Genomic DNA, 576,716 nt, shown 5'->3' with positions numbered 1-576,716 from the left:
TTGTAAGCTCACACGTCTATTCCATTCCATGTCTGAATAGTTTATTTGAGTGTGTTTATATAGCTTTTAAAAAGTAGTCGTTACATTTTGGAATTGTAACTTTTTGAAATGTGAAATGTTATGTCATTTCAAAAATATCTTTTAGAGAAGTTCGAGAATGCCTTTCTCCATAAAAGTGAAATAGAGGGTACACTAGTCGTTGTAATATTTTAGGTAATACATATTTTATGTAAAAAGTCTATTTCTTACAATAGTACATTGAACGTTGGGTTGTAGTTTTGTCTTTATTCTAATTAATGATTTGAGGTACATTAGTACTTCTTTGCTTTAAATGAGTGTAAGTACTATGAGTGCTTTGAAATATTTATTTGTACATAGTCATGTCAAGTGTTTTCTTTATGTTGTGTTTTTCAAAGTCTCCAGAGAGAATGAGGACCAAAAGAAGGTCGACATTCTTTGAGAAGGATATTAACAAGGATTTGTTACAGAAGGTATTTAATGCTTTGTAAAGAGAATGATGACTTCAAGTGAATCGACATTCTATGGTTATAAAAAAGGTAACTAGAGTCCTTTCAAAAACATATTTTATTTGTTTTTCTTTTCTGTAGTCGATTTATGTTTTTGTCTTCTTCTTATATTAAAAAAACATTTCTTAAAAGAAGGTAACTAAAGTCTTTTCAAAAACATTTTATATTTGTTTTGGAGGATAGTGTATTATATTTGAGAAGAAGTCAAGGAGGACATGGTTTTGAATTATTCTTTTATATAAGAAAGAATTATCATATCGAATTGTGAGTTTGTGTCATGTATGGAGTGACTTGATGTGTGATAAAGTCAAAAGAGTGAATTTTTCTATGGTTTTTAAAGATTTTCGAGAGATGAGGTGAAATAATGGCCTAATAAAAACAAATATCCTTTTATAAGATGTTTCTACTTTATGGAGAGTATTCGTGAAGAATGTGTTTGGAATAAGACAAATAGAGATGTGTGAGTGACATAAGATGACGTTTTTCTTGAGGACAAGTTTTTAATGAATCTTGATTTAAGATATACAATATGAAAAAGGTCATGATTGCTAAAGACGATAATTGATTGTACATAGGCTATGATATAGTAGATGATATAGTAAAAATTTACGTGAAATGTAGCAACAAAAAGATTGATGGATAAATAATCAAATTTTTGACCCAAGTTTTAGAGAAGTATATTGATAGGACAAAGAAAGAGATATATCATTTGAATATGAGGAATATACTATTCTGTTGAAGATCGGCTAGCCTATCGTGAGAGAGAGGAGTGATGATGATGGAAAGAAGAAGATATTTTGATTAGACATAAAGTTTTTTTAAGAGAAACAAAGAGAAACTCGTGAAGAGAGAGAGAGAGAGTGAGAAATGATGGCCTACTAAAACAAGAAACAAGTGGGTGTTATTAAAATATAATGCATGGGTTGAAGTGTAGAAGATTGTTATTCGTATGAGGGGTTTTCACAAGAGGACAAAAGGTGATGAAAGGATGTTATGAGATGAGTGATATGAAAGAGTGTCATAATTACTTATATTTAAAGAAGGTAGTACTCATGGGTATGCGTGGAGGAGGATAGGACAAAGTGTGATTATTAATGTGTACTTGAAAGGTGACAAAATGAAAGACATAAAGAATGTGATGTTATTCATAGAAGTTTTGGTTTGAGGAACAAGGTTTTTGGAGGAATTCGATTGAAGGAGTTCATAGTTTCTTTAGGAAAATAGTAAAGAAGTCAAAGTTATGAATGGAGATTCAAATCGTATGTGTGAGAGAGAGAAAAGTAACTAAAGTAACTATATAGTAAAGAGAAAGTCAAGTTATGAGAAACAATAATTATGAAAGTGATGTGAAAGATGTTGTGACAAGAGGTAGAATGTACTTTGACATGAAGTTTCAACTTTTAAGGCAATTTGTGGTATTCAAGACCCTTAGAAATGATTCTTTTGTAAAAATAAAAAATTGTAAAAGGAAGACACAATTATTAAATTTTTAAAGTTCTTTTATTATCCTTATTAAGATGAATTTAGTAAATATTATGAACTCGAGTGAACTCAATATTTTAGTTTTATATATCATTCAATTTACATATACCTAGTTCTCTTCTTATTCTTATAAAATCTTCATTTTTTAAAGGTTTAGTAAAGATGTTTGCTAGTGGTTTATCTGTGGGTATAAATTCTAGTTTAATTATATTATTTAAGACTTGTTCTCTTAAAAAGTGATGTCTAATTTGAATGTGTTTAGTTCGAGAATGTAAAACAGGATTTTTGGAAAGGTTTATAGCACTTGTGTTATCACATAAAATAGTTGTATTTTTGAATTTTAAACCAAAATCTTTCAAAGTTTGTTTCATCCAGATGACTTGTGTACAGGCTAGGCTAACAGCAATGTATTCGGCTTCAGTAGTTGATAAGGATACACAGTTTTGTTTCTTACTGAACCATGATACTAGTGAGTGCCCTAGCATATGACATGTTTCACTTGTGCTTTTTCTGTCAGATTTACTTCCAGCAAAGTCAGCATCGCTGTATGAGATTAGATCAAATGTAGAGGATTTTGAATAGAATAATCCAAAATCAACTGTCTTTTAAATATCTCATTATTCTTTTTACAGCTTTAAGATGTGATTCTTTTGGATTTGACTGAAATCTAGCACACAAGCAAACACTGAACATAATATATGGACGGCTAGCAGTTAAATAAAGAAGTGATCCTATCATACCTCGGTATACCTTTGTATCAACAGACTTACCATCTTCATCTTTGTCCAACACAGTAGTAGTGCTCATAGGAGTGGATTTTGAAGCAGTTGAGTTCATGTTGAACCTCTTCAGAAGTTCACGAGCATACTTAGATTGATTGATGAAAACTCCATCCTTGGTTTGCTTAATATGCAGTCCAAGAAAGTAGGTGAGTTCTCCCATCATGCTCATTTCTCCTTCTTTCTGCATGGACTTAGAAAATTCTTCACAAAGAGTGCTGTTAGAAGATCCAAAGATGATGTCGTCGACATATATTTGAACAATTAGGGTATGATTATTCACTACTTTAACAAATAATGTAGAATCTGCTTTGCCAACAGAAAAAACAGTTTTTAAAAGAAAGGTTTTAAGTCTATCATACCAAGCACGAGGTGCTTGTTTTAAACCATATAAAGCACGTTTGAGTTTAAAAACATGATCTGGGTATTGTTCATTTTCAAATCCTGGAGGTTGTTTTACATAAACTTCTTCATTTATAAAACCATTTAAGAAAGCACTTTTAACATCCATTTGATATAATTTGAAATCCATATAGCTTGCATATGCTAAAAACATTCTAATAGATTCAAGTCTAGCAACAGGAGCAAATGTTTCATCAAAATCAATACCTTCCTCCTGGTTGTATCCTTGAGCTACTAGTCTGGCCTTGTTTCTTATAACATTACCTGTTTCATCTAGCTTGTTTCTGAAGATCCATCTTGTCCCAATGATTGGATGATCCTTTGGTCTAGGTACAAGATCCCAAACTTCATTTCTTTGGAATTGATTCAGTTCTTCAGTCATGGCTAGCATCCAGAACTCATCAATGATGGCTTCATCAATCTTCTTTGGTTCAAGTTGAGAAATGAATGCCATGTTTGCAATCCGTTCTAGCTGAGCTCTAGTTTGAACCCCCTTTGTTAGTTCTCCCAAAATCCGCTTTTGAGGATGATCTTTGATATCGACAAATGTTCTTTGATGATCATCTTCATTAGACTTAGCTGTGTTATCTAAAAATAAATCTGTACTTTCAACATCATCATCATTAGTTTGCTCATGAACAGATTGATCAATAGATTCACAAAAACTAACATGCATAGATTCTTCAATAGTATTATGACTCTTATTGAAAACTCTATATGCTTTACTATGACTCGAATATCCTAAGAATATGCCTTCAACAGATTTAGCATCAAACTTATCCAGGCTATCTTTTGTGTTTAGGATAAAGCATTTACATCCAAAGACTTTGAAATAGTCTATTCTTGGAGTTATGTCATAGAATAGTTCATAGGGAGTTTTATTTAATAAGGGTCTAATGAGAACTCTATTTGTTATGTAGCATGCAGTATTAACAGCTTCTGCCTAAAATGATTTAGCAAGATTCCTGGCAGATTCCTGAAGGGTTCTATTCTTTTTTTCTACTACACCATTTGGAGGTGCAGCTCTAGGAAAGGCAAAGTTATGAGAAATACCATGCAAGTTACAAAATTTTTCAAAAAGTTCATTTTCAAATTCTCCTCCATGGTCACTACGGATTTTAACAATAGAACAAGTTTTTTCGTTTTGTAATTTTTTACATAAGATTTCAAATTGACAAAGCGTGTCACTTTTGTTTTTCAAAAATATTACCCAAGTAAATCTTGAGTAGTCATCTACAATAACAAAAACGTATTTATTGTGATTATGACTAGCTACTCTAGAAGGACCAAAAATATCCAGGTGGAGAAGCTCTAAAGGTCTTTTACTTGAAATGATATTTTTTGATTTGAAAGATGATTTTGATAATTTTCCAAATTGACATGCATCACAAAAGTAATCCTTTTTAAAAGAAATTTTGGGTAACCCACGTACTAACTTATTTTTAGCTAATTTAGACATGTATTTAGAATTTACATGACCCATTCTCAAGTTCCATAAATGTTGAGAGTCATTATTAGCTATAAGACAATGTTCTGTGATGTTTTCTAGGTATAGTTCATATATATTATTCTTTCTTATACCTTTTAAGATGATGTTTTCATTGGTGTCTGCTATGAGGCATGCATCATGATTAAAGCTAACATTATAACCTGTGTCACACATTTGACTGATACTTAGTAGGTTATGTTTTAAGCCTTTAACAAGGAGAACGTCTTTGATAAGAGGTTTATCTATGTTACCAATATTTCCAATACCAATTATCAAACCTTTGTTGTTATCTCCAAAGGTGACGGTTCCTCCTTCTTTATGATGAAGAACAACAAAAAGGTCTGGATGTCCTGTCATGTGTTTTGAACATCCACTATCTAGTATCCATCTGTTCTTCTTCTTTGGAGCCTGCAAAACATTAAGTAAATCTCCTTTTTGGTACCTAATCGGGTCCTTTTTTGTTAGACTTTGGAACCCATATCCATTTGGATTTGGGTTTGTCTATATCTTTAGAGGAGTTAAAAAGATTATCATTATAATACTCCTTATTTGGTTCAGATGAACTTTTCACAAACGTGGTCTTTTGATTCATACAAGAAGGCTTTTTGAAATGAGAGTAGCCAATACCATTCTTGTAAAAACAGACCTTCTGAGAGGATAAGAGTTTATCCAAGTTCTCTTTACCTTTAGTAAACCTGAAAACCGTTTTCATGAGGTTCTCAGTTTTACTTTTCAGTTCTGAAATTTCTACTTGCAGATTTTTAGTTTTGGAGCTAGTAGAAGAAATTTCAGACATAAGCATAAGATTTTCCTTTTTCAACTCAGAATTTTCACTGCTGAGTTTTTCATTCTCTTGGGAAAGCTTTAGATTTTCAGATTTTAAATCTTTATTTTTGAAGCTCAATTTTCTAGATTCTTCAAATAGTTCTTGAAAAGCATCTAGAAGTTCTTCAAAGGAAAAATCAGAGATTTCACTTACCGAACTTTCGTTTGCCATGAAGCACATATTTGCAGTTTCGGCTTCATCATCACTTGACTCTTCACTAGTGGATGGTTCTGTATCATCCCATTGAGCATGCAGAGCCTTTTTCTTGAAGAACCTCTTCTTTGGTTCCTCAGTCTTGGACTTTCTTTTGAGAAGGGGACAATCACGTCTTAAGTGGCCTGGCTTATTACACTGAAAGCACATGGGATCTTCTTTAGGATCTTTTCTTTCCTTGTGCCTGTTTGGAAGCCGGTTCCTTCTCATGGAGCGCTGGAATTTTCTGGTAAGAAGCACAATTTCTGATTCTTTATCTGAGTCTTCATTCTCAGATAGGGCTGGGAAAGCTAGAGTTTTCTTTACTGGTTGCTCTTCTTCCCTTTTTTCTTTCATGTGGACTTCATAGGCCATAAGATTGCCTATTAAGTCGTCCAAAGTAAGCTTAGATAAATCTTGAGATTCTTCAATAGCAGTAGTCTTTTTCTCCCAATCAGTTGTGAGAGATCTCAAGATTTTCTTCACCTTTTCAGTCTGGGAGTATGTTACACCCAGAGATTTCAGATCGTTGGTGAATCTGGTAAACATCTCTGTGATGGGTTCATCTTTGTTCATTTTGAACAATTCATATTTTCTAACAAGAGATAAAATTTTGGCTTCTTTCACCTTGTTGGTTCCTTCATGAATAACTTCCAAAGAATGTCAAATATCATATGCAGATTCACATATAGATATTCTATTGAATTCGTTTTGATCAATGGCACAATATAAGGCATTCATAGCCTTTGCATTTAGGTTTGCCATTTTCTTTTCTTCATCAGACCATAAGCTATAGTCTGCGGATGGAGATGTGTATGGATGCTCAACAATTTTCCATACAGCAAAATCTATGAATTTGAGAAATATAGCCATTCTGCACTTCCAGTATCCATAGTTGGAGCCATTGAAGAAAGGTGGACGAGATGCGTGTTGACCTTGAATATCACGAGCATAGGAAGTAGATGCCATTTGTGCTGGAAGACTTGTTACGTCGAAACCAGCAAACCTGCTCTGATACCAAATGAAATTCCACTAGAGGGGGGGTGAATAGTAAAATATGATAAAGATCGATAAAATAAAATAATTAAGCAATAAAAACACAGAATTTATACTGGTTCGGTCAGTACCCAGACCTACATCCAGTCCCCAAGCAAACCACTTGAGCTTTCCACTATAACATCCGAGTCACCGGATAAATAGTACAACACCCTCTTCCTCAGAGGTCTTCTTCTCTCAACAGAGAAGGGGCACACCCTCTTCCACAAAGGTCTTCTTCTCTCAACAGAAAAGGACAACACCCTCTTTCACAGAGGTCTTCTTCTCTCAACAGAGAAGGGCAACACCCTCTTTCACAGAGGTCTACTTCTTTCAACAAAGAAGGAATACAGTGAATAACAGAGTTACAATACTTCCTATAGAACCTTCAGAATGATATGAATGCACGAATAAAGGATTCTCAGAATGTTCTGTTTGTCACTCAGAGGATACTCTTTGTCAAAGAGCTGGACTTGACTTTTTCTCTTTTCTTTCTTTTCTTTTTCTCTTTATTTTTCAAGGCTCTCTTTTCAAATATCGAATAGGAATTTTTCTCTTTGTAAGCTCACACGTCTATTCCATTCCATGTCTGAATAGTTTATTTGAGTGTGTTTATATAGCTTTTAAAAAGTAGTCGTTACATTTTGGAATTGTAACTTTTTGAAATGTGAAATGTTATGTCATTTCAAAAATATCTTTTAGAGAAGTTCGAGAATGCCTTTTTCCATAAAAGTGAAATAGAGGGTACACTAGTCGTTGTAATATTTTAGGTAATACATATTTTATGTAAAAAGTCTATTTCTTACAATAGTACATTGAACGTTGGGTTGTAGTTTTGTCTTTATTCTAATTAATGATTTGAGGTACATTAGTACTTCTTTGCTTTAAATGAGTGTAAGTACTATGAGTGCTTTGAGATATTTATTTGTATATAGTCATGTCAAGTGTTTTCTTTATGTTGTGTTTTTCAAAGTCTCCAGAGAGAATGAGGACCAAAAGAAGGTCGACATTCTTTGAGAAGGATATTAACAAGGATTTCTTACAGGAGGTATTTAATGCTTTGTAAAGAGAATGATGACTTCAAGTGAATCGACATTCTATGGTTATAAAAAAGGTAACTAGAGTCCTTTCAAAAACATATTTTATTTGTTTTTCTTTTGTGTAGTCGATTTATGTTTTTGTCTTCTTCTTATATTAAAAAAACATTTCTTAAAAGAAGGTAACTAAAGTCTTTTCAAAAACATTTTATATTTGTTTTTCTTTTGTAGCCGATTTTATGTTTTTGTCTTTTTCCTACATTTTTTTTTCATGTTGTCTTTTATATAGTGTAAGGTACAATTATTACATGACAAAATGTCTTTTTCATAAAAGGTTGTAAGAAGGTACAATTATTGGTTTTCAAAAAGGAGCTTTTTGAAACTATCGTATACTTTTATGATATAGTGTTTATGAATGAGTATGTAATATGCAATATGCAAGTTCCTGAAGGTTCTGTTACATATGACTCTAAAGAAGAAAGAAGTCTTCATCTTGAGGTAGCCGATCTCTTCATTTGAACTTTAGGAATGCATGGCTCATCAAGTTTTTTCTTCAAGGAGTATGATTGCACCATAGTTGTACTTGAACAGGAAGTCTCCATCCTTATTGGGTGAGATATCCTTGCATCAAATACTCGTTAGATTTATGGCAAAACATATTCAGTCATAATATAACATTTTTCAAGAGGACATATTATCATATCATATAAAATCAAATGAGACAGTGTATCATATTATGTGACATCAAAATAGAGTTTCTCAACACTTATATCTAAGTTCCATCTACTAAGGATTGTGGAATTATCCAAACAACCTAACGCATGCTATTTTTTTTCTTTTGAGCTCATTTTTACGCTTTTGTTCATTTGCTTAGTTTATCAAAAAAATAGAACTGTGCATATTCATATTTATGATTCAAAATAAATTCTAACATGTATCTATCATCATTTCTTTGAAATCCACATAAACAACCATAATTTTTAGATCTATGTCAGAAAAATTTTTCGTGGGGCTTAAAAATCCACTAAAAACATCATATTTGAAATAACATTCATATAAATTCAAACTATTTCTTTAAAAATCTACTTTTCATGAGAGATGTGTAAACATGTGCAAGAACGTAAACAGAAATATCAAGATGTGCACTCTACACCCTCCCCCATGCTCGAATGACACTATCCCAGTGACACTCCCCCATGCTTATATGAAACTACGTGAATGCACATGAGAGGAAATAAATGAAGGAAAAGAGTAGAATGACCTGTCATGAATTAGAAATACACGTCCTATGAATGTAATAAATGCAATGTATACATGACAAAACATGAAACTCATAGAAAAAGATAGAAAACAAAAAAATAAAACCAAATGAAATCTACAAATCCTAACAACAAATGTAATACTGTACAGAATATGGGTTGCCTCCCATAAAGCGCTAAGTTTCACGTCCCCAGCCAGACGGATCCCCGGAAAAATCCTTCATCGTCCATGAGATCAATGGACATGAAGTCAGGCTCAATCGGGCTCTCTATGAAAAATAGTGTCATCTGTGACACTGCGCAGTGTGTTCCCATCCTGTCTACCTCTGAATGGCTCGAAGTGCCCGATCCAATTCAAATCACCTATCTGATTCTCAAGTAATTCTAGGTGATCCTCTTCTAGTGATTCCTTATCCTCCTCAAGAGGTGGATCACTCAATAACCAAGCATATTCTGCTTCTACGAGGTCTTGAATGATATCAACCTCTAAAGAAGCCTCCTCAACCGCAGGGCCCATAGCAGCACGAAAAATGTTCAGCCGCATCTTCCTATTTCCGAATGACACATCCATCGCACCAGTGCGGCAATTAATGCACGCGTTGGCGGTAGCTAGGAAGGGGCGACCGAGAATAATAGGAGTCTGCTGTGGGCTATCAACTCCCTCCATATCTAATATCACGAAGTCGACAGGGAAATAACAATCCTCCACCTTGACTAAAACATCTTCAAGTATCCCTCTTGGGACCTTGATAGATCTATCTGCAAGCTGAAGAGTCATAGGTGTAGGTTTCATCTCTTTCAATCCAAATTGGTCATAAAAGAAACCCGGCAAGATGTTAACACTTGCCCAAGGTCGAGCAATGCACGCCCAATAGTGATGTTTCCTATGACACATGAGATGATAGGAGTCCCTGGGTCCTTGAGCTTAGGTGGGGTTTGATGTTGCAATACTGTGCTCACCTGCCCAGTCAAATAAATCTTTTTCTGCACATGGGACCTCGACTTTCTTTTTTGCGTACAAAGCTCTTTGAGGAACTTTGCATATGCAGGGACTTGCTGGATGGCATCTAGTAAGGGGAGGTTTATCTGAACATGCTTGAATATCTCAAGCATCTCTTGCATGTTCACTCCAGACTTACCTAATGCTCTCGGTCTCTCTAACGCCTCAGGAAAGGGGGCTTTAGGAATGTAGGATGGTGAAGGCTCAGATGGAAGAACCTTCTCGCTTTCCTGAGGTAAAACCTTAGGGACAAACTGCTTCTCACTTATCTTCTCTCTTTCTTCTGCAGCCTCCCTCGCTTGGTACTGCTTCCCACTCCTAAGGGTTACGACTTGAGCTTGCTCTTTATGTGCATTTGTCATATGCAAGCTACGCATGGGTTCCTTTCCCTTAGGGTTGACAATAGGTTGTCTAGGCAGTGTCCCCTCACTTCGCCTGCTAAGCGCCTTGGCGAGCTGCCCCATTTGAGTCTCTAATTTTTCAATAGACTGATTATGCGAGATCAAATTCGCTTTAATATCAGAAAATGCTTGTAGCATCTTGTCCTCAAAGGACTGAGTATGCGAAGGCTCATGAGACTGGGGATGAGTATAAACAGGTTGGGCTGGGGGATAACTGGATCTCTGAAATCCAGACGTATAACCGCCTTGACTGGGTTGACTCTGGGAAGGGTTAGGGGGTTGGATCTGTGAGTTGCGCCATGAAAAATTGGGATGGTTTCGCCAGCCCGAGTTATAAGTGTTGGAAAATGGATTGGGTGCGGGCCTAGCAAAGTTTTGAGCCATCTGAGCTTGCTCTTGGACAAACTCAGGATATTGTGGCGCAACTGGGCACTGTAAAATATGGTGTGCAGGACTCGCACACAACGCGCACACCTGCATGGCAGGAGAGGGACCCAACAAAAACTGATCTAATTTCTGGGACAGTTGGTCTACCTTGTTGCTTAACTCAAGGTTTATCCCTATTTCAAAAATACCTGCCTTCTTAGTACTATCCTGTGCAGGTGCAGCCCTATCGAACCGTGAAGTTGTCGCATGGTGCATCGAATTTTCGCTCAATGTCTCAAAAAGAGACCACGCTTCATCCTCACTTTTTAGCATAATAGTGCCCCCACATGATGAATCCACTATTTGCCTGTCCTTCTCGGTCAAGCCATCGTAAAAATACTGCACCAGTTGCCAACGAGGCACCTGGTGGTGGGGACACTTGCGGAGAAGATCTTTCATCCTCTCCCAAGTCTCGTAGAATTGTTCACCCTCAATCTGCGAGAAACTGATTATGGCTTTACGAAACTGATTCGTCTTACCAATTGGGAAGTACTTTTTAAGAAATTCGCGCTGCATTCCTTCCCAAGTGGTAATCTGAACCGTATCGAGAGCCTTTAGCCAATGTTTAGCTTTATCTTTGAGAGAGAACGGAAACAACGTCAACCTCAATGCGTCATCTCCAAAGTTGTTGATCCGCACTATCGAGCAGATCTCCAAAAAATCATCAATATGACTATATGGGTCTTCGTTGCTTAGGCCATGAAATGATGGTAACATTTGAATGATACTGGCCTTTATTTCAAATTGATTGGCTCCTACATCAGGTCTCGTGATGCAGAAGGTGGGAATGTATATGGTGGGCATGAAGTACTCCTTAAGGGTACGGAACAACGACCGATTTTCGGCCATGGTGATAAGATGAGGAGTTCTCCTAACAAGAAACTCGGGACTCAATTAGCTCGGGTCGAGTGATCGTTGCCTGTGCATACACCTTGAAGTAGACCGGTGTAACACTCATCCTAATTTTGGGTTTTCTACCTAACTAACGCACTAAGCGACCGAACCACGCAAACCACAAAGCGAGTAAACTAAAAACAACAAAAACTAAACAAACACCACGCAGTTACACATAATAGAGATTATGCAAAGAAATATAAAAACTATGTGTACGATACCAATCGTACACAGTCACCTCTAAGGGGTTCCTAGTAGGTGGCTGTGCAAAAAAGTAAGCTTGTCTCTAAGATATGCACAAATGTGGTTCTAAACCTAAATGCAATACAAACACTAGGCAATAAAGTGAATACTAATATTACGCCGTTCCCCGGCAACGGCGCAAAAAATTTGATGTCTTCTTTATAATTGTTGTAATTTTGAAAAGATTTTTATATGAAAAACATGTGAAAACCAGACATCAAATAATAAAAACCGGTTCTCACTAGTGGATGAGACCGGGTCGAACTCAAGGAACGGGAATATATTGTATTCATCTACATAAATCTAAACTAATCTTTATTGTCGGATTATTGAAATGTAAAATGTTCAAGAAATGTAAAAACTAACTATTACAACAAATGAATACCCTTCGCAGAGGGCGTAAAGTGCAATATTTACAAACCCAATTAAATTCCTAATTCTAAATTTAAAAGTAAAAATCTTCTACTCTTTTGCTTCCCCGTGTCACATAATCACTTCCGCTCCAATCCCTTGCAATCCTGCACAAGTCAAACGAAACACGAGCAGTACACGACAGAAAAACAAAAACTAACTAACTAAATGTTAATACTGAAATGACAATTCATTAAGAAATTTTAAGACTAATTGTAATATCAAAAACTAACAATATTTTCTTAACTAAGTAATACTAACTCCTAATTAGCTAAGTAATCTAATTATGAAACAATTACCACTGCTAATTATTTCAAATCCACTAATTGAACCTAACTTCAAATACTAAGTAAATGCAGTTACTAATTAGCTAGTAACATATGATCAACAATAATAGTCATGCAGCAAACAGATAATAGGCTGGAAATCAGACCGAAATCAGCATTCAAATATTTCTCAGTAATCAGATGGTCAAACAATAATCTGATCAGTCGGTCAGTCAAAAGATTAGTAGTTTAGAAAGAGTTCAAAAATCAATGCTCAGAAAGAAACTTATTCATTTGATCAAATATTCTTACAAAGAAACTAATCATCTTTAGAAATTAGGCCTTCAGAAACCATCCGATTGATTTCTCAGAAACTAACATCTTCAGAAACTAACATCAAATATTCAAGAACAAAGCATCCGATTGATTTTTCAAAAATTAACATCTTCAGAAACTAACATCAAATATTCAAGAACAAAGCATCCGATTGATGCCACAGATCAACTAACCAACTGTCAAACAATATTCACCAGAAATTAATGAAACCACACTTGTCGGACATCCATAAGCAGTCGATCCAAATTCAGATACTCCAATCATTGGCATTCAATCGATTGAAATTCCAATGATCTTCAGTTAAATCATTGCTTCAACAACATTTTAACCAACTGGAGTCGATCTAGTCATTCAGTCGATCAACATTAAGCATTCGATCGGTCAATCGATCAGATTCTCATATTCAGTCACCGGAAAATATCAAATAGCAGATGATCTAGTTATTCTCACATTTAATCGACCCATATTCCATTAATCTGTAATTAAAACAGATATTAACACATTTCTGCCAACCGTGAATTGATTCAGGCATCCGGTATATCAAACTCCAGCAATCGGTCACCAAAAAAAAAAACTCATTCAGGCTGGGGTAACGCAGGGGATTCCGGCAGAGATTCAGCCGATTGCCCGGCAGATCTCTGTTGATCACCGGAACTCTTTTGCAGATATATTTTTTTTTCGTTTTTCAATTTTTCTCTTTTTATTTTGGTTTTAAAGTCATAGCAGCAACAATAAAAAGATCCGAAGAAGAAGAAGAAGAAGAAGAAGTTCTGAAGAAGAAGAAGAAGAAGAAGTTCTGAAAACTCACCATGAACCTTAGAGGAGTTAGGAAAGAGTTGGCCCACTCCTGTACACCATCTCCGGATTGAAGACACCTCCACCTGAAACGAGAGAGAGAAATAGGGAGAAGGAGAAGAAGAAGAGAAGAATGAGGTGGAGGGGAAGGGTTAGGAAAGAGGGAGAGGCGCACAAGGGAAGACCCCGATTTTTTCTGTTTCTTGGGTTTTTAAAGAGCCCAAACCGGATGGAACCGGTTTGTAACAGAAAATTTTTCAGTTTTTAAAAAAAATCCAAACCGGTTCCAGCCGGTTTGGTTATTTTTTTTTCAGTTTTCTTTTAAAGAAATCAAACCGAATAATGGTTTGTAAAAAAAACTATTTAAAAGAGTAAAAAAAAACAAACTATTTACTAAAAAAAACTCAAACTCACTAACTACTCTAATCTAAAATTATTTACACTAACCTCATTTCAAAATATATCTAACTCTATTTTTAACTCTAATTTTTATTTTATTTTTTTTATTTATTTATTTTTTAATAAAAACTAAAACTAAAACTACTATGTTAATATCAAACATCAAAATATATACTAAAATATACAAATAAAGCTATTTTTCATACATTTTCTGTTTTGAAATCAATTTGGCTCATTTAACGAAAACTAGCATAAAATTGGGTTTTTAAAACTTTTTTTCATAAAATCATGCATATTTTAATGTTAAATCACCTTGAAATATATGCATGATCAAATACCCCCATGCTTATGTTTTGCTAGTCCTCGAGCAAACTAGAAAAATGCATGAAATGAAAACTATCACCTAACTCACTTTCGTAGGATTCACGGTTGCATTTAGCTCATGCAACAAGCCCTTTCAACCCCTAGGTTACCCCAGTGGACGAGTAAGGTCTCGTGAGGGTTTGCAGTGATGCTACCCACAAACATCTCTGTCATGTATGCAAAATATTACACATCCTCATAAGCAGTAGGTAATTAAAGACTTTGTTTTCACAAATATTTCATATTACAAAAAAAAATCAAGACCTAATTAGAGTCTTTTATATACCACCACAGAAAAAGAATTTCTTTCACTTTTCTAAATATCACAATTATTTATGTTTTATTCTTAGAAAATCCAAAATAAACATATTATTATTTACTTATCCTCACTCATATATTTTCTGCATAGGTTTTCTCAATCACACTTCTAAGCACCGAACTTTTCTTTCTTTTTAAGCTCTTTTCTCGATTTTTTCATTTTTTCACACTTTTTCTTTTTGCGCACTTATTCTTCTCTTATAGCTTGCGTGTGGTCTGCTTTTATGCCTTGTGCAATGTCAATATCTTCTATACTTTTTCAATACATACCAAAAGATATCAACTAAGACATAAAAGTGACTTCCTTCATTCACCTTTATAACATGAGAGTCAAACATTTCAACTTGTATCTGTTCTCAGTTACTTAGGATCACGAAGTTTTCCACTTTCCTTTTCGAAAATGGAATTAAAAGTTTCAACTTACATCTAAGTTCCATCTACTAAGGATTGTGGAATTATCCAAACAACCTAATGCATGCTATTTTTTTTCTTTTGAGCTCATTTTTACGCTTTTGCTCATTTGCTTAGTTTATCAAAAAAATAGAACTGTGCATATTCATATTTATGATTCAAAATAAATTCTAACATGTATCTATCATCATTTCTTTGAAATCCACATAAACAACCATAATTTTTAGATCTATGTAAGAAAAAATTTTCGTGGGGCTTAAAAATCCTCTAAAAACATCAGATTTGAAATAACATTCATATAAATTCAAAATATTTCTTTAAAAATCTACTTTTCATGAGAGATGTGTAAACATGTGCAAGAACGTAAACAGAAATATCAAGGTGTGCACTCTACACCCTCCCCCATGCTTGAATGACACTGTCCCAGTGACACTCCCCCATGCTTATATGAAACTACGTGAATGCACATGAGAGGAAATAAATGAAGGAAAAGAGTAGAATGACCTGTCATGAATTAGAAATACACGTCCTATGAATGTAATAAATGCAATGTATACATGACAAAACATGAAACTCATAGAAAAAGATAGAAAACGAAAATAAAACCAAATGAAATCTACAAATCCTAACAACAAATGTAATACTGTACAGAATATGGGTTGCCTCCCATAAAGCGCTAAGTTTCACGTCCCCAGCCAGACGGATCCCCAGAAAAATCCTTCAGCGTCCATGAGATCAATGGACATGAAGTCAGGCTCAATCGGGCTCTCTATGAAAAATAGTGTCATCTGTGACACTGCGCAGTGTGTTCCCATCCTGTCTACCTCTGAATGGCTCGAAGTGCCCGATCCAATTCAAATCACCTATCTGATTCTCAAGTAATTCTAGGTGATCCTCTTCTAGTGATTCCTTATCCTCCTCAAGAGGTGGATCACTCAATAACCAAGCATATTCTGCTTCTACGAGGTCTTGAATGATATCAACCTCTAAAGAAGCCTCCTCAACCGCAGGGCCCATAGCAGCACGAAAAATGTTCAGCCGCATCTTCCTATTTCCGAATGACACATCCATCGCACCAGTGCGGCAATTAATGCACGCGTTGGCGGTAGCTAGGAAGGGGCGACCAAGAATAATAGGAGTCTGCTGTGGGCTATCAACTCCCTCCATATCTAATATCACGAAGTCGACAGGGAAATAACAATCCTCCACCTTGACTAAAACATCTTCAAGTATCCCTCTTGGGACCTTGATAGATCTATCTGCAAGCTGAAGAGTCATAGGTGTAGGTTTCATCTCTTTCAATCCAAATTGGTCATAAAAGAAACCCGGCAAGATGTTAACACTTGCCCAAGGTCGAGCAATGCACGCCCAATAGTGATGTTTCCTATGACACATGAGATGATAGGAGTCCCTGGGTCCTTGAGCTTAGGTGGGGTTTGATGTTGCAATACTGTGCTCACCTGCCCAGTCAAATAAATCTTTTTCTGCACATGGGACCTCGACTTTCTTTTTTGCGTACAAAGCTCTTTGAGGAACTTTGCATATGCAGGGACTTGCTGGATGGCATCTAGTAAGGGGAGGTTTATCTGAACATGCTTGAATATCTCAAGCATCTCTTGCATGTTCACTCCAGACTTACCTAATGCTCTCGGTCTCTCTAACGCCTCAGGAAAGGGGGCTTTAGGAATGTAGGATGGTGAAGGCTCAGATGGAAGAACCTTCTCGCTTTCCTGAGGTAAAACCTTAGGGACAAACTGCTTCTCACTTATCTTCTCTCTTTCTTCTGCAGCCTCCCTCGCTTGGTACTGCTTCCCACTCCTAAGGGTTACGACTTGAGCTTGCTCTTTATGTGCATTTGTCATATGCAAGCTACGCATGGGTTCCTTTCCCTTAGGGTTGACAATAGGTTGTCTAGGCAGTGTCCCCTCACTTCGCCTGCTAAGCGCCTTGGCGAGCTGCCCCATTTGAGTCTCTAATTTTTCAATAGACTGATTATGCGAGATCAAATTCGCTTTAATATCAGAAAATGCTTGTAGCATCTTGTCCTCAAAGGACTGAGTATGCGAAGGCTCATGAGACTGGGGATGAGTATAAACAGGTTGGGCTGGGGGATAACTGGATCTCTGAAATCCAGACGTATAACCGCCTTGACTGGGTTGACTCTGGGAAGGGTTAGGGGGTTGGATCTGTGAGTTGCGCCATGAAAAATTGGGATGGTTTCGCCAGCCCGAGTTATAAGTGTTGGAAAATGGATTGGGTGCGGGCCTAGCAAAGTTTTGATCCATCTGAGCTTGCTCTTGGACAAACTCAGGATATTGTGGCGCAACTGGGCACTGTAAAATATGGTGTGCAGGACTCGCACACAACGCGCACACCTGCATGGCAGGAGAGGGACCCAACAAAAACTGATCTAATTTCTGGGACAGTTGGTCTACCTTGTTGCTTAACTCAAGGTTTATCCCTATTTCAAAAATACCTGCCTTCTTAGTACTATCCTGTGCAGGTGCAGCCCTATCGAACCGTGAAGTTGTCGCATGGTGCATCGAATTTTCGCTCAATGTCTCAAAAAGAGACCACGCTTCATCCTCACTTTTTAGCATAATAGTGCCCCCACATGATGAATCCACTATTTGCCTGTCCTTCTCGGTCAAGCCATCGTAAAAATACTGCACCAGTTGCCAACGAGGCACCTGGTGGTGGGGACACTTGCGGAGAAGATCTTTCATCCTCTCCCAAGTCTCGTAGAATTGTTCACCCTCAATCTGCGAGAAACTGATTATGGCTTTACGAAACTGATTCGTCTTACCAATTGGGAAGTACTTTTTAAGAAATTCGCGCTGCATTCCTTCCCAAGTGGTAATCTGAACCGTATCGAGAGCCTTTAGCCAATGTTTAGCTTTATCTTTGAGAGAGAACGGAAACAACGTCAACCTCAATGCGTCATCTCCAAAGTTGTTGATCCGCACTATCGAGCAGATCTCCAAAAAATCATCAATATGACTATATGGGTCTTCGTTGCTTAGGCCATGAAATGATGGTAACATTTGAATGATACTGGCCTTTATTTCAAATTGATTGGCTCCTACATCAGGTCTCGTGATGCAGAAGGTGAGAATGTATATGGTGGGCATGAAGTACTCCTTAAGGGTACGGAACAACGACCGATTTTCGGCCATGGTGATAAGATGAGGAGTTCTCCTAACAAGAAACTCGGGACTCAATTAGCTCGGGTCGAGTGATTGTTGCCTGTGCATACACCTTGAAGTAGACCGGTGTAACACTCGTCCTAATTTTGGGTTTTCTACCTAACTAACGCACTAAGCGGCCAAACCACGCAAACCGCAAAGCGAGTAAACTAAAAACAACAAAAACTAAACAAACACCACGCAGTTACACATAATAGAGATTATGCAAAGAAATATAAAAACTATGTGTACGGTACCAATCGTACACAGTCACCTCTAAGGGGTTCCTAGTAGGTGGCTGTGCAGAAAAGTAAGCTCATCTCTAAGATATGCACATACGTGGTTCTAAACCTAAATGCAATACAAACACTAGGCAATAAAGTGAATACTAATATTACGCCGTTCCCCGGCAACGACGCCAAAAATTTGATGTCTTCTTTATAATTGTTGTAATTTTGAAAAGATTTTTATATGAAAAACATGTGAAAACCAGACATCAAATAATAAAAATCGGTTCTCACTAGTGGATGAGACCGGGTCGAACTCAGGGAACAGGAATATATTGTATTCATCTACACAAATCTAAACTAATCTTTATTGTCGGATTATTGAAATGTAAAATGTTCAAGAAATGTAAAAACTAACTATTACAACAAATGAATACCCTTCGCAGAGGGCGTAAAGTGCAATATTTACAAACCCAATTAAATTCCTAATTCTAAATTTAAAAGTAAAAATCTTCTACTCTTTTGCTTCCCCGTGACACATAATCACTTCCGCTCCAATCCCTTGCAATCCTGCACAAGTCAAACGAAACACGAGCTGTACACGAAAGAAAAACAAAAACTAACTAACTAAATGTTAATACTGAAATGATAATTTATTAAGAAATTTTAAGACTAATTGTAATATAAAAAACTAACAATATTTTCTTAACTAAGTAATACTAACTGCTAATTAGCTAAGTAATCTAATTATGAAACAATTACCACTGCTAATTATTTCAAATCCACTAATTCAACCTAACTTCAAATACTAAGTAAATGCAGTTACTAATTAGCTAGTAACATATGATCAACAATAATAGTCATGCAGCAAACAGATAATAGGCTGGAAATCAGACCGAAATCAGCATTCAAATATTTCTCAGTAATCAGATGGTCAAACAATAATCCGATCAGTCGGTCAGTCAAGAGATTAGTAGTTTAGAAAGAGTTCAAAAATCAATGCTCAGAAAGAAACTTATTCATTTGATCAAATTTTCTTACAAAGAAACTAATCATCTTTAGAAATTAGGCCTTCAGAAACCATCCGATTGATTTCTCAGAAACTAACATCTTCAGAAACTAACATCAAATATTCAAGAACAAAGCATCCGATAGATTTTTCAGAAATTAACATCTTCAGAAACTAACATCAAATATTCAAGAACAAAGCATCCGATTGATGCCACAGATCAACTAACCAGCTGTCAAACAATATTCACCAAAAATTAATGAAACCACACTTGTCGGAGATCCATAAGCAGCCGATCCAAATTCAGATACTCCGATCATTGGCATTCAATCGATTGACATTCCAATGATCTTCAGTTAGATCATTGCTTCAACAACATTTTAACCAACTGGAGTCGATCTAGTCATTCAGTCGATCAACATTAAGCATTCGATCGGTCAATCGATCGGATTCTCATATTCAGTCACCGAAAAATATCAAATAGCAGATGATCTAGTTATTCTCACATTTAATCGACCCATATTCCATTAATCTGCAATTAAAACAGATATTAACACATTTCTGCCAACCGTGAATTGATTCAAGCATCCGGTCAATCAAACTCCAGCAATCGGTCACCAGAAAAAAAAACTCATTCAGGCTAGGCTAACGCAGGGGATTCCGGCAGAGATTCAACCGATTGCCCGACAGATCTCTGTTGATCACCGGAACTCTTTTGCAGATATATTTTTTTTTTGTTTTTCAATTTTTCTCTTTTTATTTTGGTTTTAAAGTCATAGCAGCAACAAGAAAAAGATCCGAAGAAGATGAAGAAGAAGAAGAAGAACAAGAAGTTCTGAAAACTCACCGTGAACCTTAGAGGAGTTAGGAAAGAGTTGGCCCCCTCCTGTACACCATCTTCGGATTGAAGACACCTCCACCTGAAACGAGAGAGAGAAATAGGGAGAAGGAGAAGAAGAAGAGAAGAATGAGGTGGAGGGGAAGGGTTAGGAAAGAGGGAGAGGCGCATAGGGGAAGACCCCGATTTTTTCTGTTTCTTGGGTTTTTAAAGAGCCCAAACCGGATGGAACCGGTTTGTAACAGAAAATTTTTCAGTTTTTAAAAAAAATCCAAACCGGTTCCAGCCGGTTTGGTTATTATTTTTTCAGTTTTCTTTTAAAGAAATCAAACCGAATAATGGTTTGTAAAAAAAAACTATTTAAAAGAGTAAAAAAAAACAAACTATTTACTAAAAAAAACTCAAACTCACTAACTACTCTAATCTAAAATTATTTACACTAACCTTATTTCAAAATATATCTAACTCTATTTTTAACTCTAATTTTTATTTTATTTTTTTTATTTATTTATTTTTTAATAAAAACTAAAACTAAAACTACTATGTTAATATCAAACATCAAAATATATACTAAAATATACAAATAAAACTCTTTTTCATACATTTTCTGTTTCGAAATCAATTTGGCTCATTTAACAAAAACTAGCATAAAATTGGGTTTTTAAAACATTTTTTTCATAAAATCATGCATATTTTAATGTTAAATCACCTTGAAATATATGCATGATCAGTTGACAAGGTAGAGTTAAATCGCATCTCTCAATGCTCTACAGCTAATGAAATCTGGCATACTCTTCTCGTGACACACGAAGGTACGTCAAAAATAAAGGAATCTAAAATTGCTTCTTTAGTTTATAAATTTGAATTGTTCAAAATGAAGCAAAATGAATCTATATCGGACATGGTAACTAGAATGACCGATATAACTAATACTTTGAAATCATTTGGAAAAGAATATTCACAAGTGGATTTAGTCAAAAAGATTCTAAGGTGTTTAACTCCTGAATGGGAGAGAAAAACCACTGCTATTGAAGAAGCAAATGATCTCAATACTCTTACTCTAGAAGATTTAGTTGGCAACCTAATGGCATATGAGGTCCAACTTCAAGACAGACAAGAAGAAGAGCCTAAGAAGAAATCTCTTGCTTTTAAGGCTACTTCTGACTCAGAAAATTCAGAAGAAGATGAAGATGAAGATATTGCCCTCATCACAAGGCAATTCAGAAGATTCATCAAAAAGAGAAGATTTCAAAGAAAGGTAAAGAAAGTAGATTCTTCCAATCCCAATGAAGTCAAGTGCTTTAACTGCAAAAAGGCAGGACATATCAAGAAAGATTGCCCTCTCCTAAAACTCAAGCCCAAGGACCAATTCAAGAAGAAAAAGGCTTTTCAAGCATGTTGGGATGATAGTGATTCCTTTTTTGATGAAGAATCAAATAAAGAAGTCGCCAACATGTGTTTTGTAGCACAAGAAAATTCGGTAAGCCAATTTGACTATGATGAGTTATTTGAAGCATTTAATGATTTATATGCTAAATTTAAGAGTCTTAGTTCTAAAAATAAAGAGTTAAAAACTGAAAATTTAACTCTTGACTCTCAAAATAAAGTGTTACTTCAAGAGATAGAAGATCTCAAGAAGGAAAACTCTTGCCAAGCATTAGAGATAAAAGAAATTGGAGTTAGAACCAATCTCTTACAAAAAGAAATATCTTGTCTTAAAGAAAAGTCAAATGATCTTCTTTCTATAGTGACCAAATTTACAAATGGTCAAGAGAATCTAGAAAAACTTCTTGGTTCTCAAAGATGCTCGGTTAATAAAACCGGATTGGGATATAGCTTCTTTGATACTCAAAATAGACCAAACCATGTGGTGAAAAATCAAAGACATTATTCTCAACCTTTTGTTCATAGATCAAATAGAAATGCATCTAATCATGGAAACTATAATGCTTATAAGCCTAGACATTATTCTAGACATGATTATTCTAGACATGATAAATCCTTTTATAGAAAGAATATTTATTATCAAAGGAAACCAAAATCCAAATGGATATGGGTTCCTAAGACTAACTCTCATGGACCCGAAAATAGAAAGGGGTCAAATGCTTCGTTTTCTGATTTTGTTGTAGGTACACAACATAAGGAGCAAATGGATATTGGACTGCGGCTGTTCCAAATATATGACTGGAAGGCCGGAATTATTTTCCACCCTCCAAAATAAGGATGGAGGAACCGTCACCTTTGGTGACAATAACAAGGGAAAGTGATAGGTATTGGTAATATTGGTAATCCAAAATTTCCCTTGATAGAAAATGTTCTTTTAGTAGATGGTTTAATGCATAATTTAATATCTATTAGTCAATTATGTGATAAAGGTTTTCATGTTTCTTTTGAAAATGATTTATGCTTAATTTCTGATTTTCAATCTAAAAGGATCATTTTTAAAGGTAAAAGAAGGAACAATGTGTATGAACTATATCTAGATGAATTACCCACTTTTAATGAAAAATGTCTTATTGTTTCAAATGAAATTCAATGGTTATGGCACAAGAGACTTGGACATGTTAACTTTAAAATTATTTCAAAGTTATCCAAGAATGATCTTGTAAGAGGCCTACCTAGAATACCATATAAGAAAGATCACCTATGTGATGCTTGCCAAAGGGGTAAACAAATCAAGAATTCTTTTAAAGCAAAAGATATAGTTTCAACAAAACGTCCTCTTGAACTTTTACATTTAGATCTATTTGGACCATCTAGAATTCAAAGTTTGAATGGTAGCAAGTATGCTTTTGTTATAGTAGATGATTATTCTCGTTTTACATGGGTAATTTTTCTAAAAAACAAAAATGATGCTTTTTCGGATTTTTTTAAACTTTGTAGAAGAATTACAAATGAAAAATCTACATCTATTATTAAAATTCGTAGTGATCATGGTGGTGAATTTGAAAATGAATCTTTTCTAAAGTTTTGTGATTTACATGGTATATCTCACAACTTTGCTTTTCCTAGAGCGGCTCCACAAAATGGAGTTGTTGAAAGAAAGAATAGAACTTTGCAAGAATGTGCTAGAACCATGCTTCAAGATAAAAATTTACCAAAATACTTTTGGGCTGAAGCAATTAATACAGCATGTTATGTTCTAAATCGTGTTCTTATTCGACCAATTTTACATAAAACATGTTTTGAATTGTATTATGATCGAATACCAAAGATCTCATATTTCAAAAATTTTGGTAGTAAATGTTATTTGTTAAATACCAAAGATAATCTTGATAAGTTTGATTCAAAATCAGATGAATCAATATTTCTTGGATATTCTTCTAGAAGTAAAGCATATCGTATTTTCAATAAAAGAACATCTTGTATTGAAGAATCTTTACATGTTGCATTTGATGAGAATTGTGAGCAGGTTATACCTCTAAGCGAAGGAGAAGGAGTAATACTTCAAGAAGAACCCTTGATAGAGAGTACTTCCCAACAAAATATTCCTCTTCAACCTGTTTGGAAAGAAGTTCCTAATCATCCACATGAACAAGTTATTGGAGAAATAAAGAGTGGTGTCCAAACCAGAAGGCAATTAGAAAAATATATTGCAAATGTTGCTTTCATATCTAAATTAGAACCAAAGAATATCAATGAGGCTTGTGATGATGAATTTTGGCTTTTGGCCATGTCTGAAGAACTTAACCAATTTACTATGAATGATGTTTGGGATCTAGTTGATAGACCTAAGGATCATCCAGTAATTGGAACAAGATGGGTCTTCCGAAATAAGCTGGATGAAAATGGTGAAGTCATTCATAATAGATCCAGTTGTACCAACCTCTGCTGCTGATACTGATCAAGCGGAAGCTCGATGAGCGACGCAAACTTGAGTGCAGGCTTCTGAACGTGGAGAGGTAACACCACCTCGGTCCCGTAGACGAGCTCTGAAGAAGTAGCATTGGTTAGAGTCCGAATGGTGGTTCGGTATGCCCAAAGTGCATCGTGCATCTTCTTGTGCCAATCGCGGCCCGTTTCCACTTCTTTCCAGGATGCGGATCAAAATTTTGTTAGTGGCCTCTGCCTGGCCATTTCCTTGAGGATAATAAGGAGCTGAGAAATGGTGATGAATACTGAACTTTGAGCAGAAGGTTTTCATCTTCTCATTCTTGAAGTGGCTGCCATTGTCTAACACAATATCATGCGGGATGCCGAAGCGGTAGAGAAGATTTTTATGGATAAATGAAACCACGTGTCGGCCTTCTACTGTTCGCAGAGTTATGACTTCGACCCATTTGGTGAAGTATTTTGTAGCTGCAAGAAAATATCGGTGGACATTAGAAGCCGAAGGAGTGATCGGACCAACTACGTCGAAAGCCCACATCGAAAAGGGCCAAGGAGAGACCACGGATTGCAAGTATGCGGCTGGCGCATGAATGGAAGGTGCGTGCATCTGACATTTGACGCATTTCCTTACAAATTGATGGCAATCCTGCTGCATGGTTTTCCAATAATATCCTGCCTGGATAATCTGCTTGACGAGTGTTTGGTAGCCGACGTGACCACCACAAATTCCTTCGTGTGCCTCTTGGACAATTTCCAGGGCTTCATTCTTATCTAAGCATCTGGCGTACTCAGAACTGAATCCACGGCGATAAAGAGTATTGGCAAGGATGAAATAACGGGCTGACATGCGCTGAACCGCGTGTTTCTCCTTTCTTGGCATTTCCGCTGAGAATTTACCAGTTTCTATGAAATTTTTGATGCCTTGGTACCAAGGTTTCTCTTTCTGAGTGGCTTGGTTTACTTGTTCAGCTGGAATGTAGGCAGGTTGATCAAGTCTGCCGATTTCGAATGAACGATAGGATTCTCTGTCTTTGAAAGACAGGATAGAGCCTAAACAGGCTAAGCCATCTGCTATATGATTGTATTCCCTCTTGACATGGTTGAGTTGAAATTCTTCAAAGTTGCTTATGAGAGCTAAGGCAATCTTTTGATAAGGTATTAACTTTGAATCCTTGACTTGTCATTCAGCATTAACTTGACTGACAACAAGTAATGAGTTGCCGAAGGCGTGTATTCTCTTGACACCAAAGTCTTGCAAAATCTTGAGGCCTTGTATTAGAGCTTCATACTCGGCCATATTATGAGTACATTGAAAGTCAAGCTTGAGGGAATAAGGGAGCATCTCCTTTTCAGGAGTGATTAACAAGATCCCAATCCCTATACCAGATATGTTTCGGGCTCCATCAAAGAATAGAGTCCAAACTAGGGATTCCTGAATACTGCAGATGCGGTCGTCAGGGAAATCGTCTTCCGCTTTGATCTCTTCTATCAATGGGAAGTCTGCCAATTGATCTGCGATGTACTGACCCTTGACTGACTTCTGAGAAACATATTCCAAATCGTACTGCATCAGGAGGACTTGCCATTTTGCAATCCGTCCAGTAAGGAAAGGCTGCTCAAGGATGTACTTGAGAGGGTTAAGTCTTGACAGAATTTTGATCTCTGAGGCCATCAGATAATGTCTTAACTTCTGACACATCCATACTAAGGCTAGACATGTCTTCTCCAACTAAGAGTATCTCTTCTCATAATCGATGAAAGTCTTGCTGATGTAGTAGATGGCATGCTCTATCCGACTGCCTTCCTCGTACTGTGCAAGAAATCCGCCGCAAGCATTATGGTTGACGGAAATATATAAAAGGAGTGGTTTTCCGAGTATTGGTGGCTTCAGAACGGGCGGGTTGAGGAGATACTGCTTGATGCGCTCGAATGAGAGCTGACATTCTGATCCCCACTCAAACTTCACTTCTTTTCTCAACAAGTGATTGAAGGGTTCGCACCTCATGGCCAAGTTAGAGATAAAACGTCGAATTGACTGAATGCGACCTTGAAGGCTTCGCAACTCTTTAAGATTAGTGGGAGGCGGCATATCGATGATCGCCTTCGCCTTGGCAGGATCTACTTCTATGCCTTTCTTACTGATCATGTAGCCAAGCAACTTGCGTGACTCCACTCCGAAGACGCATTTCTGCGGAGTGAGTCTCAACTTGTAGAGAATAAGTCTCTTAAAGACTTGGCCGAGAGCATCAAGATGATCCTCTCCTTCTTTGGATTTGACCAGGATGTCATCAACATAGGCATCCATGTTCTTGTGTATCTGGTCATGAAAGATAACTGTCATTGCTCTCTGATAGGTTGCCCCAGCATTCTTGAGCCCAAATGGCATGACCGTATAGCAAAATGTACCCCAAGGCGTGGTGAAGGAAGTTTTGGATTGGTCACGAGCGGCCAATTTAATCTGATTATAGCCTGAGTATCCATTCATAAAGGAAAACATGGCATGGCCTACCGTGCTATTGATCAGAAGATCGATGTTGGGGAGTGGATAATCATCTTTTGGGGTGGCTTTGTTCAGATCTCTGAAGTCAATGCAAATTCGAACTTTACCATTCTTCTTGGGAACCGCCACGATGTTCGCCAACCAGTCTGGATATTCAATGGTCCGAATGAATCCTACTTTTAACAATTCTTCAAGTCCTTCTTTAACTTGCGGTGCCACTCGAGGATCCATCTTTCTCAATTTCTGCTTGATTGGTTTGCAATCTGGTTTCAACACAAGGCGATGCTCGACCAACTTGGAGTCTAAGCCTGGCATATCCTCGTAAGTCCAAGCGAAGACTTCCTGATGCTGCTTGAGGAAGTAGATGAGTCTTTCCTTCTTATTTGAACTCAAGCTGGAACCAATCTTGAGGATTTTCGGATCATCTTTCGAACTGATGTTGACATCCTCTGTCGGGTCTTGAACTAATGGTGATGGTTCATCTTGCTTCTGAATACTGGTGAATTCTGGCAAATCTTGAATCGTCGAGTCGAATTCTGCCAACTCTTCGATCTGCTCTGTCGTTCTGCTGACTTTTGCTCCTGCCTTTGCCTTGCAGATTCTGGCCGGTCAGAATTTATTCTGAGAAAAGTTGGTATTGATGACGAGCTTTTTGAGCGATTTAGGAGTCATGATTCTGGCAATCCTGAAAGCGCAAAGGAGGTTTTTTGAGAAAAGATAAAAGGTTTTTGAAAAATAGCCTTTTGTAAGAAAACAAAGAATGACAATTATGGAAAAGAGATATAAGCAAGAATTTGTGCACACCAAGATGAGAAACAGGAATCAAAATTTCATTGATTTAAGTAACTCTGATATTTACAAACAATGGAAGAAGAAAAACTGGGGCGGATCTTTTGCCCCTTACAGGATGACTCAAAAGGGAAAGAAAAACAGAAAACACTGGCATTGTCCTCTTCACGGGGCTTCTTTGACGAAGGTGGTCTTTCTGCCGGACGATTGACCCGTGAAACCCAATCCTGTACCTTCGATATGCTGAGCAGGGACGATCGGTTCCAGAATGCCGTCTTCATTCCTGCCCAGGCCCCTAAAGGGCTGATAACCGTGCTTCATCAGAAGATCAAATCCTCTCTTAGCTTTTGAGAATTGAGGGAAAAGAGGGTGATCTTTGAGGGAAGTGCAATCAAGGCGCCCGCCCAACTTGAAGAAGCGAGGACCTTGCCACTGGACCACTGTGTTGAGAAACTCGGTTTTGATGTCACATAATATGATACACTGTCTTATTTGATTTTATATGATATGATAATATGTTCTCTTGAAATAATGTTATATTATGACTGAATATGTTTTGCCTTAAATCTAACGAGTATTTGATGCAAGGATATCTCACACAATAAGGATGGAGACTTCCTGTTCAAGTACAACTATGGTGCAATCATACTCATTGAAGAAAAAAGCTTGATGAGCCATGCTTTCTTAAAGCTCAAATGAAGAAATCGGCTACCTCAAGATGAAGATTTTTTTCTTCTTTAGAGTCATATGTAACAGAACCTTCAGGAACTTGCATTTTGCATATTACATACTCATTCATACATACTATATCATAAAAGTATATGATAGTTTCAAAAAGCTTCTTTTTTGAAAACCAATAAGTGTACCTTCTTACAACCTTTTATGAAAAAGATATTTTGTCATATAATAATTGTACCTTCTTACAACCTTTTATGAAAAAGACATTTTATCATTGTACCTTACACTATATACAAGACAACATGAAAAAAGGAATGTAGGAAAAAGACAAAAACATAAAATCGGCTACATATGAAAAACAAATAAAATATATTTTTGAAAAGACTTTAGTTATCTTCTTTAATGAAATGTTTTTTTAATATAAGAAGAAGACAAAAACATAAAATCGACTACATAAGAAAAACAAATAAAATATGTTTTTGAAAAGACTTTAGTTATCTTCTCTAATGAAATGTTTTCTTAATACAAGAAGAAGACAAAAACATAAATCGGCTACACATAAGAAAAACAAATAAAATATGGTTTTAAAAGGACTCTAGTTACCTTTTTTCATAACCATAGAATGTCGACTTACTTGAAGTCATCATTCTCTCTACAAAGCATTAAATGCCTTCTGTAACAAATCCTTTCTAAATATCCTTCCCAAAGAATGTCGACCTTCTTTTTGGTCCTCATTCTCTCTGGAGATTTTGAAATACACTACATAAAGAATACACTTGACATGACTATGTACAAATAAATATCTCAAAGCACTCATAGTACTTACACTCATTTAAAGTAAAGAAGTACTAATGTACCTCAAATCATTAATTAGAATAAAGACAAAACTACAACCCAACGTTCAAATGTACTATTGTAAGAAATAAACTTTTTACATAAAATATGTATTACCTGAAAATATTACAACGACTAGTGTACCCTCTATTTCACCTTCATGGAAAAAGGCATTCTCGAACTTCTCTAAAAGATGTTTTTGAAATGACCTAACATTTCACATTTCAAAAAGTTACAATTCCAAAATGTAACGACTACTTTTTATAAGCTATATAAACACACACACATAAACTATTCAGATAAGAGGAATGAAATAGACGTGTGAGCTTACAAAGAGAAAAATTTTCTATTCGTGATTTGAAAAGAGAGCCTTGAAAAAGAAAGAGAAAAAGAAAGAAAAGAGAAAAAGTCAAGTTCAGCTCTTTGACAAAGAGTATCCTCTGAGTGACAAACAGAACATTCTTAGAATCCTTCATTCGTGCATTCATATCATTCTGAAGGTTCTATAGGAAGTATTGTAACTCTGTTTATTCACTGTATTCCTTCTTTGTTTAAAGAAGTAGACCTCTATGAAAGAGGGTGTTGCCCTTCTCTGTTGAGAGAAGAAGACCTCTTGGGAAGAGGGTGTGCCCCTTCTCTGTTGAGAGAAGAAGACCTCTTGGGAAGAGGGTGTTGTACTATTTATCCGGTGACTCGGATGTTATAGTGGAAATCTCAAGTGGTTTGCTTGGGGACTGGATGTAGGTCTGGATATTGACCGAACCAGTATAACTTCTGTGTTTTATGTGTTGTGCCTTATTGCTTAGTAATTTTATTTTATCGATCATAATCATATTTCACTATTCACCCCCCCTCTAGTGGAATTTCATTTGGTATCAGAGCAGGTTTGCTGGCTTCGACGTAACAAGTCTTCCAGCACAAATGGCATCTACCTCTTATGCTCGTGATATTGAAGGTCAACACGCATCTCGTCCTCCTTTCTTCAATGGCTTCAACTATGGATATTGTAAGTGCAGAATGACTATCTTTCTCAAATCCATAGACTTTGCTGTATGGAAAATTATTGAGCATCCATACACATCTCCATCCGCAGACTATAACTTATGGTCTGATGAAGAAAAGAAAATGGCAAACCTAAATGCAAAGGCTATGAATGCCTTATATTGTGCCATTGATCAGAATGAATTCAACAGAATATCTATATGTGAATCTGCATATGACATTTGACATTCTTTGGAGGTTATTCATGAAGGAACCAACAAAGTTAAAGAAGCCAAAATATCATCTCTTGTTAGAAAATATGAGTTGTTCAAAATGAACAAAGATGAACCCATCACAGAGATGTTTACCAGATTCACCAACATCACCAATGATCTGAAATCTCTGGGTGTAACATATTCCCAGACTGAAAAGGTGAAGAAAATCTTGAGATCTCTCACAACTGATTGGGAGAAAAAGACTATTGCTATTGAAGAAGCTCAAGATTTATCTAAACTTACATTGGACGACTTAATAGGCAATCTTATGGCCTATGAAGTCCACATGAAAGAAAGAAGGGAAGAAGAGCAACCAGTAAAGAAAACTCTTGCTTTCTCAGCCCTATCTGAGAATGAAGACTCAGATAAAGAATCAGAAATTGCGCTACTTACCAGAAAATTCCAGCGCTTCATGAGAAGGAACCGACTTCCAAACAGGCACAAGGAAAGAAAAGATCTTAAAGAAGATCCCATGTCTTTCAGTGTAATAAGCCAGGCCACTTAAAACGTGACTGTCCCCTTCTCAAAAGAAAGTCCAAAACTGAGGAACCAAAGAAGAGGTTCTTCAAGAAAAAGGCTCTGCATGCTCAATGGGATGATCCAGAACCATCCACTAGTGAAGAGTCAAGTGATGATGAAGCCGAAACTGCAAATATGTGCTTAATGGCAAACGAAAGTTCAGTAAGTGAAATCTTTGATTTTTCCTTTGAAGAACTTCTAGATGCTTTTCAAGAATTATTTGAAGAATCTAGAAAATTAAGTTTCAAAAATAAAGTTTTAAAATCTGAAAATTTAAAGCTTTCTCAAGAGAATGAAAAACTCAGAAGTGAAAATTCCGAGTTGAAAAAGAAAAATCTTATGCTTATATCTGAAATTTCTTCTACTAGCTCCAAAACTAAAAATATGCAAGTAGAAATTTCAGAGCTAAAAAGTAAAACTGAGAACCTCATGAAAACGGTTTTCAAGTTTACTAAAGGTAAAGAGAACTTGGATAAACTCTTATCCTCTCAGAAGGTCTCTTTTTACAAGAATGGTATTGGCTATTCTCATTTCAAAAAACCTTCTTGTATAAATCAAAAGACCACGTTTGTGAAAAGTTCATCTGAACCAAATAAGGAATATTATAATAATAATCTCTTTAACTCCTCTAAAGAGATAGACAAACCCAAATCCAAATGGATATGGGTTCCAAAGTCTAACAAAAAAGGACCCGATTGGGTACCAAAAAGGAGATTTACTTAATGTTTTGCAGGCTCCAAAGAAGAAGAGCAGATGGATATTAGATAGTGGATGTTCAAAGCACATGACAGGACATCCAGACCTTTTTGCTGTTCTTCATCATAAAGAAGGAGGAACCATCACCTTTGGAGATAACAACAAAGGTTTGATAATTGGTATTGGAAATATTGGTAACATAGACAAACCTCTTATCAAAGACGTTCTCCTTGTTAAAGGCTTAAAACATAACCTGCTAAGTATCAGTCAAATGTGTGACACAGGTTATAATGTTAGCTTTAATCATGATGCATACCTCATAGCTGACACAAATGAAAACATCATCTTAAAAGGTATAAGAAAGAATAATATATATGAACTATACCTAGAAAACATCACAGAACATTGCCTCATAGCTAATAATGACACTCAACATCTATGGCACATGAGAATGGGCCATGTCAATTCTAAATACATGTCTAAACTAGCTAAAGATAAGTTAGTACGTGGGTTACCCAACATATCTTTTAAAAAGGATTATTTTTATGATGCATGTCAATTAGGAAAATTGTCAAAATCTTCTTTCAAATCAAAGAATGTCATTTCAAGTAAAAGACCTTTAGAGCTTCTCCACCTGGACCTTTTTGGTCCTTCTAGGGTAGCTAGCCTTAATCATAATAGATATGCTTTTGTCATTGTAGATGATTACTCAAGATTTACTTGGGTAATATTTTTGAAAAACAAAAGTGACACGTTTTGTCAGTTTGAAATCTTATGTAAAAAATTACAAAATGAAAAATCATGTTCTATTGTTAAAATCCGTAGTGACCATGGAGGAGAATTTGAAAATGAACTCTTTGAAAATTTTTGTAACTTGCATGGTATTTCTCATAACTTTGCCTTTCCTAGAGCTGCACCTCAAGATGGTGTAGTAGAAAGAAAGAATAGAACCCTTCAGGAATCTGCCAGGACTATGCTCCAACACAATAATCTTGCAAAATCTTTTTGGGCAGAAGCTGTTAATACTGCATGCTACATAACAAATAGAGTTCTCATTAGACCCTTATTAAATAAAACTCCCTATGAACTATTCTATGACAGAACTCCAAGAATAGACTATTTCAAAGTCTTTGGATGTAAATGCTTTATCCTAAACACAAAAGATAGCCTGGATAAGTTTGATACTAAATCTGTTGAAGGCATATTCTTAGGATATTCAAGTCATAGTAAAGCATACAGAGTTTTCAATAAGAGTCATAATACTATTGAAGAATCTATGCATGTTAGTTTTTGTGAATCTATTGATCAATCTGTTCATATACAAACTAATGATGATGATGTTGAAAGTACAAATTTATTTTTAGATAACACAGCTAAGTCTAATGAAGATGACCACCAAAGAACCTTTGTCGATATCAAAGATCATCCTCAAAAGCAGATTTTGGGAGAACTAACAAAGGGGGTTCAAACTAGAGCTCAGCTAGAACGGATTGCAAACATGGCATTCATTTCTCAACTTGAACCAAAGAAGATTGATGAAGCCATCATTGATGAGTTCTGGATGCTAGCCATGACTGAAGAACTGAATCAATTCCAAAGAAATGACGTTTGGGATCTTGTACCTAGACCAAAGGATCATCCAATCATTGGGACAAGATGGATCTTCAGAAACAAGCTAGACGAAACAGGTAATGTTATAAGAAACAAGGCCAGACTAGTAGCTCAAGGATACAACCAGGAGGAAGGTATTGACTTTGATGAAACATTTGCTCCTGTTGCTACACTTGAATCTATTAGAATGCTCTTAGCATATGCAAGCTATATGGATTTCAAATTATTTCAAATGGATGTTAAAAGTGCTTTCTTAAATGGCTTTATAAATGAAGAAGTCTATGTAAAACAACCTCCAGGATTTGAAAATGAACAATACCCAGATCATGTTTTTAAACTCAAACGTGCTTTATATGGTTTAAAACAAGCACCTCGTGCTTGGTACGAAAGACCTAAAACCTTTTTATTAAAAACTGGTTTTTCTGTTGGCAAAGCAGATTCTACACTATTTGTCAAAGTAGTGAATAATCATACCCTAATTGTTCAAATTTATGTCGACGACATCATCTTTGGATCTTCTAACAACACTCTCTGTGAAGATTTTTCTAAGTCCATGCAGAATGAATTCGAAATAAGTATGATGGGAGAACTCACCTACTTTCTTGGACTGCATATTAAGCAAACCAAGGATGGAGTTTTCATCAATCAATCTAAGTATGCTCGTGAACTTCTGAAGAGGTTCAACATGAACTCAACTGCTTCAAAATCTACTCCTATGAGCACTACTACTGTGTTGGACAAAGATGAAGATGGTAAGTCTGTTGATACAAAGGTATACCGAGGTATGATAGGATCACTTCTTTATTTAACTGCTAGCCGTCCAGATATAATGTTTAGTGTTTGCTTGTGTGCTAGATTTCAGTCAAATCCAAAAGAATCACATCTTAAAGCTGTAAAAAGAATAATGAGATATTTAAAAGACACAGTTGATTTTGGATTATTCTATTCAAAATCCTCTACATTTGATCTAATCTCATACAGCGATGCTGACTTTGCTGGAAGTAAATCTGACAGAAAAAGCACAAGTGGAACATGTCACATGCTAGGGCACTCACTAGTATCATGGTTCAGTAAGAAACAAAACTGTGTATCATTATCAACTACTGAAGCCGAATACATTGCTGCTAGCCTAGCTTGTACTCAAGTCATCTGGATGAAACAAACTTTAAAAGATTTTGGTTTAAATTTTGAAAATATAAATATTTTCTGTGATAATACGAGTGTTATAAACCTATCTAAGAATCCTATTTTACACTCACGAACTAAGCACATTCAAATAAGACACCACTTCTTAAGAGAACAAGTCTTAAACAACATAATTAAATTAGAATTCATACCCACTAATCAACAGTTAGCAGACATATTCACTAAACCATTTAAACATGAAGACTTCACACGAATTAGATGAGAACTAGGAATATGCAAACTAAGTGACTTATAAATTAATCACACTTATTATAATACTTCTTATAAGTCTTGTTTAAATCTTATTTTAAATTGCTTTCCTTCTTATCGATTTTAGTTAGTCAAACTAAGTTTCCATATTCACGTATTCTTATAAGACTCATTCTTTATGTCATTTAACTTGTCATCTTTCAAGTACACATCCATTATAACTCCTTGTCCTATCTCCTTTCTCTCATATCCATAAAAACTAATTATATTAAAAGCCATCATAACAATGTTCACATCACTCAACTCCTTTATTATTTTTGTCCTTTTATAAAAACTTTTCTTACGATAAATGGTCCTACTTAGTTTATGAGAACTCATACTCTTCATTAGTTAAAATCGAATGACTATTTAGTTCCTTCAAAAGATCTAGTTGATATATTCACACGTAATTTTTTTTATATCATCTATTATATCATAGCCCAACAAACTATCTATTATCATCTCTTTTGTATACAAATTAAGCCTCCGTTTTTGTCTACTCTTATTTAAAACTTAACCTTGTCGAGTTTCTTTAAGAATATAAATAATAATTCATATCAATCATAACTTCATGTCTTTCATCAACCTTTTTTTATTACTTCTTTATCCTTCACAAAAATCCATATGTGTCATCTCACTTCTCTCTATGACAACTCACATTTATTACTCTTCATTCATAAATATTTCTTTGTCTCCTCATTTCATCTCTCGAATACATTTTTTTATTATACATTTTTGAATCTGACTCCTCCATGTCTATTCTTATTTAAATTCTTATATATTTTTAACTCTTTCTCCTTTTGGTCTCATCATCTCTCTCACCACTAGTCTAAGTCAAAATATGTCCTTCTCATATCCACGTATACTCTTAAAAAAATTACAAATATTAATCATGAAACATTTTTTTTTGGGCACTCTTTTCTTTAAAATGTCATATCTTTCAAAGTACACATCACATGATCACCCTATGACCTTTCTTTCCATCTGTGACCTTGTCTCTCTCTTATTGTATATCTCTCTAAAATCGAGAACCTTTAAAGTCTTGCCTCCAAGCAAACCTTTATTTATTCTATCTCTACTTTATGTCATATCTAAATCAAGTAAATGTTGTCCTTTATTTTCTTTCTCTCCTCTCTAGATATCCACATCATCTTTTTTATGTCTTTAACTCTCCATTCACGAATTTAGAATCCCTTCACATAGAGTAACAAGTTGTTTGTCTTGTTAGGCCATTATTTTTAAAAGATCAATCATTTTTGTAAAAACATGACACCCCATACTCTATTAATGGCTTTCCCCACTAGTCGATAAACTCATCCATAGTAAAATCTATATATCTCAATAACTATGTCCTCCTCAATCTAATATAATACACTATCCTCACACATTGATTTGATTCGTCATTCACAAGTCTCTTAACTTACTCCTCACGGATTTTCTTATTTGACTAAAATCTAAAAGTTACTCACTTTCAATGTCATTCATTTCATATCAACAATTATTTTCTTCCTTCTATTTAATCAATTGGTTCATCTCTTACCATTCCATTCGAACTTTTCTATCCTTATACAAACTTTCTCTCGGTTCTAGCTCCTTTCTCTCCTAGTGATTTATTTTCAAGGCATTAGATAATGGCTTCCTCCTCTACCAATGCGATCACCTCCGCAGATCTAAGATGCCCCGACCTTATTCACCACTTTCAGTACATTAGCACCTTGCCAATTCAAACTGGCAAACTAGTAAACTTCGACGCCTTCACATCCTTTGACCTTCATACCTCTCTTCAAGATTTTGTTCCCATCTTAGGAACGACTAACTCCATGACCTACTATCCTCATCTCATCAAAATTTTCTATACCAACCTCTCTGTAGACCGTGACCACACCACCATTACATCCATGGTACATGGAAAACTCATCTCCTTCAATATCTCTCAACTAGGCTGCATTCTAAACCTTTCCTCCTATGGCATTGAGCTTCCTAACATAGTTCTGATAGATCGAACTGTGTTTAAGAAAGTCCTTCTCTCCACTCGCTGCACCCATTTCCCATGGCATACGAGCAATCTCAAACCTCATGCTCTAATACTCTCACACATCCTCTCATCCAATGTCTTTCCAAAGCTTCCTTCCAAGGGTTTCGTGGCAAACGAAATCTCCCTTCTCCTATATGCAATCTTCTGCAACTTTCCCATCAACTGGTCCAGTATCATTTTCAATAACATGATCAATTTTCGGGCCTTCCACTCTCTTCCTTTCGGGTACTTCATCACCCATATCCTTCAGCACTTCCAGGTGCCTCTCCACCAAGACATCATTCACCGGTCTGATCATGCTTTCGATGACTCATACCTCCCTGAGGAAGGGTCCTCTCGAGATCACTCTGACGATGAAAGCACCAGTGAAGCTGATCCCCCCGCAAGCTCTGACCCCGACATCTTCTCTACCCTCATCGACATCCAAAATACCCAGGCTCTACTTCTCAGGAATCAAGCCTCTCTGCAACAGGCCTTTGACTCCTTGACAATGGGCCAAGATTCACGTCGTCGTCGCCGCAAGCTCAATACCACTGACTCTGACTAAGACTCATTTCTTTTATCTGTAATAACTTTTAAATTACTTTTTGGTCTGTAATAACTTTCTTACTCTGATCCCTCCTTTTTGTCCATGACAAAGGGGGAGAAAACCTGTCTCCATTATTGGAGAAATATTCTCTCTTTAAACATTATTTCACTTTTTTATCATATTATTATTTCTATGCATAATGTCTTTTTGACAGGGGGAGCATATTTTGTCATCATCAAAAAGGGGGAGAATGTTGAGAAACTCGGTTTTGATGTCACATAATATGATACACTGTCTTATTTGATTTTATATGATATGATAATATGTTCGCTTGAAATAATGTTATATTATGACTGAATATGTTTTGCCTTAAATCTAACGAGTATTTGATGCAAGGATATCTCACACAATAAGGATGGAGACTTCCTGTTCAAGTACAACTATGGTGCAATCATACACCTTGAAGAAAAAAGCTTGATGAGCCATGCTTTCCTAAAGCTCAAATGAAGAAATCGGCTACCTCAAGATGAAGATTTTTTTCTTCTTTAGAGTCATATGTAACAGAACCTTCAGGAACTTGCATTTTGCATATTACATACTCATTCATACATACTATATCATAAAAGTATACGATAGTTTCAAAAAGCTTCTTTTTTGAAAACCAATAAGTGTACCTTCTTACAACCTTTTATGAAAAAGACATTTTGTCATATAATAATTGTACCTTCTTACAACCTTTTATGAAAAAGACATTTTATCATTGTACCTTACACTATATACAAGACAACATGAAAAAAGGAATGTAGGAAAAAAACAAAAACATAAAATCGGCTACATATGAAAAACAAATAAAATATGTTTTTGAAAAGACTTTAGTTATCTTCTTTAATGAAATGTTTTTTTAATATAAGAAGAAGACAAAAACATAAAATCGACTACATAAGAAAAACAAATAAAATATGTTTTTGAAAAGACTTTAGTTATCTTCTCTAATGAAATGTTTTCTTAATACAAGATGAAGACAAAAACATAAATCGGCTACACATAAGAAAAACAAATAAAATATGGTTTTAAAAGGACTCTAGTTACCTTTTTTCATAACCATAGAATGTCCACTTACTTGAAGTCATCATTCTCTCTACAAAGCATTAAATGCCTTCTGTAACAAATCCTTTCTAAATATCCTTCCCAAAGAATGTCGACCTTCTTTTTGGTCCTCATTCTCTCTGGAGATTTTGAAATACACTACATAAAGAATACACTTGACATGACTATGTACAAATAAATATCTCAAAGCACTCATAGTACTTACACTCATTTAAAGTAAAGAAGTACTAATGTACCTCAAATCATTAATTAGAATAAAGACAAAACTACAACCCAACGTTCAAATGTACTATTGTAAGAAATAAACTTTTTACATAAAATATGTATTACCTGAAAATATTACAACGACTAGTGTACCCTCTATTTCACCTTTATGGAAAAAGGCATTCTCGAACTTCTCTAAAAGATGTTTTTGAAATGACCTAACATTTCACATTTCAAAAAGTTACAATTCCAAAATGTAACGACTACTTTTTATAAGCTATATAAACACACACACATAAACTATTCAGATAAGAGGAATGAAATAGACGTGTGAGCTTACAAAGAGAAAAATTTTATATTCGTGATTTGAAAAGAGAGCCTTGAAAAAGAAAGAGAAAAAGAAAGAAAAGAGAAAAAGTCAAGTCCAGCTCTTTGACAAAGAGTATCCTCTGAGTGACAAACAGAACATTCTTAGAATCCTTCATTCGTGCATTCATATCATTCTGAAGGTTCTATAGGAAGTATTGTAACTCTGTTTATTCACTGTATTCCTTCTTTGTTTAAAGAAGTAGACCTCTGTGAAAGAGGGTGTTGCCCTTCTCTGTTGAGAGAAGAAGACCTCTTGGGAAGAGGGTGTTGTACTATTTATCCGGTGACTCGGATGTTATAGTGAAAATCTCAAGTGGTTTGCTTGGGGACTGGATGTAGGTCTGGATATTGACCGAACCAGTATAACTTCTGTGTTTTATGTGTTGTGCCTTATTGCTTAGTAATTTTATTTTATCGATCATAATCATATTTCACTATTCACCCCCCCTCTAGTGGAATTTCACACTGCTGCAACATTCTCTGTTGGCTGGATTTCTTTCAGCTTTAACATGTCCAAGCTTTCACTTAAATTGATTTCATCGATTTCCCTGATACTCGGGATGTCGGTAGTGAAAGTAGGACGGGGAATCATCGGCTGCGGGAGTCGCTCTTCCGGGTCCTCTCCTAGGACCGTAGTGATCATGCCTCCCTTCGACCACTTGATGCATTGGTGCAAGGTTGATGGAACAACATTGGCGTTGTGGATCCAAGTGCGTCCAAGCAATAGGTTGTACGTAGGTGGCACATTCACTACGTGGAAAAGGACAGTATGCACCGAATAGTTGATGAAGATTTCGAGGAATATCTTCCCCTTGGCCGTCTGTCTGTGGTTGTCAAATCCGTAGATTGTTATCGAATCCGGGGTATATTCCTCTTCTTTTAAGCCCAATGCTTTGGCCGTCATCTCCGGACAGATATTGAGGCTGCTGCCTCCATCAACGAGCACATGGGGGACTATCATGCCCCTGGTTCGCACCACTATGTAAAGTGCATTGTTGTGAAACAAATGAGATTTTGGAAAATTCTCATCCGAGAATGTGATCGGTGCATTCGTCATTGCTTGATTGACGATCTGAGCCATGTCCTGCAGTGTAGTGCTAGGCTTGACTTTAATTTTTCTGAGAAGCTCTTCTAGCACTTGTTGATGCTCGGGTGAAGCGTGGGTCAGATCTAGGATAGAAATGTTGGATAAAGCAGTAATCGGCTTCTGAACTGACCCTGAAGCCTCCTCTTTCTTTGAAGTTGCCTTGATGAAGCGCTTCAGGATTCTGGGGACTATTTTGGCAATTTCTGTCGTTGCTTTTGTTGTTTTGCTGGAAAATGCAGTGATATCCACCCTCTTGGTGGAAGACTGCGCTTGGCGAAGGACTAGGACCTGATGTTAATCCTGAATGTCCTGACTAGAACATGGTTGGATGCTACCTTGAAGAGAGAATGCCTGCTCTGTGATGACTGAAGCTGAGTGCTTGGGAAATGGCTTGGATAAAATTTCTGGTTGTTCTTCTTCATCCTCGATTAACAGGTTCTCGTCAATATAGTCCTGGATGATGTTCTTAAGAACAAAGCAATGCTCGGTATCATGTCCCACAGTCCGGTGAAACTTGCAGAATTTATCGGTCCATTTGCCCATAGCGACCGGAGGATCTGCCACCTTGGGGAGTTTGATCATTCCCTTTGACATCATATATTCCAATATGTCTTCGCGGACTGTTCCAGAGCTGTGAATTCTCGGTCATAACTCCAACCTTCGTGTTTCGGCTTTTCTGACTGTTTCGTTTCTAGCTGAGGTGCTGACTGGACAGGCTGTGGTTTGACAAACTTCCCCTTTTGGGCTGCAGAGTTTGTCCTTTCGGCCCTAGAATGCCCGGCATTTTTGTTACGATTTTTCTTGCTCTTCTTGTTGCCAGAACTACCGCTGCCTTGATCTGAGAATTTTGTAGCATAGGCAACGTGTGCCTTTTTCTTTTGATCGGGATTCCCTCTGACAAAAGGATATCCTTCGTAAAGACCATTGTCCAGGCCGGTCTCGAGCCATTCAGCCCTTTCGATTAGTTTGATGAATGATTTGGCAGGCGAAGTAGAAATGAGGTTCCTCAAAGGCTGGGCAAAGTTATTTAGAATAATCTATAGGGCGTGCTCCTCTGGGATGGGAACCTTCATTCTGTTACAGGTGCTTCTCTACCTGTGGATGATTTTGTTGGCTTTCTCATTCTCCATCTGTTTTAAATTATACAAATGATTGAGGGTTGGTGAGGCTTCAACATTGAACATGAAGCGCTCAATGAACAAGTTCACGACTTTATCGAACTCTCGTAGTTTGATAGGATTAATGTGGTCTGCATACCACCTGGTCGCTACCCCTTCTAGGCTACGCGGAAAGCAAATGAACAATGCCCGGTTATCTTTCTTAAAACGGCCACATTCGGCATAGAAAGTGGCCAAATGAGCCTTAGGGTTGCTTGTTCCGTCAAATTTAAGGAACTTGCGAGGGAGGTTTTCCAGATTGTCATCCCCGTCTAGGCCATGGTAAAAATCTTCACCGGAGTAGGTCTGCTTGCCCTTGCTTTTGGCCTGAATATCCTTGATAGCCCGATTCATTTCTTTCATCTGTTCTTGCATTGGGTCATTAACCGAGATGGGCTTGTTGATTGATTCGGGCTCTGCAGCGGTCTTTACAAACTGCGGCGGAGGATTCTGATGATAAACAAACTGCTCTTCCTCTTCTGATTCCTCTTCTACTGACTCTGTTTCTTCAGAAGTGGTGTCGGGCTGGACTTTCTTCTTGATGATTCTGATTGGCCTTTTCACAGCCTTTTTCTTTGGCTTGCTTTTCGGAGCAACCTCCTTCTGACTGGCTTCTGCCTGCTCTGACATCATTCTGGTCATCATCCTTTTGAACAGGTTGTACATCATGGGGTCTATATCATCGGCCTGATTCTGATTCTGCCCTCTGACTGACTTAGAGGAGCTGACTACCTCGACTTCGCTGTCGCTGTGCTGAGGGGCGGTTTCCTTTCCTACTCTGGTTTGCACCATTTTGACAAAGCCAGATGATTTCTGTATAAGTAGAAGAACAATTAGAGTCTGGAGAAATTTTTGAAAATGCGATCTTTTGAGAAAAAGACATGAAAGAAGGAATTGATAGACGATTTAAACAAGTTATCCCATTACCAGAGATTGGGTCATTACAAATTTTGCAATAATTGTGTCACGATTTTGTGGCAACGAAAATGCGCCTTATAACCTAGGCGAGGTCGGCCATCATGATGAGAGATAATCGAAGAAGAATATAAGAGTGAAGTCTCATCACTAGGGATGAGGTTGTCCCGAGGATTATAACCATATAAAACAAAATAAAATTTGGCCATAAAAAGCTCTTTATCAGAACAAAAGTTTGCATTTTCATTGATGACAAAATTTAAACACAAAGAGAAGGTGGGCAGACAGTTTGCCACCATTCTCGATACTCTGATGATACATTAGGACCAGGAAATATAGACAAAGGAATGAAAGAGTCCCAAGTGTATTTGGCGACGTGGTATGCTCCAGACCATTGATCCGACCGTAGATCGAACTCTTGCATGCGGCCCATCGGGAAGCGGGTGTTGACACGAATCTGTCGTTGCGAGAACTGTCGAAGACACCTCTCTGGCTAATAGTCGACGCAGAAGAAAGGGCCGAGCAATTTGTAGCGCTTGTCACGAGCATAGGTGTATCGAGAAATGGTCTCTCTTCTGTCGAAGAAGTCCCAAACGATCTCCTCCTGATGCAATTTCTCGATCAAAGCTCGACACTGAATGGCTGACTTTGGCTGCTTACTGCTGAATCTGAAAGAACTGGCATTTGACGGCACATGTCACAGGAACCATGACTATAAGGCATACGTGCATCCTTCCACCAAAATGGTTTCTCCGAGGGCGAAACGAGCTAAGCCTCTGTAGAGAAAGGCTAGAGCTGCCATAGACACCGAAAGCTGACGGGTCTGCTTGCTTCCCCATCTTCGAAAAAGTTGGGCGACTCTGACATCGATGAAATTCTGACCATCCTGAAAAAACGCCAGTCCCACTGTGCATAGGACCATGGCATGCTGAATTCTTTCTTTCGCTGCTCGAGACAAGGCATTGACTTCTTCATAGGCTCCATACTTATGATAGAGTCCGAACAGATCGATGAAATGACTTCCGTTGATCTCCGTGAGAGGCCAAGATCTGCTCCCTATAGCTCTGGCCAATGCTTATCGAACATCTATCCCTTTGACATTGATCAAGAACTGCTGCTCGACCGGGTCGTCTGGTTGACCGGCTGGCTCTGGCAACCCCATGATGTCACTGAACTCGTCCATTAGCAAAGTCATCTCTCCCCATGGAAACCAGAACGTGCAGGTACGCGGATTCCACCGCTCTGCCATAGCTTGAATCAGACTGCCGTTGATGATTCGCTTGCCAACTGCCGATGCCATTTCCAATCCACAATCATCCAAGTGGTCTGGGAACATACGTGAGAAGGTGGCGAACCAGGAATAATACCACCGAGGGAAGAAGGTGCGGGACTGGATGACCCGTTGATCTGAGGTTCCATCCTTTATTTGATAAAAGACATGATCCCTGGGAAAGATAGCATCGGGAGATTCAGATGCCATCGGAATGATACTGAGGCAAGAGAGGAAAAGAGTCAGATAGAATGCAGGACTTACAGATAGATTTTTGATGAAAGAAGAGGACAGACATAAATCTTGGAAATTTTTGAAAGATCAAGGGACTTAGAAAAAGACTTTCCAGGGTTTTTAAGAAAATTTTTGACATACAAAAGAGAAAAGAATGTAGGTAAAGGGAAAATATGCACCTGGGGTTTTCGAAAATAGAGGAAATTTTGAATAGTGTACCCAGGGTTTTAAAGAAGTTTTCGATATACACAGGAGCATACAAGAGGATATTATACAATTATAACTGCACAAACAAGGATGCGCACACATCACTCCCTAAAGGCTGACTCTAAATGCCGTATTTGAAATAGCTTGTAGGGCCTTAATCCTAACTCTAAGATTTAGATCATCTGATTCCAATCAAGGTATGCTGATATACTCAAGCCGAAGCTCGAAGTACGTGGCATAAAAGCGATTCTCTGGTTCTAGAGTAGGGGCTTCCCAACATCCTTGAGCACCTACCGATATACCTCGAACTATGGCCCTTAGGTACGTGGTAGGGGGGCGCGAACCCAAATAAGTGGTTCAGTTGTGAGGCTCTCTCCCAAACTATGGTTCAGTGAGACAGCCCAGCAACGTGAAGATCGGGACAATATAGGTAGGGATGTTTTCAAAATATGATCAACATGCAATAAAATCAGAAGGCTCTAATGCAAGTCCTAAAGAGATAGAATTTAAATGAACAGAAGCATACACTTGCATACATTGTTTTGCATTCAATCCCTAAAATTGAGGAGAGTTGTATTTAAAACCTAAATCTAATGTGAACATGGATATAATCTCCTCAATATGGTCCTACCAAACCATACTTAGATCCTATATGCAATGATGTCATCATAGGACAGAGTCTAGGCCCCTAAGGTTTGCATGGAAATGAAGCTGACATATGTTAGAATAAAGACTTAGATTATATAAAAGCAAAGCAAAGGCATAATTCGACCAGACGGGGACAAGTCCCATCACGGTCGCCAAATCTGTGATCATCGCAAATTTTTTCCTCTCATAATATTCTCTCTCTTCCTTCTCTTTTCCTTTCCTAACCTCTATTTTCCTCCTTTTTGAAGGGAGAAAAAAAAAAGACAGAAAAGAGAGAGAGAAGAGAAGAAGAAAGAAAGAAAGAAAGAAGAGGAACTATTTTGTGCGGTCTCACTTGACCTAAATTTGAAAATATTTAGCAAATAACTCGCCTTCGTTTTGAAAATTTGCGGAAAAATGGAGAGACAGGATTCGCTCGTCGGTACGAGGTTCGACCGTTCCTGGCGCCTTTACCAGGGGTAATCGAACCAAGGATCGAATCTATGCCTTTTGCTTTGCCTAAATATAATCTAAGAATTTATTCTAACTCTAGATGCACAAAGAATCATGCTTGTGCCATGCAAAGATGTATGCTTCTTTTAAAAAGATGTTTTTGAAAATTTCCAAGTGTTCTTAGATGAACTTGGTAAGGGAGTGAAGAAATGTTTGAATCTAACTTTAGAACTTGAGATAGATCAGAGAAGTTCTAAGTCTTTGATGTAAATCAGAATTGGAAGAATAAATCTTGATTTTGAGAAAGAATGACTTGAAGCTTTTGAAAATGAAAGGAAAATGAAGTTTCAAAGTCGGAAATGGACTTTGAATTTTGAACTTGAATTTAGAAAAGGAAATGAATACTTGAGATGGAATTGAATTTAGATTTTGAAGTTTGAAATTGGAATGGACTGAGAAAATCAAATGATATTTAAGAATAGAAATGGATTTAAGAGATTCAGATTAGATCCGAAAATGGAATTGAAATCTAGAATTGGAATTGGATTCCGGATCCTAAACAGAATGGGATCCGAGATTTGGAATCCAAGATGGACTTTGGGTTCTGGATCCTGAAATGGAGTGGATCTGAAGTCTGAGATCCAATGTAGAGTTGGACTCTGGATCCTAAGATGGATTTGGATCTGAAGTCTGAGATCCAAGGTGAAATTGGATTCTGGATCCTATAAGGAAATTGGATCTGAAGTCTAAGATCCAAAGTGAAATTGGAGTCTGGATCCTAAAGAGGAATTGGATCTGAAGTCTGAAATCCAATATGAGTGTTGAATCCTGGATCCTAAAATGGATTTGGAGTTAAATTCAGAAGATGAATCAAGAACTTCCAAGTTTAAATTGAACTTGAAAAATGAAATTTAGAATTTGAATATACAAACGAATTTCAAAGTCAAATTAGACCTTGAATTTTTGAAGTTTGAATTTGGAATTTAGAAGATGAATCAAGAGTCTCAAAGTTAAAATTGAACTTTGAGTTTGATTAGAGTTTTGAATATAAAATGAATTTGGAATTTCAAAGTCAAATTGAACTTTGAAATTTGATTTGAATTTGAATATAAAAATGACTTTGAAATCTCAAAGTTAAATTGAACTTTGAGATTGAAAATGAAATTGAATTTGAAAATGAAAGGATGAATTGGATTTTATAAAAATTGAAGATAGATTGAGGAAGATATTTACATCACTTGGAGTTTTGAAAAAGAAATTTTTGAAAACATGATGCAGTTCTATCTTAAATGATGAATGAATTTAAAGAATTTTGAAATTGGTTTTGAAAAGCTATCCCATTCTTTGGAAGAATTAAAATAAGATTGAAGATATAATACACCCTTGACTATGGTCATTGAATGTATTATATAATAATCTATATTTAGATTCAAGTAAAGAATAACATACATTTGGTGCTTTTATAGAATTTAAAATGAAATGAACTCTCAATATACCCTGACTATGGCCATTGGTATATATTTTGAGTTAATTTTAAGTTAAATTCTGATAAAAGGAGAAAATATTTAAGGAAAATATGATGAATTTTGAAAACGGATCGAGTGTGGATCCAGTGTTATTTTGTAAAAGATAAAAATACTAAGTTTTTTCCACACCCTGACTATGGCCATTGATGTGGATCATCAACTTAGTATCAATTACCTCTTACGAAATGGTGCACGTGCCATTCGTGTTTTACCATTTATGAGTTTTTAGGAAAATAAAGGGAAATAATGGAACAAATGTTACTCACATGCTCATCCATTCTAATCTAAGACTGGAAATGAAAATTTTTCATTAATATCTAGCTTATTACAATGTTAGAGTTGAAAAACATCTAATTTCAAGCTTCTCTCATATTCTGGTAAGATAGAATATGCAAAAAGGGATATTAAGAGTATGAGTATAACTGACTATCAAAAGAAATTTTACACACGATGCTTTACTCATATTTGAATGAGAAAGGCATTTGTCCTACCCTGCACTTGTCAGCAAATGTGCATACACATGTATACAATGCCGAAATTTAAATGATCATCTACATGTAATGAATGAAGGCAAGGGCCAGGATGGTCCAAGGAGGACCATCGTGAAATGTAATAACCATAGCAACTCATGATGGAGGATCAGAGTGGCTTATTGGGAAACCAAAAAAGGCTGATTATAACTATAGTAGTTCTTGCTGAACTACCATAGTAAAGAAAGGCCATGATGATTCTGTGTGAACCATTGTGAAGAAGAAAAAGAATTACAACTATAGTAGTTCTTAATGAACTACTATAGCAAAGAAGGGCCACAATGGTTCTGTGTGAACCATTGTGACGAAGAAAAAGAATTACAGCTATAATAGTTCTTAATGAACTACTATAGCAAAGAAGGGCCACAATGGTTCTGTGTGAACCATTGTGAAGAAGAAAAAAAATTGCAGCTATAGTAGTTCTTAATGAACTACTATAGCAAAGAAGGGCCACAATGGTTCTGTGTGAACCATTGGGAAGAAGAAAAAGAATTGCAGCTATAGTAGTTCTTAATGAACTACTATAGCAAAGAAAGGCCATAATGGTTCTGTGTGAACCATTGGGAAGAAGAAAAGGAATTGCAACTATAGTAGTTCTTAATGAACTACTATAGCAAAGAAAGGCCACAATGGTTCTGTGTGAACCATTGTGAAGAGGAAAAAGAATTGCAACTATAGTAGTTCTTAATGAACTACTATAGCAAAGAAAGGCCACAATGGTTCTGTGTGAACCATTGTGAAGAGAAAAAAAGAAGAATTGCAACTATAGTAGTTCTTAATGAACTACTATAGCAAAGAAAGGCCACAATGGTTTTGTGTGAACCATTGTGAAGAGGGAAAAGGATTATGCAGCAGGTTCTAAGCATAAAAAAAAATTTGGAAACACATATATACTGAAAAGGATATGTACTGAAATTATCCAAAAAAAAAAATCATAAATGCTTCAAAAAATATTTTTTTTCATGAACTGGGCATTCACATAAGCCCCCACCGATTTCCCAGGTTTAGTTTCTTGATTTTTTTTTTAGCCAGTAGAGAGTATGCACTGGGTATGATCGGATCACAAGACTAAAATGGTTATTTGACAACTATTCTTCCTATAATACTGGCACTAGACACTTATCTCTGAGCATTTAACTGTTAAACTAGTCCACCATCAGTATTTTCAAACCATGATAGCACATGCTGTTTATAACGAACATCATTCATGCGACTCACCATAAAGTTAACTTTGCCCCATTTGAATTACTAATATCACAAATAGTTGTTGTATCATATTCAATTAATGATTGCACTTCCAGAATTCATTCTACACCATCATTTAACAACCTGATTAGATGATAACTCAAACTAGTAAAAAAAAGGTCATCAGAATTTGGATTTTGCATGCGTATCAACCTCATTTAACTGACACCTTTATACTCAGGACTTCAATGAACTAGAAAATACATGACCTCTACAGATTATAAGCCATCCAATGAATCACCACTATTCATTAATGGCAAAGATAGTATTTCATACCTTTCGATTGTATAGATTCTATTGGCAGTGAACCTGTTCTTAGGTGCCAATGTACTAAATGATCCACGCCTGCAACTTTTTGAAATAATCTAAAATGCTGTGGAAGACCTTAGGTTAACAGAGATCGAAAACCGGAGGGGTGAGTCCTCACGACGTGTTACTGGGAGATCACTTGCTATTCGCTTGATCCAATTGCAATACTCTTCCCGGGAGTTGAAAGTTAGATCCTCCTTTTGATTCTTTGTGGCAGGCTTGATTCGATGGGAGGTTCCAGATGATCGGAATAACTGGGATTGAGTGAACCCCCCTGGTTCTGCCGGTATTCGGACTGCTTGATGTTGCAAGGGTAACCGATCGACTTTCTTCACTCGGTAGAGAGGGTAGCCGGTGCCATGCAATCGACTGTAAGGGTTTCTTCAGAAAAGGAGAAGATGCAATCCTATCCAAGGGAAAAACCCCTCTCCCTTCATCGATGAGAGCCCCCTTCTTAACGAGGCAGTGGAAGCTTCGAGAATCGGAGGGTGGTTGTAGATGGAAGGTGGAAAATGGTTGTTGCAGATGAAGGGCGGATGAGGGGTGCGGCAAACCGTTGATGATGGGTGGTGGCTATGGAGAAGTTCGTGGAGGATCAGTGATGGAGGGTGGATGGAAGCCATGGAAGGTTCGAGCACATGGGTGTTATCATCGCAAAATTTTACTTTTGCAAATCAAACTGACCTTTGAAATAGTTTTTGAAAATAACTCGCCTCCGTTTTAAAATGCGGGAAAATTCCGTAGAATGGGACTCGCCTGTCGGTACGAGGTTCAACCATTCCTGCCACCTTTAACAGGGGTAATTAAACCAAGGATCAATCTTATGCTCTACTCTATTCAACTTGTCTAAATCATATTCTAATTTCTAAATGCACATAGAATCAGGCATGTGCTATGAATTTTCAGAAAATGCACATTTGAAAACATGATGTTTGCTTTGAATAACTGAAACACTTAGAATAGATATCACATGGAAAATCGTGAATTGGGATTTTGAAATGTACTTCTGAGAAAATCGATTTCTGAAGAATCTAGAGGTTTTGTGAAAATCGATTTTGAGAAATGTGAAATAACTTTGAAAAACTCGATTTCTTTGAATTCAAACTTTGAAATTGAAAATCTAACTTAGAAAATCGAATTTGGAACTTGGGAAATACTTGAAATATCATTGGCAAATCCATATTTTGAGAAAATCGATTTTTGAATAAGACTTAAAAAAATTTTGATTTCTCTAACTTCAAACTTTGAAATTGACTGCATAACTTGGAAAATTGAGTTTATGAACTTGAGAAACACTTGAAATATTCTTTGAAATTCAATGCTTTTGGGAAAATCGATTTTGCTATAAGACTTAGGGGATTTTGAGGAATTCAATTTTCTTGACTTGGAATTTGAATTGGAATTGGCAAATGCATGAAATGAATGAATATAGATTTGAAGAATTGAGAAATACTTTTTGTATTTTTGAGAAATGCAGTGCATTTTGAAGTTAGCCTAAGAGTGTAGGCTGAATGTGGCTAATGTGAAGATCATAAATCTAAGTATCATTCATATTCTGACTATGGCCATAAATACGAATTCCACCAAGTTTATAAACTTCATAAAAACTAGTGTATGTGCCATTCGTGTAGACCATGGTGAGTTTGAATATGCATAAATCATCATCCATCACACATTGAAATTATAAAAATAAACTATATGCAATGCAACCTAAGCTAAGCAGGAAATGTAAATTCTTATTCCAAAGTTTGATTACAAATTACATCACTATTGAAATTTAAATACATGAAAAATAATGTCTTCAATGTACCTGCAAAACTAGAAAACTTGTTAGTGAATATATGTTGGCTTTTCTAGGTTTATCCAGTAATATCTAGAAATTACTCGATTTTGCTAGATATAAGCCTTTTCCTTGATTCCCTTAAATAAAAATGATAAAGATATGAAATCAAATTGAACAAATAATGAATATAAGATATGGAATTTCGAAATTGGGATCCAAATGACCAAAATACCCCTAATAACAAGACTATGGCCTTGAAATTAGGGTTTTTAGAAAGATATTTTGATAAAATGCAAGTTTTGAAATTTGAATAGAATAAGTTAAGCTAAATATGATGTGACATGCTTAAATATGTGAAAATTAGGGTTAGGGATTTCGAAATTGAGGTCAAATGACCAAATTGTCCCCGATAGCAAGACTATGGCCTTGAAATCAGGGTTTTTTGAAATAGATTTTGGTAAAAACTTAGGTTTTATGCACTAAATGAAATCAAATGAGCATAAAATTAAACCTAAAGCATCCTAATATGATTATGAATATGATTAAACCCTAAAACTATATGCTTATGCACGAAAATCCAATAATATCACAAAAAATATGATTTTAACAGTGTTTTTGGATCTTTCAGGTATCCTGTTTTGCAATTTTATTAATTCAGACATCAAATGGATTCCAAAATCCATAAAAATTGGTACCTGCACTTGATATAACCCTAGTTTTGACTTAGAATTATAAAAATAATTTTTTGACATTAAATTAACCCGAAAATTGCATCAAACCCTAAAAATATGCTATTTTTGAACTAATTTATCAACCAGTTTCAATCCAAGACCCGAACCAGGGTTCAAATCTCCATGAAAATTTATGAAATTTTACAAAAACAAACTAAGAAGAAAAAAAAAGATTTCCCAATTTACAGATTGGAAAAAGCATCTCTGGTTAGGGAGAAACCCTTCCGGCAATCTGATCTAAAATATATCACTTTCAACAGGGATTAAAACGGCTACTTCAGATTGAAAATACATACATAAATAGCAATCCTAAACAAAAATCTCTGAAATTTTAGTGGTGAATAGTAGACAGAAAAATAGCCATACTCACTTTTTACAGATCATGAATCGGATCTGTGGTTTGGGATTTATGACTAGCACAAGTCTGATTAGGGTTTTGGTAAACCCTAACGAGTTCTAAATTTAAAAACAGATTCTCTGAAAATGGAAAAATACTAAACAGTGATCAAAAAATCCAAAAATTTCACAGCAGACAGATCTACTCAATGTGAATCCATATCACTTTACAGATCTAAAATCGGATATAAGATGAGATAAATATCATAACAGCAAGTTACCTTCTTGATTTTAACCACGATTTTAAAGCTTTAAAAATCGATTTGATGTCTGATTTTTTTTACAGAGTTCCCGAGATCCAAAACCTCTGATTTTTCTACAGTAACTCAATAGCTCATGCATGCATCACATATAAAAAAATTAGAAATAAACAATGAGTACTTCAATCCGAAATAACATTATCTTTACTGTTCTAAACCTAAAACACACAGAAATTTAAGAAACTTGAAAAACCATGCATTAACTAATGTAAATCCATAAAATAAACCATAAAACAGTAAATAAAATTATTTCTATGCTATATAACGTAAAACAAACATGAATAAACCATGAAAATAAAATAAAAACAGGGAATCAATGGCTGGAATTCAATATCACCTTTAAAACATAGATTTAACCCATTAAAAGGGTAAATCATGTATTTTATTGGTTAATAATGTAAAGAATCATATTAAAATTAATTCTAATGGATTAAAATCCCTGTAAAATACACCAAACAAGGTTAGATCACCTTCTTGGACCGTTATTTCTGGTTCTTGAGGTGAAACCATGGTTGAATCCATGAAATAGGAGGTATTAATGGCTAAATTCATGTTTAAATTAACAAAAGTATTAAATAAACTAAAGAATTTAAAAGAAATAAATACCTTGGAGTTGCAGCAATGGAGGAAGGGCTGGAGAGGAGAGAGAATCTCCAAGAATCCCAAGGAGAGCAAGTTGGGAAAATCGACCCCCCTAATGCTCCTTTTTATAATAAAAAATTAGGTTAAAAATTAAAAGAAATTGAAAATTTTTGGACTCTCTAAAGGGGGGGCGATTTTTGGGTGGAAAGACCTAACTACCCCTAACCTAACTTATCTAAACTAATGCCTAATTAACCCCTAGACTTTCCTAAAAAATCCTCAAATGTAATGCCACTTGGCATTTTCTACATTTGGTTTTTTAAAACACCTTTAAAAACCTTTAAAAACACTAGTTTTAAAAACTAACTTTCAAAATGAGTTTTCAAAATAGTTTTGACTCTTCTAAACCTCTAACATTAACCAAGACATCAACTAACCCTAGTCTAGCCCTGACTGACTCGAATATGGTGCCACCCCGAGTGGGCCCTACTTGAGTTTTTTTCTTTTTTTTTTCCAAAAAGCGATTTTAAACTTGAAATTGAAGGAGTTTTCAAAAGGATTTTCAAAAGCAAACTTGAAATTCAAAGTTTTGAAATGGCATAGGGTTCTAACTGAGTCAGAACTCCTCTGAATATGGTGCCAACTGAGTGGGCCCACATCGAATTTTGGAAATTTTGAAATAAACACTGAAAATGGCTTTGAAAAAGGGTTAAAATCGACATTTGAAATTCAAGATCTTTGAAAATAGGGTCTCAAGCAAACTGGAACTCCGAGTTAGAGTCCTGAACTCTTAAGACTCTGAAATTTTAAATTTTAGAATTCAAATGAAAGAATTTTCGAAAGATTTTATCGAGAAATGATGAAATAAGTCAGAAAACACAGTCAGGGTTAGACTCCTAACTCGATCGAACTCTAAAATAGAGTCCTGAACTAACTGGACTCTGTAAAATGACCTAAATTTTGAAAACAAATAGAAATAAATGAAAATGGAAGTAAACAGACTTCAAAACAGATTTTTGACTGGATTTGGACTCTGGGACAGAGTCTTGATCGGACTGAAACTTTCAAAAATTTGAGAAATTTGATGAATAGAGAAATTCAGAAGCGACCCCATCTTAATGGGTCTCATCTGAGAATTGAAATCGATTGAAATTTGAATTTAACATGAATCCAGATCGTTTTCTAAGAAAGTATTTCAAAATATAAAGTCCCGGGGGTTGGAAAATGACAAAATGTTGAATAAAAACCCAGGTTTTAAAATTGTTTTTGAAAGAAAAGTTTTAAAACTCAAATCTGGATTGAATGTTTTGAAAACTGGAGTGCTGGATCTCAAGAATGAGATGCAATGACATGCAATGCTATGCAATGCAATGAGATGGTATGCCGAATGCATGCAATGATATGCAATGACACATGAAATGTAAGCACTGGATAAGAGTGAAAATTTGGGGTGTTTACAGATGCCCCTCTTTGCTGCTAAGCCGGTTGAAAGCCGAGCTTAGTGGCAAAGAAAACACACCAAATTTGGATTATAAAAATGCCTCAGTTAGATGAATCTGACTGGGTATGAAAGAATTAATTCAAATGATGATATTAGATATGAAATGGAGAATAAGGAGAAAATTTTACTTCAAAAAGAAATGAGATTCAGGTTTTGCCCTTAACCTGGATGGGACGGGAAATACCTCGTATGGAACGAAGCTCAGGCTTAACCCTTAACCTGATTGGGAAATGAAATACCTCATCACGTGAGGCTCAGGTTTGTACCCTTGACCTGATTGGGTGGAAATGAAATACCTCAACAAAGGAGGCTCAGGTTTGTACCCTTAACCTGATCGGGCAGAAAATGGACGGAATCCTCGAAAGAAGAGACCGTGATAGAACCTTCGGATTTCCGCATAATGAATCTGATAGGGTTTTTGCAAAAGGAAGGAAATTGGGGTCCCTAAAGTTTAAAAAGAGATTTGATTTTGGGTGCCTCATTGCTGAGACTAATTAACTTTTGAAATTGCCTTTTGCTGGAATTGGTGGCTTAACCTCAAGCCAAAATTGGACTGTCTATGGTGGGACAGTGGGGACACAGGGAAGTGTGCGAATCTGAGAGCCCAGGCGCTCAGATTATACCGAAGAAGGGAAGGAATCTTGAAAACTCCCGTTATCAAGTCCTAAAAAGGGATGGCAACTGATGTCAGGATGCACCAAAGATGAACCTCAAGCTCTCGCTTCATGCCAAGATAGCTAGAAAATATTGTCAAAATGTTGAAAATTGTTGTTGATTCAAAATAATTGAAAATGATGCACATTGTTTTGAAAGTATTTCCTCTTTTCTACCTGAAGTATTACCTCCGACTGGGCTTAACTCTGTAGAATCGAGATTCGAATTCAAATTGCTTGCGATTGGCTTTCTTTCAAAGAAGCTATCAATTTCCTTGATATGGACGGGAAAGAAAATATTCTTGATATTGCGAGAGCTATTGTTGAAAGAATATTGATAAAAGAATTTCACAAAATTAAAGAAGATTCTTGATAGATTCGGCAGTCTGATATCCTGGGATTCTTTTCTCATGATGATCTTTCTGCACTCTTTTTTTTTTTAGCAGATTGGAGCTCTCTTGGATTTTTCGGGAATTACATCATCCTTCATTTTGGAGATGTTCTGACTTGTCTCTCTCTTTTTTTTTTTTGAAGGGTACGTCACAAACTCCTTCATCTCAGAGATGTTCCGATCCTTCTTTTCTCTCAGGGATTATCTTGATAGTTATTGGCTCTTTGGTAGGAAATCGCTTGTTGATAGCAGAAATTAAATACCTTTTAGAGTTTGTCGGTAGGCTCATCACACTCACCTTCATCTCGACGGTGATCTGAACTTTCCCTGGAAGGATCCATCACAAACTCCGTCATCTTGGAGATGATCCAAATCTTCTTTGGCCCCGGAGGTCGACTCGCTTAATTCGCCTTCATCTTGACGACAATTGAGAGATCACTTTTGCAGATATTTAATTGCAGCTTAGGTGATTGAGGAGATATGAAAATTGAGTGGATTTTTCTGTATCACCCAGGATATTTCGACTGCTTTATTCTTCAAGAATGGTCTTTAAAAATGTGCCATTGACTGCGATCAATATCAATCACTCATGGCTTTGCAACAACATTGAATTCTCTTTGCTGGCCATATCGCGGATTTATTCTTCATCCTTTTGGTTGGCCAATAGAAAGATTTTGAATTTTGAATCCTTTTTCGCGAAAGCATTGCCCTTTCGGAAGTAATAGTGGAGGTATTCTGAAGTAATAATTTTGTGCAATAAAGATTTTTGAAATCAACAAATATTTAATGACAAATTGGCAAAATTTTTTTGAAATCCTTTTGTGAAAGCGAGCATTTGAAGCACAACGCAACACATCCATGACAAAAATTCTCTTCTCCTTTCCCCAAAGGAGAAGATTCAGAAATTGGAATTTGGGAATTACTCCTCTCTTCCCTGAAGAGGAGGTGTTTGCAAAACGAACTTTCGAAGAGAAATTAAGCTTTCGTTAAAACTTCCTAATATTAGGCTTCTCTTATGGAAAGGGGGCCAGAATTGGTGAGGTTGGTAAATTGGTCATGAAGGAACGAGTTCATCACACTCTCTCTGAAAAGAGGGTCCTTCATGATGAAATGGCCTAGTCTGAAATTATGGTTACAAGGAAAACGAACTTCCGTCGAAGCTCTCCCTGACCTAAGGGTTCCTTGTATGAAATTGGAATTTTGTTTTGCAAACGGTTCACAAAGGCACGAGTCCCTTCAAAATCTCCCTAAAAAGGGGCTAAATGAACGAATTGGATAGCATGCGAAAAGAGCGAGCTCCCTCGAACTCTCCCTATACAAAGGGTCTCTCACAAGATAAATTTTTTTGGAATTGGGTATTGGGTGACCAAAAGGTCGAAATTTGGAATTTTGAATTTTTGAAATTGGAATTTTGATATCTGAAATTAGAAATTGGAGGTTTGGAATTTGATATTCGGAAATTGGAAATTAGAAATTGGGAATTTTGGAATTTGGAAATTGATATTTGGAAATTGGAAATTAGAAATTTGGGATTTTGGAATTTGGAAATTGATATTTGGAAATTGGAAATTAGAAATTTGGGAATTGGATGAGTGATCAGCACGAAGACTGAACTCAAGAGGTCGACTGACATGACCATTCAGTGGAACACTAACACGAGTGCTCGATTTTGAAAGGATACCGGTATGCATACTGGTTTAAAAATGTACCTGTTTGGATACTGGATTTTGGTTCAGTTCTGGTGATTGTCTTTCAATCTTAAATCGTTAGGAATTGTGATGGGATTGATAGTTGAAATCTCAATACTGACCAGATCGTTATTAATGCGATTGAATGCAAATGAATGCAAATTGATGCACATGAATGCACAAGTGCGTGAAATGAGAGATTTGTTTATCCTGCCTGCATACAGGATACTTGTAGATAAAAACAAAATTTTAAAATGCCCCAGTGTAACTGGAAAAAAGAATTTTGATCATTATTGAAGAAAATTTGGAAGAATTACAAAGAATAGGAAATTGTTCAAGTATAGAATTTTTTCAAATGTCGAGCATTGATGGGATCTGGTAATTCTATTCCATCAGCATTGATGAGCCGATATGAATTGCGAGGTAGTGCCTCTTTGACAACATAAAAACCCTCCAATTTGGCGACCATTTGCCACCCGAACGGTGCCTGAGATAAGCTGTTGATCTGAGCACTAGATCATTGACCCGAAATTTTCTCTCAATGACAGATTTTGCATATTGTCGGGCTATCCTCTGGCGATAGGATTGAGCATGCTCTACTGCTCTGAGCCTTCTTTCATCGAGCAAATCAAGTTGTACCAGTCGCTGTTGCTGATACTGATCAAGAGGTAATTCTAGAAGTGATGCAAATTTTAGAGCAGGTTTCTGAACATGTAGAGGTAGTACTACTTCAGTTCCGTAGACAAGTTCTGACGGAGTAGCATTCGTTGGAGTTCGAATGGTGGTTCTGTATGCCCATAATGCATCATGAATCTTTTCATGCCAGTCACGGCCCGTTTCTAAAGTTCGCTCTAGGATTCAAATCAGAATCTTGTTGGTGGCCTCTGCCTGACCATTCTTTTGAGGATAATAAGGAGCAGAAAAATGATGATGAATTTTGAACTTTGAGCAGAATGTCCTCATTCTCTCATTTTTGAAATGACTGCCATTATCCGACACAATATCATGCGGTATACCGAAACGGCAAAGGATATTCTTATGGATGAAAGAAACCACGTGTCGACCTTCTACTGTGCGTAGAGTGACTGCTTCTACCCATTTAGTAAAATATTCTATTGCGGCAAGAAAATATTTATGACCATTGGAGGCTGAAGGAGTGATGGGGCCTACAACATCGAAAGCCCACATGGAAAATGGCCATGGCGAGACGACAGATTGCAAGTATGTCGCTGGCGCATGAATGGAAGGCGCATGCATCTGACATTGAACTCACTTCTTTACAAAACGATAGCAATCTTGTTGCATAGTTCTCCAATAATATCCTGCTCGGATGATTTGTTTGACGAGAGTCTGATAGCCAACATGACCACCGCAAATGCCTTCATGTGCTTCTTGCACAACTTCTTCGGCTTCTCCTTCGTCTAAACATCTGAAATACTCAGAACTGAATCCGCGACGATAAAGGACGTCGGCAAGAATAAAATATCGAGCAGACATGCGTTGAATTGCTCGCTGCTCTCTCTTTGATAATTCTGGAGGAAATTCGCCAGTTTTAATGAAATTTTTGATATCATGATACCAAGGCTTCTTCTTCTGCTCAGCCTGGTTTATCTGCTCTACTGGGACGAAAGCGGGTTGATCAAGTCTGCAAATTTCAAATGAGCGACAAGATTCTCCACTCCTGAAAGACATGATGGATCCCAGATTAGCTAAACTGTCTGCAACTTGATTGAAATCTCTCTTGATATGGAAAAGTTGGAATTCTTCGAATTTGTTGGCAAGAGCTGAGACAATCTTCTGGTAAGGAAGTAATTTCTGATCTTTCACTTGCCATTCGGCTAGGACTTGATTGACGACGAGCAAGGAGTCGCCATAAGCATGCACTCTTTTGACATTGAAGTCCTGTAGAATTTTCAGACCTTGTATCAAAGCTTCATACTCGGCCATATTGTGAGTGCATTGAAAATCCAGTTTAAGAGAAAAGGGAATCATCTCTTTCTCTGGTGTGATTAGCAGAATTCCGATTCCTATGCCTGCCATATTCTTGGAACCGTCGAAGAATAAATTCCAAATTGGGGATTGTTGAATATTGCAGATCCGCTCATCGGGGAAATCATCCTCAGCTTTAACATCCTCTGCTAGAGGAAAATCTGCTAATGGGTCTGCAATTGCTTGGCCTTTTATAGATTGCTAAGAAACATATTCCAAGTCGTATTGCATTAATAGGACTTGCCATTTGGCGATTCGTCCGCTGAGAAATGGTTGTTCAAGAACGTACTTGAGAGGATTTAATTTAGATAGAATCTTGACTTCAGACGCCAATAGATAATATCTCAATTTCTGACACATCCATACCAGAGCTAAACACGTCTTCTCTATCTGAGAGTATTTCTTCTCGTAATCAATAAAGGTCTTGCTCACATAGTAAATGGCATGTTGTATCAAGCTGCCTTCTTTGTATTGTGCCAAGAATCCGCCGCAAGCAACTCGATTAACTGAAATGTATAGCAATAGGGGTTTCCCTAATTCTGGCGGCTTTAAAACAGGAGGATTGAGAAGATATTTCTTGATGCGTTCGAACGACTGCTGACACTCTGGTCCCCATTCGAACCTCACTCCTTTTCTGAGCAAATGATTGAAAGGCTCACATCTCATGGCCAAATTTGAAATGAATCGCCGAATTGATTGCATGCGTCCTTGAAGGCTACGCAATTCTTTGAGATTAGTCGGGGGCGGCATGCCAATGATAGCTTTGGCCTTAGCGGGATCCATTTCTATCCCCTTCTTGCTGACCAAGAAGCCTAGCAATTTGCCTGATTCGACTCCAAAGACACATTTTTGTGGATTGAGTCTTAGCTTGTAAAGAATGAGTCGCTTGAAAACTTGATTAAGAGCTTCGATGTGATCTTCCTCTTCTTTGGATTTCACCAGAATATCATCAACATATGCATCCATAGTCTTGTGCATCTGATCATGGAAAATAACGGCCATAGCGCGCTGATAAGTGGCTCCAGCATTCTTGAGCCCAAAAGGCATAACCGTGTAACAGAAAGTGCCCCATGGCGTGGTAAAGGATGTTTTGGATTGGTCACGAGCGGCCAACTTGATTTGATTATATCCGAAGTATCCGTCCATAAAGGAAAACATAGCATGCCCGGCTGTGCTATCGACTAGGAGATCAATGTTTGGGAGCGGATAGTCATCCTTCGGAGTGGCTTTATTGAGATCACGGAAGTCGATACAGATTCGCACTTTACCATTCTTCTTAGGAACTGCTACGATATTCGCCAACCAATCCAGGTAATCAATTGCTCGAATGAATTCTGCTTTAAGCAGATCATTAAGTCCTTCCTTGACCTGTTGCTCGATTCGAGGATCCATTTTTCTCAACTTCTGCTTGACTGGTTTCGCCTCAGGCTTCAAAACGAGGCGATGTTCCACCAATTTCGGATCTAAACCTAGCATATCCTCATAAGTCCATGCGAATACTTCTTCATGCTACTTGAGGAAATTAGTGAGCCTTTCTTTCTCTCCTGGACTCAAACCACTGCCAATCTTGAGAATTTTAGGATCGTCTTCTGATCCGATATTGATATCCTCAGTCGGATCTTGAACTAAGGATGATGGCTCATCTTGCTTCTGAACCGATGCAAATTCTTGCAGTTCTTGAAGAGCTGAATCGAACTCTGCGGATTCTTCTGACTGCTTTGCAGTCTGACTACATTCTGTTCTTATTCTGACCTGATGAATTATTGCTGATTTCGAACAGGCTTTTGGATTAAAGACGAGCTTCTTGATAGATCGGGAAGACATTCTGAAAATTGGAGGATAAATTGATTTAGGGAAATTGCTCATCATGAAATCAATTGCTTTTATTGAAGATAATTGGAAAGATAAAAGAGCAAAATGATTTCAATTTTGTGAAGATTTAATATTGAGAAGTAAAGAGACAAATGGCACCAAGATAGACAAAGGAAACTTGCAACTTTATTGAAAGATAAAATTAATCAAAATGACAATGATGAGAATGAAATGGGATACCATCCCGATAAAAGAATAGAAAAGAAAAGACAAATGAATTCTTCTAATGCGTTCCCTTAATGAAAACAGTGCCCTTCCGAGATCTTCGGCCATTAAAGCCCAATCCGGTCCTTTTAGGGCAATGCTGAGGAATCACTGGTTCAAGACGACCATCTTCATTTTTGCCTAGGCCTTGAAAAGGCTGGTAGCCGTGCTTCACTAGTAAATCAAATCCCTTTTTAGCTTTCATAAATTGGGAGAATAGAGGATGACCCTTAAGTGCGCTATAATCAATTCGTCCTCCAATCTTGAAGAACTGTGGGCCTCCCCATCGGGTCGCAGCCACTGTATGCTCGGGTTGCTCTGCCGTCTGTATTATTCCCGAATCCTCTTCGAAGCTGACCTCTTCAATACCCCTAATGCTAGGGATATCAGTAGTGAAAGAGGGCCTGGGAACCATGGGTTGTGCTAGCCTCTGCTCCGGATCTTTGCCTAAGACTGTCGTGATCATACCACCTTTTGATCACTTGATGCACTGATGCAGAGTAGACGGTACTGCGTTTGTGTTGTGGATCCATGGTCTCCCGAGAAGCAGATTATAAGTGGGCGGCACATTGACCACGTGAAAGAGAATTGAATGGACCGAGTAGTCAATGAAGATCTCCAGGAAGATTTTTCCTTTCACTGTTTGGCCATGATTGTCGAACCCATAAATGGTGATTGGATCTGGAATGTATTCTTCTTTTTTAATGCCCAAAGCTTTGGCGGTCATTTCCGGACATATATTGAGGTTGTTGCCTCCATCGATCAGCACATGAGGAACTGTCATCCCTCTGGTTCGAACCACAACATACAAGGCATTGTTGTGAAATACAAGAGGTTTAGGGAGATCCTCCTCAGAGAAAGTAACTGGAGCATTAGTCATGGCCTGATTGACTATGTGGGCCATGTCTTCCGGAGTTATGCTTGGTTTCACCTTGATTTTCTGCAACAGATTATTTAATACTTGCTGATGTTTAGCGGAAGCTTGGGTTAAGTCCAAAATTGAGACATTGGATAATGCTGTAATAGGCTTTAGAGTGGATGTCCCACTTTTCTTTGGGGTGGACTTAATGAGATGCTTAGGGAGCCATGGCATACTTCTGGCTACCTCGGGAGATACCCCAGCGGGCTTGTCAGATACTTTCATTTTGCCGAAAGCTGAAATAAGGTCCATCTTCTGGGCCTTGGACTGAGCCTGTTGCAATACCAGGACCTGATGCCGAGCTTGCATATCATTTTCAGAGCACGACCTGATATGCTCCTGTGGTTGAAACGACTGTTCGGTGATGACTACTGTAGAATGACGAGGAAATGGCTCTTTTAGAATATCTATATTTTCATCTTCCGCACCTTCTACCAGAAGATTTTTATCAATAAGGTCCTGAACAATGTTCTTCAGAACGAAGCAATTCTCAGTGTTGTGCTCCACTGTTCGATGAAATTTGCAGAATTGGTCTTTGAATTTTCCCATAGGAGCGGAAGGATCGACCAGCCTGGGCAATTTGACCATCTCCTTGGTCAACAGGTACTCGAGCACAGTCTCGAGTGATTGATCTAATGGAGTGAACTTCCTCTCATAGCTTCATCCTTCGTGCTTCACTTTCTCTCGGGGTTTTGGTCCCTACTCTAGTTGAAGCGGCTTGCTGAATTGCGGGATCAACTTTCCTTTCTGGTCATTCTTGTTTGAACCTCCTGCCCCATAACAGAAGTCTTTATTTTGCCCCTTGCGATGATTCTGTTTATCATTTCTGGCAGAGTGGGCAAAATGAGTCTTCTTTTTTGACTCATTCTGATTGTTGTTCTTAGCAAAAATGAAGCCGTCATAAAAACCGTTTTCCATGCTTAACTCGAGCCATTCGGCCCGCTCTGTTAACTCAATAAATGATCTGGATGGCGCAGTAGAGATGAGGCCTTTTAGAGGCTGCGAAAAATTGCTTAGAATCAAGGACAAAGCATGCCCTTCTGATATGGGGTCTCTCATCTTATTGCAAGCTGACCTCCAGCAGTGGATAAAATCTCGGGCCTTTTCATTTCCTCTCTGTTTCAGGCCACAGAGGTGGCTGAGGGTCAGGAGCGCCTCAGCATTGAACAGAAAGCGCTCAATGAACATATTCACCACCTTATCAAATTCTTCCAGCTCTATGGGGTTGATGTGCTCCGAGTACCATTTAGCTGTCGTTCCCTCCAGACTGTGAGGGAAGCAAAGGAAGAGTGCCCGATTGTCAGGCTTGAATCGTGAACATTCAGCGAAAAACATGGCGAGGTGAGCTTTAGGGTCGCCAGAACCATCAAACTTGATAAATTTTTTGGGGAGATTATCCAAATTGTCGTCTCCATCTAAACCATCATAGAAGTCTTCGCTGGTGAAGACTTTCTTTCCCTTGTTGCGGGCCTGCAGATTTTTGACCATTCTCATCATATCTTTTAATTGTGACTGGGTAGGGTCGTCAACAGACTAATTTTTGGATTTGTAAGCCGACCCCTGGCCCTGGGTCGACCTTTTGAATTCATGTTTATTTTCACATTCCTTGTCAGCATCGTCAGCTGATTCTGACTCATCAGATACTTCCTCATGACGACTCTGCTTTTTGCTGATTTTCGCATTTCTGGCTGCATGACCCTTATCTTTCTGCTTTGTCTGAATTTGCTCAGTACTGGCTTCAGTTTGCTCTGCCAGCATCTTGCTCATCATTTTCTTGAACATGACGTACATCTGGGGATCTACGTCGTCCTCATCCTGCTATCCTTGACTACGGGGCGAGTCCATCTCTTCTTTTGAAGCTACTGAGTACGCGACGCCTTCAACTGATAGGGTTTTCTTTCTGGACCTTGTATGAACCATTGAATGTCACGACAATTCTCTGGAGATTGCTAACGCTCTCTGCAGGGCAGAATTGATGGTTAGGCTTTTGAAGGAAATTTGGTTCGGAGGAAAATATTTATTGAGAATTTTGGTAGACAATTGAAAGAGCATCCCATTACTAGGGATTGAGTCGTCGCTAGGATTATGATAATTGCGTTGCTATTCTTTGCAAAATAAACAACTGGAAATATGCCTTGTTACCTAGGCGAGGTCGTCAAACCAAAGTGAAATATAAAATAAAGGAATTTTATTGAGGGGAAAAACATGATTTTATCAATAATACACTTGACAGAGGGGAGGGGGACAAACAATTTTCCACCACTCCGGATAATCAGAGGACACTCGAGGACCAGGAAAAATAGTGAGAGTAACAAAGGAATCCCAGCCATGTCTGGCAGAATGGTATGCTCCGAACCACTGATCTGATGAGAGGTCGAATTCTGGCAGAACCCCTGATAGTTGACGAATCTCTACGCGCTTCTGTCTCTGAGAGAACTGCCTGACGCACCGCTTTGGATGATAGTATGCGCAAAAGAACGGGCCAAGTAGTCTGAACCGCTTGCCGTAAGCGTAAGTATATCTGGGAGGTGATTCCTGACGATTAAAGTAGTCCCATACGACTTCTTCCTCCTGAAGGTTGTCAATCAGGAACCGGTATCGCGCAACTGGAAAAAGCTTCTCTCCATTGTATCTGAATGAACTGGCTCGGGCTGGCACATGCCGGAGGAACCAAGATTGCAACGCGTAGGTGCACCCTTCGACTAGAATCGATTCTCCGAGTGCGAAACGAGTCAACCCTCGGTATAGAAAAGCGAGTGCGGCCATGGCTATTAAGAGGTGGCTGGTCTGTCGACTTCCCCATCTCCTCATAAGCTGAACTATTCTGATATCCATGTAATTCCGTCCATCGGGAAAAAAAGCTAATCCCACCCTGCACAGAACCATCGCGTGCTGAATTCTCTCTCGAGCTGTCCTGGACAACGAGCTGACTTCCACAAATGTCCCATACTGTCTATAGATTTCGAGCAGGTCCACATATTCATTTCCATCTTCTTCAATCAGAGGCCAAGACTTGCGTCCCGTCATGCGAGCTAAGGCATCCTTAGGGTACAGACCCTTAACATTAATCAGAAACTGTTTCTCCAATGGGTCTCCAGGCTGACCGGCTGACTCGGGTAATCCCATAATCTCTGAAAATTCATCCATCAATATTGTCATCTCGCCCCACGAAAACCAGAAGGTAGAAGTGCTCGGATTCCACCGTTCTGCTAGTGCATGGATCAAGTTGCCGTTGACTGTCTACTTTTCCACTGCGGACGCCAATTCTAGCCCACAATCGTCCAAGTGGTCTGGAAACATACGAGAGAAATTCTTGAACCATAAATAGTACCACCGGGGAAAGAAGCATCCGGTGCTGAGGACTCGATGTTCAGGAAGGCTTTGTCGCACCTCGTAGGAGATGTGACCCTCAGGGAAGACTGAATCAAGCTGACTGGATACCATCGGACTGGAAATCATGGAAAATTGGAATAAAACTTGGGAAAATACAAGAAATTTGAGGAAAATGCAAGCAGGATAAAAATAAAGTAGGAAATTCGAGATCCAGAAGACAGGAAAGATGAGAAATCACCTGGAGTTTTGAAGGAAATTAAGGGAAATTTGGAAAATCGTCCAGGGTTTGATGAAATATGAAGAAATAAATGGAAAATGAAGTATTTGGAAAATCGTCCAAGGTTTACAACATGGACAGTACATGAACATAGATTGGGGAATTTTGAGAAAATCGTCCAGTATTTTAGAAAATTGGGAAAATATGGAAAATAAAAAGGAAATAACACATTCAATCACATTCTGCATAAACAAGTATGCACATACAGCATTCCCTAAAAGCTGACTCTAGATGCACAAATTTTGAAATAGCTGTAGGACCTTAATCCTAACTCTAAGGTTCAGATCAACTGTATCCAATCCAGTTATGCCTATATACTCAAGCAAAGGCTCGATGTACGTGGCATAAAATCAATTTCTCCGGTTCTAGGTTCAAGTTTTCCAACATCCTTGAGCACCTGCCGATATACGTTGGACTATGGCCCTTGGTACGTGGCAGGGGGGTTTTCACCCAAATAGGTGGCCCAGTTGTGAGGCTCTGTCCCAAACTATGGTTCTGGAAGAGAGCCCAGCAACGTGAAGACCGGGACAATATAGGTGGGGTGGTTTTTGAAAAATATGAGCACATGCAATCAAATCAGAAGGCTCTAAAACCTAAAGAGATAGAATTTTGAAAAATTTGAAGAATCAAACATTGTTTTCAATCAAACCTAGATTGAGGAGGGTTGTATTAGACCTAAGTCTATGTGAGCATGAATAATCTCCTCCTCAATATGGTCCTACCAAACCATACCTAGTCTATATGCATTCCATGTCAGCTGGGTTCAAGTCTAGGCTCCTAGGTTCACATGATAGCATAAATTAAAAGCTGACATTCCATGGAAATCGATTTTGACAACTTGAACTAAGCATAGCATTAGATTGATCAGACGAAGAGAGGTCCCATCACGGTCGCCAAACCTGTTATCATCGCAAAATTTTACTTTTGCAAATCAAACTGACCTTTGAAATAGTTTTTGAAAATAACTCGCCTCCGTTTTAAAATGCGGGAAAATTCTGTAGAATGGGACTCGCCTGTCGGTACAAGGTTCAACCATTCCTGCCACCTTTAATAGGGGTAATTGAACCAAGGATCAATCTTATGCTCTACTCTATTCAACTTGTCTAAATCATATTCTAATTTCTAAATGCACATAGAATCAGGCATGTGCTATGAATTTTCATAAAATGCACATTTGAAAACATGATGTTTGCTTTGAATAACTGAAACACTTAGAATAGATATCACATGGAAAATCGTGAATTGGGATTTTGAAATGTACTTCTGAGAAAATCGATTTCTGAAGAATCTAGAGATTTTGTGAAAATCAATTTTGAGAAATGTGAAATAACTTTGAAAAACTCGATTTCTTTGAATTCAAACTTTGAAATTGAAAATCTAACTTAGAAAATCGAATTTGGAACTTGGGAAATACTTGAAATATCATTGGCAAATCCATATTTTGAGAAAATCGATTTTTGAATAAGACTTAGAAAAATTTTGATTTCTCTAACTTCAAACTTTGAAATTGACTGCATAATTTGGAAAATTGAGTTTATGAACTTGAGAAACACTTGAAATATTCTTTGAAATTCAATGCTTTTGGGAAAATCGATTTTGCTATAAGACTTAGGGGATTTTGAGGAATTCAATTTCCTTGACTTGAAATTTGAATTGGAATTGGCAAATGCATGAAATGAATGAATATGGATTTGAAGAATTGAGAAATACTTTTTATATTTTTGAGAAATGCAGTGCATTTTGAAGTTAGCCTAAGAGTGTAGGCTGAATGTGGCTAATGTGAAGATCATAAATCTAAGTATCATTCATATTCTGACTATGACCATAAATATGAATTCCACCAAGTTTATAAACTTCATAAAAGCTAATGTATGTGCCATTCGTGTAGACCATGGTGAGTTTGAATATGCATGAATCATCATCCATCACACATTGAAATTATAAAAATAAACTATATGCAATGCAACCTAAGCTAAGCAGGAAATGTAAATTCTTATTCCAAAGTTTAATTACAAATTACATCACTATTGAAATTTAAATACATGAAAAATAAAGTCTTCAATGTACCTGCAAAACTAGAAAACTTGTTAGTGAATATATGTTGGCTTTTCTAGGTTTATCCAGTAATATCTAGAAATTACTGGATTTTGCTAGATATAAGCCTTTTCCTTGATTCCCTTAAATAAAAATGATAAAGATATGAAATCAAATTGAACAAATAATGAATATAAGATATAGAATTTCGAAATTGGGATCCAAATGACCAAAATACCCCTAATAACAAGACTATGGCCTTGAAATTAGGGTTTTTAGAAAGATATTTTGATAAAATGCAAGTTTTGAAATTTGAATGGAATAAGTTAAGCTAAATATGATGTGACATGCTTAAATATGTGAAACTTAGGGTTAGGGATTTCGAAATTGAGGTCAAATGACCAAATTGCCCCCGATAGCAAGACTATGGCCTTGAAATCAGGGTTTTTTGAAATAGATTTTGGTAAAAACTTAGGTTTTATGCACTAAATAAAATCAAATGAGCATAAAATTAAACCTAAAGCATCCTAATATGATTATGAATATGATTAAACCCTAAAACTATATGCTTATGCACGAAAATCCAATAATATCACAAAAAATATGATTTTAACAGTGTTTTTGGATCTTTCAAGTATCCTGTTTTGCAATTTTATTAATTCAGACATCAAATGGATTCCAAAATCCATAAAAATTGATACCTGCACTTGTTATAACCCTAGTTTTGACTTAGAATTATAAAAATAATTTTTTGACATTAAATTAACCCAAAAATTGTATCAAACCCTAAAAATATGCTATTTTTGACCTAATTTATCAACCAGTTTCAATCTAAGACCCGAACCAGGAGTCAAATCTCCATGAAAATTTATGAAATTTTACAAAGACTAACTAAGAAGAAAAAAATAGATTTCCCAATTTACAGATCGCAAAAAGCATCTCTGGTTAGGGAGAAACCCTTCCGGCAATCTGAGCTGAAATATATCACTTTCAACAGGGATTAAAACGGCTACTTCAGATTGAAAATACAGACATAAATAGCAATCCTAAACAAAAATCTCTGCAATTTTAGTGGTGAACAGTAGACAGAAAAATAGTAATACTCACTTTTTACAGATCATGAATCGGATCTGTGGTTTGGGATTTATGACTAACACAAATCTGATTAGGGTTTTGGTAAACCCTAACGAGTTCTAAATTTAAAAACAGATTCTCTGAAAGAGGAAAAATACTAAACAATGATCAAAAAATCCGAAAATTTCACAGCAGATAGATCTACTCAATGTGAATCCATATCACTTTACATATCTAAAATCAGATATAAGATGAGATAAATATCATAACAGCAAGTTACCTTCTTGATTTTAACCACGATTTTAAAGCTTTAAAAATCGATTTGATGTCTGATTTTTTTTACAGAGTTCCCGAGATCCAAAACCTCTGATTTTTCTACAGTAACTCAATAGCTCATGCATGCATCACATATAAAAAAATTAGAAATAAACAATGAGTACTTCAATCCGAAATAACATTATCTTTACTGTTCTAAACCTAAAACACAGAAATTTAAGAAACTTGAAAAACCATGCATTAACTAATGTAAATCCATAAAATAAACCATAAAACAGTAAATAAAATTATTTCTATGCTATATAACGTAAAACAAATATGAATAAACCATGAAAATAAAATAAAAACAGGGAATCAATGGCTGGAATTCAATATCACCTTTAAAACATAGATTTAACCCATTAAAAGGGTAAATCATGTATTTTATTGGTTAATAATGTAAAGAATCATATTAAAATTAATTCTAATGGATTAAAATCCCTGTAAAATACACCAAACAAGGTTAGATCACCTTCTTGGACCGTTATTTCTGGTTCTTGAGGTGAAACCATGGTTGAATCCATGAAATAGGAGGTATTAATGGCTAAATTCATGTTTAAATTAACAAAAGTATTAAATAAACTAAAGAATTTAAAAGAAATAAATACCTTGGAGTTGCAGCAATGGAGGAAGGGCTGGAGAGGAGAGAGAATCTCCAAGAATCCCAAGGAGAGCAAGTTGGGAAAATCGACCCCCCTTATGCTCCTTTTTATAATAAAAAATTAGGTTAAAAATTAAAAGAAATTGAAAATTTTTGGACTCTCTAAAGGGGGGGCGATTTTTGGGTGGAAAGACCTAACTACCCCTAACATAACTTATCTAAACTAATGCCTAATTAACCCCTAGACTTTCCTAAAAAATCCCCAAATGTAATGCCACTTGGCATTTTCTACATTTGGTTTTTTAAAACACGTTTAAAAACCTTTAAAAACCTTTAAAAACACTAGTTTTAAAAACTAACTTTCAAAATGGTTTTGACTCTTCTAAACCTCTAACATTAACCAAGACATCAACTAACCCTAGTCTAGCCCTGACTGACTCGAATATGGCGCCACCCCGAGTGGGCCCTACTTGAGTTTTTTTCTTTTTTTTTCCAAAAAGCGATTTTAAACTTGAAATTGAAGGAGTTTTCAAAAGGATTTTCAAAAGCAAACTTGAAATTCAAAGTTTTGAAATGGCATAGGGTTCTAACTGAGTCAGAACTCCTCTGGATATGGTGCCAACTGAGTGGGCCCACATCGAATTTTGGAAATTTTGAAATAAACACTGAAAATGGCTTTGAAAAAGGGTTAAAATTGACATTTGAAATTCAAGATCTTTGAAAATAGGGTCTCAAGCGAACTGGAACTCCGAGTTAGAGTCCTGAACTCTTAAGACTCTGAAATTTTAAATTTTAGAATTCAAATGAAAGAATTTTTGAAAGATTTTATCGAGAAATGATGAAATAAGTCAGAAAACACAGTCAGGGTTAGACTCCTAACTCGACCAAACTCTAAAATAGAGTCCTGAACTAACTGGACTCTGTAAAATGACCTAAATTTTGAAAACAAATGGAAATAAATGAAAATGGAAGTAAACAGACTTCAAAACAGATTTTTGACTGGATTTGGACTCTGGGACAGAGTCTTGATCGGACTGAAACTTTCAAAAATTTGAGAAATTTGATGAATAGAGAAATTCAGAAGCGACCCCATCTCAATGGGTCTCATCTGAGAATTGAAATCGATTGAAATTTGAATTTAACATGAATCCAGATCGTTTTCTAAGAAAGTATTTCAAAATATAAGGTCCCGGGGGTTGGAAAATGACAAAATATTGAATAAAAACCCAGGTTTTAAAATTGTTTTTGAAAAAAAAGTTTTAAAACTCAAATCTGGATTGAATGTTTTGAAAACTGGAGTGCTGGATCTCAAGAATGAGATGCAATGACATGCAATGCTATGCAATGCAATGAGATGGTATGCTGAATGCATGCAATGATATGCAATGACAAATGAAATGTAAGCACTGGATAAGAGTGAAAATTTGGGGTGCACTGGATAAGAGTGAAAATTTGGGGTGTTTACAATGGGGGTTTTGGGCGAGAGAGGGAGAGAGGGTTTCGATGGGTAATGGAGGCTGAGAGAGGCGGCTTCCTTTTTGCCCCTTCTTCGCTTACAAAGGGTTTTAAAACCCTAAAAGAGGATTTTGCATATGACTCCCTCTGATTTTTGAGTTTTTACAAAAAAGGGGATCCCGAGGCTTTTTAGCAAAAATTTGATTTTTTAAGTTTAAACTAATTCATTTTTCTCGAAATTTTTCCAATTTTTTTGGTTTTTGGTGTTATTTTTCCATTTTTTTGTATTCTTAAGTAGAAATCCTACGATTTGCGAGAAAGTAAAGATTAAAACTAATTTTTTGTGTTTTGCAAAAAATATTTACAAAAAGGAATTTTTCTGAGAATTTAAAAGCTATTTTGAGAAAATTTCTTCAGAAATGGGTTTTGGATCTGAATTTTGAGAAAATACGGATTTAAAGTCCTGGATTCGGATCCGAAATTAATTTTGAATATACCAATATGGGATTTAATTCAGAAAATCTAAAGAATGACTGAGATTTAGCTTTGAAATCGCTTTGATTTTCTCAAAAAATGGAGTCAGGGGCAAAAGGGGGTATTTAAAAGATTTTGAAAAATTTGGGGTGTTCACACTTTGGCTTCTTGCTGCTGAACCTGAAGGAACTGGCTTTTGATGACACGTGTCGCAGGAACCACGACTGTAAGGCATACGTGCATCCTTCCACCAGAATGGTCTCTCCAAGGGCGAAACGAGCTAAGCCTCGATAGAGAAAGACTAGAGCTGCCATGGATACTGAAAGCTGACGGGTCTGCTTGCTTCCCCATCTTCGAAAGAGTTGGGCGACTCTGACATCGATGAAATTTTGACCGTTCTGAAAAAATGTCAATCCTACAGTGCATAGGACCATGACATGCTGGATTCTTTCTTTCGCTGCTCGGGACAAGGTGTCAACTTCCTCGTAGGCTCCATACTTGCGATAGAGCCCAAACAGGTTGATAAACTGACTTCTATTGATCTCAGTGAGAGGCCAAGATCTGCTCCCTGTTGCCCTAGCTAATGCTTCTCGAATGTCTATCCCCTTGACATTGATCAGGAACTGCTGCTCGACCGGATCATCTGGCTGACCAGCTGGCTCTGGCAATCCCATAATGTCACTGAATTCGTCCATTAGCAGAGTCATCTCTCCCCATGGAAACCAGAATGTGCAGGTACGTGGATTCCATCGTTCTACCATAGCTTGAATCAAATTGTCGTTGATGGTTCGCTTGCCTACTGCTGATGCCATCTCCAATCCACAATCATCCAAGTGGTCTGGGAACATACGCGTGGAGGTGGCGAACCAAGAATAATACCACCGAGGGAAGAAGGAATGAGACTGGATGACCCGATGATCCGGGGATCCATCCTTTATCTGACAGAGGACATGATCTCTGAGAAAGACATCATCAAGGGAATTGGACATCATTGGAATGATACTGAGGCAAAGAAGAAGAGAATTAGATAGAATGCAGGACTTACGGATAGACTTTCGATAAAAGAACACCACCGACCCCCTTTTTTTTTGTACATGGGTCATCAGGACGTATACAGGCAATCAAGATCAAAAGAGGAAAACAAGGTATCAAAAATTGGCAGAGGTAAAAATACAAACCAATTATTACAATGAGACAGAAAATTAACTGTAAAAGGGGTAAAAACAAACAAAATAATAATAAAAAAAGATATGATGAATATGATGCATAAGGCCGGGTGAACAAGAGGTTGATATCATGAATTCAACAGCAGAGACATGAAACTAATATCTATATTTATGAGGACTGTAGCTACAGGGGATATGCCCATGCTTCTGATCAGAATTTGTGGGAAATCCGATACACAGACTTTCTTTTCCACAAACTCGTTGATTATTAGAACCGTTGGTTACTTTCATATAGCTTGGACCCTAAAGCAGGGGATGTAAAAACATTCAGCAAGACACATGACACTGAATGACAGGAGAAACAGACTGCAAACAATGAGATCAAGACACCTGATATATGATCCAATGAATATAAAACATAAACGACCGGGTAAACAGATGATGTACTAGATCAACTTGCTGAGCCTAAAGACATAACAGGTAACCACGATCGGATGATGGAATGCCCTAATAGAAACCCAGGGACGATGGTCATATGCTAAAAAAATCAGGAGATGTCGACAGAATATGGAAATTTAAGTGGAGATGATGTTTTAAACAGAGATATGATAAGGAATAAAAACAATGAATCATGCATTATCAAAGCAAGAAATCAGATGCCAACGGATAATCATAATTACTAGAAAAGCAAAACAAAGAGCCGAAAATACAAGTCAATCATAACGGAACAAAAAAAATCCCGAAGCAAGTAGGATCCGATATATGGAAAGGAAATCAGAAGCAAAACTACCTATAGATCGGAATAACAAAATACGACGGAAAACAAGAAAACAAATGTTGGAATTTGTAAATTCCATTCGTTATCGCACGATATGTGACCTGATCTTGCTATAAGCATCATCAAGATCACAGGTATGATTTTTTTTTTTTAAAGAGAATAATATCAATAAAAGGGGCCCGAAGTGAAGAGCTCGAAATTACAATAGGGAATGAAGGGAGCTCTTACCTGGTTACCGGAAATTCCTGTAGCGAGATGCACTCTCTTCTGTCGGTTGAAGAAAAGACCAGATCAATATGCACAGAATGAGGAATATTCAGAAGTCGATTACTGCCCGGGCTTGATAGACTTCCTCTAATGTGAGCCTGGCTCGCAAAGATGAACGTTAAAGGGGAGCTTCCAGTAGGATTGCTGGAATTCTGAAGTAGAGAGTCAATCCGACTCTTCGTTTGCAAGGGTTTCTGAAAGAAGGAGGAGGTCGATTCTCCTTCAAGGGGAACCAGAGAGAAATCTGGCGGCTTCCTGATGATGCATGAAATGCACATCATGTAAACAAGTTTTTCATGCGTTTTGTATCAAGTTTAAGGTTTTAAACCCATGTTTAGATGTGTTTTGATAGTAAGGGGCTATGGTTCGAATTTCAGAAAAATCGGAGTTAAAATGAGAGAGTTATGGCTATTTCAGTGTTTGGGCACGGATTTCGAGGTGGATCGGATCCATATCCGACCCAATTAGGTCAATTGGACCTTGGATCAACTCTTAGAAAGCCCAAAACCCAACCCACACACCTATCCATACCCATTTCAAAAAGTTTTTCTAAAAACCCCCCAGAAAGTGGCGCCTAGCAATATTTTATTTTTTAACACTCTTTCTGAAAAATGTCAAAACTATAAATAGTTTTTTTTCAAGAACCCTAGGGGTCTTTGGCTGTGTTTGGACGCCCCCTACAGTGACTCTACAGCAGCAGCTCCTTCCTCTCCATCTTCCCCAAGTGTTGGCCATTGAAGATCGACCTATGCTTGATTTTCAAGCATATTTTCAAGCTTTCTTTGGTTTCTTTTCCTTTCTTTCTTATTCCTTGCTGTCTTTTCACCATTTTTCTGTACTTTTGCAGGTGTAGCAGAGGTGGAGACCATTAACCTTGGGCGGGAGTGCGCAACACACCACCAAGGTGAGCCGGCCCTACCTCCATCCGGCTTTCTACACCCTCCGATCGCGAATCGGCTCACATGCCATCATCGGTGGATCTCCAACGTGTAGCAGCTGCAATAGGTGCCGTTTTTGGTGAAGTACAGCATCCTTGAACTGTAGAAGACGTCTACATCCAGCCACGGTCCGCTCTTCTTCACCCCCTCGGTCGTCGGATCTCCCAAAAGGTAGGTCTTCTTCTTCCTTCTCTTCTAGATAAAACCGATTTGTGTGTGTGGTTTTTGTTTTGTTATTTTCTGTATGTTTCTTGTTTTTCTTTTTATTTCAACCTTAGAATAGCATGAGTGCACAGACCAGCACGTTAGATTAGGTTTTCTTTCATTGGTTGTGTATTCGATTTGTGTTTTTCCATCGTTTTTATCTAAAACGTGCAAATCGGCAAGAGGCTTTTCTAGTCGATTTGGGTTTTTGTTTCCAGCGTGTTATAGGTGTTTTCTTTTTAGAAAATCTCAGACACAAATTTCATTTTGATTCATCTTAGTCGTTAGGTTTGTTTGTGTGTTGTTTTTGCTTGAAAAGAAGAAAAATCGGCTAGACTTTTTCTAGCCGATTCTTGATTTCTACAAAAATATTTTTCTGTTTTGCTATTTTTGTTTTGTCCAGCTTGTGTCTTGTATTGTGTTGCTGAAAATCTCATTCGGAAACTTCATTTTAGATTATTCTAAGTAGTGGGTTGTGCGTGTGTTTCGTTTTGATTTTATTTTTGAAAAAAAAAAAATCGGCTAGGGATATTCTAGCCGATCTTTATATTTTTGTTAAAAGGGGGTTTAGAGTGGTAAGTTGTGTTGCTTGCTGTGTGTTTAGTGTGTTAACAGTAGCATAAATTGGTGTTAGTCGTTCCATTGTTTTAGGATTGATTTACTTAATTGTTTTAATCATTTTTCGTTTTGGTGTTTGAGTGTATTATTGAAAATTATAAAAATCAATTTTTCTTTAATTTTTTTTATGATTTTAAGTCCAGCATAGTGCTGTTATTGTTAGCCTTTGTGTAATTAGGAGTCCTTTGTATTATTCTCTAATTTAGTTTATCAAATTAGTGGTTATTTAGTTGTATTGCTTTTTGTTAATTTATAATTTTATTTTTTTTATTTTTGTGTGGTTCTTCTTCTTCCCCAAGGTGGGGCGGCAGCCATTAGAGCTCCCCTGGAGCTCTTGGTCGAATTTTTTTAGCAAGTCTTAATGGTCATTAGTTGAGTTAGGAAGGTGTCTAGGTTCAATGTATTAGGTCTTTCTTTTCTAGCCGTTTTTAGGGTTGCATTTAGGTAAGTTTTGGAATTAGGTTAGCATTAACTCCTAGGAAATCGATTTTCCATTTAAGTTCTTTTGTTCCCTAGGTATAATTAAGTCTATTAGTTTAGAAAGTAGCATCCATTGAAGTTGGCGATTTTTGGAGAAGGGAGGTAATTAAAGTAATTGAAAATTGGAAAGCTTTTGGAAAAAGGATATTCTTCAAAAATCGTGTGAGGCATTTAAGGAAAATTTGAATTTTGAATGTGTATTAAAGAAGGAGTTACTCCTTAACTTTGGAAAGTGTTTTGCAATTAAACCAAAATTCCAATCTAGGTTACACGATTTCCATAGAGCATTAAAAGCATTTTAATTCCATCTTGAAAAGCAAAAATCGTGGATTTCTAGATTGGTCTTTTCAGATTTCCAAAAAGGTATTAAAGGCAATTAAGGAGTGTAACTCCCTCTTTAAATGGGGCGATTTTTGAGAATCCAAAGCATTTCAAAGTTTGAATATTGGTAATTATTACATTCCTTTTTCCAACCTCCTCCATTAAAATCGTGAACTTTGGATTAATTGTAGTTTAATTAGGAGGTTACTACTTTAGTCTAGACCTAACCTAGTCAAACCGAGCCTAGGTCGAGTCAACCCCTAGTCTACACCCCCTTTGAGTCTAGTCAAAACCTAGCCTAGCCCAAGTCAAAGCCTAAACCGCATTTAGGTCGAGTCTAAGACCAAAGCCCAACCTTAGTCAAGCTTAGTGGAGTCAACCCTAACCTAAGTTAGGTCAGCCTAGTCTACCTACCCTATCTAAGTCAAACCTAGTTGATTCAACTTAGTTCAAGCCTACCTAAACCGAGTTCATCCTAGTCTTGCTAGACCTAAATCCAAAACCCAACCTTGGTTAAACCTAGTCAAAGACCTAACTCGGGTAAAAACTTAGTCTAAACCTAGTGAGTCAACCGAGCTTACCTTAGCCCATTCGAGCCTAGTCAAACCCTAAGCTGGGTCCAACTTAGTTGAGCCTAAGTCAACTCGAGCCTAGTTGACTAAGTCAAAGTCAAAACAAAACCTAGACCTAGACCTAGCCCTAGTCCGAGTCGAGTCAAACCTAACTCGAGCCTATCCAAGTTTAACCTAACCAAGTCAAAACCTAACCCTAGTCGAGTCCTAGTCCAACCCAAGGTCGAGTCAACCTTAGCCAAACCCGAACCTAGCTAAGTTAAGATAGAGCCTAGTTGAGTCAACCATAGTCACATTCCAAAGGCTGCACCCCATGGTTCGTTAGTGGTCTCTTCTCCTTTGTATTTCAGTCATCTTGTCCTTAGAATAGTGAGTTTAGTTATTTATGTAATCATTTTAGTTAGATTTTATCATTAGTTGATTAAATGTGTGATTGTTAATGTCTTTTTCTTATTAATAGTTTAGTTAGCATAGTCGTATCTAGTTTATGTGTATTGCATGTCTTATGCATATAGTTACTTTCTTGCATTAGTATTTTAGGGACATTTACATCATTAGCTCATTCAAGGCAAAGTCATGAAATGCATATCATTTGTCATTTAGATCTCATTTAGTTTTATCATAGTCAATATCAGCATATATTATGTCATATAGAAGTATTTAAGTCTGCATTATAGTTAGATTACGTTTATAGTGTTTAAAATAGATTCATATAGTGAATAGTGCATTGAAATAAAAACCAGATTTTTGCCCTATCACACTAGCATTATTTTCTGTGCATAACTCTGTGTTTTCCAAATTTTTTTTCGTCTATTCACTTTATTGACGTGTTATTTAACTGCAGACCAAATTTCAGCTCATTCGGAGTTGATTTGGTCTGATTTTTAAGCGTTTTGCGAAAACCGCTTTTTCTGGATTTTAAATTACAGGACTGGCGATATCCTGATTTTTCTCAGATTTGAAACGCTTATATCTGGAGTTCCAGATACTGTTTTTCAATTCTGTAAAAACTGTCGTTTTGTTCCATTTGTCAGTTGCAGAACAGAACAAATTTCGGAAAAATCGGACCTTGTTTGCCCTGTCAAACAGAGGTTTTTCGATAACCTGTCAGAATGCTATTTTACACTAGTTAGGGGCAGTTTCGTAATTTTCTTAATTTCGGCCTTTTAGATTTGTTTTTCGTAGTTTCTGCATTTTAGGAGTTGCATCATCATCATACAGCATTAGTAGAGTTAAATTGGTTAATTTTAGCATTAATTTAGTATTTTAGTTAATTTTTACTTGATAAATAGTATTTGCTTTACAATTTTCGTAAAATTAGAACTAGTCTTAGTCATTGTTTTCGTTATTAGAATAGAAAACTAACTTTGTATTTTTCTGCATTTTTAGGTTGAAAAACATATTTAGTGTCCAGGGATATTGTCCAAGTGAGAAGATTCTTTAAGTGGCGAAAAGACGGAAATACCCTTGGTGTGGAGCAGAAGACTGATTGCTTGTTTACTTTTCTTTTAGTGTTTAATTGCAGTTGTACTAACTTTGTAATTGTAGGTTGACATTTGGCATTAATAAATTGAATTTTATAGAAATATTGTGTTTAATTCCTGTTCCCTGAGGATCGACCCGTACTTACCACTTTGTGGAAAGTCGGTTTTTATATTTTTGGTTGACGATTTTCCAAAGTTTTATTGAAAATAAGTGTTTTAAAAAAAAAGAGCATTCCAAAATATCAACCACTTCCCTTTGCTCGCAGGGACTCCGGAAGAGGAGAGTAAAAGGGGAGAAGTGATGGATTGTTATACGCGATGCTAAGAGAGGGATGGATGATGGATTTTTGCAAAGGAAGCTCGGTGACGAAGATGCGGATAATGGATGGATACTGAAGAAAAGGGCGGATGAGGTCGATAATGGATGCTTCAAGTACAAACCGTTCTCAAGGAAAACAAGGGATGGCCAGAAGAGGCTTGGAGGCCTCTTCTTAAAGGTGAAATGGAATGCTCGAGAAGGGAAATCCGTTAAGGATTGATGGTGGAGAAGAGAGGGGATTGTTGGAGATCGAAGGGTGGAGAGAGGAGAAGAGAGGCGCGGGAGAGAGTCCGTTAAAATTTTTCAATTTTTCATAAAAGAGGTCCCTTTCTTAGGAAATTTTTATAAAATGGTTTTGAAAATGAGTTTTTCGGCAAAATGGCTTCAAAAGGCTTAAAAATCCTTCGCTTTTCTTGTAATTTTTCTCAATTTTTTTGGTTTTTAGTTTATTTTTCATTTTTTTTGTATTTTTAGAAAAAAATCCTAAAGTTTGTGAGAAAACAAAGATTAAAACTAATTTTTTTTGTGTTTTTGCAAAAATATTTACAAGAGGGAATTTTTCTGAGAATTTAAAAGCTATTTTGAGAAAATTTCTTCAGAAATGGGTTTTGATTCGGATTTTAAGGAAATATGGATTTAAAGTACTGGATTCGGATCCGGAGTTGATTTTGAATATATCAATATGGATTTTAATTCAGAAAATCTGAAGAATGATCAAAATTTAGCTTTGGTTTTCTCAGAAAATGAAACCAGGGGCAAAAAGGTCATTTTTACAAATTTTTGAAAAAATTGGGGTGTTCACAGATGCCCCTCTTTGCTACTAAGCCGGTTGAAAGCCGAGCTTAGTGGCAAAGATAACACTCCAAATTTTGAAAATGCCCCAGTCAGCAGATCTGAACTAGGTGTGGAAGAATTTATTTGGGAAACATGGCTTCTCAGGCTTTGCAACGTTCTCCTGAATGGTTTTGGGATACGAAATCCTCAAAGATGGTGTGATCAAATGATAGAAATGAGGAAATCGTGATGGGATTTTGGGTGAAAATCCCGAAATGGTGGGAAGTGAGAATTTTGATCAGGTCTTATGGATGAGACAAGATACTCTTTTTGGAATGATTCAGGTTTAGCCCTTAACCTGGATGGGACGAAGATATATCAAAAAGTGTTTTGAATGAGGAAAGGAGTACATGAGAACCTTTATGGGACATTTTGAAAAATGCCTCGTGAAATGAAGCTCAAGTAGGAATCCTATCCTAGATGGATATACAAAGCATGGATTCCTTGATGGGAAGAGCCATGATGGGACTGGAAGAAATCATCTCATCCAAACAAGGAATCTCGTTGGAACGAGACTCAGGTTTAACCCAAACCTGCAAGGAAGATACCTCGCGAAGCGAGGTTTCGGGTTAACTTTTAACCTGGATAGGAAATCTACCATACGGATTTCTCAAATGGAGAAACCATAATGGGACCTTCGGAATTTGGACGAACAAATCCGAAAGGGGTTTGCGAAAGGAGAAAAATATAGAGTTCCCTAAAGCTTGGAAAAAGGAATGATTTTGGGCATCTCATTTGCTGAGACTGAAATAGCTTTTTGAAATCAATGACCTCTCGTAGAAAATTCAGGTTTTGACCCTTAACCTGAATGGGAACACCATACGGAATCCTTGACTGAAGAAACCGCGATGGGATAGGAAGAGATACTTCAACTGGATGAGGCAACTCTTCTGGAAGATATAAACAACGCTAGGTTGCATAAGAATAGATATAGAATGTTTATTTCATTCTTGGAATAGCTAGAAAATTTTGCCAATAAGATAAAATTATAGCTGATTCAAATGCTTAAAAATGTGCACGTATGTGCGAAGATATTTCCTCTTTTACCTAGAGTATTTCCTCCAAATGAGGTTAACTCCTCAGTTTTAAGAGTTAATTTCAAAATTTTAGCGCTGATGATTTTCTTCAAGGAAGATATTTATTTCCTTGATATGAGAATAGAAGGAATATTCTTAATTTCATAAAAGCAAGTAATGAAAAGATATTGATAAAAGAATTTTGCATGAGAAAAGATGACTTTTGGCAACTTTGGCAGTTTGATATCTGGGTGTTTCCCCCACGATGATCTTTTTGCACTCCTTTTGAGTCATTGGGCTTTCTCGGTTTTTACATCATTCTTCATTTGGATGGGTCCTGACTTTTCTCTCTTTTTTTAGGGAAGGGTACGTCACAAACTCCTTCATCTTGGAGATGTTCTGATTCTTCTTTTATCTCAAGGATTCTATTGATGACATTGGCTCAAAAGGTCTTTAGATGATAGCAGAAATCAAATATCTTTTAGGGTTTGTCTATAGGTTCATCGCACTCGCCTTCATCTCGACGGTGATTTGAACTTTCCCTGGAAGGATCCTTCACAAACTCCTTCATCTCGGAGATGATCCAAATCTTCTTTGGCCCCGGGGGTCTAACTCGTATATTCGTCTTCATCTTGACGACAGTTGAGAGATCCCTTTTGCGGATATTTGATTACAACTTTAAATGAATGAGAAGATATGGGTTGAGTGGATTCTTTTTATAGCTCAAGATATTTCCACTGCCTGATTGCCAGAAAATTATCTTTAAATATGCGTCATAGCCATGATCAATATAAATTCACTTCTGGCTTTTCAACATCATTGAATATTTGTGTCATTAATCATATCAAGGATATTTCTTTCATCCTTTTGGTTGATCAACAGGAAAAAGATTTGAATTTTATCCCTTTTTTGCAGAAAGTTTCACCTTTTTGGAAAGAAATACTAGAGGTAATCTGAGGAAATTCTTTTTGTGTAGTCAGACTTTTAGAATCAACAAATGCTTTTAGCAAATTGGCAAAGTTTTCACGAATTCTTTGTGAAATAATCACTCAATATAGATTTTGATGAGACCTTGAGTTGCAATCCTCGATTTTGGAAATACATGACCATCAAAAGCTGGGACCTTTTGAAATACATGACCAACGAAAGCTGGACCCTTTAAAATACATGACCAGCAGAAACTGGAACCTTTTTGAAATACATGACCAGCGAAAGCTGGAACCTTTTGGAATACATGATAAATAGATGTTGAGATCTTTTGAAATACCTGACCAACGAAAGCTGGAACGTTTGAAATACCTGACCAGCAAAAGCTGGAACCTTTGAAATACCTGACCAGCAAAACTGGAACGTTTGAAATACCCGACCAGCAAGACGCTGGAACGTTTGGAAATACATGACCAACAAGTGTTGGATCTTTTGGGAAATATACGACTGGTTATGAAAAACTGAATTTTAAAAAAAAAGGTTCTGAAGGTTTTGAGAATGATCGAAATTGGGAGATTATAACTCGAGGGTTGGGAAAATGGTGAATTTTTTGAAAACATTGTACCCAGAGGTTAGAGAATTGATAAATTTGAGAGATTTAGAGATATGAAGGTTTGGAAATGATAGATTTGAGAGATTGAAACCCGAAGGTTTGGAAATGAGAGAACGAAGAAATCACACCCTGAAGGTTTGATCTATGGAAATAGGTTGATTTGGGAGCTCGACAATTTGAGCTGGGACCTTTTGAGATATATGACCAGTGAGAGCTGGGTCTTTTGGAAATACACGACCAAAAGCTGAGTCCTTTTTGGAAATACATGACCAACAAAACTGGAACGTTTGAAATGCATGACCAGTGAAAAGCTGGAACGTTTGAAATACATGACCAGCAGAAAGCTGAAACGTTTGAAATACATGACCAACGAGTGTTGGTTCTTTTTTTGGAAATACCTGACCAGCAAAAAGCTGGAACGTTTGAAATACCTGACCAGCAAAAAGCTGGAACGTTTGAAATACATGCCCAACGAGTGTTGGTTCTTTCGAAATACCCGACCAGCACAAGCTGGGACGTTTGAAATACCTGACCAGCGAGAAGCTGGAACGTTTGAAATACATAACCAACGAGTGTTGGATCTGACCAGCAAAAAGCTGGAACGTTTGAAATACCTGACCAGCAAGAAGCTAGAGCGTTTGAAATACATGCCCAACGAGTGTGGGATCTTTTGAAATACCTGACCAGCAAAAGCTGGGACGTTTGAAATACCTGACCAGCGAGAAGCTGGAACGTTTGAAATACATAACCAACGAGTGTTGGGTCTGACCAGCAAAAAGCTGGAACGTTTGAAATACCTGACCAGCAAGAAGCTGGAACATTTGAAATACATGCCCAACGAATGTTGGATCTTTTGAAATACCTGACCAGCAAAAGCTGGGACGTTTGAAATACCTGACCAGCGAGGAGCTGGAACGTTTGAAATATATGACCAATGAGTGTTGGATCTTTTCGGAAATACCTGACCAGTAAAAAGCTGGAACGTTTGAAATACCTGACCAGTAAAAACTGGGACGTTTGAAATACATCAACTTTTGGGAGATTTAAATCAGAACTTGAATTTTGTAGAAGGAAAGATTTTGACCAAAAGATTGAATGTAGAAAGTTATTGGTGCGAGGGTCGGATCCTACAAATGAGCTCAATGTATGATTGATGATTTTGGGAAATACCCTAGTGCGAGGACTGGGTTGTAAAGATGAGCTAAACAAAGTGAATTTTTCAGAGAATAAAGATTCTTTGGTAAAAATTAATGGACCATCATAGTTCAATTGCATGTGGTCGACTTTCAGGATTTTGTCCCCTTGTCCTGAACGAGGGAAATAACAAAGAGAATACCTCATTGACAGGAGGCATCAGGTTTATCCCTTAACCTGAAAGGGTAAAAGTAGATGGAATTCTAATTAATGGTTGAAAAATTTGTTAAAACTAGACAGAAATGAGCAATAGCTTGATGAAAATTCGATCAAACAAAAAGTGAATCAAATGAAATGAAAATAAAGACCACCAGACCAATTAAGAATTAACAAAATTTGAGGAAAAGAGCTTTCGTCTAATCCTGCCTGCGTATGATGAAAGAAGATGATTTATATATAAAAATAAAATGCCCCAGTATCATGAAGAAGAATGTAAGAATTGATAGAAGATCATTGTTTTATTGAAATGACTCTTTGAATAATACAAAGGCTTTTAGAACGAAAATTCTAAGTATAATATTTTTTCAGATGCAGAGCGTTGATAGGGTCTGGCATTTCCACTCTGTCTGCATTGATTAGACGATACAAATTGTGAGGCAAAGCTTCCTTAACCACATAGGGGCCTTCCCAATTGGGTGACCACTTGCCCCGTGGTCGGTGCTTGAGATGGGTTGTTGATCTGAGCACCAAATCGTTGACCCAAAATCTTCTTTCAATGACGGAATTGGCATAGTGTCGAGCTATCCTCTGTCGATAAGCCTGAGCATGCTCTGCTACCTTGAGCCTCTTTTTATCTAGCAGATCCAACTGCACCAATCTCTGTTGCTGATACTGATCGAGTGACAATTCTATAAGTGAAGCAAACTTGAGAGCGGGTTTCTGGATATGGAGAGGCAAAACCACTTCAGTTCCATAAACCAGTTCCGAAGGAGTGGCATTAGTCGGAGTCCGAATGGTGGTCTGGTATGCCCAAAGCGCGTCATGGATCTTCTCATGCCAGTCTCGACCTGTTTTCACAGTCCTTTCCAAAATACGAATCAAAATTTTATTGGTGGCCTCTGCTTGGTCGTTCCCTTGAGGATAATAGGGAGCTGAGAAATGATGGCAAATTCAGAATTTAGAACAAAATGTTTTCATCTTCTCATTTTTAAAGTGGGTTCCATTATCTGAGACAATATCGTGTGGAATGCCGAAGCGGCAAAGAATGTTCTTGTGAATAAAAGAAACCACATGGCGGCCTTCTACTGTGCGTAGAGTAACAGCTTCAACCCATTTCGTGAAATACTCTGTCGCGGCCAGAAAGTATTTGTGGCCGTTGGAAGCAGAAGGAGTAATCGGGCCGACGACGTCAAAAGCCCACATAGAAAATGGCCAAGGAGAAACAATTGATTGTAGATATGCGACCGGAGCATGAATGTAAGGCGCGTGCAATTGGCACTTAACGCACTTCTTCACAAATCGATGACAGTCCTGCTGCATGGTATTCCAATAGTACCCTGCTCGAACGATCTGCTTGACGAGAGTTTGATGGCCAGCATGGCCACCACAAATCCCTTCATGCGCCTCTTGGATAACTTCCATAGCCTCTTCTTTGTCTAAGCATCTTAAATACTCAGAACTGAACCCACGGAGGTAGAGGACATTGGCCAGAATGAAATAGCGAGTAGACATGCGCTGAATTGCACGTTGCTCCCTTTTTGGCATTTCTGGTGGAAATTCGCCAGTCTCAATGAAATTTTTGATATTTTGGTACCAAGGCTTCTCCTTCTGATTGACCTGGTTTACTTGCATAACTGAAGCGAAAGCAGGCTGCTCAAGTCTGCCAACTTCGAAAGAACGACATGATTCACTGCCCTTGAAGGATAGAATGGAACCCAGACTGGCTAAACCATCAGCTATTTGATTATGCTCTCTTCTTATATAATTGAGCTGAAATTCTTCGAAGTTGTCCACAAGAGCTAAGACGATCTTCTGATACGGAATTAATTTGGAATCTTTCACTTGCCATTCAGTGTTAACTTGACTGACAACGAGTAATGAATTGCCAAAGGCATGCACTTTCTTGACATCGAAACTTTGTAAAATTTTGAGGCCTTGTATTAGAGCTTCATACTCGGCCATGTTGTGAGTGCATTGGAAACCAAGCTTAAGAGAATAAGGGATCATTTCTTTTTCTGGAGTGATTAACAGGACTCCGATTCCAATGCCAGACATGTTTTTAGAGCCATCGAAGAACATATTCCAAACTGGGGGCTGTTGGATATTACAGATGTGCTCATCAGGAAAAACATCTTCTGCTTTAATCTCTTCAGTCAGGGGGAAATCTGCCAACTGATCTGCGATTGTTTGACCTTTAATCGATTTTTGAGAAACATACTCTAAGTCATATTGCATCAGAAGGACTTGCCACTTTGCAATCCGTCCAGTAAGAAATGGTTGTTCCAAGATGTATCTGAGAGGATTAAGCTTTGATAGGAACTTGATTTCAGAAGCTAACAAGTAATGTCTCAATTTCTGGCACATCCAAACCCGGGCTAGACAAGTTTTCTCCATCTGAGAATACTTCTTTTCATAATCAATGAATGTTTTGCTCACGTAGTAGATGGCGTGCTCTATCAGGCTGCCCTCTTCATACTGAGCGAGGAATCCACCACAGGCATTCTGATTGACTGAAATATATAGTAGGAGAGGCTTTCCCAGCTTTGGCGGCTTCAAAATTGGTGGATTAAGGAGATACTGCTTGATGCGCTCAAATGAGAGCTGACATTCCGATCCCCATTCAAATTTAACTCCTTTCCTTAGCAAATGATTAAAAGGCTCGCATCTCATGGCCAGATTAGAGATGAATCTGTGAATAGACTGAATACGCCCTTGAAGGCTTCGCAGTTCCCTGAGATTAGTTGGAGGCGGCATATCAATAATGGCTTTTGCCTTGGCCGGATCCACTTCGATCCCTTTCTTGCTGATAATGAAGCCGAGTAATTTGCCGGACTCCACTCCAAAAACACACTTCTGAGGATTAAGTCTTAATTTGTAAAGAATAAGTCTTTCGAAAACTTGACTAAGAGCATCAAGGTGATCCTCTTCTTCTTTAGACTTAACCAGAATGTCATCCACATATGCATCCACATTCTTGTGCATTTGATCGTGGAAAATGACGGCCATCGCCCTTTGATAGGTTGCCCCGGCATTTTTGAGCCCAAATGGCATCACAGTATAGCAGAAGGTTTCCCATGGGGTAGTAAATGAAGTCTTGGACTGATCACGAACGACCAACTTGATCTGATTATAACCCGAATATCCATCCATAAAAGAAAACATGGCATGATTTGCAGTGCTATCGATCAACAGGTCAATGTTGGGAAGTGGATAATCATCTTTCGGAGTGGCCTTATTGAGATCCCTGAAATCAATGCAGATCCAAACTTTTCCGTTCTTTTTAGGGACTGCTACGATATTTGCCAACCACTCTGGATAATCAATGGCCCGGATGAAGCCTGCTTTTAATAAATCTTCAAGTCCTTCCTTGACTTGCTGCTCAATTTGTGGGTCTAACTTCCTCAATTTCTGCTTGATTGGTCTGGCTTCTGGTTTCAACTTGAGTCGATGCTCAACCAGCTTGATATCCAATCCTGGCATATCTTCATAAGTCCAGGCAAATACTTCCTGATGCTTTTCAAGGAATTGGATGAGTCTAGCTTTTTCAATTTCGCTTAGACTCGACCCGATTTTGAGAATTTTCGGATCATCTTTCGACCCAATGTTGATATCCTTAGTTGGATCTTGAACCAAAGATGAGGGTTCATCCTGCTTCTGAATGTGAGCAAATTCTGGTAATTCTTGAATAGTGGAATCAAATTCAGCTGGCTCTCCGGTCTGCTCTGCTGCGTGATTGACCTCTGCTCACTCTTTCATCTCAGGAAACCTTGCCAATTTTAGATACTTGGGATTGATAACGAATTTCGTCATTGATTCAGGAGTTAATGGTTCTGAAAACGTAAAAAAGGTTTTTAAGAGAAAGTACGAGCCAAATCAAATTTTTTGTATAAAGTAAAGAACAATGACATAGACAAAATATAAGAAGGAATGATAGATGCCTGAATATGAAGAAAAAGCTTAATATTTCATTGACTGAAGTAAAGTATTTACAAGACTCTGACAAAAGATGGGACTGTGTTGTCCCTACAAGATTTAAACAAAGAAATGAGAATAGAAAAGCAGGAAAAACTAAGGCATCATCTCTTCATTGGCTTCCTTTGACAAAAACTGTCTTTTTGCTGGAATCCTGGCCGGTGAACCCCAACCCTGAACTGTCTGCATGCTGAATTGGAATGATGGGCTCTATCATGTCGTCTTCATCTTTCCCCATGCCTCGGAATGGATGATATCCATGCTTGATCAATAGATCGAATCCCTTCCTTGCTTTGGAAAACTGGGGGAATAAAGGATGATCTTTGAAGGAGGTGTAATTGATCCGTCCTCCTAGCTTGAAGAAACGAGGTCCCTGCCATTGGACCGTGGCTACAATGTTCTCTTCTTCCATGACATCTTTCAATTTTAACATTTCTAGACTGTCATTGAGATTGATTTCCTCTGCCTCCCGGATGCTGAGAATATCTGCTGTAAATGTCGGATGAGGAATCATCGGATGTGGTAGCCTTTCTTCAGGGTCTTCACCCAAAACGGTAGTAATCATTCCGCCCTTGTACCACTTTATGCACTGGTGACGAGTTGATAGAACGACATTGGCATTATGGATCCATGTTCGTCCCAACAAAAGATTGTAAGTTGGCGGCACGTTGACGACATGGAATAGCACCGTATGCACTGAATAGTTGATGAAGATTTCTAAAAAGATCTTGCCTTTGGCAGTCTGCCCGTGATTATCAAAGCCGTAAATGGTGATGGGATCAGGCACATATTCTTCTTCCTTCAATCCCAGGGCTTTTGCCGTCATTTCTGGGCAAATGTTCAAACTGCTGCCCCCATCAACAAGTACGTGCGGGACAGTCATGCCTCGGGTCCTTACCACAATGTATAGTGCATTATTGTAGAATGAATGAGGCTTAGGCAAGTCCTCATCAGAGAAAGTAATAGGTGCGTTAGTCATCGCCTGGTTTATAATCTACGCCATGTCTTCGGGCGTGGTGCCCGGCTTCACCTTGATCTTTCTCAGTAAGTCATCTAACTTTTCTTGATGCTTAGGTGAATCGCGAGTCAATTCGAAAATGGAGATGTTAGAGAGTGCTGAAATAGGCTTCTGAAAATCATCGGCCCGTTCTTTTTCTGCCTTAGAGGTTTCTGCTTTCTCTGTGCAGGCCTCTTTCTTAAGAAAACTCTTTGGGAAGATTGGAATTCTTTCATTCTTGACTGGTACACTTACTTGGTCAAGAAGTGAGAAGATATCCATTTTCTGAGATACAGGCTGATTCTGATGTAGAACCATTACCTGATGCTGAAGTTTTAGCTCTTCACTAGAGCATGGATGTATATGACTCTGTGGAAGGAATGAATGTTCTGAAACGGTTGATGCTGAATGCTTCGGAAATGGAGCGGATAGAATTTCCATTTTGCCCTTCTCTTCATCTTCTACGAGGATGCTTTTGTCGATACAATTCTGAACCAAATGCTTTAAGACAAAGCAGTGTTTTGTATCATGTCCCATGGCTCTATGAAATTTGCAGTATTGCTCTCTGTACTTCCCCATGAATACTGGAGGGTCTGCAATTTTGGGCAATTTCACCATCCCGTGGGACAACAGGTATTCCAACACTTTCTCCAGAGGCTGGTCCAAAGGAGTGAACTTTCTATCCTTGCTCCAATTGATGTGTTTAGGTTTTTCTTGAAAGTCCCCTTTTTGTTGAGGACCGGTTGGGAGAGACTTGTCATTGCTTTTAAAGAATTTCCCCTTTCTGCCTCTATTCTGCTCAGGCCTTGTGCCACTGCCGCTGTCATTCTTACTGCTACTGCCTTGATTGTCTTCGGGAACATCAGCTGAGTAGGTAAAATGATCCTTCTTCTTTGGGTCTGAGATATTTTTGGCCAGAGCAACGCCTTCATACATCCCATTCTCTACCCCCATTTCAAGCCATTCTGCTCGCTCTGTTAGTTCAATGAAGGATTTGGAGGGATATGGGAAAAGGAGACTTTTTAGAGGCTGACAAAAATTGTTGAGGATGACCTGGAGGGCATGCTCCTCAGAAATGGGATTCCTCATCTTATTGCAATTGCTCCTCCACTTATGGATGAAATCCCTGGCCTTCTCATTGGGCTCCTGTTTGAGGTTGCATAAGTGGTTTAGGGTAGGTAGGGCTTCCGTGTTGAACAAGAAGCGTTCAATAAACATATTAACAACTTTGTCAAAATCCCTCAATTCGATGGGATTGACATGCTCAGCGTACCACTTGGCCGCTATCCCGTCCAGGCTGCGGGGAAAACAGAGAAAAAGGGCGCAGTTATCTTCACTGAACCGGGCACATTCTGCGAAGAACATTGCCAGATGAGCTTTTGGATCACCGGTTTCGTCAAACTTAATGAATTTTCGGGGGAGGTTTTCCAGATCCTTGTCCCCTTCTAAGCCGAGATAGAAGTCCTGCCTGGTGTATGACCTCTTTCCTTTGTCACGGATTTGCAGGTCTTTGACTATCTTTGTCAAGGCTTGAATCGAATCTTCTGCGGGGGCCCCATACTTGGGCTTGTTTACTTCCACTGGCCTTTTGGACTGTCGTAGATGCTTCAGAATATAAATCAGCTGCTCTTCTTTGGAGTTCTCTTTTGTTGATTCTGAATTTTCCGAGGTGCTGTCACGCTGGACTTTCTGCTTGTTGATTTTGACAGGCTTCTTCATGGGCTTCTTCTTAGCTTTGCTTTTAGAAGCTGCCTTTTTGGGACCAGCCTTAGCCTGCTCGGCCATCATCTTGGTCATCATCTTTTGAAAGATCTGGTACATGGCCGAATCAACGTTGCTCTCATCCCCTGAGTCATGCTTCTTGGATAATCTAGGAGAATTCATCTCCTCTGGTTCGCTATCACTGTGTCGTTGAGCAGCCTGCTTACCAGCCCTTGTCTGAACCATTTTCAGATGCCAAAGTTTTCCTGTAGCATAATGGGAATGGTTAGAATATGGAGAAGCTTTTTTGAAAATAACTTTTTGAGGGAAAAGAATGAAGGATTTCGGCAAACAATTTCAAGAGATTATCCCATTACCCGGGATTGGGTCATCACACGATTTGTGATAATTGTGTCATCATTTAATGATAACAGAGAAATGTGCCTTGTTACCTAGGCGAGGTCGTCAACCATGAGAAAATATATTTGAAGAAAATGTAGGAGGAATGTCCCATTTACCCGGGATGAGGTCGTCACCCAAAATTTGTGACTATTTGTGCTATAAACAAAATACAAGAAATAAAAATTTTGGCCAAAAAGTATTTTTTATTGATATTTCTAATATTCAAAGACAAAGAGAGGGTGGGCAGACAGTTTGACACCACTCTCGATATTCAGATGATACATTTGGCCCAGGAAATATAGACAGAGAAATAAAGGAGTCCCAGGTATATTTTGTGACATGGTATGCCCTAGACCACTGATCCGACTGCAGGTTGAATTCTGGCATGTTGCCTGTCGGGAAGCGGGTGTTGGCACAAATCTGTCGCTGCGAAAACTGTCTCAAACACCGCTCCGGTTGATAATCAACACAAAAGAAAGGGCCCATCAACTTGTAGCGCTTGTCGCGAGCGTAGGTGTATCGAGGAACGGTCTCTCTTTTGTCAAAGAAATCCCAAGTAATCTCTTCCTGATGCAATTTCTCGATCAGAGCTCGACACTGAATGGCTGACTTCGGCTGCTTACTGTTGAATCTGAAAGAACTGGCCTTCGAGGGAACGTGTTGCAGAAACCACGACTGTAGGGCGTAGGTGCATCCTTCTACCAAAATGGTCTCCCCAAGAGCAAATCGAGCCAAGCCTCTGTAAAGAAAGGCTAATGCGGCCATGGAGACTGAAAGCTGATGGGTCTGCTTACTTCCCCATCTTTGAAAGAGCTGGGCGACTCTAATATCTATGAAATTCTGACCATCTTGGAAGAAAGCTAATCCAACTGTGCACAGGATCATGGCATGCTGAATCCTGTCCTTTGCTGCTCGAGATAAAGTGTCAACCTCCTCGTAGGTCCCATACTTGCGATAGAGTTCGAACAGGTCGATGAACTGATTCCCACCAATCTCAGTGAGAGGCCAGGATCTGCTCCCTGTTGCTCTTGCCAAGGCTTCTCGAATATCCACCCCTTTAATGTTGATCAAAAACTGCTGCTCGACAGGATCATCTGGCTGACCGGCTGGTTCGGGCAATCCCATGATATCGTTGAACTCATCCATCAGTAGAGTCATCTCTCCCCAAGGAAACCAGAATGTGCAGGTACGTGGGTTCCATCGTTCTGCCATGGCCTGAATCAGAGCTCTATTGATGGTTCGCTTGCCTACCGCTGATGCCATCTCCAACCCACAATCATCCAAGTGGTCTGGGAACATACTTGAGAAGGTGGCGAACCAAGAATAATACCACCGAGGGAAGAAAGGTCGAGACTGGATGACCCACAGATCTGGGGATCCATCCTGAATCTGATAGAAGACATTATCTCGGGGAAAGATTGCATTGAGAGAGTCAGATGCCATTGGAATGATACTGGGGCAAAGAAGAAATAAGGAGAATTAGATAGAAATGCAGGACTTATAGATAGACTTTTTAAAGAATCAAACCTGGAAATTTTGAAAGATTGAGGAGATTTTAAAGGAATTTTCCAGGGTTTTGAAGAAAATTTGATCTAAAATGGAGAAAAAGAAATGTAGGTAGAGAAAAATATACCCCTGGGGTTTTTTGAAAATAAAGGGAAGTTTTTGAATAACACACCCAGGGTTTTTGAAAAAGGGGTTTGATACATATATATATATGAAAGAATAAGAGAATTATCATACAACTAAAGCTGCACAAACAAGGATGCGCACATAGCACTCTCTAAAGGCTGACTCTAAATGCAATATTTGAAATGGCTTGTAGGACCTTAATCCTAACTCTAGGGTTCAGATCATCTGATTCCAATCAAGATATGCCGATATACTCAAGCCGAGGCTCAAAGTACGTGGCATAGAAATATTTCTCCGGTTCTAAGGTAATGGCTTCCCAACATCCTTGAGCACCTACCGATATACCTCGGACTATGGCCCTTAGGTACGTGGTAGGGGGGCGCGAACCCAAATAAGTGGTCCAGTTGTGAGGCTCTCTCCCGAACTATGGTTCAGTGAGACAGCCCAGCAACGTGAAGACCGGGACAATATAGGTAAGGGATGTTTTTGAAAACATGTTCAACATGCAAAAATAAATCAGATGGCTCTAATGCAAGCCCTAAAGAGATAGATTAAAATGAAGAGAAACATACACTTGCATACATTGTTTTGGCATTCAATCCTTAAAATTGAGGAGAGTTGTATTTAAGACCTAAGTCTAATGTGAGCATGGAATAATCTCCTCAATATGGTCCTACCAAACCATACTTAAATCCTATATGCAATGATGTCAGCTTAGGACAAAAATCTAGGCCCCTAAGGTTTGCATGGAAATATAGTTGACATTTTGAAGAATAAAAACTTAGATAATGTCAAAGCAAAAGAAAAGGCATAATTCGACCGGACGGAAACGGGTCCCGTCTCGGTCGCCAAAACTGTGATCATCGCAAAATTTTTCCTCTTATAATATTCTCTCTCTTCCTTCTCTTTTCCTTTCTAACCTCTTATTTTCCTCCTTTTTGAAGGGAGAAAGATAAAAGACAGAAAGAAAGAGAGAAGGGAAAAGAAGAGAAAAGAAGGAGAGGAACTCTTTTGCGGGTCTCACTTGACCTTAATTTTGAAAATTTTTGAAATAACTCGCCTCCATTTTTGAAATATTTGTGGGAAAACTGAGAGACGGGATCCACTCGTCGGTACAAGGTTCGATCGTTCCTGGCGCCTTTACCAGGGGTAATCGAACCAAGGGTCAAATTTATGCCTTTTGTTCTGCTAAGAAATTATCTAAGAATTTATCCTAAGTCTAAATGCATAAAGAATCATGCTTGTGCAAATGCAAAGATTTATGCTCTTTTTGAAAATGTTTTGAAGAATTCCCAAGTGTTTCTGAGATGAATCTGATAATGGAGTGAAGAAAATGATTTCTAACTTTAGAACTTAAGATTTAAAGTTCTAAGTTTTTAGAATAATCAGAGCTTTAGGAAAATGAATTTGGATCTTGAGAGAAATGATCTTGAAACTGAGATAAAGAGAGAAGAAAGGAAATTTCAAAGTCATAAATGGACTTTGAATTTGGAAGTTTGAACTTGGATAAATATTTGGAATAAAATTGAATTCTAACTTTGAAGTTTTGAAATTAGAAGGAACTATGGGAAATCTAAAGGAATTGAGAAATGGGATTGATTTGAAAAGTTGGAATTCAAGATGGAATTTGAACCCAAAGTTTGAATCCTAAATAAAGTTCAAAATCGAATTCTGGATTTTAGAACTTAAAAATAGAAATTGGATTTGAAATCTGAAATAAAAATGGAATTGGATTTTAAGAATTGGAATCAAGATGAAATTTGGATCTGAAATTTTGAATGGAATTGGATTCAAAATTTGGAATCCAAGATGAAATTTGGATCTGAAGTCTAAGATCCAAGATAGAATTGGACTCTCGACCCTAAAATGGAATTGGATCTGAAGTCTGAGATCCAAAGTAGAATGGGATTCTGGATCCTTAATGGAATTTGGATCTGTAATCTGAGATTCAAAGTAGAATTGGGTTCTGGATCCTAGAATAGGTTTTGATCTGAAGTCTGAGATCCAAGATGAATTGGGTTCTGGATCCTAAGATGGATTTGGATCTAAGGTCTGGAATTCATGATGCAATTTGGATCTAAAGTCTAAGATCCAAAAGTAGAATTGTATTTTAGAAAACTGGATCCAAGTTGATCTAACTTTGGATTTGGGTTTTGAAAGTCCAAATGGGACTTTTGAAGATGGATCTGATTTTTGAAAACCCAGATGGAATTTAAAATTTAAGAAGAGTCAAGATTCAATATCAATCTCAAACTTGTGATTTTTGAATTTGAAGATAAGAAGATAAATTTGATTTTTGAATTTGAAGATGAATAAGAAACTTCAAAGTTAAATTGAACTTTGAAACTGAATTTTGAATTGAGTTGGAAATTTGAAGTTTGAATATAAAATGATTTTGGAATTTCAAAGTCAAATTGGACTTTGAAATTAAATTTTTGAATCTTGAAATGAGATAGAATTGGATTTGAATAAGATTTGATCTGAGAAATGAAGAAGAAGAATCACTTGGAATTTTGAAAAGGAAATTTTGAAAATATGATGCAATTCTATCATATATGATGAATGAATTTGAATAAGTTTTGAAATTGGATTTGAAAATCATATTTCATTCTTCAAATGAATTTAAATAAGATTAATGATATAATACACTCCTGACTATGGTCATTGAATGTATTATATAATAGTCATATCTAAATTCAAATGAAGGATAAAATACCTTTTTGGTGCTTTTATAGAATTTAAAATGAAATTAACCCTCAATATACCCTGACTATGGCCATTGGTATATATTTTGAGTTAATTTTAAGTTAAATTCTGATAAAAGAAGAAAATATTTTAGGAAAATATGATGATTTTTTAAAAAGGATCCAGTGTGGATCCAGTATTATTTCATAAAAGATAAAAATACTAAGTCTTGTTTACATCCCAACTATGGTCATTGATGCAAATCATCAACTTAGGATTAATTTACCTCTTACGAAATGGTGCACGTGCCATTCGTGTTTCACCATTGTGAGATTTTGAAATGAAAGAGAAAATAATATGAAACAAGCAATGTCTAGCATATATACATGCTCATACATTCTGATCTAAGACTGGAAATGTAAATTCTCATTTAGATCTAACTATTACAAGTTTTGAATGGAATTGAAATTCAAATTCTTGAACTAAGAAAGAAAAAAAAATGTAGTCTTCTCTCCCTAATTCCTGCAAGATTTAAGTTAGCACAAGGCAAATATGACATATGAAAGAAGATCTGAAAATGCTATATCAAGGCTAAGAATTCATATGAGAGTATCATTCCGGATGGAGGAATGAATATATCCAATGTAATATTTTAACCAAATGGAATATATATACACCATACCCTATTTTTAATAGAAAAAGTCTGTATGAGGTGATGAAATAAAATAGAAAGGGTATATGGGGTGTGATGGAAACAGACTGGAGACAGCCGTAGTAAGGTGGTGAGGGCCGTGTAGAGTAAGTGCAGGGAAATAGTATAACAGGGCATAGAATGAAGTGGATGATAGCAGCAATGAAGGCTGAGCTACATGAAAGAAGGTGTGAGGCTATGGGTGTTGGTGGCTTTTGTGAGACAAGTGGGGTATAGCAGTTATGGGGGCTGCTATGGTGATGGGTTGTGAAATGACATAACCAGGTGAAGGATGACTGAAGTATGCTGAAACGTGGATGGTTAGAGAATATACAACAAAAAATGAAGTGTGCAGTGAAGCAAGTGTTGGTGAAAAAAAAAATCTAAAGGGATAGGTTGTGAAGGTGAATGGTGACAGGCAAACAATTATAAGATAATAAAGTAAGCAAAATAAACATGGTATGAAGGTAGCAATACATAGGTGCAGTGGGGTGAAATATATTATAGATGCTAACAGAGATGCTATACAGTCACCAGAATAAACATATAAGCTGTAAGTTATAACAGTAAATTGATTACCGAACCGATTCTTGAAACTGCTTGCTCAAGCTGATGATACATAATATGACCAATTGGCTTTTATCAGTACAGAGCACCTTCTGAATCGGGGTGATTTTATTTTAGCATTTCCAGGCATCCTTTTAACCAATCAAGAAGGTTTCAACATGGTAAATCAAAGGATTTCCCTCTCAGCAACCGCCAAATGATGGACTATTTTAATGAAGAATTGATTTTGTAATGACTCGATTTGCTGCAAAATCGATCGCAGCAAAGTGACTCAAAGAAAATTGGTTACTGATAATGTTCCTGGACATAGCTTCTGCAGATTCCCTTGTTACACAATCTGTCCCCAGGATAGCCAATAGCTCCTCTAGGGACTCTCAAACCATGGCAAAACACACAATGATGTATACAGAATACCCAAAAGTTGGTCTAGAAGGACCCGAACCCCTCAGTTTTTACATGATAATGATGCCTACAACACAGTTACACACCAATGACTGCTGAAACTTACAATTAAGAAGGATGTGACAATACTGTATAATGTTACAGGTGACCTGAAATAAGGGATATAGCAGCTGTACAATTGTCATAGGGACGAATTTTAGGGAGCACAGAGAATGGGCCACACAGGTACTATGTTGAGATCATGCTGTAGGATGTAATGCAAAATGTAGTAAAGTGAGTGGTGTAGTGATATGAAGACTAATAATAAAATGCACTACAGGAAATGGAATGGGGGCAAGTATTATGAAATGTAATAAAAAAAAAAAAAGAACAGGTGTTGTATATGTGCAGCAGGGAATTAGTGCGGGCAATAGTGTGCAAGCAATATATTATAAAAGGGGAGCCTTCAGTGATGTGTTGTGGGAAGGTATCGGTACAAGTATCAATAACAACCGTTGTTACGACTGTGAATTAATTTTAAACAAACAACCTCGCACCACCATTTGGCTTCTTATATTGATCTATCGCAGCTTGATAGTTTGATGAACTCTTCTTCTTCTTTTTTTGACAACAGCAAAAGCATTGTGGTTGCACTTTTGGAGTGATCTTTTTAAAACAATTATTTTCAATAAACTTTGGAAAATCGTCAACCAAAGATATAAAACCGACTTTCCACCGAAGTGGCGAGTACGGGTCGAATCCACAGGGAACGGAAACATTCTGAATTAATTCTAAAATAACACTTTATTAATAAAAACAAAGTTTACAACTATGTCAATGTTTACAAGTTACATTAAATACATTCTAAACTATGAAAATAAACTAAAATCGGAGGCTAAGTCTTCTGCAGGTCTCCAGGGGCATTTCTGTCTTTTCACTTCAAGTGCAGTCGCACAGTATAATTGAATTACACCTGTGAACCTGTTCTAACTTAACAACCTACAAAATAAAAACAAAAGTCAGTAACTAAATCAATACTTAATCTAAATTACATCTATAACTAATTCTAAACTATTTCTACATTAAACTACAGTTAATTTAAATATATAAAACTAAAATTATACTAACTAAGTGAACTAACTAAACTAAGCAACTCTAATTACTCTAAGTACTGTTAATATACTGACTGCAATGCTAGAAAACAGTAAAACTACACGAAATCAGACAAATAGTTAAAAGACTGTTTTGTCCCTAAAGAAGGCAAAAATGGATTCTGACAGCTTTTCAAAAAATGACTGTTTGAGGGGACAAACGAATTCCAAAATTAGTCAAATCACTTCTATTCTGTAAAAGACAGATCCAAGAATCTGACACATTTTACAGAAATGAAAAATACGTTCTGGATCTCCAGAACGAAGCATTTCAAAATCAGGATAATTTGGGAAATCGCTGGACCCGAAATTTCAAAATCAGAAAAAGCTGTTTTCATAATACGCTTAAAAAGCAGACCAAATCAACTCGGATCTAGCTGAAATTTGGTCTACAGACTGTTAACACACCAATGTAAAGAATAGAAAAATAATTTTCAGGAAATTCACGAAAAATCCATATGAAATAACTAGTGCACGATCGGGTAAAAATTAGGGTTTTGGTTCAGTGCACTATTCATCCCTTTGAATCCATAATTGTCATTTGGAGATTGAATTACGTACAAAAACAGTCATAACTGAACCTATCCTACTGTTAAAATACAAAAAACAATAACAATTACACTACATTATAAAATTTAAGAACTAACCTAACCTAAACTCACTAATACTCTAAATAAGATATCTAAATTAATCTAAACTCTAATTAAACCTAATATATACCATCTAATATCACTAACTAAATTAACTATCTATTCTAATATTAATTCTAACTTACTAAAACAACTACTCACCTACGGTTATGTTAACTAACTACCTAGGGTTAGGAACTAACTAAATTACACACTAACTATGTTAACTAACTATCTAGGGTTAATTAATTAACTACGGTTAGGCACTAACTATTGTTAACCTAATGACTAGGATTATTTTACTAACTAAGGTTAACTAAATCTAAGGTTAGTCTAACTAGGGATCGGTTATGGATAGGGTAGGGTTAATACCTATGGTTAGTTAAGGTCGACTAGGGTTAATTAGTCTAACTAACTAAGGTTTAATCTAACTAGGGTTAGAGGTTAACTAAGATTAGTCTCCTAGGGTTACCTAATTATCTAATGATTAGGGTTTATTAACTAAGGTTGCTATGGTCGGATGGGATAAAGTAGGGGTCGGTTAAGGTTTAGAATAGGGGGTCAATTGGGATAAGTAGGTCGGTTAGGGTTAAGAGAGTGTAACTAGGGGTCGGCTATTGGGATTAGGTAGGGTTAACTAAAGTCAAATGATTGGTTATTAACTAACTAGGGTTAGATAAGGTCGGTTAGACTAGGGTCGGTTAGGTTTACTTAACTAGGGTTAGTCTAGGTGGCGGTTTTGAATAAGGCATTGACTACACACCAACCTAGAGTCATTAACTAATCCAACTAAGGTAGGGTTAATCTAAATTAATTACTACATTAAATATACACTACAATTAGAATCTACCTAATTAGACCTACACGAATTTACAAACCTAATTTAATTCAATAACTTACCCTAATTAAATACACACGATTTCCTAAAATCTAATGCTAATGCTATATTACTACTTTAAGTAACACCTAATTAAGACTAAGTCAATCTAAGCAATACTAAATAGGGCTTTAAATAGGAAACCATGAATTGGGTATGAAACCAACTCCTCCTCTTCTTGCCTTAATTGCAATTATGGAAATCCTTCAATTTCCAAAACCGTCCAGCCTTTTTGAAATCCGTTTTTCCTTGGTTCACTCAAACATTGATTCCCTTTTTTAAAACCTTTCCAAAATCACATTCCACGATTTTGACTGGTCTTAAAAGAAGAGATAGCATTTAAATTTTTGTCAAAATCGTGTAAACCATTTTGGAAACTCTTTTTAAAATCCAAGCATTAGATACTCTTTTTGAAAATCCTTTCCAAAGCATCCTACACGTTTTTGGGTTAGCTTTAACTGCACATTTAGAATTTCAAATCTTTTCCCCAAAAAACGTGTAGACATAATTAGGACCTTTGGAATTCCAAAGGTTTTCCAAAAATCGTGTAACCCTCTTTAAAAGGTGTTGAGAAACTCGGTTTTGATGTCACATAATATGATACACTGTCTCAATTGATTTTATATGATATGATAATATGTTCTCTTGAAATAATGTTATATTATGACTGAATATGTTTTGCCATAAATCTAACGAGTATTTGATGCAAGGATATCTCACCCAATAAGGATGGAGACTTCCTGTTCAAGTACAACTATGGTGCAATCATACTCCTTGAAGAAAAAGCTTGATGAGCCATGCTTTCATAAAGATCAAATAAAGAGATCGGCTACCTCAAGATGAAGAATTTTTTTCTTCTTTAGAGTCATTTGTAACAGAACTCTCAGGAACTTGCATATTGCATATTACATACTCATTCATAAACACTATATCATAAAAGTATACGATAGTTTTAAAAAGCTCATTTTTGAAAACCAATAAGTGTACCTTCTTACAACCTTTTATGAAAAAGATATTTTGTCATATAATAATTGTACCTTCTTACAACCTTTTATGAAAAAGACATTTTGTCATTGTACCTTACACTATATACAAGACAACATGAAAAAAGGAATATAGGAAAAAGACAAACAAACATAACATCGACTACATGGAGAAAACAAATAAAATATGTTTTTGAAAAGAGTCTAGTTTCCCTCTTTAAAAAAATGTTTCTTAATACAAGAAGAAGACAAAAACATAAATCGGCCACACATGAGAAAAACAAATAAAATATGTTTTTAAGGACTCTAGTTACCTTTTAGTATAACCATAGAATATCAACTTACTTGAAGTCATCATTCTCTCTAGTTACCTTTTTCATAACCATAGAATGTCGACTTACTTGAAGTCATCATTCTCTCTACAAAGCATTAAATGCCTTCTGTAACAAATCCTTGTTAAATATCCTTCTCAAAGAATGTCGACCTTCTTTTAGTCCTTATTCTCTCTGGAGACTTTGAAAAACACAACATAAAGAAAACACTTGACATGACTATGTACAAATAAATATCTCAAAACACTCATAGTACTTACACTCATTTAAAGCAAAGAAGTACTAATGTACCTCAAATCATTAATTAGAATAAAGACAAAACTACAACCCATGTACTATTGTAAGAAATGGACTTTTTACATAAAATATGTATTACCTAAAACAATACAACGACTAGTGTACCCTCTATTTTACTCTTATGGAAAAAGGCATTCTCGATCTTCTCTAAAAGATATTTTTGAAATGACATAACATTTCACATTTCAAAAAGTTACAATTCCAAAATGTAACGACTACTTTTTAAAGGCTATATAAACACACTCAAACAAACTATTCAAAATGGGATGGAATAGACGTGTGAGCTTATAAAGAGAAAAATTTCTATTCGTGATTTGAAAAGAGAGCCTTGAAAAAGAAAGAGAAAAAGAAAAAGGAAGAAAAGAGAAAAAGTCAAGTCCAGCTCTTTGACAAAGAGTATCCTCTGAGTGACAAACAGAACATTCTTAGAATCCTTCATTCGTGCATTCATATCATTCTGAAGGTTCTATAGGAAGTATTGTAACTCTGTTATTCACTGTATTCCTTCTTTGTTTAAACAAGTAGACCTCTGTGAAAGAGGGTGTTCCCCTTCTCTGTTGAGAGAAGAAGACCTCTTGGGAAGAGGGTGTTCCCCTTCTCTGTTGAGAGAAGAAGACCTCTTGGGAAGAGGGTGTTGTACTATTTATTCGGTAACTCGGATGTTATAGTGAAATCTCAAGTGGTTTGCTTGGGGACTGGATGTAGGTCTGGATATTGACCGAACCAGTATAACTTCTGTGTTTTATGTGTTGTGCCTTATTGTTTAATTATTTTATTTTATCGATCATTATCATATTTCACTATTCACCCCCCCTCTAGTGGAATTTCATTTGGTATCAGAGCAGGTTTGCTGGTTTCGACGTAACAAGTCTTCCAGCACAAATGGCATCTACCTCTTATGCTCGTGATATTGAAGGTCAACACGCATCTCGTCCTCCTTTCTTCAATGGCTCCAACTATGGATATTGGAAGTGCAGATTGGCTATCTTTCTCAAATCCACAGACTTTGCTGTATGGAAAATTGTTGAGCATCCATACACATCTCCATCCGCAGACTATAACTTATGGTCTGATGAAGAAAAGAAAATGGCAAACCTAAATGCAAAGGCTATGAATGCCTTATATTGTGCCATTGATCAGAATGAATTCAACAGAATATCTATATGTGAATCTGCATATGACATTTGGCATTCTTTGGAGGTTATTCATGAAGGAACCAACAAAGTAAAAGAAGCCAAAATATCATCTCTTGTTAGAAAATATGAGTTGTTCAAAATGAACAAAGATGAACCCATCACAGAGATGTTTACCAGATTCACCAACATCACCAATGATCTGAAATCTCTGGGTGTAACATATTCCCAGACTGAAAAGGTGAAGAAAATCTTGAGATCTCTCACAACTGATTGGGAGAAAAAGACTACTGCTATTGAAGAAGCTCAAGATTTATCTAAACTTACATTGGATGACTTAATAGGCAATCTTATGGCCTATGAAGTCCACATGAAAGAAAGAAGGGAAGAAGAGCAACCTGTAAAGAAAACTCTAGCTTTCCCAGCCCTATCTGAGAATGAAGACTCAGATAAAGAATCAGAAATTGCGCTACTTACCAGAAAATTCCAGCGCTTCATAAGAAGGAACCGGCTTCCAAACAGGCACAAGGAAAGAAAATATCTTAAAGAAGATCCCATGTGCTTTCAGTGTAATAAGCCAGGCCACTTAAAACGTGACTGTCCCCTTCTCAAAAGAAAGTCCAGAACTGAGAAACCAAAGAAGAGGTTCTTCAAGAAAAAGGCTCTGCATGCTCAATGGGATGATTCAGAACCATCCACTAGTGAAGAGTCAAGTGATGATGAATCCGAAACTGCAAATATGTGCTTCATAGCAAACGAAAGTTCGGTAAGTGAAATCTCTGATTTTTCCTTTGAAGAACTTCTAGATGCTTTTCAAGAACTATTTGAAGAATCTAGAAAATTGAGTTTCAAAAATAAAGTTTTAAAATCTGAAAATTTAAAGCTTTCTCAAGAGAATGAAAAACTCAGCAGTGAAAATTCTGAGTTGATAAAGAAAAATCTTTTGCTTATGTCTGAAATTTCTTCTACTAGCTCCAAAACTAAAGATATGCAAGTAGAAATTTCAGAGCTTAAAGGTAAAACTGAGAACCTCATGAAAACGGTTTTCAAGTTTACTAAAAGTAAAGAGAACTTGGATAAACTCTTATCCTCTCAAAAGGTCTCCTTTTACAAGAATGGTATTGGCTATTCTCATTTCAAAAAACCTTCTTGTATAAATCAAAAGACCACGTTTGTGAAAAGTTCATCTGAACCAAATAAGGAGTATTATAATGATAGTCTTTTTAACTCCTCTAAAGAGATAGACAAACCCAAATCCAAATGGATATGGGTTCCAAAGTCTAACAAAAAAGGACCCGATTGGGTACCAAAAAGGAGATTTACTTAATGTTTTGCAGGCTCCAAAGAAGAAGAACAGATGGATACTAGATAGTGGATGTTCAAAGCACATGACAGGACATCCAGACCTTTTTGCTGTTCTTCATCATAAAGAAGGAGGAACCGTCACCTTTGGAGACAACAACAAAGGTTTGATAATTGGTATTGGAAATATTGGTAACATAGACAAACCTCTTATCAAAGACGTTCTCCTTGTTAAAGGCTTAAAACATAACCTACTAAGTATCAGTCAAATGTGTGACACAGGTTATAATGTTAGCTTTAATCATGATGCATGCCTCATAGCTGACACCAATGAAAACATCATCTTAAAAGGTATAAGAAAGAATAATATATATGAACTGTACCTAGAAAACATCACAGAACATTGCCTCATAGCTAATAATGACACTCAACATCTATGGCACATGAGAATGGGCCATGTCAATTCTAAATACATTTCTAAACTAGCTAAAGATAAGTTAGTATGTGGGTTACCCAACATATCTTTTAAAAAGGATTATTTTTGTGATGCATGTCAATTAGGAAAATTGTCAAAATCTTCTTTCAAATCAAAAAATGTCATTTCAAGTAAAAGACCTTTAGAGCTTCTCCATCTGGACCTTTTTGGTCCTTCTAGGGTAGCTAGCCTTAATCATAATAGATATGCTTTTGTCATTGTAGATGATTACTCAAGGTTTACTTGGGTAATATTTTTGAAAAACAAAAGTGACACGTTTTGTCAGTTTGAAATCTTATATACAAAATTACAAAACGAAAAATCGTGTTCTATTGTTAAAATCCGTAGTGACCATGGAGGAGAATTTGAAAATGAACTCTTTGAAAATTTTTGTAACTTGCATGGTATTTCTCATAACTTTGCCTTTCCTAGAGCTGCACCTCAAAATGGTGTAGTAGAAAGAAAGAATAGAACCCTTCAAGAATCTGCCAGGACTATGCTTCAACACAATAATCTTGCAAAATCTTTTTGGGCAGAAGCTGTTAATACTGCATGCTACATAACAAATAGAGTTCTCATTAGACCCTTATTAAATAAAACTCCCTATGAACTATTCTATGACAGAACTCCAAGAATAGACTACTTCAAAGTCTTTGGATGTAAATGCTTTATCCTAAACACAAAAGATAGCCTGGATAAGTTTGATGCTAAATCTGTTGAAGGCATATTCTTAGGATATTCAAGTCATAGTAAAGCATACAGAGTTTTCAATAAGAGTCATAATACTATTGAAGAATCTATGCATGTTAGTTTTTGTGAATCTATTGATCAATCTATTCATATACAAACTAATGATGATGATGTTGAAAGTACAGATTTATTTTTAGATAACACAGCTAAGTCTAATGAAGATGATCACCAAAGAACCTTTGTCGATATCAAAGATCATCCTCAAAAGCATATTTTGGGAGAACTAACAAAGGGGGTTCAAACTAGAGCTCAGCTAAAACGGATTGCAAACATGGCATTCATTTCTCAACTTGAACCAAAGAAGATTGATGAAGCCATCATTGATGAGTTCTGGATGCTAGCCATGACTGAAGAACTGAATCAATTCCAAAGAAATGACGTTTGGGATCTTGTACCTAGACCAAAGGATCATCCAATCATTGGGACAAGATGGATCTTCAGAAACAAGCTAGACGAAACAGGTAATGTTATAAGAAACAAGGCCAGACTAGTAGCTCAAGGATACAACCAGGAGGAAGGTATTGACTTTGATGAAACATTTGCTCATGTTGCTAGACTTGAATCTATTAGAATGCTCTTAGCATATGCAAGCTATATGGATTTCAAATTATTTCAAATGGATGTTAAAAGTGCTTTCTTAAATGGTTTTATAAATGAAGAAGTCTATGTAAAACAACCTCCAGGATTTGAAAATGAACAATACCCAGATCATGTTTTTAAACTCAAACGTGCTTTGTATGGTTTAAAACAAGCACCTCGTGCTTGGTACGAAAGACTTAAAACCTTTTTATTAAAAACTGGTTTTTCTGTTGGCAAAGCAGATTCTACACTATTTGTCAAAGTAGTAAATAATCATACCCTAATTGTTCAAATTTATGTCGACGACATCATCTTTGGATCTTCTAACAGCACTCTCTGTGAAGATTTTTCTAAGTCCATGCAGAAGGAATTCGAAATGAGTATGATGGGAGAACTCACCTACTTTCTTGGACTGCATATTAAGCAAACCAAGGATGGAGTTTTCATCAACCAATCTAAGTATGCTCGTGAACTTCTGAAGAGGTTCAACATGAACTCAACTGCTTCAAAATCTACTCCTATGAGCACTACTACTGTGTTGGACAAAGATGAAGATGGTAAGTCTGTTGATACAAAGGTATACCGAGGTATGATAGGATCACTTCTTTATTTAACTGCTAGCCGTCCAGATATAATGTTTAGTGTTTGCTTGTGTGCTAGATTTCAGTCAAATCCAAAAGAATCACATCTTAAAGCTGTAAAAAGAATAATGAGATATTTAAAAGACACAGTTGATTTTGGATTATTCTATTCAAAATCCTCTACATTTGATCTAATCTCATACAGCGATGCTGACTTTGCTGGAAGTAAATCTGACAGAAAAAGCACAAGTGGAACATGTCACATGCTAGGGCATTCACTAGTATCATGGTTCAGTAAGAAACAAAACTGTGTATCATTATCAACTACTGAAGCCGAATACATTGCTTCTAGCCTAGCTTGTACTCAAGTCATCTGGATGAAACAAACTTTAAAAGATTTTGGTTTAAATTTTGAAAATACAACTATTTTCTGTGATAATACGAGTGCTATAAACCTATCTAAGAATCCTATTTTACACTCACGAACTAAGCACATTCAAATAAGACACCACTTCTTAAGAGAACAAGTCTTAAACAACATAATTAAACTAGAATTCATACCCACTAATCAACAGTTAGCAGACATATTCACTAAACCATTAAAACATGAAGACTTCACACGAATTAGAAGAGAACTAGGAATATGCAAACTAAGTGACTTATAAATTAATCACACTTATTATAATACTTCTTATAAGTCTTGTTTAAATCTTATTTTAAATTGTTTTCCTTCTTATCGATTTTTAGTTAGTCAAACTAAGTTTCCATATTCACGTATTCTTATAAGACACATTCTTTATGTCTTTCAACTTGTCATCCTTCAAGTACACATCCATTATGACTCTTTGTCCTATCTCCTTTCTCTCATATCCATAGAAACTAATTATATTAAAAAGCTATCATAACAATGTTCACATCACTCAACTCCTTTATTATTTTTGTCCTTTTATGAAAACTTTTCTTACGATAAAGTGTTTCACCTCTCTACCTAGTTTATGAGAACTCATACTTTTCATTAGTTAGAATCGAATGACTCTTTTTGGTCCTTTTACCTTTTTCTAAAAGATCTAGTTGCTATATTCTTACGTAAATTATTTTTACTATATCATTTGTTATATCATAGCCCGACAAACTATCTATTATCATCTCTCTCATATACAAATTGAGTTTCCATTCTTGTCAATTTTTGTTTAAAACTTAACCTTATTCTCTAATAACTATGAACTTCCTCAAATCGAGCTTCCTTAAGAATATAAACAATAATTCATATCAATCATAACATTATGTCTTTCATCAATCATGTTTTTTTTTTATTACTTCTTTATCCTACACAAAAATCCATATGTGTCATCTCATTTCTCTCTATGACAACTCACAATTATTACTCTTCACTCATAAATATTTCCTTGTCTCCTCATTTCATCTCTCGAATACATTTTTTTATTATATATTTTTGAATCCGACTCCTCCATGTCTATTCTTATTGTTAATCTATCATTTATCAATTCTTATATACTTTTGACTCTTTTTTTTTCATCATCTCTTTTACAACTAGTCAAAGTCCAAATGTGTCCTTCTCATATCTACGTATACTCATAAAAATTGCAAATATGAAAACACATTAATCATGAAACATTTTTTTTTGGCACTCTTTTCTTTAAAATGTCATATCTTTCAAAGTACACATCACATGATCACCCTATGACCTATTTCCATAAAAACTATTTCTATAAGCAATCATGACTTTTCTTTCCATCCGTGACCTTGCCTCTCTCTTATTGTATATCTCACTAAAATCGAGAATCATTAAAATCTTGTCTCCAAGCCAACCTTTATTTATTCTACCTCTACTTTATGTCATATCTTAATCAAGTAAATGTTGTCCTTTATCACCTTTCTCTCCTCTCTACATATCCATATCATCTTTTTATTCACGTATGTAAAATCCCTCCACATAGAGTAAAAAAAGTTGCTTGTTTTATTAGGCCATTATTTTCAAGATCAATCATTTTTTTTTTATTCAACATGACACCCCATACTCTATTAATGGTTTCTCTCATTAGTCGATAAACTCACCCATAGTAAAATCTATATATTTCAATACTATGTCCTCCTCAATCTAATATAATACACTATCCTCAAAACATTGATTTGATTTATCATTCACAAGTCTCTTACCTTACTACTCACGGATTTCCTTATTTGACTAAAATCTAAAAATTACTCACTTCCAACGTCATTCATTTCATATCAACAATTATTTTCTTCTTTCTATTTAATCAATTGGTTCATCTCTTACCATTCCATTCGAACTTTTCTATCCTTCTACAAACTTTCTCTCGGTTCTAGCTCCTTTCTTTCCTAGTGCTTTATTTTCAAGACATTCGATAATGGCTTCCTCCTCTACCAATGTAATCACCTCCGCCGATCTAAGGTATCCTGATTTGTTTCACAACTACAACTCACTCTGCTCTCGCCCCATTCATGAAGGAAAATTGATCAACTTTGACGACTTCATGTTCTTCGACTTAGACACCTATCTCCCTGAACTCAAACCTCTCATAGGATCTTCATCTCCAGCTGCCTATTATCCCGAACTAGTCCGACTGTTTTATACCAACTTCTCTTCTGATCATGAACAAACCTCAATCACCAGCAAAGTCCGAGGACAACTGATGATTTTCGATGCTTCCGACCTAGGAAGAATTCTAAACCTACCTTCCACCGGTACCAACCTTAACACCATAGTACCAATCGACCGATCAGTACTTCGAAAAATACTTCTCTGCACCAATTGTTACCAACTTCCGTGGTACATGAGGAATCTCCAACCTCATGCTCAGCTACTTGCCCAGATTCTTCTCCACAACATCTATCCCAAGCGTCCCCGCCAGGGATTAGTTCCTCGAAAAATCTCTCTTCTTATCTACGCAATCCTTTCTTCTCTTCCGATAAATTGGTCATCCATTATTTTCGACCTCTTTATTCGTTATCAGAAATTTGAGTCTCTTCTTTTTGGGTGTTTTATAACTCCCATTCTTAAATACTTCCAAGTACCACTTCACAACGAAGTCATCCTCCGTCCCTCTCAAGTCCTCGATGGTACCACCTTCAATCTTAGGTCCCTGCACATGCCCGGCTCTGATGAAGCAGATCCAATGTCCTCCTTCAATTACTTTTCTGCTATGATGGATATCGAGCAAACTCAGGATCGAATCCTTCGTAATCAAGCCCTGTTGCAGCAGACTCGCAAGCGGAATCGCGCCAACCGACCACCTTCACCTTCTCCACCTTCGAAATAGACTCATTTTTTATATATTTGGTCTGTAATAACTTTTAAATTACTTTTATATTTGGTCTGTAATAATTTTTTTTACTATGATCCCTCCTTTTTGTCCATGACAAAGGGGGAGAAAACCTGTCTCCATTATTGGAGAAATATTCTCTCTTTAAACATTATTTCACTTTTTTATCATATTATTATTTCTATGCATAATGTCTTTTTGACAGGGGGAGCATATTTTGTCATCATAAAAAAGGGGGAGAATGTTGAGAAACTCGGTTTTGATGTCATATAATATGATACACTGTCTCAATTGATTTTATATGATATGATAATATGTTCTCTTGAAATAATGTTATATTATGACTGAATATGTTTTGCCATAAATCTAACGAGTATTTGATGCAAGGATATCTCACCCAATAAGGATGGAGACTTCCTGTTCAAGTACAACTATGGTGCAATCATACTCCTTGAAGAAAAAGCTTGATGAGCCATGCTTTCCTAGAGATCAAATGAAGAGATCGGCTACCTCAAGATGAAGATTTTTTTTCTTCTTTAGAGTCATTTGTAACAGAACCTTCAGGAACTTGCATATTGCATATTACATACTCATTCATAAACACTATATCATAAAAGTATACGATAGTTTTAAAAAGCTCCTTTTTGAAAACCAATAAGTGTACCTTCTTACAACCTTTTATGAAGAAAATATTTTGTCATATAATAATTGTACCTTCTTACAACCTTTTATGAAAAAGACATTTTGTCATTGTACCTTACACTATATACAAGACAACATGAAAAAAGGAATGTAGGAAAAAGACAAACAAACATAACATCGACTACATGGAGAAAACAAATAAAATATGTTTTTGAAAAGACTCTAGTTTCCCTCTTTAAAGAAATGTTTCTTAATACAAGAAGAAGACAAAAACATAAATCGGCCACACATGAGAAAAACAAATAAAATATGTTTTTAAGGACTCTAGTTACCTTTTAGTATAACCATAGAATATCAACTTACTTGAAGTCATCATTCTCTCTAGTTACCTTTTTCATAACCATAGAATGTCGACTTACTTGAAGTCATCATTCTCTCTACAAAGCATTAAATGCCTTCTGTAACAAATCCTTGTTAAATATCCTTCTCAAAGAATGTCGACCTTTTTTTGGTCCTTATTCTCTCTGGAGACTTTGAAAAACACAACATAAAGAAAACACTTGACATGACTATGTACAAATAAATATCTCAAAACACTCATAGTACTTACACTTATTTAAAGCAAAGAAGTACTAATGTACCTCAAATCATTAATTAGAATAAAGACAAAACTACAACCCAACGTTCAATGTACTATTGTAAGAAATGGACTTTTTACATAAAATATGTATTACCTAAAACAATACAACGACTAGTGTACCCTCTATTTTACTCTTATGGAAAAAGGCATTCTCGATCTTCTCTAAAAGATATTTTTGAAATGACATAACATTTCACATTTCAAAAAGTTACAATTCCAAAATGTAACGACTACTTTTTAAAGGCTATATAAACACACTCAAACAAACTATTCAAAATGGGATGGAATAGACGTGTGAGCTTACAAAGAGAAAATTTTCTATTCGTGATTTGAAAAGAGAGCCTTGAAAAAGGAAGAGAAAAAGAAAAAGGAAGAAAAGAGAAAAAGTCAAGTCCAGCTCTTTGACAAAGGGTATCCTCTGAGTGACAAACAGAACATTCTTAGAATCCTTCATTCGTGCATTCATATCATTCTGAAGGTTCTATAGGAAGTATTGTAACTCTGTTATTCACTGTATTCCTTCTTTGTTTAAAGAAGTAGACCTCTGTGAAAGAGGGTGTTGCCCTTCTCTGTTGAGAGAAGAAGACCTCTTGGGAAGAGGGTGTTCCCCTTCTCTGTTGAGAGGAGAAGACCTCTTGGGAAGAGGGTGTTCCCCTTCTCTGTTGAGAGAAGAAGACCTCTTGGGAAGAGGGTGTTGTACTATTTATCAGGTAACTCGGATGTTATAGTGGAATCTCAAGTGGTTTGCTTGGGGACTGGATGTAGGTCTGGATATTGACCGAACCAGTATAACTTCTGTGTTTTATGTGTTGTGCCTTATTGCTTAATTATTTTATTTTATCGATCATTATCATATTTCACTATTCACCCCCCCTCTAGTGGAATTTCAAAAGGCCCTTTGGAATTCCAAAGGGTTTCTAACTTTGAAAATAAGAAGGCATTTATGACTGGATTGGGAAATGAAGCTTTCCTCTTAATTGCAATTCACGATTTTAGAGGGATTGATCTTCTACCAAAAACGCATTCCAATTCAATGACCCCAATGCCCTTTGACTAAAATAAAAGTACCTAATCTATTCTAATATTAACCTAGCTAAGTTAGGATATATCAACATAATTCAAAGGGTAATAAAGACTAATGAAGCACGAAAATGCATAACTATCTATTTTACCTCTATACGAAAATTAAAAATTTTAAGTTAAGACTAATTTAACCAAAACGAAATTCAAGGAAATAAAAATGCTAATTAACCTATGATTAAATATATTATCAAAACACCAAACATTAACTAATATACTATTTCCTACATAATTTTAACTACATGAAATGAAACACACATTACCTTAAATCGACACTAACACATCAACTAAAATATATGAAACAAATAACTATAATCAAAATCTAAATTATCCTAAATTAACAAACTATTAAAACTAAACTTTTACAACCTTGCTGGACCTCTAATGGCCGACACCCTACATTCGGAGAAGACGACTACACTTGCACACAAGACTAAAACGAAAATGTAAACTAATGAAACATCAATAATAAAGTATATTTACACTACCTAATACACGACTAAACTGGAATTTTTATAACTATGAATAACTATAACTAATCTACTTAACATGTTGAAACTTAAATTAAAACAGAAAATGCTACAGCTGATTGAACGACATACCTAAAAACTAGAAAAACAACAATCGATACTTACTTTTATCAAAATCTAAAAACGCCTAAGACATCAAATGAAATTTACCCGATTCCTAAAGTACTAAACTCGACTAACACAAGGTATATGGGACTGGGAAACACTAGAAAACGCTGACATACAAAAATCTCATTTCAAACACACACACACCATACTAGATCCAACGTTGGATTAAAAACATTATTTTTAATAAACCAAACCCCTAAACATTCTACATGCTGGTTTATGCATGACATTTTCTACACTATGGCTGACGAAAAATACAGAAAAATGCACACACATAACTCACCCACATGATAGGTTTTAACTAGAAGCAATGGGTGAGAAGACCTACCTTTTGGGCGATCCGAAGAGTGGGGGGATGAAGAAGAGCGGACTTTGCTTGGCTTTGCACCGTTCGGGACCTCGTTGATGCTGGAAATACGCCATGGTACCATGTCCTACAGCTGCAACACGTTGGAAATCCACCGAAGATGAAATGTGAACCGATTCTCGATCGGGGGGCGTAGAAGACCGGATGGAGGTAGAGCCGGCCCTTCTCGTTGGAGTGTTTCGCACTTCCACCCGAGAAAAGTGTTTCCCACCTCTGCTGCACCTGCAAAATACAGCAACAATGGAGATTAGCCAACATGGAAGCTAAAGAAATGAAAAGATTTGAAAGGGAGACAAGGTAGAAGGCTTGGATCTCAAGCTTTTTGCCATGTCTTCAATGGAGATGGAAGGAGGTGAGGGTTGAGAAGGGGCTGGAGCTAGAATCGTGCCCCTAGGGCACAAAAACCAAGGCAAATACAAGAGCATCAATGGGCGCCCCTCTCCTTTTAGACGATTTGGCTATTTTTGGCTATTTTACAAAAACAGGATTAAAATAAAAATAATTCCTGGGTGCCTCTTTCTGCAGGGGGTTTTTAGAAAATATTTTTACACAACTTAAGTGGGCTGGAGCTGGGTTGATTCCATGTAATTTGGTCCAGATCCAAAGTCCAAATCGGCGTCTGGATCCAAATCTCTCAAATCGGATCCGATACTTGACCCGTTACACTGTAAATGCCATAATTCCTTCGTTTTAAGTTCGATTTCAATGAATTTCAAACCAGAGCTTCCTAACATCATTATGCACCTAAGTGTATGCTTTAAACCTATAGATGATGCATTTATGCAGTGAAAACATATTAATAAAACATGATATTTATGCATCATCAAATACCCCCATGCTAGAATAATTGCTAGTCCCTAGCAATACACTCTAACATGCAATAAAAATATGGACTACCCAATAACATGAAAGCTCTTATTGAAAATAAAATTTAAAAAAATACTAAAGAAATAAAAACTAACTCACTTTCGTAGGAATCATGGTTGCATTTAGCTTATGCAACAAGCCCTTTAAACCCCTGGGTTACCCCAGTGGACGAGTAAGGTCTCGTGAGGGTTTGCATAGATGCTACCCACAAACATCAAAATCATGCATGAATAATTTTTCAGAAATAATAGGCAATTAAGAATTCAATGTAAACAAATATTTCATGTAATCTACATTTTCAAAACAAATTCAGAAATTTCTATGCCACCACAGTAAATATCATTTTTCTTTCACTTTTCTAAACTTGTAATTATTTATGAATTTTCTCAGAAAATCAAGTACTATCATGTTTTACTCATTTATCCTCACCTGTATATTTTCTGCACAGTAATTCATTAATTATTCATAAGCATTGAATTTCTCTCTTTAAGCTCATTCTTTTTCTTTTGATATTCTATTTTTCACTCTTTTTCCTTCTTCTAAATTGAGCACTATTTCGAATATCAAGTCTCATGACCCGTGTAACGAGCTTTAGGTCAGTGACTCCCAGGCTGGCCGATCCTTAGGGCACTAGATACAAAGTATCCCTCGGACTTAATTGCTCGAGTCACTAAACCTTCAATTCTAATAGTTACGTATAGTTTTCCTCTCATCACGTGCAATGTCTCTATCTCTTAGGCTTTTTATGCAGTCCATGTAACAAGTTTTCGAATCGATGACTCCTAAACCAGCTGGCTTTAGGTTACCAGGTGTAAAACACCCTTCAGATTCTACTTACTCGAACTACAAAGGCCACAGATATCGACTGGATAAGAGAATGATCTCCTTCTTTATCCATTTCGTAAGAGACTCAAACATTTCAACTCGTGTCTGAGTTCTACTACTTGGATTCACAAAGAAATCAACAACTAAATGTAGCTCTATACTATTAAGCTCATTTTTCAAAAACATAATTCAATTGCTCATTTTTCTCATAAAACACACTGTGCATACTTATACTTAAGTGAATCAAAACTTTCTAACATATCAAATACTATCTTTTCTTTTCTATTTCATAAACAACTACTCTATTTAAATCAGATAAGAAAAAAAAAATTACATGGGGCTTATACATTTCTAAATTGTCAGATCATGGAGAAATACAATCATAAATGTTACAAATTATTCTTAAAAGACCTACTTTTATGAGTTTAAAGCAAACAGACATAAAGAAAATTTTTTAAAATTTGTGCATCTAAACCATCCCCCCATGCTTGAATGACACTGTCCTTAGTGGCATACAGAATAATGCAATCATGCAAAGCAGATGCACACTACAGAACAATAAAATGAATAAGGAGAAAGGATTGATACAACCTGGTATGCTCGATCCTCTGGAGTTGTCGATTGACTGGACTCTGCACTACCACTATGCATGTACAAATGCATAGTTTTCTGCTCATCTGGTCAATGTTCTACTCTTGAAGGCTTCTTCATATCCGATTTACTTGAACTCACACATTGATGGATCGATTGTTCATACATGTAAACAATGAAATTCACATGAAATTAAAATAAAATTCAAAATAAAATACATAAACAACTACTACTTTATTTTAATTTACATATGATACATCATACACTATAGTTAATAATCTAAGAACACTAATACCTAAAACGACTAGAGTATGTTAGACTTATTCTATCAATGTAATTAATAACCTAAATCTAGATCTAAATCAGTAAAACACTAAACAAAATAGCAGCTAACCTATGTTAGAATCACACTATGGAGATTAAGTTAATCTAAATCAACAAGTTAGCAACTATGCTATTTTAAACTATGTTAAACTAAACTAATTAATCTATGAAATCTATGTTAACAATGTTAAACTAAGTTAATTACTCTATGAAATAAAAGATAAGCTATTCTAAATAAGAAAATCAGTAAATACAGGAATTCACACTATTTTATCTAAGACTCAACTGTTTAATATATCATTGAAGCATGGAATTCAGTGAATCTTATCAAAAACAGCAAATGAACCCTATATTTTTCTAATTATGTTAATTCTATACTAACTAAAACAATTAAAACAAACTAAACTAAACTAAACACATATATTAATAAAATGATATCTCAGAAATAATCAGAATAAATCGCCGTTCCCCGGCAACGGCACCAAAATTTGGTTGCACTTTTGGAGTGATCTTTTTAAAACAATTATTTTCAATAAACTTTGGAAAATCGTCAACCAAAGATATAAAACCGACTTTCCACCGAAGTGGCGAGTACGGGTCGAATCCACAGGGAACGGGAACATTCTGAATTAATTCTAAAATAACACTTTATTAATAAAAACAAAGTTTACAACTATGTCAATGTTTACATGTTACATTAAATACATTCTAAACTATGAAAATAAACTAAAATCGGAGGCTAAGTCTTCTGCAGGTCTCCAGGGGCATTTCTGTCTTTTCACTTCAAGTGCAGTCGCACAGTATAATTGAATTACACCTGTGAACCTGTTCTAACTTAACAACCTACAAAATAAAAACAAAAGTCAGTAACTAAATCAATACTTAATCTAAATTACATCAATAACTAATTCTAAACTATTTCTACATTAAACTACAGTTAATTTAAATATATAAAACTAAAATTATACTAACTAAGTGAACTAACTAAACTAAGCAACTCTAATTACTCTAAGTACTGTTAATATACTGACTGCAATGCAAGAAAACAGTAAAACTACATGAAATCAGACAAATAGTTAAAAGACTGTTTTGTCCCTAAAGAAGGCAAAAATGGATTCTGACAGCTTTTCACAAAATGACTGTTTAAGAGGTCAAACGAATTCCAAAATTAGTCAAATAACTTCTATTCTGTAAAAGACAGATCTAAGAATCTGACACATTTTACAGAAATGAAAAATACGTTCTGGATCTCCAGAACAAAGCGTTTCAAAATCAGGATAATTTGGGAAATCGCTGGACCCGAAATTTCAAAATCAGAAAAAGCTGTTTTCATAATACGCTTAAAAAGCAGACCAAATCAACTCGGATCTAGCTGAAATTTGGTCTACAGACTGTTAACACACCAATGTAAAGAATAGAAAAATAATTTTCAGGAAATTCACGAAAAATCCATATGAAATAACTAGTGCACGATCGGGTAAAAATTAGGGTTTTGGTTCAGTGCACTATTCATCCCTTTGAATCCATAATTGTCATTTGGAGATTGAATTACGTACAAAAACAGTCATAACTGAACCTATCCTACTGTTAAAATACAGAAAACAATAACAATTACATTACATTATAAAATTTAAGAACTAACCTAACCTAAACTCACTAATACTCTAAATAAGATATCTAAATTAATCTAAACTCTAATTAAACCTAATATATACCATCTAATATCACTAACTAAATTAACTATCTATTCTAATATTAATTCTAACTTACTAAAACAACTACTCACCTACGGTTATGTTAACTAACTACCTAGGGTTAGGAACTAACTAAATTACACACTAACTATGTTAACTAACTATCTAGGGTTAATTAATTAACTACGGTTAGGCACTAACTATTGTTAACCTAATGACTAGGATTATTTTACTAACTAAGGTTAACTAAATCTAAGGTTAGTCTAACTAGGGATCGGTTATGGATAGGGTAGGGTTAATACCTATGGTTAGTTAAGGTCGACTAGGGTTAATTAGTCTAACTAACTAAGGTTTAATCTAACTAGGGTTAGAGGTTAACTAAGATTAGTCTCCTAGGGTTACCTAATTATCTAATGATTAGGGTTTATTAACTAAGGTTGCTAGGGTCGGATGGGATAAAGTAGGGGTCGGTTAAGGTTTAGAATAGGGGGTCAATTGGGATAAGTAGGTCGGTTAGGGTTAAGAGAGTGTAACTAGGGGTCGGCTATTGGGATTAGGTAGGGTTAACTAAAGTCAAATGAGGTTAACTAGGGTTGACTAGGGCTCGGCTCAACTAACTAACTAGGTTAGTTACATTGGTTAAACTAGGGCGAACTAGTTAACTAAACTAAGGTTAGGGTTAAATATCTAACTATGGTTATTAACTAACTAGGGTTAGATAAGGTCGGTTAGACTAGGGTCGGTTAGGTTTACTTAACTAGGGTGAGTCTAGGTGGCGGTTTTGAATAAGGCATTGACTACACAACAACCTAGAGTCATTAACTAATCCAACTAAGGTAGGGTTAATCTAAATTAATTACTACATTAAATATACACTACAATTAGAATCTACCTAATTAGACCTACACGAATTTACAAACCTAATTTAATTCAATAACTTACCCTAATTAAATACACACGATTTCCTAAAATCTAATGCTAATGCTATATTACTACTTTAAGTAACACCTAATTAAGACTAAGTCAATCTAAGCAATACTAAATAGGGCTTTAAATAGGAAACCACGAATTGGGTATGAAACCAACTCCTCCTCTTCTTGCCTTAATTGCAATTATGGAAATCCTTCAATTTCAAAAACCGTCCCGCCCTTTTGAAATCCGTTTTTCCTTGGTTCACTCAAACATTGATTTCCTTTTTGAAAACCTTTCCAAAATCACATTCCACGATTTTGACTGGCCTTAAAAGAAGAGATAGCATTTAAATTTTTGTCAAAATCGTGTAAACCATTTTGGAAACTCTTTTTAAAATCCAAGCATTAGATACTCTTTTTGAAAATCCTTTCCAAAGCATCCTACACGTTTTTGGGTTAGCTTTAACTGCACATTTAGAATTTCAAATCTTTTCCCCAAAAAACGTGTAGACATAATTAGGACCTTTGGAATTCCAAAGGTTTTCCAAAAATCGTGTAACCCTCTTTAAAAGGCCCTTTGGAATTCCAAAGGGTTTCTAACTTTGAAAATAAGAAGGCATTTATGACTGGATTGGGAAATGAAGCTTTCCTCTTAATTGCAATTCATGATTTTAGAGGGATTGATCTTCTACCAAAAACGCATTCCAATTCAATGACCCCAATGCCCTTTGACTAAAATAAAAGTACCTAATCTATTCTAATATTAACCTAGCTAAGTTAGGATATATCAACATAATTCAAAGGGTAATAAAGACTAATGAAGCACGAAAATGCATAACTATCTATTTTACCTCTATACGAAAATTAAAAATATTAAGTTAAGACTAATTTAACCAAAACGAAATTCAAGGAAATAAAAATGCTAATTAATCTATGATTAAATATATTATCAAAACACCAAACATTAACTAATATACTATTTCCTACATAATTTTAACTACATGAAATGAAACACACATTACCTTAAATCGACACTAACACATCAACTAAAATATATGAAACAAATAACTATAATCAAAATCTAAATTATCCTAAATTAACAAACTATTAAAACTAAACTTTTACAACCTTGCTGGACCTCTAATGGCCGACACCCTACATTCGGAGAAGACGACTACACTTGCACACAAGACTAAAACGAAAATGTAAACTAATGAAACATCAATAATAAAGTATATTTACACTACCTAATACATGACTAAACTGGAATTTTTATAACTATGAATAAATAACTAATCTACTTAACATGCTGAAACTTAAATTAAAACAGAAAATGCTACAGCTGATTGAACGACATACCTAAAAACTAGAAAAACAACAATCGATACTTACTTTTATCAAAATCTAAAAACGCCTAAGACATCAAATGAAATTTACTCGATTCCTAAAGTACTAAACTCGACTAACACAAGGTATATGGGACTGGGAAACACTAGAAAACGCTGACATACAAAAATCTCATTTCAAACACACGCACACCATACTAGATCCAACGTTGGATTAAAAACATTATTTTTAATAAACCAAACCCTTAAACATTCTACATGCTGGTTTATGCATGACATTTTCTACACTATGGCTGACGAAAAATACAGAAAAATGCACACACATAACTCACCCACATGATAGGTTTTAACTAGAAGCAATGGGTGAGAAGACCTACCTTTTGGGCGATCCGAAGAGTGGGGGGATGAAGAAGAGCGGACTTTGCTTGGCTTTGCACCGTTCGGGACCTCGTTGATGCTGGAAATACGCCATGGTACCATGTCCTACAGCTGCAACACGTTGGAAATCCACCGAAGATGAAATGTGAACCGATTCTCGATCGGGGGGCGTAGAAGACCGGATGGAGGTAGAGCCGGCCCTTCTCGTTGGAGTGTTTCGCACTTCCACCCGAGAAAAGTGTTTCCCACCTCTGTTGAACCTGCAAAACACAGCAACAATGGAGATTAGCCAACATGGAAGCTAAAGAAATGAAAAGATTTGAAAGGGAGACAAGGTAGAAGGCTTGGATCTCAAGCTTTTTGCCATGTCTTCAATGGAGATGGAAGGAGGTGAGGGTTGAGAAGGGGCTGGAGATAGAATCGTGCCCCTAGGGCACAAAAACCAAGGCAAATACAAGAGCATCAATGGGCGCCCCTCTCCTTTTAGACGATTTGGCTATTTTTGGCTATTTTACAAAAACAGGATTAAAATAAAAATAATTCCTGGGTGCCTCTTTCTGCAGGGGGTTTTTAGAAAATGTTTTTACACAACTTAAGTGGGATGGAGCTGGGTTGATTCCATGTAATTTGGTCCAGATCCAAAGTCCAAATCGGCGTCTGGATCCAAATCTCTCAAATCGGATCCGATACTTGACCCGTTACACTGTAAATGCCATAATTCCTTCGTTTTAAGTCCGATTTCAATGAATTTCAAACCAGAGCTTCCTAACATCATTATGCACCTAAGTGTATGCTTTAAACCTATAGATGATGCATTTATGCAGTGAAAACGTATTAATAAAACATGATATTTATGCATCATCACATTGGTTCTAGCCAGTATATAGATCCTAGTGACAATAAATCATCACATCAGTAGATCAGTATACTTACAAACCAGTTTTCCTTTAGGGCATCAAATTTGAGAATTTTAGTGTCTTTCTTCAAATGATTATCATCCCTTTTAACTGTTTCTTCCTTTCTAAAAAAAATGTTTAGTACTGAGTCTGAACTGAGATTATATGCAACTACATCTTGTTTCACTGCCATAGTATCTTGAGCCACATCTTGTCATGGAAAAAAAATGATAAATAATAAAAGGATAGGATATTGAAAGTCCAGCAAACTGAAGGTAATAGTGAGCAGAGCACCACCGACCCCCTTTTTTTTTGTACATGGGTCATCAGGACGTATACAGGCAATCAAGATCAAAAGAGGAAAACAAGGTATCGAAAATTGGCAGAGGTAAAAATACAAACCAATTATTACAATGAGACAGAAAATTAACTGTAAAAGGGGTAAAAACAAACAAAATAATAAAAAAAAAAGATATGATGAATATGATGCATAAGGCCGGGTGAACAAGAGGTTGATATCATGAATTCAACAGCAGAGACATGAAACTAATATCTATATTTATGAGGACTGTAGCTACAGGGGATATGCCCATGCTTCTAATCAAAATTTGTGGGAAATTCGATACACAGACTTTCTTTTCCACAAACTCGTTGATTATTAGAACCGTTGGTTACTTTCATATAGCTTGGACCCTAAAGCAGAGGATGTAAAAACCTTCAGCAAGACACATGACACTGAATGACAGGAGAAACAGACTGCAAACAATGAGATCAAGACACCTGATATATGATCCAATGAATATAAAACATAAACGACCGGGTAAACAGATGATGTACTAGATCAACTTGCTGAGTCTAAAGACATAACAGGTAACCACGATCGGATGATAGAATGCCCTAATAGAAACCCAGGGACGATGGTCATATGCTAAAAAAATCAGGAGATGTCGACAGAATATGGAAATTTAAGTGGAGATGATGTTTTAAACAAAGATATGATAAGGAATAAAAACAATGAATCATGCATTATCAAAGCAAGAAATCAGATGCCAACGGATAATCATAATTACTAGAAAAGCAAAACAAAGAGCCGAAAATACAAGTCAATCATAACGGAACAAAAAAAATCTCGAAGCAAGTAGGGAGCCGATATATGGAAAGGAAATTAGAAGCAAAACTACCTATAGATCGGAATAACAAAATACGACGGAAAACAAGAAAACAAATGTTGGAATTTGTAAATTCCATTCGTTATCGCACGATATGTGACCTGATCTTGCTATAAGCATCATCAAGATCACAGGTATGCTTTTTTTTTTTTTTAAAGAGAATAATATCAATAAAAGGGTCCCGAAGTGAAGAGCTCGAAATTACAATAGGGAATGAAGGGAGCTCTTACCTGGTTACCGGAAATTCCTGTAGCGAGATGCACTCTCTTCTGTCGGTTGGAGAAAAGACCAGATCAATATGCATAGAATGAGGAATATTCAGAAGTCGATTACTGCCGGGGCGTGATAGACTTCCTCCAATGTGAGCCTGGCTCACAAAGATGGACGTTAAAGGGGAGCTTCCAGCAGGATTGCTGGAATTCTGAAGTAGAGAGTCAATCCGACTCTTCGTTTGCAAGGGTTTCTGAAAGAAGGAGGAGGTCGATTCTCCTTCAAGGGGAACTAGAGAGAAATCTGGCGGCTTCCCTTTGCTCGCAGGGACTCCGGAAGAGGAGAGTAAAAGGGGAGAAGTGATGGATTGTTGTACGCGATGCTAAGAGAGGGATGGATGATGGATTTTTGCAGAGGAAGCTCGGTGACAAAGATGCGGATAATGGATGGATATTAAAGAAAAGGGCGGATGAGGTCGATAATGGATGCTTCAAGTACAAACCGTTCTCAAGGAAAACAAGGGATGGCCAGAAGAGGCTTGGAGGCCTCTTCTTAAAGGTGAAATGGAATGCTCGAGAAGGGAAATCCGTTAAGGATTGATGGTGGAGAAGAGAGGGGATTGTTGGAGATCGAAGGGTGGAGAGAGCAGAAGAGAGGCGCAGGAGAGAGTCCGTTAAAATTTTTTAATTTTTCATAAAAGAGGTCCCCTTCTTAGGAAATTTTTATAAAATGATTTTGAAAATGAGTTTTTCGGCAAAATGGCTTCAAAAGGCTTAAAAATCCTTCGCTTTTCTTGTAATTTTTCTCAATTTTTTTGGTTTTTAGTTTATTTTTCAATTTTTTTGTATTTTTAGAATAAAATCCTAAAGTTTGTGAGAAAACAAAGATTAAAACTAATTTTTTTGTGTTTTTGCAAAAATATTTACAAGAGGGAATTTTTCTGAGAATTTAAAAGCTATTTTGAGAAAATTTCTTCAGAAATGGGTTTTGATCCGGATTTTGAGGAAATATGGATTTAAAGTACTGGATTCGGATCCGGAGTTGATTTTGAATATATCAATATGGATTTTAATTCAGAAAATCTGAAGAATGATCAAAATTTAGCTTTGGTTTTCTCAGAAAATGAAACCAGGGGCAAAAAGGTCATTTTTACAAATTTTTGAAAAAATTGGGGTGTTCACAGCATATAAAATATTTCTCCGATTCTAAGGTAAAGGCTTCCGATATACCTCGGACTATGTCCCTTAGGTACGTGATAGGGGGGCGCGAACCCAAATAAGTGGTACAGTTGTGAGGCTCTCTCCCGAACTATGGTTCAGTGAGACAGCCCAGCAACGTGAAGACCGAGACAATATAGGTAGGGATATTTTAAAAAACATGTTCAACATGCAAATAAAACCAGAAAGCTCTAATACAAGTCCTAAAGAGATAGGATTTAAATGAATAGAGGCATACACTTGCATACATTGTTTGCATTCAATCCCTAAAATTGAGGAGAGTTGTATTTCAGACCTAAGTCTAATGTGAACATGGAATAATCTCCTCAATATGGTCCTACCAAACCATACTTAGATCCTATATGCAATGATGTCAGCTTAGGACAGAGTCTAGGCTCCTAAGGTTTGCATGAAAATGAAGCTGACATTTGTTATAATAAAGACTTAGATAATATCAGAACAAAGTAAAAAGGCATAGATCCAACCAGACGAAGATGAGTCCCATCACAGTCGCCAAAACTGTGATCATGCAAAAATTTTCCTCTTGTTCCTCTTTTCCTTTCTCTTCACCTTTCTAGCCTCTATTCCCCTTTTGAGAGGGAATAAAAGATAGAAAAGAAGAGAGAAAAGGAAAGGAAGAAAAGAGAGGAACTCTTTTGCAAGGTCTCATCTGAGCAAAAATTTTGAAAATGTTTTAAAATCACTCACCTCCGTTTTGAAAATTTGTGGGAAAATGGAGAGACGGGATTCGCTCGTCGGTACGAGGTTCGACCATTCCTAGCGCCTTTACCAGGGGTAATCAAACCAAGGATCGAATTTATGCCTTTTGCTTTGCTAAAATATCATCTAAGAATTTATCCTAAGTCTAAAAATGTACAAAGAATCATGCTTGTGTGAATGCAAAGATGTATGCTTTTTTGAAAAAATGATTTGAAGATTTCCAAGTTTTCTAAGATGAATTGATAATGGAGTGAAGAAATGATTTAACAAATTGAATTTTATTTTAGATTTTGAATCCAACTCAGGATTTGAAATAGATCTGAAAGAAGAGACTGGAATTTTTTAAGTCTTGGAATGATCAGGATTTGGAGAGATAAATCTGTGGATAAAGAAAAAAAGGAATTTAGAATTGGCATTTTGAAATAAGAATGATTTTTCAAGGTCATAATGGACTTTGAATTGGGATCGATTTTCAAGAATCGATTTTGAATTCAATATCTAAACGGGAATTGACTTTGAATTTAGACTTGAGAAATAAATTTGAATTTGGCTTTTGAAAATTAGAACTGAGATTGGATCTGAAAATCTAAAATGAAACTTGGATCCTAAATGGGATTGGATCCGAAATCTAAGATCCGAGATAAAATTGAATTCTGGATCCTAAAAGGAATTGGATCTGAAATCTAAGATCCAAGACAAAATTGAATTCTGGATCCTAAGTGGAATTGGATCTGAAGTCTAAAATCCAAGATTGGATTGGATTCAGAATCTGGAATCCTAAATTGGATCTTGGATCTGAAATCTGAGATCCAAGGTTGGATTGGATTCAGAATCTGGAATACTAAATTGGATCTTGGGTCTGAAGTCTGAGATCCAAGGTTGGATTGGATTTTGAAAAAACCAAAATGGGATTTTTGAAGATAGATCTGGGTTTTTGAAAACCCAGTATTGAATTTAAAACTTGAGAAAAATTGAATCTTTGAGATTCAGAATCAATCTCAAATTTTGATTTTTGATACTTTGAGAATCAAGACTTTGAAAACTTGATTTTAAAGTTTGAATTTGAAACCAGAAGATGAATAAGAAATTTCAAAGTTAAAATGAACTTTGAAATTGATTTTAAGATATTGATTTGAATTTGAATTTGGATCTTGAAAATGAATTTTGGAATTTTAAAGTTTGATTTGAACTTTGAAATTTGATTTAAATTGGAAATTGAAGTTTGAATACAAAATGAATTGGAGATTTCAAAGTCGAATTGGACTTTGAAATCGAATTTTGAATCTTGAAAACGAGATATAATTGAATTTGAATCTATAAATAGGAATTGAAGAAGGTATTTGAAGAATTACCTCAAAAATCACTTGGATTTTGAATTTTTTTTTTGAAAATATGATGTAATTCTATCCTAAATGATGAATGGAAGAGGAATTTGAAATTGAATTCTGAGAATCTTATTTCATTCTTTAAGTGAATTAAAATAAGATTGAAAATATAATACACCCCTAACTATGGTCATTGAATGTATTATATAATAATCATATTTAAATTCAAATGGAGAATAAAATACATTTAAGTGCTTTTATAGAGTTTAAAAATGAAATTAACTTTCAATATATCCTGACTATGGCCATTGATATATATTTTGAGTTGATTTTAAGTGAAACTCTGATAAAAGAAGAAAATATTTTGAAAGATATGATGATTTTTGAAAGGGGTCCAGTGTGGATCCGGTGTTATTCCATAAAAGATGAAAATCCTAAGTTTTGTTCACATCCTGACTATGGCCATTGATACAAATCATCAACTTAGGATTTAATCACCTCTTATTAGAATGGTGTACGTGCCGCCATTCATGTTCCTATTTGTGAATTTTTAGAATAAAAGAAAATAATGAAACAGAGGGTATTTACATGCTCATTCATTCTATCTAAGACTGGAAATATAAAGTTATTATTAACATCTAGTTATTACAAACTTGAATTAAATTTGAAATTACAATTTCTAAGCTAAGAGATGAGATAACATTTTCTATACATTTCCTGCAAAATAGAGTTAGCTACAAAGCAACAGAAGGCAAAGTATAGAGAAGAATTGAAAATATTGAACTAAAGCTAAAATGCATATGATCATGCCTACACCTTAATGGAAATATGTATGCATATGTAAAATGCAATGTCTAGGCATGAATGAGATGTATTTGCCTAAATACTATGTTTATACTAACGAAGAAATGCATATGCTTATACCTGAGAGATATGTTTATGCCAATGAAAATGCATATGCAAGTCTAAGTGCTATACTTATGCCTATGAAGGGAATGCATGTACAAGTATGAATGCCTATGCTGATGAAAGCAATATATGTGCAGGTGGATATACCTAGGGAACTATAAATGAAATTGCAGCAGTTCACGGTCTGTGAACTTGCTTGTGGATGCAAAGGAGATACACAATGGAACTGCTTATGAAACTATAGCAAATGATGCTGCAAAATGATATTGTTTATGAAATTACGGGAAATGATATTGCTCAATGGACTGACTTGTAAAATATGTTTGACAAATGGTTCATAACGAGGGTTGTGATCACTGCAGAATGATTCACCATATGTGCTGCGAATACACATGAAGTAATATGCTAATGCAGTGGATGTAACAATGAAATGCTGAGTATAGATATACAGGTGACAATGGTGAACATGTCTACAATAGCAAGGTGAGTGTGATAGGTGGCTATAAAGTGTTGGGTGCAAGTGGATAGGGGATCTACAACAGTTAAGAGAGTGTTGTGCAGTGATCAGTTGAAATAGCAGGAAGCATGACATTGACTAAAATTAATACCTATATGAATGCAGAAAAGAGAGAATGGGTTCTGCAGAAATGCAGACACCAACTTAACGTGATTTCAATACATACTGCAAAATGTGGATGTGATAATGAAGGAAATGTACAAAGCAGCTGAATGTAAATATAAATAACATTTTTTTTAACTTTTTCTCTGTGGGTTGAAAAGCGAGGCAACATGTTGTATGCCAATGTAGTCGTGTTGGTGAAATGCAAAGTACAACAGTGGAAATGAAGATATAAATGTAGTGGTATAAGTGAAGGTGCAACATATGATAGCTGGGATGTACAGATGGTTACACTCACTCAGCAAAGAAGAATATGACTGATGAAGATTAGAATGTGGATATCAATCATAAGATGGATAAGGATATGGTTATGCAGGGAATGGGAAAGAAGCTGAAAGATGGTGCAATGGAAGATGAGTGATACAAAGGGGGGGGACCGGTACCTTAGAAAAATGCTGGTAGATGCTATATGAAGATGGATATACATGGGAGGTATGGAAGGTAATGCATGATCTTGATGATGAGTTTCTCTCTTCTTCTTTTTTTATCTTGATTCTATAAGTGGGTAATGAGACACAATACTAATACATAATGCGAAGAACGTTACTGGACGTGAATTACAAAAGGCATAGGTGGTGGGTGTGACGGTGGATTTTAAGTATAATGGCATTTACAAGAAGTGAAACATATAAAAAAAATGATGAATGAACCATAGCAAACTGATTCTTTCTATTTTGCTTTATTCAATCAACCGACCTCCATCCATTGAATTCACAAAGTAACTCGAAATTCTATGTAGACTTATCACTGCAAAATATATTGATGAAAACCACTTATATGAACAAGGAGAGGTTTCTGATTGAGACCAAAGGACACTGTAGGTCTTTCTCGAAAATTTAGTGAACTCATCAGGCATTCTCGGTTAGGAGTGGCCCAAGCAAATCTTGTAACAGACATCAATCTGATTTTGCAGAAAAACCAACGTTTTCTAAGAAAGTTGTGATAAATTTTACAATGAGCAAAGATGAAAATCCATATTAGATTAAGTAATTAATAGCAAAAAGGGATGCTGAAAGGGGAGCATCATACCTGCCATAGATTGGTACTATTTGTAGGTTACTGACAACCTGGACTACCCTCAACAGGGGATCATCTGCTTGTAGGGATTTTGATCCATATAACCATTGCTTAGAGCCGTCCTTTGGTCTTATTCTGTGCATTTCAAGATTGTTATATACGGCCGTATCCTGAAGACTCACTTGGTGAAGGAGCTAAGGAAGGTAGATATTGGGGCCGTGCGAAAGGAGTGGGCAGAAATGTTTTCTCGGGTTTCGGAAGAGATTCGAAGGAGAGCATTGCGGTTCTGTGGACGTCCTGAAGAAGAAAGGAAGCTTTTCCTCTCTTCGTACAGTGGAGACCCCTCCCCTTTTTGCTGCGATTCTGCTAAAGCTCTAGAGTTGGAAGACGATCGGATCACCCCCCCCCCCCCACAGATTACTTGGAGCTCCAGCTTTTTTTTTTTTGCAGAGGGGGTGCCTCGAGGGAGGCTGAAGGAAAATGGATGTCTGAAGGGGTCTGATGGTGGAGATGTGATGCGAATGGTTGTTTTCGTTTTTCTTTTTCTTCCCCCCCCCTCTGCTCCTTTCCCCTTGCACCCTTCTTATAGAGAAGAGCGGAAGGGTCTGGAAGTGGAGGAAGTTTAAGATGAATGGTGGAGAGTGAGGTTGTTGGCAATAGAGAGTTTTCTATGGAGAAACCCATGGGGGAGCTTCCAGAGGGTTCAGAGGGATGAAGGAGAGAGTGAGAGAGGGAGAGCGGCACTGTTCTCCTGGCCATCTGGCCTCTTTCAAAGGTTTCTTAAAAAAGAAAACCCTAAAAGAAATTTTGTGATGGGGCCCTTCGGTTTTTTTCAAAAAATTTCAGAGGGGGCTCCTTTACAAGTTTTTCTAAAAAGTGGTTCTTCATAAAAAAAACATTTTTTTTTAAAAAGGGTTTTTTTTAGAAAGAGGATATTTTCACCAAGGAGGTTTTCAAAAACTATACATATATATATTCTATTTTTTTGTTCTTTTCTTCATTTTCCATATTTTTTTTTTGTATTGAAATAAAGTTCTAAAACTAAGGAATTTTTTAAACTAAATTTACAAATATTTACAAAAGGAAGGTTTTCTGAGAAATCAGGGTTACTTTGGGGAAATTTCTTCAGAAAATGGGTTTGGATTCAAAATTTGAGAAGATTTTTGAGTTTTTAACCTTGAATTGAGAGATATAGAGCAATGAATCCAAACGGATGCCGGATGGACTGTTTGAGCCATTCAAAAACTATTTTTGGTATTTTTGTAATTTCAATTTGAAAATTTGGACAACGAGGCTCAGATTTGGATTTTGGCAATGGATCCAGTTCCGAAACTGAGTCAGATGAACTTAATTTCAATAAAATCTGAGAAATAACTGGAATTTAGATTTAAAACTGACTTGATTGCTCAGAAAATGGGGTTAGGGGCAAAAAGGGAATATTTACAACATTTTGAAAAATTTGGGGTGTTCACATGCCCACAAGCGAAAAAGCCAAGTCACGGAGGATCCACTGCAAGCTCAATTCAAGGAAATAGCCAGAGTAGTCAAGGATCTACAAACCTGCGATAAGGGCCAGAAAGTCTTCACCAGTGAGGACTTCTACAATGGCTTAGAAGGGGACAATAATCTTGAAAATCTTTCCCAAAAATTTATCAAGTTCAACGGTTCCGGTGATCCTAAAGCACATCTCGCCATGTTCTTCATGGAATGCTCTAAGTTCAAGAGGAACAACAGAGCCCTATTCCTCTGCTTCCCCCGCAACCTAGAAGGAACCGCTGCAAAATGGTATGCGACACATATAAATCCCATTGAGCTAAAAGAATTCGACAAGGTGGTGAATTTATTCATTAAGCGATTTCTGTTCAACACGGAGGCGCTCCCAACATTGAGCCATCTCTGCAACCTCAGGCAGGGAGAAAGTGAAAAGGCAAGGGATTTCAATCATCGATGGAGGTCAGCCTGCAACAAAATGAGGGACCCCATATCTGAAAGACATGCTTTGTCCCTGATCCTTAATAATTTTTCACAGCCTCTAAGAGGTTTAATCTCCACTGCACCATCCAGAAGTTTCATCAAGTTGAATGAATGAGCCGAATGGCTCGAACTAAGCATAGAGAACGAAGTCTATGAAGGCTTCACATTTTCTAAGAGCAACCATCAGAATGAGCAGAAAAAGAAAGCTCATTTCACATATTCTGCCAGCAATAACAGTCACAATCATTACAAAGGGTAGAAGAAAGACTACCGTTATGATGCAAGCAATGTAAAGGGCGATCTGAAAGGAAAACCCATTCTCCAATTCAACAAGCCCCCACAGCAAGGTCAAGGACCAAAACCACGAGAGAAAACCAAGCATGAATAATGGAGTTTTGACAGAAAGTTTACTCTCCTTGACCAATCACTCGAGGACGTGCTCGAGTACATGTTGTCAAAAGAAATGATCAAGTTGCCTAGGTTGGCCAATCCCCCTGTTCTCATGGGGAGGTTGAAGGACCAATTCTGCAAGTTCCACCGAACAGTGGGACACAATACTGAGAACTGCTTCGTTCTCAAAAAACATTATTCAGGACTACATTGACAAGAATCTTCTGGTAGAAGGTTCTGAAGAAGAAAAGATGGACATCTTGAACCATCCATTCCCTCATTATTCTACAATAGTGGTCACTGAACAGCCTTTTCAGCCTCAGGATCACATAACTCCATGCTCAAAGCAAGATATTCGAGTACAACATCAAGTTTTAGTGCTACACCAAGCACCACCTGATAGCAAAAAGATGGATCTTATCTCAGTCATTAGCAAGCTGAAGATATCCGCAGAACCTGCAGGGGCATCCCCAGAAGTTGCCAAGATGATTCTCGGATTCCCCAAATGCTTCATCAAATCCATTCCGGTAAAAGGAGAGACATCAACTGAGAAGCCATTAACTGCCCTATCTAATGTCTCAATCCTAGACTTACCACAAGCCTCTGCTAAGCACCAACAAGTACTGAACAACCTTCTGAGAAAAATCAAAGTAAAGCCCAATACAACTCCTGAAGATATGGCCCATATTGTCAATCAGGCCATGACTAATGCGCCAATCACATTTTCAGATAAGGATTTGCCAAAGCCTCACATTTCCATAACAATGCACTCTACATCGTCGTCCGAACCAGGGGAATGACTATACCCCATGTATTGGTTGATGGAGGCAGTAGCCTCAATATATGTCCTGAGATGACCGCCAAAGCTTTGAGTCTCAAAGAGGAGAAATATACTCCGGATCCAATCACCATCTATGGATTCAATAATCATGGACAAACAGCTAAAGAAAAGATTTTTCTGATTTGGTCCATTCAATCCTCTTTCATGTGGTTAATGTACCACCTACTTACAATCTGCTGCTAGGAAGGACATGGATCCACAATGTAAATGTTGTGCCATCCACCCTACATCAATGTATCAAATGGTCCAAGGGTCGAATGATCACAACCATACTGGGAGAAGATCCAGAGGAAAGGCTTCCACAGCCTATGATCCCCAGGCCTAGCTTCACTGCAGATATTCCCAGCATCAGAGAAAAGGAAGAGATCAGTCCCAGAGAAAGTCCAGAGATACTTTAAGCATCAACACCATCACTGCATATAGTAGCCATGACCTGATGGAGGGATCCTCAGATTTTCAAGATCGGAGGTCGACTCAATTACAGTACTCTCAGAGATCATCCGTTGTTTTCCCAGTTTATGAAAGCTAAGAAAGGATTCGATCTGCTACTAAAACATGGGTACCAACCTTTTAAAGGCTTGGGCAAGAACGAAAATGGGCGGATTGAACCAGTGATCCCAGGGCATCATCCTCACAGAGCAAGATTAGGCTTCTTTGGAAAAAGATCATAGAAGAAGACTATTTTCATCAAGGGAACACATTGAGAACAATATTTGTCATTTTTTTTATTCTATCAAAATAATGTCTCATTCTATCAAAGTCTTTGATCAATTCAAAATTCAATAAAATTTCAAGTTTTCTTTGTCTATCTGGATGCCATCTATCTCCTTGCTATATTTCCTCATTTTCTGTTATCAATCTTTATAATTTCATTTCATTCATGCACCTTTCCAAATGCTATTTGTCTTATAATGGGCAATCTACCCTGAATAAAAACTTCTTCTCCAATTTTCAGAATGCCATCTCAATCAATTAAGAGGCTCATTCTCAACTCGAAGGCTTTTTCAAGACCAGCGGTAATTCATCAAATCAAAGCAAGAAAAGAAGATGGCAAAGTTGCAATGCAGTCAGAAGAACTTGCGAAGTTCGGTCCATCTCTTCAAGAATTACCAGAGTTCGGCTCAGTTCAGAAGCAGGATGAACCGTCAACTTTGGTTCAAGATCCGACTGAAGATATCAGCATTGGTTTAGAGGACAATCCCAAGATCTTCAAAATCGGCATCAATTTGAGCTCAGCAAAAAAGGAAAGGCTCACTAGTTTCCTCAAACAATATAAGGAGGTATTTGCATGGATTTATGAGGACATGCCAAGCCTAGATCCCAAGTTAGTCGAGCATCGCCTCATCTTGAAGCCAAATATCAGGTCAGTCAAGCAGAAATTGAGAAAATAAGATCCCCGAGTGGAACAATAAGTCAAAGAAGGCCTGGAAGACCTACTCAAAGCAGGATTTATTCGAACTATTGACTATCCTGACTGGCTAGCCAATATAATCGTCGTTCCCAAGAAGAATGGCAAGGTGAGAATTTGCATAGATTTCAGAGATTTAAACAAAGCAACTCCAAAGGATGATTATCCACTTCCAAACATCGACCTTCTGATCGATAGCACGGTAGGACATGCCATGTTTTCTTTTATGGACAGATACTCTGGATACAATCAGATCAAGTTGGTCGCTCATGACCAATCCAAGACTTCTTTCACTACCCCATGGGGCACTTTCTGCTATACAATTATGCCATTTGGACTTAAGAATGCTGGAGAGACATATCAGCGAGCGATGCCCATCATTTTTCTTGGCCAAATGCGCAAAATCATGGATGCATATGTCGATGATATCCTCGTAAAGACCAAAGAAGAAGAAGATCACATCGAAGCTCTTGATCAAGTGTTTAAGCGGCTCATTCTTTACAAGCTGAGACTTAACCCTCAAAAGTGCATTTTTGGAGTTGAGTCAGGCAAACTGCTAGGTGTTCTAGTTAGCAAAAAGGGGATAGAAGTGGATCCCGCCAAAGCCAAGGCCATCATCAACATGCCACCCCCGACTAATCTCAAAGAGTTGTGTAGCCTTCAGGGATGCATGCAATCAATTCAGCGATTTATTTCCAATTTGGCCATGAGATGTGAGCCTTTCAATCACTTACTCAGAAAAGGGGTGAAGTTAGAATGGGGACCAGCGTGTCAGCAATCATTCGACCGTATAAAAAAGTATCTCCTAAATCCTCCTATCTTGAAGCCGCCAAAATTAGGGAAACCCCTTTTGTTATATATTTTAGTTAATCAAGTCGCCTGCGGCGGATTCCTGGCATAATATAAAGAAGGTAGCCTGATTGTGCATGCCATCTATTACATGAGTAAGACTTTCATCGACTATGAGAAGAAATACTCTCAAATAGAAAAGACCTGCTTAGCCCTAGTTTGGATGTGTCAGAAATTGAGACACTACTTGTTGGCATCTGAAGTTAAGATCCTATTAAAACTAAATCCTCTCAAGTACATTCTCGAGCAACCCTTCCTCAGTGGACGAATCGCCAAATGGGAAGTCTTACTGATGCAGTACGACTTAGAGTATGTCTCCAAGCAATCAATCAAGGGCCAAGCAATTGCAGATCAACTAGCTGATTTTCCTTTGGCATAAGTAAAAGCCGAAGATGACTTCCCTCATGAACAAATCTACAATATTCAGCAATCGCAAATATGGAATTTATTCTTCGATGGCTCCAAAAACATGGCAGGAATAGCCATCGGGATTTTATTGATCACACCTGAGAAGAAAATGATTCACTTTTCCCTCAAGCTCGATTTCCCATGTACTCACAATATGGCTGAATATGAAGCTCTGATACAAGGTCTAAAAATTCTACTAGGCTTCAATGTCAAGAAAGTGCATGATTATGGCGATTCATTGATCGTCGTAAATCAAGTTCAAGCCGAATGGCAAGTCAAGGATCACAAAATGCTTCCCTATCAAAAGATTGTCTCCTCTCTTGCCAACAATTTTGAAGAATTTCAGTTTTTCCATATCAAGAGAGACTTTAATCAAGTGGCTGATAGCCTAGCCAATCTAGGCTCCATTATGGCATTCAAAAATGGAGAATCTTGTCGCTCCTTTTAAATTGGCAGACTTGATCAACTTGCCTTCCTTCCAACGGAACGCATACACCTGGCTGAGCAAAAGAAGAAGCCTTGGTATTACAATATCAAAATTTTCATAGAAATTGGCGAATTTCCTCCAGAGCTCTCAAAGAAAGAGCAGTGAGCCATCCAGCGTATGTCTACCCGATATTTCATTCTGGCCAATGTCCTTTATTGTCGTGGATTCAGTTCCGAGTATTCCAGATGCTTAGACAAAGATGAAGCCAAAGAAGTCGTGCGAGAGGCGCACAAAGGCATTTGTGGTGGCCATGTCAGCTACCAAACCCTTGTCAAGCAAATCATCCGAGCATGATACTATTGGAAAACTATGCAGCAAGACTGTCACTGCTTCGTGAAGAAATGTGTGCAATGCCAGATTCATGCACCGACTATTCATGCACCAGCAACATATCTGCAATCAGTCATCTCTCCATGGCCATTCTCTATGTGGGCCTTTGATGTTGTAGGTCCCATCACTCCTTCTGCATCAAATGGCCACAAGTATTTCCTTGCTGCAACTGAATACTTCACCAAGTGGGTAGAAGCTATCACTCTTTGTACAGTGAAAGGACGGCACATGGTCTTATTTATCTATAAAAATATCCTTTGTCATTTTGGCATACTGCACGACATCGTGTCGGACAATGGCAGTCATTTCAAGAATGAGAGAATGAGGACATTCTGCTCAAAATTCAAAATTCATCATCATTTCTCTGCTCCGTATTATCCTCAAGAGAATGGTCAGGCAGAAGCCACCAACAAGATCTTAATTCGAATCTTAGAGCAAACAATGGAAACAGGTCGCGACTAGCATAAAAAGATCCACGATGCATTGTGGGCATACCGAACTACCATTCGCACCCCAACAAATGCTACTCCATCAGAACTTGTTTATGGAACAGAAGTAGTATTGCCTTTGCATGTTCAGAAGCCCGCTTTGAAATTTGTATCACTTCTAGAATTACCGCTTGATCAATACCAACAATAATGACTGATATAGCTTGATTTGCTCGACGAAAGAAGGCTAAAAGCAGCGGAGCATGCTCAATCCTATCGCCAAAGAATAGCCAGACAATACGCGAAGTCTGTCATCGAAAGGAAGTTCAGAGTCAATGATCTAGTGTTTCGATCCACAACTTATCTTAAGCTTCATCCCGACAGCAAATGGTCGACAAATTGGGAAGGCCCCTATGTCATCAAGGAATCATTACTCCGTAATTCATATCGGCTCATCAATGCCGATGGGGTAGAATTATCAGATCCAATAAATGCTCAACATTTTAAAAAAATTTATACTTAAAGCATCTACTCTTTTGTAACTTTCCAACTTTCTTCAATGATGATCAAAATTTTCTTTCCCAGTTATACTGGGGCATTTTTAAATTGTTGTCTCTATCCCAAAATGTCTTGTATGCAGGCAGGATACACAAACTTCTCATTTTACACACTTGTGCACCCATGTTCATCAATTTGCATCCATTTACATTCAACCGCATTAATATTAATTTGCCTGGTCAGTCTTGAGGTTTCGGCAACTAGTCCCATCACAATTCCCAATTGTTATTCAAAATTGAAAGACAATCATTAGCACTGAATCAAATTCCAGTGCCCATATTGATACATTTTCGAGATCCAGTGCTCGTGCTGGTATATATGCAAAAGCCAGTGCTCGTACTGATACTTTTTCAAAATCTAACCCTCGTGGTAGGGTCCCATCAGTCGCATTAGTCAATTTTTTAGGTTCAGTCTTCGCACGAATCTCTCATCAAAATGCAATTCCCAATTTCTACCTTCGGATCACTCTATTTCCAATCTTGACCTCCAGGTCCATCATTCAATTCCCAATTTTGACCTTCGGGTCACCCAATTTCCAATTTCGACCTTAAGGTCATTCAACTCTTCAATTTTGACCTTCGGGTCATTCAATTCCCAATTTCGACCTTCGGGTCACCCAATTTCCAATTTTGACCTTAGGGTCATTCAACTCTTCAATTTTGACCTTCGGGTCATTCAATTCCCAATTTCGACCTTCGGGTCACCCAATTTACAATCACCCAGTTTCCAATATCCAATTTCCAATTTCGACCTTAGGGTCACTCAATTTCCAATTCTCGATTTTGACCTTCAAGTCACTCAATCGTCCGATTTCCAATTTCGACCTTCGAGTCACTCAATTCTCAATTTCAAATTTCGACCTCCGTGTCATCCAATTCTCAATTTCGACCTTCAGGGTCACCACATTTCCAATTTCGACCTTCTGGTCACCCAATATCCAATCTCAATCATTTTCTCTTGCGAAAGACCCTTGTTATAGGGAGAGTTCGAGGGAGCTCACTCTTTTCGCATGCTATCACTCTTTGTTCACTTAGCCCTTTTTAGGGAGAGTTGAAGGGACTCGTGTCTTTGTGAACTGTTTGCAAAACAATCTTCCAATTTCACACGAGGAACCCTTTTTATAAGGAGAGACTCGATGGAGACTCGCTTTCCTTGTGGCCACCCCAATTTCTATACTAGGCTATTTCGTTATGAAGGACCCTCCTTTTAGGGAGAGTGTGATGGACTCGCTCCCTCATGACCCAACTATCGACCTCACTTCTATCGGGCCCCTTTTCATAAGAGAAGCTTAACATTAGGGAGCTTTGATGAAAGCTTAATTTCTCTTCGAAAGTTCGTTTTGCAAACACCTCCTCTTCAGGGAAGAGAGGAGTATTTCCCACTTCCCATTAAGGTAAGGGCTAAACTTGAACCTTCTCCTTTGGGGAAAGGAGAAGGGAATTTTTGTCGTAGAAGCATTAAATCGAACTCCAAATGCTCGCTTTCACCAAGGATTCCAGGAATATTTAGTCAATTTGTCGTCAAACACTTGTTGATTTCAAAATCTTCAGTGCACAAATCTTTACCTCATTTTACCTTCAGCATTACTTCCAAAAGAGCGAAGTTTTTGCGAAGAAGGATTCAAAATTCAAATTCTTTCTATTGGCCAACCAAAGGGATGAAAAATAAATCCTCGACATGGCCAAGCAAAGAAGATTCAATATTGTTGCAAAGCCATAAGAAAATGATATTGATCATAGCTATGGCACATCTTTAAAGACCATTCTTGTAAAAATGAGGCAGTGAAAATATCTTAAGCAATAGAAAAAGAGAGAATTCACCCAATCCATATCCCCTCAAATCACCTAAGCTGCAATTAAATATCTGCAAAAGGGATCTCTCAATTGTCGTCAAGTTGAAGACGAATATGCAAGTTAGACCCCTGGGGCTAAAGAAGATTTGGATCATCTCTGAGATAAAGGAGTTTGTGATGGATCCTTCCAGGGAAAGTTCAGAGCAACGTCAAGGTGAAGGTGGATGCGATGAACCTCCCAACAATCCCTAAAAGATATTTAATTTCCGCTATCATCAAGAAATTTGCACCCAATTGTAAACACCCCAAATTTTCACTCACCTCCCCGACATTTCCACCAAGCATCATTATCCAGCCTCTGAAATCACCGGAGGGCAAAATGGTCATTTTTGAGCCCGAACCTTGCAAAAGTCTAAATTTCATCTGCAACTCTCAAAATTTCTCTATTTTTAGCTCAGATGTTCAAAATTTTATTCCTGACAGAAGACAGGAATCCCCAAGTCTTGGTTCAAGATTATATTGCATAAGACATGACATTGCATATCATTGCATGAGCATCTCATATCACTGCACTGCACAGCATGTCATTTCGAGGTCCAGAACTCTTGATTTCAAAATTTTAAATCCAGATTAGAATTTCAACTCTTTTCAAAATCGATTTCAAAACCCTGGGTCTTCAAAATTATTAATTCTTCCCATTTTACCCCCAGGACTCTGAATTTCAAAATATTTCATTAGGAAAATGATCTGGATAGTTTTCAATATGGATTTCAGCCACTTCACCTTAGATTCTGCCCTTTTGTTAGCTATTTCAACTATCATTCTTTTACAAAATCGCCCTACAGGGGCCAACTCTTTCCAAAATTTTCTGTTTTACCAATTAGTCTAGATTTTTTTTTTGAAAATTCCAAAAAGAGGTTTTGTTGTCTTATTTTCAATAAAGAAGCAATGTGGGACCCACACTAAGGTGGTGTCACACAGGCTCTTCTTTTAAAAAAAACTGAATTTTGAAAAAACCCAAAAATATAGGAGCCTTGTCCCCTGGATTGCCGCCACTTGTCTTTTCTCTCTCCTCCCATTTATCTGCCAAGTGTCAGTGTGGGGCTACCTTAAGAAGCTGCCACATGTCATTCCACGCCATGTGTCAGTCTCCACTCTGTGCCATGTGTCATTCAAAGTCACCATGAGATGCCAAGTGTCATGTGTTGTCCTGTCCAGAAAAAGTAAAGCTTGCCTCCTCTGAGGTGGTGTCATTTGAAGTGTGTCTCCTGCAGAGGACACGTGACAACTTCTTCCTCCTTCAGAAAAGCAGGCTGACACATGTCTCTCCCTACTTTTCTCAGAAAAGTGGAGGACACGTGTCACTCCTAGCTTCCTCCAGAGAAAGTAGGCTTGTCTCCTCTGAGGTGGCGCCTTTTGAAGTGTGTCTCCCATAAAGGACACATGTCAATCTCTCATTTCCTCAGAAAAAGCAAATGCCATGTGTCATTTCCTGCTCTCTTCAGAAAAAGCTAGAATTCAAACATTCAAATCCCTCCAGAGGTGGCGCAAATCCTGAGCTTCATCTTTTCTATTTTGTCTGAGATGGCGCCACATGGCTTGGACCTCCTTCTTTTCCCTCTGCCACGTGTCAATCTCTGCTTCTTTCAGAAAAAGCAGGATGACACATGTCTTCCCCTACTTTTTCTCAGAAAAGTAGATGACACATGTCATTTCTAGCTTCCTTCAGAAAAAGTAGAAGACACATGTCACTCTTGGCTTTCTTTAGAAAAAGAAACCATTCAAAAATTTTCAGACAAGACCTAGGTGGCGCAAATCCTGGATTCTGCTTTTTCTACTTTGTATATGAGGGCGCCACATGTTAATTGCTCCTCCCTCCTGCCACATGGCATTGTAGGAGCCACACTGAGGTGGCGCCACATGTCCACCCTCTATTCCTCTAGGGCCAACCTCCATTTGAAATTCGAATCCCCCTCTGAGGTGGCGTCATTTGAGAAGGCTCCTCCAGACAGCTGACACTTGTCAATACCAAGGATCATCCTGAACTACAACATGTCAGCCTCTCTTTTTCTGCAGAAAAGTATAAATTTGAACTCCTCTGAGGTGGCACAGTCTGCTTCTTCCATTCCTGTACTTCTGACATGTGTCAAGAGCTTCCAAAGGTGGCGCGACATGGCATGCTCCTACTGTTTCCAACTTTACACTTCAGAACCTCTTTGAGGTGGCGCCATTCCAGAACCCCACTTGGCTCTATTTTGATATTTATTTTATATATATATATATATTTTTAATAAAAGTAGCCCCTGAGGTGGCGCCATTTGAGAAGCTTCAGAAAAGCAAAGTTTGAATTTCAAACTCCAAGAGAGCACTCCCTGAGGTGGCGCAATTTGGGAGCCTCATGCAGAGAAAATCAAGCAAACCCCAATTTTGAAAATTTTCAAATTTTGCTGAGGTGTCTCACCCACAAATTTCTTATTTTATTTTCTCAAAAAATCAAAATAGCACCCCCTGAGATGGCGCCACATGGAGGGCTCAGATTGAGCCTGTTTGAAATTCAAATTTTTCAAAAAATTCTACAAATACAAGGGCTCACGCCCAACCTAAAAGACTCCAATTTTGAGATTTCGGACTCCAATTTTTGATCTTGAACTTCAGCTTAGAACTCAAGTGTGTCTCTTGGAATTCACGCCCCCCTTGGGCTCAGTGGTGAAGGTGCAGTGAAGTACCAACATTGCTCGTGCAGTGGCCAATTCGATTCAAGCGTGGGTCGATCTTGGTGAATCATCCGAAGCCCAGATCGAAGGATGAACAAAGCCCTTGGTAGTCATCCCTTTCAAGAGTTTTAAAGCTGCATAACGAAGCAAGGTGCACCTCTTTTCCTCTTGATTTCATAATATCATGATTTGATTCATGTGTCATTTGAAGAAAGAGCTCATCCGAGGGATGAATTGAGCTATTCTCATAAAATGACATATATAAAAATATATAATTATGCTTCCTTGATGATTTTTAGCATTCATGCATTTAGCTAAATTTAATTTATATTTTATTTATTTAATTTAGCATGTTTCATAAGTTAATTAGGCTTAATTAGGCATTTATTTCAAGTCTGCTCAATTTCAGTAGTTCTCTGTTTTTGTCAGTCAGTCCACACGTCATTTCATGCATTTATTTTTCATTAAAAATTCTAAAAAAATCATGAAATGCGCCCTTAGGTGTCCCTAAAAATGTGCCAAAAATTCGGAAGGATTTGAATTAGTTTACTGTGGTAAACATTTAAAAGTATAAGTCGAGTTTTGTTACCCGGGATGCATTTTAAAAACTCATTTCTGACTTATAAAATCAACATCTTCCTCATGAGAGATCTGATTTTTTATCCGAAAGATGTTATGAACTTAAGAGGATGTCTGGTTGTTAACATGATTTTCTCAGATTTTTCTCATTTTTTTTATGTCTAACAAAAATCCGAGAGTTTGGGACACGTGTCAGAGCCTGATTTGGGCCTCTAAGACTTTGGATCGACTTAGGTCGATGGGTTCTCTTTGGGTATTGATCCAAATCCAAATCTGTAAAAAATGAATGTTATGTACGAGATGTCCCTTGTTTGCATATGAAATCTGGTGATTTTTAGAACAGTTGTGATATCTGTTTCAGAATTATTTTGTCAGTCTCCTGTTTTGTCACATTTGTATATTCTGTTGATTTAGGCATAAAAAGTTATATTTTTATCTGTGTTTCCGTTGATCAAATGCCAAAGTCATAAACATGAAAGTTGTCCCTGTAGGTGTCATGAGTAGCTTTGTTAAATATCAAAAATTTCCATAGCTTTTTTTCATTTTTTTAGCATTTTATATTAGATTAGGTCGATTTTAACTCCATCAAAACCAAATCCCCGTTACCAAACTCACCATAGTTCAACTCCCGAGGCTGTAAAAACCAAAAGTGTTCCATTTCAGGTCCTTTAGCAGTCTGAAAAATATCAGAAGTTTTTGTGGTGTAAATTTTGCATTATCATATTAAGCATTGCATTTGGTTCGGGCCCATAGGCGAAATCCACCCTTTTTAGGACTTTCTTTAAATTTTAGCGTTTAAATCATATCATTTCATGATTTTTAGCATTCTAGGATGTTTATCAGAGTAGGTAGATGCTTCATACCGAATTTGGTGTAATTTGGAATTCATTTGAGGCTTGATTTAGCCATATCATCAAAATAGGGCCCCGCGGGACCCGGATCCAAGCGAAAAACAAGCGAAATTCGTTATTTTGGATAAATTGCAAAATATCAAATTCTGATTTTATAGACCTAATCTGTTTAGCAGCATGTCATCATGCCTCATACTGCATTTCATCATCATTTGATTCAATTTGAATTTCGAAATCTCAATTTTACCAAGTTTTCCTTCAAAAAACCCTGATTTTAAAGGTATAACTTTAATATTAGGGGTATTTTGGTCATTTTGACCCCAATTCCGAATTTCAAACTATTTTCTACCGAATTTCTTGCATTTTCATCATTTCAAATATCAAGGAAGCATGATAATAGGGTTTATATCCAATTAAATCCAATAATTTCAGAATATTATTGGAAAATCTTGGAAAAACCCACATATTTGAGCTAACCCTATTTCAAGTTTGGCAAGGACATTCAAATGAAGGAGCTGAAGTCTGCAATTTCCTTTTATTTCATTTATTTAGTGATGTAATAAAGTAAATTTTGGAATAAGCGATTTAATTTTCTGCTTAGACTAGGATGCATATCATATAGTTTAAATTCATGCAATATCCTGTTTATGTGATTCATGCATTTTATTTCAAAAGCACTATGGATGTTCACGAATGGAATGCGCACTAACTCTTAGGGAGTTGATGAACTCGGTGGAATCCATATTTACGGGCCTAGTCGGAATATGGACGAGACCCAGATCCATCATCTTTCTACTAGTCACATTGAGCCTACACTCTTAGGCTATTTTAAAAATGCACATCATATTTCTAATATTTTCAAAGTATTGTGCATTAAATCAACTAAACTCTGAACATATTCATGGCCACAGTCAGAATATGCGAAGGATTTATTTTGACTTAATACACATTTTTCCAACAAATTTCTTAGAAAATCTTTCAAAGTGCATGCATTCACTCGTATCATTTGCATCATGAAATCATTGGTTTTCTCGTGATTTTCTTAAGAAAGTTTCATTCTCAAGAAATCAATTTCTCAAGAAACTCTGAGGATTTTCTAAAATCCGGTCAAGTTTGAAGCGCGAAACCTTTTCCTCTCTCTTCTGCAAGGAAGAGAAGACGGGAAAAATTTTGCGACAATAACAGGTTTGAAGACCGTGATGGGACCTGTCCTTGTCTGGTCAAAATTGTGCTTGACTTAGTTTAATTATCAAAACTGTGTTCTCAAAATGTCAGCTCTTTACTTTCTAATATCATGCGAACCTAGGAGCCTAGATTCTGACCTAGTTGACATTGATTGCATATATCTTAGGCATGGTTTGGTAGGACCAGATTGAGGAAATATTTTCATGCTCACATAGACTTAGGTCTAAATACAACTCTCCTCAATTTAGGATCTGAATGCAAACAATGTATGCTTCTTCAAAGTATTCAAAATCTATCTTTCTAGGTTTAGAGCCATCTATTTCTTGTATGTGATCATTTTTCAAAACCTCCATTACCTATCATTACCGGGTCTTCACGTTGCTGGGCTCTCTTTCAGAATCCTAGTTCGGGACAGAGCCTCAATACTGGGCCACTTATTTGGGTTAATACCCCCTACCACGTACCGCAGGCCACAGTCCAAAGTATATCGATAGGCGCTCAAGGATGTTGGAAAACCTTACCTTAGAACCGAAGTTGAGATTATATGCCATGTACCTCGAATTTTGATTCGGGTATATCGGCGTAACTGGATTGGACAAAATGATCTGAACTTAGAGTTAGGATTAGGGTCCTACAGCTGTTTTCAAAATGCTGCATCTAGAGTCAGCCCTTTAGGGAATGCTGAATGTGCATAAATGTTTGTGCAGGATGTGATTGTATGTGTGTTATTTCCTCAATTCTTTATATTTCCCAATGTTTTCCAACTTATTAGACCTTTTTCAAAATATCCTTATTTTCCATGAGATCTTTTTCCTTAAACCCTGGGTGATTTTCTCAAATATCCCATTTCTTTCAAAACTTCAGGCGATTTTCCATTCTACCTTTCTATTGGATCTCGGATTTCCAGCCTTATTCCAATCCTGCCTGCAAATTTTTGAAATTTCAAATTTTGCTCATGTCTTCAAAAACTTTTTTTTTTCGGTATATCTTCCAAATTTTATCCAAAATTTTGTTTGTCATTTCCTTTCAAGATTGCCGAATCCCATCATTTGTTTTTCTCTCAAGATTGTTGCTTTCAAAATTCTTTTTTCCATCATGCTTAACATCCCATGTGGTTCTGCAGAGGGCATTGGCGTGGTTGTGTGATCCAGACGAGATCAAAGACCGCACTACTTCAGCACATTAGTTACAGACAATGAGTGAGAAATGGATTCCATAAAGTCTGTCAAAGAGGGAGCTCAGATCATCAAGGAGGAGATTGATCCCGCTATATATCGGTTGTTCAAAAGAATGATGAATGAGATATTATCCGAGCAAGCTGAAGCCAATTTCGGAAAAGTTCCTGTTAAAGAAGAGGCATCCATCACCATCCCTATGAGCATCATTGGAGACCACAACAGTGCAACCAGTGCTAAACCCAGCAACAACAAAAATAGAGGCAGTCAAAGCAGCAAGTTAGAAGAGTCTAAAGATCTGAAAGGAAAGTATTCTAGAATCCAGAATAGACCTTTTCAATCCAACCCTCAGCAAAAGGAAAAAAATCAAGGAAAACCAAAGCGCGGAAACTGGAGCGGCGATCGAGATTTCACTCCTATAGACGAGCCACTCGACAAAGTCCTTGAATACATGTTGGTTAAGGGATTAGTCAGGCTCCCAAAAGTCACGGATTCTCCCCCCATCATGGGAAGATTCTTGAACCAGTTTTGCAAATTCCATTGGGCAGTAGGGCATGACATTGATCATTGTTTTGTCCTCAAAAACATTGTGCAAGACTTTATTGATAAGAACCTCTTTGTTAAAGGCAGAGAAGAAGAACATCCAGTAGCCCTAACCAAGCAAGTTCAGTCCAATTCCCAGAAAGGAGTCAAAGAATTCAGCATTCAACAGAAATCCAGCAATCCAAAGAAGATAAAGCGTGATGGTTGGAGTTATGATCGCGAGTTTACTCCTTTAGGTCAGCCAATCGAAGAAATTCTTGGATATCTGCTCGCGAAGAATATGGTCAAACTTCCAAGGATTGTGGATCCTCCCGTCACCATGGGAAAATGGAAAGATTGTTTCTGCAAGTTCCATCGGGCAATGGGGCATGATACTGAACGCTGCTTCATTCTCAAAAATATTGTACAGGACTACATCGATAAAGAGCTTTTGGTGCCGGAAGAAAGAGAGGGACGAGTTGCAGTCCTGACCAAGCCTTTCCCAGATCACTCGGAAGAATGACAATGACAATGCCAATGACAATGCCAATGCCAATGCCAATGCCTTCTCATTTTGTTAGGACGATATAGTCCTAGTTGTTTTCCTTTTTCAAGTTGTCGTCCCTTTTAATGCATCAATAAAATCATCAACTTTTCTCATTTAATTATGACATTCTTCTTTTGGTTGTTCTATTTTTTTTTTAATATTATTCTCTCTCCCCCATTACACTGGGGCATCTTTTTGAAAATTTGTTTTCAAACATTCTGTATGCAGGCAGGATCAAAATAAAATCCCTCACCATTCATTTGCACTTCATTTGCATTTCATGAGCATGTGCATTGCATTTGCATTAAATGTGCACCCAATTCCATTTCCCATTCAGGATAAGGGATAAATCCTGAGACTATGAATGATTTCCCATCTTAATAATCAATCTCTGACTCTAGTCTACGATCTCTGTTGATTTTTTCTCAAAATTCTTCAGATAGAATCCTCTTTTCAAAAATCTAGTTCCCGCACTCACAATTTGCAAAATTTTGATCCCCTAACCGGGTTCTCCTCTGAAGATCTGAATTCCAAATCAAGCTTCTTTTTTTGTCAAACTCCAACTTTCAAGTTGGTCCATATTTTTCTTTTGTTGATCCGGGTTCCGACTCGAGATCTCTTTATCTTATTCGAGCTCTGATCTGAGCTCTTCATTTTCTTTTGTTGATCCGGGTTCCGACTCGAGATCTCTTATTTGAGCTCTGATCCGAGCTCTTCATTTTCTTTTGTTGATCCGGGTTCCGACTCGAGATCTCTTTATTCATTTGAGCTCAGATTCGAGCTCTTCATTTTCTTTTGTTGATCCGGGTTTCGACTCGAGATCTCTTTATTCATTTGAGCTCAGATTCGAGCTCTTCATTCTCTTTTGTTGATCCGGGTTCCGACTCGAGATCTCTTTATCTTGTTTGAGCTCTGATCCGAGCTCTTCATTTTCTTTTGTTGATCAGAGTTCCGACTCGAGATCTCTTTATTCAGTCGAGCTCAGATTCGAGCTCTTTATTTTCTTTTGTTGATCCGGGTTCCGACTTGAGATCTCTTTATTCATTTGAGCTCAGATTCAAGCTTTTCATTCTCTTTTGTTGATCCGGGTTCCGACTCGTGATCTCTTTACCTTACTCGAGTCCTGACTCGAGCTCTTCATTCTCCTTTGTTGATCCGAGTTCCGACTCGTGATCTCATTATCTTATTCGAGCTCTAACTTGAGCTCTTCATTTTTTTTCTGTTGATCCGAGTTCCGACTCGTGATCTCATTACTTTATTCGAGCCCTGACTCGAGCTCTTCATTTCCTTTTGTTGATCCGGGTTCCGACTCGTGATCTCTCTACATCATTCGAGCTCTTCATTTTTTCATTTGTTGATCCGGGTTCCGACTCGAGATCTCTTTATTCATTCGAGCTCAGATTCGAGCTCTTTATTTTCATTTGTTGATCTGGGTTTCGACTCGAGATCTCTTTATCCATTCGAGCTCAGATTCGAGCTCTTCATTTTTCTCTGTTGATCCGGGTTCCGACTCGAGATCTCTTTATCTTATCCAAGCTCTAATTCAAGCTCTTTATTTTCTTTTTGTTGATCCGAGTTCCGACTCGTGATATCATTACCTTATTCGAGCTCAGATCCGAGCTCTTAATTTTCTTTTTGTTGATCCGGGTTCCGACTCGTGATCTCATTACCTTATTCGAGCTCAGATCCAAGCTCTTCATTTTCTTTTTGTTGATTCGGGTTCCGACTCATGATCTCATTACCTTATTCGAGCTCAGATCCGAGCTTTTCATTTTCTTTTGTTGATCCGGGTTCCGACTCGAGATCTCTGTATTCATTCAAGCTGAAACTTGAGCTTGTCATTTTCTTTTGTTGATCGGGGTTCCGACTCGAGATCTCTTTATTTACTCGAGTCCTGACTCGAGCTCTTCATTTTCTTTTTGTTGATCCAGGTTCCGACTCGTGATCTCTGTTCGAGCTCTGACTCGAACTCATTATTCTCCTTTGTTGATCCAAGTCATTTCGATCATCAGGGTCTGTCAATTGCTCAAATTTGATATTTTGCCCTCCAAATTCCAATTTAAATCTTCAAATCAGGCAATTTTCCAATTCCGACCTCTGGGTCACCCAATTTCCAATTCTCAATTTCAATTACCAATTTCCAATTTTTGACCTTCGGGTCAACCAATTTCCAATTTTTGACCTTCAAGTCAATCAATTTCCAATTTTCGACCTTCGGGTCAATCAATTTCCAATTTTCGACCTTCGGGTCACCCAATTTCCAAATTTCGACCTTCGGGTCACTCAATCTCCAAATTTCGACCTTTGAGTCACACAATTTCGATTTTCGGGTCACTCAATTCTCAATTCCGACCGTGAGGTCATCCAATTTTGACCTTCGGGTCATTCAATTTCCAATAATCAATTTTCCAATTTCCAATTTCGACCTTTGGGTCAATCAATCTCAATATCCAATTTTGATCAATTTCTCTTGTGAGAGACCCTTTTTAGGGAGAGTTCGAGGGAGCTCGTTCTTTTCGCATGCTATCCAATTCGTTCACTTAGCCCCTTTTCAGAGAGAGTTTGAAGGGACTCGCGTCTTTGTGAACCGTTTGCAAAACAATTTCCAATTTCACACAAGGAACCCTTTCATAGGGAGAGGCTCGACGGAGACTCGCTTTTCTTGTGACCTCCCAATTTCATACTAGGCCTTTTTTGTCATGAAGGACCCTCTTTGCAGGGAGAGTGTGATGGACTCATTCCTTTCATGACCCAATTTTCAGACCTCACTATTATCGCCCCCCTTTCCATAAGAGAAGCCTAATATTAGGGAGCTTTGACGAAAGCTTAATTTCTCTTCAAAAGATTTGTTTTGCAAACACATCCTCTTCAGGGAAGAGAGGAGTATTTCCCATTTCCCATTCAGGTAAGGGCTAAGCCTGAGTCTCTCTTTTTGGGGAAAAAGAGAGGAGAATTTTCGTCACGGATGTGTTGAGCCGGACCTCAGATGCTCTCTTTCACCAAGGATTTCAAGAAAATTTTGTCAATTTGTCAATCAATTAATTGTTGACCTCAGAATCTTTATTGCACAAATCTTTATTTCAGTTTACTTTCAGCATTACTTCCAAAAGAGTGAAGCTTTTGCGAAAAGAGATTCAAAATTCAAATTCTTTTTATTGGCCAACCAAAAGGATGAAGGATAAATCCTCGATATGGCCAGCAAAAGAAAATTCAATGTTATTGTAAAGCCATAAATGATTGATATTGATCGAAGTCAATGGCACATTTTAAAGACCATTCTTGTAAAGACGAGGCAGTGAAAATATCCTGAGCGCTAGAAAAGAGAGAATTCACCCAAGCCCTGTCTCCTCAAAATCATCTAAGCTGTAATTAAATATCCGCAAAAGGGATCTCTCACTTGTCGTCAAGATGAAGGCGAATTAAGCGAGTAGACCCCCGGGGCCAAAGAAGATTTGAAACATCTCCAAGATGACGGAGTTTGTGACGGATCCTTCCAGGGAAAGTCCAAAGCACTGTCGAGATGAAGGCAGATGCGATGAACCTACCGACAATCCCTAAAAGATATTTAATTTCAGCTATCCTTCAAAAATCCCCAACTAATAAGCCAATACCGTCAAAGAGGGATCGAAACATCTCCAAGTTGAAGGAGTTTGTAACGTACCCTTCCCAAAAGAGAGCCAAAAGAGTGCAGAAAGATTATCATGAGAGAAGCTCCCAGGATATCAAACTGCCCCATTTATCAAGAATCTTCTTTAAATTCGTGAAATTCTATTATCAATACTCTTTCATCAATTGCTTTCATAATATCAAATTCTCTTTCCTGCTCATATCAAAAAAATTTATAGCTTCCTTGAAGAAGGGCAATTGCAAGTAATTTGGGTTTTAAATCTCGATTCTATAAAGTGAACCTTGTTTGGAGGTAATGCTTTAGGTAGCAAAGAAAGAATATCTCTGCTACAATGTGCAACATTTTCAAAAACTTTGAATCAACAACATTTTGACAATATTTTCTAGCTATCCTGACATGAAGTGAGAGCTTGATGTCTGTTTTTTATACATCCTGACACCAATTTTAAATCTCTCTTAAGGACTTGATTCCTTCCCTTCTTTGAGAGCATGAACTCTCAGATTTGCACACTTCCCTGTGTCCCCACTGTCCCACCATAGACAGTCCCATTTCAGTTCGAGGTCGAACCACCAATCATTTCCCGCAAAAGGCAATTTCAAAAGCTATTTAGTTTCAGCAATGAGGTACCCAAAATCAATCCCTTTTCAAGCTTTAGGGACCCCATTTTCCTTCCTTTTGCAAAACCCTTGTCGGATTTATTGTGCAAAATCCAAAGGTTCCATCATGTCATTTCATTTTCCGCCCAATCAGGTTAAGGGTACAAACCTGAGCCTCAATCAAAGAGGTATTCCATTTTCCACCCGATCAGGATAAGGGTACAAACCTGAGCCTCCGTCAAAGAGGTATTTCATCTTCCGTACAAACCTGAGCCTCCTTTGATGAGGTATTCCATTTTCCGCCCGATCAGGATAAGGGTACAAACCTGAGCCTCCTTTGATGGGGTATTTCATTTTCCGCCCAATCAGGATAAGGGTACAAACCTGAGCCTCAATCAAAGAGGTATTTCATTTTCTGCCCGATTAGGATAAGGGTATAAACCTGAACCTCAATCAAAGAGGTACTTCATCTTCCGCCCGATCAGGATAAGGGTATAAACCTGAACCTCAATCAAAGAGGTATTTCATCTTCCGCCCGATCAGGTTAAGGGTACAAACCTGAGTCTCATTTCAATGAGATATTTCATTCCCCAATCAGGTTAAGGGTCAAACCTGAGCTTCGTTCCATACGAGTATTTCTGTCCCATCCAGGTTAAAAGCATAAAACCTGAATTTCACCCCCACAGAGTGAGTCTTTTCTCTTCATTCTCTATTTCATATCTACCATAATCATCGGGCTAATTTCCTCATACCCAGTCAGATCCTTCTAACTGGGGCATTTTTTTTATATAGCCCAAATTTGGTGTGTTTTTCTTTGCCACTAAGCTCGGCCACAAGTCGGCTTAGTAGCAAAGAGGGGCATCTGTAAACACCCCAAATTTTCACTCACCTCCCCGACATTTCCACCAAGCATCATTATCCAGCCTCTGAAATCACCGGAGGGCAAAATGGTCATTTTCTGAGCCTAAACCTTGCAAAAGTCTAAATTTCATCTGCAACTCTCAAAATTTCTCTATTTTTAGCTCAGATGTTCAAAATTTTATTCCTAATAGAAGACAGGAATCCCAAAGTCTTGGTTCAAGATTATATTGCATAAGACATGACATTGCATATCATTGCATGAGCATCTCATATCACTGCACTGCACAACATGTCATTTCGAGGTCCAGAACTCTTGATTTCAAAATTTTCAATCCAGATTAGAATTTCAACTCTTTTCAAAATCGATTTCAAAACCCTGGGTCTTCAAAATTATCAATTCTTCCCATTTTACCCTCAAGACTCTAAATTTCAAAATATTTCCTCAGGAAAATGATCTGGATAGTTTTCAATATGGATTTCAGCCACTTCACCTCAGATTCTGCCCTTTTGTCAGCTATTTCAACTATCATTCTTTTACAAAAACGTCCTATAGGGGCCCACTCTTTCCAAAATTTTCTGTTTTACCAATTAGTCCAGTTTTTTTTTTGAAATTCCAAAAAGAGGTTTTGTTGTCTTATTTTCAATAAAGAATCAATGTGGGACCCACACTGAGGTGGTGTCACACAGGCTCTTCTTTTGAAAAAAACTGAATTTTGAAAAAACCCAAAAATATAGGAGCCTTGTCCCCTAGATTGGCGCCACTTGTCTTTTCTCTCTCCTCCCATTTATCTGTCAAGTGTCAGTGTGGGGCTACCTTAAGAAGCTCCCACATGTCATTCCACGCCATGTGTCAGTCTCCACCCTGTGCCATGTGTCATTCAAAGTCACCATGAGATGCCAAGTGTCATGTGTTGTCCTGTCCAGAAAAAGTAAAGCTTGCCTCCTCTGAGGTGGCTCCATTTGAAGTGTGTCTCCTGCAGAGGACACGTGTCAACTTCTTCCTCCTTCAAAAAAGCAGGCTGACACATGTCTCTCCTTACTTTTCTCAGAAAAGTAGAGGACACGTGACACTCCTAGCTTCCTCCAGAGAAAGTAGGCTTGTCTCCTCTGAGGTGGCGCCTTTTGAAGTGTGTCTCTCACAGAGGACACATGTCAATCTCTCATTTCCTCAGAAAAAGCAAATGCCATGTGTCATTTCCTGCTCTCTTCAGAAAAAGCTAGAATTCAAACATTCAAATCCCTCCAGAGGTGGCGCAAATCCTGAGCTTCATCTTTTCTATTTTGTCTGAGATGGCGCCACATGGCTTGGACCTCCTTCTCTTCCCTCTGCCACGTGTCAATCTCTGCTTCTTTCAGAAAAAGCAGGATGACACATGTCTTCCCCTACTTTTTCTTAGAAAAGTAGATGACACATGTCATTTCTAGCTTCCTTCAGAAAAAGTAGAAGACACATGCCACTCTTGGCTTTCTTCAGAAAAAGCAACCATTCAAAAATTTTCAGACAAGACCTAGGTGGCGCAAATCCTGGATTTTGCTTTTTCTACTTTGTATATGAGGGCGCCATATGTTAATTGCTCCTCCCTTCTTCCACATGGCATTGTAGGAGCCACCTTGAGGTGGCGCCACATGTTCACCCTCCATTCCTCTAGGGCCAACCTCCATTTGAAATTCAAATCCCCCTCTGATTTGAGAAGGCTCCTCCAGACATATGACACTTGTCCAAACCAAGGATCATGCTGAACTGCCACATGTCAGCCTCTCTTTTCCTGCAGAAAAGTAGAAATTTGAACTCTTCTGAGGTGGCACAGTCTGCTTCTTCCATTCCTGTACTTCTGCCATGTGTCAAGAGCTTCCAGAGGTGGCGCCACATGGCATGCTCCTACTGTTTCCAACTTTACACCTCAGAACCTCTTTGAGGTGGCGCCATTCCAGAACCCCACTTGGCTCTATTTTGATATTTATTTTATATATATATATATATATATATTTAATAAAAGTAGCCCCTGAGGTGGTGCCATTTAAGAAGCTTCAGAAAAGAAAAGTTTGAATTTCAAACTCCAAGAGAGCACCCCCTGAGGTGGTGCAATTTGGGAGCCTCCTACAGAGAAAATCAAGCAAACCCCAATTTTGAAAATTTTCAAATTCTGCTGAGGTGTCTCACCCACAAATTTCCCATTTTATTTTCTCAAAAATTCAAAATAGCACCCCCTGAGATGGCGCCACATGGAGGCCTCAAATTGAGCCTGTTTGAAATTCAAATTTTTCAAAAAATTCTACAAATACAAGGGCTCACGCCCAGCCTAAAAGACTCCAATTTTGAGATTTCGGACTCCAATTCTAGACTCCAATTTTTTATCTTGAACTTCAGCTTAGAACTCAAGTGTATCTCTTGGAATTCACGCTCCCCTTGGGCTTAGTGGAGAAGGTGCAGTGAAGTACCTACATTGCTCGTGCAGTGGTCAATTCGATTCAAGCGTGGGTCGATCTTAGTGAATCATCCGAAGCCCGGATCGAAGGACGAACAAAGCCCTTGGTAGCTGTCCCTTTCAAGAGTTTTAAAGCTGCATAACGAAGCAAGGTTCACCTCTTTTCCTCTTGATTTCATAATATCATGATTTGATTCATGTGTCGTTTGAAGAAAGAGCTCATCCGAGAGATGGATTGAGCTATTCTCATAAAATGACATATATAAAAATATATAATTATGCTTCCTTGATGATTTTTATCAATCATGCATTTAGATAAATTTAATTTATATTTTATTTCATTAATTTAGCATGTTTCATAAGTTAATTAGGCTTAATTAGGCATTTATTTCAATTCTGCTCAATTTCAGTAGTTCTCTGTTTTTGTCAGTCAGTCCACACGTCATTTCATGCATTTATTTTTCATTAAAAATTCTAAAAAAATCAAAAGGATTTGAATTTGTTTACTGCAGTAAACATTCAAAAGGATAAGTCGGATTTTGTTACCCGGGATGCGTTTTAAAAACTCATTTCTGACTTATAAAATCAAAATCGCCCTCATGGGAGATCCGATTTTCAATCCGAAAGATGTTCTGAACTCGGAAGGATGTCTAGTTGTTAACATGAGTTTCTCAGATTTTTCTGATTTTGGTTTATGTCTGACAAAAATCCGAGAGTTTGGGACACGTGTCAGAGCCTGATTTGGGACTTTAAGACTTTGGATCGACTTAGGTCGATGGGTTCTCTTTGGGTATTGATCCAAATCCAAATATGTAAATATGAATGTTATGCACGAGATGTCCTATATTTGCATCTGAAAGCTGGTGATTTTTAGAACAGTTGTAATATCTGTTTTGGATTTTTCTTGTCAGTCTTCTGTTTTGTCACATTTGTATGTTTTGTTGATTTAGGCATGAAAAGTTATATTTTTATCTGTGTTTCCGTTGATCAAATGCAAAAGTCATAAACATAAAAGTTGTCCCTGTAGGTGTCGTGAGTAGCTATGTTAAATATCAAAATTTTCCATGGCTGTTTTCTTTATTTTTTAGTATTTTATATTAGATTAGGTCGATTTTACCTCCATCAAAACCAAATCCCCGTTACCGAACTCACCATAGTTCAAATCCCAAGGCTGTAAAAACCAAAAGTGTTCCATTTCAGATCCTTTAGCAGTCTGCAAAATATCAGAAGTTTTTGTGGTGTAAATTTTGCATTATCATATTAAGCATTGCATTTGGTTCGGGCCCATAGGCGAAATCCACCCTTTTTAGGACTTTCTTTAAATTTTAGCATTTAAATCATATCATTTCATGATTTTTAGCATTTTAGGCTGTTTATCACAGTAGGTAGATGCTTTATACCGAATTTGGTGTAATTTGGAATTCATTTGAGGCTTGATTTAGCCATATCATCAAAATAGGGCCCCGCGGGACCCGGATCCAAGCGAAAAACAAGCGAAATTCGTTATTTTGGATAAATTGCAAAATATCAAATTCTGATTTTACAGTCTTAATGTGTTTAGCAACATGTCATCATGCCTCATACTGCATTTTATCATTATTTGATTCAATTTGAATTTTGAAATCTCAATTTTACCAAGTTTTCCTTCAAAAAACCCTGATTTTAAAGGTATAACTTTAATATTAGGGGTATTTTGGTCATTTTGACCTTAATTCCGAATTTCAAACTATTTTCTACCGAATTTCTTGCATTTTTATCATTTAAAATATCAAGGAAGCGTGATAATAGGGTTTATATCCAATTAAATCCAATAATTTCAGAATATTATTGGAAAATCTTGGAAAAACCCACATATTTGAGCTAACCCTATTTCAAGTTTGGCAGGGACATTCAAATGAAGGAGCTGAAGTCTGCAATTTCCTTTTATTTCATTTATTTAGTGATGTAATAAAGTAAATTTTGGAATAAGCGATTTAATTTTCTGCTTAGACTAGGATGCATATCATATAGTTTAAATTCATGCAATATCCTGTTTATGTGATTCATGCATTTTATTTCAAAAGCACTATGGATGTTCACGAATGGCATGCACACCAACTCTTAGGGAGTTGATGAACTCGGTGGAATCCATATTTACGGCCCTAGTCGGAATATGGACGAGACCCAGATCCATCATCTTTCTACTAGTCACATTGAGCCTACACTTTTAGGCTATTTTACAAATGCACATCATATTTCTAATATTTTCAAAGTATTATGCATTAAATCAACTAAACTCTGAACATATTCATGGCCACAGTCAGAATATGTGAAGGATTTATTTTGACTTAATACACATTTTTCCAACAAATTTCTTAGAAAATCTTTCAAAGTGCATGCATTCACTCATATCATTTGCATCATGAAATCATTGGTTTTCTCGTGATTTTCTTAAGAAAGTTTCATTCTCAAGAAATCAATTTCTCAAGAAACTCTGAGGATTTTCCAAAATTCGGTCAAGTTTGAAGCGTGAAACCTTTTCCTCTCTCTTCCGCAAGGAAGGGAAGACGGGAAAAATTTTGCGACGATAACACCAATGAGCCAATACCATCAGTATATGTCCTGAAACAATGAAGGCTCGAAACATCTCCAAGTTGAAGAAGTTTGTGACGTACCCTTCCCTACATAAAGAATGATGCAATAAACTCCCCCCCCAAAAAAAACTGAAAGAGCTCAAAAGAGTGAAAAAGACGACCATGAGAAAGCACCAAGATATCACACTGCCAATTCTGCTAAGATTTTTTTTTGATTTTGTGAGATTCTAACATCAATATTCTTTCACCATTTGCTTTCACAATGTTAATTCTTTCTTTCCTGTTCATATCAAGAAAATTGATAGCATCCTTAAAAAGAGCCTATCGTTAGCAATTTGAATTCGAATCTTGATTCTACGAAGTTAATTTGGTTGGAGGTAATACTTCAGGTAGAAAAGAGGAAATATTTTCACACCAATGAGCACCATTTTCAATTACTTTGAATCAACAATAATTTTCAACATTTTGGCAATAGTTTCTAGGTATTCTGGCAGAAAGCAAGAGCTCGAGGCTCGGTCTGACATATTCTGACACCATTTCAATCCCTCTTTAGGACTTGTTAACAGGAGTTTTCAAGATTCCTTCCCTTCTTTTTATAATCTGAAAGCACGAGCCCTCAGATTCGCACCATTCCCTGTGTCCCCACTGTTCAACCATAGACAGTCTCATTTTGGTTCGAGGTCAAACCAGCAATCATTCTCTAGTAAAAGGCCACCAATTTCAAAAGCTAATTTAGTCTCAGTAATGAGACACCCAAGATCAATCCCTTTTCAAGCTTTAGGGACCCCATTTTCTTCCTTTTGCAAAAACCCTTATCGGACTTATTGTGCAAAGCCCGAAGGTTCCATCATGGTCTCTTCTTGCGAGGATTCCACTCTTTTGCCCAATCAGGTTAAGGGTATAAACCTGAGCCTCATTCTAACGAGGTATTTCATTTCCCGATCAGATTAAGGGTCAAACCTGAGCTTCGTTCCACATGAGGTACTTTCGTCCCATCCAGGTTAAGGGCAAAAACCTGAACTTCACTCTCACAGAGTGAATCTTTCTTCTCCATTCTCCATTACATAACTACCATCTTCATGGGCTAGTTCCCTTATACCCAATCAGATCCTTCTAGCTGGGGCATTTTTATAGCCCAAATTTGGTGTGTTTTTCTTTGCCACTAAGCTCGGTCCTGAACCGGCTTAGTAGCAAAGAGGGGCATCTGTAAACATCCCAAATTTTCAATCACCTCCCCCGACATCTCCAAGCAGTCACCCCAGTCTGTCTTCTGAAATCTTCGAAGAGCAAAATGATGAATTTCTGAGCTTGGACCCTGCAAAAGTAAAAATTTCATCTATAATTCTTGAAATTTCTATATTCTGGCTTAAAACCTTCAAATCCAGTCACAAATTTCCAAAGTCTCACTCATGACAGGAGAGTGGAATCTCTGATTCCTGATTCAAGGTTGCATTCCCTGAGACATGTCTTTGCATATCATCACACAACAATTCATATCATCTCACTGCATAGCATAGCATTTCAAGGTCCAGAACTCCTAATTTTAAGATCTTCAATCCAGATTCGAGTTTTAACTCTTTCAAAATTGATTCCAAACCCTGGGTCTACAAAATTTGCCATCTTTTCCCATTTTACCCCCAGGACTTCGAATTTCAAAATGTTCTCTCAGGAAAACAGTCTGGATAATTTTCAATATTGATTTTTAAATTCTGTCAGTTAGACCGGCTATGCCTAAAAAAGGGGATGAGGCTTTTCATTCCAAATTTGCAAAAAAGGACTTTAAATTTTGTAAAACCTTTTATGGGTGATTTCAAAATCGTTTTATAAATATGCCCTGAGGGGTCACTTTCTTCCAAAATTTTCCATGATCAGGTCAAATATTGGCTATTAGTATAGGTTTTTATGAAAATTCCAAAAAGAGGTTTCAAGTTTTACCTTTTACTTTTTGTCTTCAATTTCAATTTTCAACCAATAAAGAGTTGGATATGGGCCCACCATGAGGTGGCGCCACATCTGAAATTTGTTCCCTTTACTTTTATTTTTTTCTTTATTTTGTTAAAAATCCGAATTCCATGGGGTCCACCCTGAAGTGGCGCCACCTTGGATCTTCCTAAAAAAAATAGGTTTTGTTCTAACTTTTCAAAGGCCTAAAAATGAGAAGCCACCCCTCTCTGAGGTGGCACCCCTCCAAAAAGATTTTTTTATTATTCATTTTATTATTTATTATTTTCAAAATAAAGTGGAGCCCCTCCTGAGGTGGCGCTCCAATTGAAGTCCCCTGAAATTAGCTAGGTTTTGAAAAAGACTTCAAAAGAAAAACATCAGCCCCTGAGGTGGCGCCATCTGGTGCTCCTCACCTTCACTAGCCATGTGGCAGTATGGGGACCACCATGAGGTGGCGCCACATAGGCCACCCTTCAAGCAACTGCAAGTTTGAATTTCAAAACACCTATAGAAGGGGAAGGAGAGGGGCGTCCCACCCTGAGGTGGCGCCATCCTTGAAGACCCCTAAAAGTAGGTTGTTAGCATGATTTTAAGAAAAGCCACAAAGTTCAAAAAAAAATCCAAAAAAAGGGAAACTCGCCCCCCTGAGGTGGCACCTCTCCAGAGTTTTGCCAGTTGATTTTCAAAAATAAGGTGGAGCCCCACCCTGCGGTGGCGCCACATGGAAGACCTTTCTAGAAAAAACAAAAACAAAAACAAAAGAAAAACAAAGTTTCAAAAAAGTTCAAAAGGAGCCAAACTCGCCCCTTACTTTTTTTCCCTAAAAGTTAGGAAAAGCAAGCTCACTCCTTGCTTTTCCCTAACTCCTTTTAAACTCCCCAGAGGTTGACCTAGGGAGGATCGGAAATTTTTTGGGCTCTCATTCTTCTTTCTCTCTCCTACTACACGTCCCTCTAGCTCCCACCTTCCCTCAAATCACCTAAGAGTAGCCAGCATCTTTGGAATCCATCCAAGCTTCCAGCATTTGGAGCCATCATTTCCCTCTCCTTCCCTCTCCATCTCACTCCCCTGAGGATTTACACCCTCACTTTGGTTCAGCACCCAGGTAGCAATCCATCACCAAAGGTCAACCTCTGCTGCCATCATCAATACCAAGGTAGCTTCGACTTCCTCTCTTTTATCTCACTCTACCGAACTTACCTAGGCAATACTCAAGATGAAGATACCTTGAAAACAATGGCTGGGGATGCAAGGAGAAGCCCAGACCCGAACCGAATTTACAAAAAGGCATGAACTCACCATGTGAGTTTCGATTCCGAGAACCAAATGAGAGGGTGATTCGTCCGAGTCAATGGATCGAACCCCCTTTCCCGATGGTGGACATCAAAAGAAATTCATGCCTCCCTGATTCATTTGCATCATAACAGCATGCTCATGCATTTTCTATATTAGTCAGTAATATTATCATAGCTTGTTTCGATATGATATGCATATAGCACAATTTCATTGTTTCCTATTTTGATTTCTGTGATAGTCTGATTTTAGATGTCGGTTCCTTCATCATTTAATGCTCGTATACTATTCTAAAAATCCCAAAAAAATCATGTAGCATACAAATAGTTGTCTTTGATATTCTGCAAAAAATCGTAATCATTTGAACTTATTTACTTTATTCAAAGCCCAAAGGGCTGAATCGGGTTTTAAGACCCGAGAAACACCAAGGATATCGGATCCCGATTTGTAAAATCGAGATCTCCCTCATGGGAGATCCGATTCCTGACTTGAAAAATGCCCTGAATTTAAGATTGAATATAGTGTTTAATCTGAGTTTATCAGATTTTTATGAATTATTTTACTTCCTGTCAAAAATCTGAGACCACAAGACACATGTTAGAGCTTGATACGAGCTCTTGAGACTCTGGATCCACTTGAGTCAATTGGTGCTCCCTCAGGGTGACTCCAAATCCAAATCTAAAAGAGGAAAGTTATGTTCTGAATGTCTACTGTTTGAATCTAAAATTTTACAATTTTTAGAATAGATTGCTTGCCCTTATTGTAATTTTAAAGTTGAACTATAATTTGATGGTGCATCTTCACTTTTCTGAGTTATACATGCACAATCGTATTTATATTTCTCTGTTTGTGAGTCAAATACGAGAACTGAAAAAATGAAAGTTGTTCAAATGTCTGTTGGGAATGTTCTCTTAAATTTTTGGGAATTTTTATGGCAGATTATTATTTTTTATCTGTTTTTGTAGCGGATCTAGTTAATTCTATGCCTATCAGAAATAAATCTCTACTACCGAACGCATTATAGGTCAAATCCCAGAGCTGTAAAAGCCAAAGTTGGTCATTTTTATGTTTGTTAGCACCCTGTAAAATAAAAGATATTTCTATTTTAGACTGCTCTATTATTAGGTTAAATACCGTGTTTGGTTCACGCCCGCAGGGGAAATTTGCACATTTTAGGAGTTTATTTGAAATCTTGTATTTAAATGATATCATTTCATATATTTTATCATTCCATTCTGTTATTAAGAGCCATGGGAGGCTCCATGCCAAATTTGGCATGATTTGAAGATCATTTGATGATCGGTTTAACCGTATCATCAAAACAAGGTTCCCGCGGGACCCTGATCCAGGCGAAAAACAAGTGAAATTCATCATTTCGGCCAAATTTCTATATCACTTCTGATTTTTATAGTCCCATCATGATTAGTAGCATGTCATCACATCTCATCATTCATTTCATCATCATTTGGTTCAATTTGAATTTCAAAATTCCCAAATTTTATCAAAATTTCTTTAAAAGCCCTGATTTCAAAAGGTATAACCTCAATATTAGGAGTATTTTGGTCATTTTAACAACAATTCCGAATTTCAAATCTTTATTACCTTATTTTTTGATATTTTTATGATTTGAAATCATATTCATATCAAGGAGGCATCAGAATGGGTTTATATCCAGATAAATCCGATAATTTCTGGATATTGTCGGATAATTATGGAAAAACCTACATGTCTATACTAATCCAATTTCTAGTTTTGCAGGGACACTCGAAAGGAGGAATTATAATTTCTTTTATTTCTATTTCTTTTATTTCATTAATGTCAATGTAAAATAAATGTTGGAATAAGAGTTACTTTTCCGCTTAGATTAGGATGCATATCATACAATTTATTTTTCTGCAATATCTTGACTTTATGAATCATGCATTTTCCTTTGAAAATCACTATGGATGAAAACGAGTGGCACGTGCACCAACTCTTAGAGAGTTGATGAACTCGGTGGAGTCCATATTTACGGCCATAGTCAGAATATGAACGAGTCCCAGATTCAGCATCTTCCTATTAGCCACACTAAGTCTACACTATTAGGCTACCTTTAAAAGCCATAGCATATTTTCAAAATATTTTAGAATTAAGTAAGTAAATTACAAACATATTTACGGCCATAGTCGGAATATGTAGAAATTTTACCTTAGTCTAATTCTAAAATGCATATTTTCTCAAAATTTCCCTTAAATATTTTCATAAAAGGGAAATTCATTCAATTAGGATAGTTTGCATCATTTCCTTTTTTATAAAAATCACAAAAAATCTTTTTTTTAGAAAGTCGATTTCTCAAGGATCTCCTAAAGACTTTTCAAAAAGTTCAACTTTCTCAAGATTTTAAAACCCACCTTTTCAAAAGGGGTTTCTTCCCAATTTCTCATGATTTTCTTGGAGAATATTCCCTTTTTAAATTTATTTCTCAATTTTCTAAGAGAATTTTCAAATATTTTCAAGAGTCAAAATCGATTTTTCAAGATCAGGTTTTGTGAACACCCCAAATTTTTCAAAATCTTATAAATATTCCCTTTTTGCCCCTGATTCCATTTTCTGAGTAATTGAGTCAGTTTTAAATCTAAATTCTAGTTTATTTCTCAGATTTTACTGAAATTAAATTCATTTCACATATCTGACTCAATCTCGGATCCAGATCTAGTGTTAAAATCCAAATCTGAGCTTCGTTGTCCAATTTTTTTAATCAAATTCTCAAAATTACCAAAATAACCTTTTGAAAGGCTCAAACAGTTCGTTCGGTATCCGTTTGGATCCATCGCGTTGTATTCCTTGATTCGAGGTTCAAAACTCGAACATTTTCTCAAAACCTGGATCCAAACCCATTTTTTTTTTGAAGAAATTTACCCAAAATAACCCTAATTTTTTAGAAAAAACCCTTCTTTTGTAAATATTTTGAAATTTTGTAAGATTAGTTTAAATTCCTTAGTTTTTAGAGTTTTGTTTTCAAAAATACAAAAAAATATAGAAAATTTCAAGAAAAGAACAAAAAAATAAGAAAATAAAAAAAGAAAACAATAAAAAAATCCAAAAATTCAGAAAATATACAGTTAAACTCTTTTGAAAATTGTTTTGTTAAAACCCTCTCTTGAAACCCCTTTTATGATTTTTTTTTTAGGGAGCTCCCTCTTTGGAATTTGAGAAAAATTGCAACGGCCACTCCCGTTCGCACCCTCCATCGCCCTCTCTCCCGCTCGATGGCCTTTCATCCTTAACTGCTTCACCTTCTCGAGCATTCTAATCTATCTTTAAGAAGAGGCCTCCAAGCCTCTTCTAAGCATCCATTTCCACCCCTCTCGAAGCATCCATTACGCTTACCTTCACCCTCTTTACTTCTTCTTCTTATTCGTTTTCCTTTTCCCATCTCCTCTCGGCTTCTTCTCTTTCACCCTCTTGGTGAAAAGTGCGATCGAGTCTGTGGTAGTGCATAAAAGGAAGACCTCTCCTTCTTCAGCCCAAAGCAAAGAATCTGATTCCTCGCTTTTATCCCCATCCGCTGAGGGAGGTTGATCCTACAACATAAGCTCTGCCAAGGTGAGTAACTCTACTTTTGCTTCCCTATCAGCTTTTTTTAGTTTTTTATCTGTTTAAAGCAGAATAATGCAATTGTTGATCTGCTTATGGTAGCACTGGCATGCATTCTGCAATAAAATTGAGCCCCATCGATGGCTACATTTTTTTTTTATTCGCTCCTTTATTTCGGCCATTGTATAGTTTATTTTCTATTTTGATTTACATCATTGCCCATTAGCATCGATCTCCTTCTGGCACAATTCATTTTCTACTTCTTTTTGAGTACCAGAGCATTCAAGGATGGATTCATTATCTACGCAGCCTTGCAACGAGATTGAATCTATCTCAAACAGAGAATTCATCGCATATTAACAGCTTGCGGTCTCTTTGCAACTTCTGGTCTATGTTTGATATCTGATTAGTATGAGCTTTTATCAATGTTTAATTTCCTATGTGTGAACACCCCAAATTTTTCAAAAAAAGTTTGTAAATATTTCCTTTTGCCCTTTTTCTTCATTTTCTAGGTAATTGAGTCACTTTTAAATCTAAATCCCGTTTTATTCCTCAAATTTTTCTAAAACTAAATTCATTTTATACATCTGACTCAATTTCGGATCCAAATCTAGATAAAAGATCCAAATCTGAGCTTCATTATCCAATTTTTAAAACCAAATTCTCGAAATTTCCAAAATAACTTTTTGAAAATCTCAAACAGTTCGTCCGATATCCGTTTGGATCCATCGTGCTATATTCCTTGATTTGAGTTTTAAAACTCGAATATATTTTTTTAAAACTTGGGTCCAAACCCATTTTCTGAAGGAATCAAACCCAAATTTCTTAGAAAAACCATATTTTGTAAATATTTCTCGAAAATACAAAAAAAATATAATATATAGTTTTAAATCCTCGTTTTCTCGTAAATTTTAGGGTTTTATTCCAAAAATACAAAAAAAAAATATATAGAAAGAGAAGAAAAGAACAAAAAAAAAATATAAAAAAAAATCTCTTTGATAAAAAAACAAGTTTTCTTTTTAACAAAAATGAAACCTGAGGGTTTTGAGGACCCTCTCGAACCCTCTCTCGGCCCATCTCCCTTCAATCGTCCAAACCCCTTTACCACCGAAACCTTTCGCTCCAGTGCCTCCAACCACCGATCGCCCCTTTCCATCGCCCTCCGGAAGCACCCATGTGCCTCCAACCGCCGAGCTCTTCCCCCTTCATCCCGCCATCACCAAACCCCCATGTGCGAAACCCCCTTCTCGAAGCCTCCATGGCTTCTATCCGCCCATCGCCAACAAAATCTTCCCTTCATTGTCAAGCCTCCATCATCAACGGCCTGCCGTTCCCCATCCTTAGCCCTCCATCTTTAACGAAAGCCCTTCTGAAGCCTTCTCCTTCGTCTATAAAAATGAGGCCATTCCACACACTGAGGGGGAATTATCGGTTGATCATCCACTCTCTGCTTCTGGCACCCATCTTTCCCATTCTTACTTGACAGCTTTCCTTAGAAACCGCTCTTCCGGAGTCCCCAACAAATAGTTAGAAAGGAGCCGAGTCCTGTAGTAGGGTCGTGGTTTTCTCTCGCTTCAGCCTTCCCGATCCCTGCAATAACAAGGAACTCGCACCTCCCAGCTTTTCTTGCTATCAGTAGAGGAATCCGGCAACACCAGGCGATCCGGTAGGAACCCTCTGTCGCTATTTTCTGATTTTCATGTTTTTCCTGGTCTTGCCCCCATTAACGCACGTTTAAGGGAGTTGGGTTGCTTGTAGCAACACCAATCCCTCTCTTGTGCAACAGTAAATGGAATGGTCACGTTCCGACAAATTTTTTTCCCTTTCTTTTTTTTCTTTCTCTTTCATTTTTTTTTTGTTTTACTTGTGCTGCGATTTTGGGCTCAGGCTGTCGGATTTAATAATTCGGCAGGATTCATTCGAATCCCAGCACAAATTCTCTGCTAAACTTTGCCCTCGTCTTTCGATCTTTTCTGAATTTTCAATTCCCTGTATGATCTCAATTTCTCTTTTAATTGGTAGGTTTTACTTTATTTCTGCAAACCTTTTTTTTTTACTTCCAGCTTTGCCGAATATGTTTCAACATTCCCATTTCGTTTCTGCATTTCCTTTTTACATTATTCGCAATCCTATTCTATTTTGTTGTGGCTATATATTCATCTTGTTAAAGCATTCAATACCTGGGATCCCTCCTTCATAATGTCGTTCTGTTACCATTTTATGTCATTATGTCCCTGTTTGAGTATAATCCTGGTGGTCAAGCTGCTGTTACCATTTGAGGTAACGATCCAGGCAACAGGTAATTCTCACAATCTGTTCTATAGTGGGGTCCGATCAGGATGGTCCGTCTGATCATTTGTTTTAGTCTAAGCATTGCCAACTGTTCTGGTTTTGATGCAAAGATGAGATGTTAATCCGAGGTTCTAAAAGCGGATATGCTGTAGCATATGTTGGTTTAAGTATTGTTTCCAGTGTTTTGTATTATTTGTTTCTAATATCAGGTAGGATTTTGCATCATTGAAGTTTATTCTCTGCAATTGCCTTTTCTTTCTTTGAATTCCATTCTTTAGTCAATAAACTGCCTCAATGTACAGTTTCACTTCTTTATAATGACTCACAGTGGATGTTTAGTCCGCAATTTATGAACGTTGTTGTTTAGGCTCCTTGACAGCAGAATGGGATCTAATCATGATGGTTCGTTTGATCAATTTTGCCTAAGATGGCCGACTGTCCTGGTTTTGAGTCAAAGATGAGATGTTATAATGTTAATCCGAGTTTCCAAAAGCAGATATGCTATACCACGTGTTGGTTTAAATATCGTTTGTCTCACCTTAGTTCCGGAGTCCTGCATTATTTGATCTCCCTATCATGTAAGATTTTGCATCACTGAAGCTTGTTCTCTGTAATTGCCTTGATCTACTCTATGCCACAGTTCACATGATGTTTGCAACTAAATTACATTTTCATCAGCATTCCACCATCTACATTTTTGTTGTAGAAAGTTTTCATGAGCTTCATTGTACATCCATGCGATTTCCTATGGTCTGAGTTTGAATCCACAATACATCATCATATATATTATCTGTTGTTGAAAACGTTAAGACATCTTACAAAGCAGGGGGACGAGGGGAGATATGGCCCATTTTCCCCGTTTGCCACACAGGCAAAACCTTGTTGAGAATACGGTTGATCCTGCTAGTTGTAAAATGCTGTATGATATAGCTGAAAGAGACCCAGGTGCAGGTCTTTATGGTGTTCATAAAGCCATGGATACTCGTCAGTTACTACAACAAGATGCAAGCCATAGCGCTTTGTTCATGATAATATGGGTGTTTGTTGATTATTGCAATTTGAATGAAACTGTTGCCAGCTTATGTTGATCGCAGGATTGGCCTTCCTTGAAGATCTCATGTACACTCTTTGTGTGATACGGAGCATCAAGGAGATAAGTGTCAGCTCTAGCTACAGTAAAGACACTTGCAGTGATGAGAATTTCTTTTCACTGCAGCATGGTCCTGAGTTGTCTCCATAGTGCCACAGGCTGTTGGAGCCTACTGTATGTTTGTAACGCAACAACTCTAAGGTTGTTGTGGATCTTTATAGCCTGCATCTCCACCTTCACAGCACATCATTGCGTTTATCACACATCACACACTCTCATTTCCCCATATTCCAGCATGTGTTCCCTCACGACTTCATATGTATCCCCTGCTCATCTATAGTATATCTGTGAATCTCTGTAGCCATGTATGCCTTACCAGAATTCAAAATGTTGTTATATATGTTCGTGCTATGACATAGTAATCCATCTGATGTTAAGTCGCATGCAGGCCATCAGCACCCTGTTGTATGTGATCTCTCCGCACTTGTGGTACATCAACCTCTTCTGTTACCTGCAACATAGTATTACAATTGCATATTCTCTGCTTCTTTCATCACTTAAATAAATAGCGCAGCAGCAGGTACCCCCCTTTTCTTTTCTTTTTTTTTCTTCCTCTCACTCTTTCTTTTCTCACCTTCTGTATTTTTCATGTGTGGTATATGATTCTTCACATGTGTGTTTTAGCCCAATTATATGTATTTGCCTGGTGCGTTAAAACAATTGTGTCCCTGTTCATTTTTTTTTTATCTCAGTTTTCCCCCCATATCTGATCTAAGAAGCATGCTCTTGTTTGCAATTTAAGGGTCCAAAGGTAAAACACTTATAATGTCAGCTCAGGTTTGCAAGGAGAGGATCATAAGATCTGATTGGCTTTGACTTAAACCACTGAGAAGTTACAGTGTGCAACATCTTATTTCCTTTCTGACTTTACATTGTCTTTGTATCATGTATTAGGCAATATCTCTGCATGTCATTATGACTACCATATTCACTGTATATGTTTGTACCCACGTGATATGTGTTTGTATACATGCTAAGGATACATTCATTCTATCATGTCATGCACTCACCACTGTGTGCACATTCATTCATGATATACACCTTCATATCCCATGTTTTACACTTGCACTGCATGTTGGTTAGTGCACATCATGCCATAGTCGATGGCTAATACTAAGCCTATCACCCCTAACATTCATTGGCTTGCTTTAGTCAAATTGACTAATCCTGACGCAGCATCATTTGGGGCTGTCTAGAGTTGGCTGACAAATTCAAGTGTTTAGTAAGTCTATTTTAGATAACTAAACCATTATATGACTAGCTTGCTGCCATCAACAGCAGGCCATTGGCCCAAAACCTTAAGTTGGTAGATGACCACTTGTTCATCGGGTGTTCTGAATCAAGATCACCCAGGCGTTAGAGGCTCAAACCCAGCAACCAGAAAAAAAAAATACTTTTGATTTGCTTGATTCGTTGCAAAGTATCTCAAAAGTACTGTGTAAAACTGGGCTTTGCACAACAGTGAGGCCCCCTCATAAAACAAAGTGAATATTATAGCTTCAGCCCCAAAGGGGTTCCAGGCCGCCATAAAGTCTCACCAATCCCTTCAGAATATTTCAGAGAAAGCTAATAATGGCTTAGAGGAAGCTGTCATGAGGGATGGAGACCCGTGTTGATAGGATTCTATGTTTACAATGATCCCTATAGACCATGATTTATCAGTAACATTAATGTTTGAGACTGAGATACTCTTTTTTTTTTACCTATGCAGTCCAACTGTCAGCATGTTTACCTCAGTTTCAGCGTATGGCTCGGTCACTTTCACAGCATCCTGCTATATCTACATACTTGTTGTGGCTTCTTCATCTGCCACCATGCAACTTGTTTGCCATACGATTCCTCCTATATATATAGATATATACGTATATATACATTCATGTGCACATATGTATATAGGTATATATATACATATATATAATATATATCATGTTTTCACACTTTTAGATCTCAAATACCTCGGCATGTGAGCATTCTTTTACCATTCACACCCATATGGTATGTACAAATTTTCTTCTCCTTTTCATACTAACCAATTGTTTTGCAGGAAATATATGGAAAATATCATTACTTGGGATTTGTATTTTCAATTTTAAAGTGTATTGTAATAGTTAGATCTTAATGAAAATTTACACTTTCTGCTTTAGATAGATTGAATGAGCATTATAAATATCATGAATCACTTGTTATCATATTTTCTCCTTTGTTTTTTTTCAAAAATTCACGAATGGGAACACGAATGGCACGTGCATCATTTCATAAGAGGTAATTAATCCTAAGTTGATGATTTACATCAATGGCCATAGTCAGGATGTAAACAAAACTTAGGATTTTTATCTTTTATAAAATAACATTGGATCCACACTGGATCCTCTTCAAAAATCATCATATTTTCAAATATTTCCTTCTTTTATTAGAGTTTAACTTAAAATTGGCTCAAAATATATACCAATGGCCATAGTCAGGGTATATTGAAAGTTAATTTCATTTTAAACTCTATAAAAGCACAAAAATATGTTTTATTCTTCACCTGAATTTAAATATAGATCATTATATAATACATTCAATGACCATAGTCAAGGATGTATTATATTTTCAATCTTATTTCAATTCATGTAAAGAATGAAATATGATTTTCAAAATCCAATTTCAAAATTCTTTAAATTCATTCATCATTTAGGATAGAATTACATCATATTTTCAAAATTCTTTTTCATAAATCCATATGATATCTTCTTCACTTCTCAAATCAGTTTTCTACTCTTGTAAATTCAAAAAATCATTTTCAGATTCTAACTTTAAATTCGAAGTCCAATTTGACTTTGAAATTCATTTGTATATCCAAAATTCAAATTCTAATTCAAATCAAATTTCAAAGTTTAATTTAACTTTGAAACCTCTGATTCATCTTCTGATTTTAAATCAAGTTTATTTTCTTATCTTCAAAATCCAAGTTTCGAGATTGATTCCAAATTCAAGTCTTTTTCTAAGTTTTAATTTTAAATCTGGGTTTTTCTTCAAAAGTCCCATTTGGACTTTCAGAATCCAAATCCAAAGTTCGATCCTAATACCAACTTGGATCCAGATTCCCAAGTACAATCTCCACTTTGGATCTTAGACTTCAGATCCAAATCCATTTTAAGATTCAGAATCCAATTCCACTTTTGGATCTCAGACTTCAGATCCGAATTTCATTTTAGGATCCAGAACCCAGTTCCACTTTTGGATCTCAGACTTCAGATCCAGAATCCATCTTAGGATCCAGAGTCCAACTCTATCTTGGATCTCAGATTCCAGACCTTAAACCCGTTTTAAGATCCAAGAATTCATTTTAGGATTCAGAATCCAATCCCACCTTGGATCCCAGATCTTGGATCCAATTCTATTCAGGATCCAAAATCCAATTTCATCCCCAATTCCAACTTTCAAATCCAATTCCATTTTCATTTCCAAATTTCAAATCTAAATCCATTTACAGATCACATCTGGATTTCTTAAGTTCATTTCTATTTTGGATTTCTCAGATCCATCTTGATTTCAAAATTTGAAATTCAATTCCATTTCAAATATCCATTTCCTTTCCTAAATCCAAGTTTAAAACTCAAAATTCAACTTCAAAGTCCATTTCTGACTTTGAAGCCTCATTTCCTTATCTATCTCAGCTTTAAATCATTCTTTCCAAAATTCAAAGATTTATTCTTCCAAACTCCGATTATTTCAAAAAGATTTAGGAATTTTCTGATCTATCTCAAGTTCTAAATTGGATTCAACCATTTCTTCACTCCATTATCAAGTTCATCTCAGGATACTTGGAGATTTTCAAAACATTTTTCCAAAAACAGCATACATCCTTGCATCGCACAAGCATGATTCTTTGTGCATTTAGACTTAGAATAAATTCTTAGATGATATTTAGGCAAAGCAAAAGGCATAAATTCGATCCTTGGTTCGATTACCCCTGGTAAAGGCGCCAGGAACGGTCGAACCTCATACCGACGAGCGAATCCCGTCTCCCAATTTTTTCCCGCAATATTTTAAAACGGAGGCGAGTAATTTTCTAAATATTTTCAAATCAAGGTCAAGTGAGACCCCACGAAAGAGTTCCTCTTCTCTCTTCTTTTCTTTTCTCTTCTCTCTTCTTTTCCATCTTTTATTTTTTTTCCCTTCAAAAAGGAGGAAATAGAGGCTGGAAAGAAAAAAGAGAAGGAAAAGAGAGAAACCACAAGAGAGGAAAATTTTTGCGATGATCACAGTTTTGGCGACCGTGATGGGACCCGTCTCCGTCTGATCGAATTATGCCTTTGCTTTGCTTTGATATCGTCTAAATCTTTATTCTAACATATGTCAGCTTCATTTCCATGCAAACCTTAGGAGCCTAGACTCTGTCCTAAGCTGACATTATTGCATATAGGATTTAAGTATGGTTTGGTAGGACCATATTGAGGAGAATTATCCATGTTCACATTAGATCTAGGTCTAAAATACAACACTCCTCAATTTTAGGGATTGAATGTAAACAATGTATGCAAGTGTATGCTTCTATTCATTTAAATTCTATCTCTTTAGGACTTGCATTAGAGCTTTTCTGGTTTTTTCTGCATGTTGATCATGTTTTTGAAAACATCCCTACCTATATTGTCTCGGTCTCCACGTTGCTGGGCTGTCTCACTGAACCATAGTTCGGGAGAGAGCCTCACAACTGGGCCACTTATTTGGGTTCGTGCCCCCTACCACGTACCTAAGGGCCATAGTCCGAGGTATATCGGTAGGTGCTCAAGGATGTTGGGAAGCCTTTACCTTAGAACCAGAGAATTATCTCTATGCCACGTACTTCGAGCTTCAGCTTGAGTATATCAGCATACCTTGATTGGAATCAGATAATCTGAACCATAGAGTTAGGATTAAGGTCCTACAAGCCATTTCAAATATTGTATTTAGAGTTAGCCTTTAGGGGGTGCTGTGTGCGCATCTTTTGTTTGTGCAGCTCTGATTGTGTGATGTTTCCTTGTATTCTGCTGTATATATCAAACCTTCTTCAAAACCCTGGGTGTACTATTCAAAATTTCCCTTTATTTTTCAAAAACCTCAGGTGTATATTTTTCCTTTACCTATATTTCTTTCTCTTTTGTGTCAATTTTTCTTTAAAAGCCTTGGAAAGTCTTTTTTCTAAATCCCTTGATCTTTCAAAAAATTTCAGGAGTTGTGTCTGTCCTCCTTTCATCAAATGTCTATCTGTAAGTCCTGCACTCTATTTAAATTCCCTTCCTATTTTGCCCCAGTATCATTCTGATGGCGTCTGAACCTCTCGATGCTATCTTTCTCAGGGATCATGTCTTCTATCAAGTGAGGGATGGAACCCCGGATCATCGGGTCATCCAGTCTCATTCCTTCTTCCCTCGGTGGTATTATTCCTAGTTTGCCACCTTCTCGCGTACGTTCCTAGACCACTTGGATGACTGTAGATTGGAAATGGCATCGGCAGTAGGCAAGCAAACCATCAACGACAGTCTGATTCAAGCTATGGCAGAACGGTGGAATCCACGTACCTGCACTTTTTGGTTTCCGTGGGGAGAGATGACTCTGCTAATGGACGAGTTCAGTGACATCATGGGATTGCCAAAGCCAGCTGGTTAGCCAAATGATCTAGTCGAGCAGCATTTCCTGATTAATGTCAAGGGGATGGACATTCGAGAAGCATTAGTCAGAGCAACAGGGAGCAGATCTTGGCCTCTCACTGAGATCAACGGGAGTCAGTTCATCGACCTGTTCGGACTCTATCGCAAGTATGGAGCCTACGAGGAAGCTGACACCTTGTCTCGGGCGGCAAAGGAAAGAATCCAGCACGCCATGGTCCTATGCACAATGGGACTAGCATTCTTTCAGGACGGTCAGAATTTCATCGATGTTAGAGCCGCCCAACTTTTTCGAAGGTGGGGAAGCAAGCAGACCCGTCAGCTTTCAGTGTCCATGGCAGCTCTAGCCTTTCTCTATAGAGGCTTAGCTTGTTTTGCCCTCGGAGAGACCATTTTGGTGAAAGGATGCACGTATGCCTTGCAGTTATGGTTCTTGCGACATGTTCCATCGAAGGCCAGTTCCTTCAGATTCAACAGCAAGAAGCCGAAGTCTGTGGTTCAGTACTGAACTTTGATCGAGAAACTACATTAGGAGGAGATCCTCTGGGATTATTTTGACAGACAAGAATCAGTTCCTCGCTACACTTATGCTCATAGCAAGCGTTACAAATTGCTTGGCCCTTTCTTCTGTGTCGACTATTAGCCGGAGAGGTGTTTCAGACAGTTTTTGCAGCAGCAGGTTCGTGTCAACACTCGCTTCTCGACGGGCCGCATGCCAGAGTTCGATCTGCAGTCGGATTAGTGGTCTGGGCCATACCATGTAACCAAGTACACCTGGGACTCCTTCATTCCTTTATCTGTATTTCCTGGTCCTAATGTATCTTCGGAATATCGAGAATGGTGGCAAACTGTCTGTCCACCTTCTCTTTGTATTTAAATTTTGTCATCAATAAAAATGCAACTTTTGTTCTGATAAAAAGCTCTTTATGGCCAAATTTTATTCTTCTATTTTGTTTTATATAGTCACGACCCCCGTGACAACCTCATCCCTAGTGATGAGACTTCTTTCTTATATTCTTCTTCGATTATCTCTCATCGGGATGGACGACCTCGCCTAGGTCATAAGGCGTACTTTGTTGCCGCAAAATGGTGACACAATTATCGTAAATTTGTAATGACCCAATCCCTGGTGATGGGATAACTTGTCTAAATTGTCTATCAATTCCTCCTTTCTCAAAGGGTCGCATTTTCAAAAAAAATCTTCTGAGCTCTAACCATTCCTTTATCTGTAGAAATCACTGGCATTGGCAAAATGGTTCAGACCAGAGCTGGAAAAGAGACTGCCCCTCAGCTCAGCGACAGCGATGCCGAGGCAACAAACTCTCCTAAGTCAGTCAGAGGGCAGAATCAGAACCAAACCGATGACATAGACCCTGCCATGTACAACCTGTTCAAGAGAATGATGATCAGAATGATGTCAGAACAGGTTGAGGCCAGTCAGAAGGAGGTTGCTCCAAAAAGCAAACCAAAGAAGAAAGCTGTGAAAAAACCGGTCAGGATCATCAGAAAGAAAGTCCAGCCTGACACCACCGAATCAATAAACAAACCTATTCCGGCTAATGATCTGATGCAAGAGCAGATGAAAGAAATGAATCGGGCCATCAAGGATATTCAGGTCAAAAGCAAAGGCAAGCAAACCTACTCCAGTGAGGATTTTTATAATGGCCTAGATGAGAATGACAATCTGGAAAATCTCCCTCGCAAGTTCCTCAAGTTTGACGGAACAGGCAACACTAAGGCTCATTTGGCCACTTTCTATGCCGAGTGCGGCCGTTTTAGGAAAGACAATCAGGCGTTATTTACTTGCTTTCCTCGCAGCCTAGAGGGTGTAGCGGCTAGGTGGTATGCAGACCACATTAATCCTATCGAACTACAAGAGTTCGATAAAGTTGTTAACTTGTTCATTGAGCGCTTCATGTTCAATGTTGAAGCCTCACCAACTCTCAACCATATGTACAATTTAAAACAGAATGAGAATGAGAAAGCCAGCGAATTCATTCACAGGTGGAGAAGCACCTGTAACAGAATGAAGGCTCCCGTCTGTAAACACCCCAAATTTTCACCCTCATCCAGTGTTTGTCCATTTCATATGTAATTGCATATCACTGCATACATTTTTGTATATCATTTCATCGCATTGCATGTCATTACATCTCATTTTTGAGATCCAGCACTCCTGTTTTCAAAACATTCAATCCAGATTTGAGTTTTAAAGCTTTCTTTCAAAATCAATTTCAAAACCTGGGTTTTTAGTCAACATTCTATCATTTTCCAACCCCAGGACCTCATATTTCGAAATATTTTCTCAGAAAACAATCTGGATTCATTTCAAACTCAATTTCAACTGATTTCAATTCTCAGATGAGACCCATTTAGGTGGTGTTGCTTATGGATTCCTTTACTTGTCAAAAATCTCCAAAAAATTCAGAGTCCTAGTTGGATCAGTACTCTTTTTCCAGAGTCCAGTCAGATCAGAACTCTACTTTTCACTACCTTTTTACCTATTTTTAAAGAAAACCTTTCAAAATCTGCTGTTTTGGCCAAAATTTCAGAGTCCTAGTTGGATCAGGACTCTTCTTCAGAGTTTCAATTGGATTGGGACTCTAATCTTTTACAGCTATTTTTATCCATTGTCAATCAAATCTTTCAAAATATTTCAAAATAAGTCAGAAACTTAGAGTTTCAGTTAAAACAAGACTTTGTTCAGAGAGTCCTAGTTGGATCAGGACTCTGATCCTGATTTCAATTTTGAGAGAATCTTTCAGAAATCTTTCAATCTACCAAAACTATTACACTTTTATCAAAGAATTTCAAAATTTTGAGATTTTATCTCAGAGTCCTGATCAAATTAGGACTCTACCCCAGAGTCCTGATCGAAGTAGTGTTGAGAAACTCAGTTTTAATGTCACATAATATGATACACTGTCTTATTTGATTTTATATGATATGATAATATGTTCTCTTGAAATAATGTTATATTATGACTGAATATGTTTTGCCTTAAATCTAACGAGTATTTGATGCAAGGATATCTCACCCAATAAGGATGGAGACTTCCTGTTCAAGTACAACTATGGTGCAATCATACTCCTTGAAGAAAAAGCTTGATGAGCCATGCTTTCCTAAAGCTCAAATGAAGAAATCGGCTACCTCAAGATGAAGATTTTTTTCTTCCTTAGAGTCATATGTAACAAGAACCTTCAGGAACTTGCATATTGCATATTACATACTCATTCATAAACACTATATCATAAAAGTATACGATAGTTTCAAAAAGCTCCTTTTTTGAAAACCAATAAGCGTACCTTCTTACAACCTTTTATGAAAAAGATATTTTGTCATATAATAATTGTACCTTCTTACAACCTTTTATGAAAAAGACATTTTGTCATTGTACCTTACACTATATACAAGACAACATAAAAAAAAAAAAGGAATGTAGGAAAAAGACAAAAACATAACATCGACTACATAAGAAAAACAAATAAAATATGTTTTTGAAAAGACTTTAGTTATCTTCTTTAATGAAATGTTTCTTAATACAAGAAGAAGACAAAAACATAAATCGGCTACACATAAGAAAAACAAATATGTTTTTAAAAGGACTCTAGTTACCTTTTTCTCATAACCATAGAATGTCGACTTACTTGAAGTCATCATTCTCTCTACAAAGCATTAAATGCCTTCTGTAACAAATCCTTGTTAAATATCCTTCTCAAAGAATGTCGACCTTCTTTTTTGTCCTCATTCTCTCTGGAGACTTTGAAATACACTACATAAAGAATACACTTGACATGACTATGTACAAATAAATATCTCAAAGCACTCATAGTACTTACACTCATTTAAAGTAAAGAAGTACTAATGTACCTCAAATCATTAATTAGAATAAAGACAAAACTACAACCCAACGTTCAAATGTACTATTGTAAGAAATAGACCTTTTTACATAAAATATGTATTACCTAAAACAATACAACGACTAGTGTACCCTCTATTTCACCTTTATGAAAAAAGGCATTCTCGAACTTCTCTAAAAGATGGTTTTGAAATGACCTAACATTTCACATTTCAAAAAGTTACAATTCCAAAATGTAACGACTACTTTTATAAGCTATATAAACACACACACATAAACTATTCAAAAGAGAGGAATGGAATAGACGTGTGAGCTTACAAAGAGAAAAATTTCTATTCGTGATTTGAAAAGAGAGCCTTGAAAAAGAAAGAGAAAAAGAAAAAGAAAGAAAAGAGAAAAAGTCAAGTCCAGCTCTTTGACAAAGAGTATCCTCTGAGTGACAAACAGAACATTCTTAGAATCCTTCATTCGTGCATTCATATCATTCTGAAGGTTCTATAGGAAGTATTGTAACTCTGTTTATCCACTGTATTCCTTCTTTGTTTAAAGAAGTAGACCTCTTGGGAAGAGGGTGTTGCCCTTCTCTGTTGAGAGAAGAAGACCTCTTGGGAAGAGGGTGTTGCCCTTCTCTGTTGAGAGAAGAAGACCTCTTGAGAAGAGGGTGTTGTACTATTTATCCGGTAACTCGGATGTTATAGTGGAATCTCAAGTGGTTTGCTTGGGGACTGGATGTAGGTCTGGATATTGACCGAACCAGTATAACTTCTGTGTTTTATGTGTTGTGCCTTATTGCTTAATTAGTTTATTTTATCGATCATTATCATATTTCACTATTCACCCCCCCTCTAGTGGAATTTCATTTGGTATCAGAGCAGGTTTGCTGGTTTCGATGTAACAAGTCTTCCAGCACAAATGGCATCTACCTCTTATGCTCGTGATATTGAAGGTCAACACGCATCTCGTCCTCCTTTCTTCAATGGCTCCAACTATGGATATTGGAAGTGCAGAATGGCTATCTTTCTCAAATCCATAGACTTTGCTGTATGGAAAATTGTTGAGCATCCATACACATCTCCATCCGCAGACTATAACTTATGGTCTGATGAAGAAAAGAAAATGGCAAACCTAAATGCAAAGGCTATGAATGCCTTATATTGTGCCATTGATCAGAATGAATTCAACAGAATATCTATATGTGAATCTGCATATGACATTTGGCATTCTTTGGAGGTTATTCATGAAGGAACCAACAAAGTTAAAGAAGCCAAAATATCATCTCTTGTTAGAAAATATGAGTTGTTCAAAATGAACAAAGATGAACCCATCACAGATATGTTTACCAGATTCACCAACATCACCAATGATCTGAAATCTCTGGGTGTAACATATTCCCAGACTGAAAAGGTGAAGAAAATCTTGAGATCTCTCACAACTGATTGGGAGAAAAAGACTACTGCTATTGAAGAAGCTCAAGATTTATCTAAGCTTACATTGGACGACTTAATAGGCAATCTTATGGCCTATGAAGTCCACATGAAAGAAAGAAGGGAAGAAGAGCAACCAGTAAAGAAAACTCTAGCTTTCCCAGCCCTATCTGAGAATGAAGACTCAGATAAAGAATCAGAAATTGCGCTACTTACCAGAAAATTCCAGCGCTTCATGAGAAGGAACCGGCTTCCAAACAGGCACAAGGAAAGAAAAGATCTTAAAGAAGATCCCTAGTGCTTTCAGTGTAATAAGCCAGGCCACTTAAAACGTGACTGTCCCCTTCTCAAAAGAAAGTCCAGGACTGAGGAACCAAAGAAGAGGTTCTTCAAGAAAAAGGCTCTGCATGCTCAATGGGATGATTCAGAACCATCCACTAGTGAAGAGTCAAGTGATGATGAAGCCGAAACTGCAAATATGTGCTTCATGGCAAACGAAAGTTTGGTAAGTGAAATCTCTGATTTTTCCTTTGAAGAACTTCTAGATGCTTTTCAAGAACTATTTGAAGAATCTAGAAAATTGAGTTTCAAAAATAAAGTTTTAAAATCTGAAAATTTAGAGCTTTCTCAAGAGAATGAAAAACTCAGCAGTGAAAATTCTGAGTTGAAAAAGAAAAATCTTTTGCTTATATCTGAAATTTCTTCTACTAGCTCCAAAACTAAAAATATGCAAGTAGAAATTTCAGAGCTAAAAAGTAAAACTGAGAACCTCATGAAAACGGTTTTCAAGTTTACTAAAGGTAAAGAGAACTTGGATAAACTCTTATCCTCTCAGAAGGTCTCCTTTTACCAGAATGGGATTGGCTATTCTCATTTCAAAAAACCTTCTTGTATAAATCAAAAGACCACGTTTGTGAAAAGTTCATCTGAACCAAATAAGGAGCATTATATTGATAATCTTTTTAACTCCTCTAAAGAGATAGACAAACCCAAATCCAAATGGATATGGGTTCCAAAGTCTAACAAAAAAGGACCCGATTGGGTACCAAAAAGAAGATTTACTTAATGTTTTGCAGGCTCCAAAGAAGAAGAACAGATGGATACTAGATAGTGGATGTTCAAAGCACATGACAGGACATTCAGACCTTTTTGCTGTTCTTCATCATAAAGAAGGAGGAACCGTCACCTTTGGAGATAACAACAAAGGTTTGATAATTGGTATTGGAAATATTGGTAACATAGACAAACCTCTTATCAAAGACGTTCTCCTTGTTAAAGGCTTAAAACATAACCTACTAAGTATCAGTCAAATGTGTGACACAGGTTATAATGTTAGCTTTAATCATGATGCATGCCTCATAGCTGACACAAATGAAAACATCATCTTAAAAGGTATAAGAAAGAATAATATATATGAACTATACCTAGAAAACATCACAGAACATTGCCTCATAGCTAATAATGACACTCAACATCTATGGCACATGAGAATGGGCCATGTCAACTCTAAATACATGTCTAAACTAGCTAAAGATAAGTTAGTACGTGGGTTACCCAACATATCTTTTAAAAAGGATTATTTTTGTGATGCATGTCAATTAGGAAAATTGTCAAAATCTTCTTTCAAATCAAAAAATGTCATTTCAAGTAAAAGACCTTTAGAGCTTCTCCACCTGGACCTTTTTGGTCCTTCTAGGGTAGCTAGCCTTAATCATAATAGATATGCTTTTGTCATTGTAGATGATTACTCAAGATTTACTTGGGTAATATTTTTGAAAAACAAAAGTGACACGTTTTGTCAGTTTGAAATCTTATGTAAAAAATTACAAAACGAAAAATCATGTTCTATTGTTAAAATCCGTAGTGACCATGGAGGAGAATTTGAAAATGAACTCTTTGAAAATTTTTGTAACTTGCATGGTATTTCTCATAACTTTGCCTTTCCTAGAGCTGCACCTCAAAATGGTGTAGTAGAAAGAAAGAATAGAACCCTTCAGGAATCTGCCAGGACTATGCTCCAACACAATAATCTTGCAAAATCTTTTTGGGCAGAAGCTGTTAATACTGCATGCTACATAACAAATAGAGTTCTCATTAGACCCTTATTAAATAAAACTCCCTATGAACTATTCTATGACAGAACTCCAAGAATAGACTACTTCAAAGTCTTTGGATGTAAATGCTTTATCCTAAACACAAAAGATAGCCTGGATAAGTTTGATGCTAAATCTGTTAAAGGCATATTCTTAGGATATTCAAGTCATAGTAAAGCATACAGAGTTTTCAATAAGTGTCATAATACTATTGAAGAATCTATGCATGTTAGTTTTTGTGAATCTATTGATCAATCTGTTCATATACAAACTAATGATGATGATGTTGAAAGTACAGATTTATTTTTAGATAACACAGCTAAGTCTAATGAAGATGATCACCAAAGAACCTTTGTCGATATCAAAGATCATCCTCAAAAGCAGATTTTGGGAGAACTAACAAAGGGGGTTCAAACTAGAGCTCAGCTAGAACGGATTGCAAACATGGCATTCATTTCTCAACTTGAACCAAAGAAGATTGATGAAGCCATCATTGATGAGTTCTGGATGCTAGCCATGACTGAAGAACTGAATCAATTCCAAAGAAATGACGTTTGGGATCTTGTACCGAGACCAAAGGATCATCCAATCATCGGGACAAGATGGATCTTCAGAAACAAGCTAGACGAAACAGGTAATGTTATAAGAAACAAGGCCAGACTAGTAGCTCAAGGATACAACCAGGAGGAAGGTATTGACTTTGATGAAACATTTGCTCCTGTTACTAGACTTGAATCTATTAGAATGCTCTTAGCATATGCAAGCTATATGGATTTCAAATTATTTCAAATGGATGTTAAAAGTGCTTTCTTAAATGGTTTTATAAATGAAGAAGTCTATGTAAAACAACCTTCAGGATTTGAAAATGAACAATACCCAGATCATGTTTTTAAACTCAAACGTGCTTTGTATGGTTTAAAACAAGCACCTCGTGCTTGGTATGAAAGACTTAAAACCTTTTTATTAAAAACTGGTTTTTCTGTTGGCAAAGCAGATTCTACACTATTTGTCAAAGTAGTGAATAATCATACCCTAATTGTTCAAATCTATGTCGACGACATCATCTTTGGATCTTCTAACAACACTCTCTGTGAAGATTTTTCTAAGTCCATGCAGAAGGAATTCGAAATGAGTATGATGGGAGAACTCACCTACTTTCTTGGACTGCATATTAAGCAAACCAAGGATGGAGTTTTCATCAACCAATCTAAGTATGCTCATGAACTTCTGAAGAGGTTCAACATGAACTCAACTGCTTCAAAATCCACTCCTATGAACACTACTACTGTGTTGGACAAAGATGAAGATGGTAAGACTGTTGATACAAAGGTATACCGAGGTATGATAGGATCACTTCTTTATTTAACTGCTAGCCGTCCAGATATAATGTTTAGTGTTTGCTTGTGTGCTAGATTCCAGTCAAATCCAAAAGAATCACATCTTAAAGCTGTAAAAAGAATAATGAGATATTTAAAAGGCACAGTTGATTTTGGATTATTCTATTCAAAATCCTCTAAATTTGATCTAATCTCATACAGTGATGCTGACTTTGCTGGAAGTAAATCTGACAGAAAAAGCACAAGTGGAACATGTCACATGCTAGGGCACTCACTAGTATCATGGTTCAGTAAGAAACAGAATTGTGTATCATTATCAACTACTGAAGCCGAATACATTGCTGCTAGCCTAGCCTGTACTCAAGTCATCTGGATGAAACAAACTTTAAAAGATTTTGGTTTAAATTTTGAAAATACAACTATTTTCTGTGATAATACGAGTGCTATAAACCTATCTAAGAATCCTATTTTACACTCACGAACTAAGCGCACTCAAATAAGACACCACTTCTTAAGAGAACAAGTCTTAAACAACATAATTAAACTAGAATTCATACCCACTAATCTACAGTTAGCAGACATATTCACTAAACCATTAAAACTTGAAGACTTCACACGAATTAGAAGGGAACTAGGAATATGCAAACTAAGTGACTTATAAATTAATTACACTTAATATAATACTTCTTATAAGTCTTGTTTAAATCGTATTTTAAATTGCTTTCCTTCTTATCATTTTTAGTTAGTCAAACTAAGTTTCCATATTCACGTATTCTTATAAGACACATTCTTTATGTCATTCAAACTTGTCATCTTTCAAGTACACATCCATTATAACTCCTTGTCTATCTCCTTTCTCTCATATCCATAAGAACTAATTATATTAAAAGCCATCATAACAATGTTCACATCACTCAACTCCTTTATTATTTTTGTCCTTTTATAAAAACTTTTCTTACGATAAATGGTCCTTAGTTTATGAGAACTCATACTCTTCATTAGTTAAAATCGAATGACTATTTAGTTCCTTTAAAATATCTAGTTGATATATTCACACGTATTTTTTTTACTATATCATCTATTATATCATAGCCCAACAAACTATCTATTATCATCTCTTTCGTATACAAATTAAGCCTCCATTCTTGTCAACTCTTGTTTAAAACTTAACCTTGTCGAGTTTCTTTAAGAATATAAACAATGAATCATATCAATCATAACTTTATGTCTTTCATCAATAATTTTTTATTACTTCTTTATCCTTCACAAAAATCCATATATGTCATCTCACCTCTCTCTATGACAACTCACATTTATTACTCTTCATTCATAAATATTTATTTGTCTCCTCATTTCATCTCTCAAATACATTTTATTATATTTTTTAATCCGACTCCTCCATGTCTATTCTTATTTCAATTCTTATATATTTTTAACTCTTTCTCCTTTTTGTCTTATCATCTCTCTTACCACTAGTCTAAGTCAAATATGTCCTTCTCATATCCACGTATACTCTTAAAAAAATTACAAATATTAATCATGAAACATTTTTTTTTAAATGTCATATCTTTCAAAGTACACATCACATGATTACCCTATGACCTTTCTTTCCATCCGTGACCTTGTCTCTCTCTTATTGTATATCTCTCTAAAATCGAGAACCTTTAAAAGTCTTGTCTCCAAGCAAACCTTTATTTATTCTAACTCTACTTTATGTCATATCTAAATCATGTAAATATTGTCCTTTATCACCTTTCACTCTTCTCTACATATCCATATCATCTTTTTATGTATTGAACTCTCCATTCACGAATTTAGAATCCCTCCACATAGAGTAAAAAGTTGTTTGTTTTATTAGGCCATTATTCTCAAAGATCAATCATTTTTTTATTCAACATGACACCCCATACTCTATTAATGGCTTCCCCCACTAGTCGATAAACTCATCCATAGTAAAATCTATATCTCTCAATAACTATGTCCTCCTCAATCTAATATAATGCACTATCCTCAAACATTGATTTGATTTGTCATTCACAAGTCTCTTAACTTACTCCTTACGGATTTCCTTATTTGACTAAAATCTAAAAATTACTCACTTCCAATGTCATTCATTTCATATCAACAATTATTTTCTTCCTTCTATTTAATCAATTGGTTCATCTCTTACCATTCCATTCGAACTTTTATATCCTTATACAAACTCTCTCTCGGTTCAAGCTCCTTTCTCTCCTAGTGCTTTATAATCAAGAAATTTGATAATGGCTTCCTCCTCCACCAATGTGATCACCTCCGCCGATCTAAGGTATCCTGATTTGTTTCACAACTACAACAAACTCTGCTCTCGCCCCATTCATGAAGGAAAATTGATCAACTTTGCCGACTTCATGTTCTTCGACTTAGACACCTATCTCCCTGAACTCAAACCTCTCATAGGATCTTCATCTCCAGCTGCATATTATCCCGAACTAGTCCGACTGTTCTATACCAACTTCTCTACTGATCATGAACAAACCTCAATCACCAGCAAAGTCCGAGGACAGCTGATGATTTTCGATGCTTCCGCCCTAGGTAGAATTCTAAACCTACCTTCCACCGGTACCAACCTTAACACCATAGTACCAATCGACCGATCAGTACTTCGAAAAATACTTCTCTGCACCAATTGTTACCAACTTCCGTGGCACATGAGGAATCTCCAACCTCATGCTCAGCTACTTGCCCAAATTCTTCTCCACAACATCTATCCCAAGCGTCCCCGCCAGGGATTAGTTCCTCGAAAAATCTCTCTTCTTATCTACGCAATCCTTTCTTCTCTTCCGATAAATTGGTCATCCATTATTTTTGACCTCTTTATTCGTTATCAGAAATTTGAGCCTCTTCTTTTTGGGTGTTTTATAACTCCCATTCTTAAATACTTCCAAGTACCACTTCACAACGAAGTCATCCTCCGTCCCTCTCAAGTCCTCGATGGTACCACCTTCAATCTTAGGTCCCTGCACATGCCCGGCTCTGATGAAGCAGATCCAATGTCCTCCTTCAATTATTTTTCTGCTATGATGGATATCGAGCAAACTCAGGATCGAATCCTTCGTAATCAAGCCCTGTTGCAGCAGACTCGCAAGCGGAATCGTGCCAACCGGCCACCTTCACCTTCTTCACCTTCGAGATAGCCTCATTTTTTATTATATTTGGTCTGTAATAACTTTTAAATACTTTCGGTCTGTAATATTTTTTTTCACTCTTATCCCTCCTTTTTGTCCATGACAAAGGGGGAGAAAACCTGTCTCCATTATTGGAGAAATATTCTCTCTTTAAACATTATTTCACCTTTTTTATCATATTATTATTTCTATGCATAATGTCTTTTTGACAGGGGGAGCATATTTTGTCATCATCAAAAAGGGGGAGAATGTTGAGAAGCTCGGTTTTGATGTCACATAATATGATACACTGTCTTATTTGATTTTATATGATATGATAATATGTTCTCTTGAAATAATGTTATATTATGACTGAATATGTTTTGCCTTAAATCTAACAAGTATTTGATGCAAGGATATCTCACCCAATAAGGATGGAGACTTCCTGTTCAAGTACAACTATGGTGCAATCATACTCCTTGAAGAAAAAGCTTGATGAGCCATGCTTTCCTAAAGCTCAAATGAAGAAATTGGCTACCTCAAGATGAAGATTTTTTTCTTCCTTAGAGTCATATGTAACAAGAACCTTCAGGAACTTGCATATTGCATATTACATACTCATTCATAAACACTATATCATAAAAGTATACGATAGTTTCAAAAAGCTCCTTTTTTGAAAACCAATAAGTGTACCTTCTTACAACCTTTTATGAAAAAGATATTTTGTCATATAATAATTGTACCTTCTTACAACCTTTTATGAAAAAGACATTTTGTCATTGTACCTTACACTATATACAAGACAACATAAAAAAAAAAGGAATGTAGGAAAAAGACAAAAACATAACATCGACTACATAAGAAAAACAAATAAAATATGTTTTTGAAAAGACTTTAGTTATCTTCTTTAATGAAATGTTTCTTAATACAAGAAGAAGACAAAAACATAAATCGGCTACACATAAGAAAAACAAATATGTTTTTAAAAGGACTCTAGTTACCTTTTTCTCATAACCATAGAATGTCGACTTACTTGAAGTCATCATTCTCTCTACAAAGCATTAAATGCCTTCTGTAACAAATCCTTGTTAAATATCCTTCTCAAAGAATGTCGACCTTCTTTTTGGTCCTCATTCTCTCTGGAGACTTTGAAATACACTACATAAAGAACACACTTGACATGACTATGTACAAATAGATATCTCAAAGCACTCATAGTACTTACACTCATTTAAAGTAAAGAAGTACTAATGTACCTCAAATCATTAATTAGAATAAAGACAAAACTACAACCCAATGTTCAAATGTACTATTGTAAGAAATAGACCTTTTTACATAAAATATGTATTACCTAAAACAATACAACGACTAGTGTACCCTCTATTTCACCTTTATGGAAAAAGGCATTCTCAAACTTCTCTAAAAGATGGTTTTGAAATGACCTAACATTTCACATTTCAAAAAGTTACAATTCCAAAATGTAACGACTAGTTTTTATAAGCTATATAAACACACACACATAAACTATTCAAAAGAGAGGAATGGAATAGACGTGTGAGCTTACAAAGAGAAAAATTTCTATTCGTGATTTGAAAAGAGAGCCTTGAAAAAGAAAGAGAAAAAGAAAAAGAAAGAAAAGAGAAAAAGTCAAGTCCAGCTCTTTGACAAAGAGTATCCTCTGAGTGACAAACAGAACATTCTTAGAATCCTTCATTCGTGCATTCATATCATTCTGAAGGTTCTATAGGAAGTATTGTAACTCTGTTTATCCACTGTATTCCTTCTTTGTTTAAAGAAGTAGACCTCTTGGGAAGAGGGTGTTGCCCTTCTCTGTTGAGAGAAGAAGACCTCTTGGGAAGAGGGTGTTGCCCTTCTCTGTTGAGAGAAGAAGACCTCTTGGGAAGAGGGTGTTGTACTATTTATCCGGTAACTCGGATGTTATAGTGGAATCTCAAGTGGTTTGCTTGGGGACTGGATGTAGGTCTGGATATTGACCGAACCAGTATAACTTCTGTGTTTTATGTGTTGTGCCTTATTGCTTAATTAGTTTATTTTATCGATCATTATCATATTTCACTATTCACCCCTCCTCTAGTGGAATTTCAAGTAGAACTCTATCCAAAATTGATGTTCTCGCTTCATTTTCACTGGTTTTCAAAAGCTTTGCCCAAATTTCATCATTTGCCTACCAGAAAAACCAAAATGCTTAGATTTCTGATCGAATCAGAACTCTTTCTTAGAGTCCTAATCAGATCAGGACTCTGAACCAAAATTCAATTTCATCCTGTTTTTAACTGTTTTTCAAAATTCTCTCATTTGTTTTCTCAGAAAATCCAAAAATCTGAGAGTCCTAGTTCAATCAGGACTCTATCCTCAGAGTCTCAATTGAATCAAAACTCTATTTTATTCCAATATTCGTTATTGTTTTCACTGTTTTGACAAGTTCTTTTATTTGTTTTTCAGAAAAATACCAAAAATCTAGAGTTTCAGTCCGATCAGAACTCTGTCCTAGAGTCCTAGTCCAGTCAGGAGTCTGTTTTGAAGTCTGTTTTTATTTCATTTTTATTGTTTTCAAAATTTAGGTCATTTTACAGAGTCCAGTTAATTCAGGACTCTATTTTAGAGGTCGGTCGAGTTAAGAGTCTACCCTTGACTGTGTTTTTTTTTTTGACTTATTTCGTCAGTTTTTGATAAAATCTTTCGAAAACTCTTTCATTTGGCTTTTAAAATCCAAAATCTCAGAGTCCTAAGAGTTCAGGACTCTAACTTGGAGTTCCAGTTTGCTTGATACCCTATTTTCAAAAATCTTGAATTTCAAATATTGATTTTAACCCCTTTTCAAAGCCGTCTTCAGTGTTTATTTCAAAATTTCCAAAACTCGATGTGGCCCCACTCAGTTGGCACCATATCCAGAAGAGTTCTGACTCGGTTAGAACCCTATGCTATTTCAAAAATTCTAATTTTAAGATTGCTTTTGAAAATCCTTTTAAAAACTCCTCCAATTTCAGGTTTTAAAATCGTTTTTTTTTTAAAACTCAAGTAGGGCCCACTCGGGGTGGCACCATATTCGAGTAAGTCAGGGCTAGACTAGGGTTAGTCATTGTCTTGATTAGTGTTAGGGGTTTAGAAGAGTTAAAATTTATTTTGAAAACTCATTTTGAAAGTTAGGTTTTAAAACTAGTGTTTTTAAAAGGTTTTTAAAAGGTGTTTTAAAACTCAAATGTTAAAAATGCCAAGTGGCATTACATTTGGGGATTTTTTAGGATTAGCTAGGGGTTAATTAGGCATTATTTAGGATAATTTAGGATAGGGGTATATAGGTAATCCTCTACAAAAATCGCCCCCCTTGGGAGAGTTTAAAATTTTCAAAATTGTGATTTTTAAAAAACCTAAAAAAATTACTATAAATAGGGGACCTAAAGGGGGTCAAAAGGGGGTCTTTTCTCTCTCAAATTTTCGTGGGTTCTCTCTCCTCTCCAGCATCTCTACCTTCCTCCATTGCAGCTGCAAGCACCAAGGTAATATTTTTTTAGTTTTATTCAATACTTTTTCATGTTTTAAATCAATTTTAGCCATTGGTGCCATCCTCTTCATGGATTAAACCATGGATTCAAGTCCAAGAACCTCAAGAGAGGTTCAAGAAAGTGATCTAACTCTGTTTCATGGTGTTTACAGGGATTCTAATCCATTAGAATCGATTTTAGCATTATCTTTTGCATTATTAACCAATAAAATACATGATTTACCCTTGTAATGGGTTAAATCTATGTTTTAAAGGTAATATTGAATTCCAGCCATTGATTCCCTGCTTTTATTTTATTTTCATGGTTTATTCATGTTTGTTTTACGTTCTATAGCATAGAAATAATTTTTATTTACTGTTTTATGGTTTATTTTATTGTTTTACATTAATTAATGCATAGTTTTTATAGTTTCTTAGATTTCTGTGTGTTTTAGGTTTAGAACAGTAAAGATAATGTTATTTAGGATTTAAATCCTTGTTGTTTATTTCTGATTTGTTTATATGTGATGTATGCATATGTGATTGAACTACTGTAAAAAAATCAGAGATTTTGGACTTCGGAAACTTTGTCAAAAAAATCAGGCACCAAATCGGGTTTTTAAAACTTTAAAATCATTGCTAAAATCAGGAAGGTAAATTGTTGTGATGATATTTTTCTCATCCTATATCTGATTTTAGATCTATAAATTTATATGGATTCATATTGATTAGATATAGCTACTGTGAAATTTTTAGAATTTTTGATGGCTGTTTAGTATTTTTCTTTTGTCAGAAACTCTGATTTTCAATTTAAAACTTGTTAGGGTTTACCAAAACCCTAATCAGACTTGTGTTATTCATAAATCCCAAACCACAGATCTGATTCATGATCTGCAAAAAGTGAGTATTATTATGTTTCTGTATACTATTTACTGCTAAAATATCAGATATTTTAGATCAGTATTTCTATTTATCCTGAAATTATCAATTGAAAGTATCTGTTTTAACCCCTGTTAGATTTGTTAGATTTTAGTTCAGATTGCCGGAAGGGTTTCTCCCTAACTGGAGATGATTTTTCCGATCTGTAAATTGGGAAATCTCTGTTTTTCTTTGTAGTTTGTCTCTGTAAAATTTCATAGATTTCCATGGAGGTTTGACCCCTGGTTTGAGTCTTGGACTGAGACTGGTTGGTGAACTAGGTCAAAAATAGCATATTTTTAGGGTTTGATGCTATTTTCGGATTAATTTAATGCCAAAAAAATATTTTTATAATTATAATTCAAAATTAGGGTTATAACAAGTGTAGGTACCAAATTTGATGAATTTTGGAATCTGATTGATGGATGAATTATGCAAATTGCAAAATAGGGCACCCGAAGAATTCCAAAACACTGCAAAAATCACAAAATTTGTGATATTCTTGGATTTTCGTGTATAAGCATATATTTTTAGGGTTTAATCATATTCATAATCATATTAGGATGCTTTAGGTTTAATTTGATGTTCATTTGATTTCATTTAGTGCATAAAACCTAAGTTTTACCAAAATATTTTCTAAAAACCCTGATTTCAAGGCCATAGTCTTGCTATCGGGAGCAATTTGGTCATTTGACCTAAATTTCGAAATCCCTAACCGTAATTTTCATATTTTTAAGCATGTCATATCATATTTAGTTTAGTATATTTTTATTTGAATTTCAAAACTTGCATTTTATCAAATATCTTTCTAAAAACCCTAATTTCAAGGCCATAGTCTTGTTATTAGGGGTATTTTGGTCATTTTGACCCCAATTTCGAAATTTCATATCTTATATTCCTTATTTATTCAATTTTATTTCATACTTTATCATTTTGATTTAAGGGAATCATGGAAAAGACTTATATCTAGCAAAATCCAGTAATTTCTAGATATTACTGGATAAATCTAGAAAAGCCAACATATCATTACTAACAAAGTTTTTTTGTTTTGCAGGTACATTGAAAATTTTAATTTCATGTATTTAAATTTCAATAGTGATGTAAATTAAATTAACTTTGGAATAAGAATTTACATTTCCTGCTTAGCTTAGGCAACATTGCATATAGTTTATTTTTTTAAATAATGTTAATGTGTGATGAATGATGATTCATGCATATTCAAACTCACTTTGGTCTACACGAATGGCACATACACTAGCTTTTATGAAGTTTATAAACTTGGTGGAATTCGTATTTATGGCCATAGTCAGAATATGAATGATACCCAGATTTATGATCTTCACATTAGCCACATTCAGACTACACTCTTAGGCTAACTTCAAAATGCACTGCATTTCTCAAAATTACAAAAAGATTTTCTCAATTCCTCAAATCCATATTCATTCATTTCATGCATTTGCCAATACCAATTCAAATTTTAATTCAAAGAAGTTTATTTTTCTCAAAAATTTCCTAAGTCTTATTCAAAAATCAATTTTCTCAAAATATGGATTTGCCAATGATATTTCAAGTATTTCCCAAGTTCCAAATTCGATTTTCTAAGTTATATTTTCAATTTCAAAGTTTGAATTCAAAGAAATCAAGTTTTTCAAAGTTGTTTCACATTTCTCAAAATCGATTTTCACAAAACCTCTAGATTCTTCAGAAATCAATTTTTACTTTTCTCAGAAGTACATTTCAAATCCCAATTCACGATTTTCCATGTGATATCTATTCTAAGTGTTTCAGTTATTCAAAACAAACATCATGTTTTCAAATGTGCATTTTCAGAAAATTCATAGCACATGCCTGATTCTTTGTGCATTTAGAAATTAGAATATGATTTAGACAAGTTGAATAGAGCAGAGCAGTAGATTGATCCTTGGTTCGATTACCCCTGTTAAAGGTGGCAGGAACGGTCGAACCTCGTACCGACAGGCGAGTCCCATTCTTCGGAATTATCCTGCATTTTAAAAACGGAGGCGAGTTATTTTCAAAAACTTTTCAAAGGTCAGTTTGACTCGCAAAAAGTTACAAATTTTGCGATGATAACAGGTTTGGCGATCGTGATGGGACCTGTCTTCGCCTGATCAATTTAATGCTCTACTTAGTTCAAATTGTCAAAATCGATTTCCATGGAATGTCAGCTTTTAATTTATGCTATCATGTGAACCTAGCAACCTAGGCTTGAACCCGCTGACATGGACTGCATGTAGACTAGGTATGGTTTGGTAGGACCATATTGAGGAGGAAATTTTCATGCTCACATAGACTTAGGTCTAATACAACCCTCCTCAATCTAGGTTTGATTGAAAACAATGTTTGTTTCTTCAAATATTTCAAAATTTCTATCTCTTTAGGTTTTAGAGCCTTCTATTTGATTGCATGTGCTCATGTTTTCAAAAACCACCCCCACCTATATTGTCCCGGTCTTCACGTTGCTGGGCTCTCTTCCAGATCCATAGTTTGGGACAAAGCCTCACAACTGGGCCACCTATTTGGGAGAAAACCCCCCTGCCACGTACCAAGGGCCATAGTCCAACGTATATCGGCAGGTGCTTAAGGATGTTGGAAAACTTGAACCTAGAACCAGAGAAATTGATTTTATGCCACGTACATCGAGCCTTGGCTTGAGTATATAGGCATAACTGGATTGGATACAGATAATCTGAGCCTTAGAGTTAGGATTAAGGTCCTACAGCTATTTCAAAATTTGTGCATCTAGAGTCAGCTTTTAGGGAATGTTGTATGTGCATACTTGTTTATGCAGAATGTGATTGAATATGTTATAGTCATTTCCTTTTATTTTCCATATTTTCCCAATTTTCTAAAAATACTGGACAATTTTTCGAAATTCCCCAATCCATGTCCATGTACTGTCCATGTTTTAAATCCTGGACGATTTTCAAAACACTTCATTTTATAAAGTACTTCCTTATATTTCATTAAACCCTGAACGATTTTCATAAAATTCCTCCATTTTCCTGAAAACTCCAGGTGATTTGCCATCTTTCCTGTCTTCTGGATCTCAAATTTTCTACTTTATTTTTATCCTGCCTGCATTTTCCTCAAATTTCCTGTATTTTCCCAAGTCTTATTCCAATTTTCCAAGTTTTCCAGTCTGATGGCATCCAGTCAGCTTGATTCAGTCTTCCCTGAGGGTCACATCTCCTACGAGGTGCGACAAAGTCTTCCCGAACATCGAGTCCTCAGCACCGGATCCTTCTTTCCCCGGTGGTATTATTTATGGCTCAAAAACTTCTATCGTATGTTTCTGGACCATTTGGACGATTATGGGTTAGAACTGGCGTCCACAGTGGGAAAGCAGATAGTCAACGACAACTTGATCCATGCACTAGCAGAATGATGGAATCCGAGCACTTCTACCTTCTGGTTCCCGTGGGAAGAGATGACAATACTGATAGATGAGTTTTCAGAAATCATGGGATTGCCCGAGCCAGCCGGTCATCCTGGAGATCCATTGGAGAAACAGTTTTTAATTAATGTCAAGGGTCTGGACCCTAAAGATGCCTTAGCTCGCATGACGAGACGCAAGTCTTGGCCTTTGATTGAAGAAGATGGAAATGAATATGTGGACCTGCTAGAAATCTACAGACAGTATGGGATATTCGTAGAAGTCAGCTCGTTGTCCAGGACAGCTCGAGAAAGAATTCAGCATGCGATGGTTCTGTGCACGGTGGGATTGGCTTTCTTTCCAGATGGACGGAATTATATGGATATCAGAACAGTTCAGCTTCTAAGGAGATGGGGTAGTCGACAGACCAGCCGCCTCTCCATTGCCATGGCCGCACTCGCCTTTCTATACCGAGGGTTGACTCGTTTCGCACTCGGAGAATCAATTCTAGTCGAAGGGTGCACCTACGCGTTGCAGTCTTGGTTCCTCCGGCATGTGCCAGCCCGAGCCAGTTCCTTCAGATACAATGGTAAAAAGCTTCTTCCAGTTGCGCGATGCCGGTTCTTGATCGATAATCTTCAAGAGGAAGAGGTCGTATGGGACTACTTTGATCGTCAGGAATCACCTCCTAGATTCACTTATGCATACGGCAAGCGGTTCAGGCTACTTGGTCCATTCTTCTGCGCATACTATCATCCAGAGCGGTGTGTCAGGCAGTTCTCTCAGAGGCAGAAGCGCGTAGAGATTTGTCCACTAGCAGGGGTTCTGCCAGAATTCGACCTCGCATCAGATCAATGGTCCAGAGCATACCATTCTGCCAGACATGGCTGGGATTCCTTTGTTAATCTTACTATTTTTCCTGTCCCTCGTGTGTCTTCTGATTATCCAGAGTGGTGGAAAATTGTTTGTCCCCCTCCCCTCTGTCAAGTGTATTATTGATAAAATCATGTTTTTCCCCTCAATAAAATTCCTTTATTCTACACTTCACCTTAGTTTGACGACCTCGCCTAGGTAACAAGGCATATTTCCAGTTGTTTATTTTGCAAAGAATAGCAACGCAATTGTCATAATTCCAGTGACGACTCAATCTCTAGTAATGGGATATTATTTCAATTGTCTATCAAAATTCTCAACAAATATTTCCCTCCAACCAAATTTCCTTCGAAGAGCCTAACCATCAATTCTACCTTGCAGAGAGCATCAACAACATTAAAAAAAACACTCGTGATACTCGATGGTTTATACAAGATCCGGAAAGAAAACCTCATCAATCGAAGGTGTGGCATACTCGATCGCTTCAGAAGAGGAAATGGACTCACCTCGATCAGCTAGAAGTTAGGGTCAGCAAGCAAAGGATGATGTTGATCCCCAGATATATGCTATGTTCAAAGAGATGATGACCAAAATGTCGACAGAACAAGCTGAAGCTAGTAGAGAAAAGATCCAGGTCAAGCAGAGGGCAAAAGGCCGGTCAGACAAGAAAGTTTTAAAACTATCCAAGAAACATATCCAACACGAGGATACATCTGATGAATCAGAATCAGTAGTTGGAACTGATGAAGAGTATGAAGTCTGGCAAGCACTTCAGAGATCCTCTCATAGACAAGGGACAACCTATAAATTGAAAGATCAAGCAATGGATGATCCAGTCCAAATACAGCTGAAGGAAATGACCAAGATGATTAAAGATTTTCAAGCTCATGACAAGGGAAAGAAGGTCTTCAGGAATAAAGATTTCCATGATGGCATCACCTCCGTCAGGAATAATCAAGATTCAGAAAAGAAGACAAAACACATCTTCTTTGTTGATGCCAATCGCAGTGATTGCAAAAATAACAAAGGCAATCATACAAGTCAGAAAGAGAAATCTTTAAAGCAGAGTGAAAAATTGAGTCAACAGAAAGAGAAGAAAAAGCATGACGGTTGGGGTTACGATCGCGAATTCACTCCTCTAGATCAGCCCCTCGAAGAGGTCCTTGAATACATGCAGAGCAAAGGAATGGCTAAGCTTCCAAGAATTGCTAATCCTCTGGTCGCCCTAGGAAAATGGAAAGACCGCTTCTACAAATTCCACCAAACAACGGGGCACGATATTGAACATTGTTTCATCTTTAAGAAGATCGTCCAAGATTATATCGACAAGAATTTCTTTGTTAAGGGTGAGAAAGAATACCAGTCAACTGTCTTTGCCAAGTCTCAGCAGAAATCAAGCACTCGGCAAGAGGTACAACATGATGATCGAAATCAGGACCGCAAGATGGCCCCTTTGGATCAAATATTTGAAAGTTTTTTGGAATACATGCTCGCGAAAGATACAGTAAGATCTTCGAAGGCTCACTTCACTCTTTCTGCCAATGATAGCAAAAGCAATAAGAAGAATCATGATCACTATTCAGAGGGATTCAAGGGCCAAAAAGGAAAGTTCTCCAACAATGATAGGCCTCTTCAATCTAGTCCTCAGCATCAAGAGAAAGATCAAGAAAATCCAAAGCGCAAGGATTGGAGTACAGATCGAAAGTTCACCCCTTTGGACCAGACACTAGAGAGTGTTTTGGAATACATGCTCGCGAAAGATATGATCCGTTTACCAAAAGCAGCTGATCCCGCAACAATCATGGGTAGATTCAAAGGAAAATTTCGCAAATTTCATCGGGCAGTGGGACATGACACTGAGAATTGTTTCGTCCTGAAGAATATCATTCAAGATTGCATCGACAAGAATATCCTTATTGAAGATGAGGAAAATACCAGTCGACCATCCTGAGCAAGTTTTTTAAAAAATTGACAATGTCGAGACTATGTCACTTTCATCATTTTGTCATTTTGAAGGGACAATGTAGTCCCAGTTCTTCTATCAATTTGTTATTCCCTTCTTCAATGCATTAATAAATTTGTCAATCTTTCTTATGGCCTGGCGTCATCTTTTATATTCCTCATTTGCAAATGTTTAAATATCTTCTTATAAGGGGTAACCTTTTTCAAAGTGCCTCTCTGGTCAACCAAGAAGCTCATTGTCAGTTTTTACCTCGTTATCCTCAGAGAATTCTCATCAAATATCAACTACTTATCCTTTCATCCAAACTCTCACTCCCCAGTTATACTGGGCATTATTTTGAAAATTGGCTTCAAAACTTTCTATATGCAGGCAGGATCAAACAAATCTCTCATTTTGCACACATGTGCACCCATCTACATTCATTTGCATTTGCATGCATTCATTCTCATTCATCTGCATTCATCTACATCAATTTGCATTGAACTCCCCATTCAGGATAAGGGATAAATCCTGAGGCCCCGACAGTCGCCCAAGTTGTCGTAAGGGTGAAGACTGAAAATTTTCCATCAAAATCAATTAGTAATTCTTCAGAATCCAGTGTTCGTGCTGGTAATTTTTCAAAAATCCAGTGTTCGTGCTGGTAAACTTTCAAAACCCAGTGCTCGTACTGGTAACCATTTAAAACCCAGTGCTCGTACTGGCAACCATTTAAATTCCAGTGCTCGTAATGGTAATCTTTCAAAATCCAGTGCTCGTATTGGTAATTTTCCAAAATCCAGCGTTCGTACTGGTAATCTTCCGAAACCCGGTATTCGTACTGGTAATTTTTCAAAACATAATGCTTGTATTGGCATGTTTTCAAAATCCGGTGTTTACACTGGTACACTTTAAAATTGAGTGTCCACTGATTCAGTTTTCCTTCGGGATTCGAGTTCCGACTCGAATTTCTTTTCCTTCTGACCGGTTTAGTTTTCCTTTGGGATTCGAGTTCCGACTCGAATCTTCTTTCCTTCTAGTTGATCTAGTTTTCCTTCGGAATTCGAGTTCCGACTCAAATTTCTTTTCCTTCCAACCGGTCTAGTTTTCCTCTAGAATTCGAGTTCCGACTCGAATCTTCTTTCCTTCTAGTTAATCTAGTTTTCTTCGGGATTCGGGTTCTGACTCGAATTTCTTCTCCTTCCAAATTGATCTACCTTTCCTTCAGGATTCAAGTTCCGACTCAAATTTCTTTTCCTTCCATAATGGACCTGGTTTTCCTTCGAAGATTCGGGTTCCGACTCGAGTTTTCTTTTCCTTCAGAGTTGGTCTAGAAAATCCAAGTTTCGACTTGAATTTTCTTTCAAATCCAATTCGCTTAGCTTTCCTTTACAAGTTTGAACTTCTACTCAAACTATCCTGTGAGTTGGTCTAGAAGATCCGAGTTCCGACTCGAATTGTCTTTCAAAATCCAATTCATCTAGTTTTCCTTGAAGAATTGAATTCCGATTCGAATCTTCCCTCAAAAAACCCAGTTTAGCACCTGGTCCATTCAAAGCTCACAAGTTGGAATCATTCCTTCTTAAGCTATGATCCGTAGGTTGAATTCCTATGGAATTGATAGTCCGTAGGTCGAACCCCTGCGGGACCAATGTCGTTCTCAATTGAACCAATGTCATTCTTAGGCTGAGTCCCTATTGAACCCAAGTCGTTCATAGTGAACCAATGTTGTTCTCAATTGAACCAATGTCGTTCTTAGGCTGAATCCCTATTGAACCCATGTTGTTCCCAGTGAACCAATGTTGTTCTTAATTGAACCAATGTCGTTCTCAATCGAACCAATGTCGTTCTCAATTGAACAAATGTCGTTCTTAGGCTGAATCCCTATAGAACCCATGTCATTCTCAGTAAACCAATCCACAATTTCGACCATCGGGTCAATCAATTTCCAATTTTCAATTATCAATTTCCAAATTTCCAAATTCCAATTATCAATTTCCAATTTCCAATTTCCAATTTCCAATTTCCAATTTCCAATTTCCAATTTCAAATTTCAAATATCAAATTTCAAAATTCCAATTTCCAAAATTTGACCCTTTTGAGTCACCCAATACCCAATTTCAATTATTTTCTCTTGCGAGAGACCCTTTTTTTAGGGAGAGTTCGAGGGAGCTCGCTCTTTTCGCATGCTATCCAATTCGTTCACTTAGCCCCTTTTCAGGGAGAGTTTGAAGGGACTCGTGTCTTTGTGAACCGTTTGCAAAACAAAATTCCAAATTTCACACAAGGAACCCTTTTTATAGGGAGAGACTCGACGAAGACTTGCTTTCCTTGTGGCCCCATAATTTCAGACTAGGTCATTTCATCATGAAGGACCCTCTTTTCAATGAGAGTGTGATGAACTCGTTCCTTCATGACCAATTTACCAATCTCACCAATTCCGGCCCCTTTTCCATAAGAGAAGCCTAATGTTAGGAAGTTTTGACGAAAGCTTAATTTCTCTTCGAAAGTTCGTTTTGCAAACACCTCCTCTTCAGGGAAGAGAGGAGTAATTCCCAATTCTAATTTCTGAATCTTCTCCTTTGGGGAAAGGAGAAGAGAATTTCTGTCATGGATATGTTGCGTTGTGCTTCAAATGCTCGCTTTCACAAAGGATTTCAAGAAAATTTTGTCAATTTGTCATTAAATATTTGTTGATTTCAAAAATCTTTATCGCACAAAATTATTACTTCAGAATACCTCCACTATTACTTCTGAAAGGGCAATGCTTTCACGAAAAAGGATTCAAAGTTTAAAATCTTTTTATTGGCCAACCAAAAGGATGAAGAATAAATCCGCGATATGGCCAGAAAAGAGAATTCAATGTTGTTGCAAAGCCATGAGTGATTGATATTGATCGCAGTCAATGGCACATTTTTAAAGACCATTCTTGAAAAATAAAGCAGTCGAAATATCCTGGTGTAAACACCCCAAATTTTTACTCACCTCCCCCAACATTTCCACCAAGCATCAACATCCAGCCTCTGAAATCGCTGGAGGGCAAAATGGTCATTTTTTGAGCCCGGACCTTGCAAAAGTCTAAATTTCATCTGAAACTCTCAAAATTTCTCTATTTTTAGCTCAGATGTTCAAAATTTTACTCCTGACAGGAGACAGACATCTCCGAGTCTTGGCTCAAGATTATATTGCATAAGACATGACATTGCATATCATTGCATGAGCATTTCAAATCATTGCAATGCACAACATGTCATTTCGAGGTCCAGAACTCTTGATTTCAAAATTTTCAATCCAGATTAGAATTTCAACTCTTTTCAAAATTGATTTCAAAATCCTGGGTCTTCAAAATTATCAATTCTTCCCATTTTACCCCTAGGACTCTGAATTTCAAAACATTTTCTCAGGAAAACGATCTGGATAGTTTTCAATATGGATTTCAGCCACTTCACCTCAGATTTTGCCCCTTTTGACAACTTCAAATATCTTTCTTTTACAAAATCGCCCTACAAGGGCCAACTCTTTCCAAAATTCCTGTTTTGCCCATTAGTCCAGATTTTATGAAAATTCCAAAAAGAAGTTGTGGTTTTATCCCTATTTCAATAAAGAAGCAATGTGGGACCCACGCTGAGGTGGTGTCACACAAGCTTTTCTTTTGAAAAATTTGAATTTTGAAAAAAACCCAAAAATATAGGAGCCTTGTCCCCTGGATTGGTGCCACTTGTCTTTTCTCTCTCCTCCCATTTCCATGCCAAGTGTCAGTGTGGGGCTATCTTAAGAAGCCGCCACATGTCATCCCATTTATCTGCCATGTGTCACCCTATCCATCCTGTGCCATGTGTCATTCCAAGATTACCAGGAAATGCCAAGTGTCATAGGTTGTCCTGTCTAGAAAAAAGTGGAGCTTGTCTCCTCTGAGGTGGCGCCACTTAAAGTGTGTCTCCTGTAGAGGACACGTGTCAACCCCTCCCTCCTTCTAGAAAAGTAGCCTAACACATGTCTCTCCCTATTTTTCTCAGAAAAGTAGGAGACATGTGTCACTCCTAAATTCCTACAGAAAAGGTAGGCTTGTCTCCTCTGAGGTGGCGCCATCTGGAGTGTGTCTCCTGCAGAGGACACGTGGCAAGCTCTCATTTCCTCAGAAAAAGCAAGTGCCATGTGTCATTTCCTGCTTTCTTCAGAAAAACTAGAATTCAAAAGTTCAAATCTCCTCATAGGTGGCACAAATCCTGAACTTCTACCTTTTCCAGGTTGTCTGAGATGGCGCCACATGGCCTGACCCACCTTCTCTCCCCTCTGCCACGTGTCATTCTCTGCTTCTTTCAGAAAAAGTAGAGGACACATGTCTTCTCCCTACTTCTTTCAGAAAAGTAGGAGACACATGTCACTCCTGGCCTTCTTCAAAAAAAGCAAACCATTCAAAATTCAAACAAGGCACTAGGTGGCGAAAATCCTGAGCTCTGATTTCCCAGATGGCCTATGAGAGCGCCACATGTCCTTTCCCTCCTTTTCTTCCCTCTTGCCACATGGCATTATAGGAGCCACCCTGAGGTGGCGCCACATGTCCACCCTCCATTCCTCCAGGGCCAACCTCCATTTGAATTTCAAACTTCCCCCTGAGGTGGCGCCATTTGAGAAAGCCTCTCCAGACAGCTGAAACTTGTCCGCCACATGTCCAGATCTCCTTTCTCCAGAAAAGGTAGAATTCAAATTCCTCTGAGGTGGCACCTTCTGAGCCCACTGCTCTGACCTTCTGACATGTGTCAAACACCTTTTGAGGTGGCACCATTCCAGGACTCCACTTGGCTCCATTTTTATTTTTATTTTAATTTTAATAAAGGTAGCCCACCATGAGGTGGCGCCACCTGAGGACTCCCTACAAAAGGTGAGTTTGAATTTCAAATTCCAAGAAAACACCCTCTGAGGTGGCGCCTTCTGGGAGTTCCCTGCAGAGAGAATCAAGCAAACTTTTGAAAAATTCCAAATTCCCCCTGCTGAGGTGTCTCACCCACGAAATTTCCATTTTTTTTATTTTTCTCAAAACTCAAAACACCTTTTGAGGTGGCGCCACCTGAGGGCTCCCTGCAAAAGACAAATTTGAATTTCAAACACCCCAGATGGCACCCTTTGAGATGGCGCCACATGGAGGGCTCAGATTGAGCCTGTTTGAATTTCAAAAATTTTCAGAAAATTTATAAAAACAAGGGTTCACGCCCAGCCTGAAGGAGATCATTTTTTTTAGCTCTTGTGAACTTGGAAAATCTGACCTAGCCTTCCTAAAATCGGATTTTGAACTGTGGAAATCGTGCCCCCTTTGGCGCATTGAAGAAGGTGGAGTAAAGTTCGTGCAGTGGCTGATTCGATTCAAGCATAGGTCGATTTTGGTGAACCATCCGAAGCCCGAAACGAAGAACGAAGGAAGCTCGTGATAGCCGCCCCTCTCAAGAGCTCCTACGCTGCGTAACGAAGCAAGGTGCACTTCTTTTCCCATTGATTTGATGCCATAATTCGATTCGAGAGTCGTTTGAAGAAAGAGCTCATCCGAGCGATGGATTGAGCTATTCTCATAAAACGACATATATAAAAATGCTTAATTATGCTTTCTTGATTATTTTTAACCTTCATGCATTTAGCTAGGTTTAATTTGCATTTTATTTCATTCATTTAGCATATTTCATGAATTAATTAGGATTAATTTAGCATCCATTTCAATTCTGCTTATTTTCAATAGGTCTTTGTTTTTGTCAGTCAGTCCACACGTCATTTCATGCATTTAGTTTTTATTAAAAATCCCAAAAAAATCAAGGAATGCGCCCTTAGGTGTCCCTGAAATTTTTCCAAAAATTCAGAGGCATTTGAATTGGTTTACTACGGTAAACATTCAAAATGGAAAGTCGGGTTTTGTTACCCGGGATGCGTTTTGAAAATCATTTGACGACTTGTAAAATCGAGATATCCCTCATGGGAGATCCGATTTTCGATCCGAAAAATGTTTTGAACTCGGGAGAATGTCTAGTTTTTAATATGATGTTTTCCGATTTTTCTGATTTTTTTTTATATCTGACAAAAATCCGAGAGTTCGGGACATGTGTCAGAGCCTAATTTGGGCCTCTGAGATCTTGGATCGACTTAGGGCTATGGTTTCTCTTTGTGTGTTGCTCCAAATCCGAAACTGTAAAAAGTGAAAGTGGTGTCCGAGATGTCCTATGTTTTCATATTAATGCCTGTAATTTTTAGAACAGTGTTGACCCCTGTTTTGGATTTTTCTTGTCAGTCCCCTATTTTGCTACATTTGTCTGTTCTGTTAGTTTAGGCAGGAATAGTTATATTTTTATCTGTGTTTCAGTTGATCAAATGCAGAAGTCATAAACATAAAAATTGTTCATGTAGGTGTCATTCATAACGCAGATTAATTTCATAAATTTTCATGGCTGTTTGATATTTTTTTAGCGTTTTACATCAGATTAGTGTGATTTTTACCTCTTTCAGAACTAAATCCCTGTTATTGAACTCACCATGGCTCAAATCCCGAGGCTGTAAAAACCAAAAATGTTCCATTTTGGGTCTTTTAGCAGTATGCAAAATATCAGAAGTTTCCATGGTGTAAATCTTGCATTATCATATTAGGCATTGCATTTGGTTCGGATCCATAGGCAAAATCCACCATTTTAGGACTTTCTTTAAATTTTAGCATTTAAATCATATCATTTCGGGATTTTTAGCATTCTAGGTTGTTTATCAGAAAAATTAGATGCTTCATACCGAATTTGGTGCACTTTGGAATCCATTTGAGGTTCGGATCATCCATAATACCAAAACAGGGTCCCGCAGGACCCAGATCCAAGCGAAAAACAAGCGAAATTCGTTATTTTGGATAAATTGCAAAATGCCAAATTCTGATTTTACAGTCCTAATGTGTTTAGCAGCATGTCATCATGTCTCTTACTGCATCTCATCATCATTTGATTCAATTTGAATTTCAAAATCCCAGTTTTACCAAGTTTTCCTTCAAAAAAACCCTGATTTTAAAGGTGTAACTTGAATTTTAGGGGTATTTTGGTCATTTTGACCACCAATTCCGAATTTCAAACTGTTTTCTACTGAATTTCTAGCATTTTCATCATTTCAAAACATCAAGGAAGCATGAGAATAGGGTTTATATCCAATCAAATCCAACAATTTCATAATATTATTGGAAAATCTTGGAAAAACCCACATATTTGAGCTAACCCAATTTCAAGTTTGGCAGGAACAATCAAAAGAAGGAGCTGAAGTCTGCAAATTTCTTTTATTTCCTTTATTTAATGATGTAATGATGTAAATTTTGGAATAAGAGAGTTAATTTCCTGCTTAGACTAGGATGCATATCATATAGTTTGAATTTATGCAATATCCTGTTTCTATGATTCATGCATTTTATTTCAAAAGCACTATGGATGTTCACGAATGGCACGTGCACCAACTCTTAGGGAGTTGATGGACTCGGTGGGATCCATATTTACGGCCCTAGTCGGAATATGGACGAGACCCAGATCCATCATCTTTCTACTAGTCACATTGAGCCTACACTCTTAGGCTATCTTAAAATGCACATCATATTTCCAAAGTTTTCAAAATCATGTGCATCAAATCAACTAAATTCTGAACATATTCATGGCCACAGTCAGGATATGTGAAGGATTTATCTTGACTTAATGCATATTTTTCCAACAAATCTCTTAGAAAATCTTTTCAAAGTGCATTCATTTACTCATGTCATTTGCATCATGAAATCATTGATTTTCTCAAGATCATTCTCAAGAAAACTTCATTCTCAAGAAATCGATTTCTCAAGAAACTCTAAGGATTTTTCAAAATCGGTTTTCCAAAGACAAGTTTTTCCACAGTTTTCCCTGGAAAATGATATTTTCTTAAGAGATTCAAAAGAGTTTTCCAATCTTTCTCCAAGATCCAAAATCGATTTCCAAGTATTTCAAAAGGTAAAATTCCCAGGATTTCGATTCCCCAAGTTTTGAATTTCCTTCTCCAATGAGTTTTCCTATAAATCTTCCATCATTTTCCTAAGAAAACTCTCAAAGTCCAAGTTTTCCTAAGAAGTGTTTCCCTTTTCAAAGGTTCACCCTTTTCTCAAGAATCACTTCCATTTTCCCAGGATTTTCAACCATTCATGATTTTCCCACAACTTCATGAACTTTCCCGTGATTTCAAAAACCCTTTTTCACATGAGTTTTCCTGAGAAATTGACTTTCATCTTTTTCCTGAGAAATTCTTTTCAACTCCAAATATTTTCCAAGCAGACATCATGTTTTCCCAAGCTGTATTTTCCAAATCTCATAGCACATGCCTGAATTCTCTGTGCATTTAGGATAAAACACAATTTCGATAATTTAACCAAGTCAAGCACAATTTTGGTCCTTAGTTCGATTACCCCTGTTAAAGGCGGCAGGAACGGTCGAACCTCGTACCGACAGGTCGAGCCCCATCCCATGGATTTTCCCGCAATTTTCAAAACGGAGGCGAGTATTTTAAAACAATTTCCAAAATCCGGTCAAGTTTGAAGCGCGAAAGCGTTTTCTCTTTTTCTCTTCCGCAAGGAAGGGAAGACGGGGGAAAAATTTCGCGACGATAACAGGTTTGGCGACCGTGATGGGACCTGTCCTCGTCTGATCAAAGTAATGCTTGACTTAGTTCAATTATCAAAATTATGTTCACAAAATGTCAGCTCTTTTACTTTCAATATCATGTGAGCCTAGGAGCCTAGATTCTGACCTAGCTGACATTGATTGCATATAGCTTAGGCATGGTTTGGTAGGACAAGATTGAGGAGATATTTTCATGCTCACATAGACTTAGGTCTAAATACAACTCTCCTCAATTTAGGATCTGAATGCAAACAATGTATGCTTCTTCAAAGATTTTCAAAAGTCGATCTCTCTTGGATTTAGAGCCCTCTATTTCTTGCATGTGATCATTTTTTTCAAAATCTTCATTACCTATCATTACCCGGTCTTCACGTTGCTGGGCTCTCTTCCAGAACCATAGTTTGGGACAGAGACTCACAACTGGGCCAACTATTTGGGTTAACACCCCCTTACCACGTACCGCGGGCCACAGTCCGAAGTATATCGGTAGGCGCTCAAGGATGTTGGAAAACCTTACCCTAGAACCGGAGTTGAAATTCTATGCCACGTACCTCGGATTTCAATTCGGGTATATCGGCATAACTGGGTTGGACAAAGATGATCTGAACTTAGAGTTAGGATTAAGGTCCTACAGCTGTTTTCAAAATGATGCATCTAAGTCAGCCTTTTAGGGAGTGTTGAATGTGCATAAATGTTTGTGCAGGATGTGATTATATGTATGATTTTCTCCATTCTTTATATTTTCCAATGTTTTTTTTAACTCATTAGGTCTTTTTCAAAACATCCTTATTTTCCACAAGATCTTTTTCTCAAACCCTGGATGATTTTTTTCAAATATCCCATTTCTTTCAAAACTTCAGGCGATTTTACATTCTACCTTTCTACTGGATCTCGAATTTCTAGTTGCATTTTTATCCTGCCTGCAAAATTTTTCAAAATTTCTCACATTTTCCTAAGTCTCATTCTGAGTCTTTCTCTGTTTTCAGTTCAATGGCATCCAGTCAAGTCGATCCTATCTTTCCTGAAGGTCACATCTCCTTCGAGGTGCGACAAGGTCGTCCTGAACATCGAGCCCTTAGCACCGGAACTTTCATTCCCCGGTGGTATTATTCTTGGCTAAAGAGCTTTTCCCGAATGTTCCCGGACCATTTGAGCAAGTGCGGATTAGAGCTGGCATCAGCAGTCGGAAAGCAGACCATCAATGGCAACCTGATCCATGCAATGACGGAGCGATGGAATCCTCGAACGTGTACCTTCTGGTTCCCATGGGGAGAGATGACCGTTTTAATGGATGAATTTTCAGAAATCATGGGGTTGCCAGAACCAGCTGGTCGACCAAGCGACCCATTAGAGCATCAATTCCTTATCAATGTCAAGGGTTTGGACCCCCGAGACTCCTTAGCTCGTATGACAGGCCGCCGATCTTGGCCCCTGATCCAGTTAGAAGGAGATGAATATGTTGACCTACTTGAGTTGTACCGCCAGTACGGAACCTTCGTCGAAGTCAGCTCGCTTTCAAGAACAGCCAAAGAAAAGATTCAGAATGCAATGGTTCTATGCACTGTAGGACTGTCCCTTTTCCCAGATGGACAGAACTACATGGACATCAGAATAATCCAACTTATGAGAAGATGGGGAAGTCGGCAAACCAATCGCCTCTCCATAGCCATGGCAGCGCTCGCCTTCCTATATCGAGGTCTGACCCGATTCTCACTTGGAGAGTCCATTTTAGTTGAAGGATGCATCTACGCACTTCAGTCCTGGTTTTTCCAACATGTTCCAGCCCGAGCAAGCTCTTTCAGATACAATGGTCAAGAACTCCTTCCAGTGGCGCAGTACCGGTCTATGATGAACAACATTCAAGAGGATGACGTTGTTTGGGACTATTTTGATCGGCAAATATCTCCTCCCAGATATACCTACGCTTATGGCAAGCGATTCTAGTTGCTGGGACCTTTCTTCTGCACTTATTACCAACCAGAGAGATGTGTTCGGCAGTTCTCTCAAAGGCAGCAGTACGTTGAAGCCCGCTTGTTATCAAGAGTTATGGCAGAGTTCGATCTCACTTCCGCACAATGGTCCGGGGCATATCACTTTGCCCGCTACGGCTGGGATTCCTTTGTCTCTCTTAAAATCTTTCCAGGTCCTAGAGTGTCTACCGACTATCGTGAATGGTGGCAAATTGTTTGTCCCCTCCCTCTTTGTCAAGATCAATAAAGTCATGTTTTTCTCATTTCTATAAAACTGTCTCTCTTTCCATTGTGGTTTGACGACCTCGCCTAGGTAACAAGGCATATTTTCATTGTTTATCTCTTTTGCAGAAGAAATGACAACACAATTGTCGTGATCCCCACGACGACTCAGTCCCTAGTAATGGGACATCTTTTCCAAATTGTCTACCATATTTTCAGCAAATATTTCTTCCAAAAGGTAATTCCTTCATAATCTAATCAGGTCTTTGCCCTGCAGAGAGCATCCATACCATTTGATGGTTGAGACAAGATCAGGCAAAAGAACCACGGCATCTCAGTATTCGTCAGCCTCGGAAGAAGAAATGGGTTCCCCTCGATCCGAGAAGAGTCAAGAGCAGCAGCAAGAAGATGACGACATAGACCCTCAAATGTATGCCATGTTCAGAAAAATGATGAATAAGATGATGAATGAGCAGCCCGGGACCAGCTCAGAAAGGAATCCATTCAGAGAAAAGTTCCATGGTCGCAGGGGTAAGAAGGCTCCCAAGAAACAGATCCAACCAGAAGAGATTTCAGATGAATCAGATTCAACTGAAAACACAGATGAAGAATATGAGGTGCCTCCGGCATTTCAGAAGCGTGGCCAAAGTAAAAGCTGCAGATCAAAGAGCAGAGATAAAGAAGAGCCTTTGCAAGCGCAGTTTAAAGAAATGGCCCGAGTTGTCAAAGATCTACAAGCCTGCGACAAGGGCAAGAAAGTCTTCACCAGTGAGGACTTTTATGACGGCTTAGAAGGGGATGATGATCTGGAGAATCTCCCCCGTAAATTCATCAAATTCGATGGTTCTGGCGACCCAAAAGCGCACCTCGCCACTTTCTTTGCTGAATGCTCTCGGTTTAAGAGGGACAACCGAGCATTGTTTCTATGCTTCCCCCGCAGCTTGGAAGGAGTTGCAGCCAAGTGGTATGCTGAGCATATCAACCCCATCGAGCTCAAGGAGTTCGACAAAGTTGTGAATCTCTTTATTGAACGCTTCCTGTTCAACACAGAAGCGCTGCCTACACTGAGTCATCTCTGCAATTTAAGGCAGAACGAGAATGAAAAAGCACGGGACTTCATTCACAGATGGAGATCAGCCTGTAACAAGATGAGAGATCCTATCTCGGAAAGGCATGCATTGTCCCTGATCCTCAACAATTTCTCGCAGCCGTTAAGAGGATTAATCTCCACAGCGCCGTCCAGGACCTTCATTGAGCTGACTGAACGAGCCGAATGGCTCGAGCTAAGTGTGGAAAATGGAGTCTATGAAGGCTTCACCTTTTCCAAGGTCAACTCCCAAGGTGAGCAGAAGAAGAAAGCTCACTTCACTTATTCTGCTAACAACAACTACAAAGGCCGAAATCAGCACAAAGGGCAGAAGAAAGATTACTGCTACAGCTCAGGCAGTTCGAACCACAAAGATCAGAAAGCAAAGCCTGCTCCTCAGTTCAGCAAGCCTCCTCAGCAGGATCAAGGGTCAAAACTGCGTGAGAAGACCAAACATGAAGGATGGAGCTACGACAGAAAGTTTACTCCTCTTGACCAATCACTCGAAGATGTGCTCGAATACATGCTATCAAAAGAAATGGTTAAGTTGCCCAGATTGGCCGATCCCCCTGTGCCCATGGGGAAATGGAAAGATCAGTTCTGCAAGTTCCACAGGACAGTGGGACACAACACCGAGAACTGCTTTGTTCTCAAAAACATCATGCAAGATCTCATTGAAAAGAATCTATTAGTAGAAGGAGAAGAAGAAGAGAAAATGGACATTCTCAATCACCCCTTACCTTCACACACCACAGCAGTAGTGTATGCACAACCCTTTCTACCGCATGAACATATAAAGTCATGTTCTGCGCAAGATCTCCAAGTTCAGCATCAGGTGACGGTACTACAACAAGCAGCTCCAGATTCTAAGAAGATGGACTTAATTTCAGCATTCGGTAAAATGAAAGTTGCGGAAGAACCTGTGAAGTCAGTTCCCAAATCAAAAGGAACTCCTAACTTCTTCAAGCAAATCGTTCGACCCAGGCTGGAGAATTCAAGTCAGAAGCCTCTGACCGCTTTATCCAATGTCTCCATCCTTGACTTGGCCAAGAATTCTAGCAAGCACCGACAAGTACTGGATGATTTACTCAGGAAAATCAAAGTTAAGCCCAGTACCACTCCTGAAGACATGGCACAGATTGTGAACTCTGCCATGACCAATGCAGCAATCACTTTTTCGGATGAGGACCTTCCAAAGCCTCATTCCTTTCATAATAATGCTCTGTACATTGTCGTTCGAGTCAGAGGAATGACAGTACCCCATATGCTAGTAGATGGAGGCAGCAGCCTCAATATATGTCCCAAGATGACCGCAAAAGCATTAGGGATCAAAGATGAAGAATACATCCCAGATCCCATCACAATATATGGATTTGACAACCATGGTCAAACGGCAAAAGGGAAGATATTCCTGGAGGTGTTCATCAACTATTCAGTGCATTCAGTGCTTTTCCATGTGGTTAACGTACCACCAACCTACAACTTGCTGCTCGAAAGGACATGGATTCACAATGCTAATGCAGTGCCTTCCACCCTTCATCAATGTGTGAAGTGGTCAAAAGGTGGAATGATTACCACAATACTGGGAGAAGACCCAGAAGAAAGGCTCCCGCAGCCCATGATTCCTCGGCCATCATTCAATGCAGATATTCCCAGCATCAGGGAAAGCGAAGAGATCAATCTCGGAGAAAATCGAGAAATACTCCAGGCATCCTCAGAACTATCTCCGCACACAGTAGCCACAATCCGATGGAAAGGTCCTCAATTCTTCAAGGTTGGAGGCCGAATCGACTACAGCACCATTAAGGATCACCCATTGTTTCCACAGTTCATGAAGTCAAAAAAGGGATTTGAGTTACTCCTGAAGCATGGCTATCAACCCTTCAAGGGACTCGGCAAGAACGAAGATGGCCGCATCGAGCCAATGATCCAGAAACATCGTCTCCACAGAGCAGGACTAGGGTTTGCTGGCGGAAGCTCGTCAAAGGAGACTGTTTTTGTCAAAGGGGCACAATGAAGACCATTTGTTATTGTCTTTCTATTCTTTTCCAAAATAAATGTCTCATTTTACCAATGTCATTGATCAATTCAATCAATAAAATTCCAAGTTTCTTTGTCTATCTGGATGCCATCTACTACCTTTCTGTCCGTCTCATCATTTTATAATTCAATGCCATTTTATGCATAGTTCTCTTCAAATGATTGCTTGTCTTACTATAGGCCGATTTGTCTGAACCAGATTTCTTCTCCAAAATTTCAGAATGACTTCTCGAACAATCAAGAAGCTTGTTCTCAATCCCAAGGCCTTTCAGAAGCCGACAGCAATTCACAGAATCAAAGCAAGCACCGGAAATGATAAGATTGCAAAGCAGTCAGATGATTCTGCAAAATACGATCAGTCTCTTCAGGAATTACCAGAGTTCGCCGCTGTTCAGAAGCAAGATGAGCCATCTCCTTTAGTACAAGATCCAACTGAAGGTGTCAATATCGGTTCAGAGGAAGATCCCAAAATTCTCTAGATCGGAACCAGTCTGAATCCGGAAGAAAAGAAAAGGCTTATAGATTTTCTCAAGCGGCATGAAGAAGTGTTCGCATGGACATATGAAGACATGCCGGGCTTAGACCCCAAATTAGTCGAACACCATCTTGTCTTAAAGCCGGATGCTAAGCCAGTCAAGCAGAAGCTGAGAAAAATGGATCCTAGAATAGAACAACAAGTCAAAGAAGGACTTGAAGATCTGCTCAAAGCAGGATTTATTCGAGCTATTGACTACCCAGATTGGTTAGCCAATATCGTCGTCGTCCCAAAGAAAAGTGGCAAAGTAAGGATCTGCATAGACTTTAGAGACCTCAACAAGGCAACTCCGAAGGATGACTATCCACTTCCAAGCATCGATCTTCTAGTCGATAGCACGGCAGGACATGTCATGTTCTCTTTCATGGATGGATATTCCTGCTACAATCAGATTAAGTTGGCCGCCCGCGACCAATCAAAAACTTCCTTCACTACGCCTTGGGGCACTTTCTGCTATACAGTTATGCCTTTTGGGCTCAAGAATGCTGGAGCAACGTATCAACGGGCAATGGCTGTTATCTTTCACGATCAGAGGAGCAAAATCATGGATGCATATGTTGATGATATCCTCGTGAAATCTAAGGAGGGAGAAGATCACCTCGAAGCACTTGATCAAGTCTTTAAAAGACTTATTCTTTACAAGTTAAGGCTTAACCCGCAAAAGTGTGTCTTTGGAGTCGAATCAGGCAAACTGTTGGGTTTTCTGGTAAGCAAAAAGGGAATTGAAGTTGACCCAGCCAAAGCCAAGGCTATCATTGATATGCCACCCCCAAAGAATCTCAAAGAACTACGTAGCCTTCAAGGACGTATGCAGTCAATCCGGCGATTAATTTCTAATTTGGCGATGAGATGTGAGCCCTTCAACCACTTACTCAGAAAAGGAGTTAAGTTCGAATGGGGACCAGAATGCCAGCAATCGTTCGATAGAATCAAGAAGTATCTTCTCAATCCTCCCATCCTGAAGCCGCCAGAATTGGGAAAACCTCTTTTATTATACATCTCAGTTAATCAAGTCGCATGCGGTGGATTCTTGGCGCAATACAAAGAAGGCAGCTTGATAGAGCACGCCATTTATTACGTGAGTAAGACTTTCATAGACTATGAAAAAAGATATTCTCATATAGAAAAGACCTGCCTAGCTCTGGTATGGATGTGTCAGAAGCTAAGACACTACCCGTTGGCATCAGAGGTCAAAATTCTGTCTAAACTCAATCCCCTCAAATACATTTTAGAGCAACCTTTCCTAAGCGGACGAGTCGCCAAATGGCAAGTCTTACTGATGCAGTATGACTTAGAATATGTCTCGCAGCAATCAATCAAAGGCCAAGCAATTGCAGATCAATTAGCGGATTTTCCTCTGGCTGAAGAAGAGAAAGCCGAAGATGACTTCCCTGATGAGCAAATTTGCAATATCCAGCAATTTCCAGTCTGGAATTTGTTTTTCGATGGTTCTAAAAATATGGCGGGAATAGGCATCGGAATCCTATTAATCACTCCTGAGAAGGAGATGATTCCATTTTCTCTCAAGTTAGATTTTCAATGTACCCACAATATGGCTGAATATGAAGCCCTGATTCAAGGTCTAAAGATTCTACTAGACTTCAATGTCAAGAGAGTACATGCCTACGGTGACTCATTACTTGTTGTCAATCAAGTTCGAGCCGAATGGCAAGTCAAAGATCAGAAGTTATTTCCCTATCAGAAAATTGTTTCAGCTCTTGTCAGCAAGTTTGAAGAATTTCAGTTATTCCACATCAAGAGAGATTTTAATCAAGTGGCCGATAGCCTAGCCAGTTTAGGCTCCATTATGGCATTCAAAAACAGAGAATCTTGTCGCTCTTTTGAAATTGGCAGACTTGACCAACCTGCTTTCATTCCAGCGGAACAGGTAAACCAGGCTGAGCAAAAGAAGAAGCCTTGGTATTACAACATCAAAACTCTCATAGAAACTGGTGAATTTCCTCCAGAACTCTCAAAGAAAGAGCAACGAGCAATCCAGCGTATGTCTACTCGATATTTCATTTTGGCCAATGTTCTCTATCGTCGTGGATTCAGTTCAGAGTATTCCAGATGTTTAGATGAAGACGAAGCCAAAGAAGTCGTGCGAGAAGCACACGAAGGCATCTGTGGTGGCCACGTCGGCTACCAAACCCTTGTCAAGCAAATCATAAGAGCAGGGTACTACTGGAAGACTATGCAACAAGACTGTTATCATTATGTGAAGAAGTGTGTGTAATGCCAGATACACGCACCTTCTATTCATGCTCCAGCAACTTATTTACAATCCGTTGTTTCTCCGTGGCCGTTCTCCATGTGGGCCTTCGATGTCGTAGGTCCCATCACTCCTTCAGCTTCAAATGGCCACAAATACTTCCTTGCCGCAACAGAATATTTCACCAAGTGGGTAGAAGCCATCAGTCTCCGCACAGTAGAAGGCCGACACGTGGTCTCTTTTATTCACAAGAACATCCTTTGCCATTTCGGCATCCCACATGACATTGTGTCAGACAACGGCAGTCATTTCAAGAATGAAAATATGAAGACATTCTGCTCAAAATTCAAGATCTATCACCATTTTTCCGCTCCATATTATCCTCAAGGGAATGGTCAGGCAGAGGCCACCAACAAGATTTTAATTCGTATCCTGGAGCGAACTGTGGAAACAGGCCGTGACTGGCATGAGAAGATCCATGATGCACTATGGGCCTACCGGACCACTATTCGAACTCCAACGAATGCTACTCCATCAGAACTGGTCTATGGAACAGAAGTAGTATTGCCGCTACATGTTCAGAAGCCCGCTTTGAAATTTGCTTCACTTCTGCAATTACCTCTTGATCAATACCAGCAGCAGCGACTAGTGCAGCTAGACTTACTCGACGAGAGAAGGCTAAAAGCAGCAGAGCATGCTCAATCCTATCGCCAGAGAGTAGCTAGGCAATATGCGAAGTCTATCATCGAAAGAAGATTCAAAGTCAATGATTTAGTACTTCGATCCACAGCTTATCTCAAGCATCGTCCCGGCGGCAAATGGTCGCCAAATTGGGAAGGTCCCTATGTTGTCAAAGAAGCATTACCCCGCAACTCATATCGGCTCATCAATGCTGATGGGGTAGAATTGCCAGATCCTATTAATGCGCGACACTTGAAAAAATTTTATACTTGAAACATTTATCCTTCTCTTGTAATCCTTCCTATTTCCTTCAAATAATGATCAAACTTGCTCTCTCAGTTACACTGGGGCATTTTAAAATTTTGTTCTATATGCAGGCAGGATAAACAAATTCCTCATTTCACGCACTTGTGCATTCATGTGCATCAATTCATGTTCATTTGCATTCAACTGCATGAGCAACAATCTGGTCAGTATTGGGATTTCAACAAACAGTCCCATCACGATTCCTAAATAATTCAAAATCAGAAGGTCATCACAAATACTGAACCAAAACCCAGCGCTCGAACTGGTATTATTTCAAAATCCAGTACTCAAACTGGCACATTTTCAAAATCCCCGTTTTTCAGAAAACCGAGTTCCGACTCGGGATTTTTATTCAAATCATGTTCCTTTGTTGATCCGGGTTCCGACTCGTGATCTCTCTACTTTATTCGAGCCTTGACTCGAACTCTTCATTTTCCTTTGTTGATCCGGGTTCCGACTCGTGATCTCTCTACTTTACTCGAGCCTTGACTCGAACAAATCATTTTCCTTTGTTGATCCGGGTTCCGACTCGTGATCTCTCTACTTTATTCGAGCCTTGACTCGAACAAATCATTTTCCTTTGTTGATCCGGGTTCCGACTCGAGATCTCTTCGAGCTTGTCATTCTCTTTTGTTGATTCGGGTTCCGACTCGTGATCTCATTACCTTACTCGAACCCTGAATCGAGTTCTTCATTTTCTTTTGTTGATCCGGGTTCCGACTCGAGATCTCCTTATCTTATCCAAGCTCTAATTCGAGTCCTTCATTTTCCTTTGTTGATCCGGGTTCCGACTCGTGATCTCATTATCTTATTTGAGCTCTGATTCGAGCCTTCCATTTTCTTTTGTTGATCCGGGTTCCGACTCGAGATCTCTTTAGTTACTCGAGCCTTGACTCGAGCTCTTCATTTTCTTTTGTTGATCCGGGTTCCGACTCGAGATTTCTCTATTTATTTGAGCTCAGATGCAAGCTCTTCAATCTCTTTTGTTGATTCGGGTTCCGACTCGTGATCTCTCTATTCATTTAAGCTCAGATGCGAGCTCTTCATTTTCTCTTGTTGGTCCGGGTTCCGACTCGTGATCTTTGTATTTTATTCGAGCTCTGACTCGAACTCATCATTCTCCTTTGATTAGTCCAAGTCATTTCAATCATCAAAGTCTGTCAATTGCTCAAATTTGATATTTTGCCCTCCAAATTCCAATTTAAATCTTCAAACCAGGCAATTCTCCAATTTCGACCTTCAGGTCACCCAATTTCCAATTCCCAATTTCAATTACTAATTTCCAATTTTCGACCCTCGGGTCAATCAATCTCCAATTTTTGACCTTTGGGTCAAATCAATTCTCAATTTCGACCTCTGGTCAAATCAATTCTCAATTTCGACCTTCGGGTCACACAATTTCGACCTTTCGGTCAACCAATTCTCAATTTCGACCTTTTTGGTCAAATCAATTCACAATTTCGACCATTAGGTCATCCAATTTCGACCTTCGGGTCATTCAATTTTCAGCAACCAATCTTCCAATTTCCAATTTCGACCTTTGGGACAATCAATCTCAATATCCAATTCCAATCATTTTCTCTTGCGAAAGACCCTTTTTAGGGAGAGTTCGAGGGAACTCGTTCTTTTCGCATGCTATCCAATTCGTTCACTTAGCCCCTTTTCAGGGAGAGTTTGAAGGGACTCGCGTCTTTGTGAACCGTTTGCAAAACAATTTCCAATTTCACACAAGAAACCCTTTTTAAGGGAGAGACTCGACGGAGACTCGTTTCCTTGTGACCCCCCCCAATTTCATACTAGGCCATTTTTCGTCATGAAAGACCCTCTTTGCAGGGAGAGTGTGATGGACTCGTTCCTTTCATGACCCAATTTTCAGACCTCACTATTATCGGCCCCCTTTCCATAAGAGAAGCCTAATATTAGGGAGCTTTGACGAAAGCTCAATTTCTCTTCGAAAGTTCGTTTTGCAAACACCTCCTCTTCAGGGAAGAGAGGAGTATTTCCCAATTCCCATTCAGGTAAGGGCTAAGCCCGAGTCTCTCTTTTTGGGGAAAAAGAGAGGAAAATTTTCGTCACGAATGTATTGAGCCGGATTTCAAATACTCACTTTCACCAAGGATTTCAAGAAAATTTTGTCAAATTTGTCAATCAATTGTTGATTTCAGAATCTTCTATTGCACTAATCTTTATTTCAGTTTACCTTCAGCATTACTTCCAAAAGAGTGAAGCTTCTGCGAAAAGAGATTCAAACTTTAAATTCTTTCTATTGGCTAACCAAAAGGATGAAGGATAAATCCTCGATATGGCCAAAAAAAATAAAGATTCAATGTTATTGAAAATTCGTAGATGATCGATATTGATCGCAGTCAATGGCGCATCTTTAAAGACTATTCTTGTAAAATGAGGCAGTGGAAATATCCTGAGCGCTGGAAAAAGAGAGAATTCATCGAAGCCCTGTCTCCTTAAAATCACCTAAGCTGCAATTAAGTATCCGCAAAAGGGATCTCTCACCTGTCGTCAAGATGAAGGCGAATTAGGCGAGTAGACCCCCGGGGCCAAAGAAGATTCGAAACATCTCCAAGATGACGGAGTTTGTGACGGATCCTTCCAGAGAAAGTCCAAAGCACTGTCAAGATGAAGGCAGATGCGATGAACCTCTCGACAATCCCTAAAAGGTATTTAATTTCAGCTATCATCCAAAGATCTTCCAGCCAATGAGCCAATATCATCAACATAACCCGTGAGCCAATATCATCAAAGAAGGATCGAAACATCTCCAAGTTGAAGGAGTTTGTGACGTACCCTTCCAAAAGAGAGAAAGAGAGGAAAAAGAAAGAGAGAAAAAAATCAGAACATCTCCAAAATGAAGGAGAATATAGCCAAAACACGAGAGAGCCAAAAGAGTGCAGAAAGATTATTATGAGAGAAGCTCTCAGGATATCAAACTGCCAAATCTATCAAGAATCCTCTTTAATCTTGTGAAGTTCTATTATCAATACTCTTTCATCAACTGCTTTCATAATATCAAATTCTTTTTCTTGCTCATATCAAGGAAATTGATAACTTCTTTGAAGAAGGTCAATTGCGAGCAATTTGGATTTCAAGTCGCGATTCTACAAAGTGAACCTTGTTTGGAGGTAATGCTTTGGGTAGAAAAGAAAGAATATCTTTGCAAAAATGTGCAACATTTTCAAATATTTTGAATCAACAATAAAATTCTCAATATTTTGACAATATTTTCTAGTCATCCTGACAAGAAGTGAGAGCTGGATGTCCATTTTTGATACATCCTGACACCAATTTTTAATCCCTCTTAAGGACTTGATTCCTTCCCTTCTTTGAGAGCATGAACTCTCAGAATTGCACACTTCCCTGTGTCCCCACTGTCCCACCATAGACAGTCCCATTTCGGTTCGAGGTCGAACCACCAATCATTTCCCGCAAAAGGCAATTTCAAAAGCTGATTTTAGTCTCAGCAATGAGACGCCCAAAATCAATCCCTTTTCAAGCTTTAGGGACCCCATTTTCCTTCCTTTTGCAAAAACCCTATTGGATTTATTATGCAAAATCCAAAGGTTCCATCATGGTCTCTTCCTTCGAGGATTCCATCCATTTTCCGCCCGATCAGGATAAGGGTACAAACCTGAGCCTCAACCAATGAGGTATTTTCATTTTCCGCCCGATCAGGATAAGGGTACAAACCTGAGCCTCAACCAATGAGGTATTTTCATTTTCCGCCCGATCAGGATAAGGGTACAAACCTGAGCCTCAACCAATGAGGTATTTCCATTTTTCGCCCGATCAGGATAAGGGTATAAACCTGAGCCTCCTTTGATGAGGTATTTCCATTTTCCGCCCGATCAGGATAAGGGTATAAACCTGAGCCTCCTTTGATGAGGTATTCCATTTTCCACCCGATCAGGATAAGGGTACAAACCTGAGCCTCAATCAAAGAGGTATTTAATTTTCCGCCCGATCAGGATAAGGGTACAAACCTGAGCCTCATCCAAAGAGGTATTTCATTTTCCGCCCGATCAGGATAAGGGTACGAACCTGAATCTCATTTCAATGAGATATTTCATTCCCCAATCAGGTCAAGGGTCAAAACCTGAGCTTCGTTCCATGCGAGGTATTTTTGTCCCATCCAGATTAAGGGCAAAAACCTGAACTTCGCTCTCATAGAGCAAATCTTTTATCTCCACTCTTCGCTTCATATCTACCATCTTCCTCGGGCTAATTTCTTCACGCCCAGTCAGATCCTTCTAACTGGGGCATTTTTTTATGTATAGCCCAAATTTGGTGTGTTTTTCTTTGCCACTAAACTCGGCCATGAGCCGGTTTAGTAGCAAAGAGGGGCATCTGTAAACACCCCAATTTTTTACTCACCTCCCCCAACATTTCCACCAAGCATCAACATCCAGCCTCTGAAATCGCTGGAGGGCAAAATGGTCATTTTCTGAGCCCGGACCTTGCAAAAGTCTAAATTTCATCTGAAACTCTCAAAATTTCTCTATTTTTAGCTCAGATGTTCAAAATTTTACTCCTGACAGGAGACAGACATCTCCGAGTCTTGGCTCAAGATTATATTGCATAAGACATGACATTGCATATCATTGCATGAGCATTTCAAATCATTGCAATGCACAGCATATCATTTCGAGGTCCAGAACTCTTGATTTCAAAATTTTCAATCCAGATTAGAATTTCAACTCTTTTCAAAATTGATTTCAAAATCCTGGGTCTTCAAAATTATCAATTCTTCCCATTTTACCCCCAGGACTCTGAATTTCAAAACATTTTCTCAGGAAAACGATCTGGATAGTTTTCAATATGGATTTCAGCCACTTCACTTCAGATTTTGCCCCTTTTGACAACTTCAAATATCTTTCTTTTACAAAATCGCCGTACAAGGGCCAACTCTTTCCAAAATTCCTGTTTTGCCCATTAGTCCAGATTTTATGAAAATTCCAAAAAGAAGTTGTGGTTTTATCCCTATTTCAATAAAGAAGCAATATGGGACCCACGCTGAGGTGGTGTCACACAAGCTTTTCTTTTGAAAAATTTGAATTTTGAAAAAAACCCAAAAATATAGGAGCCTTGTCCCCTGGATTGGTGCCACTTGTCTTTTCTCTTTCCTCCTATTTCCATGCCAAGTGTCAGTGTGGGGCTACCTTAAGAAGCCGCCACATGTCATCCCATTTATCTGCCATGTGTCACCCTATCCATCCTGCGCCATGTGTCATTCCAAGATTACCAGGAAATGCCAAGTGTCATAGGTTGTCTGTGAACACCCCAAATTTTCAAAGTTTTGTAAAAATGACCCTTTTGCCCCTAACCCCATTTTCTGAGAAAATCAAGTCATATTGATCCATTCAAAATTGATTTCGGGTCCGAACCCAGTGTTCTAAATCCAAATCTGGGTCCCGTTGTCCGGTTTTCAAATTAAAATTATAAAAATACCAAAAATGGTTCTAAATGGCTTGGGCAATTCATCTGGCATTCTGTTGAATCCCCAACCCTATATTTCTCACTTCGAGGTTGTAAACCTCGTATATTTCCTAAAAACCCGGACATAAATCCACTTTCTGAAGAAATTTTCTCAAAAAAAAAAAATCGCCTTTAGCTCTCAGAAAAACTCTCTTTTGTAAATATTTTACAAAAACACAAAAAAATAGTTTTTATCCTCGTTTTCTCATAAAACTTTAGGATTTTATTCTAAAAATACGAAAAAATAGAAAAATAACATAAAAACCAAAAAAAAAAAATGGGAAAAACTACAAGGAAAACGGATGATTTTCAAGCTTTTTGAAGCCATTTTTACCAAAAACCTCATTTTAAACCACTTTTCAAAAGTTTTTCTAAAAGGGGACCTCCTTTTTGAAATGGAGAAGATTTGCAACGGCTGCAAGCTCGCTGCCTCTCTCCACCGTTGATCTTCCAACAGCCTCCTCTCTCCTCAACCTTCAATCCGAAACGACCTCCATTCTGGAATTTTCCATTCCCTCTTTAAAAAGAGGCGAGCTCCTGTCTTTAGGCATCCATTACCCACATCTTCGTCACTGAGCTTCCTCCGCAAAAATCCATCATTCATCCCTCTCTCGGCATTGCATTCTCCACCTCTCCACTGGATCGACTTCCTTTGGCATCCTTCTGTTATCGATATCAACTCATACTCACTTGGCTCTTCTCCTTTGCAAATTAATCGGATCTTGCCTCTTCCATCAACAAGCATCACTCTCGCCGACATTTTCGGAGAATCCTGCAAGCAAAAGAAGACGGAAAGCTTTTTCTCTCCTCGTCCAACAGAAGGAAAATTCCATCTGAAGAAGCATTGACTACCTCTTTCCGATCCTCTGCAAAAACCAGGTGAAACGCCCCTCTTCTTTCTTAGTTTTATCTGAGATTTCCTGTTGATTTCTTATTTTCGGCATCCATTAATGCACCCTTGAGGGATGGGGTTGTCTATAGCAATGCCAGTTCCTCTCTTGTGCGATAGCAATGGAGCAATCATGCTCCAATATTTTTTTGTTTTCTTTCTTTTCTTCCATTTTACTCATATTGTGATTTCGAGCTCGGAATGTCAGGTTCAATGATCTGGCAGGGTTCATCCAAACCCCGGCTTAAAATTCTCGGCTGAATTCCATTTTCATCTTCTATCAAATTTTGAATTCCCTGTGCAACCTCTGCTTCAATGTCTGATCCTTTACCCTTGCTAGTCTTGATAGATCTGTTTTCGTCAACATTAATTGTTGAGAGCCAGTATTCCATCACAGTCAATATTCATAGTTTTCTTTTTTTTTTTATGAAATTCGTGTTTATGCTTCATGTTTTGGTTAGCGATCCCCCTCTATCCCTGTATGACCCCTCTCTGAACAGGTCCCCTTTGTTGATTGATCTTTAACACGCGTATCCTTGTGAATCCCCAGTAATCCTCTGCATCCCATTATATATCATATCGATTTGTCTTTCCTGTTATTTTCATATTTCTTTTTTTTTTTTCTTTCTTCCCTCTCAGTGTTTTCCTTTTGTTTTACTCATTTTAAGAAACACCATATGCAATATCGAATTGCTCCCTAGCAATTTCGATTTGTATCTCTGTAACAGTGGGTTAACCCTTTCCCGGACGTATCTGAGGATGGTTGGCTCGGCTACTCCATCCCTTGCGCTCGATTTCCTAGGAGAAATCGTGATCTAAGTGGACTTCATTAGGAGAATCAGAGTTGCAGAAACTGCAGAGACGCACCATCTACCCTTTAATAACCCTTGTTTCATATTTAGCAGGAGATATACTCCACTCTTGATTTAGTCATACCATCAGTAGAACGTCATGTTTCTTATGATCACTCTTTTCTTTCTTTCAATTACATCACAGAAATCAGGTAAAGCTAGGTGCCATTTATTTATCTCTACTCCCTGGTTCATTTCAAATTTTGTTTACCTGGTTTGCCTGGATTACTTTCTTTTCTTCTTGTTTCTTTTTGTTGTTTGTTGTTTTGTTCTCTGGTTATTTATTGTGATTAATCTTCTGATTTTTTTTATTTTCTTTTTCTTCTTCTTTTGATCTGTCTCCTAGCACCTGAGTTTCTAATTTTAATCAATGGTACTCATTCTCCATACTCTAATATATGCCTTCATAAAGTGATGTCTGTTAATACCTATATCGTCATTTTCAAACAGGAACAAACATACCCATCGGATGAGAATTAATATCACATTACTTCATAGGTTGGAATTAGAATTTTTTTTTTTTTTGCAACCCCACCGTCAAGATTAACAAAGTACATTACAAATTTTGGGTTGTATTTCTTTTTATTTTGATGCATTAGTCTTCAACCTAGAAACATTCGAGTCGCCCCTGAACACTCCCAGTAGTATAACAAGCTCTCCTGGAAGCATCTTCACTGGCTCCCCCAAAATATGTAGAACAAACTTGGAGGCCATTATAGAAAAGTAGATTAGCTATGTGGTATTTATCCTCCTACCAGATTATAACATCTGTTTCTCTGTGCTGAGTTCAAATAAAATTCTCATGAGATCCGATTCTCTCATTCTGATTTAGCATGAGATAACAACAGGAATTGAAGGTATAGCCTTATGTGTTTGGCGTTGCATAGGATTTCCCTTCGATGACCAACTCACGTTTTCAAGGGTGTTGGCTCAACATATTACAGTTAAAGTTTCTCTTTCTTTAGCAAGATGATCAATAAAGCCTTTTCTAAAGGTTCAGTACAGTTGAAAAGTGTTCGATGAATCGATACTGAAAGTGATACAGTTCATGTTATACTTCCCTTCCCATACTATGTTGCTGTATATATATTTTTTTAGTTTGATGCATAAGTACATTACCTGTCACTGTGAAATTTTGGCGACTTAGCTGGCTGGTTACTGATAATAAGGAATATCTGTAAACAATGAAAGAAGAGTGCAGCTAGATTCATTTGCTCACTTGCTGCTTGCGGTAGGTGCCATTCTCAATAATGAGCACATTCTGGATGGGTTACTCAGCATATCTTGTTCCTTATTTATTGTTATATGATTCTCATGCTCTCTATGTTATAGTTTCCATGGTATATAGTTAGCAGTCAAAAGAAGTAGGTTGTCATGTAAAGGTGCACAGAATGCATAGCTTGCTAATTATCCTGTAATCTTATTACTTCTCGTTACAAACCCTTGAGCAGCATCTCAACCCCTTCCCTGTATTCATACACTCACTTGCAGTCCACCAATAGGCAATATATATCCATCAGCCTTTTCCAATCATTTCACCATTCATAAATAGCACAGCCTCTATCTAGTGTTACTAGGATACCTTGCTCCTACAGCCCCTTAGTTGTATCCACCCTCATCGCTACAGGCTGTCATCAAAGCCCTTCACTTAGGATATCTTTCCACATTTATCTTTCATTAGGACATTACATGTATACCCTGAGGTTCACCAGTCTGCCACATCACCCTAGTGCATATTTTAAATATTGCCTTTTCATTAACAAAGAAAGCATTTCAAAGTTCAAGGTAAGATTTGGCAAATTCTTATAGGCATCCGCCATCTTTGCTAAACTCTATTTTTGCAGGAAATATGTGAAAGATGTCATTACTTGGGGTTGTAAATTTGCTTTCCCATGTTGTAATAGCTAGATATAATGAGAATTTACATTCCCTGCTTTAGGTAGAATGAATGAGCATCGTAAATATCATGAATTGTTTGTTTTCATGTATTTTTCCTTTATTTCTCAAAATCCCCACAATGGCGAAACACGAATGGCACATGCACCATTTCGTAAGAGGTAAGTTAATTCTAAGTCGACGATTTACACCAACGGCCATAGTCGGGGTGTGAACAAAACTTAGAATTCTTATCTTTTACGAAATAACATTGGATTCACACTGGATCCACTTTCAAAATCCATCATATTTTCTCAAAATACTTTTTTTCTTTTATCAGAATTTAACTTAAAATCAACTCAAAATATATACCAATGGCCATAGTCAGGGTATATTGAGAGTTAATTTCATTTTAAATCCTATAAAAGCACTAAAATGTATTTTATTCTTCACTTGAATTTAAATGTGATTATTATATAATATATCCAATGACCATAGTCAGGGATATATTATATCTTCAATCTCATTCTTAATTCATTTAAAGAATGAAATAGCTTTTCAAACTCCAAATTTCAAACTTATTCAAATTTATTCATCATATAGGATAGAATTGCATCATATTTTCAAAACTTCTTTTCAAAACCCCAAGTGTTTCTTCTTCTTCATCAGATCTTATTCAAATCCAATTCTATCTCATTTTAAGATTCAAAATTTCGACTTCAAAGTCCAATTTGACTTTGAAATTCCTTTATATTCAAACCTCAAATTTCCAATTCAATTCAAAATTCAGTTTCAAAGTTCAATTTAACTTTGAAGTTATCTTCTGATTTTAAAAGGGTCAACCTCACCTCCTTTATCTTCAATCAAGATTTGGATTTAAATCTCAAAACTTAAATTTTGGGTTTCTAAAAAACCCAGATCCATCTTTAAAGGTCCTATTTGGACTTTTCATAAACCAAATCCAAAATCAAATCCTAGTCTCAACTTGGATCCAGATTTCCAAGTATAAAACTCCATTCCACTTTGGATCTCCAATTACAGATCCAAATTCCATTTAGGATCCAAATCCTTATTCCATTTGGATCTCCAGTTACAGATCCAAATTCCATCTAGGATACAGATTCTCATTTCATTGGATCTCAGATTCAGATCCAACATCCAATTCTTAGGATCCAGAATCCAACTCTGCTTTGGATCTCAGATTCAGATCCAAATTCCAATTCTTAGGATCCAGAATCCAACTCTGCTTTGGATCTCAGATTCAGATCCAAATTCCAATTCTTAGGATCCAGAATCCAACTCTGCTTTGGATCTCAGATTCAGATCCAAATTCCAATTCTTAGGATCCGGAATCCAACTCTGCTTTGGATCTCAGATTCAGATCCAAATTCCAATTCTTAGGATCCAGAATCCAACTCTGCTTTGGATCTCAGATTCAGATCCAAATTCCAATTCTTAGGATCCGGAATCCAACTCTGCTTTGGATCTCAGATTCAGATCCAAATTCCAAATTCTTAGGATCCAAATCCTTATCCCATTTTGGATCTCCCATCACAGATCCAAATTCCATTTAGGATCCAAATCCTTATTCCACTTTGGATCTCCAATCATAGGTCCAAATTTCTTTTAGAATCCAGATCCTCATTCTACCATTGGATCTCAGATTCAGATCCAAATTCCTCTTAGGATCCAAAAACCAATTCTACATTGGGTCTCAGACTTTAGATCCAAATTCATTCTAGGATCCAGAACCCAATCCTACATTGGATCTCAGACTTCAGATCTAATTCCATCTTGGGATCCAGAGTCCAACCCTATCTTGGATCTCAGATTTTGGATCCAAATATCATCTTGGATCCCAAATCTTGAATCCGATTCCATTCAAAATTCCAAATCCAAATTTCACTTTAAATTCCAATTCTTAAAACCAATTCCATTTCATTCCAGATTTCAAGATCAATTTCCAAATGCGAGGTTTATTTTCCCAAGCTCCTGATTATTCTAAAAAAACTTAGAACTTTAATCTTAAGTTCTAAGTTAGAAAACATTTCTTCACTTTATCGGATGCACTTGGGATTTCTTCAAAACATTTTTCAAAAAGAACATACATCTTTGCATTTGCACAAGCATGATTCATTGTGCATTTTAGACTTAGGATAAATACCTAGATAAATTCTTTGCCAAGCAAAAGGCATAAAATTCGACCCTTGGTTTGATTACCTCTGGTAAAGGCGCCAGGAACGGTCGAACCTCGTACCGACGAGCGGATCCCGTCTCCCAGTTTTCCCGCAAATATTTCAAAAACGGAGGCGAGTTATTTCAAATATTTTTAAAATTAAGGTCAAGTGAGACCCGCAAAAGAGTTCCTCTTCTCTTCTCTTCTTTCTTTTCTCTTCTTTCTTTTCTCTTCTCTCATTCTTTCCGTTCTTTTATCTTTTCTCCCTTCAAAAAGGAGGAAAATAAGAGGTTGGAAAGGAAAAGAGAAGGAAGAGAGAGAACATTTCGAGAGGAAAAATTTTGCGATGATCACAGGTTTGGCGACCGTGATGGGACATCGTCTCCGTCCGGTCGAATTATGCCTTTTTCTTTTGCTTTGACATTATCTAAGTCTTTATTCTTCAAAATGTCAGCTATATTTCCATGCAAACCTTAGGGGCCTAGATTTTTTCCTAAGCTGACATCATTGCATATAGGATTTAAGTATGGTTTGGTAGGACCATATTGAGGAGATTATTCCATGCTCACATTAGACTTGGGTCTTAAATACAACTCTCCTCAATTCTAGGGATTGAATGCAAAACAATGTATGCAAGTGTGTGCTTCTCTTCATTTTAAATCTATCTCTTTAGGACTTGCATTAGAGCCATCTGACTTTTGCATGTTGAACATGTTTTCAAAAACATCCCTTACCTATATTGTCCCGGTCTTCACGTTGCTGGGCTGTCTCACTGAACCATAGTTCGGGAGAGAGCCTCACAACTGGACCACTTATTTGGGTTCGCGCCCCCCTACCACGTACCTAAGGGCCATAGTCCGAGGTATATCGGTAGGTGCTCAAGGATGTTGGGAAGCCATTACCTTAGAACCGGAGAAATATTTCTATGCCACGTACTTCAAGCTTCGGCTTGGGTATATCGGCGTACCTTGATTGGAATCAGATGATCTGAACCCTAGAGTTAGGATTAAGGTCCTACAAGCCATTTCAAAATATTGCATTTAGAGTCTGCCTTTAGGGAGTGCTGTATGCGCATCCTTGTTTGTGCAGCTTTGGTTGTGTGATATTTCTCTTATTCTCTCATATATATGTATCAGACCCTTTTCAAAAACCCTGGGTGTATTATTCAAAACTTACCCTTATTTTCAAAAACCCCAGGTGTATATTTTTATCTACCTACATTTCTTTTTCTCTTATTAGATCAAATTTTCTTCAAAACCCTGGAAAATTCTTTTAAAAAAAAATCTCCTCGATCTTTCAAAATTTCCATGTCTATCCGTAAGTCCTGCATTCTATCTGACTCTCTTCCTCTTTTTGCCTCAGTATCACTCCGATGGCATCCGAATCTCCCGATACTATCTTTCCTTGGGATCATGTCTTCTATCAAATAAGGGATGGAACCCCAGATCTGCGGGTCATCCAGTCTCGTCCTTTCTTCCCTCGGTGGTATTATTCTTGGTTCACCACCTTCTCACGTATGTTCCCAGACCACTTGGATGACTGTGGGTTGGAAATGGCATCAGCGGTAGGCAAGCGAACCATCAATGGAGCTCTGATTCAGGCTATGGCAGAACGGTGGAATCCGCGTACCTGCACCTTCTGGTTTCTCTGGGGAGAGATGACTCTGCTGATGGACGAATTCAATGATATTATGGGATTGCCCGAACCAGCCGGTCAGCCAGATGATCCTGTCGAGCAGCAGTTTTTGATCAACATCAAAGGGGTGGATGTTTGAGAAGCCTTGGCCAGAGCAACAGGGAACAGATCTTGGCCTCTCACTGAAATTGGTGGGAATCAGTTCATCGACCTGTTCGAATTATATCAAAAGTACGGAGCCTACAAAGAGGTTGACACTCTGTCTCGAGCAGCGAAGGACAGGATTCAGCATGCCATGATCCTGTGTACAGTGGGGTTAGCTTTCTTTCAAGATGGTCAGAATTTCATAGATATCAGAGTCGCTCAGCTCTTTCGAAGATGGGGAAATAAGCAGACCCGTCAGCTTTCAGTTTCCATGGCCGCATTAGCCTTCCTTTACAGAGGCTTGGCTCAATTTGCTCTTGGGGAGACCATTCTGGTAGAAGGATGCACTTACGCCTTGCAGCCGTGGTTCCTGCGCCACGTTCCTTTGAAGGCCAATTCTTTCAGGTTCAACAGTAAGTAGCCGAAGACAGTCATCCAATGCCGAGCTCTGATCGAGAAGCTGCATCAGGAGGAGATCACCTGGGATTTCTTTGACAGAAGAGAGACTGCTCCTCGATACACTTATGCTCGTGACAAGCGCTACAAGTTGATGGGCCCTTTCTTTTGTGTCGATTATCAGCCGGAACGATGTCTGAGGCAGTTTTCACAGCGGCAGGTTCGTGCCAACACCCGTTTCCCGACAGGCAACGTGTCAGAATTCAACCTGCAGTCGGATCAGTGGTCTGAGGCATATCATGTCGCAAAATATACCTGGAACTCCTTTATTTCTCTGTCTATATTTCCTGGACCAAATGTATCATCTGAGTATCAGGAGTGGTGGCAAACTGTCTGTCCACCCTCTTTGTCTTTGAAGGTTAAAAATATCAATAAACATTTACTTTTCTGGCCAAAAATATTGTTCTCTATATCTTGTTTATAGCACAAATAAAAGTCACAAATTTTGGATGACGACCTGATCCCGGGTAAAAGGGATATTCCTTCCGTATTTCTTCAATATATCTTAGCATGGTTGACGACCTCGCCTAGGTAACAAGGCACATTTCTCTGTTATCATCAAATGGTAACACAATTATCACAAATCGTGTGATGACCCAATCCCGGGTAATGGGATAATCTCTTGAAATCGTCTACCAAATCCCCTCATTTCTTGCTTTCTCTCGAAGAAATTATGATTTTCAAAAAGCTTCTCCATACTCTAACCATTCCCATATTCTGCAGGGAAGCTTAGGCATCTGAAAATGGTTCAGACAAGAGCTGATAAGAGGGCCGCTCAACCGCACAGTGACAGCGAATCAGAGGAGATGAATTCTCCGAGATTGTCCAAGAAGAATAACTCTGGGGATGAAAGCGACGTTGATCCGGCCATGTATCGGATCTTCCAAAAAATGATGACTAAGATGATGGCTGAGCAGGCCAAAGCTGCTCCCAAGAAGGCAGCTTCTAAGAGCAAAGCGAAGAAAAAGCCCATGAAGAAGCCAGTCAAGATCAGCAAGCAGAAGAAGCAGCGTGACAGCACTTCTGAGGATTCTGGGTCAGCAGGAGAAGTCTCTGAAGAAGAAGAGCAGCTAATCTATATTTCGAAGCACCTGCGGCAGTCCAAGAGGCCAGTAGAAGAGCCAGTGTCAGTGAACAAGCCCAAATATGGGGCCCTTGCAGAGGACTCGATCCAGGCACTGACCAAGATAGTCAAAGACCTGCAAATCCGTGACAAAGGAAAAAGGTCATACACCAGGCAGGATTTCTATCTCGGTTTAGAAGGGGACAAGGATCTGGAGAATCTCCCCCGGAAGTTCATCAAGTTTGACGGAACCGGCGATCCAAAAGCCCATTTGGCAATGTTCTTCGCAGAATGTGCCCGGTTCAGTGAAGATAACCGCACCCTTTTTCTTTGTTTTCCCCGCAGCCTGGACGGGATAGCAGCAAAGTGGTACGCTGAGCATGTCAATCCCATCGAACTGAGGGATTTCGACAAAGTTGTTAATATGTTCGTTGAACGCTTCCTGTTCAACACGGAGGCTCTGCCTACCCTGAACCACCTATGCAACTTGAAGCAAGAGCCCAACGAAAAGGTCAGGGATTTCATCCACAAGTGGAGGAGCATTTGCAATAAAATGAGAAATCCCATTTCTGAGGAGCATGCCCTCCAAGTCATCCTCAACAATTTCTGTCAGCCCCTGAAAAGCCTCCTCTTCCCATATCCCTCTAAGTCCTTCATCGAGCTAACAGAGCGAGCCGAATGGCTCGAAATGGGGGTAGAAAATAGGATGTACGAAGGTGTCTCTTCGGCAAAGAACATCTTGGACCCGAAGAAGAAGGCCCATTTTACCTACTCCGCTGATATCCCCGAAGACCATCCGGGCAGTAGCAGCAGGAATGACAGTGGCAGCGGGTCGAAACCTGAGCAGAACAGGGGAAGAAAGGGCAAATTCTTTAAGAGCAATGACAAATCTCTCCCAACCGGTCCTCAACAAAAAGGGGACTTTCAAGAAAAACCAAAACACATCAATTGGAGCAAAGATAGGAAATTCACTCCTTTGGACCAGCCTCTGGAGAAAGTGCTGGAATACCTGCTGTCCCACGGGATGGTGAAGTTGCCCAAAATTTCGGATCCCCCAGTCTTCATGGGTAAGTACAAAGAACAATACTGCAAATTCCATAGAGCCATGGGGCATGATACAGAACACTGCTTCGTCTTGAAGCATTTGGTCCAAGACTGTATCGACAAAAGCATCCTCGTAGAAGATGAAGAGGAAGGCAAAATGGAAATATTGTCTGCTCCATTCCCGAAGCACTCGGCATCAACCATCTCCGAGCACTCTTTTCTTCCACAGAGTCATATCCACCCATGCTCTAGTGAAGAGCTAAAACTCCAGCACCAGGTAATGGTCCTACATCAGGATCAGCCTGTGTATCAGAAAATAGATATCTTCTCGCTTCTTGACCAAGCTAGTGTGCCAGTCAAGAATGAAAGAATTCAAATCTTCCCCAAGAGTTTTCTTAAGAAAGAAGCCTGCGCAGAGAAAGCAGAAACCTCTAAAACAGCAGAGGAACAGGCTGATGATTTCCAGAAGCCCATTACGGCACTCTCCAACATTTCCATCTTTGAATTAACTCATGATTCTCCCAAGCATCAGGAAAAGCTAGATGATCTACTAAGAAAGATCAAAGTAAAACTGGGCACCACGCCCGAAGATATGGCGCAGATTGTAAATCAAGCAATGACAAACGCGCCTATTACCTTTTCAGATGAAGACTTGCCTAAGCCTCATTCATTCCACAACAATGCAGTATACATTGTGGTCAGGATCAGGGGCATGACTGTCCCACACGTTCTTGTTGATGGGGGCAGCAGCTTGAATATTTGCCCAGAAATGACAGCGAAAGCCTTGGGATTGAAGGAAGAAGAATATGTGCCTGATCCCATCACCATCTACGGCTTTGACAATCACGGGCAGACTGCCAAGGGCAAGATCTTTCTGGAAATTTTTATTAACTACTCAGTGCATACGGTGCTATTCCATGTCGTCAACATGCCGCCAACTTACAATTTGTTGTTGGGACGAACATGGATCCACAATGCAAATGCAGTTCCGTCGACCCTCCACCAGTGCATAAAGTGGTCCAAGGGCGGAATGATTACTACCGTTTTGGGCGAAGACCCCGAAGAAAGGCTGCCACAACCTATGATTCCCCGTCCAACATTTACAGCTGATATTCCAAGCATCCGAGAAGCGGATGAGATCAATCTCAGTGACAGTCTAGAGATGCTGAAACTGAAAGATGTCATGGAAGAGGAAAACGTTGCAGCTACGGTCCAATGGCAGGGACCTTGTTTCTTCAAGTTAGGAGGACGCATTGATTACGCCTCCTTCAAAGATCATCCCTTATTTCCTCAGTTTTCTAAAGCAAGAAAGGGATTTGATCTGTTGATCAAACACGGATACCAGCCATTCCGAGGCATGGGGAAAGATGAAGACGGCATGATAGAGCCCATCATTCCAGTTCGGCATGCGGACAGTTCAGGGTTGGGGTTCACCGGCCAGGATTCGAGCAAAAAGACAGTTTTCGTCAGGGGAAACAAGTGAAGATGATGCCTCAGTTTTCCTGCCTTTTCTGTTATCATTTCTTTGTTTAAATCTTGTAGGGACAATACAGTCCCATCTTTTGTCAGAATCTTGTAAATACTTTGCTTCAATCAATGAAAGATCAAGCTTTCTCCTTCATATTCGAGTATCTATCATTCCTTCTTATATTTTGTTTATGTCATTATTCTTTACTTTATACAAAAATTTGATTTGGCTCGTACCTTCTCTTAAATAAAACCTTTCTTACATTTTCAGGACCATTAACGCCTGAATCAATGACAAGATTTGTTATCAATCCCAAGTATCTAAAATTGGCGAGGTTTTCTGAGATGAAAGATAGGGCAGAGGTCAGTCAGGCAGCAGATCAGACTGAAGAGCCAACCGAGTTTGATTCCACTATTCAGGATTTGCCAGAATTTGCTCACATTCAGAAGCAGGATGAACCATCATCTTTGGTTCAAGATCCAACTGAGGATGTCAACATTGGGTCGGAAGATGATCCGAAGATTCTCATAATCGGGTCGAGTCTAAGCGAAATTGAAAAGGCTAGACTCATCCAATTCCTCAAAAAGCATCAGGAAGTATTTGCCTGGACTTATGAAGATATGCCAGGATTAGATATCAAGCTGGTTGAGCATCGACTCAAGTTGAAACCAGAAGCCAGACCAATCAAGCAGAAATTGAGAAAATTAGACCCTCGAATTGAGCAACAAGTCAAGGAAGGACTTGAAGATCTATTGAAAGCAGGCTTCATCCGAGCCATTGATTACCCAGATTGGTTGACAAATATCGTAGCAGTCCCTAAAAAGAACGAAAAAGTTCGGATTTGCATTGATTTCAGGGATCTAAATAAGGCTACTCCGAAAGATGATTATCCACTTCCTAATATTGACCTGTTGATTGATAGCACAGCGGGTCATGCCATGTTTTCTTTCATGGACGGATATTCAGGTTATAATCAGATTAAGTTGGTCGTTCGTGATCAGTCAAAGACTTCATTTACTACCCCATGGGGAACCTTCTGTTATACAGTGATGCCATTTGGGCTCAAGAATGCCGGGGCCACCTATCAAAGGGCGATGGCTGTCATTTTCCATGATCAAATGCATAAGAATATGGATGCGTATGTGGATGACATTTTGGTTAAGTCTAAAGAAGAAGAGGATCACCTCGATGCTCTTAGTCAAGTTTTTGAAAGACTTATTCTTTACAAATTGAGACTTAACCCTCAGAAATGTGTTTTTGGAGTCGAGTCCGGCAAGCTGCTCGGCTTCATCATCAGCAAGAAAGGGATCGAAGTGGATCCGGCCAAAGCAAAAGCCATTATTGACATGCCGCCTCCAACTAATCTGAGAGAACTGCGAAGCCTTCAAGGGCGTATTCAGTCTATTCGCAGGTTCATCTCCAATTTGGCTATGAGATGTGAGCCTTTTAACCATTTACTAAGAAAAGGAGTTAAATTCGAATGGGGATCAGAATGCCAACTCTCGTTTGAGCGCATCAAGCAGTATCTCCTTAATCCACCAGTTTTGAAGCCGCCAAAGCTGGGAAAGCCTCTCCTACTATATATTTCAGTCAATCAGAATGCCTGTGGTGGATTCCTCGCTCAGTATGAAGAAGGCAGCCTGATAGAGCACGCCATCTACTACGTGAGCAAAACATTCATTGATTATGAAAAGAAGTATTCTCAGATGGAGAAAACTTGTCTAGCTCTGGTCTGGATGTGCCAGAAATTGAGACATTACTTGTTGGCTTCTGAAATTAAGTTTCTTTCCAAGCTCAATCCGCTCAGATACATTCTTGAACAACCTTTTCTCACTGGACGAATCGCAAAGTGGCAAGTCCTGCTGATGCAATATGACTTAGAGTATGTTTCTCAAAAGTCGATTAAGGGCCAAGCGATCGCAGATCAGTTGGCAGATTTCCCTCTGACAGAAGAAATTAAAACAGAAGATGGTTTTCCTGACGAGCACATCTGTAATGTCCAACAGCCCCCAGTTTGGAACTTGTTCTTCGATGGCTCTAAAAACATATCTGGCATCGGGATTGGAGTCCTGTTGATCACTCCAGAAAAAGAAATGATCCCTTATTCTCTCAAGCTTGGTTTCCAATGCACTCATAACATGGCCGAGTATGAAGCTCTAATACAAGGCCTCAAAATCTTGCAAAATTTTGATGTCAAAAGAGTACATGCCTTTGGTGATTCCCTACTTGTTGTCAGTCAAGTTAACACTGAATGACAAGTAAAAGATCCAAAATTGATTCTGTATCAGAAGATCGTCTTAGCTCTTGTGGACAGCTTCGAAGAATTTCAGCTCAGTCACATCAGAAGAGAGCATAATCAGATAGCTGATGGTTTAGCCAGTCTGGGCTCCATTCTGTCCTTCAAAAGTGGTGAATCATGTCGGTCTTTTGAAATTGGCAGACTTGAACACCCCGCGTTCGATTCAAATATGCAAGTAAACCAGGTCAATCAGAAGGAGAAGCCTTGGTATCAAGATATCAAGAATTTCATTGAGACTGGGGAATTTCCACTAGAAATGCCAAAAAGGGAGCAACGTGCAATACAACGTATGTCTACCCGATATTTCATTCTTGCCAATGTCCTTTACCGCCGTGGTTTCAGTTCTGAGTATTCAAGATGCTTAGACAAAGAAGAAGCTTTGGAAGTTATCCAAGAGGCGCATGAAGGGATTTGTGGTGGCCATGTCGGCTATCAAACTCTCGTCAAACAGATCTTTCGAGCAGGGTACTATTGGAATACCATGCAGCAAGACTGTCATAGATTTGTGAAGAAGTGCGTCAAGTGCCAATTGCACACACCTTATATTCATGCTCCGACCGCATATCTACAATCAGTTGTTTCTCCTTGGCCATTTTCTATGTGGGCTTTTGACGTTGTCGGCCCGATTACTCCTTCTGCTTCCAACGGCCACAAATACTTCCTGGCTGCGACAGAATACTTCACGAAATGGGTTGAAGCTGTTACTCTACGCACAGTAGAAGGCCGCCATGTGGTTTCTTTCATTCACAAGAACATTCTTTGCCGCTTCGGCATACCACATGATATTGTCTCAGATAATGGAACCCATTTCAAAAATGAGAGGATGAAAACCTTCTGTTCTAAATTCAGAATTTACCATCATTTCTCAGCTCCCTATTATCCTCAAGGGAATGGCCAAGCAGAAGCCACCAACGAGATTTTGATTCGTATTCTGGAAAGGACTGTGAAGACAGGTCGAGACTGGCATGAGAAGATTCATGACGCACTTTGGGCATATCGGACCACCATTCGGACCCCGACTAATGCCACTCCTTCAGAACTTGTTTACGGGACTGAAGTAGTATTGCCTCTCCATGTCCAAAAGCCCGTTCTCAAATTCGCTTCTCTCATAGAATTGCCACTTGATCAGTATCAGCAGCAGAGATTGGTGCAACTGGATCTGCTAGATGAAAAAAGGCTCAAGGCAGCAGAGCATGCTCAAGCTTATCGACAGAGGATAGCTCGACACTATGCCAAGTCCGTCATTGAGAGAAAATTTCGAGTTAACGATTTGGTGCTCAGATCGACAGCTCATCTCAAGCATCGACCACGGGGCAAGTGGTCACCCAATTGGGAAGGCCCTTATGTGTTTAAGGAAGCGTTACCTCGCAATTCGTATCGTCTAATCAACGCAGATGGAGTGGAAATGTCAGATCCCATCAATGCTCTACATTTGAAGAAATTTTATACTTAGAATATTCATTTTGAAGCCCTTGTACTCTTCAAAAGAGCCATTTCAATAAAATAATGATCTTCTATCAATTCTTACATTCCTCTCCATGATACTGGGGCATTTTATTGGTCTATAATCATTTTTCTTCATCATATGCAGGTAGGATTAGACAGAAGCTCTTTTTCTCAAATTCTGTTAAATCTCATTTTGATCTTATGATCTTTACTTCCATTTCATTTGATTTACTTTTTGGTTTGAGCAAATGTTCTTCAAGCTATTGCTCATTTATGTCAAGTTTTAAACAAATTTCCGTCAATCTTATTAAAATTTTTCATCCACCTTTATCTTTAAAATCTACCCTTTCAGGTTAAGGGATAAACCTGATGCCTCCTGTCAATGAGGTATTCTTTTTATTATTATCCCCCCCCCCCCGTTCAGGACAAGGGGACAAAATCCTGAAAGTCGGCCACATATAAATAAACTATGATGGTCCATTAATTCTTACCAAAGAAATCTTTATTTTCTCAAAAATCCACTTTGTTTAGCTCATCTTTACAACCCGGTCCTCGCACTAGGGTATTTCCCAAAATCTCCAATCATATATTGGGCTCATTTGGAGGATCCAATCCTCGCACCAATAACTTTCTACATTTAATCTTTTGATCAAAATCCTTTTCTTCTACAAAATTCAATTTCTGATTTAAAAACTCCCAAAAGCTGATGTATTTCAAACGTCCCAGTTCTACTGGTCAGGTATTTTAAACGTCCCGGTTTTTACTGGTCAGGTATTTTCCAAAAAGATCCAACATCTGTTGGTCATATATTTCAAACGTTCCAGCTTCTCGCTGGTCAGGTATTTCAAACGTCCCAGCCATTGCTGGTCAGGTATTTCAAAAGACCCAACACTCGTTGGGCATGTATTTCAAACGTTCCAGCTTCTTGCTGGTCAGGTATTTCAAACGTTCCAGCTTTTTGCTGGTCAGACCCAACACTCGTTGGTTATGTATTTTAAAAGTTCCAGCTTCTCGCTGGTCGGGTATTTCAAACGTCCCAGCTTTTGCTGGTCAGGTATTTCAAAAAGATCCAGCACTCGTTGGGCATGTATTTCAAACGTTCCAGCTTGCCGCTGGTTATGTATTTCAAACGTTCCAGCTCTTGCTGGTCAGGTAAATTCCAAAAAAAAAGATCCAACACTCGTTGGTCATGTATTTCAAACGTTCCAGTTTTTTTTGCTGGTCAGGTATTTCAAACGTCCCAGCTTTTCGCTGGTCACGCATTTCAAACGTTCCAGCTTTGCTGGTCATGTATTCCCAAAAAAAAAAGAACTCAGCTTTTGGTCGTGTATTTTCAAAAGACCCAGCTCTCGCTGGTCATATATTTCAAAAAGTCCCAGCTCACAATTTTTGAGCTCCCAAATCAACCTCTTTTCCATAAATCAAACTCTTAGGGTGTGATTCCTCCATTCTATCATCTCCAAAACCTTCGGGTTTAAATCTCTCAAATATGTCATTTCCTAATCTTCAAATCTCTCCAGATTATCAATTCTCCAACCTCTATTTTTCAAAAATTCACTATTTTCTCAACCCTCGGGTTATAATCTCCCAATTTCGATCATTCTCAATCCTTTTTATTAAAACCCAGTTTTTCATAACCTTTCGTGTATATCCCAAGAGATCCAACACTCGTTGGTCACGTATTTCCAAAATGTTTCAGCATTATTGCTGGTCATGTATTTTAAACGTTTCGGTCTTACTGGTCAAGTATTTCAAAAAGGTTCCAGCTCCTCGCTGGTCAAGTATTTCAAAAGGTTCCAGCTCCTCGCTGGTCAAGTATTTCAAAAGGTTCCAGCTCCTCGCTGGTCAAGTATTTCAAAAGGTTTCAGCTCCTCGTTGGTCAAGTATTTCAAAAGGTTCCAGCTCCTCGCTGGTCAAGTATTTCAAAAGGTTCCAGCTCCTCGCTGGTCAAGTATTTCAAAAGGTTCCAGCTCCTCGCTGGTCACGTATTTCAAAAGGTTCCAGCTCCTCGTTGGTCACGTATTTCAAAAGGTTCCAGCTCCTCGTTGGTCACGTATTTCAAAAGGTTCCAGCTCCTCGCTGGTCACGTATTTCAAAGGTTCCCGCTTTCGCTTGACAGGTATTTCAAAAGATCTCAACGTCTATTTGTCATGTATTTCAAAAGGTTTCAGCTTTCGGCTGGTCATGTATTTTAAACGTTCTAGCTTCTGCTGGTCATGTATTTCAAAGGTTCCAGCTTTTGCTGGTCATGTATTTCCAAAATCAAGAGATTGCAACTCACGGTCTCATCAAAATCTATATTGAGTAATTATTTCACAAAGAATTCGTGAAAACTTTGCCAATTTGCTAAAAACATTTGTTGATTCTAAATGTTCTTACTGTACAAAGAGAATTTCCTCAGATTACCTCTAGTATTTCTTTCCAAAAAGGTGAAACTTTTTTGCGAAAAAGAGGTAAAAATTCAAAATCTTTTCCTGTTGATCAACCAAAAAGATGTAAGAAATGTCCTCGATATGATCAATGAAAGAAATCTTCAATGATATTGAAAAGCCAGAAGCGAATCGATATTGATCTTGGTTATGACGCATGTTTTAAAAAATGACATTTTGGCAATCAGGCAGTGAAAATATCCCGAGCCATAAAAAGAATCCACTCAAACCCATATCTTCTCATTTTCGTTTAAAAAGTTGCAATCAAATATCCGCAAAAGGGACCTCTCAATTGTCGTCAAGATGAAGGCGAATTAAGCGAGTAGATCCTCGGGGCCAAAGAAGATTTGAAACATCTCCAAGATGACGGAGTTTGTGACGGATCCTTCGAGGGAAAGTCAGGATCACTATCAAGATGAAGGCAGATGCGATGAACCTACCGACAAACCCTAAAAGATATTTGATTTCAGACCTTTTTGAGCTAATATCATATAGAATCCCTGAGAGAAAAGAAGGATCGGAACATCTCCAAGATGAAGGAGTTTGTGACGTACCCTTCCCTGAAAAAGAGAGAAAAGTCAGGACCCATCCAAATGAAGGATGATGTGAAAAACCGAGAAAGCCCAGTGACTCAAAAAGAGTGCAAAAGATCATCGTGGGAAAACACCCGGATATCAAACTTCCAAAGTTGTCAAAAGTCATCTTTTCTCATGCAAAATTCTTTTATCAATATTTCTTCATTTTCTGCTTTTATGAAATTAAGAATATTTCTTTTATTCTCATATCAGGGAAATGGACAGCTTCCTTGAAGAAAATCATCAGTGCTAAAATTTGAATTTGACTCTTAGAAATGAAGAGTTAACCTCGTTGGAGGAAATACTCTAGGTAAAAGAGGAAATATCTTCGTACATACATGCACATTTCAAAGCATTTGAAATCAGCTATAATTTTATCCTATTGGCAAAATTTTCTAGCTATTCCAAAAATAAAATAAACATTCAATATCCATTTTGATGCAACCTAGCATTGTCTATATCTTCCAGAAGAGTTGCCTCATCCAGTTGAAGTATCTCTTCCTGTCCCATCACGGTTTCTTCAGTCAAGGATTCCGTATGGTGTTCCCACTCAGGTTAAGGGTCAAAACCTGAATTTTCTGCGAGAGGACATTTGATTTCAAAAAGCTATTTCAGTCTCAGCAAATGAGACACCCAGAATCATTCCTTTTTCAAAGCTTTAGGGACTCTATATTTCCTCCTTTCGCAAAACCCCTTCGGATTTGTTCGTCCAAATTCCAAAGGTCCCATCGTGCTTTCTCTATTTTGAGAAACCCATATGGTAGATTTCCTATCCAGGATAAAAATTAAACCGGAACCTCGCTTTGCGAGGTATCTTCCTTGCAGGTTTGGGTTAAACCTGAGTCTCGTTCCAACGAGATCCCAAGTTTGGATGAGATGATTTCTTCCAGTCCCATCATGGCTCCTCCCATCAAGGAACCCATACTTCATACATTCATCCAAAGAAAGGATCATACTCGGGCTTCATTTCACAAGGCGTTTTCCAAAATGTCCTATCAAGGTCCCCGTGTATCCCTTTCCTCAATTCAAATTCATCTTGATATATCTTCGTCCCATCCAGGTTAAGGGCTAAACCTGAATCATTCCAAAGAGAGTATCTTGTCTCTCCCACGAGACCTGATCAAAATTTTCATTTCCCACCATTTCAGAATTTCCATTTAAAGTCCCATCACGATTTCCTCATCTTTTATTCAATCATATCATTTCGAGGATGTCATCTCCCCAAAACCATTCAGGACAAGGTTTGAAAGCCTGAGAAGCCATATCTTCTAAAAATAATTCTTCCACACCCAGTTCAGACCCGCTGACTGGGGCATTTTTAAAATTTGGAGTGTTGTCTTTGCCACTAAGCTCGGCCCTCAACCTGCTTAGTAGCAAAGAGGGGCATCTGTGAACACCCCAAATTTTTCAAAGTTTTGTAAAAATGACCCTTTTGCCCCTAACCCCATTTTCTGAGAAAATCAAGTCATATTGATCCATTCAAAATTGATTTCGGGTCCGAACCCAGTGTTCTAAATCCAAATCTGGGTCCCGTTGTCTAGTTTTCAAATTAAAATTATAAAAATACCAAAAATGATTCTAAATTGCTTGTGCAATTCATCTGGCATTCTGTTGAATCCCCAACCCTATATTTCTCACTTCGAGGTTGTAAACCTCGTATATTTCCTAAAAATCCGGACATAAATCCACTTTCTGAAGAAATTTTCTAAAAAAAAAAAAATCGCCTTGAGCTCTCAGAAAAACTCTCTTTTGTAAATATTTTACAAAAACACAAAAAAATAGTTTTTATCCTCGTTTTCTCATAAAACTTTAGGATTTTATTCTAAAAATACAAAAAAATAGAAAAATAACATAAAAACCAAAAAAAAAATGGGAAGAACTACAAGGAAAACGGATGATTTTCAAGCTTTTTGAAGCCATTTTTACCAAAAACCTCATTTTAAACCACTTTTCAAAAGTTTTTCTAAAAGGGGACCTCCTTTTTGAAATGGAGAAGATTTGCAACGGCTGCAGGCTCGCTGCCTCCTTCCACCGTTGATCTTCCAACAGCCTCCTCTCTCCTCAACCTTCAATCAGAAACGACCTCCATTCTGGAATTTTCCATTCCCTCTTTAAAAAGAGGCGAGCTCCTGTCTTTAGGCATCCATTACCCACATCTCCGTCACTGAGCTTCCTCCGCAAAAATCCATCATTCATCCCTCTCTCGGCATTGCATTCTCCACCTCTCCACTGGATCGACATCCTTTGGCATCCTTCTGTTATCGATATCAACTCATAATCACTCGGCTCTTCTCCTTTGCAAATTAATCGGATCTTGCCTCTTCCATCAACAAGCATCACTCTCGCCGACATTTTCGGAGAATCCTGCAAGCAAAAGAAGACGGAAAGCTTTTTCTCTCCTCGTCCAACAGAAGGAAAATTCCATCTGAAGAAGCATTGACTACCTCTTTCCGATCCTCTGCAAAAACCAGGTGAAACGCCCCTCTTCTTTCTTAGTTTTATCTGAGATTTCCTGTTGATTTCTTATTTTCGGCATCCATTAATGCACCCTTGAGGGATGGGGTTGTCTATAGCAATGCCAGTTCCTCTCTTGTGCGATAGCAATGGAGCAATCATGCTCCAATATTTTTTTGTTTTCTTTCTTTTCTTCCATTTTACTCATATTGTGATTTCGAGCTCGGAATGTCAGGTTCAATGATCTGGCAGGGTTCATCCAAACCCCGGCCTAAAATTCTCGGCTGAATTCCATTTTCATCTTCTATCAAATTTTGGATTCCCTGTGCAACCTCTGCTTCAATGTCCGATCCTTTACCCTTGCTAGTCTTGATAGATCTGTTTTCGTCAACATTAATTGTTGAGAGCCAGTATTCCATCAGAGTCAATATTCATAGTTTTCTTTTTTTTTTTTATGAAATTCGTGTTTATGCTTCATGTTTTGGTTAGCGATCCCCCTCTATCCCTGTATGACCCCTCTCTGAACAGGTCCCCTTTGTTGATTGATCTTCAACACGCGTATCCTTGTGAATCCCCAGTAATCCTCTGCATCCCATTATATATCATATCGATTTGTCTTTCCTGTTATTTTCATATTTTTTTTTTCTTTCTTCCCTCTCAGTGTTTTCCTTTTGTTTTACTCATTTTAAGAAACACCATATGCAATATCGAATTGCTCCCTAGCAATTTCGATTTGTATCTCTGTAACAGTGGGTTAACCCTTTCCCGGACGTATCTGAGGATGGTTGGCTCGGCTACTCCATCCCTTGCGCTCGATTTCCTAGGAGAAATCGTGATCTAAGTGGACTTCATTAGGAGAATCAGAGTTGCAGAAACTGCAGGGACGCACCATCTACCCTTTAATAACCCTTGTTTCATATTTAGCAGGAGATATACTCCACTCTTGATTTAGTCATACCATCAGTAGAACGTCATGTTTCTTATGATCACTCTTTTCTTTCTTTCAATTACATCACAGAAATCAGGTAAAGCTAGGTGCCATTTATTTATCTCTACTCCCTGGTTCATTTCAAATTTTGTTTACCTGGTTTGCCTGGATTACTTTCTTTTCTTCTTGTTTCTTTTTGTTGTTTGTTGTTTTGTTCTCTGGTTATTTATTGTGATTAATCTTCTGATTTTTTTTTTCTTTTTCTTCTTCTTTTGATCTGTCTCCTAGCACCTGAGTTTCTAATTTTAATCAATGGTACTCATTCTCCATACTCTAATATATGCCTTCATAAAGTGATGTCTGTTAATACCTATATCGTCATTTTCAAACAGGAACAAACATACCCATCGGATGAGAATTAATATCACATTACTTCATAGGTTGGAATTAGAATTTTTTTTTATTTTGCAACCCCACCGTCAAGATTAACAAAGTACATTACAAATTTTGGGTTGTATTTCTTTTTATTTTGATGCATTAGTCTTCAACCTAGAAACATTCGAGTCGCCCCTGAACACTCTCAGTAGTATAACAAGCTCTCCTGGAAGCATCTTCACTGGCTCCCCCAAAATATGTAGAACAAACTTGGAGGCCATTATAGAAAAGTAGATTAGCTATGTGGTATTTATCCTCCTACCAAATTATAACATCTGTTTCTCTGTGCTGAGTTCAAATAAAATTCTCATGAGATCCGATTCTCTCATTCTGATTTAGCATGAGATAACAACAGGAATTGAAGGTATAGCCTTATGTGTTTGGCGTTGCATAGGATTTCCCTTCGATGACCAACTCACGTTTTCAAGGGTGTTGGCTCAACATATTACAGTTAAAGTTTCTCTTTCTTTAGCAAGATGATCAACAAAGCCTTTTCTAAAGGTTCAGGACAGTTGAAAAGTGTTCGATGAATCGATACTGAAAGTGATACAGTTCATGTTATACTTCCCTTCCCATACTATGTTGCTGTATATATATTTTTTTAGTTTGATGCATAAGTACATTACCTGTCACTGTGAAATTTTGGCGACTTAGCTGGCTGGTTACTGATAATAAGGAATATCTGTAAACAATGAAAGAAGAGTGCAGCCAGATTCATTTGCTCACTTGCTGCTTGCGGTAGGTGCCATTCTCAATAATGAGCACATTCTGGATGGGTTACTCAGCATATCTTGTTCCTTATTTATTGTTATATGATTCTCATGCTCTCTATGTTATAGTTTCCATGGTATATAGTTAGCAGTCAAAAGAAGTAGGTTGTCATGTAAAGGTGCACAGAATGCATAGCTTGCTAATTATCCTGTAATCTTATTACTTCTCGTTACAAACCCTTGAGCAGCATCTCAACCCCTTCCCTGTATTCATACACTCACTTGCAGTCCACCAATAGGCAATATATATCCATCAGCCTTTTCCAATCATTTCACCATTCATAAATAGCACAGCCTCTATCTAGTGTTACTAGGATACCTTGCTCCTACAGCCCCTTAGTTGTATCCACCCTCATCGCTACAGGCTGTCATCAAAGCCCTTCACTTAGGATATCTTTCCACATTTATCTTTCATTAGGACATTACATGTATACCCTGAGGTTCACCAGTCTGCCACATCACCCTAGTGCATATTTTAAGTATTGCCTTTTCATTAACAAAGAAAGCATTTCAAAGTTCAAGGTAAGATTTGGCAAATTCTTATAGGCATCCGCCATCTTTGCTAAACTCTATTTTTGCAGGAAATATGTGAAAGATGTCATTACTTGGGGTTGTAAATTTGCTTTCCCATGTTGTAATAGCTAGATATAATGAGAATTTACATTCCCTGCTTTAGGTAGAATGAATGAGCATCATAAATATCATGAATTGTTTGTTTTCATGTATTTTTCCTTTATTTCTCAAAATCCCCACAATGGCGAAACACGAATGGCACATGCACCATTTCGTAAGAGGTAAGTTAATTCTAAGTCGACGATTTACACCAACGGCCATAGTCGGGGTTTTAACAAAACTTAGAATTCTTATCTTTTACGAAATAACATTGGATCCACACTGGATCCACTTTCAAAATCCATCATATTTTCTCAAAATATTTTTTTTCTTTTATCAGAATTTAACTTAAAATCAACTCAAAATATATACCAATGGCCATAGTCAGGGTATATTGAGAGTTAATTTCATTTTAAATCCTATAAAAGCACTAAAATGTATTTTATTCTTCACTTGAATTTAAATGTGATTATTATATAATATATCCAATGACCATAGTCAGGGATAGATTATATCTTCAATCTCATTCTTAATTCATTTAAAGAATGAAATAGCTTTTCAAACTCCAAATTTCAAACTTATTCAAATTTATTCATCATATAGGATAGAATTGCATCATATTTTCAAAACTTCTTTTCAAAACCCCAAGTGTTTCTTCTTCTTCATCAGATCTTATTCAAATCCAATTCTATCTCATTTTAAGATTCAAAATTTCGACTTCAAAGTCCAATTTGACTTTGAAATTCCTTTATATTCAAACCTCAAATTTCCAATTCAATTCAAAATTCAGTTTCAAAGTTCAATTTAACTTTGAAGTTATCTTCTGATTTTAAAAGGGTCAACCTCACCTCCTTTATCTTCAATCAAGATTTGGATTTAAATCTCAAAACTTAAATTTTGGGTTTCTAAAAAACCCAGATCCATCTTTAAAGGTCCTATTTGGACTTTTCATAAACCAAATCCAAAATCAAATCCTAGTCTCAACTTGGATCCAGATTTTCAAGTATAAAACTCCATTCCACTTTGGATCTCCAATTACAGATCCAAATTCCATTTAGGATCCAAATCCTTATTCCATTTGGATCTCCAGTTACAGATCCAAATTCCATCTAGGATACAGATCCTCATTCCATTGGATCTCAGATTCAGATCCAACATCCAATTCTTAGGATCCAGAATCCAACTCTGCTTTGGATCTCAAATTCAGATCCAAATTCTAATTCTTAGGATCCAGAATCCAACTCTGCTTTGGATCTCAGATTCAGATCCAAATTCCAATTCTTAGGATCCGGAATCCAACTCTGCTTTGGATCTCAGATTCAGATCCAAATTCCAATTCTTAGGATCCAGAATCCAACTCTGCTTTGGATCTCAAATTCAGATCCAAATTCCAATTCTTAGGATCCGGAATCCAACTCTGCTTTGGATCTCAGATTCAGATCCAAACTCCAAATTCTTAGGATCCAAATCCTTATCCCATTTTGGATCTCCCATCACAGATCCAAATTCCATTTAGGATACAAATCCTTATTCCACTTTGGATCTCCAATCATAGGTCCAAATTTCTTTTAGAATCCAAATCCTCATTCTACCATTGGATCTCAGATTCAGATCCAAATTCCTCTTAGGATCCAGAAACCAATTCTACATTGGATCTCAAACTTTAGATCCAAATTCATTCTAGGATCCAGAACCCAATCCTACATTGGATCTCAGACTTCAGATCCAATTCCATCTTGGGATCCAGAGTCCAACCCTATCTTGGATCTCAGATTTCGGATCCAAATATCATCTTGGATCCCAAATCTTGAATCCGATTCCATTCAAAATTCCAAATCCAAATTTCACTTTAAATTCCAATTCTTAAAACCAATTCCATTTCATTCCAGATTTCAAGATCAATTTCCAAATGCGAGGTTTATTTTCCCAAGCTCCTGATTATTCTAAAAAAACTTAGAACTTTAATCTTAAGTTCTAAGTTAGAAAACATTTCTTCACTTTATCGGATGCACTTGGGATTTCTTCAAAACATTTTTCAAAAAGAACATACATCTTTGCATTTGCACAAGCATGATTCATTGTGCATTTTAGACTTAGGATAAATACCTAGATAAATTCTTTGCAAAGCAAAAGGCATAAAATTCGACCCTTGGTTTGATTACCCCTGGTAAAGGCGCCAGGAACGGTCGAACCTCGTACCGACGAGCGGATCCCGTCTCCCAGTTTTCCCGCAAATATTTCAAAAATGGAGGCAAGTTATTTCAAATATTTTTAAAATTAAGGTCAAGTGAGACCCGCAAAAGAGTTCCTCTTCTCTTCTCTTCTTTCTTTTCTCTTCTCTCTTTCTTTCCGTTCTTTTATCTTTTCTCCCTTCAAAAAGGAGGAAAATAAGAGGTTGGAAAGGAAAAGAGAAGGAAGAGAGAGAACATTTCGAGAGGAAAAATTTTGCGATGATCACATTGTCCTGTCTAGAAAAAAAGTGGAGCTTGTCTCCTCTGAGGTGGCGCCACTTAAAGTGTGTCTCTTGCAGAGGACACGTGTCAACCCCTCCCTCCTTCTAGAAAAGTAGCCTAACACATGTCTCTCCCTATTTTTCTCAGAAAAGTAGGAGACATGTGTCACTCCTAAATTCCTACAGAAAAGGTAGGCTTGTCTCCTCTGAGGTGGCGCCATCTGGAGTGTGTCTTCTGCAGAGGACACGTGGCAAGCTCTCATTTCCTAAGAAAAAGCAAGTGCCATGTGTCATTTCCTGCTTTCTTCAGAAAAACTAGAATTCAAAAGTTCAAATCTCCTCATGGGTGGCGCAAATCCTGAACTTCTACCTTTTCCAGGTTGTCTGAGATGGCGCCACATGGCCTGACCTACCTTCTCTCCCCTCTGCCACGTGTCATTCTCTGCTTCTTTCAAAAAAAGTAGAGGACACATGTCTTCTCCCTACTTCTTTCAGAAAAGTAGGAGACACATGTCACTCCTGGCCTTCTTCAGAAAAAGCAAACCATTCAAAATTCAAACAAGGCACTAGGTGGCGAAAATCCTGAGCTCTGATTTCCCAGATGGCCTATGAGAGTGCCACATGTCCTTTCCCTCCTTTTCTTCCCTCTTGCCACATGGCATTGTAGGAGCCACCCTGAGGTGGCGCCACATGTCCACCCTCCATTCCTCCAGGGCCAACCTCCATTTGAATTTCAAACTTCCCCCTGAGGTGGCGCCATTTGAGAAAGCCTCTCCAGACAGCTGACACTTATCCGCCACATGTCCAGATCTCCTTTCTCCAGAAAAGGTAGAATTCAAATTCCTCTGAGGTGGCGCCTTCTGAGCCCACTGCTCTGACCTTCTGACATGTGTCAAACACCTTTTGAGGTGGCACCATTCCAGGACTCCACTTGGCTCCATTTTAATTTTAATAAAGGTAGCCCACCATGAGGTGGCACCACCTGAGGACTCCCTACAAAAGGTGAGTTTGAATTTCAAATTCCAAGAAAACACCCTCTGAGGTGGCACCTTCTGGGAGTTCCCTGCAGAGAGAATCAAGCAAACTTTTGAAAAATTCCAAATTCCCCCTGCTGAGGTGTCTCACCCACGAAATTTCTATTTTTTTTATTTTTCTCAAAACTCAAAACACCTTTTGAGGTGGCGCCACCTGAGGGCTCCCTGCAAAAGACAAATTTGAATTTCAAACCCCCCAGATGGCACCCTTTGAGATGGCGCCACATGGAGGGCTCAGATTGAGCCTGTTTGAATTTCAAAAATTTTCAGAAAATTTATAAAAACAAGGGTTCACGCCCAGCCTGAAGGAGATCATTTTTTTTTAGCTCTTGTGAACTTGGAAAATCCGACCTAGCCTTCCTAAAATCGGATTTTGAACTGTGGAAATCATGCCCCCTTTGGCGCATTGAAGAAGGTGGAGTAAAGTTCGTGTAGTGGCTGATTCGATTCAAGCATAGGTCGATTTTGGTGAACCATCCGAAGCCCGGAACGAAGAACGATAGAAGCTTGTGATAGCCGCCCCTCTCAAGAGCTCCTACGCTGCGTAACGAAGCAAGGTGCACTTCTTTTCCCCTTGATTTGATGCCATAATTCGATTCGGGAGTCGTTTGAAGAAAGAGCTCATCCGAGCAATGGATTGAGCTATTCTCATAAAACGACATATATAAAAATGCTTAATTATGCTTCCTTGATGATTTTTAACCTTCATGCATTTAGCTAGGTTTAATTTGTATTTTTCATGAATTAATTAGGATTAATTTAGCATCCATTTCAATTCTGCTTATTTTCAATAGGTCTCTGTTTTTGTCAGTCAGTCCACACATCATTTCATGCATTTAATTTTTATTAAAAATCCCAAAAAAATCAAAGGAATGCGCCCTTGGGTGTCCCTGAAATTTTGCCAAAAATTCGGAGGCATTTGAATTTGTTTACTGCGGTAAACATTCAAAATGGAAAGTCGGGTTTTGTTACCCGGGATGCGTTTTGAAAATCATTTGACGACTTGTAAAATCAAGATATCCCTCATGGGAGATTCGATTTTTGATCCGAAAAATGTTCTGAACTCGGGAGAATGTCTAGTTTTTAATATGTTGTTTTCCGATTTTTCTATTTTTTTTTATATCTGACAAAAATCCGAGAGTTTGGGACACGTGTCAGAGCCTAATTTGAGCCTCTGAGATCTTGGATCGACTTAGGGCTATGGTTTATCTTTGTGTGTTGCTCCAAATCCAAAACTGTAAAAAGTGAAAGTGGTGTCCGAGATGTCCTCTGCTTGCATATGAAAGCCTGTAATTTTTAGAACAGTGTTGACCCCTGTTTTGGATTTTTCTTGTCAGTCCCCTGTTTTGCTACATTTGTCTGTTCTGTTAGTTTAGGCAGGAATATTTATATTTTTATCTGTGTTTCGGTTGATCAAATGCCAAAGTCATAAACATGAAAATTGTTCATGTAGGTGTCATTCATAACGCGGATTAATTTTATAAATTTTCATGGCCGTTTAATATTTTTTTAGCGTTTTACATCAGATTAGTGTGATTTTTACCTCTGTCAGAACTAAATCCCTGTTATTGAACTCACCATGGCTCGAATCCCGAGGCTGTAAAAACCAAAAATGTTCCATTTCGGGTCTTTTAGCAGTATGCAAAATATCAGAAGTTTCCATGGTGTAAATCTTGCATTATCATATTAGGCATTGCATTTGGTTCGGATCCATAGGCAAAATCCACCATTTTAGGACTTTCTTTAAATTTTAGCATTTAAATCATATCATTTCGGGATTTTTGGCATTCTAGGTTGTTTATCAGAGAAAGTAGATGCTTCATACCGAATTTGGTGCACTTTGGAATCCATTTGAGGTTCAGATCATCCATAATACCAAAACAGGGTCCCGCAGGACCCAGATCCAAGCGAAATTCGTTATTTTGGATAAATTGCAAAATGCCAAATTCTGATTTTACAGTCCTAATGTGTTTAGCAGCATGTCATCATATCTCTTACTGCATCTCATCATCATTTGATTCAATTTGAATTTCGAAATCCCAGTTTTACCAAGTTTTCCTTCAAAAAAAACCCTGATTTTAAAGGTGTAACTTTAATTTTAGGGGTATTTTGGTCATTTTGACCACCAATTCCGAATTTCAAACTGTTTTCTACTGAATTTCTAGCATTTTCATTATTTCAAAACATCAAGGAAGCATGAGAATAGGGTTTATATCCAATCAAATCCAATAATTTCATAATATTATTGGAAAATCTTGGAAAAACCCACATATTTGAGCTAACCCAATTTCAAGTTTGGCAGGAACAATCAAAAGAAGGAGCTGAAGTCTGCAAATTTCTTTTATTTCCTTTATTTAGTGATGTAATGATGTAAATTTTGGAATAAGAGAGTTAATTTCCTGCTTAGACTAGGATGCATATCATATAGTTTGAATTTATGCAATATCCTGTTTCTATGATTCATGCATTTTATTTCAAAAGCACTATGGATGTTCACGAATGGCACGTGCACCAACTCTTAGGGAGTTGATGGACTCGGTGGGATCCATATTTACGGCCCTAGTCGGAATATGGACGAGACCCAGATCCATCATCTTTCTACTAGTCACATTGAGCCTACACTCTTAGGCTATCTTAAAATGCAAATCATATTTCCAAAGTTTTCAAAATCATGTGCATCAAATCAACTAAATTCTGAACATATTCATGGCCACAGTCAGGATATGTGAAGGATTTATCTTGACTTAATGCATATTTTTCCAACAAATCTCTTAGAAAATCTTTTCAAAGTGCATTCATTTACTCATGTCATTTGCATCATGAAATCATTGATTTTCTCAAGATCATTCTCAAGAAAACTTCATTCTCAAGAAATCGATTTCTCAAGAAACTCTAAGGATTTTTCAAAATCGGTTTTCCAAAGACAAGTTTTTCCACAGTTTTCCCTGGAAAATGATATTTTCTTAAGAGATTCAAAAGAGTTTTCCAATCTTTCTCCAAGATCCAAAATCGATTTCCAAGTATTTCAAAAGGTAAAATTCCCAGGATTTCGATTCCCCAAGTTTTGAATTTCCTTCTCCAATGAGTTTTCCTATAAATCTTCCATCATTTTTCTAAGAAAACTCTCAAAGTCCAAGTTTTCCTAAGAAGTGTTTCTCTTTTCAAAGGTTCACCCTTTTCTCAAGAATCACTTCCATTTTCCCAGGATTTTCAACCATTCATGATTTTCCCACAACTTCATGAACTTTCCCGTGATTTCAAAAACCCTTTTTCACATGAGTTTTCCTAAGAAATTGAATTTCATCTTTTTCCTGAGAAATTCTTTTCAACTTCAAATATTTTCCAAGCAGACATCATGTTTTCCCAAGCTGCATTTTCTAAATCTCATAGCACATGCCTGAATTCTCTGTGCATTTAGGATAAAACACAATTTCGATAATTTAACCAAGTCAAGCACAATTTTGGTCCTTGGTTCGATTACCTCTGTTAAAGGCGGCAGGAACGGTCGAACCTCGTACCGACAGGTCGAGCCCCATCCCATGGATTTTCCCGCAATTTTCAAAATGGAGGCGAGTATTTTAAAACAATTTCCAAAATCCGGTCAAGTTTGAAGCGCGAAAGCGTTTCCTCTTTTTCTCTTCCGCAAGGAAGGGAAGACGGGGGAAAAATTTCGCGACGATAACACCTGGGTGATACAGAAAAATTCACTCAATCTCCATATCTCCTCAATCACCTAAGCTGCAATTAAATATCTGCAAAAGGGATCTCTCAATTGTCGTCAAGATGAAGGCGAATTAAGCGAGTCGACCCCCGGGGCCAAAGAAGATTTGGATCATCTCCATGATGACGGAGTTTGTGATGGATCCTTCCAGGGAAAGTTCAGATCACCGTCGAGATGAAGGCGAGTGTGATGAGCCTACCGACAAACCCTAAAAGATATTTGATTCCCGCTATCATCAAGAGATTCCCAACCAATGAGCCAATAATCGTCAAGATAATCCCTGGAAAAAAAAAGAAGGATCGGAACATCTCTGAGATGAAGGAGTTTGTGACGTACCCTTCCCAAAAAGAGAGAAAAGTCAGGACATCTCCAAAATGAAGGATGATGTAATTCCCAGAAAATCCAAGAAAGACCCAATTCTGTCGAAAAAAAAAGAGTACAGGCAGAAAGACCATTTTGAGAAAAGAATCCCAGGATATCAGACTGCCAAATCTATCAAGAATCTTCTTTAATTTTGTGAAATTCTTTTATCAATATTCTTTTACCAATAGCTCTCGCAATATCAAGAACACTTTCTTTCTCGTCTATATCAAGGAAATTGATAGCTTCCTTAAAAGAAAGCCAATCGTAAGCAATTTGAATTCGAATCTTGATTCTATGGAGTTAAGCCCAGTCGGAGGTAATACTTTAGGTAGAAAAGAGGGAATACTTTCAAAACAATGTGCATCATTTTCAATTATTTTGAATCAACAATAATTTTCAACATTTTGACAATATTTTCTAGCTATCCTGGCATAAAGCGAGAGCTTGAGGTTCATCTTTGGCGCATCCTGACACCATCCCTTTTAGGACTTGATTACAGGAGTTTTCAAGATTCCTTCCCTTCTTTGGTATAATCTGAGTGCACGGGCTCTCAGATTCGCACACTTATGTCCCCACTGTCCCACCATAGACAGTCCAATTTTGGCTTGAGGTTAAGCCACCAATTTCAGCAAAAGGCAATTTCAAAAGCTATTTAGTCTCAGCAATGAGACGCCCAAAATCAAACCCTTTTCAAGCTTTAGGGACCCCAATTTCCTTCCTTTTGCAAAACCCCTATCGGATTCATTGTGCGGAAATCCGAAGGTTCCATCACGGTCTCTTCTTTCAAGGATTCCGTCCATTTTCCACCCAATCAGGTTAAGGGTATAAACCTGGGCCTCATTTGATGAGGTATTCCATTTTCTGCCCAATCAGGTTAAGGGTATAAACCTGGGCCTCCTTTGATGAAGTATTTCATTTTCTGCCCGATCAGGTTAAGGGTACAAACCTGAGCCTCCTTTGATGAGGTATTCCATTTTCTGCCCGATCAGGTTAAGTGTACAAACCTGATCCTCCTTTGATGAGGTATTCCATTTTCCACCCAATCAGGTTAAGGGTATAAACCTGGGCCTCCTTTGTTGAGGTATTTCGTTTTCTGCCCAATCAGGTTAAGGGTATAAACCTGGGCCTCCTTTGATGAGGTATTTCATTTTCTGCCCAATTAGGTTAAGGGTATAAACCTGAGCCTCCTTTGATGAGGTATTCCATTTTTCCACGCAATCAGGTCAAGGGTACAAACCTGAGCCTCTTTTGATGAGGTATTCCATTTTCAACCCGGTCAGGTTAAGGGTAAAGCCTGAGCTTTGTTCCATATGAGGTATTTTCCGTCCCATCCTGGTTAAGGGCAAAACCTGAACCTCATTTCTTTTGAAATAAAATTTTCTCCTTATTCTCCATTTCATATCTGTCATCATCATTTGAATAAATCCTTTCATCCCCAGTCAGATTTATCTAACTGGGGCATTTTTATAATCCAAATTTGATGTGTTTTCTTTGCCACTAAGCTCGGCTTACAACCGGCTTAGTAGCAAAGAGGGGCATCTGTAAACACCCCAAATTTTCACCCTCATCCAGTGTTTGTCCATTTCATATGTAATTGCATATCACTGCATACATTTTTGCATATCATTTCGTCGCATTGCATAGCATTGCATGTCATTACATCTCATTTTCGAGATCCAGCACTCCTGTTTTCAAAACATTCAATCCAGATTTGAGTTTTAAAGCTTTCTTTCAAAATCAATTTCAAAACCTGGGTTTTTAGTCAACATTCTATCATTTTCCAACTCCAGGACCTCATATTTCGAAATATTTTCTCAGAAAACAATTTGGATTCATTTCAAACTCAATTTCAACTGATTTTAATTCTCAGATGAGACCTATTTAGGTGGTGTCGCTTCTGGATTCCTTTACTTGTCAAAAATCTCCAAAAATTTCAGAGTCCTAGTTGGATCAAGACTCTTTTTCCAGAGTCCAGTCAGATCAGAACTCTACTTTTCACTCCCTTTATACCTATTTTTAAAGAAAACCTTTCAAAATCTGCTGTTTTGGCCAAAATTTCAGAGTCCTAGTTGGATCAGGACTCTTCTTCAAGAGTCCAGTCAGATCAGGACTCTTCTTCAGAGTTTCAATTGGATTGGGACTCTAATCTTTTATAGCTATTTTTATCCATTCTTAATCAAATCTTTCAAAATATTTCAAAATGAGTCAGAAACTTAGAGTTTCAGTTAAAACAGGACTCTGTTCAGAGAGTCCTAGTTGGATCAGGACTCTGATCCTGATTTCAATTTTGAGAGAATCTTTCAATCTACCAAAACTATTACACTTTTATCAAAGAATTTCAAATTTCTGAGATTTTATCTCAGAGTCCTGATCAAATCAGGACTCTACCCCAGAGTCCTGATCGAAGTAGGACTCTATCCAAAATTGATGTTCTCGCTTCATTTTCACTGGTTTTCAAAAGCTTTGCCCAAATTTCATCATTTGCCTACCAGAAAAACCAAAATGTTTAGATTTCTGATCGAATCAGAACTCTTTCTTAGAGTCCTAATCAGATCATGACTCTGAACCAAAATTCAATTTCATCCTGTTTTTAACTGTTTTTCAAAATTCTCTCATTTGTTTTCTCAGAAAATCCAAAAATCTGAGAGTCCTAGTTCAATCAGGACTCTGTCCTCAGAGTCTCAATTGAATCGAAACTCAGTTTTATTCAAATATTCGTTATTGTTTTCACTGTTTTGACAAGTTCTTTTATTTGTTTTTCAGAAAAATACCAAAAATCTAGAGTTTCAGTCCGATCAGAACTCTGTCCCAGAGTCCTAGTCCAGTCAGGAGTCTGTTTTGAAGTCTGTTTTTATTTCATTTTTATTGTTTTCAAAATTTAGGTCATTTTACAGAGTCCAGTTAATTCAGGACTCTATTTTAGAGGTCGGTCGAGTTAGGAGTCTACCCCTGACTGTGTTTTTTTTTTTACTTTTTTCGTTAGTTTTTGATAAAATCTTTCGAAAACTCTTTCATTTGGCTTTTAAAATCCAAAATCTCAGAGTCCTAAGAGTTCAGGACTCTAACTCGGAGTTCCAGTTTGCTTGATACCCTATTTTCAAAAATCTTGAATTTCAAATATTGATTTTAACCCCTTTTCAAAGCCGTCTTCAGTGTTTATTTCAAAATTTCCAAAACTCAATGTGGCCCCACTCAGTTGGCACCATATCCAGAAGAGTTCTGACTCGGTTAGAACCCTATGCTATTTCAAAAATTCTAATTTTAAGATTGCTTTTGAAAATCCTTTTAAAAACTCCTTCAATTTCAGGTTTTAAAATCGTTTTTTTTTTTAAACTCAAGTAGTGCCCACTCGAGGTGGCGCCATATTCGAGTAAGTCAGGGCTAGACTAGGGTTAGTCATTGTCTTGATTAGTGTTAGGGGTTTAGAAGAGTTAAAATTTATTTTGAAAACTCATTTTGAAAGTTAGGTTTTAAAACTAGTGTTTTTAAAAGGTTTTTAAAAGGTGTTTTAAAACTCAAATGTTAAAAATGCCAAGTGGCATTACATTTGGGGATTTTTTAGGATTAGCTAGGGGTTAATTAGGCATTATTTAGGATAATTTAGGATAGGGGAATATAGGTAATCCTCTACAAAAATCGCCCCCCTTGGGAGAGTCCAAAATTTTCAAAATTGTGATTTTTAAAATACCTAAAAAAATTACTATAAATAGGGGACCTAAAGGGGGTCAAAAGGGGGTCTTTTCTCTCTAAAATTTTCGTGGGTTCTCTCTCCTCTCCAGCATCTTTACCTTCCTCCATTGCAGCTGCAAGCACCAAGGTAATATTTTTAATATTTTTTTAGTTTTATTCAATACTTTTTCATGTTTTAAATCAATTTTAGCCATTGGTGCCATCCCCTTCATGGATTAAACCATGGATTCAAGTCCAAGAACCTCAAGAGAGGTTCAAGAAAGTGATCTAACTCTGTTTCATGGTGTTTACAGGGATTCTAATCCATTAGAATCGATTTTAGCATTATCTTTTGCATTATTAACCAATAAAATACATGATTTACCCTTGTAATGGGTTAAATCTATGTTTTAAAGGTAATATTGAATTCCAGCCATTGATTCCCTGCTTTTATTTTATTTTCATGGTTTATTCATGTTTGTTTTACGTTCTATAGCATAGAAATAATTTTTATTTACTGTTTTATGGTTTATTTTATTGTTTTACATTAATTAATGCATAGTTTTTATAGTTTCTTAGATTTCTGTGTGTTTTAGGTTTAGAACAGTAAAGATAATGTTATTTAGGATTTAAATCCTTGTTGTTTATTTCGGATTTTTTTATATGTGATGCATGCATATGTGATTGAACTACTGTAAAAAAATCAGAGATTTTGGACTTCGGGAACTTTGTCAAAAAAATCAGGCACCAAATCGGGTTTTTAAAACTTTAAAATCGTTGTTAAAATCAGGAAGGTAAATTGTTGTGATGATATTTTTCTCATCAAATTTATATGGATTCATATTGATTAGATATAGCTACTGTGAAATTTTTAGAATTTTTGATGGCTGTTTAGTATTTTTCTTTTGTCAGAAACTCTGATTTTCAATTTAAAACTCGTTAGGGTTTACCAAAACCCTAATCAGACTTGTGTTATTCATAAATCCCAAACCACAGATCTGATTCATGATCTGTAAAAAGTGAGTATTGTTATTTTTCTGTCTACTGTTTACTGCTAAAATATCAGATATTTTAGATCAGTATTTTTATTTATCCCGAAATTATTAATGGAAAGTATCTGTTTTAACCCCTGTTAGATTTGTTGGATTTTAGTTCAGATTGCCGGAAGGGTTTCTCCCTAACCGGAGATGCTTTTTTCGATCTGTAAATTGGTAAATCTCTGTGTTTCTTCGTAGTTTGTCTCTGTAAAAGTTCATAGATTTCCATGGAGGTTTGACCCCTGGTTCGGGTCTTGGACTGAGACTGGTTGGTGAACTAGGTCAAAAATAGCATATTTTTAGGGTTTGATGCTATTTTCGGATTAATTTAATGCCAAAAAAATATTTTTATAATTATAATTCAAAATTAGGGTTATAAAAAGTGTAGGTAAAAAATTTTTGATGAATTTTGGAATCTGATTGATGGCTGAATTAAGCAAATTGCAAAACAGGGCACCCGAAGAATTCCAAAACACTGCAAAAATCACAAAATTTGTGATATTCTTGGATTTTCGTGTATAAGCATATATTTTTAGGGTTTAATCATATTCATAATCATATTAGGATGCTTTAGGTTTAATTTGATGTTCATTTGATTTCATTTAGTGCATAAAACCTAAGTTTTACCAAAATATTTTCTAAAAACCCTGATTTCAAGGCCATAGTCTTGCTATCGGGGGCAATTTGGTCATTTGACCTAAATTTCGAAATCCCTAACCCTAATTTTCATATTTTTAAGCATGTCATATCATATTTAGTTTAGTATATTTTTATTTGAATTTCAAAACTTGCATTTTATCAAATATCTTTCTAAAAACCCTAATTTCAAGGCCATAGTCTTGTTATTAGGGGTATTTTGGTCATTTTGACCCCAATTTCGAAATTTCATATCTTATCTTCCTTATTTATTCAATTTTATTTCATACTTTATCATTTTTATTTAAGGGAATCATGGAAAAGGCTTATATCTAGCAAAATTCAGTAATTTCTAGATATTACTGGATAAATCTAGAAAAGCCAACATATCATTACTAACAAAGTTTTCTAGTTTTGCAGGTACATTGAAGATTTTAATTTCATGTATTTAAATTTCAATAGTGATGTAAATTAAATTAACTTTGGAATAAGAATTTACATTTCCTGCTTAGCTTAGGTAGCATTGCATATAGTTTATTTTTTTAAATAATGTTAATGTGTGATGGATGATGATTCATGCATATTCAAACTCACTTTGGTCTACATGAATGGCACATACACTAGCTTTTATGAAGTTTATAAACTTGGTGGAATTCGTATTTATGGCCATAGTCAGAATATGAATGATACCCAGATTTATGATCTTCACATTAGCCATATTCAGCCTACACTCTTAGGCTAACTTCAAAATGCACTGCATTTCTCAAAAATACAAAAAGATTTTCTCAATTCCTCAAATCCATATTCATTCATTTCATGCATTTGCCAATGCCAATTCAAATTTCAATTCAAAGAAGTTTATTTTTCTCAAAAATTTCCTAAGTCTTATTCAAAAATCAATTTTCTCAAAATATGGATTTGCCAATGATATTTCAAGTATTTCCCAAGTTCCGAATTCGATTTTCTAAGTTATATTTTCAATTTCAAAGTTTGAATTCAAAGAAATCAAGTTTTTCAAAGTTATTTCACATTTCTCAAAATCGATTTTCACAAAACCTCTACATTCTTCAGAAATCGATTTTTACTTTTCTCAGAAGTACATTTCAAATCCCAATTCACGATTTTCCATGTGATATCTATTCTAAGTGTTTCAGTTATTCAAAGCAAACATCATGTTTTCAAATGTGCATTTTCAGAAAATTCATAGCACATGCCTGATTCTTTGTGCATTTAGAAATTAGAATATGATTTAGACAAGTTGAATAGAGCAGAGCAGTAGATTGATCATTGGTTCGATTACCCCTGTTAAAGGTGGCAGGAACGGTCGAACCTCGTACCGACAGGCGAGTCCCATTCTTCGGAATTATCCTGCATTTTAAAAACGGAGGCGAGTTATTTTCAAAAACTTTTCAAAGGTCAGTTTGACTCGCAAAAAGTTAAAAATTTTGCGATGATAACAGGTTTGGCGACCGTGATGGGACCTGTCTTCGCCTGATCAATTTAATGCTCTACTTAGTTCAAATTGTCAAAATCGATTTCCATGGAATGTCAGCTTTTAATTTATGCTATCATGTGAACCTAGGAACCTAGGCTTGAACCCAGCTGACATGGACTGCATGTAGACTAGGTATGGTTTGGTAGGACCATATTGAGGAGGAAATTTTCATGCTCACATAGACTTAGGTCTAATACAACACTCCTCAATCTAGGTTTGATTGAAAACAATGTTTGTTTCTTCAAATATTTCAAAATTTCTATCTCTTTAGGTTTTAAAGCCTTCTATTTGATTGCATGTGCTCATGTTTTCAAAAACCACCCCCACCTATATTGTCTCGGTCTTCACGTTGCTGGGCTCTCTTCCAGAACCATAGTTCGGGACAAAGCCTCACAACTGGGCCACCTATTTGGGAGAAAACCCCCCTGCCACGTACCAAGGGCCACAGTCCAACGTATATCGGCAGGTGCTCAAGGATGTTGGAAAACTTGAACCTAGAACCGGAGAAATTGATTTTATGCCACGTACATCGAGCCTTGGCTTGAGTATATAGGCATAACTGGATTGGATACAGATAATCTGAGCCTTAGAGTTAGGATTAAGGTCCTACAGCTATTTCAAAATTTGTGCATCTAGAGTCAGCTTTTAGGGAATGTTGTATGTGCATACTTGTTTGTGCAGAATGTGATTGAATATGTTATAGTCATTTCCTTTTATTTTCCATATTTCCCCAATTTTCTAAAAATACTGGACGATTTTTCAAAATTCCCCAATCCATGTCCATGTACTGTCCATGTTTTAAATCCTGGACGATTTTCAAAACACTTCATTTTATGAAGTACTTCCTTATATTTCATTAAACCCTGGACGATTTTTATAAAATTCCTCCATTTTCCTCAAAACTCCAGGTGATTTCCCATCTTTCCTGTCTTCTGGATCGCGAATTTTCTACTTTATTTTTATCCTGCCTGCATTTTCCTCAAATTTCCTGTATTTTCCCACGTCTTATTCCAATTTTCCATGTTTTCCAGTCTGATGGCATCCAGTCAGCTTGATTCAGTCTTCCCTGAGGGTCACATCTCCTACGAGGTGCGACAAAGTCTTCCCGAACATCGAGTCCTCAGCACCGGATCCTTCTTTCCCCGGTGGTATTATTCATGGCTCAAAAACTTTTATCGTATGTTTCCGGACCATTTGGACGATTGTGGGTTAGAACTGGCATCCACAGTGGGAAAGCAGATAGTCAACGGCAACTTGATCCATGCACTAGCAGAACGGTGGAATCCGAGCACTTCTACCTTCTGGTTCCCATGGGGCGAGATGACAATACTGATAGATGAGTTTTCAGAAATCATGGGATTGCCCGAGCCAGCCGGTCAGCCTGAAGATCCATTGGAGAAACAATTTTTTATTAATGTCAAGGGTCTGGACCCTAAAGATACCTTAGCTCGCATGACGGGACGTAAGTCTTGGCCTCTGATTGAAGAAGATGGAAATGAATATGTGGACCTGCTCGAAATCTACAGACAGTATGGGATATTCGTAGAAGTCAGCTCGTTGTCCAGGACAGCTTGAGAAAGAATTCAGCATGCGATGGTTCTGTGCACGGTGGGATTGGCTTTCTTTCCAGATAGACAAAATTATATGGATATCAGAATAGTTCAACTTCTAAGGAGATGGGGAAGTCGACAGACCAGCCGCCTCTCCATTGCCATGGCCGCACTCGCCTTTCTATACCGAGGGTTGACTCGTTTCGCACTCGGAGAATCAATTCTAGTCGAAGGGTGCACCTACGCGTTGCAGTCTTGGTTCCTCCGGCATGTGCCAGCCCGAGGCAGTTCCTTCAGATACAATGGTAAAAAGCTTCTTCCAGTTGCGCGATGCCGGTTCTTGATCGATAATCTTCAGGAGGAAGAGGTCGTATGAGACTACTTTGATCGTCAGGAATCACCTCCTAGATACACTTATGCATACGGCAAGCGGTTCAGGCTACTTGGTCCATTCTTCTGCGCATACTATCATCCAGAGCGGTGTGTCAGGCAGTTCTCTCAGAGGGAGAAGCGCGTAGAGATTCGTCCACTAGCAGGGGTTCTGCCAGAATTCGACCTCGCATCAGATCAATGGTCCGGAGCATACCATTCTGCCAGACATGGCTGGGATTCCTTTGTTAATCTTACTATTTTTTCTGGCCCTCGTGTGTCTTCTGATTATACGGAGTGGTGGAAAATTGTCTGTCCCCCTGCCCTCTGTCAAGTGTATTATTGATAAAATCATGTTTTTCCCCTCAATAAAATTCCTTTATTCTACACTTCACCTTAGTTTGACGACCTCGCCTAGGTAACAAGGCATATTTCCAGTTGTTTATTTTGCAAAGAATAGCAACGCAATTGTCATAATTCCAGTGACGACTCAATCCCTAGTAATGGGATATTATTTCAATTGTCTATCAAATTTCTCAACAAATATTTGCCTCCAACCAAATTTCCTTCGAAGAGCCTAACCATCAATTCTACCTTGCAGAGAGCATCAACAACATTCGAAAAAACACTCGTGATACTCGATGGTTTATACAAGATCCAGAAAGAAAACCTCATCAATCGAAGGTGTGGCATACTCGATCGCTTCAGAAGAGGAAATGGACTCACCTCGATCAGCTAGAAGTCAGGGTCAGCAAGCAAAGGATGATGTTGATCCCCAGATATATGCTATGTTCAAAGAGATGATGACCAAAATGTCGACAGAACAGGCTGAAGCTAGTACAGAAAAGATCCAGGTCAAGCAGAGGGCAAAAGGCCGGTCAGCCAAGAAAGTTTTAAAACTATCCAAGAAACATATCCAACACGAGGATACATCTGATGAATCAGAATCAGTAGTTGGCACTGATGAAGAGTATGAAGTCTGGCAAGCACTTCAAAGATCCTCTCATAGACAAGGGACAGCCTATAAATTGAAAGATTAAGCAATGGATGATCCAGTCCAAATACAGCTGAAGGAAATGACCAAGATGATTAAAGATTTGCAAGCTCATGACAAGGGAAAGAAGGTCTTCAGGAACAAAGATTTCCATGATGGCATCACCTCCGTCAGAAATAATCAAGATTCAGAAAAGAAGACAAAACACATCTTCTTCGTTGATGCCAATCGCAGTGATTGCAAAAATAACAAAGGCAATCATACAAGTCAGAAAGAGAAATCTTTAAAGCAGAGTGAAAAATTGAGTCAACAGAAAGAGAAGAAAAAGCATGACGGTTGGGGTTACGATCGCGAATTCACTCCTCTAGATTAGCCCCTCGAAGAGGTCCTTGAATACATGCTGAGCAAAGGAATGGTTAAGCTTCCAAGAATTGCTAATCCTCTGGTCGCCCTAGGAAAATGGAAAGACCGCTTCTGCAAATTCCACCAAACAACGGGGCACGATATTGAACATTGTTTTGTCTTTAAGAATATCGTCCAAGATTATATCGACAAGAATTTCTTTGTTAAGGGTGAGAAAGAATACCAGTCGACTGTCTTTGCCAAGTCTCAGCAGAAATCAAGCACTCGGCAAGAGGTACAACATGATGATCGAAATCAGGACTGCAAGATGGCCCCTTTGGATCAAATATTTGAAAGTTTTTTGGAATACATGCTCGCGAAAGATACAGTAAGATCTCTGAAGGCTCACTTCACTCTTTCTGCCAATGATAGCAAAAGCAATAAGAAGAATCATGATCACTATTCAGAGGGATCCAAGGGCCAAAAAGAAAAGTTCTCCAACAATGATAGTTCTCTTCAATCTAGTCCTCAGCATAAAGAGAAAGATCAAGAAAAGCCAAAGCACAAGGATTGGAGTACAGATCGAAAGTTCACCCCTTTGGACCAGACACTAGAGAGTGTTTTGGAATACATGCTCGCGAAAGATATGATCCGTTTACCTAAAGCAGTTGATCCCGCAACAATCATGGGCAGATTCAAAGGAAAATTTCGCAAATTTCATCGGGCAGTGGGACATGACACTGAGAATTGTTTCATCCTGAAGAATATCATTCAAGATTGCATCGACAAGAATATCCTTATTGAAGATGAGGAAAATACCAGTCGACCATCCTGAGCAAGTTTTCTAAAAAATTGACAATGTCGAGACTATGTCACTTTCATCATTTTGTCATTTTGAAGGGACAATGTAGTCCCAGTTCTTCTATCAATTTGTTATTCCCTTCTTCAATGCATTAATAAATTTGTCAATCTTTCTTATGGCCTGGCGTCATCTTTTATATTCCTCATTTGCAAATGTTTAAATATCTTCTTATAAGGGGTAACCTTTTTCAAAGTGCCTCTCTGATCAACCAAGAAGCTCATTGTCAGTTTTTACCTCGTTATCCTCAGAGAATTCTCATCAAATATCAACTACTTATCCTTTCATCCAAACTCTCACTCCCCAGTTATACTGGGGCATTATTTTGAAAATTGGCTTCAAAACTTTCTGTATGCAGGCAGGATCAAACAAATCTCTCATTTTGCACACATGTGCACCCATCTACATTCATTTGCATTTACATGCATTCATTCGCATTCATCTGCATTCATCTACATCAATTTGCATTGAACTCCCCATTCAGGATAAGGGATAAATCCTGAGGCCCTGACAGTCGCCCAAGTTGTCGTAAGGGTGAAGACTGAAAATTTTCCATCAAAATCAATTAGTAATTCTTCAGAATCCAGTGTTCGTGCTGGTAATTTTTCAAAAATTCAGTGTTCGTGCTGGTAAACTTTCAAAACCCAGTGCTCGTACTGGTAACCATTTAAAACCCAGTGCTCGTACTGGCAACCATTTAAAATCCAGTGCTCGTATTGGTAATCTTTCAAAATCCAGTGCTCGTATTGGTAATTTTCCAAAATCCAGCGCTCGTACTGGTAATCTTCCGAAACCCGATATTCGTACTGGTAATTTTTCAAAACATAATGCTTGTATTGGCATGTTTTCAAAATCCGGTGTTTACACTGGTACACTTTAAAATTCTGTGTCCACTGATTCAGTTTTCCTTCGGGATTCGAGTTCCGACTCGAATTTCTTTTCCTTCTGACCGGTTTAGTTTTCCTTTGGGATTCGAGTTCCGACTCGAATCTTCTTTTCTTCTAGTTGATCTAGTTTTCCTTCGGAATTCGAGTTCCGACTCGAATTTCTTTTCCTTCCAACCGGTCTAGTTTTCCTCCATAATTCGAGTTCCGACTCGAATCTTCTTTCCTTCTAGTTAATCTAGTTTCCTTCGAGATTCGGGTTCCGACTCAAATTTCTTCTCCTTCCAAATTGATCTACCTTTCCTTCAGGATTCAAGTTCCGATTCGAATTTATTTTCCTTCCATAATGGACTTGGTTTTCCTTCGAAGATTCGGGTTCCAACTCGAGTTTTCTTTTCCTTCAGAGTTGGTCTAGAAAATCCAAGTTCCGACTTGAATTTTCTTTCAAATCCAATTCGCTTAGCTTTCCTTTACAAGTTTGAACTTCTACTCAAACTATCCTGCGAGTTGGTCTAGAAGATCCGAGTTCCGACTCGAATTGTCTTTCAAAATCCAATTCATCTAGTTTTCCTTGAAGAATTGAATTCCGATTCGAATCTTCCCTCAAAAAACCCAGTTTAGCACCTGGTCCATTCAAAGCTCACAAGTTGGAATCATTCCTTCTTAAGCTATGATCCTTAGGTTGAATTCCTATGGAATTGATAGTCCGTAGGTCGAACCCCTGCGGGACCAATGTCGTTCTCAATTGAACCAATGTCGTTCTTAGGCTGAGTCCCTATTGAATCCATGTCGTTCACAGTGAACCAATGTTGTTCTCAATTGAACCAATGTCATTCTTAGGCTGAATCCCTATTGAACCCATGTTGTTCCCAGTGAACCAATGTTTTTCTTAATTGAACCAATGTCGTTCTCAATCGAACCAATGCCGTTCTCAATTGAACCAATGTCCTTCTTAGGCTGAATCCCTATAGAACCCATGTCATTCTCAGTAAACCAATCCACAATTTCGACCATCGGGTCAATCAATTTCCAATTTCCAATTTTCAATTATCAATTTCCAAATTTCCAATTTCCAATTTCCAATTATCAATTTCCAAATATCAATTTCCAATTTCCAATTTCCAATTTCCAATTTCAAATATCAAATTTCAAAATTCCAATTTCCAAAATTTGACCCTTTTGAGCCACCCAATACCCAATTTCAATTATTTTCTCTTGTGAGAGACCCTTTTTTTAGGGAGAGTTTGAGGGAGCTCGCTCTTTTCGCATGCTATCCAATTCGTTCACTTAGCCCCTTTTCAGGGAGAGTTTGAAGGGACTCGTGTCTTTGTGAACCTTTTGAAAAACAAAATTCCAAATTTCACACAAGGAACCCTTTTTATAGGGAGAGACTCGACGGAGACTTGCTTTCCTTGTGGCCCCATAATTTCAGACTAGGCCATTTCATCATGAAGGACCCTCTTTTCAGGGAGAGTGTGATGAACTCGTTCCTTCATGACCAATTTACCAATCTCAGCAATTCTGGCCCCCTTTTCATAAGAGAAGCCTAATGTTAGGAAGTTTTGACGAAAGCTTAATTTCTCTTCAAAAGTTCGTTTTGTAAACACCTTCTCTTCAGGGAAGAGAGGAGTAATTCCCAATTCTAATTTCTGAATCTTCTCCTTTGGGGAAAGGAGAAGAGAATTTCTGTCATGGATGTGTTGCGTTGTGCTTCAAATGCTCGCTTTCATAAAGGATTTCAAGAAAATTTTGCCAATTTGTCATTAAATATTTGTTGATTTCAAAAATCTTTATCGCACAAAATTATTACTTCAGAATACCTCCACTATTACTTCCGAAAGGGCAATGCTTTCACAAAAAAGGATTCAAATTTCAAAATCTTTTTATTGGCCAACCAAAAGGATGAAGAATAAATCCGCGATATGGCCAACAAAGAGAATTCAATGTTGTTGCAAAGCCATGAGTGATTGATATTGATCGCAGTCAATGGCACATTTTTAAAGACCATTCTTGAAAAAATAAAGCAGTCGAAATATCCTGGGTGATACAGAAAAATTCACTCAATCTCCATATCTCCTCAATCACCTAAGCTGCAATTAAATATCTGCAAAAGGGATTTCTCAATTGTCGTCAAGATGAAGGCGAATTAAGCGAGTCGACCCCCGGGGCCAAAGAAGATTTGGATCATCTCCAAGATGACGGAGTTTGTGACGGATCCTTCCAGGGAAAGTTCAGATCATCGTCGAGATGAAGGCGAGTGTGATGAGCCTACCGACAAACCCTAAAAGATATTTGATTCCCGCTATCATCAAGAGATTCCCCACCAATGAGCCAATAATCGTCAAGATAATCCCTGGAAAAAAAAGAAGGATCGGAACATCTCTGAGATGAAGGAGTTTGTGACGTACCCTTCCCAAAAAGAGAGAAAAGTCAGGACATCTCCAAAATGAAGGATGATGTAATTCCCAGAAAATCCAAGAAAGACCCAATTCTGTCGAAAAAAAAAGAGTACAGGCAGAAAGACCATTTTGAGAAAAGAATCCCAGGATATCAGACTGCCAAATCTATCAAGAATCTTCTTTAATTTTGTGAAATTCTTTTATCAATATTCTTTCACCAATAGCTCTCGCAATATCAAGAACACTTTCTTTCTCGTCTATATCAAGAAAATTGATAGCTTCCTTGAAAGAAAGCCAATCGTAAGCAATTTGAATTCGAATCTTGATTCTATGGAGTTAAGCCCAGTCGGAGGTAATACTTTAGGTAAAAAAGAGGGAATACTTTCAAAACAATGTGCATCATTTTCAATTATTTTGAATCAACAATAATTTTCAACATTTTGATAATATTTTCTAGCTATCCTGGCATAAAGCGAGAGCTTGAGGTTCATCTTTGGCGCATCCTGACACCATCCCTTTTAGGACTTGATTACGGGAGTTTTCAAGATTCTTTCCCTTCTTTGGTATAATCTGAGCGCACGGGCTCTCAGATTCGCACACTTCCTTGTGTCCCCACTGTCCCACCATAGACAGTCCAATTTCGGCTTGAGGTTAAGCCACCAATTTCAGCAAAAGGCAATTTCAAAAGCTATTTAGTCTCAGCAATGAGACGCCCAAAATCATACCCTTTTCAAGCTTTAGGGACCCCAATTTCCTTCCTTTTACAAAACCCCTATCGGATTCATTGTGCGGAAATCCGAAGGTTCCATCACGGTCTCTTCTTTCGAGGATTTCGTCCATTTTCCACCCAATCAGGTTAAGGGTATAAACCTGGGCCTCCTTTGATGAGGTATTCCATTTTCTGTCCGATCAGGATAAGGGTACAAACCTGAGCCTCCTTTGATGAGGTATTTCATTTTCTGCCCGATCAGGTTAAGGGTACAAACCTGAGCCTCCTTTTATGAGGTATTCCATTTTCCACACAATCAGGTTAAGGGTATAAACCTGGGCCTCCTTTGTTGAGATATTTCGTTTTCTGCCCAATCAGGTTAAGGGTATAAACCTGGGCCAAATATGATGAGGTATTTCATTTTCTGCCCAATCAGGTTAAGGGTATAAACCTGAGCCTCCTTTGATGAGGTATTCCATTTTTCCACCCAATCAGGTCAAGTGTACAAACCTGAGCCTCCTTTGATGAGGTATTCCATTTTCAACCCGGTCAGGTTAAGGGTAAAGCCTGAGCTTTGTTCCATATGAGGTATTTTCCGTCCCATCCAGGTTAAGGGCAAAACCTGAACCTCATTTCTTTTGAAATAAAATTTTCTCCTTATTCTCCATTTCATATCTATCATCATCATTTGAATAAATCCTTTCATCCCCAGTCAGATTTATCTAACTGGGGCATTTTTATAATCCAAATTTGGTGTGTTTTCTTTGCCACTAAGCTCGGCTTACAACCGGCTTAGTAGCAAAGAGGGGCATCTGTAAACACCCCAAATTTTCACCCTCATCCAGTGTTTGTCCATTTCATATGTAATTGCATATCACTGCATACATTTTTGCATATCATTTCATCGCATTGCATAGCATTGCATGTCATTACATCTCATTTTTGAGATCCAACACTATTGTTTTCAAAACATTCAATCCAGATTTGAGTTTTAAAGCTTTCTTTCAAAATCAATTTCAAAACCTGGGTTTTTAGTCAACATTCTATCATTTTCCAACCCCAGGACCTCATATTTCGAAATATTTTCTCAGAAAACAATCTGGATTCATTTCATACTCAATTTCAACTGATTTAAATTCTCAGATGAGACCCATTTAGGTGGTGTCGCTTCTGGATTCCTTTACTTGTCAAAAATCTCCAAAAATTTCAGAGTCCTAGTTGGATCAAGACTCTTTTTCCAGAGTCCAGTCAGATCAGAACTCTACTTTTCACTACCTTTTTACCTATTTTTAAAGAAAACCTTTCAAAATCTGCTGTTTTGGCCAAAATTTCAGAGTCCTAGTTGGATCAGGACTCTTCTTCAAGAGTCCAGTCGGATCAGGACTCTTCTTCAGAGTTTCAATTGGATTGGGACTCTAATCTTTTACAACTATTTTTATCCATTCTCAATCAAATCTTTCAAAATATTTCAAAATGAGTCAGAAACTTAGAGTTTCAGTTAAAACAGGACTCTGTTCAGAGAGTCCTAGTTGGATCAGGACTCTGATCCTGATTTCAATTTTGAGAGAATCTTTCAGAAATCTTTCAATCTACCAAAACTATTACACTTTTATCAAAGAATTTCAAAATTCTGAGATTTTATCTCAGAGTCCTGATCAAATCAGGACTCTATCCCAGAGTCCTGATCGAAGTAGGACTCTATCCAAAATTGATGTTCTCGCTTCATTTTCACTGGTTTTCAAAAGCTTTGCCCAAATTTCATCATTTGCCTACCAGAAAAACCAAAATGCTTAGATTTCTGATCGAATCACAACTCTTTCTTAGAGTCCTAATCAGATCAGGACTCTGAACCAAAATTCAATTTAATCCTGTTTTTAACTGTTTTTCAAAATTCTCTCAGTTGTTTTCTCAAAAAAATCCAAAAAACTGAGAGTCCTAGTTCAATCAGGACTCTGTCCTCAGAGTCTCAATTGAATCAAAACTCTGTTTTATTCTAATATTCGTTATTGTTTTCACTGTTTTGACAAGTTATTTTATTTGTTTTTCAGAAAAATACCAAAAATCTAGAGTTTCAGTCCGATCAGAACTCTGTCCCAAAGTCCTAGTCCAGTCAGGAGTTTGTTTTGAAGTCTGTTTTTATTTCATTTTTATTGTTTTCAAAATTTAGGTCATTTTACAGAGTCCAGTTAATTCAGGACTCTATTTTAGAGGTCGGTCGAGTTAGGAGTCTACCCGTGACTGTGTTTTTTTTTTTTTGACTTATTTCGTCAGTTTTTGATAAAATCTTTCAAAAACTCTTTCATTTGGCTTTTAAAATCCAAAATCTCAGAGTCCTAAGAGTTCAGGACTCTAACTCGGAGTTCCAGTTTGCTTGATACCCTATTTTCAAAAATCTTGAATTTCAAATATTGATTTTAACCCCTTTTCAAAGCCGTCTTCAGTGTTTATTTCAAAATTTCCAAAACTCGATGTGGGCCCACTGAGTTGGCACCATATCCAGAAGAGTTCTGACTCGGTTAGAACCCTATGCTATTTCAAAAATTCTAATTTTAAGATTGCCTTTGAAAATCCTTTTAAAAACTCCTTCAATTTCAGGTTTTAAAATCGTTTTTTTTTTTAAAACTCAAGTAGGGCCCACTCGGGGTGGCGCCATATTCGAGTAAGTCAGGGCTAGACTAGGGTTAGTCAGTGTCTTGATTAGTGTTAGGGGTTTAGAAGAGTTAAAATTTATTTTGAAAACTCATTTTGAAAGTTAGTTTTTAAAATTAGTGTTTTTAAAAGGTTTTTAAAAGGTGTTTTAAAACTCAAATGTTAAAAATGCCAAGTGGCATTACATTTGGGGATTTTTTAGGATTAGCTAGGGGTTAATTAGGAATTATTTAGGATAATTTAGGATAGGGGTATATAGGTAATCCTCTACAAAAATCGCCCCCCTTGGGAGAGTCCAAAATTTTCAAAATTGTGATTTTTAAAAAACCTAAAAAAATTACTATAATTAGGGGACCTAAAGGGGGTCAAAAGGGGGTCTTTTCTCTCTCAAATTTTCGTGGGTTCTCTCTCCTCTCTAGCATCTATACCTTCCTCCATTGCATCTGCAAGCACCAAGGTAATATTTTTAATATTTTTTTAGTTTTATTCAATACTTTTTCATGTTTTAAATCAATTTTAGCCATTGGTGTCATCCCCTTCATGGATTAAACCATGGATTCAAGTCCAAGAACCTCAAGAGAGGTTAAATAAAGTGATCTAACTCTGTTTCATGGTGTTTACAGGGATTCTAATCCATTAGAATCGATTTTAGCATTATCTTTTGCATTATTAACCAATAAAATACATGATTTACCCTTGTAATGGGTTAAATCTATGTTTTAAAGGTAATATTGAATTTCAGCCATTGATTTCCTGCTTTTATTTTATTTTCATGGTTTATTCATGTTTGTTTTACGTTCTATAGCATAGAAATAATTTTTATTTACTGTTTTATGGTTTATTTTATTGTTTTACATTAATTAATGCATAGTTTTTATAGTTTCTTAGATTTCTGTGTGTTTTAGGTTTAGAACAGTAAAGATAATGTTTTTTAGGATTTAAATCCTTGTTGTTTATTTCTGATTTTTTTATATGTGATGCATGCATATGTTATTGAACTACTGTAAAAAAATTAGAGATTTTGGACTTCGGGAACCCTGTCAAAAAAATCAGGCACCAAATCGGGTTTTTAAAACTTTAAAATCGTTGTTAAAATCAGGAAGGTAAATTGTTGTGATGATATTTTTCTCATCCTATATCCGATTTTAGATCTGTAAATTTATATGGATTCATATTGATTAGATATAGCTACTGTGAAATTTTTAGAATTTTTGATGGCTGTTTAGTATTTTTCTTTTGTCAGAAACTCTGATTTTCAATTTAAAACTCGTTAGGGTTTACCAAAACCCTAATCAGACTTGTGTTATTCATAAATCCCAAACCACAGATCTGATTCATGATCTGTAAAAAGTGAGTATTATTATTTTTCTGTATAATGTTTACTGCTAAAATATCAGATATTTTAGATCAGTATTTATATTTATCCCGAAATTATTAATGGAAAGTATCTGTTTTAACCCCTGTTAGATTTGTTGGATTTTAGTTCAGATTGCCGGAAAGGTTTCTCCCTAACCGGAGATGCTTTTTCCAATCTGTAAATTGGTAAATCTCTGTGTTTCTTCGTAGTTTGTCTCTGTAAAAGTTCATAGATTTCCATGGAGGTTTGACCCCTGGTTCAGGTCTTGGACTGAGACTGGTTGGTGAACTAGGTCAAAAATAGCATATTTTTAGGGTTTGATGCTATTTTTGGATTAATTTAATGCCAAAAAAATATTTTTATAATTATAATTCAAAATTAGGGTTATAACAAGTGTAGGTAAAAAAATTTGATGAATTTTGGAATCTGATTGATGGCTGAATTAAGCAAATTGCAAAACAGGGCACCCGAAGAATTCCAAAACACTGCAAAAATCACAAAATTTGTGATATTCTTGGATTTTCGTGTATAAGCATATATTTTCAGGGTTTAATCATATTCATAATCATATTAGGATGCTTTAGGTTTAATTTGATATTCATTTGATTTCATTTAGTACATAAAACCTAAGTTTTACCAAAATATTTTCTAAAAACCCTGATTTCAAGGCCATAGTCTTGCTATCGGGGGCAATTTGGTCATTTGACCTAAATTTCGAAATCCCTAACCCTAATTTTCATATTTTTAAGCATGTCATATCATATTTAGTTTAGTATATTTTTATTTGAATTTCAAAACTTGCATTTTATCAAATATCTTTCTAAAAACCCTAATTTCAAGGCCATAGTCTTGTTATTAGGGGTATTTTGGTCATTTTGACCCCAATTTCGAAATTTCATATCTTATCTTCCTTATTTATTCAATTTTATTTCATACTTTATCATTTTTATTTAAGGGAATCATGGAAAAGGCTTATATCTAGCAAAATCCAGTAATTTCTAGATATTACTGGATAAATCTAGAAAAGCCAACATATCATTACTAACAAAGTTTTCTAGTTTTGCAGGTACATTGAAGATTTTAATTTCATGTATTTAAATTTCAATAGTGATGTAAATTAAATTAACTTTGGAATAAGAATTTACATTTTCTGCTTAGCTTAGGCAGCATTGCATATAGTTTATTTTTTTAAATAATGTTCATGCGTGATGGATGATGATTCATGCATATTCAAACTCACTTTGGTCTACATGAATGGCACATACACTAGCTTTTATGAAGTTTATAAACTTGGTGGAATTCGTATTTATGGCCATAGTCAGAATATGAATGATACCCAGATTTATGATCTTCACATTAGCCACATTCAGCCTGCACTCTTAGGCTAACTTCAAAATGCACTGCATTTCTCAAAAATACAAAAAGATTTTCTCAATTCCTCAAATCCATATTCATTCATTTCATGCATTTGCCAATGCCAATTCAAATTTCAATTCAAAGAAGTTTATTTTTCTCAAAAATTTCCTAAGTCTTATTCAAAAATCAATTTTCTCAAAATATGGATTTGCCAATGATATTTCAAGTATTTCCCAAGTTCCAAATTCGATTTTCTAAGTTATATTTTCAATTTCAAAGTTTGAATTCAAAGAAATCAAGTTTTTCAAAGTTATTTCACATTTCTCAAAATCGATTTTCACAAAACCTCTACATTCTTCAAAAATCGATTTTTACTTTTCTCAGAAGTACATTTCAAATCCCAATTCACGATTTTCCATGTGATATCTATTCTAAGTGTTTCAGTTATTCAAAGCAAACATCATGTTTTCAAATGTGCATTTTCAGAAAATTCATAGCACGTGCCTGATTCTTTATGCATTTAGAAATTAGAATATGATTTAGACAAGTTGAATAGAGCAGAGCAGTAGATTGATCCTTGGTTCGATTACCCCTGTTAAAGGTGGCAGGAATGGTCGAACCTCGTACCGACAGGCGAGTCTCATTCTTCGGAATTATTCTGCATTTTAAAAACGGAGGCGAGTTATTTTCAAAAACTTTTCAAAGGTCAGTTTGACTCGCAAAAAGTTAAAAATTTTGCGATGATAACACCGTCCCAGAAGAGTACGCCTTACAGATTATTTTGAACAACTTTGTTCAGCCTCTGAGGAACCTCATTTCTACATCGCCTGCCAAATCATTCATTAAATTGATTGAGAGAGTCGAGTGGCTTGATACCGGCTTGAACAATGGCCTATATGAAGGCTATCCTTTTGTCAGAGGGAATCCTGATCAGAAGAAGAAGGCACACGTTGCCTATTCCACAGAATTTTCAGGAGATGGCAGTAGCTCTAGCGGGAAGAAAAATAAGCGAAACCGCAACATGAATTCAGGGCACTCCAGGGCCGAAAGGACAAACTTAGCAGCCCAGAAGGGAAAATTTGTTAAGCCACAGCTTGTCCAGTCAGCGCCTCATCCTGAAACAAAGCTGCCAGAAAAGCCAAAACACGAGGGATGTAGTTATGATCGAGAGTTTACCGCTCTTGAGCAATCCCGCGAAGACATCTTGGAATATATGATGTCGAAGGGAATGATCAAACTCCCCAAGGTGGCAGATCCTCTGGTCACTATAGGCAAATGGACTGACAAATTCTGCAAATTTCACCGGACTGTTGGACACGACACCGAGCACTGCTTTGTCCTTAAAAACATCATTCAGGATTGTATTGACAAGAACTTGTTGATTGAGGATAAGGATGAGCAAAAGCCGAAAGTCTTGTCCAAGCCATTTCCTAAGCACTCAGTTTCAGTCATCACAGAGCAGGTGTTTACTCTTCAAGGTAGCATTCAACCATGTTCCAATCAGGATATTCAGGATCAACATCAGGTCCTGGTCCTTCGTCAAGCACAGTCTTCCGCCAAGAGGGTGGATATTACTGCATTTTCCAGCAACAAGAAAACAACCAAGGAACCAACCAAGGTAACGACAGAAATTGCCCAACTAATCTTAAGGATTCCGAAGCGCTTTGTCAAGGCAGCTTTGAAGAAAGAAGAGGCTTCAGGGTCAGTTCAGAAGCCAATCACTGCTTTATCCAACATTTCTATCCTGGATCTGACCCATGCTTTCCCAGAGCACCAGCAAGTGCTAGAAGACCTGCACAGAAAGATCAAGGTCAAGCCTAGCACAACACCACAGGACATGGCTCAAATCGTCAACCAGGCCATGACAAACGCACCAATCACTTTTTCTGATGAGGATTTGCCGAAGCCTCATTCATTTCACAACAACGCCTTATACATAGTGGTGTCAACCAGGGGCATGACAGTCCCTCATGTGCTAGTGGACGGGGGCAACAACCTAAATATCTGTCCAGAAATGACGGCTAAGGCTTTGGGTCTGAAGGAAGAGGAATATACCCCAGATCCCATAACGATCTATGGTTTTGACAACCACGGACAAACAACCAAGGGGAAGATATTTCTCGAAATCTTCATCAATTATTCAGTGCATACAGTCCTGTTTCATGTGGTCAACGTGCCCGCCCACGTACAACCTTCTTCTAGGGTGCACTTGGATCCACAATGCCAATGTTATCCCATCAACCTTACACCAATGCATCAAGTGGTCGAAGGGAGGCATGATCACTACGGTCCTAGGAGAGGATCCAGAAGAAAGACTCCCGCAGCCGTTGATTCCCCATCCTACTTTCACTGCCGACATCCCGAGCATCAGGGAATTCGATGAAATCAATCTGAGTGAAAGTCTGAACATGTTAAAATGAAAGAAGTCCAGCCAACAGAAAATATTGCAGTAGTAATCTAGTGGCAGAGACCTAGCTTCTTCAAGCTAGGTGGACGCCTCGATTGCACCTCATTCAAGGATCACCCTCTGTTTCCTTGGTTCTCAAAAACTAAGAGAGGGTTTGATCTTCTGATGAAACACAGTTATCAGCCCTTCAGGGGCCTGGGCAGAAATGAAGATGGCATTCTGGAGCCGATCGTCCTCGCTCGGCATATTGATAATACAGGCTTGGGATTCACAGGTCAATCACCCAGTAGAAAGACTACCTTCGTGTGAACACCCCAAATTTTTCAAAATCTTTTAAATATTCTTTTCTTGCCCCTAAATTCATTTTTTTAGCAAATGAGTCATTTTCAAATCTAAATTCCAGTTTATTTCTCAAATTTTACTGAAATTAAGTTCATTTTATATGTTTAAATTGATTTCGGATCTGGATCCATTGTCCAGATCCAAATATGAGTCTCATTGTCCAACCTTTAATTTAAAATTACAGAAAATACCAAAAATAGTTTTTAAATAGCTCGGACAGTCCATCCGACATCCGTTTGGATCCATCACGTTGTATTTCTCGATTCGAGTGTCAAAACTCAAACATTTCCTCAATACTTGGGTCCAAACCCATTCTTCTGAAGAAATTTTCCCCAAGATAACCCTGATTTTTCAGAAAAACCTTTCTTTTATGACTATTTTGAAATTTTGTAAATTTAGTATTAATTTTCTTAGTTTTAGAAGTTTTGTTTTTACAAATATATGTTTAAAAAGAAAAGAACAAAAAAAATAAGAAAATCGAAAAAGGAAACAATAGAAAAATTCCAAAAATTCAGAAAAATATGCAAATTGAAACCTTTTCTTGAAAACTATTTTGTTAAAACCCTCTTTTTGAAAATGAAAACATTTTTCAGAAAAGTTATGAAAAGGAGACCCCTCTTGGGAATTTGAGAAAAACTGCAACGGCCACTCCCGTTCGCACCCTCCATCGCCTCTCTCTCGTTGGATGACCCTCCATCTCCAACAACTCATTTCTCGAATTCTACTCTTCGTCTTTAAAAGAAGATCACGCAGGAGTCTTCAAGCCATCCAGCTTCACCCTCTCACCTTCTCCATTACGATCCGTCTTCTGCCTCCCCATGTGCTCTTCTTATTGCCCTCTTCTTTTTGGTCGTCCTCCATCCCTCCACCTTCTTCTCCTTCTAATCCACTATCGACACCCCTTTTGGCATCCACTTAATCAAGTTCTTGGCTAATACATCATCGGCTTTTATTCTTTGATATCCATCATCAAAATCCCTGCAAGAATAAGAAGAAGAATATCTCTGTAAGGCGTCTTCCCGATAGTTGCCTGTAAGAAAGTTAATCCATCAGCATTTCTGGTAAGGCCAATACCCTTCTCCTTCCTCATTTCTTCTTAGTTAACCTCTCTTTCTTCCGATTTCTTTTACATAAAATCTTCTTTTCCATTTATTTTGCTTCATTAACGCACCCTGGGTAGTGCTTGAGTTGCCTTGCAACATCAAAACCACCTCTGTGCAATAGCAATGGATCATTTGATCCTACATTCTCTTTTATATTTATCAGATTCCTCTGGTTGATAGGCTATCATCTATTGATATCCGACATTTTTTTTTTATGTTTACAATAGTAGGCTATCTTTCCTTTATGTTTTAATGCCTTTTATACTTCGAAATTCTGTTGTTGGCCTGTAATCATCATTTGAAATGTCTCATTTATTAATACAATACATTGCTTATCCCTGTTTCAATATATTCAAATTCTTGTTTTATATTATTCCTTCTCTTTCGATTGTCATTTTTTTTTCTTTCTTTTTGATCGCTTTAATGCATGTCGTTTCCAGACTATTTTCCATTAATTAGGGATCATCGGTGATATTGTGATTATTTATGCTTTCTCCCAGTTTCGATGTAATCTTTTCATTTTTTTTTTTCGCCTGATTCTTCGTTCATTTTGATTAAGAGTTATAAAGATATTTATAATCTATGCAGACTTTGTTCGTATGGCACCATGTGCTGGCCATGTTTCACAATATATTATCCTCTTCACCTCATATCTATCGGTTGCCCTGTTCTGGGCCACTTCTCGGATCCATGGAGTGATGGATTTCATCATCTCCTTTTGCTTTTAACTAACTTCCCCTGCCGTGTTTCCATTATGAGCATAACCCACCATATTCATGTTTACCTGTGCTGTCGCTGATTTTCTCAATAGGAATGATCCTGGGGTTGTGTGAACCATTGTTCAAGACTGGAAGTAGAAGCAACACCAGCCTTCATTACATCAATAGATCAAGTTGAATCTCAGTGATAATCAACCCTAAAGGGGGTTGTCTTCCAGTTGAAGGACAAGAGCTATTCCTGTAATAGCTGCTTGTACAAGGGTAAAATTTGGTATAGGCATTTGCTAATATTCTCGGTTTTCTAAAGAAAAAAAGGCATCTATAGTTCCTATTGTTCCATCAAGAGCATCTTCCGATGAAGATATCTCTTGATCATTTGGATGACTCTCTGTGGCTTAGACAGTGGCAACCACCGTGCTTCAGTCTGCTTGTTGTTAAATCATGTGCCTATTTTGCTATATGAGTCAATTAAATAGTCATATTTGAGTTATTCTGATCATCATGTTATATCCGTATCATGTTTAGTCTTTCTTTCTTTTTTTTTTGTTTTGTAAATGCCTGGTTCAATTCCTGCAAGCCCATGTTCTTTCATCATTCAGGTAGATTTCTTGTGAAAATAGTATGCCATACGCCTTGAGATTGGTCTTGCACTGCCTCCTTCCGTAAGGGTCAGTCGTCAAAACTGACTCAATAGCTGGGATCACTTTGGTGAAGCCCATGGAGTTCAAGAAATCAATCTAATGTGATAAGTGAATTCAGAAAATCATATTGAGTGTATGTAGTCTGTCAAGAAAAACTGGTGAAATAATTTGGATGAGCCTCTGTATATTTGGATGATGGCCGGAGAAGGTATTTATAAATCTACTGTTTAAATCGTGGTCTGGCATTTCCGTAATGTGTCTAATGTTTAAATGTCATTTATCAGATATTTAGTTGTTTAACCTTTTGGCAATTAAATCAGATTTCATGATCAAAATCAGATAAAGGGTAACCAAGCCATAGCATCTGAGTGTGTCATCAACAGCATGCTGTAAAGTGTCTATTGTGAGGGATCAAGGGTAAAAGATTTTCAAAAATCAGAATGTATAATTGATATCATTGAAGCTCTGAGTGATGTATGTCTTTTAAGTAAGGTTGGAAAGGATAGTGATAAAGCAATAAGGCTGTAGCAGGAGCGGTTTTCTTGGCTCCTTCAGGTCCCGGATTTCGTGCACAAGGGTGTTCGCAGGAACCAGGTTTTATCTGATACAATTGTGATAACATTGTGTTTTCCTTTTTTACTATCATAAGAGACCATCATTCTTATATGGTCAGCTGTAAACTCCTTTCTTCCCTACTATAAATCCTTATCTTCTGCTAAATTTTTTTATATATAAACTTGAATATAAAATCAGGAGCATGATATTATTCAGAATTGCAAATGTCAATACATTGTGCAATAAATCTGTTAGGGTCTGTGGTCAGCTAACTTGCTGAAAATGGAAACTGCTGGTTATATACATTCACTGTAGCGTCACTACCCATTATCTACCTGTAATTTCTTATACCATCTTCATTCCTAACATCTTCACTACATTATTGTATGACTAATAAAATTTTTTTTTTTTTTTGTCATCATCTCCACTAGCCCCATCATAATCCCCAGGTAAATCAGATTCTGAGGGAATCAAACCAAGAATGGCCGTGATATTCAGCTATCTCTTTGACAGAATTGCAAGACACTTCTACAACAAATCTTGATGTGCACAAGCTTCCAGCCTGTGTCAACTGGCTGGCAAAAGTTACGCAGCCACGGGGGCTGCAGTCAATATCAGGTTGTGACTTAAGCAAGACAACAAGCAGCTGCCTTTGCCTTCGTGATGTCTGAGATCACCCAGCATGCGGTCTGTAGTAGGATACATCCCATATTTCTTTTTTTTTTACCACCTACAGCAATGTCGAGCATTGCTGTAGCTCTCTTTGCACAGGAAAGTACCCTACTCCATTCCACCATTAGCGCCAGCAGCACCTTGCTGCGCCCTTTCCCTGCTACAACATCTACTTGCTGAAATACAACAGGCACTCTGCATTTAGTCACCTGTATTTTAGTGACATACCTATTCATTTAGGCTTAGAAACCTTGCCGAATGTTATGACACATAACATTTGTTAAGGCTCAATCACTGACATTCACCTGGTATACCCTTGCACCCTATCTTTCCCCTGAAGTTGCAACAACATCTTGTTGCAATCCACCTTACCTTCACATCTACACATTCACCCAGGCTGTCATCTTCCATGTTTTATTGTTTATGCCTTGTTGCATAGCATATCTCTTTTTCATCTATATACAGCCCTTCATTTTTTTTCAATTCCTTGCATCAATGTATAAATCCTAGCCGTATGTACACACAGCCACCTCCATCATTTTGACCATAGTTTTAGCATCATACACCCTTGCAGCATCACCATCCCCTTTACACTTTACTGTTTGATTTCTCTGCACCCATGCCATATCAGTCTACCCAATGTATATCCCAAATTCCTCCCATTGCAATATATCACTTCCAATGCAAAACCAAATAATGTATATCTATATATATCTATATGTATATAGATATATATATGCATGTATATATGTATATAGATACATATCAGTTTCATCTTTCCATAATTTAGATCTTAAAAACCTTGGTATGTGAGCATTTTTTTTGCCATTAATGTTCATGTGATATGTGCAAATTTTCTTCTATTTTTTTACTAACCAAGTGTTTTGCAGGAAATATGTGGAATATATCATCATTAGGAGTTATAAATTCAATTTTGGTGTGTTGTAATAGTTAGAGCTTAATGAAAATTTATATTTCCAGTTTTAGCTAGAATGAATGAGCATTGTAGATATCATGAATTACTTGTTCTTCATCATTTTTCCTTTATTTCTCAAAATCTCACAATGGTGAAACACGAATGGCATGTGCACCATTTCGTAAGAGGTAAATTAATCATAAGTTGATGATCCATATCAATGGCCATAGTCAGGGTATGGACAAAACTTAGGATTTTTAACTTTTACGAAATAACACTGGGTCCACACTGGATCCGTCTTCCAAAATCATCATATTTTTAAATATTTCCTTCTTTTATCAGAATTTAACTTAAAATTAATTCAAAATATATACCAATGGCCATAGTCAGGGTATATTGAGAGTTAATTTCATTTTAAATTCTATAAAAGCACCAAATGTGTTTCATTCTTCACCTGAATTTAAATATAGATTATTATATAATACATTCAATGACCATAGTCAAGGATGTATTATATCTTCAATCTTATTTTAATTCATCCAAAGAATGAAATAGCTTTTCAAAATCCAATTTCAAATCCTTTAAATTCATTCATCACTTAGGATAGAACTACATCATATTTTCAAAATTCCTTTTTCAAAAACTCCAAGTGATGTAAATATCTTCCTCAATCTATTCTTATAAAATCCAATTCATCATTCAATTTCATTTTCAACCTCAAAGTTCAATTTAACTTTGAGATTTCAAAGTCATTTTTGTATCCAAATTCAAATCAGATTTCAAAGTTCAATTTGACTTCGAAATTTCAAATTCAATTTATGTTTAAAACTCTAATCAAACTCCAAACTCAATTCTAACCTTGAGACTCTTGATTCATCTTCTAAATTCCAAATTCAAATACTCCAAATCAAATCCAAAGTTCAATTTAACTTTGAGATTCCCTTCAAAATTCAAGGTCTAATTTGACTTTGAAATTCATTTGTATATTCAAGATTCAAATTCTAAAATTCATTTCCCAAGTTCAATTCAAACTTGGAAGTTATTGATTCATCTTCTGAATTTAACTCCAAATCCATTTTAGGATCAAGGATTCAACACTCATACTGGATCTCAGACGTCAGATCCAATTCCTCCTTGGGATCCATACTCTAATTTCACTTTGGGTCTTAGACTCCAGATTCAATTTTCTTATAGGATCCAAAATCCAGTTTCACTTTTGGATCTCAGACTTCAGATCCAGTTCCATTTTAGGATCCATAATTCAATCACATGTTGGACCTTAGACTTCTGATCCAAATCCATCTTAGGATCCAGAACCCAATTTTATCTCGGATCTCAGATCTTAAATCCATCTTTAGATCCAATTTCATTCCCAATTCTAGATTTCAAATCCAATTCCATTTTCAGATCTCATATGAACTCCCTAAATCCATTTCCATTCTTAAATACCATTTGATTATCTCAGATCCATTCCAAACTTAAAAATCCAAATTCAATTCCGTCTCAAGTATTCATTTTCTTTTCTAAATTCAAAATCCAAAATTCAAAGTCGATTTTGACTTTGAAACTTCATTTTCTTTCATTTCAAAGCTTCAAGTCATTCTTTCTCATTTATTCTTTCAAATCCTGATTTACTTCAAAAACTTAGAACTTCTCTGCTCTATCTCAAGCTCTAAGTTAAATTCAATCATTTCTTCATTCCTTTACCAAGTTCATCTCAGAATACTTGGAAATTTCCAAAACCTTCTTTTCAAAAGAGCATAACATTCTTGCATTGCACAAGTATGATTCTTTGTGCATTTAGAGTTAGAATAAATTCTTAGATTATATTTAGGCAAAGCAAAAGGCATAGATTCGATCCTTGGTTCGATCACCCCTGGTAAAGGCGCCAGGAACGGTCGAACCTCATACCGACGAGCGAATCCCGTCTCTCCATTTTCCCGCAACATTTTCAAAACGGAGGCGAGTAATTTGCTAAATATTTTCAAATCAAGGTCAAGTGAGACCCCGCAAAAGAGTTCCTCTTCTCTCTCTCTTTCTTTCTTTTCTCTTCTCTCTTTTATTTTTCTCCCTTAAAAAAGGAGGAAAATAGAGGTTAGAAAAAGGGAAAGAGAAGGAAGAGAGAGAAACTCACAAGAGAGGAAAATTTTTGCGATGATCACAGTTTTGGCAACCGTGATGGGACAACGTCTTCGTCTGGTCGAATTGATGCCTTTGCTTTGCTTTTATATAATCTAAGTCTTTATTCTAACATATGTCAGCTACATTTTTTCATGCAAACCTTAGGAGCCTAGACTCTGTCCTGAAGCTGACATCATTGCATATAGGATCTAAGTATGGTTTGGTAGGACCATATTGAGGAGATCATCCATGTTCACATTAGACTTAGGTCTTAAATATAACTCTCCTCAATTTTAGGGATTGAATGCAAAACAATGTATGCAAGTGTATGCTTCTTTTTATTTAAATCTATCTCTTTAGGACTTGCATTAGAGCCTTCTGGTTTTATTTGCATGTTGATCATATTTTGAAAAACATCCCTACCTATTTTGTCCCGGTCTTCACGTTGCTGGGCTGTCTCACTGAACCATAGTTCGGGAGAGAGCCTCATAACTGGACCACTTATTTGGGTTCGCGCCCCCCTACCACGTACCTAAGGGCCATAGTCTGAGGTATATCGGTAGGTTCTCAAGGATGTTGGGAAGCCATTACCTTAGAACCGAAGAGATATCTTATATGCCACGTACATCGAGCTTCGGCTTGAGTATATCGGCATACCTTAATTGGAATCAGATGATATAAATCTTAGAGTTAGGATTAAGGTCCTAACAGCCATTTCAAATATTGCATATAGAGTCAGCTTTAGGGAATGCTGTTTGTGTATCCTTGCTTGTATATCTGTGATTGTGTGACACTTTATATATATATCTTTCTTATATTTTCCAAAACCCTGGGTATATATTTCAAAATTTCCTCTTTTGTTTCTAAAACACAGGTGTATTTTTCTTTCTCTTCTTTTTCTCCTTCTTCTAAATTTCTTCAAAAAATTCTTCTGATCCTGCCTGCAAGTTCTTCAAATTTTAAAATCCTTACCATTTATTCTCAAATTCCATTTTTTCTTTTATTTTCTTTTCCTGTTTTTATATTCTTGTTTATATTTTCATAAAAATCTCTTTCCATCAAGAGATATCCTTTTCAAAATGGTATTTTCTTTCATGTTTTTAGTTGGTTACTCTCCCTCGTAGAGTAAACAACGCAATTGTCATAAATTTTGTGGCGACTCGATCCCTAGTAATGGGATACAATTCTTAAATTTCAACCTAAATCCTTCCTCTTGTCAAAATTTCTCCAAAAAGGTTTCTTTGGTCTAAAAACCTCCACTTTTCCTCCACAGAGAGTTCTGATATTTATAAAATGGTCACGACAAGAGGGGGAAAAGAAACAGTTCCTCAACTCAGCGACAGTGAGGCGTAAGAGATAAGCTCTCCTAAATCAGTCAGGGGACAGAGTCAGAACAAGAAAGATGACATCGACCCCTCTATGTATGATATGTTCCAAAAGATGATGGCAAGGATGATGTCAGAACAAGCCGAGGCCAAGCTGAAAGAGGCAGTTCCTAAAAGCAAGCTGAAGAAGAAGCCTGTGAAAAAGACAATCAGAATCATAAAAAAGAAGGTGCAGCCAGACACTACTTCGGAGGAATCAGAGTCAGTCGAGGAAGAGTCAGAAGAGGAAGAGCAGATTGTCTACAGACAGAATCCTCCAAAGCAGTCCGTAAAAATAGCTGCAGAAGAGCCTGAATCCGTCAACAAGGCCAAGTTTGGGGCTCCAGCAGAGGACCTGATGAGCAAGCAGATGAAGGAGATGAATCGAGCTATTAAGGATATTCAAGCCAAGGGTAAGGGCAAGCAGACCTATACTGGCGAAGATTTTTACGATGGTCTAGATGGGGATGATAACCTGGAGAATCTTCCTCGCAAGTTTCTCAAATTTGATGGAACGGGCAACCCTAAAGCCCATTTAGCCACATTTTATGCAGAGTGCAGCCGTTTCAGGAAAAATAACAGGGCTCTGTTCATTTGTTTTCCTCGCAGTCTGGAGGGTGAAGCAGCGAGATGGTATGCTGATCATGTGAATCCTATCGAACTACGAGAGTTCGATAAGGTAGTAAATATGTTCATTGAGCATTTTCTATTCAACACTGAGGTTTCCCCTACGCTTAATCACCTTTACAACCTAAAGCAGAATGAGACAGAAAGAGCAGGAGAGTTCATCCACAGGTGGAGAAGTACCTGCAACAAGATGAAAGTTCCCATTCCAGAGGAGCATGCATTGCAAATAATCCTCAGCAATTTCTCTCAGCCCCTGAGAAGCCTCATTGCCACTTCTCCAGCAAAATCCTTTATCAAGTTGATTGAACGAGCCGAATGGCTCGAGGCAGGAATAGAAAGTGGGCTTTACGAGGGCATGTCTCTTTCCAAAAATATCCAAGATCAGAAAAAGAAAGCGCAGTTCACTCATGCAGCTGATACCTCTGGCAATGATCATGACAGTAGCAGAAGAAACAGAAATGACAGCAAGAATGGCCAGAACCACGGCGCAGCTCAAAGGGAGAAGTCTTCCAAGCAGAATAACAAGCCGTCTCAGTCTAACTTTCCGCAAAAGGAGAAGATAAAGCGCGAAGGTTGGAGTAATGACCGTGAGTTCACTCCTCTAAAGCAAACGCTCGAAGAAGCCCTTGAATTCATGCTGGCCAAAGGATTGGTTAAACTTCCAAAAGTCGCGGATCCTCCCACGGTCATGGGAAGGTTCACAAATCAATTCTGCAAGTTCCATCGAGCAGTGGGGCATGACACCGATCACTGCTTCGTCTTCAAAAATATTGTTCAGGATTGCGTCGACAAGAGTCTCTTTGTTGAAGACGAAGAGGAAGATGACCTAGCCGTCATGACCAAATCTCTCCCCGGCTACTCAGAAGACTGAAGATGCCAAAACTCTCCTACTTTTCTTCCCTTTTACCAGTCATCTTGTAGGGGGCCAGTCAGCCCAGTTCTTTTGTGACCTTTTGATCAAAGTGTTTGTAAATATTTCAGTTCTTTGTTATCAGTTTTGCTCGTCAATGAAATGTCAATTTTCCTTTATATCTCTAAATATCCCAATACTTTCTTCCTCTGCCACATAGGGCATTTGCTTTTGAAAATCTATATTTCAAAAATCTCTTCATCAGAATGCGGGACCAATCCTGACATCATTCATGAGAGAAATGATATTACCTATGAGGGCTTTTCAAAAATCATGAAATTTTAAAAATCTTCGTTATGACCAAGGAGTTCAAATATTCCTTGGTCTAACCTTTGACAAAAAAAAAATCAACCCTCGTGTTGATCATATCTTCAAAAATAAGTCTTTCAAACCATTATATTGAAAGATCAACCCTTGTGTTGGTCTTATCTTCCAAAATGAATTTTAAACCTTTATATTCAAAGATCAACCCTTGTGTTGGTCTTATCTTTCAAAATGGATTTCAAATCTTTATAGATCAACCCTTATCTTTCAAAGTGGATTTCAAAACCTTTATATTCAGAGATCAATCCTTCTATTGATCTTCTCTTCCAAAATTGATTTTAAATCTTTTTATTCAAAAGTTCAACTCTTGTATTGGTCTTATTCTCCAAAATTGATCTCAAAACTTTTCAAAGATCAACCCTGGTGTTGTTCTTATCTTTTAAAATGGGTTATAAATCATCATATTCAAAGATCAATCATTGCATTGATCTTATCTTCCAAAAATGGGTTTTTAATCATTATATTCAAAGATCAACCCCTGTGTTGGTCTTATCTTCCAGGATTGGGTTTTAAATCATTATATTTAAAGATCAACCCCTGTGATTGATCTTATCTTCCAAGGTTGATTTTTAACATTATCTTCAAAAGATCAACCCTTGTATTGACCTTATTATCAATTTCGAACTGTTATTTTTAGAAATCAGATCTATTGTTGATCTTCTGCTTCAAAATTAGATTTCAAAACCTTTGCCTTCGAAAATTAACCCTCATGATGATCTCTCATGTTTGATTTAAAGGATCAGATCTTGCGTTGATCATTCTTCTTGTGGTGGATTTTCTTCCCCCAAAATGATTTCTCATTTATCCTTTAAATAAACATTTTCCTTTCAAGATCCCAAATGCACGCAGGATCAGAAAAACTCCTTTTTCCTTAAATCTTATAAATTTTCAGTTAAATTTGATATTTTTTAGTTTCATTCATTTTATTCAAGTTTATATCAATTTTATCAAGTTTATCAATATTTCCTCAAATCCATTAAATTTTATCAATCTTTTTACCCTTTCAGGTTAAGGGATAAACCTGATGCCTCTTTCCCATGAGGTATTTCCTTTATTCTTATTGGTTCTTGCTCAGGTTAAGGGAAAAACCTGACCCTCGTTGTCCGAGGTGTTCCCATTCAGGATAAGGGAAAATCCTGAAACCCCTTGTAGGAGCCACAATGCTACCTATTAGGATTCTTTTGTAAATACAAGTTTTATCGATCTTTGTTGATTTTCTAGATTTATATCAATTTTCTTTCATTGAAACTCTTTAAATTTCATTCTTTTTCCCATTCAGGATAAGGGATAATCCTGAGACCCCTCATAGGAGCAACAATGCTATCTGTGAGAATTCTTTTCCAAAATAAATTTTCAAAATTTCTTTCCTTTCTTCTTCTCCATTTTTATAAAATTTATGCTTCTCCCCTTTCAGGTTAAGGGGTAAACCTGAATCATTCGTTTCTAAGGTCTCATCAAATGTCTATTCCATCTCCCCTTTCAGGATAAGGGAAAATCCTGAAAACACCGACAATCATTCTTGCTCAAATCTCAAGTATCTTAAAGAATGTCGGTGTCCCCTTTTTCTTCAAATCTCCATCAGAAAACCCAGTACTTACACTGGGGCATTTTTGAAGAATTCAGTACTCATACAGGTAAGCCTAGCACTCATGCTAGTGCCTGGCTGACCGATCAGTTAGCCTCTCAGGATCAGTCTTTTGCACTGACCCTTCATCAAAAAATCAGAGCTCTAAATCCAATGTCGATCTTCGGGTCATTCAAGTCTCAAATTCAAGCCTTCATGTTACAATCTTTCCTCGATTTTCCTTAAATTCTGCCAGTCTTCTTCTATCCATTCTCATCAACTCTCCTTTGAAGATTCGAGTTTTCAACTCGAACTTCCAACTCTTTCCTTTGAGATTCGAGCCTTGACTCGAATTTTTCAGTTCTCCTTCGAAGGTTTGGGTTTTTACTCAAGTCTTCTGTTCCTTCACAAATCTGAACCTTTCCAGTTTTCCCTTGAAATTCGGGCCCTGGCCCGAACTTTCCAACTTTCCTTCAAAAAATTTGAGTTTTAAATTTTCTTGCCTTCAGTAAATAAACCTTCAAAATTTTGATTCGAGCCCTGACTCGAACCTTCCTGCTTCCCTTCGAAAATTTGAGTTTTGTCTCAAGTTTTCTTGCCTTCAATAAATGAACTTTCAAGTTTTCCTTTGAGATTCGAGCCCCGACTCGAACCTCCAAGTTTTCCTTTGAAAATTCGAGTTTTACTCGAATTTCCCTGTTTTTCTTGTAGAATCCGAGTCCTGATACTCTTTCAAAGGATTACCTTCAAAATCCAGTTTTATATCAAGCTTACCTTCAGAACTTTAAATTCACATTTACCTTCAGAATTCAATCTCATGTTGGATTCTTCCCCAGAATCCCACTAATGTGTCAAAATTTGATGTTAAGCAAAGGTTTCGTCATCAAAGGATTTCAGGAATATCTTGCCGAATTGCCATAAAATAGTTGTTGATCTCAAACTTTTATTACATAAAGAATTTCCTCAAATCTCCTTAAGTATTCCTTCCAAAAAGGGTGAAGCTTCTGTGAAGAAAGGCTCAAACTCCAAATTTTCTGTTGGTCAACCAAGAGGATGAAGAAAAAATCTTCGATATGACCGGTAAAGGAAATATTCAATGATGCTGAAGAGCCATAAATGAGCTGATATTGATCATAGCTATGGGACATTCTTAAAGATTATTCTTTGGCATTAAGACAGTGGAAATATCCTGGGCAGTCAGAAAAGAACCTACCCAATTCATGTCTCCTCAAGTCAGCTAAGCTGCAAATCAAATATCCGCAAAGGGGATCTCTCAATTGTCGTCAAGATGAAGGCGAATTAAGCGAGTAGACCCCCGGGGCTAAAGAAGATTTGAAACATCTCCAAGATGACGGAGTTTGTGATGGATCCTTCCAGAGAAAGTTCGGATCACCGTCGAGATGAAGGCGAATGTGATGGACCTACCGACAAACCCTAAAAGATATTTGATTCCAGCTATCATCTAAGTACCTTTGAGCCAATACCATCATATATAATCCCTGAGATAAATGAAGGATCGGAACATCTCTAAGATGAAGGAGTTTGTGACGTACCCTTCCCCCCCCAAAAAAAGAAGAAAGAGAGAAAAGTCAGGACATCTCCAAAATGAAGGATGATGTAAAAGCCCAAGAAAGCCCCATGACTCAAAAGAGTGCAAAAAGATCATCATGGGAAAATGCCCAGGATATCAAACTGCCCAAACTACAGAGAATCTTCTTTATCTATGTGAAATTATTCTATCAATATCTTTTCATTCAATTACTTTTATGAAGCTAAGAATATTTCCTCTCCTTTCAAATCAAAGAAATTGATAGCATCCTTAAAGAAAACCAACAACAAAAATTTGGCTTTGATTCTGAATTCTATAGAGTTAACCTAGTTGGGGGTAATACTCTAGGCGGAAGAAGGAACATCTTTCGAAAGTGCTTACCTTAAAAATTACCTTGAAACAACGAGAATTTTGTCACTTTGGCAATATTTTTCCAGCTTTCCTGATGAGAAATAAGAACTTGACATCTGTTATTGATATATCTTGGTGTTGCCTTTTCCTTCTTTCGCATAGTCGAAAGAGTTGCCTTCCCCTCCTTTCATAAGAATTGCCTTCTTCGTCTTTCGCTCTGTCGAGAGACTCGCCTTCTCCTTGATAAAAGGATTGCCTTCCTCGTCTTTCGCTTTGTCGAGAGACTTGCCTTCTCCTTGATAAAAGGATTGCCTTCCCCGTCTTTCGCTTTGTCGAGAGACTTGCCTTCTCCTTGATTAAATGATTGCCTCCTTCGTCTTTCGCTTTGTCGAGAGACTTGCCTTCTCCTTGATAAAAGGATTGCCTTCCCCGTCTTTCGCTTTGTCGAGAGACTTGCCTTCTCCTTGATAAAAGGATTGCCTTCTTCGCCTTTCGCTTTGTCGAGAGACTTGCCTTCTCCTTGATAAAAGGATTGCCTTCCCCGTCTTTCGCTTTGTCGAGAGACTTGCCTTCTCCTTGATAAAAGGATTGCCTTCTCCATCTTTCGCTTTGTCGAAAGACTCGCCTTCTCCTTGATAAAAGGATTGCCTTCCTCGTCTTTCGTTTTATCAAGAGACTCGCTTTCTCCTTGATAAAAGAATTGCCTTCTCCGTCTTTCGCTCCGTCGAGAGACTTGCCTTCTCCTTGATAAAAGGATTGCCTTCCCTGTCTTTTTGCATTGTCAAAAGATTTGCCTTTCTCCTTGATTAAATGATTGCCTTCTTCGTTTTTCGCTCTGTCAAGAGACTTACATTCTCCTTGTTAAAAGGATTGCCTTCTTGATATTTCACATCTTACATTCTCCTTGTCAAAAGGATTGCCTCCTTAATATTTCACATTATTTCCTTCTCCTTATTAAAAGGATTGCCTTCTCCATATTTCACATTTCGCCTTCTCCTTACTATTGCCATCTTCATATTTTACCTTCTCCTTGCTAAAAGGATTGCCATCTTCATCGCCATCTTCATATTTTGCTTTTACCTTCTCCTGTCCAAAGGATTTTCCCTCTTCTATCTTTTTGCCTTGTCAATAGATTCGTCTCCTTGATAAAGGGTCTGCCTTATTCATCTTTCACTCCATCGAAAGATTCGCCTCCTGTTACCTTATTCATCGTTCATTTTGTCTCACATCTCCTCATTTTCCATCTCTCACATTCCCAGAAGAGTTACCTCACTCAGCTGAAGCATCTCTCCTGCCCCATCACGGTTTCAAGAAATCCGTATGGTTGTTCCCACTCAGGTTAAGGGTCAAAACCTGTACTCCCTGCGAGAGGTCATTAAATTCAAAAGTTGGTTTCAGTCTCAGCAATGAGACGCCCAAGTTCATCCCTTTTTCAAGCTTTAGAGAACCCCATTTCCTTCCTCCTTTCGCAAACCCCTTTCGGATTTGTTCGTCCAAACTCCGAAGGTCCCATCATGGTCTCTTCACTCGAGATTCCATATGGTCGTCCCCTTTAGGCTAAGGGTTAAGCCTGAACCTCGTGCATCGAGGTATCTTCCTTTTGCAGGTCTGGGTTAAACCTGAGCCTCGTTCTAACAAGGTTTCTCATTTTGACGAGGTGTCTTCTTCCAAGTCCCATCATGGTTCTTCCCATCGAGGAATCCATGCTCTGTATATCCATCCAGGAAGGGATCATGCTAGAGTTTCATCTCACGAGGCATTTCTCTCAGAAATGTCCCATCGAGGTTCACTTATATTCCTTTCCCCATCCCCAATTATCTCAATATATCTTCGTCCCATCCAGGTTAAGGGCCAAACCTGAGTCATTTCAAAAGATTGATCCGGTCTCACCCATGAGACTTAATCAAAATTCTTATCTTTCATCATCTCGGGATCATCACCCAAAGTCCCATCACGATCTCCTCATTCTTTACTCAATCATATCATTTTCGAGGATTTCGTCTTCCCAAAGCCATTCAAGGATAAAATTTTAAACCTGAAAAACCATGTTTTTTTTTTTTAAATAAATTCTTCCACACCCAGTTCGAATCTGCTGACTGGGGCATTCTTCAAAATTTGGAGTGTTATCTTTGCCACTAAGCTCGGCTTTCGACCGGCTTAGTAGCAAAGAGGGGCATCTGTGAACACCCCAAATTTTTCAAAATCTTTTAAATATTCCTTTCTTGCCCCTAAATTCATTTTTTTAGCAAATGAGTCATTTTCAAATCTAAATTCCAGTTTATTTCTCAAATTTTACTGAAATTAAGTTCATTTTATATGTTTAAATTGATTTCGGATCTGGATCCATTGTCCAGATCCAAATCTGAGTCTCATTGTCCAACCTTTAATTTAAAATTACAGAAAATACCAAAAATAGTTTTTAAATAGCTCGGACAGTCCATCCGACATCCGTTTGGATCCATCACGTTGTATTTCTCGATTCGAGTGTCGAAACTCAAACATTTCCTCAATACTTGGGTCCAAACCCATTTTTCTGAAGAAATTTTCCCCAAGATAACCCTGATTTTTCAGAAAAACCTTTCTTTTATGACTATTTGGAAATTTTGTAAATTTAGTATTAATTTTCTTAGTTTTAGAAGTTTTGTTTTTACAAATATATGTTTAAAAAGAAAAGAACAAAAAAAATAAGAAAATCGAAAAAGGAAACAATAGAAAAATTCCAAAAATTCAGAAAAATATGCAAATTGAAACCTTTTCTTGAAAACTATTTCGTTAAAACCCTCTTTTTGAAAATGAAAACCATTTTTCAGAAAAGTTCTGAAAAGGAGACCCCTCTTGGGAATTTGAGAAAAACTGCAACGGCCACTCCCGTTCGCACCCTCCATCGCCTCTCTCCCGTTGGATGACCCTCCATCTCCAACAACTCATTTCTCGAATTCTCCTCTTTGTCTTTAAAAGAGGATCACGCAGGAGTCTTCAAGCCATCCAGCTTCACCCTCTCACCTTCTCCATTACGATCCGTCTTCTGCCTCCCCATGTGCTCTTCTTATTGCCCTCTTCTTCTTGGTCGTCCTCCATCCCTCCACCTTCTTCTCCTTCTAATCCACTATCGACACCCCTTTTGGCATCCCACTTAATCAAGTTCTTGGCTAATACATCATCGGCTTTTATTCTTTGATATCCATCATCAAAATCCCTGCAAGAATAAGAAGAAGAATATCTCTGTAAGGCGTCTTCCCGATAGTTGCCTGTAAGAAAGTTAATCCATCAGCATTTCTGGTAAGGCCAATACCCTTCTCCTTCCTCATTTCTTCTTAGTTAACCTCTCTTTCTTTCGATTTCTTTTACATAAAATCTTCCTTTCCATTTATTTTGCTTCATTAACGCACCCTGGGTAGTGCTTGAGTTGCCTTGCAACATCAAAACCACCTCTGTGCAATAGCAATGGATCATTTGATCCTACATTCTCTTTTATATTTATCAGATTCCTCTGGTTGATAGGCTATCATCTGTTGATATCCAACATTTTTTTTTTATGTTTACAATAGTAGGCTATCTTTCCTTTATGTTTTAATCCCTTTTATACTTCGAAATTCTGTTGTTGGCCTGTAATCATCATTTGAAATGTCTCATTTATTAATACAATACATTGCTTATCCCTGTTTCAATATATTCAAATTCTTGTTTTATATTATTCCTTCTCTTTCGATTGTCATTTTTTTTTTCTTTCTTTTTGATCGCTTTAATGCATGTCGTTTCCAGACTATTTTCCATTAATTAGGGATCATCGGTGATATTGTGATTATTTATGCTTTCTCCCAGTTTCGATGTAATCTTTTCATTTTTTTTTTCGCCTGATTCTTCGTTCATTTTGATTAAGAGTTATAAAGATATTTATAATCTATGCAGACTTTGTTCGTATGGCACCATGTGCTGGCCATGTTTCACAATATATTATCCTCTTCACCTCATATCTATCGGTTGCCCTGTTCTGGGCCACTTCTCGGATCCATGGAGTGATGGATTTCATCATCTCCTTTTGCTTTTAACTAACTTCCCCTGCCGTGTTTCCATTATGAGCATAACCCACCATATTCATGTTTACGTGTGCTGTCGCTGATTTTCTCAATAGGAATGATCCTGGGGTTGTGTGAACCATTATTCAAGACTGGAAGTAGCAGCAACACCAGCCTTCATTACATCAATAGATCAGGTTGAATCTCAGTGATAATCAACCCTAAAGGGGGTTGTCTTCCAGTTGAAGGACAAGAGCTATTCCTGTAATAGCTGCTTGTACAAGGGTAAAATTTGGTATAGGCATTTGCTGATATTCTCGGTTTTCTAAAGAAAAAAAGGCATCTATAGTTCCTATTGTTCCATCAAGAGCATCTTCCGATGAAGATATCTCTTGATCATTTGGGTGACTCTCTGTGGATTAGACAGTGGCAACCACAGTGCTTCAATCTGCTTGTTGTTAAATCATGTGCCTATTTTGCTATATGAGTCAATTAAATAGTCATATTTGAGTTATTCTGATCATCATGTTATATCCGTATCATGTTTAGTCTTTCTTTTTTTTTTCGTTTTGTAAATGCCTGGTTCAATTCCTGCAAGCCCATGTTCTTTCATGATTCAGGTAGATTTCTTGTATAAATAGTATACCATATGCCTTGAGATTGGTCTTGCACTGCCTCCTTCCGTAAGGGTCAGTCGTCAAAACTGACTCAATAGCTGGGATCACTTTGGTGAAGCCCATTGAGTTCAAGAAATCAATCTAATGTGATAAGTGAATTCAGAAAATCATATTGAGTGTATGTAGTCTGTCAAGAAAAACTGGTGAAATAATTTGGATGATCCCCTGTATATTTGGATGATGGCCGGAGAAGGTATTTATAAATCTACTGTTTAAATCGTGGTCTGGCATTTCCGTAATGTGTCTAATGTTTAAATGTCATTTATTAGATATTTAGTTGTTTAACCTTTTGGCAATTAAATCAGATTTCATGATCAAAATCAGATAAAGGGTAACCAAGCCATAGCATCTGAGTGTGTCATCAACAGCATGCTGTAAAGTGTCTATTGTGAGGGATCAAGGGTAAAAGATTTTCAAAAATCAGAATGTATAATTGATATCATTGAAGCTCTGAGTGATGTATGTCTTTTAAGTAAGGTTGGAAAGGATAGTGATAAAGCAATAAGGCTGTAGCAGGAGCGGTTTTCTTGGCTCCTTCAGGTCCCGGATTTCGTGCACAAGGGTGTTCGCAGGAACCAGGTTTTATCTGATACAATTGTGATAACATTGTGTTTTCCTTTTTGACTATCATAAGAGACCATCATTCTTATATGGTCAACTATAAACTCCTTTCTTCCCTACTATAAATCCTTATCTCCTGCTAAATTTTTTTATATATAAACTTGAATATAAAATCAGGAGCATGATATTATTCAGAATTGCAAATGTCAATACATTGTGCAATAAATCTGTTAGGGTCTGTGGTCAGCTAACTTGCTGAAAATGGAAACTGCTGGTTATATACATTCACTGTAGCGTCACTACCCATTATCTACCTGTAATTTCTTATACCATCTTCATTCCTAACATCTTCACTACATTATTGTATGACTAATAATAATTTTTTTTTTTTTTGTCATCATCTCCACTAGCCCCATCATAATCCCCAGGTAAATCAGATTCTGAGGGAATCAAACCAAGAATGGCCGTGATATTCAGCTATCTCTTTGACAGAATTCCAAGACACTTCTACAACAATCTTGATGTGCACTAGCTTCCAGCCTGTGTCAACTGGCTGGCAAAAGTTACGCAGCCACGGGGGCTGCAGTCAATATCAGGTTGTGACTTAAGCAAGACAACAAGCAGCTGCCTTTGCCTTCGTGATGTCTGAGATCACCCAGCATGCAGTCTGTAGTAGGATACATCCCATATTTCTTTTTTTTTTACCACCTACAGCAATGTCGAGCATTGCTGTAGCTCTCTTTGCACAGGAAAGTACCCTACTCCATTCCACCATTAGCGCCAGCAGCACCTTGCTGCGCCCTTTCCCTGCTACAACATCTACTTGCTGAAATACAACAGGCACTCTGCATTTAGTCACCTGTATTTTAGTGACATACCTATTCATTTAGGCTTAGCAACCTTGCCGAATGTTATGACACATAACATTTGTTAAGGCGCAATCACTGACATTCACCTGGTATACCCTTGCACCCTATCTTTCCCCTGAAGTTGCAACAACATCTTGTTGCAATCCACCTTACCTTCACATCTACACATTCACCTAGGCTGTCATCTTCCATGTTTTATTGTTTATGCCTTGTTGCATAGCATATCTCCTTTTCATCTATATACAACCCTTCATTTTTTTTCAATTCCCTGCATCAATGTATAAATCCTAGCCGTATGTACACACAACCACCTCCATCATTTTGACCATAGTTTTAGCATCATACACCCTTGCAGCATCACCATCCCCTTTACACTTTACTGTTTGATTTCTCTGCACCCATGCCATATCAGTCTACCCAATGTATATCCCAAATTCCTCCCATTGCAATATATCACTTCCAATGCAAAACCAAATAATGTATATCTATATATATCTATATGTATATAGATATATATATGCATGTATATATGTATATAGATACATATCAGTTTCATCTTTCCATAATTTAGATCTTAAAAACCTTGGTATGTGAGCATTTTTTTTGCCATTAATGTTCATGTGATATGTGCAAATTTTCTTCTATTTTTATACTAACCAAGTGTTTTGCAGGAAATATGTGGAATATATCATCATTAGGAGTTATAAATTCAATTTTGGTGTGTTGTAATAGTTAGAGCTTAATGAAAATTTATATTTCCAGTTTTAGCTAGAATGAATGAGCATTGTAGATATCATGAATTACTTGTTCTTCATGCATTTTTCCTTTATTTCTCAAAATCTCACAATGGTGAAACACGAATGGCATGTGCACCATTTCGTAAGAGGTAAATTAATCCTAAGTTGATGATCCATATCAATGGCCATAGTCAGGGTATGGACAAAACTTAGGATTTTTAACTTTTATGAAATAACACTGGGTCCACACTGGATCCGTCTTCCAAAATCATCATATTTTTAAATATTTCCTTCTTTTATCAGAATTTAACTTAAAATTAATTCAAAATATATACCAATGGCCATAGTCAGGGTATATTGAGAGTTAATTTCATTTTAAATTCTATAAAAGCACCAAATGTGTTTCATTCTTCACCTGAATTTAAATATAGATTATTATATAATACATTCAATGACCATAGTCAAGGATGTATTATATCTTCAATCTTATTTTAATTCATCCAAAGAATGAAATAGCTTTTCAAAATCCAATTTCAAATCCTTTAAATTCATTCATCACTTAGGATAGAACTACATCATATTTTCAAAATTCCTTTTTCAAAAACTCCAAGTGATGTAAATATCTTCCTCAATCTATTCTTATAAAATCCAATTCATCATTCAATTTCATTTTCAACCTCAAAGTTCAATTTAACTTTGAGATTTCAAAGTCATTTTTGTATCCAAATTCAAATCAGATTTCAAAGTTCAATTTGACTTCGAAATTTCAAATTCAATTTATGTTTAAAACTCTAATCAAACTCCAAACTCAATTCTAACCTTGAGACTCTTGATTCATCTTCTAAATTCCAAATTCAAATACTCCAAATCAAATCCAAAGTTCAATTTAACTTTGAGATTTCCTTCAAAATTCAAGGTCTAATTTGACTTTGAAATTCATTTGTATATTCAAGATTCAAATTCTAAAATTCATTTCCCAAGTTCAATTCAAACTTGGAAGTTATTGATTCATCTTCTGAATTTAACTCCAAATCCATTTTAGGATCAAGGATTCAACACTCATACTGGATCTCAGACGTCAGATCCAATTCCTCCTTGGGATCCATAATCTAATTTCACTTTGGGTCTTAGACTCCAGATTCAATTTTCTTATAGGATCCAAAATCCAGTTTCACTTTTGGATCTCAGACTTCAGATTCAGTTCCATTTTAGGATCCATAATTCAATCACATGTTGGATCTTAGACTTCTGATCCAAATCCATCTTAGGATCCAGAACCCAATTTTATCTCGGATCTCAGATCTTAAATCCATCTTTAGATCCAATTTCATTCCCAATTCTAGATTTCAAATCCAATTCCATTTTCAGATCTCATATGAACTCCCTAAATCCATTTCCATTCTTAAATACCATTTGATTATCTCAGATCCATTCCAAACTTAAAAATCCAAATTCAATTCTGTCTCAAGTATTCATTTTCTTTTCTAAATTCAAAATCCAAAATTCAAAGTCGATTTTGACTTTGAAACTTCATTTCCTTTCATTTCAAAGCTTCAAGTCATTCTTTCTCATTTATTCTTCCAAATCCTGATTTACTTCAAAAACTTAGAACTTCTCTGATCTATCTCAAGCTCTAAGTTAAATTCAATCATTTCTTCATTCCTTTACCAAGTTCATCTCAGAATACTTGGAAATTTCCAAAACCTTCTTTTCAAAAGAGCATAACATTCTTGCATTGCACAAGTATGATTCTGTGTGCATTTAGAGTTAGAATAAATTCTTAGATTATATTTAGGCAAAGCAAAAGGCATAGATTCGATCCTTGGTTCGATCACCCCTGGTAAAGGCGCCAAGAACGGTCGAACCTCGTACCGACGAGCGAATCCCGTCTCTCCATTTTCCCGCAACATTTTCAAAATGGAGGCGAGTAATTTGCTAAATATTTTCAAATCAAGGTCAAGTGAGACCCCGCAAAAGAGTTCCTCTTCTCTCTCTCTTTCTTTCTTTTCTCTTCTCTTTCTTCTTTTCTCTCTTTTATTTTTCTCCCTTAAAAAAGGAGGAAAATAGAGGTTAGAAAAAGGGAAAGAGAAGGAAGAGAGAGAAACTCACAAGAGAGGAAAAATTTTGCGATGATCACACTTCATCAAGGGAGCCCAGTGAAAGAAGACAATGCCAGTGTTTTCTGCTTTCTTTTTTCTTTTTTTTCCATGTCATCTTGTAGGGGCACAAAATCCTTCCCAGTTTCCTTCTTTTCATCAAAGCATATGTAAATATAATATTTCAAATCAATGAAATTTTGATTCCTATTTCTCATCTTGGCGTACATAAATTCTTTGCTTGTATCCTTGTCTATATTGTCATTCTCTAGTTTCTGTACAAAAGGCTATCTTTTTTAAAATACCTTTTATCCTTTTTCTCAAAATACCTTCTTTTGTGCTTTCAGGATTGCCGGAATCATGGCTCCTAAATCGCTCAAAAAACTCGTTATCAATACCAACTTTTCTCAAAATAAATCCAAACCGGCCAGAATCTGCAAGGCAAAAGCAGAGGTAGAAGTCAGCAAAGTGACGGAGCAGATCGAAGAGTTGGCAGAATTCGACTCAGCGATTCAGGATTTGCCAGAATTTGCGAGTATTCAGAAGCAGGACGAACCATCATCGTTGGTTCAAGATCCAATAGAGGATGTCAACATCGGTTCGGAAGATGATCCGAAAATCCTCAAAATTGGTTCCAGTCTGAGTTCAGATGAGAAGGAAAGGCTCGTCTATTTTCTCAAACAGCACCAAGAAGTCTTTGCCTGGACTTATGAGGATATGCTGAGCTTAGATCCCAAGCTGGTTGAACATCGCCTTGTGCTGAAGCCAGATTGCAAACCAATCAAGCAGAAACTCAGAAAAATGGATCCCCGAGTAGCACCGCAAGTCAAAGAAGGACTTGAAGAGTTGTTAAAAGCAGGATTCATTCGAACTATTGAATACCCAGACTGGTTGGCGAACATCGTGGCAGTTCTCAAGAAGAATGGCAAAGTCTGGATTTGTATTGATTTCAGGGATCTGAACAAAGCAACCCCGAAAGATGATTATCCACTCCCCAACATCGATCTTCTGATCGATAGCACGGCGGGCCACGCCATGTTTTCCTTTATGGACGTATATTCAGGCTACAATCAGATCAAATTGGCCGCTCGTGACCAATCCAAAACTTCCTTTACCACGCCTTGGGGCACATTTTGCTATACAGTCATGCCGTTCGGGCTCAAGAATGCTGGGGCAACCTATCAGAGAGCAATGACAGTTATTTTTCATGATCAGATGCACAAGAACATGGATGCCTATGTAAATGACATCCTGGTCAAGTCCAAAGAAGGAGAAGATCATCTTGATGCTCTCGGCCAAGTTTTTGAAAGACTTATCCTCTACAAGTTGAGATTCAATCCACAAAAATGTGTCTTCGGAGTAGAGTCAGGCAAACTGCTTCACTACATGATCAGCAAGAAAGGCATAGAGGTGGATCCTGCCAAGGCAAAGACAATCATTGATATGCCGCCTCCTGTGATCATCACAAAATTCTTCCTCTCTTGTATATTTCTCTCTTTTCCTTCTCTTTTCCTTTCCAACCTCTATTTCCTCCTTTTTGAAGAGAGAAAATAAAAGACGAAAAGAAAGAGGGAAGAGAAAAGAAGAAGAGAAATTCTTTTGCGGGTCTCACTTGACCTTAATTTTGAAATTTTTTGAAATAACTCGCCTCCATTTTTTAAATATTTACGGGAAAACTGGGAGACGGGATCCGCTCGTCGGTACGAGGTTCGACCGTTCCTGGCGCCTTTACCAGAGGTAATCGAACCAAGGGTCGAATTTTATGCCTTTTGTTTTGCTAAGAAATTATTTAAGAACTTATCCTAAGTCTAAATGCACAAAGAATCATGCTTGTGCAAATGCAAAGATGTATGCTCTTTTTGAAAATGTTTTGAAGAATTCTCAAGTGTTTCTGAGATGAATCTGATAAAGTGAAGAAATGATTTCTAACTTAGAACTTAAGATTAAAGTTCTAAGTTTTTAGAATAATCAAGAGCTTGGGAATATGAATATGGATTTGATCTTTGAAACTGAGAGAAAAGAGAAGAAAGGAAATTTCAAAGTCATAAATGGACTTTGAATTAGAAATTTGAACTTGGATGAATATTTGGAATGAAATTGAATTCTATCTTTGAAATTTTGATTTTTAGAAGGAAAATGGGGAAAATAGATTTGAGAAATAGGATAGAGTTGGAATTTCAAGATGAAATCTGAATCCAAGATCTGGATTCTAAATAGGGTTCAAAGTTGAATTTTTGGATTTAGGATCCGGAATGGGAACTTGATTTGAAATCTGGAATGAAGTGGAATTGGTTTTAAGAATTGGAATTAAAGTGGAATTTGGATCTGAAATTTCGAATGGAATTGGATTCAAGGTTTGGAATCCAGGATGGTTTTTGGATCTGAAATCTGAGATCCAAAGTAGAAGTGAAATTTTGGATCCTAGATGGAATTTGGATCTAAAGTCTGAGATCCAATGTAGGATTGGGTTTTAGATCCTAAAATGGATTTGGATCTGAAGTCTGAGATCCAATGTAGGATTGGGTTCTGGATCCTAGAATGGATTTGGATCTGAAGTCTGAGATCCAATGTAGAATTGGGTTCTGGATCCTAGAATAGATTTGGATCTGAAGTCTGAGATCTAAAGTAGAATTGGGTTCTGGATCCTAGAATGGAATTGGATCTGAAGTTTGAGATCCAAATTAGAATTAGAATCTGGATCCTAGAAGGGATTTGGATCTGCAATCTGAGATCCAAAAGTGGAGATTGATACTTGGAAATCTGGATCCAAGTTGAGATTTAGAGCCTAACTTTGGTTTTGGATTGTGAAAAAGTCCCAAAATAGGACTCTTTAAAGATGAATCTGGGTTTTGAAAACCCAAGTTGATTTTTAAAGTTTAGGAAGGTTTGGATTTTGAGATTCAGAATCCATCTCAACTTTGATTTTTGAAATTTTGAAGAGAACTTGATTTTAAATCAGAAGATGAATCAGAAACTTCAAAGTTCAAATTGAACTTTGAAATTGAATTTTTTTGAATTTGGATTGGAATTTTGGAGTTTGAAAAATGATTTTTGAAATTCCAAAGTCAAATTGGACTTTTGAAATTGAGATAGAATTGGAATTTAAAAAAGATATTCAAAATCACTTGGGTTTTTTAAAAAGAATTTTGAAAATATGATGCAATTCTATCCTCAATGATGAATGAGTTTGAATAATTTTGAAATAAGATTTTGAAAAGCTATTTCATTCTTTAAATGAATTAAAAATGGGGTTAAAGATATAATATATCCCTGACTATGGTCATTGGATATATTATATAATAACCATATTTAAATTCAAGTGAAGAATAAAATACATTTTTTTTGTGCTTTTATCGAATTTAAAATGAAATTAACCCTCAATATACCCTGACTATGGCCATTGGTATATATATTGAATTAATTTTAAATTAAATTTTGATAAAAGAGGAAAATATTTAAATAAAATATGATGATTTTGAAAAAGGATCCAGTGTGGATCCAGTGTTATTTTGTAAAAGATAAAAATGCTAAGTTTTGTCCACATCCTGACTATGGCCATTGATGTGGATCATCGACTTAGGATTAATTACCTCTTACGAAATGGTGCATGTGCCATTCGTGTTGCCATTTGTGGGAATTTGAGAAATGAAGGCCAAAATGCATGAAAACAAGCAATTCATGATATTTACAATGCTCATATATTCTAATTTTAGCTGGAAATGTAAATCCTTGAAATTGAATTTTGAGATAATAAAATCTATAATCTAAGGAAGCAATACAAGTTTTCCATGACTTCCCTGCAAAGACCGAGTTAGCACGAGATAACAAATAACTATAAAAAGATGTTGCAAGTATCAAATGATAAAGTGTTCATGCATATGTCTCATGTTTTCAAAAAGAATTATGTAATACATCTAGCTGAGGGGAGATCATATATCTGAGTGTATAAGGGATGCTTTAAACTAAGAAGGACATGGATGCTGAAATATATGCTTAATATCCTAATTTAATGAGAAACTAGATATTTATAACATGAGAAGATCTATACATGAATATATATGCACATAAAAAAAAATAAAAATAAAGAAAACCTAACTGGGAAGGCATGGACAATGATATCATATGAAATAGTAGTTCAAGACTATACCTTTCGCAGCAAACCGTATACCGATTTTGGATTAGCATACCAACTGCTACCTTACACCGTTAGCTGCTTGCTCCAAGTGCAAAATTCTAGAATTTTGCAGAGATGAGCTGTTGTACCCATCTTTGAACATTTCTCATTTCAACCTTTTTTATACCCATCCAGCTTTTGCTTTACACAGATCATAGCCCGGACTGCAGCCTCATTTCTCGGGTAGTCAGGTATTGGACATGAATTGCAGGTTAGCTTCTGCTGCCAGCATTACCAGTGACCACAGGTCATCTTCAATTTCTGCAAACAAACAGCCATGAACTTGGCATGGAAAGTCAGTAGAATTAGGATAGCAAGGCAATGGATGGTTTGACTGTTAACAAAATGGATTAGCTAGACAAATAATAAGCTACAGATGGGGAGCCAATATCCGATCAGCTTCAGAGTGAGATCTGATGGAACAGAAACTGAAGGAAGAATAACAGAGAGATCTTCGTTCATTACCAAATATAAACATCCCAGGAAACAACAACCAATCATTTGACCATTGAAGGGCTGCTCTTTCTCCAGATTAACTGAAGTCATCAAGGGGAAGTTCAACTCAAGAACAAAGTCATCAACTACAGATGAAGTCGCTTGTAAGCTTGTATGAATAATCCTGTAACACTTTTGAGTGCTTTTGTTTATAAGTCTAGTAATTCTAAATGGAGTTAGGGAAATAACATCCCCCACATCAGCCCGATGTTTTGGGAGATACACTCGACGAGCATGCGATTCTTCAGAGGAAAAAAATTGTCGTTTTAACTTCTGATGAACTATATCTGAACCAAGCAACCTTCCAGTTGGCCAATAAACCAGCAGGATGTTACTTAAAATGAGGCAAAAATTTACTATAGTTCTTCTCTGAAATAGACTCATCAGCAGAGATAACATATACAATACTACAAACATCGACTGCAGCAAGCAGCATACAGTCTACAACCACTAACAACTTTCTGAATTCACATTCTCTTTTGCCGCAGGATGCCCCTTCGTGGAGATCACCACATGGTTGACTTTTCGCTTCATTTCTTGTAGGATAAGATTTGCCAAAATCAGCTGGCTTCTCTTCCTCCTCCAACTATGAGACAGGTCTTGAATTTATTCCACATCTCCACAATACGTCAATTTGAGTAACAAATTTTCCTGATGATGCCTCTCAAAGAAAGACCAAACCTTCTGCGTTCAGGCACCGGAGGAGGTTACGTGAAAATTGAAAATCCACCCATTCAAAACTCTGGCTTCAGCTCTATGATAGTGAACCGGAAGTTTCACTGAGCATACCTACTTGATTCCCCATGGATTCAAGACAACAATCAATACAGAACTCTGGCTTTCGCTCTTTGTACCACTGTCATTCATATTCATCAAAACAGGCTCTATTGTTGTCACAACAAATCCAATTAGGCGATGGGAAGCACTTGGAAATATTTTGCAACAGTTATACTGCAATGCCAGGAATAAGGATCTATCCTGGACAAATGAATCAATGGAACTCGCCTGATGAGATGTGGACGCATCACATACTGATTGTCCAATCACCTCATCGTTCTTTTTTTTTTTTAGAAAATTGAATCCCAGTATGACCTTGAGCAACAACACAACCAGGACGTTTGAATGCCCAGGATTGACGTTGTATATTTCTTAAGAACAGGAAACAGGAAGGTGCATATGTTAATAAAGTCTCAAAAATAGCAAAATATTCATTAGTGAAATCATCAAGTGATAAAAAAAAATAAAATGGCAGGGATGTAACTCAAAAATCCGAAAAGGGAGGTTTATACAGTTGGAAACAGGGGAATGAAGGACTGTGGGGCTGTGATGCTACAACCCAAAACCAGTAAAGTCGCAGAGACTATCAATCAGACCCTTCCTGATTGACTCTTACATCAATGATTTCATCCAAGTAAAATCCATAATAAGATGGGATGAAGTAATTGCACCACTGGAACAAAATAACAGAGATATAAAAAAAAGATTAAAAAAAAATGAATTAATGGGGAACAAGATGGGAACGTCGTGTGAGATAAAAAAAATGTGTTGGTGATTAGCATAACGTGATGCTGTGAGATCAACCAGAATGAATGGATGGTAAATTAAAGAAAAGAAACACCAAAAAAAAAAAGATAAACTAAAGAGAGAATCAGGATACACCTATTTAACAGAATAATCAGAGAATCGAGACATTAAAGGGAATTAGAAACACAACCGACTGCAAAAAAAAAAAAGGAACAAAATGCAGGAAACAGAAGGAAAATTAAAAGGGAAATCATGTTGGAATGAAACATTCCCGTTGCTGTAGCCAGAGGCAGATCGATCCTGCTATATGCAGGTCGGTCATGCCTCTAATGCCTTACATTAAAAAAAAATTTGCAGAGGGATAAATTGATAAAAGAAAACTTTCTTCAATAGAAAATAAAGGAGAATAGTTATTTAAAATCAGAAAGAGTATGATGAAGCGAAAAAAAAAGGTGGTAAGTGATATAAAAGGAACAGGGAAGAAGCTGGGTCACTTACCTTTTGCTTTTATTGCCGAGACCGAAGGCTCTTCGTGGATCAGCTAAGAGAGAAGAAGAAGGTCTGCCGCTTTTGGGATTGATCGACTCCTCTCTATTATCTTGGTGATACTTCTGTGGTAGGGCCAACTTACCTCCGTCGATGGAGACAAACCAAGAGAAGAAACAGGAAGGGGAAGATAAGAAAAGGAATCGTAAAAAAAAAAAAATGTGGAGGGGTGAGGAATGGATGCCCTTGGGTTTCCATGTGCGGTTCCTTTTAAAGATGGAGGAGAAGGGTCTGGAAGGGTGGAGGTTATGGATCGACGGCTGAGGTGAGATGATTGAAGAGTTTAGGGGGAGTGGAGGATTTGGAGGGTGCGCCATGGTGAGGGAGGCGAGAGTGAAGAGAGAACGAGGGTTGGTTCCCCTTTTTTTCTTTTTCCTTACGAAGAAAACCTTAAAAAAAGGTTTTGCAAAAGACCCCCTTCGGTTTTCAAATTTTTACAAAAGAAAGGGCTTCCGAGGTCTTTAGCAAAAATCGATTTTTACACTCATTTGTTTTTCTCATAATTTTTTTCATTTTTTTGATTTTTTCATTATCTTTTAATTTTTTTGTATTTTTATAATAAAATCCTAAAGTTTTACGAGAAACCAAAAGGTCAAAACTAATTTTTGTGTGTTTTTGTAAAATATTTATAAAAAGGGAGTTTTTCTGAGAATTTAAAAGCTATTTTGAGGAAATTTCTTCAGAAATGGGTTTTGATCCGTATTTTTGGAGGAAATATGGATTTAAAGTGCTGGATTCGGATCCGGAATTAATTTTGAATATAGCTTTATAGAATTTAATTCAGAAAATCTGAAGAAATGACTTGATTTTCTCAGAAAACGGGGTTAGGGGCAAAAGGGTCATTTTTACAAAACTTTCAAAAATTTGGGGTGTTTACAGATGCCCCTCTTTGTTACTAAGCCGGTTGAGAGCCGAGCTAAGTGGCAAAGACAACACTCCAAATTTTGAAAATGCCCCAGTCAGCGGGTCTGAACTGGGTGTGGAAGAATTATTTTGAAAATATGGCTTTTCAGGCTTAGAACCTTATCCTGAATGGTTTTGGGGAGACGAAATCCTCGAAATGATATGATTGAGTAAAAGATGAGAAAATCGTGATGGGACTTTGAGTGAAAATCCCGAAAATGGTGAAAAATCAGAATTTTGATCAGGTCTCATGGATGAGACAAGATACTCTTTTTGGAATGATTCAGGTTTAGCCCTTAACCTGGATGGGACGAAGATAATATCAAAAAGAGTTTTGAATGAGGAAAGGAGTTCATGAGAACCTTGATGGGACATTTTGAAAAATGCCTTGTGAAATGAAGCTCAAGTAAAATCCTTTCTTGGATGGATATACAAAGCATGGATTCCTCAATGAGAAGAGCCATGATGGGACTGGAAGAGATCATCTTGTTAAAACGAGGAATTTTGTAGGAACAAGACTCAGGTTTAACTCAAACCTGCAAGGAAGATACCTCGCGAAGCGAGGTTCCGGGTTAACTTTTAACCTGGATAGGAAATCTACCATACGGATTTCTCAAATGGAGAAACCATAATGGGACATTCGGAATTTGGACGAACAAATCCGAAAGGGGTTTGCGAAAGGAGGAAAATATAGGGTTCCTTAAAGCTTAGAAAAAGGAATGATTTTGGGCATCTCATTTGCTGAGACTGAAATAGCTTTTTGAAATCAATGACCTCTCGCAGAAAATTCAGGTTTTTACCCTTAACCTGAGTGGGAACACCATACAAAATCCTTGACTGAAGAAACCGCGATGGGACAGGAAGAGATACTTCGACTGAATAAGGCAACTCTTCTGGAAGATATAAACAACGCTAGGTTGCATCGGAATGAATATTGAATGTTTATTTTATTTTTGGAATAGCTAGAAAATTTTGCCAATAAGATAAAATTATAGCTGATTCAAATGCTTGAAAATGTGCACGTATGTGCGAAGATATTCCCTCTTTTACCTAGAGTATTTCCTCCAATGAGGTTAACTCCTCAGTTTTAAGAGTTAAATTCAAAATTTTAGCGCTGATGATTTTCTTCAAGGAAGCTTTTTATTTTCTTGATATGAGAATAGAAGAAATATTCTTAATTTCATAAAAGCAGGAAATGAAGAGATATTGATAAAAGAATTTTGCATGAGAAAAGATGACTTTTGGCAAGTTTGGCGGTTTGATATCTGGGTGTTTTCCCTACGATGATCTTTTTGCACTATTTTTTGAGTCATTGGGCTTTCTCGGTTTTTTACATCATCCTTCATTTGGATGGGTCCTGACTTTTCTCTCTTTTTTTCAGGGAAGGGTATGTTACAAATTCCTTCATCTTGGAGATGTTCCGATCCTTCTTTTATCTCAGGGATTTTATGAATGACATTGGCTCGAAAGGTCTTTAGATGATAGCAGAAATCAAATATCTTTTAGGGTTTGTCGGTAGGTTCATCACACTCGCCTTCATCTCGACGGTGATCTGAACTTTCCCTGGAAGGATCCGTCACAAACTCCGTCATCTTGGAGATGTTTCAAATCTTCTTTGGCCCCGGGGGTCTACTTGCTTAATTCGCCTTCATCTTGACGACAATTGAGAGATCCCTTTTGCGGATATTTGATTGCAACTTTTTAAACGAAAATGAGAAGATGTGGGTTGAGTGGATTCTTTTTATAGCTCAAGATATTTCCACTGCCTGATTGCCAGAAAGTCATTTTAAAACATGCGCCATAGCCACGATCAATATCAATTCGCTTCTGGCTTTTCAACATCATTGAAGATTTCTTTCATTGATCATATCGAGGACATTTCTTACATCTTTTTGGTTGATCAACAGGAAAAGATTTGAATTTTACCTCTTTTTCGCAAAAAGTTTCACCTTTTGGAAGGAAATACATGAGGTAATCTAAAAAAATTCTTTTTGTGCAGTAAGAATATTTAGAATCAACAAATGCTTTTAACAAATTGGCAAAGTTTTCATGAATTCTTTGTGAAATAATCACTCAATATAGATTTTGATACATCCTTTAGCTGAAATTTTGGAGGAAATAACATGAAAATATTGGTTTTATCACACAACATTGGCTCAACAGGGACTCAACCTAAGAGTCGCAAAGAATATTGGATCCGTAGGGATTCATCCTACAGATTGAAATTTTGAAAAATGAAGTTTTATTCAATAGGAATTCAACCTAAGAATTTTGCAAAAGAATTTGTGGCTAATAAGAATTTATTTATAGACTGAATTTTCGAAGAACGAATTTGGTTCAATAGGATTTCAACCTAAGAACAGCAAAAGAAATATGGATCAGTAGGAATTCAACCTACAAATTGGATTTTTGAAAAATGAATTTTGGTTTAATAGGAATTTCAATAAAACAATATAGATCAGTAGGAATTCAGCCTAAAAAAGGTGGATCTTGTTCAATAGGAATTCAACCTAAGAACTGCAAAAGAATATAGGTCAATAGGACTTTATCCTTCAGATTGATTCTTTTGAAAAATGAATTTTTGGTTTAATAGGAATTCAACCTAAGAACCGCCAAAGAATACACATTAGTAGAAATTCAAACTACAGATTTACTTTTTGAAGAATAAATGTGGTTCAATAGGAATTCAGCCTAAGAACCGTAAAAGAACATGGGTTAGTAGGAATTCAACCTACAGATTTACTTTTTGAAGAATAAGTGTGGTTCAATAGGAATTCAGCCTAAGAACCGTAAAAGAATATGGGTTAGTAGGAATTCAACCTACAGATTAAAATTTGGAAAAACGAATTCTGGTTTAATAGGAGTTCAACCTAAGAACTGCAAAAGAATATAGATTGGTAGGAATTCAACCTATAGACTGAAATTTTGGATAGAAATGAATTTTGCTTCAGTAGGAATTTGACCTAAGAACCGCCAAAGAATATGGATCAGTAGGATTTTAACCTACAGATTTACTTTTTGAAAGATGAATTTGGCTCAATAGGAATTCGACCCAAGAACTGCGAAAGAATATAGATTAGTAGGAATCCAACCTACAGATTGACTTATGAATGATCTGAAAGGGATTCAAAATGAGAACTGCGAATTAGTAGGAGTTCGACCTAAAGATCGCGGATCAGTAGGAGTTCAGCCTAAAGATCGATAAAAGGAATGGTCCTAAAGGATTTCAACCTAAGGACTGCGAATCAGTAGGACTTCAACCTAAAGTTTGCTGATCAGTAGGAGTTCAGCCTAAAGATCGAAAGAAATGGTCCTAAAGGATTTCAACCTAAGAACTGCGAATCAGTAGGACTTCAACCTAAAGCTCGCTGATCGGTAGGGGTTCAGCCTAAAGATCGAAAGAAATGGTCCTAAAGGATTTCAACCTAAGGACTGTGAATCAGTAGGACTTCAACCTAAAGCTCGCTGATCAGTAGGGGTTCAGCCTAAAGATCGAAAGAAATGGTCCTAAAGGATTTCAACCTAAGGACTACGAATCAGTAGGACTTCAACCTAAAGCTCGTTGATCAGTAGGGGTTCAACCTAAAGATCGAAAGAAATGGTCCTAAAGGATTTCAACCTAAGGACTGCGAATCAGTAGGACTTCAACCTAAAGCTCGCTGATCAGTAGGGGTTCAGACTAAAGATCGAAAGAAATGGTCCTAAAGGGTTTCAACCTAAGGATTGCGAATCAGTAGGACTTCAACCTAAAGCTCGCTGATCAGTAGGGGTTCAGCCTAAAGATCAAAAGAAATGGTCCTAAAGGATTTCAGGATAAACTAAAGAGAGAATCGGGATATACCTATTTAACAGAATAATCAGAGAATCGAGACATTAAAGGGAATTAGAAACACAACCGACTGCAAAAAAAAAAAGGAACAAAATGCAGGAAACAGAAGGAAAATTAAAAGAGAAATCATGTTGGAATGAAACATTCCCGTTGCTGTAGCCAGAGGCAGATCGATCCTGCTATATGCAGGTCGGTCATGCCTCTAATGCCTTACATTAAAAAAAAAATTGCAGAGGGATAAAGTGATAAAAGAAAACTTTCTTCAATAGAAAATAAAGGAGAATAGTTATTTAAAATCAGAAAGAGTATGATGAAGCGAAAAAAAAAGGTGGTAAGTGATATAAAAGGAACAGGGAAGAAGGTGGGTCACTTACCTTTTGCTTTTATTGCTGAGACCAAAGGCTCTTCGTGGATCAGCTAAGAGAGAAGAAGAAGGCCTGCCGCTTTTGGGATTGATCGACTCCTCTCTATTATCTTGGTGATACTTCTGTGGTAGGGCCAACTTACCTCCGTCGATGGAGACAAACCAAGAGAAGAAACAGGAAGGAGAAGATAAGAAAAGGAATCGTAAAAAAAAAAAAATGTGGAGGGGTGAGGAATGGATGCCCTTGGGTTTCCATGTGTGGTTCCTTTTAAAGATGGAGGAGAAGGGTCTGGAAGGGTGGAGGTTATGGATCGACGGCTGAGGTGAGATGATTGAAGAGTTTAGGGGGAGTGGAGGATTTGGAGGGTGCGCCATGGTGAGAGAGGCGAGAGTGAAGAGAGAACGAGGGGCGGTTCCCCTTTTTTTCTTTTTCCTTACGAAGAAAACCTTAAAAAAAGGTTTTGCAAAAGACCCCCTTCGGTTTTTAAATTTTTACAAAAGAAAGGGCTTCTGAGGTCTTTAGCAAAAATCGATTTTTACACTCATTTGTTTTTCTCATAATTTTTTTCATTTTTTTGATTTTTGCATTATCTTTTAATTTTTTTGTATTTTTATAATAAAATCCTAAAGTTTTACGAGAAACCAAAAGGTCAAAACTAATTTTTGTGTGTTTTTGTAAAATATTTACAAAAAGGGAGTTTTTCTGAGAATTTAAAAGCTATTTTGAGGAAATTTCTTCAGAAATGGGTTTTGATCCGGATTTTTGGAGGAAATATGGATTTAAAGTGCTGGATTTGGATCCGGAATTAATTTTGAATATAGCTTTATGGAATTTAATTCAGAAAATCTGAAGAAATGACTTGATTTTCTCAGAAAATGGGGTTAGGGGCAAAAGGGTCATTTTTACAAAACTTTGAAAAATTTGGGGTGTTCACACCTCCCACCAATCTCAAAGAACTGCGAAGCCTTCAGGGTCGCATTCAGTCTATCTGGCGCTTCATCTCAAAGTTGGCCATGAGATGCGAACCCTTCAATCACTTGAGAAAAGAAGTGAAATTTGAGTGGGGACCAGAATGCCAGCTCTCATTTGAGCGCATCAAGCAGTATCTCCTCAATCCGCCTGTTTTGAAGCCACCAGAACTGGGAAAGCCACTCCTTTAATATATTTCCGTCAACCATAATGCTTGTGATGGATTTCTTGCGCAGTACGAGGAAGGCAGCCGGATAGAGCATGCCATCTACTACATCAGCAAGACCTTCATCGATTATGAGAAAAGATACTCTTAAATGGAAAAGACATGTCTAGCTTTAGTATGGATGTGTCAGAAGCTGAAACATTATCTCTTGGCGTCAGAAATCAAAATTCTATCAAGACTCAATCCTCTCAAGTACATCCTTAAGCAGCCTTTTCTTACTGGACGGATTGCAAAATGGCAAGTCCTCCTGATGCAGTACGATTTGGAGTATGTGTCTCAGAAGTCAGTCAAGGGTCAGACCATCGCAGATCAGTTGGCAGATTTTCCATTGACAGAAGAGATCAAAGCGGAAGATGATTTTCCCAATGATCGCATCTGCAGTGTTCAGGAATCCCAAGTTTGGACTCTATTCTTTGATGGAGCCCGAAATATGTCCGGTATAGGGATTGGGATCTTGCTAATCACTCCTAAAAAGGACATGCTCCCTTATTCCCTCAAGCTCGACTTCCAATGTACTTACAACATGGCCGAGTATGAAGCTCTAATACAAGGCCTCAAGATTTTGCAAGACTTTGATGTCAAGAGAGTACATGCCTTCGGCGACTCATTGCTTGTTGTCAGTCAAGTTAATGCTGAATGGCAAGTCAAGGATTCAAAATTAATTCCCTATCAAAAGGTTGTCTTAGCTCTTATAGGCAACTTTGAAGAATTTCAGCTCAACCATGTCAAGAGGGAGTACAATCATATAGCAGATGGCCTAGCCAGTCTGGGTTCCATTTTGTCTTTTAAAGACAGTGAATTCTATCGTTCCTTCGAGATCGGCAGACTTGATCAACCTACCTATATCCCAGCTGAGCAAGTGAACCAAGCCACTCAGAAAGAGAAGCCTTGGTACCATGTGATCATCGCAAAATTTTTCCTCTCTTGTGGTTTCTCTCTCTTCCTTTTCTTTTTCCTTTTCTAACCTCTATTCTCCTCCTTTTTGAAGGGAGAAGAATAAAAGAAAGAAAAGAGAAAGAGAAGAGAAAAGAAAGAAAGAGAGAGAGAAGAGGAACTCTTTTGCGGGTTTTCACTTGACCTTTATTTGAAAAATATTTAGAAAATTACTCGCCTCCGTTTTGAAAATTCGCGGGAAAAAGATGGAGAGACGGGATTCGCTCGTCGGTACGAGGTTCGACCGTTCCTGGCGCCTTTACCAGGGGTAATCGAACCAAGGATCGAATCTATGCCTTTTGCTTTGCCTAAATATAATCTAAGAATTTATCCTAACTCTAAATGCACAATGAATCATGCTTGTGCGATGCAAGGATGAATGCTCTTTTGAAAATTGATTTAGAAATTTCCAAGTATTCTGAGATGAACTTGGCAAAGGAGTGAAGAAATGATTGAATCTAACTTAGAACTTGAGATAGATCAGAGAAGTTCTAAGTCTTTGAAGTAATTTAGAGTTTGGAATAATAGATCTTGGCTTTGAGAAAGAATGATTTTGAAGCTCTGAAATGAAAAGAAATGAAGTTTCAAAGTCAAAAATGGACTTTGAATTCAATCATGGATTTAGGAGAAGAAGATGAAATTTTGAAGTGATATTGGACTTGAATCTTTAGAATAGATCTGAGAAAATCAAATGTATTTAAAAATAGAAATGGATTTAGGGAGTTCAAATGAGATCTGGAAATGGACTTGGATTTGAAATCTAGATTTTGAAATGGAATTGGATCTTAAAATGGATTTAAGATCTGGGATCTAAGATCCGATGTAAAATGGGGTTCTGGATCCTAAGATGGATTTGGATCTGAAGTCTGAGATCCAAAGTAGAGTTGGGTTCTGGATCCTAGAATGGATTTTGGATCTGAGGTCTGAGATCCAAGGTGAAATTGGATTGTGGATCTTATAAGGAAATTAGATCTGAAGTCTAAGATCCAAAGTGAAATTGGAGTCTGGATCCTAAAATGGAGTGGATCTGAAGTATGAGATCCAAATGTAGAATTGGGTTCTTGATCCTAAGATGAATTTGGATCTGAAGTCTGAGATTCGATGTAGAGTTGGACTCTGGATCCTAAGATGGATTTGGATCTGAAGTCTGAGATCCAATATGAGTGTTGAATCTTTGATCTTAAAATGGATTTGGAGTTTAAATTCAGAAGATGAATCAGGAATTTCTAAGTCTGATTTGAATTTGGGAAAAGGAATTTTAGAATTTGAATTTTGAATATACAGATGAATCCCAATGTCAATTTAGACCTTGGATTTGAAGTTTGAATTTGAAATGAATCAAGAATCTCAAAGTTAAATTGAACTTTGAGTTTGATTGAAGCTTTTGAGAATGAATTTGAAATTTCAAAGTCAAATTGAACTTTGAAATCTGATTTGAATTTGAATATATAAAAAATGAATTTGAAATCTCAAAGTTGAATTGAACTTTGAGAAAAAAAATAGAATTTCGAAAGATGAAAGGATGAATTGGATTTGAAAAGGATTGAAGATAGATTGAGGAAGATATTTACATTACTTGGAGTTTTGAAAAAGGAATTTTGGAAAATATGATGTAGTTCTATCCTAAATGATGAATTTAAAGAATTTTGAAATTGAATTTTGAAAAGCTATTTCATTCTTTAAATGAAATTAAAATAAGATTGAAGATATAATACATCCTTGACTATGGTCATTGAATGTATTATATAATAATCTATATTTAAATTCAAGAGAAGAATGAAACACATTTGGTGCTTTTATAGAATTTAAAATGAAATTAACTCTCAATATACCCTGACTATGGCCATTGGTATATATTTTGAGTTAATTTTAAGTTAAATTCTAATAAAAGAAGAAAATATTTAAGGAGAATATGATGAATTTTGAAAATGGATCCAGTGTAGATCCAGTGTTATTTCGTAAAAGATAAAAATCCTAAGTTTTGTCCACACCCTGACTATGGCCATTGATATGGATCATCGACTTAGGATTAATTACCTCTTACGAAATGGTGCACGTGCCATTCGTGTTTCACCATTTGTGAGAATTTGAAAAATAATGGAAAAGATGCATGAAAACAAGTAATTCATGGTATTTTACAATGCTCATTCATTCTATACTAGTGCAAGGAATGGAAATCTTTCATTATATTTTAACTATTACATTATTGAATCTAAAATCATAAGGATTTTTAATTCTAAACAGGAAATAGTCATTTCTATGCATTTCCTGCAAAACACACATTTAGTACAAGAATATAGAGAAGATATCATGAATGACGAAGTGCTTGTGTAGATACTCTATGTTGATTCAATATCTTATGTTTAAGGAAGGAGAATATATATATTGGAGATGTATGTGAATCATCTTAAACTTTCGACAAGCAACCAATTTTTATAATGCGTGTATGACTGTCTTTAGTTTATAAATGGAGATCATTTTCAAAATGATACTGTTTGACACTTGGGTACCACTTCATCAATGAACTCTGAACTTGTATTTTTAAAGAATGACGACCTTCAGCTACAAATAAACCGGGTTACTGGTCAAAAGGGGATTTTACACTCATATCAGATCCCCAACATCAATATTCATAACAGGGTGCAGCAGATCAATTGATGGGATTCACTTTGGAATTTATCCACTTGGGGATTCATTGATTTGAACCATAACAGATAAGGAGATCGGGTCAAACAGCAAATGTTCACTGATTTGGCCCACCCAGCTTATGATAGTCTCACTTGACGCACCTCTAATGTTCCCCTTTACTGTGATTTATTTATTCCACCGACCTCACTATTTACATATACCATCATTCCTAATCCCTACTTCCAACACATCAGGCTAACAAAGATTGATAACGTGCCAATACAGACTGTTAATAAAGAAGGGCATTTGCTGAGGTTACATTTAACACCTACCCAACATGATTATTAAGCAGAGACTATTTGGTCAGAACCGGCGCCCTCATCATTAACACATTCTGTAATTTCAGGTTTCGCTATAGATATGTTAACTCACTGGCCATCATGGAAAAGAAAAAAACAAAAAAAAAAACAAAATGTGTTAACTAGTTTAGTATCTAATCAGTCTGGCGACTGCAATTATTTGGGGAAAAAGAAAAAATAACATCTGATCCAGAATCAGCATTCTATCATTCAGAGATTAAGCATTGAACTAACCTGATAACGCAACGATCAGTGGAAAAAAAAAACATTTGCCAAAGATAAAGGTGATCCACTAATATCCAAGCAACATTACATTCAGATGCTCTAACGTTCATTGATTTTGCAAGATTGATGATATGCAGAATAATTTCAAATATCAGAAGATAACACCTTAGTTAATCTAGAGCTTAATGACTCATTTGAATCTCAGTAAACAATATTTAAATCAATCTACTGCTAACTGGAATTCCAGACAGTGGCCACTTACTGGAGGATGATGACGCTAATGATCAAACTCACTCCAAACGGCTGGGCAATCTGTAGATGAGAGGACGCCGAGTATGACAGTGTGATTATCCCTGTAAAGAAAAATTGAGGACATATCAGTCATGGATCGGGACATGCGACCACTAATTATTGGTTATGGACCGGCTGCTACCACAGGTCATTGAGGTGGCCGTCCCGGGACTGCAAAGTTAAGGCGAATTTGACTCCACATGATACATCAAACTTGCTTGGGCAAGCTCTGACAGCAGGGCATTCACGAAAGTGGTATCCCTTTTGATTTCACAGAATCACCTCCTAAAGCACAGTCTTCAGAAGTAACCTTTGCCGATATCTACTGAAAATTTTGCAAAAGGATTCAAGCAACAGAGAAAATTTCCAAATGGCATTGTCCCTTAATGGCCTTATATTGTGAACGGCAAAGAAGGCATATCCTGCAATTGAGGTCACAAACTCACGAGCATATCTCCATCAAATTTTCTTAATGCCCTACTTCCTTAACTCCCAAAGTTTCATGAGGCATATTAACTCCCTCGAGTCACCAGCTATTCCACTAATCAGAGAGTTATATGGAGATATTGACAAAGCTGCACAAGAATAATACATGCCAGATGCAGTATGCGACTGAACCCCCTCTTTCTTTCTTTTTTTAAAAAAAAAAAGAAATCTGTGCGTAAGTGCTAGCATGTGTGATATAAAATTTGAAGATCAAACCTAACAGGATAGAATCTAGTTGTGTTACATGGAAGGCTAACACTAAGACATACTAATATTATAATATGCAGTAAATCTAGAATCTGGCTCATCTTATAAAAAATGATGTGAGTGCCAAAGTGTGATTGGACCCATCAGATATCAGGAAAAAAAATGCAAATGACTGGGGCGGATGTTCATATGATGGTGGAAATGCTTCAGCATGGGACGTTGAGTGGCAAAGAGGTTTTGTAGATGCAAATCGATCCTATATGCTGACTGAAGCCATGCGACACAAATGCCTTTTAAAGGAATGAACCCTTGACTTATACACAATGTACATGTGTATAGTGAGATAGATGGTAGTGATAAAGAAAAAAAATTGTACTATAATTCTAAAATGTGGTGCAATGACAAGAAATCAATCTAATGAATACTGTAATCAATGTAGATGAACGTGCTAATGCAAAGCATTGTGAAACTGTAGTAATCCAAACAAAGAGAATGGATGAGAAAACCAAAGATTTCCCCACATATGGTTCAGCTGGAGTAATTGGTACAGAAAATTATCTTGATTAGCTTCATCACAATAACCAACTCGATTATAAATTCCCTTGGAGGATTAACCAGCTGAATACTGAAGAGAGATCAAAACACTTCAAGAGGCTTGTGGCATTCACAATTTTATCAATAAAATGAATAGAACATCATCCGGACTACAGATATTGGAACCAAACCTTTGCTAGCACTTGGGGCCCTGCTATGCACAGATTGCAACTTGGACAACCTAGAATCAAATCCCTTCAGTACAAAAAGAAAAAGAATGTAAGCTTGAGGATCACTTAGATCCCGGCCTCAACTGTGTTCGTGTTTTTGACTTATCATATTGAGGATAATTTGAACACGGTCCAATCGACTTTGAATATATATCACTCAAGATTCATCAGGATCAGGCAATGTCCATCCCTTCAGGGGTATATATATCGGTGACCATGACCGATCTCCATGAGAAAACATCATCGCTTGTAGACACACCCATACTGACATCTGCTTCTCCCTCCTTTTTGATCCTGTAGGCTTGCATTAACTTGTCCTTCATAAGCTATCTTTAGCCAAATGATGCTAAGAACTATGACTTGCAGAGGTAGTTGTATTTTACTCACGCGTATGGACATATAAATTTCCCTGGAGTTTATTACTTGGTGCAGGGAGGAACTCATAGGTAAATTATGACCCTGTACGACTGACTCACAACCCAAACCATTTGCATCCAATTTTGATACAAAAGGGGCTGATCAAAACAAAATGCTATCGAAGGTATTGCTACTAAATCCTGGAGGGTTCTTATCTTAACTAGAGGGTATTGACAATGCCATGGCTCCTATCCATACCGATGCACTTTCATAACACAACAGACCATCTAATGAATCTCAAAGATAAAAACAGGGGTAAAAGGGTAAGGCTGAACAGGAGGATGTATTGATAATAATATGCATGAGATGGACGAGTGCAGCAGACAAAATGCTAGGCTGGGTATGATCCTATTGTAATGTATATGAAGACACACAAATGAGCATGGTGAAGGAGATAAATGTAATGGAAAGCAATTGAAAGCAAAACAAAATGGAACATTATCATGATTACAATTGTAGAAAATGGAATTCCAGACGGCCTGAAATCTATAATCACAGATTAAATGAAGATGAAATACAGAAAGTGAAGTCAAGAAACACAATATAACTGATACATATTTCTTGGAATTTATCATAGCGGCTTCTGAATACTGTGACATAAGCAAGATTATCGCATGCAAATTAGATAATCAAAGGAACGAGATCGCTGCTATTTCAAGAGGACACCGAATCTCAGCACATGTACAGCCCATCGAGCGCAACAAACAACAACAACAAAAAAAAAATGGCAGTTAGGGAAGAGGGTTTCGAAATCTGGGGATTCCCTTGATATCACACGCAGGTAAATCAGTGCTGTTATAGACAACACGATATTACCTATGGTGTTTTTAAATTGGGTTGATTATCCTGGAAGATTCAAAAGGATAATAGGGAAAATCAGAGATTATAGGGAGAAGATAAAGAAAAGGGGCTTACCGGGTTCTTGCAAGGCTGAAGTAAGAGAAGGCAATAATCTTGTTGTGAGTGTTAGCTTCCTTCGATTGATTCTGCAGAGGATCCTCTCGGTCGCAGGGAGCGGACGACCTCCTTTTGATGGCTCGAGGCTTCCAGTTTGCAGGAGTTCTCAAAGGAGGAGGACTTGGATACTGAACTTCTTTTAGGCAGAATGAAGAAGGAGAAATGTGGGGAGGCAGAGAACAGACTCAAAGGGGAAAAACAAAAATCCCATCCTCGACCCCTTCCCTTGTGCCTCTTTTTATAGAGGGAGGAAAAGTCTGGAAGAAAGGAGGTTCTTGTTGGAGATTGACGGGTGAGGACGAGGCGAGGGCGATCGATGGCCATGGGATGGAGGACGATGAAGGATAATTCGAGAAGGAGATTCTGTTGGGAATCAAGGGTGGAGAAGGAAGATTCGGAGATGGAGGGCGATGGGGCAACCGGATCGCACATGGGAGGAGTTCTGGCTATGGAGAGAGACGAGAGGCGTGCGACTGGAGACAGTTTCGGGAGGGGCGGCTGCGCCTCCCTCCCCCTCTTCTTCCTTACGAAGGGTAAAAGAAAAACCCTAAAAGGGTTTTTCAAAGACCCCCCCCCCTTTCAACTTTCAAATTTTTTAAAAAAAGGGGGCTTCGGAGGTCTTTAGAGAAAATTATTTTTCAAAAAGGCTCGAAATCATTTGTTTTTCTCAAAATCTTTCCATTTTTTTTGGTTTTTGGTGTTATTTTTGCATTTTTTTGTATTTTTAGAATAAAATCCTAAAGTTTGTGAGAAAACAAGGATTAAAACTAATTTTTTTGTATTTTTCTGAGAGATATTTACAAAAGTATATTTTCTGAGAATTTCAGACCATTTCGGGGAAATTTCTTCAGAAGAATGGGTTTGAACCCAAGTTTTGAGAAAATATTCGAGCTTTAAACCTCGAATCGAGGAATGTAATATGATGGATCCAAACGGATACCGGACGAAGTGTCTGAGCTTTTCAAAAGTTATTTTGGAAATTTTGAGAATCTGATTAAAAAAATTGGATAATGAAGCTCAGATTTGGATTTTGATCTAGATCCGGATCCGAAATTGAGTCAGATATGTAAAATGAATTTAATTTCAACAAAAATTGAGAAACAGAATGGAATTTCGATTTACAACTGACTCAATTACCCAGAAAATGGGGGCAAAGGGCAAAACGGGGATATTTACAACATTTTGAAAAATTTGGGGTGTTCACATACCAAGACATCAAAAGCTTTATTGAAACTGGTGAATTTCCATCAGAAATGCTAAGAAAGGAGCAACACGTGATTCAGTGCATGTCAGCCTGTTATTTCATCCTTGCCAATATTCTCTACCGTCGTGGGTTCAGTTCTGAGTACGCCAGATGCTTAGATAAGGATGATGCCATGGAAGTTGTCCGAGAGGCACATGAGGGAATTTGTGGTGGTCACGTCGGCTACCAAACACTCGTCAAGCAAATCATCTGGGCAGGGTATTACTCAAAAACCATGCAGCAGGATTGCCATCAATTTGTAATAAAGTGCGTCAAATGTCAAATGCATGCACCTTCCATTCATGCGCCAGCCGCATACTTGCAGTTCGTAGTCTCTCCTTGGCCCTTTTCGATGTGGGCCTTCAACGTGGTCGGCTCAATCACTCCTTCAGCTTCTAATGGTCACCGATATTTCCTCGCGGCTACAGAATACTTCACCAAATGGGTCGAAGTTGTAACCTTGCGAGCAGTAGAAGGCCGGCATGTGGTTTTGTTTATTCATAAGAATCTTCTTTGTCGCTTTGGCGTCCCACATGATATTGTGTCAGACAATGGCAGCCACTTCAAGAATGAGAGGATGAAGACCTTCTGCTCGAAGTTTAGGATTCATCATCACTTCTCAGCTCCTTATTATCCTCAAGGGAATGGCCAGGCAGAGGCCACCAATAAGATTCTGATCCGCATTCTAGAAAGAACTATGGAAACGGGCCGCGATTGGCACAAGAAGATGCACAATGCACTTTGGGCATACCGAACCACCATTCGGACCCCGACCAATGCTACGCCATCAGAGCTTGTCTACGAGACCGAGGTAGTATTACCTCTCTACGTTCAGAAGCCCGCACTCAAGTTTGCATCGCTTATAGAACTCCCGCTTGATCAGTATCAGCAGCAGAGGTTGGTACAACTGAATCTGTTAGATGAAAAAAGGCTCAAGGCAACAGAGCACGCTCAGACCAATCGTCAGAGAATAGCTCGACACTACGCCAAATCAGTTATTGAGAGAAGATTTCGATTCAATAATCTTGTGCTCAGATCAACAACTCATCTCAAGCATCGGCCATGAGGCAAGTGGTCACCCAATTGGGAAGGCCCTTATATGGTTAAAGAAGCATTGCCTTGCAATGCCTATCGCCTGATCAACGCAGATAGAGTGGAACTACCAGATCCTATTAATGCTTTACATTTGAAAAGATTTTACACTTGAATTGTTCATCATAGCCTTTTGTACTCTTCAAAAGTCTTTCAATAAAGCAATAATCTTCTATTAAATTCTCATATACTTCTCCCTGATACTGGGGCATTTTATTTTTCATCTGTACTTATCTTCCTTCATCATATGCAGGCAGGATTAGACGAATCTTTTTCTAAAAAGGTCTTATCAACTTTTCGGTTAATCTCGTTATCTTTATTTAAGTTGCATTCATTTCATTTTTTTCAATCTAGTCAATTTTTCATCAAATTATTGCCAATTTTAGCAATTTTGTCAAAATTTCATCAAGCTTTATCAATCTTATTAAAATTTGTTCCTTTATTTTTAAAAACCCTTTCAGGTTAAGGGATAAACCTGATGCCTCGTTTCAATGAGGTATTTTCCCTTTCAGGTTAAGGGATAAAACCTAAACCTCGTCCCGCGAAGCCCTTTATTTTCTTTCGAGACAGGGGATAATCTTGAATTCCCCTTTCATCAATTTCTGCTTAAAATTCTAAATCTTTATTGTCAATACCATTAATTTATCAATCCTTTTATCCTTCATCCATTTATGTCAATCTTGTTAGACTTTGTCAAATTCTCTTCAGGACCAGGGATGATCCTGAAAACCATTCTAAATAAAATTCTGGTCTTAGGCCATCTTGGGTCAAGGACCTTGAATAAATCTCCCATCTTCTTCATTGTCGGAATCTATTCATACATTTTGTCAATCCTTCTAAAATTGGACTCGTGGGTAGGGATTATTCCTTCCCATCTGAGTTCCGATTCAGGTTTTTGTTTTTTTTTTTGTTGTTATTTTCATTTTCAAAATCCGAGTTCCGACCCCGGTTTCCCCTTTTATTTGGCGTTTGAAGCTCCGAGTTCCAACTCGGACTTCCTATCGGATTCAACACTCGTGTTGGAACCGATCATTTCATTGACGATTCGAGTTTTCAAACTCGGATTTTTCTTTTTTTTATTATTTTTTTTAAAGATCCGGGTTCCGACTCGGGTTTTCCCCTTTTATATGGCATTTGAAGTTTCGAGTTCCGACTCGGACTTCCTATCGGATTCGATATTCGTGTTGGAAGTGATTGTTCCGTTGAAGATTCAAGTTTTCAAACTCGGGTTTTCCTTTTTTATTATTATTTTAAAGATCCGGTTCCGACTCGGGTTTTTCCTTTTTATATGGCATCTGAAGTTTCGAGTTCCGACTCGGACTTCCTATCAGATCCGACATTCATGTTGAAACCGATCGTTCCTTTGAAGATTCGAGTTTCAAACTTGGGTTTTCCTTTTTTATTATTATTTTAAAGATTCAGGTTCCGACTCGGGTTTTTCCTTTTTATATGGCATCTGAAGTTTCGAGTTCCGACTCGGACTTCCTATCGGATCCGACATTCGTGTTGAAACCGATCGTTCCGTTGAAGATTCGAGTTTCAAACTTGGGTTTTCCTTTTTTATTATTATTTTAAAGATCCGGGTTCCGACTCGGGTTTTTCCTTTTTATATGGCATCTGAAGTTTCGAGTTTCGACTCAGACTTCCTATCGGATTCGACATTCGTGTTGGAACCAATCGTTCCGTTGAAGATTCGAGTTTTCAAACTCGGGTTTTCCTTTTTTATTATTATTTTAAAGATCCGGGTTCCGACTCGAGTTTTTCCCTTTTATATGGCATTTGAAGTTTCGAGTTCCGACTCGGACTTCCTATCGGATCCGACATTCGTGTTGAAACTGATCGTTCCGTTGAAGATTCGAGTTTTCAAACTTGGGTTTTCTTTTTTTATTATTATTTTAAAGATCCGGGTTCCGACTCGGGTTTTTCCTTTTTATATGGCATCTGAAGTTTCGAGTTCCGACTCGGACTTCCTATCGGATTCGACATTCATGTTGGAACCGATCGTTCCGTTGAAGATTCGAGTTTTCAAACTCGAGTTTTCCTTTTTATTATTATTTCAAAGATCCGGGTTCCGACTTGGGTTTTTCCTTTTTATATGGCATCTAAAGTTCCGAGTTCCGACTCGGACTTCCTATTGAATTCAACACTCGTGTTAGAACCAATCGTTCCATCGAGAATTCGAGTTCTCAAACTCGATTCTCATTCATTCTTTTATTTTGAAAAACCGGGTTTCGACTCGGATTTTCGCTTTTGTATATTCTTATTTTCTCGAGTCCCGGCCCGAATTTCCCCTGTTGATCCACTGCTCGTATTGGACCAAAATTCTCCTTAATTTCTTGTGAACACCCCAAATTTTCTAAAAATCCAAAAATTCCTTCTTTGCACCTGGGTCCATCTTTTAAATAATCAGGTCAAATCTTTGATAAAATTTCCATTCATTTCTCAGATTTGTTGGAAACCAGACCCAATTTTTCATTTCTAACCCATTTCTGAAGAAATTTTCTTAAAATAGCTTTTTCAGAAAAATCCCCTTTTGTAAATATTTTTGTAAAAACACAAAAAAAATCTTTCTCTTCGTTTTCTCGTAAATCCTATGATTTTATTCTAAAAATACAAAAAAAAATGGAAAAACAACGCCAAAAACCAAAAAAAATAGAAAATTTATGTGAAAAACGAATGGTTTCAAGGTTTTTAAAGTTGTTTTTGCTAAAAACCTCATCTGAAAAGCTACTTTACAAAAAAATTCTTAAAAGGAGTCTTCTTTTTGGAAAAGGGGAGAATTCCTAACAAACTCCTTCCCGCACATTCTTCCCTCCTCTCTCCATCATTGATTTTAAAACCACCCCTTCTCTTCTCCACCTCCCATCTTCAACCGCCCTCCCACTCTCGAAACCTCCACGGTTTCTTTAAAGGGAAGGCCTCCATCTAGGATGAGGAGGGAGACTTCTTTGGCGAAACATCCATTTTCTGCTCATGATCCCCATCCAGTTTCCCATCACCGATAGTTGGCTGAGCTTGTGAAGGATTCATTCTCATCCCCCACCCCCCCAAAAAAAAAACTTCAGCAAAATCGCAGGAGCCGACCTCACCTTGCAGCGACATACAGTAGTCACCACTTCTTTCTCTCTTATATCATCAAATTCACGGTGAGTACTCTCTCTACTCTCTGTAATTTCTGTTTTTCTTTGATTTTTTTTTCTTTTTTTCGGTTTGATGCCCCACTGAAGCACTCTGGGTAGCATCGATTTGCTTAATAGCAACATCGATCTATCCATGTGCAATATCAACGGAATATGCTTATTCCAACATTTGTTTCTCCCCTTTTCATAATTTATTTCAAGATTCATTTCGATTTCTGGCATGCTTTTAGCCTAATTTATTGTTGTTTATGTATGATCTAATTCCAATTTTTAATTCAACTTCATTGTCAATCGCCTGCTAACTTTTCAAGTTTTCAAGCTTCCTCAATACAATCCATTCTGCATTTTGATTGCCATTACACCATTACCGCCGTGGGCATTTACACCCATTAAAGTCTATCTCAATTATCTGCATCCAATAGGGCTGGGGCCTATTTCCCCGATTAACATTTATACTCTGTTCTCGTTGATACCTCAAAGAAGTGAGAAAATCATAAAAATGGTTTGGGTGACACTGTGAAAGAGATCAGCAGCTCAGACTCCACCAGTTGATGTCATAAGGTACGTTCATATCTATCACTGTATTAGCACCCTTTTTCTGCTAGTTTATCCAAATTTCCCTATCAGTCATCTATTTAGATTTTATTAACCGCATTAACCTTTCACATCTTTTCTTTTTCTTCCTCTTGAGATGACATGCTTGTCGAAGTTCAAGATATACAAGCAGGATTATTGATTTGGGTGTTATCATCGAGCTCAATGGGTGGTTTGACATATTCACTTATCCTGATGACAAATGGGTGTTATCATAAGCTGGATCATCGATTGGCTTTCCTGCTCATTTTCCTTCTCCTGATAAATGACTGCATTTAGCCTAATGATGTTAACATCCTTTCAGTTGTTTAGGGGTTGGTTTGCGTAAATACATTTTCCTTTTCCGAATAGGCTCAATATCACTCTAAATTTCATCATTTACATTATATGTTCCATTGTACAACTTGTTTAGATTAATTCCAATTCAGTATGCCATCTGCATCAATTCAGGAATTGTGCGTCACTTAGTTTGAAATCTCACGTGTTAAAAGCAGCACCCACTTACCTGTATCATTTCTCTTAGTTAGATGTAGGTATTGCCAAATGTTCTGTTTGATAAACTGGAGGAGTCATTATTGTTGTCGGACCCTGATGCTGAATTTGGAAGGCATACTCATCATATGGCCTTCTCGGTGGAGCGCCCTTTTCAGTATGATGGAGTGAAGATTACAGATCCAGTTTTGAGAAGCGATCTTTCAATACTCCGATTAGGTAACCACTAAAAAGAAATTTTAAAGATGAGCCTGAATGTATGCTTGAAATGGATGAGACAAATCATTTGGAGCTTGTTTGAACAATCAGACATGGGCCAGTAATGTTGGTATACGTGGAGGACAAATCAGAAAACTAATGATGATGAGGACAACAGTGGGGGTGATGACCATAATGAAAGCTATTATTCCAATTATGAAAAGATAAGAAACATCACTTCTTGCAAATGGAGGATTCTTCAGCTAATAAAATTGGATATCATTTTCTTTTTTTTCATTTCTGAACTAATTTCATTTATCTCTACCTTGGCAACTTTAATAAGCCACGATCAATGGATCGTTTGGCTGACAGGTAAGTGACATTCGAAGATGTCTCGTGATTCAACTAAACCAACAGTTTGCTTCCTACATTGACTGTCTAGGCTTGTTCATGTTATAATTTGATCATGTGTTATATTTTCTTTTCTCAATTACGTTTATTTTCCCTTGTAAGATCATATTACATCCACCTCACATCATACACATCTTTTCTTCTTCTTTTTTTTTTGTGTAAAATGCAATATTCACTATCTTTGTGCCTGTCATACACGTGCACCATATTATAACATCCTCATTCCCACATATTCCAGCATATGCTCTGTCATTGCTTTATATATAATCCCTTACTCATCCACAGCAGATCCTTGAATTTCTGTAGTCGTGTATGCTTTACCAGAGTTCGAAAGAGTTGCCATATATGTTCATGTTATGTCATAGTAACCCAATTGATGTTAAGTAGCATACAGTCCACTGGTACCCTGTTATGTATGATTTCCCTGCAATTGTGGTACAGAAACCCCCTGCTACCTGCAACACAATGTCACAACTATACATTCTCTACCTTCTACACCATTACCAGTACATCTCCAACCTCATCACCTGTACAATGCTATGCCCCCACCTATTGCCTTCACAAGCAGTAGACCTTCACTTCATTGCTAATACATATTAGCAACCAGCCATCATCTCCACCCCCACTGTCCTGTGCACACATGAGCACAACAGTTACTGTAGCTCACAGTGCCTCCCTTCCATCTGCTACAACTCTGTAAAATCTAGTAGTAGTTATAAATGTTTTGAGACTTCAATTGAGATTTTTCCAATAATTAACATAGCAAGTTTGTCTTAAAGCAAGTAAAAGACAGAGGGGCCATGACCCGCCATTTCTGTTCAAAGCGAGTTTAATAGGAAGGCTTCCAAAATCAGATTTGGAATTCACCAGGCATCATAAGAAAGAACCTTCAAAAAGGGAATATCCCATCATGATAGCCCAACTTTGGAAATACAGGAGTTAACAGTTATCAAGCAGGATGATGCATTGCTGTTGGAAATCTTTAGATCCTATACAAGGAAGTGGATATGTCTCAAAGGATACCACCTGCTGCATACCCTGTCACCATCTTCTGGCATATACGCAACTCCCAGCAGTTGTGTACCGCCACTCAGCTACATTATCCCACAGTGTCCGCACCCACTGTGTGCATACATCACCATTTCTAGCACACACCAAGACACTTCCCAGTACCTCTTCACAGCAGCAATTCTGCATTCACTGCTCATCCTGAACCTGTGAAAGCATTGTGTCATCCTTTGCATCACACCTCCATGCTTCCAACACACCCCTTGTTGTATTCATCGCAACCCCACACTGCACTCACAACATCATTTATGTATGACACTATACAACACTGTAACACATGCACTTCCACTGTGTATTTCCCATGGGCACCGTTGTACCTACAACAACCATCTCACTGTCACCAGTTGTTGCTAACCAGTCTCTTGCCATCTTTTTATAAATAGTCCATACTGAGCTGCTGTGATAGACCATTGGTGTTACTCCCCTTTACGGTGGTTCATCCGGAATCATTGTAGTCTCTTTTTTTTTCTTTCATAACAGTGCAGCGACATGAGGCATTTCTCCCTCTCCCTGTGTGTATATATTATTATGTCTTTGTTAGCTTTGGAATAGCAATACATGTAGGTTAGCATTGTCACATGCATCACAATATGTATTCTCTCACTAGATCAGTGTATCACATGCCTGTGTTAATATCCATTTCTTCATAGACATTTAGACATCATTATGTGCATTCTAGTCTTAATAGAATTTATGAATTGTTCTTTATATTTGGTGTGGTGCTAACCCGGTTTTGTAGGAAATTTCATTGGGAATCGCTATTTTCTTCCCTAGAATTAGAAATTCCTGTAATTTTGAGTTAAACTCAATATTGTAATAAGCTAGATATCAATGAAAATTTTACATTTCCTGCTTTAGGTAGAATGAATGAGCATTGTGAATATCATGAATTACTTGTTTTCCATGCATTTTTGCCTTTATTTCTCAAATTTCCACAATGGTGAAACACGAATGGCACGTGCACCATTTCGTAAGAGGTAAATTAATTCTAAGTTGATGATCCACATCAAAGGCCATAGTCAGGGTGTGGACAAAACTTAGCATTTTTATCTTTTATGAAATAACATTGGATCCACACTGGATCCGTTTTCAAAATTCATCATATTTTCCTTAAATATTTTCTTCTTTTATCAGAATTTAACTTAAAATTAACTCAAAATATATACCAATGGCCATAGTCAGGGTATATTGAGGGTTAATTTCATTTTAAATTCTATAAAAGCACCAAAAAGGTATTTTATCCTTCATTTGAATTTAGATATGACTATTATATAATACATTCAATGACCATAGTCAGGAGTGTATTATATCATTAATCTTATTTAAATTCGTTTGAAGAATGAAATATGATTTTCAAATCCAATTTCAAACTTATTCAAATTCATTCATCATATAGCATAGAATTGCATCATATTTTCAAAATTTCCTTTTCAAATTCCAAGTGATTCTTCTTCTTCATTCCTCAGATCAAATCTTGTTCAAATCCAATTCTATCTCATTTCAAGATTCAAAAAAATTCAATTTCAAAGTCCAATTTGACTTTGAAATTCCAAAATCACTTTATATTCAAAACTTCAAATTTCCAACTCAATTCAAAATCCAATTTCAAAGTTCAATTTAACTTTGAAGTTTCTGATTCATCTTCTGATTCAAAATCAAGTTTTCTTCAAGTTTTAAATCAAAGTTGAGATTGACTCTGAATCTCAAAATCCAAACCTTCCTAAGTTCAATCTGGGTTTTCAAAACCCAGATCCATCTTCAAAAGTCCCATTTGGACTTTCAAAACCCAAAATCCAAAGTTAATCTCAGCTTGGATCCAGATTTCCAAGTATGAATCCAACTTCACTTTGGATCTCAGATTACAGATCCAAAAATCCATTCTAGAATCCAGAACTCAATTTACTTTGGATCTCAGATTACAGATCCAAGATCCATTCTAGGATCCAGAACCCAATTCACCTCGGATCTCAGGTTCAAATCCAAAATCCATTCTAGGATCCAGAACCCAATTCACCTCGAATCTCAGGTTCAGATCTAAAATCCGTTCTAGGGTCCAAAATCCAATTCTACTTTGGATCTCAGACTTCAGATCCAAATTCACCTTAGGATCCAAAACCAATTCTACTTTAGATCTCAGATTACAAATCCAAATTCCATTCTAGGATCCAGAATCCAATTCTACTTTGGATCTCAGACTTCAGATCCAATTTCATCTTAGGATCCAGAATCCAACCCTATCTTGAATCTCAGATTTCAGATCAAAAATACCATCTTGGATTCCAAATCTTGAATCCAATTCCATTCAAAATTTCAGATCCAAATTCCATCTTGGATCCCAATTCTAAAATCTAAATCCATTTTACCCCAAAAACTAAAATCCAATTTCCATTTTTCTAAATCCAGAATTCAAATTTTGATCTCGATTTAAAAATCAAATTTTTGATTCAAATTCCATCTCAAAAATCAATCTTACTTCTCATTTCTACTTTGATTTCTCATATTTTATTTTTAAAGCTTCAAGGCTAAAATCCAAATCAAGTATTCATCCAAAATTCTAAATTCAAAGTCCATTTATGACTTTGAAAATTCCTTTTATCTCAAAACTTCAAAATCATTCTCCAAGATCTAGATTTATTTTCCCAAGCTCTTGATTATCCTAAAAACTTAGAACTTTAATCTCAAGTTCTAAGTTAGAAATCATTTCTTCACTTTATCAGATTCATCTCAGAAACACTTGGAAATTCTTCAAAATATTTTCAAAAAGAGCATACATATTTGCATTTGCACGAGCATGATTCTTTGTGCATTTAGATTTAGGATAAATTCTTAGATAATTTCTTAGCAAAGCAAAAGGCATGAATTCGACCCTTGGTTCGATTACCCCTGGTAAAGGCGCCAGGAACGGTCGAACCTCGTACCGACGAGCGGATCCCATCTCCCAGTTTTCCCGCAAACATTTCAAAAATGGAGGCGAGTTATTTTAAATATTTTCAAAATTAAGGTCAAGTGAGACCCGCAAAAGAGTTCCTCTTCTTTCCTTTTTTTCTTTCTCTTCTCTTCTCTCTTTCTTTCCGTCTTTCATTTTTCTCCCTTCAAAAAGGAGGAAATAGAGGTTGGAAAGGAAAAGAGGAGGAAGAGAGAAAATATTACAAGAGAATTTTTTTTTGCGATGATCACATTTCCCCATCAGGGCAAGGGATAATCCTGAAATACCGACAATCATTATCACTTAATCCTCAAGTATCTTCGAATGTCGATCTCTTTCTCAACTCCCCGTTGAAAAACCCAGTGCTCGTACTGGTGCATTTTGAAAACCCAGTGCTCGTGCTAGTATGCATTTCAAAACCCAGTGCTCGTGCTGATGTGCAATTCGAAAACCCAGTACTCGTGCTGGTGTGCATTTTCGAAACCCAGCGCTCGTACTGGGGCATTTTGGAAATCCAGTGCTCATGCTGGTGAGTTTTTTTTTAAAACCCCGTGCTCGTGCTGGTACATCTTAAAATCCAGTGCTGGTACATCTAGTGCTCGTGCTAGTGTTTGGCTGACTAATCAAGTTAGCTCTCCAGGTTCAGTCTTCGTACTAACCAATCATCAACAATGCAAGCTCTAAATTCTCAATTTCGACCTTCGGGTCATCATTTTATCAAAAAATCAATCATTTTCTCTTGCAAAGGACCCTCTTCAGGGAGAGTTCGAGGGGAGCTTGTTCCTTTCGCATGCAACCATCTTTCGTTCGCAAGAACCCTCTTCCCGGGGAGAGTTTGAAGGGACTTGTTTTCTTCGCGAACAGTTTGCAAAACAACAACCAACTTTACACAAAAGAACCCTTTTCCCAGGGAGAGCTTCGACGGAAGCTCGCTTATTTTTGTGACCCCCATTTTTCTCATCTTTGGCCAACCCCTTCACAGAGGACCCTCTTCTAGGGAGAGTGTGATGGACTCGTTCTTCTGTGATACTTTCTCAACTTTGTTTTTTGGCCGCCTTTCCATAAGAGAAGCCTAGAGATAGGAAGTTTTGACGAAAACTTAATTTCTCTTCGAAAGTTCCATTTTGCAAACACCTCCTCTTTGGGGAAGAGGAGTATTTCCAACTTCCCATTCAGGTAAGGGCTAAGCCTGAGTCTCTCTTTTTGGGGAAAAAGAGAGGAGAATTTTGTCACGGACGTGTCGATTCGATATCAAACGATTTCTTTCATCAAGGATTTATAGAATACTTTGCCAATTTGCTATAAAAAAAACATTGTTAATCTCAAATTTTTCATCATATAAAGAATTACCTCAAACTACCTTTAGTATTATTTCCAAAAGAGCAAGACTTCTGCGAAATAAGAACTGAATTCAAGCTTTTTTGTTTTTTGTTGTTGGCCAACCAAGAGGATGAAGAAAAATCTTCGATATGACCGGCAAAGGAAAAATTCAATGATGTTGAAAAGCCATAAGCGAATTGATATTGATCATGGCTATGGCACATTCTTAAAGATCGTTCTGTTGGAAGTAAGACAGTGGAAATATCCTGGGCAGTGAAAAAGGACCTACCCAATCCATATCTCCTTAGTCATTTGAGCTGCAATCAAATATTCGCAAAAGGGATCTCTCAATTGTCGTCAAGATGAAGATGAATTATGCGAGCTAGATCTCCGGGGCTAAAGAAGATTTGGATCATCTCCGAGATGAAGGAGTTTGTGAAGGATCCTTCCAGGGAACGTTCGGAGCACCATCACGATGAAGATGAATGCGATGAACCTACCAACAAACCCTAAAAGATATTTGATTTTTGCCATCATCTAGAGATTTTTACCAATGAACCTATGTCATCAAGCCTGATTCCTGAAAAAGAAAAAGAAGGATCGGAACATCTTCAAGATGAAGGAGTTTGTGACATACCCTTCCCCAAAAAAGAGAGAGAAGTCAGGACATCTCCAAAATGAAGGATGATGTAAAAAGCCCAAGAAAGCTCCATGACTCAAAAGAGTGCAAAAAGATCATCATGGAAAATGCCCAGGATATCAAACTGCCCGAAATTGCCAAGAATCATCTTTATCTGTGTGAAATTCTTTTATCAATGTCTTTTCACTCAATTGCTTTTATGAAGCTGAGAATGTTTCCTCTCTTTTCATATCAAGGAAATTGATATCTTCCTTAAAGAAGCTCAACAGTAACAAAATTGAATTTGATTCTTAATTCTATAGAGTTAGCCCCATTAAAGTTAATACTCTAGGTAGAAAGAGGTGATATTTTCATGCACAATTCAATCATTTTTTAAATCAAGTACAATTTTTTGACATCTTATTGGCAATATTTTCTCATTACCCTAACATGAAGCAAGGATTTGATATTTGTTTTGACATATCCTGACGTCATCCCTCGTTAGGACTGAAAAGTCCTTTTTCCTTTCGTCTGATCTGAGCGCTCTCAGATCTGCACACTTCCCTGTGTTTCCCACTGTCTCTCCATAGACAGTTCCCGCTCAGGATAAGGGTTAAACCTGAACTTTTTGCAAAAGGTTTGTTATTGTCAAAAGCTATTTTCAGTCTCAATAATGAGGCGCCCAAGAACAACCCCTTTTCAAGCTTTAGGGACCCCCATTTTTTCCTTTTGCAAACCCCTCTCAGACTTGTTGTGCAAAGTCTAGAGGTCCCATCATAGTTTTCCCGCTCTTCGAGGATTCTGCATCCATTTGGGTTAAGGATTTAAACCTGATACCTTGCTCCTCGAGGTATCACTCAAACCTTCTGCGAGAGGTCGTCTGTTTTTAGAAAGCTGATTTAGTCTCAGCAATGAGACGCCCCAGATCCTCCCTTTTCCAAGCTTTAGGGAATCCCTTGTTTTTTTCTTCTCGCAAACCCCTTTCGGACTTGTTCGTCAAAATTCTGAAGGTCCCATCATGGTTTCTTCATCCGAGGATTCCGTATGGTCGCCCCTTTCAGGTTAAGGGTTAAGCCTGAACCTCGCTCCACGAGGTATCCTTCCATTCAAGTCATGGTTAAACCTGAGTCTCATTCTATCCTTTTTGGTCCCACCACAGTTTCTTCATTTGAGGACTTCGTGTGATTCCCCCCACTCAGGTCAAGGGTTAAACCTGAATCTTGCTTTGGCGATGCACTTCATTGTCCCATCACGACTTCCTCGTCTAAGGATTCTGTATGGTCGTCCCCTTCAGGCTAAGGGTTAAGCCTGAACCTCGTTCCACGAGGTATCTTCCTTTCAGGTTTGGGTTAAACCTGAACCTTGTTTCGACGAGGTAATCCTCCCGTCCCATCATAGTTTTTTCCCACAAAGGGGTCCATACTCTGTACATCCATTCAAGAAAGGATCATGCTTGAGTTTCATCTCGTGAGGCATTTTCTCTCGAAATGTCCCATCAAGATCCACTTATATTCCTTTCCTTATCCCAAATTATCTTGATATATCTTCGTCCCATCCAGGTTAAGGGCTAAACCTGAGTCATTCCAAAAGGTTGATCTCGCCTCACTCATGAGACTTGATCTAAATTCATGTCTTTCATCATTTTGGGATTTTCGTCCAAAGTCCCATCACGATTTCCTCATTTCTATCATTCAGTCATATCATTGTCGAGGATTTCGTCCCCCCCAGGACCATTCAGGATAAGGTTTTAAGCCTGAAAAGCCATGTTCAAAATAATTCTTCTACACCCCGTTCAGATCTCCTGATTAGAACATTTTTTTCAAAATTTGGAGTGTTTCTTTGCCACTAAGCTCGGCTTTCAACCGGCTTAGTAGCAAAGAGGGGCATCTGTGAACACCCCAAATTTTTCAAAAAAAGTTTGTAAATATTTCCTTTTGCCCTTTTTCTTCATTTTTTGGGTAATTGAGTCACTTTTAAATCTAAATCCCATTTTATTCGTTAAATTTTTCTGAAACTAAATTCATTTTATACATCTGACTCAATTTCGGATCTGGATTCAGATAAAAGATCCAAATCTGAGCTTCATTATCCAATTTTTAAAACCAAATTCTCGAAATTTCTAAAATAACTTTTTGAAAAGCTCAGATAGTTCGTCCGATATCCGTTTGGATCCATCGTGTTATATTCCTCGATTCGAGTTTTAAAACTCGAATATATTTTTTTAAAACTTGGGTCCAAACCCATTTTCTGAAGGAATCTTACCCAAATTTCTTAGAAAAACCATATTTTGTAAATAGTTCTCAAAAATACAAATATATATATATATATAATATAGTTTTAAATCCTTGTTTTCTCGTAAATTTTAGGGTTTTATTCCAAAAATAAATAAAAAAATGTAGAAAGAGAAGAAAAGAACAAAAAAAAATCTCTTTGATAAAAAAAAAATTCTTTTTAACAAAAACGAAATCTAAACCCTCTTGAACCCTCTCTTGGCCCATCTCCCTTCTCTTGTTTAAACCCCTTTACCACCGAAACCTTCTGCTCCAGTGCCTCCAACCGCCGATCGCCCCTTTCCATCGCCCTCCGGAAGCACCCATGTGCCTCCAACCGCCGAGCTCTTCCCCCTTCATCTCGCCATCACCAAACCCCCATGTGCGAAACCCCCTTCTCGAAGCCTCCATGGCTTCCATCCGCCCATCGCCAACAAGATCTTCCCTTCATTGTCAAGCCTCCATCATCAACGGCCTGCCGTTCCCCATCCTTAGCCCTTCATCTTTAACGAAAGCCCTTCTGGAGCCTTCTCCTTCATCTATAAAAATGAGGCCATTCCACACACTGAGGGGGAATTATCGGTTGATCATCCACTCTCTGCTTCTGGCACCCATCTTTCCAATTCTTACTTGACAGCTTTCCTCAGAAACCGCTCTTCCGGAGTCCCCAACAAACAGTTAGAAAGGAGCCGAGTCCTGCAGTAGGGTCGTGGTTTTCTCTCGCTTCAGCCTTCCCGATCCCTGCAATAACAAGGAACTCGCACCTCTCGGCTTTTCTTGCTATCAGTAGAGGAATCTGGCAACACCAGGTGATCCGGTAGGAACCCTCTGTCGCTTCTTCCCGCTATTTTCTGATTTCCATGTTTTCCCTGGTCTTGCCCCCATTAACGCACGTTTAATGGAGTTGGGTTTCTTGTAGCAACACCAATCCCTCTTTTGTACAACAGTAAATGGAATGGTCACGTTTCGACAAAAAAAAATTCCCTTTCTTTTTTTTCTTTCTCTTTCATTTTTTTTTTGTTTTTGTTTTACTCGTGCTGCGATTTTGGGCTTAGTTTGTCGGATTTAATAATCCGGCAGGATTCATTCGAATCCCAGCCCAAATTCCCTGCTAAACTTTGCCCTTGTCTTTCGATCTTTTCTGAATTTTCAATTCCCTATATGATCTCAATTTCTCTTTTAATTGGTAGGTTTTACTTTATTTCTGCAAAGTTTTTTTTTTTACTTCCAGCTTTGCCAATATGTTTCAACATTCCCATTTCGTTTCTGCATTTCCTTTTTACATTATTTGCAATCCTATTCTATTTTGTTGTGGCTATATATTCATCTTGTTAAAGCATTCAATACCTGGGATCCCTCCTTCATAATGTCGCTCTGTTACCATTTTATGTCATTATGTCCCTGTTTGAGTATAATCCTGGTGGTCAAGCTCCTGTTACCATTTGAGGTAACGATCCAGGCAACAGGTAATTCTCACAATCGGTTCTATAGTGGGGTCCGATCAGGATGGTTCGTCTGATCATTTGTTTTAGTCTAAGTATTGCCAACTGTTCTGGTTTTGATGCAAAGATGAGATGTTAATCCGAGGTTCTAAAAGCGGATATGTTGTAGCATATGTTGGTTTAAGTATTGTTTCCAGTGTTTTGTATTATTTGTTTCTAATATCAGGTAGGATTTTGCATCATTGAAGTTTATTCTCTGCAATTGCCTTTTCTTTCTTTGAATTCCATTCTTTAGTCAATAATCTGCCTCAATGTACAGTTTCACTTCTTTATATTGACTCACGGTGGATGTTTAGTCCGCAATTTATGAACGTTGTTGTTTAGGCTCCTTGACAGCAGAATGGGATCTAATCATGATGGTTCGTTTGATCAATTTTGCCTAAGATGGCCGACTGTCCTGGTTTTGAGTCAAAGATGAGATGTTATAATGTTAATCCGAGTTTCCAAAAGCAGATATTCTATAACATGGGTTGGTTTAAATATCGTTTGTCTCACCTTAGTTCCAGAGTCCTGCATTATTTGATCTCCCTATCATGTAAGATTTTGCATCACTGAAGCTTGTTCTCTGTAATTGCCTTGATCTACTCTATGCCACAGTTCACATGATGTTTGCAACTAAATTACATTTTCATCAGCATTCCACCATCTACATTTTTGCTGTAGAAAGTTTTCATGAGCTTCATTGTACATCCATGCGATTTCCTATGGTCTGAGTTTGAATCCACAATACATCATCATATATATTATCTGTTGTTGAAAACGTTAAGACATCTTACAAAGCAGGGGGACGAGGGGAGATATGGCCCATTTTCCCCGTTTGCCACACAGGCAAAACCTTGTTGAGAATACGGTTGATCCTGCTAGTTGCGAAATGTTGTATGATATAGCTGAAAGAGACCCGGGTGCAGGTCTTAATGGTGTTCATAAAGCCGTGGATACTCGTCAGTTACTACAGCAAGATGCAAGCCATAGCTTTGTTCATGATAATATGGGTGTTTGTTGATTATTGCAATTTGAATGAAACTGTTGCCAGCTTATGTTGATCGCAGGATTGGCCTTCCTTGAAGATCTCATGTACACTCTTTGTCTGATACGGAGCATCAAGGAGATAAGTGTCAGCTCTAGCTACAGTAAAGACACTTACAGTGATGACAGTTTCTTTTCACTGCAGCATGGTCCTGAGTTGTCTCCATAGTGCCACAGGCTGTTGGAGCCTACTGTATGTTTGTAACGCAGCAACTCTAAGGTTGTCGTGGATCTTTATAGCCTGCATTTCCCCCTTCACAGCACATCGTTGCGTTTATCACACATCACACACTCTCATTTCCCCATATTTCAGCATGTGTTCCCTCACGGCTTCATATGTATCCCCTGCTCATCTATAGTATATCTGTGAATCTCCGTAGCCATGTATGCCTTACCAGAATTCAAAATGTTGTTATATATGTTTGTGCTATGACATAGTAATCCATCTGATGTTAAGTCGCATGCAGGCCATCAACACCCTATTGTATGTGATCTCTCCGCACTTGTGGTACAACAACCTCTTCTGTTACCTGCAACATAGTGTTACAATTGCATATTCTATGCTTCTTTCATCACTTGAATAAATAGCGCAGCAGCAGGTACCCCCCTTTTCTTTTCTTTTCTTTTCTTCCTCTCTCTCTCTTTCTTTTCTCACCTCCTGTATTTATCATGCATGGTATATGATTCTTCACATGTGTGTTTTAGCCCAATTATATGTATTTGCCTGGTGCGTTAAAACAATTGTGTCCTTGTTCATTTTTTTTTTATCTCAATTTCCCCCCCCATATCTGATCTAAGAAGCATGCTCTTGTTTGCAATTTAAGGGTCCAAAGGTAAAACACTTATAATGTCAGCTCAGGTTTGCAAGGAGAGGATCATAAGATCTGATTGGCTTTGACTTAAACCACTGAGAAGTTACAGTATGCAACATCTTATTTCCTTTCTGACTTTACATTGTCTTTGTATCATGTATTAGGCAATATCTCTGCGTGTCATTATGACAACCATATTCACTGTATATGTCTGTACCCACGTGATATGTGTTTGTATACATGCTAAGGATACATTCATTCTATCATGTCATGCACTCACCACTGCGTGCACATTCATTCATGATATACACCTTCATATCCCACGTTTTACACTTGCACTGCATGTTGGTTAGTGCACAGCATGCCATAGTCGATGGCTAATACTAAGCCTATCACCCCTAACATTCATTGGCTTGCTTTAGTCAAATTGACTAATCCTACCGCAACATCATTTGGGGCTGTCTAGAGTTGGCTGACAAATTCAGGCGTTTAGTAAGTGTATTTTAGATAACTAAACCATTATATGACTAGCTTGCTGCCATCAACAACAGGCCATTGACCCAAAACCTTAAGTTGGTAGATGACCACTTGTTCATCGGGTGTCCTGAATCAAGATCACCCAGGCGTTAGAGGCTCAAACCCAGCAACCAGAAAAAAAAAATTTACTTTTGATTTGCTTGATTCGTTGCAAAGTATCTCAAAAGTATTGTGTAAAACTAGGCTTTGCACAACAGTGAGGCCCTGTAAACACCCCAAATTTTCACTCACCTTCTTGACATCGCCCTCAATCATCATATTTTAGTTCTTCAGATGTAATGAAAGGCAAAATGGTCATTTTTCAAGATTGAACCTTGCAGAAGGTCCTAAATTTCATTCTTGAGCCTCAAAATTTCTATATTTAGGTTCAGAGACATCTTCAAATTGCAAAATTTCAAAATCCTTTTTCTGGACAAAAAGCTAAAATTTCCAAGTCCGAGCTCAGAGTGATATTTCATAGAACATGTCTTTGCATAGCATTGCATCATTTCACTGCACAGCATGTCATTTTGAGATCCAGAACTCCTAATTTTCAAAATTGTCCATCCAGATTTGATTTTTAAACCTTTTCAAATTGATTTTTAAAACCCTGGGTATTCAAAATTACCAAATTTTCCCATTTTATCCCCAGGACTTTGAATTACAAAAATTTTTCTCAAGAAAAACAATCTGGATATTTGGATATTGATTTTAAAGATTTTATCTCAAAACTTTTTGCAAAAGATTTTAAATCTCTTTACAAATTTTTTTTTACATTTATCCATATTTTTTCCCTAAAAACCCAATTTTTCCAAATTCTTGAAAACAAATAATGTTTTATCTCGTATCTTCAAAAAAATGGAGCGGGACCCGCCTTTGAACTAGCATCATACTCAGACTCTCAGGTAAGTTGTTTATTCTCAAGCGGGACCCACCCGGAGTTCGTACCAATTTGCAAAATTTTCTTTTTAATTTCTCAATACTTATTTTTTTTTTTTTAGTTAGTGGGCGCACACACATGTGGCACCCCAATTGAAAATAAAAGACTTGCAAAAACAAAACAAAAACTTTATTTTCAAAAGGATTTTAAAAGTGGGTTGAGATGGCATTTCCATAAAAGCCTCTCATTTATTTCAATACTCACTTTTTATTTTATTTTCTTTTTATTGATTTGTTTAAATAAATTTTTTTTTTTTAGAAGGAGGCAGCCTTAATGGCACAGCCGAATTTCCCTAAAGCAATAGATTTGATTTGGCCTAAAACTTAGGGAAATAAAACCAAAATTTGAAAAAACAGGGAATGCGCCCCTCTTGAAACGGCTGTTTTCAAAAAAAATTTAAAAAAAACCATAACGGAACCTCATGAAGGGGCTGCGTTTTCTTTTTTTTGAAAGATTTTCAAAATTCTTTAAGAAGAAGGAGGGGCTAGCCGATTAGGGGGGGGAGAATTGAATTTTTCTTTTTCGGTGGTGCAGGGGTCTTATTCTTAAAGGAGAGGCTACCCAGCCGCTTCATCTTACCTTCAGCCCAACCTCAGGGAGTCTCTCATCTACAGGCGCAGGGAGGTCTTTTGGAGCTTATCGTAGGGGATTCACCAAAAAGATGAAGGATTTTTCCTACAGCCAAAGAGGGGAGGAAGTAGAGGGAGCCGATTGATTTTTTTTCTGTTTTGCAGGATTCTTCCACCTCCAACGGTTGCTGCCAACGTCTTCCACCACCAGCACTCTCCTTCAACCCAGCCAAGTCTTCATCTTACCTTCAGCCCAACAACAAAGGATCAGCAGAGGAACGATCCTTGCTAGCTGATCATTTGATGCAGGGCAAAAGGATGTGGAGGTGGTAGTATCGTCATCGACATCAACAGAATCACCAGTTTTGATTTCAACTGATGTGAAAGGGCCATTGTTGCCATCGCTTAAAGCTTCTGATCAAAAGGTTCAAGACCCTCTTATATCATGTTCATTATGGGCCACCACAACTCCTCATTATTCTTTTCATGGAAATATCTTGTGAGATTTTCTCCCCTTTTGCACATTGATCTTTGGAAAATGTATCTGTGCTAAGGGTGATTATTACTAATTACTGCAGAAAGCTAGTTTGTAGGTAAATGGGACTTCTTTGTGTGGATATGATTTGTTAGTAATTGTTTACATTTGGTATGCTATGTAAAGATTCATTTCCTGCAATTAGCTATGTGAATGGCTGCAAAAAGATTTGTTTCCTGCAATTAGCTATGTGAATGGCTGCAAAAAGATTCATTTCTTGCAATTAGCTATGTGAATGGCTGCAAAAAGATTCATTTCTTGCAAGTAGCTGTGTGAATGGCTGTGTAAAGGTTCATTTCCTGCAATTAGCTATGTGAATGGCTGCAAAAAGATTCATTTCTTGCAATTAGCTATGTGAATGGCTGCAAAAAGATTCATTTCTTGCAATTAGCTATGTGAATGGCTGCAAAAAGATTCATTTCTTGCAAGTAGCTGTGTGAATGGCTGTGTAAAGATTCATTTCCTGCAATTAGCTATGTGAATGGCTGTGTGAAAATCGTTTTTTACCATTAGCTATGTGAATGGCTGTATGAAAATCATTTCTTATCATTAGCTATGTGAATGGTTGTGTGAAAATCGTTTCTTACCATTAGCTATGTGAATGGCTGTGTGAAAATCATTTCTTATCATTAGCTATGTGAATGGCTGTGTGAAAATCATTTCTTACCATTAGCTATGTGAATGGCTGTGTGAAAATCATTTCTTATCATTAGCTATGTGAATGGCTGTGTGAAAATCGTTTCTTACCATTAGCTATGTGAATGGCTGTGTGAAAATCATTTCTTATCATTAGCTATGTGAAAGGGCTGTGTGAAAATTGTTTCTTGCCTTTAGCTATGTGAATGGCTCATGAAGATCATTTCCTGCAATTAGCTGTGCGAACGGCTCATGAAGATCATTTTTTTGCAATTGGCTGTGTGAATGGTTTATGAAAATCATTTCCTACAATTGATTTTGTAAATGGCTGTGTGAAAACCAACTGTTTTGGCTGTGTGAATGGTTTATGAAAATCATTTCCTACAATTGATTTTGTAAATGGCTGTGTGAAAACCAACTGTTTTGGCTGTGTGAATGGTTTATGAAAATCATTTCCTACAATTGATTTTGTAAATGGTTGTGTGAAAACCAACTGTTTTGGCTGTGTGAATGGTTTATGGAAGTCATTTCATATAATTGATTTTGTGAATGGCTGTATGAAAATCAACTATTTTGATTGCGTGAATGGCTTATGGAAATCATTTCCTGCATGTATCCATTTTTTTTTCTGCTGCAGGTGTGCAGTCTTGATAATTAGTCATCTTCATGAACGGATATATCCGTATCCGTTCTTGATCTATATGTCATCTTTGGCATGCTTTGTTATTGGTATATGGGGAAGCTCCATACCCACTTTTATTGAAAAATACATTATAATTTGAGAAATATGGCTTCGTGAAATCCCCTACAGAAACTGTATATACCTGTATTTTCTGATTTTACCCATTATATGGATTTTCCATTTATATGTATATGTTTCTCATTACATGTACATATATATCTATATATATGTATATCTACCTATATGTATACGTATATATGTATATATGTATATATATATATGTATATATATATATATATATATATATGTATATATATACTTATATATATATATATATCCCTTCATGTGTACTTGTTATTACATATATTTTTCTTTTCTCTTACTTTTGTAATTATATCTTCATTGTCATATATCATTCATCATAAATTCAAGTATTTTTATATCTATATGTATATCTTTGTTGTATATAGTATATATATACCCATTCCCTTGGTTATCTTGTACTAACTCTCATTTTTCAGGAAAATCTAGAAGATGCTGATTCCTTGGCTCCATTTCAATTTTCTTTTACTTTATGTTATGCAATGTAACAACCCAATGTAAACCTTGGAATAAGATTTACTTTTACTGCTTAGATTAGGCCGCATCTCATATAGTTTGATTTCAGTAATATCCTGATTATATGATGCATACATCTCAATCTTTCAAAATTCACCGTGGATGAACACGAATGGCACGTGCACCAACTCTTAGAGAGTTGATGAACTCGGTGGAGTCCATATTTACGGCCCTAGTCGGAATATGGACGAGACCCAGATCCATCATCTTTCTACAAGTCACATTGAGCCTACACTCTTAGGCTATCTTAAAAATGCACCTCATATTTCCAATGTTTTCAAAATATTGTGAATTAACTCAAATAAACCCTAAATATATTCATGGCCACAGTCAGAATATGTGAAGGATTTACTTTGACTTAACCCACATTTTTCCAACCAATTTTTCAGAAATCTTTTCAAAGTGCATTCATTCATTCAAATCATCTGCATCATCTGTTTTTCTCATGATTTTCTCAAGAGATTTTCACTTCATGGAATCGATTTCTCAAGAAACTATGATGATATTCGAAGTTGGATTTTCTAAATCAAAGTTTTCCTGTGATTTTCCTTGAAAATATTATTTTCTTAAGATGATTTCAAAAGGAATTTCTCATATTTCTCAAGAATCAAAGTTGATTTGCAGACATTTCAAAGACAATATTTTCAGGATTTCAATTTCCCAAGTTTTGAATTTCCTTCTACAAAGAGTTTTTCTATAAATTTTCTATCATTTCCTTAAGAAAATTCTCAAAGTCTGAGTTTTCCCGACAAATGCTTTCTTTTTCAAATGTTCATCTTTTCTCAGGAATTCTTCCCATTTTCCTGAGATTCTCATTTCTTCATAGTTTTCCAAGTCTTTATAAATTTTCTTAAAATTTTCCAGAGATTCTCATTTCTTCATGGTTTTCCAAGTTTTTATAAACTTTCTCAAGATTTTCTCGAGATTCTCACTTCTTCAAGATTTTCCAAATCTTTATAAACTTTCTCGAGATTTCAAACCTTCTTCGTCTGAGATTCCTGAGAGATTGATTTCCATCTTTTCCTGAAAATTTTCAACTCCAAATATTTTCTAAGCATACATCATATTTTCCAACTTGCATTTTACAAAATTGCGTAGCACATGCCTGAATTCTCTGTGCATTTAGGATAGAATACAATTTCGATGATTTTACTAAGTCAAGCACAATTTTGGTCCTTGGTTCGATTACCCCTGTTAAAGGCGGCATGAACGGTTGAACCTCGTACCGACAGGTCGAGCCCCATCCCATGGATTTTCCCGCAATTTTCAAAACAGAGGCGAGTATTTCAAATCAATTTCCAAAATCCGGTCAAGTTTGAAGCGCGAAAGCATTTCCCTCTCTCTTCCGCAAGGAAGGGGAAGACGGGAAAAATTTTGCGATGATAACAGACCCCCTCATAAAACAAAGTGGATATTATAGCTTCAGCCCCAAAGGGGTCCCAGGCCGCCATAAAGTCTCACCAATCCCTTCAGAATAGTTCAGAGAAAGCTAATAATGGCTTAGAGGAAGCTGTCATTAGGGATGGAGACCCATGTCGATAGGATTCTATGTTTACAATGATCCCTATAGACCATGATTTATCAGTAACATTAATGTTTGAGACTGAGATACTCTTTTTTTTTTTTACCTATGCAGTCCAATTGTCAGCATGTTTACCTCAGTTTCACCGTATGGCTCAGTCACTTTCACAGCATCCTGCTATATCTACATACTTGTTGTGGCTTCTTCATCTGCCACCATGCAACTTGTTTGCCATACCATTCCTCCTATATATATATAGATATATACATATAAATACATTCATGTGCACATATGTATATAGGTATATATATATATATATATATATATATATATATATATATATATATATATATATATATATATATATATATATATATATATATATATATATATATATATATATATATATATAATATATATCATGTTTCCACACTTTTAGATCTCAAATACCTCAGCATGTGAGCATTCTTTTACCATTCACACCCATATGGTATGTACAAATTTTCTTCTCCTTTTCATACTAACCAGTTGTTTTGCAGGAAATATATGGAAAATATCATTACTTGGGATTTGTATTTTCAATTTTAAAGTGTATTGTAATAGTTAGATCTTAATGAAAATTTACACTTTCTCCTTTAGATAGAATGAATGAGCATTATAAATATCATGTATCACTTGTTCTCATATTTTCTCCTTTGTTTTTTTTCAAAAATTCACGAATGGGAACACGAATGGCACATGCATCATTTCATAAGAGGTAATTAATCCTAAGTTGATGATTTACATCAATGGCCATAGTCAAGATGTAAACAAAACTTAGGATTTTTATCTTTTATAAAATAACATTGGATCCACACTGGATCCTCTTCAAAAATCATCATATTTTCAAATATTTCCTTCTTTTATTAGAGTTTAACTTAAAATTGGCTCAAAATATATACCAATGGACATAGTTAGGGTATATTGAAAGTAAATTTCATTTTAAACTTTATAAAAGCACAAAAATATGTTTTATTCTTCACCTGAATTTAAATATATATCATTATATAATACATTCAATGACCATAGTCAAGGATGTATTATATTTTCAATCTTATTTCAATTCATGTAAAGAATGAAATATGATTTTCAAAATCCAATTTCAAAATTCTTTAAATTCATTCATCATTTAAGATAGAATTAAATCATATTTTCAAAATTCTTTTTCATAAATCCAAGTGATATCTTCTTCACTTCTCAAATCAGTTTTCTATTCTTGTAAATTCAAAAAATCATTTTCAGATTCTAACTTTAAATTCGAAGTCCAATTTGCCTTTGAAATTCATTTGTATATCCAAAATTCAAATTCAAATTCAAATTAAATTTCAAAGTTCAATTTAACTTTGAAACCTCTGATTCATCTTCTGATTTTAAATCAAGTTTATTTTCTTATCTTCAAAATCCAAGTTTCGGGATTGATTCCAAATTCTAGTCTTTTTCTAAGTTTTAAGTTTAAATCTGGGTTTTTCTTCAAAAGTCTCATTTGGACTTTCAGAATCCAAATCCAAAGTTCGATTCTAATCCCAACTTGGATCCAGATTCCCAAGTACAATCTCCACTTTGGATCTCAGACTTCAGATCCAAATTCATTTTAAGATTCAGAATCCAATTCCACTTTTGGATTTCAGACTTCAGATTCAAATTTTATTTTAGGATCCAGAACCCAGTTTCACTTTTGGATCTCAGACTTCAGATCCAGAATCCATCTTAGGATCCAGAGTCCAACTCTATCTTGGATCTCAGATTCCAGACCCTAAACCCATTTTAAGACCCAAGAATCCATTTTAGGATTCAGAATCCAATCCCACCTTGGATCCCAGATCTTGGATCCAATTCTATTCAGGATTCAGAATCCAATTCCATCCCCAATTCCAACTTTCAAATCCAATTCCATTTTCATTTCTAGATTTCAAATCTAAATCCATTTACAGATCACATCTGGATTTATTAAGTTCATTTCTATTTTGAATTTCTCAGATCCATCCTGATTTCAAAATTTGAAATTCAATTCCATTTCAAATATCCATTTCCTTTCCTAAATCCAAGTTTAAAACTCAAATTCAACTTCAAAGTCCATTTCTGACTTTGAAGCCTCATTTCCTTATCTATCTCAGCTTTAAATCATTCTTTCCAAAATTCAAAGATTTATTCTTCCCAACTTCGATTATTTCAAAAAGATTTAGGAATTTTCTGATCTATCTCAAGTTCTAAATTGGATTCAACCATTTCTTCACTCCATTATCAAGTTCATCTCAGGATACTTGGAGATTTTCAAAACATTTTCCCAAAAAGAGCATACATCATTGCATCACACAAGCATGATTCTTTGTGCATTTAGACTTAGAATAAATTCTTAGATGATATTTAGGCAAAGCAAAAGGCATAAATTCGATCCTTGGTTCGATTACCCCTGGTAAAGGCGCCAGGAACGGTCGAACCTCGTACCGACGAGCGAATTTCGTCTCCCAATTTTTTCCTGCAATATTTTAAAACGGAGGTGAGTAATTTTCTAAATATTTTCAAATCAAGGTCAAGTGAGACCGCGCGAAAGAGTTCCTCTTCTCTCTTCTTTTCTTTTCTCTTCTCTCTTCTTTTCCATCTTTTATTTTTTTTTTCCTTCAAAAAGGAGGAAATAGAGGCTGGAAAGGAAAAAGAGAAGGAAAAGAGAGAAACCACAAGAGAGGAAAAATTTTGCGATGATCACACTATGTTGTTTTCTTTTCTCTATTTACATATTGATTCTTTTTTTTCCTATTTATACTCCTTTTCATCTTCTGTATCATCTATAGCATTCGATCATTTAGATCATCGCATCAGATTCAGGTCATCAGGATCATTTGACATTCATTTGTATATTTCAATCATTGTCATTTTTGGTGTATTACTTTATTTGTATATCGCACCTTCTACAGTTTCACTTGATCACTTTTTTTTTTCTCTGAAATGCATCATCATCTATTCTTAGACTCCACTTTGATTCTTGTTGAAGCATACAGTTGCATTCATTTATCACATCCTCTGCATTAAGGATGCCTACACTAATGAACTGGGATGTTCTAGTGGATATAACACTAGTACATCACTTTGCAGCATGCTTCCCTGGATTCTCATGAAACAGGGAAACAACAACTCCAGTTTTATCAGAAGATCATGTTAAGATGTGTTTTCGGAGACAGAGAGATTTATTTATTTTTTCTCCAAGCAGTCCCATTAAAGGGATTTGAAAATACCACATCGCTCTAGATTATGCTTCTCACATTTCTGCGATTGGAGACCTGGAGCATAGCAATTTGTGTTTTGCTGATGGCAATTTGAAATCGTAAATTCATTACTGCAAGTTGCCTTTTCTGAGTTTATGTTTGTGGTAAGGAAATATGATTCATCCTGATGTTCTACAAGTTTTGAAGATCCTATCTTAAGTGAGATCCCTACCTCATTATGCATTTTCACCCACAAGTGTTCATCTAAATTAGATTTTCATTGCCAATAGGTAGTTCCTATAAACATCATCTGGCATCTCTCTATGGATCTCACTCTCATCGATCTGTTGGAGGCTTCATGACTTACGTTTTGCATATTAGTTGTTCATTACATCCCTCACACCTAAAAATCTGATTCAATCCTGCAGTTTCAGGTTACTCAGGTGCTTAATAACATAGCAGTGGCAGCAGTTAAGTATGTCTCTGTTCATCACACGATGCTGGTTTGAAGCTCCAACATGATGAAGATTTCATTATCTGTAGGAATGTCTTCTTGTCTCTCACACCCCTTAATGGGCACACACACATATGATGAATTCACTCCAGGTGGCATGGTTATATACATGTGTTTATATTGCTGTCTAACACAATCGATCCCTTACACCCATGATCGAGCCATAGCCATATGAAGTCGGTCTACAATGAGGATTGTTGTGCCTGCAAACAAATATATATATATATATATATATATATATATATATATATATATACATATATATATATATACATATATATATATATATGTATGGGTATATACATAATTATCAATTACAGGATCATAGATGAGTTTTTGAATTGGTTATAATGGATTGGTGGTTGGTTTCATTAGTCTGGTAAGCAAAAAAAAAGGGCTATATCTATTGTGAGAACAATGAATCAATTTATTTCAATAAAGGAAAATTTTGCAGCAATACCTTGTTTGCTACACTTTCCATCAAGTCATCCACGATTTACACAGCAGCCATAATACTGTCTCTCACGTCACTTCTGTTCGTTGCAAATGGTACCTCTTGCATGTACTTGGCGGAAGACGGATGAAGTGGCCATTAGGCTGATTGTTATTATGTTAGGTTGTGATGTTTTCCTTATATTCCAATCTTGGCTGGTGAGCATTAGAATTTTTTTTCTTTCCTCTCTCTTGGAAGGAATTTCTCCATTTATTTCCAATTCCTGGTCATTTGCTGATTGAGTATAATCTTTGAGATTTTTCTTCTGCATCTCCCTTTTTGGTTAAAGTGAAAGACAGGATCATCATTACAGACTTGCTGTAATGAAAGGTGTAAAGATTGAAAATCAAATGGCTGAGAGATTTTTCAATTCAAAACAGAACAAATTTTCTTTTGATGCGCCTGCTGTGATAACAGTTGATGTTATCCATAATAGTGGTTGTGGCTAAGTTGAGTATTGAAATTCAGGTAACAACTGCAGTCATTGCTACTCTTATTTGCAGTAATGTCAACTACTGCTATCAATTGTCAATGTGAATAGTTGAGTGTTTCATATTTTCTGTAGTAACACTTTGTGCTGACTGATTTCTTACACAGGGAAAATTCTCATGTACAGAATGTTGAATTTCTTACCTTTGCATGTCAATTTTGCACACTTGTTATGGCCTTTACATAATCACAATGCTACTCGCAACACCTCCTCGTTTAACACATTCATATACTACCACATCCTGCAAACGTCCACTACAACACCTTTATGCTTCCAGCCTTTCTACCACATTATGATCTTCACCATCATACCCCTTCTGTATCACATATCACATCAGCACCATATAGTTACACATCCTCACTGTCAAGTCTATCTTCTACACCTACCAGCACAACCATACCACTATTCCCACCCTCCAGCATTGGCTAAGCTTATTGCTTCCACAATAGCAATATATATTTTGTCCTACCTATTGCACTTACCTGTAGCCTTCATTGCCTATCACCCATCTCATTACCTTCCTTCGCATATTCACTGTCAGCCAATCCACCATTTGCATGTGCCTTTTAACCTACAACTGCAAAAACCTTTTTTTTTTTTAGCCAGCAATCATTTGGCCCAAAACTTCCATCGCAAACATCCAGTTGGTCTGAATGATCAATTGCCAGCTTCTCAATCTTAGATCCCACCAACTTTTGCTTCTGCAATACAACAGATTTCTTCTAAGTAGGACAGTTTTCATAAAACAAATCTAACCAGTTGTTGCTGCAATGTAGGCATCACAACCCTGCCTCCACCAACACATTAGCTGCTCACATCCTGCCATAAACACCCCTTCATGGCTACCTTAATGCCATCACCTACCCAGCCACTTAACTCCAACCTTTCCACTTACCATGTTGTAAACACCCCAAATTTTCACTCACCTTCTTGACATCGCCCTCAATCGGCACATTTCAGTTCTTTGAAAGCAATGAAGGGCAAAATGGTCATTTTCTGAGCATTAACCTTGCAGAAAGTCCAAAATTTTATTCTTGAGCCTCAAAATTTCCATATTTAGGTTCAGAGACATCTTCAAATGGCAAAATTTCAAAATCCTTTTTCTGGACAAAAAGCTAAAATTTCCAAGTCCGAGCTCAGAGTGACATTTCATAGAACATGTCTTTGCATAGCATTGCGTCATTTCACTGCACAACATGTCATTTTGAGATCTAGAACTCCTGATTTTCAAAATTGTCAATCCAGATTTGATCTTTAAACTTTTTCAAATTGATTTTTTTTAAAAAAACCCTGGGTATTCAAAATTACCAATTTTTCCCATTTTACCCCCAGGACTTTGAATTACAAAAATTTTTCTCAAGAAAAACAATCTGGATATTTGGATATTGATTTTAAAGATTTTATCTCAAAACTTTTTGCAAAAGATTTTAAATCTCTTTACAATTTTTTTTTTTACATTTATCCATATTTTTGCCCTAAAAACCCAATTTTTCCAAATTCTTGAAAAACAAATAATGTTTTATCTCGTATCTTCAAATAAATGGAGCGGGACCCACCCGAAGTTCATACCAATTTGCAATTTTTTCTTAATTTCTCAATATTTATTTATTTTTTTAGCTAGTGGGCCCACACACATGTGGCACACCAATTGAAAATAAAAAAAAAAACTTGCAAAAACAAAACAAAACTTTATTTTCAAAAGGATTTTAAAAGTGGATTGAGGTGGCATTTTCATAAAAGCCTCTCATTTATTTCAATACTCACTTTTTATTTTATTTCTTTTATTGATTTGTTTAAATAAATTTTTTTTTTTAGAAGGAGGCAGCCTTAAATGGCACAGCCGAATTTCCCTAAAGTAATAAATTTGATTTTGCCTAAAACTTAGGGAAATGAAACCAAATTTTGAAAAAAAAGGGAATGCTCCCCTCTTGAAACGGCTATTTCAAAGAAAAAATTTCAAAAATGAGGTAACAGAACCTCATGAATGGGGGCTGCGTTTTCTTCTTTTTGAAAAGGATATTCAAAGTTCTTTTAAAGAGGGGAGGCCATGGATCGATGAAGGAGGAAGGGGATTTCCTTTTTTCGTTTTGGGATTTCTGCAGGGGATCTCCTCCTCAACGTGTTGCTGCATATCCATCATTCATCATCTTCAGCCCATCCCACAGCTGCTGTTCAGCCCTTCTTCAACCTTCTACCTACCAGCCACAGGAACTCCAGCCAATGTCTCCCCATTTGCCTTCAGGACAGTCGATTGCTTTCCCCACCTTCAGCCCAACAGCAGGTCACACGGTGCAGGGGATCCAGCTGCTGTCATTCACCTTCAACACATCAGCATAGGCAGCCAACGTTTTGCCCCTTTACCTTCAGCTTAGTAGCAAAAGCTCCATCCAACTGCTGTCATTCACCTTCTTCAGCCCATCAACAAGAGGTCCAGCAGGTTGCCATCGCTTTGCCTTCAGCCTACCAGCAGAAGATCCAGTACTTCCCCATCTTCTTCATTTCCCTCCTGCAAAGCTCCAGCCCCATTGTAAGAGGTCTCTTCTATCATCCTGTTTGTCTTCACGCGTCGTTTTAATTTCTTGTTCTTAGTTCTTCTTTTTTTTTATTTTTTTTTTATTTTCTGCAATCTTGTTTTGATTTCACAGTGATTGATTTTAATGGATTTGTATTTGTTACAGAGTTAGTTGATCTATCATATGGATACCCGTTCAAGTTAGTTCGTGTTGTTAATCCTTTTAGATCCAATCAAAGATCGGATATTTGTTTAAACTCCTGTCCGTATTGGAACTCCCTTATAATTGTGAATTGTCTGAAACTTCTATGGATTTCAATTTGAGAATCTGGAACATTCATATTTGTAAACACCCCAAATTTTTACCTTCATCCAGTGTTTGTCCATTTCATAAGTCATTACAGATCATTGCATGTCATTACACGTATTCTGCATAGCATTGTATGACATTGCATCTCATTTTCGAGATCCAGCACTCCTATTTCAAAACATTCAATCCAGATTTGAATTTTAAAGCTTTATTTCAAAATCAATTTCAAAACCTGGGTTTTTATTCAATACTCTGTCATTTTCCAACCCCAAGACTTTATATTTCGAAGTATTTTCTCAGAAAATAATCTGGATTCATTCCAAATTCACATTTTAATCGATTTCAATTCACAGATGAGACCCATTGAGGTGGTGTCGCTTCTGAATTCCTCTATTCATCAAATTTCTCAAATTTTTGAAAGTTTCAGTCCGATCAGGACTCTGTCTCAGAGTCCTAATCCAGTCAGGAGTCTGTTTTTAAGTCTGTTTTACTTCCATTTTTAGTCTTTTTCGATTATTTTCAAAATTTAGGTCATTTTACAGAGTCCAGTTAGTTTAGGACTCTATTTTAGAGTTCGGTCAAGTTAGGAGTTTAACCCTGACTGTGTTTTCTGACTTATTTCATCGTTTCTTGATAAAATCTTTCAAAAACCTTTCATTTGGCTTTCTAAATTTTAAAATCTCAGAGTCCTAAGAGTTCAGGACTCTGACTCGGAGTTCCAGTTCGCTTGAGACCCTATTTTCAGAGATCTTGAATTTCAAATATTGATTTTAACCCCTTTTTCGAAGCTGTTTTCAGTAGTTATTTCAAAACTTTCAAAAATCGATATGGGCCCACTCAGTTGGAACCATATCTATAGGAATTCTGACCCAGTTAGAACCCTATTCCATTTCAAAAAATTTAATTTCAAAGTTTACTTTTGAAAATCTTTTGAAAAATCCTTCAATTTCAAGTTTTAAAATCATCTTTTTTTGAAAAACTCAAGTAGGGCCCACCCGGGGTGGTGCCATATTCGAGTAAGTCAGGGCTAGACTAGGGTTAGTCAGTGTCTTGGTTAGTGTTAGAGATTTAGAAGAGTCAAAAGTTATTTTAAAAACTCATTTTGAACTTTGGATTTTAAAACTAGTGTTTTAAAAGGTTTTTAAAGAACTTTAAAAACCCAAATGTGGAAAATGCCAAGTGGCATCACATTTGGGGATTTTTTAGGATTAGCTAGGGGTTAATTAGGCATTATTTAGGATAATTTAGACTAGGGGTAGTTAGGTAACTCCACCCCAAAATCGCCCCCCCCCTTTAGAAGTCCAAAAATTTCAAAATTGCTAATTTTTAAAACCTAAAAAATTGTTATAAAAGGCCCCCATAGGGGGGACGATTTTTACAGCCACCTTGGGAGCAAATCTTGGATCTTCTCTCTCCTCTCCAGCCCTTCCTCCATTGCTGCAACTCCAAGGTATGAACTTCTGCACTTTTCTTATTTTATTTAATGCTTTTTAATGCTTTAAACCTAGATTTAGGCTTGGACACCCCTCCTTATGGAAGATCAACCATGGTTTCACCTCAAGAATCAGCAAGAACGATCCAAGAAGGTGATCTAACCCTGTTTTGGATGATTTACAGGGATTTTAATCCATTAGAATTGATTTTAATATGATTCCTTACATTATTAACCAATAAAATATATGATTTACCATTTTTAATGGGTTAAATCTATGTTTTAAAGGTGATATCAAATTCCAGCCATTGATTCCCTGTTTTTATTTTATTTTCTTGGTTTATTCATGTTTGCTTTACGTTCTACAGCATAAAAATAATTTTTATTTACTGTTTTATGGTTTATTTTATTGATTTACATTAGTTAATGCATGGTTTTTCAAGTTTCTTAAATTTCTGTGTGTTTTAGGTTTAGAATAGTAAAGATAATGTTATTTCGGATTGAAGTACTCATTTTTTATTTCTGATTTTCTTATATGTGATGCATGCATGAGCTATTGAGTTACTGTAGAAAAATCAGAGATTTTGGATATCGGGAACTTTATCAAAAAAATCAGACATCAAACCGGGTTTTTAAAGCTTTAAAATCTTGGTTAAAATCAAGAAGGTAACTTGCTGTGATGATATTTCTCTCATCTTATATCCGATTTTAGATATGTAAAGTGCTATGGATTCACATTGAGTAGATCTGTCTGCTGTGAAATTGTAAGATTTTTTTATCACTGTTTAGTATTTTTCCCCTTTTAGAGAATCTGTTTTTAAATTTAAAACTCGTTAGGGTTTACCAAAACCCTAATCAGACTTGTGTTAGTCATAAATCCCAAACCACAGATTCGATTCATGATCTGTAAAAAGTGAGTATTGTTATTTTTATGTCTACTGTTCACCACTGAAATTTCAAAGATTTTTGTTTAGTATTGCTATTTATGTTTGTATTTTCAATCTGGAATAGCTGTTTTAATCCCTGTTAAGAGTGATATATTTTAGCTCAGATTGCCGGAAGGGTTTCTCCCTAACCGGAGATGATTTTTCCGATCTGTAAATTGGGAAATCTCTGTTTGTCTTCTTAGTTAGTCTCTGTAAAATTTCATAAATTTCCATGGAGATTTGACCTCTGGTTCAGGTCTTGGATTGAGACTGGTTGGTGAATTAGGTCAAAAATAGCATATTTTAGGGTTTAATGCAATTTTCGGATTAATTTAATGCCAAAAAAAATTATTTTTATAATTCCAATTCGACATTAGGGTTATAACAAGTGCAGGTACCAATTTTTATGGATTTTGGAATCCATTTGATGGCTGAATTAAGCAAATTGCAAAACTGGGTTCCTGAAAGATCCAAAAACACTGCTAAAATCACAGTTTTTGTGATATTATTGGATTTTCGTGCATAAGCATATATTTTTAGGGTTTAATCATGTTCATAATCATATTAGGATGCTTTAGGTTTAATTTTGTGCTCATTTGATTTCATTTAGTGCATAAAACCTAAGTTTTTACCAAAAATCTATTTCTAAAAACCCTGATTTCAAGGCCATAGTCTTGCTATCGGGGGGCAATTTGGTCATTTGACCTAAATTTCGAAATCCCTAACCCTAATTTCATATTTTTAATCATTTCATAGCATATTTGGTTTGAGTTTATTCTATTCAAATTTCAAAACTTGCATTTTATCAAAATATCTTTCTAAAAACCCTAATTTCAAGGCCATAGTCTTGTTATTAGGGGTATTTTGGTCATTTTGACCCCAATTTCGAAATTTCAAATTCCATTTTCATATTTTTTTCATTTTATTTCATATTTTATTAGTTTTGATTTAAGGGAATCATGGAAAAGGCTTATATCTAGCAAAATCCAACAATTTCCTGATATTGTTGGATAAATCTAGAAAAGCCAACATATTTTCATTAACCAAGTTTTCTAGTTTTGCAGGTACATTGAAGACTTTATTTTTCATGTATTTAAATTTCAATAGTGATGTAACTTGTAATTAAACTTTGGAATAAGAATTTACATTTCCTGCTTAGCTTAGGTTGCATTGCATATAGTTTATTTTTTTTAAATAATGTTAATGTGTGATGGATGATGATTCATGCATATTCAAACTCACTATGGTCTACACGAATGGCACATGCACTAGCTTCTATGAAGTTTATAAACTTGGTGGAATTTGTATTTATGGCCATACTCAGAATATGAATGATACCCAGATTTATGATCTTCACATTAGCCACATTCAGCCTACACTCTTAAGCTAACTTCAAAATGCACTGCATTTCTCAAAAATACAAAAAGTATTTCTCAATTCCTCAAATCCATATTCATTCGTTTCATGCATTTTTCAATTCCAATTCAAATCTCAATTCAAAGAAGTTCCTTTTCTCAAAATTCTCTAAGTCTTATTCAAAATCGATTTTCTCAAAATATTGATTTGCCATGGTATTTCAAGTATTTCCCAAGTTCCAAATTCAAATTTTCTAAGTTAGAATTTCAATTTCCAAGTTTGAATTCAGAGAAACCAAGTCTCTCAGAATCGATTTTCACCAAATGTCAAGGATTCCTCAAAATCGATTTTATTTCTCTCAGAAGTATATTTCAAATCCCAATTCACGATTTTCCAAGATTTACATTTTCTAAATATTTCAATCATTCAAAGCAAACATCATGTTTTCAAAATATGCATTTTCTGAAAATTCATAGCACATGCCTGATTCTATGTGCATTTAGAAATTAGAATATGATTTAGACAAGTTGAATAGAGTAGAGCATAAGATTGATCCTTGGTTCAATTACTCCTGTTAAAGGTGGCAGGAACGGTTGAACCTCGTACCGACAAGCAAGTCCCATTTTACGGAATTTTCCCGCAGTTTAAAAACGGAGGCGAGTTATTTTCAAAAATCTTTTTCAAAGGTCAGTTTGATTTGCAAAAGTTAAAAATTTTGCGATGATAACAGGTTTGGCGACCGTGATGGGACCTGTCTTTGCCTGATCAATCTAATGCTCTACTTAGTTCAAATTGTCAAAATCGATTTCCATGAAATGTCAGTTTTGCTTTATGATATCATGTGAACCTAGGAGCCTAGACTTGAACCCAGCTGACATGGAATGCATATAGACTAGGTATGGTTTGGTAGGACCATATTGAGGAGAATTATTCATGCTCACATAGACTTAGGTCTAATACAGCACTCCTCAATTTAGGAATTGCATGAAAACAATGCTTGCTTCTTCAAATATTTCAAAAATCTATCTCTTTAGGACTTAGAGCCTTCTATTTGATTGCATGTGCTCATGTTTTTCAAAAAACCACCCCACCTATATTGTCCCGGTCTTCACGTTGCTGGGCTCTCTTCCAGAACCATAGTTCGGGACAGAGCCTCACAACTGGGCCACTTATTTGGGTGAAAACCCCCCTGCCACATACCAAGGGCCATAGTCCAACGTATATCGGCAGGTGCTCAAGGATGTTGGAAAACTTGAACCTAGAACCGGAGAAATTGATTTTATGCCACGTACATCGAGCCTTGGCTTGAGTATATAGGCATAACTGGATTGGATACAGTTGATCTGAACCCTAGAGTTAGGATTAAGGTCCTACAGCTATTTCAAAATTTTTGCATCTAGAGTCAGCTTTTAGGGAATGCTGTATGTGCATACTTGTTTGTGCAGAATGTGATTGAATATGTTATAGTCATTTCCTTTTATTTTCCATATTTTCCCAATTTTCTAAAAATACTGGACGATTTTCTCAAAATTCCCCAATCTATGTCCATGTACTGTCCATGTTTTAAACCTTGGACGATTTTTCAAATACTTTATTTTTCATTTATTTCTTCATATTTCATCAAACCCTGGACGATTTTTCAAATTTCCCTTAATTTCCTTCAAAACTCCAGGTGATTTCCCATCTTTCTTGTCTTCTGGATCTCGAATTTCCTACTTTATTTTTATCCTGCCTGCATTTTCCTCAAATTTCCTGTATTTTTCTAAGTCTTATTCCAATTTCCATGTCTTCCAGTCCGATGGCATCCAGTCAGCTTGATTCAGTCTTCCCTGAGGGTCACATCTCCTACGAGGTGCGACAAAGTCTTCCCGAACATCGAGTCCTCAACACCGGATCCTTCTTTCCCCGGTGGTACTATTCATGGTTCAAGAACTTCTCTCGTATGTTTCCGGACCATCTGGATGAGTGTGGATTGGAACTGGCGTCCGCAGTGGGAAAGCAGACAGTCAACGGCAACTTGATCCATGCAATAGCAGAGCGGTGGAATCCGAGCACTTCTACCTTCTGGTTCCCGTAGGGCGAGATGACAGTACTGATGGATGAATTTTCAGAAATTATGGGATTGCCCGAGCCAGCCGGTCAGCCTGGAGATCCATTGGAGAAACAGTTTCTGATTAATGTCAAGGGTCTGGACCCAAAAGATGTCGTAGCTCGCATGACGGGACGTAAGTCTTGGCCTCTGATTGAAGAAGATGGGAATGAATATGTGGACCTGCTCGAAATCTACAGACAGCATGGGACATTTGTGGAAGTCAGCTCGCTGTCTAGAACAGCTCGAGAGAGAATTCAGCACGCGATGGTTCTGTGCACGGTGGGATTAGCTTTCTTTCCCGATGGACGGAATTACATGGATATCAGAATAGTTCAGCTTCTAAGGAGATGGGGAAATCGACAGACTAGCCGCCTCTCAATAGCCATGGCCGCACTCGCTTTTCTATACCGAGGGTTGACTCATTTTGCACTCGAAGAGTCGATCCTAGTCGAAGGGTGCACCTATGCCTTGCAGTCTTGGTTCCTCCGACATGTGCCAGTCCGAGCCAGTTCCTTCAGATACAATGGTGAAAAGCTTCTTCCAGTTGCGCGATACCGGTTCTTGATCGACAACCTTCAGAAGGAAGAGGTCGTATGGGATTACTTTGATCGTCAGGAATCACCTCCCAGATACACTTATGCTTATGGCAAGCGATTCAGGCTACTTGCCCCATTCTTCTGCGCATACTATCATCCAGAGTGGTGTATCAGGCAGTTCTCTCAGAGGCAGAAGCGCGTAGAGATTCGTCCACTAGCCGAGGTTCTGCCAGAATTCGATCTCGCATCAGATCAGTGGTCCGGAGCATACCATTCTGCCAGACATGGCTGGGATTCCTTTGTCAGTCTTACTATTTTTCCTGGTCCTCGTGTATCTTCTGATTATCTGGAGTGGTGGAAAATTGTCTGTCCCCCTCCCCTCTGTCAAGTGTATTATTGATAAAATCATGTTTTTCCTCTCAATAAAAATTCCTTTATTTTACATTGGTTTGACGACCTCGCCTAGGTAACAAGGCATATTTTCAGTTGTTTATCCTGCAAAGAATAGCAACACAATTGTCGTAATCCCAGCGACGACTCAATCCCTAGTAATGGGATATTATTTCAATTGTCTACCAAAATTCTCAACAAATATTTTCCTCCAAACCAAATTTCCTTCAGAAGCCTAACCATCAGTTCTGCCCTGCAGAGAGCATCAACAATATCCAAGAGAACATTTGCGATACCCGATGGTTGATACAAGATCCAGAAAGAAAGCCGCATCAGTTGAAGGCGTCGCGTATTCAGTAGCTTCAGAAGAAGAGATGGACTCACCTCGATCAATTCAGAGTCAGAGTCAGCAGGAGGATGATGGCATCGATCCCCAAATGTACGTCATGTTCAAAAAAATGATGACCAAGATGCTGGCAGAGCAAGCTGAGGCCAGTACTGAGCAAATTCAGACCAAACAGAAAGATAAGGGTAAGGTCGTCAAGAATGTGAAGATCAGCAAAAAGCAGAGTCGGCACGAGGAAATATCTGATGAGTCAGAATCAGCTGACGATGCTGACAAGGAATGTGAAAATATGTGATGAAGATGGTTATGGATCTGCAAGCCCGCGACAAGGGCAAGAAAGTCTTCACCAGCGAAGACTTCTATGATGGACTGGATGGAGATGATGATCTTGATAATCTCCCCAAGAAATTTATCAAGTTTGATGGTTCGGGCGATCCAAAAGCGCATCTCGCCCTATTCTTCGCAGAATGTTTCAGGTTCAAGAGGAACAATCGTGCCTTATTTCTCTGCTTCCCTCGCAGTTTGGAAGGTGTCGCAGCAAAGTGGTACTCGGAGCACATTAATCCGATAGAACTGAAAGAATTCGACAAAGTGGTCAATTTATTGATTGAGCGCTTTCTATTCAATGCTGAAGCACTCCCGACTCTCAGTCATCTCTGTAGTCTGAGGCAGAAGGAAAACGAGAAGGCCAGGGATTTCATTCATAGATGGAGATCCGCTTGCAATAAGATGTGTGAGCCAATAGCAGAAAGACACACACTATCTTTGATCCTGAGCAACTTCTCGCAACCCCTGAGGGGACTAATTTCTACATCTCCATCGAAGAGCTTCATAGAACTAACAGAACGAGCCGAATGGCTCGAGTTGAGTATGGAGAACGGGTCTTATGAAGGTTTTATGTTTACAAAGAATAACAGTCAACAAGAATCAAAGAAGAAAGCCCATTTTACCTACTCTGCCAGTAACAGCAAGAATCAGAACAAAGGAAATGGAAAAAATCATAGTTATGCTTCATGAGGGTCAAATCCCAACAAAAGTGATCAGAAAGGCAAGTCGATTATTCAATATGATAAGCATCCACAGCAGACCCTCGAACAAAGATCAAGACCACAAGAAAAGCCGAAGCGGGAAGGATGGAGTTATAACCGCAAGTTTACTCCTCTAGACCAGTCCCTCGAGACAGTATTAGAATATATGCTCGGCAGTGATATGATTAAGCTTCCAAGGGTAGCTGACCCGCTAGTGGTTATGGGAAAAATGAAGGACAGATTCTGCAAGTTCCACCAAACTGTGGGACATGATACCGAGAACTATTTCGTTCTAAAAAACATCATACAAGATTATATTGACAAAAATCTGTTAGTAGAAGGGGCTGAAGATAAGAAAATGGAGATTCTAAAACAACCTTTCTTGCAGCACTCAACAGCAATGATATTTGATCATCCCTTTCAGCCACAAGATCATATCCGACCATGCCCTAGCAGTGATATCAAGGTGCAGCATCAGGTATTAGTGTTGTATAAGGCCCAGTCCGGTTCTCAAAAGATGGACCTCGTTTCAACATTCAATAAGCTGAAAGTTTCGAGAGAACCCGCTGGAGTATCTCCAGAGGTAGCCAAAAGAATGCCCTGGTTACCCAAGAGCCTTGTCAAATCTACTTCGGAAAAAGGAAGAAAACCAGAAGAAAAGGTCGACATGGTACAAAGACCAATCACTGCCCTCTCTAATATCCCTATCCTTGAGTTGGCACGTGCCTCTCCTAAGCATCAGCAAGTCCTGGACGATTTACTGCGAAAGATCAAGGTCAAGCCAGACACCACACCTGAAGACATGGCTCAGATCGTTAATCAAGCCATGACCAATGCTCCCATAACCTTCTCAGATGAGGATTTGCCAAAACCTCACGCATTTCATAACAATGCCTTGTACATTATGGTGAGAACCCGGGGAATGACTGTGCCCCACGTGCTTGTAGATGGAGGCAGTAGCCTCAACATTTGTCCTGAGATGACTGCCAAGGCTCTGGGTATAAAAGAAGAAGAGTATACACCGGATCCGATCACCATTTATGGGTTTGATAATCATGGACAGACAGCAAAGGGAAAGATCTTCTTGGAAATATTTATCAACTACTCTGTTCATACAGTGCTTTTCCATGTCGTTAACATGCCGCCAACGTATAATCTTCTACTGGGAAGAACATGGATTCATAATGCCAACGCCGTGCCATCCACTCTGCATCAGTGCATCAAGTGGTCTAAAGGTGGCATGATAACTACTGTTTTGGGGGAAGATCCTGAAGAGAGGCTACCTCAGCCTATGATCCCTAGGCCAACTTATACTGCTGATATCCCTAGCATTAGAGAAAGTGAAGAAATTGTTCTCAGTGAAAGCCTTGAAATGCTAAAGTTAGGAGCAACATCAGAGACAAATCACACCGCAGCAATGGTCCAATGGCAAGGACCACATTTCTTTAAGATTGGAGGTCGTCTCGATTACAGTACTTTCAAGGACCATCCTCTTTTCCCGCAGTTTGTTAGGACCAAGAAAGGATTTGACCTGTTACTGAAGCATGGTTATCAGCCTTTCAAAGGATTGGGCAAGAACGGAGATGGCCGGCTAGAGCCAGTGATCCCTGATCATCATCCGCGCAGGGCAGGACTAGGATTCATGGGCAAAAGATCTCACAAAAATACTGTCTTCATTAAAGGGATCCATTAAAAATCTTCTACCATCTGTCTTTTCTATTCCATTCATTTGATTTTTGCAGTTTGTAGGGACAATGTCCCATTTCAGTTCATTTTTAAATGTCCTTATTTCATTTCAAGTCTTCAATAAAGTTATCAATTTTCTCGTCTATCTGGATGTCATCTTTCTCTTATTCCTCTGCAATTTGTCTTCAAAATTCATTTGTTCTTATCTTTTTTATTCCCATGCAATTTATGTCATAGTAAAGGAGCTTTCTCTAAAAGCTATTCCTTTTCAAAATTTCAGAATGTCTTCTCAACCGATAAAAAGGTTAGTCATTAATCCTTCAATCCTATCGAAACCGGCAAAGATATATCGGGTCCGAGCAAGAGCAGGGGACAGTAAGGTCACAAAGCAGTCAGAAGAAATGGCAGAATTCGATTCGTCGCTTCCAGAGTTGCCAGAATTTGCAGCGATTCAGAAACAAGATGAACCATCGACCCTAGTCCAGGATCCGACTGAGGACATCAATATTGGTTCAGAAGATAGTCCGAAAATTCTCAAGATCGGCACCAGTCTAAGTACAGATGAGAAGGAAAGGCTCATTGACTTTCTCAAGCAGCACCGAGAAGTATTCGCATGGACTTATGAAGATATGCCCGGTTTAGATCCTAAATTGGTGGAACATCGACTCGTTCTGAAGCCTGATGCGAAACCTGTTAAACAGAAGTTAAGGAAAATGGATCCTCGAATCGAGCAACAGGTCAAGGAAGGACTTGAGGACTTGCTTAAAGCAGGATTCATTCGAGCAATAGATTATCCGGACTGGTTGGCGAATATCGTTGCAGTTCCCAAGAAAAATGGCAAAGTGCGAATTTGTATCAACTTTCGCGATCTCAATAAAGCTACTCCGAAGGATGACTATCCCCTCCCAAATATTGACCTCCTAGTTGATAGCACGGCCGGGCATGCCATGTTTTCCTTCATGGACGGATACTCCGGATATAATCAGATCAAGTTAGCCGCTCGTGACCAATCCAAAACATCCTTCACCACGCCATGGGGCACTTTCTGTTATACAGTCATGCCGTTTGGGCTCAAAAATGCTGGGGCAACCTATCAGCGTGCAATGGCTGCCATTTTCCATGATCAAATGCATAAGACTATGGATGCATATGTTGATGACATCTTGGTCAAATCCAAAGAAGAAGAAGATCATATCGATGCCTTAAGTCAAGTCTTCAAGCGGCTTATTCTTTATAAGCTAAGACTCAACCCTCAGAAGTGTGTCTTCGGAGTTGAATTAGGCAAATTGCTAGGCTTCTTGGTCAGCAAAAAGGGGATAGAAATGGATCCCGCTAAAGCAAAGGCCATCATTGACATGCCACCTCCAACTGCTCTTAAGGAATTGCGTAGTCTTCAGGGACGTATGCAATCAATTCGGAGATTCATATCCAACCTTGCCATGAGATGTGAATCTTTCAATCATCTACTCAGAAAAGGAGTGAAATTTGAATGGGGACCAGAGTGTCAGCAATCGTTTGAGCGTATCAAGAAATATCTTCTTAATCCGCCCGTTCTAAAGCCACCAGAATTGGGAAAGCCTCTCTTGCTATACGTTTCAGTTAACCAAGCCGCTTGTGGCGGATTCTTGGCACAATATGAAGAAGGCAGTTTGGTTGAACATGCCATTTACTATGTAAGCAAGACTTTTATTGACTACGAGAAGAAATATTCTCAAATAGAGAAGACATGCCTAGCACTGGTATGGATGTGTCAGAAGCTGAGACATTACTTGTTAGCATCAGAAGTCAAGATTCTCTCAAAACTTAATCCTCTCAAGTATATTCTCGAACAACCATTTCTTAGTGGACGGATTGCTAAGTGGCAAGTCCTGTTAATGCAGTATGATCTGGGGTATGTTTCTCAGCAATCTATCAAAGGTCAAGCAATTGCAGACCAATTGGCAGATTTTCCTTTAGCAGAAGATGTTAGAATCGAGGATAGCTTTCCCGATGAGCGGATCTGTAATGTTCAACAATCCCCAGTTTGGAATCTGTTTTTCGACGGATCCAAAAACATGGCCGGCATAGGAGTCAGAATCTTGCTGATCACACCAGAGAAAGAGATGATCCCCTTTTCTCTGAAACTGGATTTTCAATGTACCCATAATATGGCTGAATATGAAGCTTTAATACAAGGTATGAGAATTTTGCAAGACTTCAATGTTCAGAGGGTACACGCTTTCGGCGATTCATTGCTCGTCGTCAGCCAAGTCAAAGTTGAATGGCAGGTAAAAGATCAGAAGTTGTTCCCTTACCAAAAGATCGTTTTATCCCTTATCAACAATTTCGATGAATTTCAGCTTTTCCACATCAAAAGAGAGTTTAATCAAATAGCTGATGGTTTGGCCAGCCTGGGCTCCATTATGTCTTTCAGAAATGGAGAATCCTGTCGCTCCTTTGAAATCGATAGACTTGATCAACCTGCCTTCGTTCTGGTAATGCAAGTCAACCAGGCGGAACAGAAAAAGAAGCCTTGGTACCAAGATATTAAAAATTTTATTGAAACTGGTGAGCTTCCACCAGAACTATCAAAGAAGGAGCAAAAAGCAATTCAGCATATGTCCGCCCGCTATTTTATCCTTGCCAATGTTCTTTATCGTCGTGGGTTCAGTTTTGAGTATTCCAGGTGCTTAGACGAAGAAGAAGCCAAAGAAATCATACGAGAAGCGCATGAAGGTATTTGCGGTGGTCATGTCAGCTACCAAACTCTTGTTAAACAAATCATTCGGACAGGATACTATTGGAGAACCATGCAGCAAGACTGCTATCGTTTTGTGAAGAAGTGCGTTCAGTGTCAGATACACGCACCTTCCATTCATGCGCCAGCCACGTACTTGCAATGAGTCGTGTCTCCATGGCCATTTTCTATGTGGGCCTTCGACGTCGTAGGACCCATCTCTCCTTCAGCTTCTAATGGTCATAAATATTTTCTTGCCGCAACAGAATATTTCACCAAATGGGTTGAAGCCGTCACTCTGCGTACAGTGGAAGGTCGACATATAGTCTCGTTCATTCATAAGAACATTCTTTGTCGTTTCGGTATACCGCACGACATCGTGTCAGATAATGGTACTCATTTTAAGAATGAGAGAATGAAGATCTTTTGTTCAAAATTCAGAATTCATCATCATTTTTCAGCTCCTTATTATCCACAAGGAAATGGTCAGGCAGAAGCAACCAACAAAAGTTTGATTCGCATCTTGGAAAGAACCGTTGAGACGGGTCGTGATTGGCACGAGAAAATTCATGATGCACTTTGGGCATATCGAACTACCATTCGAACCCCAACCAATGCGACTCCTTCAGAACTTGTTTATGGGACTGAGGTGGTGTTACCTCTTCATGTTCAGAAACCCGCCCTTAAGTTCGCATCTCTTTTAGAGCTACCACTCGATCAGTATCAGCAACAGAGATTGGTACAGTTAGATTTACTCGACGAAAAAAGACTCAAAGCAGCAGAACACGCTCAGTTTTATCGTCAGAGGATAGCAAGGCAATATGCCAAGTCAATCGTCGAAAGGAGATTCCAAGTTAATGACTTGGTCCTTAGATCAACGGCTTATCTCAAGCATCGCCCACGTGGCAAATGGTCACCAAACTGGGAAGGCCCCTACGTGGTGAAAGAAGCGTTGCCCCGTAATTCATATCGTCTGATTAATGCAGACGGGGTAGAACTATCCGACCCCATTAATGCTCGACATCTGAAGAAATTCTATACCTAGAAAATCTCCATTCTATCTTTTGTATTCTTCAAAAATTCCCCTCAATAAATGATCAATTATTCTTTGGTCAAAATATCTCTCTTCCCCAGAATATACTGGGGCATTCTTGTTAAAGTTGCCTTTTATCCAAAACAATTTGTGTGCAGGCAGGATCTAATAAATCTCCCATTTTGCACGCATGTGCACTCAGTTGCATCCATTTGCATTTGCACGCATTCATCTGCATCAATTTGCATTGAATTTCCCATTCAGGATAAGGGATAAATCCTGAGACCCCGGCAAGTCGTCCAAGTCATCGCCAATTGATGACCCTTCAAAACCCAGTGCTCGTACTGGTAATCTTTAAAACCCAGTGCTCGTACTGGTAATCTTTTAAAAACCCAGTGCTCGTACTGGTAATCTTTTAAAAACCCAGTGCTCGTACTGGTAATCTTTTAAAAACCCAGTGCTCGTACCGGTAATCTTTTAAAATTCAGTGCTCGTACTGATAACCTTTTAAAATCCAGTGCTCGTACTAGTAACCTTTTAGAGTCCAGTGCTCGTACTGGTATCCTTTAAAAATCCAGTGCTCGTACTGGTAGTCTTTTAAAATTCAGTGCTCATACTGATAACCTTTTAAAATCCAGTGCTCGTACTGGTAACCTTTTAAAGTCCAGTGCTCGTACTGGTATCCTTTAAAAATCCAGTGCTCGTACTGGTAGTCTTTTAAAATTCAGTGCTCGTACTGATAACTTTTTAAAATCCAGTGCTCGTACTGGTAGCCTTTTAAAGTCCAGTGCTAGTACTGGTATCCTTTAAAAATCCAGTGCTCGTACTGGTAATCTTTTAAAATACAGTGCTTGTATTGGTACTTTGTCAAAGTTCGGTCTTCATACTGGTCGCAACATAACTCTCACATTGAGATTCAGGCTCAATCCTTAGACCTGCGAACCAAACAATCTGTATCAGACCCTTGGGTCGTGCCATTCTGTTAATCTGACATTCGGGTTGCCAATTTTGTCAAGACCTCTAGTCATTCGTGTTATCAAGCAGTTCTTTGAGTTATCAAAAGCTATCAAAATCAATCGCCAAGTTTTTCTCTTGCGAGGGACCCTTTTTCCAGGGAGAGTTCGAGGGAGCTCGTTTCTTTTCGCATGTCTTTATTGTTCGTTCGTTGAACCCCTTTTTCTAGGGAGAGTTTGAAGGGACTCATGATTCACGAACAGTTTGCAAAATAATCTTTATTGTCACACAAGGAATCCTTTTTCTAGGGAGAGTTTCGACGGAAGCTCGTCCTCCTTGTAACTCTAAATGTCTTTTGTTAGGCCACTCCCGTCGTCGAGGACCCTTTTTCCAGGGAGAGTGTGATGGACTCGTTCCTCTATGATATCCTTTCAATCTCTGTTAGCGGCCCCTTTTCCATAAGAGAAGCCTAGAAATAGGGAGTTTTGACGAAAACTCTATTTCTCTTCGAAAGTTCGTTTTGCAAACACCTCCTCTTCAGGGAAGAGAGGAGTATCTTTTGTTACCCGTTCAGGTAAGGGTCAAGCCTGAGTCTCTCCTTTGGGGAAAGGAGAGGAGAATCTAGCCACGGATGTGTCATATAGATCTCAAATGATTTCCTTCACCAAGGATTCCAAGAATATTTTGCCAATTTGCCATAAAAAATAGTTGTTGATTTCAAAATCTTTATCGCATAAAATTGTACCTCAGAATACCTTCAGTATTACTTCCGAAGTGACAAAGCTTTTACGAAAAAGGATTCAAAATTCAAAATCTTTCTATTGGCCAACCAAAAGGATGAAGAATAAATCCGCGATATGGCCAACAAAGAGAATTCAATGTTGTTGCAAAGCCATGAGTGATTGATATTGATCGCAGTCAATGGCACATTTTTAAAGACCATTCTTGAAAAATAAAGCAGTCGAAATATCCTGGGTGATACAGAAAAATCCATACCATCTCTACATCTCCTCCATCACCTAAGCTGCAATTAAATATCTGCAAAAGGGATCTCTCAACTGTCGTCAAGATGAAGGCGAATTAGACGAGTCGACCCCCGGGGCCAAAGAAGATTTGGATCATCTCCAAGATGACGGAGTTTGTGACGGATCCTTCCAGGGAAAGTCCAGATTACCGTCGAGATGAAGGCGAGTGTGATGGATCTACCGACAAACCCTAAAAGATATTTAATTTCCGCTATCATCAAGAGACTTCCAACCAAAGAGCTAATAACCGTCAATATAATCCCTGAGAGAGAAGAAGGATCGGAACATCTCTGAGATGAAGGAGTTTGTGACGTACCCTTCCAAAAAAAATAAAAAAGAGAAAAGTCAGGACATCTCTAAAATGAAGGATGATGTAATTCCCGAAAAATCCAAGAAAGCTTCAATTCTGTCAAAAAGAGAGTGCAGAAAGATCATCATGGGAAGAGAATCCCAGGATATCAGACTGCCGAATCTATCAAGAATCTTCTTTAATTTTGCGAAATTCTTTTATCAATATTCTTTCACCAATAGCTCTCGTAATATCAAGAATATATTCTTTTCCGCCCATATCAAGGAAATTGATAGCTTCCTTGAGAGAAAGTCAATGGCAATGATAGTCGAATTCGAATCTTGATTCTACGGAGTTAAGTCCAGTCAGAGGTAATACTTCAGATAGACAAGAAGGAATATTATTCATATATATATGTGCTTATCATTCTCGAATCAACTCCAATTTTTTTATCTTATTGGGAATCTTTTTAAGTTATCCTGACATGAAGTGAGAACTTGATGTTTATTTTGATGTATCCAGGCGTTGTTGTTATCCCTTTTAGGATCGGATGATGGGAGTTGTCCAAGATCCTTCCCTTCTTGTTTTGATCTGAGTGCCTGGGCTCTCAGATTCGCACACTTCCCTGTGCTCCCCACTGTCCCACCATAGACAGTTCCCGTTCAGGTTAAGGGTTAAACCTGAATTTTCCGCAAAAGGTCATCTATCTTAAAAGCCATTCAGTTTTAGCAATGAGACGTCCAAGATCAATCCCTTTTCAAGCTTTAGGGAACCCCCTTTCCTCCTTTTACAAACCCCTCTCGGATTTATTGTGCAAAATTCGAAGGTCCCATCATGGTTTCTTCATTCGAGGACTCCGTATATCGTCCCCTTTCAGGTTAAGGGTTAAGCCTGAGCCTCGTTTTTCCACGAGGTATCGTCCCCTTTCAGGTTAAGGGTTAAGCCTGAGCCTCGTTTTTCCATGAGGTATCGTCCCCTTTCAGGTTAAGGGTTAAGCCTGAGCCTCGTTTTTCCATGAGGTATCGTCCTCTTTCAGGTTAAGGGTTAAGCCTGAGCCTCGTTTTTCCACGAGGTGTCGTCCCCTTTCAGGTTAAGGGTTAAGCCTGAGCTTCGTTCCATACGAGGTATTTTCTGTCTCATCCAGGTTAAGGGCAAAACCTGAATCTCACCTTTTTTTTTCGAAATAAAATTTTCTCCTTATTCTTCATTTCATATCTATCATCATCCTTTGAACTAACTCTTTCATACCCAGTCAGATTCATCTAACTGGGGCATTTTTATAGTCCAAATTTGGTGTGTTTTCTTTGCCACTAAGCTCGGCTTTCAACCGGCTTAGCAGCAAAGAGGGGCATCTGTAAACACCCCAAATTTTTACCTTCATCCAGTGTTTGTCCATTTCATAAGTCATTACAGATCATTGCATGTCATTGCACGTATTCTGCATAGCATTGTATGACATTGCATCTCATTTTCGAGATCCAGCACTCCTATTTCAAAACATTCAATCCAGATTTGAATTTTAAAGCTTTATTTCAAAATCAATTTCAAAACCTGGGTTTTTATTCAATACTCTGTCATTTTCCAACCCCAAGACTTTATATTTCGAACTATTTTCTCAGAAAATAATCTGGATTCATTCCAAATTCACATTTTAATCGATTTCAATTCACAGATGAGACCCATTGAGGTGGTGTCGCTTCTGAATTCCTCTATTCATCAAATTTCTCAAATTTTTGAAAGTTTTAGTCCGATCAGGACTCTGTCTCAGAGTCCTAATCCAGTCAGGAGTCTGTTTTTAAGTCTGTTTTACTTCCATTTTTAGTCTTTTTCGATTATTTTCAAAATTTAGGTCATTTTACAGAGTCCAGTTAGTTTAGGACTATTTTAGAGTTCGGTCAAGTTAGGAGTCTAACCCTGACTGTGTTTTCTGACTTATTTCATCGTTTCTTGATAAAATCTTTCAAAAACCTTTCATTTGGCTTTCTAAAATTTAAAATCTCAGAGTTCTAAGAGTTCAGGACTCTGACTCGGAGTTCCAGTTCGCTTGAGACCCTATTTTCAGAGATCTTGAATTTCAAATATTGATTTTAACCCCTTTTTCGAAGCTATTTTCAGTAGTTATTTCAAAACTTTCAAAAATCGATATGGGCCCACTCAGTTGGAACCATATCCAGAGGAATTCTGACCCAGTTAGAACCCTATTCCATTTCAAAAAATTTAATTTCAAAGTTTACTTTTGAAAATCTTTTGAAAAATCCTTCAATTTCAAGTTTTAAAATCATCTTTTTTTGAAAAACTCAAGTAGGGCCCACTCGGGGTGGTGCCATATTCGAGTAAGTCAGGGCTAGACTAGGGTTAGTCAGTGTCTTGGTTAGTGTTAGAGATTTAGAAGAGTCAAAAGTTATTTTAAAAACTCATTTTGAACTTTGGATTTTAAAACTAGTGTTTTAAAAGGTTTTTAAAGAACTTTAAAAACCCAAATGTGGAAAATGCCAAGTGGCATCACATTTGGGGATTTTTTAGGATTAGCTAGGGGTTAATTAGGCATTATTTAGGATAATTTAGACTAGGGGTAGTTAGGTAACTCCACCCCAAAATCGCCCCCCCCTTTAGAAGTCCAAAAATTTCAAAATTGCTAATTTTTAAAACCTAAAAAATTGTTATAAAAGGCCCCCATAGGGGGGACGATTTTTCCAGCCACCTTGGGAGCAAATCTTGGAGCTTCTCTCTCCTCTCCAGCCCTTTCTCCATTGCTGCAACTCCAAGGTATGAACTTCTTCACTTTTCTTATTTTATTTAATGCTTTTTAATGCTTTAAACCTAGATTTAGGCTTGGACACCCCTCCTTATGGAAGATCAACCATGGTTTCACCTCAAGAACCATCAAGAATCAGCAAGAATGATCCAAGAAGGTGATCTAATCCTGTTTTGGATGATTTACAGGGATTTTAATCCATTAGAATTGATTTTAATATGATTCCTTACATTATTAACCAATAAAATATATGATTTACCCTTTTTAATTGGTTAAATTTATGTTTTAAAGGTGATATCAAACTCCAGCCATTGATTCCCTATTTTTATTTTATTTTAATGGTTTATTCATGTTTGTTTTACGTTCTACAGTATAAAAATAATTTTTATTTACTGTTTTATGGTTTATTTTATTGATTTACATTAGTTAATGCATGGTTTTTCAAGTTTCTTAAATTTCTGTGTGTTTTAGGTTTAGAACAGTAAAGATAATGTTATTTCGGATTGAAGTACTCATTGTTTATTTCTGATTTTTGTATATGTGATGCATGCAAGAGTTATTGAGTTACTGTAGAAAAATCAGAGGTTTTGGATATCGGGAACCCTGTCAAAAAAATCAGACATCAAACCGGGTTTTTAAAGCTTTAAAATCGTGGTTAAAATCAAGAAGGTAACTTGCTATGATGATATTTCTCTCATCTTATATCCGATTTTAGATCTGTAAAGTGCTATGGATTCACATTGAGTAGATCTGTCTGATGTAAAATTTTAAGATTTTTTTATCACTGTTTAGTATTTTTTCCCTTTTAGAGAATCTGTTTTTAAATTTAAAACTCGTTAGGGTTTACCAAAACCCTAATCAGACTTGTGTTAGTCATAAATCCCAAACCACAGATCCGATTCATGATATGTAAAAAGTGAGTATTGTTATTTTTATGTCTACTATTCACCACGGAAATTTCAAAGATTTTTGTTTAGTATTGCTATTTATGTTTGTATTTTCAATCTGGAATAGCTGTTTTAATCCCTGTTAAGAGTGATATATTTTAGCTCAGATTGCCGGAAGAGTTTCTCCCTAACCGGAGATGATTTTTCAGATCTGTAAATTGGGAAATCTCTGTTTGTCTTCTTAGTTAGTCTCTGTAAAATTTCATAAATTTCTATAGAGATTTAATCTCTGGTTCAGGTCTTGGATTGAGACTGGTTGGTGAACTAGGTCAAAAATAGCATATTTTAGGGTTTAATGCAATTTTCGGATTAATTTAATGCCAAAAAAATTTATTTTTATAATTCCAATTCTACATTAGGGTTATAACAAGTGCAGGTACCAATTTTTATGGATTTTGGAATCCATTTGATGGCTGAATTAAGCAAATTGCAAAACCAGGTTCCTGAAAGATCCAAAAACACTGCTAAAATCACAGTTTTTGTGATATTATTGGATTTTCGTGCATAAGCATATATTTTTAGGGTTTAATCATGTTCATAATCATATTAGGATGCTTTAGGTTTAATTTTGTGCTCATTTGATTTCATTTAGTGCATAAAACCTAAGTTTTTACCAAAAATCTATTTCTAAAAACCCTGATTTCAAGGCCATAGTCTTGCTATCGGGGGGGCAATTTGGTCATTTGACCTAAATTTCGAAATCCCTAACCCTAATTTCATATTTTTAATCATTTCATAGCATATTTGGTTTGAGTTTATTCCATTCAAATTTCAAAACTTGCATTTTATCAAAATATCTTTCTAAAAACCCTAATTTCAAGGCCATAGTCTTGTTATTAGGGGTATTTTGGTCATTTTGACCCCAATTTCGAAATTTCAAATTCCATTTTTATATTTTTTTCATTTTATTTCATATTTTATTAGTTTTGATTTAAGGGAATCATGGAAAAGGCTTATATCTAGCAAAATCCAACAATTTCCTGATATTGTTGGATAAATCTAGAAAAGCCAACATATTTTCATTAACCAAGTTTTCTAGTTTTGCAGGTACATTGAAGACTTTATTTTTCATGTATTTAAATTTCAATAGTGATGTAACTTGTAATTAAACTTTTGAATAATAATTTACATTTCCTGCTTAGCTTAGGTTGCATTGCATATAGTTTATTTTTTTTAAATAATGTTAATGTGTGATGGATGATGATTCATGCATATTCAAACTCACTATGATCTACACGAATGGCACATGCACTAGCTTCTATGAAGTTTATAAACTTGGTGGAATTTGTATTTATGGCCATAGTCAGAATATGAATGATACCCAGATTTATGATCTTCACATTAGCCACATTCAGCCTACACTCTTAGGCTAACTTTAAAATGCACTGCATTTCTCAAAAATACAAAAAGTATTTCTCAATTCCTCAAATCCATATTCATTCGTTTCATGCATTTGTCAATTCCAATTCAAATCTCAATTCAAAGAAGTTCCTTTTCTCAAAATTCTCTAAGTCTTATTCAACATCGATTTTCTCAAAATATTGATTTGCCATGGTATTTCAAGTATTTCCCAAGTTCCAAATTCAAATTTTCTAAGTTAGAATTTCAATTTCCAAGTTTGAATTCAGAGAAACCAAGTCTCTCAGAATCGATTTTCACCAAATGTCAAGGATTCCTCAAAATCGATTTTATTTCTCTCAGAAGTATATTTCAAATCCCAATTCACGATTTTCCAAGATTTACATTTTCTAAATATTTAAATCATTCAAAGCAAACATCATGTTTTCAAAATATGCATTTTCTGAAAATTCATAGCACATGCCTGATTCTATGTGCATTTAGAAATTAGAATATGATTTAGACAAGTTGAATAGAGTAGAGCATAAGATTGATCCTTGGTTCAATTACCCCTGTTAAAGGTGGCAGGAACGGTTGAACCTCGTACCGACAGGCGAGTCCCATTCTACGGAATTTTCCCGCAGTTTAAAAACGAAGGCGAGGTATTTTCAAAAATCTTTTTCAAAGGTCAGTTTGATTTGCAAAAGTTAAAAATTTTGCGATGATAACAATATTCTAGTGAACATATATGATGCAGTGCTTATTCCTGGTGGATTTTGATCTGACTCTATGCCTGTTTAATAATTCAGCTGAGTGAAACTTCATTGAGAATCAATGCTGCGGATAGTTTCAATCCGCGACTAGAATCTTGAATAGTTGCCATTTTGGTGATCACTGTTCACTACATTTCTGATTAAATTGCTAAGTGCTGCAAACTTTGATCATTTTCTGGTGCAATTTTGTTTAGATGCTGGTATATCTGTGTGATCATCTGCTGAAATTCTGGTGAATTCAGTCCCTTTACCACCTTGTAGCTGTTACCATAACGTCACTAATACTCGCAGCATCAATGGCACCTTTTCTTTCATCCTTATTACACCTTCACAGTATCATTGAAACAGCCCATTGTTCCCACAGTGCATTTCCTGCACATTTCGTATGTGTAGTATTTACCATCTTCTGCAGGTGTGCAGTCTTGATAAATAGTCACATTCATGAACGGATATATCCATATCCGTTCATGATCTATATACCATCTTTGGCATGCTTTGTTATTGGTATACAGGGAAGCTCCATACCCATTTTTATTGAAAATTATCTTATAAATTGGAAAATACGGCTGTGTGAAATCACCTACAGAAACTGTATATACCTGTATTTTCTGATTTTACCCTGTTATCGTCGCAAAATTTTTCCCTCGTCTTCCCTTCCTTGCGGAAGAGAAAAAGAGGAAACGCTTTCGCGATTCAAACTTGACCGGATTTTGGAAATTGCTTTTGAAATACTCGCCTCCGTTTTTTGAAAATTTGCGGGAAAATCCATGGGATGGGGCTCGACCTGTCGGTACGAGGTTCGACCGTTCCTGCCGCCTTTAACAGGGGTAATCGAACCAAGGACCAAAACTATGCTTGACTTAGTTAAATTATCGAAGTCATGTTCTATCCTAAATGCACAGAGAATTCAGGCATGTGCTATGAGGTTTTGGGAAAATGCAGCTTGGGAAAACATGATGTATGCTTGGAAAATATTTGGAGTTGAAAAGATTCTCTCAGGAAAAAGATGAAAGTCAATTTCTCAGGAAAACTCATGTGAAAAAGGGTTTTTGAAGTCACGGGAAGGTTTATGAAGTTGTGGGAAAATCATGAATGGTTGAAAATCCTGGGAAAATGGAATTGATTCTTGAGAAAAGGGTGAACCTTTGAAAAGGGAAACACTTCTTAGGAAAACTTGGACTTTGAGAATTTTCTTACGAAAATGATGGAAAATTTATAGGGAAACTCATTGGAGAAGAAAAGCTGAAACTTGGGAAATTGAAATCCTGGGAATCTTACCCTTGAAATACTTGGAAATCGATTTTGATCTTTGAGGAAGATTGGAAAACTCTTTTGAAGCTCTTAAGAAAATAACATTTTCCAGGGAAAACTATGGGGAAATTGACTTGGGAAAACCGATTTTGAAAGATTCTTAGAGTTTCTTGAGAAATCGATTTCTTGAGAATGAAATTTTCTTAAGAAAATCATAAGAAAACCAATGATTTCATGATGCAAATGATATGAATGAAAGAATGCACTTTGAAAGGTTTTCTAGGGAAATTTGTTGGAAAAATGTGTATTAAGTCAAAGTAAATCCTTCACATATTCTGACTGTGGCCATGAATATGTTCCGAGTTTAATTGATTTAATGCACAAGATTTTGAAAACATTGGAAATATGATGTGCATTTTCAAGATAGCCTAAGAGTGTAGGCTCAATGTGACTAGTAGAAAGATGATGGATCTGGGTCTCGTCCATATTCCGACTAGGGCCGTAAATATGGATTCCACCGAGTTCATCAACTCCCTAAGAGTTGGTGCACGTGCCATTCGTGAACATCCATAGTGCTTTTGAAATAAAATGCATGAATCATATAAGCAGGATATTGCATAAATTCAAACTATATGATATGCATCCTAGTCTAAGCAGGAAATTAACTCTCTTATTCCAAAATTTACATTATTACATCACTAAATAAAGGAAATAAAAGAAATTTGCAGACTTCAGCTCCTTCTTTTGAATGTCCCTGCCAAACTTGAAATAAAGTTAGCTCAAATATGTGGGTTTTTCCAAAATTTTCCAATAATATTATGAAATTATTGGATTTAATTGGATATAAAACCCTATGATCATGCTTCCTTAATATTTGAAATGATGTAAATGCAGGGAATTCAGTGGAAAACAGTTTGAAATTCGGAATTGGGGTCAAAATGACCAAAATACCCCTAAAATTAAAGTTACAATTTTAAAATCAGGGTTTTTTGAAGGAAAACTTAGTAAAATTGGGATTTCGAAATTCAAATTGAATTCAATGATGATGAAATGCAGTATGACATGCTGATAAACACATTAGGACTGTAAAATCAGAATTTGGCATTTTGCAATTTACTCAAAATAATGAATTTCGCTTGTTTTTCACTTGGATCCGGGTCCTGCGGGACCCTGTTTTGGTATTGTGGCTAATCCGAACCTCAAATGGATTCCAAATTGCACCAAATTCGGTGTGAAGCATCTACTTACTCTGATAAACAGCCTAGAATGCTAAAAATCACGAAATGATATGATTTAAATACTAAAATTCAAGGAAAGTCCTAAAATGATGGATTTTGCCTATGGATCCGAACCAAATGCAATGCCTAATATGATAATGCAAGATTTACACCATGGAAACTTCTGATATTTTGCAGACTGCTAAAAGATCCGAAGAGGAACATTTTTGGTTTTTACAGCCTCGGGATTTGAGCCATGGTGAGTTCAATAACAGAGATTTAGTTCTGACAGAGGTAAAAATCACACTAATCTGATGAAAAATGCTAGAGAAATACAAAACGGCCATGAAAATTTATGAAATTAATCAGAGTTATGTAAGACACCTACATGAACAACTTTCATGTTTATGACTTCGGCATTTGATCAACGGAAACACAGATAAAAATATAACTATTTCTGCCTAAACTAACAAAACAGACAAATGTAGCAAAACAGAAGACTGACAAGAAAAATCCAAAGCAGGGATCAACACTATTTTAAAAATTACAGGCTTTCATATTCAAAGATAGTACATATCGGACACCACTTTCACTTTTTACAGTTTTGGATTTGGAGCAACACACAAAGAGAAACCATAGCCCTAAGTCGATCCAAGATCTCAGAGGCCCAAATTTGGCTCTGACACGTGTCCCGGACTCTCAGATTTTTGTCAGACATTAAAAAAAAACAGAAAAATCTGAACAAATCATATTAAAAACTAGACATTCTCCCGAGTTCAGAACATCTTTCGGATCGAAAATCGGATCTCCCATGAGGGATATCTAGATTTTACAAGTCGGCAAATGATTTTCAAAATGTATCCCGAGTAACAAAACTCGACTTGCCATTTTGAATGTTTACCGCAGTAAACAAATTCAAATGGCTCCGAATTTTTGGAAAAATTTTAGGGACACCTAAGGGCGCATTCCGTGATTTTTTTAAGATTTGTAATAAAAAACAAATGCATGAAATGACGTGTGTACTGACTGACAAAAACAGAGACCTACTTAAAATAAGCAGAATTGAAATAAAGGCTAAATTAATCCTAATTAATTCATGAAATGTACTAAATGAATGAAATCAAATGCAAATTAAATCTAGCTAACTACATGCATGTTAAAAATCATCAAGGAAGTATAATTATGTATTTTTATATATGTCGTTTTATGAGAATAGCTCAATCCATCCCTCGGATGAGCTCTTTCTTCAAACGACAACACGAATCAAACCAAAAGAATTATCATAGTGAAATCAATAGGAATGGAGACTTACCTTGTGTTCTCCAGCGGTTTTGGAACTCCCAAAATGAGTGGCTACCTTGATAATGGGCTCCAGAGGGGCGTGAATCCAAAGGAAACTAAGAAAGAATGAAAATGGAATTCTGAAGTTCAATTCTCAAACAGGGCTCTCAGAGTGAAAATGCTAAATCCAAAAGAAGCTCCCCTAGGCTGGGCATGGGGCCTTGTATTTATAGAGATTTTTGGAAAATTTTGAAATTCAAAGAAGCTTAATCTGAGCCCTCCATGTGGCGTCATCTCAGAGGGTGTTGTCTTGGAGTTTGAAATTCAAATTCTGCTTTATTCTGGAAGGAGGAGAGACTTCCATGTGGCGCCATCTCAGAGCATCCACATTGCCATGTGTCAGAAGGTAGGAGCAGAGGAAGCAGAAGACGCCACCTCAGAGGGGTTTGAATTCTACTTTTTCTGATGAAATGAGAGACTGACATGTGGCGCCATCTCAGAGCATCTTCATTGACATGTGTCAGAAGGAAAGGCAGAGGATTCAGATGGTGCCACCTCAGAGAGAGTTTGAAGTTTAAATTTCTGCTTTTTCTAGAGGAAAGGAGAGACTGCCATGTGGCACCACCTCAGGGTGGCTCCTACAATGACATGTGGCAAGAGGGAGGAAAAGGGACACGTGGCACCATCTCACACAAAATAGAAAAGGTGAAGTTCAGGATTTGCGCCACCTCAGACTGGAGTTTGAACATTTGAATTCTCGCTTTCTCTGAAGGAGGCAGAAAATGACATGTGTCCTCTACTTTTTCTAAAGAAAGCAGAGAGAGACACATGTCCCTTGCTTTTTCTGAGAAGAGCAGAGGGTGACATGTGTCACTTGCTTTTTCTAAGAAAAGCAGGGAGTGACATGTGTCTTCTACTTTTTCTAAAGGAAGCTGGAGATGACATGTGTCATCTACTTTTCTGAGAAAAATAGGAGGGAGACATGTGTCCTCTGCTTTTTCTGAAAGGAGCAGAGATTGACACATGTCGCTTGCTTTTCCTGAGGAAAGGAGAGAGTGACATGTGTCACCTGCAGGAGACATAATTCAAATGGTGCCACCTCAGGGGAGACAAGTTCTACTTTTTCTGAACAGGACAACACATGACACGTGGCATCTCATGGTGACCTTGGAATGACACTTGGCACAGGGTGAAGATGGTAGACATTGACACGTGGCATAAAATAAAGAGGATGACTAATGACATGTGGCGGCATCTTAAGGTGGCCCCACACTGACACGTGTCAAAGGGTGGCAGAAGAGAGAAGGTGACATGTGGCGCCAACTCTAGGTGAACCCTATGCTGACACATGGCAGGTAAATGGGAGGAGAGAGAAAGGACAAGTGGCACCAATCCAGGGGACAAGGCTCCTATATTTTTGGGTTTTTCAAAATTCAAAATTTTCAAAAGAAAAGTCTATGTGACACCACCTCAGTGTGGGTCCCACATTGCTTCTTTATTGAAATAAGAACAAGACAACAACCGCTTTTTGGAATTTTCATAAAATCTGGGCTAATTGGTAAAATAGGAATTGTTGGAAAGAGTTGGCCCCTGTAGGGCAATTTTGCAAAAGGAAGATATTTGAAATTGTCAAAAGGGCAAAATCTGAGATAAGGTGGCTGAAATCCATATTAAAACTATCCAGATCATTTTCCTGAGGAAATATTTTAAAATTCAGAGCCCTAGGGGTAAAATGGGAAGAACTGATAATTTTAAAGACCCAGGGTTTTGAAATCAATTTTGAAAAGAGTTGAAATTCTAATCTGGATTGAAAATTTTGAAATCGAGAGTTCTGGACCTCGAAATGACATGCTGTGCAGTGCAGTGATATGAGATGCTCATGCAATGATATGCAATGTCATGTCTTATGCAATATAATCTTGAACCAAGACTTGGAGATGCATGTCTCCTATCACGAATAAAATTTTGAACATCTGAGCTAAAATAGGGAGACTTTGAGAGTTTCAGATGAAATTTGGACTTTTACAAGGTCCAAACTTAGAAAATGACCATTTTGCCCTCCGGCGATTTCAAAGGCTGAATGATGATTCTTGGTGAAACTGTCGGGGAGGTGAGTGAAAATTTGGGGTGTTTACAGATGCCCCTCTTTGCTGCTAAGCCGGCTCATGGCCGAGCTTAGTGGCAAAGAAAAACACACCAAATTTGGGCTATACATAAAAAAATGCCCCAGTTAGAAGGATCTGACTGAGTATAAAGAATTTAGCCCGAGGAAGATGGTAGATATGGAACGAAGAATGAAGAGGAAAGATTTGCTCTATGAGAGCAAAGTTCAGGTTTTTGCCCTTAACCTGGATGGGACAGAAATACCTCGCATGGAGCGAAGCTCAGGTTTTTTACCCTTAACCTGATTGGGGAATGGAATATCTCATCGAAATGAGACTCAGGTTTGTACCCTTATCCTGATCGGGCGAAAAATGAAGTACCTCTTTGGTTTAGGCTCAGGTTTGTACCCTTATCCTGATCGGGCAGAAAATGAAATACCTCTTTGATTGAGGCTCAGGTTTGTACCCTTATCCTGATCGGGCGGACAATGGAATACCTCTTTGATTGAGGCTCAGGTTTGTACCCTTATCCTGATCGGGCAGAAGATGAATGGAATCCTCGAAGGAAGAGACCATGATGGAACCTTTGGATTTTGCACAATAAATCCAATAAGGTTTTTGCAAAAGGAAGGAAAATGGGGTCCCTAAAGCTTGAAAAGGGATTGATTTTTGGGCGTCTCATTGCTGAGACTAAATAGCTTTTGAAATTGCCTTTTGCGGGGAATGATTGGTGGTTCGACCTCGAACCGAAATGGGACTGTCTATGGTGGGACAGTGGGGACACAGGGAAGTGTGCAATCTGAGAGTTCATGCTCTCAAAGAAGGGAAGGAATCAAGTCCTTCAGAGGGATTTAAAATTGGTGTCAGGATGCATCGAAGACGGATATCGAGCTCTCACTTCACGTCAGGATAGCTAGAAAATATTATCAAAATATTGAGAATTTTGTTGTTGATTCCAAGTTTTTGAAAATGTTGCACATGGCTGCAAAGATATTCTTTCTTTTCTACCCAAAGCATTACCTCCAAATAAGGTTCACTTCGTAGAATCGAAATTGGAAACCCAAATTGTTTGCAATTGACCTTCTTCAAGGAAGCTATCAATTTCCTTGATATGAACAAGAAAGAGAATTTGATATTATGAAAGCAATTGATGAAAGAGTATTGATAATAGATTTTCACAAGATTAAAGAGGATTCTTGATAGATTTGGCAGTTTGATATCCTGAGAGCTTCTCTCTTGATAATCTTTCTGCACTCTTTTGGCTCTCTGGTGTTTTGGCTACATTCTCCTTCATTTTGGAGATGTTCTGACTTTTTTTTTTCTCTTTCTTTCTCCTCTCTTTCTCTCTTTTGGGAAAAGGGTACGTCACAAACTCCTTCATCTTGGAGATGTTTCGATCCTTCTTGGGCGATGGGTTTGGAGATCTTTGGGTGATAGCTGAAATTAAATATCTTTTAGGGATTGTCGAGAGGTTCATCGCATCTGCCTTCATCTCGACAGTGCTTTGGACTTTCTCTGGAAGGATCCGTCACAAACTCCGTCATCTTGGAGATGTTTCGAATCTTCTTTGACCCCGGGGGTCTACTCTTCTAATTCGCCTTCATCTTGACGACAGGTGAGAGATCCCTTTTGCGGATACTTAATTGCAGCTTAGGTGATTTTAAGGAGACAGGGCTTGGATGAATTCTCTCTTTTTCCAGCGCTCAGGATATTTCCACTGCCTCATTTTACAATAATAGTCTTTAAAGATGCGCCATTGACTGCGATCAATATCGATCATCTACGAATTTTCAATAACATTGAATCTTCTTTTTTTTTGCCATATCGAGGATTTATCCTTCATCCTTTTGGTTAGCCAATAGAAAGAATTTAAAGTTTGAATCTCTTTTCACAGAAGCTTCACTCTTTTGGAAGTAATGCTGAAGGTAAACTGAAATAAAGATTTATGCAATAAAGATTCTGAAATCAACAATTGATTGACAAATTGACAAAATTTTCTTGAAATCCTTGATGAAAGAGAGCACATGAGGTCCAGCTTAACGCATCCGTGACGAAAATTCTCCTCTCTTTTCCTCAAAGGAGGTGACTATCAGTTCACTGGGAACAATATCAGTTCAATTAAGAACGACCATCGGTTCGCTGGAAACAATATCAGTTCAATTAAGAACGCCCATCGGTTTGCTGGGAACAATGTCAGTTCAATTAAGAACAACCATTGGTGGGAATAATATCAGTTCAATTAAGAACAACTATCAGTTCGCTTGGAATACTATCAGTTCAATGAAGAACGACAATCAGTTCACTTGGAATACTATCAGTTCAATGAAAAACGACTATCAGTTCGATGAAGAATGACTATCAGTTCACTTGAAACACTATCAGTTCGATGAAGAACGACTATCAGTTCACTTGGAACACTATCAGTTCGATGAAGAACGACTATCAGTTCACTTGGAACACTATCAGTTCGATGAAGAATGACTATCAGTTCACTTGGAACACTATCAGTTCAATGAAGAACGACTATCAGTTTACTTGGAATACTATCAGTTCAATGAAGAACGACTATCAGTTCACTTGGAACACTATCAGTTTGATGAAGAATGACTATCAGTTCACTTGGAACACTATCAGTTCGATGAAGAACGACTATCAGTTTGCTTGGAATACTATCAGTTCAATGAAGAACGACTATCAGTTTACTGGGAACAATATCAGTTCAATGAAGAACGACTATCAGTTCACTTGGAACAATATCAGTTCAATGAAGAACGACTATCAGTTCACTTGGAACAATATCAGTTCAATGAAGAACGACTATCAGTTCACTTGGAATACTATCAGTTCAATGAAGAACGACTATCAGTTCACTTGGAACACTATCAGTTCGATGAAGAACGACTATCAGTTCACTTGGAACACTATCAGTTCGATGAAGAACGACTATCAGTTCACTTGGAACACTATCAGTTCGATGAAGAACAACTATCAGTTCGTTTGGAACGACTATCAGTTCGCTTGGAACGACTATCAGTTCGCTTGGAACACTATCAGTTCTGTGAAGAACGACTATCAGTTCGTTAGGAATACTATCAGTTCAATGAAGAACGACTATCAGTTCAATGAAGAACAAGGACCATTATAGAGAGTTGAATCGCTTCTATGAATGGTTTCAGGATTATCCCCTTATCCTGAACGGGGAATGAAAATTGGATGACCTGGCGATCGAAATTGAGAATTTTGGTGATTTTTAAATTGGGAATTGGGTGACTCGGAGGTCGAAATTGAAGAATTGGATGACCCGAGGGTCGAAATTGAAGAATTATGGAAAATGATTCAGGTTTATCCCTTAACCTGAAGGGGAAATGGAATTGGGCACATAGTCAATGCAAATGCAATGCACATGCACATGAAATGCAAATGAAGTGCAAATGAGTGCATATATATGCAAAATGAGAGAATGGTTTATCCTGCCTGCATACAGGATGTTTTGAGGTAAAGATAAATTTTCCAAAAAAAATGCCCCAGTGTAACTAGGGAGAAATTTTTGAATAGAAGAAGGACAATTGATGAATAAGGCGACAAGTTTCTTGACTGATAGATGTCCTCAAGATATTCTTCACAAGAGAGACATTATGAAAAGGAAGATGAAGTAAATAAGACAACACCAAGCTATTGAAAAAAATTTGATGACTTTATTGATGCTTTAAAATCAAGGAAAGAGAATGGGATTACATTATTCTTTTGAAAAAGCAAGATGGGAAATGGGAAATTGTTGGCATTGTCATCTTCTTGAATGATTGTAGAAAAAATCTTTGTCACGATGACTAGTCTTCCTTTTCATCTTCAACGAGGAGCTTCTTGTCAATGCAGTCTTGAACAATGTTCTTAAGGACGAAGCAGTTTTCTGTATCATGCCCTACTGCTCGATGAAACTTGCAAAATTGTTCTTTGAATCTGCCCATAATTGCTGGAGGATCAGTAGCTTTAGGCAATCGGACAATGTCTTTCTCAAGCATATACTCGAGGATACTCTCGAGTGTCTGATCCAGAGGGGTGAATTCTCGATCAGTTCTCCAGTCCTTGCGCTTTGATTTTTCCTGATCTTTCTTTTGATGCTGAGGGCTGGATTGGAGAGGTTTATCACTGTTGATGTCATTTCCTCTTTGCTTTTTGATTCTCTCCAAACTATGATCATTCTTGTTGCCTTTGCTATTATTGAAAGATTTAGCCACAAAAGTGAAGTGAGCCTTCTTCTTTTGTTCACCTTGAGGGTTGTTCTTGGAAAATGTGAAGCCTTCATAGACTCCATTCTCCACACTCAACTCGAGCCATTCTGCTCGTTCAATGAGTTCAACGAAAGATTTGGATGGTGAGGTAGAAATTAATCCTCTCAGAGGTTGCAAAAAATTATTGAGGATCAATGATAAAGCATGTCTTTCTGATATAGGATCCCTCATTTTGTTGCAGGTCTCTCTCCATCTGCGAATGAAGTCCCTTGCCTTTTCATTTTCATTCTGCCTTAGATTGCAGAGATGGCTCAATGTTGGGAGCGCTTCAGTATTGAACAAGAATCGTTCAACGAACAAATTCACGACTTTGTCGAACTCTTTCAGTTCTATAGGATTGACATGTTCCGCGTACCATTTGGCCGCGACTCCTTCCAGGCTGCGGGGAAAGCATAAGAACAATGCTCTGTTGTCTCTCTTGAACCTAGAGCATTCAGCGAAGAACATGGCGAGATGGGCTTTTGGGTCGCCAGAACCATCGAACTTGATGAATTTTCGGGGAAGATTCTCCAGATCATCATCCCCTTCTAAACCGTCGTAGAAGTCCTCGCTGGTGAAGACTTTCTTGCCCTTGTCGCGGGCTTGCAGATCCTTGACCACTCTGGCCATTTCCCTGAATTGTGCTTGCAGAGGCTCTTCTGCAACCTGACTTTTTGATTTGTGACTCCTCCTTTGGCCACGTTTCTGAAATGCTGGAGGCACCTCATATTCTTCATCGGTATCATCTTCGTTTGAAGTATCTTGAACATTCTCCTCAGAGGACTTGGTTGACCTCTTGGCCACACGATCTCTAATTCTCTGACTGAATGTATTTTTGTCTGAGCTGGTGCCAGCCTGCTCACTCATTATTCTCTTCATCATCTTCTGAAACATTGCGTACATCTGAGGGTCGATACCATCATCTTCTGGCTGCTCTTGGTCTTTGTCTGACCTTGGCGAATTCATCTCTCCTTCTGATGTTGATGAGTAACTGATACGCTGAATTGGTGCGGTCTTCTTCCCTGACCTTGTCTGAACCATCAAATGTTGCGAAGGCTCTCTGCAGGATAAGGTCTTGATTAGACTCTGAGGAAATTTTTGGATTGGGAAGAAAATTATATGGTGGACAATTGGAAGAATATCCCATTACTAGGGATGGAGTCGTCGTTGGAGTCACGACAATTATGTTGTCATTCTTTGTAAGAGAAATGAACAACGGAAAATGTGCCTTGTTACCTAGGCGAGGTCGTCAACCACGAGAAAAACACCATTTTTGAAGGAAAGAGATATCTTTTGGAAAAACAATCCACAAACGGATTTAGAATAAGGAGAAGGCAAGTGAGTAAACAGTTTTCACCACAATAATCAAGGTATGCATGAGGAAAATAAGATGAAGAATTTTGCAAATAGATAAAAGGATTGAAATCCAATGAGAGAAAACATATGATTTTGGAAAATCGCAGGCAGGATAAAAATGCAGCTGGAAATTCGAGATCCAGTAGAACGGGAGAATGAAAAATCACCTGGAGTTTTGAAAGAAATTGAATATTTGGGAAAAACCATCCAGGGTTTTAGAAAATAAAGGAAAAGATGAGAATATGGATATTTGGAAAGATATTTTTGGAAAAAATATGAGAGAAATAAAAGTAGCATACAAACTCACATCCTGCATAAACATTTATGCACATTCAGCACTCCCTAAGAAGCTGACTCTAGATGCATCATTTTGAAAACAGCTGTAGGACCTTAATCCTAACCCTAAGTTCAGATCATCTTTGTCCAATCCAGTTATGCCGATATACCCGAATCGAAATCCGAGGTACGTGGCATAGAATTTCCACTCTGGTTCTAAGGTAAGGTTTCAACATCCTTGAGCGCCTACCGATATACTTCGGACTGTGGCCCGTGGTACGTAGTAGGGGGGTGTTAACCCAAATAGTTGGCCCAGTTGTGAGGCTCTGTCCCGAACTAGGGTTCTAGAAGAGAGCCCAGCAACGTGAAGACCGGGTAAAGATAGGTAAGGGAGTTTTGAAAAAATGATCACATGCAAGAAATAGAAGGCTCTAAGTCCTAGAGAGATAGATTTTGAAAACTTTGAAGAAGCACACATTGTTAGCATTCAGATCCTAAATTGAGGAGAGTTGTATTTAGACCTAAGTCTATGTGAGCATGAAAATTTCTCCTCAATCTAGTCCTACCAAACCATGCCTAAGCTACATGCAGTCAATGTCAGCTAGGTCAGAATCTAGGCTCCTAGGTTCGCATGATATCAAAAGTAAAGAGCTGACATTTTGTGAACACAATTTTGATAATTGAACAAAGTCAAGCATAATTTAGGTCAGACAAGGACAGGTCCCATCACGGTCGCCAAACCTGTTATCGTCGCAAAATTTTTCCCTCGTCTTCCCTTCCTTGCGGAAGAGAAAAAGAGGAAACGCTTTCGCGAATCAAACTTGACCGGATTTTGGAAATTGCTTTTGAAATACTCGCCTCCGTTTTTTGAAAATTTGCGGGAAAATCCATGGGATGGGGCACGACCTGTCGGTATGAGGTTCGACCGTTCCTGCCGCCTTTAACAGGGGTAATCGAACCAAGGACCAAAACTATGCTTGACTTAGTTAAATTATCGAAGTCATGTTCTATCCTAAATGCACAGAGAATTCAGGCATGTGCTATTAGGTTTCGGGAAAATGCAGCTTGGGAAAACATGATGTATGCTTGGAAAATATTTGGAGTTGAAAAGATTCTCTCAGGAAAAAGATGAAAGTCAATTTCTCAGGAAAACTCATGTGAAAAAGGGTTTTTGAAGTCACGGGAAGGTTCATGAAGTTGTGGGAAAATCATGAATGGTTGAAAATCCTGGGAAAATGGAATTGATTCTTGAGAAAAGGGTGAACCTTTGAAAAGGGAAACACTTCTTAGAAAAACTTGGACTTTGAGAATTTTCTTACGAAAATGATGGAAAATTTATAGGGAAACTCATTGGAGAAGAAAAACTGAAACTTGGGAAATTGAAATCCTGGGAATCTTACCCTTGAAATACTTGGAAATCAATTTTGATCTTTGAGGAAGATTGGAAAACTCTTTTGAAGCTCTTAAGAAAATAACATTTTCCAGGGAAAACTATGATGAAATTGACTTGGGAAAACCGATTTTGAAAGATTCTTAGAGTTTCTTGAGAAATCGATTTCTTGAGAATGAAATTTTCTTAAGAAAATCATAAGAAAACCAATGATTTCATGATGCAAATGATATGAATGAAAGAATGCACTTTGAAAGGTTTTCTAGGGAAATTTGTTGGAAAAATGTGTATTAAGTCAAAGTAAATCCTTCACATATTCTGACTGTGGCCATGAATATGTTCCGAGTTTAATTGATTTAATGCACAAGATTTTGAAAACATTGGAAATATGATGTGCATTTTCAAGATAGCCTAAGAGTGTAGGCTCAATGTGACTAGTAGAAAGATGATGGATCTGGGTCTCGTCCATATTCCGACTAGGGCCGTAAATATGGATTCCACCGAGTTCATCAACTCCCTAAGAGTTGGTGCACGTGCCATTCGTGAACATCCATAGTGCTTTTGAAATAAAATGCATGAATCATATAAGCAGGATATTGCATAAATTCAAACTATATGATATGCATCCTAGTCTAAGCAGAAAATTAACTCTCTTATTCCAAAATTTACATTATTACATCACTAAATAAAGGAAATAAAAGAAATTTGCAGACTTCAGCTCCTTCTTTTGAATGTCCCTGCCAAACTTGAAATAAAGTTAGTTCAAATATGTGGGTTTTTCCAAAATTTTCCAATAATATTATGAAATTATTGGATTTAATTGGATATAAAACCCTATGATCATGCTTCCTTAATATTTGAAATGATGTAAATGCAGGGAATTCAGTGGAAAACAGTTTGAAATTCGGAATTGGGGTCAAAATGACCAAAATACCCCTAAAATTAAAGTTACACCTTTAAAATCAGGGTTTTTTGAAGGAAAACTTAGTAAAATTGGGATTTCGAAATTCAAATTGAATTCAATGATGATGAAATGCAGTATGACATGCTGATAAATACGTTAGGACTGTAAAATCAGAATTTGGCATTTTGCAATTTACTCAAAATAATGAATTTCGCTTGTTTTTCACTTGGATCCGGGTCCTGCGGGACCCTGTTTTGGTATTGTGGCTAATCCGAACCTCAAATGGATTCCAAATTGCACCAAATTCGGTGTGAAGCATCTACTTACTTTGATAAACAGCCTAGAATGCTAAAAATCATGAAATGATATGATTTAAATACTAAAATTCAAGGAAAGTCCTAAAATGATGGATTTTGCCTATGGATCCGAACCAAATGCAATGCCTAATATGATAATGCAAGATTTACACCATGGAAACTTTTGATATTTTGCAGACTGCTAAAAGACCCGAAGAGGAACATTTTTGGTTTTTACAGCCTCGGGATTTGAGCCATGGTGAGTTCAATAACAGAGATTTAGTTCTGACAGAGGTAAAAATCACACTAATCTGATGAAAAATGCTAGAGAAATACAAAACGGCCATGAAAATTTATGAAATTAATCAGAGTTATGCAAGACACCTACATGAACAACTTTCATGTTTATGACTTCGGCATTTGATCAACTGAAACACAGATAATAATATAACTATTTCTGCCTAAACTAATAAAACAGACAAATGTAGCAAAACAGGGGACTGACAAGAAAAATCCAAAGCAGGGATCAACACTATTTTAAAAATTACAGGCTTTCAGATTCAAACATAGTACATATCGGACACCACTTTCACTTTTTACAGTTTCGGATTTGGAGCAACACACAAAGAGAAACCATAGCCCTAAGTCGATCCAAGATCTCAGAGGCCCAAATTTGGCTCTGACACGTGTCCCGGACTCTCAGATTTTTGTCAGACATTTAAAAAAATCAGAAAAATCTGAACAAATCATATTAAAAACTAGACATTCTCCCGAGTTCAGAACATCTTTCGGATCGAAAATCGGATCTCCCATGAGGGATATCTAGATTTTACAAGTCGGCAAATGATTTTCAAAATGTATCCCGGGTAACAAAACCCGACTTGCCATTTTGAATGTTTACGGCAGTAAACAAATTCAAATGGCTCCGAATTTTTGGAAAAATTTTAGGGACACCTAAGGGCGCATTCCGTGATTTTTTTGGGATTTTTAATAAAAAACAAATGCATGAAATGACGTGTGGACTGACTGACAAAAACAGAGACCTACTTAAAATAAGCAGAATTGAAATAAAGGCTAAATTAATCCTAATTAATTCATGAAATGTACTAAATGAATGAAATCAAATGCAAATTAAATCTAGCTAACTACATGCATGTTAAAAATCATCAAGGAAGTATAATTATGTATTTTTATATATGTCGTTTTATGAGAATAGCTCAATCCATCCCTCGGATGAGCTCTTTCTTCAAACGACAACACGAATCAAACCAAAAGAATTATCATAGTGAAATCAATAGGAATGGAGACTTACCTTGTGTTCTCCAGCGGTTTTGGAACTCCCAAAATGAGTGGCTACCTTGATAATGGGCTCCAGAGGGGCGTGAATCCAGAGGAAACTAAGAAAGAATGAAAATGGAATTCTAAAGTTCAATTCTCAAACAGGGCTCTTAGAGTGAAAATGCTAAATCCAAAAGAAGCTCCCCTAGGCTGGGCATGGGGCCTTGTATTTATAGAGATTTTTGGAAAATTTTGAAATTCAAAGAAGCTTAATCTGAGCCCTCCATGTGGCGTCATCTCAGAGGGTGTTGTCTTGGAGTTTGAAATTCAAATTCTGCTTTATTCTGGAAGGAGGAGAGACTTCCATGTGGCGCCATCTCAGAGCATCCACATTGCCATGTGTCAGAAGGTAGGCGCAGAGGAAGCAGAAGATGCCACCTCAGAGGGGTTTGAATTCTACTTTTTCTGATGAAAGGAGAGACTGACATGTGGCGCCATCTCAGAGCATCTTCATTGACATGTGTCAGAAGGAAAGGCAGAGGATTCAGATGGTGCCACCTCAGAGAGAGTTTGAAGTTTAAATTTCTGCTTTTTCTAGAGGAAAGGAGAGACTGCCATGTGGCACCACCTCAGGGTGGCTCCTACAATGACATGTGGCAAGAGGGAGGAAAAGGGACACGTGGCACCATCTCACACAAAATAGAAAAGGTGAAGTTCAGGATTTGCGCCACCTCAGACTGAAGTTTGAACATTTGAATTCTCGCTTTCTCTGAAGGAGGCAGAAAATGACATGTGTCCTCTACTTTTTCTAAAGAAAGCAGAGAGAGACACATGTCCCTTGCTTTTTCTGAGAAGAGCAGAGGGTGACATGTGTCACTTGCTTTTTCTAAGAAAAGCAGGGAGTGACATGTGTCTTCTACTTTTTCTAAAGGAAGCTGGAGATGACATGTGTCATCTACTTTTCTGAGAAAAATAGGAGGGAGACATGTGTCCTCTGCTTTTTCTGAAAGGAGCAGAGATTGACACGTGTCGCTTGCTTTTCCTGAGGAAAGGAGAGAGTGACATGTGTCACCTGCAGGAGACATAATTCAAATGGTGCCACCTCAGGGGAGACAAGTTCTACTTTTTCTGAACAGGACAACACATGACACGTGGCATCTCATGGTGACCTTGGAATGACACTTGGCACAGGGTGAAGATGGTAGACATTGACACGTGGCATAAAATAAAGAGGATGACTAATGACATGTGGCGGCATCTTAAGGTGGCCCCACACTGACACGTGTCAAAGGGTGGCAGAAGAGAGAAGGTGACATGTGGCGCCAACTCTAGGTGAACCCTATGCTGACACATGGCAGGTAAATGGGAGGAGAGAGAAAGGACAAGTGGCACCAATCCAGGGGACAAGGCTCCTATATTTTTGGGTTTTTCAAAATTCAAATTTTTCAAAAGAAAAGTCTATGTGACACCACCTCAGTGTGGGTCCCACATTGCTTCTTTATTGAAATAAGAACAAGACAACAACCGCTTTTTGGAATTTTCATAAAATCTGGGCTAATTGGTAAAACAGGAATTTTTGGAAAGAGTTGGCCCCTGTAGGGCAATTTTGCAAAAGGAAGATATTTGAAATTGTCAAAAGGGCAAAATCTGAGATAAGGTGGCTGAAATCCATATTAAAACTATCCAGATCATTTTCCTGAGGAAATATTTTAAAATTCAGAGCCCTGGGGGTAAAATGGGAAGAACTGATAATTTTAAAGACCCAGGGTTTTGAAATCAATTTTGAAAAGAGTTGAAATTCTAATCTGGATTGAAAATTTTGAAATCGAGAGTTCTGGACCTCGAAATGACATGCTGTGCAGTGCAGTGATATGAGATGCTCATGCAATGATATGTAATGTCATGTCTTATGCAATATAATCTTGAACCAAGACTTGGAGATGCCTGTCTCCTATCACGAATAAAATTTTGAACATCTGAGCTAAAATAGGGAGACTTTGAGAGTTTCAGATGAAATTTGGACTTTTACAAGGTCCAAACTTAGAAAATGACCATTTTGCCCTCCGGCGATTTCAAAGGCTGAATGATGATGCTTGGTGAAACTGTCGGGGAGGTGAGTGAAAATTTGGAGTGTTTACATACCCATTATATGGAATTTTCCTTTATATGTATATTTTCTTATTATAAGTATATATATATCGATATGTATGTATATCTACCTATATGTATACGTATATATGTATATATATATATATATGTATATATGTATATATATACATATATATATATACTTATATATATATATCCCTTCATGTGCATTTGTTATCACATATATTTTTCTTTTCTTTTACTTTTTGTGAATATATCTTCATTACCATATATCATTTATCATAAATTCAAATATTTCTATGTCTACATACATATCTTCGTTGTATATAGTATATATACCCATTTTCTTGGTTATCTTGTACTAATTCTCAATTTTGCAGGAAAGTCTGGAGGAGGCTGATTCTTTTTCATTATGTATTTTATTTCATTTATTTTGACTCACGTCAGAAATGTAATAATCAAACTTGGAATAATATTTACTTTGATTGCTTAGATTAGGATGCATCTCATATAGTTTGATTTCAATAATATCCTGATTCTATGATGCATATATCTCAATTTTTCAAAATTCACCGTGGATGAACACGAATGGCACGTGCACCAACTCTTAGAGAGTTGATGAACTCGGTGGAGTCCATATTTACGGCCCTAGTCGGAATATGGACGAGACCCAGATCCATCATCTTTCTACCAGTCACATTGAGCCTACACTCTTAGGCTATCTTGAAAATGCACTTCATATTTCCAATGTTTTCAAAATATTGTGAATTGACTCAAATAAATTCTGAACATATTCATGGCCACAGTCAGAATATGTGAAGGATTTACTTTGGCCTAATCTACATTTTTTTCAATAAATTTTTCAGAAAGTTTTTCAAAGTGCATTCATTCATTCAAATCATCTGCATCATCTTGTTTTTCTCATGATTTTATCAAGCAATTTTCACTTCCTGGAATCGATTTCTCAAGAAACTATGATGATATTCGGAGTTGGATTTCCCAAACCAAAGTTTTCCCGTGATTTTCCCTAAAAAGTTATTTTCTTAAGATCCATTTTCAAAAGGAATTTTCATCTTTTTCAAGAATCAAAATCGATTTTCAGAGATTTCAAGGAAAATGTTTTCAGGATTTAAATTTCCTAGGTTCTGAATTTCCTTCTCCAATGAGTTTTCTCACAAAATTTTCTATCATTTTCCTAAGAAAATTCTCAAAATCCGAGTTTTTCCTGACAAGTGTTTTCCTTTTCAAATATTCATCTTTTCTCAAGATTTTCCTGAGATTCTCATTTCTTCATGATTTTCCAAATATTTATAAACTTTCTCAAGATTTTCCTGAGATTCTCATTTCTTCATAGTTTTCCAAGTCTTTATAAACTTTCTCAAAATTTTCCCGAGATTCTTATTTCTTCATAGTTTTCCAAGTCTTTATAAACTTTCTCAAGATTTTCCCGAGATTCTCATCTCTTCAAGATTTTCTAAGTCTTTATAAACTTTCCCGAGATTTTCAAACCTTCTTCGTCTGAGTTTTTCTGAGAGATTGATTTTCATCTTTTCCTGAGAAATGCTTTCCAACTCCAAATGTTTTCTAATCATACATCATATTTTCCAATTTACATTTTCCAAAATTCTCATAGCACATGCCTGAATTCTCTGTGCATTTAGGATAAAACACAATTTCAATAATTTTACTAAGTCAAGCACAATTTTGGTCCTTGGTTCGATTACCCCTGTTAAAGGCGGCAGGAACGGTCGAACCTCGTACCGAAAGGTCGAGCCCCATCCCATGGATTTTCCCGCAATTTTCAAAACGGAGGCGAGTATTTCAAAACAATTTTCAAAATCCGGTCAAGTTTGAATCGCGAAAGCATTTTCCTCTCTCTTCCGCAAGGAAGGGAAGACTGGAAAAATTTTGTGACGATAACAGGTTTGGCGACCGTGATGGGACCTGTCCTTGTCTGATCAAAAGTGTGCTTGACTTAGTTCAATTATCGAAATTGTGTTCACAAAATGTCAGCTTTTTACTTTTGCTATCATGCGAACCTAGGAGCCTAGATTCTGACCTAGCTGACATTGACTGCATATAGCTTAGGCATGGTTTGGTAGGACCAGATTGAGGAGATATTTTCATGTTCACATAGACTTAGGTCTAAATACAACTCTCCTCAATTTAGGATCTGAATGCAAACAATGTATGCTTCTTCAAAGTTTTCAAAATCTATCTCTCTAGGATTTAGAGCCCTCTATTTCTTGCATGTGATCATTTTTCAAAATCTCCCTTACCTATCATTACCCGGTCTTCACGTTGCTGGGCTCTCTTCCAGAACCCTAGTTCGGGACAGAGCCTCATAACTGGGCCAACTATTTGGGTTAACACCCCCCTACCACGTACCGCGGGCCACAGTCCGAAGTATATCGGTAGGCGCTCAAGGATGTTGGAAAACCTTACCTTAGAACCGGAGTTGAAATTATATGCCACGTACCTCGAATTTCAGTTCGGGTATATCGGCATAATTGGATTGGACAAAGATGATTTGAACCTAGAGTTAGGATTAAGGTCGTACAACTGTTTTCAAAATGATGCATCTAGAGTCAGCCTTTTAGGGAGTGCTGTATGTGCATAAATGTTTGTGCAGAATGTGATTGTTCGTATTTTACTTCTATTTTCTTACATTTTCCAAAAATATTTTCAAATATCCATATTTTCACCTTTTCCTTTATTTTTCTCCAACCCTAGATGATTTTCCCAAATATCCAATTTCTTTCAAAACTCCAGGTGATTTTTCATTCTTCCGTTCTACTGGATCTCGAATTTTCAACTGCATTTTCATCTTGCCTGCAATTTTCCAAAATCATATGTTTTCTCTCATTGGATTTTCAATTCTTTTGTCTATTTGCAAAATTCTTCACCTCATTTTCCTCGTGCATACCTTGATTATTGCGGTGGAAATTGTTTACCCACTTGCCCTCTCCTTATTCTAAATCCGTTTGTGAATTGTTTTCCAAGAGATATCTCTTTCCTTCAAAATGGTATTTTCCTCGTGGTTGACGACCTCGCCTAGGTAACAAGGCACATTTTCCTTTGTTATTTCTCTTACAAAGAATGACAACACAATTGTCGTGATTTTAGCGGCGACTCCATCCCTAGTAATAGGATATTCTTCCAATTGTCTACCATATCATTTTTTTTCCAATCCAAAATTTTCTCAGAGTCTAATCAAGACTTCATCCTGCAGAGAGCATCCACAACATTTGATGGTTCGAACAAGATCAGGAAAAAGAACAACGGCATCTCAGTACTCCTCAGCCTCAGAAGAAGATATGGGCTCCCCGCGATCCGAGAGGAGTCAAGAGCAGCAACAAGGGGAGGATGACATAGACCCACAGATGTATGCCATGTTCCAGAAAATGATGACCAAAATGATGAGTGAACAGGCTGGGACCAGTGCAGAGAAGAACCCATTCAGAGAGAAGTTCCATGGGCACAAGGATAAGAAGACTTCCAAGAAGCAAGTTCAGCCAGAGGAAATTTCAGATGAATCAGAATCAGAGGAAGACACCGATGAAGAATATGAGGTGCCTCCGGCATTTCAAAAACAGGGCCGAGAACAAAGGAGGAGTCGCAAATCAAAGAAACAAGTTGCAGAAGAGCCCCTGTAGTCACAGTTCAAAGAAATGGCCAAAGTTGTTAAAGACCTGCAAGCTCGCGACAAGGGCAAGAAAGTCTTCACTAGCGAGGATTTTTATGATGGATTAGAAGGAGACGAAGATCTGGAAAATCTGCCCCGAAAGTTCATCAAGTTCGATGGTTCTGGTAATCCCAAAGCCCATCTCGCCATGTTCTTCGCCGAAGGCTTGTAAACACCCCAAATTTTCACCCTCATCCAGTATTTGTCCATTTCATGTGTCATTGCATATCATTGCATGCATCCGGCATATCATTCCATCACATTGCATGTCATTACATGTCATCCCATCTCATTTTCGAGATCCAACACTCCTGTTTTTAAAACATTCAATCCAGATTTGAATTTTAAAAGCTTTTATTTCAAAATCAATTTCAAAACCTGGGTTTTTATTCAATACTTTGTCATTTTCCAACCCCAGGACTTTATATTTCGAAATATTTTCTCAGAAAACAATCTGGATTCCTTTCAAATTCAAATTTTAATCGATTTCAATTCACAGATGAGACCCATTGTGGTGGTGTCGCTTCTGAATTCCTCTATTCATTAAATTTCTCAAATTTTTGAAAGTTTCAGTCCGATTAGGACTCTGTCTCAGAGTCCTAATCCAGTCAGGAGTCTATTTTGAAGTCTGTTTTACTTCCATTTTCAGTCTTTTTTTATTATTTTCAAAATTTAGGTCATTTTACAGAGTCCAGTTAGTTCAGGACTCTATTTTAGAGTTCGGTCGAGTTAGGAGTCTAACCCTGACTGTGTTTTCTGACTTATTTCATCATTTCTTGATAAAATCTTTTGAAAATTCTTTCATTTGGCTTTTAAAATCTAAAATCTCAGAGTCCTAAGAGTTCAGGACTCTAACTCGGAGTTCCAGTTCGCATGAGACCCTATTTTCAAAAATCTTGAATTTCAAATGTCAATTTTAACCCTTTTTCAAAGCCATTTTCAGTGTTTATTTAAAAAATGTTCAAAATTCGATGTGGACCCACTCAGTTGGCACCATATCCAGAGGAATTCTAATTCAGTTAGGATCCTATATCATTTCAAAAATCCTAATTTCAAAGTTTGCTTTTGAAAAGCTTTTGAAAACTCCTTCAATTTCAAGTTTTAAAATCACTTTTTGAAAAACTCAAGTAGGGCCCACTCGGGGTGGCGCCATATTCGAGTAAGTCAGGGCTAGACTAGGGTTAGTTGATGTCTTGGTTAGTGTTAGAGGTTTAGAAGAGTCAAAACCATTTTGAAAACTCATTTTGAAAATTAGTTTTTAAAACTAGTGTTTTTAAATGTTTTTAAAGGTGTTTTAAAAACCCAAATGTGAAAGATGCCAAGTGGCATCACATTTGGGGGTTTTCTAGGTTTAGTTAGGGGCTAATTAGGGATTAATTAGAGTCCCACCTAGGTTAGAAAACCACAAAAAATCGTTGCCTTTAGTGGATTTATTAGAAAGAGTCCTAAAAAAATGAAAAAACCTCTTAATTAACCCTAATTAAGTGACTTTTTGAAAAACTATAAAAAGGGACCTAAGGGGGGCCAAAAGGAGGGCTCTTTTCTCTCAAATTTTCGTGGCCTCTCTCTCCTCTCCAGCACCTCCACCTTTCTCCATTGCAGCTGCAAGCACCAAGGTAATATTTTTAATATTTTTTAGTTTTATTTAATACTTTTTCATGTTTTAAATCAATTTTAGCCATTGGTGTCATCCCCTTCATGGATTAAACCATGGATTCAACCTCAAGAACCATCAAGAATCAGCAAGAACGATCCAAGAAGGTGATCTAACCCTGTTTTGGATGATTTACAGAGATTTTAATCCATTAGAATTGATTTTAATATGGTTCTTTATATTATTAACCAATAAAATATATGATTTACCCCTTTTAATGGGTTAAATCTATGTTTTAAAGGTGATATCAAATTCCAGCCATTGATTCCCTGTTTTTAATTTATTTTCATGGTTTATTCATGTTTGTTTTACGTTCTACAGCATAAAAATAATTTTTATTTACTGTTTTATGGTTTATTTTATTTATTTACATTAGTTAATGCATGTTTTTTCAAGTTTCTTAAATTTCTGTGTGTTCTAGGTTTAGAACAGTAAAGATGATGTTATTTCGGATGGAAGAACTCATTGTTTATTTCTGATTTTTTTATATGTGGTGCATGCATGAGTTATTGAGTTACTGTAGAAAAATCAAAGGTTTTGGATTTCGGGAACCCTGTCAAAAAAATCAGACATCAAATCAGGTTTTTAAAGCTTTAAAATCGTGGTTAAAATCAAGAAGGTAACTTGCTGTTATGATATTTCTCTCATCTTATATACGATTTTAGATCTGTAAAGTGCTATGGATTCACATTGAGTAGATCTTTCTTTTGTGAAATTTTCGGATTTTTTGATCACTGTTTAGTATTTTTCCCCTTTTAGAGAATCTGTTTTTAAAGTTTAAACTCGTTAGGGTTTACCAAAACCCTAATCAGACTTGTATTAGTCATAAATCCCAAACCACAGATCCGATTTTAGATCTGTAAAAAGTGAGTATTGTTATTTTTCTGTCTAATGTTCATCACAAAAAGTTCAGAGATTTTTGTTTAGGTTTTCTATTTATTCCTGTATTTTCAATCTGAAGTAGCCGTTTTAATCCCTGTTAAGAGTGATATATTTTAGCCCAGGTTGCCGGAAGGGTTTCTCCCTAGCCGGAGATGATTTTTCCGATCTGTAAATTGGGAAATCTCTGTTTTCCTTTCTAGTTAGTCTCTGTAAAATTTCATAAATTTCTATGGAGATTTGACCCCTGATTCAGGTCTTGGATTGAAACTGGTTGGTGAATTAGGTCAAAAATAGCATATTTTTAGGGTTTAATGCAATTTTCGGATTAATTTAATGTCAAAAAATTATTTTTATAATTCCAATTCGACATTAGGGTTATAAAAAGTACAGGTACCAATTTTTATGGATTTTGGAATCCATTTGATGGCTGAATTAAGCAAATTGCAAAACCAGGTTCCTGAAAGATCCAAAAACACTGCAAAAATCACAAAATTTGTGATATTATTGGATTTTCGTGCATAAGCATATATTTTTAGGGTTTAATCATGTTCATAATCATGTTAGGATGCTTTAGGTTTAATTTGATGCTCATTTGATTTCATTTAGTGCATAAAACCTAGGTTTTTACCAAAATCTATTTCAGAAAACCCTGATTTCAAGGCCATAGTCTTGCTATCGGGGGTAATTTGGTCATTTGACCTAAATTTCGAAATCCCTAACCCTAATTTCATATTTTTAATCATGTCATAGCATATTTGGTTTGGGTTTATTCCATTCAAATTTCAAAATTTGCATTTTATCAAAATATCTTTCTAAAAACCCTAATTTCAAGGCCATAGTCTTGTTATTAGGGGTATTTTGGTCATTTTGACCCCAATTTCGAAATTCCATATCTTCTCTTTCATATTTATTCAATTTTATTTCATACTTTATCATTTTTATTTAAGGGAATCAAGGAAGAGACTTATATCTAGCAAAATCCAACAATTTCCTGATATTGTTGGATAAATCTAGAAAAGCCAACATATATTCATTAACCAAGTTTTCTAGTTTTGCAGGTGCATTGAAGACTTTATTTTTCATGTATTTAATTTTCAATAGTGATGTAATTTGTAATTAAACTTTGGAATAAGAATTTACATTTCCTGCATAGATTAGGTTGCATTGCATATAGTTTATTTTTATCATGTTAATGTGTGATGGATGATGATTCATGCATATTTTTACAAATTCACCATGGTCTACACAAATGGCACATGCACCAGCTTCTATGAAGTTTATAAACTTGGTGAAATTTGTATTTATGGCCATAGTCAGAATATGAATGATACTTAGATTTATGATCTTCACATTAGCCACATTCAGCCTACACTCTTAGGCTAACTTCAAAAATGCACTGCATTTCTCAAAAATACAAAAAGTATTTCTCAATTCCTCAAAATCATATTCATTCATTTCATGCATTTGCCAATTCCAATCTCAATTCAAAGAAGTTCATTTCCTCAAAATCTCCTAAGTCTTATAGCAAAATCGATTTTCCCAAAGACATTGAATTTCAAAGGATATTTCAAGTATTTCCCAAGTTCCAAATTCAAATTTTCTAAGTTAGAATTTCAATTTCCAAGTTTGAATTCAGAGAAACCAAGTCTCTCAGAATCGATTTTCACTAAATGTCAAGGATTTCTCAAAATCGATTTTTATTTCTCTCAGAAGTATATTTCAAATCCCAATTCACGATTTCTCATGTGATATCATTTCCAAGATTTACATTTTCTGAATATTTCAATCATTCAAAGCAAACATCATGTTTTCAAATGTGCATTTTCTGAAAATTCATAGCACATGCCTGATTCTATGTGCATTTAGAAATTAGAATATGATTTAGACAAGTTGAATAGAGTAGAGCATAAGATTGATCCTTGGTTCAATTACCCCTGTTAAAGGTGGCAGGAACGGTTGAACCTCGTACCGACAGGCGAGTCCCATTCTTCGGAATTTTCCCGCATTTTAAAAAACGGAGGCGAGTTATTTTCAAAAACTTTTTCAAAGGTCAGTTTGACTCGCAAAAAGTTAAAAATTTTGCGATGATAACAAGGCTCCAAATTCAAGAGAGACAATAGGGCCCTATTTCTCTGTTTTCCTCATAGCTTAGAAGGCACTGCCGCCAAGTGGTACTCCGAGCATATCAATCCAATCGAGCTGCGAGAATTCGATAAGGTGGTCAACCTATTCATTGAGCGATTTCTGTTCAATACTGAAGCGCTCCCAACATTGAGCCATCTCTGCAATCTAAGGCAGAATGAAAATGAAAAGGCAAGGGACTTCATTCACAGATGGAGAGAGACCTGCAACAAAATGAGGGATCCTATATTAGAGAGGCATGCTTTATCGCTGATCCTGAACAACTTCTCACAACCTTTGAGAAGTCTTATCTCCACCTCGCCTTCCAAGTCTTTCATAGAGCTTACTGAACGAGCCAAGTGGCTCAAGATGGGGATAGAGAACGGTGTCTACGATGGTATCACCCTCGTCAAGAACAATCTAGATCCAAAGAAAAAGGCAAATTTCACCTCCTTCGCCAACATCAGTCGCAATGATAACAAAGGTAGTAAGGGCAACCATGCGGATCGAGAGGAAAGACAAAATAACAAGCTATCTCAGCCCAACTTTCCACAAAAGGAAAAGATAAAGCGTGAAGGTTGGAGTAATGATCGTGTGTTCACTCCTTTCAAACAAACACTCGAAGAAGCCCTTGAATTCATGCTGTGTAATAATCGCAAATTTTATACAATTACCTAGAAACTTTATGTTAAAATTTTATAATTAGCATGATTTGGGCTTAGGATCCGTTACCCGAGTCCAAAAAGAATATATATATATATATATATCTATATATATATATATATATATATATATATATATATATATGAGCATTAAAGTATAATAAAAAATAAACTTGTCGAATCCATCGTTGGACCCAAGTGGATCCAACCCATGGATCCACTATTAGTCACGCGACCCGGATCCATGTTTTTAACTCCCCGGATCCAAATCACTACCGGGTCCAGCGTCTCGGGTTGCGGTTCAGACCCGGACCCGGCCCACACCCTGCAAAAAGGAAACAAGTGAAAGTTAGAAAAATAAAATAAAGGGGCAACCCGATAGGGGGTTGCCCGATAAAAAATGCAAGGGGGGGGGGGGGGGGGAGGGGGGAACCTTCTCCTCCGATATATCGGGTGTTAGGGTTCAGCTGAACCCTAACACGAAAGGGGATGGGGAGTTGGGGGAGCACCCCGCAGCCGCCGGGAGGATGTGCTTCCCTTCCTTTTCGGGAGGCCACCCACCTACAAAGGGGGAGCCCGAACCCTTCCTTCTCCCTCTCTCGTTGTCCCGTTCTCTCTCTCACTCTCTTCGACCTCTCTAAACCTCAAAGCATCCTCTGATTCCAGGCCTGCAGCTCGAGGCCTTGCAGTGAAGAGCCAACCTCGCCGGTGGTGGTGTTGTCCAGGCCGATCAACCCCTCTCGTGGATGCCGCAACACCCTCGCCGGATAATGGTAGGATTTCTGTGATTGTTTTTCAGGTTCATCATGGGTTTGGTGGGGTGCGGGTTGTCAAAAAACCCAAACCGAATGATTTAAATGGGGGTGCGTATAATAAAGAGAGAGGGAATGCGAATGGGATAAATTTTTGGCTGAGTTCTGTCATGGGATTCTCAAATCCCCAAAACAGTTGTATTTGTTCCTTGTTATTCAAGGGGATCCCCCAATTTGGGGGTCGGCTGTCGACCTCAAACCGAAATCCCCAAATCTGCGATTTGGGGGTTTCAGATTATAAATATATATATATATATATATAAATAAAGAGGGGATTGTCCGTGTTTCACAGTTTCGTAAAAAGATGACTTTAGAGGTAGCAGTGGATAAACCCAAATTTGGAGGGGTTTTCTTCCAGGCTTGTGATGACGCATGCTGATTTTTTTTATAAGTAATGTTGTAATACAAATTAGGCTTATAAAAAATCTTGTTAACAGATCATACCTTTCTTATTCTGAAACATATATCATGCTGGTGTTGATTTAAGTTGGCCGATTGCATCCGTAACCCATTGAGTCATGACTCCACTTGTTCAGTTTTAATGTGGGAGTGAGACTCAGCCGGGTCAAGTGACTTGCAGGTTTTGTTAACTTCTATTTTATATTCAATATAGTAAAAATATACTATATATATTACAAAAATATATACATTTCATAATTTCATAACATTTAGTGATATAACTAGAATTGAAGTACAAAAGCTAAGAAGTACGGAACTTAGATTCATCATATTTATGAGTCAATGCAAACATCACAATAAACTAATAAAGTACTATGTCATAATAAACTAATGAAACACTACTATATACAAATCTCAAATTCCAAAATCAACTGATGTGAAAGGAGACCGTAGTTCTGGCGGATTGGTACAGCTGTTGCTTTGTGATTATAAGTTTTCCATGTTAATTCTGACCACCCACTTGATATTCTCGTTATTGCTCAATGTTGATGGTTTAGTCTGTAAAGCTATGCTGAACTATCATAGTTTATGATTAGCCGAGGTTGAATGTTTTATCCTGTAAAGCTATGCTGAACCATCATAGTTTATGATTGTCCGATGTTGATTACTTTATTCTGTAAAGTTATGCTGAACTTAGCATAGTTTATAATCAGCCGATGTTGATTAAATTATTCTGTAAACCTATGTTAAACATAACATAATTTATGTTGAGAGATGCTAATGGTTTCATCCTGTAAAATATAGCATGTTTATGCTGGCCGATTGACACTATTTCATTATGTAAACCCTAACTTGTCTAGGTAAATTCCTGTTAGCCTATTTTTGTCTATGTATTATGCTGGGAGATATGGCATGCTTATGATAACTCATGTTAACTATTAAAGATACTGGTAGTTACCATGTTTGTGGGAAAATTTTATTTCAATATTGAGACCCTACATGATAATAAACTATGCTGAGCATACATAGAAGCTGTTACATATTAGATGTTGATTCAACACATAACCTGGTGCACGCTGCAATCTTTAGACATGTGCCTTGCCTAATGGGTAAGACAGATTGGACTACCCGATACGGGTATTTGGGCTATTAGCCGGTGTGTTATGGAAAAGAAAAAAAAAATGATGAAAACTTAATCATAGAGTTTGTGCGACCGACTGGTTTAAAGGTATCGGGGTCGTGGTACTTTACAATTTAAAGGTACCCAAGCATTTAGAATTATGATCGTAATACTGATAAGAAACTTAAATTAAATGGTTTAGGGAAACCTTGCCCAAGGGGTGATACGGGTTAAGTACCTAATGAAGGTACATGGTTTGGTTCAAGTACATTGGTAAGGAAATTAAATAATAACTTTTGTGCTTGACTGGTTTAAAGGCACCAGAGCACTTTGGGTGGGTTATGCAATTAAAATAACAAATGACTGGGACTGTTCTATGCACCTGGGTAAAATGACTAAGGTTGAGAATCCTACTACTATGATAGTAGAAAGAAGTTGGGGAAATGCCCCATACTTCGGGAAAATAACTAAATGAAAAGATTAACCCACTCAGATTTGGGCTTACCTTGGAGAGGGTAAGTGGTACAAAACTCTGGGGACATGTGTTTGGTTTCGAGCGTAAAGCGACTCGTTGGTCCCAGTCCTCAGAGTCGGGGAACCCGGACTACCAAATGTGTCCTAGGCGGTAGTTCTATGTTTTTCTGCAGAAGTTAGGGATGCATCCTGTTTTGGTTTTGGCCTTTGGGAGTTTCTCTCGGTCATTGGCCGCTCCCTTGGGATTTTCAGTCACAGTTAGAATGTTCGGGTTAATAAAACAACCTTGAATAATATACCCCCGAACGTTCTCTTCTGTGATGGTTGCCTTGGCCCGTGTGTACCCGCGGGATAAGAAAAGATAAACATCAACTAGAACAGTTAGGTATCACTGTGTTAGAGTCATTAAAGAGACAATTGCATACTCTTTCATCATGCTTTATATCCGGTGCTTATGATGAAACGACATCCTAAACTGTGTATATATTAGTTAATTGAATTCATATTATGGATGTTATTCATGTTAGTGTAAGTTCTGCTTTAATTGCTTAATACCTTGCTTAATTGTTGTAGTTGCATAAAATGTTTTTTGTGCTTAAGTATAACTGTTACATAATCTACCTTTCTATCCAGATATATGTCTATTATTGCTATTGCTTCGAATTCCTTATGTGTTTATGTTTAGACTGAAATTCAAACACAACACCCACATCACACCTGACACATGATCTACTTGCAAGAATAATTGCAGTTTTCCTACTTAGACGTGGTAGTCTAATTCCTATAACTTTTATCATTTTCTGGCACAGAGTAGTCCATGAGCGAAGCAGGATGAGGCGCTGACCAGGACTGGATCTATTTGTTCCCTGGCGGTCCTAATTGCTTTTTGATTGAAATTTTTGTTTTAAGACTGATGATGTGATAAACTCTGTTTGGATTCTATTATTATTGAAATAAAAATAAATGGTGTGGTTGCTTTTACCTTCTTGTATCGTTCTGAAATGCTTAACCCTAGAATCATTTGTTGGTTTCATAAAAAAAAAAAAAAACAATCCTGAAAAATCTGGGTTAAAATTTTGGGGCGTTACAGTTATGGTATCAGAGCCTGGGAACAATAAATCAAAGTTCACGGTCATGCCACATCCTGAGATCGCTTTGTGAGTATATTTTATTTATTTTACTTCAGTAGTCATGATAATTACATTGTTTCTCCTATATAAGCATAAATATATACCTATAATGATTTTCGAAACACTATAATACAAAGATAGTAAAACTGTGTGTATTGAAATGGTTATTAGATGTACCGTCGATCCCAAGCTAGTTCGAGCACGGCAAACGAATGGCAGGACCAAAGGGGTTTCGTGACGGAAACTCTCGGTAATCTGGCTCAGACAATGGACACCCAAATGCGCCACCAGGCGGAGTTAGCCGCAGCCATAAGTGAAAGGCATAACACGAGCACAATCACGTATGAGAAGTTCTTGAAGTTGAACCCGCCTACCTTCTCAAGCAAGGCCGATCCTGAACTAGCCGAGAGTTGGATTGCAGAGACAGAACGAGCTTTTCGGGTTCTGTCTGTTCTCGAGGATAAGCAAACGGACTTCGGCACTTACCGCTTGACGGAAGATGCACAGAAATGGTGGGACACAACCCGAACCATCCACTTTGCCGGAGAGGATACTATTCCATGGGAAGATTTCAAGCGGACATTTTTAGAGACATATTTCCCCCAGTACGCTCGTGATCAGAAGCATTAGGAGTTCTTGGAGCTTACTCAAGGAAATATGAATTTGGTGGAATACACTACCAAATTTCGGATCTTGGAGCGTTATTGCCCAAATTTGTTTGCAAATGATAAAGCCAGAGCAACTAGGTATGTCCGCGAACTCAAGGACGGATTACGATCATGAGTGATGATTAATCTGCCGTCCACCCTTGCACAAGCCATTGAAGTGGCTACTATGTTGAATGAAGAATGGGAGCGATCAAGGAAGAGTCAAAAGGACACACCGGGAAAATGGGGAGCCGGTCCGCCGCAGCACCACGGTGGCAAGAAGTATCAGCCACCTTACAAAAAGCAAAAGTACAATGGTGAAAATCGTCCTCCGCAACAACAAGGACAAAATCGGGTGTGCCAGAAGTGCAACCGGTCCCACTACGGACAACCTTTCCCCAGAGACACCGGAGCATGTCTCTACTTTGGAAAGATGGGTCATTATGCCCGTCAGTGCCACAAGAAGATGGCGGATGATGATGCATGAAATGCACATCATGTAAACAAGTTTTTCATGCATTTTGTATCAAGTTTAAGGTTTTAAACCCATGTTTAGATGTGTTTTGATAGTAAGGGGCTATGGTTCGAATTTCAGAAAAATTGGAGTTAAAATGAGAGAGTTATGGCTATTTTAGTGTTTGGGCACGGATTTCGAGGTAGATCGGATCCATATCCGACCCAATTAGGTTAATTGGACCTTGGATCAACTCTTTAAAAGTCCAAAACCCAACCCACACGCCTATCCAGATCCATTTCAAAAAGTTTTTCTGAAAACCCCCCAGAAAGAGGCACCTAGAAAATATATTTTTTATAACATTGTTTTTGCAAATTCCAAAAAGTATAAATATACTTTTTAGAGAAGCCCTAGGCGTCTTTGGCTGTGTTTGGACGCCCCCTACAGTGACTCTACAGCAGCAGCTCTTTCCTCTCCATCTTCCCCACGTGTTGGCCATTGAAGACCGATCTATGCTTGATTATCAAGCATATTTTCAAGCTTTCTTTGGTTTCTTTTCATTTCTTTCTTATTCCTTGCTGTCTTTTCAACATTTTTCTGTATTTTTGTAGGTGTAGCAGAGGTGGAGACCATTAACCTTGGGCGGGAGTGCGCAACACACCACCAAGGTGAGCCGGCCCTACCTCCATCCGGCTTTCTACACCCTCCGATCGCGAATCGGCTCACATTCCATCATCGGTGGATCTCCAACGTGTAGCAGCTGCAATAGGTGCCGTTTTTGGTGAAGTACAGCATCCTCGAACTGTAGAGGACGTCCATCTCCAGCCACGGTCCGCTCTTCTTCATCCCCCCGGTCGTCGGATCTTCCAAAAGGTAGGTCTTCTTCTTTCTTCTCTTCTAGATAAAACCGATTTGTGTGTGGATTTTCTTTTATTATTTCTGTGTGTTTCCTGCATTTTTCTTATTTCAGCCTTAGTATAGAGTTGTGCACAGACCAGCACGAGAGATTAGGTTCGATTTCATTATTTTTTAGTTCGATTCGGGTTTTTTCCATCGTTTTCATCTAAAAAGTACAAATCGGCAAGAGGTTCTTCTAGCCGATTTGAGCTTTTGCTCCCAACGTGTTTCATTGTGGAGATGTTACAGAAAATCTAATAAGAAGATTTCAATTTGAGTCATTTTAATTGTTTGATTATGTGTTATTTCTTTGTGTTCAATTATAAAAACAAAATCCAAAAATCGGCTAGATTTATTCTAGCCGATTCTTGATTTTCAAAAAAAAAATATATATAATTTTTTGTTTTGATATTTTTGTTTTGTTCAGCATGTGTACTGTGTTGTGTTGCTGAAAATTTCATTAGAAAATTTCATTTTAGTTTATTCTAAGTCGTGGGTTGTGCTTGTGTTTCGTTTTGAATTCATTTTTGAAAAAGAAAAAAAAAATCGGCTAGAGATATTCTAGCCGATCTTTACATTTTTGTTAAAAGGGTGTTTAGAGTGGTAAGTCGTGTTGCTTACTGTGTATTGTGTTAACATTAGCATAAAGCGGTGTTAGTCATTCCATTGTTTTAGGATTGATTTACTTAATTGTTTTAATCATTTTGCGTTTTTGTGTTTGAGTGTATTATTGAAAATTATAAAAATCAAGTTTTCTTTATTTTTTTTATGATTTTAATTCCAGCATAGTGATGTTATTGTTAGCCTTTGTGTAATTAGGAGTCATTTTTAGTATTTTCTAACTTAGTTTTATCAAAATAGTAGTTACTTAGTTTTATTGCTTTTCGTTAGTTTATAATTTTATTTTTTTATTTTCGTGTAGTTCTTCTTCTTCCCCAAGGTGGGGCGGCATCCATTAGAGCTCTCCTTGAGCTCTTGGTCGATTTTTAGAAAGTCTTAATGGTCATTAGTTGAGTTAGGAAGGTGTCTAGGTTCAATGTATTAGGTCTTTCTTTTCTACCCGTTTTTAGAGGTTAATTAAGTAGGTTTTGAGAATTAGGTTAGCATTAAACTCTTAGGAAATCGTTTTTCTCTTTAATTCCTTTTATTCCCTAGGTAGATTTACTACTTTTTAGAAATTGTAGCCATTTTTAGAGTTGACGATTTTTGAGAGGAGAAGCAATTAATGCATTGAAATGTGGAAAGTTTTTGGAAAAAGATAAGTTTCAAAAATCGTGTGGACTATTTGAAGAAAGATTTAATTCTTGAGTGCCTATTAATAGGGAGTTACAAATTGAGATTTGAAAAGCCAATTTGAAAATCAATTAAATTTCCAAAGTAGGTGTATGAATTCAAGAAAGAAGTAATTGCACCTAAATTCTTGGTTGGAAAGCTAAAATCGTGTGATTATCTAGGTTGGACGATTTGGCTTCTCAAAAAGAAATTAATTGCAATTAAAGGCTTTCCCTCACCTTGGTTTTGGAAATAGCATTACTCCTTGTTTCCCAAGGGGATTTAAAAGCTCTTTAAGGTTGTAACTCCCCATTAAAAAGGACGATTTTTGGACTTCTCCATTTCCAAAATTATCTTTGATTTTTTATTGGGTGCCTATCCTTCTAACCGACCCCAGTCAACCTAGTCCAAGACCTAGACCTAACCCAAACCGAGCCTAGGTCGAGGCAAACCTAGTTCAACCTACTTGAGTCTAGTCAAGCCAACCTTAGTTTGAGTCAACCGACCCTACCTATTGAACCTAATCTAACCTAGTCAATTAGATTGACTTGGTTAGGTGCGCCTTGTGTCAAAGTCAACTTGAACCCTAACCCAAGTCAAATACAACTCGAACCTTAGTCAAGCTTAGTGAAGTCAACCCTAACCTAAGTTTAGGTTAACCTAGTCAAACCGAGCCTAGGTCGAGTCAACTCTAGTCTAGTCAAACCTAACCTAAGTTAAACCAAGTTGAGTCAACCTTGGCCAAGTCCAAGACCAACCCTAACCAAGTCTAGTCAAAGTCAAAACCTAACTTTAGTTCGAGTCCAAGACCTAGACCTAACCATAGCCAAATCAATCCAACCTTAGCTAAACCTAAACCGAGTCCACCTAAGTCAACCAAACCTAGTTGACTAAGGTAACTGAAACCCGAACCCATTTAGCTAAGTCAAATCTAGACCGAGTCCACCTAAGTCCAAGTCGAACCTAAACCCAACTTTAGCCTAGTCAAACCAAACCGAGCCCATCCAAGCCAACCCGAACCTAGCTAAGTTAAGATAGAGCCTAGTTGAGTCAACCATAGTCCTCTTCCAAAGGCTGCACCCCATGGTTCTTTAGTGGTCTCTTCTCCTTTAGATTTCAGTCATATTGTCTTTAGAATAGTTAGTTTAGTTATTTATGTAATCATTTTAGTTAGATTTTATCATTGGTTGATTGAATGTGTGATTGTTAATGTCTTTTTACTATTAATAGTTTAGTTAGCATAGTTGTATCTAGTTTATGTGTATTGCATGTCTTATGCATATAGCTACTTGCATGCATTAGTACTTTAGGGACATTTACATCATTAGCTCATTCAGGGCAAAGTCATGAAATGCATATCATTTGTTATTTAGATCTCATTTAGTTTTATCATATTAAATATCAGCATATACTCTGTCATATAGGATTATTTAAGTCTGCATTATAGTTAGATTACGTTCATAATGTTTAAAATAGATTCATATAGTGAATAGTGCATTGAAAGAAAAACCAGATTTTTGCCCCATCGCATTGTCGTGATTTCATGTGCAAAAAATTCTGAGTTTTTAGAAAATTCTTTTTCTATTCACTTTATCAACGTGTTAGCTAACTGCAGACCAAATTTCAGCTCAATCCGAGTTGGTTTGGTCTGATTTTTAAGCGTTTTGTGAAAACCGCTTTTTCTGGTTTTTAAATTACAGGACCTTTGATATCCTGATTTTTCCCAGATTTAAAATGCTTATATCTGGAGTTCCAGATACTGTTTTTCAATTCTGTAAAAACTGTCAGATTGTTTAATCTGTCAATTGCAGAACAGAACAAGTTTCGGAAAAATCGGACTTCGTTTGCCCTGTCAAACAGTGGTTTTCCGATAACCTGTCAGAATGCTATTTTACACTAGTTAGGGGCAGTTTCGTAATTTTCGTAGTTTCGGTAATTTAGACTTGTTTTCCATAATTTCTGCATTTTAGGATTTGCATCATCATCATACAGCATTAGTAGAGTTAAATTGGTTAATTTTAGAATTAATTTAGTATTTTATTTAATTTTTGTTTGATAAATAGCATTTGTTTTGTTATTTTCGTAAAATTAGAAATAGTTTTAGTTATTGTTTTTATTGTTAGAATAAAAACTAACTTTGTAATTTTTTTATTTTATTTATTTTTAGGTTGAAAAGCATATTTATTGTTCAGGGTTATTGTCCAAGTGAGAAGATTCTCTAAGTGGCGAAAAGACGGAAATACCCTTGGTGTGGAGCAGAAGACTGAATGCTTGTTTACTTTTCTTTTAGTGCTTAATTGTAGTTGTATTCACTGTATAATTGTAGATTGACATTTGATATTAATAAATTAAATTTTTTAGAATTTTAGTGATTAATTCCTGTTCCCTGAGGATTCGACCCGTACTTACCACTTTGTGGAAAGTCGGTTTTTATATTTTTGGTTGACGATTTTTCAAAACTTTATTGAAAATAATTGTTTTAAAAAGATCATTTCAAAATATCAACCAAATTTTGGCGCCGTTGCCGGGGAACGGCGAATTAATTACTTTATTTCTTAGAGTTTGATTTATTAATTGGTTTTAGTTAATTAGTTGTTTTATTTTAAGTTAGTAGGATTAGTAAGTGAATATAGGATTAACATAGTTAGTAAATATAGGATTCACGTTCTGTCTTTCTAGGATTCACTTGAAATTCATTCTGCAAGGAGCGATTAGACAGGTGGGTTTTAGAAAAACTTAGTTTGTGATTTCCTGTATTTATCTTTTCAGTACTTTAGAGTAGTTTAATTTGTTATTTCATTTACTTAGTTAGATCATTCTGACATAATTAGTTTAGCATATTTGTTTAGTAGTTGTTTATTTTGTGTTATTTACATTTTAGTACCTGTGTAGTTTAGATTTAGAGTTAGGTCGTTTGCTTACATCTGGTCTTAGTACCAGTGTATGCAGGGTCGACGAGGTCTAGGAACCCCATTACACCCATTTGTTGACAACCCAGAGAGAATTTTACATTCTCATCGAAGTTCGGCAACAATGGCTGACATGGATCCTCCACCTCCACCCCCAGTTCTTTCACGCCCTCTGCAGGAATACTTCATTCCCACAGACTATGTTCAGGCATCCTGCATTCGGAGACCCGATGTAGGAGCGCCACATTATGAGATTAAGGCCAGCATTATTCAGATGCTTCCATCCTTTTATGGCCTTAGTCATGAGGATCCCTACCGACACTTAGATGAATTCCTCGAAATCTGTTCTACTGTTAAGATACAAAATTTCGATGATGATGCTTTAAGGTTGACTCTATTCCCCTTTTCATTGAAGGACAAAGCCAAGTATTGGCTAAAGTCCTTAGATTCTGTAGAAATAGAGTCATGGGATCAATTGCAACAGGAGTTTCTTCGGAAATATTTTCCCATTGGTCGTACGAACCAATATCGTAGAGCCATCACTAGCTTCTCAGAGCTAGATGGTGAGCGCTTTCATGAGACCTGGGAGAGAATGAAGGATCTCCTCAGGAAATGTCCCCATCATCAGGTGCCGAAATGGCAACTGGTGCAGAGCTTCTATGATGGATTGTCTGACAAGAATCGTCAGATGATCGACTCTTCATGTGGAGGGACATTCATGCTGAAGAGCGAGGGCGAAGCATGGAGGCTATTTGATACATTGGCCGAGAATTCACTCCACCATGCTTCGAGCTCTCAATCTGATAGAGCCACACCCAACATTCAGAAGAAAGCTGGTGTTCTTGAAGTTGGTCCATCTACTGCACTACAGTGCAAGGTAGACATGATTGCTCAGAAGCTGGACCAGCTTCTCTCAGGACCATCCACCACACAGCAGGTGTGTACTCTTTGTGCCAGTCCGGCACACGAGATCACTGAGTGCCCTTCGGCAGCTCAGTACCCTGAATTTGTTCAAGAACAAGTTCAGGCAGCTCAGGGTTACGTCAGACCGCCGAATAACCCATTTTCATCGACATATAATCCGGGTTGGCGTAACCATCCCTGTAACGCCCCGGATTTCCAAAACAAAACTAAGTTAAAATTTTAATGAATTTCTTTTTTTTTTTTTTTCTGCAGCGGAATTTAGAAAAACTTTTAGCAGCGGAATCAGACGATAATGAGTCGTCAGTTTTAGAAAACTCCGAGCACGTTGCAGGTATGTGGCCAAGCAACTCATTGACCACCAAAGTGTTCCATTTATCAAAAACCACTTGTTTATTACAACACCACTGCTTAGAAAAGCAGTGTAGGTTCAATAAAAAGGAAGCAGTACAACTCTGTCTAGAGAAACCCTGGAACTCGATGCCGCCTTGCTCCGCATATCGCCACGCAGGTACAACACCTGAAATCCCCATTAAACGGGGTCAGAACCACTGATGGTCTGGTAAGCATGCAGTCATACATCCATTCAACTCAAGTACGATATTTACCACTCAGGGTCGCAATGCGCAATAACGACGCTCAAGCCTCCAAGACTTAGCGTATATCGCAAGAGCCTCCTCAGGGCTATGAGTTGAACATCCGCTCGAGTCCTCATGACTTAGAGCAAGCCTTTTCAGGGCTGTGATTTGAATAGCCGCTTAAGTCTCCACGACTTAGCCATGACCTCTTCCGGGTCTCAAAGTGATGTCTAGCTCAAGTCTTCATACTTGGTACATCCGTATCCCACGCATCTAAGGACAACTCCTCGAGCTTCGCTTAGTCGTGCGGATACAACACGGGTCTTTGCCCAGTCGTTCCAGTAGTATACCGAACATGACACCTTCACAAAGGTTATGCAGGACTGACTCAACACGTCATCCACTCATACATTCAAAGCATCGCTGTACCTAGAACTAATGCATTGTTTGATAATTAACCGCTCCCGCCTTTGGTACGCAGGTAGAGCTATTGTCCGGGCATCAACGCGACGTTCTGGGGGTTGATTATTCTATGTATTTTAGATACCCCAGAGGCCTGTTGACCCTATCCATAGTAGGGCAGTGTGTTTCAACTGGGAGAATCCTACTAGGCCCATATTCGGATGCATCCTCTACTTGCAGTAGTTGGGTTCAATCCTTAGATCTTAAGGATAACCACGACCCCAAAACCCATGAGTGACTGAGGCCATCGTGGACTCTATCAGGTCCAAAGTAAAATAAATGTCACTCAAGGCTGTACCATCACTGTCATTCCACAGTGAGCATAATTCCTGAAGGGGTCTGCCAGTCTTACAATTACTTGGACAGAATGTGCATGCCATTTAGGCAGCCCGTGCTTTTAGCACTACGAGAGTATGTACCCGACCCCATTCAGTTTGCCCCAACACAGTCATTACTGAGGGGGTACCCCTAACACGATTTTCAACCGCGGGGTATGTGCGACCTTAAGTCTTATTCATATGCATGCAGAACACCGCTCTTGGCACTTCGGCCACCGCGAGCATCACACCTCTTTGGGTGGAAACAACACACTCTGGCTCTTCGGCCCTTACGAGTCTGGTTGTGTAACCGTTCTCAATGAGCATGCATATGACTCGATCTAAATAGATCGGCTACTCGGCGTATTTTTACGCAACGAGTCCAAACCTAGTCAAGGCACAACCTCTACTCTGGCTCAGCGGCCCTTACGAGCAAGGTGCCCTTGCAGGCACAAGGATACAAGCCGATCTGGCATCGTTCCATCAACGGACATCATTATGCCGTTCCATTGGTTCCGGCAGCTCTTCTACCGACCATTTCGTCAGCACCTCCCCTGCTCTACCGGCAGTGGTGCGACGAACCCTTCTACGTTGTAGAGGGCAAACCATGAACTGGGTAGCACTCTGCTATATGTCAGAGTATCCTGCTACGTTCTTTCTGAGCTATTCTTAGCTTCTTCAGAAATTTCAGCAGCACTTCCTCTCTTTTACGGAGAAAGCGTGCGTTTCTTTTATCCATTTCAGCGGCATCTCCCCTCTTTGGTAGGAAATCGCCACGCTTAATTCGGGGAAATGGATGCGCACCGTTGTGCGTACTTTGCATCCATCAAGGTTGCAGGAACCCTTGGCCATAGCCAGGCCATACGAAATTGACTTAGTCATTACGTAAAGAGCATTTTGCCAAAAAGCGAAGCCTTTCCAATAGGGGCTTCATTCATCAAGCAGAGTTTTGAACGAGGAGCGGTCAAGGAATCGCATTGGCGATTTGGAGTTGATCTCCATTTGACCGCTCATTTATGCGCCATATATATAGTATAAGCAGAAGCCTGTGCTTTATACAGCGGCGGCGTAAAGAAATGCATATACTATTGTTCAGGGTGTGTAACTGAACGAAATATTCTACATATATAACAAAGCAGAAGCCTTGGCATCGTTCGACGCGACGACGTAAGTAAATACATTGCAGAAAGCAGGAGCCTTGGCATCGTTCGACGCGACGGCGTAAGTAAATGCATAATCGGAAGTGCAGTAATCGGAAGTGCAGAAAACAGGGAGCCTTGGCATGATACGACGCGACGGCAAAGGTAAATTACATAGCCTGTGCGATATAAGACGCGTCGGCAGAATCAGCAGATATACACCTAGATCTGTATCCAACGATAGTTACGAGGCGAGCGAGTGAACACCGAAGTGTCCTAGAGTGCTCAACCAAGAACTAGGGTGAGATACTATTTTTGAAGAACGCATATACTGCGCATTCGAACATATATATCCGACGATAGTTACGAGGCGAGCGCGTGAACACCGAAGCGTCCTAGAGGGCTCAACCAAGAACTAAAGCAAGATACTACTTCAGAAAGTATATTCTATATACAAACAATCAAATACTTGAGAGAGATGGATCAACGAAGCGAACTTACTTCAAATCGTGGAAGAAACGGCTCCGGGTTGCTTCGAGCCTTCCTTCGAGAGGTCAGACTAAGTCAGATGAAGCTGACTTAGTTGAGAAAGAGGTAGAGTAGGTCAAGCTACTCAACCTAAGTGGTTTGAACCAAACAGGGTTCGATCCAAGTCAACTGGGTTCAGCAGGTTCGAACTCAGCTCAAGTAGGCTAAGTCTGGGTTCAGAAATCCAAACCGAAATCTGGACCAAAACGGACTTTGACTTTGACTTTAAACCCAACTAGGTTCAAGTCAAGTCAACTAGGTTTGGACTAGGTCAAGTGGGTTCAGACCCAGGTCAGGTGAGCTAGGACCAGGTCAGGCAGGCTCAGACCAGGTCAGGTGGGTTCAGGCCAGGTCAGGTGGGCTCAGACTCACTTGGGCTCACTAGGGGAGGTTTAGGAGAGAGAGAGGAGGCAAGAGAGAGAGGGGGGTCAAAATTATGAGAAGAGAGAGAGTGGGGAGGGCTATTTATAGCCCAAGCCCACCTCCTCTTGGGAATTTTTATCCCCCTTTTGCCCCTGAGCTTTATTTTAATTCCAGAGGTTCCTTTTGAGGTGCGGCCCACTAGATATTTCCATAGGATATTTTGTGGGTCCCACAAGATATTTTCTGAGGAATATTTCTGTGGGTCCCGCAAGAATTTCGGGTTTCCGGCGATTTTTTTCCGAAAAATTCTGAGTACGCCATTCTCTTCGTATTGACGTAACTAAGAAAGTTGGCTCGAGGAAATCCTTTGTTTTTGTTTAGTTAAGAGGTTATGGCTTCCAGAGTGTTTGAGCATATATTCGCAAAGCGACGAATATCTCAAGTATAACTGGTTCGTACAAATCGATCTGATTTGTATTTCGGGTTCAGATGTTATTTTTACTTGAAAATGCCTCATGAATTTCTTCAGAAAGATACTGAAAAATTGCGGGTCTTACATCATTACCCCCTTAAAGGAATTTCGTCCGCGAAATTCAGTTAAGTGTACTAAGTGCGTAACTCGGGATATTTCTCCCATATGTTAGATTCATAATGTTATTCACTTAGTTCAACATCATATTTATTTCAATCATAACCTCATATCATGATTCTCGATCAATTGAGGTATGCTTCTCATATCTGAGTTCAAATTATGCTACAACCACGATAGTTTTGTTGAATCAATGTTCTTCCAACTGGCTATCAATATAGCCATCTTGTGTAACTATTCCATACACATAGATCATTCTTCTAGAGATTAACCATATTGGAATAAGTCCCCTGTCAGACTACCTGGTATTGGAAACGTACCTCCTCACAGGTTCGCCCTCGTCAGACTCACCTGATATTGGATCAGTACACCCTCACAGAATCATACTAGCTAAGCTACTGATTTTGGAACATACACTCGCACGAAGCTGTATACCCTCACAGGCTCACTCTGGCTAGACGATCTGATCTTGAATATGTAAAACCTCACAGGACTCTCTTCTTGGGAACAATTCCTCGATGGTTTATTTTATTAAGTAAGTTTTAACGTTCTAATTACGCAAACTTAATTTTTCAATCATGGGGTCTATAGCCATAAATTTTGGGCATAAGCACTTAAGATTTTTATTTGACAAATCCAAAATTACTTTACAGAGCAAGGATACATATCTATCCAGATGACCATACACAAGGTCATAAGCCACTTGTCTCAAGCATTCATTGGATCTTGTCTTTCAATTGCTTCTTACCCAATACAACTCTATCTATCAAGGTATCCAGATTCCTTGATATGGTCATCATTCGTGAGTTGTTCGGCTGTCACCGCATAGACACGACCTGCCACAGGTTTCTGCTCTATTCTGGATAGTGGCAGTCGTTGTTGTTGTATTTGTTGAGAGGGTCCTCCAGATCCCATATTTCTTCGTTAAAGATCTGAGGCCTTCTTGCGGCATTCGCTTACACGATGCCCTGGTTTGCCGCAATACAGGCAACCTCCCGTATCACGAGGACAAACCCCTCCGGGATGATCTGAGCTACACCTTGGGCATCGAAAATTAGACTGTTGGTAGAGCTGATTGGCTTCTACCATCTGTAATGGCTGCTCGGTCGGTGGAGTAAAGTTGTTCTCTCGAAAATCCCTCTTATAAAAAGCTGGTCATGATTCCTGGCCACCGGGAAACGTACTCTTATTGTTCCGACCATCAACTATGGGCCTCTTTGCTATAATCACCTTAGATCGCGCCCAATCCTCGCTAATCTTTGAAGATGCTGCCACAGCAGCTTGAAAAGTCGAGGGCATACTTGTTATCACACGAGATCGCAACCCTTCTTGCAATCCATTTATATATTTATCGGCCCTTTCTTGGTCAGTATCGAATAACGTGGAGCAATATCGTTCAAGGTTTTGAAATTTAGTGGTATAGTCCATCAGACTCATAACACCTTGCTCCAATTCCAGAAACTCCATCTTTTTCTTATTTCTGGAGTGCAACGGGAAGTAGTTATCCAAGAAAGTTCTCCGAAAGTCAGTCCAAGGAATGACTTCGACTTGTGAGAACTGGATAAGCTTAGTGGTATCCCACCACTTTCGTGTATTATCCTTCAGCCTATATGTGCCGAAGTTAGTCTTTCTATCCTCTGGTACTCCCAATACGAGCAATGCCCTCTATGTTTCATCGATCCAGCTTTCTGCAAGCTCTGGATCGGCACTGCCAACGAAAACAGGTGGGTCGAGTTTGAGGAACCTTTCATATGTTATTCCTCCAAGGTTCTCATTGCGAGGTGGGGCTGGTGCTTGCCTTGATTCACGAATGGCAGACACAAGCCTGTTGAGTGTCTCTAGGAGGAAGCCCTGCAAATGGGACTCCTCGCTCGGCATGATTCTCCTCGTCCTAGGAGCCATTTTATCTATTCACACAAATACACCCAAATCAGAGAAAGTATAAAATTTATACTTACAGTGCGATACCGCAAACACGACGGATCTTGAACCAGGTTTCTCAGACTCATGCTTTGACCCCAATTCTGTAACGCCCCGGATTTCCAAAACAAAACTAAGTTAAAATTTTAATGAATTTTTTTTTTTTTCTGCAGCGGAATTTAGAAAAGCTTTTAGCAGCGGAATCAGACGATAATGAGTCGTCAGTTTTAGAAAACTCCGAGCACGTTGCAGGTATGTGGCCAAGCAACTCATTGACCACCAAAGTGTTCCATTTATCAAAAACCACTTGTTTATTACAACACCACTGCTTAGAAAAGCAGTGTAGGTTCAATAAAAAGGAAGCAGTACAACTCTGTCTAGAGAAACCCTGGAACTCGATGCCGCCTTGCTCCGCATATCGCCACGCAGGTACAACACCTGAAATCCCCATTAAACGGGGTCAGAACCACTGATGGTCTGGTAAGCATGCAGTCATACATCCATTCAACTCAAGTACGATATTTACCACTCAGGGTCGCAATGCGCAATAACGACGCTCAAGCCTCCAAGACTTAGCGTATATCGCAAGAGCCTCCTCAGGGCTATGAGTTGAACATCCGCTCGAGTCCTCATGACTTAGAGCAAGCCTTTTCAGGGCTGTGATTTGAATAGCCGCTTAAGTCTCCACGACTTAGCCATGACCTCTTCCGGGTCTCAAAGTGATGTCTAGCTCAAGTCTTCATACTTGGTACATCCGTATCCCACGCATCTAAGGACAACTCCTCGAGCTTCGCTTAGTCGTGCGGATACAACACGGGTCTTTGCCCAGTCGTTCCAGTAGTATACCGAACATGACACCTTCACAAAGGTTATGCAGGACTGACTCAACACGTCATCCACTCATACATTCAAAGCATCGCTGTACCTAGAACTAATGCATTGTTTGATAATTAACCGCTCCCGCCTTTGGTACGCAGGTAGAGCTATTGTCCGGGCATCAACGCGACGTTCTGGGGGTTGATTATTCTATGTATTTTAGATACCCCAGAGGCCTGTTGACCCTATCCATAGTAGGGCAGTGTGTTTCAACTGGGAGAATCCTACTAGGCCCATATTCGGATGCATCCTCTACTTGCAGTAGTTGGGTTCAATCCTTAGATCTTAAGGATAACCACGACCCCAAAACCCATGAGTGACTGAGGCCATCGTGGACTCTATCAGGTCCAAAGTAAAATACATGTCACTCAAGGCTGTACCATCACTGTCATTCCACAGTGAGCATAATTCCTGAAGGGGTCTGCCAGTCTTACAATTACTTGGACAGAATGTGCATGCCATTTAGGCAGCCCGTGCTTTTAGCACTACGAGAGTATGTACCCGACCCCATTCAGTTTGCCCCAACACAGTCATTACTGAGGGGGTACCCCTAACACGATTTTCAACCGCGGGGTATGTGCGACCTTAAGTCTTATTCATATGCATGCAGAACACCGCTCTTGGCACTTCGGCCACCGCGAGCATCACACCTCTTTGGGTGGAAACAACACACTCTGGCTCTTCGGCCCTTACGAGTCTGGTTGTGTAACCGTTCTCAATGAGCATGCATATGACTCGATCTAAATAGATCGGCTACTCGGCGTATTTTTACGGAACGAGTCCAAACCTAGTCAAGGCACAACCTCTACTCTGGCTCAGCGGCCCTTACGAGCAAGGTGCCCTTGCAGGCACAAGGATACGAGCCGATCTGGCATCGTTCCATCAACGGACATCATTATGCCGTTCCATTGGTTCCGGCAGCTCTTCTGCCGACCATTTCGTCAGCACCTCCCCTGCTCTACCGGCAGTGGTGCGACGAACCCTTCTACGTTGTAGAGGGCAAACCATGAACTGGGTAGCACTCTGCTATATGTCAGAGTATCCTGCTACGTTCTTTCTGAGCTATTCTTAGCTTCTTCAGAAATTTCAGCAGCACTTCCTCTCTTTTACGGAGAAAGCGTGCGTTTCTTTTATCCATTTCAGCGGCATCTCCCCTCTTTGGTAGGAAATCGCCATGCTTAATTCGAGGAAATGGATGCGCACCGTTGTGTGTACTTTGCATCCATCAAGGTTGCAGGAACCCTTGGCCATAGCCAGGCTATACGAAATTGACTTAGTCATTACATAAAGAGCATTTTGCCAAAAAGCGAAGCCTTTCCAATAGGGGCTTCATTCGTCAAGCAGAGTTTTGAACGAGGAGCGGTCAAGGAATCGCATTGGCGATTTGGAGTTGATCTCCATTTGAACGCTCATTTATGCGCCATATATGTAGTATAAGCAGAAGCCTGTGCTTTATACAGCGGTGGCGTAAAGAAATGCATATACTATAGTTCACGGTGTGTAACAGAACGAAATATTCTACATATATAACAAAGCAGAAGCCTTAGCATCGTTCGACACGATGGCGTAAGTAAATACATTGCAGAAAGCAGGAGCTTTGGCATCGTTCGACGCAACGGCGTAAGTAAATGCATAATCGGAAGTGCAGTAATCGGAAGTGCAGAAAACAGGGAGCCTTGGCATCATACGACGCGACGGCAAAGGTAAATTACATAGCCTGTGCGATATAAGACGCGTCGGCAGAATCAGCAGATATACACCTAGATCTGTATCCAACGATAGTTACGAGGCGAGCGAGTGAACACCGAAGTGTCCTAGAGGGCTCAACCAAGAACTAGGGTGAGATACTATTTTTGAAGAACGCATATACTGCGCATTCGAACATATATATCCGACGATAGTTACGAGGCGAGCGCGTGAACACCGAAGCGTCCTAGAGGGCTCAACCAAGAACTAAAGCAAGATACTACTTCAGAAAGTATATTCTATATACAAACAATCAAATACTTGAGAGAGATGGATCAACGAAGCGAACTTACTTCAAATCGTGGAAGAAACGGCTCCGGGTTGCTTCGAGCCTTCCTTCGAGAGGTCAGACTAAGTCAGATGAAGCTGACTTAGTTGAGAAAGAGGTAGAGTAGGTCAAGCTACTCAACCTAAGTGGTTTGAACCAAACAGGGTTCGATCCAAGTCAACTGGGTTCAGCAGGTTCGAACTCAGCTCAAGTAGGCTAAGTCTGGGTTCAGAAATCCAAACCGAAATCTGGACCAAAACGGACTTTGACTTTGACTTTAAACCCAACTAGGTTCAAGTCAAGTCAACTAGGTTTGGACTAGGTCAAGTGGGTTCAGACCCAGGTCAGGTGAGCTAGGACCAGGTCAGGCAGGCTCAGACCAGGTCAGGTGGGTTCAGGCCAGGTCAGGTGGGCTCAGACTCACTTGGGCTCACTAGGGGAGGTTTAGGAGAGAGAGAGGAGGCAAGAGAGAGAGGGGGGGTCGAAATTATGAGAAGAGAGAGAGTGGGGAGGGCTATTTATAGCCCAAGCCCACCTCCTCTTGGTAATTTTTATCCCCCTTTTGCCCCTGAGCTTTATTTTAATTCCAGGAGGTTCCTTTTGAGGTGGGGCCCACTAGATATTTCCATAGGATATTTTGTGGGTCCCACAAGATATTTTCTGAGGAATATTTCTGTGGGTTCCACCAATATTTCCGTGGGTCCCGCAAGAATTTCGGGTTTCCCGTGATTTTTTTTTGAAAAATTCTGAGTACTTCATTCTCTTCGTATTGACGTAACTAAGAAAGTTGGCTCGAGGAAATCCTTTGTTTTTGTTTAGTTAAGAGGTTATGGCTTCCAGAGTGTTTGAGCATATATTCGCAAAGCGACGAATATCTCAAGTATAACTGGTTCGTACAAATCGATCTGATTTGTATTTCGGGTTCAGATGTTATTTTTACTTGAAAATGCCTCGTGAATTTCTTCAGAAAGATACTGAAAAATTGCGGGTCTTACAATCCCAATTTTTCATGGAAGAATCCACAGTCTTCCATGCAGATGCCTACTTCCTCTCAGCCAGTTCGGCACCCATCTTTTACTCAGTCATTTCAAAGACCAAACTATGCTCAGTCTTCTTCTTCTTCTATCACTCCCCCGATTCAGCAGGAGTCTGCCCCGCAGACATCTTTTGAGGAGAGACTTCTCCAGGCATTCCAAGAGGTGAAAACCTCTAATTAGAACGCCTTCGAGAAGTGTAGCCAGATTTTGAGCTCGCATACGCAGTCCATTGCGAAGTTAGAGTCGCAAATGGGACAGTTAGCTGAGGCTAGTAGTAGGAGACCCGAGGGTACATTGCCGAGTCAGGCTGTCATGAACCCGAAGGGTAAGGACCAGATGACTGGAGGCCTATTTCATACTCAGACACAGCAGCAGGCTAAATCAGTTATGGCCTTGAGGAGTGGACGTGAGTATCACGTCGAGAGCAGAGAGCGAGAGAGTAGAGAGAGGATAGAGGAGCCAGAGACCATTGTTTCACCTACGTCGGCTCAATCATCATCCCCATCCCCATCATCACCTTCATCATCTTCATCCTCAGAGAAGAAGAAGAAGGATAGGAGTGAGCCTTCTCACAAAGAGGAGGAACCAGCAGAGTATATTCCCCCACCACCCTATCCCAAAGCATTAGAGTCTCTTGGTTATAGAGGGAAGCAAGGTACGAAGATCCAGGACATGCTTGACATCTTCAAGCATGTGCAGATCAACCTACCTTTGCTCGATGCTATTCAGCAGGTGCCGGCATATGCCAAATTCCTGAAGGAACTATGTACGCAGAAGCGTAAATCTAGAGAGCGAGTTCCTAACAGGGTCCATCTGACTGAGCAGGTGAGTTCAGTACTTCAGCATCAGACACCACCAAAGCTCAAGGATCCTGGAGCCCCTATCATTGCTTGTACTATAGGGAACATCCGGATAGAACGCGCATTGCTCGATCTTGGAGCAAGTGTGAACATTCTGCCCTGGTATTTCTTTGATTCTTTCGGGCTAGGAGAAATGAGATCGACTCCGATTACGCTTCAACTGGAAGATCGTTCTGTCAAGGTACCGAGAGGTGTCTTGGAGGACGTGCTAGTTAAGGTGGATGACTTTTATTTTCTAGTCGATTTCATTATTCTTGATATGGAAGGAGTAGACAGCCAGCACCAGACTCCGATTATTTTAGGCAGACCATTCTTGGCGACTGCCAATGCGTGCATCAACTATAGGACCGGAGCCATGGACCTCTTATTCGGCAATCGAAAGGTCAAGCTGAATATTTTCAATGCCGCAATGGGACCAGCAGGAGACATGGACTGCTTTCATGTAGACATTGTACAGGAGTTAGTGGAGGAGCAGCCCGAGTTGTACATTACTGAGGATTCTTTAGATTTGTACCATATAGAGAAGAATAGCGGTGTAGATAGTGTAGATGTGTCTAGAGTGTCGTCAGAGAGACCACCTTGGGGAGCTGTCAGGGAGCCTCTTCCACCACTTGCGGAGACCCCTGCCAAATCGTCGATCGAGTCGCCTCCGAAACTTGACTTGAAACCCTTACCGGATTCACTCAAGTATGCATACCTCGGAGATGATGAGACTCTGCCTGTGATCATCTCATCCTTGCTCACTGGGGAGCAGAAGCAGAGATTGCTGACTATTCTTCGGGAGCACAAGGCAGCGATTGGCTGGGGAGTTGCTGATCTGAAGGGGATTGATCCTTCATTCTGCATGCATAGGATCCATTGTGATGAGGAAGTCAAGCCATTTAGGGATATGCAGAGAAGGCTAAATCCCAACATGAAGGAAGTGGTGAAGAAAGAGGTGGTGAAGTGGTTGGATGCCGGAATCATTTACCCTATTTCCGATAGCCAGTGGGTCAGTCCGATTCAGGTTGTGCCGAAGAAGTCAGGACTCACTGTGGTAGAGAACGAGAAGGGTGAGAGAATTCCGATGAGGACCACTACAGGATGGCGAGTCTGCATCGATTATAGGAAACTGAATATGGCAACTAGGAAAGATCATTTCCCATTGCCATTCATTGATCAGATCTTAGAGAGACTCGCAGGGCAGAGCTACTACTGCTTTCTAGATGGATATTCAGGATATAATCAGGTAGTTGTCCATCCTGACGACCAGGAGAAGACCACGTTTACATGTCCTTATGGCACCTTCTCGTTTAGACGTATGCCGTTCGGGCTCTGTAATGCCCCGACTACTTTTCAGAGGTGCATGCTTGCTATCTTCTCGGACATGATTGATGATGTGATGGAAGTTTTTATGGATGACTTTTCAGTGTATGGCTCTTCGTTTGAAGATTGCCTCCAAAAACTTGCTCGAGTACTGAGTAGGTGTGCGGAGACCAATCTCGTCCTGAGTTGGGAAAAGAGCCATTTTATGGTCCAGGAGGGGATTGTGCTAGGACACATTGTGTCCAAGCGTGGTATTGAGGTTGACAGAGCGAAGGTGGAATCCATTTCTCGTTTGACTCCACCACCTCTGTGAGGCAGATTCGATCATTTTTAGGGCATGCGGTTCATAAAAGATTTCAGCAAAATCTCTCGACCGCTTTGCACGTTATTAGAGAAAGACCAGCCCTTTGTTTTCGGTGAGGATTGTATGAAGGCCTTTGAGATTCTCAAAGAGGCCTTGATTACTGCACCTATTTTGAGACCTCCAGATTGGACTCTCCCATTTGAGATTATGTGCGATGCATCTGATTACGCTATGGGGGCTATTTTAGGACAACGCATTGATAGGAAACCCTATGTGATCTATTATGCGAGTAAAACTCTGTCTGATGCCCAGATGAATTATACTACGACAGAGAAGGAACTACTTGCGGTAGTTTTCGCATTGGATAAATTTAGGTCCTATTTACTCGGTTCGAAGGTGGTTGTCTATTCTGACCATTCTGCATTGAAATATTTGTTGAATAAGAAAGACACCAAACCGAGATTAATTCGTTGGGTCCTACTACTACAGGAGTTTGATCTCGAGATTCGAGATAAGAAGGGAAGTGAGAATGTAGTAGCAGACCATCTTTCCCGACTGATCGTGGAGACCACGCAGGATCAGAAGCCGATCAGCGATTCTTTCCCCGACGAGCAGATCATGTCAGTTAGTACATCGCAGTTACCCTGGTTTGCAGATATTGTGAACTATCTGGTTTCGAGGCAGATACCTGAGCATTGGAACAAGAATGAGCGTGAGAGATTCCTATCTCAGGTGAGGCACTATTATTGGGATGAACCAGAGTTGTTCAAATACTGTGCAGACCAGATTATTAGAAGATGTGTTTCGGAGGAGGAGTACCAGTCCATTTTGAATTTTTCCCATTCATTAGCCTGTGGAGGGCATTTTAGCAGTAGGAAAATGGCTGCAAAGGTTTTGCAGTCAGGATTTTATTGGCCCACACTCCACAGGGATGCTCATGAGTTCTGTAGGCGATGCCTGCGATGTCAGCAGATTGGGAACATGTCCAAGAGGGACATGATGCCCTTGCTTCCGATTTTGATAGTCGAGATTTTTGATGTTTGGGGCATTGATTTCATGGGACCATTTCCACCTTCATTCGGAAATTTATACATTCTGGTGGCGGTTGATTATGTGTCCAAGTGGGTCGAGGCTGTGGCAACCAAGACCAATGATCATAGAGTAGTGCTTAAGTTCATTAAGCACAACATTTTCAGTCGTTTTGGGGTGCCACGTGCGATGATTAGCGATGGTGGCAAGCATTTTAGGAATATACAGATAGCTTCTCTGTTGAGAAGATATTCTGTCAATCATAGATTCACCACTCCATATCATCCGCAGACTAGTGGACAGGTTGAAGTGTCCAATAGGGAGATTAGGCGAATTTTAGAAAAGACAGTTCGTCCGGACCGCAAGGATTGGTCCCAACGCTTAGATGATGCACTTTGGGCATATAGAACTGCATTTAAGACTTCCATTGGCATGTCCCCGTATCGCCTTGTATTCAGGAAAGCATGCCATCTCCCTGTCGAGCTAGAGCATAGAGCATATTGGGCCATCAAGAAATTAAATTTTAACCTCACCCAGGCTGGCAAAGAGAGAGCACTGCAGCTCTCAAAATTAGAAGAACTCAGGAATGATGCATATGAGAATGCCAAATTATACAAAGCTCGCACAAAAGCATTTCATGATAAGCATATTGTCAGAAAAGTGTTTGAGCCAGATCAGAAAGTGTGGCTATACAATTCTCGTTTACATTTATTCCCAGGGAAGTTAAGATCGAGATGGACAGGTCCGTATATTGTGAAAGAAGTATTTCCCCATGGAGCAGTGACACTATTCGATCCTATGACCCAAGGTACATTCAAGGTAAATGGGCAAAGACTGAAGCCATTCATTTCAGATGCCTTGCAGGATGGTGAGTGTGAGATAGTGCATCTCACAAAGGCATGAGGGTTCGACCAGAGGGATGTATCATATGTACATTATTTCTTTTTCATTTCAGAGTTTTTATTTATTTAGTCTTTCATTTCACATGTGCTAATTTGTGTTTTGATGTATGCAGGATGAACTTAACAATTAGTGTATCAAATTACCAGGTACAGAGAAGAGCTTTCAAAGAATTCAAGGATCAGAGGAAAATCAACTTCAGAAGCTCAGAGAAAATCAGGTTGTATCTACCCTTTCTCCCATATTTTTGTTAGTGTCTTTTAGTGTGCATTTGCATTACATTTTTATTCATTTTGTATGCCACTAGGGACAGTGTCATTCAAGCATGGGGGGGTGGTTTAGATGCATGCACACAAAAATTTAAAAAAATTTTGTATGACTGGTAATCAAAGTAGGCATTTGAGAACAAAGTGTAGCATATATGATTGTTTTTGACATAATCTAACAGTTTATAAATTTTTAAGCCCCATAAAAAATTTTTATTTTCTGAACTGAGTCAAATAGAGTAGTATTCATGAGAAAATTCAAAGAAAAGATAGTATTTGATTGTTCAAAAATTTTGAATCACTTTAGTATAAGTATGCACAGTATGTTTTCTGAAAGAAATAAGCAATGGAAAGATGTGTTTGAAAAATGAGTTTAAAAGAATAGAGCTACGTTTAGTTGTTGATGTCTTCGTGAATCCTAGTAGTAGAACTCAAACACGAGATGAAGTGTTTGAGTATCTTAACGAAAAGGATAACGAAGGTGATCATTTTCTTGTCTAAGTCGATATCTGTGGCCTTTGTAGTTCGAGTAAGTAGAATCTGAAGGGTGTTTTACACCTGGTGCCCCAAAGCCAACTGGTTTGGGAGCCACTGGTTTGAAAGCTTGTTACATGGACTGCATAGAAAGCCTAAGAGATAGAGACAGTGCACAGGACGAGAGGAAGACTATACGTAAACTATTAGAATAGAAGGTCTAGTGACTCGAGCAATTAAGTCTGAGGGATACTCTGTATCTAGTGCCCTAAGGTCGGCCGACTTGGGAGTCACTGACCCAAAGCTCGCTACACGGGTCACGAAAACTGACTATTCGAAATAGTGCTCATATGAGAAGAATGCGCAAGAGATCAAAAGTTGGAAAAAAAAGAGTGAAAATGAAAGAAAAGAATGTGCTGAAGGAGAAAATTTTCATTGCTTAGGCATATATGTGTATTACTGTGCAGAAAATATACAAGTGAGAATAAATAGAGTAAAACATGTGAATACTTGACTTTCAGAGAAAAATCATGAACTAGCTACAATATTAGAAAAGTGAAGAAAAAGAATTTTTACTGTGGCGGCATGAGATTTTAAACTTGTTTTGAGAATGTCAATCATATGAAATATTTGTTCCAACTGCATTCTTAAGATCCTCATATTTTTGAAAAATCATCCTCGTATTTCATTGATGTTTGTGGGTAGCATCTCTGCAAACCCTCACGAGACCTTACTCGTCCACTAGTGTAAGCTAGGGGTTTAAAGGGCTTGTTGCATACGCTAAATGCAACCGTGATTCCTACAAAAGTGAGTTAGTATTATGCATTCATGCTTAGCATTTCTTGTCTTCAGTGCATATCATGATTAGGGTTTGTTAAGGGACTAACAAACATTCAAGCATGGGGGTATTTGATGATGCATGAAATGCACATCATGTAAACAAGTTTTTCATGCATTTTGTATCAAGTTTAAGGTTTTAAACCCATGTTTAGATGTGTTTTGATAGTAAGGGGCTATGGTTCGAATTTCAGAAAAATCGGAGTTAAAATGAGAGAGTTATGGCTATTTCAGTGTTTGGGCAGGGATTTCGAGGTAGATCGGATCCATATCCGACCCAATTAGGTTAATTGGACCTTGGATCAACTCTTTAAAAGTCCAAAACCCAACCCACACGCCTATCCAGATCCATTTCAAAAAGTTTTTCTGAAAACCCCCCAGAAAGAGGCGCCTAGAAAATATATTTTTTATAACATTGTTTTTGCAAATTCCAAAAAGTATAAATATACTTTTTAGAGAAGCCCTAGGCGTCTTTGGCTGTGTTTGGAAGCCCCCTACAGTGACTCTACAGCAGCAGCTCCTTCCTCTCCATCTTCCCCACGTGTTGGCCATTGAAGACCGATCTATGCTTGATTATCAAGCATATTTTCAAGCTTTCTTTGGTTTCTTTTCATTTCTTTCTTATTCCTTGCTGTCTTTTCACCATTTTCTGTATTTTTGCAGGTGTAGCAGAGGTGGAGACCATTAACCTTGGGCGGGAGTGCGCAACACACCACCAAGGTGAGCCGGCCCTACCTCCATCCGGCTTTCTACACCCTCCGATCGCGAATCGGCTCACATTCCATCGTCGGTGGATCTCCAACGTGTAGCAGCTGCAATAGGTGCCGTTTTTGGTGAAGTACAGCATCCTCGAACTGTAGAGGACGTCCATCTCCAGCCACGGTCCGCTCTTCTTCATCCCCTCGGTCGTCGGATCTTCCAAAAGGTAGGTCTTCTTCTTTCTTCTCTTCTAGATAAAACTGATTTGTGTGTGGATTTTCTTTTATTATTTCTGTGTGTTTCCTGCATTTTTCTTATTTCAGCCTTAGTATAGAGTTGTGCACAGACCAGCACGAGAGATTAGGTTCGATTTCATTATTTTTTAGTTCGATTCGGGTTTTTTCCATCGTTTTCATCTAAAAAGTACAAATCGGCAAGAGGTTCTTCTAGCCGATTTGAGCTTTTGCTCCCAACGTGTTTCATTGTGGAGATGTTACAGAAAATCTAATAAGAAGATTTCGATTTGAGTCATTTTAATTGTTTGATTATGTGTTATTTCTTTGTGTTCAATTATAAAAACAAAATCCAAAAATCGGCTAGATTTATTCTAGCCGATTCTTGATTTTCAAAAAAAAAATATATATAATTTTATGTTTTGATATTTTTGTTTTGTTCAGCATGTGTACTGTGTTGTGTTGCTGAAAATTTCATTAGGAAATTTCATTTTAGTTTATTCTAAGTCGTGGGTTGTGCTTGTGTTTTGTTTTGAATTCATTTTTGAAAAAGAAAAAAAAAATCGGCTAGAGATATTCTAGCCGATCTTTACATTTTTGTTAAAAGAGTGTTTAGAGTGGTAAGTCGTGTTGCTTACTGTGTATTTAGTGTGTTAACATTAGCATAAAGCGGTGTTAGTCATTCCATTGTTTTAGGATTGATTTACTTAATTGTTTTAATCATTTTGCGTTTTTGTGTTTGAGTGTATTATTGAAAATTATAAAAATCAAGTTTTCTTTATTTTTTTTATGATTTTAATTCCAGCATAGTGATGTTATTGTTAGCCTTTGTGTAATTAGGAGTCATTTTTAGTATTTTCTAACTTAGTTTTATCAAAATAGTAGTTACTTAGTTTTATTGCTTTTCGTTAGTTTATAATTTTATTTTTTTATTTTCGTGTAGTTCTTCTTCTTCCCCAAGGTGGGGCGGCAGCCATTAGAGCTCTCCTTGAGCTCTTGGTCGATTTTTAGAAAGTCTTAATGGTCATTAGTTGAGTTAGGAAGGTGTCTAGGTTCAATGTATTAGGTCTTTCTTTTCTAGCCGTTTTTAGAGGTTAATTAAGTAGGTTTTGAGAATTAGGTTAGCATTAAACTCTTAGGAAATCGTTTTTCTCTTTAATTCCTTTTATTCCCTAGGTAGATTTACTACTTTTTAGAAATTGTAGCCATTTTTAGAGTTGACAATTTTTGAGAGGAGAAGCAATTAATGCATTGAAATGTGGAAAGTTTTTGGAAAAAGATAAGTTTCAAAAATCGTGTGGACTATTTGAAGAAAGATTTAATTCTTGAGTGCCTATTAATAGGGAGTTACAAATTGAGATTTGAAAAGCCAATTTGAAAATCAATTAAATTTCCAAAGTAGGTGTATGAATTCAAGAAAGAAGTAATTGCACCTAAATTCTTGGTTGGAAAGCTAAAATCGTGTGATTATCTAGGTTGGATGATTTGGCTTCTCAAAAAGGAATTAATTGCAATTAAAGGCTTTCCCTCACCTTGGTTTTGGAAATAGCATTACTCCTTGTTTCCCAAGGGGATTTAAAAGCTCTTTAAGGTTGTAACTCCCCATTAAAAAGGACGATTTTTGGACTTCTCCATTTCCAAAACTATCTTTGATTTTTTATTGGGTGCCTATCCTTCTAACCGACCCCAGTCAACCTAGTCCAAGACCTAGACCTAACCCAAACCGAGCCTAGGTCGAGGCAAACCTAGTTCAACCTACTTGAGTCTAGTCAAGCCAACCTTAGTTTGAGTCAACCGACCCTACCTATTGAACCTAATCTAACCTAGTCAATTAGATTGACTTGGTTAGGTGCGCCTTGTGTCAAAGTCAACTTGAACCCTAACCCAAGTCAAATACAACTTGAACCTTAGTCAAGCTTAGTGAAGTCAACCCTAACCTAAGTTTAGGTTAACCTAGTCAAACCGAGCCTAGGTCGAGTCAACTCTAGTCTAGTCAAACCTAACCTAAGTTAAACCAAGTTGAGTCAACCTTGGCCAAGTCCAAGACCAACCCTAACCAAGTCTAGTCAAAGTCAAAACCTAACTTTAGTTCGAGTCCAAGACCTAGACCTAACCATAGCCAAATCAATCCAACCTTAGCTAAACCTAAACCGAGTCCACCTAAGTCAACCGAACCTTGTTGACTAAGGTAACTCAAACCCGAACCCATTTAGCTAAGTCAAATCTAGACCGAGTCCACCTAAGTCCAAGTCGAACCTAAACCCAACTTTAGCCTAGTCAAACCAAACCGAGCCCATCCAAGCCAACCCGAACCTAGCTAAGTTAAGATAGAGCCTAGTTGAGTCAACCATAGTCCTATTCCAAAGGCTGCACCCCATGGTTCTTTAGTGGTCTCTTCTCCTTTAGATTTCAGTCATATTGTCTTTAGAATAGTTAGTTTAGTTATTTATGTAATCATTTTAGTTAGATTTTATCATTGGTTGATTGAATGTGTGATTGTTAATGTCTTTTTACTATTAATAGTTTAGTTAGCATAGTTGTATCTAGTTTATGTGTATTGCATGTCTTATGCATATAGCTACTTGCATGCATTAGTACTTTAGGGACATTTACATCATTAGCTCATTCAGGGCAAAGTCATGAAATGCATATCATTTGTTATTTAGATCTCATTTAGTTTTATCATATTAAATATCAGCATATACTCTGTCATATAGGATTATTTAAGTCTGCATTATAGTTAGATTACGTTCATAATGTTTAAAATAGATTCATATAGTGAATAGTGCATTGAAAGAAAAACCAGATTTTTGCCCCATCGCATTGTCGTGATTTCATGTGCAAAAATTCTGAGTTTTTAGAAAATTCTTTTTCTATTCACTTTATCAACGTGTTATCTAACTTCAGACCAAATTTCAGCTCAATCCGAGTTGGTTTGGTCTGATTTTTAAGCATTTTGTGAAAACCGCTTTTTCTGGTTTTTAAATTACAGGACCTTTGATATCCTGATTTTTCCCAGATTTAAAACGATTATATCTGGAGTTCCAGATACTGTTTTTAAATTCTGTAAAAACTGTCAGATTGTTTAATCTGTCAGTTGCAGAACAGAACAAATTTCGGAAAAATCGGACTTCGTTTGCTTTGTCAAACAGTGGTTTTCCGATAACCTGTCAGAATGCTATTTTACACTAGTTAGGGGCAGTTTCGTAATTTTCGTAGTTTCGGTAATTTAGACTTGTTTTCCATAATTTCTGCATTTTAGGATTTGCATCATCATACAGCATTAGTAGAGTTAAATTGGTTAATTTTAGAATTAATTTAGTATTTTATTTAATTTTTGTTTTATAAATAGCATTTGTTTTGTTATTTTCGTAAAATTAGAAATAGTTTTAGTTATTGTTTTTATTGTTAGAATAAAAACTAACTTTGTAATTTTTTTATTTTATTTATTTTTAGGTTGAAAAGCATATTTATTGTTCAGGGTTATTGTCCAAGTGAGAAGATTCTCGAAGTGGCGAAAAGACGGAAATACCCTTGGTGTGGAGCAGAAGACTGAATGCTTGTTTACTTTTCTTTTAGTGCTTAATTGTAGTTGTATTCACTGTATAATTGTAGATTGACATTTGATATTAATAAATTAAATTTTTTAGAATTTTAGTGATTAATTCCTGTTCCCTGAGGATTCGACCCGTACTTACCACTTTGTGGAAAGTCGGTTTTCATATTTTTGGTTGACGATTTTCCAAAACTTTATTGAAAATAATTGTTTTAAAAAGATCATTTCAAAATATCAATCAGCGGATATGCAGAAACGTAATGCCGGAGGATGGCAGCAACATCAACCATCTCAGCCGCAGCAAACACCACAGCAAAATGCACAGAAGAGGGTGCCGGGACGAGTATATGCCACCACTGCGGAGGAGTTGGAGAAAGGAAATCTGGTACAAGGTTCTGTATTTGTCAATGGTTGTGCTGCACTTGTTCTATTTGACTGTGGTGCTACACATTCGTTCATATCTATAGAGTTTGCAAAATTACTTGGTGCACCTACTGAATCTCTGAAACATGAATTATATGTGTACAATCTGACAGGATATAATTCGATATGTGTAAACTACATCCCTGATGTCATAATTGTACTTGAAGGGCATAACTTACCTGCTGACTTAATCTTGCTCGATATGACTGAATATGATGTCATATTGGGGATGGATTGGTTATATGAACATTATGCCAACGTTCTCTGTCGCCAAGGGAAAGTGGTTTTGTCCCGACCAGAATTGCCAAAGGTTGAGTTTCGGCTCTCTAGACCTACAGTAAAGGGCCGAATTGTATCAGTATTAAAGGTCCAGAGGTATATGCGATAGGGGTGCCGAGCATTCCTAGTAAATGTATTCTCCTGCGAGTCGAAGGTCACACCTTTAGAAGAACTTGAAGTGGTTCGTGAATTCCCAGAAGTGTTTCCGGATGAGTTGCTTGGATTACCTCCACAGCGTGAGGTGGATTTTCATATCGAGTTGGTGCCTGGGACGGCACCGATCTCGAAAGCACCTTATCGTATGGCTCCAGTAGAGTTTGAGGAACTGAAGAAACAACTCCAGGAGTTGATGGAGCAAGGTTTCATTAGACCGAGTGTGTCACCATGGGGAGCACCAGTTCTCTTTGTGAAGAAGAAAGATGGTTCTATGAGGTTGTGTATAGACTATCGGATGTTGAATCAAGCAACAGTAAAAAATAAGTATCCCCTACCTCGCATTGAAGACTTGTTCGACCAATTGCAAAGGGCTAAGGTGTTTTCAAAAATCGATCTTAGATCTGGGTATCACCAACTTTGGATCAAGGACGAGGATATTCCTAAGACGGCCTTTAGAATAAGGTACGGTCACTACGAGTTCGTAGTCATGCCATTCGGACTGACAAATGCTCCCGCCGCATTCATGGATTTGATGAATCAGGTATTCAGAGCGTACTTGGATACTTTTGTGATTGTTTTTATTGATGATATACTTATATACTCTGAAAGTATAGAACAACATCGTGAACATTTGAGGATCGTATTGGGGACTCTCAAGGAACACCAGTTGTTCGCAAAATTCTCCAAGTGCGAATTCTGGCTCGAGAAGGTCATGTTCTTGGGTCACGTCATATCGCGAGATGGAGTCGCTGTGGACCCGGCTAAAGTTGAAGCTGTATTAAATTGGGGTCAACCGAAAATATCAGCGATATCAGGAGTTTTCTAGGATTAGCAGGCTATTATAGAAGATTCATTCAGGACTTCTCACGGATTGCCATGCCCATGACCAAGCTTCTGAGGAAGGGAATTAAGTTCGAATGGACAGATAAGTGCGAGGAGAGTTTCCAAATTTTAAAGAAGAAACTTACCACCGCACCAGTGCTGGCTTTACCTTCAGGACATGTGGTTTTGTAGTCTACTCAGACGCATCAGGTACTAGGTTGGGATGTGTTTTAATGCAAAATGGTAAGGTGATAGCATATGCCTCTCGCCAATTAAAGATTCATGAACGAAACTATCCAACTCATGATCTCGAATTGGCAGCCGTAGTGTTCGCTTTGAAAATATGGAAACATTACCTGTATGGGGAACAATTTGAGGTATTTACTGATCACAAAAGTCTCAAGTACCTGTTTTTCCAAAAAGAGTTAAACATGCGACAACGACAATGGTTGGAGTTTATAAAGGATTACGATTTTACCATTTCCTATCACCCAGGAAAGGCAAATGTGGTAGCTGACTCTCTCAGCCAAAAAGCTGGTTGCAGTTTGTCTAGTCTGTTGACAAAAGGGTGGAATTTGGTGGAGGAATTCATTGATTGGAAACCATTCTCAGATGTCATGGGAAGTATCAAGTTATCTAATTTATCTGCCCGTCCGGAGATCCTTACAAAGATTATTGAAGGTCAGAAAGAGGATCCCCAGTATGAGAAACTAAAGTCACTAGCCCAACAAGAAAATTCACACGTCTCACTCAAAGAAGATGGCAGTATATGGATGCAAAATCGACTTTGGGTCCCTAGTGACCCCAAGTTGAAAGAAGAACTATTGGGTGAAGCACATAAGTCCAAGTACACCATACACCCAGGAGGCACGAAGATGTTTAAAGATTTACAACGAGGATATTGGTGGAATGGAATGAAGCGTGAGGTCGCAAGTTATGTCTCGAAGTGTTTGACTTGTCAGCAAGTCAAGGTGGAACATCAGAAGCCTGGTGGAATGATGCAACAAATGGAGATTCCACAGTGGAAATGGGAAGAAATCACCATGGACTTCGTGGTGGGTTTGCCCAAAACACGGAAACAACATGACGCGATATGGGTAATAGTGGATCGACTGACTAAATCGGCCCACTTTCTACCCATACGAATAAATCAATCCCTCAAGAGCTTAGCAGACTTATACATCAGAGAGGTTGTTCGACTGCATGGAGTACCAGTTTCTATTATATCAGATCGAGATCCTCGATTTACTTCTCGGTTTTGGGGTCAGTTGCAATAGGCCTTGGGTACGAAACTGAAGCTGAGTACTGCTTTTCATCCTCAGACTGACGGACAATCAGAGAGGACTATCTAGACGTTGGAAGATATGCTGCGAGCATGTATGCTGGATTGGAAAGGTGAGTGGGACAAGCATGTTATTTTAGCTAAATATGCTTACAATAATAGTTACCATGCGAGTATCGACATGGCTCCTTTCGAAGCTCTATACGGAAGACCCTGTAGATCGCCTATGTATTGGGACGAAATTGGAGAAAGGTCGATAGAATCACCAATCGTGTTACAACATTACACCCAACAGATCAAGATGATAAGAGATAGACTGCTCACAGCACAGAGTCGACAAAAGAGTTATGCAGATCAAAGGTACAGGGAGCTCAATTTTGATGTGGGGGATCGGGTCTTTGTGAAAGTATCACCCACCAAAAGTGTGTTTCGTTTTGGTAAGAAAGGAAAATTGAGTCCCAGATATGTTGGATCTTTTGAGATTTTGGAACGGATTGGAGAAATGGCCTATCGTATAGCCCTACCTCCTCAGTATGCTCAGATACATAACGTATTCCATGTATCTATGTTAAGAAAATAACTTCAGGATCCGTCACATGTCATCCAATATGAGGATGTAGATATAAGGGAAGACCTAACAATGGAAGAAAAACCAGTGGAGATAGTGGAACGAAGCGAGCGAGTCTTGAGATCAAAGACCATTCCTCTCGTCAAGGTGAGATGGCAACACCATGGCATCGATGAAAGCACGTGGGAACCAGAGGCTAATATGCGAGAAAAATATCCCAAGTTGTTCGAGTAAGAACCTACAGGTAAATTTCGAGGACGAATTTCTTTTTAGGAGGAAAGGATGTAATAATCGCAAATTTTATACAATTACCTAGAAACTTTATGTAAAATTTTTATAATTAGCATGATTTGGGCTTAGGATCCGTTACCCGAGTCCAAAAAGAATATATATATATATATATATTGTGAACACCCCAAATTTTTCAAAACCTTTTAAAAATTCCCTTCTTGCCCCTAAAATCATTTTTTGAGCAAATGAGTTATTTTTAAATCTAAATTCCAGTTCATTTCTCAAGCTTTATTAAAATTAGATTCATTTTATATGTTTAAATTGATTTCGGATCTCGGTCCATTGTCTAGATCCAAGTCTGAATCTCCTTGTTCAAATTTTAAATTAAAATTATAGAAAATACCAAAAATAGCCTTTAAATAGCTCAGACAGTCCATTCGACATCCGTTTGGATCCATCACATTGTATTTCTCGAGTCGAGTATCAAAACTCGAACATTTTCTCAAAACCCAGGTCCAAACCCTCTTTTTGAAGAAATTTTCCCGAAATGGTCTGAAATTCTCAGGAAAATACTTTTGTAAATATTCTTTGTAGAACAATACAAAAAAATTAGGGTTTAGCCTTTGTTTCTCAGATTTTCATTCCAAAAATACAAAAAAATAAAAATATTGAGAAAAGAACAAAAAAATCAGAAATAAATGAAGGAAATTTCGAAAATGGTTTTTATTGAAAACCCGTTTTAGAAAAAACTTTTTAAAGAGGCCTTTTTATGAAAAACCTTAGTTTCAATGTTTAAAAGACGAGTTAGGAAACCCTAACTCGGGCCTTCTCCCCTTTCTTCCCCTTTCAGCCGCACTCCTCCATGGCTTCCACCGAACTCCCCTTTCATTTCCACCCTCAATCACCAACCACCCATGGATTCTCCCGTCCATCTTCAACGGATGCCTCATCTTCCAGAACCTCCTTTTTGCCTCTTTAAAAAGTAGCGCAAGAGAAGCACTGAGGTCATCGCTTCCACCCCTCCATCCTTCTGTATATACAACTCTTCTTCATTTCCTCTTCTCTTCTCTCCTATTTTCCCTTCCTGCTTTATTTTCTCCACCATGTATTCATTCAGCCCCCAGCAATACAGGTTAGTCCTGCAATGAAGGGCCAAGGTAAGTGTCGTCTCCTTCATTTTTCCTTTTTATGTTTCCTTCACCTTAACGCAACCATCGTGGTGTCGTTTTGTTTATTGCAAAACTGACCCACGTATATGCAAGATTAACAGGAAGGAATGTGTTCCAACAAATTCTTCTTTCTTTCTTCTTTCGTTTTTTTTTATTTTTTATTTTAATTTCTATTTGTGTGACGATTTGTTCTCTTTTTTTTTTTTGCCTCGATTCTTGTTTTTATTTCCAGTTGCTCCGATTCTTGCTTGATTTCTCGATTTGGATTTTGTTTTAATCCCCTGTTTTAATCCCTCCCCATTCCTTTCTTCATACGGGAGTATTATTATCGGTATTTTCGTTTTGATTTTACATTCTAGGTCATATCTGATTTATTTGAATATCCAAAATCCGCTGTCTATCTCAGTGGGTTTGTTTTTTTTAGAGGTTCGGTTTCCACCACCATGTTCTGGGTTAGTATGGGAACTACCTTTGCTTGATTTGGAAACATATGCATTTCAGAGGCTTCAATAGTTGGGATTTTTGGGTGTTTTGGTGTTGAATCTCACTCAGAATCGTCCAAACTGCCTCTAGGATTGGAGGCTTTCTTGTTTCTTTTTTTTTTATTATTATTAATTTTCGATATTCCCCTTCAATATGATCCCATAACATGAGCAGGATCATGTTAGTTCTATCACACAGATTGGCTAGCTGGAATCTGTCTAGCAAATAAGGGTTCTAAATTAATAAACATGTTCTTCTTTGGTTTATGATATGATCTTCTCTCGAACTAGGTCTATAACATGAATTATGGATTATATTGTTCTGATATGTGTTGTCGATTGTGCTTATAATTTCATTTAGACAATAATTGGATTATATGTTGATTCTATCTCTCATTTTGCTTGGTATAGCAAAGCCACATCAGTTTGGGCATGTAGACTTTTCGGTGAATACATCTGTGCCTTTGAACGTGAGATATCATGCCTGCTAACTTTCTTTTGTTCCTCAGATCTATTGACATCGGTTTCACTGCCTGCATTTTTTTTAGAGGTAATATTCTCACCATCTTTCTCTATGGGTAGCAGGGACAATTTGGAACAAATGTACAATTGATTCTGTGGAATTGGTGAGAGGATCATCATGTTTCAAAATAGTTAGTTTGGATCATGGTTTCCAGCATTAAGGCCTGATTTTTATCCTTGTAAATGTTTTTTTTACCAGTTTTATGGGATACCTTTGGTCTGGTAGGTTGCTATATTTGAATTATATCTTGGTAGTGGGTAACCTTGGGAGTATGCCATGTGGAGGCTTATGGTAGCCTCTTATTTTCATTGTTGGTATAAATTAGTGCTTTTCCAAATTCAATTATGAAAACAAGTTACGTTGTGAAGTTCACTCTTGGGACAAATTATATTGCAAGGCATTTCAGGTTCTATTTGTAAGAATAATTTGAGCAATAGTACCTCGTGCAAACCAAACGTGACCACGTCAGTTTCGATGAGGGACCTGGATTTTGTTTTTCAAGGAGCTGGACAAAAGGTTATTGCGAAATTAACAAAGGGGAAAACAATCCATATACCATATAGGGATTCAAAGCTTACTCGGCTTCTCCAATCCTCTCTTAGTGGCCATGGTTCTGTATCTGTAAGTATTATCTTCTTGGATTTTAGTTTGCTATATTCTCCACTAAGGCAGGTCCGATCAGGCTTCACCACAATGCTCTCAGAACAACACCTTCACATGCCATTTTCTCACTAATATACATATCCCAGCATCCCTTTGCTACACTGTGTCCACTTATACTCCCCTGTACACTTCCTTACCACAACACAATCATGCCTCACCTGGTTCATCTCAGATTTCATTATAGACTTTAATTTTAGTTAAGTCCCCTAATCTGTGCAATAATTTTCTGGGTGCTGTCTTACCTGAGAAACTTATAAATATAAGAATTTAATTGTTAAACTAAATCTTAGGTTAACATGAACTTATGGCTGCCAGATGTGCTAATGTTATTGTTTCAAAGATGCCTGCTTCTAAATCATTTTGTTCAATCTAAGACTTATTTTATCAAGACATCCCTGCTGCTAAATTTTTTTTTTACTTATTACAAAATGCATTATGCCTCGTTGTTATGTATTGTTTCATATCTCTGATCACTGGGAGTCCGTAAGCAAAAGTTCATAATATATAATCCTGGCTTTCCTGCTGGTTTCTTGCTGCTGAAGGGAGAGGATAATCGTGGCTTTCCTGAAGTTTATTGTGTTTCGTTGGCGTGCTTACTCCCCGAGAATTGTATTATGGAATGATGCAATGAGAAACCTGAATATCCTCTTTGTCGCATTCCAGTAAATCTTTCAGATCTGGTATGCCTTTATCATTCAGACTTCTGAACCGTGTTTTGTATAGCTTTTGTCCATTGATAAACAAAATTGTAGCTAAGACTAATTGTCTTCTTCTTGAGCTTAAAGCATGTCAAAGAGCAGTATTTTGTAAATGACTTGTTTAGTTGGACATAAATTATCATGCCTTGTAGAAACAATGACTGGTCCAACTTGGATAAATGATCAAATCTTTTAGAAAAGATTTATTTGTTTGTATTTTTCTGCATGTGATTTTTTTTTTTCTTCTTTCCTTTCTAAAGCATTTTTGCTTTGGTGTACTGATTGCTATCAATCATTGCCTCACACAGTGCTATTTACCTCATCACCTGCATTTTACAACATTGCTGACAAGGTTGCAATATAAGTTGTGGAAGTTTGGTTATCTTTGGCTCGATGGGGCCACTGATTCATGAGAAGTGGCTAGTTCACTCAACAGCCATCCACATCACCGACTTAGTTCATGTTTTGGGGTCTTGGTCTCTGTAAAGGTGGAGTTAGTTTTAATGTTCAGGATTGACTCATGTAAAAATCAACCATTGGTCATTGTTTCATATTTAGGTACATATTGCATGAGCTAAACAGAATTATGGCTAAAGGAATTTTTTTCTGCATGTTAAGTCTACCATCACTCTTCCACATATTGGTTCCTCCACTGAAATCCTTTTCAGAGCCGGATTGTATTTCTGTGTTGGTCATCGCATGATTACTTGATCAAACACTCTTTGCAATGAAAAAAAAAATTTCTGGAAATCCACCTACCTTGTAGAATTGTGAAATATCCTAAAGATAGGGTTGAAGACAGGTTGAAAATAATGTCAGAGCTATAGCAGGAGTGATCTTCCTCAGGTCCCGAATTTCTTGCACAAAAGTGTTCACAGGAGCCAGGTTTATGTGATGCAATTGTGATAACCTTCTGTTTTTTTTTGGATTGTCATCATCCGTGTATGGTCAACTGTGATTTTCTTAGAAAATATTCAACACCTGGAGAAACTAAAGTGTGTAGATATGAAGGGAAGAGTTGCTGATTGAGTTTGATTTCGTCACATTTGGCTCAACTATACAAAGAAACAAATTGCTCTCTGAATATTTATGTATTATTCCCCCCAAAGGATGAACATTTTGGCATTGTCCCATTGGAGGCCTCGACATCACAAAAGCCTATGATTGTATGCAACAGTGGTGTCCCTGACAATCAAGCATGCTGCTACAAGATTTCTCAGTGAACCAACTCCTCATATAGCCACCCTCATCTCATGCCCACTGGATATCTACAACACACTTTTTCACCTACTACAATTATAGCAATAGCCATCATAAGTCATGTTCTCAGCACCCACTGTGCACCCTGCATCACCCTCTGTCACCCCTTTGCGACAACGTCACCTTTGCACATATCCACCAGTTGCTGAATCCTCCATTTACATTTTCTTTATCACCGTTGCACCTAGCTACACCTTATATATATACCATATATGGCTTCCCCTGTATTACAACCCACAGCAGTTGGAATTTATTTCCTGCATAAATTTCCTACCAGCATCCTTACATGGTCCAATCACAGCTATACTCAGACATCCTGCTACAATCCCTCTGGTCACTACCTAACATTTGCAGCATTTACACCATAGCACCACTTGCTATATCTCCCTATCTTCATAGGCTGTGTCAAATCCAGGGACTTTTGCTGATTCTTTTTCACTCATCTACTTTATTAGCATTGCATCACAGTCCCTTCGCACTCAACATATTCACCTTCATACTTCACATTATTTCATCAAAAATGTTACATTTCACATGCACCTATTGGTTGCAATAACATCAATATGTCACGTCATTACATTCATTTGTATTAACCATACCCTCTATACCTATGTCCACTTATCTTCATAGCCACTTGCATACGTCTTCCTCACATTTCTTGCATACCATGCATCATCGTTATGTTGGCAACTTCCACAAGCATGCTCCATCGGTTGAGGTAAGTATCATCTTCCTATTTTTTAGGGCATCTCCATGTATATCTTCCATATGAGCATAGCATCTTAGATCCAGTTTAATATCTTCTATCATCTCTCATATTTTTGCAATCTTACTCTATGCTAACTCTGTTTTGCAGGTAATATGTTATTTTGTTGTAGGAACATTAAATTCAATTTTAAATTTAGTTGAAAGGTTGTAATAGTTTGGTGTGGACAAAACTCTCATATCTTCCAGCTTTTAGATAGAATGTATGAGCATTGTAAATATCATAACTTGCTTTCTTTCATGCATCTTTTGTTTTATTTTTCAAATTCTCACAAATGGCAACACGAATGACACGTGCACCATTTCGTAAGAGGTAAATTAATCCTAAGTTGATGATTTACACCAACGGCCATAGTCGGGATGTAAACAAGACTTAGGATTTTTATCTTTTACGAAATAACACTGGATCCCCACTGGATCCGTTTTCAAAATTCATCATATTTTCCTTAAATATTTTCTTCTTTTATCAGAATTTAACTTAGAATTAATTCAAAATATATACCAATGGCCATAGTCAGGGTATATTGAGAGTTAATTTCATTTTAAATCCTATAAAAGCACCAAATGTGTTTCATTCTTCACCTGAATTTAAATATAGATTATTATATAATACATTCAATGACCATAGTCAAGGATGTATTATATCTTCAATCTTATTTTAATTCATTTAAAGAATGGAATAGCTTTTCAAAATCCAATTTCAAAAATTTAAATTCATTCATCATTTAGGATAGAATTGCATCATATTTTTAAAAATTTCTTTTTCATAAATCCAAGTCATTCTTTCCTTCAATTCTCAGATCAAATCCTATTTATAAATTCAAATTCAATTCTATTTCTCAAAAGGATTCAAGAATTCAATTTCAAAGTCCGATTTGACTTTGAAACTTCAGAATCATCTTGTATTTCAAATTCCAAATTCTATCTTAAATTCAAAATCCAATTTAACTTTGAAATTCATTTGTATATTCAAAGATTCAATTTCTAAAATTCATTTTCCAAGTTCAAATTGAACTTGGAAGTTCTTGATTCATCTTCTGAATTTAAACTCCAAATTCATTTTAGGATCCAGGATCCAACATTCATATTGGATCTCAGACTTCGGATCCAATTCCTCGTTAGGATCCAGAGTCCAACTCTACTTTGGATCTCAGACTTCGGATCCAATTCCTCTTTAGGATCCAGAGTCCAACTATACTTTGGATCTCAGACTTCGGATCCAATTCCTCTTTAGGATCTAGAGTCCAACTCTACTTTGGATCTCAGACTTCAGATCCAATTCCCTTTTAGGATCCAGACTCCAATTTCACTTTGGATCTTAGACTTCAGATCCAAATCCATGTTAGGATCCAGAGTCCAACTCTACTTTGGATCTCAGACTTCAGATCCAAATCCATGTTAGGAGCCAGAATCCAATTCTACTTTGGATCTCAGACTTCAGATTCAAATCCATGTTAGGATCCAGAATCCAATTCTACTTTGGATCTCGGACTTCAGATCCAAATTCATCTTAGGATCCAGAACCCAATTTTATATCGGGTCTCAGATCTCTGATCTTAAATCCATTTTTTCCAATTTCATTCCCAATTCTAGATTTCGAATCCAATTCCCTTTTCAAATCTCATCTGAATTCCATCTATTTTAGATCCAGTTTAAAGATCCAATTCCATTTCATTTCCAGATTCCAAATCTAAATCCACTTACAGATCATATCTAGATTTCTACACCATTTAGATTTCTCAGATCCATTTTAAACTTAAGATTTCCAATTTCAAAATATAAATTCAATCCCATCTCAAATATTCATTTCCTTTTCTTAAATTCAAGTTCAAATTCAAAGTTCATTTCCAAACTTTGAAATTTCATTTCCTTTCATCATTTTTTCTCATTTATTCTTCCAATCCTGATTTACTTCAAAAACTTAGAACTCCTCTGATCTATCTCAAGTTCTAAAGTTAGATTCAATCATTTCTTCGCTCCCTTATCAAGTTCATCTCAAAATAACTTGAAGATTTTCAAAATATCTTTCAAAAAGAACATACATCCTTGCATCGCACAAGCATGATTCTTTGTGCATTTTAGAGTTAGAATAAATTCTTAGATTATATTTAGGCAAAGCAAAAGGCATAGATTCGATCCTTTGTTCGATTACCCATGGTAAAGGCGCCAGGAACGGTCGAACCTCGTACCGACGAGCGAATCCCGTCTCTCCATTTTTCCCGCAACATTTTTCAAAACGGAGGCGAGTAATTTTTCTAAATGTTTTCAAATAAAGGTCAAGTGAAAACCCGCAAAATAGTTCCTCTTCTCTCTCTTTCTTTCTTTCTTTTTTTCGTCTGTCTTTCTTTTCTTTCTTTTATCCTTCTCCCTTCAAAAAGGAGGAGAATAGAGGTTAGAAAAGGAAAAGAGAAGGAAGAGAGAGAAACCAACAAGAGAATAGGAAAAATTTTGCGATGATCACAGTTTTAGCGACCGAGATGGGACCTCGTCTTTGTCCGGTTGAATCTATGCCTTTGCTTTTCTTTTATATAATCTAAGTCTTTATTCTTCATATGTCGGCTTCATTTCCATGCAAACCTTAGGAGCCTAGACTCTGTCCTAAGCTGACATTATTTGCATATAGGATCTAAGTATGGTTTGGTAGGACCATATTGAGGAGATTATTTCATGTTCACATTAGACTTAGGTCTTAAATACAACTCTCCTCAATTCTAGGGATTGAATGCAAAACAGTGTATGCTTCTCTTTATTTAAATTCTAGGACATGCATTAGAGCCTTCTGATTTTATTGCATGTTGATCATATTTTGAAAACATCCCTACCTATATTGTCCCGGTCTTCACGTTGCTGGGCTGTCTCACTAAACCATAGTTCGGGAGAGAGCCTCACAACTGGACCACTCATTTGGGTTCGCGCCCCCCTACCACGTACCTAAGGGCCATAGTCCGAGGTATATCGGTAGGTGCTCAAGGATGTTGGGAAGCCTTTACCTTAGAACCGAAGAGATATCTTTATATGCCACGTACTTCGAGCTTCGGCTTGAGTATATCGGCATACCTTGATTGAAATCAGATGATCTAAATCTTAGAGTTAGGATTAAGGTCCTATCAACCATTTCAAATATTGCATATAGAGTCAGCTTTAGGGAGTGCTATTTGTGCATCCTTGCTTGTATATCTGTGATTGTATGATACTTTATATATATCTTTCTTATATTTTCCAAAAACCCTGGGTATATATTATTCAAAATTTCCTCTTTTAAAACCCCAGGTGTATTGCCTTTTCCTTCTGATTTCTTCAAAATCTTTTTGATCCTGCCTGCTATTTTTCAAAATTTTTAAAATCCTTGTCATTTATTTTTCAAAACTTGTTTTCCTCCATCATGAGAGAAATGATATTACCTATGAGGATTTTCAAAATCATAAAATTTCTGCAAAATTTTTCAAAATTTTAAATATTTTTTATCTAAATCCCTTCTAAATAAACTAACATGCTGATTTTCCTTTTCCAAACTAGGTTTTGAAAACCATTTGTCTTCAAAATCATCACCTCATGTTTGTTTTCTTTTTCAAAAATTGGTTTTTAAACCGCTATTTTCGAAATCAAACCTCATGATGATCTCTCATGATGATTCCCTTTCTTAAAGGATCAGATCTCGCACTGATCACTCTTTTTGGCAGTGGATTTTCTTTCCAAAAATGATTTTTTACCTATCTTTTAAATAAACCTTTTTCCTTTCAATGTCCCATATGCAGGCAGGATCAAAAAAACTCCTTTTCCTCAAATCTTATAAATCTTCAGTCAAATTTTTTTGATGTCTTTATCTGTTTCATTCATCTTATTCATATTTTTATCAATTTTATCAAGTTTTATCAAGTTTATCAATATTTCCTCAATTCCATTAAATTTTATCAAATCTTGTACCCTTTCAGGTTAAGGGATAAACCTGATGCCTCTTTCCCATGAGGTATTTCCTTTATTCTTATTTGCCCTTTCAGGTTAAGGGACAAACCTGACCCTCGTTGTCCGAGGTGTTTCCCTTTCAGGTTAAGGGATAAACCTGACCCTCGTTGTCCGAGGTGTTCTACCCTTTCAGGTTAAGGGATAAACCTGATGCCTCTTTCCCATGAAGTATTTCCTTTATTCTTATTTGCCCTTTCAGGTTAAGGGACAAACCTGACCCTCGTTGTCCGAGGTGTACCCTTTCAGGTTAAGGGATAAACCTGATGCCTCTTTCCCATGAGGTATTTCCTTTATTCTTATTTGCCCTTTCAGGTTAAGGGACAAACCTGACCCTCATTGTCCGAGGTGTTTCCCTTTCAGGTTAAGGGATAAACCTGACCCTCGTTGTCCGAGGTGTTCCCGCTCAGGTTAAGGGATAAACCTGACCCTCGTTGTCTGAGGTGTTCCCATTCAGGATAAGGGATAATCCTGAAACCCCTCGTAGGAGCCACAATGCTACCTATGAGGATTCTTTTATAAATACAAGTTTTGCCAATCTTTATTGATTTTCTAGATTTATATCAATCTCCCTTTATTAAATCTCTTTAAATTCTATTCTTTTTCCCATAAGGGAAAATCCTGAAAACCCTCGTAGGAGCAATAATGCTACCTACAAGAATTCTTTTGTAAATACAAGAATTGTTAACCTTTATTGATTTTCTAAATTTATATCAATTTCTCTTCACCTTCTTAAATTCTATTCTTTCTCTCATTCAGGATAAGGGAAAATCCTGAAACCCCTTGTAGGAGCCACAATGCTACCTATGAGGATTCTTTTGTAAATACAAGTTTTGTTAATCTTTAGTGATTTTCTAGATTTATATCAATTTGCCTTCGCTAAAATTTCTTAAATATTATTCTTTTTCCCATTCAGGATAAGGGATAATCCTGAAACCCCTCATAGGAGCAATAACTCTACCTATGAGGATTCTTTTGTAAATACAAGTTTCGTCAACCTTCATTGATTTTCTAAATTTATATCAATTTCTCTTCATTTAAATTCCTTAAAATTCTTTTTCCCATTCAGGATAAGGGATAATCCTGAGACCTCTCGTAGGGGCAACAATGCTACCTACGAGAATTCTTTTTGTAAATACAAGTTTTTATCAATCTTTATTGATTTCTAAATTTATATCAATTTCCCTTCAAATTCTATTCTTTTTTTCATTCAGGATAAGGGATAATCCTGAGATCACTCATAGGGGCAACCATGCTACCTGTGAGAATTCTTTTTGCAAAAGTAAATCAATTCCCTCAAATGTTCTACATTTTTTTTCAAAGTTCTATATCCTTTTGTCTTCTCAAAGTTTATTCTTTTTATATTCCCCGTCACATACCTGGTCCATCTAAATCATAGATCATAAATTCTAAATCTTGTCATATCCTTCTAAATTCAAGTCTCAGGTTATCTCTTCATAAAATCTCCTTTCCCATTCAGGTTAAGGGATAAACCTGAATAATTCTTTTCCTAAATTCTCATCAAATGTTTATTCCATTTCCCCTTCAGGTTAAGGGATAAACCTGAATCATTCCTTTTCTAAATTCTCTTCAAAATGTCTATTCTATTTCCCCTTCAGGATAAGGGATAATCCTGAAACCCCGACCATTATTCTTGCTTCGATCTCTAAATAGCTTAAATAGGCCGATCTCCTTCCCGACTCTCAGTTGGAGTGCTCGCACTGGTTATTTTGCTAAAGTTTTTAAATCTAAAAGATCAAGTTCAGTCCTCGTACTGGTTGTCTTTCAAAAGTCCCAATCTTAAATCAGGTCATTAAATGAAATGTCCCAGCTACTTCGTTGGTCGTTAAATGATTAAATGAAATGTCCCAGCTACTTTGCTGGTCGTTAAATGATTAAATAAAATGTCCCAGCTACTTCGCTGGTCGTTAAATGATTAAATGAAATGTCCCAGCTACTTCGCTGGTCGTTAAATGATTAAATGAAATATCCCAGCTACTTCGCTGGTCGTTAAATGATTAAATGAAATGTCCCAGCTACTTCGCTGGTCGTTAAATGATTAAATGAAATGTTCCAGCTACTTCGCTGGTCGCTAAATGAAATGTTCCAGCTACTTCGCTGGTCGCTAAATGAAATGTTCCAGCTACTTCGCTGGTCGCTAAATGAAATGTTCCAGCTACTTCGCTGGTCGCTAAATGAAATGTTCCAGCTACTTTGTTGGTCGCTAAATGAAATGTTCCAGCTACTTCGCTGGTCGCTAAATGAAATGTTCCAGCTACTTCGTTGGTCGCTAAATGAAATGTTCCAGCTACTTCGCTGGTCGCTAAATGAAATGTTCCAGCTACTTCGCTGGTCGCTAAATGAAATGTTCCAGCTACTTCGTTGATCGCTAAATGAAATGTCCCAGCTACTTCGTTGGTCGTTAAATAAAATGTTCCAACTCCTTCGTTGGTCGTTAAATGAAATGTCCCAGTTTTCACTGGTCATTAAATGAAAGGTTCCAGCTCCTTCGCTGGTCGTTAAATGAAAGGTTTCAGTTTTACTGATCAGAATGTCCAAAATCATAAATTGCAACTAAAGGTCGCATCAAAATCTATATTGAGTAAATATTTCACATAGAAGTCATGAAAACTTTGCCAATCTGCTAAAAATATTTGTTGATTCCAAATAAATCTTACTGCACAAAAGAATTACCTCGGATTACCTCTAGTATTTTCTTCATAAAAGGTGAAACTCTTTGCGAAAAAGAGGTAAAATTCAAATCTTTTTCCTGGTGATCAACCAAAAGGATGAAAGAAATATCCTCGGTATGATTAGTGAAATAAATATTCGATGACATTGAAAAGCCGAAAGCGAATTGATATTGATCATAGCTATGATGCATGTTTTAAGATGATTTCCTGGCAATTAGACAGTGGAAATATCCTGAGCTACAAAAAACCCACTTAATCCATATCTTCTCATTCTAAAGCTGCAATCAAATATCTGCAAAAGGGATCTCTCAATTGTCGTCAAGATGAAGGCGAATTAAGCGAGTAGACCGCCGGGGCCAAAGAAGATTTGGATCATCTACCAAGATGAAGGAGTTTGTGAAGGATCCTTCCAGGAAAAGTTCAGATCACCGTCGAGATGAAGGCGAGTGTGATGGACCTACCGACAAACCCTAAATGATATTTGATTTCTGCTATCACCTAAAGACCTTCTGAGCCAATACCATCATATATAATCCATGAGAAAATAAAGGATCGGAACATCTTCAAGATAAAGGAGTTTGTGACGTACCCTTCCCCGAAAAAAGATAGAAAAGTCAGGACACATCCAAATGAAGGATGATGTAAAAAGCCCAAAAAAGTTCAATGACTCAAAAAGAGTGCAAAAAGATCATCATGGAAAAACACCTAGACATCAAACTACCGAAATTGCCAGAAGTCGTCTTTTCTCATGCAAAATTGTTTTATCAATATCTTTTCACTATTTGCTTTTATGAAATTGAGAATATTTTTTCTCTTCTCATATCAGGGAAATGGATAGCTTCCTTGAAGAAAGTCATCAGCGCTAAAATTTTGAATTTGACTCTTAAAACCAAAGAGTTAACCTCGTTGGAGGAAATACTCTAGGTAAAAGAGGGAATATCTTTCGCACATACGTGCACATTTTTAAGCGTTGAAGTCAACTATAAATTTATCCTATTGGCAAAATTTTCTAGATATTCTAAGAATGAAATAAATATTTGATATCCATTTTTGATACCACCTAGAGTTGTTTGCCTTCTCCGTCTTTCGCTCTGTTGAGAGACTCACCTTCTCCTTGATAAAAGGATTGCCTTCTTCGTCTTTCGCTTTGTCGAGAGACTTGCCTTCTCCTTGATAAAAGGATTGCCTTCTTCATCTTTCGCTCTGTCGAAAGACTCACCTTCTCCTTGATAAAAGGATTGCCTTCTCCGTCTTTCGCTCTGTTGAGAGACTCGCCTTCTCCTTGATAAAAGGATTGCCTTCTCCGTCTTTCGCTCTGTTGAGAGACTCGCCTTCTCCTTGATAAAAGGATTGCCTTCCCTGTCTTTCACTTTGTCGAGAGACTTGCCTTCTCCTTGATGAAAGGATTGCCTTCTCCGTCTTTCGTTTTGTCGAAAGACTTGCCTTCTCCTTGATAAAAGGATCACCTTCCCTGTCTTTTTGTGTTGTCAAAAGATTTGCCTTTCTCCTTGATTAAATGATTGCCTTCCTCGTCTTTCGCTTTGTCGAGAGACTTGCCTTCTCCTTGTTAAAAGGATTGCCTTCTTCATATCTTACATTTTACATTCTCCTTGTTAAAAGGATTGCCTTCTTCGTATTTTCACATCTTACATTCTCCTTGTTAAAAGGATTGCCTTCTTCATATTTCACATTTTGCCTTCTCCTTATCAAAAGGATTGCCTTCTTCATATTTCACATTTTGCCTTCTCCTTGTTAAAAGGATTGCCTTCCTCATATTTCATATTTTGCCTTCTCCTTGTTAAAAGCATTGCCTTCTTCAAATTTCATATCTTACATTCTCCCTGTTAAAAGCATTGCCTCCTGCATATCTTACATTTTACCTTCTCCTTACCAAAAGAATTGTCTTCTTCATATTTCACATTTTGCCTTCTCCTTACTATTGCCATCTTCATATCTTCATATTTTGCCTTCTCCTTACCAAAAGGATTGCCTTCTTTATATTTCGTATTTTACCTTCTCCTTGCTAAAAGGATTACCATCTTCATCGCCATCTTCATATTTTGCTTTCACCTTCTCCTGTCCAAAGGATTTGCCCTCTTCCATCTTTTCGTCTTGTCAAGAGATTCGTCCCCTTGATAAAAAGTTCGCCTTATTCATCTTTCACCCCATTGAAAAATTCGCCTCCTGTTACCTTATTCATCGTTCATTTTCCTCACATCTCCTCATTTTTCCATTTCTCACATTTCCAGAAGAGTTGCTTCACTCAGGCGAAATATCTCTTCCTGTCCCATCACGGCTTCTTCACCCGAGGATCCCGTATGGTTGTTCCCACTCAGGTTAAGGGTCAAAACCTGTACTTCCTGCGAGAGGTCATTAAATTCAAAAGTTGGTTTCAGTCTCAGCAATGAGACGCCCAAGTTCATCCCTTTTTCAAAAGCTTTAGGGAACCCCATTTCCTTCCCCCTTTCGCAAACACCTTTCGGATTTGTTCGTCCAAACTCCGAAGGTCCCATCATGGTCTCTTCACTCGAGGATTCTGTATGGTCGTCCCCTTCAGGTTAAGGGTTAAGCCTGAACCTCGTACCTCGAGGTATCTTCCTTTTTCAGGTTTGGGTTTAAACCTGAGTCTCGTTTCGACGAGGTGTTTTTTTCCTCTAGTCCCATCATGGTTCTTCCCATCAAGGAATTCATGCTTTGTATATCCATTCAGGACAGGATCCTACTTGAGCTTTATCTCGTGATGCATTCTCTCATAAATGTTCCATCAAAGTCCTCATATATTTCATTCCCCATTCAGGTTATGTTGAGATATCTCCGTCCCATCCAGGTTAAGGGCTAAACCTGAGTCATTCTGAAAAGCTGATTTTATCTCACCCATGAGACTTGATCGAAATTCTTATCTTTTATCATCTCGGGATCTTCACCCAACGTCCTATCACGATTTCCTCATCTCTATTATTCAGTCATATCATTTTTGAGGATTTTGTCTCCCCCAAAACCATTCAGGATAAGGTTTTAAGCCTGAAAAGCCATGTTTTCAAATAAATTCTTCCACACCTAGCTCAGATCTGCTGACTGGGGCATTTTTTCAAAATTTGGAGTGTTTCTTTGCCACTAAGCTCGGCTTACAACCGGCTTAGTAGCAAAGAGGGGCATCTGTGAACACCCAAATTTTTCAAAACCTTTTAAAAATTCCCTTCTTGCCCCTAAAATCATTTTTTGAGCAAATGAGTCATTTTTAAATCTAAATTCCAGTTCATTTCTCAAGCTTTATTAAAATTAGATTCATTTTATATGTTTAAATTGATTTCGGATCTCGGTCCATTGTCTAGATCCAAGTCTGAATCTCCTTGTTCAAATTTTAAATTAAAATTATAGAAAATACAAAAAATAGCCTTTAAATAGCTCGGACAGTCCATTCGACATCCGTTTGGATCCATCACATTGTATTTCTCGAGTCGAGTATCAAAACTCGAACATTTTCTCAAAACCCAGGTCCAAACCCTCTTTTTGAAGAAATTTTCCCGAAATGGTCTGAAATTCTCAGGAAAATACTTTTGTAAATATTCTTTGTAGAACAATACAAAAAATTAGGGTTTAGCCTTTGTTTCTCAGATTTTCATTCCAAAAATACAAAAAAATAAAAATATTGAGAAAAGAACAAAAAAATCAGAAATAAATGAAGGAAATTTCGAAAATGGTTTTTATTGAAAACCCGTTTTAGAAAAAACTTTTTAAAGAGGCCCTTTTATGAAAAACCATAGTTTCAATGTTTAAAAGACGAGTTAGGAAACCCTAACTCGGGCCTTCTCCCCTTTCTTCCCCTTTCAGCAGCACTCCTCCATGGCTTCCACCGAACTCCCCTTTCATTTCCACCCTCAATCACCAACCACCCATGGATTCTCCCGTCCATCTTCAACGGATGCCTCATCTTCCAGAACCTCCTTTTTGCCTCTTTAAAAAGTAGCGCAAGAGAAGCACTGAGGTCATCGCTTCCACCCCTCCATCCTCCTGTATATACAACTCTTCTTCATTTCCTCTTCTCTTCTCTCCTATTTTCCCTTCCTGCTTTATTTTCTCCACCATGTATTCATTCAGCCCCCAGCAATACAGGTTAGTCCTGCAATGAAGGGCCAAGGTAAGTGTCGTCTCCTTCATTTTTCCTTTTTATGTTTCCTTCACCTTAACGCAACCATCGTGGTGTCGTTTTGTTTATTGCAAAACTGACCCACGTATATGCAAGATTAACAGGAAGGAATGTGTTCCAACAAATTCTTCTTTCTTTCTTCTTTCTTTTTTTTTTATTTTTTATTTTAATTTCTATTTGTGTTACGATTTGTTCTCTTTTTTTTTTTTTGCCTCGATTCCTGTTTTTATTTCCAATTGCTCCGATTCTTGCTTGATTTCTCGATTTGGATTTTGTTTTAATCCCCTGTTTTAATCCCTCCCCATTCCTTTCTTCATACAGGAGTATTATTATCGGTATTTTCGTTTTGATTTTACATTCCAGGTCATATCTGATTTATTTGAATATCCAAAATCCGCTGTCTATCTCAGTGGGTTTGTTTTTTTTAGAGGTTCGGTTTCCACCACCATGTTCTGGGTTAGTATGGGAACTACCTTTGCTTGATTTGGAAACATATGCATTTCAGAGGCTTCAATAGTTGGGATTTTTGGGTGTTTTGGTGTTGAATCTCACTCAGAATCGTCCAAACTGCCTCTAGGATTGGAGGCTTTCTTGTTTCTTTTTTTTTTATTATTATTAATTTTCGATATTCCCCTTCAATATGATCCCATAACATGAGCAGGATCATGTTAGTTCTATCACGCAGATTGGCTAGCTGGAATCTGTCTAGCAAATAAGGGTTCTAAATTAATAAACATGTTCTTCTTTGGTTTATGATATGATCTTCTCTCGAACTTGGTCTATAACATGAATTATGGATTGTATTGTTCTGATATGTGTTGTCGATTGTGCTTATAATTTCATTTAGACAATAATTGGATTATATGTTGATTCTATCTCTCATTTTGCTTGGTATAGCAAAGCCACATCAGTTTGGGCATGTAGACTTTTCGGTGAATACATCTGTGCCTTTGAACGTGAGATATCATGCCTGCTAACTTTCTTTTGTTCCTCAGATCTATTGACATCGGTTTCACTGCCTGCATTTTTTTTTAGAGGTAATATTCGCACCATCTTTCTCTATGGGTAGCAGGAACAATTTGGAACAAATGTACAATTGATTCTGTGGAATTGGTGAGAGGATCATCATGTTTCAAAATAGTTAGTTTGGATCATGGTTTCCAGCATTAAGGCCTGATTTTTATCCTTGTAAATGTTTTTTTTACCAGTTTTATGGGATACCTTTGGTCTGGTAGGTTGCTATATTTGAATTATATCTTAGTAGTGGGTAACCTTGGGAGTATGCCATGTGGAGGCTTATGGTAGCCTCTTATTTTCATTGTTGGTATAAATTAGTGCTTTTCCAAATTCAATTATGAAAACAAGTTACGTTGTGAAGTTCACTCTTGGGACAAATTATATTGCAGGGCATTTCAGGTTCTATTTGTAAGAATAATTTGAGCAATAGTACCTCGTGCAAACCAAACGTGACCACGTCAGTTTCGATGAGGGACCTGGATTCTGTTTTTCAAGGAGCTGGACAAAAGGTTATTGCGAAATTAACAAAGGGGAAAACAATCCATATACCATATAGGGATTCAAAGCTTACTCGGCTTCTCCAATCCTCTCTTAGTGGCCATGGTTCTGTATCTGTAAGTATTATCTTCTTGGATTTTAGTTTGCTATATTCTCCACTAAGGCAGGTCCGATCAGGCTTCACCACAATGCTCTCAGAACAACACCTTCACATGCCATTTTCTCACTAATATACATATCCCAGCATCCCTTTGCTACACTGTGTCCACTTATACTCCCCTGTACACTTCCTTACCACAACACAATCATGCCTCACCTGGTTCATCTCAGATTTCATTATAGACTTTAATTTTAGTTAAGTCCCCTAATCTGTGCAATAATTTTCTGGGTGCTGTCTTACCTGAGAAACTTATAAATATAAGAATTTAATTGTTAAACTAAATCTTAGGTTAACATGAACTTATGGCTGCCGGATGTGCTAATGCTATTGTTTCAAAGATGCCTGCTTCTAAACCATTTTGTTCAATCTAAGACTTATTTTATCAAGACATCCCTGCTGCTAAATTTTTTTTTTACTTATTACAAAATGCATTATGCCTCGTTGTTATGTGTTGTTTCATATCTCTGATCACTGGGAGTCCGTAAGCAAAAGTTCATAATATATAATCCTGGCTTTCCTGCTGGTTTCTTGCTGCTGAAGGGAGAGGATAATCGTGGCTTTCCTGAAGTTTATTGTGTTTCGTTGGCGTGCTTACTCCCCGAGAATTGTATTATGGAATGATGCAATGAGAAACCTGAATATCCTCTTTGTCGCATTCCAGTAAATCTTTCAGATCTGGTATGCCTTTATCATTCAGACTTCTGAACCGTGTTTTGTATAGCTTTTGTCCATTGATAAACAAAATTGTAGCTAAGACTAATTGTCTTCTTCTTGAGCTTAAAGCATGTCAAAGAGCAGTATTTTGTAAATGATTTGTTTAGTTGGACATAAATTATCATGCCTTGTAGAAACAATGACTGGTCCAACTTGGATAAATGATCAAATCTTTTAGAAAAGATTTATTTGTTTGTATTTTTCTGCATGTGATTTTTTTTTTCTTCTTTCCTTTCTAAAGCATTTTTGCTTTGGTGTACTGATTGCTATCAATCATTGCCTCACACAGTGCTATTTACCTCATCACCTGCATTTTACAACATTGCTGACAAGGTTGCAATATAAGTTGTGGAAGTTTGGTTATCTTTGGCTCGATGGGGCCACTGATTCATGAGAAGTGGCTAGTTCACTCAACAGCCATCCACATCACCGACTTAGTTCATGTTTTGGGGTCTTGGTCTCTGTAAAGGTGGAGTTAGTTTTAATGTTCAGGATTGACTCATGTAAAAATCAACCATTGGTCATTGTTTCATATTTAGGTATATATTGCATGAGCTAAACAGAATTATGGCTAAAGGAATTTTTTTCTGCATGTTAAGTCTACCATCACTCTTCCACATATTGGTTCCTCCACTGAAATCCTTTTCAGAGCCGGATTGTATTTCTGTGTTGGTCATCGCATGATTACTTGATCAAACACTCTTTGCAATGAAAAAAAAATTCTGGAAATCCACCTACCTTGTAGAATTGTGAAATATCCTAAAGATAGGGTTGAAGACAGGTTGAAAATAATGTCAGAGCTATAGCAGGAGTGATCTCCCTCAGGTCCCGAATTTCTTGCACAAAAGTGTTCACAGGAGCCAGGTTTATGTGATGCAATTGTGATAACCTTCTGTTTTTTTTGGATTGTCATCATCCGTGTATGGTCAACTGTGATTTTCTTAGAAAATATTCAACACCTGGAGAAACTAAAGTGTGTAGATATGAAGGGAAGAGTTGTTGATCGAGTTTGATTTCGTCACATTTGGCTCAACTATACAAAGAAACAAATTGCTCTCTGAATATTTATGTATTATTCCCCCCAAAGGATGAACATTTTGGCATTGTCCCATTGGAGGCCCCGGCATCACAAAAGCCTATGATTGTATGCAACAGTGGTGTCCCTGACAATCAAGCATGCTGCTACAAGATTTCTCAGTGAACCAACTCCTCATATAGCCACCCTCATCTCATGCCTACTGGATATCTACAGCACACTTTTTCACCTACTACAATTATAGCAATAGCCATCATAAGTCATGTTCTCAGCACCCACTGTGCACCCTGCATCACCCTCTGTCACCCCTTTGCGACAACATCACCTTTGCACATATCCACCAGTTGCTGAATCCTCCATTTATATTTTCTTTATCACCGCTGCACCTAGCTACACCTTATATATATACCATATATGGCTTCCCCTGTATTATAACCCATAGCAGTTGGAATTTATTTCCTGCATAAATTTCCTACCAGCATCCTTACATGGTCCAATCACAGCTATACTCGGACATCCTGCTACAATCCCTCTGGTCACTACCTAACATTTGCAGCATTTACACCATAGCACCACTTGCTATATCTCCCTATCTTCATAGGCTGTGTCAAATCCAGGGACTTTTGCTGATTCTTTTTCACTCATCTACTTCATTAGCATTGCATCACAGTCCCTTCGCACTCAACATCTTCACCTTCATACTTCACATTATTTCATCAAAAATGTTACATTTCACATGCACCTATTGGTTGCAATAACATCAATATGTCACGTCATTACATTCATTTGTATTAACCATACCCTCTATACCTATGTCCACTTATCTTCATAGCCACTTGCATACGTCTTCTTCACATTTCTTGCATACCATGCATCATCGTTATGTTGGCAACTTCCACAAGCATGCTCCATCGGTTAAGGTAAGTATCATCTTCCTATTTTTTAGGGCATCTCCATGTATATCTTCCATATGAGCATAGCATTTTAGATCCAGTTTAATATCTTCTATCATCTCTCATATTTTTGCAATCTTACTCTATGCTAACTCTGTTTTGCAGGTAATATGTTATTTTGTTGTAGGAACATTAAATTCAATTTTAAATTCAGTTGAAAGGTTGTAATAGTTTGGTGTGGACAAAACTCTCATATCTTCCAGCTTTTAGATAGAATGTATGAGCATTGTAAATATCATAACTTGCTTTCTTTCATGCATCTTTTGTTTTATTTTTCAAATTCTCACAAATGGCAATACGAATGACACGTGCACCATTTCGTAAGAGGTAAATTAATCCTAAGTTGATGATTTACAGCAACGGCCATAGTCGGGATGTAAACAAGACTTAGGATTTTTATCTTTTACGAAATAACACTGGATCCCCACTGGATCCGTTTTCAAAATTCATCATATTTTCCTTAAATATTTTCTTCTTTTATCAGAATTTAACTTAGAATTAATTCAAAATATATACCAATGGCCATAGTCAGGGTATATTGAGAGTTAATTTCATTTTAAATCCTATAAAAGCACCAAATGTGTTTCATTCTTCACCTGAATTTAAATATAGATTATTATATAATACATTCAATGACCATAGTCAAGGATGTATTATATCTTCAATCTTATTTTAATTCATTTAAAGAATGGAATAGCTTTTCAAAATCCAATTTCAAAAATTTAAATTCATTCATCATTTAGGATAGAATTGCATCATATTTTTAAAATTTTCTTTTTCATAAATCCAAGTAATTCTTTCCTTCAATTCTCAGATCAAATCCTATTTATAAATTCAAATTCAATTCTATTTCTCAAAAGGATTCAAGAATTCAATTTCAAAGTCCCATTTGACTTTGAAGCTTCAGAATCATCTTGTATTTCAAATTCCAAATTCTATCTTAAATTCAAAATCCAATTTAACTTTGAAATTCATTTGTATATTCAAAGATTCAATTTCTAAAATTCATTTTCCAAGTTCAAATTGAACTTGGAAGTTCTTGATTCATCTTCTGAATTTAAACTCCAAATTCATTTTAGGATCCAGGATCCAACATTCATATTGGATCTCAGACTTCGGATCCAATTCCTCGTTAGGATCCAGAGTCCAACATTACTTTGGATCTCAGACTTCAGATCCAATTCCTCTTTAGGATCCAGAGTCAAACTCTACTTTGGATCTCAGACTTCGGATCCAATTCCTCTTTAGGATCCAGAGTCCAACTCTACTTTGGATCTCAGACTTCAGATCCAATTCCCCTTTAGGATCCAGACTCCAATTTCACTTTGGATCTTAGACTTCAGATCCAAATCCATGTTAGGATCCAGAGTCCAACTCTACTTTGGATCTCAGACTTCAGATCCAAATCTATGTTAGGATCCAGAATCCAATTCTACTTTGGATCTCAGACTTCAGATCCAAACCCATGTTAGGATCTAGAATCCAATTCTACTTTGGATCTCGGACTTCAGATCCAAATCCATCTTAGGATCCAGAACCCAATTTTATATCGGGTATCAGATCTCTGATCTTAAATCCATTTTTTCCAATTTCATTCCCAATTCTAGATTTCGAATCCAATTCCCTTTTCAAATCTCATCTGAATTCCATCTATTTTAGATCCAGTTTAAAGATCCAATTCCATTTCATTTCCAGATTCCAAATCTAAATCCACTTACAGATCATATCTAGATTTCTACACCATTTAGATTTCTCAGATCCATTTTAAACTTAAGATTTCCAATTTCAAAATATAAATTCAATCCCATCTCAAATATTCATTTCCTTTTCTTAAATTCAAGTTCAAATTCAAAGTTCATTTCCAAACTTTGAAATTTCATTTCCTTTCATCATTTTTTCTCATTTATTCTTCCAATCCTGATTTACTTCAAAAACTTAGAACTCCTCTGATCTATCTCAAGTTCTAAAGTTAGATTCAATCATTTCTTCGCTCCCTTATCAAGTTCATCTCAAAATAACTTGGAGATTTTCAAAATATCTTTCAAAAAGAGCATACATCCTTGTATCGCACAAGCATGATTCTTTGTGCATTTTAGAGTTAGAATAAATTCTTAGATTATATTTAGGCAAAGCAAAAGGCATAGATTCGATCCTTGGTTCGATTACCCCTGGTAAAGGCGCCAGGAACGGTCGAACCTCGTACCGACGAGCGAATCCCGTCTCTTCATTTTTCCCGCAACATTTTTCAAAACGGAGGCGAGTAATTTTTCTAAATGTTTTCAAATAAAGGTCAAGTGAAAACCCGCAAAATAGTTCATCTTCTCTCTCTTTCTTTCTTTCTTTTTTTCGTCTCTCTTTCTTTTCTTTCTTTTATCCTTCTCCCTTCAAAAAGGAGGAGAATAGAGGTTTGAAAAGGAAAAGAGAAGGAAGAGAGAGAAACCAACAAGAGAATAGGAAAATTTTTGCGATGATCACATATATATATATATATATGAGCATTAAAGTATAATAGAAAATAAACTTGTCGAATCCATCGTTGGACCCAAGTGGATCCAACCCATGGATCCACTATTAGTCACGCGACCCGGATCCATGTTTTTAACTCCCCGGATCCAAATCACTACCGGGTCCAGCGTCTCGGGTCGCGGTTCAGACCCGGACCCGGCCCACACCCTGCAAAAAGGAAACAAGTGGAGGTTAGAAAAATAAAATAAAGGGGCAACCCGATAGGGGGTTGCCCGATAAAAAATGCAAGGGGGGGGGGGGGGAACTTCTCCCCCGATATATCGGGTGTTAGGGTTCAGCTGAACCCTAACACGAAAGGGGATGGGGAGTTGGGGGAGCACCCCGCAGCCGCCGGGAGGATGTGCTTCCCTTCCTTTTCGGGAGGCCACCCACCTACAAAGGGGGACCCCGAACCCTTCCTTCTCCCTCTCTCGCTGTCCCGTTCTCTCTCTCACTCTCTTCGACCTCTCTAAACCTCGAAGCATCCTCCGATTCCAGGCCTGCAGGTCGAGGCCTTGTAGTGAAGAGCCAACCTCGCCGGTGGTGGTGCTGTCTAGGCCGATCGACCCCTCTCGTGGATGCTGCAACACCCTCGCCGGATAATGGTAGGATTTCTGTGATTGTTTTTCAGGTTCATCATGGGTTTGGTGGGGTGCGGGTTGTCAAAAAACCCAAACTGAATGATTTAAATGGGGGTGCGTATAATAAACAGAGAGGGAATGCAAATGGGATAAATTTTTGGCTGAGTTCTGTCATGGGATTCTCGAATCCCCAAAACAGTTGTATCTGTTCCTTGTTATTCAAGGGGATCCCCCAATTTGGGGGTCGGCTGTCGACCTCAAACCGAAATCCCCAAATCTACGATTTGGGGGTTTCAGATTATAAAATATATATATATATATATAAATAAAGAGGGGACTGTCCGTGTTTCACAGTGTGAACACCCCAAATTTTTCAAAATCTTTTAAATATTCCCCTTTTGCCCCTAAATTCATTTTTTGAGTAAATAAGTCATTTTAAATCTAATTTCTGGTTCATTTCTCAAGTTTTATTGAAATTAAATTCATTTTATATGTTTAAATTGATTTTGGATCTGGATCCATTGCCCAGATCCAAATCTGAATCTCCTTGTTCAAAATTTTAAATTTAAATTATAGAAAATACCAAAAATAGTCTTTAAATAGCACAGACAGTCCATTCGACATCCGTTTGGATCCATCACATGTATCTCTCAATTTGAGCTTCAAAAACTCAAACATTTTTCTCAAAACTTGGGTCCGAACCCATTTTCTGAAGAAATTTCCTCAAAATAGCCTTAAAAACTTTCTTTTTGTAAATATTTCTCAAAAATACAAAAAAACAATTAGTTTAAATCCTTGTTTTGTCGTACATTTTAGGATTTTGTATTTCCCAAAATACAAAAAAATAAAAATACTCAGAAAAGAACCAAAAAAATAAAAAATAAATGAAGAAAATTGCAAAATAGTTTTTAGAAACCTGTTTTAGAGAAAACTTTTTAAAGAGGTCTTTTTTTGGAAAATCTGATTCTCGATGTTTAAAAAAAAAGTCGAGTTAGGGTTTTGAAAACCCTAACTCTCGCTTCTCTCTCCCTCAGCCGCCTCTCTCTGGACCTCTTTCGCTCAAACCTCCCATGGCCATGTGCAAACTCCCTCCAACGGCCTCTCCTTCTGAGGATCACCCTCCGATCACCCATGTGCCCCCATCGCAACTCTCCATGGTCGCTCATCTCCAACCGACCACCTTCCAGAGCTTTCCTTCCCTCCCTTTAAGAGAAGCCCGCAGGGGATTTCCAATGGACCGCTCCTTCACCCCCGCACCCTCTTCTTCACGCAGCACCCGTTTTCACCCTACCACTGTGACTCCTCTTTCACAATATCCGTTATCACCTCCCCATTTTCCTCCTTCAGCAATATCGCTTCCTCACCCCTGCACCTTCTTCATTCTCTCTAATCCGTCATTCACCTCTTCACTGTATTTTCTCATCCACCATCCATTTTCATCCACAATCCTCCCCTCTACGATGGCTTCTTCTTCCCTTCCCATCTAAGTTCTCTCAGATCCCCTTTTCCTCTCCTTCAGTCCTTCTTCTTCTTCTTCTTATTTCCTGGACTTTCTTCCACCTGACGGAGGTGAGCCTACCACCGAAAGTTCTGCAACTACAGGTAAGTCCTCTTTTACTCTCCTTCTTAGACTTTTAGTTTGTTTTTTTTTATTTTATTAAAGCAATATACTGCAATATCAGTCTGCTTATCGCAGCCCTGATTTGCACTCTGCAATAAATTTTCACCCTCATTGGGGTTACATTTCCTTCGTTATCCAATTTTTTTTGTTTTTTTTGTTATTTTATTTCATTTTCCTATGAATTTCTACTTCATATGAACGGGATGTTGACATTTCGTGGAATTCCAATTTTGGAACCAAGATATTATGGCATTTCGTTCATTGTGATTTTAGTTTTTTTCTTTTCTTTTCTTTTCTTTTTCTTTTTTTCCATGAATCTTCATTTTGAATTAATCTCGGTTATTTTTCCACCGTAATATTTCATATATCACATGATTCTCTGTGTATTGGTTTGATCTCTGCTTGCGTTTCTCTTTACATCAGAATTTTTTTTTATGGTTACCTCAATCTTGCTCGATTTCATTTCAGCATGAATCTTAGTTTTCTGGTCCAATGCTGTGCTCATATCAATTATGTCGTATAAGCTGTAGGTATGAACCATTTATCGTGTGTCTTTTTAAACATCACCACCAGATCATTACTATTGATATCAGTTCATCGATCCTCCTGGGCAATGCCATCTCTGTAACCATGTGAACTGTATGCATTTTCGGTAAAAGGAAATATCATCCAGTTTAAGGTTCCTCAGGAAGGGATTCATCTTGATTTAAGTTCCAGGCCTGGTCCTACTCGCCAGTTGATGCTAAATAAGGAGACGGCCGATGCTGATGGTTTTCAACTCCCAGTATTGAAATCACAGCCGTGACGTGCAAACTATGCCATAGCAAAAGGCTTATCAAAGGTGACAAGATTCTGTTTTGCTGTAAACTGCTAACATGAATACAACATATCTCCCTGATGAAATTTTGGCACTTGTGCATCTTTTCTCCATCATCAACATACACAGCCCGGCGCCGCCTCCAGGTAAGTCTGTTTTTCCTGCAAATACCACCTACCTATTGTCACCATTCCTCTGTCCCAGACCATTTTTCCTTCAGCTCCTGGAATGAATCAATGGATGATTAGGGATGACTTATTCCCTTTTGAGGGTCCGTCCATTGAAGTATATTTCAAACTTTCTGAACAACTGTATATATCCCTGTCATGTACGTTGCCATCACATGAGGATTAAGAAACTTGATTCCTCCCACATTAATTTATATCTGTATATGATCCCCCATCAACCATGCCTGTTACAACACTCAACCACATGCACTCACTGCACCCCTTTGTATCATTTTCATTTCCACTGACATTAACCAGTTCCAAAAAGGGGCTATCCTGTTAAGCCCCAAAGATGGTGGGATACGTTCATTCCCTGCTTCCCTTATCCCCTCAGACTGGGCAAAAGCTCCGCAAAATCTGTGGAACAAAACTGGAGATTTGTTGTGGAAAAGTGAATTGGCTGTGTTGTATTTTTCTTTTTCTTTCCTGTGAAATCTTAACATCTGTATAATATATTCTGTGGTGTTCACGTCCTCGCATGATTCAGTTCAGCTAATTTAATGGTTATTGAGATTTCTTTTACAGGAATATGTGTATATATGCTTAGGAAGGAGCTTATCTCCAAACAAGCCAACAAATATCATTAAGAAGGACGATTATCTGTTTAAAATGCTTCTGTTGCCCTTTTTTTCCTTTTTTTTTTCTCTGTTTTGTATACTTTGCATTGTTAAAATTGGTTCCGGTATTAGTAGGTAAATGTTCTGTGTCTTTGAGAATCACTAGGTTCTCTCTCAAGAGCCTCTTGAAGAAAATGTGTTTGTATGAGCCCCTCCCGCAAGCTCAAATGCAGGAAAAATTGGTTACCAAGAAATGATCTCAAGCACGGCTATATCCTGTGCTAATATATATATATTTCCTTTCAAGTAACATTGTTATATGTATGTCCATTAATGAAGGCAAATCAAGCAAGCAGGATGTCCTGCTAAGATTGGTAGATGCATTGCGGTTGGGCCACCTTAAGGGGGTGTATACACCATACCTGGGCTATTGTTAATGCCAAATCACTGGCCCTGTGCATGCCTCCTCATTACTCCAGCACCCCCATTTGGCCCCTGCATTCTTTCACCTATTATTTATTTATTTATTTTTTACATTCCAGCGTTCCATACCCATCTTACACCTCAACTTTCCACACTATACTGCGCGCAAGCACCTTCTCAGCACATTACTTCACTTTCCCCTGCACAACCTTCATTTACCTACACCCTGTTACACTCTTCTTCACTGCATCATACCCATGATATTTCCTGTGTAGACCCTACTGCGCTGTCATCTTCAACACCAGCATCATCCTCACCATCTATTTACAGCAACTCCCTGAGTTGCTGTAGCCTCACATTTACTACAGTAGTTCCACCGATAGCTGTAAGCCATCATCCATCCCACGATTTCCTGCACATCTGCCTACAGTTTGTAGCATTACACCCCATCACATTTATACTTTCAACCTCATTTTTTTTCTTCTCTGCTATATCTGTTGCCTTCGTAGCAACCGTGCACCTTCATTGACACCACTGGCACCTAGCATTTCATTTACAAATACTCCTTCATATCCACTGTATACAATATGTGTATAGTACCCTCACTACCTCCTGCACACAACACATCACCTTTGCACATCACCCATGCGCCATTCATTGCCTTCATTTTACTGTCCAGCCCATTAGCTCATCTCCCATCTCATGCCATATATGTCTATATGTATATATACATATATATACACCTATGTATATAACATGTACATGTCTATATATGTATGCATAAGCACATACATCATATCTTCTATCTTTCCACCATTCACATCTCATGTATATGAACACATTTTTTAGATATCCATGTGATATATGTCATTTCCCTTCCATTTTCATATTAATCAAACATCTTGCAGGGAATATGAGGAGAGCATCGTCACTTGAGATTCGTATTCTCAAATGTAAACCTTGTAATAAATTAGATCTTAAATGAAAATTTACATTTCATGCTTTACATAGAATGAATGAGCATCGTGAATATCTTAAAATTGCTCATTTTCATGTATTTTCCTTTATTTCTCAAATTCTCACAAATGGTGAAACACGAATGGCACGTGCACCATTTCGTAAGAGTTAAATTAATCCTAAGTTGATGATCCATATCAATGGCCATAGTCAGGGTATGGAAAAAACTTAGTATTTTTATCTTTTACGAAATAACACTGGATCCACACTGGGTCCGTTTTCAGAATTCATCATATTTTCCTTAAAAATTTTCTTCTTTTATCAGAATTTAACTTAAAATTAATTCAAAATATATACCAATGGCCATAGTCAGGGTATATTGAGAGTTAACTTCATTTTAAATTCTATAAAAGCACCAAGTGTGTTTCATTCTTCTCTTGAATTTAAATATAGATTATTATATAATACATTCAATGACCATAGTCAATGATGTATTATATCTTCAATCTTATTTTAAATTCATTTAAAGAATGAAATAGCTTTTCAAAATCCAATTTCAAAAATTTAAATTCATTCATCATTTAGGATAGAATTGCATCATATTTCCGAAATTTCCTCTTCAAAAACTCCAAGTAATGTAAATACTTTCTTCAAATCTATCTTCAATTCTTATCAAATCCAATTCATTCTTTCAATTTTCAAAATTCTATTTCATTTTTTAAATCTCAAAGTTCAATCTAACTTTGAGATTTCAAATTCATTTTATATTCAAAATTCAAATCGGATTTCAAAGTTCAATTTGACTTTGAAATTCCAAATTCATTTATATTCAAAAACTCCAAATCAAATCCAAAGTTCAATTTAACTTTGAGATTCCCTTCATCTTCTAAATTTCAAATCCAAACTTCAAAAATTCAAGGTCTAAATTTGACTTTGAAATTCATTTGTATATTCAAGATTCAAATTTTAAATTTCATTTTCCAAGTTCGATTCAAAACTTGGAAGTTCTTAAATTCCAAATCCATCTTAGGATCCAGTTTTCTAAAATACAAATTCTACTTTTTGGATCTCAGACTTCAGATCCAAATCTATTTTAGGATCCAGAACTCAACTTCCACATTGGATCTCAGACTTCAGATCCAAATCCATCTTAGGATCCAGAGTCCAACTCTACTTTGGATCTTAGACTTTAGATCCGAACCCATTCTAAGACCCAGAACTCAAGTCCATCTTGGACTCCAAATCTCGGATCCCATTTCGTTTAGGATTCAAAATCCAATTCCAAATTCTAGATTTCAATTCCATTGTCCGATCTAATCTAAATCCATTTCTATTCTTAATATACCATCCGGATTTCTCAGATCCATTCCAAAATTTCAAACTTCCAAATCCAAATTCAATTCCATCTCAAGTAATTTCCTTTTCTAAATTTCAAAATCCAAATTCAAAGTTGATTTTGACTTTGAAACTTCATTTCCTTTCATTTCAAAGCTTCAAATCATCTTTCTTATTTTTCCAAAACCCCGATTTACTTCAAAAGCTTAGAACTTCTCTGATCTATCTCAAGTTCTAAATTAAATTCAAACATTTCTTCACTCCTTTACCAAGTTCATCTCAGAATACTTGGAAATTTCCAAAACATCTTTCAAAAGGAGCATACATTCTTGCATTGCACAAGCATGATTCTTTGTGCATTTAGATCTTTTAGGATAAATTCTTAGATTATATTTAGGCAAAGCAAAAGGCATAGATTCGATCCTTGGTTCGATTACTCCTGGTAAAGGCGCCAGGAACGGTCGAACCTCGTACCGACGAGCGAATCCCGTCTCTCCATTTTCCCGCAATATTTTCAAAAATGGAGGCGAGTTAAATTTCTAAATGTTTTCAAATTAAGGTCAAGTGAGACTGCGCAAAGGAGTTCCTCTTCCTTCTTTCTTTCTTTTCTCTTCTCTTTCTCTTTTCTTTCTTTTATTCTTCTCCCTTCAAAAAGGAGGAAAATAGAGGTTAGAAAAGGAAAAGAGAAGGAAGAGAGAGAAACCACAAGAGAGGAAAAAAAATTTGCGATGATCACACACAGTTTCGTAAAAAGATGACTTTAGAGGTAGCAGTGGATAAACCCAAATTTGGAGGGGTTTTCTTCCAGGCTTGTGATGACGCATGCTGATTTTTTTTATAAGTAATGTTGTAATACAAATTAGGCTTATGAAAAATCTTGTTAACGGATCATACTTTTCTTATTCTGAAACATATATCACGCTGGTGTTGATTTAAGTTGGCCGATTGCATCCGTAACCCATTGAGTCATGACTCCACTTGTTCAGTTTTAATGTGGGAGTGGGACTCAGCCGGGTCAAGTGACTTGCAGGTTTTGTTAACTTCTATTTTATATTCAATATAGTAAAAATATACTATATATATTACAAAAATATATACATTTCATAATTTCATAACATTTAGTGATATAACTAGAATTGAAGTACAAAAGCTAAGAAGTACGGAACTTAGTTTCATCATATTTATAAGTCAATGCAAACATCACAATAAACTAATAAAGTACTATGTCATAATAAACTAATGAAACACTACTATGTACAAATCTCAAATTCCAAAATCAACTGATGTGAAAGGAGACCGTAGTTCTGGCCGATTGGTACAGCTGTTGCTTTGTGATTATAAGTTTTCCATGTTAATTCTAACCACCCACTTGATATTCTCGTTATTGCTCAATGTTGATGGTTTAGTCTGTAAAGCTATGTTGAACTATCATAGTTTATGATTAGCCGAGGTTGAATGTTTTATCCTGTAAAGCTATGCTGAACCATCATAGTTTATGATTGTCCGATGTTGATTACTTTATTCTGTAAAGTTATGCTGAACTTAGCATAGTTTATAATCAGCCGATGTTGATTAAATTATTCTGTAAACCTATGTTAAACATAACATAATTTATGTTGACAGATGCTAATGGTTTCATCCTGTAAAATATAGCATGTTTATGCTGGCCGATTGACACTATTTCATTATGTAAACCCTAACTTGTCTAGGTAAATTCCTGTTAGCCTATTTTTGTCTATGTATTATGCTGGGAGATATGGCATGCTTATGATAACTCATGTTAACTATTAAAGATACTGGTAGTTACCATGTTTGTGGGAAAATTTTATTTCAATATTGAGACCCTACATGATAATAAACTATGCTGAGCATACATAGAAGCTGTTACATATTAGATGTTGATTCAACACATAACCTGGTGCACGCTGCAATCTTTAGACATGTGCCTTGTCTAACGGGTAAGACAGATTGGACTACCCGATACGGGTATTTGGGCTATTAGCCGGTGTGTTATGGAAAAGAAAAAAAAAATGATGAAAACTTAATCATAGAGTTTGTGCGACCGACTGGTTTAAAGGTACCTGGGTCGTGGTACTTTACAATTTAAAGGTACCCAAGCATTTAGAATAATGATTGTAATACTGATAAGAAACTTAAATTAAATGGTTTAGGGAAACCTTGCCCAAGGGGCGATATGGGTTAAGTACCTAATGAAGGTACGTGGTTTGGTTCAAGTACATTGGTAAGGAAATTAAATAATAACTTTTGTGCTTGACTGGTTTAAAGGCACCAGAGCACTTTGGGTGGGTTATGCAATTAAAATGACAAATGACTGGGACTGTTCTATGCACCTGGGTAAAATGACTAAGGTTGAGAATCCTACTACTATGATAGTAGAAAGAAGTTGGGAAAATGCCCCATACTTCGGGAAAATAACTAAATGAAAAGATTAACCCACTCAGATTCGGGCTTACCTTGAAGAGGGTAAGTGGTACAAAACTCTGGAGACATGTGTTTGGTTTCGAGCGTAAAGCGACTCGTTGGTCCTAGTCCTCAGAGTCGGGGGACTCGGACTACCAAATGTGTCCTAGGCGGTAGTTCTATGTTCTTCTGCAGAAGTTAGGGATGCATCCTGTTTTGGTTTTGGCCTTTGGGAGTTTCTCTCGGTCACTGGCCGCTCTTTTGGGATTTTCAGTCACAGTTAGAATGTTCGGGTTAATAAAACAACCTTGAATAATATACCCCCGAACGTTCTCTTCTGTGATGGTTGCCTTGGCCCGTGTGTACCCGCGGGATAAGAAAAGATAAACATCAACTAGAATAGTTAGGTATCACTGTGTTAGAGTCATTAAAGAGACAATTGCATACTCTTTCATCATGCTTTATATCCGATGCTTATGATGAAACGACATCCTAAACTCTGTATATATTAGTTAATTGAATTCATATTATGGATGTTATTCATGTTAGTGTAAGTTCTGCTTTAATTGCTTAATACCTTGCTTAATTGTTGTAGTTGCATAAAATGTTTTTTGTGCTTAAGTATAACTGTTACATAATCTACCTTTCTATTCAAATATATGTCTATTATTGCTATTGCTTCAAATTCCTTATGTGTTTATGTTTAGACTGAAATTCAAACACAACACCCACATCACACCTGACACATGATCTACTTGCAAGAATAATTGCAGTTTTCCTACTTAGACGTGGTAGTCTAATTCCTATAACTTTTATCATTTTAGGCATAGAGTAGTCCATGAGCGAAGCAGGATGAGGCGCTGACCAGGACTGGATCTATTTGTTCCCTGGCGGTCCTAATTGCTTTTTGATTGAAATTTTTGTTTTAAGACTGATGATGTGATAAACTCTGTTTGGATTCTATTATTATTGAAATAAAAATAAATGGTGTGGTTGCTTTTACCTTTCTGTATCGTTCTGAAATGCTTAACCCTAGAATCTTTTGTTGGTTTCATCAAAAAAAAATTCCTGAAAAATCTGGGTTAAAATTTTGGAGCATTACATGCTGACTAAGGGATTAGTGAAGCTCCCAAAGGCCACAACTCCTCCCACCATCATGGGAAGGTTCAGGAATCAGTTTTGCAAGTTCCATCGGGCAGTAGGGCATGACATTGATCATTGTTTTGTCTTCAAAAATATTGTTCAGGATTGCATTGACAAGAGCCTCCTTGCTGAAGAGGAAGAAGAAGACGAGCTGACCATCTTGACCAAGCCTTTCCCAGATCATTCAGAAAATTGACGATGCTAAAGTTTCTTGCTTTCTCTCTTTCGTTTTGCCGGTCACCTCGTAGGGGAAAGTCCGCCCAATTTTTGCAACCCTTTTGTCGAGTGCTTATAAATATGCCGTTTTTTGTTATCAGTTCTGCTTATCAATAAAATGTCAATTTTCTTCATCCAATACTTCTTTCTTTTGCCCCATTAGGGCACCTGTTTTCATTTTAAAGAATCTTCTTTGCCTATTCTTTTCAAGATGAGGGGCAGTCCCAACATCATTCATGAGAGAAATGAAATTACCTATGAGGGTTTTTCAAAAATCGTGAAATTTTTGAAAATTTTCTACAAACATCTTCGTTATGATCACCCAAAAGTTTAATGTTTTGTTCCAATCTTTTTCAAAAATCAACCATTGCGGTGATCTTCCTTTTCTTAAATTGGTTTCGAACCATTAAAATCAACCTTTGTGTTGATTTTCTTTTCCAAAATTATTGTTAAACCAATTTGTTTTCAAAATCAACCCTCATGATGATCTCTCTTCAAAATCAACCCTCGTGTTGATTCCCCTTTCAAATATCAGCTCTCACGCTGATCATTACTCAAAATCAACCTTGCAGTTGATTTTTTTTTTCTCCAAAATGATTTCTCACTTTCAAAATAACATTCTTGTAAAACTCGCTAAAAAAAAAAAAAAATTGGACCTGGGCCGGGTCGGGTCCGGACCCAACCCGGGCCCCTCTTCATTAGGGTTTTAATAACCCGACTCAGGAAGAGGATTTTAAATCCTCTTCCCGAGCACCGCCCCCTTCCACCTTCGATTTCGGGGAGATTAGGGGAAACCCATCAGGGTTTCCCCATTCATCGCCCCCCCTGAGGCTTTTAAAAGCCCTGCAGGGGGCGGGGGAGGGCACACATCCCTTCGCCCCCAGCACGCCGCCCTCGATCGACGCCTCCAGAGTCACCAACCACCTCGCCTCCTCCCCTTCCAGGTACGCCCTCTATCTCGTCTCCTCCTCCCTCTTCTCCCCCTCCCATCTCCCAATCTGTCACCTCGCCAGGACGCCGGCAGGCGGCGCACGTCCCCTGCCGCGCCCTCCCACCTTCCTCCTTGCCTTTGGAGACCCGACAGGGGGGCTACAGGGCCCCTGTCGTCCCCTTCCCTCTTTTGGGGGTTCGCCGGAGTGCCGGCAGGGGGCCAAGGGCCCCTGCGACACCCTTCGCCCAGATCTCTCTCTCTCTGTCTCTCTTCGATAGGGGTTTGTCCCCTTGCCATCGTCCTTTCGTCGGACGGCAGGGGCTTGGCCCCTGCCGATTCGCTGTCGTCGGCAGGGGTGCGACCCATCCTATCTCTGTGTTGTCGGCAAAGGAGCGACCCCTGCCGATTCGTTGCTGTCGGCAGGGGCTAGCCCCCTGCCGATTCGCAGTCGTCGACAGGGGTGCGACCCCCTGCCGTTTCAGTGTGGTCGGCAGGGGAGCGACCCCTGCCGATTCATTTCTGTCAGCAGGGGCTATCCCCTTGCCGATTCGCAGTCGTCGGCAGGGGTGCGACCCCCTGCCGTTTCAGTGTGGTCGGCAGGGGAGCGACCCCTGCCGATTCGTTGCTGTCGGCAGGGGCTAGCCCCCTGCCGATTTGCTATCGTCGGCAGAGGTGCGACCCCCTGCCGTTTCAGTGTGGTCGGCATGGGAGCGACCCCTGCCGATTTGTTGCTGTCGGCAGGGGCAAGCCCCCTGCCGATTCGCTGTCGTCGGCAGGGGTGCGACCCCCTGCCGTTTCAGTGTGTTCGGCAGGGGAGCGACCCATGCCGATTCGTTGCTGTCGGCAGGGGCTAGCCCCCTACCGATTCGCTGTCGTCGGCAGGGGTGCGACCCCCTGCCGTTTCAGTGTGGTCGACAAGGGAGCGACCCCTGCCGATTCGTTGTTGTCGGCAGGGGCTAGCCCCCTGCCGATTCGCTGTCGTCGGCAGGGGTGCGACCCCCTACCGTTTCAGTGTTGTCGGCAGGGGAGCGACCCCTGCCGATTCGTTGCTGTCGGCAGGGGCTAGCCCCCTGCCGATTCGCTGTCGTCGCCAGGGGTGCGACCCCCTGCCGTTTCAGTGTGGTCGACAGGGGAGCGACCCATGCCGATTTGTTGCTGTAGGCAGGGGCTAGCCCCCTGCCACTTCGCTGCTGTCGGCAAGGGTGTGACCCCTGCTGCTTCAGTGCTGTCTGCAGGGGCTCGCCCCCTGCCGCCTCTCTATGTTTGGCAATGACTCTTTCTCTGCCACCTTGCTGTTTTCGGTAGTGGCTCATCCCTGTCGCCTAAACCTACCCATGTCCTCGTCGCACCATTAATTATATTAACATAATTGAATATTTAACACTCTTACATATTTACGCAACAGGTCCCGATCATGCTCCGCTGCTCAACCCTCGTATTATCCTCACGCGTAGGCGTACGCAGCTGCACGACATCCCAAAGTAGGGTAAAGTCGCACAAAGGGCAATTGATGAACCTAATTAAGTTAAAATAATTAAGATGTCCATGTTGGATATACTTAGATTTATATTGCTTCTGCATTGCATATTTTCTTGTCTGCATAATTATGAGTTCGGGTACGGTTGTACTTTTCGAGTATTAATTTGCGTATTTGCTTATGTGGTTGAAGGTGGTTTTGTACTTTTTGCAATACTCATGCCCTTAATTGCTTGCATATATACTTGCCTGTACGTTCCTATGGGTCGATGTACAATTTCATTCTTCGATCATTATTTTGCATAGTTGCTTATGAGTTGAGGTGTGGTTTCATATTTCTTGAAATACATATGCCCTTGGTTGCTTGCATACATTTTTGCCTGCACGTTTCCTTTGAGTGAGGTACGACTTCGTGTCTCGTGTATTACTGTAAACACCCCAAATTTTTACTCACCTCCCCCAACATTTCCACCAAGCATCAACATCCAGCCTCTGAAATCGCTGGAGGGCAAAATGGTCATTTTTTGAACCCGAACATTGCAAAAGTCCAAATTTCATCTCAAACTCTCAAAATTCCTCTATTTTCAGCTCAGATGTTCAAAATTTTATTCCTGACAGGAGACAGACAGCTCCAAGTCTTGGTTCAAGAGTGCATTTCATAAGACATGACATTGCATATCATTGCATGAGCATTTCAAATCATTGCAATGCACAACATGTCATTTCGAGGTCCAGAACTCTTGATTTCAAAATTTTCAATCTAGATTAGAATTTCAACTCTTTTCAAAATTGATTTCAAAATCCTGGGTCTTCAAAATTATCAATTCTTCCCATTTTACCCCCAGGACTCTGAATTTCAAAACATTTTCTCAGGAAAACGATCTGGATAGTTTTCAATATGGATTTCAGCCACTTCACCTCAGATTTTGCCCCTTTTGACAAATTCAAATATCTTTCTTTTACAAAATCGCCTACAAGGGCCAACTCTTTCCAAAATTCCTGTTTTGCCCATTAGTCCAGATTTTATGAAAATTCCAAAAAGAAGTTGTGGTTTTATCCCTATTTCAATAAAGAAGCAATGTGGGACCCACGCTGAGGTGGTGTCACACAAGCTTTTCTTTTGAAAATTTTGAATTTTGAAAAAAACCCAAAAATATAGGAGCCTTGTCCCCTGGATTGGTGCCACTTGTCTTTTCTCTCTCCTCCCATTTCCATGCCAAGTGTCAGTGTGGGGCTACCTTAAGAAGCCGCCACATGTCATCCCATTTATCTGCCACCCTATCCATCCTGCGCCATGTGTCATTCCAAGATTACCAGGAAATGCCAAGTGTCATAGGTTGTCCTGTCTAGAAAAAAGTGGAGCTTGTCTCCTCTGAGGTGGTGCCACTTAAAGTGTGTCTCCTGCAGAGGACACGTGTCAACCCCTCCCTCCTTCTAGAAAAGTAGCCTAACACATGTCTCTTCCTATTTTTCTCAGAAAAGTAGGAGACATGTGTCACTCCTAAATTCCTACAGAAAAGGTAGGCTTGTCTCCTCTGAGGTGGCGCCCTCTGGAGTGTGTCTCCTGCAGAGGACACGTGGCAAGCTCTCATTTCCTCAGAAAAAGCAAGTGCCATGTGTCATTTCCTGCTTTCTTCAGAAAAACTAGAATTCAAAAGTTCAAATCTCCTCATAGGTGGCGCAAATCCTGAACTTCTACCTTTTCCAGGTTGTCTGAGATGGCGCCACATGGCCTGGCCCACCTTCTCTCCCCTCTGCCATGTGTCATTCTCTGCTTCTTTCAGAAAAAGTAGAGGACACATGTCTTCTCCCTACTTTCAGAAAAGTAGGAGACACATGTCACTCCTGGCCTTCTTCAGAAAAAGCAAACCATTCAAAATTCAAACAAGGCACTAGGTGGCGAAAATCCTGAGCTCTGATTTCCCAGATGGCCTATGAGAGCGCCACATGTCCTTTCCCTCCTTTTCTTCCCTCTTGCCACATGGCATTGTAGGAGCCACCCTGAGGTGGCGCCACATGTCCATCCTCCATTCCTCCAGGGCCAACATCCATTTGAATTTCAAACTTCCCCTTAAGGTGGCACCATTTGAAAAAGCCTCTCCAGACAGCTGACACTTGTCCGCCACATGTCCAGATCTCCTTTCTCCAGAAAAGGTAGAATTCAAATTCCTCTGAGGTGGCGCCTTCTGAGCCCACAGCTCTGACCTTCTGACATGTGTCAAACACTTTTTGAGGTGGCACCATTCAAGGACTCCACTTGGCTCCATTTTTATTTTTATTTTAATTTTAATAAAGGTAGCCCACCATGAGGTGGCGCCACCTGAGGACTCCCTACAAAAGGTGAGTTTGAATTTCAAATTCCAAGAAAACACCCTCTGAGGTGGCGCCTTCTGGGAGTTCCCTGCAGAGAGAATCAAGCAAACTTTTGAAAAATTCCAAATTCCCCCTGCTGAGGTGTCTCACCCACGAAATTTCCATTTTTTTTATTTTTCTCAAAACTCAAAACACCTTTTGAGGTGGCGCCACCTGAGGGCTCCCTGCAAAAGACAAATTTGAATTTCAAACCCCCCATATGGCACCCCCTGAGATGGCGCCACATGAAGGGCTCAGATTGAGCCTATTTGAATTTCAAAATTTTTCAGAAAATTTATAAAAACAAGGGTTCACGCCCAGCCTGAAGGAGATCATTTTTTTTAGCTCTTGTGAACTTGGAAAATCCGACCTAGCCTTCCTAAAATCGGATTTTGAACTATGGAAATCGTGCCCCCTTTGGCGCATTGAAGAAGGTGGAGTAAAGTTCGTGCAGTGGCTGATTCGATTCAAGCATAGGTCGATTTTGGTGAACCATCCGAAGCCCGAAACGAAGAACGAAGGAAGCTCGTGATAGCCGCCCCTCTCAAGAGCTCCTACGCTGCGTAACAAAGCAAGGTGCACTTCTTTTCCCCTTGATTTGATGCCATAATTCGATTCGGGAGTCGTTTGAAGAAAGAGCTCATCCGAGCGATGGATTGAGCTATTCTCATAAAACGACATATATAAAAATGCTTAATTATGCTTCCTTGATGATTTTTAACCTTCATGCATTTAGCTACGTTTAATTTGCATTTTATTTCATTCATTTAGCATATTTCATGAATTAATTAGGATTAATTTAGCATCCATTTCAATTCTGCTTATTTTCAATAGGTCTCTGTTTTTGTAAGTCAGTCCACACGTCATTTTATGCATTTAGTTTTTATTAAAAATCCCAAAAAAATCACGGAATGCGCCCTTAGTTGTCCCTGAAATTTTTCCAAAAATTCGAAGGCATTTGAAATTGTTTACTATGGTAAACATTCAAAATGGAAAGTCGGGTTTTGTTACCCGGGATGCGTTTTGAAAATCATTTGACGACTTGTAAAATCGAGATATCCCTCATGGGAGATTTGATTTTCGATCCGAAAAATGTTCTGAACTCGGGAGAATGTCTAATTTTTAATATGATTTTTTCAGATTTTATGATTTTTTTTTATATCTGAAAAAAATCCGAGAGTTCGAGACACGTGTCAGAGCCTAATTTGGGCCTCTGAGATCTTGGATCGACTTAGGGCTATGGTTTCTCTTTGTGTGTTGCTCCAAATCCGAAACTGTAAAAAGTGAAAGTGGTGTCCGAGATGTCCTATATTTACATATGAAAGCCTGTAATTTTTAGAACAGTGTTGACTCCTGTTTCGGATTTTTCTTGTCAGTTCCTTGTTTTGCTACATTTGTCTGTTCTGTTAGTTTAGGCAGGAATAGTTATATTTTTATCTGTGTTTCCATTGATAAAATGCCGACGTCATAAACATGAAAATTGTTCATGTAGGTGTCGTTCATAACTCGGATTAATTTCATAAATTTTCATGGCTGTTTGATATTTTTTTAGCGTTTTACATCAGATTAGTGTGATTTTTACCTCTGTCAGAACTAAATCCCTGTTATTGAACTCACCATGGCTCAAATCCCGAGGCTGTAAAAACCAAAAATGTTCCATTTCAGGTCTTTTAGCAGTTTGAAAAATATAAGAAGTTTCCATGGTGTAAATCTTGCATTATCATATTAGGCATTGCATTTGGTTCGGATCCATAGGCAAAATCCACCATTTTAGGACTTTCTTTGAATTTTGGCATTTAAATCATATCATTTCATGATTTTTAGCATTCTAGGCTGTTTATGAAAGTAGATGCTTCATACCGAATTTGGTGCACTTTGGAATCCATTTGAGGTTCGGATTAGCCATAATACCAAATTGGGAAGGTCCCTATGTTGTCAAAGAAGCATTACCCCGCAACTCATATCGGCTCATCAATGTTGATGGGGTAGAATTGCCAGATCCTATTAATGCGCGACACTTGAAAAAAATTTATACTTGAAACATTTATCCTTCTCTTGTAATCCTTCCTATTTCCTTCAAATAATGATCAAACTTGCTCTCTCAGTTACACTGGGGCATTTTAAAATTTTGTTCTATATGCAGGCAGGATAAACAAATTCCTTATTTCACGCACTTGTGCATTCATGTGCATCAATTCATGTTCATTTGCATTCAACTGCATGAGCAACAATCTGGTCAGTATTGGGATTTCAACAAACAGTCCCATCACGATTCCTAAATAATTCAAAATCAGAAGGTCATCACCAATACTGAACCAAAACCCAGCGCTCGAACTGGTATTATTTCAAAATCCAGTACTCAAACTGGCACATTTTCAAAATCCCCGTTTTTCAGAAAACCGAGTTCCGACTCGGGATTTTTATTCAAATCATGTTCCTTTGTTGATCCGGGTTCCGACTCGTGATCTCTCTACTTTATTCGAGCCTTGACTCGAACTCTTCATTTTCCTTTGTTGATCCAGGTTTCGACTCGTGATCTCTCTACTTTACTCGAGCCTTGACTCGAAAAAATCATTTTCCTTTGTTGATCCGGGTTCCGACTCGTGATCTCTCTACTTTATTCGAGCCTTGACTCAAACAAATCATTTTCCTTTGTTGATGCGGGTTCCGACTCGAGATCTCTTCGAGCTTGTCATTCTCTTTTGTTGATTCGGGTTCCGACTCGTGATCTCATTACCTTACTCAAACCCTGAATCGAGTTCTTCATTTTCTTTTGTTGATCCGGGTTCCGACTCGAGATCTCCTTATCTTATCCAAGCTCTAATTCGAGTCCTTCATTTTCCTTTGTTGATCCGGGTTCCGACTCGTGATCTCATTATCTTATTTGAGCTCTGATTCGAGCCTTCCATTTTCTTTTGTTGATCCGGGTTCCGACTCGAGATCTCTTTAGTTACTCGAGCCTTGACTCGAGCTCTTCATTTTCTTTTGTTGATCCGGGTTCCGACTCGAGATTTCTCTATTTATTTGAGCTCAGATGCGAGCTCTTCATTCTCTTTTGTTGATTCGGGTTCCGACTCGTGATCTCTCTATTCATTTAAGCTCAGATGCGAGCTCTTCATTTTCTCTTGTTGATCCGGGTTCCAACTCGTGATCTCTGTATTTTATTCGAGCTCTGACTCGAACTCATCATTCTCCTTTGATTAGTCCAAGTCATTTCAATCATCAAAGTCTGTCAATTGCTCAAATTTGACATTTTGCCCTCCAAATTCCAATTTAAATCTTAAAACCAGGCAATTCTCCAATTTCGACCTTCAGGTCACCCAATTTCCAATTCCCAATTTCAATTACTAATTTCCAATTTTCGACCCTCGGGTCAATCAATCTCCAATTTTCGACCTTCGGGTCAATCAATTTCCAAATTTCGACCTTTAGGTCAATCGATTCTCAATTTTGACCTTCGGGTCACACAATTTCGACCTTTTGGTCAACCAATTCTCAATTTCGACCGTCAGGTCATCCTATTTCGACCTTCGGGTCATTTAATTTCCAACAACCAATTTTTCCAATTTCCAATTTGGACCTTTGGGTCAATCAATCTCAATATCCAATTTCAATCATTTTCTCTTGCGAGAGACCCTTTTTAGAGAGAGTTCGAGGGAGCTCGTTCTTTTCGCATGCTATCCAATTCGTTCACTTAGCCCCTTTTCAGGGAGAGTTTGAAGGGACTCGCGTCTTTGTGAACCGTTTGCAAAACAATTTCCAATTTCACACAAGAAACCCTTTTTAAGGGAGAGGCTCGACGGAGACTCGCTTTTCTTGTGACCCCCCAATTTCATACTAGGCCATTTTCGTCATGAAGGACTCTCTTTGCAGGGAGAGTGTGATGGACTCGTTCCTTTCATGACCCAATTTTCAGACCTCACTATTATCGGCCCCCTTTCCACAAGAGAAGCCTAATATTAGGGAGCTTTGACGAAAGCTCAATTTCTCTTCGAAAGTTCGTTTTGCAAACACCTCCTCTTCAGGGAAGAGAGGAGTATTTCCCATTTCCCATTCAGGTAAGGGCTAAGCCTGAGTCTCTCTTTTGGGGAAAAAGAGAGGAGAATTTTCGTCACGGATGTATTGAGCCGGATTTCAAATACTCACTTTCACCAAGGATTTCAAGAAAATTTTGTCAAATTTGTCAATCAATTGTTGATTTCAGAATCTTTTATTGCACTAATCTCTATCTCAATTTACCTTCAGCATCACTTCCAAAAGAGTGAAGCTTTTGCGAAAAGGGATTCAAACTTCAAATTCTTTCTATTGGCCAACCAAAAGGATGAAGTATAAGTCCTCGATATGGCTAGAAAAGAAGATTCAATGTTATTGAAAAGTCGTAGATGATCGATATTGATCGCAGTCAATGGCGCATCTTTAAAGACTATTCTTGTAAGGATGAGGCAGTGAAAATATCCTGAGTGCTAAAAAAGAGAGCATTTACCCAAGCCCTGTCTCCTCAGAATCACCTAAGCTGCAATTAAGTATCCGCAAAGGGATCTCTCACCTGTCGTCAAGATGAAGGCGAATTAGGCGAGTAGACCCCCGGGGCCAAAGAAGATTCGAAACATCTCCAAGATGACGGAGTTTGTGACAGATCCTTCCAAGGAAGGTCCAAAGCACTGTCAAGATGAAGGCAGATGCGATGAACCTCTCGACAATCCCTAAAAGGTATTTAATTTCAGCTATCATCCATAGATCTCCAAACCCATCGTCAAAGAAGGATCGAAACATCTCCAAGTTAAAAGAGTTTGTAACGTACCCTTCCAAAAAAGAGAGAAAGAGAGGAAAAAGAAAAGAGAGAAATGTCAGAACATCTCCAAAATGAAGGAGAATGCAGCCAAAACACAAGAGAGCCAAAAGAGTGCAGAAAGATTATTATGAGAGAAGCCCTCAGGATATCAAACTGCCAGATTTATCAAGAATCCTCTTTAAATTTGTGAAATTCTATTATCAATACTCTTTCATCAACTACTTTAATAATATCAAATTCTCTTTCCTATTCATATCAAGGAAATTGATAACTTCCTTGAAGAAGGTCAATCGCAAGTAATTTGGATTTCCAATCTCGATTCTACGAAGTGAACCTTGTTTGGAGGTAATACTTTTGATAAAAGAGAAAGAATATCTTTGCAGCCATGTGCAACATTTTCAAAAACTTTGAATCAACAACAAAATTCTCAATATTTTGACAATACTTTCCAGCTATCCTGACGTGAAGTGAGAGCTTGATGTCCGTCTTTGATACATCCAGACACCAATTTTAATCCCTCTAAAGGACTTGATTCCTTCCCTTCTTTGAGAGCATGAACTCTCAGATTTGCACACTTCCCTGTGTCCCCACTGTCGCACCATAGACAGTCCCATTTCGGTTCGAGGTCGAACCACCAATCATTTCTCACAAAAGGCAATTTCAAAAGCTGATTTTAGTCTCAGTAATGAGACGCCCAAAATCAATCCCTTTTCAAACTTTAGGGACCCCATTTTCCTTCCTTTTGCAAAAACCCTATTGGATTTATTATGCAAAATCCAAAGGTTCCATCATGGTCTCTTCCTTCGAGGATTCCATCCATTTTCCGCCCGATCAGGATAAGGGTACAAACCTGAGCCTCAACCAATGAGGTATTTCCATTTTCCGCCCGATCAGGATAAGGGTATAAACCTGAGCCTCCTTTGATGAGGTATTTCCATTTTCCGCCAGATCAGGATAAGGGTATAAACCTGAGCCTCCTTTGATGAGGTATTCCATTTTCCACCCGATCAGGATAAGGGTACAAACCTGAGCCTCAATCAAAGAGGTATTTCATTTTCCGCCCGATCAGGATAAGGGTACAAACCTGAGCCTCATCCAAAGAGGTATTTCATTTTCCGCCCGATCAGGATAAGGGTACGAACCTGAATCTCATTTCAATGAGATATTTCATTCCCCAATCAGGTCAAGGGTCAAAACCTGAGCTTTGTTCCATGCGAGGTATTTTTGTCCCATCCAGGTTAAGGGCAAAAACCTGAACTTCGCTCTCATAGAGCAAATCTTTTCTCTCCACTCTTTGCTTCATATCTACCATCTTCCTCGGGCTAATTTCTTCATGCCCAGTCAGATCCTTCTAACTGGGGCATTTTTTTATGTATAGCCCAAATTTGGTGTGTTTTTCTTTGCCACTAAACTCGGCCATGAGCCGGTTTAGTAGCAAAGAGGGGCATCTGTAAACACCCCAAATTTTTACTCACCTCCCCCAACATTTCCACCAAGCATCAACATCCAGCCTCTGAAATCGCTGGAGGGCAAAATGGTCATTTTCTGAACCCGAACATTGCAAAAGTCCAAATTTCATCTCAAACTTTCAAAATTCCTCTATTTTCAGCTCAGATGTTCAAAATTTTATTCCTGACAGGAGACAGACAGCTCCAAGTCTTGGTTCAAGAGTGCATTTCATAAGACATGACATTGCATATCATTGCATGAGCATTTCAAATCATTGCAATGCACAGCATGTCATTTCGAGGTCCAGAACTCTCGATTTCAAAATTTTCAATCCAGATTAGAATTTCAACTCTTTTCAAAATTGATTTCAAAATCCTGGGTCTTCAAAATTATCAATTCTTCCCATTTTACCCCCAGGACTCTGAATTTCAAAACATTTTCTCAGGAAAACGATCTGGATAGTTTTCAATATGGATTTCAGCCACTTCACCTCAGATTTTGCCCCTTTTGACAACTTCAAATATCTTTCTTTTACAAAATTGCCCTACAAGGGCCAACTCTTTCCAAAATTCCTGTTTTGCCCATTAGTCCAGATTTTATGAAAATTCCAAAAAGAAGTTGTGGTTTTATCCCTATTTCAATAAAGAAGCAATGTGGGACCCACGCTGAGGTGGTGTCACACAAGCTTTTCTTTTGAAAAATTTGAATTTTGAAAAAAACCCAAAAATATAGGAGCCTTGTCCCCTGGATTGGTGCCACTTGTCTTTTCTCTCTCCTCCCATTTCCATGCCAAGTGTCAGTGTGGGGGCTACCTTAAGAAGCCGCCACATGTCATCCCATTTATCTGCCATGTGTCACCCTATCCATCCTGCGCCATGTGTCATTCCAAGATTACCAGGAAATGCCAAGTGTCATAGGTTGTCCTGTCTAGAAAAAAGTGGAGCTTGTCTCCTCTGAGGTGGCGCCACTTAAAGTGTGTCTCCTGCAGAGGACACGTGTCAACCCCTCCCTCCTTCTAGAAAAGTAGCCTAACACATGTCTCTCCCTATTTTTCTCAGAAAAGTAGGAGACATGTGTCACTCCTAAATTCCTACAGAAAAGGTAGGCTTGTCTCCTCTAAGGTGGCGCCATCTGGAGTGTGTCTCCTGCAGAGGACATGTGGAAAGCTCTCATTTCCTCAGAAAAAGCAAGTGCCATGTGTCATTTCCTGCTTTCTTCAGAAAAACTAGAATTCAAAAGTTCAAATCTCCTCATAGGTGGCACAAATCCTGAATTTCTACTTTTTCCAGGTTGTCTGAGATGGCGCCACATGGCCTGGCCCACCTTCTCTCCCCTCTGCCACGTGTCATTCTCTGCTTCTTTTAGAAAAAGTAGAGGACACATGTCTTCTCCCTACTTCTTTCAGAAAAGTAGGAGACACATGTCACTCCTGGTCTTCTTCAGAAAAACAAACCATTCAAAATTCAAACAAGGCACTAGGTGGCGAAAATCCTGAGCTCTGATTTCCCAGATGGCCTATGAGAATGCCACATGTCCTTTCCCTCCTTTTCTTCCCTTTTGCCACATGGAATTGTAGGAGCCACCCTGAGGTGGCGCCACATGTCCATCCTCCATTCCTCCAGGGCCAACCTCCATTTGAATTTCAAACTTCCCCCTGAGGTGGCGCCATTTGAGAAAGCCTCTCCAGACAGCTGACACTTGTCCGCCACATGTCCAGATCTCCTTTCTCCAGAAAAGGTAGAATTCAAATTCCTCTGAGGTGGCGCCTTCTGAGCCCACAGCTCTGACCTTCTGACATGTGTCAAACACCTTTTGAGGTGGCACCATTCAAGGACTCCACTTGGCTCCATTTTTATTTTTATTTTAATTTTAATAAAGGTAGCCCACCATGAGGTGGCGCCACCTGAGGACTCCCTACAAAAGGTGAGTTTGAATTTCAAATTCCAAGAAAACACCCTCTGAGGTGGCGCCTTCTGGGAGTTCCCTGCAGAGAGAATCAAGCAAACTTTTGAAAAATTCCAAATTCCCCCTGCTGAGGTGTCTCACCTACGAAATTTCCATTTTTTTTATTTTTCTCAAAACTCAAAACACCTTTTGAGGTGGCGCCACCTGAGGGCTCCCTGCAAAAGACAAATTTGAATTTCAAACCCCCCAGATGGCGCCACATGGAGGGCTCAGATTGAGCCTGTTTGAATTTCAAAATTTTTCAGAAAAATTATAAAAACAAGGGTTCACGCCCAGCCTGAAGGAGATCATTTTTTTTAGCTCTTGTGAACTTGGAAAATTCGACCTAGCCTTCCTAAAATTGGATTTTGAACTGTGGAAATCGTGCCCCCTTTGGCGCATTGAAGAAGGTGGAGTAAAGTTCGTGCAGTGGCTGATTCGATTCAAGCATAGGTCGATTTTGGTGAACCATCCGAAGCCCGGAATGAAGAACGAAGGAAGCTCGTGATAGCCGCCCCTCTCAAGAGCTCCTACGCTACGTAACGAAGTAAGGTGCACTTCTTTTCCCCTTGATTTGATGCCATAATTCGATTCGGGAGTCGTTTGAAGAAAGAGCTCATCCGAGCGATGGATTGAGCTATTCTCATAAAACGACATATATAAAAAAGCTTAATTATGCTTCCTTGATGATTTTTAACCTTCATGCATTTAGCTAGGTTTAATTTGCATTTTATTTCATTCATTTAGCATATTTCATGAATTAATTAGGATTAATTTAGCATCCATTTCAATTCTGCTTATTTTCAATAGGTCTCTGTTTTTGTCAGTCAGTCCACACGTCATTTCATGCATTTAGTTTTTATTAAAAATCCCAAAAAAATCACGGAATGCGCCCTTAGGTGTCCCTGAAATTTTGCCAAAAATTTGGAGGCATTTGAATTTGTTTACTGCGGTAAACATTCAAAATGGAAAGTCGGGTTTTGTTACCCGGGATGCGATATCCCTCATGGGAGATCCGATTTTCGATCCAAAAAATGTTATGAACTCGGAAGAATGTCTACTTTTTAATATGATTTTTTCAGATTTTATGATATTTTTTTATATCTGAAAAAAATCCGAGAGTTCGGGACACGTGTCATAACCTAATTTGGGCCTCTGAGATCTTGGATCGACTTAGGGCTATGGTTTCTCTTTGTGTGTTGCTCCAAATCCAAAACTGTAAAAAGTGAAAGTGGTGTCCGAGATGTCCTATGTTTGCATATGAAAGCCTGTAATTTTAAGAACAGTGTTGACCCCTGTTTCGGATTTTTCTTGTCAGTCCCTTGTTTTGCTACATTTGTCTATTCTGTTAGTTTAGGCAGGAATAGTTATATTTTTATCTGTGTTTCCGTTGATCAAATGCCAAAGTCATAAACATGAAAATTGTTCATGTAGGTGTCGTGCATAACTCGGATTAATTTCATAAATTTTCATGCTGTTTGATATTTGTTTAGCGTTTTACATCAGATTAGTGTAATTTTTACCTCTGTCAGAACTAAATCCCTGTTATTGAACTCACCATGGATCAAATCCCGAGGCTGTAAAAACCAAAAATGTTCTATTTCGGGTCTTTTAGAAGTATGAAAAATATCATAAGTTTCCATGGTGTAAATCTTGCATTATCATATTAGGCATTGCATTTGGTTCGGATCCATAGGCAAAATCCACCATTTTAGGACTTTCTTTGCATTTTGGCATTTAAATCATATCATTTCATGATTTTTAGCATTCTAGGCTGTTTATCAGAGAAAGTAAATGCTTCATACCGAATTTGGTGCACTTTGGAATCCATTTGAGGTTCGGATTAGCCATAATACCAAAACAGGGTCCCGCAGGACCCAGATCCAAGTGAAAAACAAGTGAAATTCGCTATTTTGGCTAAATTTCAAAATGTCAAATTCTGATTTTACAGTCCTAATGTGTTTAGCAGCATGTCATCATGTCTCTTACTGCATCTCATCATCATTTGATTCAATTTGAATTTCGAAATCCCAGTTTTACCAAGTTTTCCTTCAAAAAAACCCTGATTTTAAAGGTGTAACTTTAATTTTAGGGGTATTTTGGTCATTTTGACCACCAATTCCGAATTTCAAACTGTTTTCTACTGAATTTCTAGCATTTTCATCATTTCAAAACATCAAGGAAGCATGAGAATAGGGTTTATATCCAATCAAATCCAATAATTTCATAATATTATTGGAAAATCTTGGAAAAACCCACATATTTGAGCTAACCCAATTTCAAGTTTAGCAGGAACAATCAAAAGAAGGAGCTGAAGTCTGCAAATTTCTTTTATTTCCTTTATTTAGTGATGTAATGATGTAAATTTTGGAATAAGAGAGTTAATTTCCTGCTTAGACTAGGATGCATATCATATAGTTTGAATTTATGCAATATCCTGTTTCTATGATTCATGCATTTTATTTCAAAAGCACTATGGATGTTCATGAATGGCATGTGCACCAACTCTTAGGGAGTTGATGGACTCGGTGGGATCCATATTTACGGCCCTAGTCGGAATATGGACGAGACCCAGATCCATCATCTTTCTACTAGTCACATTGAGCCTACACTCTTAGGCTATCTTAAAATGCACATCATATTTCCAAAGTTTTCAAAATCATGTGCATCAAATCAACTAAATTCTGAACATATTCATGGCCACAGTCAGGATATGTGAAGGATTTATCTTGACTTAATGCATATTTTTCCAACAAATCTCTTAGAAAATCTTTTCAAAGTGCATTCATTTACTCATGTCATTTGCATCATGAAATCATTGATTTTCTCAAGATCATTCTCAAGAAAACTTCATTCTCAAGAAATCGATTTCTCAAGAAATTCTAAGGATTCTTCAAAATCGGTTTTCCAAAGACAAGTTTCTCCACAGTTTTCCCTGGAAAACGATATTTCCTTAAGAGATTCAAAAGAGTTTTCCAATCTTTCTCCAAGATCCAAAATTGATTTCCCAGTATTTCAAAAGGGTAAAATTCCTAGGATTTCAATTTCCCAAGTTTTGAATTTCCTTCCCCAATGGGTTTTCCTATAAATTTTCCATTATTCTCCTAAGAAAACTCTCAAAGTCCAAGTTTTCCTAAGAAGTGTTTCCCTTTTCAAAAGGTTCATCTTTTCTCAAGAATCACTTTCATTTTCCCAGGATTTTCAACCATTCATAATTTTTCCAAGTCTTTCCTGAGATTTCAAACCCCTTTCATTTGAGTTTCCTGAGAAATCGACTTTCACCTTTTCCCAAGAAATGCTTTTCAACTCCAAAGTTTTCCAAGCATTAATCATGTTTTCCCAAGTTGCATTTTCCAAATCTCATAGCACATGTCTGAATTCTCTGTGCATTTAGGATAAAACACAATTTCGATAATTTAACCAAGTCAAGCACAATTTTGGTCCTTGGTTCGATTACCCCTGTTAAAGGCGGCAGGAACGGTCGAACCTCGTACCGACAGGTCGAGCCCCATCCCATGGATTTTCCCGCAATTTTCAAAACGGAGGCGAGTATTTTAAAACAATTTCCAAAATCCGGTCAAGTTTGAAGCGCGAAAGCGTTTCCTCTTTTTCTCTTCCGCAAGGAAGGGAAGACGAGGGAAAAATTTCGCGACGATAACAATTACTTATGACCTTATGTGTTTGCCTATCTAACTGGCCAAGGTATGGTTTTGGTACCTCGTGTGTTATGTGCGTTTCGCTCGATGTGCGGCATTGCAAGTCGAGAGTTGCTTGTTGTCAGGTTATAACCTGCATATGCTCATATTTATGGTAAATATGTACTTACATAAACGTAGTCTTGTGCCTATCCTGATATCACTTGTTTTCAAAACACTAGAAGTTGTGTTTGTGCGTTGTAGTTCTTTAAAACCGAGTTTTCTTCTGTCAACCCAGTGCTCTTCAAATTGCACAGTTTCTGCGTAGTTAAGTTTTAGGTCTTGCAGGATTGTGAAGTCATATTTGGCCCCTCCCAAGTCCACACACTTGGGAGAAATGTTTTATAACCTTGATTCAAGTTGCGGCTCATTTTGAATAACCCCGATCAGGGGCATGAGCATATGAATGAGTAGGGTTCTGTTGAAGGACTCATTCTTTATGTATCAATCTAGTGTCACATGTCGATACTAAGATAAATTTTGGATGTAAGATTGATAGTGTTGTGTCTTGTGTGAATAACTTAATGTGGCATTATGACTTTTAAGGATGAATCGTGCCAAATGAGCACTCCTATATTTTTTTTGAATTGTTATGAAGTTGTGTGTTGGGTATTCCTTTTGAGAAGCCCACAGACCTCCCTGGTTCAGTATAGCGTACTTTTAGACATGCACAACATGTTAAGTACTTTGTTGATCGGACGAGAGATCCGAGATGACCTTGCATCATGAAATATGAAAAATGTTGTTGAAGTGAATTCAAAACTTATCTTGCCAGGCTGTGTTGTATTAATTCTTTTGCAGATAATATCTGTTGGGGTTTCTTTTATGGAACCATATCCCTTTCATCGTAGTCGTACTTATGACATGTACGACCGTACTTTTTGACAAGTACGTCTTCTTATGTTGCGATGATTGGATGAGTAGGTTGTGGCAACCTCGATGAGTGCAAATAACAAAATGTTGTGATCACCTAAATAAGTGATGTTTTCGCCTTCACCGACAAGATACTCGAGTGGGTCGAAAGACCAGAGTATGTAGAATGGGTCTTCAGTTAACTACCCCTGATGTACTCATTCGAATTGCTGACTTCTGTCAGGAGAGAGGACAGGAAGGTACAAAACTTCGATGGACAGGCCATTAATGGCAGTTACGAGCAAAAGACTCGGCTTCCCCAGTCATCGGAGTTAGGGGAATGAGACTACCATAATTATCCTAGGTGGTAGCTCTCCATGTTTGGGATGCATCCATTGTTTATGCTGCTTTGGGGGTTTCTCTCTTGGTCACCGACCGTCCCCTTAGGTGCAGACTCAGTCAGCTATCCGGGTTATCATAAAATACATAGCATAATAAACCCCCGGATCAGTTTAGGCTGTTTCTAGAGTCGTGCCTTGTGCGTACCCGCTTGGCTAGTTAATATCGAAACATAATTTAAATTCGATCACACAATGTGTTCAGTTATGCACGTATGAAAGTTATAGGGTGCAACAAGTTCAATACTTATGGAATTGTGTGTGTGGTTGATGAAGCATTGTATTTTGCTAGTTAACTTTCTTGTGCAGTGCTTTGCTTTTAATAGTTAGCCTACTTGTGCCAGTAAAATGTTTGCAATAATTTTAACATTGTGTTCATGATAGTTGCTCTGTGAATCTGTTGAAATTAAATTGCTATATAATTGCCTGTCTACTTGACATATTAAATTATTCTGCTTAATTATGTTCAATATTGTCATGTCTGTGCACCTACCCGTTTTTAGTGAAACTGACCCATTTTATGGGCAGGTAATACAGTCTGCGATGGCACGATGGCGTGATGAGGTCAAGATAGAGCTCTTTCCCTGACGTTTCGCTCCTGAGGACATGTTGGTAAATTTGGTATAAAGTGTGTTTCAAAATTTCTCTTTTATTAAACCGTGAGATAATAAAACTGTTTTGGTAATCTTCTTCTTGGTTTTAACAAATGAATTCTCAATTATTGAAACTCCGTTTCTAAACCATTTGATTTCAATGGTTGTGCGGGATTTGACAAAAAGGAAAGTTTACGCTGTAATGCGCTCAAGGTCCATTGACTTGTGGTTTTAAAAATATCATTTTCCGCTGAAGTATTATTTAAACTCTGATTATTGTATGATTTTAAAGCTTTCTAAACTATTCTAAAAAGTTACAAGTTCTGAATTTTTGGGGCGTTACAATTCTCCTTTTATTTTAAAGATCCCATGTGCAAACACTTTCTCACGTCTCATTTTGCTTTTATCATTTCAAAGGGATAACATAATTCTGTTTCCTTTCCTCGATTTTTAAGCATCAATAAAATTATTAAATTTGCCAATAGTTTGGTACCATTTTATTTGCGTCTCTTTCCTTTTCACAATATGTCTCTTGTAAGGAATGATCTTGAGGACGTCTCTCAATCAAGAAGCATGTCACCTTATTCCTCGATTATCCTTCTTTGTATTGAAAATCTTCCTCCCTAGTTACACTGGGGCATTTTTTTTTTGAAAAATCTATCTTTAGCTCAAAACATCCTGTATGCAGGCAGGATAAACCAATCTCTCATTTTGCATGTATATGCACCCACTTGCATTAGTTTTTGCATTCATTTACATTTCATGTGCATTTGCATTAAATTTGCATCCATTTTTTATCCCCTTCAAGTTAAGGGGTAAACCTGAATCATTTTCCATGATTTTTCAATTTTTATTCATATCCCCGTTCAGGATAAGGGGTTTTAATCCTGAAAATCAGACCACACACATCTAAATATGATGGTCTTTTTCATTGCAAGTCAAATAATCCAGTCCTCGAACTGGCCATTCTCAAAACTTTCAATCCTAGCTCTCGCACTATCGATTTTCAAAAATTCAATCTTTTGATTAAAGATTTTCCTTTGAGATTCGAGTCCTGACTCGAATTTTCCTGTTTTCCTTCAAAAATTTGAGTTTTAACTCAAGTTTTCTTTCCTTCAAAATCTGAACTTCCCAGTTTTCCTTTGAGATTAGAGCTCTGACTCGAACTTTCCAAATTTCCTCTAAATATTTGAGTTTCGACGCAAAAATCTGAATTGACCTAGTTTTTCCTTTTAAGATTTGGGTTTCGACCCAAACTTTATCTCCTTAGAAACCAAACTTCCTAGCTTTCCTTCGAAGGCTTGAGTTTTGACTCGAATCTTTCAGCTTTCCCTGTAAAACCTGAGTCCTGATTCAGATGGTCTTTCAAAACCAACTTTTGAGTTAGGCTTACCTTCAAAGTCCAGCATTATGCTAGGACTTACCTTCAAAATTCCAACTTCGTACTGGATTTACCTTTTAAGTTGAGTACCATCGTCATGGATGTGTCAACTCGGATGTCAAGCGATCTCTTTTACTAAGGATTTCAAGAACACTTTGTCAATTTGTCAATCAATTACCTGTTGATTTCAGAATTTTATTTCATAAAATTTCACCTCAGTTTACCTTCAGTACTACTTCTAAAAGGGTAAAGCTTTTGTGAAGAAGGATTCAAAATCCAGATTCTTTCTATTGGCCAACCAAAAGGATGAAGGATAAATCCTCGATATGGCTAGAAAAGAAGATTCAATGTTTTGCAAAGCCATAGATGATTGATATTGATCGCAGTCAATGGCACATTTTTAAAGACCATTCTTGTGAAAATGAGGCAGTGGAAATATTCTAAGCGCTAGAAAAAGAGAGAATTCATCCAAGCCCTGTCTCCTCAAAATCACCTAAGCTGCAATTAAATATCCGCAAAAGGGATCTCTCACTTGTCGTCAAGATGAAGGCGAATTAAGCGAGTAGACCCCCGGGGCCAAAGAAGATTTGAAACATCTCCAAGATGACGGAGTTTGCGACGGATTCTTCTAGGGAAAGTCCAAAGCACTATCGAGATGAAGGCAGATGCGATGAACCTCCCGACAATCCCTAAAAGATATTTAACTTCAGCTATCTTCCAAAGATTTCTAACCCATGAGCCAACATCGTCCAAGAAGGATCGAAACATCTTCAAGTTGAAGGAGTTTGTGACGTACCCTTCCCAAAAGAGAGCAAGAGAGGAAAAGGAGAGAGAGAAAAAGTCAGAACATCTCCAAAATGAAGGAGAATGTAGCAAAAACCCAAGAGAGCCAAAAGAGCGTAGGAAGATTATCATGAGAGAAGCTCCCAGGATATCAAACTGCCACATTTATCAAGAATCTTCTTTAAATTTGTGAAATTCTATTATCAATATCCTTTCATAGATTGCTTTCATGATATCAAATTCTCTTTCCTGTTCATATCAAGGAAATTGATAACTTCTTTGAAGAAGGTCAATCGCAAGCAATTTGGATTCCAAATCTTGATTCTATGAAGTCAATCCTGTTTGGAGGTAATACTTCAGGTAGAAAAGAAGGAATATTTTCACAACAATGAGCATCATTTTCAATTACTTTGAATCAACAAAATTTTTAACATTTTGACAATATTTTTTAGCTATCCTGACGTTAAGTGAGAGCTTGATGTATCTTGACCCCTTCGAGAGATTTTTCTTTGTCGCCTTTCACATTGTTGAAAGATTAGCCTTCTCTCCGAATGGATTGCCTTTGTCATCTTTCGTGTTGTTGAAAGAATCGCCTTGTTCCTTTGGATTGCCTTTTGTCATCTTTCGCATTGTCGAAAGAATCGCCTCTTTCCTTTGGATAGCCTTTATCATCTTTCGCGTTGTCAAAAGAATCGCCTTATTTCTTTGGATCGCCTTGTCATCTTTCGCGTTGTCGAAAGAATCGCCTTACTCCTTTGGATTGCCATATCATCTTTCGCATTGTCGAAAGAATCGCCTTGTTCCTTTGGATTACCTTTGTCATCTTTCGCGTTGTCGAAAGAATCGCCTTACTCCTTTGGATTGCCTTATCATCTTTCGCGTTGTCGAAAGACTCACCTTACTCCTTTGGATTGCCTTATCATCTTTCGCGTTGTCGAAAGACTCGCCTTGTTCCTTTGGATCGCCTTATTATCTTTCGCGTTGTCGAAAGACTCGCCTTGTTCCTTTGGATTACCTTTGTCATCTTTCGCGTTGTCGAAAGACTCGCCTTATTCCTTTGGATTACCTTTATCATCTTTCGCGTTATAAAAAATCGCCTTGTTTCTTTGGATCGCCTGCGTTCATCTTTCGCATTGCCGAAAGAGTTGCCTTATTCTTCGTTAGAAAAATTGCCTTATTCATCTTTTGCATTGTCAAAAGAGTTGCCTTACTCTTCTCTAAAAGAGTTTGCCTTGTCTGTCTTTCGCGTTGCCGAAAGAGTTACCTTATTCTCGTCAAAAGATTGTCATATCCAACTTTCGCGTTGTCGAAAGAGTCGTCTTACTCCTTACCTTATTCATATTTCACAATGATGAAAAATTCACCAGATCGTCTTGATCATTTTCCAAAATTGCCTCTTATAATTTCATTTCCATCGCCTCGAAAAAGTTGTCCTATTCACCTTCCAATATTCCATTTTTTGCCCGATCAGGATAAGGGTACAAACCTGAGCCTCATTCAAAGAAGTATTTCATTTTCCACCCAATCAGGATAAGGGTACAAACCTGAGCCTCCTTTAATGAGGTATTCCATTTTTCGCCCGATCAGGATAAGGGTACAAACCTGAGTCTTATTTCGATGAGATATTCCATTCCCCAATCAGGTCAAGGGTTAAAACCTGAGCTTCGTTCTGTATGCGGTATTCCTGTCCCATCCAGGTTAAGGGCAAAAACCTGAATTTCACTCTCACAGAGTGAGTCGTTCCTCTTCATTCTCCATTTTCATATCTACCATCTTCACTGGGCTAATTTCTTCATACCCAGTCATATCCTTCTAACTGGGGCATTTCTTTTATATATAGCCCAAATTTGGAGTGTTTTTCTTTGCCACTAAGCTCGACCATAAGCTGGCTTAGTAGCAAAGAGGGGCACCTGTAAACACCCCAAATTTTCACTCACCTTCTTGACATCGCCCTCAATCGGCACATTTCAGTTCTCCGGAAGCAATGAAGGGCAAAATGGTCATTTTCCAAGATTAAACCTTGCAGAAAGTCCAAAATTTCATTCTTGAGCCTCAAAATTTCCATATTTAGGTTCAGAGACATCTTCAAATGGCAAAATTTCAAAATCCTTTTTCTGGACAAAAAGCTAAAATTTCCAAGTCCGAGCTCAGAGTGACATTTCATAGAACATGTCTTTGCATAGCATTGCGTCATTTCACTGCACAGCATGTCATTTTGAGATCCAGAACTCTTGATTTTCAAAATTGTCAATCCAGATTTGATCTTTAAACTTTTTCAAATTGATTTTTTTTTTAAAAACCCTGGGTATTCAAAATTACCAATTTTTCCCATTTTACCCCCAGGACTTTGAATTACAAAAAATTTTCTCAAGAAAAACAATCTGGATATTTGGATATTGATTTTAAAGATTTTATCTCAAAACTTTTTGCAAAAGATTTTAAATCTCTTTACAATTTTTTTTTTACATTTATCCATATTTTTGCCCTGAAAACCCAATTTTTCCAAATTCTTGAAAAACAAATAATGTTTTATCTCGTATCTTCAAATAAATGGAGCGGGACCCACCCGAAGTTCATACCAATTTGCAAATTTTTCTTAATTTCTCAATATTTATTTATTTTTTTAGCTAGTGGGCCCACACACATGTGGCACACCAATTGAAAATAAAAAAAAAACTTGCAAAAACAAAACAAAACTTTATTTTCAAAAGGATTTTAAAAGTGGATTGAGGTGGCATTTTCATAAAAGCCTCTCATTTATTTCAATACTCACTTTTTATTTTATTTCTTTTATTGATTTGTTTAAATAAATTTTTTTTTTTTTAGAAGGAGGCAGCCTTAAATGGCACAGCCGAATTTCCCTAAAGTAATAAATTTGATTTTGCCTAAAACTTAGGGAAATGAAACCAAATTTTGAAAAAAAAGGGAATGCGCCCCTCTTGAAACGGCTATTTCAAAGAAAAAATTTCAAAAATGAGGTAACGGAACCTCATGAATGGGGGTTGCATTTTCTTCTTTTTGAAAAGGATATTCAAAGTTCTTTTAAAGAGGGGAGGCCATGGATCGATGAAGGAGGAAGGGGATTTCCTGTTTTCGTTTTGGGATTTCTGCAGGGGATCTCCTCCTCAACGTGTTGCTGCATATCCATCATTCATCATCTTCAGCCCATCCCACAGCTGCTGCTCAGCCCTTCTTCAACCTTCTACCTACCAGCCGCAGGAACTCCAACCAATGTCTCCCCATTTGCCTTCAGGACAGTCGATTGCTTTCCCCACCTTCAGCCCAACAGCAGGTCACACGGTGCAGAGGATCCAGCTGCTGTCATTCACCTTCAACCCATCAGCATAGGCAGCCAACGTTTTGCCCCTTTACCTTCAGCTTAGTAGCAAAAGCTCCATCCAACTGCTGTCATTCACCTTCTTCAGCCCATCAACAAGAGGTCCAACAGGTTGCCATCGCTTTGCCTTCAGCCTACCAGCAGAAGATCCAGTACTTCCCCATCTTCTTCATTTCCCTCCTGCAAAGCTCCAGCCCCATTGTAAGAGGTCTCTTCTATCATCCTGTTTGTCTTCACGCGTTGTTTTAATTTCTTGTTCTTAGTTCTTCATTTTTTTTTCTACAATCTTGTTTTGATTTCACAGTGATTGATTTTGATGGATTTGTATTTGTTACAGAGTTAGTTGATCTATCATATGGATACCCGTTCAAGTTAGTTCGTGTTGTTAATCCTTTTAGATCCAATCAAAGATCAGATATTTGTTTAAACTCCTGTCCGTATTGGAACTCCCTTATAATTGTGAACTGTCTGAAACTTCTGTGGATTTCAATTTGAGAATCTGGAACATTCATATTCTAGTGAACATATATGATGCAGTGCTTATTCCTGGTGGATTTTGATCTGACTCTATGCCTGTTTAATAATTCAGCTGAGTGGAACTTCATTGAGAATCAATGCTGCGGATAGTTTCAATCCACGACTAGAATCTTGAATAGTTGCCATTTTGGTGATCACTGTTCACTACATTTCTGATTAAATTGCTAAGTGCTGCAAACTTTGATCATTTTTTGGTGCAATTTTGTTTAGATGCTGGTATATCTGTGTGATCATCTGCTGAAATTCTGGTGAATTCAGTCCCTTTACCACCTTGTAGCTGTTACCATAACGTCACTAATACTCGCAGCATCAATGGCACCTTTTCTTTCATCCTCATTACACCTTCACAGTATCATTGAAACAGCCCATTGTTCCCACAGTGCATTTCCTGCACATTACGTATGTGTAGTATTTACCATCTTCTGCAGGTGTGCAGTCTTGATAAATAGTCACATTCATGAACGGATATATCCATATCCGTTCATGATCTATATACCATCTTTGGCATGCTTTGTTATTGGTATACAGGGAAGCTCCATACCCATTTTTATTGAAAATTACCTTATAAATTGGAAAATACGGCTGTGTGAAATCACCTACAGAAACTGTATATACCTGTATTTTCTGATTTTACCCATTATATGGAATTTTCCTTTATATGTATATTTTCTTATTATAAGTATATATATATCGATATGTATGTATATCTACCTATATGTATACGTATATATATATATATATATGTATATATGTATATATATACATATATATACTTTATATATATATATATATATATATATATATATATATATATATATATATATATATCCCTTCATGTGCATTTGTTATCACATATATTTTTCTTTTCTTTTACTTTTTGTGAATATATCTTCATTACCATATATCATTTATCATAAATTCAAATATTTCTATGTCTACATACATATCTTCGTTGTATATAGTATATATACCCATTTTCTTGGTTATCTTGTACTAATTCTCAATTTTGCAGGAAAGTCTGGAGGAGGCTGATTCTTTTTCATTATGTATTTTATTTCATTTATTTTGACTCACGTCAGAAATGTAATAATCAAACTTGGAATAATATTTACTTTGATTGCTAAGATTAGGATGCATCTCATATAGTTTGATTTCAATAATATCCTGATTCTATGATGCATATATCTCAATTTTTCAAAATTCACCGTGGATGAACACGAATGGCACGTGCACCAACTCTTAAAGAGTTGATGAACTCGGTGGAGTCCATATTTACGGCCCTAGTCGGAATATGGACGAGACCCAGATCCATCATCTTTCTACCAGTCACATTGAGCCTACACTCTTAGGCTATCTTGAAAATGCACCTCATATTTCCAATGTTTTCAAAATATTGTGAATTGACTCAAATAAATTCTAAACATATTCATGGCCACAGTCAGAATATGTGAAGGATTTACTTTGGCCTAATCTACATTTTTTTCAATAAATTTTTCAGAAAGTTTTTCAAAGTGCATTCATTCATTCAAATCATCTGCATCATCTTGTTTTTCTCATGATTTTATCAAGCAATTTTCACTTCCTGGAATCGATTTCTCAAGAAACTATGATGATATTCGGAGTTGGATTTCCCAAACCAAAGTTTTCCCGTGATTTTCCATAAAAAGTTATTTTCTTAAGATCCATTTTCAAAAGGAATTTTCATCTTTTTCAAGAATCAAAATCGATTTTCAGAGATTTCAAGGAAAATGTTTTCAGGATTTAAATTTCCTAGGTTCTGAATTTCCTTCTCCAATGAGTTTTCCCACAAAATTTTCTATCATTTTCCTAAGAAAATTCTCAAAATCCGAGTTTTTCCTGACAAGTGTTTTCCTTTTCAAATATTCATCTTTTCTCAAGATTTTCCTGAGATTCTCATTTCTTCATGATTTTCCAAATCTTTATAAACTTTCTCAAGATTTTCCTGAGATTCTCATTTCTTCATAGTTTTCCAAGTCTTTATAAACTTTCTCAAAATTTTCCCAAGATTCTTATTTCTTCATAGTTTTCCAAGTCTTTATAAACTTTCTCAAGATTTTCCCGAGATTCTCATCTCTTCAAGATTTTCTAAGTCTTTATAAACTTTCCCGAGATTTTCAAACCTTCTTCGTCTGAGTTTTTCTGAGAGATTGATTTCCATCTTTTCCTGAGAAATGCTTTTCAACTCCAAATGTTTTCTAATCATACATCATATTTTCCAATTTACATTTTCCAAAATTCTCATAGCACATGCCTGAATTCTCTGTGCATTTAGGATAGAACACAATTTCAATAATTTTACTAAGTCAAGCACAATTTTGGTCCTTGGTTCGATTACCCCTGTTAAAGGCGGCAGGAACGGTCGAACCTCGTACCGACAGGTCGAGCCCCATCCCATGGATTTTCCCGCAATTTCAAAACGGAGGTGAGTATTTCAAAATAATTTTCAAAATCCGGTCAAGTTTGAATCGCGAAAGCATTTGGCTCTCTCTTCCGCAAGGAAGGAAAGACGGGAAAAATTTTGCGACGATAACACATGTGCTTACACCCCACCAACATTGTTTGGTGTACCCCCTTTCACTACCACTGCACTGGCAACGACACACAGTATTGTCATCATATTAGCACAACACCCTTCATCTTGCTGCATAATCAATGCATTCACCATGTCCATCTCCACCATGTGCTACTTACAACTGTTACAGCAAATTCACTTTTCCCAGCAGCACCTCGTTGTATCCATTGCTACAAACCAGCACCACCTCCCATTAGCAGGAGACGGTTCACTGCTGAACCAGTCTCTGTCAAACCACCATTACCATTCATTATAATACCCACATGTGTCACCATCTCACCTGTATTATGCTCCATTTACTGCATTCTCACTATCTCATCATGCACTGCCGCAACACATGTATCACATACAGCAACCCTTGCTGTCACCATTGCCACAAACCAGCACCATCTTCCATTAGTAGGAGTCGGTTCACTGATGAACTAGTCTTCATCAAACCACCATTACAGTTCATTCTAATACCCACTGTGCGCCAACCCTGCACATTTCCAACAGTAACACCTTGTATTGGTTGCTGCCATATTGGTTGCACCCCTGCATTGACACCTTATACATGTGTGCACAATTGTAACACCCATACTAACCCCAATTCTCATCTTTCTTATTTCACAAGGTATTGTATATGTCATATATGTATATATATACATATATATACATACCTGTATATATATATATATATATATATATATATATATATATATATATATATATATATATATATATATATATATATATATATGCATATATGCATATATACATAGGCATGTATATAAGTATATATATCATTTTTTTATCTTTTCATCATAAATATCTTGACATATGAGCATTTCACCATTGGCATCTTTGAAATCCATATATGAGCAATTCTTTTCTATATTCATATTAACTAAGTGTTCTTGCAGGAAATATGTGGAAAATGTCATTACTTGGGATTTGTATTTTCAATTTTAAGTGTTGTAATAAGTTAGGTCTTAATGAGAATTTACATTTCCAGTTTTTAGATAGAATGAATGAGCATAGTCAATGTCATGAATTGCTTGTTTTCATGCTTTTTGCCTTTATTTTCCAAAATCTCACAATGGTGAAACACGAATGGCACGTGCACCATTTTATAGAAGGTGATTAATCCTAAGTTGATTATTTACATCAATGGCCATAGTCAGGATGTAAACAAAACTTAGGATTTTCATATTTTATGGAACAACACTGGATCCTTTTCAAAATTCATCATATTTTCTTTAAATATTTTCCTCTTTTATCAGAGTTTAGTTTAAAATTAATTCAATACATATATCAATTGCCATAGTCAGGATATATTGAGAGTTAATTTCATTTTAAACTCTATAAAAGCACCAAAATATATTTTATTCTTCACTTGAATTTAAATATGATTATTATATAATACATTCAATGACCATAGTCAGGGATGTAATATATCTTTAATTCATTTAAAGAATGAAATACGTTTTTCAAATCCAATTTCACATTCTTTAGATTCATTCATCATTTAGGATAGAATTGCATCATATTTTCAAATTTCTTTTTTTCAAAAATCCAAGTGATTTCCTTCAGATATCTTCTTTACTTTTCAAATCAACTTTCAAACTTCTGTAAATTCAAATACCATCTTCAGATTCTAACTTTAAATTCAAAGTCCAATTTGACTTTGAAATTCATTTTTGTATATCCCACAATTCAAATTCTAATCAAATTTCAAACTTCGAATAACTCTGAAATTTCTGATTCATCTTCTGATTCAAAATCAAGTTTATTTTCTTATCTTCAAATTCAAAGTTTGAGATTGATTCTGAATCTCAAAACTTGACCCTTCCTAAATTTTAAATTCAATCTGGGTTTTCAAAACCCAGATCCATCTTCAAAAGTCCCATTTGGACTTTCAAAATCCAAATCCAAAGTTAGATCCAAATTACACTTTGGATTCCAGATTTCGGATCGAATTCACATTTAGGATTCTAGATCCAGAATTCAACTTCATCTTGGATCTTAGACTTCAGATCCAAAATTCATTTTAGGACTCAGAATCAAATTCCATCTTGGATCTCAGACTTCAGTTCCAAAAAACCCCTTTTAGGATCCAGAAACCAATTCCATCTTGGATCTCAGATTTCAGATCCAAAATCCATTTAGGATCCAGAATCCAACTCCATCTTGGATCTCAGACTTCAGATCCAAAATCCATTTTAGGATCCAGAATCTAATTTCATCTTGGATCTCAGACTTCAGATCCAAGTTCCATTTAGGATCCAGAATCCAATTCCATCTTGGATCTCAGACTTGAGATCCAAATTCCATTTAGGATCCATAATTCAATTCCATCTTGGATCTCAGATTTCAGATCCAAATTCCATTCCAAATTTCGGATCCAATTCCATCTTGGATCTCAGATTTCAAATTCAAATTCCATTTTAAGATTCAGACTGTGGATTCAAATTTTATCCTGATTTCCGAATTTCAAATCCAATTCCACTTTCAAATCCCATCTGGACTTCTTAAATCTATTTCTATTTTTAAATTCCATTTGGATTGCTCAAGTCCAAATTTCATCCTGATTTCCAACCTTAAATCTAGAATTCAATTCCACTTCAAATATTCATTTCCTCTCTTAAATCCAAGTTTAAAATTCAAATTCAAAGTCTATTTCTGACTTTGAAGCTTCATTTCCTTTTCACTCATCTTCCAATCATTCTTTTCAAATTCAAAGATTTATTTTCCCAACTCTTATCATTTCAAAGACCTAGAACTTCAAAATATCCTTCCTAATCTATATCAAGTTCTAAGTTAGATTCAACTATTCAGAAATCATTCCTTCACTCCATTATCAAGTTCATCTCAGAAAACATGGAAATTTTCAAAACATTTTCTCAAAAGAGCATACATCATTGCATTGCACAAGCATGATTCTTTGTGAATTTAGACTTAGGATAAATTCTTAGATAATATTTAGGCAAAGCAAAAAGGCATAAATTTGATCGTTGGTTTGATTACCCCTGGTAAAGGCGCCAGGAACGGTCGAACCTCATACAGACGAGCGAATCCCGTCTCTCCATTTTCCCGCAAATATTTCAAAATAGAGGCAAATTATTTTCTTAAATATTTTTCAAATTAAGGTCAAGTGAGACTTTGCAAAAGAGTTCTTCTCTCTTCTTTTCTTTTCTTTTCTCTTCTCTCTTTTCTTTCTGCCTTTTAATTTCTCCCTTCAAAAAGGAGGAAATAGAGGTCAGAAAGGAAAAGAGGAGGAAAGAGAGAGAATACCAAGAAAGGAAAAATTTTGCGATGATCACAGTTTTGGCAACCGAGATGGGACTCGTCTCCGTCTGGTCGAATTATGCCCTTTTTGCTTTGCTTTGATATTATCTAAGTCTTTATTCTATAAATGTCAGCTTCATTTTCCATGCAAAACTTAGGAGCCTAGACTCTGTCCTAAGCTGACATCATTACACATAGGATCTAAGTATGGTTTCGTAGGACCATATTGCGATGATTATTCCATGTTCACATTAGACTTAGATCTGAAATACAACTCTCCTCAATTCTAGGGATTGAATGTAAACAATGTATGCAAGTGTATGCTTCTATTCATTTAAAATCTATCTCTTTAGGACTTGCATTAGAGCTTCCTGGTTTTATTGCATGTTGAACATGTTTTCGAAAACATCCCTACCTATATTGTCCCGGTCTTCACGTTGCTGAGCTGTCTCACTGAACCATAGTTCGGGAGAGAGCCTCACAACTGGGCCACTTATTTGGGTTCGCGCCCCCCTACCACGTACCTAAGGGCCATAGTTCAAGGTATATCGGTAGGTGCTCAAGGATGTTGGGAAGCCATTACCTTAGAACCTGAGAAATATTTTTATGCCATGTACTTCGAGCTTCGGCTTGAGTATATCGGCATATCTTGATCAGAATCAAATGATCTAAATCTTAGAGTTAGGATTAAGGTCCTATCAGCCATTTCAAATATTGTATTTAGAGTCAGCTTTAGGGAATGATGTTTTTTACATCCTTGTTTGTATATCTGTGATTGTGTGATATTTTATATCTTCCTTATATTTTCCAAAACCCTGGGTGTATATTATTCAAATTTTTCTCTTTGTTTTTAAAACCCAGGTGTATTTTCCTTTTTCTTCTTCTGATTTCTTCAAAATTCTTCTGATTCTGCCTGCAAGTTCTTCAAATTTTAAATCTTTACCATTTATTCTCAAATTTCATTTTCCCTCCTATTTTTTCTGATTTTATATTCTTGTTTATATTTTTCATAAATAAAATTTCTTTCCGTCAAGAGATATCCTTTTCAAAATAGCATTTTCTTCATGCTTTAGTTGGTTACTCTCCCTCGTAGAGTAAACAACACAATTGTCACAAATTTTGTGGCGACTCAATCCCTAGTAATGGGATACAATTTTTTAACATATTTAACCTAATCCTTCCTCCTGTCAAAACTTCTCCAAAAGTTTCTTCGGTCTAAAAACCTTCACTTTCCTCTGCAGAAAGCATCGATATTCGAAAATGGTTCAGACAAGAGCTGGAAAAGAAACAGTTCCTCAACACAGCGACAATGAGACGGAAGGGATGGGCTCTCATAAGTCGGTCAGGGGACAGAGTCAGAACAAAGAAGATGACATTGACCCCGCTATGTATGGTCTGTTCCAAAAGATGATGGCGAGGATGATGTTGGAGCAAGCCGAGGCCATTCTGAAAGAGGCAGTTCCTAAGAACAAACCAAAGAAGAAAGCCGTGAAAAATCACGTCAGAATCATAAAAAAGAAGAGGCAGCTGGACAGTACTTCTGAGGGGACAGAATCAGAGGAAGAAGAATCAGAAGAAGAGGAACAGTCTGTGTTTAGCCAGGATCCTCCGAGGCAGTCCGTAAAGATAGCTGCAGAAGAGCCCAAATCCGTCAACAAGCCCAAGTCTGGGATTCCAGCAGAAGACCCGATGAGCAAGCAAATGAAGGAGATGAATCGAGCAATCAAGGACATTCAAGCCAAGAGTAAGGGCAAGCAGACCTACACTGGCGAGGATTTTTACGATGGCTTAGATGGGGATGATAACCTGGAGAATCTTCCTCGCAAGTTTCTCAAGTTTGACAGAACCGACAACCCTAAAGCTCACCTAGCCACCTTTTATGCAGAATGTTGTCGTTTCAGAAAAGACAACAGGGCTTTGTTCAATTGCTTTCCCCGCAGCTTGGAGGGTGTAGCGGCCAGGTGGTATGCCGACCACATCAATCCTATCAAACTACGAGAGTTTGATAAGGTGGTAAATTTGTTCAATGAACGCTTTTTATTCAACACTGAAGCTTCACCTACACTAAATCATCTTTATAACCTGAAGCAAAGTGAAAATGAAAAAGCAGGAGATTTCATTCACAGGTGGAGAAGCACCTGTAATAAGATGAAGGTACCCATTCCAGAGGAGCACGCATTGCAGATAATCCTCAACAATTTCTCTCAGCCCATGAGGAGCCTTATCGCCACTTCCCCGGCAAAATCCTTTATCAAGTTGATTGAGCGAGCCGAATGGCTCGAAGCAGGAATAGAAAGCAGGCTTTACGAGGGCATGCCTCTGGTCAAGAATATCCAAGACCAGGAGAAGAAGGCGCAGTTCGCTCATTCAGTTGATGCTTCCAGCAATAGTCTTGGCAATAGTAGCAAAGGAAACAAAAACAACAGTGGCAGTGGCCCGAGAATAGATTAGAACAAGGGGCAGAAGGAGAGATCCTATAAGAACAATGACAAACCGCTTCCAATTGGCCTCTAGCAAAAATGTGATCTTCAAGAGAAGCCCAAGTACATCAAGTGGGAGAAAGATCATGTAAGACCCGCAATTTTTCAGATAACTCTGAATAAATTCCTGAGGCATTCTTCAGTGAAAAATAGCGTTTTTATCGTAAAGCGAATCAAACTGATTCCTGCGATCCAAATATACTTAGGATATTCGTATCTTCACGAATATATGCTCAAACGCTCTGGAGATCATAACTTCCTCCCTGCTCGAAATCAAGAGATTCCTGCGAGCCAACTTTCTTAGTTGCATAAATACGAAGATAATGGCCTACTCAGAATTTTTCGGAAAAAATGCCGAAAACTCAACTTTTTTGCGGGACCCACGAAAATGTTGGTGGGACCCACATAAATATTCTTCAGAAAATATCCGGTGGGACCCACGAAAATATCTCATGGAAATATCTCAGATGGATAAGATCAAACAGTCAGATGGATAAGATCAAACAGTCAGATGGATAAGATCAAAGGGAATTTCTGAAAAAGCTATGGACTAAAATGGAAATTCTGAAACTTGGGGCTCAAGTTTCAGAATCTATAAATAGAGGAGCCCCCCTCCTTTGAAAAATCGTCTAGCCCTCTCTCTCTCCTCCTTTTCCAAACCTCCCCTACCTAGCCTAGCCCACCTGACCTGGTCTGAACCTGCCTGACTTAGCCTGAGCCTGCCTGACCTGGTCCTAACCCACCTGACCTAGGTCTGAACCCACCTGACCTAGCTCAAACCCAGTTGACTTGACTTGAACCTAGTTGGGTTGGAAGTCAAAGTCAAAGTCCTTTTTGGTCCAGCTTTTGGTTTGGATTTTTGAACCCAGACTTAGCCTACTTGAGCTGAGTTCGAATCTGCTGAACCCAGTTGACTTGGATCGAACCCTGTTTGGTTCAAACCACTTAGGTTGAGTAGCTTGACCTGCTCTACCTCTTTCTCAACTAAGTCAGCTTCATCTGACTTAGTCTGACCTCTCGAAAGAAGGCTCGAAGCCGAAGAAGCAACCCGGAGCCGTTTCTTCCACGATTTGAAGTAAGTTCGCTTCATTAAACCATCTCTCTCAAGTATTTGATTGTTTGTATATAGCATATACTTTCTGAAGTAGTATCTTGCTTTAGTTCTTGGTTGAGCCCTCTAGGACACTTCGGTGTTCACGCGCTCGCCTCGTAACTATCGTCGGATATATATGTTCGAATACGCAGTATATGCGTTCTTCAAAATAGTATCTCACCCTAGTTCTTGGTTGAGCCCTCTAGGACACTTCGGTGTTCACTCGCTCGCCTCGTAACTATCGTTGGATACAGATCTAGGTGTATATCTGCTGATACTGCCGACGCGTCTTATATCGCATAGGCCATGTAATTTACCTTTGCCGTCGCGTCGTATGATGCCAAGGCTCCCTGCTTTCTGTACTTCCGATTACTGCACTTCCGATTATGCATTTACTTACGCCGTCGCGTCGAACGATGCCAAGGCTCCTGCTTTCTGCAATGTATTTACTTACGCCGTCGCGTCGAACGATGCCAAGGCTCCTGTTTTGTTATATATGTAGAATATTTCGTTCAGTTACACACCCTGAACAATAGTATATGCATTTCCTTTACGCCGCCGCTGTATAAAGCACAGGCTTCTGCTTATATTACATATATGGCGCGTAAGTGAGCGTTCAAACGGAGATCAACTCCAAAATCACCCATGCGATTCCCTTACCGCTCCTCGTACAAGATTCTGCTTGACGAATGAAGCCCCTATTGGAAAGGCTTCGCCTTTTGGCAAAATGCTCTTTACGTAAATACTAAATCAATTACGTATGGCCTGGCTATGGCCCAAGGTTCCTACAACCTTGATGGATGCAAAGTACGCACAACGGTGCGCATCCATTTCCCGAGTTAAGCGTAGCGATTTCCCACCAAAGAGGGGAGATGCCGCTGAAACGGATAAAAGAAACACACGCTTTCTCCGTAAAAGAGAGGAAGTGCTGCTGAAATTCCTGAAGGAGCTAAGAATGGCTCAGAAAGAACGTAGCAGAAGTGCTACCCAGTTATGGAACGCCTTCTACAATGTAGAAAGGTTCGTCGCACCACTGCCGGTAGAGCAGAGAAGGTGTTGACAGAATGGTTGGCAGAAGAGCTGCCAAAACCAGTTAAGTGGCACAATGATGTCCTTTGTTGGAACGATGTCAGAATGACTCGTCTCCCTGACACCTGCAAGGGCATCATACTTGTAAGAGCCGTTGCGCCAAAGTAGTGGTAGCGCCTTGACGAGGTCCTGAGCTCGTTGCGTAAAAATACGCCGAGTAGCCGATCCGTAGAGATCGAGTCATGTGCATGCTCATTGAGAATTATCAGACAACCAGACTCGTAAGGGCCGCTGAGCCAGAGTGTGTTGTTTCCACCGAAAGAGGTGAAGTGCTCGTCAAGGCCGAAGTGCCGAGAGCAGAGTTAAGCATGCATATGAATAAAACCTTTGTTCCACGGTGAAAACCGTGTGGTTGATTGGGGTCGGGTACATACTTCTCAAAGGCTGCCCTATAGGCATGCAATGTTCGTCAAGTAATTGTAAGACCGGCAGGCCCCTTTCAGAATTTCTCACCGAGGAAGACGGTGATGGCGCAGCCTTGAGTGACATATATTTCACCCGAACCTGATAGAGTTCATTGATGGCCTTCGTCACTCAGAGGTATGGAGGTCGTGGTTATCCTTAAATATCTAAGGATTGAACCCAACTACTGCAGTAGCAGAATGCATTCGGATACCTAGTAAGGATCTCTTCCGGTATGCTGTACCGTCCTACTAGGGGGATGGGGTCAACAGGCCTCTGGGGTATCTAAAATACATAGAATAATCAACCCCCAGATCGTCGCGTTGTCGCCCAGATATGAGTCCCCTAAGCCCAGGGGGAGGTGCAATTATCGAAACAAAGCATTAGCTTAGGTACAGCGCTACTTTGATTGTATGAGTGGATGACGTTGTTGAGTCAGTCCTGCATAACCTTTGTGAAGGTGTCATGGTCAGTATACTACTGGACCGATTGGGAAAGAACCCCATTGATATCCGTACGACTAAGTGAAGCTCGGAGAGCTGTCCTTAGATTCGTAGGATACGGATGTGCCAAGCATAAAGGCTTGAGCTAGACATCCATTCGTGACTCTGAGGAAGTCAAGGCTAAGTCGTAGAGACTTGAGAGGTTATTCTAACTCACAGCCCTGAAGAGGCTTATGCGAAGTCATGACGACTTGCGTGGATGTTCAACTCATAGCCCTGATGAGGCTTGTGCGATATACGCTAAGTCATGGAGGCTTGAGCGTCGTATTACGAACTGCGACCCTGAGTGGTCTATGCATTTACTTGAGTTGAATAGATAGGTGTTTGCCTACTTACCAGACCATCAGTGGTTCTGACCCCGTTTAATGGGGATTTCAGGTGTTGAACCTGCGTGGCGATATGCGGAGCTAGGCGGCATCAAGTTCCAGGGTTTCTCTAGACATAGTTGTACTGCTTCCTTTTTATTGAACCTTCACTGCTTTTCTAAGCAGTAGTGTTGTAATAAACATGTGCTTTCGATAAAATGGAACACTTTGGTGGTCAATGAGTTGCTTGGCCACATACCTGCAACGTGCTCGGAGTTTTCTAAAACCGACGACTCATTATCGTCTTATTCCGCTGCTAAAAGCTTTTCTAAGTTCCGCTGCAAAGAAAAAAAAAAAAAGAAATCCATGAAAATTTTAACTTAGCTTTATTTGGAAATCCGGGGCGTTACAGAATTGGTATCAGAGCATGAGTCTGAGAAACCTGGTTCAAGATCCGTCATGTTTGCGGTATCGCACTGTAAGTATAAATCTTATACTTTCTCTAATTTGGGTGTATTTGCATGAATAGATAAATGGCTCCTAAGGCGAGGAGAACCATGTCGAGCGAGGAGTCTCATACACAGGGCTTCCTGTTGGAGACGCTCAACAGGCTTGTGTCTGCCATTCGTGAATCAAGGCAAGCACCAACCCCGCCTCGCAATGAGCACTTTGGAGGAATAACTTATGAAAAGTTCCTCAAACTAGACCCACCAGTCTTCGTTGGCAGTGCCGATCCAGAGCTTGCAGAAAGCTGGATTGAGGAGACGGAGCGTGCATTCCTGGTATTGGGAGTACCAGAGGATAGAAAGACTAACTTCGGCACATATAGGCTGAAGGATAATGCACGAAAGTGGTGGGATACCACTAAGATTATCCAGTTCTCAGATCATGAAGTCATCACTTGGAATGATTTTCAGAGAGCATTTTTGGATAATTACTTCCCGTTGCACTCCAGGAATAAAAAGAAGATGGAGTTTTTGGAATTGGAGCAGGGTGGTATGAGCCTTATCGACTATACTACTAAGTTTCAGAACCTTGAGCGGTACTGCTCTCAGTTATTCGATACCGACCAAGAAAGGGCCGATAAATATATAAATGGATTGCAAGAAGGGTTGCGATCTCGTGTGATAACAAGCATGCCCTCGACTTTTCAAGCTGCTGTGGCAGCATCTTCAAAGATTAGCGAGGATTGGGCACGATCTAAGGGGATCATAACAAAGAGGCCCGTAGTTGATGGTGGGAACAATAAGAGGACGTTCTCAGGTGGCCAGGACTCACGACCACCTTTTTATAAGAAGTATTTTCAGGAGAACAACTTTTCTCCACCGGCCGAGCAGTCATTGCAGATGGTAGAAGCCAATCAGCCCTACCAACAACCTAATTTTCGATGCCCGAGGTGTAGCTCAGATCATCCCGGAGGGGTTTGTCCTCGCGATACGGGAGGTTGCCTATATTGCGGCAAACCAGGGCATCGTGTGAGAGAATGTCGCAAGAAGGCCTCAGATCTTCAACGAAGAAATATGGGATCTGGAGGACCCTCTCAACAAATACAACAACAACGACTGCCACTACCCAGGATAGAGCAGAAACCTGTGGCAGGTCGTGTTTATGCGGTGACAGCCGAACAACTCATGGATAATGATCGTATCAAGGAATCTGAATACCTTGATAGATAGAGTTGTAATGGGTAAAAAGCTATCAAAGGACAAGATCCAAAAAACGCTCGAGACAAGAGGCTTATGACCTTGTGTATGGTCATCTGGATCGATATGTATCCTTGCTCTCTAAAGTAATGTTGGATTTGTTAAATTAAATCTTAAGTGCTTATGCCCAAAATTTATGGCTATAGACCACATGATTGAGAAATTAAATTTGCGTAATTAGAACGTTAAAAGTTACTTAATAAAATAAACCATCGAGGAATTATTCCCAAGAAGAGAGTCCTGTGAGGTTTTACATATTCAAGATCAGATCGTCTAGCCAAAGTGAGCCTGTGAGGGTATACAGCTCCGTGCGAGTGTATATGTTCCAAAACCAGTAGCTTGGCTAGTATGATTCTGTGAGGGTGTACTGATCCAATATCAGGTAAGTCTGACGAAGGCGAACCTGTGAGGAGGTACGTTTCCAATACCAGGTAGTCTGATAGGGGACTTATTCCAATATGGTTAATTTCTAGAAGAATGATCTGTGTGTACAAAATAGTTACACAAGATGGCTATGTTAAATAGCCGGTTGGAAGAACGTTGATTCAACAAACTATCGTGGTTGTAGCATGATTTGAACTCAGATATGAGAAACATACCTCATCGATCATGAATCATGATATGAGGTAATGATTGGAATAAATACAATGTTGAACTAAGTGAATAAAATTATGAATCTAACATATGGGAGAAATATCCCGAGTTACGCACTTAGTACTCTTAACTGAATTTCGCGGACGAAATTCCTTTAAGAGGGTAATGATGTAAGACCCGCAATTTTTCAGATAACTCTGAATAAATTCCTGAGGCATTCTTCAGTGAAAAATAGCGTTTTTATCGTAAAGCGAATCAAACTGATTCCTGCGATCCAAATATACTTAGGATATTCGTATCTTCACGAATATATGCTCAAACGCTCTGGAGATCATAACTTCCTCCCTGCTCGAAATCAAGAGATTCCTGCGAGCCAACTTTCTTAGTTGCATAAATACGAAGATGATGGCCTACTCAGAATTTTTCGAAAAAAATGCCGAAAACTCAACTTTTTTGCGGGACCCACGAAAATGTTGGTGGGACCCACATAAATATTCTTCAGAAAATATCCGGTGGGACCCACGAAAATATCTCATGGAAATATCTCAGATGGATAAGATCAAACAGTCAGATGGATAAGATCAAACAGTCAGATGGATAAGATCAAAGGGAATTTCTGAAAAAGCTATGGACTAAAATGGAAATTCTGAAACTTGGGGCTCAAGTTTCAGAATCTATAAATAGAGGAGCCCCCCTCCTTTGAAAAATCGTCTAGCCCTCTCTCTCTCCTCCTTTTCCAAACCTCCCCTACCTAGCCTAGCCCACCTGAGCCCACCTGACCTGGTCTGAACCTGCCTGACTTAGCCTGAGCCTGCCTGACCTGGTCCTAACCCACCTGACCTAGCTCAAACCCAGTTGACTTGACTTGAACCTAGTTGGGTTGGAAGTCAAAGTCAAAGTCCTTTTTGGTCTAGCTTTTGGTTTGGATTTTTGAACCCAGACTTAGCCTACTTGAGCTGAGTTCGAATCTGCTGAACCCAGTTGACTTGGATCGAACCCTGTTTGGTTCAAACCACTTAGGTTGAGTAGCTTGACCTGCTCTACCTCTTTCTCAACTAAGTCAGCTTCATCTGACTTAGTCTGACCTCTCGAAAGAAGGCTCGAAGCCGAAGAAGCAACCCGGAGCCGTTTCTTCCACGATTTGAAGTAAGTTCGCTTCATTAAACCATCTCTCTCAAGTATTTGATTGTTTGTATATAGCATATACTTTCTGAAGTAGTATCTTGCTTTAGTTCTTGGTTGAGCCCTCTAGGACACTTCGGTGTTCACGCGCTCGCCTCGTAACTATCGTCGGATATATATGTTCGAATACGCAGTATATGCGTTCTTCAAAATAGTATCTCACCCTAGTTCTTGGTTGAGCCCTCTAGGACACTTCGGTGTTCACTCGCTCGCCTCGTAACTATCGTTGGATACAGATCTAGGTGTATATCTGTTGATACTGCCGACGCGTCTTATATCGCACAGGCCATGTAATTTACCTTTGCCGTCGCGTCGTATGATGCCAAGGCTCCCTGCTTTCTGTACTTCCGATTACTGCACTTCCGATTATGCATTTACTTACGCCGTCGCGTCGAACGATGCCAAGGCTCCTGCTTTCTGCAATGTATTTACTTACGCCGTCGCGTCGAACGATGCCAAGACTCCTGTTTTGTTATATATGTAGAATATTTCGTTCAGTTACACACCCTGAACAATAGTATATGCATTTCCTTTACGCCGCCGCTGTATAAAGCACAGGCTTCTGCTTATATTACATATATGGCGCGTAAGTGAGCGTTCAAACGGAGATCAACTCCAAAATCACCCATGCGATTCCCTTACCGCTCCTCGTACAAGATTCTGCTTGACGAATGAAGCCCCTATTGGAAAGGCTTCGCCTTTTGGCAAAATGCTCTTTACGTAAATACTAAATCAATTACGTATGGCCTGGCTATGGCCCAAGGTTCCTACAACCTTGATGGATGCAAAGTACGCACAACGGTGCGCATCCATTTCCCGAGTTAAGCGTAGCGATTTCCCACCAAAGAGGGGAGATGCCGCTGAAACGGATAAAAGAAACGCACGCTTTCTCCGTAAAAGAGAGGAAGTGCTGCTGAAATTCCTGAAGGAGCTAAGAATGGCTCAGAAAGAACGTAGCAGAAGTGCTACCCAGTTATGGAACGCCTTCTACAATGTAGAAAGGTTCGTCGCACCACTGCCGGTAGAGCAGAGAAGGTGTTGACAGAATGGTTGGCAGAAGAGCTGCCAAAACCAGTTAAGTGGCACAATGATGTCCTTTGTTGGAACGATGTCAGAATGACTCGTCTCCCTGACACCTGCAAGGGCATCATACTTGTAAGAGCCGTTGCGCCAAAGTAGTGGTAGCGCCTTGACGAGGTCCTGAGCTCGTTGCGTAAAAATACGCCGAGTAGCCGATCCGTAGAGATCGAGTCATGTGCATGCTCATTGAGAATTATCAGACAACCAGACTCGTAAGGGCCGCTGAGCCAGAGTGTGTTGTTTCCACCGAAAGAGGTGAAGTGCTCGTCAAGGCCGAAGTGCCGAGAGCAGAGTTAAGCATGCATATGAATAAAACCTTTGTTCCACGGTGAAAACCGTGTGGTTGATTGGGGTCGGGTACATACTTCTCAAAGGCTGCCCTATAGGCATGCAATGTTCGTCAAGTAATTGTAAGACCGGCAGGCCCCTTTCAGAATTTCTCACCGAGGAAGACGGTGATGGCGCAGCCTTGAGTGACATATATTTCACCCGAACCTGATAGAGTTCATTGATGGCCTTCGTCACTCAGAGGTATGGAGGTCGTGGTTATCCTTAAATATCTAAGGATTGAACCCAACTACTGCAGTAGCAGAATGCATTCGGATACCTAGTAAGGATCTCTTCCGGTATGCTGTACCGTCCTACTAGGGGGATGGGGTCAACAGGCCTCTGGGGTATCTAAAATACATAGAATAATCAACCCCCAGATCGTCGCGTTGTCGCCCAGATATGAGTCCCCTAAGCCCAGGGGGAGGTGCAATTATCGAAACAAAGCATTAGCTTAGGTACAGCGCTACTTTGATTGTATGAGTGGATGACGTTGTTGAGTCAGTCCTGCATAACCTTTGTGAAGGTGTCATGGTCAGTATACTACTGGACCGATTGGGAAAGAACCCCATTGATATCCGTACGACTAAGTGAAGCTCGGAGAGCTGTCCTTAGATTCGTAGGATACGGATGTGCCAAGCATAAAGGCTTGAGCTAGACATCCATTCGTGACTCTGAGGAAGTCAAGGCTAAGTCGTAGAGACTTGAGAGGTTATTCTAACTCACAGCCCTGAAGAGGCTTATGCGAAGTCATGACGACTTGCGTGGATGTTCAACTCATAGCCCTGATGAGGCTTGTGCGATATACGCTAAGTCATGGAGGCTTGAGCGTCGTATTACGAACTGCGACCCTGAGTGGTCTATGCATTTACTTGAGTTGAATAGATAGGTGTTTGCCTACTTACCAGACCATCAGTGGTTCTGACCCCGTTTAATGGGGATTTCAGGTGTTGAACCTGCGTGGCGATATGCGGAGCAAGGCGGCATCAAGTTCCAGGGTTTCTCTAGACATAGTTGTACTGCTTCCTTTTTATTGAACCTTCACTGCTTTTCTAAGCAGTAGTGTTGTAATAAACATGTGCTTTCGATAAAATAGAACACTTTGGTGGTCAATGAGTTGCTTGGCCACATACCTGCAACGTGCTCGGAGTTTTCTAAAACCGACGACTCATTATCGTCTTATTCCGCTGCTAAAAGCTTTTCTAAGTTCCGCTGCAAAGAAAAAAAAAAAAAAGAAATCCATGAAAATTTTAACTTAGCTTTATTTGGAAATCCGGGGCGTTACAGATCAAGTCTTCACTCCATTAGATCAAACTTTGGAAACAGTTCTGGATTACCTGTTAAAGCATGGAATAATCAAACTCCCTAAAGTAGCAGATCCTCCCGTAATCTTGGAAAAATTCAAAGACCAATTCTGCAAGTTCCATAGAGCAACGGGGCATGATACAGAGCACAACTTTGTCCTCAAGCATATGATACAAGACTGCATTGACAGAAGTGAGCTGGTGGAGGACGAGGAAGAAGAGCGCCCAACAGTCCTGACAGAGCCAAAGTTTTTCTGCACTGTCATTCCTTTTTGTTAGTCGTCTTGTAGGGGCAAGTCAGCCCAGTCTTTTATGAATCGTTTCTTTTAAAGTACTTGTAAATATTCTGTTTTTGTTATCAAATCTTTGCTTATCAATGAAATGTCAATTTCCTTATATCCAATACTTTTTTCTTTTGCCATACTGGGGCATTAAATTCCTGTTCTTTTTTCAGAATGTCGGACAATCCTGACATCATTCATGAGAGAAATGATATTACCTATGAGGGTCTTTCAAAAATCATGAAATTTTGAAAATTTCTGCAAAATCTTTGTTATGATAACCAAAAAGTTCAAATATTTTTTTCAACCTTCTTCAAAAATCAACCCTTGTGTTGATCATATTTTCCAAAAAAATGGGTTTCGAACCATTATCAACCCTTGTGTTGTTCTTATCTTCTAAAATTGGTTTTAAAAAAATTATATTCAAAGATCAACCCTTGTGTTGGTCTTATCTTCCAAGATTGGTTTTAAAACATTATATTCAAAAATCAAACCCTTGTGTTGTTCTTTATCTTCCAAGATTGATTTCAGACCATTACATTCAAAGATCAACCCTTGTGTTGGTCTTATCTTCCAAATTTGGTTTCAAACCATGATATTCAAAAATCAACCCTTGTATTGATCTTATTATCAGTTTTGAACTATTATTTTCAAAAATCAAATTTGTTGTTGATGTTCTTTTTCAAAAACTAGGTTTTCAAACCATTGCCTTCAAAAATTGACCCTCATGATGATCTCTCATGTTTGATTTAAAAGATCAGATCTCGCGTTGATCATTCTTCTTGCGGTTGATTTTCTTCCCAAAAATAATTTCTCACTTGTCTTTCAAAAAAACATTTTCCTTTCATATTGAAGATCCCATATGCAGGCAGGATCAGACAAACTTGTTTTTTTCTCAAATCTTATAAATTTTGAGTTGATCTTGTTATCTTTATCAGTTTCATTCATTTTATTCATATTTCTATCAAGTTTACATCAATTTTATCAAGTTTTATCAAATTTTCCTCAATTTTGTCAAATCTATACCCTTTCAGATTAAGGGATAAACCTGACCCTCGTTGTCCGAGGTGTTCCCACTCAGGTTAAGGGATAAACCTGACCCTCGTTGTCCGAGGTGTTCCCATTCAGGATAAGGGATAATCCTGACACCCCTCACAGAAGCAACAAGGCTATCTGTGAGCATTCTTTTCAAAAACAAAATTGTCATAAATTTATTCGATCTTTCCCCACTTTTTATAAATTTTATTCTTTTCCCCTTTCAGGTTAAGGGATGAACCTGATCCTCGACATTCGATGTATTATTTTTCCCATTCAGGATAAGGGATAAATCCTGATATCACTCATAGGAGCAACAATGCTACTTGTGAGAATTCTTTTACAAAATAATTTTTTCATCAATTTCCTCAATTTTTATCCATTTTTATCAATCTTTCATCAAATCCTATCTTCTTCTATCTTCTCAAATGTTATTCTTTCTTCTCCTCGTTCAGGATAAGGGGTTAATCCTGAAAAATTGGACCGCATATAACTAAATGTGTTGGTCCATCTAAATCATAGATCATAAATCATAAATCTTGTCATATCCCTTATAAATTCAAGTCTCAAGTTATCTATTCAAAATATTCTTTTCCCTTTCAGGTGAAGGGACAAACCTGAACCTCGGCCTTCGGGGTATTCTTTTCCCTTTTCAGGTTAAAAACCTGAATCATTTTCCCTAAATTTTCATCAAATGTCTATTCTATGTTTCCCCATCAGGATAAGGGATAATTATGAAACTCCTGCAATCATTCCTGCTTCAATCTCCAAATATCTTAAGAATGTCGGTCTCCTTCCCGACTCTCAGTTGGAAAATCTAGTGCTTATACTGATACATTTTTCAAAAATTCAGTGATCTTACTAGTATGCTTTCAAAATTCAGTCCTCGAACTAGTTATTTCTCAAAATTTTCAATTAAAGACCAAGTTCATTTGAAAAACCCAGTCCTAGCACTGGTTATTTTGCTAAATTTTCAAAACTAAGGACCAAGTTCATTTGAAAAACCCAGTCCTCGCACGGGTTACTTCTCAAAATCTTAAAATCTAAAGATCAAGTTCAGTCACAAGACTCAGTCTTCGTGTTGTTTGTCTCTCAGAAAGTCTCAATCTTAGATCAAATCATTAAATCAAAGGTCGTTAAATGAAATGTCCCAGTTTTCACTAGTCGTTAAATGAAAAGTCCCAGCTACTTCACTGGTCGTTAAATGAAATGTCCCAGTTTTCACTGGTCGTTAAATAAAAAGTCCCAGCTACTTCGCTGGTCGTTAAAAAAAATGTCCCAGTTTTCACTGGTCGTTAAATGAAAAGTCCTAGCTACTTCGCTGGTCGTTAAATGAAATGTCCCAGTTTTCACTGGTCGTTAAATAAAAAGTCTCAGCTACTTCGCTGGTCGTTAAATGAAATGTCTCAATTTTCACTAGTCATTAAATAAAAACTCCCAGCTACTTCGTTGGTCGTTAAATGAAATGTCCCAGTTTTCACTGGTCATTAAATAAAAAGTCTCAACTACTTTGTTGGTCGTTAAATGAAATGTCTCAGTTTTCACTGGTCATTAAATAAAAAGTCCCAGCTACTTCGCTGGTCGTTAAATGAAATGTCCCAGTTTTCACTGGTCGTTAAATAAAAAGTCCCAGCTACTTCGCTGGTCGTTAAATGAAATGTCCCAGTTTTCACTGGTCATTAAATAAAAACTCCCAGCTACTTCGTTGGTCGTTAAATGAAATGTCCCAGTTTCACTGGTCATTAAATAAAAAGTCTCAACTCCTTCGCTAGTCATTAAATGAAAAGTCCTAGTTTCTACTGGTCGTTAAATAAAAAATTCAATTCTTCACTGGTTGTTAAATGAAAAAGTCTCAGCTCCTTCGCTGGTCGTTAAATAAAAGGTCCCAGTTTTACTGGTCGAAGTTTCCAAAATCATAGATTCAACTCAAGGTCTCATCAAAATCTATATATAGTGATTATTTCACAAAGAATTCATGAAAACTTTGCCAATTTGCTAAAAGCATGTGTTGATTCCAAACATTTTACTGCACAAAAGAATCACCTCAAATTACCTCTAGTATTCTTTCCAAAAAGATGAAACTTTTTGCGAAAAAGGGATAAAATTCAAATCTTTTCCCTGTTGATCAACCAAAAGGATGAAAAAATATCTTCGGTATGATTAGCGAAATAAATATTCAACGATGTTGAAAAGCCAGAAGCGAATTGATATTGATCATGGCTATGGCGCGTGTTTAAAGACGGCTATCTGGCAATCAGGCAGTGGAAATATCTTGAGCTATAAAAAAGAATCCACTCAATCCATGTTTCCTCATTTCATTTAAAGTTGCAATCAAATATCTGCAAAAGGGATCTCTCAACTGTCGTCAAGATAAAGACGAATATGCGAGCTAGACCCCCCGGACCAAAGAAGATTTGGATCATCTCCGAGATGAAGAAGTTTGTGAAGGATCCTTCCAGGGAAAGTTTAGATCACCGTCGAGATGAAGGCGGATGCGATGAACCTACCAACAAACCCTAAAGGATATTTGATTTCTGCTATCATCTAAAGACCTTGTGAGCCAATATCATCAATTTAATCCTTGAGACAAAAGAAGGATCAGAACATCTCCAAGATGAAGGAGTTTGTGACGTACCCTTCCCTGAAAAAGAGAGAAAAGTCAGGACATCTCCAAATGAAGGTTGATGTAAAAACCCAAGAAAGCTCATTGACTCAAAAAGAGTGCAAAAAGATCATCATGGGAAAACACCCAGATATCAAACTGCCAAAATTGCCAGAAGTCATCTTTTCTTATGTGAAATTCTTTTATCAATATCTTTTCATCACTTGCTTTTATGAAATTAAGGATATTTCTTCTCTTTTCATATCAGGGAAAAGGATAGCTTCCTCGAAGAAAATCATCAGCGCTAAAATTTTGAATTTGACTCTTAAGACCGAGAAGTTAACCTCATTGGAGGAAATACTCTAGGTAAAAGAGGGAATGTATTTTGCATATACATGCACGTTTTCAAGCGTTTGAGTCAACTACAATTTTATCTTATTGGCAAAATTTTCTAGCCATTCCAAGGATGAAATAAATATTCAATATTCATTTTGATGCAACCTAGAGTTGTTTATATCTTCCAGAAGAGTTACCACATTCAGTTGAAGTATCTCTTCCTGTCCCATCACGGTTTCTTCATCCGAGGATTCCGTATGGTCGTACCCACTCAGGTTAAGAGTCAAACCTGTACTTTCTGCGAGAGGTCATCAATTTCAAAAGCTGATTTAGTCTCAGCAATGAGATGCCCAAGGTCATCCCTTTTCCAGGCTTTAGGGAATCCCATCTTCCTCCTTCCGCAAACCCCTTTCGGATTTGTTCGTCCAAACTCCGAAGGTCCCATCATGGTTTCTTCACTCGAGGATTCCGTATGGTCGTCCCCTTCAGTTTAAGGGTTAAGCCTGAACCTCGCTCCACGAGGTATCTTCCTTTCTCAGGTTTGGGTTAAACTTGAGTCTCGTTCCAACAAGGTTCCTCGCTTTGACAAAGTGTTTTCTTTCAGTCCCATCGTGGTTCTTCCCATCAAGGAATCCATGCTTTGTATATCCATCCAAAAAGGATCATGCTTAAGCTTCATCTCATGAGGCATTTTCCAAAAATGTCCGATCAAGGTTCTCATATACTCCTTTCCCCATTCAGGTTATCTTGAGATATCTTCGTCCCATCCAGGTTAAGGGCTAAACTTGAGTCATTCCAAAAGGCTGACTTGTCTCACCCATGAGACTTGATCAAAATTCTTATCTTTCATCATTTCGAGATCTTCGCCCAAAGTCCCATCACAATTTTCTCATTTTCTACTCAATCATATCATTTTCGAGGATTTCGTCTTCCCAACACCATTCAGGATGAGGTTTTAAGCCTGAAAAGCCATGTTTTCGAAATAATTCTTTCACACCCAGTTGAAATCTGCTGACTGGGGCATTTTCAAAATTTGGAGTGTTTTCTTTGCCACTAAGCTCGGCTTTTAAACCGGCTTAGTAGCAAAGAGGGGCATCTGTGAACACCCCAAAATTTTCAAAATCTTATAAATATTCTCTTTTTGCCCCTGATTCCATTTTCTGAGTAATTGAGTCAGTTTTAAATCTAAATTCTAGTTTATTTCTCAGGTTTTACTGAAATTAAATTTATTTTACATATCTGACTCAATCTTGGATCCAGATTCAGTGTTAAAATCCAAATCTGAGCTTCGTTGTCCAATTTTTTTAATCGAATTCTCAAAATTACCAAAATAACCTTTTGAAAGGCTTAGACAGTTTGTCTGGTATCCGTTTGGATCCATCGTGTTGTATTCCTCGATTCAAGGTTCAAAACTCGAACATTTTCTCAAAACCTGGATCCAAACCCATTTTTTTGAAGAAATTTACCCAAAATAACCCTGATTTTTCAGAAAAAGCCTTCTTTTGTAAATATTTTGAAATTTTGTAAGATTAGTTTAAATTCCTTAGTTTTTAGAGTTTTGTTTTAAAAAATACAAAAAAAATATAGAAAATTTCAAGAAAAAATAAAAAAAATAAGAAAATCGAAAAAGAAAACAATAAAAAATCCAAAAATTCAGAAAATATGCAGTTAAACTCTTTTGAAAATTGTTTTGTTAAAACCCTCTCTTGAAACCCCTTTTATGAATTTTTTTTAGGGAGCCCCCTCTTTGGAATTTGAGAAAAATTGCAACGGCCACTCCCGTTCGCACCCTCCATTGCCCTCTCTCCCGCTCGATGGCCTTCCATCCTTAACTGCTTTACCTTCTCGAGCATTCTAATCTGTCTTTAAGAAGAGGCCTCCAAGCCTCTTCTAAGCATCCATTTCCACCCCTCTCAAAGCATCCATTACGCTTACCTTCACCCTCTTTACTTCTTCTTCTTCTTCTTCGTTTTCCTTTTCCCATCTCCTCTCGGCTTCTTCTCTTTCACCCTCTTGGTGAAAAGTGCGATCGAGTCTGTGGTAGTGCATAAAAGGAAGACCTCTCCTCCTTCAGCCAAAAACAAAGAATTTGATTCCTCGCTTTTATCCCCATCCGCTGAGGGAGGTTGATCCTGCAACAGAAGCTCTGCCAAGGTGAATAACTCTACTTTTGCTTCCCTCTCAACTTTTTTAGTTTTTTTTCTGTTTAAAGCAGAATAATGCAATTGTTGATCTGCTTATGGCAGCACCGGTATGCATTCTGCAATAAAACTGAGCCCCATCGATGGCTACATTTTTTTTTTGATTCGCTCCTTTATTTCGACCATTGTATAGTTTATTTTCTGTTTTGATTTAAATCATTGCCCATTAGCATCGATCTCCTTCTGGCACAATTCATTTTCTACTTCTTTCCGCGTACCAGAGCATTCAAGGGTGAATTCATTATCTACGTAGCCTTGCAACGCGATTGAATCTATCTCAAACAGAGAATTCATCGCATATTGACAGCCTGCGGTCTCTTTGCAACTTCTGGTCTATGTTTGATATCTGATTAGTATGAGCTTTTATCAATGTTTAATTTCCTATGTTGTTTTCTTTTCTCTATTTACATATTGATTCTTTTTTTTTCCTGTTTATACTCCTTTCCATCTTTTGTATCATCTGTAGCATCTGATCATTTAGATCATCACATCAGATTCAGGTCATCAGGATCATTTGACATTTATTTGTATATTTCGATCATTGTCATTTTTGGTGTATGTTATCGTCGCAAAAAATTTTCCCTTCCCTGCGGGAGAGAGGGAAAACCTTCCGCGAGTCAAACTTGACCAGAATTTTGAAAATTTGTTTTGAAATACTCGCCTCCATTTTTTATAATAGCGGGAAAATCCATGGGATGGGGCTCGACCTGTCGGTACGAGGTTTGGACCGTTCCTGCCGCCTTTAACAGGGGTAATCGAACCAAGGACCAAAAGTGTGCTTGACTTAGCTGAATTATCAAAATCGTGTTCTATCCTAAATGCACAGAGAATTCAGGCATGTACTATGAAATTTTGTAAAATGCAAGTTGGAAAACATGATGTATGCTCAGAAAATGCTTTGGAGTTGGAAAATATTTCTCAAGAAAAAGATGGAAATCAATCTCTCAGAAAACTCTGATAAAAGGACTTAAAATCTCAAGAAAATTTATGAAGATTTGGGAAAATCATGAATGGATGAAAATCTTGGGAAAGTAGAAATAATTCTCGAGAAAAGGCAAGCACTTGAAGAGAAAATGCTTATCAGGAAAACTCTAACTTTGAGAATTTTCTTTGGAAAATGATTGAAATTCATTGGAAAATCTTTGGAGAAGGAAAATCAAATCTTAGGAACTTGAAATTCAGAAAATCTTAGCCTTGAGAAATTGGAAATCGATTTTGACTCTGGAAAATGATGGAAAGTTTCCTTTGAAAATTTGGAAATGAATTCTAAGATAAGAAACATTTTCTAGGAAAACTTAGCTTGGAAAAAACACATCTTTGAAAACCTTTTCAGAGCATCTTGAGAAATCGACTTTCTTGAAATGAAAATTTTACAGAGATGCACATGATTTCATGATGTGAACTATCCTGAATGAATGAATGTCTTTTTATCAAAACTTCTTTTCAGGAAAGTATGCAAATTTAGAATTAAACTAAGGTGAGATTACCACATATTCCGACTAGGGCCGTAAATATGTTTGTAATTTACTTAGTTAATTCTAAAAGATTTTGTAAACATTGAAAATATGCAATGAATTTTGGAAGATAGCCTAAGAATGTAGGCTCGGTGTGACTAATAGAAAGAGGCTGAATCTGGGTCTCGTCTATATTCCGACTAGGGCCGTAAATATGGACTCCACCGAGTTCATCAACTCCCTAAGAGTTGGTGCACGTGCCATTTGTGTACATCCATAGTGCATTTGAAATAAAATGCATGAATCACATAATCAGGATATTGCATGAATTCAAACTATATGATATGCATCCTAGTCTAAGCAGAAAATTAAACCTCTTATTCCAAAATTTACATTATTACATCACTAAATAAAAAGAAATAAAGATAATTGCAGACTTCAGCTCCATCCTTTGAATATCTCTGCCAAACTTGAAATGAAGTTAGCTCAAATATATGGGTTTTTCCAAGATTTTCCAATAATATTCTGAAATTATTGGACTTAGTTGGATATAAACCCTATTTTCACACTTCCTTGATATTTGAAATGATTTAAATGAAAAAAAAATCAGAAATAAATAGTTTGAAATTCGGAATTAGGGTCAAAATGACCAAAATACCCCTAATATTGAAGTTATACCTTTAAAATCAGGGTTATTTGAAGGAATTTTGGTAAAATTTGAGATTTTGAAATTTGAATTGAACCAAATGATGATAAAATGCATGATGAGACATGATGACATGCTGATAAACATATTAGGACTATAAAAATCATAATTTGAGTTTGAAACTTGGCCAAAATAATGAATTTTGCTTGTTTTTTGCCTGGATCAGGGTCCCGCGGGGTCGTGTTTTGATGATACAGCTAAACCGATCATCAAACGAATTCCAAATCATGCCAAATTTGGTAGGGATCACCCCTCTACCTTTACAAATAACCTAAAATGATAAAATGCATGAAAAGACATGGCCTAGATGCAAAATTTCAAAGAAAGTCCTAAAATAGGCAAATTTCGCATATGGGCACGAACCAAATGTAGTATTTAACGCAATAATGCAAAATTCCACCATAGAAATGTCTGATATTTTTCAGGCTGCTAAATGACATTATAATGAAAATCTTTTGCTTTTACATTCCCGGGATTTGAACTACGGTGAGTTCGGTAACAGGGATTTGGTTCTGACGAAACTAACATCAACATGATCTGATGTGAAAATAGTTAAAAAATAATAACTGACCATCAAAACTTCCGAAAAGTAAATGGGGAACTACTAACATGCATATGAACAACTTTCATTTGTATGAATTTGGCATTTGATCAACTGGATGAGAAATAAAAGTACGACATGATATGCATAACTCAGAAGAACAGATGTAAATGCTAAAACAGAAGACCGAAATGAAAAATATGAAACGGGTATGATACCTGTCCTAAAAATTGCAACATTTCAGAATCCAACAGAATACATTTAGAACAGAAATTTCACTTTTTACAGATTTGAATTTGGAGCTATATCCAGAGATAACCCATCGACTTAAGTCGATCCAGAGTCTCAGAGACTCAAATCAGGATCTGACATGTGTCTCAAACTCTCAGATTTTTTTAAGACAGTGAAAAAATCATAAAAATTTGCAAAAATCAGATGAAATATCAGACTCCATCCCAAGTTCAAGGAATTTTTTGTATTGTAAATAGGATCTCACATGATGGAGATCTCGATTTTACAAGTCAAGACCAAATATTCAGAACGTTTCCCGGGTCACAAAACCCGACTTAGCATTTTAAACTTTGAACACAGTAAACGAATTCAAATGATTCTTATTTTTTTTCAGATTATTAGGGACGTCTAAGGGAACGTAATACAATTTTTTCGATATTTTTAGAGAAAAATAAATATATGAAATAACGAGTGGACTGACTGACAAAAACAGAGAATTACAGAAACTAGACAAAATTGAAATAAACACTGAGTTAAACCTAATTAACTTCTAAAACATGCTAAATTAACGAAATAAAATATAAATTAAATCTAACTAAATGCATGAATGCTAGAAAATCATCAAGGAAGCATGCTTATTTTAATATATGTCGTTCTATGGGAATGGTTCAATCCATCTTCAGGAAGAAACCCTTTCTTCAAAACGAAAAATTTATGTGATTCAGTATGTGAATCAAAATAGAAACATTGTTTCAATAGACTGGGATAGGAGCCTACCTTGTGTTCTTCTGGTATCTCTAGACCTTCAGGTGAGATCAAAAAGGGCGTGGACTCAGAAGAAAAAGAATAGAGTTCAGAACTTAGGTTGAAATTCAGATTCAAAAGAGAAGAAGCCTCTCCCTAACTGGATGTGGGGTAGGGTATTTATAGCTTTTCTGAAGGATTTTGAAATTCAAACAGAGTAAATTTGAGCCTTCCATGTGGCGCTATCTCAGAGCATTCCATTTGGAATTTTGAAATAAATAAAATACTAATTTTGTGAGTGAGACACCTCAGCAGAGTTTGAAAATTTTCAAAATTGAGGTTTGCTTGATTTTCTCTGCAGGAGCTTCCCATATGACGCCACCTCAGAGGGTGCTTCATTGGAGTTTGATTTTCAAAGCTTTGCTTTTCTGGAAGAAGGAGAGACTGCCATGTGGCGCCACCTCAGAGTGGCTCCACATTGACATGTGTTAGAAGGAAAGGAAGAGGACTCAGATGGCGCCACCTTAGAGGGAGTTTGAATGTTTGAAATTCTGCTTTTTCTGGAGGAAGCAGAGACAGACATGTGGCGCCACCTCAGGGTGGCTCCACACTGCCATGTGTCAGAAGGCAGGAGCTGGGGAAGCAGAAGACGCCACCTCAGAGGAGTTTGAATTCTACTTTTTCTAAAAGCAGGCTGCAAAGCTATTTTTGAGGAAAGGTCTTTTCAAAAATGGCGCCACCTCAAAGGAGAGATTCTTCTACTTTTTCTGACGAAAGGAGATCTGAACATGTGGCAGTTCAGGATGGTTTCACACCTGACAAATGTTAGCTTGCTGGAGGAAGCTCTCCAGATGGCGCCACCTCAGGGGGAATTTGAATTTCAAATTGGGTGGGCTCTGGAAGAATGGAGGGTGGCCTCACAATGCCATGTGGCAGGAGGGAGGAACAAGGAACATGTGGCGTCATCTCAGCTCAGATGGAAAAAGTAAAGTTCAGGATTTGCGCCACCTCAGCCTGGGGTTTAAATATTTGAATTGTTGCTTTTTCTGAAAGAGGCAAAGAGTGACATGTGTCCCTTGCTTTTTCTGAGAAGAGAAAAAGGGTGACATGTGTCACTTGCTTTTTCTGAGAAAAGCAGAGAGAGACATGTGTCCCTTGTTTTTTCTGAGAAGAGCAAAAGGGTGACATGTGTCACATGTTTTTTCTGAGAAAAGCAGAGAGAGACATGTGTCACTTGCTTTTTCTGAGAAGAGCAGAGAGTGACATGTGTCACTTGCTTTTTCTGAGAAAAGCAGAGAGAGACATGTGTCACTTGCTTTTTCTGAGAAGAGCAGAGAGTGACATGTGTCACTTGCTTTTTCTGGGAAAAGCAAAGAGAGACATGTGTTACTTGCTTTTTCTGAGAAGAGCAGAGAGTGACATGTGTCCACTGCAGGAGAGAACACCTCAAATGGCGCCACCTCAGGGGGAGACAATTCCACTTTTTCTAGAAAAAGCAGAGCATGACATGTGGCAGCTCAGGGTGGCATCAGCATGACACATGGCAAGGGATGAAGGTGGTAGACATTGACACGTGGCATGGAATAAAGAAGGTGGCTAAAGACATGTGGCGCCATCTTAAAGAGGCCCCACACTGACACATGTCAGAGGATGGAAGGAGAGATAAAATGACACATGGTGCCACGTCTGGGACAAGGCTCCTATATTTTTGGGCTTTTCAAAATTCAAGTTTTTCAAACGGAAAGGCCGTGTGGCACCACTTCAGGGAGGACCCCACATTGCTTCTTTATTAAAATAAACGCAAGACAGTAAAACCTCTTTTTTGAAATTTTCATAAAAACCTAGACTAACTGGTAAATAAGAAATACTTGGCCTAATTGCAGAAATTTTGAAAAGAGGTGGCCCCTGTAGGGCAATTTTGCAAAAGAATGATAGTTGAAATTGCTAACAAGAGGGCAAAATCTGTGATAAAATTGTAGAGTTCAAAGCTAAAATCTATATTGAAAACTATCCAGATCGTTTTCCTGAGAAAATCTTTTGAAATTTAGAGTCCTTTGGGTAAAATGGGAAGAATTGACAATTTTGAAGACCCGAGGTTTTGAAATCGATTTTGAAAAGAGTTGAAATTCGAATCTGGATTGAAAATTTTTGAAATCGAGATTTCTGGACCTCGAAATGATATGTTGTGCAGTGCAGTGATATGAAATGCTCATGCAATGATATGCAATGACATGTCTTATAAAATGTAATCTTGAACCAGGATTTGGAGATTCCCGTCTCCTATCAGGGATAAAACTTTGAACATCTGAGCTAAAATAGGGAAATTTTGAGAGCTGCAGATGAAATTTGGGTTTTTGCAAGTTCCAGGCTCAGAAAATGATCATTTTGCCCTCCAGTGATCTCAGAGGATGGATGATGATGCTTGGTGGAAATGTCGGGGAGGTGAGTGAAAATTTGGAGTGTTTACAGTGTATTACTTTATTTGTATATCGCACCTTCTGCAGTTTCGCTTGATCACTTTTTTTTTCTCTGAAATGCATCATCATCTGTTCTTAGACTCCACTTTGATTCTTGTTGAAGCATACAGTTGTATTCATTTATCACATCCCCTGCATTAAGGATGCCTACACTAATGAACTGGGATGTTCTAGAGGATATAACACCAGTACATCACTTTGCAGCATGCTTCCCTGGATTCACATGAAACAGGGAAACAACAACTCCAGTTTTATCAGAAGATCATGTTAAGATGCGTTTTCGGAGACAGAGAGATTTATTTTTTTTTCTCCAAGCAGTCCCATTAAAGGGATTTGAAAATACCACACCGCTCTTGATTATGCTTCTCACATTTCTGCGATTGGAGACCTGGAGCGTAGCAATTTGCGTTTTGCTGATGGCAATTTGAAATCGTAAATTCATTACTGCAAGCTGCCTTTCCTAAGTTTATGTTTGTGGTAAGGAAATATGATTCATCCTGATATTCTACAAGTTTTGAAGATCCTATCTTAAGTGAGATCCCTACCTCATTATGCATTTTCACCCACAGGTGTTCATCTAAATTAGATTTTCATGGCCAATAGGTAGTTCCTGTAAACATTATCTGGCATCTCTCTGTGGATCTCACTCTCATCGATCTGTTGGAGGCTTCATGACTTACGTTTTGCAAATTAGTTGTTCGTTACATCCCTCACACCTAAGAATCTGATTCAATCCTGCAGTTTCAGGTTACTCAGGTGCTTAATAACATAGCAGTGGCAGTAGTTAAGTATGTCTTTGTTCATCACACGATGCTGGTTTGAAGCTCCAACGTGATGAAGATTTCATTATCTGTAGGAATGTCTTCTTGTCTCTCACACCCCTTAATGGGCACACGCACATATGCTGAATTCACTCCAGGTGGCATGGTTATATACATGTGTTTATATTGCTGTCTAACACAATCGATCCCTTACACCCATGATCAAGCCACAACCATATGAAGCCGGTCTACAATGAGGATTGTTGTGCCTGCAAACAATATATATATATATGTATGGGTATATACATAATTGTCAATTACAGGATCATAGATGAGTTTTTGAATTGGTTATAATGGATTGGTGGTTGGTTTCATTAGTCTGGTAAGCAAAAAAAAAAAAAAGGGGTATATCTATTGTGGGAACAATGAATCAGTTTATTTCAATAAAGGAAAATTTTGCAGCAATACCTTGTTTGCTACACTTTCCATCAAGTCATCCACGATTTGCACAGCAGCCATAATACTATCTCTCACGTCACTTCTGTTCGTTGCAAATGGTACCTCTTGCATGTACTTGGCGGAAGACGGATGAAGTGGCCATCAAGCTGATTGTTATTATGTTAGGTTGTGATGTTTTCCTTATATTCCAATCTTGGCTGGTGAGCATTAGAAATTTTTTTCTTTCCTCTCTCTTGGAAGGAATTTCGCCATTTATTTCCGATTCCTGGTCATTTGCTGATTGAGTATAATCTTTGAGATTTTTCTTCTGCATCTCCCTTTTTGGTTAAAGTGAAAGACAGGATCATCATTACAGACTTGCTGTAATGAAAGGTGTAAAGAGTGAAAATCAAATGGCTGAGAGATTTTTCAATTCAAAATAGAACAAAATTTCTTTTGATGCGCCTGCTGCGATAACAATTGATGTTATCCATAATAGTGGTTGTGGCTAAGTTGAGTGCTGAAATTCAGGTAACAGCTGCAGTCATTGCTACTCTTATTTGCAGTAATGGCAACTACTGCTATCAATTGTCAATGTGAATAGTTGAGTGTTTCACATTTTCTGTAGTAACACTTTGTGCTGACTGATTTCTTACACAGGGAAAATTCTCATGTATAGAATGTCGAATTTCTTACCTTTGCATGTCAATTCTGCACACTTGTTATGGCCTTTACATAATCACAATGCTACCCGCAACACCTCCTTGTTTAACACATTCCTATACTACCACATCCTGCAAACGTCCACTACAACACCTTTATGCTTCCAGCCTTTCTACCACATTATGATCTTCATCATCATACCCCTTCTGTATCACATATCACAGCAACACCATATAGTTACACATCCTCACTGTCAAGTCTATCTTCTACACCTACCAGCACTACCATACTACTTTTCCCACCCTCCAGCATTGGCTAGGCTTATTGCTTCCACAATAGCAATATATATTTTGTCCTACCTATTGCACTTACCTGTAGCCTTCATTGCCTATCATCCATCTCATTACCTTCCTTCGCATATTCACTGTCAGTCAATCCCCCATTTGCCTGTGCCTTTCAACCTACAACTGCAAAAACCTTTTCTTTTTTAGCCAGCAATCATTTGGTCCAAAGCTTCCATCACAAACATCCAGTTGGTCTGAATGATCAATTGCCAGCTTCTCAATCTTAGATCCCACCAACTTCTGCTTCTGCAATACAGCAGATTTCTTCTAAGTAGGACAGTTTTCATAAAACAAATCTAACCAGTTGTTGCTGCAATGTAGGCATCACAACCCTGCCTCCACCAACACATTAGCTGCTCACATCCTGCCATAAACACCCCTTCACGGCTACCTTAATGCCATCACCTACCCAGCCACTTAACTCCAGCCTTTCCACTTACCGTGTGCTTACACCCCACCAACATTGTTTGGTGTACCCCCTTTCACTACCACTGCACTGGCAGCGACACACAGTATTGTCATCATATTAGCACAACACCCTTCATCTTGCTGCATAATCAATGCATTCACCATGTCCATCTCCACCATGTGCTACTTACAACTGTTACAGCAAATTCACTTTTCCCAGCAGCACCTCGTTGTATCCATTGCTACAAACCAGCACCACCTCCCATTAGCAGGAGACGGTTCACTGCTGAACCAGTCTCTGTCAAACCACCATTACCATTCATTATAATACCCACATGTGTCACCATCTCACCTGTATTATGCTCCATTTACTGCATTCTCACTATCCCATCATGCACTGCCGCAACACATGTATCACATACAACAACCCTTGCTGTCACCATTGCCACAAACCAGCACCATCTTCCATTAGTAGGAGTCGGTTCACTGATGAACTAGTCTTCATCAAACCACCATTACAGTTCATTCTAATACCCACTGTGCGCCAACCCTGCACATTTCCAACAGTAACACCTTGTATTGGTTGCTGCCATATTGGTTGCACCCCTGCATTGACACCTTATACATGTGTGCACAATTGTAACACCCATACTAACCCCAATTCTCATCTTTCTTATTTCACAAGGTATTGTATATGTCATATATGTATATATATACATATATATACATACCTGTATATATATATATATATATATATATATATATATATATATATATATATATATATATATATGCATATATGCATATATACATAGGCATGTATATAAGTATATATATCATTTTTTTATCTTTTCATCATAAATATCTTGACATATGAGCATTTCACCATTGGCATCTTTGAAATCCATATATGAGCAATTCTTTTCTATATTCATATTAACTAAGTGTTCTTGCAGGAAATATGTGGAAAATGTCATTACTTGGGATTTGTATTTTCAATTTTAAGTGTTGTAATAAGTTAGGTCTTAATGAGAATTTACATTTCCAGTTTTTAGATAGAATGAATGAGCATAGTCAATGTCATGAATTGCTTGTTTTCATGCTTTTTGCCTTTATTTTCCAAAATCTCACAATGGTGAAACACGAATGGCACGTGCACCATTTTATAGAAGGTGATTAATCCTAAGTTGATTATTTACATCAATGGCCATAGTCAAGATGTAAACAAAACTTAGGATTTTCATATTTTATGGAACAACACTGGATCCACACTGGATCCTTTTCAAAATTTATCATATTTTCTTTAAATATTTTCCTCTTTTATCAGAGTTTAGTTTAAAATTAATTCAATACATATATCAATGGCCATAGTCAGGATATATTGAGAGTTAATTTCATTTTAAACTCTATAAAAGCACCAAAATATATTTTATTCTTCACTTGAATTTAAATATGATTATTATATAATACATTCAATGACCATAGTCAGGGATGTAATATATCTTTAATTCATTTAAAGAATGAAATACGCTTTTGAAATCCAATTTCACATTCTTTAGATTCATTCATCATTTAGGATAGAATTGCATCATATTTTCAAATTTCTTTTTTTCAAAAACCCAAGTGATTTCCTTCAGATATCTTCTTCACTTTTCAAATCAACTTTCAAACTTCTGTAAATTCAAATACCATCTTCAGATTCTAACTTTAAATTTGAAGTCCAATTTGACTTTGAAATTCATTTTTGTATATCCCACAATTCAAATTTTAATCAAATTTCAAAGTTCGATTAACTCTGAAATTTCTGATTCATCTTCTGATTCAAAATCAAGTTTATTTTCTTATCTTCAAATTCAAAGTTTGAGATTGATTCTGAATCTCAAAACTTGACCCTTCCTAAATTTTAAATTCAATCTGGGTTTTCAAAACCCAGATCCATCTTCAAAAGTCCCATTTGGACTTTCAAAATCCAAATCCAAAGTTAGATCCAAATTACACTTTGGATTCCAGATTTCGGATCCAATTCACATTTAGGATTCTAGATCCAGAATTCAACTTCATCTTGGATCTCAGACTTCAGATCCAAAATCCATTTTAGGACCCGGAATCAAATTTCATCTTAGATCTCAGACTTCAGATCCAAAAAACCCCTTTTAGGATCCAAAAACCAATTCCATCTTGGATCTCAGATTTCAGATCCAAAATCCATTTAGGATCCAAAATCCAACTCCATCTTGGATCTCAAACTTCTGATCTAAAATCCATTTTAGGATCCAGAATCCAATTCCATCTTGGATCTCAGACTTCAGATCCAAGTTCCCTTTAGGATCCAGAATCCAATTCCATCTTGTATCTCAGACTTCAGATCCAAATTCCATTTAGGATCCAGAATTCAATTCCATCTTGGATCTCAGATTTTAGATCCAAATTCCATTCCAAATTTCAGATCCAATTCCATCTTGGATCTCAGATTTCAGATTCAAATTCCATTTTAAGATTCAGACTGTGGATTCAAATTCTATCCTGATTTCCGGATTTCAAATCCAATTCCACTTTCAAATCCCATCTGGACTTCTTAAATCTATTTATATTTTTAAATTCCATTTGGATTGCTCAAGTCCAAATTCCATCCTAATTTCCAACCTTAAATCTAGAATTCAATTCTACTTCAAATATTCATTTCCTCTCCTAAATCCAAGTTTAAAATTCAAATTCAAAGTCCATTTCTGACTTTGAAGCTTCATTTCTTTTTCACTCATCTTCCAATCATTCTTTTCAAATTCAAAGATTTATTTTTCCAACTCTGATCATTTCAAAGACCTAGAACTTCAAAATATCCTTCCTAACCTATCTCAAGTTCTAAGTTAGATTCAACCATTAAGAAATCATTTCTTCACTCCATTATCAAGTTCATCTCAGAAAACTTAGAAATTTTCAAAACATTTTCTCAAAAGAGCATACATCATTGCATTGCACAAGCATGATTCTTTGTGAATTTAGACTTAGGATAAATTCTTAGATAATATTTAGGCAAAGCAAAAAGGCATAAATTTGATCGTTGGTTTGATTACCCCTGGTAAAGGCGCCAGGAACGGTCGAACCTCATACAGACGAGCGAATCCCGTCTCTCCATTTTCCCGCAAATATTTCAAAATAGAGGCAAATTATTTTCTTAAATATTTTTCAAATTAAGGTAAAGTGAGACTTTGCAAAAGAGTTCCTCTCTCTTCTTTTCTTTTCTTTTCTTTTCTCTTCTCTCTTTTCTTTCTGTCTTTTATTTTCTCCCTTCAAAAAGGAGGAAATAGAGGTCAGAAAGAAAAATAGGAGGAAAGAGAGAGAATACCAAGAAAGGAAAAAATTTGCGATGATCACAGGTTTCCAAAATTTCAATTTCCTAAGATCTAATTTCCTTCCTTAAAAAGAATTTTCCAATGAATTTCCAACCATTTTCCAATGACAATTTTCAAAGTTGGAATTTTAAAGACCAACAATTTCTCTTCGAATGTTTATCTTTTCTCAAGAATCCATTGTATTTTCCAAGAATCTCTACTCCTTTTTCATATTCATTCATGATTTTCTCAAGTTTCTTTAAGGTTTTGAAATCCCTTCATTTAAGTTTTTCCTGAGAAATTGATTCTCAACCTTTCTCAGAAATATTTTCTATTTTTCAAGGCATACATCATGTTTTCCAACCTGCATTTTACAAAATTTCATAGAACAGGCCTGAATTCTCTGTGTGTTTAGGATAGAACACGATTTTTGATAATTTAGCTAAGCCAAGCACACATTTGGTCCTTGGTTCAATTACCCTTGGTAAACGCACCAGGAACGATCGAACCTCGTACCGACAAGTCGAGTCCCATTCTACGGAATTTTCTCGCTATTTTCAAAATGAAGGCGAGTATTTTTCAATCAATTTTCAAACTTTGGTCGAGTTTGACTCGTAGGATTATTTCCCCTTTCTCCCGCAGAGAAAGGAAACTTTTTGCGACGATTACAGGTTTGACGACCGTGATGGGACTTGTCTTCATCTGATCAATTATGTGCTTGATTTAACTTAGTTATCAAAATTGTGTTCTCAAAATGTCAGCTTTTTAATTTTTAATATCATGTGAGCCTAGGAGCCTAGACTCTGATCCAGCTGACATTGACTCAATATAGCCTGGGCATGGTTTGGTAGGACCATATTGAGGAGGTATATTCATGCTTACATAGACTTAGGTCTCATACAACCCTCCTCAATTTAGGATCTGAATGCAAACAATGTGTGCTTCTTCAAAGCTTTTCAAAATTCTATCTCTCTACGTCTTAGAGCCATCTATTTCTTGCAAATGATCATTTTTCCAAACCACTTTACCTATCTCTACCCAGTCTTCACGTTGCTGGGCTTTCTTCTAGAACCATAGTTTGGGACAAAGCCTAACAACTGGGCCACTTATTTGGGCTGACGCCCCCTGCCACGTACTAAGGGCCATAGTCCGAAGTATATCGGTAGGTGCTCAAAGATGTTGGAAAACACAAGCTTAGAACCAAAGATGAAAATTCTATGCCACGTACTTCGGGTCTCGACTCTAGTATATCGGCATAACTGGATTGGTCAAAGATGATCTAAGCCTTGAGTTAGGATTAGGGTCCTACAGTTGTTTTCAAAATGATGCATTTAGAGTCAACCTCTTAGGGAGTGCTCTATGTGCATAAATGATTATGCAGGATGTGATTGTCTGTATTTTATTTACATTTCCTTTATCCATATCATATTTAATTTTTCCCAAAATATAAAATGATTTTTCCAAATACCCTCATTTTTTAAAATATTTCTCTTATTTCCTCAAAACCCTAGACGATTTTCTTAAAATCCCTTATTTTCCTCAAAAAGTCTAGGTGACTTTCTCTTCTTACCATTCTTCTGGACCTCAAATTTTCATCCCATTTTTATCCTGCCTGCAAGTTTTCAAAACTTCCATATTTTCCTAAGTCTAATTCTGAGTTTTCCTCCACCTTTCAGTCTGATGGCATCCAGTCAGCTTGATCCTATCTTTCTTGAAGATCACATCTCGTACGAGGTGCGACAAGGTCATCCTGAACATCAAGCCCTTAGCACTGGATCCTTTATTTCCCGGTAGTATTATTCGTGGCTCAAAAGCTTTTCTTGAATGTTCTCGGACCATTTGAGCGAGTGCAGATTGGAACTGGCATCTGCAGTGGGGAAGCTGACAGTTAATGGTAATCTGATCCATGCAATGGCAGAATAGTGGAACCCGCGTACTTGCACATTCTGGTTCCCATGGTGGGAGATGACCCTATTGATGGATGAATTCTTAGAGATCATGGAATTACCGGAACCAGCTGGTCAACCAAGAGATCCATTAGAGCAACAGTTTCTGATTAATGTCAAGGGTTTGGAATCCCGAGACGCTCTAGCTCGTATGACAGGCCATTGATCTTGGCCTCTAATTCAGATGGATGGAAATGAATATGTTGATTTACTCAAACTATATCATCAATACGGGACCTTTGCTGAAGTCAGCTCACTGTCAAGAATAGCTCGAGAAAGAATTCAGAACGCAATGGTTCTATGCATCGTAGGACTGGCCTTCTTTCCAGACGGGTAGAACTATATGGACATCGGGATAGTCCAACTCTTGTGAAGATGGGGAAATCGATAGACTAGCCGTCTCTCCATAGCTATGGCAGCACTCGCCTTCTTGTACTGAGGGTTAACTCATTTCACACTCAGAGAGTCTATTCTAGTTGAAGGATGCACTTACGCGCTTCAGTCATGGTTTTTCCAGCATATCCCGACCCGAGCAAGTTCTTTTAGGTACAATGGTCAAGAGCTCCTTCCTGTAGCGCAGTACAGATCCATGATCGATGGCATTCAAGAAGAGAAAGTCACGTGGGACTACTTCGATCGGCAATTATCCCCTCCCAGATACACGTATGCTTACGGCAAGCGATTCAAGCTATTGGGACCTTTCTTCTGCATTTACTATTAGCCAGAGCGATGTGTTCGACAGTTTTCGTAGAGATAGCAGTATATAGAAGCTCGGCTACTATCAGGGGCTATGACAGAATTCGATCTCACGTCCGCACAATGGTCCGGAGCTTATCATTCTGCCCACTATGGCTGGGACTCCTTTGTTACCCTTACTCTTTTTCTTGGTCCTAAAATGTCTGCCGACTATTATGAATGGTGGCAAATTATTTGTCCGCATCCTCTTTGTTAAATTCATCATCAATGAAATAATATTTCTCTTCAATTCCCTATTTTTCTACTATGGTTTGATGACCTCGCATGTCTTCAGTTGCTCGTTCTCGCAAAGAATGGCAGCACAATTATCGTGACTCCTGCTAATAGCTCAGTGGAATACTCCTCCCAACTGTCCACCATGTTTCCAACAAATATTTTCCTTCAAAATCGAAATTTTTTCCTTAGAGTCTAACCAAGCCTTTGCTCTGCAGAGAGCACTTCTTCGCGTTTGATGGTTCAGACAAGATTAGGAAGAAAGACAACATTGTCTCAACACTCATCAGCTTCAGAGGGAGAGATGGATTCACCCATATCTGTCAGGAGTCAAGGCCAACAAGTGGACGATGGTATCGATCTGCAAATGTATGATATGTTCCAAAAGATGATGAACAAAATGATGAGCGAGCAGACCAGAACTAGCTCAGAAAAGAATCTCTTCAGACAAAAGCTCCAAGGTCGCACGACTAAGAAATCAGAGAAGGCTTCTAGGAGGCAGGTTCAGCTAGAAGATATCTCAGATGAAACAGAGCCAATGGAAGATACTGATGAAGAATATGAGGTACCCCCAACATTTCAAAAATTTGCTCGTGAGCAAAGGGGTGTCTGCAAGCTGAAAAGCCAGGTCACAGAGGATCCACTGCAAGCTCAATTCAAGAAAATAGCCAGAGTAGTCAAGGATCTACTAACCCGCGACAAGGGCCAGAAAGTCTTCACTAGTGAGGACTTCTACGATGGCTTAGAAGGGGACGATAATCTTGAAAATCTTCCCCAAAAATTTATCAAGTTCAACGGTTCCGGTGATCCCAAAGCACATCTCGCCATGTTCTTTGCGGAATGCTCTAAGTTCAAGAGGAACAACAGAGCCCTATTCCTCTGCTTCCCCCCACAACCTAGAAGGAACCGTTGCAAAATGGTATGCAACCCATATAAATCTCATCGAGCTAAAAGAATTCGACAAGGTGGTGAATTTATTCATTAAGCGATTTTTGTTCAACACGGAGGCGCTCCCAACATTGAGCCATCTCTGCAACCTCAGGTAGGGAGAAAGTGAAAAGGCAAGGGATTTCATTCATCGATGGAGGTCAGCCTACAACAAAATGAGGGACCCCATATCCGAGAGACATGCTTTGTCCCTGATCCTCAATAATTTTTTACAACCTCTAAGAGGTTTAATCTCCACTGCACCATCCAGGAGTTTCATCGAGTTTACTGAATGAGCTGAATGGCTCGAACTAAGTGTAGAGAACGGAGTCTATGAAGGCTTCACATTTTCTAAGAGCAACCATCAGAATGAGCAGAAAAAGAAAGCTCATTTCATATATTCTGCCAGCAATAACAGTCACAATCATTACAAAGGGCAGAAGAAAGACTACCATTATGATGCAAGCAACGCAAAGGGCGATCTGAAAGGAAAACACATTCCCCAATTCAACAATCCCCCACAGCAAGGTCAAGGACCAAAACCACGAGAGAAAACCCAACATGAAGGGTGGAGTTTTGACAGAAAGTTTACTCTCCTTGACCAATCACTCGAGGACGTGCTCAAGTACATGTTGTCAAAAGAAATGATCAAGTTTCCTAGGTTGGTCGATCCTCCTGTTCCCATGGGGAGGTTCAAGGACCAATTCTGCAAGTTCCACCGGACAGTGGGACATATTACTGAGAACTGCTTTGTTCTCAAAAACATTATTCAGGACTACATTGACAAGAATCTTCCAATAGAAGGTTCTGAAGAAGAAAAGTTGGACATCTTGAACCATCCATTCCCTCATCATTCTACAACAGTGGTCACTGAACAGCCTTTTCAGCCTCAGGATCACATAACTCCGTTCTCAAAGCAAGATATTTGAGTACAACAAGTTTTAGTGCTACACCAAGCACCACCTGACAGCAAAAAGATGGATCTTATCTCAGTCATTAGCAAGCTGAAGATATCTGCAGAACCTGCAGGGGCATCCCCAGAAGTTGCCAGGATGGTTCCTAGATTCCCCAAATGCTTTATCAAATCCATTCTAGTAAAAGGAGAGACATCAACTGAGAAGCCATTAACTGCCCTATCCAATGTCTCAATCCTAGACTTACCACAAGCCTCTGCTAAGCACCAACAAGTACTGGACAATCTTCTGAGAAAAATCAAAGTAAAGCTGAGTACAACTCTTGAAGATATGGCCCATATTGTCAATCAAGCCATGACTAATGCGCTGATCACATTTTCAGATGAGGATTTGCCAAAGCCTCACACTTTCTATAACAATGCACTCTACATCGTCGTCTGAACCAGGAGAATGACTATACCCCATGTATTGGTTGATGAAGGCAGTAGCCTCAATATATGTCCTGAGATGACCGCCAAAGCTTTGGGTCTCAAAGAGGAGGAATATATTCTGGATCCAATCACCATCTATGGATTCAATAATCATGGACAAACAGCTAAAGAAAAGATTTTTCTTATTTGGTCCATTCAGTCCTCTTTCATGTGGTTAATGTACCGCCTACTTACAATCTGCTACTATGAAGGACATGTATCCACAATGCAAATGTCATGCCGTGAACACCCCAAAATTTTCAAAATCTTTTAAATATTCCCTTTTTGCCCCTAATTTCATTTTCTGAGCAAATGAGTCACTTTTAAATCTAAATTTCAGTTCATTTCTCAAGTTTTACTGAAATTAAATTCATTTTATATATCTGACTTGATTTCAAATCCAGATCCATTGTCAAGATCCAAATTTGAGCCTCGTTGTCCAACTTTTAAATTAAAATTACAAAAAATACCAAAAATAGTTTTTAAATGGCTCGGACAGTCCATCCGGCATCCGTTTAAATCCACTGCTTTGTATTTCTCGATTCGAGGTTTAAAAATCGAATATTTCCTCAAAATTTGGATGTAAAAACCTATTTTCTGAAGAAATTTCCAAATATCAAAATCGAATTCTCAGAGTACCCTTCTTTGTAAATATTTCACAAAATTTCAAAAAGAATAATTTTAAATCTCTTATTTTCCCCTAGTTTTAAAGTTTTTATGTCAAAAATACAAAAATTACAAAAACACAAAGGAAAAAGAACAAATATATATATATATATATATATATATAAAAGGAGAAAAGTAAATTCAGAAAAAGGTGGCTTAAAACCCCTTTTTGCAATTAGGAAAAACCTCTTTTCGAAAAAGCTTTTTGAAATGAGCCTTTCTTTTAGAAAATCTTTTTAACTTCTTGGACCAAAATGGTAAAAGCTCTAACGGATTTCCGTTATAAAAAGAGAGCGACGGGTTCGTTTCAATCCATCCATTCTTTACCCCACCACTTGACGATTCTCTTCGGATCTCTTTCTTCTTCTTCTCCCCTTTCATTTTCTCGTTTCTTCCATTTTATCAATCGCCCTTTTCCTCTGGTGCATCCCTTTGGTCTTTCCTGAAGCTGCTGAAGAGAGCTATCCTCCCTCTTCCAAAATCTCTGCAGGCAAGGAAATTCAATCACGAAACAACAACCATGGTTCCTCTGGCTCCCCAATAGCCTACATGTGTCGTTAAAGCTCCATGAGTGATGGCCGTTAAAGTATAAACTCTTGGAGGATCTTCCTGGCACCATACATTTTCTGTGAACAGCTTATGTCGTCATTTGATTAAGCACAAGTATGAAGATTACTCGAATGGCCGGCATAATCTCTGTAGATCAACTGAGAGACATCATCTCTATAATTGCTTTCTGATGAAATGCTCAGTAGAATTATATGTTATACTTTTCCTGGTAGAAAATGGATTGTGATACGTGCTCCATATGAATAATATAACTGTAACCTCTGGGGAATCAATTGCATTTATGTGAGGTGCAATGTCAGTGAGGAACCCAAAACCTCTTGTTTCGTAGTGCTCAATCCTTCATGAACATCTGAAGAAGACTTTAACAGGATTTCAGGATACATAGTTGCTGGACAAGGCATACTTCTGTTCGGAATAATCATAGCAAAAGCTGGTGATGCCTTGGTTCATCCTTGGCGACTTTCCCCAGCTGTGTGAAGTGTAGGGACCCCGGTCTCAGTGCATTCATATCTTCATAAATATCGAAACTTATGTTAAAAGCAGGCCCCAGAATTTGATCGATGAAACTCATCTGTCGTCACCTCTGATTTCCTCCCTTGCTCACTCAGTTCTAATTTTTGGGTCAATCATCACATTTTTTTGATGTGACTTGCAGTGGCTTATTACTGCACTTTCATGGCATGAATTCCCCAAAAGGCTGTTGTGATTTCCCTATTGCCCCCGTTCACAGATATTACACCGAACCACCACCAGCATCCATTACTGTTCCAGGAGGTGCGGACATCAAATCAGACCACATCAATACCACATCCTTGTCATCTGTAGCATTTTTCTGTTATTTCCATAAATCATCTTGTTGTGTGTATTTTCATAACATTACATTGAAAACCTTCATAATACACTCTCTCCTCATCACCATTTCATTACAGCAGTAACATATCTACAGTCCACTGTTATACGCCAAGATCTTGCACAACATATTTTCTATCATTCACCACTCGTACACAGCACCTACCCCTCACAGCACCTAATTTGCACAAACCCTCCACACAGCAACACTCTTGCTGTAATTTACACTTCATTCATCCAGCTCACTCCCATTCCCCATCTCAATCCCCTGCTACAGTTTTATTTGCAGCAAAACCACTGCATTCTCTTTGAGCCTACAGTAGTACAGGAAAAGAAGCATTGTTATGCTTCTTCTTACACCTGCAGCCACGTAAAGAGCTGTTGTACATGCCCCCCATCTTCCCCCACTTTATCACATCTCTTCGTGGCATTATATCATCCAGTTGCCCATCACACTGTTACATTTTTTTTACTCCACTAATTTCCCTGCACTCACCTACTGCAACACATGCAGTCATACCACCTACTTCAGTTTCTTCACATCACAGCATCACCCAGCCGCACATCCTGCAACATCATACGCCACTTCCTTCACTGCCACTGCAGTGACAGCAGTACATCACTCATTTTTTGTATCGTTTCGTATTCACAACAATATTTACACATCACCTATCATCATATATAATACCTTCCCTTAGTGACATGCCTTCATTTGCATTATTCTCATCATCTCTCATAGCTCCATCATGCATTTGCTGAAGCACTTCCCTAATAAAGGCCCATTTCTAATATATATATATATATATATATATATATATATATATATATATATATATATATATATATATGCACAACATTCTTATTTAATGCATTACGTATCTCTCTCCTTCTCATAGATACTCATGTATGTTTTAACACTCATTCCCTGCCAAACTTAGGATAGCATACATATTTTTCCATGAATATTCTGATGAATACCCTCTTATATACCTATTGGGTTGTCAATATGACACTTTCTTACATACTGCCTATTGCATTTTTGTTTCATACTGACCATGTTTTTGCAGGGATATATAGAAAACTCTGCTTTCTTTCTTAGTTCAAGAATCTTATCAATTCAATCCAATTCCCAAATTGTAATAGATAGAGCATAATTAGAAATTTACATTTCTGCACTAGATTAGAATGAATGAGCATATATATCTTAGAAATTGCATGTTTTCATGTCATTTTTTTCCTTTTATTTTCAAAAAAGTTCACAAATGAAGAACACGAATGACACGTGCACCATTTTGTAAAAAGGTAATTAATCCTAAGTTGATGATTTACATTAATGGCCATAGTCAGGATGTAAACAAAACTTAGGATTTTTATCTTTTATAAAATAACACTGGATCCACACTGGATCTCTTTGTAAAAATCATCATATTTTTGAATATTTTCTTCTTTTATTAGAGTTTAACTTTAAATTAACTCAAAATATATATCAATGGCCATAGTCAGGATATATTGAGAGTTAATTTCATTTTAAACTCTGTAAAAGCACCAAAATATATTTTATTCTTTACTTGAATTGAAATATGATTTTTATATAATACATTCAATGACCATAGTCAAGGATGTATTATATTTTCAATCTTATCTTAATTCATTTAAAAAATGAGATATGCTTTTCAAAATCCAATTTTAAATTCTTCAAATTCATTCATCATTTAAGATAGAATTGCATCATATTTTTCAAAATTCTTTTTCAGAAATCCAAGTGATTTCCTTCAGATATTTTCTTCACTTCTCAAATCAATTTTCAACTCTTGTAAATTCAAATATCATTTTCAGATTCAAACTTCAAAATTCAAAGTCCAATTTGATTTTGAAATTCATTTGTATATTCAAGATTCAAATTCTAAATTTCAAATCAAAAGTTCAATTAAACCTTGGAATTCTTAAATCATCTTCAGAATTCAAATTTAAATTCAAATCAACATCTCGAAATTCAAAATCAAAGTCTGAGATTGATTCTGAATCTCAAAATTTGACTCTTCCTAAATTTTAAATTCAATCTGGGTTTTCAAAGCCCAGACCTATCTTCAAAAAGTCCCATTTGGATTTTCAGAATACAAATCCAAAGTTAGATCCTAATCCCAACTTGGATCTAGATTTTCAAGTACAATCTCCATTTTGGATCTCAGATTTTAGATCCAATTCCATTTTAGGATCCAGAATTCAACTTCTATCTCAAAGACTTAGAACTTCAAAATATCTCTCCTGATCTATCTCAAGTTCTAAGTTAGATTGAATAATTTCTTCGTTCTATTATCAGATTCATCTCAGAAATACTTGGAGATTTCCAAATCATTTTCAAAAGGAGCATACATCTTTGCATTGCACAAACATGATTCTTTGTGCATCTAGATTTAGAATAAGTTCTTAGATAATATTTAGGCAAAGCAAAAAGGCATAAATTTGATCCTTGGTTCGATTACCCCTGGTAAAGGCGCCAGGAACGGTCGAACCTTGTACCGACGAGCGAATCCCGTCTCTCCATTTTTCCCGCAATATATTTCAAAACAGAGGTGAGTAATTTTCTAAATATTTTCAAATCAAGGTCAAGTGATACCCCGCAAAAGAGTTCCTCTCTTTTCTTTTCTTTTCTTTTCTTTTCTTTTCTCTTCTCTCTTCTTTTCTGTCTTTTATTTTTCTCCCTTCAAAAAGGAGGAAAATAGGGGTTAGAAAGGAAAAAGAGAAGGAAAAGAGAGAAAGATACAAGAAAGGAAAATTTTTGTGATGATCATAGTTTTGGCAACCGTGATGGGACTCGTCTCCGTTTGGTCGAATTATGCCTTTGTTTTGCTTTAATATTTTCTAAGTCTTTATTCTTCAAATGTCAGCTTCATTCCATGCAAACCTTAGGAGCTTAGACTCTGTCCTAAGCTGACATCATTGCATATAGGATTTAAGTATGGTTTGGTAGGACCATATTGAGGAGATTATTCCATGTTCACATTAGACTTAGGTTTGAAATACAACTCTCCTCAATTCTAGGGATTGAATGCAAAACAATATATGCAAGTGTATGCTTCTTTTCTATCTCTTTAGGACTTGCATTAGAGCTTTTCTGGTTTTATCTGCATGCTGAACATGTTTTTGAAAACATCCCTAACTATATTGTCCCGGTCTTCAGGTTGCTGGGCTGTCTCACTGAACCATAGTTCGGGAGAGAGCCTCACAACTGGACCACTTATTTGGGTTCGTGGCACCCTACCACGTACCTAAGGGCCATAGTCCGAGGTATATCGGTAGGTGCTTAAGGATGTTGGGAAGCCATTACCTTAGAACTGAAGAGATATTTTCATATGCCACGTACTTCGAGCTTCGGCTTGAGTATATCAGCATACCTTGATTGGAATCAGATGATCTAAATCTTAGAGTTAGGATTAAGGTCCTATCAGCCATTTCAAATATTGCATATAGAGTCAGCCTTAGGGAGTGTTGTTTGTACATCATTGTTTGTATATCTGTGATTGTGTGATATTTTATATCTTCCTTATATTTTCCAAAACCCTAGGTATATATATTATTATTCAAAATTTCCTATTTGTTTTTAAAACCCAGGTGTATTTTCCCTTCTCTTCTAATAAATTCCTTGAAAATTCTTTTGATCCTGCCTGCAAGTTCTTCAAATTTTAAATCTTTATTCTTAAATTTCATTTTCCCTCCTATTTTTCTTCTGATTTTATATTCTTGTTTATATTTTCATAAATAAAATCTCTTTCCGTCAAGAGATATCCTTTTCAAAATGGTATTTTCTTTCATATTTTTAGTTGGTTACTCTCTCTCGTGGAGTAACAACGAAATTATCATAGATTCTGTGGCGAGTCAATCCCTAGTAATGGGATACAATTCTTTTTAACATATTTTAACATAATCCTTCCTCTTGTCAAAATTTCTCCAAAAGTTTCTTCGGTCTAAAAACCTCCACTTTCTTCTACAAAGAACGCTGATATTCAAAAATGGTTCAGACCAGAGCTGGAAAAGAAACAGTTCCACAACACAGCGACAGTGAGACGGAAGGGATGAACTCTCCTAAGTCGGTCAGGGGACAGGGTCAGAACAAAGGAGATGACATTGACCCCGTTGTGTATGGTGTGTTCCAAAAGATGATGGCGAGGATGATGTCGGAGCAAGCCGAGGCCAATCTGAAAGAGGCAGTTCCTAAAGGCAAACTGAGGAAGAAGCCTGTAAAAAAGCAAGTCAGAATCATCAGAAAGAAGGTACAGTCGGACACTGCTTCTGAGGAATCATAGTTAGTCGAGGAAGAATCAGAAGAGGAAGAGCAAATTGTCTATAAACAGAATCCTCTGAGGCAGTCCGTAAAGATAGCTGCAGAAGAGCCCGAATCCGTTAACAAGCCCAAGTCTGGGGCTCCAGCAGAGGACCTGATGAGCAAGCAGATGAAGGAGATGAATCAAGCAATCAAGGACATTCAAGCCAAGGGTAAGGGCAAGCAGACCTACACTGGCGAAGATTTTTACGATGGTCTAGATGGGGACGATAACCTAGAGAATCTTCCTCGCAAGTTTCTCAAATTTGATGAGACTGGCAACCCTAAAGCCCACTTAGCCACCTTTTATGCAGAATGTTGCCGTTTCAGAAAAGACAACATGGCTTTGTTCATCTGTTTTTCCCGCAGTCTAGAGGGTGTAACAGCCAGGTGGTATGCTGACCACATCAATCCTATCGAACTACGAGAGTTCGATAAGGTAGTCAATTTGTTCATAGAGCGTTTCCTATTTAACACTGAAGCCTCACCTACATTAAATCAACTTTACAACCTAAAGCAAGGTGAGACTGAAAGAGCAGGAGATTTCATTCACAGGTGGAGAAGCACCTGTAATAAGATGAAGGTACCCATTCCAGAGGAGTATGCATTGCAGGTAATCCTCAACAATTTCTCTCAGCCCATAAGGCGCCTCATCGCCACTTCCCCGGCGAAATCCTTTATCAGGTTGATTGAGCGAGCTGAATGGCTCGAAGCAGGAATAGAAAGCGGGCTTTACGAGGCCACGCCTCTGGTCAAGAATATCCAAGACCAGAAGAAGAAGGCGCAATTCGCTCATTCAGTTGATGTCTCCAGTAATAGTCTTGGCAGTAGCAGCAAAGGAAACAAAAACAACAGTGGCAGTGACCCAAGAATAGATCAGAACAAGGGGCAGAAGGAAAGATCCTATAAGAACAATGACAAGCCACTTCCAATTGGCCTTCAGCAAAAGGGTGATCTTCAAGAGAATCCCAAGTATATCAAGTGGGAGAAAGATCGAGTCTTCACTCCGTTAGATTAAAGTTTAGAAGTGATTATGGATTACCTCTTAAAGCATGGGATGATCAAACTCCCTAAAATCGCAGATCCTCCTGTAATCTTGGGAAAATTCAAAGACCAATTCTGCAAATACCATAGGGCAACAGGGAACGACACAAAGCACTGCTTCGTCCTCAAACATATGATACAAGACTGCATTGACAGAAGTGAGCTGATAGAGGACGAGGAAGAAAAGCAGCCAGCAGTCCTGACAGAAGCATTTCCGAATCACTCAAAGAATTGAGGATGCCCAAGTTTTTTTCTGCACTGTCTTTTCCTTTTGTTAGTCATCTTGTAGGGGCAAGTCAGCCCAGTCTTTTATGAATCTTTTCTTTCAAAGTTCTTGTAAATATTTAGTCTTGTTATCGAACCTTTGCTTATCAATGAAATGTCGATTTTCTTTTTATCTTTTTTCTTTCTTTTGCCATATTGGGGCATTTAAATTCCTCTTCTTTTCAGAATGTGGGACAATCCTGACATCATTCATGAGAGAAATGATATTACCTATGAGGGTTTTTCAAAAATCATGAAATTTTGAAAGTCTTCGTTATGATAACCAAAGAGTTCAAATATTCTTTGGTCCAACCTTCTTCAAAAATCAACCCTCATGTTGATCAAATTTTCCAAAAAAAAAGGGTTTCGAAACATTATATTCAAAGATCAACCCTTGTGTTGGTCTTACCTTCCAAAATGGGTTTCAAATCATTATATTCAAAGATCAACTCCTGTGTTGGTCTTGTCTTCCAAAATGGATTTCAAATCATTATATTCAAAGATCAACCCCTGTGTTGGTCTTGTCTTCCAAAATGAATTTCAAATCATTATATTCAAAGACTAACCCTTGTGTTGGTCTTATCTTCCAAAATGGGTTTTAAATCATTATATTCAAAAGATCAACCCTTGTGTTGGTCTTATCTTCCAAGATTGGTTTTTAAACATTTTATTCAAAGATCAACCCTTGTGTTGGTCTTATCTTCCAAGATTGATTTTAAAATATCATATTCAAAAAATCAACCTTTGTGTTGATCTTATTTTGAACTGTTATTTTTAGAAATCAGATCTATTGTTGATCTTCTTTTTCAAAAGGTAGGTTTTCAAACCGTTGCCTTCGAAAATTGACCCTCATGATGATCTCTCATGTTTGATTTGCAGGATCAGTCCTCGCACTAATCATTCTTCTTGTGGTTGATTCTTCTTCCCAAAAATAACTTCTTACTTATCTTTTAAATAAACATTTTTTCTTTCAAGATCCCATATGCAGGCAGGATCAGAAAAACTCATTTTTCTTAAATCTTATAAATTTTCGGTTAATTTTGTTATCTTTATCAGTTTCATTCATTTTATTCATATTTTTATCATGTTTACATCAATTTTATCAAGTTTTATCAATTTTTCCTCAATTCTATTAAATTTTATCAAATCTATACCCTTTCAGGTTAAGGGATAAACCTGACCCTCGTTGTCCGAGGTGTTCCCATTCAGGATAAGGGATAATCCTGAAACCCCTCGTAGGAGCAATAATGCTACTTATGGGGATTCTTTTGTAAAGACAATTTTTCTCAAATTTGTAAATGTCCATCAATTTCTCTTTTAATTTTCCCCAAAATTCTATTCTTTCATATACCCTTTCAGGTTAAGGGATAAACCTGACCCTCATTGTCCGAGGTGTTTACCCTTTCAGGTTAAGGGATAAACCTGACCCAAGTTGTCCGAGGTGTTTTCCCGCTCAGGTTAAGGGATAAGCCTAACCCTCGTTGTCTGAGGTGCTCCCATTCAGGATAAGGGATAATCCTGAGACCCCTTGTAGGAGCAATAATGCTACCTACGAGAATTCTTTTGTAAATACAAGTTTCGCCAACCTTTATTGATTTTCTAAATTTATATCAATTTCTCTTCATTTATTTTCCTTAAATTCTATTCTTCTCCCATTCAGGATAAGGGATAATTCTGAGACCCCCTCACAGAAGCAACAAGGCTACTTGTGAGAATTCTTTTCAAAAACAAAGTTTTCATAAATTTATTCCATTTTTCTTCACTTTTATAAATTTGATTCTTTTCCCCTTTCAGGTTAAGGGATAAACCTGAACCTCGACATTTGAGGTATTCTTTTTCAGGATAAGGGATAATCCTAAGATCACTCATAGGAGCAATAATGCTACTTGTGAGAATTCTTTTACAAAATAAATCAATTTTCTCAATTTTTCTCTATCTTCCATCAAATTTTATATCCTTCTATCTTCTCAAGTTTTATTCTTTCTTTTCCCCGTTCAGGATATGGGTTTAATCCTGAAAATTGGACCGCATACCTGGTCCATCTGAATCATAGATCATAAATTCTAAATCTTGTCACATCCCTTCTAAATTCCAGTGTCAGGTGATCTCCTCACCAAATCTTCTATTTCCCCTTCAGGTTAAGGGATAAAACCTGAATCACTTTTTCCTAAATTCTCATCAAATGTCTATTCTATTTTTCCTTCAGGATAAGGGATAATCCTGAAACCCCGACAATCATTCCTGCTTTGATCTCTAGATATCTAAAGAATGTCGGTCTCCTTCCCGACTCTCAGTTGGAAAACCCAGTGCTCGCACTGGTTATTTTGCTAAATTTTCAAATCTAAAGATCAAGTTCATTCATAAGAATCAGTCCTCGTGTTGTTTGTCTTTCAGAAAGTCTCAATCTTAGATCAAATCATTAAATCAAAGGTCGTTAAATGCAATGTCCCAGCTACTTCGCTGGTCATTAAATTAAATGTCCCAGTTTTCACTGGTCGTTAAATGAAATGTCCCAGCTACTTCGCTGGTCGTTAAATGAAAGGTCCCAGTTTTTACTGGTCGTTAAATGAAATGTCTCAGTTTTCACTGATCATTAAATGAAATGTCCCAGCTACTTCCTTGGTCGTTAAATGAAATGTCCCAGCTACTTCGTTGGTCGTTAAATGAAATGTCCCAGCTACTTCGCTGGTCGTTAAATGAAATGTCCCAGTTTTCACTGGTCGTTAAATGAAAGGTCCCAGTTTTTACTGGTCGTTAAATGAAAGGTTCCAGCTCTTTCGCTGGTCGTTAAATGAAAGGTCCCTGTTTTACCGGTCAGAATGTCCAAAATCATAGATTTAGCTCAAGGTCGCATCAAAATCTATATTGAGTGATTATTTCATAAAGGATCCTCGAAAACTTTGCCAATACACTAAAAATATTTGTTGATTCCAATATTCTTACTGCACAAAAGAATTATTTCAAATTACCTTTAGTATTCTTTCCAAAAAGGTGAAACTTTTTGCGAAAAGAGGTAAAATTCAAATTTTTTTCTGTTGATCAACCAAAAGGATGAAAGAAATATCCTCGGTATGATTAGCAAAAGAAATATTCAATGATGTTGAAAAACCAGAAGCGAATTAATATTGATCATGGCTATGGCACATGTTTAAAGACGACTTTCTGGCAACCAGGCAGTGGAAATATCCTGAGCGATAAAAAGAATCCACTCAACCAATGTCTCCTTAATCCAGTAAAGTTGCAATCAAATATCCGCAAAAGGGATCTCTCAATTGTCGTCAAGATGAAGACGAATATGCGGGCATACCCCCGGGGCTAAAGAAGATTTTGATCATCTCCAAGATGAAGGAGTTTGTGAAGGATCCTTCTAGGGAAAGTTCAGATCACCGTCGGGATGAAGGTGAGTGTGATGAACCTACCGACAAACCCTAAAAGATATTTGATTTCTGCTATCATCAAAATACCCTTTGAGCCTATATCATCAATACCTGAGATAAACGAAGGATCAGAACATCTCCGAGATGAAAGAGTTTGTGACGTACCCTTTCCTGAAAAAGAGAGAAAAGTCAGGACATCTCCAAAATGAAGGATGATGTAAAAACCCGAAAAAGTTCAATGACTCAAAAAGAGTGCAAAAGGATCATCATGGGAAAAACACCCAGATATCAAACTGCCAAAATTACCAAAAGTCATCTTTTCTCATGCAAAACTCTTTCATCAATATCTTTTCACTATTTGCTTTTATGAAATTAAGAATATTTCTTCTCTTCTCATATCAAGGAAATGGATAGCTTCCTTGAAGAAAATCATCAGCGCTAAAATTTTGAATTTGACTCTTAAAAACCAAGGAGTTAACCTCGTTGGAGGAAATACTCTAGGTAAAAGAGGAAATGTCTTTTGCACATACGTGCACATTTTAAAGTGTTGTGAGTCAACTATAATTTTATCTTATTGGCAAAATTTTCTAGGTATTCCAAGAATGAAATAAATTTTCAATATCCATTTTGATGCAACCTAGCATTGTTTATATCTTCCAGAAAAGTTGCCCCATTTAGTTGAAGTATGTCTCCTGTCCCATCACGGTTTCGAGAATTTCGTATGGTTGTTCCCACTCAGGTTAAGGGTCAAAACCTGAATTTTCTGCGAGAGGTCATTGATTTCAAAAGCTATTTCAGTCTCAACAATGAGACAACCAAAATCATCCCTTTTTCCAAGCTTTAGGAAACCCCATTGTCTTCCTTTTGCAAACCCCTTTTGGATTTGTTCATCCAAACTCCGAAGGTCCCATCACGGTTTCTTCATCCAAGGATTCTGTATGGTCGTCCCCTTCAGGTTAAGGGTTAAGCCTGAACCTCGTGCCCACGAGGTATCTTCCTTTTTCAGGTTTTGGTTTAAAACCTGAGTCTCGCTTCAACGAGGTTCCTCGTTTCAACGAGGTGTTTCCTTCCAGTCCCATCATGGTTCTTCCCATCGAGGAATCCATGCTCTGTAGATCCATCCAGGACAGGATCCTACTCGAGCTTCATCTCATAAGGCATTTCTCAAAAATGTCCCATCAAGGTCCACTCATATTCCTTTCCCCACTCAGGTTATCTTGAGATATATTCGTCCCATCCAAGTTAAGGGCTAAACCTGAGTCATTCCAAAAGCTGCTCTTGTCTCACCCACGAGACTTGATCTAAATTCTTATCTTTCATCACTTCGGGATCTTCACCCAAAGTCCCATCACGATTTCCTCATCTCTATTATTCAGTCATGTCGTTGTCGAGGATTTCGTCCCCCAGGACCATTCAGGATAAGGTTTTCACCCTGAAAAGTCCATGTTTTCAAAGTAATTCTTCCACACCCAGTTCAGATCTGCTGACTGGGGCATTTTTAAAATTTGGAGTGTAATCTTTGCCACTAAGCTCGGCTTTTTGCCGGCTTAGTAGCAAAGAGGGGCATCCGTGAACACCCCAAAATTTTCAAAATCTTTTAAATATTCCCTTTTTGCCCCTAATTTCATTTTCTAAGCAAATGAGTCACTTTTAAATCTAAATTCCAGTTAATTTCTCAAGTTTTACTGAAATTAAATTCATTTTATATATTTGACTTGATTTCGGATCCAGATCCATTGTCAAGATCCAAATCTGAGCCTCGTTGTCCAACTTTTAAATTAAAATTACAAAAAATACCAAAAATAGTTTTTAAATGGCTGGAACAGTCCATCCGACATCCGTTTAAATCCACTACTTTGTATTTCTCGATTTGAGGTTTAAAAATCGAATATTTCCTCAAAATCCAGATGCAAAAACCCGTTTTCTGAAGAAATTTCCAAATATCAAAATCGAATTCTCAGAGTACCCTTCTTTGTAAATATTTCACAAAATTTCAAAAAGAATAATTTTAAATCTCTTATTTTCCCCTAGTTTTAAAGTTTTTATGTCAAAAATACAAAAATTACAAAAACACAAAGGAAAAAGAACAAATATATATATATAAGGAGAAAAGAAAATTCAGAAAAAGGTGGCTTAAAACCCCTTTTTGCAATTAGGAAAAACCTCATTTCGAAAAAGTTTTTTGAAATGAGCCTTTCTTTTAGAAAATCTTTTTAACTTCTTGGACCAAAATGGTAAAAGCTCTAACGGATTTCCGTTATAAAAAGAGAGCGACGGGTTCGTTTTAATCCATCCATTCCTTACCCCACCACTTGACGATTCCCTTCGGATCTCTTTCTTCTTCTTCTCCCCTTTCATTTTTTCGTTTCTTCCCTTTTATCAATTGCCCTTTTCCTCTGGTGCATCCCTCTGGTCTTTCCTGAAGCTGCTGAAGAGAGCTATCCTCCCTCTTCCAAAATCCCTGCAGGCAAAGAAATTCAATCACGAAACAACAACCATGGTTCCCCTGGCTCCCCAATAACCTATAGATGTCATTAAAGCTCCATCAGTGATGGCCGTTGAAGTATAAACTCTTTGAGGATCTTCCTGGCACCATACATTTTCTGTGAACAGCTTATGTCGTCATCGGATTAAGCACAGGTATGAAGATTACTCGAATGGCCGGCATAATCTCTGTAGATCAATCGAGAGACATCATCTCTATAATTGCTTTCTGATAAAATGCTTAGTGGAATTATATGTTATACTTTTCCTGGTAGAAAATGGATCGTGATACGTGCTCCATATGAATAATATAACTGCAACCTCTGGGGAATCAATTGCATTTATGTGTGCTGCAATGTCGGTGGGGAACCCAAAACCTCTTGTTTCGTAGTGCTCAATCCTTCATGAACATCTGAAGAAGACTTTAAGAGGATTTCGGGATGCATAGTTGCTGAACAAGGCATACTTCTGTCCATGAAAATCATAGCAAAAGCTGGTGACACCTTGGTTCATCCTTGGCGACTTTCCCCAGCTGTGTGAAGTGTAGGGACCCCGGTCTCAGTGCATTCATATCTTCATAAATATCAGAACTTATGTTAAAAGCAGGCCCCAGAATTTGATCGATGAAACTCATCTGTCATCACCTCTGATTTCCTCCCTTGCTCACTCAGTTCTAATTTTTGGGTCAATCATCACATTTTTTTATCTACACCATCAGATTTTGATGTGACTTGCAGTGGCTTATTACTGCACTTTCATGGCATGAATTCCCTAAAAGGCTGTTGTGATTTCCCTGCTGCCCCCTTTCACAGATATTACACAGAACCACCACGAACATCCATTACTATTCCAGGAGGTGCGGACATCAAATCAGACCACATCAATACCACATCCTTGTCATCTGTAGCATTTTTCTGTTATTTCCATAAATCATCTTGCTGTGTGTATTTTCATAACATTACATTGAAAACCTTCATAATACACTCTCTCCTCATCACCATTTCATTACAACAGTAACATATCTACAGTCCACTGTTATACGCCAAGATCCTGCACAACATATTTTCTATCATTCACCACTCATACACAGCACCTACCCCTCACAACACCTAATTTGCACAAACCCTCCACACAGCAACACTCTTGCTGTAATTTACACTTCATTCATCCAGCTCACTCCCATTCCCCATCTCAATCCCCTGCTACAGTTTTATTTGCAGCAAAACCACTGCATTCTCTTTGAGCCTACAGTAGTACAGAAGAAGAAGCATTGTTATGCTTCTTCTTACACCTGCAGCCACGTAAAGAGCTGTTGTACATGCCCCCCATCTTCCCCCACTTTATCACATTTCTTCGTGGCATTATATCATCCAGTTGTCCATCACACTGTTACATTTTTTTTACTGCACTAATTCCCTTGCACTCACCTACTGCAACACATGCAGTCATACCACCTACTTTAGTTTCTTCACATCACAACATCTCCCAGCCGCACATCCTGCAACATCATACACCACTTCCTTCACTGCCACTGCAGTGACAACAGTACATCACTCATTTTTTGTGTCGTTTCGTATTCACCACAATATTTACACATCACCTATCATCATATATAATACCTTCCCATAGTGACATGCCTTTATTTGCATTATTCTCATCATCTCTCATAGCTCCATCTTGCATTTGTTAAAGCACTTCCCTAATAAAAGGCCCATTTCTAATATATATATATATATATATATATATATATATATATATATATATATATATATATATATATGCACAACATTCTTATTTAATACATTACGTATCTCTCTCCTTCTCATAGATACTCATGTATGTTTTAACACTCATTCCTTGCCAAACTTAGGATAGCATACATATTTTTCCATGAATATTCTGATGAATACCCTCTTATATACCTATTGGGTTGTCAATATGACACTTTCTTACATACTGCCTATTGCATTTTTGTTTCATATTGACCATGTTTTTGCAGGGATATATAGAAAACTCTGCTTTCTTTCTTAGTTCAAGAATCTTATCATTTCAATCCAATTCCCAAATTGTAATAGATAGAGCATAATGAGAAAATTTACATTTCTGCACTAGATTAGAATGAATGAGCATATATATCTTAGAAATTGCATATTTTCATGTCATTTTTTTCCTTTTATTTTCAAAAAATTTCACAAATGAAGAACACGAATGGCACGTGCACCATTTTGTAAAAAGGTAATTAATCCTAAGTTGATGATTTACATCAATGGCCATAGTCAGGATGTAAACAAAACTTAGGATTTTTATCTTTTATAAAATAACACTGGATCCACACTTGATCTCTTTCTAAAAATCATCATATTTTTTAATATTTTCTTCTTTTATTAGAGTTTAACTTTAAATTAACTCAAAATATATATCAATGGCTATAGTCAGGATATATTGAGAGTTAATTTCATTTTAAACTCTGTAAAAGCATCAAAATATAATTTATTCTTTACTTGAATTGAAATATGATTATTATATAATACATTCAATGACCATAGTCAAGGATGTATTATATTTTCAATCTTATCTTAATTCATTTAAAGAATGAGATATGCTTTTCAAAATCTAATTTTAAATTCTTTAAATTCATTCACCATTTAGGATAGAATTGCATCATATTTTTCAAAATTCTTTTTCAGAAATCCAAGTGATTTCCTTCAGATATTTTCTTCACTTCTCAAATCAATTTTCAACTCTTGTAAATTCAAATATCATTTTCAGATTCAAACTTCAAAATTCAAAATTCAAAATTCAAAGTCCAATTTGATTTTGAAATTCATTTGTATATTCAAGATTCAAATTCTAAATTTCAAATCAAAAGTTCAATTAAACCTTGGAATTCTTAAATCATCTTCAGAATTCAAATTCAAATTTAAATCAACATCTCGAAATTCAAAATCAAAGTCTGAGATTGATTCTGAATCTCAAAATTTGACTCTTCCTAAATTTTAAATTCAATCTGGGTTTTGAAAAACCCAGACATATCTTCAAAAAGTCCCATTTGGATTTTCAGAATCCAAATCCAAAGTTAGATCTTAATCCCAACTTGGATCTAGATTTTCAAGTACAATCTCCATTTTGGATCTCAGATTTCAGATCCAATTCCATTTTAGGATCTAGAATTCAACTTTCACTTTGGATCCCAGACTTCAGATCCAAATCCATTTTTTTCAGAACCCAATTCTACTTTGGATCTCAGATTTCAGATCCAATTCCATTTTTTGGATTCAGAACCCAATTCTACTTTGGATCTCAGACTTCATATCCACTCCATTTCAGGATCCAGAATCCAATTTCATCTCAGATTTCAGATCCAAATCCATTCTAGGATCCATAATCCAATTTCATCTTGAATCTCAGACTTCAGATCCAAATTCCCTTTAGGATCCAGAATTCAATTCCATCTTGGATCTCAGACTTCAGATCCAAATTCCATCTAGGATCCAGAATTTAAATTCCATCTTGAGTTCCAGATTTCAAATCAAATTCTATTCTCAATTCCAACTTTCAAATCCAATTATGTTCCCAATTCTATATTTCAAAATCCAAATCTATCTTGATTTCCGGATTTCAAATCCAATTCCACTTTCAAATCCCATCTGGACTTCTTGAACCTATTTCTATTTTTAAATTCCATTTGGATTGCTCAAGTCCAAATTCCATCCTGATTTCAAACTTTAAATCTAGAATTCAATATCACCTCAAATTTCATCTCCTTCTCTTAAATCCGAGTTTAAATTCAAACTCAAAATCCATTTCTGACTTTGAAGCTTCATTTCCTTTTTACTCATCTTCCAATCATTCTTTTCAAATTCAAAGATTTGTTTTTCCAACTATGATTATTTCAAAGACTTAGAACTTCAAAATATCTCTCCTGATCTATCTCAAGTTCTAAGTTAGATTGAATCATTTCTTCGTTCTATTATTAGATTCATCTCAGAAATACTTGGAGATTTCTAAATCATTTTCAAAAGGAGCATACATCTTTGCATTGCACAAGCATGATTCTTTGTGCATCTAGATTTAGAATAAGTTCTTAGATAATATTTAAGCAAAGCAAAAAGGCATAAATTCGATCCTTGGTTTGATTACCCCCGGTAAAGGCGCCAGGAACGGTTGAACCTCGTACCGATGAGCGAATCCCGTCTCTCCATTTTTCCCGCAATATATTTCAAAACGGAGGCGAGTAATTTTCTAAATATTTTCAAATCAAGGTCAAGTGAGACCCCGCAAAAGAGTTCCTCTCTTTTCTTTTCTTTTCTTTTCTTTTCTCTTCTCTCTTCTTTTCTGTCTTTTATTTTTCTCCCTTCAAAAAGGAGGAAAATAGGGGTTAGAAAGGAAAAAGAGAAGGAAGAGATAGAAAGATACAAGAAAGGAAAAATTTTGCGATGATCACATGTGCCATCCACCCTGCATCAATGTATCAAATGGTCCAAGGGCGGAATGATCACAACCATACTGGGAGAAGATCTAGAGGAAAGGCTTCCACAGCCTATGATCCCCAGGCGTAGCTTCACTGCAGATATTCCCAGCATCAAAGAAAAGGAAAAGATCAGTCCCGGAGAAAGTCTAGAGATACTTTAAGCATTAGCACCATCATTGCATACAGTAGCCATGACCCGATGGAGGGGTCCTCAGTTTTTCAAGATCGGAGGTCAACTCAATTACAGTACTCTCAGAGATTATCCGTTGTTTTCCCAGTTTATGAAATCTAAGAAAGGATTCTATCTGCTACTAAAACATGGGTACCAATCTTTTAAAGGCTTGGGCAAGAATGAAGATGGGCGGATTGAACCAGTGATTCCAGGGCATCATCCTCACAGAGCAGGATTAGGCTTCTTTGGAAAAAGATCACAGAAGAAGACTATTTCCATCAAGGGAACACATTGAGAACAATATTTGTCATTTTTTTTATTCTATCAAAATAATGTCTCATTCTATCAAAGTCTTTGATCAATTCAAAATTCAATAAAATTTCAAGTTTTCTTTGTCTATCTGGATGCCATCTATCTCCTTGCTATATCTCCTCATATTCTGTTATCAATCTTTACAATTTCATTTCATTCATGCACCTTTCCAAATGCTATTTATCTTATGATGGGCAATCTTCCCTGAATAAAAACTTCTCCAATTTTTAGAATGCCATCTCAATCAATTAAGAGGCTCATTCTCAACCCGAAGGCTTTTTTAAGACCAGCGATAATTCATTAAATCAAAGCAAGAACAGAAGATGGCAAAGTTGCAAGGCAGTGAGAAGAACTTGCGAAGTTCGGTCCATCTCTTCAAGAATTACCAGAGTTTGCCTCAATTCAGAAGCAGGATGAACCGTCAGCTTTGGTTCAAGATCCGACTGAAGATATCAACATTGGTTCAGAGGACAATCCCAAGATCCTCAAAATCGGCATCAATTTGAGCTCAGCAAAAAAGGAAAGGCTCATAAGTTTCCTCAAACAACATAAGGAGGTATTTGCATGGACTTATGAGGACATGCCAGGTTTAGATCCCAAGTTAGTCGAGCATCGCCTCATCTTGAAGCAAAATATCAGGACAGTCAAGCATAAATTGATAAAAATGGATCCCCAAGTGGAACAATAAGTCAAAGAAGGCCTGGAAGACCTACTCAAAGCAGGATTTATTTAAACTATTGACTACCCTGACAGGCTAGCCAATATAGTCGTCATTCCCAAGAAGAATGGCAAGGTGAGAATTTGCATAGATTTCAAAGATCTAAACAAAGCAACTCCAAAAGATGATTATCCACTTTCAAACATCGACCTTCTGATCGATAGCACAACAGGACATGCCATGTTTTCATTTATGGACGGATACTCTGAATACAATCAGATCATATTGGCCACTCATGACCAATCCAAGACTTCTTTCACTACCCCATGGGGCACTTTCTGCTATACAGTTATGCCATTTGGACTCAAGAATGCTAGAGTGACATATCAGCGAGCGATGGCCATCATTTTTTATGACCAGATGCGCAAAATCATGGATGCATATGTCAATGATATCCTCGTAAAGACCAAAGAGGAAGAAGATCACATCAAAGCTCTTGATCAAGTGTTTAAGTGGCTCATTCTTTACAAGCTGAGACTTAACCCTCAAAAGTGCATTTTCGGAGTTGAGTCTGGCAAACTGTTGGGTTTTCTGGTCAGCAAAAAGGGGATAGAAGTGGATCCCGCCAAAGCCAAGGCCATCATCGACATGCCACCCCCGACTAATCTCAAAGAGTTATGTAGCCTTTAGAGACGCATGCAATCAATTCGGCGATTTATTTCCAATTTGGCCATGAGATGTGAGCCTTTCAATCACTTACTCAGAAAAGGGGTGAAGTTCGAATGGGGACCAGAGTGTCAGCAATCATTCGACCGTATCAAAAGGTATCTCCTAAATCCTCCTATCTTGAAGCCGCCAGAATTAGGGAAACCCCTTTTGTTATATATTTCAGTTAATCAAGTCGTCTGCGGCGGATTTCTGACATAATATAAAGAAGGCAACCTGATTGAGCATGTCATCTATTACGTGAGTAAGACTTTCATTGACTATGAGAAGAAATACTCTCAAATAGAAAAGACCTGCTTAACCCTGGTCTGGATGTGTCAGAAATTGAGACACTACTGTTGTCGTCGCAAAATTTTTCCCTTCCCTGCGGGAGAGAGGGGAAACCTTTCGCGAGTCAAACTTGACCAGAGTTTTGAAAATTGTTTTGAAATACTCGCTTCCGTTTTGAAAATAGCGGAAAAATCTATAGGATGGGGCTCGACCTGTTGGTACGAGGTTCAACCGTTCCTGCCGCCTTTAACAGGGGTAATCAAACCAAGGATCAAATGCATGCTTGACTTAGTTAAATTATCAAAATCGTGTTCTATCCTAAATGCATAGAGAATTCAGGCATGTGCTATGAAATTTTGTAAAATATAGGTTGGAAAACATGATGTATGCTTGGAAAAATGCTTTGGAGTTGGAAAAAGTCTTTCTCAGGCAAAAGATGGAAATCAATCTCTCAGGAAAACTCTGATAAAAGGATTTGAAATCTCAAGAAAATTTATAAAGATTTGGAAAAATCATGAAGGAATGAGAATCTTGGAAAAATAGAAAGAATTCTTGAGAAAAAGGCAAACACTTGGAGAGAAAATGCTTGTCAGGAAAACTCCAACTTTGAAAATTTTCTTTGGAAAATGATTAAAATTCATTGGAAAACTCTTTGGAGAAGGAAAATCAAAACTCAAAAAATTGAAATCATGAGAATCTTAGCCTTGAAGTATTGGAAAATCGATTTTGATTCTTGAGAATGATGAGAAACTCCTTTTGAAAATGAATCTTAAGAAAAGAACATTTTCCAGAAAAAATCGTGGAAAACTTGACTTGGGAAAATCCAACTTTAGAAAATTTCAGAGTTTCTTGAGGAATCGATTTCCTTGGAATGAAAATTTTCTTGAGAAAAAGTTTGAGAAATGCAGGTGATTTCATGATGCAAACTATCCTGAATGAATGAATGTCTTTTTATGAAAACCTCTTTTCAGGAAAATATGCAATTTTAAAATTAAACTAAGGTAATATTACCACATATTCCGACTATGGCCCTAAATACGCTTGTAATTTACTTAGTTAATTCTAAAATATTTTATAAAATTGAAGATATGCAGTGAATTTTGGAAGATAGCCTAAGAGTGTAGGCTCGGTGTGACTAGTAGAAAGATGTTGAATCTAGGTCTCGTCCATATTCCGACTAGGGTCGTAAATATGGACTCCACCGAGTTCATCAACTCCCTAAGAGTTGGTGCACGTGCCATTCATGTACATCCATAGTGATTTTGAAATATAATGCATGAATCACATGATGTCTTCTTCTGCAATTGTTGTAATTTTGAAAAGATTTTTATATGTAAAACATGTGAAAACCAGACATCAAATAATAAAAACCGGTTCTCACTAGTGGATGAGACCGGGTCGAACTCAGGGAACGAGAATATTTCGTATTCAAGCACACAAATCTAAACTATTCTTTATTGTCGTATCATTAAATGTAAAATGTACGAGAAAAGTAAAAACAACTAACTATTACAACAAATGAATACCCTTCGCAGAGGACGTAAAAAGCAATATTTACAAACCCAGAATTAAATTCCTAATTCTAAACTGAAAACAACAACTTCTACTCTTTTGCTTCCGTGTTGCGTATGCGCTTCAGCTCCACTCCACTCCTGTGCTATCCTGCATAAGAAGAAAAAAAAAACACGAGCAGTACAAGATAAAAGAATACAACAAATCATACTTAAGCAACGTCTATTAACTATGTACTACAATGCAATAGCAATTTACTACTTAACACTAATTACTAACTTTTAAGTGTTGCTTACAACGGATTTTAGTTGAGTGAACTAATTCACTAACTAATAGCTAAGCTATTTAGTTAAAAATTCGTACAATTTTAGTAAAAGCCTCAATGAAAATCAAGTAAAGAGTACTAGCAACTAAACAAATCACCTACATCTCATTAACACAGTAAAATCATTGCAATCATGTATACGAATTCTAACTGAAATACTAAACTACAAACAATAAAGAAAATAATGAAAGAAAACAGAAAAAATATATGTAAGCAAAACAGGGAAATCAGAGAAATTGCTAAAAGAACAACAAGGAATCACTTATTTTTGGGACATAGTGCTTGCAAAACATCTCAGCTACATTTCAGAAATTAGAAATTAAAACAAATCAGTGATTCAGACACTCGCCAGAGTTTTCACAGTAACAGCTGTTGGACTTTGAGTAGTTGATTGATTTCAATTGATCAATCACCAGATTCTAAATTAACCAGACTCTTAAATCAAACAATGGATCAGCTTTGAATAGCTTCACAGTGAAACAAAATTTCACAGTGATGAAAAGAATTTCTGGATATTAGTGAAATACGGCAAATCAAAATGCTCTCAGTAACTCCAATCGACGCCGGAATTCACTCAGGCGATCGATTTCAATTGATCGATTGCAGAGGATCATGTGAACTCAATAGATGCAAGGAATCACCTGAAATGCAATGCTCAGAAACAACTTCAAATTACCAGATAGATCAGACGATCTATTACCGGTAAAACAGAGATGCCGAAAAACATTAAAACACGATGATCAGAAATTGGAATTAAACTCATTGATTTGCATTTTAATCGATTGAAAATCTCTCAATCCAGCTGACTTCAGTCGATCAAACAATACTCACGCAGGATGGAATCAATTGGAATTCAACTGAACATTTATCAGAATTCCTTCGACTATCAGAGATTTACTCACCGGAAAATAATAAACGCACGACGATCAGCATCCAGTAATTAATAATTTCAACATTCACATCGGATTCAGGTATCCGATTGAGTTTTTTTTAAAGTAATCACTGGAAATTCGATTAGCATAAACGTTCACGGAAATCAGCCAGAGCATTCATCGGATTCAAAGAACAAAAACATTCACCGGATGATACGGTGAACAGTAATTCCAGAACTTAGCTCTCACCTGAAAATGCAGCGATCAATCCAAATGATGAATCAACTTTCAGTAAAAATGCTAAAATTCGGTGAATGCACAAATGAATCTGATGATCTAGATGCAATTACTTTGGCTCAATTGTCTGAGTTATCTTGCAGAAACAGAAAATGTTCATTGGATTTCAACTCAGATTCAGTCAGATACAAATTTGACGGCCACTGGATCTCTGAGTTTTCTCTGTATAAGCACAAGATGATCATTTTTTTTTAAATTGCTATTGATTATCAGAAAGAAGAAAAACAGTAAATTGAAATCAAGAAAAAAATTTGAATCAAATACAGTAGATCAAATACAATCAAACATCCAGTATAAAAATCAGCATGCAGAAAAAAATCAATATGGAAATTTCTGAATCTACATACAGTAAATCAAAACATGAAACATAAATTCTAAAACATGAGTTCAAATGAAAATTCAGAGAGGAGAAAAGAAGAACTTACCGTGAAATCAAAGGGGTTAGAAAAGAATTTGGACTCCTCCCGTACGCCATCGCCGTAGCTAGATAACTCCACTGGATTGAGGAAGAAGAGAGAACAAGGGAGAAGGGGAAGGAAGGGCAAGAAGAGGTGGAGGGGAAGGGTTAGAAGAGAGGGAAAATGCATAAGAGAGAAGACAAGCTTCTCTTCCCCCCTACGTATCATATTTATAATTTTGAAAGTTTTTCCATAAGTCCATCTTATTTCAAAGAATTCTATTTCAAATCTTCTCCTAAAGAAAACTTATTTGCAAAACAACTCAAAATGACTATGTTTTAGAAATTGTAAAACTAAGTCTATTTTAACTCTAATTTTTTTTATGATTTTCAAAAACTAAACTACTACAATTATGTCAAACACTAAAATATGCATTAAAATGTAAAATAACACTATTTTTCATGCATTTTCTATTCTTATATTATTTTAGCACATTTACTCGAAACTAACATAAAATTGGGGTTTGAAATCATTTTCTCATGAAATCATGCATATTTTTATATGAAATATCCCTAAAATATATGCATGATCATCACACAATCATGATATTACAGAAATTCAAACTATATGATGTGCATCCTAATCTAAGCAGAAAAGTAAATCTCTTATTCCAAAATTTCATTTAATTATTACATCACTAAATAAAATGAAAGAAAAAGGAAAAATTACAGATTTCAGCTCCTTCCTTTAAATGTCCCTGCCAAACTTGAAATGGGGTTAGCTCAAATATGTGCGTTTTTCCAAGATTTTTCAATAATATCCTGAGATTATTGGACTTAGTTGGATATAAACCCGATTTTCACACTTCCTTGATATTTGAAATAATGCAAATACAATAAAATCCAGTAATAAATAATTTAAAATTCGAAATTATGGTCAAAATGACCAAAATATCCCTAATATTGAGGTTATACCTTTAAAATCAGGGGTTTTGAAGGAATTTTGGTAAAATTTGAGATTTTGAAATTTGAATTGAATCAAATGATGATGAAATGCATGATGAGACATGATGATATGCTGTTAAACATATTAGGACTATAAAAATCAGAATTTGTGTTTGAAACTTGGCCAAAATAACGAATTTCGTTTGTTTTTCGCCCGGATCAGGGTCCCGCGGAAGCCCCAATTTGATGATATGGCTAAACCGATCATCAAACGGTTTTTAAATCATGCCAAATTCTGTATAGAGCATCCCTCTGCCCTTAGAAACAACATAGAATGATAAAATGCATGAAATGGCATGGCCTAGATGCAAAATCTCAAAGAAAATCCTAAAATAAGCAAATTTTGCCTACAGGTACAAACCAAGCATAGTGTTTAATGCAATAATGCAGAAATCCACCATATAAATGTATGATATTTTGCAGGCTGCTAAAGGACATAAAAATGAACATCTTTTGCTTTTACAACTCTGGGATTCGACCTACGCTGAGTTCGGTAGCAGAGATTTGGTTCTGATGGGACTAAAATCAACAGGATCTGATGTGGAAATGAATAAAAAATAATAATTGACTATCAAAATTTCTGAAAGTTAAATGGGGAACTACTGACATACATATAAACAGCTTTCGTTTGTATGGATTTGGCATTTGATCAACTGGATGAGACATAAAAATATGACATTACACGCATAAACCAAAAGAGCAGATTAAATACCAAAACAGGAGACTGAAATAAAAAATACGGAACTGGCATGAAGACTATCCTAAAAATTGAAAAATTTCAGAATCAAACAGGAGACATTTAGAACATAAAGTTAACTTTTTATAGATCTAGATTTGAAGCTATATTCAGAGAGAACTACTTGACTTAAGTTGATCCAGAGTCTCAGAGACTCAAATTAGGCTCTGACACATGTCTCGAACTCTTAGATTTTTGTTAGATAGCAAAAGAAATCAGAAAACTCTGCTAATATAATAAATACTAGACTCGATTCTGAGTTCAGGGCATTTTTTGGATCGAAAATCGGATCTCACATGAGGGAGATCTCGATTTTACAAGTTGAGACCAAATGTTCTGAATGTTTCCCGGGTCATAAAACCCAACTTGGCATTTTGAACTTTGAACGCAGTAAATGAACTCAAATGATTCCGATTTTTTTTGCAGATTATCAGGTACATCTATGGGCATGTAATATGATGTTTTTGGCATTTTTAAAGAAAAATAAAAACATAAAATAACGAGTGGACTGACTGTCAAAAACAGGGAATTACTGAAATGAAACAGAATTGAAATAAATGCTAAAAAATCTAACTAATTCCTAGAATATGCTAAATTAACAAAATAAAACACAAACTAAATGTAACTAATGCATAAATGCTAAAAAAATTATCAAGGAAGCATAATTATTTTTGATATATGTCATTTTATGAGAATAGTTCGATCCATCATTCGGACGAACCCTTTCTTCAAAACGAAAATTCAATATGTAAATCTAGACAAGAGCATTATTTCAATAGAACCAATTAGAATGAAAACTCACCTTGTGTTCGTTTGCTATTTTGAAACTCCCGAAGTGGGCGGCTACGAATGGCTTCTCTCGCTTTTCAAGCCGAGCTTTAGAATGCCCATGAAAATCGGCCTCTGCTCCTAGGTCGAGCTTGGAATGGTGTGAGCCAGGCAAGTACTTTGATGCAATCTCTTAGATGGGCCCAGGGGACGTGAACTTAGAGGAGGAAAAGTGAAGTTGAAACTGGAACTTTGACTGAAGTTCAGATAAAGAAAAGAGAGCCTCCTCCAGCTGGGCGTGGGCTATGGTATTTGTAAATTTTCAGGGGAGTTTTGAAATTCAAACAGGAGGTCATCTGGACCCTTCATGTGGCGCCATCTCAGGGCATGCCACTTTGGATTTTTGAAATAAATAAATGCATTTTTTGTAAATAAGACACCTCAGCTAGATTTGAAAATATTCAAAAATAAAGTTTGCTTGATTCTCTCTGCAGGAGCTTCCCATATGGTGCCACCTCAGAGGATGCCATCTTGGAGTTTGCTTTTATTTGAAATTCAAAGTTTTGTTTCTCTGGAAGAATGAGAGACCGCCATGTGGCACCACCTTAGAGTGGCTCCACACTGACATGTGTCAGAAGGAAGAACAGAGGAAGCATATGGCGCCACCTCAGAGGGGAATTTGAAATTTTGCTTTTTCCTAAAATCAAGCTGCAGAGCTATTTTTGTAGAAAGCTCTTTTTTAGAAATGGCGCCACCTCAGAGGGGGGATGATTCTACTTTTTCTGAAGAAAAGAGAGCTGGACATGTGGCATTTCAGGGTGGTTCCAGACCTGACAAGTGTCAGCTTGCAGGAGGAGGCCTCTCAGATGGCACCACCTCAGGAGTATTTGAAATTCAAATTTGGTTGGTTCTGGAAGGATGGAGGATGGCCATGTGGCGTCACCTCAAGATGGCCCTATAGTGCCATGTGGCAAGTGAGAGAGGGATAAAGGTGGTGGACATGTGGCGCTACTTTAGGGAAGCTCCACATTGACACATGGCATGAAATAAGAGGAGGTGACTGAAGACATGTGGCGCCACCTTAAAGAGGCCCCACACTGACACATGTAAGAAGATAAAAAGAGGAAGATGTAGGGAGGACAAGTGGCAATTGATGGAGGTGCAAGGAGGAAGACACGTGGCGTCACTTCAGGGTGACTCCACACATACACATGGCAAAGAAATGGATGGTGAGAAAAAGTGACAAAAGAGGCCATGTGGCGCCACCTCTAAGTGACCCCACACTGCCAAATGGCAGAGAATAAAAGGAGAGAGATGAAGCACCAAATGGAGCCACCTCAGTGACAAGGCTCCTATATTTTTGGGTTTTTTGAAATCCAAGTTTTATAAAAGGAAAGCCTATGTGGCGCCACCTCAGGGTGGACCCCACATCGTTTCTTTATTGTAATAAAAGCAAGAAAGTAAAACCTCTTTTTGGAATTTTCATAAAAACTTAGACTAACTGGCAAATAAGAAATACTTGGCCTAATTGCAAAAATTTTGAAAAGAGGTGGCCTCTGTAGGGCGATTTTGTAAAAGAATGATATTTGAAATTGTTGACAAAAGGGCAAAATCTGAGATAAAATTGCTAAGTTCAAGGCTAAAATCTATATTGAAAACTATCCAGATTGTTTTCCTGAGAAAATCTTTTGAAATTCAGAGTCTTGGGGGTAAAATGGGAAGAATTGACAATTTTGAAGACCCAGGGTTTTGAAATCAATTCTAAAAAGAGTTAAAAACTCGAATCTGGATTGAGAGTTTTGAAATCGAGAGTTCTGGATCTTGAAATGACATGTTGTGCAGTGAAGTGATGTGAAATGCTTATGCAATGATATGCAAAGACATGTCTTATAAGATGCAATCCTGAACCAGGATTTGGAGATTCCCGTCTCCTGTCAGGAATAAAACTTTAAACATCTGAGCTAAAATAGAGAAATTTTGAGAGTTGCAGATGAAATTTGGACTTTTGCAAGTTTCAAGCTCAAAAAATGACCATTTTGCCCTCCGACGATCTCAAAGGATAGATCATGATGACTGGTGGAAGTGTCAGGGAGGTGAGTGAGAATTTGGGATGTTTACAGATGCCCCTCTTTGCTACTAAGCCGGCTTGTGGCCGAGCTTAGTGGCAAAGAAAAATACACCAAATTTGGGCTATATATAAAAAAATGCCCCAATTAGATGGATCTAACTGGGTATAGAGATATTAGCCTGGTGAAGATGGTAGATATGAGATGGAGAACGAAGAGGAAAGATTTGCTCTGTGGTGCTGAAGTTCAGGTTTTTTCCTTTAATCTGGATGGGACAGAAAATGCTTTGCATGGAAAAAAACTCAGGTTTGACCTTTAACCTGATTGGGGAATGAAATACCTCATCAAAATGAGGCTCAGGTTTGTACCCTTAACCTGATCGGGCGGAAATAAAATACCTCATCAAATGAGGCTTAGGTTTATACCCTTAACCTGATCGGGTAGAAAATGAAATACCTCATCAAATGAGGCTTAGGTTTATACCCTTAACCTGATCGGGTAGAAAATGAAATACCTCATCAAATGAGGCTCAGGTTTGTACCATTAACCTGATCGGGCAGAAAATGAAATACCTCATCAAATGAGGCTCAGGTTTGTACCCTTAACTTGATCGGGCGGAAATGAAATACCTCATCAAATGAGGCTCAGGTTTGTACCCTTAACCTGATCGGGCGGAAAATGAAATACCTCATTAAATGAGGCTCAGGTTTATACCCTTATCGTGATCGGGCGGAAAATGAAATACCTCATTAATTGAGGCTCAGGTTTATACCCTTATCCTGATCGGGCGAAAAATGAAATACCTCATTAAATGAGGCTCAGGTTTATACCCTTATTCTGATCGGGCGGAAAATGAAATACCTCATTAAATGAGGCTCAGGTTTATACCCTTATCTTGATCGAGCGGAAAATGAATGATATCTTCGAAGGAAGAGACCATGATGGAACCTTCGGATTTTGCACAATAAATCCGACAGAGTTTTTGCAAAAGGAAGGAAAATGGGGTCCCTAAAGCTTGAAAAGGGATTGATCTTGGGCGCCTCATTTCTGAGACTAAATCAGCTTTTGAAATTGCCTTTTGCGATGAAATGATTGGGGGTTCGACCTCGAACCGAAATGGGATTGTCTATGGCAGGACAGTGGGGACACAGGGAAGTGTGCGAATCTGAGAGCCCAGGTGCTCAGTTTATAAAAAGAAGGGAAGGAATCTTGAAAACTCCCGTAATCAAGTACTAAAGAGGGATTGAAATGGTGTCAGGATGTGTCAAAAACGAATATCAAGCTCTCACTCCATGCCAGGATAGCTAGAAAATATTACCAAAATGTTGAGAATTTTGTTGTTGATTCAAAGTATTTAAAAATGATGCACATTGTTGCAAAAATATTACTTCTTTTCTACCTGAAGTATTACTTCCAAACGAGATTAACTTCATAGAATCAAGATTTGGAATCCAAATTGCTTGTGATTGACCTTCTTCAAGAAAGCTATCAATTTCCTTGATATGAATAGGAAAGTGAGGATTTAATATTATGAAAGCAATTAATGAAAGAATATTGATAATAGAATTTCACAAATTTAAAGAATATTCTTGATGGATTTGGCAGTTTGATATCATGGGATATTTCTCTCATGATAATCTTTCTGCACTTTTTTGGGCTCTCTTGGGCTTCGGGGGAGTTTATTACATCATCCTTCATTTTGGAGATGTCTTGACTTTTCTCTCTTTCTTTTTCCTCTCTCTCCCTCTTTTTCTTTTGGAAGGGTACGTTACACACTCCTTCAACTTGGAGATGTTCTGATCCTTCTTTGCCTCAGGGATTATGTTGACGATATTGGCTCATTGGTTGGAAATCTCTAGATGATAGCAGAAATTAAATATCTTTTAGGGATTTTCGGGAGGTTCATTGCATCTGCCTTCATCTCGATAGTGCTTTGGACTTTCCCTAGAAGAATCTATCACAAACTCCGTCATTTTTTAGATGATTCAAATCTTCTTTGGCCCCGGAGGTCTACTCGCCTAATTCGCCTTCATCTTGACGACCATTGAGAGATCCCTTTTGAGGATATTTAATTGCATCTTAGGTGATTTTGAGGAGACAGGGCTTGGGTGAATTCTCTCTTTTTCTAGCGCTCATGATATTTTCACTGCCTCATTTTAACAAGAATGGTCTTTAAAGACGTGTCATAACTGCGATCAATATCGATCATTTATGGCCTTGCAACAATATTGAATCTTCTTTGCTGGCCATATCAAGGATTTATCCTTCAACCTTTTGGTTGACCAATAGAAAGAATTTGGATTTTGGATCTTTCTTCACAAAAGTTTTGCCTCTTTGGAAGTACTGCTGAAAGTATTTTGAGGCAAAGATTTGTGCAATAAAGATTTTGAAATCAACAGGTAATTGATTGACAAATTGGCAAAATGTTCTTGAAATCCTTAGTGAAAGAGAGCATTTGAAGTCCGGCTTAACGCATCCATGACGAAAATTATCCTCTTCTTTCCCCAAAGGAAAAGATTCAGGCTTAGCTCTTACCTGAATGGGAAATGGAAATTACTCCTTTCTTCCTTGAAGAGGAGGTGTTTGCAAAACGAACTTTCAAAGAGAAATTAAGCTTTCGTCAAAGCTCCCTAACATTAGGCTTCTCTTATGGAAAGGGGGCCGATAGTAATGAGGTCAGTAAATTAGGTCATGAAGGAATGAGTCCATCACTCTCTCTCTGAAAAGAGGGTACTCCATGACGAAAAATGGCCTAGTATGAAATTTGGGGGCCACAAGAAAAGCGAGTCTCCGTCGAGCCTCTCCCTATAAAAGGGTTTCTTGTGTGAAATTGGAAATTGTTTTGCAAAGGGTTCACAAAGACACGAGTCCCTTCAAACTCTCCCTGAAAAGGGGATAAGTGAACAAATTGGATAGCGTGCGAAAAGAACGAGCTCCCTCGAACTCTCTCTAAAAAGGTCTCTCGCAATAGAAAATGATTGAAATTTGGATATTGGGCCAATAGGCGGAATGAATACGACCATCATTGGCAAAGGTGACCCATAGGTCGAAAATGATTGAGATAGAATTGGTAACCTGAAGGTTTGAAATTGAATGACCTAACGGTCGAAATTGAGAATTGGTTGACCCAAAGGTCGAAGTTGTGTGACCCGGAGGTCAAAATTGAAAATTAAGAGTATGAAAATTGGGCGACCAGGAGGTCAAAATTGAGAATTGAGTGACCCGAAGGTCAAAATTGAAAATTGAATTTGAAAAATTGGAAATTGGGTAACCCGAAGGTCAAAATTGGAAATTGGATGACCTGACAGTCGAAATTGAAGAATTGAATGATCTGAAGATTTAAATTGGAAATTGGTGTGCAAAAGGTCAAATTTGAGAGATTGACTGACCCTGGGGATCGAAGTGACTTGGATCAACAAAGGAGAATGAAGAGCTCGAGTCAGAGCTCGAATAAAATAAAGAGATCACGATTCGGAACCCGGATCAACAAAGTTGAAATAATTTGGAGAAAAACCTGAGTCGGAACTCAATTTTTTAGAGGAAAAATAATTTTGACAAAGAACCCGAGTCAGAACTTGGTTTAAAAGAAACTAATTTGAAGGAAAACCTGAGTCGAAACTCAGATCTTCAAAGGAAAAATAATTTAAAGGAAAACCCGAGTTGAAACTCGAATCTTCAAAGGAGAAATAATTTGAGGGAAAACCCGAGTCGGAACTTGGATCTTCAAAGGAAACTATAAACCAACTTGAAAGTTGAAAATGTACCAGTTCAAGCACTGGATTTTGAAAATATACCAGTTTGAACACTGGATTTTGAAATAATACCAGTTCGAGCATTGGATTTTGGTTCAGTGCTAATGATTGTCTTTCAATTTTGAATAACAATTAGGAATTGTGATGGGACTGTTTGTTGAAATCTCACTACTGACCAAATTGATATTAATGCAGTTGAATGCAAATGAATGCAAATTGATGCGCATGAACGCACAAATGTGTAAAATGAGAGATTCGTTTATCCTGTTTGCATACAGATGCAAAATTAAAAAAATGCCCCAGTGTAACTGAGAAAAGAAAGTTTGATCCTTATTGAAGGAAATAGGAAGATTACAAGGGAAAAATAGATGCTTCAAGTATAGAACTTTTTCAAGTGTCGAGCATTAATGGGATCTGGTAATTCTACCCCATCAGCATTAATGAGCCGATATGAGTTGCGGGGTAATGCTTCTTTGACGACATAGGGACCTTCCCAATTTGGCAACCATTTCCCACCGAGATGATGCTTGAGATAGGTTGTGGATCAAAGTACTAGATCATTGACTCTGAATCTCCTTTCGATGACAAACTTCGCATACTGTCGGGCTATTCTCTGGCGATATGATTGAGCATGCTCTGCTGCTTTTAGCCTTCTTTCGTTGAGCAAGTCGAGTTGTACCAGTCGCTGCTGCTGGTATTGATCAAGAGGTAATTCTAGAAGTGATGCAAATTTCAAAGCGGGCTTCTGAACATGCAGAGGTAATATTACCTTTGTTCCATAGACCAGCTCTGATGGAGTAGCATTTGTTGGAGTGCAAATGGTGGTTTGGTAGGCCTATAGTGCATCGTGGATCTTCTCATGCCAATCACAGCCTGTTTCTACCGTTCGCTCCAAGATACGAATTAAGATCTTGTTGGTAGCTTCTGCCTGACCATTCTTTTGAGGGTAGTAGGGAGCGAAAAAATGATGATGGATTTTGAACTTCGAGCAGAAGGTCTTCATTCTTTCATTCTTGAAATGATTGTCATTATCTGACATGATATCATGCGGTATGCTGAAACGACAAAGGATGCTCTTGTGGATGAATGAGACCACGTGTCGGCCTTCTACTGTGCGGAGGGCGATAGCTTCTACCCACTTGGTGAAATATTCTGTTGCAGCAAGAAAGTATTTTTGGTCATTTGAAGCAGAAGGAGTGATGGGACCTACGACATCAAAGGCCCACATAGAGAACGGCCATGGAGAAACAACAGATTGCAAATATGTTGCTAGAGCATGGATAGAGGGTGCATGTATCTGACATTGGATACATTTCTTCACAAAATGGTAACGGTCTTGCTGCATAGTCTTCTAATAGTAACCTGCTCTGATGATCTGCTTGACAAGGGTTTGGTAGCCGACGTGGCCATCACAAATGCTTTCGTGTGCTTCTTGCATGACTTCTTTCGCTTTATCTTCGTCTAAGCATTTGGAATACTTAGAACTGAATCCACGATGATAAAGGACATTTGCCAGAATGAAATATCGGGTAGACATTGTAAACACCCCAAATTTTCCTCATCCATTCTCAAACAACCTTTCTCGTACAATGCCAACCCTGTTAGGTCAGTGTAGGAGTCAAACCCCAAGCCAGTTTCAGAAAATCACAACTTTACTCATTTTTATTAGGAAAATTACCATTTTACCCCTAGGACATCCTGGACCCCAGTCAGTCGGAGTCAACCAAACTCATTGGTCGGTTCAAAACAGTTAGAATATCAGTCATCTCAAGCTCATCCGAGCTCACAATGAACAAACCATTTTCATTTCTGACCATTCCTGCCAAAATGGGATCATTTCTTCAGAAATGAGCTCATTTCTTACCCAAATCCAAGCCAATTGTCTCTCAGTCAGTCATTCATAGTCAGTCATATTCCCCAGAGTCTAGCCTGAGCTCACCAGGAGTTCAAGTGCTCCAGTTTCAGTTGAAAACCATTTCCAAGTGTCCAGGAGCCCATTTTAGCCCATTTCAGCTCATTCAACTGAAATTGAGCTGAATCCAGTCAATTGAGCTAGTGTTCGAGCTTCAATTTTAGTTCATGTCAGTATTACTGACCCTTAACCCAGCTCAAACTCAGCTCAGATCCCTAATTCACTTCACTTCAGTGACCATTCCGCATCATTTCTTTAAAAATGACAGCTTTTATTGAAAAATTTAGTCGGAAAGGTCAGTTGAGTAAGTGTCTGGTCAGTTCATTTGAGTTCTGAAACTCTAGAATCCAGCTCAATCCAACTTATTTCAGTTTATTTCAGCTCAAACCTTGATTTTCAGTGTCACTCTAACCCAGTAGAGTCCAAAAACCATTTCTTGAATCATTTTGCAAATTTTATCAATTTTAACGCTTTTTAAACTGGTACAGCTGCCAATCGGGGTCTAACATCCAAAATTCTCCATTCAGGGTCTGCATTTTGCATGCCATCTCTCATCATTTCTCAGCATTTCATAACATTTCATAACATTTCATCACATTTCATTCCATTTTTGAAGTCCAGAACTCTAGTTTTATAAATTTCTATCCAGATCGAGTTTTAAGAGCTTTCAGAAATCAATTTCAAACCCCGGGTTTCCAAAATTGACATTTTTACCCCCGGGATTCTAAATTTGGAAATATTTTCTCGAGAAAAACAATCTAGATTTGTTTCAAATTCAAAATTTCAAATTCTACACTGGATTTGCTTCGCAACGAGGTATTGAACTTCAAAATCCGAGCTTGTTTCAAAAACTGCCAAAAATAGCTCGTGTTGTATGGAAATTTTCTGAAAAGACTATTTTACCCCTCTAATCGTCAAAATGAATTTCAAAAGTGGAATTTGGACCCGCTCTGAGATGGTCCATCCATTTGCATTTTCTGTTTTAATTTATAAAAAAAGAAAAAAAATTACCTTTTTCTTTATTTTTTTCATTTATTTTATTTTATTGTTTTTCCTAAGGTGGGACCCACACGGGGGTCGACCACCCTAGCCCCTCTTTCCTCTCCATTTCCTCTCCTTTCCCTTTTTCTCCTTCCTTTCTTTCATTCTTTCTTTCTTCTTTTCCTTCTTTCTTTCTTTTCTTCATTTCTTCTTCCTTTTTCTTTTCTTTCTTTCTTTCTTTTTCTTTTTTTTTCCTTCCTCCTTTATTTCTTCTCCAGCCCTCACGTAGATCCTTCCTTCCTCTCTTCCTTTCCCTCTCCTTTCTTTTTTTTTCTTTCCTTTTCTTTCTCCCTTCTCTCTTTTCTTCTTTTCTTCCCTTCCTTCCTTCCTTCTTTTTCCCTAGCCTCCAACCCATTCACGAGGACTGTTTTTGGCTTTCTTTTCATTAAGCTATCAATACCTAAGTTTAGGGGAGGATTAAAGGCTAAGTTTGATTTTTTGGTGGAAAGGAAGGCATACGGTGGATCCATTCTTCACATTCACGTCTCTCTCTCTCTCTCTCTCATTACACAGCAACTCATCTCCCTAAATCCCAACTCCCATTCTCAACAAACAACACCACACGTTGGCTAGGGCTGAGACTCTCAACTCTCTCCAGCTCTCTCTCTTCCTCTATCATCTTTACACAACCCCAGTTCCAGCACCATTGAAACAACAACAAGGGTCTCTCTCCAGCATCCTCAAGTACTTCCGGCAAGACCAACCACCATGGCTGCAGCATTGCAGCCACCGTAGTTGCTTCTATCAGCCACCACGAGAGGAGTTCCAACCGGTGTTTGCCTCCAGCCAACGCAGCAGCAACTTCCCCCTTGTAATAGCTCACTTCCATCAAGGCAGCAGCACCTCCAGCTTCTCCTTTCATGCCCAGCAGCCCTTCAACAACTCCACACAAGTCAGCATAGCCTCCAGTAGCATCAAGGTTGCAGCCTTCCACCGGTAGCCGTCGTCAACCGCCAAAGCCTCCACCATAGCAGCTCCTTTGTTTCAGCCACCAACCATCAACACTTCCAGCCATTGTTGCAGCGATTCCAACTACAGCTGCAGCCTCACCACATGCAATAGCCATTCCCCTTCAACTGTTGCAGCACCACCTCTAATACCCCCTTTTCCAAGGTAAATACAAGATAAAGTTAAATAGAATTGGATTCGTGATGGGAAAGGATTTTGCTTTATGGATCCAAACAATAGGAAATCTCGGTTTTGTTGTGGCAAGGCATTGCAAATGGGGCGATCTATCCGGTGAATGGATCAGATCCCTCATTTCAATAGCCGACATTAAATAAAGATTGTATTTCTCTGATTGTTTTGATTTTAGCATTATCTCATGTAGGGTGCACGTCTTAAATTTTGTATTTGGCTTCATTTTCATTCATAGTTGTAGGTTTTTATCCCATATGCACATTTTAGCCACTATTTCATGTTTAATTTTTCGTTATTAAATCTTGAAATTTTTGTTATAGATGTATTTGTTTGTCTATGATTTATAGCCAAAAACCCAGTTTAATTTGAGTTCTATATCTCCATTAGAAAAGTCATAGATAATATCGGGTTTTCTGTTTCTCTGAACTTCCAGTTTCTGCTTTAACAGACTTTAACCTCCAAAATCACCCCTGTGGGAGATCCAGATTTTCCCATAAAAAATCACAGTGGATTCACAATTGAATCTACTAATGATCTGGAAATTTTGAGATCTGTACAAATAGATTTACCCTCTGTCAAAAATCAATTTTCCCAGACCCTTGAGAAAATCTCGATTTTCCTTTGTCAGGGTATAGATAGACCCTAATGCACTGAGTCCGGTCAACCCGTAGCTCGTCTGCAAAAACTTTCAACACAAAAGTTGTTCCTAACCCCTTTTTCTGTCATTTCCCAAAATTTGGTGATTTATGAAATTGTCTCATTATTTTTCCCAAAAATTTCTTTTATGTCTGACAGATTCCAATATCCAGAAATTCCAGAGATTTAGATCTCTGATAACAGTGTGCCATTTTCCAAACCGTAACCCAAATCCCAATGATGAAAAAATATCAAATTTTAATATGTCTGTCAGAGACATGTTCCCATAATTTCAGCTTTTTTCCCATCTTTCTGCTATTTTTTCCACATTTTCTCCCGAAACCTGTCTGTCTACCCCAAATCCTAGAGTCGCTGGATTCCGATCTGACTTGCCGGAGTTGTACAGCTCAGACCATAGGTCAAAACCAGAAAGTAAAAAATGCAAAAATTCTTGTCTTACTGTCCTCTGTCACCCCATAAAATTTGGGAAATTTTTATGGAAGTTTGATATCCGAAATCTCCTTTAGAATCAACATTTTAGGCAAATTTTTTATTTTCTTAAGATTTTAGCTATTTTCTATATTAATAAAATACAAAAAAATTAGATTTTCGAGCTCCATTCTGTTTCTAGGGTTAGTTTAGGTGTCCATGCCAAATTTGGTTTAATTCCAAGTTCATTTGCTTCATATGTTAGTTTATCTTTAAATTCAGAAGCGAAAATCAGGCGAAAATCAAGTTAAATTTGATATTTTATTATATTTTTGCCATTTTAGGGTTTTATTCATGTAAATAAGCATATAAAATCATATTAGGGTTAATTTCAATATCATTTACATTTCATATTTTCTATTTTTACAAAATTTATTTCAAAAAACCCTCGTTTCAAGGCCATAGTCTTGTTATCATGGGCATTTTGGTCATTTTGATCATAATTTCGAAATTTCAATTTCTAATTCCATAAATTTTCATGCATATCATCATATTTCATCATATTATGTTTGATTTATTTCATTTGATTTTCAAAATTCTAAATTTTACAAAAATTCTTTCAGAAAACCCTGATTTCAAGGTCATCAGGGGTATTTTGGTTATTTACCCCAATTTCAAATTTCCAAGTTTATTTTCAAAATTTATTCATTATTTATCATGTTTATATCAAAGGGGGTATGAATTTGGGTTTATATCTGAATAATATTCGATAATTTCCAATATTTTCGGATAAATTCAGAAAAACCTATATTTCTGTGCTAACATGTTTTCTAGTTTTGCAGGAACATTCAAGAGGAAGACTTAGCCATTTTATTTATTTATTTTATTCAATTCAATGTAAAAAGCAATATAATATTTGGAATAAGAATTTACATTTCTGTTTAGAATAGGACTGCATTGCATATAGTTTAATTTCTGCAAATTCCAATATTTGATGTATGATTCATGTGCATTTATTTCAAATTCACTATGGTTGACACGAATGGCACGTGCACAAGCTCTTATGGAGTTTATAAACTTGGTGGAATTTGTATTTTTGGCCATAGTCAGAATACGAATGAAACCTAGATTTATGATCTTCGTATTAGCCACATTCAGCCTACACTCTTAAGCTAACTTCAAAAATGCACTGCATTCCTCAAAGTTTCAAAAGGATTTCCCAATTCCTCAATGAAATTCCTTTTTTAAATTCATATTCATTCATTCATATCATTCAAATTGCATTATTTTCAAATTCATTTTCCAATTTCAATTTCAGGAAAATCAATTTTCTCAAGGATTTACCAAGTCTTTCTCAGGATTGGATTTTCTAAGAATTCTGAGTTTTTAAATGACATTTCAAAGCATTTCCCAAGTTTGAATCAAAATTTTCCAATGTTTTAAAATTCTCAAATTTCAAAATCCCAAGTTTTTAAAAATTGATTTTCTCAGAGTTTCCATTTTCCTGAGAATCCAGTTTTCATTTCAAGAAAAAAAATCATTTTCCAATGAATTTTCTGACTTTCTCAAGATTTTCAAATCCATTTCCTCAGAAAAGCAATCTAGATCTCAAAATCGATTTTCTCAAAGTCCAAGTTTTCTGAGTATTCATTTTCCAATTCAATTTCCGATTTCCAATGAATTTTAATGATTTTCCCAGGAATTCTATTTTCAAGCATTTTTCCAATCATTTTTCAAAGCATATTTCAATTTTCCAAAGCAAACATCATATTTTCTCAAACTTGCATCTTTTTAGAATTTCGTAGCACAAGCCTGATTCTTTATGCATTCTAGGAAAAATAGAGCCTAATTTAGATATTTGAGTCAAGTTAAAGCACGTAATTGATCCTTGGTTCAATTACCCCTAGTAAAGGCGCCAGGAATGGTTGAACCTCGTACCGACAGGCGGTTCCCATTCTACAGAATTTTCCCACAAATTTTCAAAACGGAGACGAGTAATTTTCAAAAACCATTTTCAAAACTTTGGTCGAGTTTGACTTGCGAAATTCGTTTCTCTCTCGCAAGGGGGAGGAAAATTTTTATGATGATAACAGGTTTGGCGACCGTGATGGGACCTGTCTTCGTCTGATCAATTATGTGCTTTGACTTAGCTCAATTATCAAAATCGTGTTCTATGGAATGTCAGCTTTTATTTTCTGATATCATGTGTGTAAAACCCATGAAATTTATGAAATTCTAAATGAATAAAAGGGATCTGTTATGTGAAATAGTAAGATTTTAAGTTAGACAGTACAATTTTTATGACTTGTGGTTTCTAGAACGAAACCGATAACAAACTCTCACAAGTGGTTTTGGATCCGGATCTTGGCGAGATCCGATGATCAGACCCGGTTCACGAGTCCAAGTAAGGAAACCCAATGCTTTCAGGATGATAGCGTGAGATCCAAAGCACATTTAAAGTAAGCAAGTGCAAGTTTAAAACCAACGGGTGAAAAATCCACTTGAAAATGGAAGAAATCCATCAACAAGGAAAAACGTCCCAATATGACATAAAAAGAATATTTTCGCAAAAGTAAACAATAAGTGGTGAAGTGGAGTTATGGTAGGACGCACAAGGTTGTAGAGTTGCAACCTCAATTCAAAACCCCCTGTGCACAAATTATTTTTTTTCACAAGAAAGTGATGTTTTCTACCTTGGTGAAAAGGGTAAAAACGTGGGATTATGTTAAGCCTAAATTTTTGGCTTTTCCATCTAGCTCTACCAAGGATTGAGGAGAATCCCAGGTGACATGGAAGAGGGGTACCCATAAAGCAAATAGTGAGGGAAGTTAGAGGAAATCATGCCAAAGACAGGAGGGGGCATTGTTGGAAATAGACATCACCCACCAAAAACGTAAGATTTGGGTGAAGTTTTAATGCCTTGAAAATTTGGTAACTCCCCCCTGAATAGAGGAGTTAAATGAGAGATTTTTGGTAAGGAGTTACATTAGACGTATATCTCTCTCTCTCTCTCTCTCTCTCTCACGGTGGTAGTCGACCTCCATTGTTGGACTGTGTGGACCTCCCTTGCTGAACGCGTGAACATCCATTATCGTCGTGGGGTGCCGCTCTAACGAAGAGAAGGGGTTGCAGCCTTGCCGTCGTGAGACTCCAAAGAGGTAAGGAGCATTGCTATTTGTATGTAAGTGGTTGATGCCTTGTTGCACATCTATGTTGCAATATCATGGAGTTTACGCGACAAGCACCACCTGTATATAGGAATGTTTAGGGCCTCGAGACCGAGGTGGCATGAGCGGAAACACCTACTCGCCAATAGGTTAATATATAGTGGTTCAGCCAATGGTTCTCACCCTTGGCCAACGTTGGGGCACTGTGGTGTTCTTTGTAAGGGCATTTTGTTCCTATGTGTGTGCCTGGTGATATGTAGTACTCATATCAAAACCTACAGTTCGAATCTATGTAGGAAAATGCATATATTTTTGGTGTGGGTGTTAGCCATGACGGATTCAAGATCGAAACAAAAATAAAGTAGGCAAATGGCGTGGAACCTTAAGTATCTTCGATTATTGTTCATGAAATTATTGTTTGGTTGTATTTTCTTGTTCAATACACCTTTCATACCTTGTAGATTGAATGGTTTTAATCAGGTCTGAAGTTATGTATACGTGATTGCTATTTCACATCATGGTAAAATAAAGATATATCATTCCTATTGGGTAATTCGATTGGATTCGATGTTTTTGAGTGTGGAATGCACTCATATTTATAGTTGAAAGATTTCATACATTGAGGATAAAAGGGGTGGCAAAACAGTCTATTTAGAATGATCAAAATGTTTGAAAAATAAAAGATACACCCTTTTAAAAGTTATAGAAAAACGACAAAATTAGTCGACTGAGACAATAGTTAGTCGACTGATAATATGTTCAGTCGACTGATAAAACCTTCAGAAGACTACTGTTAAAATTTTCAGGAAACAGACATTCTGTTCAGTCGACTGATAAAACCTTCAGTCGACTGATGCTAAATTTTTTCCAGAAAACAGATATTCTGATCAGTCGACTGATAAAACCTTCAGTCGACTGATGCTAAAATTTTTCCAGAAAACAAATATTCTGATCAGTCGACTGATAAAACCTTCAGTCGACTGATGCTAAAATTTTCAGAAAATTGATATTCTGTTCAGTCGACTGATAAACCCTTCAGTCGACTGCTGCTAAATTTTTCCAAAAAACGGACATTCTGTCCGGTCGACTGATAAAACTTTCGGTCGACTAATTTTATGATCAGTCGACTGATAAACCCTTCAGTCGACTGCTGCTAAATTTTTCCAGAAAACGGACATTCTGTCCGGTCGACTGATAAAACTTTCGGTCGACTAATTTTATGATCAGTCGACTGATAAACCCTTCAGTCGACTGCTAAAAAACTTTTCCAGAAAACAGACATTATGTCTGGTCGACTGATAAATTCTTCGGCCGACTAATTTTACAAAAAAATAACGTTTTGCTTAGATAATTTGAAGCAAAAAAGGTTGGTCGACCGGTGAGCCTATTGGTCGACTAATAAACATGAAAAATTGAGTAAAGAGTTTTCTAAAATGATTTTCGTGAAGGGTTCTTTTAGAAAAGTTTTTCTAAAGACTTTTTAGGTGAAATGCAATTGAAATATCTATGAAGAAAATAGTTTTGATGGTAAACTAAATATGTGATTCACATATGGACTTTAGGATTATGTCAAATACATGGAACACACATGATAAAGTTGGATAATGCCATGTTGCGGCATAACCAGTGGGGGTACGAAATGTACACTCGAGCTCATAAACAAAACTGAAAATGTCGAATGTTTGAGTACTCGACACAAAGTTGAACCAGAATTATGAGAAATTGTGGTTGGTGCCTTTGAGGCATTCGATGGGTAATGTGCATATACTAAGATCAACCTGAGTATGAGTTGGGGTTTGAAAATCCCCTGCGGTGCAATGACTTGCACATAAGAATAAAAAAAAAAAAAAAATGCACACATAACCTAAATGTGGGATTCTGGGTATACCTGAAAGATGGTATATGTTACTGGTTTCTCAAGGTTCTGGGTACATCTGAAAGAAGATGTATGTTACTGGATCCAAACAAACAAGAATGAAAATTTATACACATATAAATTAAATATGTGGGATTCTGGGTATACTTGAAAGATGGTATATGTTACTGGTTTCTCAGGGTTCTGGGTACATCTGAAAGAAGATGTATGTTACTGGATCCAAACAAACAAGATTGAAAATTTATACACATATAAATTAAATATGTTGGATTCTGGGTATACCTGAAAATGGTATATATTACTGGTTTCCCAGGGCTCTGGGTACACCTGAAAGATGGTGTATGTTACTGGACCCATGGTCTACCTTGGAGAGGGTAGGTGGTACAAGCTTCGTGCACATTCTTGTTCTTGTGAGAGCTAGGCGTATCACCCGGTCCCCAGTCCACGAAGTTAGGGGACCAGGACTACCAGTATGTCCTAGGTGGTAGATCCAAGTCTTCTGCAGAAGTACAGGGTGCATCCTAATTTTTGTTTTAGCCACTGGGGAGTTCTCTCTCGGTCACTGACCGTCCCTTTTGGATATCCGTACGGCTAGTCATACGGGTTATTAAATAATAGACCCCCGTATGGTCTCGGTCCTCTACGAGGTCTATGCCTGTGTGTACCCACAGGGTAAGAGTAAGATAAGCATTAAATAATTTAAGTTGACTAGAAACTTATCTCTGAATAATTATATTCTGTTGAGTTGACTTTAGAAAAACTTGTGGAATCTACAACTTGTACTAATGTGGATAAACATACCTCTAGTTCAGTCATCTTTTGCATTGTATCATGAATTAGAAAGCATAATCATCTTCTTAGAATGTTATAAACTTCCATGCTAGTTATATTTGCAATACTTGCACATATATGTACACAGGTCACTGAGCACCACATATAAATATGATGCTCCTTACGCAGACAAGGGAGTCTGACCCTTCTGCTTTAAATGTTTTTCAGGTAGCAACTAATTGGAGCATCGGGGTGTCGTTTTGGATAAAGCCAAGAGATCTCATTTATTCAGTATTTTATGTTTGAACTCTGATTAGTAGATTTACAATTCTGTTATGTGATGTAATTAATGACATTAATGTTTCAATTAATGAATGGTATGTTTAGTACTTCTCTGTTTTACCCTGTAATGCTCCCAACTTGTATTTTACGCACTTCCGCTATTTCAAAAAAAAAAAAAAAAATTTACTGCAAAATTTTTACTATAAAAAGTTGGGGCGTTACAGTTTTGGTATCAGAGCAGGACTGAATAATTTGAGATCTTGGCTCTTCCAGCGACCGCGATGACTCTGTAAGTATGTAGTAATGTTATTTTTATAATATAGAAAAAAAAAACGATATGAGTATATATGAGTATTTCACGAAATTATGGCTAAGGTTATTTGACTGTGGAGCTTCTCATTCCTTTATTTCTTTATATTTTGCAAAACAACTTAGAATCCCCACAGAATCATTGAATCAAGAACTAGTAGTGTATAATCCTATAGGATTCAATGAAGTTTGTGTGAACTATATGCCAAAAGTAGAAGTTATTTTAAGAGAACACAACTTACCTGCCAACCTAATCATACTTGATATGACCGAATACGATGTCATACTGGGTATGGATTGGCTCTTTGAATACTATGCTAGAGTCCTCTGTAGAGAAGGAAAAGTAATTCTGTCTCGACCGAATACGCCGGAAGTGGAATTCCGATTAGCAAGGCCTGGAATCAAGAAAAGGGTTATTTCGACCCTCAAAGCCCAAAAGTATCTCCGTCGGGGAGATATGGCTTTCCTGGTTAGTATGATCGGAGGTGAAACAAAACTAACTCGGCTAGAGGATTTGGAAATTGTCCGTGATTTTGCCGATGTATTCCCAGAAGAACTTCCTAGACTTCCTCCTCAGCGGGAAGTCGAGTTTGGGATTGAACTAATGCCGGGTACAAAGCCAATATCAAGAGCACCTTATCGGATGGCACCAGCAGAGTTGGAAGAACTGAAGAAGCAGTTGCAAGAACTGATGGAGCGTGGTTTTGTACGACCGAGTATGTCTCCATGGGGAGCACCGGTCCTGTTCGTGAAAAAGAAGGACAGATCTATGAGACTATGCATAGACTATAGAATGTTGAACCAAGCAACTGTGAAGAACAAATATCCTCTACCCCGTATCGAGGACCTATTTGATCAATTGAAAAAAGCAAAAGTCTTTTCTAAGATTGATTTGAGGTCAGGTTATCACCAGTTGAGAATAAAAGATGAAGATATCCCAAAGTCAGCATTTCGAACCAGATATGGGCATTTTGAGTTTGTGGTAATGCCATTTGGACTCACTAATGCCCCAATGGCATTTATGGACCTGATGAATCGGGTATTCAGGCCATACTTAGACTCCTTTGTCATCATCTTTATTGATGACATACTGATATACTCGGAAAATGTGGAGGAACACAAAGAACATCTGAAAATCGTTTTAGAAACCCTCCGGACACATCAGTTATACGCTAAGTTCTCGAAATGCGAATTCTGGCTTGAAGAAGTCATGTTCCTTGGACATGTGATCTCGAAAGATGGAGTTTCAGTAGATCCTGCCAAAGTTGAAGCTGTGATGAATTGGTCACAACCAAAGAATGTCAGCGAAATCCGAAGCTTCCTAGGATTAGCTGGCTACTATAGGCGATTCATCCAAGACTTCTCCCGAATTGCTATGCCAATGACAAAGCTTCTACGAAAAGGGGTAAAGTTTGAATGGAATGATAAAAATAAAGAAAGTTTTTGAACCCTAAAAGCTAAACTTACCACAGCTCCAGTGTTAGCCTTACCGTCTGAAAGTGGGGGATTCGTGGTGTACACAGACGCTTCTGGTACTGGATTGGGGCGTGTATTGATGCAGCACGACAAGGTCATTGCCTATGCATCACAACAACTGAAGATTCATGAGAGGAATTACCCCACGCACGACCTGGAGTTGGCAGCGGTGGTTTTTGCTTTAAAGGTTTGGAGACATTATCTATATGGAGAGCAGTTCGAAGTCTTCACTGATCACAAGAGCTTGAAGTATCTATTTTCTCAGAAGGAACTTAATATGCGACAAAGAAGGTGGCTCGAGTTCATCAAGGACTACGAATTTACAATCTCGTACCATCCAGGGAAAGCAAATATTGTTGCTGATGCCCTTAGTCGTAAGGCTGGGGGAAATATTTCTAGCCTGGTAAATCTTGGATGGAAGATGATTTCTGAGTTCACAGAATAGAGACCTTTCTCTGATGATCAAGGCGTACTTAGGTTGTCTAGCTTGACTGTACGATCAGAACTACGAGAGCGGATCATGATTAAGCAAAAAGAAGACTCGCAGTACAGAAAGATGGAGGCATTGGCGTTGCAAGAAGACACTGCTTTCCAGCGTAAGGAGGATGGAAGTATATGGTTTAAAGATCGACTATGGGTACCGAGTGATCTAGAGACCAGAGAAGAGTTATTGGGAGAGGCACATAAGAGCAAGTATACCATTCACCCGGGCAGTACCAAGATGTTCAAAGATCTTCAATACCGGTACTGGTGGAATGGTATGAAGCGCGATGTTGCAAGGTAACCAATTCACGAGAAAAAATTTTGTGTTCTAATTAGGTTGCTCTCTCTATGATATAAGATCGGGATTATGCTAATTCTTGCTATCATTCTAGATACGTCGCAAAGTGCTTGACATGTCAACAAATCAAAATCGAGCATCAAAGGCCAGGAGGAACGATGCAGCTGATGGAAATTCCTCAATGGAAATGGGAATATATCACGATGGATTTTGTGATGGGGTTACCGCGAACCCGAAAGAACCATGACTCTATTTGGGTAGTGGTTGACCGACTCACTAAGTCAGCACATTTCCTACCAATGAGGAAGAATCAATCACTTGAGAGCTTGACCAACCTGTATATCCAGGAGATAGTACGACTACATGGGGTGCCTGTCTCGATCATATCTGATAGAGACCCTCGGTTTACCTCACGACTGTGGGGGCAGTTACAAAAGGCATTGGGAACTAAGTTGAAGTTCAACACTGCCTTTCATCCACAAACCGATGGACAGTCAGAAAGGATCATACAGACACTCGAGGACATGCTACGTGCCTGTATGTTGGATTGGAAAGGCAAATGGGATGCTCACGTGGTACTAGCAGAGTTCGCCTACAATAATAGCTACCATGCAAGTATTGGCATGGCGCCCTTCGAAGCATTGTATGGGCGGCCTTGTAGGTCACCAGTATATTGGGATGAAGTTGGCGAAAGAACAGTTGAGTCACCAATGGTACTTCAACATTTCACTGAACAAATACAGAAGATACGAGATCGACTTAGAGCAGCACAGAGTCGACAGAAAAGCTATGCGGATCAGCGACGCAGAGAGCTTAGCTTCGAAGTGGGAGATGCAGTGTTTGTCAAGGTATCGCCGACCAAGAGCGTTTTCAGATTCGGAAAGAAGGGAAAGTTGAGTCCTAGATATGTCAGACCTTTCCCAATATTAGAGCGGATCGGTGAAACGGCTTATCGAGTTGAGCTACCATCTCAACTTGCCAAGAATCATAATGTATTTCACGTATCGATGTTGAGAAAATACATTCAAGATCCAACACACGTGATTCAGTTTGAGGACATCAGTGTGCAAGAAGATCTGACCGTAGAAGAGAGACCGGTCGAAATCGTAGATCGCAGTGAGCGGGTTATGCGAAACAAGATCATCCCACTAGTCAAAGTGAGATGGAGACATCATGGCTTAGAAGAATGCACGTGGGAACCGGAAGCAGCAATGAAGGACAAGTACCCTGAATTGTTTGATTGATATGTATTACAAATTTCGGGGATGAAATTTCTTTTTAGAGGGGAAGGATGTAAAACCCGTGAAATTTATGAAATTCTAAATGAATAAAAGGGATCTGTTATGTGAAATAGTAAGATTTTAAGTTAGACAGTACAATTTTTATGACTTGTGGTTTCTAGAACGAAACCGATAACAAACTCTCACAAGTGATTTTGGATCCGGATCTTGGCAAGATCCGATGATCAGACCCGGTTCACGAGTCCAAGTAAGGAAACCCAATGCTTTCGGGATGATAGCGTGAGATCCGAAGCACATTTAAAGTAAGCAAGTGCAAGTTTAAAACCAACGGGTGAAAAATCCACTTGAAAATGGAAGAAATCCATCAACAAGGAAAAACGTCCCAATATGACATAAAAAGAATATTTTCGCAAAAGTAAACAATAAGTGGTGAAGTGGAGTTATGGTAGGACGCACAAGGTTGTAGAGTTGCAACCTCAATTCAAAACCCCCTGTGCACAAATTATTTTTTTTCACAAGAAAGTGATGTTTTCTACCTTGGTGAAAAGGGTAAAAACGTGGGATTATGTTAAGCCTAAATTTTTGGCTTTTCCATCTAGCTCTACCAAGGATTGAGAAGAATCCCAAGTGACATGGAAGAGGGGTACCCATAAAGCAAATAGTGAGGGAAGTTAGAGGAAATCATGCCAAAGACAGGAGGGGGCATTGTTGGAAATAGACATCACCCACCAAAAACGTAAGATTTGGGTGAAGTTTTAATGCAAAATTTGGTAACTCCCCCCTAAATAGAGGAGTTAAATGAGAGATTTTTGGTAAGGAGTTACATTAGACGTATCTCTCTCTCTCTCTCTCTCACGGTGGTAGTCGACCTCCATTGTTGGACTGTGTGGACCTCCCTTGCTGAACGCGTGAACATCCATTATCGTCGTGGGGTGCCGCTCTAACGAAGAGAAGGGGTTGCAGCCTTGCCGTCGTGAGACTCCAAAGAGGTAAGGAGCATTGCTATTTGTATGTAAGTGGTTGATGCCTTGTTGCACATCTATGTTGCAATATCATGGAGTTTACGCGACAAGCACCACCTGTATATAGGAATGTTTAGGGCCTCGAGACCGAGGTGGCATGAGCGGAAACACCTACTCGCCAATAGGTTAATATATAGTGGTTCAGCCAATGGTTCTCACCCTTGGCCAACGTTGGGGCACTGTGGTGTTCTTTGTAAGGGCATTTTGTTCCTATGTGTGTGCCTGGTGATATGTAGTACTCATATCAAAACCTACAGTTCGAATCTATGTAGGAAAATGCATATATTTTTGGTGTGGGTGTTAGCCATGACGGATTCAAGATCGAAACAAAAATAAAGTAGGCAAATGGCGTGGAACCTTAAGTATCTTCGATTATTGTTCATGAAATTATTGTTTGGTTGTATTTTCTTGTTCAATACACCTTTCATACCTTGTAGATTGAATGGTTTTAATCAGGTCTGAAGTTATGTATACGTGATTGCTATTTCACATCATGGTAAAATAAAGATATATCATTCCTATTGGGTAATTCGATTGGATTCGATGTTTTTGAGTGTGGAATGCACTCATATTTATAGTTGAAAGATTTCATACATTGAGGATAAAAGGGGTGGCAAAACAGTCTATTTAGAATGATCAAAATGTTTGAAAAATAAAAGATACACCCTTTTAAAAGTTATAGAAAAACGACAAAATTAGTCGACTGAGACAATAGTTAGTCGACTGATAATATGTTCAGTCGACTGATAAAACCTTCAGAAGACTACTGTTAAAATTTTCAGGAAACAGACATTCTGTTCAGTCGACTGATAAAACCTTCAGTCGACTGATGCTAAATTTTTTCCAGAAAACAGATATTCTGATCAGTCGACTGATAAAACCTTCAGTCGACTGATGCTAAAATTTTTCCAGAAAACAAATATTCTGATCAG

This window comes from Nuphar pumila, chromosome 3, assembly GCF_984573655.1.
Source record: "Nuphar pumila chromosome 3, dmNupPumi1.hap1.1, whole genome shotgun sequence".
Taxonomy (NCBI): Eukaryota; Viridiplantae; Streptophyta; class Magnoliopsida; order Nymphaeales; family Nymphaeaceae; genus Nuphar; species Nuphar pumila.
This window is presented reverse-complemented; position numbering follows the sequence as displayed.